Here is a 576,716-nt window from a genome sequence, read left to right as displayed (position 1 = left end):
GATATAAAAGGACTGGAAAGAAGGAGGGTAGAAATCATTCTTCAGCAATAAAAAAAGTCTGGTGAGGCCACAGCTAGAGTACTGAGAGTAGTTTTCATGATTTGGAAGCTGATGTGCTTCCAATTAAACGTGTTGGACTATAACCTGGTGTTGTGTGATTTTTAACTTTGGCCATCTTAGCACTGAGATATTGACCTTGGAGGGAATGTATGACTGATTATTAAAATGATACCTGAACTCCAAGGGTTTAAGCTATAAAGAGTAATTAAATAAAATAGGGATGAATTTCCTGGAATTTATAAGGGGGTAGTTTGATTTAAGTTTCCAGAATTGAAAGTGAAACAGAAAATAGAGAGAGAGAGATAACCTCTTTCCATCATTTTGGAAACACGGATAGATAGCATATTCAGAAAAAAAAACTAGATGTTTCAGGACTGAATTTAGCAAACACTTCTTTGCACAAGCAGTGAAAGAACTTTGGTACTATACACAAACAGCTAATTGATGCTAGATCAATTAACTCTAAAACTGACATTGGTAGATTTTTGTTGAATATACTAAGAGACATGAAGGCAAAGGCAGGTATATGGAGTTCTGTTACAGTTCAGCCATATCTTTGTTAAATGGTACATAACAGGTTCATGGACTTAAATTACTCTACATCCTCTTAGTTCATTAGTTAGATAGAGCAGGAAGTTAGCAGATTGCTCCTAGATTTGAAATTTTAAAAGTTAGGGAACAATCAAATTTTGTTTAACCCATATGCAGTGTGGTGAAATTATGCTTTCCTTCATTTTGTAAATAATATCTACTTAACTCTCAGCTGTTCATGGATATGTATTTCTACCTTTTTTCCCTTTTTAGAAAAATTGTTTTTGAAACATTCTGGCCTGGTTTCGAACAAATATGCCTATGACTATAATATGGAAGTTAGCAAATTAAGAAAGAGAAACACACATTTGAATGATACAATGTTTACTCTTAGCTTACCTGGAACCGGTACTCAGTTCCACCCTGAAGGTTTGCTAGTTCAATCTGTCTTTGTCCATCTGCTAGTTGGTCTAATCTTACAGGCACAGCAGGCCAGTAAGTATTTCCATTATATTGAACTTGATAACGAAGCTGTTCCACAGGTCCTTTTGGTTCGAAAGGTGCGGTCCATGAGACCTTTACTCTGTCGTCTGATAATACAACTACTTCTACTTGTTGCGGTGCTGATGGCACTGGATTATACAAACCACAATTATTGGAATCAGTTTATACTTTTCCACATACATTATTGCATGCACATGATCACGATTTTAAAAGATAGGAAATGCTGAAGCAGCTTAGCAAACCTGGCAGCATCTGTGGAGAGAATGTTTTGAACTGCATATCATTCTTATCAGAAGAATTTTGAAGAAGAGTCATACTGGGTTCAAAATGAGAATGTTGTTTCTCTCACTACATATACTTCCAAGCCTGTTGAATTTCTCCAATATTTTCTGTTTATATTTCAGCTCTCTAGCATCTCAAGTACTCTGCCTTCATTATTTTGAAAAATGTCTTGCTGCATACTATTTCCAGATCTACTTTTCTGATCAATCGAGACTACCTATTATGACAAACTGGGCCACTGATGGGTGCTACTCAAACCATAGCAGCATATTGCGGAAACAAAAACATTTATAAATTCATTGCAAAACGATTTTTATGGGCACTAAGAGATGCGAGGTAATTTGAGTTTTGCACTCTTGATATAGATTGGGTATTCTTGCAGATAGTACACACTGCTGCTGCTACTGAGCATCAGTGAGTAATTGAATATTCATGGATGTGATGCCAATCAAGCGGGTTGCTTTGTCTTTGATGGTGTCAAGCTTCGAGTATAGTTGGAGTTACACTCAACAGGGAAAGTTGAGAGTTCCTCATTTGTTCCTTGTAGAAGAGTGGGGTTTGAAGAGTCAAGACGTGAGACACTCACTGCAGCATCACTAGCGATGACCCGTTGTTGTAGTCACAGTGCTTACATGGCTGGTCCAGTTCAGTTTCTGGTGAGTACTGGGACATAACCTTTCCCATACAAACCCATGCTGCCTATCCCCAACAGGTCAATTTGCTTCCAAATGTGAATAAATCCCATCTTTCAGTATCTTTTCTGATTCAGTATGTGGATGTACCTACTAGAGAAGGTGCAAACCTTGACCTACTCTTGGAAACTAAGGTAGGGCAGGTGACTGAGGTGTCGGTGGGGGAGCACTTTGGGTCCAGCGACCATAATTCTATTGGTTTTAAAATAGTGATGGAAAAGGATAGACCAGATCCAAAAGTTGAAGTTCTAAATTCTAATTTTGACGGCATCAGGCAGGAACTTTCAAAAGCTAACTAGGGGCACATGTTTGCAGGTAAAGGGACAGCTGGAAAATGGGAAGCCTTCAGAAATGAGATAACAAGAGTCCAGAGACAGTATATTCCAGTTAGGGTGAAAGGAAAGGCTGGTAGGTGTTGAGAATGCTTGCTGACTAGAGAAATTGGGTGTTTGGTTAAGAAAAAGAAGGAAGCATATGTCAGGTATAGGTAGGATAGATCGAGTAAATCCTTACACGAGTATAAAAGCAGTCTAAAGGTGTATACTTAAGAGGGAAATCAGGAGGGCAAAAAGGGGACATGAGAGAGATTTGGCAAGTAGAGTTAAGGAGAATTCAAAGGGTTTTTCCAAATACGTGAAGGACAAAAGGATAACTAGGGAGAGAATAGGGCCCCTCAAAGATCAGCAAGGTGGCCTTTGTGTGAAGATGCAGGAGATGGGGGAGATACTAAACAAGTATTTTGCATCAGTGTTTACTGTGCAGAAGGACATGGAAGATACAGAATGTAGGGAAATAGATGGTGACATCTTGAAAAATGTCCATTTTACAGAGGAGGAAGTGCTGGGTGTCTTGAAATGCATAAACATGGATAAATCCCCAGGACCTGATCAGGCATACCACAGAACTCTGTGGGAAGGGGGAGAAGTGATTGCTGGGCGTCTTGCTGAGATATTTGTATCACCGATAGTCACAGGTGAGGTGCCAGAAGACTGTGGTGTCACTATTTAAGAAAGGTGGTAATGACAAGCCAGGAAACTATAGACTGGTGAGGCTGACGTCGGTGGCTTTATGCATGGGAAATCATGCCTCACAAACTTGATTGAGTTTTTTGAAGAAGTAACAAAGAGGATTGATGAGGGCAGAGTGGTAAATGTGATCTATATGGACTTCAGTAAGGCATTCGGCAAGGTTCCCCATGAGAGAGTGGTTAACAAGGTTAGATCTCATGGAATACAGGGAGAAGTAGCCATTTGGATACAGAACTGGCTGGAAGGTAGAATAACACAGGGTGGTGGTGGAAGGTTGTTTTTCAGACTGGAGGTCTGTGACCAGTGGAGTGCCACAAGGATCAGTGCTGGGTCCGCTATTTTTTGTCATTTATATACATATTTGGATGTGACCATAAGAGCTGTAATTAGTAAGTTTGCAGATGATGCCAAAATTAGAGGTCTAGCAGACAGCGAGGAAGAATACCTCAGATTACAACGGGATCTTGATCAGTTGGGCCAGATGTGGGCTGAGGAGTGGAAGTTGGTGTTTAATTTAGATAAATGTGAGGTGCTACATTTTGGGAAAGCAAATCTAGCAGGACCTATACACTTAATGGTAAGGTCCTAGGGAGTGTTGCTGAATAAAGAGGCCTTGGAGTGCAGGTTGATAGCTCCTTGAAAGTAGAGTCACAGGTAGATAGGATAGTGAAGAAGGCATTTGGTATGCTTTCGCTTATTGGTCAGAATATTGAGTACAGGAGTTGGGAGGTCATGTTGCTGCTGTACAGGACATATAGGCCACTTATGGAATATTACATGCAATTCTGGTCTCCTTCCTATTGGAAGGATGTTGTGAAACTTGAAAGGGTTCAGAAAAGATTTACAAGGATGTTGCTAGGCTGGGGCTGTTTTCCCTGGAGCATCAGAGACTGAGGGATGACCTTATAGATGTTTATAAAATCATGAGGTGCATAGATAGGGTAAATAAGCAAGGTCTTTTCCCTGGGGTGGGAGAGTCCAGAACTAGAGGGCATAGTTTTAGGGTGAGAGAGGAAAGATATAAAAGAGACCTAAGGGGCAACTTTTTTACACAGAGGGTGGTACATGTATGGAATGAGCTGCCAGAGGAAGTGGTGGAGGCTGGTACAATTGCAACATTTAAAAAGCATTTGGATGGGTAAATGAATAGGAAAGGTTTGGAGGGATATAGACCTGATACTGGCAGGTGGGACTAGATTGATTTGAGATATCTGGTCGGCATGGACAAGTTGGACCGAAGGGTCTGTTTCCATGTTGTACATCTCTATGACTCTATGACTTTTCCAACAGCTTCCCCAGCACTGACGCCAGGCTCACTAGCTTGTAATTACTTGGATTACCTCTGTTTTCCTTCTTAAACAAAGGAACAAACTGGGAATTCTCCAGTCTTCTGGAACCTCCCCTGAGGCCAAAGAGGATGCAAAGATATCTGTTAAGGTGCCAGCTATTTCCTCCATTGCCTTCCAAAGTATCCTGAGATAGATCCCATCTGGCCTCTGGGACTCCCCTACCTTTCAAGAAGCCCAACACTTCCTCCTTCATTATGTTGATCTTCCTGAGAGCATTCACACACCTTCACCTGACCTCAACATCTCTCACATCCCTCTATTTGGTTAATACCAATCTAAAGTACTCATTAAGGATCTCACCCATTTCCTTTGGCTCCATATGTAACTTCTTCCTTTATCCTTAAGAGGGCCTACTATTTCCCTAAGTATCCTCTTGCTCCTAATTTGTATAAAATGCCTTGATGGTCATCTCTTGGCACTTCTGTGGTGCAAATGTAACTTGCCATTCATTAGCCTGACCCTGAATATTGTCCAGGTCCTGCATTTAGATATGGGCTGCTTGAGCATTTGAGTAGTTTTGAATAATGCTGAGCATTATGCAATCATCAGTGATTAACCCCAATTATGATGTTATAATGGAGGGAAGGTCATTGAGACAAGTGAAGATGGTTGGGCCTAGGGCACTACCATGAGGAACTCCTTCAGGGATGTCCTGGATCCTGAGGTGACTAACCTCTAATAAGCACTCTATCCTCCTCTGTATAAGTTTTAAATCCAACCAGTGAAAAGCTTTCCCCCTGATTCCTACCATCTCCATTTTGCAAAAACCCATCAGTCAGTTAAATCCATCCTTGATTTCAAGAGCAATCACTCCCACCTCACTTTTGGAGTTCAGCTCTTCACTTGTCCATGCCTGAATCAAGGCTGTAATGACATCAAGAGCTCAGTGGCTTTGGCAGAATACAACCTGGGCATCAGTGAAGGGGTTACTGCTGAGCAAGTGCCATTTGATAGACTGTGTATGGTCCTTCCACCATTTTACTGATGATCAAGACTGGATTGATGGGACAGTAATTGGCTAGGTTGGATTTTTGCTGCTGTTCTATATAGGAGATACATGGGCACTGTTCAAATTGTTGGATATAGGCCAGTATTGTAGCTATATTGGAAATGCTTAGATATGCACACAGCTAGTTGTAGAGCACAGGTCTTCACTAACATTGGCAGAATGTTGTCAGGGTCCACAGTTTTTGTAATATCCAGTGCCTTCAGCCATTTGTTGACATTACATGGAATGAATCATATGCTGAAGTTTGGCATCCATGATGCTAGGACCTCCAAAGAAGACAAAGATGAATCATCCACTTGGCACTTCCAGCTGAAGATTGCCATAAATGCTTCAGTCTGAGATTTTGAACTATGTGCTGTGTTTCCCTTCATTCAGGATGAAGTTGTTTTTGGAACTTCCTCCTCCACAGTTGTGTGATTGTCTACCATCATTCATACCTCAACTCATGCATGTTTATATCTAAAATTTAACATGTTTTTCTAAATTTTAAGTTCCTTCATTGAAAAATATGCTCAGTTATCTATGAGTTCAATGCATATGATGAATAATATAGTCATGTTGGATCTTTGTGGAAGATCATCAGCATTGTCATTAGCCCTGCCAGGGACCCGGGTCTGTGGCTGACTGCCTGTGTGAAGTTTGCAAGTTCTCCCCGTGCTTATGTGGTTTTCCTCCAAGTGCTCCGGTTTCCTTCCACAATCCAAAAATATGTAGATTAGACGATTGGCCGTGGTTAAAAACTGATGTGACGTTTTCAATTGGGTAGGTCTGGGTGCGATCCTCTTCAGAGGGGCGGTGCAGACTGGATAGGCCAAATGGCCTCTTACTGCATTTTTGGATTTCACTGATAATATATTTTAGATGTGGAGCTAAACAGAATGACAAAGAACTAATTACATATCAATAATGTTCAATACCATAGATGTAAATATTGTACGAACAAAACCTGCTGTTGTTCAACAACAATTCTCTCACGACAATTAATGCGTATTAAATTGTAATCATCCAACAGAAAATCACCTCCAAACCATGTCCTGTTTATTGCTGGTGGACCCAGCTCCTTTGACATATCTCTGTAATGATTTCTCACTGAAACCTGGATGAGGTATCTGGTGTAAGACTGCAACCCTTTCAGTTCTATTATGTTTGTCTGCACTTCCTGTTCAAACAAAAATACAAAAAAAAAGTCATTTTTAAATGTAGATTGTTACAAGGTTGTGACCAAAATTTTCCAGGTCAAAAATCAGGCTTTTTCTAGGTCACAGTCAGGTGGCTTTGTTTCCAGGTCACCAACCGACCTTTTCTATTAATCTACTATCAGCGTTTATTTCCTCTCTACCTTCCCAGAAAATTATTTTGTACCGGTACTTTTAAAAAAATTTTTATAGCCACCAGTATGAAAATACTAAGGAAAACAGAAATCTAATGAGACCAACAGTTTTTGTGTGTGACTATCTCATAGTGCTAAAAATCAGTTTAAGCTTCAAGTACATTTTACACCATCCTTCATCAAAATTTGGCACTGTCTACAAATTTAGAAATTATGCATATGATTTAATAAAGTTATTCAAACTTATCACTAGTCCATTGATCATACATCTTCTGAATATTTGAGCTGTACAACATGTCTTTTGATAAAGCCATTGAGTATTTTAGGATAACGTCAGCAAACAAACAGCTAAACTGTGCATCTTGAATGTGATCCCGAAAACAGTGCCAGTATAAATAAATGTTGAATGAGGACAGGATGGCATCAAATACAGCACTAATTTGAATTAATTTGCTGGTAATCACCAAAGTTCACTGAAATAATGGCTACCTTGTGAGGACCACAAGACATTCATCAGCAATCAGGTTAGAACTGACAGATGCCCCATTTAATAAGTGAAAAATGATAAGCAGGATGATGTAAAAAATATATACTTCACAATAAATTTGTGCGGGAGGTGGAAGATAACCACGTGATGGTGTTGCTCTGATGATGATTGTAGAACAAGAAATAGAACCAAGCTATTTACAAGAATCAGTTCAATAATAGTACTACCAGAATCTGCTTTTTAAATGAACTTTTTTCCTAATAGGACCTGCGCCCAGATTAGTTTAGTTTAGTATTTGAACATATGTGCTTGATATTGTGAAGTGAACCAACTTTTGCAATATCATCTGAATGCTTTGAAAGGAAATCAATTCATTTAAGAGTTGGGACTAACTTTGATATGCTCTGATTTTGTTTGTAGTTTCTTTTTCACCCTTTATTTTGAAAAGAATTGTATGTTAGTAAGCACAGTTCAACCAGGCTGCTTTGCCCGAATATATATTTGAACTGCATTAACATATTAGTCAGAAGACAGCAAATGTTTCAAGCTTGTACACTTATTGTTAAAAAGACTCTTTTTCAAGCAATATATCAAAATGAAATACAGTGGTAAAGCATTCTTATTACTATTTTAAAGATGGTTTCATTTTTTTAATGGGAGTCTGATGTTTTAAAAAAAACTAAAATCAAGAAGTCTTGTATTTTCTGTAAAACTCTCCCAGTCATAGGAAATGAGTAGATCAACAGCCCATGCTAATAACCTTGTTACTTTTCTTCTTATTATTCACTTATATTCAATCCCATCCATATTAGGGTCAAGAGAATGTACACTACACATCAAAAATCAACAAAATGCAATGAGGCTTTTCCAAATAATTTACCTTCTTATAGCACCGAATTCCATGGGTACAGTTGGCATCAGTATAATTATCCTGGTATTCTGCATAATTCAAAACATAAGTGGGAGTGGGTTTGCTAATTTCAGAGCATGTAGAAGGGAACTCAACAGATGGAATATAAATAATCAGACTAGTATCCGATTTATTCACTACTTCTGGCACGCTTGTATAGGCTTTTGGTATTAGGCACTTTGGATCTAAAAGGAAAAACAAATATTTAGATTTTCAATTATCCCACCAATTAGAACACTGCTCCCAGATGTAACCCAGTCTTCTGACTCAGTGATGCTGTCAGACCTGCTGAGTTACTCCAGTACTCTTTCTATTTCAGATCCCCAGCATCTACAGTAGTTGGTTTTTCCTCATTGAACATGAATTCATTTGAATTATATTTCAGTAAATGATTGTCCCTATCCTTTTTATGTTATTCACAACTGTTATAATTGTCAATTATTCACAACTGTAATGTTTTCGCTTCAATGAAGGGATGGTATTGTGCTGCATGTCACTGTTATGCATGATGCATGTGTTACACATGCTGCATGATGCGTGTGTTACATGTACTGCATGATGCGTGTAGCATGTACATTGCAAATCATCCCCAGGTTGTATACCTCAATAAGCCATTCTTTTTGTTTCAACCTTGAAAAATCTTTGTTGCTGGTTTTAAAACAAAAATTGGACTTCACAAGCAAATTGTTGGAGGAAAGGGGGAATACCCCACATCCCACTTCAAAAAGGAAAAGAAATACAATATATATTTTTTAAAACTTAAAGACTACATCCATTATAGACTAAAGAGGAGGTCAATAAAATCATTGAATTCACCACACCTTCTTGTCGATGTTTTGTAATTACAATCAACATATTCTAAATGTTCACAATATAATTATTTGTAGGTTAGGTTCCTCCTGCTGTTCTTTTACCTGGATATGGTTGTGACTCTTCACCGAATGTCATCACTCCAACTAGTGAGGAATCTTGATATTCAGAGATAACATTCCCTGAGAATTTATCAGCCATATAAACTGTAGATTGATCACCATCCCGAGTTATCCAATAAACTGCATTTGAATTCACTGTCAGTGATGTTGCACCAAAATCTATGAAAGATGTTGATACAGTTGTAGAGCACAGAAGAGCGTTTATTGGCAAATATTTCTACGTTGACTCTTTGTAAGAGATATCCCCTTTTCTTTCCCTGTCGCATTCCGAATGTTTTCCTTTTAATGAACATTTCCCTGCTCAAAGTTACTACTGAAATTGATTGCTCCACCCTATCAAGCACTACACTATAGTAACATAACCAGCTGTAATTCTACCTAGAATACCAAAAATGGATCATACCTTCAATGATCACTAATACCTCGCAATCACCATAATTTCCTACAATAAAATTTATCTCATTCTCAAATGTTCAGACAGCTTCAAGATTTTTTTTCATCTGTGGGACAATAGGAAGTTAAAAAGAAATTAAAGCATGAAAAAGTCAACTTCCTTTCATTCAATTACCCAGCACAAAATTCGCCAAAATCAGACCAGGATCTGCACTTCAACTTTCGATTAGATTAGATTACTTACAGTGTGGAAACAGGCCCTTCAGCCCAAACCGACCCTCCAAAGAGCAAGAACCATTCCCCTACATTTACCCCTTCACCTAACACTATGGGCAATTTAGCATGGCCAATTCACCTAATCTGCACATTTTTTTTTGGACTGTGGGAGGAAACTGGAGCACCCAGAGAAAACCCGCGCAGACACGGGGAGAATGTGCAAACTCCACACAGTCAGTCACCTGAGGTGGGAACTGAACCCAGGTATCTGGCACTGTGAGGCAGCAGTGCTAACCACTGTGCCACCATGCCGCCCACAAACTTTAATATTTGTTATTTTGGACTGGACTTGTCAATGGCCCAAAACACTTCCCAGAAACAAGAAATTACATTTCTCAAACAAAACGATCAGGTACATGATGCCCACCTCCTTCAGTTTATGTCACATCCAAAGTGATAGTTTCTAAAGAGACTGTAGGAAGCTAAAGTTATTTTTCCATTTTACTGGAGGAACGAGTACTGTTGACTCAAACTTGCCCTTTACCATTCATCTTATCTCTCCCCTACTAGGAGGTAATTTTTGAGCTAACTCTGCATCTGAGCTCACTTCTTATTGAATGAGCGGAACCAGGAGCTGCTTCAGGGCAACCAATTGGCATCTGCAGCTCATCAAAAGTTTGAACATGGTGACAGAGAGGAGGAATCTGGGAGGAGGCTTGGGCATTATCGTCAGGACAGTATTGACAAAATGCTGCCAGAGTCATGCTGCTTCAACTGAATAAAAAAAAATGAACTTCCCCCCCAGAGTAAACAAGGTAATATTTATTTCCACCATTGTCTCCACTCACTTAAGCACATAAGGGACAACAGACCTGATAAATGAAGATATTTTATATTTGTGGTCGAGTTTTTCTCCTTTGAATTACAAGAATAATTATTATGCGTACCTGTAGCTCCTGTGAAATTAATTTTCCTCCAACATATGCAGCCATTTAAATCCGAGGCCCAGATTTCATGGTCTGGAGTTGTGAAAAAGAGTCTCACAGGCTCAGAATCTGTAGTATCAACAGCAAAGTTTCCATCCAAGTGAAGTTTTGCTGTTGTGCAGTTGCACGCTATTGCTTCAGGAACAGCATGAGCAATTTCCAAATGATGGCCAATGAGAGTTCTAGGCAATCGCGCAGTTAAATTATAAGACACTAAAACTATATCTTCAGACACTAACTGAGTCCAAAACAGGAGGCTGTTAAGGCAGGAAAAAAAAGAGAAATGATTTTCTTTATCGAGTTTGAAGCAATGTAGTCCAATTAGCCTATACATATATTCTCTTAACATCTAGAATAAATACCTTTTTTTTGGATATATTCCAATTGAGTAAATATTTTGGCTGCTGGACAATAACTTCTCTAGCTTTGTTCCTTGTAATTCAAGATCCAGAACATAAATTGAACTGTTTGCATTTTCTTGTTTATCCAACAACACATAAATTTTCTGACCAATCCAGTCAACCGTCATCCCTTTCGGAGCACTGCACAAGATACTTTCAATAAGCTGTTGATAGAATTCAAGAGTATATTCTTTAAACTTAGTTGATCTTGCAATTTGAAATATATAATGTCTGTCAAACTCCACTAGGATTGTACCAAACAGGAAAGCCGTACCTGAGTTTTGTCTTGACCATCCAAAGCTGTGCTCACAATCAGGTTTTCTGTCAAGTAATATATTGTCTGTGCTTGTAGAATGTAACCCACATGAACAACAGCAGATACTAGCATTTTCTGAATGGTTTGCTGAGTATCCACATCAAACATTGTGACCATGCTGTCCTTTATGGTCAATAGATACGGCACTGAGCCTGCAACTGTTTACAGGAAGAAGGGGTATTGTTTATTTTACTGCTTCATTGCCATTGAACAGAATAACTAAAAATATCTGAAAAAGTGATGACAATAGCAAAAGTTAAATCCTACAATAGGCCAATTGTTCATCAACATCTTCCAGCCCCAAAATGCACTGCAATTTCAACAGCCAAAGTATCTGCCCAATAATAGTTTGCCAAAGTTAGCCTGCAGATTCAATATGAGCTGCAAAGTGACAGTACATTTCAATTTTATCTTCCAATACACATGGCAAATCCTTTTATCAATCAAGTTACTCTGACAAACTGTGAAAGCCAAGGATCTCACAGTATGAATGGGAAAACATTTGGACTCTCAGCAAAAATGCTCAGCATGCATTTAAGTTTAGCAGGTTCATTATAATCTTAAACAAGTACTCAATCCATAAATCAAATTGTTCACCTCTTAAGTTTTCAGCAATTTTCATTATTTAAAAGTTAAATTTAAGAGTTCCATTGACATGATTTAGACCCAAAGGATTAATACTAAAAAGCTTTAAGCCATTAATCAAATTACTGTGTTTTCCATTCCCATGTGTTCACTGACCTGTTACATTCCCCATTCTAACATGCGTTCTGCTACCTGATCCAGCATCTGTAAAACCTTCCACCTGGAAAAGTAGTGTGTTAGAAAAGTTATTCAAATTTATTATTTATTCAAAGTTATTCAATGTTTAAAAAGCTATTCAAAACCAATGGTGAGACTACAGAGGAGTCGCTTGAAAGAAAAACTCAAGCCAATCAAACATTCTGTTTCTTGACAGGACTATTTTTTATTTAAAGAAAATCATTTAGTAGAAAAACATAAATTCAAGAGAAATTTATTTGAGAGACAATGCCACAGCTGAAAAATGAATCTCTTCCTATTTCCAGCAAGAGTGCGAGACATTCTCAGGTTATAATAAAAACAGATGCAGGGAATAGCAGAGAAGAATAAGACCTTGGAGTGGCAGAGAAACCAGTTATGGGGAAGGAGGGGTGTGTGACAACACGGAGAGAGAAGTGGGAAGCAGTGGAAATAAGGATAGAAAGAACAGGACCAGAAGTGGGGATAAGAGAGCAGTGCAGAGAGGGACAGGGACAGTCAGTTAAAGCAACAGGGGTTAGAAGGTCCAGAGCTTGGATTGTAACATCGAAAATTATATACTTGTAGTTGGCACTGGTTGTTTGTAAAGTACACTGTCTGATACTGTGGCAGTAATGAGTCCTTCCTGACCTTACAGAGTTTGATCAATATGGAAGACTCTCTCTGCTTTAACACTTACTGACAGGCAAACAGGATGGCAAGCTCTCAGGCTGACCTTGCAATTACTTGCAACTTGTACATGCATCAGTCACTGTACTAACAGGACAGTCTGCCTTCCAACTATCTCAGCTATCCTCCTGATTGGACCGGAGCCTTGTTACACTTTGTGTGTTAGTTGGTGTGCAATGGCCACCACATGTTAAAAAGGACACATGGATAGTTATTTTCCACCCCCGCAAAATGAAGTTTGGGGCCATCTACTGCCCCAGCACCCAAGGACTTAACTTGTTGTGAGCTACAAACAGTGTAATACACGATAAGGGCAGGGAGGTGGTAGTCTGTACTCATTGGAAGAAGCACTTAAAGGATCTCCTCAACTAGGACCCAATAATTGATACAAGTCCCTCAACCACAAATAAGTGGAAAGGTAAGTTATGAGAGGAATATAAATAGTTTTCAGCAAGATATTCTCTGGCTAAGTAAGTGAGCAAAATGTTGGCAAATGCAGTTTAAATAGGAATACATGAAGTTGTTCTTCAATGAAGTGAGATCAAGAGAACAGAGTAAATAGAGAAAAACTGTAAAAAGGCTGCAATATCATGGAACGTGAGGGTACTTGCAAACAAAACACAAATATCATCCCTTTGCCTAAGAAGGCTCATGCAGCATGCCTTAATGACTATCGCCCGATGGCCCTAACTTCAGTGGTCATGAAGTGCTTTGAAAGGCTGTTCATGGCATTAATCCGCCTCCCCACTACTCTTGACCAACTCCAATTTGCTTATCAGACCAACAGATCCACGTCAGATGCCATATCATTTGCCCTTCACTCATCTCTAGAATATCTTGACACCATGAACAGCTACATAAGAATCCTACTCATTGACTACAGTTCAGCCTTCAACACCATTATCCCCTCCAGACTGATTAGTCAACTTAGTGACCTCAGATTAAGCCCCACTCTCTGCAACTGGATCCTTAGTCTCCTGACCCACAGGCCACAATCAGTGAAGATTGGGGACAATATTCCATCGTCACTAACACTCAACACTAGAGCCCCCCAGAAGTGAGTACTCAGCCCTCTCCTCTACTCACTGTATACCCATGACTGCGTCGCCAAGTACCAGACTAATGCCATTTACAAGTTCGCTGATGACACCACCATAGTCGGGTGAATCTCAGATGGCAACAAAACAGACTACAGACAGGAAGTGGAAGACCTACAAAAATGGTGCACTGAGAACAACCTAGCTCGCAATGCCGGCAAAACCAAGGAACTCATTATTGACTTTCGGCAGGATGTTGCTCATGCCCCCCTACATATTAACAGCACAGAGATGGAACGAGGGGAGAGTGTCAAGCTCCTGGGAGTGGTCATCCACAACAAGCTTTCTTGGATTCTTCATGTGGACCACTGGTTACAAAGGCCCAACAACATCTCTTCTTCCTCAGGCAGCTGAGAAAATTTGGCATGACAGCGAATACCCTTGTCAACTTTTATAGGTGCGCCATTGGAAGCGTTCTGTCTGGCTGTATCACTACCTGGTATGGCAACTTTGACTAGATTAGACTTACAGATTAGATTAGACTTACAGTGTGGAAACAGGCCCTTCGGCCCAACAAGTCCACACCGACCCACCGAAGCGAAACCCACCCATACCCCTACATTACCCCTTACCTAACACTACGGGCAATTTAGCATGGCCAATTCACCTGACCCGCACATCTTTGGACTGTGGGAGGAAACCGGAGCACCCGGAGGAAACCCACGCAGACACGGGGAGAACGTGCAAACTCCACACAGTCAGTCGCCTGAGTCGGGAATTGAACCCGGGTCTTCAGGCGCTGTGAGGCAGCAGTGCTAACCACTGTGCCACCGTGCCGCCCACAACTGTACCATTCAAGATCAGAGACGGTTACAGAGAGTGATGAACTCAGCCTGGACAATCACAAAGGCCAACTTCCCATCTGCAGAATCCATCTACCAGGCCCGCTGTCAAGGAAAGGCCACTAGCATTGTCAAAGATCCATCCAAAGATCCATCCAAAGATGGGGAGAAGGTAAAGAAGCCTGAACACATACACCAGCCGGTTTCGAAACTGTTTCTACCCTACTGTTGTTAGAATACTGAATGGACGCCAAACTTTTAGCATTGACATGTACCTGTGTCTTGGTTTTTGCCACTGTTTACCTATTATTTACTATGCTATTTAACTATGTGATCTGCTCACAAGGCAAAGCTTTTCACTGTGCGTCGGTACACATGACAATAAATTCAATTCAAAGCTAACAACCAGGTGTAGCAGGTAATTAGGAAAGCTAATGGAATGTTGGTCCTTATTTAAAGAGGGTTGGAGTATAAGAGTAAGGAAGTCTTACTGCAACTGTATAAGGTGCTGGTGAGGTCACATCTGGAGAACAACGAGCAGTTTTGGTCCCCTTATTTAAGGAAAAATGCTATTTCATTGTATCCAATTCAGAGAAGGTTACTCGCAAATGTTGAACAGGTTGGGTCTCTAATACTTGGATTAAGAGCTGCAAGTTTACAGGCTCCTGTCAAACAATCAGGCCCTCCTGATTTAAACCCTCCCCTGGTATCAGCGATGGGAAGCTGGCTTCTAAATTTTAACTGTACAACTCAATTCCCATTTTGGTTATCGAGTGTTCTGTGGATTACTAGTAAGTGATTGAAATTCCAATATTGATATGAAATGTTCATAGTTATGGCAGGTAAAAAAACAAATGCAGGAAGATAGCACTTTCATAAATATTATGCTTCAGCAGTTCAACCTTAGGTGATCACTGTATATCAAAAAGCTATTGGCTGTGGCTTGTTAGTCCAGAGGTATAATTCTCGCTTCGGGACTTGTGCAATATTGACATAAGAGAGGAAATGGCTTCAAATCCAGGGTGAGCCCTTGTTTTTTATCATGACTTTTGAGTTGAACACATGGCTACAGGGATGGTGCAAGAGGGAGGGTTTTGGATTCCTGGATAATTGGGGCTCTTTCTGGAGAAGGTGTGACCTCTACAATCAGGACGGTCTTCACCTAAACCAGAGGGGTACCGATATCCTGGGGGAGAAATTTGCTAATGTTCTTCATCTGAGTTTAAACTAATTCAGCAGGGGGGTGGGAACCTAAATTGTAGTTCGGGTATACAGGAGGTTGAGAGTAGTGAGGTCAGACATAAGGTTTCAAGGTCGCAAGTAAGCACCAGCAAGCAACAAGTTGGTTTGAAGTGTGTCTATTTCAATGCCAGGAGCATCCGGATTAAGGTGGATGAACTTCCAGCATGAGTTGGTACCTGGGATTTCAATGTTGTGGCCATTTCAGAGACATGGGGTAGAGCAGGAACAGTAATGGTTATTGCAAGCTCCGGGATTTAGATGTTTCAGTAAGAACAGACAAAATGATAAAAGAGGGGGAGGAGGGGTGGCATTTTTAGTCAAGGATAGTATTACAAGGCAGAAAGGAAGTTTGAGGATTCCTCTACTGAGGTAGTATGGGCTGAGGTTAGAAACAGGAAAGGAGAGGTCACGCTGTTGGGAGTTTTCTACAGGCCTCCAAATAGTTCCAGAGATGTAGAGGATAGGATAGCAAAGATGACCTTCAACAGGAGTAAGAGTGACAGGGTAGTTGTTATGGGGGACCTTAACTTTCCAAATATTGACTGAGAATACTATAGTTCAAGTACTTTGGATGGGTCAGTTTTTGTTCAATGTGTACAGAAGACTTTCCTGACACAGTATGTAGACAGGCCAACAAGGGGTGAGGCCACATTAGATTTGGTACTGGTTAATGAACCCAGCCAGGTGTTAGATTTGGAGGTAGGTGAGCACTTTGGTGATAGTGACCACAATTCTATTAGGCAAGATGCAGGATGCATAGGATGGGGAAGGAAACTGCAGGGGATGGGCACAATTGAAATGTGGAGCTTATTCAAAGAATAGCTACTGTGGGTCCTTGATAATTATGTACCTTTCAGGCAGGGAGGAATTTGTTGAACGCAGGAGCCATGGTTTACTCAGGAAGTTGAATCTCTTGTCAAGAGGAAGAAGGAGGCTTATGTTTAGATGAGATGTGATGGCTCAATTAGGGCACTTAAGTGTTACAAGTTAGCCAGGAAAGACCTAAAGAGCGATCTAAGAAGAGCCAGGAGGGGACATGAAAAGTCATTGACAGATAGTATCAAGGAAAACCCTCAGGCTTTCTATCGGTATATCATGAACAAAAGAATAACGAGAGTAAGATTAGGGCCAATCAAGCAAAGTAGTGGGAAGTTGTGCGTGGAGTCAGAAGAGATGTGGGGAAATGCTAAATGAATACTTTTCATCAGTATTTAAACTAGAAAAAGACAATGTTGTCGAGGAGAATACTGAGATACAGGCTACTAGACTAGATGGGATTGAGGTTCACAAGGAGGAGATTTTAGCAATTCTGGAAAGGACAAAAATAGCTAAGTCCCCTGGGTCGGATGGGATTTATCCTAGGATTCTCTGGGAAGCCAGGGAGGAAATTGCAGAGCCTTTGGCTTTGATTTTTATGTCGTCATGGTCTACAGGAATAGTGCCAGAAGACTGGAGAATAGCAAATGTTGTTCCCTTGTTCAAAAAGGTAAATAGAGACAATCTGGGAATTATAAATCAGTGAGCCTTACTTCAGTTCATTGGCTTCTTTGAGAAGGTGACCAAACAGGTGAATGAGGATAAAGCAGTTGATGTGGTGTAAATGGATTTCAGTAAGGTGTTAGAGTAAGCTATTGCACAAAATATGGAAGCATGAGACTGAGGGTGATTTGGCGGTTTGGATAAGAAATTGGCGAGTTGAAAGAAGTCAGAGGGTGGTGGTTAATGGGACATGTTCCACCCTAGAGTTTAGTTACTAGTGGTATACCGCAAGGATCTATTTTGGGTCCACTGCTGTTTGTCATTTTTATAAATGACCTCGATGAGGGCATAGAAGGATGGGTTAGGAAATTTGCAGATGACACTAAGGTTGGTACAGTTGTGGATAGTGACAAAGGATGTTATAGGTTACAGAGGGGCACAGATAAGCTGCAGAGCTGGGCTGAGAGATGACCATTGGATTTTAATACAGAAAAGTGCGAGGTGATTCACTTTGGAAAGAGTAACAGGAATGCAGAGTACTGGACTAATGGTAAAATTCTTGGTAGTGAAGATGAGCAGAGAGATTTCAGTATCCAGGTACATGGATTCTTGAAAGTTGTCACCAAGGTTTATAGGATTGTTAAGAAGGCATACAGTGTGTTAGCTTTTATTGGTAGAGGGATTGAGTTTTGAAACCATGAAGTCATGCTGCAACTTTCATGCTGCATTGGAAAGTTAAAATCTCCCATAACAACTACCCTGTCACTCTCGTTTCTACTGAGGATCATCTTTCCTATCCTTTCCTCTACATCTCTGGAACTATTCGGAGATCTGTAGAAAAGGAGGGTGACCTCTCCTTTCCTGTTTCTAACCTCAGCCCATACCACGTCAGTAGAGAAGTCCTCAAACGTCCTTTCTGCCACTGTAATACAAAACTATGGTGCGGCCACATTTGGAGTTTTGTGTACAGTTCTGGTCACCACATTATAGCAAGGATATGGAAGCTTTGGAATGGGTTCAGAGGAGATTTACCAGGATGTTGCCTGGCATGGAGGGAAGGTCTTATGAGGAAAGGCTGAGGGTGAGGAGGCTGTTTCCTTGAGAGAGAAAAAGGTTGAGAGGTGACGTAATTGAGACATATAAGATATTCAGAGGGTTAGATAGATTCATCAGTGAGAGCCTTTTTCCCCAGATGGCAATGGCTAGCACAGTGGGACATAGCTTTAAATTGAGGGATGATAAATATAGGACAGATGTCAGAGGTAGTTTCTTTACTCAGAGAGTAGTCAGGGCGTGGAACACACTGCCTGCAACAATTGTAGACTCGCCAACTTTAAGGGCATTTTCATGGTCATGACAAGCATATGGATGAGAATGGAATAGTGTAGGTTAGATGGGCTTCAGATTGGTTTCACAGGTGAACGCAGCATCGAGGACCGAAGGGCCTGTACTGCGCTGTAATGTTCTATTGGTGCTACATTGTTAACAATACAATTCCCTGTGAACTAATGATTTCAAAACTGTTTTTGGGGATGGTGACAATGAGAGGAAAGTGAGAGCACTTTCAGTGAAGAAGAAATTATCCCGAGGTAACTTATTAGTGATAAGTTATAAAATCAGTGATCGAGTACCTACATACCTGCACACAATAGGTTTTCGCTGGGTCTACATTAGTCAGTGAGAAGGTGGTAATGTCAGCAGCCACGTTCAGTGCATCTCCCTGGAGGGTATCTGAGCAGTTGTCTGTGGTGTAATACACAGTGTAACCCCTGAGAATACCATTTGTTTGGGCAGGCACATTCCACCTGAATTCCACATCCATGTTCATTACACCTAGCAGAATGTCCTTCCTCAAATTCACAAAAATCCGTGGATTTTCAGGAGCAGATGGTGCTGGAAAGATCATGTAAAATCAACTAAAAATTCTTTTTATTTAAAAAGAAATTAATTTAAATTTCAATATCAGCAGAACAGATAATTCTAATAAATTTAATCATTGTACTAATTGATAGATTTCATTTGTTTCTGTAATTCAGCCTAAGGATGGTGTAGACTTTTTGCCAAATAAAAGTATACATGGACATTATAATTAATTGTGATAAATGTAGTCTTTCATAGGAATGGATTAGCTTTTTTCAGAAAAATAATGCCTATTACATTTTTAAGACTCATTATTTCTATTTATTATTTGCCAACACAAAAACACACCCACTGTACACTGCAGCTTTGGCAGAGCTTCTTTTTTCTAAAATGGTCACCATGTTATTGCGCAGCTGTATTACAAGGAAGATTCAACACATTGTAATTTGTGGTTTTTACTAGTTTAATTAGCTACAAATCATATGCTTGAATGGACATGTACATCAGGGTTTAGATCAGAGTGATTCTGGAAAAGCACAGGTCAGGCAGCATTTGAGGAGCAGGAAAATCGACGTTTCGGGCAAAAGCCCTTCATCAGGAATAGAGGCAGGAAGCCTCCAGGTGGAGGCATGTACATCAGCTGATTGACGCATAAACATGTGAAGAGGCCATTCACACATTCTTGTCAGCTTTTTTTTGTTTCAGAATGTTGTCAGCTGTTTTATTTTAGAATGTTATTTATTGTCAAACTGTGTGAAATCATGTTATGACAATTATATACTTCTTTGTCGAGGATTTTCTTGGCCTAGGTGATGCTCCATAGCCTTTTTACTAAGACCTTCTCTCTGGCTAAGGAATGTTCAGGCCAATCCACAACCAGTGTCAGAAAACACTGACAGCCTTAGCAAATTCTATGACAGCAACAGAGACTATTCTTAACGTTGCAAAGTGATCAACAACATTCTAAAATAAAACTGCCCAAACAAAAGTTAATTGACCACCTTTCCCATGTAACTGGATCCTTTAGATAAATTCCAGGAACTGAATCCTTATCCACATCATTACTAAAAAGTAATCAATTTTTCCAAGGGTCATATCCATCAGTGTATCATATTTGGTTGGAGTTGTTATTCTTCCATTAATTTTTGTGATATATTGTTTACAGACTAAAAAAGGTGAAAACATTACCCCTATCATCAGTGATGCAGATAAAAGTAAACATAATTTAGGAACTCCGATAATTTATAGAATCCCTACACAGTGTGGAAACAGGCCATTCCACCCAATAAGTCCACACTGCTCCTCTGAAGAGTAATCCACCCAGACCCATTCTCCTTACATTTCCCCTGACTAATGCACCTAACCTACACATCTCTGAATGCAATGGGCAATTTAGCATGGCCAATTACCCTAACCTGCACATCTTTGGATTGTGGGAGAAAACCAGAGCACCCAGAGGAAACCCATACAGACACACAGAGAATGTGCAGTCTCCTATTCTTACTGATATCCCACAGTCCCCCAAGGCTGGAATTTAACCTGGGTCTCTGGTGCTATGAGGCAGCAGTGCTAACAACTGAGCAACTATGCTGCCCCTATATTTTCGTTTGGTATCACATACAAGCTCTGAAGAAGAGTCACCAGACCTGAAACATTAACTCTGATTTCTCTCCACAGATGCTGCCAGACATGCTGAGTTTTTTCCAGCAATTTCTGTTTTTGTTGACCCCAGAACATTGGCTGTGTTTCTGGACGAACAATCTAATAACAGTACCACCAGACCACCGCCTCCCCTAAATGAGTTTAGGGATACATATAAGTTACCATACCAGCTTCAGGAGAGCGGAGAGTGACTTGTGTCTCTGTTGCAGATCCCCAGTAAGTATATGGTTTCACTGTGATATCAAACACCTTGAAAGGCTCAAGACCACTTACACAATAGTGAGGAGTGTTGAGGTCCTAATAAGAAAATATACATTTGATTCAATTTGATATTGCTGATGCATTCCTTTAAATTTACAAATTGTATTTATAACTACTGCAAATTTGTCTCTAATGTCAAAAATTATCTGAAGATGTTTCTCAGTTGGAATGCTGATCCAGTTAGGAGTGGGAGAAAAGTTAGAAGAGAATAAAACAATGTAGGTTTAAAGGTGGCCTATAAAGGCAAAGAAAACAGTGTAGAAAGGTAAAGTGTTTAGGAAAAGTCATTGGTGATTGAATGGCGAAATGGGTTCTGCAAGTTGTTGGGCAGGACTGGTTAGAACTGGAGTAGATCAGAAATGTAAAGGTATACAATTGTAAGGACTGCCAAAGCAGGTAGTTATAAAACAGATCAAGATGTTCAAGTTAAAGTAGAAAACAAAGTGCTGTCTGAAAAATGGTCAACCTAAAATGGTAATTCTGTTTTGCTCTTTTCCCAGGTGCTGGAAGACTTGCTGTGTCATTGCAGCATTTTGCTTATTTAAGATTTTCAACACTCTTAGTATTTTGTTTTTCTATTACGATTCAGTTGTCAATATATTGAGCCACAAAGAAGTCACCAGATATCAGTAAGAATAGGTTAACATGGTTTCTTCTGGATAGTCTAATGACATATTCCTGGATAAATTGGTATTTCTACAGGTAGAAATCTGAAAATTTGTAAGAATGTTATTGGAGAAATGACAAAGGCAATGAAAAGTGAAGAATAAGGATTAAGGAAGCAATGTTTCTATAGGAACCAAACAGTTTTGTTTATGACAAGCTCGCCAGCCTGCAAAGATTTCTGTGTGCCAATGGAACTGCCTATTTTTAGCCGAGCCTTCTGATCCCAGCTGAAACAGGAATGGGCCAATGTAGCCTCTCCAGGGCAAGTCAAGTAAACACGTGAAATATAAAGCAAAGAGAAGCTATACCTACTTTTCTCACCACTTTTAGATGCAGGTAATTTTTTTCAGGACCTCAAAATCCATTTATGAATTAATATGGGTTAGCGAACAGATAAATGAGTGGTTCGAGAAGTGTGTGGAAGTCAGGGCAGTGGAGGGAGCAGTCATACAGTCCCAGGTTGTGGTCATCAGGTTGAGGAGTAATCAGGTCAGAGAGGGATGTGGGCGGTCAGGCCTGGCTGTAATTAGGTTGGGTCCTGGTGGTCACTGGGGACTGGAGGTTCTCTGATTTGCTCAGTTCAGTTTCACTTGCTGATCTTGGATGTTCACCAGATATTAACCACTGTAACATTTCCTGGGTTACTACCCAGTTAAGACCTGAATTTCTGACACAAATCCCCTTAACACTGAGCGTATATCCAAGACTTTTGCAGAGTGTCCAGGGCAGTACAAATCAGCCTATTAAAAGTTTAAACTTTCTAAACAGTTGCAGTGCACGTGTACGCAACAGGTTTTTTGCAGGGCTCCAACATATGACAAACTTAAGTCCAGATTCCTCAGCTCTAGGCATGGAATGGTTTTGACCACTGAGTTTTTGGCTGGACTCAAACAGAACAGCTTCGGGTTTTACCAATATTGTGCTGTTAGATCACTAACATCATTATGTCGGACAGCACAACAACAGCCATGGCAGGTTAAGATGGGTACTGTAAACATTTGTAATACAGGTTATTATTAGTTCGGTTGAATGGCTCATTTGCTTCTGCATAATATGCTCTATCGATATCATGTTTGAAAGTTTGCTGACATAACTGAAAATAATGTCAAAATGAAATACTATGTGTGAAACTACATCTGTTTTACGAAAAAAAAGTTGTGGATCGACTCTTTTTTAAAAATCAAACACCATTACTCAATATTCATTTAGTCTAAATAATATGCTTAATTTATAAAGAACATTTCAGACTATATTAACAGTATACAGTGTAGGGAATATGTTTCCATCAGTAAAAATAATTCAACATATAAAAAAGCAAAGTACCTCAATTTTCAAAAGGGCTTGCGATTCAAACTTATAATACAGCATGCCATAGTTCACATTTCTTATACTTTCCCATTTAATACAGATCCTGGAGGAGTTCCCTTCTATCTTAAATGAAGATGCTGGAACTGGATTAGGAATTACAACTGGGCAATCAGAGAAACCATCTAAATGGAAAGTGATATATTTAGGAATTACAACTGGGCAATCAGAACAACACAAATTTAAATATAATTATAAAATAAATCTGTTTGTGATGGAAGGAACTTTTAAGATTGAATACAACTGTGAACCATTAGTTTGGCACTAAAAGTAATACCAAAGATTTTATAACTACTTCAGAAACTGTTGGGCAATTTATATTTTTCACTAGTGGGATTTGAGTCATGCATTGGAATCATAGATGGCAATATTCCAAAGTTGTTTTTTTGGGATCTTATGCAATCTCTTTCAGATGGAAATTCAATTGTATATGCTTCAAATTTTTTTTGTCTCAACAGTGCTGCTTTGAACATTCAAGCAATATGAAATGTATTGAGTTACGTGGCAATACGTTCCTAAGGCCCACCCCAGACAATTTCTCGAGTAGACACCAAACAACAATTCTGTACTTTACAGCAACGGATGTTTTGATAAAGAGAGTAGTTCTTTTCAAAAATAAAATTGGAATTAACTCCAAGATAAATCTGTGCACTTAATACCATTTAAGTGTTTGGTTAATACACAGGTTATCCAGGTCTGTATTTAAACTCTAGGAACCAAAAAAGAACAACACAGTGGAAGCAAATACTGTGGGGCACATACAGTGGTGAAGTACTTGATACTAAATTACTTTCTAGTTATTATCCATTTCTCTTGCAAATGTAAAAAAAATCAACTGTTTTAATTCTACTTAATCAAGCTAATTTCCTAAGGTGAAGACAGAATCTGCAACAACTGCCAATTTAGTGCATTTATTTCATATAGAAAAAAAAAGTTGGAATTTGTTTCAAATAATTGGAACTGCATGAACTAGGGAAAAAAAAATCATGGAGGTTCTCCCTCCCTAATCCAGAAACAGGCATTTGACAGCTCTCCTGCAATTTTACTCTGACCAGCATTCAAATTATTGAAGTTCTGGTCTATATAATCTAAGTGATCACTGAACCTCACTCAGGCATAAGAAAAGCATAACAATCGGACCTGTGAAGCATTTTCCAAATTAACCAATTTCCAAATAAAAACATTGAATAAACTTAATTTTCCATTTGTAGCCTGGATTGGAATAAAGATAGAGAAAGTATTGATAAAGAATAAGAAAGTAGCGCACAGCCAGAACAGAAAACACAAAATCACGAAATGCAAAAGTGAACCCAGGGAAGAAAAATGAATGAAGCAAAACCGGAAAGGAACAACTTGTGCAAAGTCAGAAATGTTCTCATAATTAAGAGAGCTGGAGTGCAAGAAAAGAATTGATACACTTATGTTGTAGTCGCCATAGACCCAAAGGATTATAGAGCTGCTGCTCTCATTAGAGAGAGATGACTGATGGAGAGTTTAACCTCAGGGTCACCGGGCCTCAGACTTTCAAGGACCATCATGGCAGTACATATGTACTAATTAACAAAAGCACAAAATGGTTAACTTATCTAAATTGCAATGTAACGTGAACATATAAAATCTACACACTTTTATTGCTACATTATTAACTGGTCTACAAACCCACTCTTAATCTTTTAATGTCGGTACAGGAGCCTTGCAAATAATAGGAAATAAGTCAGTCTTTTTAACATGGGGTTCACTTTACCTTTATTAAGATGTGTGTACATGTACACTGCACAGCACAATTTATCAAATATGTATTGCCACTAACCTGGGAATGGTTTCTGATGTACAACAGTAAATGTTATAAAGGGTGTGCCATGAGAAAGTTGAACAGTTTGTTTTTTTCCCATTTCGACAATTTGCAAATCGCCTTCTTCATTAATCCAAACCAATTTGCCAAAGTAGAACTGAAGCACGTGTTGAGAAGTTTTCAAAGAATCAGAAGATAAAATCTTTTTAACTTTGCCTCTGTTCCTACGCCAGAAGAAAAGATAGCAGCGTACTCATAGAACAAATTTCATTGAAAGTTAACGATGCATTCTTTAGCAGGCTGAAAATGGAATAATGTTATTAATGCAAAATAAACAGCCACTCTTAAGAATCAATCGTCTGAACTGAATTAACACTTACATTCATATAGGTGAAGAATACATTGAGATTAGTGACATTTGTGACTACCTGTTCAAAATCCAATATTTGAATCTAATGCAAGTAATACCGATTTCTTGGCATCATTCAAGATAATTTAAACACCTTCAAAACTTAATTTTTGAAATCATTCAATTGGGTGAAACTGGATGGGGAAGCAATTTTAAACAAGAAGTGACTGCTCCAACCTGCCAACTTCTGGGTTTTAGTGTGGAAATGCAAACATTAAAAGTTGTCATGGGGGAGACTACTGCAAAGGGCACTGTTTAGAGAGAATAGGTCTCCCTTTTAAGATGGAGATCATGAAAATATTTTCTCCTCTCAGATGGTCATTTTTCTGTGGAATTCTCTTCCACAGAAAGTAGTGGAAACTAGGTCATTAAATATATTCAAGGCTGAGTTAGATAGCATATTGATAGACAAGGGGTATATGGTAATGAGGGCAGATAGGAAAGTGAAGTTAAGAACACAAGCAAATCAAACATGATCCAATAGAATAAAAGAGTAAATTTAAAGAGCCAAAAGGTCTACTCATGTTCTTATTTACTATGGTTTTATATTTGTTTTCATTCATTCACTTACCCTTTCCAGATAAGATCCACCTGATTTATTTCAAGTCTGATATTATCCTGAGTAAGCCAATAGAGTGCTCCAAGATCAAAATCCAGAGTCAATCCTGAAATCTAAAAACAACACATTTAGAAACACAATTTACATACAAACCTTCAACCTGGGGCTAAACACTGCAAATATGATCTGGAATCTAGTTTCACCTGTTTACCAGAGAAATTGGGCAACTCCTCAAGCAAGCCTGGATGGTCACCATTTATCCGAGAATATTCCACACTCTGTGCTGTTGTCCAGTACATGTAGCCCTGAAGTGGATCTAGCTGGAGATCTTGAACTTTTCCTGCAACATCCCTGACCTTTGTAATTACCTCTGAATCCAAAGGCATACGATATATCTAGAAATTGATAAATAATATGATTGCATTATCAAAAAGGAAATTATCAGCTGACAATGAAATACAGCACTGACAATCTAAGCTATAATTAGAAAAAGAACAATCTGCAGTTGAATAGGCATTTGCAAATGAATAATATTCTCTTCATCCCTAAAACTAAACAAACCCAGACTCACCCCATTCTCATCTCTGAATCTCTCTTCCCTCCCCAACACCCACTTGCCCATCAGACCCACCTTTCTCTTTTGAACATATTTCCACTGAACTGTAAGAAGCACAATTTCCCCATGTGATTCCTATGTTAGCTGACACTGTAAGTTGCTTAACCCTTCAGCTACCATCCTTCCTTTTCAAAATTGCCATTAACCTCCTCAAAATATCCACTCACAATTCCTTAGTCCTTGAAAACTGCAGATCCACTTTCAAACTTCCCAGCTCACCTTTCCTATCAGAATGGTCAAACTGCTCAACTCCAAGTCCGGATAAGTACTAATCATGGAAATAATTTGAGCTTGATTATTATTAAAATGCTTAGAATTTCATAGGCAAAATAAATAAAATTAGTTGGATTGGTACATCTCTGTAAAGAAACTTAATCAATTTTCAAACGGTCCATCACAAAAATGGCCTACTTCCATCTACATATCATCATCTGGCTTTGTTCCTGTATTCCACATCAAACGCAGCATAAGAGTAGATCATTCAGCCCCTCAACGCTGCTTCATTTAATGTATCTGACTCTCTAGCTCAACATCACTTTCCCTATCACCTATGTTGTTATTTTGCACGAAGGACCAGGAGGTTGAAGCTTTAAACAGTAGGCGCTTTGTTAAGGAGATGTTCGCTCTACGGGCAGCAAGATTAAACTAAACTGTTTCCTGCACAAAATGGCTGTTAATGTCATTATTACATCACATGATTGGACTCACAGTGACAGACCCACCCCTTAACCCCAGGCCCCCAATGTGTATAAAATTCTATGCAGCATAGTTCTGAATATATTCAATGAGTGAGTATCCACAACTCTCTCGTGTAGAATATATCAAAATGTATAAATGTCTGAGTAAATTAATTTTACCTCATCTTAACCCCCAAATGGCCAACCTCTCACAAATCTAATATTGTCCCCTTCTATGTTCAATTCAGCATAGATTCCATCTCATTGAACTGAATCCCATTTTCCACATTCCATGCCAAAGGAGTAAAACAATAAAGGTGTGGTTTTCCTTACTTTGTTTAGTTATTGGCATAGTGGCTGTGATGAACCCATTTAGCACTTTTCCTAGTGTAATTTTTGTTCATCATACCCAGCACAATCCATTGTTTATTTGAGTACTTAAATACAATATTAGACATGCCTGACAATTGCAACTTCAAAATAATTAGTTGGTTGGCAAAGACAATGAGTTCATTCAGGTTTGGATCTTAAATCAACTGGAAAACTTACTTTTAACACCATCTTTGAGGGACATGATTAAGATTCACTTTTCCTCAAGTCTTTTAAAAGTAGAGGCAGTTTTCTTCTTGCATCAGTTAGGTTCTTTGACAGAGAACTAACTTTTAACATACTTTCCTCACTTTTAAGTTTATATATCATGATTATTATTTACCAAACTATTGTGCTTCATACTTATTTTTGTGAAGAAATTGTAATTTGTGAAACCTTGTCTGAGTAATTGTCATGTTTCTAAATCCACAAAGAAGAACAAAATAAGGTTTTCGGAGAGGGATCAAGAGACTCAAATGTTGTATCAGAAAATGCTAAATGCAGTAAACAGAATATTGGAAGTGAAATCTTTGTTACTTATGAGGTTTATATCAGATATGCTAAAATGACTGAAAAGAACACAGCTTCCAGATCAAAATGGAGAAATACACTAATGAAACCACATGAATGGATCATAATTAAAATATAATAGAATGATTTATTTTTATACATAACTTTTACATTTGCTGATGAATCTTAGATGCCACTTGAAAACTTACTTAAAAATTAACCCAAGTAATGAGGCTTTAAGGAAGTAAATTAGAATTAAAACAAAATTCCTTCGGGGCAGGTGGGAAGGGATGCAATTACGTGAATTAGGCAAATGATCTAATACTTGTGCTTTGGTTTTAATAATGGCAACTTACAAAAAGGCATTTTGCTTTGTGCTATAATTGTCATTTAAGTGCTGACATTATTGCAATTACTACTCAAATTCTGAATGTTCTTTTCAGCAAGTGACCTTTTTTTTCTAATTTATGGTTTCAATGTACAAGCATCTTGTAGCTATTTTGACTGAGATAAAGTTGTATTGGACTCATTTTTTATTTGAAAAATTTAAATATGCTCATTTTCACTGAGGATACTTAGTTAATTTATTTATACATTTCACTTCAGAAATGTTTATTAGTGTGCCGTTCAACTGTGGGTAGTATGGTTATGTAGGATCAATAACAGTATCAAACATAACAAAATATCTATCGTATATTTGACTCATACATTATACAATTTGCAAAATGGAGCTTAGGTTCCAAGTTTTGATCATGTGTACTACAGTGAGCACTGCAACCTATGTAAATCCACAAAGAAGAACAAAATAAGGTTTTTGGAGAGGGATAAAGGATATTAAAAAGAGCATAAAATTAAAATGTAAGTATATTCATTATTGCCAAAATTATAATCAGAAATTCGACTTGTGTAATGAATTGTAAAATTATAATAGGCAAATCTAGATAACTTGATTATCAGTTGTATTATGAAATCTTCCAGATCTAGCAAGACATTGGGCACAGATCAGTAGCCAGTGAACACAGAATCAAAGCAAGCCTGCCTCACAGCCATAATTAGATTAGATTACTTACAGTGTGGAAACAGGCCCTTCGGCCCAACAAGTCCACACCGACCCGCCGAAGCGCAACCCACCCATACCCCTACATTTACCCCTTACCTAACACTACGGGCAATTTAGCATGGCCAATTCACCTGACCCGCACATCTTTGGACTGTGGGAGGAAACCGGAGCACCCGGAGGAAACCCACGCAGACACGGGGAGAACGTGCAAACTCCACACAGTCAGTCGCCTGAGTCGGGAATTGAACCCGGGTCTCAGGCGCTGTGAGGCAGCAGTGCTAACCACTGTGCCAAATGTGCTTTGGGAAGACTGTATTAGTGGACAGATGCACTTCTACCCCTCAATGGCAGAAGATCTGGTCAATGTGATTGGCTGTCAATTCCATTAGACCCATCAGCACCAGTGCTTGGCAAGTAGATGCTGCTAATGTAGCAGCCAGTCCTGTGGTGAAGGTGCCAGTGGATCCCAGAGAAGGAGCATTGGATGAGGAAAGTACCATGACCTTAAATGGGTGGGATGGAACAGAGGGGTAGATTTTATCATTCATGCAAGGAGGAAGGAAATTGCCCTAATTGCGCAAATAGCACCTTCCAAAAACATTACCCTTCTTCCTTTCTGCATTTCTAAAGATGTGTTTAAAAAAATGAAAACAGGCTGCCCATTTTGGTCTGCCTGCCAACACCAAATGTACTGTGGTGTGGGCACAATAATATTCACATTGATTTCCCACCCTTTGTGATGGATACAAATGGGAAAGTTGTTGGCTAGTCATAGAACATAGAATACAGCGCGGAACAAGTCCTTCGGCCCTCGATGTTGCGTCGGCCTGTGAACGATTTTCAGGTCCTCCCCTACACTATCCCATCATCATCCATGTGCTTATCCAAGGATTGTTTAAATCTTCCTAATGTGGCTGAGTTAACTACGTTGGCAGGTAGGACATTCCACGCCCTTACCACTCTCTGAGTAAAGAACCTGCTCCTGATGTCTGTCTTAAATCTATCACCCCTCAATTTGTAGTTATGCCACCTCGTCCAAGCTGGCGTCATCATCCTAAGAAAAAGACTTTCACTGTCTACCCTATCTAATCCTCTGATCACCTTGTATGTCTCTATCAAATCCCCTCTTAGCCTTCTTCTTTCCAATGAGAACAGACCCAAGCCTCTCAGCCTTTCCTCATAAGACCTGTCCTTTTTTGCATCTCCACCCAATGAAATCACAGCTAGCAAGGGTATGCAGTATCCAGCTCATTGTACTACTTACACATACTGGGTGAAGGAATTTAATGGAACCTGTAAGATCAGAAAGTGAGGCGGGCAGTGAAACTAAATTAGGCTGCAGTCAATATCCTGCTTTCTCAACATCAGGATGAGTCCATCAATAGCTCAACTGAGATACATTGATGAAAGTCAAGTGAAGGTTTCCATGAGGATGAATTACTAAATGGAAGAGGGGAATGGTGGACATACAGAGACAGTCATTGTTAGATGAAAGGGGGTTGGGGAAGTGATGGAGGATAATTGACAGAAGACGTCAAGATGAAATGGAGGCTGACAGTCACGCAAATAATAATGTGGCCCTGCATAGAGTCATACAGCATGGAAATAGACCCTTTGTCCAATCAGTCTACGCCGAGCATGTTCCCAAACTATACCAGTCCCATCTGCCTGTGTTCTTCCAAACATTTCCCAGTAATGAACATATCCAAATGTCTCTTAAATATTGTAACCATACATGCAACCATCATTTTCCCTGTTAGCTCATTCCAAACACGAACGACTCCATGTAAAAAAAGTTGATCCTCATGCCCTTTTTAAAGGAAAACTGAAGTTGCTGGAAAAGCTCAGCAAGTTTTTTTTCTTCCTTTGTAAATCTTTCTCTTCTCACCTTAACATTCACCGGCTAGTTTTGAATTCCCCTATCCGAGGGAAACGACCCTTGTCATTCACCTTATCTGTACCTCTCATGATTTTATAAACCTGCAAGGCCACCCCTCCACCTCCCGCATTCCAGTGCAAAAAGTCCCAGTCTTTCCAGTGTATTTTAAATCACAAACCCTCCATTCTCAGCAACATCCTGATAAATTTTTCTGAACCCTCTCCAACTTGATAATATCCTTCCTGTAACAGGACAACCAGAACTGCACGCAGTACTTCAGAAAAGGCCTCACCAACATCCTGTACAACCCCAACATGACATCCCACCTCCTATATCAAAGGACAGAGTAATGAAGATAAACCTGCTAAATGCCTTCTTAATCACACTGTCTACCTGTGAGGCAAATTTCAAAATAACAATGTGCCTGAACCTCCAGGTCTCTGTGTTCTACAACATGACCCATGACCCTACTATTAATAAATATATAAATCCTATCTTTATTTATATTACCAAAATGTAATTATCCAAATTAAATTCCATCTGTTGCCACTCAGCCCATTGATCCAGTTGAGTAAGATCTTTTTACAATCTTCACTGTCCACTATACCACTATACCACTATCCACAAACTTACTAATCATAATATTCTCAACCACGTCATTTATATAACTGACAAAGAAAAGTGGGCCCAGTACTGATCCCTGTGGTCACAGGTCTCCAGTCTGAAGGTGGAGGATTTGCATTAGAATTTAGCATAGATACATAGGCAGGCCTTTCATCGTCCTTCCCAATCTGATATGGAGTCAGTTTATGGTAGGAACCAACACCTCCAGCATGCCTCCACTGCATGATCACGTGTGGCTAGGCATCAGACACACATGCAATTTGCATTGTAATCACTTCTGTTTTTGCTCCGGCTCCAACATGTGAGCTTTTCCAATTAATTTCTGTCCACGAGGTCTGTAAATAGTTTTCTGACAGATGTTTTATCCACTGCTTGCATTTGTCTGAACAAATGGGTGAGATAGAGCTGAAAATGTGTTGCTGGTTAAAGCACAGCAGGTCAGGCAGCATCCAAGGAACAGGGAATTCGATGTTTCGGGCCAGAGCCCTTCATCAGGAATGGGTGAGATAGGCAGGCAATGGCAGCACACACAGAACAGACCAACTACTTGAGTCAAACATTAGGGATGTAAATGCATAAAACGGCAATGGCCCAACAACATCATCTCAACTATTAATCCAGAAACTCAGCTGATGTTCTGGGGACCAGGGTTCAAATGCAGATGGTGGAATTAGAATTCCATTAAAAGAAATCTGGAATTCAGAATCTATTGATGACCACGAAACCACTACCAGAAAAACGTATTCACTTCACTAATGTCCTTCAGGGAAGGAAATCTGCTATCTTCACCTGGTCTGGATTACATGTGACTCCAGATGCACAGCAATGTGGTTGCTACTCAACTGCCCTCTGAGCAATTCCGGATGGGCAATGAATGTTGGCCTAGCCAGCAATGCCCATATCCTGTGAATGAAGTACAAAAAAAAACATTTTGAGTTCAGTGACTCTTCTGCAGAACTGAGAGCAGCAAGGAAGGAATGGGATATATGCTAAGGTCAGGGGTAGGGGGGAATAGGTGGAGACAGAACCCAGAGATAAAGAAGGACAGTTGGACAGAGAAAGGAATGGTTGATTAAGCCAAGGAAGAAGAAAAGCTGATAATGGGGATCATAAGAATGTGAAAATGCATTGGCTGTGCTAAAAGCAGGCTGTGTCATGACAGGGGTGGGGTGTGGGTGTGAGTGTGGGTGTGGGTGTGGGTGTGGGTCTGGTTCTGGTTCTGGTTCTGGTTCTGGGTCTGGGTCTGGGTAAAGGACATGGAACAAGATGCTCAGGTCCAAAAATAATTGAATTTTACACTAACTCTTAAAGGCTGCAGTGTCCCCAAGTGGAAATACTTCAGACGATGTTCCTCCACCTTGCACTGAGCACCTTGTTTCGTGTCCTTCATCCACCCTACCCCCGCACCCTGTCTGGCCCTGCTTTCAGCACAGCCTTTCACCCACGTACAGTCACCATTTTTAACTTTTCTCTTCCCCTGACTTACCCTTATCCATCATTGTGCCTACCTAACTGCCTCTCTCTCCCTCTCTCCAGGTTCCATCTCCACCTATCCACCTTTTCCTTTCCCTCATGGTCAGCTGACTGTCCTGCTCCAAAACATGGGCCTACAGACAGGAACCAAAAATATAGTTCGAGTATACAGGAGGATCAGAGTAGTGAAGTCAGAACAAAGGTTTCAAGATCACAAGAAGGCACCGGCAGGCAAGAAGTTGATTTGAAGAGTGTCTACTTCAATGGCAAGAGCATCCGGAATAAGGTGGGCGAAATTGCACCTTGGGTTGGTACCTGGGATTTCGATGTTGTGGCCATTTCAGAGACATGGGACAGGAATGGTTGCTGCAGCTTCCGGGATTAGCTGCTTCAGTAAGAAGAGAGAAAATGGTAAAAGAGGGGATGGTGTGGCACTGTTTGTCAAGGACAGTGTTCCAGTTGCAAAAAGGACATTTGGGGACTCATCTATTGGGGTGGTATGGGCTGAGATTAGAAACAGGAAAGGAAAGGTTACCCTGTTGGGAGTTTTCTACACACCTCTGAATAGTTCCAGAATGCAAAGGATGGGATAGCAAAGATGATCCTCAATAGGAGCAAGAGTGACAGGCTAGTTGTTATGGGAGTCTTTAATTTTCCAAATATTGCCTGGGAATACTATAGTTCAAGTACTTTAGATGTGCCAGTTTTTGTCAAATGTGTGCAGAAGGCTTTCCTGACACATATGTAGACAGGCCAACAAGAGGCGAGGCCACATTAGGTTTGGTACTGGATAATGAACCCGGCCAGGTGTTAGATTTGAAGGTAGGTGTGCACTTTGGTGATAGTGACCACAATCCTGTTATGTTTACTTTCGTGAAGGAAAGGAATAGGTATATACCGCAGAGGAAGAGTTATGGCTGAGGGAAAGGCAATTTTGATGCGATTAGGCAAGATGTAGGATGAATAGGATGGAGAAGGAAACTACAGGGGATAGGCACAATTGAAATGTGGAGCTTATTCAAGGAATAGCTACTGCGGGCCCTTGATAAGTATGGACTGGTCAGGCAGGGAGGTAGTTGTCGAGTGCAGGAGCCATGATTTACTAAGGAAGTTAAATAGGAGAAAGTGAGGACTGCATATGCTGGAGATTAGAGCTGAAAACTGTGTTGCTGGAAAAGCGCAGTAGGTCAGGCAGCATCCAAGGAGCAGGAGAATCGACATTTCGGGTATAAGCCCTTCTTCAGGAATGAGGAGGGTGTGCCAAGCAGGCTAAGATTAAAGGTAGGGAGGAAGGACTTGGGGGAGGGGTGTTGAGCATGCTTTAGGTGGAAGGAGGTTAAGATGAGGGTGATAGGCCAGAGTGGGGTTGGGGGCGGAGGTCAGGAAGAAGTTTGCAGGTCAAGAAGGCGGTGCTGAGTCCGAGGGTTGGGACTGAGAAAAGGTGGGGGGAGGGGAAATGAGGAAGCTGGAGAAATCTACATTCATCCCTTGTGGTTGGAGGGTTCCTGGGAGGAAGATGAGGCGCTCTTCCTCCAGAATGTAGATTTCTCAACCCGTCCCTCCAATCACCACCAGGACAGAACCCCACTGGTCCTCACCTACCACCCCACCAACCTCCAGATACATTGTATCATCCTTCATCATTTCCGCCAGTTCCAAACAGACCCCACCACCAAGGATATAGTTCCCTCCCCTCCCCTATCAGTGTTCCGGAAAGACCACTCCCTCCGCGACTCCCTCGTCAGGTCCACACCCCCCCACCAACCCAATCTCCACTCCTGGCACTTTCCCCTGCAACCGCAAGAAGTGCAAATCTTGCGCCCACACCTTCCCCCTCACTTCCCTCCAAGGCCCCAAGGGATCCTTCCATATCAATCAGAAACTCACCTGCACCTCCACACACATCATTTACTGCATCTGCTGCACCTGGTGTGGCGTCCTATACATTGGGGAGACAGGCCGCCTACTTGCGGAACATTTCAGAGAACACCTCTGGGACACCTGCACCAACCAATCCAACCAGCCCGTGGCTGAACACTTTAACTCCCCCTCCCACTCCGCCTAGGACATGCAGGTCCCTGGCCTCCTCCATCGCCAGACCATGGCAACACGACGCCTGGAGGAAGAGCGCCTCATCTTCCGCCTAGGAACCCTCCAACCACAAGGGATGAATGCAGATTTCTCCAGCTTCCTCATTTCCCCTCCCCCCACCTTTTCTCAGTCCCAACCCTTGGACTCAGCACCGCCTTCTTGACCTGCAGTCTTCTTCCCGACCTCTCCGCCTCCAACCCTCTCAGGCCTATCACCCTCACCTTAACCTCCTTCCACCTATCGCATTCCCAACATCCTCCCCCAAGTCCCTCCTCCCTACCTTTTATCTTAGCCTGCTTGGCACACCCTCCTCATTCCTGAAGAAGGGCTTATGCCCGAAACGTCGATTCTCCTGCTCCTTTGATGCTGCCTGACCTGCTGCGCTTTTCCAGCAGCACATTTTTCAGCTAAGGAAGTTGAATCTCGTGTCAAAAGGAGGAAGATGGCTGATGTTAGGATGAGATGCGATGGCTCAGTTAGGATGCTTGAGAGTTACAAGTTAGCCAGGAAAGATCGAAGAAGAGCTGGAGGGAACATGAGAAGTCATTGGCAGATAGGATCAAGGAAAACCTAAGGTTTTCTATTGCTATAAAAGATTAGGGCCAATCAAGCATAGTAGTGGGAGGCAGGGGAGATAGGGAAAGCGCTAAATGAATACTTTTCATCAGTATTCACACTAGAAAAAGACAATGTGGTCGAGGACAATACTGAGATACAGGCTACTTGACGAGATGGGATTGAGGTGCATGAGGAGGAGGAGTTAGCAATTCTGGAAAGTGTAAAAATAGATAAATCCCCTGAACCAGATGGGATTTATCCTAGGATTCTCTGGGAAGCCAGGGAGGAGATTGCCGAGCCTTTGGCTTGGATCTTTATGTAGTCCTTGTCTACAGGAATAGTGCCAGAAGACTGGAGGATAGCAAATTTTGTTCCCTTGTTCAAGAAGGAAAGAAGGGACAACCCTGGAGATTATAAACCTGTGAGACTTACTTTGGTTGTGGGTAAAGTGTTGAAAAATGTTATAAGAGATAGGATTTATAATTATCTAGAAAGGAATAAGTTGGTTAGGGATAGTATACATGATTTTGTGAAGGGTAGGTCGTGCCTCACAAACATTATTGAGTTCTTTGAGAAGGTGACCAAACAGGTGGATGAGGGTAAAGTGGTTGATGTGGTGTATATGGATTTCAATAAGGCGTTTGATAAGGTTCCCCATGGTAGGCTATAGCACAAAATATGATGGCATGGGATTGAGAGTGACTTAGCTGTTTGGATCAGAAATTGGATAGCTGAAAGAAGACAAAGAGTGGTGGTTGATGGGAAATATTCATCCTGGAGTTCTATTACCAATGGGGTACCACAAGGATCTGTTTTGGATCCACTGTTGTTTGCCATTTATATAAATGATCTGGATGAGTGCATTGAAGGATGGATGGGTAAATTCACAGATGACATTAAGGTCGGTACCATTGTGGACAGTGATGACGGATATTGTGGTTATAAAGAGACATAGATAAGTGACAGAACTGGGCTGGGAGGTAGCAAATGGAGATTAATGTGGAAAAGTGTGAGGTGATTCACTTTGGAAAGAGTAACAGGAATAGAGAATATTGGGCTACTGGTAAGATCCTTGGTAGTGTGGATGAGCAGAGAGATCTCAGTGTCCAGGTACATCAATCCTTCAAAGTTGCCACCCATATTGAAAGGGTTGTTAAGAAGGCATACAGTGTGTTAGTTTTTATTGGTCGTGGGATTGCGTTTCTGAACCACAGGATCATGCTACAGCTGTACAACACTCTGGTGCTGCCACATTTGGAGTATTGCATACAGTTTTGGTCACCACATAATTTGAAGGATGTGGAAGCTTTGGAAAGGGTTCAGAGGAGATTTACTAGAATGTTGCCTGGTATGGAGGGAAGGACTTACAAGGAAAGGCTGAAGGACTTGCAGCTGTTTTCATTAAAGAGAAGGTTGAGAGGTGACTTAATTGAAACATACAAGATAATCAGAGGGTTAGATAGGTTGGACAGTGAGAGCTGTTTTCCTCGGATGGTGATAGCTAGCATGAGGGGACATAGCTTTAAGCTGATAGGTGATAGATATTGGACAGATGTCAGATGTAGTTTTTTTACTCAGAGAGTAGTAAGGGCGTGAAATGAACTATCTGCAACAGTCGTAGACCCACCAACTTTAAGGGCATTTAAATGGTCATTAAATCGGCAAAAGGATGAGAATGGAATAGTGTAGGTTAGATGGGTTTCAGATTGGTTCCACAAGCTGGTGCAACATCGAGGGCCGAAGGGCCTGTATTGCGCTATAATGTTACAATGTTCTATACTCTGTGCCCTATGTTCTACTTGCAAAATAATAGTGGCTTTCTGCAATGCTGAAAAGAGACAGGATCTACCAGGAAGATGAAGATGCCCAAACAATATACTAATGTGCTGTAACACAATAAAAAACTGTGAGATTCAGTTGATAATTTCCTTCAAGGGGTATACTGCAGCAGGGAAATTGGTCCAAGCCCAATGAAAGATGTTTACTTTGCCCTGGATTCATTTCCTACCCCCCACCCCCCACCTACTGACTACAGAACGACAAAGTAAGTTAAAATACTGAATAGGAGTTCCTGAATAGGGTTCTGAAGCAGAATCCCATTGAACTTCAAATGTTAACTCTGTTTCTCTCTTCTCAGATGCTGGCAGACCAGGTGACTTTTCCAGTATTTCCTGTTTCAATTTTAGTTAAAATACTCAACTTGCAATTTTCTTGCTCAGTATGAGTTTGGATATTTCCCTGATTGACAGCAAGTTTATATTTACAAGTCGTGTTCATTATTAGATTAGATTAGACTTACAGTGTGGAAACAGGCCCTTCGGCCCAACAAGTCCACACCGACCCGCCGAAGCGCAACCCACCCATACCCCTACATTTTACCCCTTTACCTAACACTACGGGCAATTTAGCTTGGCCAATTCACCTAACCCGCACATCTTTGTGACTGTGGGAGGAAACCGGAGCACCCGGAGGAAACCCACGCAGACACGGGGAGAACGTGCAAGCTCCACACAGTCAGTCGCCTGAGTCGGGAAATGAACCCGGGTCTACAGGCGCTGTGAGGCAGCAGTGCTAACCACTGTGCCACCGTGCCGCCCAATGTGCCACCGTGCCGCCCATTATATAGCCAAATAAAGTACAGTGCCTTCAACTTGATCAGTAAATTACAGCCTAACATAATTAAATTGCAATTCATTTGCGTCCATGGTTTAAAAGCAATCAAGTTCATTTCCCATAAAAGGCATCATTATTAACATATCAGAAGCTGATTGAATATTATTGAATATTGAATAAAGGGGTTATTTTCTAATATTTTAAAACTTCATTGAAAAATACAATTGTTAGGATGTGTACCTTATTTGTCTCACTGTCAGCCCAGTACAGGGTTTTACTTATCCAGTCCAAAGCTAATGCTCCTACGTTCTGCAAGCCTTCTATCACCTTTGACTCACTGTCATAATCAAACAAGGATGTGACATGAGCGAAACCAGTAGAATTTGTCCAGTAGAGGGAACTATTCAGCCAGTCTAAATCTATATTTAGGAAAGGAAAAATGTTTATATTAGTTGAATGACAGTTGCAAATTAGGACTATATTGACAAACCAAACAATATGAATAGATCTATGAAATACAAGATCTGTCTCTTTTAAGGCCTGTCGTAATTCCAATGAGGATTGCAAGGAATAGACTATATGTACTCCACAGTCGCACTGGCCAGGTCAGAAATGCCAGATGTGGGCTCACCACCCTGCAGTCTGAAAATCAGTGAACATCGGAAATTCCAGGAATATAGTTGAGAATCCCAAAATGAGGATCACAGTCACCATTTTACAGGGCTCCCAAGTCAACCAGACTAGGTGAAAATCTAGCTCTTAGTATCAATATCTGACTTTAATACACAACTTCTTTAAATGCCTGCACTCATTCATTTTAAATGTGAAAATCCACCTGGTTTTAAAAAATCATTTAGAACACAAAATTTCCCCATGTAATTTTTTTTAAAATTCAGAAACACGGCACATTGTTTCAATCATTTTAATTGTATACATATCTTCACTTAAAGGTGAATAGTCTTAAATTGAACTCAAGAAATGTAAATTTATTGTGGATTTATCTGAATGAATGCAGCAGTAAATGATTTAAAGATGTTGATCACGTTAAAACATGGTGTGTGTTTGGAATGCATTGCCAGCAGAGGTGGTAGAGGCAGGCACAGTAGATTCATTTAAGATGCATCTCGACAGATGCATGAGTAGGTGGGGAGCAGTGAGATACAAATGCTTAGGAATTGACCAACAGGTTTAGACAGTACATTTGGATCAGCTCAGGCTTGGAGGGCCAAAGGGCCTGTTCCTGGGCTGTAAATTTTCTTTGTTCTTTGTTCTATTCACTGAAATTGTTGCGGTTTCTAGACTGACTTCTTCTGAAAACACCTTGAAATTAAATAAATTGTATACTTTGAATACCAAGAAGTTTACAATGTCTGAACTAAATTTTTTTTAATGTAGAGCTTTACAGGTAAAACTACAATGCAATTCCTGCACTGTACCTATTGCATTTTTGACACTTGGAAGCTTATTTTCGTTCGTAAATTTATCCAAGAAAACTTTCCAGATTCCCATTTCATTTCCTGCTAGAATATAGGGATTAGCACCTTCAAGAAAATGAGAGAGTAAAATGAATTAAATGTAATACACATATCGCCAAAGCAACTAAATTACAAAGATTAATTTTGTATTTACAGAAGTAGCAAACAATGGAGGTTAAAATAACGAAATATTCCCACCAAAAGAAACAGAATATCATAATATTAAGCTACCTTAAGATTATCATGGAAATTTGAACTCTGCTCACTTAGACCCAGACAAAATCATTGCAGGAGACAAGCCATTCTATTTCTGTATGTCATTATTTTAACAACGCAGTTTTGTAAATTAAGGCATTTACGAGATGTAGATGGAGGACCATAAGCCAATCGGTGTCAGTGACACAATTACATCCTCAAAGTACTTCTAATATAAAATCAGGTTGTCCCAGCCAGCATAACTTTCCAGAACAGGTCTCCCAAACTAACATTTAAAGAAACACTATGCTGCAGGTAACTGGAACAGGATATTAGGATGTCAGTATGCTTTGGGTCAAAAATAGTCCCCAATCACCCAATTGTTCCTCAGGTACTTTATTTCCCTTTTCTTTATCCTTACCCTGGATAGCATTATTTGATTAGTTAGGATTGAAAGAAGAATCAGAGAAGAAGAAGTAGCTATATCTATTAGAAAGGAGGAGATGGAGGTGGAGAAGGAGCCTTCTTGTAAGAATATCATATGTGGGATGTGCTGGCCTAAGGTAAGCACATGATTGCCCTAAGTAATAATTAACCCCTTCACCTCTCCGCACACACCACCCCGCTCCCAACCTCTGGTTTTAATGCATGACCTTATGACACAAATGCAAGTGTTATCATGCAGCCAAGACAGGCACAAAAAAATTAGTGAACAATAACACAATGAGCACTTTGTGGCATTTTTCACAGAGGAAGAGTTAAAATACCAATTGTAAATGGGAACCGAATAATAAAACGAGCAGAGAAAAGTAGTAAATTAAATGTGTAAAATAAAAGAGGAATTCAGAAAATATTGCATCTTGAGATAGAAAAATTGCCAGGATCTGATGACTGGGTGGATACCACGTCAGTGATAGTGTACACTAACTAAAGAGATAAAGTGCCCTGGCTGTCCTCACAAGCTGTAGGGACTCCCACTCCCAGTGAGTCAGAAAGTAAACATCTCTGAGGAGTTATCAGTTGATTAAACCAAATCAGTATGAGAACTGGTTCCCTAAAAGGCTTTGTATGCTGCATTAACTGAAATCAGAACAAAGTGAATTCAGGTCATCAGATCCAATTTGCATTTCACAAGCTGAACTTCAGTGCAAGGCTGAAATGTTTACGCAGCAATGTGGCTGATGTGCTAACAAAAGGCTTAAAAACACAAAAGCACCAACTTGCTGATATACACCTTGTTCAAAGTCAAGGAACACACTTAACTATGAGGAAGAGAAAGTTAAGAAAATTACTCCAACGTAAGGTAACCATGGTTCACCCTTTCTCTAGAGGTTCCTACTATAATACCCCACTAAATTCAGCATGATGGCTCAGTGGTTAGCACTGCTACTGCATAGTGCTAGGGACCGAGGTACGATTCCAGCCCTGTCTGTGTAGCAGTTGCGTGTTCTACCTGTGTCTGCATGGATTTCTGCCAGGTGGTCTAGTTTCCTCACACAGTCCAAAGATGTGCAGGTTAGGTGCATTGGCCATGTTAAGTTACCGCATAATTTGCAGGCTGACAGTGAATTAGCCATGGTAAATTTGGGATGATAGGGTACGCGGCTGGGTCGGGATGGGGTGCTATTCTGAGGGTCAGTGCAGACTCGATCGACCAAATGGCCTCTTTCCATACTGTAGGCATTCTATGATTCTAAATTCATTATTTGACCAAATTCCTTTTTAATCTTTATATTTGCACAACTTGACTCATGATTAATACCTTTGTAATTTGAATCAAAATGCTCAAAAATTCACTGGAATACATTTAGAAACATAGAAACATTACTTCTACCTTCTTTAAGAGTTGTTCCTTGAAACATTGAAGACCATGGACCTTTGCCACCTGGAGAAGATGCACGTATCTTGAAAGTATATAATGTAGAACTGCTCAAGCCATGCAAGGTGATATTTGTTGAATGGATTCCATCCTTATAGTTGCTTATGTTACCACTTATAATAATCATGTCATAGGACCACTGCTGCCATGCATTAGGTCCTTGAACAGAAACATAATATTGACAAGAAATGAACACATTGTTCTGCTGAAACAAATGAAAATTAACCAAGAGAATGACTTAACCATTTTCACACTGCGTTGTGAATTTGTAAAATATCAATTACATTTCTCTCAGGTGTATGAAACTCTAACTGCACAACAGATCTGAAAACAGAAATATTTTATACATTTATTGATTTGTCTCAACATTTTTTTTCACATTGTGAAGCTAGATAAAAGCTTGCCTGCTTTGGATCTAGTCTGATGCTTGAACATGGCATTTCTTCCTAGGCAATTGGCAAAATATAGCATGGAGGAAAAAAATAAAGCCCAGAATTTAATAGACTTGGAGACTCAGTACTAATCCAAAATGGTATCAGGACTTAGGATCCAGAATTTCTGCCCTTTTATGACAGGTCTTATTTTTGTCAGTATAGGAAAAGGATTAAGAGGGGATTGACAAACAGAGGAAATAAATCCAGCAGGCTCATTTGAACTTAATGTGGAGTTCAAAAAGGTCCCATTTTCACTGCAGCAACGTCCATTTCCCAGAGTCTGAGACTTACAACTTAAGAATAGGTGTGACTTTTCATAAAAGGCAGATACAGTTTATGGAACTGTAAAGCTGTCATGGAGTCATATAGGTGTACAGATTCTTTAGTCCAACCAGATATCCTAAACTAATCTAGTCCATTTGCCAGCACTTGGCCCGTATCCCTCTGAACGCTTTTTATTCATATATGTTGTAATTGTACCATCCATCACCACTTCCTTTGGCAGCTCATTCCACACATGCATCAACCTCTGCATGAAAAAGTTGCCCCTTCGATCTCTTTTAAATTTTTCCCCTCTCAACCTAAACGTATGCCCTCCAGTTCTGGGCCCCCACACCCAAGGGAAAAGGCCATGTCTATTTACCCTATCCCTGCCCCTCATAATTTTGTAAATCTTTATCACCCCTCAGCCTCCAACACTCCAGGGAAAACAGTACCAGCCCATTCAGTCTCTCCCTATAGCTCAAAACCTCCAACCCTGGTAAAATCCTTGTAAATCTTTTTTTGAACCCCTCCAAGTTTCACAATATCCTTCCGATTGGAGAGAGACCAGAATTGCACACAATATTCCAAAAGTGGCCAAATCAATGTCCTGTACAGCTAGAACATGATCTTCCAACTCTGTTATTTAAATCTCCTGCTATGTTTCTCAGCTGAAAAAAAAGTCAGTTTCAGTAAGTGCTTGGTTTTCACTGCCTTAAAAGGTAGCATGACCATATTACCACTGCTTAATTACTTCCAAGACCTATCCAAGTCCAATGAGGGAGAATTTAAGTAACAGCTCCAAGGAGTTAAAGGAGTAGCTTTCTTTGATGTGGGGCCATGAATACAAATGCTTGTTTTTCTAAAAGGATATGAAAATATTTAAATATATTTAATGGACTTTTACCTATGAAAGTGTTCACATAGTGAAATCTGAAATAGATGCTTGGAACTTAACTGCACATCATGTCAACATGGTCCATGGTGGATACTGGGTAACTTGGTACAGACAGCACAAGAGCAATGGATTGTGATTGGAAGGGCATGAATTGGCACAAATGCTATACAAGGCCACTAGGACATCGGGGAATCATTTGTGGACATAAGTTAGCACACAAAGGGTCCATGGGGCTGAATGGGGCATAGGTTGGCATTGAGGATATGAACTGGCTATCATGGTAGAGCATGAGTTAGCATAGATGAGGTATACTGAATGGATGAGGTGGGGCTGAGAGACGAGAACTAGAGAGAACTATTTATTGCAGGATGAGGACATCGCCGGCAGGCCTGCATTTATTGCCCATCAATTACCCAGTGGGTAGTTAAGAATTAACCACATTGCTGTGGGTCTGGTGTCTCATGTAGGCCAGACTGGGTATGGATGGTAGTTTCCTTCCCTCAAGGACATTAATGAACCAGGTGGGTTTTTCCCCAATAATTGACAATAATTCATGGTTGGCATTAGACTCTTAATTTCAGATTTTATTGGATTCAAATTCCACCATCTGCCATGGCAGGATTCAAACCTGGGTCTCTGCATTAATAGTATAGCAACAATACCACTAGGCCATTGCCTCTGCTTAAATTTCAGCCATCTGAGGACTCATTAGCCCTTAGATTCCTCCATACTGTTTTTGGAGAGGGTGAGCCCAACACCAGTATGCAATTAAACGCCCTCAATTAGCATCCCTCGCTTTCAATCCCACAGTTCTCTGAAATTGACCACAGCCGCTCCACCACTGATCCCTACTTATGGTCTTTTTAGCATCCTCACAAATTAACATATGGGGTACTATTATAATCTGGCAGAGTATTTACAGGTCATTCTGGTATATCCAGCATTTCGTCAATGCAAATTGACTGTAACACGATTGACAAATTGCAAGCACTGTTTGGATGATGCCAAGTTTCCACTGAATGGATATAAGCGATTTTCTATAGCAATCTTCGACAGCACAGCTTTCTATAGGGGTTTTCCATGGCAGGGTTTTCTGTATCGTGAGGTTGCAGAGGAACACAACTGTCATTTATATCATAATGGCATGTATGCCAAAGCAGCTCCAATTTCATTTCTTATTGACTGGTTTTCACACGCTCATAATAAACCACAAATGTTTTAATGGATTAATCAGTGATTACTTTATCTATGTCTCCTCCACCACCTCCACACCAAATACTTCTCCTTTTTGCAATCATCTTTACTGTGACAATGAGGCAACTCTATCCCTTAGTTTGAAACATTTAAAAAAAAACTGCATTATTTTCATCCAAGAAATAACTACATGATCATATACCAAATCAAAAACATACCAAGCCCATCCCCTGGTAGAGGCTTTCTCCAGTTTAAAGCTGCTGAATTGAATCCGAAGACAACTTGCAAGTGGGTAGGTTCATGAAGAGGTATTGGCAAAGGCTGAGTAGAAGAGTCCCATAAAAACAAGTTGTCAAAGTTTCCATCCTTCACGTTGCATGACTCCACACTCACTTCAGTCGGGTACAACTGCTTATCGTATTCTTCTGCAACATAGACCTGCTTTCCATTCGTTAAAACCCATAAATTATAAGAATGGACTATATGTTGAATATTGGCCGTATCAAATGGCAGTAAGCTGTTCAAGCCCATTTCTGTCCCATCCAAAAATATATGATGGACTGTCCCTCCTCTGCCACTAATGTAAACGAGTCTTTTAAAATATGGGGTCAAAGTGAAAGTGAGAAGTGATGTATTTGCTACTATAGGTTCCATGCTTTTGATCTCAGCTTCCAACACCATTCCTGGTAAAGCCGTGCGATATAGGCTATCCATGAAAGCAATAAACAAATATCTATAAAAATGAAAATAGGTCAAGTAATAAAAGAATAATATTATTGATCAAAGTATACAAACCCATTCCAAAAAGAAATCTGTTCTAAGTAGAAAGTACATATGCCACAAAAATGATGATATATTTTATGCAGCAATACTATGCTTGGATTTTCAAAGCATTAATAATTCTGGCTGATTGTGTTGAATAAAGTCCCTCCGAAGTTGGAATTTTATCATTTTCCTCTTTAAATCCTTTTTCTCCTTTAAGTACCTTTGTAACTAATGCTGGATTTTTCAATTCCACACTTGACTGGCTTTTTTCTATGTCAACAGCACTCTCAAGTCCAAATACCATTCAGGACAAAACATCGTACTTGATCAGGACACCACATGCTACCCTAAATATCTATTCCCTCCAAATACTCTGGTACAGCAGTGGTCGTGAATACTATCAATAAGATGCGCTGCAGGAATACATCAAGCATCCCCTGACAGCACTTTCCAAACCTATGACTTCAAAGGCTAAAAAGGACAAGAGCTGAGATACATGGGAATACCACCATCTTGAAGTTCCCCTCCAAGTCACACACCATTCTGACTGAGCCCGACTGCAATCGCTTAACCATCACTGGAACAAAACCCTGGAACTTTCTTCACAAAAGCACTGAGTGGGCCTTCACCATTTAGACTCCAATAGTTCAAGACTGTTGCCTCCTCGAAAGGCAGTAGTCTTTGGGAGAGAGCAGCAACTGCTAGCCAAGCCAGGAACCCTCAGTTCCTCATTCCCTTGAAAATATAAAAAAGGGGCAGGTGAAGAACTGTCATGGTGACTTTTTTTTCAATTGCTTAATGAAATTGGACAAAACAAAAGGAGAAAGATTATACACCACTTGATTAATAAAGACAAAGCAAGGGAGATAAAAATAACCTCAACCAACCGGGAAAAAAAAACTGACCAACACATTGTATAATTCAGTTCTTCTCTTTTTGATTATGAGTCCATTTACTATTGATGCTCACTCCATTTGTTAAGTTAAACTTGGTGCGAATTCAGAAAAACAAAAACTGTAGAAGTTGCTGAAAGCAAATAGCTGTAATGACAAAGCAAGCAATTTAGAAAAAATACTCTTTTAAACACAATTCCTACACACAGAGAAACTGATGTGCCATCTTCACATTGGTCCGAGATATAGAATATTCAACACACACATCAATAAGACAAATAGCAATTTTACCTGGCCCACAGACAACCAATTTAAAATGCTACTGAAACATAACTCTCAATTCTGAAAGATGAAGAAAGGACTTAAAACTCCAGCGGTATAAAAACTCCCGTATTGGATTGCTGAATTCATAAGAAACCAGTGAAAATAGCTGGCAAAACTGGGATCACAGGTTTACATAGGCAATGTGACTCACCCATTGAATGGGTCTGCTACTGTTTTAACTGGAGAAGAAGTGAGTGAAATGACAACTTCGGTGGAGCAGTTTCTCACATCACATCGTAGTACCTACAAAGAAAGACTGATGAATTTTTTATCATTCAACAGATACAATGGGATTACCAAAACTACAATGTCATCTCAAGACGTCAATGGCCACCCAATGCTAAACAAATTACATGCATTTTATTGTGGGAGGAGGGCAAATGTTAAAATTCCAGTAAGCATCATCATAGCAGGAACTTGGGAGGTCCACAGAGAAATCAGGCACATTAACCCACCATGGAAATAGCTCAATGAGCAGACACAGAATTGCTTTGCACAGAACGAATAGACTTTTGTTTTGTGACTATTGGAGGTATGCCAATGACCACCCAGGCCAGGTGAATGCCTTAAATCAGGAACTATGCAATGAAATAATAATCAATTGGTACAAAACTAATTACAATCGCTGTAAATTTCAACTTATCAAACAATAAGGTTTTTGCAAGTAAAATAAGGCAGAACTTTCTAGAACACAATTTGTCAAAGAGCAACAAGAAGAGGAACTTTCTAGATTATATATCTAGTCATGTATTTTTGATAAAGTAGCAAACAAAACTTGGAAATTATCATCTTAGTCAGGAAGCATCATAAACAAGGACGCATCAAGAATGTTTACCTGTTTGTCTATGACAAAATAAAGCTTGCCATAGAGCCAGTCTGCAGAGAGATCACTGATAAATCTGTCACTCTGATAAATCAGACGAGAATGGTTAGAGCTGCCAACTGATAGTGCCCAAATGTGTGGCCCCTCCGAAATATACAACTCTTTCTTACGTATGTCACCAGATATTCCTAGTCCATTTGAAGGTGGGAGTGGGAAGGACAAAAATTAAGACATGGTTAGTTACTGGGCTTGAAACTACTCCATCAGTTAATCATATCACAGCTGAACTATACCTCAAATCCACTTCACGATCTTTGCTCCATTTCCCACAATACCCTCAAATCAATCAATTTTAGTCTTGAAAGTTTAACAGTCCAAAAGTTGTCAGGCTTTTGGAATCACTAGTTCCAGATTTTCATAATCATTTTGTTCCACACACAAAAGCTTCTTGATTTAAGTCCCAAAAGGCTGAACTTTAATTTAAGATTGAGAGATGTTGTTCTTCAATCCCAAACTAGAAGATAAAACATCCCTACATTTGTTTGTCTGTCTTTTCTCATATTCCTGATGAAGGGCTTATGTCCGAAACATTGATTCTCTTGCTCCTGGGATGCTACCTGACCTGCTGTGCTTTTCGACTCTGATTTCCAGAAACTGCAGTGTTCATTTTCTCCTGTCTTTTCTCACATCCTTGTTTCTGAGGATTGGGCCATGGACCAATGCACTGATGATGTGCATTGAAGGGATTTATAGGCTGATGTCTAACCTGCTTTGACCACATTGCAAGCACATGGCCAAAAAGTCATGGTGTGCAACTTGAACACAGCACTTACAGCCTAGAGATAGGGACACTATCACTGTCATCCATCTACCACTCTGTCGAATCTTTTATTATTTTAAACATCTTGATTAGATCACTGCTTACTCTACATACAAAGGAACATCTTTCAGCTGGTTTGTCAGGCTCTGTATATCAGGACAAGGGTCCTACACCAGGCGTTGGCACCACTAACATGAATGCAGTAAGTCATAAAAAAATTAAAGTTATACCAAGGAGATAATTATCATGCCTCATACTCAGCTAAGATGTATTTTATTTCAAAGTTGTCAACAGATTAAATAAAACTAATTCAAATGAAAAGCTGGGGCTGTTTTCATTGGAGCGTCAGATGCTGAGGGGTGACCTTATAGAGGTTTATAAAATGATGAGGGGCATGGATAGGATATCAGACAAGGTCTTTCCCTGGGATGGGGGAGTCCAGAACTAGAGGGCATAGGTTCAGGGTGAGAGGAGAAAGATATAAAAGGGACGTAAGGAGCAGCTTTTTCACGTAGAAGGTGGTGCCTGTAAGGAGTGAGCTGCCAGAGGAAGTGGTGGAGGCTGGTACAATTGCAGTACTTAAAAGGTTTCTGGATGAGTATATGAATAGGAAGGGTTTAGATGGATATGGGCCAAATGCTGGCAAATGGGACTAGATTAGGTTAGGATATCTGGTCGGCATGGACGAGTTGGACCGAAGGGTCTGTTTCCATGCTGTATATCTCCATGACTCTATCACCAGTTCTGTAGTTTCCGCACCATAAGAAAATCTACTGAACCCATTATAACTCATGATAGTATGAGAGTGTTATGTGCAATTTTCCTGTTCAAATATATTAGTTAATCTGTTCTGTTCCTCAAGATAGAGGATGTTTATAACAGGAAGTAAAATATTTCCACCACATTGAGCACCCATCACTATTTACCACTCCAGAGCAAAGCTATTTTAAATGTGCTAATAATGTGCTTTCACAAAATCTTAGAAGCCAATCTATTGGCATCAGAGCACCAAAAGGAGCAAAATGTTCTACCCTTGACACCCCTTGTTTAAATGTACCCAAGAATATCAAATTGAGCCCTAAAATACAGTTACTACATGAATATTGCATATAGCTTTCACAAAAAACAAAGACAGAGGGAGTCATTCAATCCACTGAAGCTGGGGTCAGTTAGCTGGATGACTGGGGTCAGTTAGCTGGATGACTTGGGTCAGTTAGCTGGATGACTGGGGTCAGTTAGCTGGATGACTTGGGTCAGTTAGCTGGATGACTGGGGTCAGTTAGCTGGATGACTGGGGTCAGTTAGCTGGATGACTTGGGTCAGTTAGCTGGATGACTGGGGTCAGTTAGCTGGATGACTGGGGTCAGTTAGCTGGATGACTTGGGTCAGTTAGCTGGATGACTTGGGTCAGTTAGCTGGATGACTGGGGTCAGTTAGCTGGATGACTTGGGTCAGTTAGCTGGATGACTGGGGTCAGTTAGCTGGATGACTTGGGTCAGTTAGCTGGATGACTTGGGTCAGTTAGCTGGATGACTGGGGTCAGTTAGCTGGATGACTTGGGTCAGTTAGCTGGATGACTGGGGTCAGTTAGCTGGATGACTGGGGTCAGTTAGCTGGATGACTAGTTTTGTGGTGCAGAAGCATGCCAACAGTGTGGGTTCAATCCTAGCACCAGCTGAGGTAATCATGAAGGACTCTCCTTTTTAAACCTCTCCTCTCACTGAGGCCTAGTGACACTCAGATTAACCCTCTACCAGTCAGCTCTGGAGAGAGCAGCCTTATGATCTGGTAGAACTCTGGTGACTTTCCCTTTAGTTATCTCTTTTAATGAAGTTAGCAAATAGTCTAGCTTCCCTACTCATTGCCTAAAGCCCTGCTAATTTCACTGTTGAATCTACTTCCACCATTTTCTTCGGCAGTGCAGTCCAGTTCACAATAACTAGCTGCGTCAACAAATGTAATCGCATCTTCAGTGTATATTGCTAATTATCTAAAATGTTATTTTTATTTTATCAATACTGCAAATAAAAAAAACAGTATATAGTGAAGATTTTTTTGTAGCTAGACATTTGATATCCACTGACTGCAAATGACTCAGCCAGGAAACTGGAGAGCTTGTTTGTATCTACAAGAAAGAAGGAATTAACTGTACCAGTAATGCTGTTACCAATCCAATCTGTTCTGGTACAAAACATCTCCTCCAAATCTCCAGCTTTACTTTCATAAAGGGTATTTTGTTTCGACAGCCAGAGTACCAGGTTTTCAGACAGTTCTGCAACAGTAAATTGTTTGATTTTAGTCATTTTTAAGCAAAATAGCAATGTAATTATGCTCCTCACACATTTCAACACTTTGTGTAACAAAATTTTCACTATCTCATTCCCCACTTACATAGCACATCCTTACATAACCCCCTTTGTCCAACAGTTCTATGTTCTGAGTCACAAATTTCTTCTGCAATTGCTGTCACTAATGATTCACAATACTAGAGGTGATATAAATGTGACGAATTGAACATCGATCTACTTTCTTTAGACCCCCGAAATGCACATGTTTTAGTGATTCATAGCTAGACTGACAACTGGCCAAACACAGCTCCAGAAATTAAACTCTCAAATTGTCATTTACATTTTGGCTCTTATTTATAAAATCCAAATCAAGTTTCTTTTCTAGATGGAAATAATGAAGATTAGACTGACTTTTCCAATCAATGTAGCCACCATGTGGCGCGGATAGAGAATACGCTCATGGGAAGGAAATAGCGAGAGGGAATAAGGGTGACCTCTGACTAGTGAAATTCCACAGGGATCAGTGCTGGGTATACAACTGTTAAAATACATTAATGACTTGGGGGAAGGAAGTGAATGTACTGTAGCCAAGTTTGCAGATGACACTAAAATAGGTGAAAAGATGAGAGGGAATCAAAGTTTACAGAGAGATATTGATAGGTTAATTAAGTGGGAAGAAAGATTGGCAAATGGAACATAATGTGAAAAAATGCAAACATGATCATTTTGTAAGGGAGAACATAAGAACGGAATATTATTTAAATGGAGAAAGACTGAAGAAAGCTGCAACACAAAAGTATCTTGGGGGACTTGTACATGAAACATAGAAAGTTAACACATAGGTGCAGCAGGTAATCAGGAATGCTAATGAAATGTTGGCCCTGATTTCAAAGGGGTTGGAGTATAAAAGTAGGCAAGTCTTTTTGCAGTTGTACAAGGTGCTGGTGAGTCCTGGAGCACTGTGAGCAGTTTTGGTCATGTTATTTATGTAAAGATATTATTTTATTGGAGCCAGTTCAGAGAAGGTTTATTAGGATGATCCCTGGTATGGAGGGGTTGTCTTATGAATAAAGGTCACACATTGGAGTTTAGAAGAAGAGAGGTGATCCCACTGAGACATGAAAGACTCTTAAGTGGTTTGCCAGGGTAAATGCTGAGAGGATGTTTCCTCCATGGGAGAGTCAAGGACCAGAGGACATAGTCTCAAGATAAGAGGCACTAGTTAAAGACCAAGGTGAAGTGGAATTTGTTCTCTCAGAGCTTGTTTGTTTTTGGAACTCCTTGCAACAGAGGGCTGTGAGGACAGAGTCCTTGTGAATATTTAATGCTGAGACAGATTCAGCAGGGGAAATGAAGAGTTATGGGGAAAGGAAAGGGGATATGAGAAATGCTGATCAGCCATGATCCTATTCATTGACAGAACAGGTTCAAGGGGCAAAATAGCCCACTCCTATTTCTATTTCTTATTATCTTATGAGAAAGTAATGGAGCAGCACTATGCAGATTCCCTGATTCTTGGCTAAAGGGAGGAGGCAAAAGTTTTGTACTGCAGGAACACTTACAGAGAAGATGCCTGGAAATAATAATGGTCAATATCCTGTCCATAAAATACTTGCAACATACAAAATGGAATAGTATGCCTGAGGGAAGTTGCCAATGTTGACCTACATTTATCAGGTGAACGAGCGATATATGTTGGCAAGTTGGCTAGCCTACATATTAGCTGAAAATGTGTTGCTGGTCAAAGCACAGCAGGCCAGGCAGCATCTCAGGAATAGAGAATTCGACGTTTCGAGCACAAGCCCTTCATCAGGAAAGGGCTTGTGCTCGAAACGTCGAATTCTCTATTCCTGAGATGCTGCCTGGCCTGCTGTGCTTTGACCAGCAACACATTTTCAGCTGTGATCTCCAGCATCTGCAGACCTCATTTTTTACTCTTAGCCTACATATTACACGTCCATGGTGAACTCATTTCAAGATTTCAACTAAACATAAAGCTCTTCCACTACAATTGCATGGAATAAATAAGATGGAAAATGATCATTTGGAACAACCAGACTGTGCTAGTGCTTACACTGCAACAAAATAATACATCAATGTCCCTCAAGTAAGGAAGGCAGAGCATAAACTGGTATTGGAATAGAAATCTCATTAGTTGATGGAAAAGAATTTTGTTTGAAGAACAAGGAGACGTGTTACAAATGCATACTGTAAACAAACATGAAAGTACAATTTTAATCCAAAAAGGCACCATTATTTTCATTAAGCATTTAATAAATTAATTACCTGGTTGAGGCAAAGTGCTCACATTCATGCTGGTTCGAGGCCCAATTCCTTCAGTATTTCTTGCAGCTATGGACAACCTATATTTTCACACAAAAATCTCTAGTTAGCCAAAACAGATGATTGACACAGAAGAAGAGAAAATTATTTAAACATAAACTTTTTCTTTGCAATGTATGCAGTAGAACCTCGATTATCCAAACGAGACAGACGGGGAGTACTTTGTTTGGATAACTGATTGTTTGGATAACTGATCTAATCATAAACAGGCGGTAATTTATGCCGGTTATCTGAACATTTCTCGGTTATCCACCAATGCAAGCCATAATGCTGTTTAACCAATAACTGATCTATTGCAAACAAACAGTAATTTGAGTGCCGGTTAGCGAACATTTCTCCGTCATCCGACAATGTACGCCATAATGCCATTTAACTGATAACTGAATGCTGAGTTGCCTGATGCTGTTTGTATGGGACCTTGAGATCTTGTTCGGATAATCCAAAATTCAGATAATTAATGTTCAGACAATCAAAGTTGTACTGCAGTTCCCTATAGAATGTGCAGTTTGTATATTTCTAATTTCATAGAAGACAATAAAAGTAAATTTCTGATTACTTTATCCCTAAATATTTTCATTGTTTTGTAAGCCTAGGTTATCCAATTTTAAAAATAGGTTTAGATGTAACATTAGAGAGTATTTTGATAGATTTGATCATTTTAGTGGCAAACTACCTCAAAGTAACATTACCAAAGACAAGACTTGTTCTGAAAATCCAAAGATATCACATTGTTCAACTAGAGTACCTTATATCATATATTTGTTACAGACATAAAAGCACATATTTATGCATAAAATACCTGTAGGTTGTGCCTGGCTTAGTAGGATAAATAGAAAAACACAATTGTTCCTTAGTTGCATCCCTGAGGAAATGTTCAGTACCACTCTGGAGCTCAATATGGTAACCAATTAATGGTCCATTAAGAAACATGGGTGGTTTCCATTCAACAACCACTGAGGTAGGACTGGGACTTTCAATCCTAACAATTACAGGTGCTGATGATGGAACTGAAAAAAAAATCACACACAAAATATAAATTTTTTTATTCTTTTTTTGTCAGTTAGATAATTTGAAATTAAAATGTGAAGAAAATACCCACCCTGAATTGTTTAAAACTGTAAATAATTTCCTACAGCTCACAACTGCTTTTTAAATTGCAATTGAAATGAAATCACATTTCCTTAAGTTAAATAAAACAGAGTACATCTTGATAAAAGGTAAAAGGTAAAGTGGCCATAGTCCCACTCTCTCATTAGAGACAGTTGACCATTGGCAGTTCTACAGGAGAGTCACTAAACCTCAGGCAAGAAGAGAGTTTGAGAAGGAGAATACCTCACAGTGACGTCAGCCAGTGCAATAAATCCACACTGTTGGTATCTATCTGCATTGCAAACCAGCCATCCAACCAACTAAGCTAACTGACCCCCTCACCTGAGATGTGGTGAACCTCAGGGTAAATCACAACCAGTCATCTCCTTCTAATGAGACAGCAGCCCTATGGTCTGGTAGGACTATAAATACTCTATCTTTGCATCTTTAAAACAGAATGACTACTGAAAATTGACCTTCGGGTACCAAAAATGAGATGGCTTTATTGACAAATCACCTTTGCATTATCCTCCTGTCTCCTACACCACGAACTTTTATTAGCGTTATTCTTGACTACTTCCTCAACGTTGCTTACTTACACAGAGCTCTTGTGAAGTTCATTTTCCCCAATATTATCAACCTCTGATTTAGAATGTGAAATGATTATTTCAGCAATGAATGTGACATACAAATTCTAGACCTCATTGATGCAGCATTATTAATTCAAAATCAATTCTGAGCTAGCATGCTGACATTAGGGCTCAGCAAGAAAGGATGGAGATGATGTAGGCAATAGGAGCTACACTAAGCCACTTAGTTACTGCACAAGCCTAATTGGCCATTCAAAAAGATAATGACTGATGTTCTACCCCCCACCATCCCCTCCTTATCCCTTAATTTCCTTAGTATTTAAAATCTATTAACTATACACTCATCAACAACTGAGCAAAAACAGCTCGCTGGGATAGAGAATTCCATAGAGTTACAACCCATTCAATAAAGACATTTCTCAAATCAGTCTTCAATGATTGGCACCTTCCCCTGAAACTATGATGCTCAATTCTAGATTGGCTAGTTCAGGAATCACATTTCTTCACCTCCACTAACAGTGGCTTTGACAGGAATAAAAATCTCATTATCTCCATCTATAGTAGGACACTCCTCAGTTTTAAACTGTGCCCATTTAGCCTAAAGTCCCACAGGAGAAAAAAGATCAACCCAGCATCCATCCTTTCAAGTCCCATCAGGATCTTGTATGTTTGAATTAGACCACTCTCATTCGCCTAAACTCCATCGGGTATAGGCTCAATTAGCTCAGGCTTTCCACATAAGGTAACCCCTTCATCCAGAAATCATCCTGTTGAACCATCTCAGAAATGCTTCTCACTACATTATATCTTAAAGTAAGGAGAGAATCTGGTGTAACCCCATAAAACTGTAGCATAACTGCAGTACACTTATGTTCTATTCTCCTTGCAGTAAAAGCTAACCTGCCATTCTTTGTTCAGTATGCCCATTAACTTGCAGTTTCTGTTAGTTTCTGTTTGGGCAGCATGGTAGCTCAGTGTTTAGCACTGCTACCTCACAGTGCCAGGAACCTGACTTTGATTTCAGGCTTCGGTGACTGTCTATGTGGAGTTTACACATTCTTCCTGTATATGTGTGGGTTTCCTTTGGGTGCATCGGTTTCCTCCCTCAGTCCAAAGATGTGCAGGTTAGGTGGATTGACCATGCTAAAGTAAGGTCCCTGCAATATCCAGGTTTGTGCAGCTTAGGTGGGCTAGTCATCGTAAAAATTCCGTGCAGGCTTACTGGGATAGAATGGAGGAGTGTCTAGGTTGGATGCTCTGTGGAGGGTCAATGCAGACTCAATGGGCTAAAATGGCCTCTTTCTGCACTGTAGGGATTCTATAATTTACTTATATGCAAGGACTCTGAATGCAATAATTTCCCACTCCATCATAATGAAACAAATGCTGCTTTAATGGTATTTTCTTGACAAAGTGAATAACATCACATTTCACTGTACTCTATTCAATTTGCCATGATCTTGATCTTATTCTCAATGAAAATCCAAGTGAGAAAAATTTTGACTAAATGAAACAAGCCAGATATAGGCAAACTATAAGATCATATCATCTAATCAGTCCAAGCATATGTCTAAATATAGATGTCTTTAAAACTAGTATGAGATAAGTTAAAATGTAGGGTTGCTCACCCAATTGGACATATAACCCTTATAATTTGTGTATCTGGTACTAAAAATATAAATATCCACTATTGTCATGTTTTGTTCTGAACAACTTTCTTGACATTTTACAAAAACACATACTTTGAAAGCAATGCATTTGTAAAGCAGTGGAAGGATACATCTTACTTCTATCGAAATATTCTTCTTTAAAATAGCATACCACCATATGGTTTGGTTCTGTAAGAGCGACTTTCAGTTGAGTATTTATACAGTCTGTCTGTTACTACCCACATCACTCGAAAGACGTACTCAGTATACGGGTGCAATTTTGTGATGTTATAAATTGCATCTTCAATAACCTGTGCAAACAGTAGATCATACAAACAACAGATCAATCGTTTTACAAAGTTTCCAAGGATGCCACAACTTAGACTGCATTTTCTTTACTGTTAATTCAACACAATTTTACTTTTGCATATATTTGTCTTTCAAAGTAACAAGGTGAAAACAGAACTAAAACATAAAAGCTTTAAGAAAATAACTTCAATGAACAAACTTTAATTAAATGCACTCCTATACTTTATATGCATTTCAAATTAAATAGCAATCACTTGCAAATATCTATCCATTGTTTAATTGAATGGGACAATTCTATATCCGTTAATCAATATAAAATATTTGTTGCAGAGGGATACAAGATAGGCAGCTAAAGTTCTGGGTCCAAAAAGATGTTTGTTGCAAAAAGATTGAAGTGTTCAATTGCAAATCTGGAAATTGTCATCAGAATTCAAAACTGATATTTTACATTTCAACTATTCAATCAACATGAAGTTTTGACAATCCATAATGTTAAGTAGCTTCTGGGGATTATGCAAACTGCAACAAACTTCTATATTTATATTCTGGATTTTAATGCAAACTCTTAAAACATACAGAAGTATTGGAGTTGTTGTGGTTCATTAGTACATACATACTTCAGTGTAAATCCATTGCCCAGGTATTTCTTTGTATCTCCACTGAAGAATATATCTTACTGCTGATGAGTTTGCTCGTTCCCATTTTACAAGAATGGATGTACTGTGTATTAAACTTGCCACAGGAGGATGGGGATCATTCAGTGACTCTAAAGAAATAGAACAGAAAGCAATATTTGAAAGTGATTAAAAAAAACTCATTGATTACTTCTAAAAATCTAAAAACGTCGAATGAAATTTTCACACAGATCACAGCATTTTACTGCAAAACAGCCTTATCATTATGGTTTCTTTGCCAATCAAATTTCAAGCAAGCCCAATGAGGATTCGCTTTCTCCTTTAAATCTAATAAGTATAAGTTTACTATTGTAATCCAATTGTTATTGTGTGAATTTGTTTGATACTATGTTTCTTTTTTTCCCCCAGACAGTATCTTCAACAATGTAGTGAATCAATGGACCATTACAAATTGTAAATAGCTGGATAATAAAAAATCCTTTTACTGATCTATGCAGAAAAAAAAATAGAAATATTCTGCCAACATTTAACTAACTGAACATCAGTAATGAGAGTTTATCAATGTCATATTAACTATAAGTACATTCAAAAGGAGAGGGCAAGTAGAATTAGGAAGAAGACAAGAAAAGTAGTTACCAAAGACCCATCGCACCCCAGCAATTCTTTTCTACAACCTCTTCCATCAGGCAGAAGATACAAAAGCTTGAACACATGCACCAGCAGGGTCAAGAACAGCTTCTTCACTGCTGTTAATGGACTATGAATGGACTCCCTAATGTCAAATAATGCTGATCTTGCCTTGCACATGCCTAGCACACGTCTAACTTTTTTATCACCCTATGATCTGTATGTCCTTGCTTACTATAATCTGCCTGTAATGCTCACAAACAAAGCTTTTCACTGTCTGTAGGTACATGTAACAATAAAATCAATCAATCAATCAGTCAAGTAGGGTTTGGGCTGAGATGGCTAATCAGAATTGAAAAATGGCTGCAAGAAACACACTGCCTCAATGTCTCTCATTAGAAAAGAGAGAAGTCAGTCAAAACTGCAATTCATTTTGTGATAACAAACAGAAGTGTTTGTTTCTAGAAGAATGCTGAACAAGTATTAAATTCCACTGTGAAGATGCCATATCTGCATAACATTCATTAGCTGGAAAATGGGAGAGCTATATTTCCTTTAAACCAATTTCTATTGATCTCAGGTAAACTAAGTTGTTTTGAAAATGGACAAAAAGCATATCACAAGAGTGTACATGGACTAAAAGTGAAAAACTCAATGGGAATTCATTTTCAACTGATTGCTTTAATTAATAACATGGTAAATTCTGCTAGATTCTCTATCACACGTATGAGTTCTGAGGAAGAGTGCCTGGACCTGAGACATTAACCCTGATTTCTCTCCACAGAGGCAAAAGGTGTAGTGCTGGAAAAGCACAGCAGGTTAGGCAGCATCGAAGGAGCAAGCGAGTCAACATTTTGGGCAGAAACTCTTCATCCTGATCCAGCATCTGCAGTCCTCACTTTCTCTCCACAGATGCTGCTGAACCTGCTGAGTTTTTCCAGCAAATTCTGATTTTGTCTTGACCACAAGAATTCAGCAAACAGGCCCCAAAGCTGTTTGTTCACAAATGCACAGCAAACCTTTCTTCACTTTATTCATATATTGAGAGCAACACCAAGAGAAATTTATTGAGCCTTTCAAATGTTATACTAGTAAATAAAGAAACCATAACTGCCATTTTGTTTTCTCCACCAGAAATCCACGAAAGTTGATTTTAAAAAAACCTTAATGGGATGTTGCATGTTATTTGGGAGAATTAGCTCTTAAATTTAAATGCTCTTAATTAATTCCACAGATTCATTTTTCTGCAGTACTTATGTTTCATTTTTGTTTTTGAGATTATTGTACTTATGGGCTTCTTTTAACACTTCCTTTAATTGATTTGTTGCTTTCGAGATTTTTTTTCCTGTCTCTGGTTGGTTGTCATCTGCAGTATAAATCATTATAACCTCAATTCAGAATGATGAGAGTCTTACTAGATCTACTTTTTATCTATTTCCTGTATTTTTATCAATTTTTTAATCAATTCATATCAAAAAGCAGAATCAGAGAAGGAAAGAGAGGTCCCTTTGCATCTAAACTGAACAGCCAAGAAACACCTAAGATGTCAAGAAAAGCAAAATCGAAAAATATGCTGCCTTTGTCATTGACTTCCCCCTCTTTGATAAGATATAAACCTTTTAACCCCGACTCCAGTTAACCTCCCAAGAAGAAAACAGCTGCAATAGCTCAAGGGTGAAAAGATGCTGGAACCAATTACGCAAATACATATTTAGAAAACTTATATGAAAAATACATGTGTGTTACATAGAAGTCCTTCATATGATTTCTTCAAAAACAGCATACTCTTCAGAGTTCAAAATTGAAATATTGCTCCTTTACCTGTTATGTGGAAAATGTAAGAGTCCTCAGCCTTTTTACAGCTAAACTGACAGATCTGTACCTGTGAAAAAAAAATGATCCAATGAACACAAACAATCCAGCTCAGTAAATTCTGTAAAATTGGTTAAACTGGGAACTTATATAATAACCTCAGTTCTACAGAAACTGAAGTATTTTAGAGGTGCAGTCAATGTTGCACAAGAATGCAGCAGTAAATTTACATGGAACATGTCGCACAAACAGTAATAAGTTAAATGATCAGACAGAATAGACCTAACCTTAATCACAAAGGGGCTGAAATATCCCAGTCAGCTGGAATAATGTGGAAAGGTCAGGAAAATGGGATTGTCAATGTTGAGCAAAAAAAGTTACAATTCTGCAACCAGGTTTTGAGCAGCAAGAAGAAAATAGTGCAAACTAACGGCGAGAGGTCTTTTTATATGTCATTAATACTTAACCTCACCTCACTAACATACAATTTCCTATTCACCCATGTACTAGATAGAAACTACACAATGACACATGCTGACAAAGAAGTTGGAAATGGTAGCTGGTGGCTCCAACTCGCCCCACTGGTTCTTCCAGGCCTCCAAGTTTGATCGCAGTCCCCAAATCCTCAGCTCCAAGGACAGTGCCTGACTGCACCAACCCCCATCCATGAAGGCTGGCAAAAGACATGCACCAGTCTCACCACACCATCTTGTCACATCTCTGACCTACTTAGAATACAGTTCTCCACTTCAACTTTGGAGTGCCCTGACACCTTCCAAAGTGCTGCTGCCAGGATACTTTGTTCACAAGGACAGAGGCACATCTAATAGATTAGAGCAACATGCACCTCAGGATTGCTTGTTTGTTTGCTGACTGCTCACTCACTTTGCACATATTAGAATTCACACAGTATCCCTGCTTTGCCATTTTAGAATTTTATCAACATGTACAGAACTCTCAAGCTCACCATATGTCTGTCTTGCCAGGCTGTTTAGTAGAGACATAAAGACATGCAGCTTGTCATAGTTGTCAGCAGTAATCAGTCAAGCGGACAGGTTCATTGCTCTGTGGCACCATTTAGTATCAAGGAGATACCTACAGCATGTGCTAACAGCTTATCCAGCAAATATAGTGAATGTGTTCTTCAACCAAATGATCCTATCTCATTATCTAAGAGGTGAAGTCCTCTTTAAAGAAAAGGAACTCTGATCAGTCAGGGAGTACTGCCACAATCATTCAAGGGCAGTGTTGGATCCCAGTTCTGGGGCTTGGACATGGTCAGCCAGCTGCTTGAGGTGAGCAGGGGTTCCATATCTCTGCAGCCTGTGGAGTAGGCCACCTTCAGTCCTACAGGTCAATCTAGGCTTTGGTTAATAAGTCAGTTAGGGAGCTGCATAGAGATCAGTCAGGAACCAGTCATTTATCAGCCAGGGCTGTCTAGGCATGTTGTGCAATAAGTAGGCCTCAGCCAGTCCTAGCGTCAGCTCAGTGAGAGTCGAGGGGGATTATCATGGGTCACTGCTATGGTAGGGAAAGTGAGGAATTCAACCATGTGGATCGGAGACAGCATATTGGAATGTTGAGGGGACAATAAATATGAAGAGGATTCTTTTCACCATAGATTAGATTAGATTACTTACAGTGTGGAAACAGGCCCTTCGGCCCAACAAGCCCACACCGACCCGCCGAAGCGCAACCCACCCATACCCCTACATATACCCCTTACCTAACACTACGGGCAATTTAGCATGGCCAATTCACCTGACCCGCACATCTTTGGACTGTGGGAGGAAACCGGAGCACCCGGAGGAAACCCACGCAGACACGGGGAGAACGTGCAAACTCCACACAGTCAGTCGCCTGAGGCGGGAATCGAACCCAGGTCTCTGGCGCTGTGAGGCAGCAGTGCTAACCACCGTGCCACCGTGCCGCCCCAGGGTGGAAGATGTACTGTTCTGGAGTACACTGATTACTATGGGAGTTGAGGGAGTTGGGGGCCACTGACAGTAACAACTGCTCTGGCTTCAAAAAGGGGAGAGCGCAGCAGGATCGTTTTCATAGAAGCATTCAATGGGAATACGCAGGTTATCCACCAACAAGGAAAACAAAGGTTTGGAGGGGCCCTTTCTGTATTGCTTTCCATCTTTATGCAAATCATAAATGTACAACAGAAATGGAAAATGGCTACAACCACACTCAGAGTAAATGTAAGAAATAGGAGCAGGGTAGGCCATTCAGCCCCTCAAACCTGTCCTGCCATTCTATAAGATCAGGCTATGTTCCTCTTTTGTGTCAGCTCCTCATAACTCTCAAGTCTGATTTTACTCAAAAATCTAGCTCCCGCATCTTTAAGTGCTTTCAATGATGTAAGCTCCATAACTCTTATGATATCGAATTCCAGACATTCACTAGTCATGGAGAAGGAATTGAGTGTTTCCTTATTCTGTAACCTTGTTCGCTAGTTTGCAACTCCCCCTAGAAAATGAAGCATCTTCTCCACATCCACCCTGTCAACACCCCAATGTAATTGCCTCCAATATAAGTGTAGCCTTTGTTAAATTGGTGGACAAAAACTGTACCCATTACTCCAGGTACAGCTTCACCAACACCTTGTACAGTTGTAACAAGGCTCCCCTAATTTTAAATTCCAATTGCCTAGCGATGAAGACCAGAATTCCATTTGCCTTCTTAATTATTTGCTGTGCATTCGGGATAACATTTTTGACTGTTCTATGCTGCACGTTTTGGAGTCTGCATATGACCTTGTACTTTCCCACATTAAACTCCATCTGCCCAGTTTTTACCCACTCAATTACTTTATCTATATCCCCTTCCAGGTACCTTATGTCCTCATCACAGGATGTCCTCATAACTATTTTTGCGTCACCAGTAAACTTTGACATATTAGACCCTGCCCCCTCCCCCAAATCATTAACATAGAGTGTAAGTAATCGAGGGTCTTGTACTGATCCTTGTGGATGACTAGTTATGTCATTCTAACCTGAAAAAGATCCATTAATGCTAACTCCCAATCTTCTGTTTGTTAACAAATTATCAATCCATGCCAATACATAAGCTGCAATAAAATGAGCTCCTATCTTGTGCAATATCTTTTCTTGGCATTGCATCAAGCCTATTACTGTAGTAACTTGTAACAGATCACTCTGCTCACTTATGAGATCTGTGCTGCAGCTCTGACTGTATGCTTTACCAACATAGCTACCTTTCCTCCGATGTGGGGCGGTATTCGATATACACATCACATTGAGAGCACCATATCATTGCAATTGCCTCCATCAACAGAAAAGGTTTCCATTCCATCAACACACAAGTCATCAGGGATCATCAGTACTACATCTTGGAGATCTATGACCTGGAAACCATTATGATGCCTACTGCCTTGAGAACCTTCTTGCTCCAGCCTCATGACAAGGGCCAGACAAGGACTATCCTTTGCAACCGATGACTCCACTACGCAACCCCTTGACTGTGGCAGAATGTAGATTCAATACAGCCCATTCTACCACTGGTGCCATCATGGAGCAAATGATAGGCCTTCATAAAGTTCTGATGCTCAATTGGTCTGGAGTCACTTTGCAGTACATTTCAGATGGTTTGCTGCATAATCCTTGTATACTGTGTTTTGTGCAACTGTGCAGGCAAACAACCAAATGTACTCTAAAGGACAATGAGTAGAAGCCTTCCAACAAGACGGATGAGATTTTCATCAAGGGTAACGTCACTTTCTGCACATCACACTGTAGGCCACAAACCAGACTGAGCTTAATTAAGATGACCTTCAGTAGACAAGAGTTTTAAACTCAATGGATGTAAGTGTTCACTGGCTGTGCAATCATTTACTATAAATGGCCTGGAGATGGTGGTGGTGGTGAGCTTCCCACTTGAATTGCTGTAGTCCAACTCAGACACTGATATTGCATGTAAGTTAAATTAGAGCCAAAACCTCCTTTTGTAAACTTCTTGCTATGGTCATGAGGAAAAGCTAAACTCATGACACCAGTAGTCCCAGCTTCAGTTATTGGTAGGTCTGGCAACATCCATGGAGAGAGAAAGAAGAGTTAACACTTTGAGTACATGGCCATTTCTCAGAACTGAACAAGGTTCTGAGGCGGGGTCACTGGATCTGAAACATTAACTCTCCTTTCTCTCTACAGATGCAAACCTACTGCATTTCTCTTGCAATTTCCATTCCTATTTCAGTTTTCCAGCATCTGCAGTTTTTTTTGAGCACTGGCTTTTTGCTGGTTTTAATTGCAATATAACTTGGGTACTCCAGGCACAATCAGAGGAGAGAACAGTGGAAATTCAATGAGGTCCCCACCTTTATGAAGTGATTTTCTGTTAGAAAATATGCAGATGTGAACATTTAAAGAAGGCACTTGAGTTAACTGTGATGGCTAAGGACAATAAACCTTTTGGGTGAGATCTGGAGACCTGTCAATGCAGAAACTTAGACATAAAGCAAACATGGTTTTATATCCCTAGAGTTCTGAGGCACAATGGCAAACGATGAATTCTTATATTATAGATGTTCTGGAGGAATCTCCTAAGCAGCAAAACTAAGAATTACATTTTGTTTCATTTAGCCCTCCTTCACTGTACACTTTAGATAGCTCCAAGTCAAAATTCACAGGGAGACAGAATAAAATGCACCTATAAGGCTCAAATTCCTCACCTTGTCAGTAATGCAGGTTACGAGATGGATTATATAATGCAGATTTTTGCAGTTACTTACCTCACATGTCTGATTGAACGTTGAATCCTGTAAAAGAAGGAAAAGAATTTACACTTTCATATCTGTTAGCTACTGACAGCCTGTAAGAATCTACCAAAACAAAATGTGCAACTGAATTTCAGAGAATCCCTGTGCTAACTTGTTATATCAAGGGCACTGAATACTTGAGCAAAACCTTCTGGATTTCCATTTCACTGAACTGAAAACTGATGGCAGCAATGGTCAGCCATGAGAATACTGTATTTAATAACCAATCCCTGAAAAAACTATACAGAGGAACCTCGATTATCCAAATGACACGGGCAGGAAGTATTTCATTCGGTTAATCAAATTTCGGATAACTGAATGCCAGATAACAAGCATTAGGACCTTGCGATTTTGCCGGATAATCAGATATTCGGATAATCGATTGCTGGATCATTGAGGTTTTTCTGCAATTGCTATTCAGTTTCAAAAGAAATACAGATTTCAAGTGAGAATACTTCCACATTATTGGCTTCAGAACAGCATGTTTGACCATATATAAACCAGCTACTTGTTTGAAAAAAATAAACTCAAAAAATAGAAGTTATTCAGTAGACGCTTTCAAGGTAAATGCATAGTTTTCTATGTCGGCCAATACTCAGCCAAAAACTTGAACAAAAATAAAGTCTCCAAGGACACTGTCAGGGCAGATCCCTGTACATTGAAACAGACATAACAAAAGAAGATATTGCCTGCTGAAAATATATTGGTATCAGTGCACATGTCTCATCGCTTGATACGAATGTACAGAAACTTCACTGGAGACATCCTAGTTACGAAATGATCACAAAGAAGCTCTTAATTGTACCTCCCAAACTATAGTTGCACAGTACAATAAATGTTTTGCATCTCAACTATTAAATATATAAATTAAGTAAATTCAAATAATTTGATCCAAACTAAATTAATTAATAAATCTGGACTTCAACAAATTAGCCTCAGTAAGAATGATTTTAAAAAGAAGTTCACAAAAGGAAATCCGCTGTCCTTAATGGATGCAGCATTCCTTCCTCCACCTCCGAGGGAGTGAGTTTGGGAACAAGCACCAAGACATTGCTTGGCTGGTGGTGAAATGGGCTCGACCTGGGAAATCCTTCATGTGCACCCAGTTGATCTGAGCAACCACACTCTGCCCTCGAAGCAGCTGTGGGGTTTTGAGACTGTCACACATCTTTGCTGGAATGGGCCTTTGTGAAGAATGTCTGGAGAAAGATGCAGTGGTTTCTGTCAAAGTTCGTCCTGAGCAGCTCTGTGATGCGGGACTCTGTGCTCTATGGGTCGTTCCCCAGGACGCACACCGAGCCAAACATGACTGAGTATGGGATGACCATCAACCTAGTGAAATACACTCATTGATCTGCCCAAAGCTTGCTGGCTTTCCAGAGCAAGGAGTTGATCTTGACCAAGTGTTGCAGACTGGTGCATACCGGGGTCCAGGACTAAATCCTGAGAGATGCACTAAAGCTTGGGGCAGCTGCTACCAAGGCATAATGGGGAAAGATTACAGTCTGAGGACTTTCTGCTGAAGTTAAATGGAGGTTGGTTCAGTTACTGAATCCTATTAGTGCCTCAAACGCATATGAATATAATCTTGGTTTGTTTGGATAGTGTTAAATACATAATGTTTGTTTCTTTCATATGCTACTGTACAGAACTGAACTTCATTTGTGACTAGATAGATATACAAAGTTTTTTTATGAATAAAGTATATTTTTGAAATTAAATAAAGTTTCAGAGGAAGCACAGGCAAAGCTGCTTCCTGCACAACCCACCAGCTCAGGCCCTGTCAGCTTAGCAGCTATTTTGCCGAGATTAGTCAGAGGAAGCTGCTGGTTAGCATTTCCGAGCCATGTTTCCACAGCTACTTGAGGGAGAAATGCTTAAAACCACTGGCACTTAGAGGACTGCCAGGGATTGGCACTTGCTCGGCTGCAATATGATTCCAAAGCGCTGGCTGCTTCCTTGGTGAGTTTGGTGGCAGAAATGGAGAGCCAGGTGCAGCAATCTCCGAGTCTGCTGGATATGTACACAGACCTGCATTCTGTTAACTTCGCCACTGTAGCTCAGCATCAACAGCAAGGTGATGGGGGAGATAGAGGGGAGCTCTGTGTGGGTACCCTTTCCTCACAAAGAGACAGGTCAGTGCCAGTAGACATGCATCCAGAGGAGAAACCACAGACAGTCCCCATGGAAATTGCCTCTCAGAACACTCCACAGGTGGCCTCTTGTTCCACCTCCACTCTGCCTACCACCCTCAGCCTGACCCAGAACCCCAAATTCAACAGGGTCCACCGTAAGGCAGGCCCCTTCCAGTCCAGCGGCAGAGTCCAGAACAGCACGGAGACATATTGGGAGCAAAAGACAACAATCTTCTGAGGGCACATAGGTAGCATGGGTGACATAACTGCAAGTAAGTCAACACCTTAGTTAATATATATCAACTCTTCTTGACCAGCTGTGCATGAGTTGTCTGCCTAGCTACAACTACAACATTTAAGTTGTGCAGCCTAGCCTTCCTTAGTATAACATGATGGTTGATGGACCAAAATGAGAGATGAGCAGCTCTTGCACCATGTGTAGGCTTATGGGTGACTGGCAGCTGACTGCTGCATTGGTAATTAGGGTCAATCTTTCCATGTGGTAATTCATTGTGCATCACATCCTTTACTGAAATTATACAGTCTCATAGAGCACAGAAACAGATCCTTCAGTCCAACTAATCCATGCCAACCAGATTTTCCAAACCAAACTAGTTCCATTATCTGCATTTGGCCTCAACCCCTCTAAGTCAAAATTAGAGTGGTGCTGGAAAAGCAGAGCAGGTCAGGCAGCATCTGAGGAGCAGGAAAATCGACGATTCGGGCAGGAGCCCTTCATCAAGATTCCTGGTGAAGATCCTCTGATCTCCAGCATCTGCAGTCCTCACTTTTACTAGACCCCTCTAAACCTTTCCTATTCATCTACCTATCCAAATGTCTTTTAAAGGTTTTAACAGTACCTACATCCACCACTACCTCTGATAGTTCATGTCACATACCATCACCCTCTGTGTGAAAATGTTGACTTTCAGGTCCCTTTTAAATCTTTCTCCTCTCACCTTAAAAATACACCCCCTAGTTTTGAACTCCTCCACCCTAGGTTATATAAACCTCTATAAGGTCACCACTCAACCTTCTACACTCCAGTGAAAAAAGTCTCAGCTTATCCAGGCTCCCCTTATAACTCAACCCTTCCATTCCCTGCAACATCCTAGTAAATCTTTTCTGAACTCTCTCCAGTTTAATAATATCCTTCATATAGCAGGGTGATCAGAAATGTACAGAGTACTCCAGAAGAGGTCTCACCAACATCCTGCACAACCACAACATGACGTCCCAATTCTGACACTCAAAGATCAGATCAATGAAGGCAGCAGACTAAACACTTCTTAACCACTCAACTACTTGTGATATAACTTTCAAAGAACTATGTATCTGAACCCTTAGGACTCTCTGTTCAACAACACTACCCAGGGCCCTACCATTAACTGTAGGAGATCAGGTCCTACCCTTGCTTGTTTTACCAAAATGTAATACCTCACATTTATCCAAATTAAACTCCATCTGTCACTCCTCAGCCCAATTGATGAAGATATCTTTGTAACCTGAGATATCCTCACTGTCAACAATACCAACAATTTTAGCATTATCTGCAAACTTACAAACCATGTCTCCTACATTCTCATTCAACTCCTTTATAAAAATAGTGGACTCAGCACCAATCCCTGCAGAACATCACTGGTCACATGCCTCCAGTCCGAATAACAGCTCTCCTACCATCAAGCCAATTTTGCATCCAACTGGCAAACTCTCCCTGAGAGTTTGCCAATTGGAGTAAAGTGACCTAACATTACTAATCAGTCTACCATGCGGAATCTTGTCAAAGGGTTTACATGTCCTTGTAGACAATGTCTACTGCTCTTTCCTCAATTGTTTTTGGTTACATCCTCAAAAAACTCAATGAAGATTATGAGATATGATTTCTCATGCACAAAGCTATGCTCCTCCCCAACCCTATCCAAGTCTTTTGTCCCTGTTACACCTCAGCCCTAGGGGTAGACATGGCAGATCTACTAGTCCACTTCTCCACCCTCCCCACCCATTAAAGATAGTGTGATGCTGACTGCCAACACTCACATTAGCCCTTTCCCTTCAATGATCTATTGTCTCTACCTATTATCTCTTGACTTACCACCCACCACCCTCCAATTCCTATTCACAATTGCAACTCCCTGTGCATCCCAGCATTCTTTTTCCAGTCCCCACAATTATGTTTCCCAGCTTCCCTCCTGCAGCACTGGGCCCTTAAAAACCCCTTCAACAGGGATGACCATGACCTTCTCCCTGGACTAAAAGGGTATTGACTCCCTGAGCTTGACTGTGCCAACTGGCTGACTGACCATATGCAAGCCACAGACCTTCACTTACTGTGCTGGGATCCCCTGCCTATAGGGAGTATCACTGGCTGTGACTGTATCTACTTGCTTTAGACTTTGAGATATGGCCATTTAGTGAAGCACGAGTTGGTTTGGAACACACAGGACTGGTATTTGATGCTGCTGTAAAACTGACGTTGCATAATGCCATACAGAAACATATCCACTCCTTTAACTGGTCATTGCTGACAACCATGACATGCTGCCTGGCTTTGCATCTGCACTAAAAGAGAATCAGGACACTGTAACCTTTAGCGCTGGCAAAGTATCAAAAAGAAAGGCAGTTCAGAGCTGCTGAAAGCATCTGTGTCAGTACATAGGGAGGATGTGAGTGCTAAGAGGAAGGAACAAACAGCTCTAAGATGCACCAAGTCCAAATAACAATGCCCTTGTCCATAAAGTAGCATTGTAATGAGTGATGCTAGTGCACTCCAAAGAACAGCACTGAAGTGCAGAAGGGCATTGTAAGATTGTAAATGAGCCTTAGGATGCAGTGAGGCTGGTACATGTCAGATGTCAATGTCAGTGTACATGGGCTTTATGTAGTCACTGCCCATAGTGTATCCCTGACATGTTGGTCACTGATATCCAAAATGGAAATTGAGGTTCAAGTGCTGGTTGTAGCTGCTGTGACATTTTGTGTTGGAAATTCAGTGTCCATTTCTGTGTGGTGGGTGGAAGACTGCATATTAAAGAAACAAGATTATGTATGTAACCAGGGTCATAATGAGTGGTTAGCTGTGAAAATATACCTCTCACTGGTCAGTGAGATTCTCATCTTGTCATCCAACTCTTGATTGAAAAATGGTACTTGACATCAGGAAGGTCCTCAGTGGACATCTCACTTGATTTTCCTAAAAGAATGGCTTTATGTGGGGGAGGTCTTGTCCCTCTAATCTGATTGAGTTCTTTTAAGGAGGTGCCATAGATGATTGATGAGGGTAAGGAAATAGATGGTGTCTACATGGACTTTACTAAAGCAGGTCCCTGATGGTGGGCTGATCCAGGAGATTAAGTCCCATGGGATCCATGGTGAATTGGCAAGTTGGATACAAAACTGGCTGGATCATAGAAGACAGAGATAATTGGAGGGATGCTTTTCTGCCTGAGGGTCTTTGACCAGTGGTTTTCTGTCAGGATCAGAGTTGGACCCTCTGTTGTTTGTAACTTCTATAAATGACTTGAATGAAAATGCACGATGACATGAAAATTGATGGAGCTCTGGATAGTGAGGAAGGTTATCTAAGGATACAGCAGGATATAGATCAGCTGGAAAGTTCCATGGACAAATGGCAGATAGAGTTTAATGCGGCAAGTGAGAGGTGATGGGAGGTCAAATTGAAGAGGTAAATATATGAGCCTTAAGAACATTGATATACAGAGAGATCTTGGGGTGCAAGTCCATAGCTCTCTGAAAGTGGCAACGCAAGTGAACAAAGTGGTAAGGTAGGTGTACAGCATGTTTGCTTTCATCAGTGAGAGCTTTGTGTATACGAGTTAACAAGTCATGTTGCAGCTGTATAGAACTTTAATTGGGCATCATTTGCAGTATTGTGTGCTGTTCTGGTCACATTACAAGAAAGATCTGGAAGCTCTAGAGAAGGTGTAAAAGTTTACCAGGAGGTTGCTTGGATTAGAGTGTATTCGCTTTAAGGAGAAGTTAAACAAACATTAATTGCTTTTGCTAGAGCGAAGGCTGAGAAGTGACCTGATAGAAATATATAAGATTATGAGAGGCATGGGTAGTGTAGATAGTCAGAATCTTTCTCCCCAGAGTGGAAATGGCAAGTACTAGGGGGCAGAGGCTTAAATTGAGAGGGGGCATGTTTAAATGACATGTGAGAAATTTTTGTTTTTACACAAAGGGTGGCAGGTGCCTGGAATGCACTGACAGAGGAGTTGGTAGAAGCAGATATGATAGCAATGTTTAAGAGGCATTTAGACAGACACATAACAGGCAGGGAATAGAGGGGTATGGATCATGTGCAAACAGAGGGGATTAGTTTAGAATGGCAACATGGTTAACACCGAGATGAATGGATGAAGGGCCTGTTCCTGTTCTATATTTCTATTCAGTACCATGGCTTACACTGTTCAGGGACTGAGATGATCTCTATGCTAATACTTTTTACTTTAAAAGCACAAAAGCACTTACTCCTTCCCCACAGAAAGAGTGCATTCCATTTATTTTCTTTCATTTTAGTGACATTACAGCATTCACGAACAGCTAGCTAGTAGAAAGTCATAAAACTCACTGTAAACCTATAAATCACACAAGTAAAAACAAAGACATCTCATGTGCTCGTTATGATGTAACCAAACTGGTATCTAGCTTACTGGCAGCAGTATGGCCCATCAGTTCTAATTGCATTAACGCTTGGATGTGTTTAGACTGAAGGTTAAAATATATTTTGAACCAGAGCCAGAAGACTGTATAGCTGCAAGTTTATTTGATAGTAAATTAATACAGACTATGTCATTTGTTTGTTATAATGTGAATATTTATTGTAGAGCATGCAAAGTGAAGCATAGTATGTCCAAGTTACCCCATAAATTCAAATGTGATCTGTAATTTTGAATGCTTCAATTGGATGGTCAATGCTTGCAAGACCTTCGAACTAATTTATTAATATTCCAGACTCATACCAAACCACTCTCACAAAACCTTGTTATAATATATTTTGTGGCAGCATGGTGGAACTACATCATATAATGGTGGCTAACAACTTGAACCTACACCCTTCATGCAGATTTTATTTTCTCAAAAGGAGTTAAAGAGATGACAGTTGCCAGCTTCCAAGCGCAAAGGAAAAAGGAATCAAGATGCCCAGACAGTTTCCACATCTTGCCTATTAACTGGAGTGAGTGCTCAACTCAGCTCTGAATAATCTTAACCATGTCTGTTTAACCAGAGAGAATGAATGTGTTGCTTGAAGATTCTGGGAGGATGCTCACAGGGAAATCCAGGCTATAGCTTCCTGAAGTCCAAAAAAGACAATGATCAGCACAGAGAAACTTGTGCCAAGTCAGGATCTGAAAGCCCACTTGATCCTCTGACAACCAGAGTGCTGATTGGTGGCCTACCAGTGTAAAGACCTTAAATGAGTAAATGTCAGCCAATCAGGAGCTAGCAAATCAAACAGGCACCAGTGTCATGGAGGCAGCTGTGGCTGCTGCCATTTCAATACCTCCAGGATTGTTGTGGTTCTGTTCGCCAAGCTGGGAACTTGTGTTGCAGATGTTTCGTCCCCTGTCTAGATGACATCCTCAGTGCTTGGGAGCCTCCTGTGAAGCGCTTCTGTGATCTTTCCTCCGGCATTTATAGTGGTTTGAATCTGCCGCTTCCGATTGTCAGTTCCAGTGGTCGGTATGTTGGGTCCAGGTCGATGTGCTTATTGATTTAATCCGTGGATGAGTGCCATGCCTCTAGGAATTCCATGGCTGTTCTCTAATAGTAGTGTTGTCCCAGTCAAATTCATAATGCTTGTCATCTGCATGTGTTTATAGGCCAAGCCAAACAGAGAATAGCCAGGGAATTCCTAGAGGCATGGCACTCATCCACAGATTCAATCAATAAGCACATCGACCTGGACTCAATATACCGACCACTGCAGCGGACAGCTGGAACTGACAACCGGAAGTGGCAGATTCAAACCACTACAAACGGCTGAGGAAAGGTCACAGAAGCACTTCATAGGAGGCTCCCAAGCACTGAGGGTGTCACCGAGACAGGGGATGAAACATCTGCAACACAAATTCCCAGCTCGGTGAACAGAACCACAACAACGAGCACCTGAGCTACAAATCGTTTCACAAACTTTGAACCTCCAGGATTCCCAGGGTGGAGGAGCAACCACAGAACAGGTGAGTGTTTTGGGATGGCGAGGGGTGGGGTTTGAAGCAAGGGCAGGAGAATAACTGAGGGCCAACATCCCACCCTATGTGCAGGCCACTAATTGTAAACAGACTTAAGGACCACACACCAACTGACAGCTTGCCTGCTAGGATTAAAATCAGGCCGAGAACTCGATTCCATTACATCCTGCCTGGAACTGAAATAATTGCAGGTCAGGTAGGCATAGACCATTAGGCAGCTATTAATTCACCACTTAGTGGCCTCAAATTGGCAGCAGCTCAGGAATGTTGATCTTGGATCTCCCCACCCAATCCCATTGGAGGTGGTGAAGGTCGTGGGTTTCTGGGTGCCATCACCCTGCCCAATCCAGTTTCCTCCGTCTCCAGGTCTGTCATCTCCAGAAGCAGATGTTTCCCTCTACAGTGTGCAACAGAACAGGGAAATAGGGAGCCAAACAAAATGATAAGCCATAGCTATGGCATGTACATAAATGGATTTTTTGGCATGATTATTGTATTTTGAAAGCCATTTATATTATAAATCCTTTATTGTGACAACACAGAGCAGAGATTTCAAAATAAATGCAGTTAATAAATTCTAAAACATTCCACATTTCAATGCCTATTAATAAAAAAGGTTTGCAAAATTTAGAATAGAATTCTGTTTATATCCATTAAGATACCTTACTTGTTAATTCTGCATCTTAGCAAATCAACTCTATTTTCTTACAAGCAGAAAAAGTACTTACACAGAGACTGAAACAATTGCGAAATACTGTGTAGTTCCAATTGCTGCATACTTCAATGCACTGTGACAAGAGGAAAACAACATTATATTCATGAAAAATGTCCTTGTTTTCAAAAAAAAGTCTCATTTGAAATAAAACAAACTTTCATAAAATGTTTTTCATGCCATTTTTAAAAACCTTCTTGTTTCATATTTATTTTATTCCCTTCCACATCATTAGTTTTCTTGTAGCAGACACTGCTTGGAGCTAGAGGCTTAACAATCATCCTATTCCAGTGCCATAGCTTGAGATTTAAGGGAGTACAGTTACTGACATTCTGATTAAATTTTCCTCAGCTATTGAAGACAAGTCTCCAATCTGTACTGACAATGTAGAGATTATCAGGCAATCATATTGGCAGCTTTACATGTGATCCATTGAGCAACCCCACAATCAGCATTAATCCACCAACAACTGCAGCAATTAAAATAATCTAGCTCAAACATTAAAGAACACTAGGTGTAAATAAGTCAGCCATGGAAATCTCAATCACAGATCAACATTTGTCATTTTGCCAGAGCTAATAAGGAACAGACTGAGAACCTCGACAGCAAATTCAACTTGGAGACTGAATTAGATTACTTGCAGTGTGGAAACAGGCCCTTCGGCCCAACAAGTTCACACCGACCCGCCGAAGCGTATACCACCCAGACCCATACTCCTACATTTACCCCTTCACCTAACACTACGGGCAATTTAGCATGGTCAATTCACCTAACCTGCACATTTTTGGATTGTGGGAGGAAACTGGAGCACCCGGAGGAAACCCACGCAGACACGGGGAGAATGTACAAACTCCACACAGAGAGTCGCCTGAGGCGGGAATTGAACCCGGGTCTCTGGCACTGTGAGGCAGCAGTGCTAACGACTGTATTCTTGCTGAACTATTCATAAGTTACAGTTAAAATCAACACACAGCTCCTCAAACCCCATCACCCCTTCCAAAAACATTCACAAATTCCACTAGCCTTTCTTGACTGTATCCCCCAGGTTTTCTTCCTCACTATAAACACATCCTCAGGCATGCGTCTCATCCTCACTGATTCCTTTGTTCCATGTTCACAAATCCAGAGATGCTGCCCAACGATGGTTCCAGGATTTCTCAGCAGTGTGGAGCCTCTCTTGGAGCTGCAGACTATGAAGCCTCCTTTGCAAATTGCTAGAACCTGAGATTGTTCACAATGCTTGTAAATCAGCCTTCCTGATATCACTACATGGGATAACAGCTCCTTCATGAAAATCCTGACTGTGAGCAACACTACAGAATAATATGCATGTCAGATTTACAATTACCACGCAACAGTTTGCACTCTTGATGACTTTCCCTTACTATATGATGCAATGCTTAAGACATAATTTTTAGTATAATTTCTATTTTACCCAGGATGATTTCAGCAGAACACTTGAAGCTGTCAACCAGCTGGTTTTCAGAAATCTAAATACTCAAAGCTTCCATTTAACATCCCTTTATCCTGTCCTTGACATAAATGCAATAAAAATGTCCATTTTTTTGACATCAGTGCCCTGATTATGTTTCACTAATTCAAAAATCTTTACCAATGCTACACCATATTCTGCAACATTCCACTTGCCTCCATTCTGCCAAATCTTTAGCTAAGAGTTTACAAATAGCTGGCACTCTGCTCTTATCCTTCTATATTCATGATCGGAAGGAGCGTGGGAATCACGTCCTTTTGGACTTTGAGGGCAACCAGACTGTGGAATTAGAGATAAATAGTTTTTCAAAGTGAAGAATTTGAAGTTTAACCTAATTATATTGTGGAACCTCCACTATTGATAGTGGATAATAAATTTTAAACTTGCAGTATCACAATACTTCAAAAATTGAAGACAATACAACATGTTTAATATGAATGATGTGATTTTTTTCAGCTTTTTTAGTTCTATCGCATACTAGTAGGTTAACATTAGCAATCTATGTACTCAAGCAATAATATTTATGCAAAATTCTGTCATCTGAAAAATTAATAATGAGAATATCAGTTTTACTGTACAGTATTTAAATAAGTAATGTATAGGCAATTGAAATAATAATGTGCATTAAAAACATGAAGTGATTATTACCTTATTTGATGATTCTGTGCCACATTTTCAATTTAAGGCAAATGAAGTGGAGCAGCTGTTTGTACTAATTAACTTAAACATACTCCCTGAAAGAACAGACATTTCCCCTCTTCTACCCACCTAAGTTCACTCAGCTTTCTTTCATTTGACGTGGGTCAGGGACAGGAGGGTGTGATTGTAAGCCAGGTCATTATGAGGATCTAGAGGAAACAATGGATTAGCCTTAGTCTGTAATTGTCTGACAGACAATTGGATTAGCCTTAGTCTGCAATTGTCAGACTTTTGCAGCTTGCAAGGACAGGGCAGGGACTGCCGCAAAAGTGGGCACACTAACCAGGCATCATGGAGCAATGAGCCATTTAAGTAGAGAAGGATAAAAGCATGTTCTTACAGATGACAGTATAATTAGAGGATAGATATCGTTCTCCACAGTCGAAAGAATGAGGCCTAATGACTGTGCTCTCCTTCCCTGACAGCCAATAGACACTTTCTCAGGGCTCGAGAGGAATTTGCTAAGTCGAAGGATCCAGTGATTTAGGTAGACTAGGGAAAAGATTCTACAATGAGATGGGAGTAGCCAAGGACTGAAAAGCAGAGCCACAGGTTAACTCCTGGGCATGTAAATAGGAAGCTATTTATAATAAACACTGATAATATCACAATCACAATGAAGATGACGCTTTACAGAAGGAGTAGCCAGCGAAGACCTCATGCAGAGTTATAATGGTGTAAATACGAAAAAAGGTTGAAAGTAAAGAACCAAGAGTCAAGTTATTTATCTTCAAGTAATTGCCAAGAAACATCATCTAAAACTCAACCAACAGCAACAAAGTAATAACAGCTTCCAGTACGAAAGGCAAATTGCCATCGTGCAAGTAAGGTTGGAAGGTGGAATGATTGATGTGGAAGAAATGGTTTTGATTCAAGGGGACATGAGCATCAGTACTGGGGAATGAGGGAATTTAACCATGGATATCTTTGCTGGGACCAGTGGCCTGTTGGATTGTATAACAAGGGCTGTAAGAGGGTATTTTAATGAAATTGCAAGGATGCATGCAAGGCAATGGTGATAAAGGTTTGAATTTTGAAAAGGCATTTAACAAGATATTAAATTTAAGACTACTTAACAAGCTGAGCCAATGATGTTGTGAGTAGGACATTAGCATAAATGGAGATTGGATAACTAATAGAATGGTGATTAACGGAGACATTTTCAAGATGGCAACCTGTAATTAATGCTGCAAGCACAATTATTTACAATATGTATTAAAGGTTTGAATAAGGAAAGTGAATGTATTTAACCAAGATTGCAGATAACAAAAGCAGGTAGGGAATGGAGCAATGAGGATGCCACAAAGACCTACAAAGGGATATGCACTGGTTAAACGAGGGGCCGAAAATGCTTGCCAAATGCAAAATATGTGGGAACTTGCACTATAGTAGGAAGAATAGAATAAGTGAATATTATTTAAATGGTGAGAGACATCAGAAAGTTGCAGAGAGATTTCGAGGTCCATGAATACAAAAAGCTACCATCCAAGTTCAGTGTGTAGTGGGAAGGCAAATGGAACAGTGATCTTTATTTCAAAATGGATAGGACATAAAAGTAGGAAAGACTTACTAAAACTATACAAAGCATTAGTACACACCTGGAATATTGCCAAAAGATTTAGTCTCTTTACCTAAGCAAAGATATTCAGGAATTGGACACAGTCCAGAGAAGGTTTACAGGGTTGATCCCTAGCATGCAGGAATTCCATTATGAGGAGAGGTTGAGCAGACTGGGCTTGCACTCATTGGAGTATAAAAGAATGAGATTATTGAAACACTTAAGAGGTTTGATGTGAAGAGGTGGTTTGCCCTTATGGGACAATCTCGGACCACAGGGCACAACCTTGGACTAAGAATTGTCAACTTAAGGCAGAGATGAGGAGAAAGTTCTTCTCTTGGAGGATAATGAACCTGTGAAATTCTTTACCACAGAGGGCTGTCAGGGTTGAGGAATTCAGGGGTGAGATAGACAGATTTTTAATTAGTAAGGGAATCAAAGGTTACAGGATAAAGCCAGAAAGTGGAATTGAGGATCATCAGATCAGACATGATCACAATGAATGGAGTGACATACTTCTTCCCACCTGACCTCCTGCAAAAATGCCATTCCGTATTCCCAATTCCTCCGCCTCCGCTGTATCTGCTCCCAGGAGGACCAGTTTCACCACAGAACACACCAGATGGCGTCCTTCTTCAGAGACCACAATTTCCCTTCCCACATGGTTAATGATGCCCTCCAATGCATCTCATCCTTATCCCGCCCCTCTGCCCTCAACAGGACAGAACCCCACTGGTGCACCCCTACCACCCTACCAACCTTCGCATAAACCACATCATCCGATGACATTTCCGCCACCTCCAAACGGACCCCACCACCAGGGATATATTTCCCTCCCCACCCATTTCTGCTTTCCGCAAAGACCGTTCCCTCTGTGACTACCTGGTCAGGTCCACGGCCCCCAACAACCCACCCTCCCTTCCTGGCACCCTCCCCTGCCACTGCAGGAATTGTAAAACCTGTGCCCACACCTCCTCCCTCACCTCTATCCAAGGCCCTAAAGGAGCCTTCCGCATCCATCAAAATTTCACCTGCACATCCACCAATGTCATTTATTGTATCCGTTGCTCCCGATGCGGTCTCCTCTACACTGGGGAGACTGGACACTTCCTAGCAGAGCATTTTAGGGAACATCTCTGGGACACCCGCACCAATTAACCCCACCGCCCTGTGGCCCAACATTTCAACTCCTCCTCCTACTCTGTCAAGGACACACCTCCTCCACCACCACTCCCTTACCACCCGACGCCTGGAGGAAAACGCCACATCTTCCGCCTCGGAACACTTCAACCCCAGGGCATCAATGTGGATTTCACCAGTTTCCTCATTTCCCCTTCCCCCACCTCACCCCAGCTCCAGCCTTCCAACTCAGCACCGCCCTCATGACCTGTCCTACCTGCCTATCTTCCTTTCCACCTGTCCACTCCACCCTCCTCTCTGACCTTCATCCTCACCCCAGTCATATCACCTCCATCCCCACCCCCATTAACTTGTTGTACTCTATGTTACTTTCTCCCCATCCCCACCCCCCCTCTCATTTATCTCTCCACCCTGCAGACTCCCTGCCTCTATTCCTGATGAAGGGCTTTTGCCTGAAACATCAATTTTCCTGCTCTTCGGATGCTGCCCGACCTGCTGTGCTTTTCCAGCACCACTCTAATCTAGTCTCTGGTTTCCAGCATCTGCAGTCCTTGTTTTTACCTTACCGGAGTGACATACTTGATGGGCCAAATGGCCTATGTCAACTCCTGTGTCTTACGGTGGGTAATAACCACAGTGTGACAGAAAAGAAAACAACAAACTTAAGAGTGTACCAGCAAATAAGGTCTGGGGTGGGGGGGTTATAAAGATAGAATTTTTAAGATTTCTTTATTGGAATCTCACAACATTCATAATGGAAGTAAATATGTATGACAACAGTCATTTGAAAATGCAGTTCCAAAGTGAACATAGCTGCGCCATGAATATTGAAGGTTATTTGCCAGTTAGAAGGGTAGGAAGCAAAGTGGCTCTCCTAATAAAAGGTGAGATCAGTGCAATCATGAAAAATGATCTTGCTGCAAAGGATCAAATTGAAGAACAATTGAGTACAGCTAATAAATTTTAAAAAAAGGAAAGAAGCTACTGGTAACATCCAGCATGCACACGGCAGTGGCTCAATTAGAAGACCATAAGAAATAGGAATGCAGTAAGTTGTTCGCCCTCTTGAGCCTACTCCACTATTCAATGGGATCATTGCTGATGTGACATTCCTCAAATCCACGCTCCTGCATTTCCCCAGCATTGCCCTACTGATCAAGAATTTATCTATCTCAGCCTTAGATTTATGCAACAACTCAGACCCCACAGCTCTTTGTGACAAGGAGTTCCAAAGGCACTCAAATCTCAGAATAAATTCCTCTTCGTCTCAGTCTTAAACTGGCACTCCTTTATTCTGAGACTATGCCCTTTGGTCCTAGATTCTCCCATGAGGAGAAACATTCTCTCAGCACTTACCTTGGCAAGCCCTTTAAGAACTCTATGTTTCAATGAGATCACCTCTTATTCTTCTAATCTCCAATGAGTACAGTCCCAACATGTTTAGCCTTTGCTCATAAGCCAATCCCTCCATACCAGGGATTATTCTCATGCATCTTCTCTGAAACGCCTCCAATGAAATTACATCTTTCTTTAAATAATGGGGCCAAAACTGCTGTCTGTATTCCAGCTGTGGTCTCACCAGCATCTTGTACAGTTGCAGTATGACTTCCCTACTGTAAAACTCCAACCCTCTTGAAATAAGGACCAACATTCCATTAGCCCTCCTGATGACCTGCTATGCCTGTGTGCTAACTTTAGTTGTTTCATGCACCGGTACCCCAAGTCCCTTTGTGTTGAAGCTTTCTGCAGTTTATCTGCATTTAAAAATATTGCTCTTTTGTTCTCCCTTTCAAATCAAACAACTTCACACTTTCCCACTTTATGCTGCATTGAGTCCAAATTTTTGCCCACCTACTCAACCTATTAATATCTCACATTTTGTGTGTCACCTGTAAATTTGACGACAGTACATTCACTTCCTTCCTCCAGGCTATTAATATAAATTGTAAACAATTGTGGTCCCAGCAATGATCCCTTGGGAATCCCACTGGTCACAGGATGCCAACTTGTTGAGCAAAACTCTTACCCCACTCACTGTTTCCTGTCCATTAACCAATTCTCTGTCCATGTCAATATACCACCTCCAAATCTGTGAGCTTTTAGTACAAATCTATAAATAACAGGGACTTGTAAGAATGATATTGGAATAATTTCAGATTTTAATCTTCACATAGATTTGGAAATCAAACCAGCAGTGGTAATCTGGGGGTTGACTTCATGTGAAACAGTTTATTTGACCAAAATATTCTGGAACTGAAAAAGAATCAAGCCACTGTGGACCTGGTATATGGTGGATGTAAAGGTTATACTGGGCAGGCAGCATAGTGGAGTGAAGGTCACATTCCAATCAGCAGGATCTTTCTCAATGGTGGAACAAACACAAATGTCCAAAAAGCCTCTCTCACTCTGAATTCTTATGATTTTATGTAGCTCTCAGAATGATCTCTTTTACTGTTCTGATGCAATCTACAAGTCATACTTCAACTAATTCCAAACAACATCTTTGTCGACATCCAGAATGTGTGCATAACCATAAGACACTGTCGGCCATTCAACCCATCAAGTCTGCTCCACTATCCAATGAGGTCATGGCTGATCTGATGAATCCTCTCAATTCAATTTTTCTGCCTTTTCTCCATAACCTTAGATCCCCTTAATGATTAAAAATTAGTACAACCATATCACATCTTCTTCAACGACACCAGTTTTGTTCATGCCTTTACCACTTCAAGAACCTTCTCATCTTTTTCTAACTTGCACAAACTCTAAAATATCCAAGGCCCCACAGATCAAGTCTTCTCCACTCTGGCTGACCTCTATCAGCTTTCCATGAGTCAGTGAATTAACACAAATCATCATTCTGGTCTTTAATTTTTTTCCTCAGACTTTCCCATTCTATCTTATAGGCAATATTCTTCAGCCAAATATTCTAGCCCATAGTTTTGTTCTTCTGACTGAAGGCTACTGGTGTTCCAGTGCAGTGCTGGGTGTTGGCCACATTGACTTGATTGTCACATTTTGAATTAGATTATAAGCTGGGGCCTTAAGTGAACAAATAAGATGGACAAGAAAGGAGCACTTTAAAGAACCAATATTATTTAAACTGAATTATTGAGCATCTTTGCTGTGTGTGTGATCTTGCTATGTACAAGTTGGTTGCTGCATTTTCTATATTGCAGTGACCACAAATCAAGAAGGTGTAATTTATTATAAAGCTCCTGGGATACCCTGAGGTTCTGAAGGGCTTGATATAAATGGTTCTAGACATAAAGGATTAGTTACCTGGATAGACTGAAGAAACTGTGTTTTACTGCAAAGAAGGCTTAAGAGGAGATTTAACAGATATTCAAAATCAAGCGGAATTTATATAATGTAGACAAGAGTGAAGGGAGTGAAATTATTTCTAATGGTTGAAAGATGGATCATACGACCACAGGTGGCTGGCAAAAGAACAAGAGGTGACAAGAGGATGTTTTTAACGTATAAATGCAATAAATGGTTAAGGATTTAGAATGAATCATCTGATGAGGTAGTGCACACAGATTTAATAGCAGCCCTGAAAAGTGTACTGAAGAAATAATTGTTGGATTAAGGAGAAAAAGAGCAAAGGAATGGGACTAACCCGACTTCTCTTTGAAAGAATAATGCAGGCCCAATAAGCCAAATAGTCTCCCGTGATACTGTTTGATGTTCATCCCATCATTTCAGCTAATGTATCCTTGTTAAATGGCTGGCTCTCCCCAAACTTAAAACTCTTCAAATAGAGGATTTCTCTAACTATACTCGTGGCTTCATCCTATACCACAGCCCTCCCTGCCACCATCCCCAGACCTCTTCTATCACAGAGGAGAGGTGGGTACTAAGCGGAAAGAAATCTTTGCACTTTGAAATATGACATTTAGCATTTATGAGAAAATAACATTTAGTCGTTTTTAACTGTGATTAAACCACTGTTTTTTAGTTCTACTTCAAACAATATTACATCATATTCAGGTTAAAAGAAACAAGATTCTCTCCTAAAATAACATACAGCAGCCCCAGAGCAGGGGCAGCCAGTAACCCAGTGGACCCTGGTCAGACCATGTGGAAGCTGTTATAGAGAGACTGTAATTGAATTGAATTGAATTTATTGTCACATGTACCGACGCTCAGTGAAAAGCTTTGTCTTGCGAGCAATACAGGCAGATCACAGAGTTAAATAGCATAGATAGTAAATAATAGGTAAACAGCGGCAAAAACAAAAACACAGGTACAGGCAAATGTTAAGAGTTTGTGAGTCCATTCAGTACTCTAACAAAAGTCGGATAGAAACTGTTTCAAAACTGGCTGGTGCATGTGTTCAAGCTTCTGTACCTTCTTCCTGATGGGAGGCTGTAGAAAAACATTGCCAGGGTGGGATGGATCTTTAAGAATACTGGCGGCCTTTCCTTGACAGCGGGCCTGGTAGATGGATTCCATAGATGGGAGGTTGGACTTTGTGATTGTCCTGGCTGAGTTCACCACTATCTGTAACTGTCTCCAACCTTGAATGGTACAGTTGCCATACCAGGTAGTGATACACACAGACAGAATGCTCCTGATGGCGCACCTATAAAAGTTGGCAAGGGTATTCACCATCATTCCAACTTTCCTCAGCTGCCTGAGGAAGAAGAGATGTTGTTGGGCCTTTGTAACAAGTGCGTCCACATGAAGAGTTCAAGAAAGCTTGTTGTGGATGCCTATCTTTTTAGCTTTACTTGTTATTTTCCTATTTTATACTTACACGATGTATATCTGCAATATAGCGTAACCTTTTTCTTTATTTTCTCTATTTTTGTAGCTAAGATTTGTACCTAAGTGGCACTATGTGTTGGTGACATTGTCCACATTTCACTGTGCTCCTGTTCTTTTTTGAAACTTGAGTACTTGTGACAAAAATATCTAATTCTAATACATTGGTCTCTTAATATTTCTGTATAAGATTTTCCAAGAAAATCATTTTACTATTAGACTACAATGGTTACAAACTGAGCTGTATGACACATTACCAACTGCTGTTGCAATGGCTTCAAAAGACACAGACTCTCTTTTAGTAGGTTTCAACAGACATTCCAAATATGTGCATCACTCAACTAGAAACAGGTCCAGCATTTCATTCATTCCCAATCTCATTCTCTGACCACTTGCTGAATTGTCAGTCTCGTACAATTAGTGCCACTACTCTAATTCTTGCGAGATCTAGCAAGATAGGAATACAAAATGTTATACAGACAATAAAAAAAAGTTCTATGATTCACTGAAAACCAAATCACTTAAAAGTATTTAGGGTGCATAATCTACAAGTCCCAGTATAAAGAGGGCTTAAATTTTCCATCAGCAATTGCTCATAGTCACTTCACCCTGCAGCAGAAACATTAAATGATTTAAGCAGAAGCATAGAAAACTATCCTGTTGCACAATGAAAGGCAAGTGTGCTTTGAAGTCACATAACATAACTCCTGCTTTACTGGTACTTTCACAATAATACAAGTTGCCCATCATCTGTATTCTATATGAGTAATAGGAGAAAGTTTAAAAGCTAAAAATTATGATCCAATTGAATAACAAATCAAGTTTGAGTGACTGAATAGTCCAAAAATCATTCTATGAGCTGAACTTTTATTAATAGTCATTGAAGATTCCACTTAGTGGAGTTTCACAAATGGTTCCTCTCCACAAGCTTTAGGGAGTTATCCCATGGAATTTTATGTTGCTCATCTCATTATGCTTACTAGTTTAGGGAACTACAATGCTACGAAGGCACAGTTGACAAAGGGGGACTGAAAAATCATTTAAGGAGATATTCATTATTCTCAAAAAGATATATTCCACTAAGACAGACAGACAATAAAGTAAAGAATGGTATCAAATGAAAGGTGTTCAAAACTGTAAAGATTAGTGGCAGGCCAGGAAGTGGGAAAGTTTTAGAAACCAAAGTATGATAAACGAAAAGGAAAAATTGGAGTAAGTATATATTAGAAATAAATACAAAAACAGATTGTGAGAGTTTTTCCAACTGTGTAAAATGAAGCAATAGTTAAAGTAAAAGTAGGTTTCTTCAAGGATGAGGCTGGGCAATGTTTCACAGTAGCAGACAGAAAAAGAATCGCAAGAGGAAAAGTTGAAAATCGGTTGCCAAAAAGGGAAACACAAATTTGAACTCTCCCCAAAGAAAAAAATACGAGAAAAACTAATGGGACTAAAGGCTGACCCTGATGGCTTACATCCTAAAGTCTTTAATGAAGTGACTGCAAAGATGATGGACGCATTAGCTATAGCCTTCCCATATTCCCTAGGTTCTTGGAAAGTCCAGCATCTTGGACCACCTTCTTGAACCTCTGTTCAGGAGGGAAGGGAGACAAAGCAAGAACCTGAAGCTTGTTAGCCTAACATTCACCATTCTCTTGTTAATACAGGTTCCTCAGAGATTTCCTGATCCGTTCCTTAAATAAAAAAAATTAAATATTCTGGTTGGCTCTGGTTGGCGGGGGGGGGGGCATGGAGCTACAGCTAAGGAATTTTTAAAAAACAATTGACCACTTTTGAAACAAAAAAAGATACGTACTCTCTGATTTGGTTACAAAAGTTAAACAATGCGCCCAACAGGGCAAAATAAATTGGAGAATAGATTGCCTGTTGTACTAGACTGCAACAAGTTCACTTAACTCTGATTAATCAAAATGTTTTAAAGAAAGACATTCCAGCTCCAGTCTTTATACCTCAATTGTACAATTTCCTGATCCATTCAACAATTGTATATATTTCAATATCTAATGAGAAGGGCAAATTATGAAGCTATTTATTAAATGGGATAGTCATTAAACTGAAGTGCATTACATCTATCAAGACAGTTTCCAGCCAGCTGATTTATTAAAAAGTGAAAGATATAACAGTCAACTTAAAATTACAAGTTCAAGTTTGTGGGCTGTTAACAACTGTGAGCTTCTGTGTTTGGTTAAAACTGAATGTGAAATAAATTAAACAAGCAACGCCAAATTGAAACTCACACCTCCAGCAACACTGAGAGGTAACAAGGGAGTAAATGTAATAATATTTTTTATATCTTTTAGAGATTGTGATTATGGCATGACATTTATGCATCTTCAATGTCTAGTAAGCTATTGAACCAGTGCTTACAGGAACAGATTTTGACTGAAAAGGTGTGGCACCAGGGCAAAATAGAAACCAAAGTCATTCTTCTCTCAATCTGATTACTTACAGTGTGGAAACAGGCCCTTCGGCCCAACAAGTCCACACCGACCCGCAACCCACCCATACATTTACCCCTTACCTAACATTCCGGGCAATTTAGCGTGGCCAATTCACCTGACCCGCACATCTTTGGACTGTGGGAGGAAACTGGAGTACCCAGAGGAAACCCACGCAGACACGGGGAGAATATGCAAACTCCACACAGTCAGTCACCTGAGGCGGGAATTGAACCCGGGTCTCTGGCATTATGAGGCAGCAGTGCTAACCACTGTGCCACCCAAAACCTTTCCAAATTATTGTTACCTACATTGCATAGGTTGCTCTTCATGGGTGGAAATGCTCAACAGTGTTCGCTAAAACTCACCAGAGAGAGTTTTCTTTCAACATCGCAGTCCCAGTGCAAGTCTATGGAATTAAGTTCCTGAAAAAGAAAAACAAAAAATGATTAAATCAGCCAATAAATTTGTGAAGAATATAATTACATATTTTGTGGGTCATTTTCTCTTTTGGGGATAAATGGTAAGTTTCTCCTCTGCTGTACAACTAAACTATTAAGCATGGGAAGATTAAATCACTGCAGACTGACTGGACTCGAGAACCTCTGCTGTGCTGTATGACTCTCCGATTAAACTGGACATGAATGTGTTATCGGAAAACTCCACCTAGATATTTCTCAAGATGATACATTTTCACTCAAATAAAATAAATGTTCTGCTCAGCCAGCTGTGAAATCCATTAATTATGGCACAAGAGATTTATAAAATCAAATTTCTCTTCAGGGATTTCAATGCTATACAGGAGTAATAACTTTAAAAAAACCAAACTAAAGCGGTCATAATTGTTGCAATACTTTGCCAATTACGTCAGCTCACTTCTAACCAGCATCTGGGTTTCTGCATCGGGGTTTGACAATGTTAAAATGTTTGTTGCAATTACAACATAAACACTAAACTCTAGAAGATTGTGTGTGTGTGGTCATGAGGAACCTGGGCTGTTGCTTTACCCCAGTGTACATTGACAATAATGGCTGTGTAACTAAAAGAGTACATAACTCAGTTTTCAATTATTTCAATGATGTCAGAAGAGATGGAGTATAAGGTTAAGAAACTAAAACCGGCTGTGTCACTGAAACAGGTCGAAGCAACTCCAGCTTTAGCAGATGCACAGGCTTTTGAATTGTGATGCTGGTTTTGGAATACTGCCCATCAATGTAGACTCTCTGCCATAGGAAGGATGGTGTGAATCTTGAAAGGGTTCAGAAACGATTTACAAGGATATTGCTAGGGCTGGAGAGTTTGAGCTATGGGGAGAGGCTGAATATGCACTCTTGGCATCAATGCCTTTGATGGCAGCATTAACCTGTTCCTCCACAATGGCTCGCATCAAGTTGACCATCATCCACATTACCAGAATAATTTTTGAATTTATTGAGATTAGCTTTGTTATCGGATCCAGATAATTTTGTGTTGAATTCCTTTTCCAGGTCCTCTTTTGAAAGAAGAATGGTTGCCAGAGACCCGATTACTTGTCAGGCTCATTGTCATCTGCAATTTTTCAGAGTAGGTGTGTTTCTCAGAAATGGAATTTTTTTTTAGCTGCTCATTGTTTCTTTGCACCACCGTTCTTTGTGACTCCATGTCTTCTCTCTTTTTTCCTTCTGTTCCTTTCCTCCTAGATGTTGGTTTTGGTGGTTCTTCTCCATTCATCAACAGGTAGGTGATACACTCTATAAAGACCCAACCCTCGTGCTCCAAACTTGGGGTCCTCTTTTCAGTTCTTCTGCCCATGTGAGTTGGTTGTCAATGTCCCTATGTTTGGGATTACAGGCTGGTAGTTGAAAACTCTCTTAGCTTGTTGGGGGATCTCTATTCTATTGGAAATCCTACCTGCTGGACTGTCATCATGGTTGTTCACTGGCTGATTACCAGGCACCAGGGCTTGGGTTCCAACTACGGTATTCTGCAGTGTTCTGTGCTCATCTGAAATCTGTTTAGGTGTTTTCCTTGAGATTACTAGCCTTTATTTATGACTAAACCTCCTGCAAACTATTGTTCTAGCTCTCGGAAAAGTTTAATTTCTTCTTCCGTCCATTTATAGGTCTTCCTTCCTGGCTTTGAGTGGGTCCTTAAGGTTTGTAGATGCGTTTCATTATGCACTTCAGCATGCTAATGTTGCTCAGGTTGGGTGAGGCCAATCTTGGATGTAAAGATGAGATCGCATTTAGTGTGTGCAATGGCTCCCTCATGTTAGCTGTCCCTCAGCCATCACATTTAGAGTAATGACAGGCCATTGTGTGATATTCCCTGCTCTTTTTGCACTAGGAGCACCTAGTCTGTATCCTTCCAATATATTGTTTCTCAGCCATATGGGTAAAAAAGCCTTCTACTGTCTGGAGAGAGTTGCATAAAGTACAAAACAATCCAGCCAGGGGACAGTGAATAGTGACTTCCTTTTCAGTGGTTCTATTGTAAGTAGACTCGATAATGACTGGTTCAACACTGGTTGTCATACTGGATGTTTCATGTTCAAAGATCTCTTCATATGAGATTTCAGTTCTCTTTTGCCTTCTGCTATAGGAGCTGTAGGTTTCTATTATGTTATTAGCTTCCAAAGGGTGGGACTCCCAAATAGTTTTTTCTGTAACAAGCTCATGTACTTCGAACGAAAATTCTGATCCTGCTGGCCTGACTTTCCACATTCGCTTGGGAAATGTATATCTATCTTACAGGTCTCTCTATCATCTCTTTGGTTTGATTAGGGATAGATTTCTTGCGGACTACAACTCATGTGGCATCAGCATTTTTTACAGGTCACTGGGAAGGCAATGGCCTAGTGGCATCATCACTGGTCTGTTAACTCAGAGACCCAGATAATGTTCTGGGGACCGCCGGTTCAAATCCCACCATGGCAGATAGTGGAATTTGAATTCAACGAAAATACACTGGAATTAAGTGTCTAACGATGACCACAAATTCATAGCTGACTATCAGGAAAAATCCATCTGGTTCACTAATGTCCTGTAAGGAATGAAACTGCCATCCTTCCCTGGTCTGGCCTACATGTGACTCAAGACCCACACCAATATAATTGACCGACTGCACTCAGGGCAATTAGTGGTGGACAATAAATGCTGTCTGGCCAGTAATGACCACCTCCTGTGAATGAAGAAAATAAAAACTACCACGATTGAACCTGTGGAGAGGTTATCTTTCTGGGTTGCTTCTCATCTGGACTAATGGAGATTGCTGGAACTCTCCATCTTCTTGGCACTTCTTTTTCAGGTTATACCTCACAGAGCTAAGTGCCACTGATCCGTGTGAATCGACAGCCATCTCAACTTTACTCAGTCGATTTGGCTGACCAATAGCAGGGCTATTGTTATTTCCAGCGAGGCCAGCAGGGTGGCACAACTGGTCACTGTGGCAGCAAAAATCAGGTCAAACCCACCACTGAGGTAACTAGCCAAGCGAAACTCCCAAGAGAGACTTTTCTAAGAGAATCATAGTTACTGAGCACCTCAGGCCTACTCCGCAACTCCACTTTCCTGCCTGGTCTCCATAACCCTCAATATCAATATCCATGGAGTTTGCAAACCTACTTAATCGAATTGATCATTCTCCTGGATCCTGCCTTCAACCTCACAAGGGAAACTCAGGTGAAATGTTGCTTAGCTGAAGCAGTAAGAGATTAACAATGTCCAGATGAAGCAGGGGAGACTTATCAGTCAGATGTTCCAACGGTCCTTCAGCAAAGTATATAAAATACAGTGGATACCCAGTCCACCACATTCCAACCTATATTGCTGAACCCATAACAGAGGAAGGTGGATGCCAAAATCAATGACCTACATGCAAATAAATATAGAATCCCTGCAGTGTGGAAACAGGCCATTTGGCCTAATAAGTCCATGCCGGCCCTCCAAAGAGTATCTCACCCAGGCCCATTCCTTTACAATTCCCCTAACTAATGCCCCTAACCTATACATCCCTAAACACAATGGATAATTTAGCGTGGCCAATTCACCTGACCTGCACATTTTTGGACTGTGGGAGGAAACCGGAGCACCCGGGGAAACCACACAGACACAGGGAGACTGTGCAAACTCAACGCCGGAATCGAACCCAGGTCTCTGACACTGTGAGATAGCAGTGCTAACCACTGAGCTACCATGCAAACAATCACACCCAAGAGATGCATCAATGAGGTGCTAAAATTGCAAAGTGTTGAGCACTTGAAACAAGATTAACCTCAGCAACTACAGATTGCACAGCCAGCAGAACAGAAGTCCCATCAGCAGCATCCTTCCTCCATTACTGGATGTCTGCCTTGTTGAGCCTTCCATCAGGTGAGATCCAAGTAGGGAAGCAAAAGAGACTCAGTTTTACATAAAGGCAGAGAAACTTATCCACTATAGAGATTTTATAGGCTAGTAGCATCTTGTCAAGGAGAAACTGAAGCAGAAGTGTCATCCTTTACCAATCAATTCTTCAGGGAGCACCAAGCTAAGAGAGTGGTCTGGTAAATGTCTCTTTGTTCATCCAAAGCAGTGCTTCACAGGGATCAGACACTTCACCATGGTTATGCCAAACTCTCCATATCTGTCTTTTGTCATCCTTTCCACATCCTTGGAGTTTGAGACTCAATAGATACTCCAGTGGAAGTAAAAAAGATGGGAATATTCATGTTAAGGACAGATGTACCAGGAGGCATCCAGGTTTCCCTGAAAGATAGCTTTGGGGAAAAATACATGCAATATTTTAAAGAGTTTAGCAAGAAGAAACTAAGAGTTCTAAACCTTGCTTCATACACTCAAGATGTTTGGCATATACCTGAGTCAAAAGCAGAAGTTGCTGGAAAAGCTCAGCAGGGCTGGCACCATCTGTGGAGAGAAATCAAAGTTAACATTTCAAGTCTGGTGAGTCTTTCTTAGAACTGTCACTGGATTTGAAACATTAACTTTGATTTCTCTTCACAGATGCTGCCAGTCCTGCTAAGTTTTTCCAGCAATTTCTGTTTTCATTCCTGAGTTACAGCATCCGCAGTTCTTCGAGTTTTTGTTATGACATATACCTGACCATACAACCTCTGGAGTCGCAGAGAACTAAGTGATCCTCTTACCTGCCAGCACCATCACTTGAAGAATCAGGCCAGCTATCACCAACTGGTTGACATCATGCAGATTTAGAGCATCACACTTTTCATGTATCTAAGTGACCATCTAGTAATTCTCAGAGTAACTCTAGTCACAGTAGGAGAGAAGCATAGAAAACCAATGCAGATCCCAAATTTCAGTAACAAAGATGTTTATATCCAACCAGTGTCTGCAAGCCTGTAACTGTTGTGGACAATGGAGCTAATGAGGTACACATCTCTTACCTCATCTGAAGATGGATTTGGTGAGTTTGAGGAAACAAAGGCAACTACACGTTCCTGGTCTTTCCAAGTACATCATTTTCAATAAGGATAATGACATCATTGATCAGAGAGATAGATTGTACCACAGAATTGAAACTGTGAATCACCACTCCATAAAGATTCCTCACTCCAGGATATTAAAATGAAGAAAAGAAATACTTTCAAACATCTTTTGAATGAGAAATCATCTGAAAGTTGTCAGGTCTGTATGCCTGACACAAGTGGTCCTTGTGAGGAAGAAAGATAGGAAGCTAATGATTTATGTTGACCTCCAGATACCCAACATGAAGCCACATAAGAACGCTTACCCTCTATTTCAGAGATAGGAAGTCTTACCAGTTCACAGAAGACACAAAAGTATTTCTACAGTTCGATTTGACCACAGCTTTAACCAAATATCCACAGCAGTGGGAAACAGAGAAAGGAAAAAACCTGAAACATTAACTCTGATTTCTCTCCACAGATGTTGCTAGACCTGTTGAGCTTTTCCAGCAATTTCTGTTTTGTTTCTGATTTACAGCATCTGTAGTTCTTTCAGTTTTTACTTAGAAACTGTAGGACTTCATCGATACACAAGAATACTATTTGTGTATTATAATACTCGTGCTCTTTTAATGTGTGTATTGGATAAAGCCATTGGCAATTCCAATTTCGAGTGCCTCTTTTATGTGCTTTGGTTTGACATTCAAGGGGACAAAATAATTGGTTTTAGATTTTAGCTTTCAGATTTGGCTTGCTCAATCTGCATTTAGATAGTTTATAAACACAAATGTTATTAAACTAACAAGGGTCAGGACACCATTTTGTAATAATAAAAAAACCCCATGACTATGCCAAAGACAATCGTGAAACACTGATTAACAACTAATAACACGTGGTTGAGATGTTGGTTCTAATCAAGCAAACAGATCAGAATGGTGTGTTGCCTCCCTGGTGCCAGGGTCAAGGATGTCTCAGAGGGTGCAGAATGTTCTCAAAGGGGACAGGGACCAGCAAGAGGTCATTGTACACATTGAAACCAACAACATAGGAAGGGAAAAGGATGAGATTCTGAAGGGAGAATATAGAAAATTATGCAGGAATTTTTAAAAAGAGGTCCTCGAGGGTAGTAATACCTGGATTACTCCTGGTGCTACGAAATAGTGAGAGTGGGAATGGGAGGATCGAGCAGATGAATGCATGGCTAAGGAGCTGGTGCATGGGAAAAGGGTTCATATAGTTAGATCATTGGAATCTCTTTTGGGGTAGAAGTGACCTGTACAAGAAGGACGGATTGCACTTGAATTGGAAGGGGACTAATATACTGGCAGGGAGATTTGCTAGAGCTGCTCGGGAGGATTTAAACTAATAAGATGTGGGGGCGTGGGAGGAGGTGGTGGTGGAGCCCAAGGAGATAGTGAGGAAAGAGATAAATCTGAGACTGGTACGGTTGGGAAAAGGAGCGAGTCAAACAGTCAGGTCAGGAAGGAACAAAGCAGAGAACAAGGTAGGACTGATAAATTAAACTGCATTTACTTCAATGCAAGAGGCTTAACAAGGAAGGCAGGTGAATGCAAGGCATGGTTAGAACGTGGCTCGGGGTGGACAGGACCGGCAGCTTAATGCTCCAGGATACAAATGCTACAGGAAGGACAGAATTGGCGAGAGAGGAGGGGAAATGGCGTTTTTGATAAGGGATAGCATAACAGCTGTACTTCGGGAGGATATTCCTGGGAATACATCCAGGGAGGTTACTTGGGTGGAACTGAGAAATATGAAAGGGATGATCACGTTATTCGGACCCCCAAACAGTCAACGGGAAATTTAGAAACAAATTTGTAAGGAGATTTCAGTTATGTGTAAGAATAATAGGGTGGTTATGGTCAGGGATTTTGACTTTCCAAAGATAGACTGGGACTGCCATAGTGTTAAGGGTTTAGATGGAGCAAGTGAGGCGAGGAATAGGGAGAGAGAGGAGTTCAACACCTGGCTACAGGAATGGTGCAGGAGGAAGGGTTTTGGATTTCTGGATAATTGGGGCTCTTTTTGGCATAGGTGGGACCTCTACAAACAGGATGGTCTTCACCTGAACCAGAGGAGTACCAATATCCTGGGGGAGATGTTTGCTATTGCTCTTTGGGTGGGTTTAAATTAATTCAGCGGGGGATGTGTTGCTAAATTGTAGTTTGAGTACAGAGGAGGTTGAGAGTAGGGAGATCTGAAATAAGGTTTCAGGGTCGCAAAAGGGCACCAGCAAGCAAGAAGTTGGTTTGAAGTGTGTCTATTTCAATGACAGGAGCATCCGGAATAAGGTGGGTGAACTTGCAGCATGGGTCGATACCTGGGACTTTGATGTTGTGGCCATTTCAGAGACATGGGTGGCGTAGGAACAGGAATAGTTATTGCAGGTTCCGGGATTTAGATGTTTTAACTTGAGGACTCGTCAACTGAAGTAGTATGGGCTGAGACTAGAAATAGGAAAGGAGAGGTCATCCTGTTGGAAGTTTCCGAGAGGTCTCCGAATAGTTCCAGAGATGTAGAGGAAAGGATAGCAAAGATGATTCTCAATAGGAACGAGAGTGACTGGGTAGTTGTTATGGGGGACTTCAACTTTCCAAATATTGACTGAGAATGCAATAGTTCAAGTACTTTAAATGGGCCAGCTTTTGTTCATTGTGTGCAGGAGAGTTTTCTGACACAGTATGTAGACAGGCCAACAAGGGGCAAGGCCACAGTAGGTTTGGTACTAGGTAATGAACCAGGTGTTAGACTTGGAGGTAGGTGAGCACTTTGGTGATAGTGACCACAATTCATTTATGTTTACATTAGTGATGGAAAGGGATAGATATATACTGCAGGGCAAGAGCTATAGCTAGGGGAAAGGCAATTACAATGTGATAAGACAAGATTTAGGATGCATAACATGGGAAAGGAAACTGCAGGGGATAGGCACAATAGAAATGTGGAGCTTATTCAAGGAACAGCTACTGTGTGTCCTTGATAAGTATGTACTGGTCAGGCAGGGAGGAAGTTGTTGAATGCAGGAGCCGCGGTTTACTAAGGAAGTTGAATCCCTTGTCAAGAGAAAGAAGAAGGCTTATGTTAGGATGAAATGTGAAGGCTCAGTTAGGATGATAGAGAGTTGCAAGGTAGCCAGCAAAGACCTGAAATGGGAAGTAAGACGAGCGAGGAGGGGTCACGAGAAGTTGTTGGAAGGATAGGATCAGGAAAAACCCTAAAGCTTTCTATAGTTATATAAGGGATAAAAGAATGACTAGAGTAAGATTAAGACCAATCAAGGACAGTAGTGGGAAGTCATGCATGGAGTCCGAAGAGATAGGGAAAGTGCTAAAAGAACATTTTTCATCAATATCCACACTGGAAAAGGACAATTTTGTCGAGGAAAATACTGAGAATCAGGCTACTAGACTATATGGGATTGAGGTTCACAAGGAGGAGGTGTTAGAAAACCTGAAAGTGTGAAAATAGATAATTCCCCTTGGCTGAAAGGCATTTGTCCTAAGATTCTCTGGGAAGCCAGGGAGGAGATTGCAGAGCCTTTGGCTTTGATTTTTATGCCATCATTGTCTACAGGAATAGTACCAGAAGACTAGAGGATAGCAAATTAGATTAGATAGATTAGATTACTTACAGTGTGGAAACAGGCCCTTCGGCCCAACAAGTCCACACCGACCCGCCGAAGTGCAACCCACCCATACCCCTACATTTACCCCTTGCCTAACACTACGGGCAATTTAGCATGGCCAATTCACCTGACCTGTTGTTCCCTTGTTCAAGAAAGGGAGTAGAGACAACCCTATAATTATAGACCAGTGAGCCTTACTTCAGTTGTGATTAAAGTGTTGGAAAAGCTTATAAGGGAGAGGATTTATAGTCATTTTGAAAGAAATAAGTTGATTAGGATAGTCAACGTGGTTTTGTGAAGGGTAGTTTGTGCCTCACAAACCTTATTCTTTGAGAAGGTGACCAAACAGGTGGATGAGGGGAAAACTGTTGATGTGGTGTATATAGATTTCGGTAAAGTGTTTGATAAGTTTCCCCATTGTAGGCTACTGCACAAAATACAGAGGCATGGGATTGAGGGCGATTTAGTGGTTTGGATCAGAAATTGGCTAGTTGAAAGTTGACAGAGGGTGATGGTTGATGGGAAATTTTCATCCTGGAGTTCAGTTACTAGTGGTGAACCACAAGGATCTATTTAGGGTCCATTTCTGTTGGTCATTTTTATAAATGATCTGGATGAGTGCATAGAAGGATGGGTTAGTAAATTTGCAGGTGACACTAAGGTTGATGGAGTTCTGGGTAGTTTTGAATGATGTTGTAGGTTACAGAGGGATATGGATCAGCTGAGAACTGGGCTGAGAGGTGAGTTTAACGCAGAAAAGTTATGTGAAGTGATATACTTTGGAAGGAGTATCAGGAACGCAGACTACTGGGCAAAGTACTTGGTAGCATAAATGAGCAGAGAGGTTTCGGTGTCCATTTACATAGATCCCTCAAAGTTGCCACTCAGGTTGATAAGGCTGTTAAGAAGGCATATGATGTGTTAGCTTTTATCAGTAGAGGGATCGAGCTTCTGAATCATGAGGTCATGCTGCAGCTGTACAAAACACTGGTGCAGCCGCAGTTCTGGTCACCGCATTCTAGGAAGAATGTGGAAGCTTTGGAAAGAGTTCAGAGGATATTTACTAGGATGTTGCCTGGTATGGAGGGAAGGTCTTACGGGGAAAGGTTGAGGGACTTGAGGCAGTTAACGAGAAGAAGGTTGAGAGGTGACTTACTCCAGACAGATAAGATAATCAGAGGATTAGATATGTTGGACAGTGAGAGTCTTTTTCCTTGAATGGTGATGGCTACCACGAGGAGATATAGCTACAGATTGAGGGGTGATAGATATAGGACAGATATCAGAGGTAGTTTCTTTACTCAGAGAGTGGTAGGGCCATGGAATGCAATGCCTGCAACAGTTGTAAACTCGTTAATTTTACGGGATTTAAATGGTTATTGGACAGGCATATGGCCGAGAATGGAATAGCGTAGGTTAGATGGGCTTCAGATTGGGTTCACAGGGCGGTGCAACATAGAGGGCCAAAGGGCTTGTACTCACTATAATGCTCTATGTTCTGGGAAGAGGAATTTGCTAAGCACGTACAAGAAAATTTTCTTATTCAGTATGTGGATGTAGCTACTCAAGAAGGTGAAAATCTTGACCTAACCTTGGGAAATAAGGCAGGGTAGGTGACTGAGGTGTTAGTGGAGGAACACTTTGGAGCCAGCGACCATAATTCTATTAGTTTTAAATAATTTTGGAAAACGATAGATTGGATCTAAAAGTTGAAGTTCTAATTTGGAGGAAGGTTAATTTTGACAGTATTAGGCAAGAACTTTCAAAAGCTGACTGGGGGCAGATGTTCGCAAGTAAAGGGACGGCTGAAAAATGGGAAGCCTTCAGAAATTAGATAACGAGGGTCCAGAGACAGTATATTCCTGCTAGGGTGAAAGGAAAGGCTGGTAGGTGTAGGGAATGCTGAATGCCTACAGAAATTGAGGCTTTGGTTAAGAAAAAGAAGGAAGCGTATGTCAGGTATAGACAGAATAGTTTAAGTGAATCCTGAGAAGAATGTAATGGCAGTAGGAGTATACTTAAGAGGGAAATCAGGAGGGGAAAAAAGGGGACATGATATAGTTTTGGCAAATAGGGTTAAGGAGAATCCAAATGGATTTTATAAATACATTATGGACAAAAGGGTAACTAGGGAGAGAATAGGGTCCCTCCAAGATCAGCAAAGCAGCCTATGTGTGGAATTGCAGGAGATTGGGGAGATATTAAATGAGAATTTCGCATCAGTGTTTACTGTGGAAAAGGACATGGAAGATATAGAATGTAGGGAAATACATGGTGACAGCCTGAAAAATGTCCATATTTCAGAGGATAAGGTGCTGAATGTCTGGAAACACCTAAAAGTGGATAAATCCCTAAGACCTGATCAGGTGTACCCTAGAACTCTGTGGGAAGCTAAAGAAGTGATTGCTGGGCCCCTTGCTGAGATATTTGTGAGGTGAGGTGCTGGAAGACTGGAGGTTGGCTAACCTGATATCACTATTTAAGAAAGATGGTAAGGAAAAGCTAGGGAACTATCGACTGGTGAGCCTGATGTTGATGGTGGGCAAGTTGTTGGAGGGAATCCTGAGGGATTCATGTATTTGGAAAGGCAAAGACTGATTAGGGATAGTCAGCATGGCTTTGTATGTGGGTAATCATGTCTCTGCTGAAGGCAGAGTGATGGACATGATCTATATAGACTTCAGTGAGACATTCAACAATGTTCCCTATGGGAGACTGGTTAGCAAGGTTAGATCTCATGGAACACAGGGAGAGCTAGCCACTTGGAAACAGAACTGGCTCAAAGGTAGAAATCAGAGGCTGGTAGTGGAGGGTAACTTTTCAGACTGGAGGCCTATGACCAGTGGACTGCCACAAGGATCAGTGCCGGGTCCATTACTTTTCATTTTTTATTTAAATGATTTGGATGCGAACATAGGAGCTATAGTTAGTAAGTTTGCAAATGACACTAAAATTGGAGGTGTAGTGGACACCGAAGAAGGTTACTTCAAAGTACAGACCTTGATAGGATGGGCCAATGGGCTGAGGAGTGGCAGACAGAGTTTAGTTTAGATAAATATGAGGTGCTACATATTGGAAAAGCAAATCAGAGCAGGACTTATTCACATAATGGTAAGGTCCTAGGGAGTGTTGCTGAACAAAGAGACCTTGGGGTGCAGATTCATAGCTCCTTGAAAGTAGAGTCGCAGTAGATAGGATAGTGAAGAAAGCGTTTGGCATGCTTTCCTTTATTGGTCAGACTATTGAGTATAGGAGTTGAGAGGTCATATTAAAGCTGTATAGGATGTCGGTTAGGCCACTTTTGAAATATTGCGTGCAATTCTGGTTTCCTTTCTATTGGATATTGTGAAATTTGAAAGGGTTCAGAAAAGATTTACAAGGATATTGCCAGCGTTGGAGGATCTGAGCTAGAGGGAGAGGCTGAATAGGCTGGGCTGCTTTTCCTGGAGCATTGAAGTCTAAGGGGTGACCTTAGTTAGGTTTATAAAATCATCAGGGGCATGGATAGGATAAATAGAGAAAGTCTTTTCCCTGAGGTGGGAGAGTCCAGAACTATAGGCCATAGGTTTAGGGTGAGAGGGCAAAGATTTAAAAGAGACCTAAGGGGCAACTTTATCATGCAGACGTGGTGTGTTGATGGAATGAGGAAGTAGTGGAGGCTGATACAATTGCAGCATTTAGAAGGCACCTAGATATGTATATGAATAGGAAGGGTTTAGAGGGATATGAGCCAAGTGCTGGCAAATGGGACAAGATTAGGTTAGGATATCTGGTCGGCATGAACGAGTTGGACCAAAGGGTCTGTTTCTGTTCTGTACATTTCTATGATTCTGACACTAATTGTACTGTACTAGAATAGATTAGAATAGAATTGAATTGAATTTATTGTCACGTGTACCGAGGCACAGTGAAAAGTTTTGTCTTGCAAACTTTACAGGCCCATCACATAGTTAAGTAGCACAGTTAAGTGAATAATAGGTAAACAGCAGCAAAAACAAAAAACACAGGTGCAGGTGTGTAATACGTGAGTAAGTGTTAAACACAGTCAATAGTGAATATGAATCAATTTTAAGATTAGATTAGATTACTTACAGTGTGGAAACAGGCCCTTCGGCCCAACAAGTCCACACCGATCCGCCAAAGCATAACCCACCCATACCCCTACATTTACCCCTTACCTAACACTACGGGCAATTTAGCATGGCCAATTCACCTGACCCGCACATCTTTGGACTGTGGGAGGAAACCGGAGCACCCGGAGGAAACCCACGCAGACACGGGGAGAATGTGCAAACTCCACACAATCAGTCGCCTGAGGTGGGAATTGAACCCGGGTCTCTGGCACTGTGAGGCAGCAGTGCTAACCACTGTGCCACCGTGCCACCCATTTACTAACTATGGGCAATGTAAACGTCAACTGAAAAAAATTAGGACAAGATTCCTAGAGATTTTATCAGTCACACTATCCTTGATACTAAAGCTTAAGAATAACAATTTGTTCTTTTCAAGATAAGATGACAATTACAGGACATTTCATTATCCCAGTGTAAGAGCTCATGTACAAATTGAAAGCTCTAGTTAACCATTATTAGTAAACTGGATTCTAGCAACACCTTTTAATTAATTTAAAAATCACACAATACCAGGTTATAGTCCAACAGGTTTATTTGGAATTACTAGGTTAAAAACAATGACTGCAGATGCTGGAAACCAGATTCTGGATTAGAGTGATGCTGGAAAAGCACAGCAGTTCAGACAGCATCCAAGGAGCAGGAAAATTGACATTTCGGGCAAAAGCCCTTATTGTGTGATTTTTAACTTTGTCGACTCCAAATCATAGTTAAAAATCACAAAACACCAGGTTATAGTCTAACAGGTTTAATTGGAAGCACATTAGCTTTCGGAGAGATGCTCCTTCATCAGGTGATTGTCTGATGAAGGAGTGTCACTCCGAAAGCTCGTGTACTTCCAATTAAACCTGTTGGACTACAACCTGGTGTTGTGTGATTTTTAACTTTGTACACCCCAGTCCAACACCGGCATCTCCAAATCATAGCCACCAAGTCATGACTACCTTTTAATTAAGGATGATTAATCACCAAGTGACTATGACATAAGAGTTGCAAGTGCTATGTTTTTGACTTCAAGTATCCTGAGGGTAGTTTAATTGAGGTCTTGCCTCAATGTGGTGTCAGTTTTCTGGGACAATGCTTGGGAGGTTATCAGCATGAAAACCTGAATTGTTTGGTCTTAAGAGAGGAAAAAGATTTCTAACTGTGTGTTAGTTGTTAGCAGTTTTCAGAGATAGCGAATGAGGGACATTTTAGCAACAATACTGTGTGAATGTGAATCTTTAAGGGCATCCTTGTGGTACAGTAGTAGTGTCCCTGCCCGAGATTGAGGGGCCTGGATTCAAGTCCCACTGGATCCAGAGAGGTTTAATAACATCTCCGAACAGGTTGATTAGATAAATTGGTTAATAATAAAAAAAGGATATTTTATGGCCTTCTTGTGGCACAATGTAGTGTCTTTATTCCTACACCATGAAGCTGGGTTCAAGTCCCACCTGCTCCACAGGTGTATGCTAACATTTCTGAACAGACTGATTAGAAAAATAGATTAATTTTAAGAAGTTATAAAACTTGGAGGTGTTTTATCTCAAAGCAGGAAAGAATTTCCTGTCCAAGAGCTGATTTTTGGATATTTGTATGAAGTTTGTCTTGCATTTCTGTTAGGTATATCTTTTGTATCTTTGTTAGTTAAATAGTCTTTAGTGTTAGAGGAGTTTATTGTCCAGTTTGATTACATGATAAATGTTATATTATTCTTAAGTTAGTGTCCTAATCTTGTATGATGGTATACCTCCTTTGAACTTGAAGCACTTGAAGAACATTTAGAAGTCAATTCTAAATGTTCAACAAAATTAACAAATTCAAAATTATCTAAATTCTCTTTGTAAACTGATAGGAGTCTGGAAACTGACTTATCTCACTTGTCAACTTAAAAGTCAAGCCAAGGAAGTGCTAAATTTCCCAAATAAAGACTTGGTACCTTGTACACATTGTTACCATTGAGACAATTCCTGACGATGAGAAGGTCAACACTGCACAAGAGTGGCCTGAGCCTTACATAGAAAGAAAGCTTCCTCGGACCCCTCGCCCAGCTTGGTATCAAAGGAGGTTTGCGCATGGCTATGCATTGTTGGCTACTGCTCTCCACAGCCTGAAAAAGCCAGAAAGTGGAAGGTAGCTGTTGGAAAATGCAGCACTAGGCTTGATATTTTGCAGGATATTGCAGGAGCCTGGACTCAAATGTGCAAACGTTCTTTTTGCACATTCAAACAGAAGTTCACTTCATCACTGATCCTGGGTTACACAGATTCCCATTTCTCCTTTGTTTCTGAAAACCAATGTCAATTTTCTTGACCTAAAATCTGTCCTGACAAACCTAAAGACAAAAAGCTGGCTATCATCTAACTAGAGTCACAAAACAAACAAACATAGTAGGAAAAATTATTCATGCATGAAACTGCAATTGCCAGCTTTCAGGTGGACTTTTTCTTTAAAAATTCAGGGATATTTGAATCAGAGTATAGTTTGAAATATTTACAGATAACATCCCACTCAGCTATTTACAGATGTGTCCCAAGCTTGGAGCAACACCAAATAGATGAGCAGCCAAACTCTGCCAGTTCTGATTTTAGCTAAGATATAGGTATGACAATGTAATGGAAATGCTGACACCCTTAGCCAGAGAAGGGAACCTACTACTATCAGGTCAGAGAGGATTACAGCTGATACTCTGCATATGCCTCAAACAAATGATAGATTCATACCCTAATCCTCCATGAAATCTGGGCGGGGATAGTGATGTGCTTAGAAATGAGATCCAGAGAGTAGAGCCATACATAATGTTATGGTCAAGGTTCCAGAGACCTCAACCACAGTATCAATGGGAGCTGAACAGGTTTTTATATTAACAGACACCTTCAGGTTTACACCTGATAATTCTCACCTGATAACCTCAACTTCAGATTGAATTTCTACTGTATGCTGGTTTGTTCTTTTTGGTGTTCCATGCAGAATGTACAGTAACCAGAGGTACAACTTTGAGAGCAAGGACAGCAAGAGATTTACAAGGTGTACAGTACTGTCAAAAGCCATATTACTATTTTTAATCAGAAACTATGGATACTTAATGATTCAATTGTACCTTTCAAGATGGGTTGTATACCATATCTCCTGAAAACAAGTTGCCTGACTAACTTCTGAACTGTACTAAGCAGAACTCAATGCTCCCCCTCCCTCACCAAGCTATTCACCACATTACGTCTTCTTCAGGAGAAACCCACTTCTTTGTGAGACTTGGGCTTATTCTGAAGGTAATGGCTAAGTTGCTGCTTGGAGAGCTTAGGATTATACAAGACTAAAATCTGAACTTAAGATGGCATCCAAGGTGACAGAAAAAGCAGTGCAGGGAGGAAAAGGCGAAAAGCTAATAATATTATTCTCCTAGTCTGTGAAAGGTTATTCCTCAGGAATAGGTATATAAAGGGTTGAACTAAATGAGATGTCTGGAATCCTCAACCACACCGAGGCCTAAAGCAACTTGATACTGGTTGCCACATTTACGTTGTCAAACTTGATTCACAGAGGGGAGATACCAAAAGCTTTGCCAACGATGTGGAAGCAGGAAGAACACTGTGGCTGCGCCTGAAATGTCTAATGCAAATGGCGCAAGTAGAAAAGAACTGAAGAGTTGATGTGGAATTTTAGAATGATCTGTGTTTCATTAATTTGCTGGGTGTATCTAGCATGAGGAGGTCTAAAAGAGTAACCTGAAGAAACATCAAGAAGAAAGATTGCAGAAAAAGTAACAATTGCTCCCAGGCGTGTAGGTTCTGAAAACAGGAATGGCACTGATTTCAATATGACTACCTAGCTATTGAGAAACAAGTTAATAGTCTTTCTAATGTCTCAGATGCACCTACAAAATCTGTTCAAATGTGATGGTGTAAGAACGTCATTCCAAGCAAAATGCAGGCTATCATCCAGATTTGCCCATAGATTTGTGATTGAGGAAGGAAATGCTGTCACTAACATTGGTTCTGAACCCTGTGGTCACTATGGCAGCTGGTGGCCTGGTCTGATGCAGCCCAGTAAGCTGATGACAGTGGACAGTGTGGGATTGATGGATTTTTCTGCACTGGGGTTTCCCTCAGAATTTTTGGAATGAGCTTGCAGAAGGGCAGAGAGGGCTGCTGGTTAGCTCTTGATTGTTTTATTTTGGGGAGTAAGACTCACAATTGGTGTTTTAAGTCAAACTATCTTCGCTTTGTATGTTTTCTGCCAGTGGAATAAGGAGTCATCAGACTAGATTCTTTGTGCATCCAGTGTGCTGTTTCCCTCTGTTACATAAGAAACTTCATATTTTGAGAAAGCACACCAAGGCAAAGTAGTGAGCAATGAGAATGATCAATTGACAGGGCATTTGGTAAAAATAATAGTAGTAAAAGAAGCAAAGTAATATATTTCCAGCTGCCTGCTCAGTTACGTTTAAGAATGAGCTGCAGAATATTTGTAGACAGATATTCATAAACAGCGTTACACCTCACTGGGTTAGCACACTGGAAATCAAACCTTACTATTCCCCGTGTCATCCCCAAAATTAAAGATATTATAGAAGTACATACACTTCAATTGCTATTATGTAAATTGCAATTACAATGAATGGTATGTTACTTGTCTTCAAAACATCTTTTAACAATCCTTGGTTTTTAAAAGTTATTTTTCCATTTCGGTATAAAATCAAAAATACAGGAAAATAGAAAATCATAGTTCATAACAGGAAATGCTGACAAAGGAGCATGTGATTGTTAGCATACTGTATTTTATACAAGTGCATACTGTTTCTACAATGGTGGAGGGAGTGATTTTTGAACATAGTGGAGGGATCAATTGGGTAAGATAGGGTGCAGATCAATCAAACTACTTTGCTCTGGATGATACTGAGCATCTTGAATGTTGCTAGAGCAGCACTCATCCAGGCAAGTGGAATGAGATCTATCACATTCCTGACTTGCCTTGTAGATAGTTGACAAACACTGGGGAGTCAGGACATGAGTTACCCAATGAAGAATTTCCGACTCTTAGCCTGCTCTTGTCACTAGTCTGGTTAAGTTTCTGGTGTGACATTGGTGTGCCTTTAACAAGGTTATGCTGTCTTTGGCTTTTTTTTCAGAGAGGTTATAATAGCAGCAATTCCAGAAAGTCTAGGTTTGAAGGGTTTTAGGGACAATTTGATTATAGCTAACACATACTGCCTCAGACAAAAGGCTCTCAGGTATTTAAAAAAAAACTTGTACAATGAAAGGAGAGTTGCCAGTTCTCCCAGCTCAGCTTCTCTCTGGTTTGGTTTGATTTTTCTCTGGTTTGGCTGTTCATTGAAAGCAATCAGTTTGTTTGGGGCTGCTGGTCCAAGAAAGAGCTACATAGAAGAAAGTGTTCCATACTGAATCCCTCTGCCATCTCTCTCTCTCTCTCCCCTCTAGGACCCTGTGTTTGATTTTACCTTTTTTACCAAGGGATGTTTATGGGGATTGTTGCAGGTATTTGGAACAGCATCATTAAGTTGGGATAGTCTGTTGGGTTTTTGAATAGGTTAAGTTTTTCTATATTCTGTTCTCTTTTGTTTGTGTTTTATTCACTAATATTGCAAAAAGATTCTGTTTTGTTTAAAACTAAGTTGTTGGGCCAGCTGCATCAGTCCTGGAATATTCCCAGTGAACCTGCTTTAAACAAACAAGCACAGTTAGGGTCCAAGCTACTTTCTTGAAATGTTCTGAGGGGGTCTGGCCTGGCCATTGGTAACTCCCAAAATGTTGATTATGGAGTTTGGTAATTTATTGTTATTAAATGTCAAGGAGAAGTGATGGGATTCACTCCCCATCTTCTCAGAGTCCATTATGGAAGTATTCCAAATGTTGTCCTTGTCAGCAATGCCCAAATCTCAAAAAGGGTTTCTTTTTAAAAATGTGAATTGTAGCCATGATGTGGAGGAGCCAATGTTGGACTGGGGTGGACAAAGCTAAAAATCACACAACACCAGGTTATAATCCAACAGGCCTATTTGGAAGCACTAGCTTTTGGAGTGCAGGTAACTGAAGGAGCAGCGCTCCGAAAGCTAGTGCTTCCAAAGAAACCTGTTGGACTATAACCTGGTGCATGATTTTTAACTTTAAAAAATGTGGTCACTGCTTGGCTCTCGTCCAACAAAAATGGCATTCAGTTGTTACTAGTGCTCAGTCATTGTCATGATTTGTATTAAAAACAAAGTTTGTTTAAAATTATATACAAGAGGAATGGAACAGAAAATAGTTTTTTTTTGTTTTGTTTCTGATCAAGTTTCAGCAGCTTCAAGCAGAAATTGCCTGAATTAAAGGCATTTCGCTTGGTCTGCAACCAACATGTTTCTGGACAATGTAACACCATCATCAAGACAGGGCTCAATTATTCAGAAGTTATTTTACCCAAGTGCATTACATGGATCATTGCCCGCTTTATTAATTTTCTTGCTCATCTTTATTAGGACAAGCACATCTGAGAGAGAGGGGGAGCGAGTTGGCAGAGAGGGAGATAAGTTGACACCAGTTACAGTCATGCCCCAGTTATGCTGCAGAACAGCAGAGAATGTGCAGCCACATTCCAAAGATAGCTCCTGTTGGTAAAATCATTCCGTTTACATTACACAGAGCTAATTCATCAAAATGAAAGGATGGGAGGGCACTGCCTTTCTCTCACTTCTACCCTGGTCTTACAAGGGGGCACAAGATGTTTATTGAATAGCATTCACGTCCTTATTAAAACTGAATACAATCTACTCCAGTTTAAACTACACTCTAACATGTCCTATATCATTTCATCATACAAGAGATTTAAACTTTGTCAGAGAGCAGATCCTCAAAAATACGTATTCTAGATGGTCAGGTATGATTTCATTTGCACAAAATATTTCACTTCTTGGCCCCCGGGAGTTTCTGGTTCACGACGTGACTGGGAGTCACTGAATAATTACACATATAAGACCATTATTTTGGACTGATACTGGTTATTGGGTGCAACCCAGTGCCTGAAAATGAAGTCTGGTCCTGAAAAAAAAACGCAAGTTGGCAGCATCCAGTATTATTAATGACTTAGACATCGCAATGATAAAGACATTCACCTCGGTTCAGTCTAAGCAAGACTGGAAAGTCTTTTCTCCCCCGCATGGCTACTTAACCACATTAAAAGAAAGTGCACACAAACTACAAATCAAATGACTAATCTAAAAAGAATTAAAATGTGCGGAATTGCTGCTCGCCACCGATTTAAGAGTTTCAGCATCGCTTTAGCGAACAACAATTATCTGCAACGTATTTTGGAAGCCTCCCGCAGCTCGGATAATTAAAAAGGGGGAGACTTGGCGCCGTTCCTACATAACACCAGAAATAAACGTCTTTCAAAATGAAATTCTTCGCTGAATTAATGTCACTACCACCCAGACCCACATGCAGTGACCTAACAAGATGAATCCATTCTCATTCCCAACACTTCCACGTTCATATTCGTTTCTCCCAATTGGGAAGAAGAATGCAAAGATCAAACGTGGGTTGACAGGAAAGAATACCCAGGTCGATTTATCTTGTATTTTCATGTAAACTACAATTACATGATTGCAATCACCTTTATACTTACCATAACTATTTGGTAAAAGCAGGTGCGATATGTTTACACGTGGCAATATATACCTGACGGTGCAAACATCTCATTGCAGTTAAATCAATGTTTACAGTCCAGTTACAATCCAGCTGCCCTCCCTCAATCCCTTCTGCCTGTCCATCTCCCCGGTTCCCAGCTGCAGTCAGGTGTCAGGTCAGTGCCCTCCTTCCTCCTGTAAATGCGGTATTTACTTACCACACTGTTATTGCAGCATTCTACACAATCAATCTTCAAGTCTTTACTCGTACCCTGACAGAAACCCAACAAGGTGAAGGAGAGCAGAACTCCTCTGACGTTCCTCTCCACTTGCTGCATGTTCCCCCAACAGAAAGTTATCTCTGCCTCATCCTGCGCTTTCTGGGCGGGGATTCACCCGTGACGTCGGGAAAGTGCACTAGTGATTGGGTAGTCGGGCGAGCTACCGCCCATGCTCCATAGCCCATTGGCTGTCTCGCCTATCACTCAGCCCAAAAGACCGATCCCTCCAAGGCTGCAGTACCAGTTCACACTTCTGTGCTTGTCTCAGGTATAATTCGAAAGCATTCTCTTAATTCTTCAGCAATCTTTATCGTTTATATTAATATTCCAGACTCTGATTTCCAGATGGTGTAACGTTTCTTGTTAACTCCTCAGAGTACAAATCTTTTTTTTTAAATTTGAAAAGTGTGCCCTTTTCTTGCTATTTTGCCAAAAGACTTAGATTGGTGCTTTCTGGTTCCTGGCCATGAAAAACATCCACTTTATTTACTCTCCAGTTTCCTCCCAGAGACGAGAGATGTGCAGGTTAGGTGGGTTGGTCATGCTAGGTCATGCTCCGGGGGAGAACAATTTAGATGGGTTAGCCATCATAACGGTGAGGTTATAGGGATAGGGTGAGGAGCTGTTTATCAGTGGGATCTTCTTCGGAATGTCAGCGTGGATTCGATGGGCGGAATAGTCTCTTTCTGCACTGTAATACCGACTTACTCGAAAAAGAACAAATCCAATTTCTCTAATCACTCCACCAAACTGAGTCTTTAACCAATGGGACCAATCGAATAAATATCTTCTGCATCCCCTCTAAGGTTTGAAAATCATTTATAAAATATGGTTCCCTGAAGTGGTCATGATGTTCCACCTGGGGCCCAACAAGGTTTTACAATATTTTAGCGTAAGCCCTTTGTTTTGCATTTTTCTGCTTCTATTTCAAAGCCAAGGATCCCATGTAGAAAACAACTTGGTATAACCTTATAACCTCGTCTTTCAATCGTCCACCCTGGACCCCAGATTTCTCTGTTCCCTAATCCCAGTTGAAATTACATGATGTAGTTTCGGTTGCTTTTCCTCTTCCTTACTGCAAAAATGAATTGCTTCACACCTCCTGTTAAGTTTCATTTGCTGTCTACTGATTTCAGCAACCTATGTCCTGATCAATTTCTTTTACTATCCTCCTTGCTGTTTGCTACATTCTTGAGTTTTGCTTCATCCAAAAACTTCTTCAATTTCATACCATGTCACAGCCCCTTTAATCCATGAAATTCAATTTTGCTAACAAGTTCATCAAGTGATACTTTATCAAAAACCATGTGAAATTTCATGTCAAAAATTGGTTATCCTCAACAACCCTTTATTATTTTATCAAACAGTTCTAATACGTCAATGAAATAAGGCTACCTTTTAAAAATCCATGTCGGCATGTTTTGCCAATTACAAATCAACTAAACTATTAGCTCTAAATGTTTCCCTATCAGTTACTGCCCTGAATTGCAGGTTTTATCCTTCTGCTCCTGTTTGAGGAAGATGGGAAGATTATGGTGATAACCTCTGTAAGTTCCAATCTTATATTCCTCCTAGAGTGCACCCCTTCCTAATTGGGTGACTTTTCTCTCCTTTGAATTCTGCCAACCTATGAAATATGTCCAACATCTATAGCAATGCAATTAATTTCTCTACTAATTCCTCCTTTAGCATGGCATTCACGGCATCCTCTGCATTATTTAAAAAAAATGTTCCTGTTCACACATTATCACAATTTAACTGTGAAGAGTGCACCAATTATTATGCCCCACTGTTTGACAAGACATCCCAAAAAGTATGAAAATGTAACTTCGAGTTTAAAAAATTGTCTAAATGGCATTTTTGTAAGTTTCATGGAGAGTTCCTTTCCACAAGCCCTCTGGTGTTTTCTCGCACTATCTTACCAAACTTGCATAATTAATTTTGAATCATTCCCTCATGTCACCATGCTATTCATGATTCAAAGATGTTAAACAAATAGCTAGGAAAATACCTTATTTAGCCCAAAGCACTATTTTATAAATTGAAAAGAAAAATAACAGTTTTTGTATAGTATCCAAAAAACATCCCTGGTAAAGTACTGGAAAATATCCCTTGTATAGGATCCAAAAGCACTACTCACAACAGAAAGGTTGTTTCCAATGCTTTGATAGGTTTAAATTATTTGTGACTTTAACCTACAGACTGGAATTGTTCCTGGTACAATTATGTATCTAAGTGTTCTGGATGTAGATTTGCTCACTGAGCTGTAAGGTTCGGTTTCAGATGTTTCGTCACCATACTAGGTAACATCTTCAGTTATCCTCCGAATGGTGCACTGGTGGTATAGCCCACTTTCTGTTTATCTGTTTGAGTTTCCTTGGGTCAGTGGTGTCATTTCCTGTGGTGACATCATTTCCTATGGTGATGTCATTTTCGGTTATTTTCCTCAGGGGGTAGTAAATGGGATCCAAGTTGATGTGTTTGCTGATACAGTTCCAGTTGGAATGCCATTTTTCTAGTAGTTCTCTTTCATGTCTCTGTTTGGCTTGTCCTGGGACGAATGTGTTGTCCTTCCTCAGCCGTATGTAAGGGTACTAGTGTGAGTATGTTTTTTTGTGGCTAGTTGATGTTCATGTATCCTGGTGGCTAGTTTTCTGCCTGTTTGTGCAATGTACATTTTGCTACAATCCTTGCACGGTATTTTGTAAATGACATTAGTTTTGCTTGTTGTCTGAAAAGGGTCTTTCAAGTTCATTAGCTGCTATATCAGTGTATTTGTTGATTTGTGGGCTACCATGATGCCAAGGGGTCTGAGTAGTCTGGCAGTCATTTCCATAGTATCACTGATGTAGGGGAGAGTGGGTAGGGTTTATGGACGTGTTTTGTCTGCTTGTTTGGGTTTATACAAAGAGCAGAGGAGAATCACCTATACAGTGTATTCAAAAAGAATGGGTACCCAATGAACACAGTCCACCATTTTCTCAGCAACAAACCCAAACAAGCAGACAAAACACTTCCAGAACCCCTAGCCACCTCCTCCCTCCACCCACCCCCCCCCCCCGCCCCCCACCACCACCACCACATCAAAGACACCTTGGAAATGATTGCCAGACTACTCAGACTTCCTGACATCATGGTAGCCCACAAACCCACCAATACACTAAAATAGCAGCTAATGAACTTGAAAGGCCTAAAGAGACAGCAAGCAAAGCTAATGTCATATACAAAATATCTTGCAAAATCTGTAACAAACACTATATTGCACAAACAGGCAGAAAACTAGTCACCAGGATACATGAACATCAACTAGCCATAAAAAGACATGACCCACTCTCACTAGTATCCTTAATTATGGATGAGGAAGGATACCAGTTTGACTGGGACAACACATCCATCCTAGGACAAGCCAAACAGAGACATGCATGAGAATTCCTAGAAGCATGGCATTCCAACCAGAACTCCATCAACAAAGACATTGTCTTGGATCCCATTAACAACACCCTGAGAAAAAGAATCGGAAATGACATCACCATAGGAAATTACATCACCACGGGAAATAACATCACCAACCCAAGGAAAATCAAACACATAAATAGAAAGTGGGCTACACCACCAGTGCTTCATCTGGAGGCTCACTGAAGATGTTACCTAGTATGGTGACAAAACATCTAAAAATGAATGTTCCAGCTCAGCAAGCAAACCTACATCCAGAACCTCAACCTGAGCTACAAATATTCTCAAAACTTATTATGTATCTGAGCTTAACCAAACCAGCTTTAAGTAACCTTTTCAGGGTTTTATTCCAATACTTCTCATCTGGAGCTAGCACTCTCTATTCTAAATTAATCTAGCTTCACTCTGTTCTTCCCTTCTTAGAAGCACTGACCTATACACCATCTTCATCAAAGACTTCACAGGACTTATAATACTCAATGTAAGACAAAGAACATTTCTCTTTCTGAGCTCTGGGCATTTCCCTTAAGCTTAACCAAGCCAAGTTCAAGAAATCATTGGGAGACAGTAAGGACTACAGATCCTGGAGATCAGAGCCAAAGAGTGTGGTGCTGGAAAAGCACAGCTTGTCAGGCAGCATCTGAGAAGCAGGAGAGTCGATGTTTCGAGGATAAGCTCTTCAAGAAATCAATAACAAAGCTTGAAGTCCCATTATTTACATTGCTGGGTTGGAAAGCAATCTAAAGAAAACTAAAATCCTTAGTAGTGTGCAAAAATACAATTGTTCTAAAGCTGGGCTTCAAAAACTGTTTGAAAAGAAATCACCATGACTAAATAAATATTGACAAGTTAATTATTAACCTCAGAAGAAAACCCACATAGTACTCACTCAGAAACCAAAATCTGAAACTTATAATATGTGATATTTAAAAGATATATAAATCACATGGTTTACATCACAAAGGTTTCATAAAGTCAATGATGGCCAACAATAGTTTATGTATTATTTTGCCTTCAGTTTTTCAAAGATTGCTAAGCAAAAAATAACAATGCTGTAAGCAGTGAGAGGGGAAAGATATAAAAGGGACTGAAGGGGCAATTTGTTTCAAACAGAGGATGATGCCTGTGTGGAATGAGTTGTCAGAGAAAGTTGTACAGCTCTATGACTCTAAGTATATCTATCATGCTGAAAAATGAGCACAAATTTCCAATAAAATGCACTTACAGGCAAATATCTCATTATTTCCTATTTAGTTTTAGAAATGGAGAATTCTATTTGTGTCTTTTCGTTTGTCGTTCTTGACAACAATTGTCCTTGACCTAAGATACATCCTAGGTGAGTCCCTCTTCCTTTTGCAAATTTACATGTAGGCAAATTTATTAATAAGCTAGTTATCTGTTAAGTGCTTAAAACTATCGCATGTTTTACATTCTCTTCTCAGCTAATTACGTTTTAGCACACCATCACCTAAGTAACCTACATAGGCATTTTAGCTATGTCTTGATTTATATGTAATATCGCTGGGGCATTTTTTAAATCCAAAAAGTATTAACTGACATTGCTAAAACTCATTTGTTCCAACAAGGCTTGATATTTCTTAAGGTTTTGTGATGATGTTGCTACTTGTTTTAAAGGGGGCAGTGTCATGATGCTGCTCCTTTAACAAGGTTATGTTTGGGAGATCTAAGATGGCAGAGATCTGAGAAGGTCACACTGCAGAGCTTCGCATCGCAGCAGGAGCAGGACTGTCCTTTAACCCACCCAACCCAGGTCATCAGGATTTCTTGGGGTGTTGGAAAGATAGTGGAGTCCCAAGAAACATTTAAAAATTGACTTACCTGTATTCTCAGCTGTCCAGAAATGCCTAGAAAGGGAGGAGGAGCATCCGAGGCCGGGCCTGCAGCTCAGCCTGCTGCAGCCTCAGAGCAGACTACTCTCACGAGATGTTGGGGAAACAGATTGAAGATAAGCTGGCTCCAGTCTCTCTCATGCTGCAGAAGCATGGGCAACAGCTGGGAGACCTGGAGAAGAGGACGGATGAGGTGGAGCACAGGGTCACAGTGGTGGAAGCTGATGCCAGTTCATTCAAGGAAGAGATCCAAGCCCTGAAGATGCAGGTTCATAATTTGCATGACCAAGTGGATGATCTTGAAAACAGGGGCAGGAGAAAAAACATTCGGATCATCGGTCTGCCTGAGGGTAAGGAAGGTGAGCAGCCTGCGGAATTTGTTGAAGATTGGCTTCCAAAATTCCTTGACTTGGAGACTGGCACGAGAGGATTGAAGATAGAGAGGGCTCACCGGGTCGCAGCGCAGAGGTCGGGTCTGGGTCAATGCCCTCGTCCTTTCCTGGTGCGGGTCCATCATTACCAGGATACTGAGACAGTCATGGAGGCTTCCAGACTCCAGGGGAAGGATTCAAAGGCCGTAATTTATGAGGGGTCTAAGATAATGTTTTTTCAGGACTTTTCAGCGGTGGTGATCCAGAAACGAAAATTGTATGATGGTATCAAGAGAAGATTGAAGGAGCTTGGGATTCAGTACTCTCTGAGATATCTGGCAATGCTTCGGATCACTTTAGATGGATCCATCCATCTCTTTGACACATCAGGGAAGGCAAGAGATTTTGTGGACAAACTAACCTAACTTAAACAATTGTAGTATGTATAAATATCATTGCTTGGTTATGCGTTTATCATTCTGTAAAAATGGAGGAAATCCGGTTGGAGCTTTGTTTTTCCCTTTTTTTTAATCTCTATTGATAATAATTTGGTTCAAACTATGACTGGCGGTGGTTAAGATGTACATTTTAAATTTCTAAGATAGGACATACCAAAGGATGGGTGAGGTATTTATTCCTTTTTTTAAATAAAAGAATGTTTTTTTTATTCATATTGATATTCTATGGGGTGTTTATTCTTTTTAGCTTGTTCTTGCGATGTGGCTCTAGCTGGGAGAAGTGAAGGTGGTTGAGATGATTAGATGCCTATTTCTGGGCACTTCGGGATGGGTAGTTGCCCCTTCCGGGCAGGGAGTGAGTTCCCCTACTCAGCGCTATTGGCGCTTTATATGTTGGTTTGTTTTCCGTTTTTTGTTGTTTTTTATTTTAAATAATTTTGTATGTTTGTTAAATGTAGTGGTTTTAGTTTATATAGTTTTTATATTTGGTGGATCATGCGACACTAAAGCTCAGTAATTTGTGGTTCGGGTTCCTCCTCTCTGGAATTTAAATGTAATTGCAGAAGATTATGGCTAATGATTTGATTAAATGGTGTACCTGGAATATCAAGGGAAGTCACTCACCAATTAAGAGGAAGAAGGTACTCTTGAGTCTTAGAAAGGGGAAGGTGGATGTTGCTTTGTTACAGGAGACACATTTGGATGACAAGGAGCGTCTGAAATTACAGCAAAATGGCTTTGACCGAGTTTATTTTTCATCATTTAATACCAGAAATAGGGGAGTAGCCATATTGGTTAGGAAAAATCTCTCATTTAAATTGTTGGAATGTGTTAAAGACACATACGGGAGGTTTGTAATTCTTAAAGCCTTGATAAATGGGAAAGAATATAGCATTTTAAATGTTTATTGTCCCCCAGCTAATCCTCTTAAACTCTTGGTAGATGCTTTTTCTAAACTGGTAAGTCTCAAGTCTCAGCACATCATTATGGGGGAGATTTTAACTGCCTCATGGAAGCCACAGTAGACTGGTTGCCTAAAGGTCCCTCGATACCCTCTGCACAAACTAAACAGTTATTGGGTTTGTGTGGAGAATTAGGATTGGTGGAAGTCTAGAGGTGTCTCCACCCTACAGGTAGGGATATCACGTTTTTCTGCAATCCGCACAAATGTCACATGAGGCTTGATTTTTTTCTGACCCTTGCAGTAACCCTGGATCTGGTGGCATCCTGAACGATTAGTAATATTGCCATCTCTGATCATGCTCCAGTGTACGTCATGGTTAAAATTAAGGATTTTACAGTGGATACAAGGTACTGGCGAATGGATCCCTTTATTCTCGTGGACAGCAAGTTTGTGGAGTATTTCTCTAGGGAATTTCGGGCATTCCTAGACATCAACGTAGGCTCGGTTGATAGCACATCTGTTCTCTGGGAAACTGCCAAAGCTTATGCCAGAGGGTTAGTTATTTCATATTCCATAAGTAGAAAGCGGCAGAGGGGTGAGCAGCAATGTCTCGTTGAAGCATGGTTGAAGGCAGCCGAGAAGGCCTATTTTGACAGACCCTCGTTGGTCAAACTACAGAGGATTACGGCACTGCGGTCTGCACTAAATTCCGTGCTTACGCAGACGGCAAAGAAGGAACTGGGTTTTGCAAAGCAAAGGTTATATGAGCATGGTGACAAGCCAGGCAAATACTGAGCATACCTTGCCAGAAAGAGAAGTGCCCCACAAACCATTACAGCGATTAGGGAAGGGTCTGGGAACCTAACATGTGATTCTAAAAAGATTAATGTGGCATTCCAGAGATTCTACTCTAAATTATATCAGTCTGAGAATTGTGAGGAGGGGCAAGCCAAAATGGAATCCTTTTTTAGAGATCTGAAGCTCCCGGGTATGACTCCCGAACAACAGTCCTTTCTCAATGCCCCATTATCAGAGCAAGAAGTGCAGGAAGCTGTGAGGCAGCTTCAGAGTGGAAAGGCGCCCGGTCCTGATGGACTTCCCAGTGAATTCTATAAGGAATTTATAAGTATATTGTCAGGTCCGATGCTGAATATGTTTAATGATTCATACAGTCATGTTTGTCTCCTACCATCTCTAAGAGAGGCCAATATTTCACTTATCCTTAAAAAAGGGAAGGATCCGGAAGACTGTGCTTCATACAGGCCCATCTCGCTCTGAAATGTGGACTTTAAGATCCTTTCTAAGGTTCTTGCATTAAGGCTGGAGACTGTGTTACCTTCTATTATTAAAGAGGATCAGACGGGCTTCATAAAGGGTCGCAGATCCTCCAATAATGTTAGGAGGCTGCTTAACGTAATTCAAGCATGCCGACAGCAGTCAATACAGGGATTGGTGATTTCTTTAGATGCAGAGAAGGCATTGACCGAGTTGAGTGGCCATACCTTTTCTATACTCTAGACCGGTTTGGTCTGGGCGAAGTTTTCATAAGATGGGTAAAGGTTCTCTACAGTGTACCTCTCACTGCAGTCATTACCAACCGGGTACGATCAAGCAATTTTAATATTTCTAGGGGCAGCCGGCAGGGCTGTCCCCTTTCACCATTACGTTTTACGTTGGTGATTGAACCATTGGCAGAGGCCATTCGTGGGGATTTCAATATATCAACTCCAGAAGTGGGATCAAAATTACATAAGGTCTCGCTGTATGCAGATGATGTTCTAATTTTCTTGACAAATCCAGCAGTTTCAGTGCCTTGCCTGATACAATGCATTCACGCGTTTGGTGCTTTTTCAGGGTATAAGATTAATTTTGCTAAATCAGAGGCTACGCCTATGGGTGGTCTTACGAAAGAGTTGGCTCTTGAGAGTGACGATAGATTCCCATTTAGGTGGTCACAGGGGGTTTTGTGTATTTGGGCATATTCATTATCCAGTTCTGGATTGGCTGGTCAAAGCCAATTTTACTCAATTATTTGAAAAAAATTAAACAAGATCTCCAAAGATGGGAGGCACTTCCAGTCTCATGGTTGGGTCGGATAGCGCTTAATGAGATGAATATTCTCCCTCGTTTGCTATACCCTATACGGATGCTCCCCCTGATTTTCAGTAAACGAACACTCAGGAGACTGAACAGTTGGTTCAGCTCCTTTATCTGGCACTGTAAACGGCCCCTCATTAAATTAGCCAAACTGCAGTTGTCTCACAAATTGGGGGGAGTAGACCTTCCGGACATTAAAAATTACCAATTAAGCTCGCTTTTGATCTACATAAAGTGATTGGGTTTGTGGGGACCCTCTTTCAATATGGCTATATATCGAAGCCTCCCAGGCAAGGTGCCCCCTTACCAGTTTGCTGTTTTTGGACAAGGTAAGGACAGTTAGGGAATATTGCCATAACCCAATAGTCATCGATACTGTTAAAGCATGGAGGGCAATTCAGCAGAGGGAAGGTAATATTGGCAAAACATCTTTGTTTACACCTTTAGTAGGTATGCCGAGTTTTCAACCAGGTATGATAGATTCAGGATTTAAACATTGGGCAGCTAGGGGTATATCTTGCATGGGTGATTTATTTGAGGGAGACGTAATGATGTCCTTCGATCAGTTAGTACAGAAGTATGAGTTACCTAATAGAGACCTCTTTCGTTTTTTTCAAGTTAGGGATTTTATTAAAAAAAAGACCACACTTTTGACTGATCCCTACAAATCTGACATAGAAAGAGGGGTACTAAGGGCTAAGAGTACACTCTCTGTCAGTACTCTATATCACCAATTGGGGGGGTGCCACCTCAGATGAGTCTGATCGACTCTGCAAGATGTGGGAAAGAGAGCTGGGTGTTGAAGTTTCTTCAGAGGCATGGGAGGATATTTGGGAGAACGCAAGGAAGATATCAATTTGCAATAGGACCATGCTTTACAGTTGAAGATTCTCCACAGGGTCCACTTAGCCCCAGATCGTTTGTCAAAATTTAAACCAGGGGTATCTTCAGCAATGCCCCAAGTGTAAGGTCTGTACGGGCACTCTTACCCATTGTCTTTGTTCTTGTGACAGGCTTCAAACATATTGGAGCGCTGTGGTGGGTGCAATGGAGAGGATTTTAGGTGTAGGGGTGGAGAAGGACCCTATTTCGCTCCTTTTGGACCTACCCATTGTATTTCCTGCAGACTCGCATAAGGCAACTTTTCAATATTCTTATATTCTGTGCAAGGAAGAATATCTTGCTAGGTTGGATATCAGAAAACCCCCCAGGCCTGTTGGGTTGGCGGAAGATTGTTATGGAGTATATTGCCCTGGATTTTCTCACAAATATGGTACACCACAAAACTGAGAATTTTTACAAAACATGGCAACCCTTTTTGAAATACCTAGATACAGATTTATCTGCCACACTAACAAGAACTTTTATATAACCATAACAATTATGTTTCATGTGTCCAATATCCAGGGAGGAGGAATTGTGAATGTATGAGTGTTTTGTTTGGCTGGGCTGAGTTATTACTATTTATTTGTTTATTGTTAGGTATTTATTTAGTTAGTTAAGTAGCTAGTTTAGGTTTTTTTAATTTTATACTTCTCTCTATATGGTTATACATTCATATAGGAGGGTGGGTTGGGGAATTTATTTTATTATTTGGGTTTAGTTTTGTACTGTTTTGAATTGCATTGTTTTGTATTTTTTGTAATATTTAAAAATCTATTTTTTCTTAATAAAATTATATTATTAAAAAAAACAAGGTTATGTTTTCCTTGGCTTTTATTTCAGGAGGTTGTAAAAACACAGGTTCCGAAAAGTCTGGGCTTGGATAGGTTTTAGGGCCAATTTGATTGTAGCTAACAGATGCTGCCTCAGGCAAAAGGCTTTCAAGTTTAAAAAAAACACTTATACAAAGAAAGGGGCATGGCCAGTTCTCTAAGCTCAGCTTTTCTCTGGTTTGATTTAATTTTTTGGCAGTCTGGCTATTCACAGAAAGTAGTCAGGCAGTTTTAAAGCTGCTGGAGCCAAGAGAAGCAGGTCTATGCTGATCTCTCTGTGACTTCTCTCCCTTAAGACCCTGTGTTTGATATTACCTTTTGTGCCAAGGGGTGTTTTGGGGGATTGTTGCAAGTATTTGGAGCAGCGTTATTATGTTGGAATAATCTGTTGGGTGTTTGGATAGTTTGGTTATTCTATATTCTGTTTTTTTTTTGTTTGTGTTTCATTCCATAACCTTGTAAGTAAATTTTGCTTTGTCTAAAACTGGTTTGACCAGCAGCATCTCTCCTGGAATATCCACTTTCCACCTCTGAAAACAACTAGCAAAGTGAGGGTCTGGGCTACTTTCTTGAAATGTTTTGAAGCGATATGGCCTGATCCAAAACTTTTTGACATCGATTGTATTTACCAGCACCCTTTCAATGGTCCAATCTTAGAAAGTAATGAAATTTTACCAACCTTGTCAGAATAATTATTGAGCTGAGGCAGTAAGCATGAATCTGTGTTGTTACTGCATTTCCTTTTCTGTAATCTCTGCAAAATCTGGTGAACCCATCCTATTTAGGAATTATCATCTCGAGTGAACTCCAATTGATTTGGCTAAGTTTGATCAGCTGATTTTTCTAGCAAATATTGAATCGCCATTTTCATCTGAGCTTGTTTTCTAAGCATAGGATATTGCATTATCAGTATTGTTTCCATTACATCCACAATCTAATACTCTGACAAGAACTTCCAAATTTCCTTCCTTGGACTTTGAGAATAAGATATCTAACTATCCCAGCATTTCAATAATGGTTAATCAAATTGTAGGAGGTTCATATTGTGAACTGTCTACCTTTCCTTTTACCTCAGTCTTATAGTCCCTGTCATCTTCATTTACTCTGACTACTTTACCTACTTGATCTTTATTTTACTTTTTGCAATAATATCACTGTATTCAGTTTGTGACTTTTTTTTTCTCGTGGCCAGGAGTAACTGCTACATAAATGACTTTACTAAGGCTCTAGACGAACTTGCAGGGCCAACTGAATTTAGCTGTCAGAAGCTTAACTTTGCAAAGATAACAGTATTAACACTGTGTCTCTTGCAATATTTCAGAATGAAAATGTCATTCATGTCCAAAGAACAAAATAAGTATGTTTAACTTTCAAGTATGTCCATTCTGATTTTTTTTCTCTAAAAGAAAATGTCTTTGTCTTATGCACCCTTTGCATTTTCTCAATCACTTTAGTATCTTGCTTTTCTTACATTTGGCCATGGGCGTCTGTCTTTATATTTCATATAAAGTTTGCTGAAGAACCTCTGGAGGTGGAGTCTGATATTTGGTTTCTAAATAATTACTTGAATTTCATAGCTCTACCTTCATGTATAGATTAATTTGCATCCTGGAGAATGTTTTCATTTGAATAATGACCTAGCATTGCCATTTGTATTCCATCATTTCGCAAATGCACATAAATTTAGTGTTAACACAATACATTTTCATGAAAAAAGTTTGAAAAGATAACATCTGAAAACTTTGTCATATTTTGGTTCACTTTAATTATTTGTAACAAAAAGGAATATATTATAAGCTTTATGCCTGAAAATTTAAAAAAAAACTCACTCAGATCCCATTTCTTAATGTGCTATTGTTCAGAGGCAAATCATTAGCTTGAACATTCCTAATATTAATAATTTTATCTGAAGCTCCCAAATCAGATACATAGTGCAAATATTAGAGAATAGAAGATATATCCGCCAAGCATGTTATATTTAATAATCTCAAAATCTTCCTTTTTATTAATGAAGTGTCCTTATATATATTGTCCAATTTTGAAAGAAAAGTTCAATTATATAAAAAGATAATTTATGTAGTATTATTATAACTTAATCCTGTATGTTGGTTTTATAATTAGAGTTTAGGATGGCTGTGTATCTTGATTTGGTTGTACATGTCATGAAATTTTATTGACTTGCTAATTAAACAATCGGTCAGCCAATATGTGGCAAGTTGGACCGTGCAAACCAACCAAGGCCTGATGTAACGTGCTGACATTATTAAACATTTGGTTTTCCATATTGAGGATCTTTCACTCAGGTTGTTTCAGGAGAAGTCAGTTCTGAAAACTGAGCATTGCTGTGTTCCATGTCACACAGGATTTCCCTGAATTGGTCATTGTGCCATAGAATTTGCAACAAGTGACATTAGGAGACAAAACATTCACAGATGTTAATGACATTCATCAAGCTGCCATTTTAACAGTAATACAAATTCATTTTGAGATAAAGAAAATCATATCTCTGTTAGGATAACAAACAGATCATACAAATATGATAAGCCTTCATCTGAAAAACATTGCTTCAACCATTCTATCTGTGCAAACATTTACACCATGTTTGAAAATTAAGTTGCTCTGGCAACACACAGTTGCAATTTTTAATTTTGGTTTTGGCAAGGACAAACATTCAGGTATTTCAAACTGTTTATTGAATCTCTCACAATGTGCATTCAACATAGCTCTGATACTGACTATTGCATTGCATCGTTAAATGTGCCCAATTTCCTCATATACAATGTATACATCAAACTATACATGCTTTTCTTGTTTGGTTATGTTTGCTCTTATACTGTTATATACTTTTATACTTTCTATTTTTTTCTGTGCTAAGGTCCTATGCAAAAGGCTCTGTTAAAAAAAATCATCTATTAGTCATGCAATCACATGACTTTTCAATGGTGCACACAAGAACAAAATGTGAGTAGGAATAGATGATACAGCTCATTGTGCTTGCTCACTGTCATTCAATATGATGGTGGCTGATCTTGGGCACTTTCCTGTCTGCTTCCAATATCCCTGATTCTCAGAGAGACCAATGATCTCTCTAATTCAGCCCTAAATGTGTTGCATGATGCAGACCTCACAACTCTATGGGGCAGAGAATTAGAAATATTCTAATATTTCAATCCAAGTTATCTTGGAGTGAAAAAAAAATTCTTCTCATCTCAGTCCCAATTTACTCAGCCTCTAAGCAAAGGACAACACCCTAATCCCACAATTCTCTGTACTGCCACCAGTACAAATCTTTTCTTAAATAATGAGATCAAAACTGCATGCAGTATTCCAAACGTGGTATCACCAAAAGTCTGTCCAATACTAACAAGACTTCTTCATTCTTGTACTTGTTTTAATCTCCTTTCCTCCCTAATTACTGTACCTCCATGCTAATCTTCTGCTTACTTTGCACATACATTTTTCTTTGTCTCCTTGAATAACACAAGTGTTAAAAAAAGATCTGATTTTCCATTCTGGAAAGTGAGTAACTTTCCAAAGTGAGTAACTTCACTTTTCCCTACATTATAATTCGTCCACTATTTTGTTTGCCGTCTCACTTAATCTGCCCATATCTTGTGTAGCTTCTACGAGCCCTCCCCAAAGCTTACCTTTCTAACTAATGTATCATCAGCAAACGTCAATACATCACTCTCTGTGTCTTCATCTAAATCATTAATATAGCCATAATTGAATGGCAGAGTGGACTCGATGGGCCGAATGGCCTTACTTCCACTCCTAAGTCGTATGGTCTTTTTAATATAGCTTGTAAGTGACTTGAGGCTGTAGCATCAATCCTTGTGGTACTCCATTACTCAGTTACCTGTCAATTTGAAAATGTCCTGTTTATTTCCACATTTTGCTTCCCTTCCAATAACCAATCCTCAATCCATGTTAAAATAAGACTCCCAACTCTGTGACCACTTTTCTTGCCTCTTAGTACTTTGTGCAGTATGTTTTTGAATACTTTGGTGCTATCTCTTTAAGAAGTCAAGAATGTAGCCCATTGAGACCAGAGGATTTGTCAAATTTTAATCCTTTAATTTTCTCCAATAAATTTTCTCAGATAATATAACATCCTTAATTTTCTCCCTCTTTCGCAGCTCCCAAGTTGCCATTGGGAATAAAACTTGTATGATCTGTGTAAATTAATGTAATGTTGTAAATATAGATATAATATTCTCTACAAGCGAACCTGGTGAATAATCTTGCAAAACCCCTCATCATTAGAAACATTATCACTTTATTGCAATTATATATAGAGGTAGGAAATATATTCACTCATCTGTCAGTAGGGGGAAACACTGATGTATTAAATTACACATATGGCATATCCTACAGATTGTTTATAATTTGTGTGATCTGAATTTTCACATGTATATAATGTTCATTTATTTTTCTTATCTCTGCAGCTATATTACTCTGAGTAAAGCCTCTGAGGAAAAAACTGTAAAACTTATTGATCTTCTGTTTTGAAAAATGCTTTTTCATAAGTGCATTGTTATTTAAAAATAAATACAAAGACAAGAAGAGCATTCGTTTCTGTTAGATTATAGTTTATTAATTAAAACTGCAACAAGAAATATTCTACTATAAGACCATAGGCTCATTTTCTGACAATGTATTTGATTTTAGTTTAACACATCTTGATACAATGTGTTCTGAATTCCTTCCCTCTAAGGAATTAAATAGAAGCAAATGCATCTCTGATTAAAACAAAAGAGAAAAGGTGTTCTGTTTCATCTTTTCATAAACCATAGTTCCCTCATGTTCTCTAATTTCTGCTTAGTGGCAGGATCCCTAGCAATTACATAAAGAAAACTTGTGCTGCAGCTTAGACTTACATTTGCCCTCTCAAATTTAATGTTCACGTACACTTACAAAATAGGAGTAGATATAGGCACTCTGCCCCTCAAAACCTCTTCAACATTCAATAAGATCATATTCGTGTTTTAGATTTCATGTTGGCACCTTCCTCCAGTAACACTTGCCTAAAAATAATCCATTGACCTCAACCTTAAAAATATTCCATTAGCCTAGTTCCAATGCATTCAAAATCAGAGTTTCACCAAGTCTCACAATCCTCTGAGAGGAACAAATTATCTTCATCTCTGTCTTGAAAGGGTGACCCCTAATTTTAAACCAGTTCTGCACTCACCCACAAGAGAAAGCATCCTATCCACATCCACCTGGTCAATTCCATTCACGATCCTCATTGGAACATTGCAGCAACCCGGGGACAGAAATGAGACCAAGGTGTTTTATTGAGATGGAAGGTCATTGTCATTCCTACATAGATATTCTGCTCCAATCCATTTATGTCCTCCCTTAAATAGGGAGATCAAACTATCTTCTACCAAAACCACCTTCAAAAGTGGGGAAGGTCACCATCACATTATACAATATTGATTTGTATTTTTAAGACCGTATTCATCCAATAAAGGTTTACCCATATTTGATGGAAGTATCAGCATAATAAGCCTTTGCCATGAACATCTTACTAAAATAATGATGTGTGAATACACAGGACTTCTGATTTCCAACAATGAACACAATAAACAATAGCACTCTCACATTCTGAGTCAGAAGGTTGTGGTTCAAACATATCAAAATTAATGAATGGTGTACACTATCTAGACTGTTTTATTGTTATCTTATTTGTAAGGGGATCAGAGCTAATTGTCATCTAGATATTCATTCATGGTTAGCCATTTTCTGCTCCACTGCAGTTCAGTGCCGAGCAACCAATTATCAGTTGACAAATCACATGGGGAGCTGTTAGAAATGAAGCTCTAGCGTGTGAGTCTGAAAGTGTGTTTGCTTCAAACTTATTGGAATCAGAAAACATGACAGGCTGACACTACGGTGTAACCCTAAGAAACCTTTCCACCGGTCAGCAGTCCTGTTTTTTGGATGAGATCTCAACATTATATTGACTGTTCAAACTATGTAGCCATCCATCATCAAATTAGGTTGGACCACATCAAGGACTATTGGAAATAAGAAGCCAACTACTGCAGGATCATCCTGGGACATAAAGATAATATATACTACACGGTTTACTTACTTTTGCCCAATATTGGAGGTGCATGTTTCTTTTCAATTCCTGGCTATTCTCTTTTTCAGCATGATCCTACACAATATCTTACAACAGAATTTTGGATCCTGCCTTTCCCCCATTGAGGATGACTCAATTGAATCAGGCAATTATTGCATGAAATTAATCCAGCGAAACAACCACCTCCAGTTCAGCTCAAGCTGTTCAATCTCAGAAGGAAAAACCAATAAAATCTAGAAATGACACATACTGGTCTGACTCATCTGATACTGTCAGAATGATGATTTTTATTCACTCATGAGATATGAGTGTTGCTGACTTGGCCAGTATTTATTGCCCAAACCTAGTTGCCTTTAAGCAGGAGGTAGTGAGCTGTCTTCTTGATCACTACAGCCCATTTATGGTAGGCACACTCACAGTACTTTATGCAGGGAATTCCATGGTTTTGACTCAATGACACTGAAGGAACAATGACACATTTCCACGTCAGGATGGTGAGTGACTTCAAGAGGAATTTGCAGATTGTAATTTTCCCAAATACTGTTGCCCAAGTCTTTCTACATGATAGCAGTTGGGTAGTTGGAAAGTATTGTCAGAGGACGTTTTGTTGAATCTATGCAGTGCATCTCAATGCAATTTGTGTAAAATATGAGTTCCTTTTCAAATATAAAAGATTGCAATGTAGCAACTGAGGGGTGACAGATTTCACCAATGTGCAGATCAAAGTGCTATCCTGATTAAAAATGAAAGACTTTCATGAGTTCAGGAAATGTCACTGCACTTTGCAGCCAATGTATTTTTTTAAGTGTATTCATTAAATGTATTTTTTAAACTGTATTCAACATGCACTGATCAACAGTTGGCAAAAGGCAATATTATAATGACCAGATAAGTTGTGTTTTATTGCTGTTAACTGAGGGATATATATTGGTGAGAATCCAATGCTGTTTTTTAGATTAACACCATGGAATATTTTTTGTTCTCCTGAGAGGACTTATGGTGGCTATATTTAATATATCATCTAAAACACAATGCAGTGTGCAGCATAGCCCTCCATAACACAGTAGGACATAGAAACAGAAATTCCTCAATACTGTCTACTCTCAGTAATGCACAGAGAATCCAGGCAAAGGTAATTGTCATTTGTTGTCATTTAATTCCTTCCAGAAGTTCTGTATAAATAATAGAAGCTAGTGTAGAAATTAGAGTAGTAGTAAAGATGGAGATCATCAGGACAAATGATGGTTCCTATACTGCTGCATGTAGTTGGCAATTGCTTTGGAAGAAAACAAGTCAGTGTAAGAGATTGGATCAAGCATTTTAGTAAACGTGTCTTCTGGTGTTTATTTTAGTTGAAATTGATGGGTTGAAAACCTGCATTCTTTAATAGCCCTTATAAATGATTGTCTTTGTCTCTCTTAACACACGATGAAAGGACTCATAATGAGGTACAAAAAAATGAACCCCATCGTCCTCTAGTGCAATTACATTGAGATGGCAATCATAGGTAGAAACACGGGTCAGTTTTTCCCTCTCCAGGATGAGAATGTAGGCATTCCCCTACTGCTCTACTTCAAGACAACTCAACAAAGGCTGTGGACTCTGGGACTTTCCTTACTCAACATGTTCCAAAATTAAACAAGAGTACTTACAGTATGGAAACAGGCCCTTCAGCCCAACAAGAGCAGCCCAACAAGAGCAGCCCACCCAGACCCATTCTCCTACACCTAACACTACGGGCAATTTAGCATGGCCAATTCAGCTAACCTGCACATTTTTGGACTGTGGGAGGAAACTGGAGCACCCGGAGGAAACCCATGCAGACACGGGGAGAATGTTCAAACTCCACACAGACAGTTGCCTGAGGCGAGAATTGAACCCAGGTCTCTGGCGCTGTGAGGCAGCAGTGTTAACCACTGTGCCGCCCCTGTACCACTCATCTGCTAGAGAAGTGTATTGCAGAAATAATTTGCATAGCAGAACAACATGAGAAGTTGTGAGCAGATAGGAGATCAAGGAAAACACTAAACCTTTGTGTAGGTATATCAGGAATAAAAGAATGACTAGAGTAAAATCAGGGCTGATCAAGGACAGTAGTGAGGAGTTGTGTGTGGCATTCGTAGAGATAGGAGAAGCACTAAATGACTATTTTTTGTCAGTATTCACACTAGAAAAAGACAGTGTTGTCAAGGAGAATTCTAAGATATAGGCTACTAGACTAGACAGGGTTCAGGTGCATAAGGAGGAGGTGTTAGCAATTTTGGAAAGTGCGATTTAAGTCACCTGGGCTAGATGTGACTTATCCTAGAATTCCCTGCAAAGCCAGGGAAGAGATTGGAGAAACTTTGGCTTTGATTTTTATGTCGTCATTGTCTACGCAAATAGTGCCAGATGACTGGAGGATAGCAAATGTTGTCCCCTTGTTCAAGAAGGAGAGTAGGGACAACTCTAGTAATTATAGACCAGTGAGCCTTACTTCGGTTGTAGGTAAAGTGTTAGAAAAGGTTATAAGTGATAAGATTTATAATCATCTAGAAAGGAATAAATTGATTAGGAGAATCAAATGGTTCTGTGAAGGGTGGGTCGTGCCTCACAAACTTTATTGAGTTCTTTGAGAAGGTCAGCAAACAGATGGATGAGGGTAAAGTGGTTGATGTGGTGAATATGGATTTCAGTAAGGTGTTTGATAAGGTTTCCCATGGTAGACTATTGCACAAGGTATAGAGGCATGGGTTGAGGGTAATTTAGCAGTTTGGATCAGAAATTGGCTAGCTAAAAGAAACAGAGGATGGTGATTGATGGGAAATGTTCATCTTGGAGTTCAGTTATTAATGGTGCACCACAAGGATCTGTTTTGGGTCCACTGCTTTTTTATAAATGACCTGGATGAGGGTGTAGAAGGATGGGTTAATAAATTTGCGGATGACACTAAGATCGGTGGAGTTGTGGATAGTGCCAAAGGATGTTACAGGTTACAGAGGGATGTAGATAAGCTACAGAGCTGGCCTGAGAGGTGGAAAATGGAGTTTAATGCAGAAAAATGTGAGGTGATTCACTTTGGAAGAGCAACAGGAGTAAAGAGTATTGGACTAATGGTAAGATTCTTGGTAGTGTAGATGAGCAGAGAGATCTTGGTGTCCATTTACATAGATCCCTGAAAGTTACCACCCAAGTTAATAGAGTTGTTAAGAAGGCATATGGTGTGTTAGCTTTTATTGGTAGTGGGATTGAGTTTCAAAGCCATGAGGTCATGTTGCAGCTGTCCAGAACTCCGGTGCAGCCACTCTTAAAGTATTGCATACAATTCTGGTCACCACATTATAGGAAGGATGTGGAAGCTTTGGAAAGGGTTCAGAGGAGATTTACAAGGATATTGCCTGGTATGGAGGGAAGGTCTTATGAGGAAAGGCTGAAGAAATTGAGGCTGCTTTCATTAGAAAGAAGAAGGTTGAGAGATGACTTAATTGAGACATATAAGATAATCAGAGGGTTAGATAGGGTGGATAGTGAACCTTTTTCCTCAGATGGTAATGGTTAGCTAATGGGACATAGCTTTGAGTTGAGGGGTGATAGATATAGGACAGGTGTCAGAGGTATTTTCTTTACTCAGAGAGTAGTAGGAGTGTGTAATGCCATGCTTGCAACTGTAGTAGACTTGCCAACTCCAGTGGAACATCCAAATGAAGTTCAGGTGAAATAGTTTAGTTGAGCAGTTTCTCTTTTCAGTTCAGATGATAAGACAACTAACTGCCATTTCCTGAAATCAGATGTTATCTGATTAAAATATTGGGTCAGCAGAGTGTGGTAATGCTCAGTCCTACATCATCAATTTTATGCAACCTTTTTGGCATCAACTTAATTGTTTTAGTAGAAAATGGTCATTTAAGAATGCTTTTCATGAAAATCCATGCACTTTTAACATTTACTAATGATAACATAGTATCCAAACATAAGATAAATCTTGTATCATGTTCCACAAACCAGACAGTTCAGTTTTTAATACGTACAGATGAATAAATTCAGTGGGATAATAACTTTCCTTGCCATTTTCAGCAAATTATGCATAATTGGAACAAACAACTTTCTGTGGGTGAAAAAGAGGTGATTTCTACTGGTCGTCTGCCAGAAAATTACACTCAATGTTCCCTTGTACATTCTGTCGCATTTTATGATTTACTCAGAATCCTGTATGACCTCATTTAAATATATTACAATTGGGCCAGTAATGCTGCTACAAGTTTCTTACTTTTACATCGAAAATTGAGGAGGCCATTTAACTCCGTAAACCTGTGTTGTCATTCAATAAAACCGTAGCTAAATCACGTTATGCCTAGACCCCAGGTTGTTATAATTTCAGATTGGATATCCCAAATTATTAAACTCCCAAATCTGGAAGAATAAATTGGTTCTCTTTCATTATTCACCCAACCCCTCAGTCGGTCACAAAAATGTTAATTTAAAAATGGATCCTTTCCCTTTCTGAAAATGTGTTGCTGGTTAAAGCACAGCAGGTTAGGCAGCATCCAAGGAATAGGAAATTCGACGTTTCGGGCATAAGCCCTTCATCAGCCCTTATGCCCGAAACGTCAAATTTCCTATTCCTTGGATGCTGCCTGACCTGCTGTGCTTTAACCAGCAACACATTTTCAGCTCTGATCTCCAGCATCTGCAGACCTCATTTTTTATCCTTTCCCTTTCTCCCTTCCCTAAATGAGCTTATCTTTAAAAAAGGAGCCAATTTAACCGTGTTATCTTAAGTTAAGAAAAAGTGTGTTTATTAAACACACGAAAAACTAGTTACACAGCATGCATATTGACTGATTTGAAACAAGAAGTGAGTCCAAAAAGAAAGAAAGATATGCTGATCAGTTTCTGAAATTCTTCACAAAAAGCACCAAGAGTTGAATGCTCCTGATTGTGTTGATGCTGATCGTTGAACTGTCAGTTTTACAATCTTTACTTTTGTAGGTTGGTTGAGATTTTGTAGTTTAGATTCCCTCTAAAGCCGTCTAGTAGATTTGAAATTGGCTTTTAAGCACAGACTGTGGGACTGCTTTAAAGAACACATTAGTTGGTAGGAATGACCCCAACTTTCCAGTTGCTTTTGATTTCAGTTATCCACCTTGCTTCCACGCTAATGTTTCCACCCTTGGCTGCTATAGTATTCAATGAAGCAGAATGAAAGCACTTCATTTTTCACTTGGGAACTTTACAATATCCAGGTCTTAATATTGAGTTCTGAAAATATGTTGCTGGAAAAGCGCAGCAGGTCAGGCAACATCCAAGGAACAGGAGATTCGACGTTTCGGGCATAAGCTGAAGAAGGGAAACTGAAGAAGGGCTTATGCCCAAAACGTCGAATCTCCTGTTCCTTGGATGCTGCCTGACCTGCTGCGCTTTTCCAGCAACACATTTTCAGCTCTGATCTCCAGCATCTGCAGACCTCATTTTCTCATCAAAGATTAATATTGAGTTCTGTAACTTCAGAGAATGATCTCAGAATGCCATTTTCCTTACGTCCCCTGGTTGTGTATATTTGTGTGTCTTGATGGCTTTGCTCTCAGCAAAACGGACTTCTTTTCTCCTTTTCACAGCTAATTTTTACACTAATGTACTCCCTATCGCTCCATGACCCCCATTATTACTGCCAATGTCTTTTGCTCTGTTCACTTTCACAACCTACTCCAGTTGATCTTCCTCCCCCACGTGTGCAGCATATAAAAAAATTTCCAGTTCTGAAAAAGTCATATTGGATTGAAACGTTAACTCTGTTTCTCTGTCCACAGATGATCCAGACCTGCCAAGGTTCTCCAGCATTTTGTGTCTTTATTTCAGATATCCAACATCTGTAGTATTTTGCAAAATGTTTTTTGACTTGTCCCATACACCTTTCTTACCTTGGTCCATCTCATTTTTTTGTCATTTAATCACTTGTGCCTGCCACCTTGTCTCAGATCTTCCATATCCCTTCTTCCTTTCTCTACCCTGTCTCCTCCTCCTCTCTATTACTGTTTCCAGATCTAATAAATGCTTTCAGCCCATAAATGTCAAATCCTTTTCCTCTCTCCACGGATGCTACCTAACCTGCTGCGTGTTGTCAGCATTTTATGGTAATACTTAAGATTTCTAATATCCACACCACACCTTCCTCACAGGTCATCTAGGTGTCCTTGTTGAATGAAAATATGTTTTGCCAGGAGACCTGCAGCTTTATTTTTGACAGCATAACCAACAAATATTTTCAACTCACCCACAGCAATGAGTAATTCCTTCTCCTGAATAGCCAAGTTATAATATTCTGCCTACTAACTTGACCATGAATTTGGTTACATAGATATGATGGTAGAGGTTTGAAACTGTCTTCTACAAACAGCATTTGATGCTATATCTGTTAATTTTAAACCTGAGGGAGATAAATTTGTGTTAAGCAAAAGATATTAAAGGAATATGAGTCAAAGGTAGATATACAAAGTTAGGCCTCAAATCAGCCATGATCTCACTGAATAGCTGAACATGCTCAATACCTAAATGACCCACGCGTCTTCCTAAGTTACTATGTTCCTGTTGGATACACATCACTTAATAGTATAGTGCAGAAAAGCAACCATTGTAACACTGGGATTTCCATCACTGGGTCAACATACTGGAATTCCCTCCCTAAGGGTGTTGTGGGTCTACCGACTGCAGCCCTTCAAGAAGGTAGGTCACCACCATCTTTTAACGGGCAGCAAATACTGGTTCAGCCAGCTACACCAGCCCTTCACAAGGGAATTAAAACAATCTCCCACCTGCACTAGCTTCAGCAGTGGATATACAAGCAACAAACATTTCAGCAACTCAGACTTGAAAAGTCAGTTTGACCAACATCCAAATCCTTTTCAGGAACAGAGTTCCAGATTTCCATTATAGTTAACTTTTGTTAAAAGAGTTGCTTCCTAAGTCTGTTCAAAAATGGTCTAGCTTTAATATTACTTTACCCGTTTTGAAATTTCCCCACTGGAGGAAAGAGTTACTCTATTATTTTAAACTATTGCAGACGGGAAGATATGGCCGAATGGTTCCCCTTTTCTCTTTTACTCAACCGACTGAAGGCAGATGTTTCAAAGAGAAAGTCTGTTTTTAACCAGTTTACGTATCATAACTCAAGGCAAAGGCAGATTTTCTCATAAGTTTTAAAAACAGGAAATATCTTTATTTCTTAATCTCCAAATACATTCTCAGCAGCACACATTCACGCAGGCGCACACGCTATTGACAGACAAAATGTGATAACAAATGAGGTAGCAAGTAATTCGGTCATAAGAGTTTAAAGTTTTACTGTTACCCTTGATTCCCACAAAATGCAACCTTGAAATGTTGCAGGACTGTGATTCCTTGATTATTGGGCTGGAGTTAAAAGGTTTCTGGCTTTACTCCAGCTGAGAAACCTCTGTAATGAAAGCCATGTTTTGTTCTTCAAATTGACAGATAAAGGCTAGTCCCAAATCTCTGACTTAGGATGTTCTTATGTAGGGTCCTTCCTTCATTGGGACAAAGTGAGGACTGTAGATGTTGGAGATCAGAGTCAAGAGTGTGGTGCTGGAAAATCACAGCAGGTCAGGCAGCAGCCGAGGAGGAGGAGGAGAATTGATGCTTTGGGCAAGAGCCCTTCATCAAGAATGAGGCTTGTGAACGAAGGTGGCTGAAAGATATGTGGGAGGGAGTGGGGCTGGGACAAAGATAGCTGAAAGCGCGATAGGTAGACAGAGGTGGGGGTAATGGTGATAGGTCGGAGAGGAGGGTACAACGGATAGGTGGGAAGGAAGATGGACATTGAGGACAGGTCATGAGGGTGGTGTCAAATTGGAAGGTTGGAACTGGGATACGGTGAGGGTAGGGGAATGAGGAAACTGGTGTAGTCCACATTGATGCCATGCAGTATAGGGGCCCAAGGCAGAAAATGGCATCAGGTGGTTAGGATGTGGTGATGGGGGAGGCCCAGGACCTGCATGTCCTTGGGGGAGTGAGAGGGGGAGTTGAAGTGTTCGGCCACGGGCCGGAGGGATTGGTTGATGAGGGTGTCCTGGAGATGTTCTCTAAAGTACTCTGCATGTAGGAGTCCTGTCTCCCCAGTGTGGAGGAGACTGCATTGGGAGCAACAGACATAATAAATGACATGTGTGGAAGTGAGGTAAAACTTTGATGGATGTGGAAGGCTCCTTTGAGCCCTTGCATGGAGGTGAGGACAGAGGTGTGGGCACAGGTTTTGCAATTTCTACGGTGGCAGGGGAAGGTGCTGAGGGGGAAGGGTGGGTTGCTGGGGGATGTGGACCTGACAAAAGAGTCACAGATAGAATGGTCTTTACGGAAAGTGGATAGGAGTGGGGAGGGAAATATATCTCTGGTGGTGGGGACGTTTGTAGGTGGTGGATATGATGGAGGATGATGCGATGTATACAGAGATTGGTGGAGTGGAAGGTGAAGACCGGGGTGTACTGTCACTGTTGCAGTTGGAGGGGTGAGGTTTGAGGGCAGAGGTGCGGGAGGTAGATGAGATGCGCTGGAGGGCATCATCAACCACATGGCAGGGGAAGATGTGGTCTTTGAAGAAGGAGGCCATCTGGTGTGTTCTGTGCTTAGCGGAAATAGCTGAACCTCTGCTTCTCCATCTCTAACAACAGGGCCCGACTCAACACGGACATCTTCTACAAACCCACCAACTCCCGCAGCTAACTGGACTATATCTCCTCCCACCCAGCCTCCTGTAAAAATGCTATTCCTTATTCCCAATTCCTCCGCCTTGTCTCATCTGCTCCCAGAAGGACCAGTTCCACCAATGAACACACCAGATGGCTCCTTCAAAGATCACAATTTCCCCTCCCAAGTGGTCGATAATGTCCTCCAGTGCATCTCATCCACTTCCTGGTCAATGATACCCTCCAGTGCATCTCATCCAATTCCCACACTTCCACCCTCCCCTCCAACCTCAACAAGAACAGAACACCCTTGCCCTCACCTTCTACCCCAACCTCCGTATACATCACATCATCCTCCACCATTTCTGACACCTGCAAACAGTCTCCACCGACAGAGATACATTTCCCTCCCCACCCTATCCGCTTTCCATAAAGACCATTCCCTCCGCTACTCCCTTGTCAGGTCCACATCCCCCCAGCAACCCACTCTCCCCTCTTCCCCCCACCCCCCAACCTGCTCCTTCCCCTGCCACTGCAGGAATTGCATAACCTGCACCCACACCTCCCCCTTCACCTCCATCCAAAGCCCCAAAGGAGCCTTTCACATCCATCAGAGGTTTAGCTGCACTTCCACACGTCATTTATTGTATCCATTGCTCCCAATGCTGTCTCCTCTACATTGGAGTGACAGGACGACTACTTGCAGAGTGCTTCAGAGAACATCTCTGGGACACCCACACCAACCAACCCCATCGCCCCGTGGCTGAACATTTCAAGCTCCCCCTTCCACTCTGTCAAGGACATGGCTGAACATGGCCCCGTGGCAGAACACTTCAACTCCCCCTTTCACTCTGCTGGGGCTTCCTCCATCACCATACTCTAACTACCTAATGCCAGGAAGAAGAATGCCTCATCTTCTGCCTTGGGACCCTCCAATCACACAGAATCAATGTGGATTTCACCAGTTTCCTCATTCCCTTCCCTCACCTTATTCCAGATCCAACCATCTAACTTGGCACCACATTCACAACCTGTCCCACTTGATCATCTGCCTTCCCATCTATCCGCTCCACCCTCCCCTCCGACCTATCCCCTTCACCCCCCACCTCCATCTACCTATTGTACTCCCAACTACCTTCCCCCCAGCCCACCCCTCTCCCAATTATCTCTCAGCTCCCTTGGCTCACAAAGCCTCATTGGAGGAGAAAGTGAGGACTGCAGATGCTGGAGATTAGAGCTGAAAATGTGTTGCTGGAAAAGCGCAGCAGGTCAGGCAGCATCCAAGAAGCAGGAGAATTGACGTTTCAGGCATGAGCCCTGAAGAAGGGCTCATGCCCGAAACGTCAATTCTTCTGCTCCTTGGATGCTGCCTGACCTGTTTTTTTCCAGCATCCCACTCTCGACTCCTTCCTTCAGTGGTCTGGATTAATTTCTCTCCCTCACTCCTTGTCTGATCTCTATGGATGACTTCATAAATGCTTCTTTTCAAAACCTGGTTTCTGTCATGTGACCATAACATGTGATTTTCCCATGGTTCACACAAACGGTCTCCAACAACTGAGTCATTGACACAAAATAGTATTTGAGTTTCACCTATTTGTATCACCAGTAAGGAAATGGTCCAATTTAAGGTTGAATTCAGATTGATTAATCTCATGCAATTCTAGATTGAACTTCATCCGATACTTTTGTCCAGGCACGAAGTCTATCCTTTTGCGAGTTGGATTGCTTCAAGTTAGGTTAAATCAGCTGTTCATTTCACTTACAACAGTGACAAAGGAAGTCTGATTACACCAGTCATAACCTGATTGAAACCCAGAGATGAGGAGTTCTAACATTTCCGAATGGAGCCCTCTCAACTGAATTTAAAAACTTTCAAGCTCAGAGATGAATAATTTAATTTCCATGAACACCTTACTGCCCGTGAGTCAATCTTCACCAAGTAGTAAACCGGAAGCAAAGTTGTAGGTTTCAGGAAATTTCAGGCATCAGTGATAGGTTAAAACATGAAAGTTCATGCAATACATGCATAAAAACATTGACAGATTTTTATGTGCAATTCTACCAGAGATTAAAATGAGAAATTGTTTAAGAAGATATTTATCCCACTCAGCAGGGGAAAAAACATGTCAGTAATTGAGGAAGTGCGTTATGCATGAATTTCAACCAGAGACTAGATTAGAGTGGTGCTGGAAAAGCACAGCATGTCAGGCAGCATCCGAGGAGCAGGAAAATCGACGTTTCGTGCAAAAGCCCTTCATCAGGAATTTCAACCAGCCAGCTATTGGGACAATTGGCATGAGCTTGCTGTTACCATGACGAAATATATATCACAAGCATGATCTGATGAGGCATCATAAATGTTTCAAATCTCTTAGTCTGCACAGCACGAGTTTAACTAATTTAGAAAGTCGTGTGTGGGTCTGATTTTTATCTTACTCGTGGTTTTTTTTTTGCACAGGAGCAGACAGGTTTCTGAAAGATATTTAAATTTGAATCCAATGTCTTAGAACTACAGTGTAATTTCAATCTTCTTCTTAACAGATTATTCACTATATGTGCTCTGGACAGTACAACTGAACGTAGAACAATCTGAACAAAATAGAATAACCGGGGTGGCTAAGGCAGGATCACTTTACTAGTTTTATAAGACGACTTGACACTTACATGAAAGTTTTAGCATAAAGTAACATTACAAAGAACTTCACAGTAGCTTCATTAAAGATGCATTATGGGCTGAACGAGATTAAATGTAAAACCTTAAAATCAGATTCTTTTTCATATTCATTCACAGAAAGGGTCTAGGGTCATCACTTATTGCTCATCCCTTATTGACTCTTACACTGCGTTATGGGCATTGCTCTGAGTCTGGAGTCGCACATAGGCCAGATCAGATAAAGACAACAGATTTCATTCCCTCAAGGACATTTGTGAACCAGATAGGTTTTTCTGAACAATTGACAATAGTTTCTTGGTAATCCCTATATCCTTAATTCCAGATTTTCTTTAAAAAAAAATTCAAATTCCACTATCTGTCATGGTAGGTTTTGAATTCAGGTCTCCAGAACAGGAATAGTGATTAAATCACTAGACCATAACCTAGCCTGAGTTAGGTGCTAAGTCTTTGAAAATTGCCATAGAGAATAAAAACAATCTGGAAGTAAAACCTACTAATGTTCACATAACAGGACAATCTTTTATGCACTAACACTGTGAACTGCTCACCGTGCACTCAGGAATATATTGTAGAATGCATGAAGGTTGCAGAGTGGGATGTGGAAAGAAGTATGAAAAAAAGCTGCTTAATGGGAGTCCAGAACTAGAAGACATAGGTTTATGGTGAGAGGGGAAGGATATAAGGGACAACGTTTTCATGCAAATGGTGGTGCATGAATAGAATGAGCTGCCAGAGGAAGCGGTGGAAGCTGGTACAATTACAGCAATTAAAAGGCATCTGGATGGGTATATGAATAGGAAGGGTTTAGAGGGATATGGGCCAAGTGCTGGCAAATGGGACTAGATTGGATTAGGATATCTGGTCGGCATGGACAAGTTGGACCAAAGGGTCTGTTTCTGTGCTCTACATCTCTAAGACTCTGAAACAATTTTGCCTTTGGCATCCAGGAAATTATTACATAGAAAATATATTCCCACACACTAGATGCTCAAAGTAAATAAACCTATGCCTATTGCGATGTAGTCACTTTAATGTCATTAAATAGCATAGAATTCTAAAACCTATGCTGAATCTGATTTATAATTTTTTTAAAAAGGCTAGAATTAAAAGATTGGAGTTCATATAAGATTGCAGTCCCACAAATAAAGACTTCCCTGGCTTTTCAGGGCTATCATCCTCTAGTAATTATCACTGAAGTGGCAGGTACAGAAGTATTAGAGATCATAAATACCAAGTTCTAGGATGGGTGACTAGCCTTGTCAACTGAAATTGCCTTGGTTCCTTTCATCTCCTCACCCATCCCTGCTTCTGTAACCTGCAAAACTTCAAGTGCACTTCCAAATCTGGCCTTTGCATATCCTTGATTTAAATCACTCCATCACGGGCAGCAGTACCATCAGCTGCTGAGGGCCGAAGATTTGGAATTCTGACCCTAAAACTTTCCTCCTTGCCTTCTTCCTCAAAAAATCCTTGAATCCTTCCACTTAACTTTTGATCATATGCAGCAGTATCTTCTTTTATTGCTTAATGTCAAATTTTATTTGGAAATGCTCCTGTGAGGTGCCTTGGAACAATCAACTATATTAAAAGTGAAACATAAATGGAAGTTGCTGTGGGTGAAGAACAGCTAAGTTCAGACCCATTATTCTCAAACCTAGCTGGGAATTTAAACAATAAGAGGGTATTAAGAGTCTGCAAAGAGATATAGGCAGGTTGAATGAGTGGACAATAACATTTGAATATGGAATATAATATGAGGAAGTATGAAGCCTTTGTGTCATAATAATATTCTGCTCGTTTATTCTTAAGAGGCTTGAAACTTGTAAATGTTGAGAGTATTGAGTCTGTTTTAAGAAACAAAGTATTAACACACAGGTAAATAATAAGCAATTCAGGATTCAAATACAGGAATTATAATCTTGTTACAATTGTAAAGGGGCTTGGGGAGACTGTTTGGATCTCCACATTTAGGAAAGGATTTATTTGCATTGGAGGCAGTACAGCGAAGGTTCACTAGATAAGAACGTTTTTCTATGAATATGTTTAGAAGAATGAGAAGGAGTTATGTTGAAACATGCAAGATTCTGGTAAGTTTAATAGGGTAAAAAAAAACAGGAGGTGTTTTCCCCCAGGGAAATCCAGAACATTCAGGCACAGTCTCAAAGAACAATGATATTGGACAGAGATGATGAGATATTTATATAATCAAAAGGTTGTGAATCTTTGGAAATCCCCACTCCACAGGGTTGCAGAATCATGAGCATTAACTATTTTTAAGGCTGAGATGATCAGGTTTTTGCCTCTCATGGAATTGAGAAACATAAGGAACAGGAAGAAAAATGGAACTGAAACAGAAGAATAGCCATAAATGAATTAAATGCCAGAGTAGACTCTATGGTTACAAGTCAAACGGATTGCTCAATATCCCAATGCTAGACTCATGGAGGTCCACAGCACAGTAAAAGTCTTCAAAGTTTGTGAGAAGATTTGTAGCTCATGTTCTCGTTGTTGTGGTTCTGTTCGCCAAGCTGGGAACTTGTGTTGCAGACGTTTCGTCCCCTGTCTGGGTGACATCCTCAGTACTTGGCAGCCTCCTGTGAAACGCTTCTGTGATCCAGCACATTGACCTGGACCCAATATACCAACCACTGCAACGGACAGCTGGAACTGTCAACCGAAAGCGGCAGATTCAAACCACTACAAATGCCGGAGGAAAGATCACAGAAGTGCTTCACAGGAGGCTCCCAAGCACTGAGGATGTCACCTAGACAGGGGACGAAATGTCTGCAACACAAATTCCCAGCTCGGTGAACAGAACCACAACCACAGTAAAAGTCTTTAAACATCTCCCCATCTCAATTTTGGGTCTGCTATAGATTAAAGATCAATAATCATCAGTTCAGACCTCCTCAGGTCATGTGACCTGAATGGTAGCTTAACAAGATGGACCTTGGTCTTTATTCATGTTGGGAATTTCTGCAGCCTACAGACCATGGTCACATGGTGAATATTGGAAACAGCAATCTGCCAATTTGTTGGAGCCTCCTATGTTTTTCTGAAGGTGACTGATTTGGAAAATCCTGTTCACTTAAGTATGAAATAGCAATTCAATTAGAGGCTTAAGTGCAATTGTCTGTTTAAAGAAAATTAAATATATTTTAAATTCCTGCATAGATTTTGCAGATGAAGATCAAAACATGACAGTCTACTCATGTTGTACAAAGTACCTACCAGCCACTTAAGTTCTGTACTTGCTTCAACTAATAATCCTCCCCTTCTCACTTCAGAGCTTGCATTTTAAATAATTGAGTCTTCAGTGTCTCTACAAGTTATATTCACCATATTTAACTATTGTATCACAATCAATCAGTTAAACATTTTTTTTCATCTTTTCTTTTGTCAAATCCTTAGAAAGATAAGTCAGAAATATCCATGATATAATAAACAGATGCAAATAAAAGAGAAGTTAATGGGGTAAAATCTTTTCAGAGACTGATTTGTTTCTTCCTTCTAAAGGAAGATGGCTGTGGGTGGCCAGTCACCTCACTGACAGGGTTTTCTACTCTGTGGTGGAAGTGGGTACTGCAGATGCTGGAGATTAGAGTGGTGCTGGTAAAGCACAGCAGGCCAGGCAGCATCTGAGGAGCAGGAAAATCAATGTTTCAGGCATAAGCTCTTCATCAGATTTTCCTTCTCTTGTGTGTCCCACTCTAAACTATCTCCAGCTGATTTATCAATGACGTTCACTACACTGCATTACTTCAGTGTGCATCTTCAAATGTAATTCCTCGGTTAGTGGAGCAGTGCATTTCCACATGCAACAAAAGCTAGGCAACATCCAGTGAATGAATAGTAGCATTGCACAGGTAATGGAATAGCCATCTCCTACACCACCTAACATTTTGCACTTGCTACTCAAATACATTATCATTATCACAAATTCCATCAGATTGACATCAAACTCAATCACCTGCCAGACACACAAGTGCTAGTAGCGTTAGACTTCAGATGCAAAGTGTTGGCTGTGTGGCTCATTGCCTAACTTCCTAATGCCCATCTACCGTCTGCAAGGCATAAAGATTATGAGTCAAAAATTATAGTGCTGGAAAAGCACAACTGATCAGGCAGCATCCGACAAGCAGGAGAGTCGATGTTTCAAGCATAAACTCTTCATCAGGAATCAGTCCTCACTTTCTCCATAAGAATTATGATACAATATTCTCCATTTGTCTGAATGGGTGCAGCAGCAAAAACACTCAAATCTGACACCATGCAGAGAAAAAAGAAGTCTAAATGATTCGTACCATACATTTTGACCAACCACTTTCTACACCACTACCATGCAATGACTGCAATATGTAACATCTACAGGATGCAGGGTAGCTACCTAGTAAGGAGATGCATAGGGGTAAAATCATGCCCACATTCCCCTCCATATCGCACATCATTCTGACTTGATTCTATATGCCTGTTTCTTCGCTGCCTCCAAAGTAAACTTCTACAACTCCCTGCCCAACTGTATTGTGGGAGTAGCTTCACAAGCTGGACTGCACACTGTCAAGAAAAGTCTCCAACACCATCATCATCTTGCCAACAATAAGCACATCCCAAAGAATTTTAAGAGAGTATAAGCAGAAACACTCAGACATTAGTAAAAGTTTAATTTATTCAACTCAGTAAATTCAAAAACATACAAAGTACATTCAATTATTTTAAAAAATACAGAGCAATATATCAAAAGTTAAACTCTTGATATTCAATTTCACTGCATTAACAAAGCTGCACTAATTACATTAACACATCCCATGGTTATTTTATAGTGTGTAAATCACAGAATTCCAATTCCATTAAATCCTGGATTAAACAAAGTTTATGAAAACATTCAAAATTGTTGTTGACAGATATTTACCAAATTACTTCTATTTGCAAAAGCTATGTATCCCCTTCATTGTCACCTACGCAGGCTAAGCATTAATTGTAGGTCAGATATTATATAGAAAATATGCTTTCAGAGTTTAGGTCATACTTCTTTAAAGTTATTGTCAGGTGAGCTTTGAAGGCAGTGAATGGTTTGTCCTGATTTGTGGACTCCACTCAGCAGTGAGAATACTCTATACCACCATATGTGGTGTCCTACAACACCAAAATAACACTTCAATCAATCATGGATAGTTAAAACAAAAAAAGCTCCCACAAATACAGCACCAGTTGATATGCTGCATATTTAAAGCAAAATGGGGGACAAAGCAACACTTTTGGCATAGAATTTTGTATAACTGCTCTGCATCAATTACATGAAAATGAGATATCATGCCCATCACAACAGTCAAACAACAGAAGTGGGGTTGTGAATGTAATGACTTATGCGGGGCAGAATAGCTCCACTACTAAAAACTGAAAGATCTGCAGATGCTCAAAGCCAGAAACTCAAGCAGAAATTGCTGGAATAGTTCAGGAAGTCCGGCAGCAACTAAGGTTCTGAGCAAGGGACACTGGACTTGAAATATTAACCAAATTTTCTCCACAGATGCTGCCAAACCTGTTGAACGTTTCCAATGATTTCTGGTTTTTTTTGTTTCATAGTTCCACAACTGTTAGCAGACCATGTGGTTATTTGTCTTGTGTGAATTCAGACCCAAGAGTGAATTATTCAATAAGACATCAGATCAGGCCTGTTATTATGCAACAGTTAAATATTACTTTCCTTCAAGCAGATATTGAATAAACCGAGATGTAACTCTGATCAGATTCCACCCTTTCTTGAAAGCCACAGAATAGAGGGTAAATTGCTTCCCTATTGCTATCCAAGGTATATATCAGCCAACTAAATCCCAAATCCAGCTTGGCTTAACGATCATCCTGGTCTTCATAGCTCAGCACAGTACTGCAATAAAGGCATAAATTGTCCATTCAGACCAGTTGTATCGGTTAAGAAGGAGCAGGTACCAAATTCTCTGCCATCTGGACTAATAGAATTTGTAGCCTGGATTCATTAAAAAGCCTTTGTAGTCCTGTACAGGAATTTCTATGTGAGTGCCACTGGCTGGGCAAACATTTATTGTCTGTGTCTAATTGCTTTCAGGAAAGATTATGAGCCATGTTCTTGAACTACTGCAGTCAATATGCAAACACACCCACAGGACAGTTGAAAAGGGATTTTGATGTAGTGACAGCGAAGGTGTGATAGTTATATGGATCCAAGGTGGTATGTGGTTTGGTGACAACTTTGCAGGTTGTAATGTTCCCCTGTGTTTGCTGCCTTTGTCCTTGCAGGTTCATCCAGGATCACATGATCTGGATAAAAGCATTGGGTCGGCTGGCCGCAAGTTGTAATTCATAAAAGAGTAAAGAACCTTTGAAGAGAAAAGCTTGAGACTAATGTAGAGGAGGAAATGGGCTTACATTTGTAACATAACATTTATTGTAAAGTGTATAGAAATTGCTGTCAAAGCTACATCTAGTGGTATTTGTTATTTATGGATAAACAGTACAGCAATGTCATAATGCAATTAAAAATGAATGTCCAAAAGGTGCTACAAGTTAGCTATAGGTTTGCAAAGAACAGAATTAGCCCCTAGCCACCCATATGGGTTTGAAAAGGAATGTGCTTCTCTTGTCATTAAACTCACCACAGAATGTTAATTCTATTTATTAAATGCAATGAGCATACAGTGAGCATATGGAAATACACTGCCAAAACAGCATACTGGGGCCACAGGCTCTGTATAATCAGAATTCACGGTGGCACAGTGGTTAGCACTGCTGTCTCACAGCACCTGAGACCCGGGTTCAATTCCCGACTCAGGCGACTGACTGTGTGGAGTTTGCACGTTCTCCCGTGTCTGCGTGGGTTTCCTCCGGGTGCTCCGGTTTCCTCCCACAGTCCAAAGATGTGCGGGTCAGGTGAATTGGCCACGCTAAATTGCCCGTAGTGTTAGGTAAGGGGTAAATGTAGGGGTATGGGTGGGTTGCGCTTCGGTGGGTCGGTGTGGACTTGTTGGGCCGAAGGGCCTGTTTCCACACTGTAAGTAATCTAATCTAATATGCAGGTTAGGTGGATAGGCCAGGGGAAATGTAGAGTTACAGGGAGAGGTAAGGGATTGGTTCTGGGTGGGATGCTCTCTGGAGGGGTCAGTGTGCACTTAAAATGGCCTGCTTCCACACTAGAAATTCTATGTATAGTTAAGGCAGAATTGGAAGTCGAGAGCAGTTGAATAGCGGTACAAACTCATAATTCATGAAAATATCTTAGGAATCAGTGCACACAGCTAAGGGTTAGAGTTAAATTTTTTCAAAAATCTGTGGAAATTGGAGGATGGTGTGCATCAATAATAGTCCGTGACATGAAGGAAATAAACAAGCAATGTTTTCTTAACCAACTGAGCAAAATTAGAATTCAGAAAAAAAAAACCTGGGCAACACTAACTTTGTGTGAAGCTGGAGATATACATGAGTAAGTGCTGGAGCATAGTTTCCAGAATTCAGGGGGTATAGACACAGAAAAGGGAAGGTGAACCAGCAGCCTGTAAGCAGTCAGTAGGATAGTCCAAGACTTGGTCACATTTTGGAGGTGAAATTTCAAGGGCAGGTCATCAAAAGTGAGGCAACATAATCCCTTGTGAAGCTTTAATAAGATCTGCTGACCCAATGTCAGCAGCATCTGGAAAGGAATTCAGAGAAATCTATGGGATTGATCTCAATTCCAGTTATTGATGTGCTCTAGAGGGTGTTCAAGAAAAGATTGCCTATGACCAATGATCACCTCATGTTAATTTTGAGATGTTAGAATGCAGATTATACTCCCCTATATTGTTGTATCTTTGCTAAGTTTTATATGTAATAAACTAGCTGTCCTTTTGTTAACAAATAAAAATGGCTAACATTCATAATACTATGGGTGGCATTGTGGCTCAGTGGTTAGCAGTGCTGCCTCACTGTGCCAGGGACCCAGGTTCAATTCCAGCTTCAGGCAACTATCTGCGTGGAGTTTGCTTGTTCTCCCCATGTCTGCATGGGTTTCCTCCCACAATCCAAAGATGTGCAGGTTAGGTGAATTGGCTATGCTAAACTGTCCATAGTGTTAGGTGCATTAGTCAGAGGGAGTTGAGTTTGGATGGGGTACTCTTCCGGAGGGTCAGTGTGGACTTGTTGGGCCAAAGGACCCGTTTCCACACTGTAGGAATCTAATCTAATCTAAACCTAATACAGTATAAGGCCTATATGATTAGCCATATCATCTAGATTAAATTTTAACATTGTTGTGACCGGTGCAAGAGTGAGACTTGCCAGTAATTGGTACAACCTTGCTTGTACCAATTTGCAAGTTATTACATACACTGTGCATCATTCTGTTTTCAGTGTTAATGATTGCAAATGAACCTTCCTACTCATGCATATTTATTATAAGCATATATGGCACTAAATTCAAATTTTATACCATCTCTCTCAGTTCTTATTTCCCAATCTGTAAAGTTACCCTGTTGTTTTCCTTGTTCATTCAGGTCCTAGATACCATGCCGTCTTGCTGCGATGTTTTTTAGCTGAAGGCTATAGAGGTAAGTTTAAGTACTGGCTGGTACTGTTACACATACTGCTACTGCAAATTATTGCATATTTTTACATACGTATATAGGGCTAATATCTCACTTGCTATTTTTAATACTATGTGCGCGTTTGCCATGAAGGAAATAAAAGATGGTTAGAATGTGAACAGAAAATATAAAATTAATGTGTAAATAGGCTGGAAAAATAGAGGAAGGTTACTTTGCTTTGAAAATGATTTATTTTAGATGGTTTCTAAATGTAGATAAGAGAAGTTTCTAATATAAATGTTTACTGTGAGAACTGTTAAATTTACATCTCAAATTCTTTGGTGGTTTTCAGTTTTTTTGCATAGATACTCTTTTGTGGTTTTATCTGCAGATGTGTTTTTAAGTAGATTTATGGCTTTCAGTGTAATATCCTGTTCTATTAGGTTTGACAAAAGCTGAAACAAAATCACAGCAGTTCACATCATTACCATAAGAAATTACAATTCCCATGACATTTATGGTTTGATATACAGCCAGCTGTTAATACCTGCCAACAACTGTTATCCACTTTGCATTCCATGGATATTAATACAGGCACTGTTTGTCCTGTATTAAACTTTCATTTATTTGGGCAAACTTGGCTGTTCAACAAGCTGTTTGAACCTACTTGAGAACATAAAGAATAGAGATAGGTCACTGAGCATCATCAGCCTACTCCACTAGTCAAAAGATCATGGGTGATCTCATACCTCAGATTGCCTATCCTAACTATCCCCGTATTAATTCCCTCAAGATCCAAAAAAAATCTATTAACATTAATCATAAACATACTCAATTACTGAGCATTCAGTGTCCTCAAGTGTAAAATAATTCCTAACATTCACAACTGAGTAAAGAATCTTTTGATTCTAGCTTCTCCAGCCACAAAAACAAACTTTCCAGCACTTAATCTATCTTCACAGGACAACCTGGAATACAGCTCAGTGAACCTTATGACACTCCTCTCTGAGGCAAGTTCATCTTTCATTTGGCAAACAGACCAGAACTACGCACATTATGCCAGATATGGCCTCACAAAGGTCTTTTAGAGAATTGCACTGATACTTCCTTACTTTTATATTCTAACCTCTTCATAGTAAAGGTTCACGTCAAATATTTACCCAATTGTTTCTTGCACTTGTGCACCTTTGATGTATGTATGAAGACATATATTTTAATGTGAATATTTTGCTGTCTCTCATCATGATCACTTCAGCTATTTAATCCTCATCATTAGTGTCAGATCACTGGTAGCATCAGTAAACATGACTAGAGAGAAACGCCATGAAAATTGAGCTCTGAAGTAAGATGTCAGCTTAATGTTTCAGAAATGCTAATGTTACATCTCATTTAGCAAGTAAGTCATGTTTACAACAAATGCACTTGATCTACACCAAGCTGAAGCAAATCTTGGAATAAACATCATGTGTTGTGGCCACAATTTTATCATTTTTCAATGATACAAAGTTATTGCTTTTTGGCTGAGTTCAACACGTTTGAAATATTTTGAAGAAATGAATTTCCATGTAGGTCTGAAAATTGGTTATTCTTAGCCACAAAAAAAATGCCATGTAATTAGCAAAAGTTTGTTTTATGATATTACTACAGCAGGATCAAGCTGAGATTATATGGATTTCTGAATGATAGTCGGAAGTTCACCAACTGGAGGAGGATTATATTTTTCCAGGCGCATCAGTCGTCGGAGAATATCCTGGGTTTGCACTGGCCAACGGTAGACGTGTGTATTTTGTAGCCATGAAGGAACATGATTCTGAACAAATAAAAACCCATTTTTAATTTAAAAAGTCAGCATCTGCAATCTGTTCAAAGTGCCAGCTGTCATGCTGTTAATAAAGTGACCATACTGTTTATTACAACTAGAATGAATCACTGATTATAATTTATTCAGCTCTCATAATTAAATCTCAATACTTCAATGCAGTTTTTAATATAATTTAGAAAAGCAATGTACTCTGGACTGGTCCCAATTAGTTCAACAAGATTTATCAGGGTTTTACGCAGGACGGTATGCCTACATTTTACTGAAATTGAACAGATATTGAATGCAAGTTCATCTATTTATTAATTTGAGTATTAGTACATTAATAAATACAGTATCAGACAACAGGATTAACCTCTTAGCCTACAATCAACACTCTTTGGTTCTCCAGCTGCAACCTTATTTATAGACAGCCTCTACACAATTGTTCCTAAACCCATACATTTGTTTAATCAATGCACGTTTATTTTAAGCTGTTCTCAATTCAATTTCATCCAACATACATTTTCATCCCTCTCCCTAAATTTCCCTTCGCCATTTAGAGCCAGGATATGTCTAGTCCAATATTTACAATATCTATGTAACTCCAATTCCATGTCCATTTTTATGTGTATTTTGGTTTCCATTTAGGCACATTCCATTTAGTTCTCTTTCATTTTTTTTCTCTTCTTGAGATCTCCTGTCTTCTTTCTTTTTAACCAATCATCCTTTCTGTTCACCCTTTATTTCTTGGATTCTTATCACACAACCCAGTCATGAAAAAGACTTCTACCTTCCCAGGAGTAGACTGGTCTTCAATAAACCTACAATCTACCTGTTTCTCTGTTTTGTCAGCATTCTCCAAAAAAGTTAATCTACCCATTTGAGACTGCTTCCTTTTGAGAAACAATACAACTACCCATCCAGTAAAGTACCAGTTTGGGGTTATTCTCATTAGACTTCTATATTTTAATTAGTGCACCCACGGCTGCTTCTGAATCATCCCACAACTCAACAATCATTGGATTTTCCACATTTCCCTCCAGAAAGACAATTTACTCAAGGATGGCCCTACACAGTGTTATGAAGATGTGGGTGTACCGTACGTGTAAGAAAGTTAAAAGCTGATAGAGCTACCCAAGTGTTCTCAATAAGGTAACAGTGTAACACTTGGTTGAAAGCTAAATTAGCTGATTGCCTGAAAATGACAAAACAGATATGAATTAGGCCAATCAGTTTAAATTATACCCCGAAAAATACCAAACTCCAATCCAGTTTGAATTCAGTATATTGACAATCTTAAAAGCCAATGACACAATCTGATGCTTTGGGAGTATAAGACAGGGGAAAATTGAACAGTTGAGAGAACTACTAAGCCACCCGCATGTAAAAAAAACTGCCTGAAAAATAGCTCTCTTAAAAGTACCTTTATTGATCAGTAACCTGGGAAGCAGAATCCCCATGGAGGAAAAAAGAAGGCCAAAAGTCAGAAAACGAAAGCTACTTGGTTTTGAGGTGAGAAGTTTTGTTTTGTAAATCGCAATTGAGTGTTTTATTAGACTAGACTTACAGAAGGCAAGGTAAAAAATAGGTTAGAGGAAGAAGTTGTAAATCATTGTTAGTTAATTATTCAGTTATACTTTAAGTTGTTAATTTTTACTTTAACTAGTCCTTGGCCGATTTGAATTTTTACAGATTACTGCATGGAATAAATCTTCTCTGTGTCGCTAGTATTAAATTAAGCTGTGAGTTTACTCCGTGTTGTAACAGATTGGGGACTCATCCAGGATTTGAACTGGTTTAGACAGATTGGAGTAGAACTGGGAGAACTAAAATTCCCAGCAGATTGAAACACCTGCAGGTTAGTGTCCTAGATCTTTACTTTTGGTGACTTGTGGCTGATTAAATTAAAAGTGAGAGAAAGAACTCTTAAAATTACTGAAGAGGATTTGAAGATGATTCTCAAATTTGCCAAGGAAGTCTAGAAAAAAAGAAAAAGGCCATACTTTTAGAATTAGCAAAGAAATTAGATTTGGTTTTAACCAAGGACAAAAGTAAAGCTGAAATTGTAAGAGAACGAGTCAAACATTGAGGTGTATCAGAGAAAGAGCCAAGTGCAGTAGAGGTAGAAAAACTTAAATTGCAATTGAAGAAAATGAAGTTAGAAGATAAACAGGGAGAGAGGAAAAAGAGACAGAGAGAAGGTTCTTTGCTGAGCAAAGAGAGAGAGAAGAAAAGGGAGAGAAAATTTGAACTTGTGAAGTTGCAACCTAGTCAGCAAAGTCAAGTTAACAGGATGGAGATTAGAAGAGAAGGTAGTGATATATATTATGAGAAATATGTTGAAGCCTTCTTTATTTCTTTTGAAAAATTGGCTAGGCAGATGGAGTGGTCTGAAGATTTTTGGGTAATGCTAGTCCAACTATACTGGTAGACAGAGCTAGTGCCACACTGTCAGATGAGGGGTCAAGTGATTATGAAGAGCTTAAACAGGCGATTTTAACTGCTTATGAATTGGTACCAGAAGCATATTGACAGCGGTTCAGAACCACAAAGAAGGAAACAGGTCAGACTTGTGTTGAGTTCAAAAGAATTAAACATAATCATTTAGATCAATGGGTACATGCTCTAAATTAAAAATAGATAGGACATTTGAGGCTCTAAGAGAGATTATTCCGCTGGAGGAGTTCTGAATGACTGAAATGACACCCTGGCTTTGACTAAAATATTGCTTATTGTTGACCATTCCATTATTTTTTAAAAATCATTCCTGGGATGTGGGCATCACTGTGAGGTCAGCATTTATCATCTACAAGGCAGTTAAGAATCAACCACATTGCTGAGAGTCTGAAGTTATATGTTAGCCAGATCAGGTAAAGATGGCAGATTTCCTTCCTAATGGAGATGAATGAGCCCGATAGGTTTTATGATAATCAGTAATGGTTAGATAGTCAGCATTAAGTTAACTTTGCCAGATTTTTATTGAGTATAAGAGCTGGCAAGTCATGTTAAAATAGTACAAAACATTGGTTCGCCCGCGTTTAGAATTCTGTGTCCCGTTCTGGTTGCCACATTACCAAAAGGATGTGGACGCTTTGGAGAGGGTGCAGAGTATGAGGATGTTGCCTGGTATGGAAGGTGCTAGCTATGAAGAGAGGTTGAGTAGGTTAGGTTTGTTTCCATTAGAGAAAAGGAGATTGAGGGGGGACCTGATTGAGGTTTACAAAATTTTAAAGGGTATAGACAGGGTGGATAGAGACAAGCTTTTTCCCAGGGTGAAGGATTCAATAACGAGAGGTCACACTTTCAAGGTGAGAGGTGGAAAGTTTAAGGGGGATACATGCGGCAAGTACTTCACACAAAGGGTGGTGGGCATCTGGAACGCATTGCCAGCAGAGGTGGTAGACGCAGGCACGGTAGATTCATTTAAGATGCATCTGGACAGATGCATGAATAGGTGGGGAGCAGAGGGATATAGGGCTTAGGAATTGGGCAACAGGTTTAGACAGATTTGGATCGGCTCAGGCTTGGAGGGCTGAAGGGCTGTAAAGTTTTTTTGTTCTTTGCAAATTTCTTCATGTGCCATGGTGGATTTGAATCCCTCTCCTCAGAGCATTATCTAGAGGTTCTGGATTACTGGTCCACTAGGCCAATAATGCTTTTTCACCAAGCTCCTTGCTCCTACCTGCTCTGGCCAACCACTTTGTGACATTAGGATGCTGACTCCCAAGGCCTCAATTCGTCCCACTACTCCTCTCACATCTGTTTCTCTTCTAACATTCTCTTACTCAGATCTCCTTTAAAATCTAATTCACTATTCCTCCCTCTGCACTCATTGCAATAATTTCAGGCACCTTGTTCTCTACTCGGATTTCACTTTCCTTCTCCATTTATAATCTTTGACCCCTAATTAAAGCTGCTCCGTCAAACATCCATATGCTCAATCACAGCAAACAGAAGCTTATATTGGATAAATGGTTAAGCATCTAAATTACCAAATTTGTAAAAAGTGATAAGGAGTTAATAAAGCAGAAATACACTTGTATTTCTGCCTGTAATTATTTAAATGCTTACTCAAACCCACTGCAGTTAGAACTAAGTTCTGGAAAAAAACTTTATTTTTGACATTATTTTGCAGTTATATAGTCTCTATTTCACTTTGAGTGTGGAAGTGTCAATATTAATGGCTGTATAACAACTTTCAACAATTATCACCTTATTAACCTTATCAAATCAGCAAAACAAAGATGGAAAATGTAATCAATGCTGCTAATTAGCAGCATCTATTGTCAATAACCTGTTTGCTATTGCTGCTCAGTTCCTGATTACATCAAAACTTTGATTAAATCACAATTGTGAGATGAATGCTGAAGCAGGGAGGAGAATGGCTATCCTTGACAAAGGCATTTGATCATGGAGCTTTAGCAAAACTTAGGTCAATGGCAAAATGTTGCAGTGACTGGGTAATGCCTGACAAATGCAAGTAATTGAGAATACTGGAAGCCAATCATTACAACCCCTTAGCAATACCTTTTAATGAACCATCTTTGCCAATTCAATAGCCTTCAAGAGCAGACAGACATGTGATTTTGCTTGGAAATGGAAATGGTGCACTTCCCAAAATGCATCAAATGTCAAATGCATTACCCTCATCAACACTCCTGATTATCACCTCAAAAAAAATTATCAAATTCGTCAAACATTACCTTCCTTCGACATAATTATTTCTGATTAATCAATATCTTTCCAATGCATTCTGTCTCCCACAATTTTTAATAATTTCCCCACTGAGGTAAGAAAGGGCAGTAATTTCCTGGCCTTTCAGTTCCTCCTTTTGTTTTGAACTAACGAGACAAGATTAGCAATCCTTTGAACCTCTCAGACCTCAACTATGGACAGAGATGACATAAAAAGTACTGCTTATGCCCTGATATCTCTTCCTTTGCCTCCCTCAACAGTCCTGGAAAAATCTCATCTGGTTCTACAAAATTATCCATTTTTAAGGCTTTTAAACTCTTCAGTACCTTCCTTCTCTCAATTTCTTCCAAAATTTCAAAGTCCGCCACCCTTGATGCCTATACCTGCATTGTCCTTTTCCAGTATAAAGACCAATAAAATATTCACTGAGGATTGTGCTGACATACCAATTACCTCTATGGGGCCTACTCTTTCCCTAGCTATTCTGTTGTTTTCTATTGGGAAAAAACCCCTAATGTTGCCTTTTATTCTATCTGCCAATGCTTTCTCATGCACTGTTTGCTTTCCTATTTTCCTTTCAAGATCCCATATGCACTTTTTATATTTCACTAGGATTGCTACTGCATTGAGCTTTTGATATAGTCTTTAAGTTCCTTTTTCTTAATTCAAACTTTTATGCACCTTATGTACTTGACATTCAGGCTTCTTCAGTCTTGGTCCCACCCTTTGTTTTTATGCTGTATAGATAGAAAACAACCTTGTACTCTCACCATGTCCTCCTTGAATGCCTCACACTATTGTGACAGTTTTATCTTCAAGTAGCTGTTCCTCCCAATCCACTTGGGCCAAATCATAGGCTGCCTTACTAAATGCACCTTTGCCCAGATTAGAATGTTTATTCCTGACCCATCCTTATCCATCTCCATAACCATTCTAGATCAACCAAGTTAGCAAGTTTTAAGAAGTTCTGTAGCTCAGGTTGAGGGTTTGCATGTAGGTTTGCTCGCTGAGCTGGAAGCATGGCATACCAACCAGAATTCTATCAACAAACACATTGACTTGGATCTCATTTACCACCCCCGGAGAAAAACAACAGGAAATGACATCACCAACTCAAGGAAATCGAAACACATATACAGAGTGGGCCATACCACCAGTGCTTCATCCGGATGCTCACTGATGTTACCTAGTAGGGTGATGAAATGTCTGAAACCGAACCTTCCAGCTCAGTGAGCAAACCTACATCCAGATCTAACCGAGTTATGGTCACAATCTCAATCTTGTTTTTGATGTGCCTTTCACTTGCCTGAGCTCATTTCTGAATATTGGGTCCAGAATAGTCCCTCCCTCATTGGGCTTTCTGCCTCTTGGCTAAAAGGTTTCACTGAATGCAATTTACAAGTTTTGTTCCCTCTCTCCTTGCATAATAAATCATCCAAGTCAATATTTGGGAAAAATCCCTACAATTCGTGCATTTCTTGTCTTTCCCTGACTCTTTGGGGGCCTATAGTACACACCTGACAGTAGATATTCCCTTTTGTGTTCTTTACTTCTAACCATAAGGCCTCATTTGACAATCACTCCTCATTGCTATGATTAGTTCCTAGATCAATCTTGAAACATTCCCTTTAGCTCATCTACTTTATTCTTCAGGCTCCTTGCACTAAAATATTTTCGATTCAAACTAAATACACTCAACTCACTTCTTTCTTAACCGAAACTTTCCAGACTCACTTGCATTTTCACTTCTAATTCGTAGTCTCTCTACTCTGAAAGATTGATTGTCAGGATTCTATCCTCAGGTCAAACTAGTCTAAATTCACCCCAACAGCATTTGTAAATCTCCCCGTGAAGAGGTTAATCAGTCTTCTGTTCAGATGTAAGCTGTCCAAATTGTACAGTTCCTACTTCCTTCATACATACCATGTTAGCTCCTGGGAAAATAATTGGAACAAATCTGAAGTTCTTGCTGCCATTCTGAATAAATTCGGTTTGAAGCTGCAATAAAACAACAAGTAGAAGTTTATGAAACAGCCCAGAGAACCTGTATTTTTAAAAACATTTTGGAAATGCATATTCCTCACAGCATTAGCAATAAAGAGTTACACTTAGTTTGTTTCACATATCTTGGAAAGAAAAATATCTAAATTTGAAAAATAATAAAGCTAGATTGAGTGAAAGCTTTTCATTTGAGGTCTCAGAAATATTCATTAAATTTTAAGGGAGAATTCGGCAAACAATAAGGAAGTTAATCCTCTTTTCCAAGGAATTAGCCAACATCAGCTAAAGACAACCTAACATTGAGGTTAGAACGTTTTGTCTCAATTTTGTTTACAGCAAACCCAAAGTCTCAAACTTATTTCCTGATGTCTGCTTGCATTTGCCCCAAGAAAATGTTGACGTTGAGAAGATGGGCTACGGTGAGGATGGCAAAACAGGGATCAGTGTCCCTAGTGTTGTGAAGACACTTCATATTTAATCATTTTTGTGGACTGAGTTTGAAGAATTAAGGAGATGTGTAGATTTTTCTGGGAAAGGTCAATGAAAAGGACAGCAGTCTTCCATTTGTGTTTGAACCGTGGTTGCAGGCATGGAGTTTGTGTTTGGATTTCAACTTAAGAAAGCCTGCTACAGAACAAGCTGCTTAGCTCCAGTCTCCTGTTTCAGAAACACTTTTGCTGTGAGATCAGGGTGAAATCTGATTGTTCTTCTGGAAGAGTGACTGAAAGACCCTCTCAAGACTTCATTTCTTGACCAAACTGTATTCAGCAAGATCCCAGAGACAAAAATGTATGTAATTAGTAACTTTAGCACAAGTGCAAAAACACAAGACTGACTTTGGCACATTTTGCACCTTTTTTTGCCTTCAGGGACATATCTTACTGAATGCTGAAACAACTTTGGAGAAGCTAATATCCCTAAGGTAGAATCAGGATAACAAAAGATGATTGAAATCTCTTTACAGTGAGGCATGTAAATGAGTCTGTTGGCAGAGAGACAGCAACACACAGGATTAAATTAATCATAGATTTAAAAAAGAGAGAAAGACATAGTATGAGATCACAAAACGTGTGCTTTTTAGAACAGAAAAGTGGACAGCACTACTTGTCCATGATAAAGTTAAAAGACCACAACACCAGGTTATAGTTCAACATGTTTAATTGGAAGCACACTAGCTTTCGAAGCGATGCTCCTTCATCAGGTGGTAGTGGAGGGCTCAATCTTAACACACAGAATTTATAGCAAAAATTTACAGTGTGATGTAACTGAAATTATACATTGAAAAATTGATTGTCTGTTAAGCCTTTCATCTGTTAGAATACAGTGATAGTTTCACTTCTTTCATGTGTAAATCACAAAACCATTTTTTTTAAAGTTGCATTATCAGGTTAGCTGTTAACAATAGCGATAGCTAGACAATATGTTGAAGGTGTTGGCCCTCTGTGTTCTCTGTCTATGCCGTAATGTTTAGATTGATTCTAATCTAAAAAGTGAGATAATGGAGTTTTACATAAATTCATGCAGCTTTTGAGCTCAGAGTTCTATATGAATGCATGCAGTTTTTGAGCAAAGTACAATGTAACCCTGCAAGTACAAATTCATCCCACAAAATATATGTGTGCATGTGGGTCTTTGTGTGTGCGTGTGCGTGTGCGTGTGCATATGTGTCTCTGTCTGTCTGTCTGTCTGGGTTGGGGGTTGTGAGTGGAGAAAGTGTGTGTGTATGCAGTGAGTGCAGAATGTCTTAAGTCTGTGAGGGGGTGCGTGTGAGAGGGTGTCTGTGTGTATAGTGCAATGGTGGTCACCTGTAATGCGACATGAACTCAAGGTCCCGGTTGAGGCCCTCCCTATGGGTACCGAACTTAGCTATCAGCCTCTGCTCGGCCACTTTTCTCTGCTGCCTGTCCCAAAGTCCACCTTGAAGGATGGTCACCTGAAGGTCCGAGGCTGAATGTCCTGGACCACTGAAGTGTTCCACAACTGGGAGGGAACCCTCCTTTCTGTTGATTGTTGTGCGGTACCCATTCATCCGTTGTCGTAGCCTTTGCTCTGTTTCCCCAATGTACCATGCCTCTGGGCAACACACACAGACACACACCCCCCGACACACTCCCACATGCACTCCCTCACAGACTTAAGACACTCTGCGCGAGCGCGTACACACATACACACTTTCTCACACTCACAACCCCCAACCCAAACAGACACACATACAGACGAAGACCCACATGCACACACATATGTTGTGGGATGAATTTGTACTTGCGGGGTTACATTGTACTTTGCTCAAAAACTGCATGCATTTATGTAAAACTCCGTTATCTCACTTTTTAGATTAGAATCAATCTAAACATCATGGCATAGACAGAGAACACAGGGGGCCAACACCTTCAACATATTGTCTAGCTATCACCATTATTAACAGCTAATCTGAGAATGCAACTTTTTTAAAAAAAGGTTTTGTGATTTACACATGAAAGAAGTGAAACTATCACTGTATTCTAACAGACGAAAGGCTTAACAGACAATCGATTTTTCAATGTATAATTTCAGTTACATCACACTGTAAATTCTTGCTATAAATTCTGTGTGTTAGGATTGAGCCCTCCACTACCACCTGATGAAGGAGCGTCGCTCCGAAAGCTAGTGTGCTTCCAATTAAACCTGTTGGACTATAACCTGGTGTTGTGTGATTTTTAACTTTGTACATCCCAGTCCAACACCGGCATGTCCATGATAAGTTACCATAACTCGATACAATTGCTCAAATTCTCTGTGCATTAGGTTTGGGGATAACTTAGTGATTCAAAAGCATTAAAATTATTTCTCATAAATGGAATTACCTGTTTGTAGATAAAGACTGTATTCAAAGAATGTTCATCATTTTTTATGTCAAAGTTTTGAGATCTAACAGCTTCCCAGTATTTTGGGCTGATTACGATGATGATCAGATATCCTTTCTGTGTACATGTATGAGAAATGAAGGCATTACTGTTATACTATGAACTTTTTAGCATAATTCAGTCAATTCATAAAGCAGACTCATTATTTTCCAGGCAACTATGAATACTGTTCAAACATGGAGTCTAATTTTAAAAAGGCTAACTTACATCATTGATATATCTTTCCATCCAATCAATTTTGTTTATACTTCGAAAATTCTGCTCAAATATATCAATCTAGAAAAGAAACAAATGGTCTTATAATAAGGTACTTGGAAGTATGACTTTGGTTTTTCTGAATTTTAAAAAAACTGCATGTTTGTTAATACAATAAGCATAAGTAAATTAAATTAACTTGCACTGCAGAGAGACAGGTTAAGGAAAAAAAGTGAATTGTCTGGATTCTTTATACTTGGTTAGATTTCATTATTCCCTTAATTCCAATGGGTTCATAGTGGGGCGGTATTGTGACAAATATTATGAAACACCACAGATGCCATCAAGATATGTAAATGTGTAAACGTGGGTGACCCACCTGAGAGAGTATGGCTTTCTCAATGTGGTGAGTAGCCATCTTTCTGAGGATTTGACTGTAGGTTCAGGGACGTCTGTTGCAATTGTGTAGCACCTTGATGAGACCATTCCTGGAGTAGTGCGTGCAGTTTTGGTCTCCTTACCTGAGGAAGAGGTTCTGGCAATGGAGGGAGTGCAAGAAAGGCTTACCAGACTGCTTCTAGGGTGGCAGGACTGACATATGAAGTTAGACTTGACTTGTAGTGACTGTATTCATGTGAGTGTAGAAGAATGAGGGAGGAATTCTTATAGAAACCTACGGATTTCTAACAGGACTCAACACGGTGAATGGTGACCAGGAAGTCCAGAACCAAAGGTCACAGTCTGAGGATATGGAATAGGCCATTATAGGGCTGGGATGAGGAGAATCTCTTCACTCAGAGCAGTGAGCATATAGAATTCTCTGCTACTGGAAGCAGCTGAGGCTAGGGCATAAGTGATTTTCAAGGAGGAGGTGGGTATATTTCTTGGGGAGAAGGGACAGGAGGTCAAGAGTATGGGGAGAAAGCTGAAATAGGGTACAGCATCAGTCATATGCAATTCCATCAAGTACAAAAGGAAGTTCTATCCTTGTATGTTGCTAAGGTAGGGGAGAAGATCAAATCAGAACTCTGATTCCCATATTATCTTTATTTTGAAGTTTTGCTGTAAATATCTCCAAACATAGTATGCCTGGTAAATTATTTTACAATTGAAAATGTTACGAAATTGTTAATTCTGTTAAAGAATATCAATTCCAAATTAGTTATGATTTTAAACTGAAATGTTAAACTGATAAGTAGAAACAAAGTTTAAGATTCCACTTTTCAGGACTTCCAAAGTGGGTTTTTATTCTACAAAAGCATTTTATCTATCCAAAAGAATGCAAGTAAATTGCTACCAATCAATACGTTTAGCAGATTCCAAAATTAATTTTTTAAAATGCAATCTTAAATTTGAATGTCTGACACCCAATTATACAAGTTAAAAAAAGCTACTGGGTGGTATCAATTATGTTAGTTTGAAAAATCAGTTACAAATCTCTGACCACTGACACTGGACGGACTGCATATTAACAATGTTAACCTGGAAGTTTAAAACACAGTATGAGTTATCTATGAAATTTTCAAACACAAGGGAACAAAGTTCCTTATTAAATCCAAAAGGGAAGTTGCAATATGACAGCAAAGACCTACTTTGGTAAAGTAGGTATGTAACAACAGTAACCAGAAATATTTTGTCCAGATATTTAAATAGTGACTTTATAAAGATTATAAATGTTTAAGACAGAACTGTAATTATGCTTCTAACACAGAGATGTATTGAGGAATAAAATTTCTAAACATGTAATCCAAACTGGCTACATGATTCCACAAGAGTATGAAGTAGTGGAAATAATTGGAAATCAAGCTTATAAGAACAATCCTGTCAATCTTCAAACTTCAGAGGTCAAGGACAAGAGCCGAGTGAAGGAGGGAGACAGTAGCACAACCAACCTGGGTTTCAAATCCATTCCTGGTCAACAAAACAACAAACTTGATCACCTCTTCAACATGTCTGTCATTATCTGTAGCATAAGTCACAAAGACTTTTCCTGGTAAAAGTTAAAATGTGTATATTATGAATTCATTAGTGTTTCGGAAATTGGAAATATTAAACCCAGAATACTAACATGGAACTATGAATAAAAAAACAAAAACACCAGAAGACTGTTGAAAACAACAGCAAGTTAATTTACCACAAAAATACTTTTCTTCATATAATCATCATGAAAAAAAAATTAGATATTTGACAATTCAAACATTATCTTAGCTTTGTATATCTAATACAGTCTAATCTAAATGTAATTTCCAAGTTACAATGATAAAGTTAACAAAGTAAAGGCCAATTTTGTTTCAGCTAAAGGCACTTTTGATTTATTATCAATACTTACTCTGTTCACGGGGAAGTACAAGGCTAAATGGTGCATTTGTATTTACTGGATCTGTAGGAGCAACTGCCCTGAAAATACATGAATTTTGAATTAGAATGCTCAGATTAAATAATCTATATTGAATATGAAAACTATACTTGCAGCCTCCCACATCAAGCAAATTGATCTGACTAGCTAATGCTGACAATCAAATGAAAATCTGGCTCCATGTTTTGTTTTTAATAAATCATATTCTAAAATTATGCACGAAATCATTCTGCACATACATAATAATCAACATGCACACAAATCAGACAATTGCAGAAAGCCTGAAATAAAAACAAAGTGCCAGAGAAACTCGGGTCTGGTAACACCTGTACAGACAGAAACAGAGTTAACTTTCAGTCCCTTGGTTTCTCAGGCTCTGTTTTTATTTTAGATCTCCAGCATCTGTGGTACTTTTATTAGACTGCAGAAAATCTGAATGCTGTCTGGTTCTATTTGATAACTGTAAAAACAAATATGGCACAAATGTTTCCTTTAATGTGTAATTTGAGGTTAAGATAAAGATATCAGGCACATCAAAATCTCATGAACTTTGGTTTTAAAGGGGCAATATTTGAAATAGTATGCAAACTAGAAATCTATCTCCATTGTTACATTTAATCAGTTTCCCCATTTAAGAAAAATGCATTGTTCTTCCAGTCTTCCTACAAAATGAGTAAGTTTACATTTCCACACATTGTACACTATTTTCCACCTTCTTCCCAACTCAGTTAATCAGTTTATGCACCTTGCAAAACCTTTGCATTCTTCCCATTGTCTGCTTTTCCATTGCAGAGAACAACGCAATGGACTCTATCACACCAAACCATGTGTACTGAAACAAGTATCCCAGGGTTTTCTATAAACCAATGTTGTGATCTCTGTTCTACAGCATGATGGCATTAAGCAGTTGATGATGACTCAAGATATAGCTGCTGGACAGTAGGTCATGAGGGAAAACCTACTGAACTTCCCTCACCATTTACAGATACAGGTGTCACATCTTATGGTTAAATACAATTCTGCATAATGGATGCTCGTTTTGTGTTACCAGATCTGTTCAAAATTTACACAATTTAGCATGGTGGTGGTGTAGTACAACACAATGGAGAGTATTCTCAATGTGAAGATGTCATTTTATCTCCACATGGACTGAGCACCACACAGTGCTGTCATGGTAACTTCATGGTCCAGCTTATCTTCCATTCTGCCATCAAGCCAGGGGATCAACGCATGTTCAATGAAAAGTGCAGGAAGGCATCCCAGAAGCAACATCAGGCACACAAAAACCTGGTGTACCTACCACACAGGACTATTTGCATGCCAAACACAAACAAAGCACGCAAAAGGCAGTCGAAAAATGTGGCTAAAGCCCAAAACGTCGACTCTCCTGCTTCTCAGATGCTGCCTGTCCTGCTGTGCTTTATCTAGCTCCATACATTTCAATGGACTCTGCAGCATCTGCAATCCTCACTTTCTCCGAGTACAATGGACAGAGAGAAGCAATCTCAACCAACAAACAAATCAAATCCAAGCTCCACTATATTGCCAACATCCAGTCATGAAAGATGAAGGCTGGTAATTCAATAAGTGAACTGAAGAGATGGCTCCACAAAATACCATGATCCTCGGTTGACCACACATGGGAATCAATACAAAAACAAAAATATTGAAACATTTGCAACCATCTTCAGAGGAACCAAGCAGATAATCCATTCACCTGTGAGCAAATAAGCAGAACTGTATTCAACCACAATGTAACAGATGCATCTGCAATTGGTGAGGGAGGTTCAATAGCATTCCCCGCCCCCCCCACCCCCCTCAAACCCTGGTTCTCTCATGACCTACTGCTGACTCTCTCCAGCAGCTATATCTCGAGTCACCATCAACTACTGAAGCTTGATAAATCTGACTCACAAGTTATTTTGCAGATGGAATGGAGTGCAACAGAATTAAGTGAGCAGCTTTAACTTATTAAAATTAAAAACACACCTCCATTTACATCAACGGACTTGAGGTTGAAAGGGTGGAGAGCTTCAAGTTCCTCAGAGTGATGGTAACCGACAATCTGTCCTTGACTTCCCATGAAATTGTGACGGTCAAGGTGGCACAACAATGCCTCTTCTTCCTCAGGCAGCTCAGGAAATTTGACATGTCCATAACAACCTTCACCAACCTTTACAGATGTACAACTGATAGTACTGTCTGGGTGCATAATGGGTCAGGCAGCATCCGAGAAGCAGGAGTCAATGTTTTGAGCATAAGCCCTTCATCAGGAATGAGTTTATACCCAAAACGTCGACTCTCCTGCTCCTCGGATGCTACCTGACCGGCTGTGCTTTTCCAGCACCACACTTTCTCCTTGGTGCATAATGGCCTGATGTGTCAAATGCTCTGCCCAGGATCGTGGGAAAAAACTCAGAGGGCGGCCTGCACAGACCTGATCACCACGGGAGCCGACTTTCATCCATGGACTCCATTTACATAGCTTGCTGTTGCGGAAAGGCTGCCAACATCAAAGACCCTTCGCACCCTGGTAATATTTCCTCCAAACTCTTCCATTAGGCGGACGTTACAGAAACAGGAACATGTAGGTTCAGGGACAGCTACTTCCCGGTTGTTGTTGGGACTGTTGAATGGACTCTCTAGCCTCAAATAATGCTGATCTTGCTAAAGATGACCTCTCTTGTATGCCTTGTGCAATGTTACCTGTATGCCTGTGGTCTTTTGTTCTGCACATTGTTGCTTACTATGGTCTTCCTGTACTGCTCGTGAACAAAGCTTTTCACTGTATTTCACTACACGTGCCAATAATTAAAATAAAATCAATTTTGGCTTCCAAGGATCCAAACATCACAAATGGTAATCTTCGGCCAAAGCAATTCACTCATGCGATATTAAGAAACAGTTCAAGGCACTGAATACCACAAAATCCTGACAATTGGTTGGAGTCATACCTAACAAATGGGAAGGTGGCTTTAGCTGTTGGAGATCAATCATCTCAGTCCTGGGGATCACTGCAGGAGTTCTTCAAGACAGCATTCTAGGGCCAATTATCTTCAGTTGCTTCATTAATGATCATCATTCCATGATAACATAAGAAATATGGATGTTTGCTGAAGATTACACAACATTCAGCTCCAATCACAGTTCTCCAACTACTGAAGCAGTCCATGTCCATATGGAGCATGACCTGGACAATATGCAGGTTTGGGTTGACAAGTAGGCAATGACCATCTCCAACAATGTAGAATTCAACCATTGCCCCTTGGTGTACACTGGCATTAACATCATTGAATCCCCCATTAACAACATCCTGGGTGATTACTACTGGCCAGAAAATCCTGTCTACAAGGCACAAGTCAAAACTGTGATGGGCCCACTTGCTTGGATGGATTCAGCTCCAACAATATTCAAAAGATTCAATGCTATCCAAGACTAAGCAGTTACTTGATTGTTACCTTTCCAAATCTACGATGCCGACAGGCGAGAAGAACCAGGGAAGTAGATGCACAAGAACACGGTCATGTCCAAGTTTTGCTCCACATCACACATCATCCTGATTTGAAAATATGCCATCATTCCTTCACTGATGTGATGTTAAAATCCCCAAACTCCCTTCCTAGCGGCACTGAGTGTCCCCACAGCAGTGCGTGAAAGAAACTCAATCATCTTCTCTGGTGCAATTAGGGACGAGCAATTAATGCTGGCCTAACCAAAGACACCCACACCCCACAAAAGAAAGAAAGATGAAACCCACACACCTTGTGATTCTCATTGATTATATCTACTTCCTGTATGTAGTACTCTAATATAAAACTTCAACCACTGATTAATCAATCTTTCCAAAGGTCACAAAAAGTCTGACCTAAATAGTAATGTTGCCAACACATCAAATTTCAAGATATTAATAGCTTTTTTCCATTAGAGAGAATTAAGAAGTGAGGAAAATACTTCAAAATGTCTACCTCTGAATTGAAACATTTCCAGGACCATTTGGAGGATTGAAACCTGCAATTAAATTCAAAGTTAGAGGTTACACAATGTGAATTAGTGGTTTTCAGAGCAATTATAATAAGCCATCTACTGAATGACTCTGTTCATAAAATTAAAAGGTAGCTTTGTTTCTGTTCTCACTTCTCAAATGCAAATCCACGGTTCGAATAACTGACATTGTTCCCACCGCCATATCAAGCTTTAGAGATTTTGCATTCTGGTTTTGCATCCTAAGTGTTATCAATGTAAAACTAAACCTTATTATTCCCATAAAAATTATGTTTTTTACCCTGAATTAGTGCACCTGTACATTACCACTAGTATTTTCTGTTAAAAATAGATGTGTATGCTGGAGCATAATTGAGAATGAAGTAACTGAAAAATCATTGAAAGTAACTTAACTATTATAAGTACCTTCTACAATTACAAGCTGGCAGTTAGATAGATACCTGCATCATCATTTGAATAATGCTTAAAAGAAACAATTTTAAAAAAAATTGACTTGTACTTAGCAGGGCAAATGCAAATTTATCTAGGGCAAGACCAAAGTCATCGATTTAAATGGATGTAAAGTGTGGAGTTTAAGTTAACATTTTACTCATGGACAGAGTTAGATTGTAGCTTTTCATTGTAGTTGATCCGTATAGTTTTACCTCAACTCAAGAACAGCTGCCTTTACGACTGAACTTGGTGTTGATTAGGGGCTTTGTTATGCTCAATTTCATCTACGTGGAACTGCTACAGCAGATTGCAAACTTTGAAATCAGAACAGAGAAATGGACGGAAATTAAGCTAATTCATATGGAGTGTTTTATCCACTGCATTGTGAATCGTTGGTAAGTTAAGAACAAAAATAAAATCCACTCCTTCAAATGTGTCCTAAAACTTAATCTCCAATTATCTTCAAAAGTACATTGTGTGTCAAATGGTTTAAAATAAATCATGATCCTTTCTAAATGTAATTCCATAATAGTTATGAGTGAAAGTATGCCAGTAATTAAGACAAGATGGGGATGAGCAGTGTTACAAATGGGACCACTTATCTAACGTCAATATCTACAGGTCACTGGGTAGAATAAACCTTGAATATTGCTGAACACAAAACATGTTGCCCAAGCTTTTCATCCTGGACTCAAACACAAGAATGCCACATTTCAGAAGATCAGAACAATTTATTGTACAGGAGAAAAGGAATGTTGAATTTGTTAGCAAGAGTGGGTCATGTCTTTTTATGGCTAGTTGATTTTCATGTATCCTGGTGGCTAGTTTTTTTTTTCAAAGTAGATTAGATTAGATTAGATTACTTTACAGTGTGGAAACAGGCCCTTCGGCCCAACAAGTCCACACCGACCCGCTGAAGCGCAACCCACCCATACCCCTACATATACCCCTTACCTAACACTACGGGCAATTTAGCATGGCCAATTCACCTGACCCGCACATCGTTGGACTGTGGGAGGAAACCGGAGCACCCGGAGGAAACCCACGCAGACACGGGGAGAACGTGCAAACTCCACACAGTCAGTCGCCTGAGCGGGAATTGAACCCAGGTCCCTGGCGCTGTGAGGCAGCAGTGCTAACCACTGTGCCACCGTGCCTGTTTGTTCAATGTAGTGTTTGTTACAGCTCTTGCAACATATTTTGTAAATGTACCCTTATCACTAGTATCCTTAGATATGGATGAGGAAGGACACCAGTTCAACTGGAACTCTATCAACAAAAACATTGATTGGATCCCATTTACCAACCTCTGAGAAAAAAGAACAGGAAACGGCATCATGGGAAATGATGTCACAAACTGAAATGGCATCACCAACCCAAGGAAACCCACGGACAAATAGAAAGGGGCTACACCACCAGAACTTTATCTGGAGGCTCACTGAAGATGTCACCCAGTATGGTGACAAAACATCTGAAAACTAAACTTTCAGCTCAGCAAGCAAACCTTCATCCAGAACCTCAACCTGAGCTATAAATCTCAAAACTCAATGAAAGATTTATTTTATGCAACAAATGGTAGTACTCAGTACGACGGTGAGCAAAAATTCAATAGTTGTCAAAAAGGGGAACGTGATATACATGAGAAGGAAAGAAAATTGCAGGTAGATGCTGAAACAGAAGATAAGTGACTAACTAGATTTCTCTTTAAAGAACTGGCATAGACCAAATGGGATAAAAAGCGTCTTTCTGTGCTGTACTACTATGGCTATTGATACTAGACTCAGAATAACAAGGTGAATAATTTACCTGTGACAGAAGCAAACTTAAACCAGGAATTTTATGTATTCTAAAAAGAGTAATGAAGAAAATAATGATATTTAACATAGATAAACCCAAGGTTTTTGAGAGGAGTGAGAGAGGAGATTATTAGCCACTGGAGATGTCCTGGAGGACTGGCGAGTAGCTAATGGTTTTCCTCCGTTCAAGGAGGGAAATAGGGATAATCCAGGAAACTATAGACCGATAAGTCTCACATCAGTGGTTGGGAAGCTACTGAAGATAATTTTCCGGGATAGGGTTTACACACATTTAGAACATGTACAGTTCTATTTTATAAAGAAATCCTAATGGCCTAATCGTTTTCACCCTACTGGGATTAAGCATTAACAAGAAAATTGCCAAAATCTGTCAAACTACTCTTCATTAAGAAATTATGACTTTGGTCTGGAAAAATATTAATATCACTCCTTTTATTTATAAAAAGGGAGAGAAACTTGATTTCTTTTATGCTTATCAATTTAAAATCAGTTATGGAGTGATTGAACAAATGAGATATTGTTCAAAACCAATGTGCATGTTCAGTCTTACCAAGATAGTTGATTTTCTTTTTCAGGTGGACATTGATAAGATGGATAGATAGCATGCATGGACATTTCACTATAAAAAACCTTCAAGTAGTTATGTAACAACATCAAATTTTTAGAGAAAATATCACACAGATGTGCAAGTAGCCTTTTGTCTTGGCTTTGATTGGTTGACACGTAAGGGAGAGTGGAGAGATGGCATATGTACCTCTACCAGTTGAATGTGAACACCAAGAATCTGCTTTGTGGCCTCAAGTTTTCAACATATTTTTCATTTACTTGGATGAAAGAACAAAAGAGGCTGCAGACAGTACTTATTTACCAGGATAGTAAATTGTTTTAATGGGAACCAGAAGTTACAAATGGTATAGGTACGATATTATAGGTACAGGTGGCACAGTGGTTAGCACTGCTGCCTCACAGTGCCAGAGACCCGAGTTCAATTCCCGCCTAAGGCAACAGTCTGTGGAGTTTGCACATTCTTTCAGTGTCTGCGTGGGTGTGCTCCGGTTTCCTCCCACTGTCCAAAAATATGCAGGTTAAGTGAATTGGCCATGCTAAATTGCCCGTAGTGTTAGGTGAAGGGGTAAATGTAGGGGAATGGGTCTGAGTGGGTTGCTCTTTGGAGGGTCAGTGTGGACTTGTTGGGCCGAAAGGCCTGTTTCCACACTAAGTAATCTAATCGAAACATAATTGGCTCATTTATGTTCCAGCCCCTGTCAAAGAGATGAAAGTTATGTTCCACCTAGAGGAGAACATTGCTGGACCCCATTTGGTCTACTGCATTCAGTTCGGAATACCTCAGCAGAGGAAGAATTGAGAGTGTTCACCACAGATTCACCAAAGTAAAACTGGAGCTGAAAAAATTAAATTGAGGATGGACTGCAAAGTTTTGGCTTGTAGTCCCTTGGATATTCAATGTTAACAGATGTTATGACCGTTAAGGTGGATAGGGAAATAATTTCTTACAGTGGAGAAGTAGAAAACATTAGACAGTACAAAGACAACTTCTCACACAGTTTATTGAAATCCAGAACTCCCTTCTCTACTCATGCTACCCTTAGAACAATGATTAAAGCTCAGTAAACTCAAAGTTTAAAATCTGAGAGGTATACATTTCTGATAGACAAGGGCATTAAGATTTTGGAACAAAAATAGATAGAGGGAATTGAGGTAGAGATTAGTAATTGAATTTTAATTGAATTGTGGTATAGGTTTGAGGGATCAAGTGGTCTATTTCTGTTTCAATTTAGTCAGACTAAGTAGCGTGCAAAACTGAATTGAGTTTTACACGAGTGAGTAACAGGCTAAGCATCTGATCCTTAAAGACATAGCATGCTGACGTACTTAAGCTTGTGGCTCTTATCTACTAGTTTGTGCTGCTTGAACTTTGTAACCCTGAAGATTTTCTGTACCTCATTATCATTCTGATATAGAGATCAACAGCTCAAGAGCAGCTAATTAATAGGAAATTATCTAAACTTTATATGTCATCTCCAAGGCTTCAATGCACAAATCAGCAAGCCACTGATAGCAACATCTTGCACACTCGTACAGATAACGTTTTTAAAATATCAAAAGCCATTCATCCCAAATATTTATTAATTAGAACATATATAAAAACTGCTAAGAGGAAAAAGGCAAATCAGATATTAGTCAATTTTCAAGGTATCACGAGATGATTAACACAGAGTAAGCTAAATAAACACAAGGAGGAAAAAGGAATGGAAAAATCAGATGATGGAATAAGTGGAGTGGAACATAAAGATTAGCGTAGACCTGTTAGGTTAAAACGCCTATTGCTTGTTAAGAGCTTCCGTGGATTTGTTCAGTCAAGTTGCATCTGAGTAGGCTGCCAAAACCAATTTAACAGAAAGGTAATGTAGTCAACTATGCAGATAGTTGATAAATAAGCTCATAAAAGGCATGCTGGATAGCAGAGGTGTTTGGCAGAATGGAATTATAAAAGAACAGATGGAGCTTTCATTGACAAACAAGAAACAGATTAAATGAGTATTGTTGGGTTAGAAATGTTGTTACCTACATTTCAGTGATGGGTTTACTTCTATTCTCATGTGATTTGTCCCTTCATTAAAGAACATAATAATGGTGAAATGTTGACAACAGAAGAGTAGCAAACAGCGAGGTAGACTAATCAGCTTTAGAAAGGTAGGAATGAGAGCTAGGTAAACAGATACAATTTCCTCTTAAATGAATGTAAGGTGAGGGAAAGCAAGGACTGAGAGTATGAATTCAATGGAAAGGGACACAAATGTAGGTAAACAAAGACCTGTGGCGAATGGCTTGCATCAGCTGTGGCACATTTACCTTGGAATCTTGGGTTACTAGTTTAAGATTCAGTTGAAGAACCTAACACAGGCTAATGCTATCAAGGAACATCATGTCTAGATGCAGTCTGTGTGATGTGACATTAAATTAAATTAGTATTGTCATAGGGAAGTTCTCCCTGCAGTCTGAATGACAACAGAAATGGCCACGTAATCTAGCTTAAGCACAAATTATCCACTGTGGCTGACTACAAAGAATAACAACTACACTTTGGAAATACCTGATTATTGCGGAAAACATTCACATATGCTGGGGGTAGGAAAGCTGCTAAATAAATGTCAGAGTTAAACACTTTGTATGTTGAGGAAACTTTTTTAAATATACAAATACTTCACCTATTTGCTGTGCATGGGAATGTGACACAAAATTCTCCAAATCACTTCTGTTCAGTTTGTTTAGCAGTTACTAAAATAAACTTACATTTATTTAATGCTAAAACATACTTCATAATGAATGCAACTCTAATCCCTCAATGTCAACGCACTGAAGAAGGAAGGAAAAAGCATAATTAACCTGGTGTCCCATAAGGAGGGAGGTCGACTCTGCCCAGAGGCGTAGGAGGAAAATGGCCAGGTTCAGGAACATATACAGAAACCCTAGGTCGACAAGGGTTTTGAGGCAGAGGGTGACCGGGTGGTTGAAATGGATATGATTGCAAAGGAAACCCGGGTTCAAGTTGCGATAGTCCAAGGCTGCTGTGCAATGAGGTTGGCAAGGGTGGTCTAAAGTTCCCACTCAGCGATACGTCAGTCATGCCAGTATTTGACAACCAGTTGTCAGATTTGTACGTATAACAATCTCCACAGTTGGAAACACAGGGACCATGCCAATTTTCAACGTGTCCTGTAGGGGAACTGTAAGGATATTCCTTTGGCTGGGTTGCAGCAGCAGCAGCAGCATAGCTCTTAACATTCTCCGCAGAATCTGATGGAAGCTGTGAAAATTGTCCAGAATAATTCGAGAATCCTCTATTGTTGGAGCAGCTATTGTTTGGCATTGGACCAGCTGCAAAGTCAAAGGATTTGATCTCTGATGTTAAGAGAGAGTTCTCGCTGTCTGTTTCATCATTTTCCTCTGGTCTGTTTTTTGATGATTTTGCATACGCTTGTGAAGGTTTGAGAAACCTGGAGACATTTGAAAAAAAAACATTATGCCACACTTCATCCACGAATTGTTAAAACTGTTTTTTATTTGCAATGTGCAGGTAAAAGCTAAATTATGTAGTTTATGCTGGAAACAAAATAACAGAATTATGCTCAACTTTGGTTTTAAAAGCCGAAATATTTGGAGATGAGAAACGTTGTTCAACAGTTTCGAATTCAGAGAAAAAGAAATGGAGTGTATTGAGTCTTGATTTCAAAATGAATGGAGAAAGGATGCTCAAATGAATGAGAAGAAATAGATTAGATAAGCACAAGCCATTGTAACAGTGATAAGTTAGTCAAAAATATTTTCTGAGCATGTTTGGTATTTTGACCAAATCACAATAGGAGGCTGGCATGATTAAAAACAAAATGTGCTTCTTTTCCTGCAATGGAAAGGTGACCAAGGGAGAGATTCTGTACCAATAACCACATGGACAGTACTATACAAGCACAGTGAAAGTGGATACTACAGATGCTGGAGATTAGATTCAAGATTAGAGAGGTGCTGGCAAAGCACATCAGGTCAGGCAGCATCTGAGAAGAGGAAAATTGATGTTTCAGGCAATTCCTGATGAAAGGATTTTGCCTGAAAGGTCAATTTTCCTGCTCCTCAGATGCTGCATGACCTGCTATGCTTTTCCAGCACCACGCTAATCTTGACTCAGTACTCTACAAGCATCTACTAAATAATGTAGAATATTGCCTAGATATATCACAAGTATAAAGAATCAAAAGCAGGAAGAGAGCATTTGGCCTGTAAAGCCAACCAGCCATTCAACAAGATCATGGCTGATCTGCCACAGCACCTCATAGCCCTCAACTCCATAATATTTCAAAAGTGTACTTGCCTCCTCTTTAAATACTTAGAGTAACCTAGCCTTCACAATGCTGTGGAAGAGAACTCAAGGCATTCACTGCCCCCTGAGAAAAGAAGCTCCTTTGCACTTCAGTTTCAAATAAGAACATTCCATTATTCTGTAACTGTTTCCTTGTTCGAAATTCCCTCACTAGTGGAAATATTTTATCAAAAGCTACTTGTCAAGGTACCTCAAAATCTTGCATGCTTCAATAAAATCACCCCTCATTCTTCTAAACACAACTGAAGCAAAGCCTAGTATGCTGAGCCATTCTTGCTAAATCAACCACTTCATCCCAGGGATCAGTCTAATGAATCCTTTTTGAAAGACCCTCAATGTCAGTAGACCTCATTTAAAAGAGGATGTAAGACCATGCACAGTAGATGAAAGGTGTGACCCCTGCACAGCTGCAACAAGGTTATCCTACTTTTAATCTTTAACCCCTCCCCTTGCAACAAAGGCCAAAATTCCATTTGCTTTAATTACTTGCTTTTAATTATCTGCCATTTTTTTGCCCACTCAATCATCTTATCCATATCCCCTTGCAAATAGCTTACATCCTCATCACAAAATACTATTCTAGTTACTTTTGTGTCATTAATAAGTTTGGATATATTACACTCTTCCTTCAAATCCTTAATATGGAATGTAAATAGTTGAGGTCATAGGACTAACCCTTGCAGCAATTGTTGCAGATTTCCAACTTGCAAAAGACCCTTAATCCCAACCTTGTCTATGTCAACCAAACCTCAATCCGAGCTAATACATTACCCCCAATACTGTGAACACTATATTTTGCAATGATCTTTTATGTGGCATCATATTAAATGCCTCCAAATACACTACATCTACCCATTATCAACTCTGCTAGTTATATCCTCAAATGATTCTGACAAATATTTCATACATGATTTCCCTTTCACAAAACTGTGTTTGATTACATTAAGCTTAAATTCTTATTATTGAAACCTAGCATTTTCCGAAGGTGTTGATGAGGTCTCTTCTGCAGTACTGTGCGCAGTTCTGGGTGCCCTGCTATAGGAAGGATATTATTAAATTGGAGAGGGTTCAAAAAGATATTGCTTGGAACAGAGCATTTGAGTTATAAGAAAAAAAAGGCTAGATAGGCTAGGTCCATTTTCATTAGAGCATAGGAGGCTGAGGGGTGACCACATAAGATTTATAAAATCATGAGGGGAATACTTAAGGTGAATAGTAAGTCTTTTCTCTGGAGTGGGGCAGTTCAAAGCTAGGAGGCATATTTTTAAGGTAAAGGAGAAAGTTTTAAAGAAGACATGAAGGGCAACTTTTAAAAAAATATACAGAGTGTGGTTCATGTGTGGAATGAACTGCCAGAGGAAGTGGTGTATGCGGGTATAGTTATGGTTAAAAAGATATTTGGATAAGTACATGAATAGGAAAGGTTTGGAGGGATATGGGCCAAATGCAGGCAAGTGGGACCAGTTTAGTTTGGACAACATTCAGCATGGATTAGTTTAACTGAAGAGTCTGTTTCTCTGTCATACGACTCTTCCAGAACAAATACAGTTAGGAAACAATCAACTGGTTGTGCATCATTTCAACTTCGGGGGGTGGGGAGGAGAGAAAAAAAAAGGGTGATTGGTGATCGGCGATCTAATAAAAGTCTTCCAAATTATGAAAGGTTTCAGGTAGACAGCGGATATAGAAATATTTCCCCTTCTGGGGAAGAGCATTTATGAACAAGAAACAAGAATAGGCTCCTCAGCACTTTCAGCATACTCTGCCATACAATAAGATCATGGCTCATTTGATTTTAATTTTAATTCTACACTCCTGCATACCCCACAAAGGGAAAAATAGACAGCATAGACAGTAGGAGACACCTATGGGGGGTAAAATATACAATATTGGTTTTCCGTAATCAGAAAGTACGTATTAACAGTTGGAGATGTGAACGTACAAATGATACGATAGGATAATATAATCATGTGTATACATTTGACCATGATTTGATAAGAGAGTCATTTGTATCAACTGAATGTGATTGTAGGATATATAGTCATGTGTACCTGAAATATGAAATATATGAATATGATTGGATGGAGAGGTGGTGAGTAAGTGTTTAACGTTTGATTGGAAATTATTACCTGTAAGGATATTCTATATGAAGCATGGTATCAGTAAAAACAGCATAAGACCTTTGTTTTGGCAAAAAAAGATTTGAGCAATATGCGATTTTTGATTAAGTGCATTGCCCATGCATGTATGAATAAATGTTTTAACAACAAAAAAAAAATCCGGAGTCTTGTTTGGTTTAAGAAATAACGAGTTATGAGGTGCATGTCAGTCGATATCTAATGGCAGAGCAAACCCGATGCACCAAATGGCCTAATTCTGCTCCTGTATCTTATGAACTTTCACCTTCTGTCTTCTTGGAATCAAGAATCTACCTAACTGTGCCTTAAAAATATTTAAAGATGACATATCCACTGCCTTTTAAGGAAGGGAATTCAAAAGACTCAATGCTCAAAAATAAAATGCTCATCTCGGTCTGAAATGGGCAATCCCTTATATTAAACCATGGACCCGAGTTCTAGATTCTCCCACAAGAGGAAACGTGCTTTCGACATTTCATCCAGACAACTCAAGGCCCTTCAGGATCTTATACATTTCAATTAAGTCACCTCCACATCTTCTAAACTGATTGATGCAGGTCTAGTCAGTCTAGCCTTTCCTCATAAGGTAATCTGCTCACTCCAGGCATTAGCCTATCAAAACCTTTCGAAATGTAAATATAAAGGCCGAGACAGATACTAAGAAATCCAACAGGGATTTATAGGGAAGAAATTTTACTCAGTGGTAGCAATGTGGAAATCGTCACATCAGCAACTGAAGCAAATCAAAAAGATATATTTAATGGAAACTAGGCAAGCAAATGAAGGAGCAGGGAACAGATGGAAATTTCGATGAGAAAAGATGGGACATGATTTAACTTTATCACAAACACCCGTATGGGCTTGGTGAGCTGAATGCTCTATTTGTGCCTTGTATTCATGCAAGAATGATTCAGGCCAGCTATTCAGTTACATCGTTTCTTTGTCTACCTAGCCAACCTGTCTCATTCAGTCCCAAGTTCAAACTCCTCCTCCCACATGCCCTCTCCAAGTGTATTTGGTTCATTGGACATACTGTTTGCTCCCTTGACTCTAGTCTCAGAGCACCAATCTACTCAAGCAAAGATGGGTATTTCCAGACTTCAATGGATCTCTTTGGTAGTCAATCCCATTTTCAAAATTGTTATTCAAAAGAAATTCTTCAATCCCCAAATCATTGGCCTATTTCATCTTGAAATCTCTTTAGTACATTGCTGCACTCAAACCTCCATCCCCCTTTCCTGCAACTCCATAGTTGGACCTTGCCAATCAAGGTTCTGCTCGGTCGCTTAAATAGTGAATATCACAAATAGTTCAAAGTGGCAAATTAAGTCCCAGAGATTACAATCATGATGTATTTTTGTGCCATTTGACCATGTTCACCACAATCTTTCTCTAACAACTCTTCTCTATTGGCCAGCTCACTGAAATTATCCACCACATGTCCCACTCATTGACTGAATGTAACAAGAGCATCTGCACCAACATTTCTCTTCTCACCCACATTCTGTTACCTCTGAAATTTCCCAGTCCACTATCTCTTCCTCTTTAAAGGTACTCCTTGGTAACATTTGCACACAGAATGAGAGGTAGGCCAAGGTAACACTGTGGTTAAAAACAATGACTGCAGATGCTGGAAACCAGAGTCTAGATTAGAGTGGTGCTGGAAAAGCACAGCAGTTCGGGCAGCATCCAAGGAGCAGTAAAATCGACTTTTCAGGCAAAAACCCTTCATCAGGAATATAGGCAGAGTGCCTGAAGGGTGGAGAGATAAATGAAAGGAAGGTGGGGGTGGGGAGAAAGTAGCATAGAGTACAATAGGTGAGTGGGGGAGGGGATGAAGATGATAGGTCAGGGGGGCATAGTCAGTCCTGAAGCCGACAAAAGCAATGAATAGGGAATTCAGCAGATGACAACTTCAAATAGGAATACTGACAAACAATGTTACAGATTGTGGAATAGAGCTAATATCCATGGACTAATACTCCAGAAGATGAGGCATACAGGCCTCATGGCAGATGCTGCCTACCATGGCAGATGCTGCAATTAAGTTCAACTTTTTAAAAAGCTGAAATGCAGAAGTAGTCCTAGTAATGGTTGGCATGAGACATCACATGTTAAAACTTATCCAGCTCACTAATGTCCGGTAGAAAAGGAAACCGCTATTCTTACCTGGCCTGGCCTACATGTGATTCCAGATCCTCATGCCACCTTCTTCCTTACTCATTGAAGTAGCCTAGCAAGCCACTCAGCTCAAGCACAATTTGGGATCAGCAACAAATGCTAATCTTGTCACAGTCAAAGAATACATCCAAAAAAAAAGTACGTTTTCTTTGTTACTGAAAAAATATCAAGTTAGAAAATGAAATTATCAGCTGTCTTTAATGTGAAGTCGACTTGGGACAGAAAGTTTCAGTGGAGGACACACTGAACCTTTGGGAGTGACTGAAGACAATGGCTTTGGTCTCACAAATAATTTAACTGAATGGAACTATAGTTCATCTAAGGCTAAATATCTGATAAACAATTTATAAATACGGTCAGTGAAGGAGATCAGAAAAGTTGAGCTGGGCATTATCAGTTTGGAGGTTTACCTCATGTCAGTGATAGCACACTAACTACCTGCACTTGAGAAAAGTAACAGCCCAAGGACAAAACAATTTTGATGCCCAATGCAAAATCAACACACTGGTGACCCCCTGAGCATAACAATAGAAAAAAAAGTAACTGGAATAATTAAAATAACTGTGGCAAAAGCTGCAAAAGAGATGAAGAGAGGATATGCTCAGAGGCAGATGTAATTTTTATTGTTCATTTGTGAGAAATGGGTGTCGCTGGCTGGGTTGGCATTTATTGCTTATGTTGAGTTACCTTTGAACTGCAGATGCTGGAAATCAAAAACAAAAATAGGGTTCAATAATTTTAGGGCCTGAGCACCTTCTGTCATGATCTTACCCCACCCCCACACAACAGGCCTTATCATCATGTGGCCCGCTACTGCAACCAACCCATTGGCAACTGCCCTCTTAAATGACCTAGTAAAGCGTTCAGTATAAGGCAACAGCTCATTTTCAGTTAGAAATGGGTAACAAATGCCAATTTGGCCAATACCACCCATTTCCCGAGAATGAACAACATTTTGGTTAGTTACAATTGTCACTTCCCACTTTTGAGTCTCCATACATCTTCCCACCGGCCTGTCTCTTCTCTTTGTCTGAATTCGGGCACCATGCACACTCACTGAGCCTCTTGTATGAGAGCTCCCACCACAAAACCACAAACAAAATACTCAACCACTGGGGAGCTAACATTTATCAACTGAATGCATCAACATTTATAGGTGTCTGATCACATGACAGTCAGAACACAGTGTTCAAATTTTCAGAAATATTTGAAATCAGAGTCCTACCCAAAATACACAAACAAAACCAATGTGAACATGAAACATTGAGTATGTGCATCTGTTGTGCAACTGGTTTTGTTCACAAGCAAAAGATTTACTTTGGCCCCACAAAAACTAAAATTCAACACAATGCATAGAAGTTCTATTGATATTAGTAGCCAACAGTCATTTGCAAAAATTGAAACATTAGAAACAGAAGCAATTGATCTTATAGCCCCTCCAGCCTGTTCTGCAATTCACCAAGATTACAGCTGATCTGATTGTGGCTTTAACTCCACCTACATATCTGCCCAACATCAGTGCAAAAGGTACATCATGTGCAAACAACAGATGATAATCAAAACTAAACTTGAAACTCGACACAGTCTCATTCTAATCTTGACGTACCTGCCTCAAAATTCACATTCCCAGTGCTGATTCCTTTTTTTATTACAAAACAGGAATGTAAAGAATCCAATTTTGTTGCTTCGAAGAACTTATTTTCTCTAAGCCATGTCAAATCTATTACTTATTCCTCTTGCTGTGATTATCTGCTGCGAACATGGTTTTAAAAATGCAAAATCACTTTCAGGAACATCCTAATCACAGTATAGTTGTTGATCATTCAATTGCTGACAGGAAACACAACCACATTTATTTCCCTCCCTACAAACACCTTCTGCCTTTTCACTATTACAAGAATCCAAAAATGTTTACCAGGGCTCAGCTTGCTTGCATTTATCCAGTAATCAGTTAGGAAAACTGTTGGTATTAAAATATTAGGAATTCCCTACTCCTCATTTGATTTGCAACACAACACTCAAATAATTAGCTCTGTTTAAAGTCAGCCTCTAATCTTAAACTAAAGCAAAGTATCGCCTAAGAAGTGCATGTTAACTGCCCACATTTCCTGTTTCTCAGTAAGGCCAGTTATTTCATCAGTATTTTAAATTAGTGATTCTAAGGAGATACAAATAATTGGAGCGATCATATCAGGATGTTTCAGACACTAAATTTGTAAACAGCCCTGAGTTGAGTTATCTTCAAAGGAAGATGGCACACAAAATTGGGACAGCCTGCATCACAGGAAATAATCTTCTTGTATTGTGGAAAAGGTTATTAAATACCAAGAGTAAACAATAAAGATGAAATTAGTTTAGCATTTCTTAAAGTAAAATTAATGTAAAACAAGATTTGAAATTTGCACATTTATGCGTGGAACAAGTGATCTTGTCAAATCTGCAGCACAGATAAATGAATTTCATTTTAAAATGTGGTTGATCATAAGGAATAGGAATGGGAGTAGACTGTTCAGCTCTTTGAACCTGCTTGGACAAGGATCGTGGCTGATGTGACATTTCTCACATTCACTTTGCTGCTCTTCCCTGGTAACACTTGGTTCCCCTACTGATCAGGAATCTATTTCAACAAATCTACATAAAGACTCTACCTCCATAGCTCTGTGGCAAGGAGTTCCAAAGACTCTCAACCCACTGATTAGGAGATGTCTCTTCATCTCACTCTTAAAACAGCATCTCTTTGCTCTGAGATGATGTCCTGTGGTCCTAGACTCTCCCATGTGGGGAGACATCCTCTCCGCATTTACCCTGTCAAGCCCCTTAAGAATTCTATGTTTCAATGAAATCACCTGTCATTCCTTCTAAATTTCAATGAGTCCCAATGTGTTTGTCGAACAAACAAAGGATAATTCTGCCATATGGGACCATCCTAGTGAACTTTCTCTGAACTGCCTCCAAAATGAAAGATAAATATTCACAGTACTCCAGAATTGATCACCTACAATATAATCTCCTTGGAATGAGGGCCAACATCCCTATTAGCCTTCTGGTTTCCTGCTGCCCCTGTGTTTCAAACCTCCAAGTCCCTGCAATTTTTCTCTATTTACACACTGTCACTTTGTTCTCCCTTCCAAAATGAACAACTTCACATTTTCCCAAACTTAACTTCATTTGCCCACTTATTCAATATCTTTGTAACCTCTCTCAAGTGTTTGTATCCTCATTGCACCTTGTACATCTATTTTTATGTCATCTGCAAACATGGTGCATGCACTTCCTTCCTCCAAGTCATTAACACATATCTTAAACAATTGTGGTCCTAGCACTGATCCCTGTGGAAATCCATTGAAAACCAAACTTAAAAAAAACCATACTTGCTGTTTCCTGCCATTTAGCCAATTCTTTACAGGTAAAGCCTGTACTCATTGGATTTTAGAAGAATAAGCAAAGACCTTATTGAAACATGCAAGCTTCTTAGCAGGTTTGACAGGGAGGTTATGTCCTCTTGAGGGAGACTCTAGGACCAGAGGGCATAATCTCAGAATAAAGATCCCCATCTAAAACAGATGAATTTCTTGTCTGAAGCTGAATCAATCTGTGAAATTATTTACCTCAGAGAGCTGTAGAGGCTGGCTCATTTGATAAATTCAAGGCTGAGACAGATTTTTAACCATTAACAGAATCAAATGTTATGGGGAAAAGCAAGAAAGTGAATTTGAGGATAATCAGATCAGCCATGAGATCATTGAATGACAGGGCAGGCTTGAGGGGTAGAATGGCTTACTTCTGCTCCTATGTCTTGTGGTATCATCATTCAACTCCAACAGTAGAGTTTATGGTGCTTCAGCACTTCAAGATCTCTCATTTTTGGGAATTCCAAAAACAATTACAGTACAAAATCCAGACTGACTTGAGCACAAAGAAAATTAATAAGGTCATCTAATTTACATATCCACCACCTTGGCCATGTCGCTCTAAATCAAACTAGTTTCGATGAATGATGCTCTGCGTTCATGAGAAGTGCTTAATATTAAATCCATGAAGATGCTCTGGTTTCTTTCTGCTTTATCTTTGCTATTTCAACTTCATTAGTATTACACATGATAATCTGTCACATCTATATTTTTGTTTGCTATGAGATATTGCCCAAATTTTGCATTTTCCAAGTTGTCTCTAACACCACAAGCCTTCCTAGTTTGGTATCATCCACAATACTTACCACTATGTACTTCCTAAGCCGGGTTGCTTAAGTAAATGCTTATTGCTCTCCTTCACCACCTTGCCCCATACAACCTTCAACAATTGCTTTGGTGTTTCATATGAACATATGAGTTAGGAGCAAGAAAGACTACTCAGCCCTATAACCCTGCTGCACTGTCCAAGACAATTGTACTAAGGCCTCAATTCCACTTCCTTTCCTACCCACCCACTCACCCCCCCCCCACCCCCCCGTTCCGGATCTTGTGTTTTTCAGTAAGACCACCTTTATAAGTTTATAGTTTTTTGTGTGGATCTTGTCAAAAGTCTTCCCAAAGTCCATGCATATGGCATTGTGGGTTTCTCACGGGTCACATGGGCAATAATTCTACCTCCTCTATTAATGAGGAGGTAAGGTATGTGCTTCACCTATTGGAGCGCAGTTACTAAGGAGGTTATTATTGAAAACTGATTCTCAAAATAAACTCAATATTCTGTTCCATCATGGAGTCAGAGTCATTCAGCACAGAAACAGACCCTTCAGTCCAACTCATTCACTCAAAACAGATTTCCCAAACTAAGCTAGTCCCACTTGCCTGCATTTGGTCCATATCCCTCTAAATCTTGGCCATTCAAGTACCTGTCCAAAGGTCTTTTAACTTTTGTAACCGGATTCTGCCACTGTGTCAGGCAGTTCATTCCATACATGCACCACCCCCTGTGTGAAAAAGTTGCCCCTCAGGTCCCTTTTAAGTCTTTTCCCTCTCACCTTAAACCCATGCCCTCTCGTTCTGAATTCCCCTATCCTCAGGAAAGGGCCTTCACTATTCACTTAAGTCATGCCTTTCATGATTTCATCGATCTCTAAGATCACCACTCAGCCTCCAATTCTCCACGGGGGCAAAAAAGCACCAGCCTATTCAGCTTCTCCTTATAACTCAAACCCTCCAGTCCCAGAAATATCACCATATATCTTTCCTGCATCCTTTCCTTTTAATAACATCCTTCCTACAGCAGGGCCACCAGAACATACGCAATACTGCAAAAGTGGCCTCATACCTTTTTGACTACAGGCACATGAACCTCTCTGCTAATTGTTTGGCCATTTGTAATGACCAGTACTTTACAAATTTCACCTGAGCAGAGTTAAATGACTCATTCCCCTGAGGGTTTTCGACCAAAGCAGCATGTCCAGGACTTTCTTCTCATTTGCAATAAGACAGTGAATCAAAACATTTATCACTCAGGTTCACCCTCTGTTTCAAGAATAGCTTTACAACAGTGCTTCCAAAAGACAGGATCAGGACCTTGAAGCTACAAGCTGAAATAATGGGGAGTCATGAGCTCCAAAGCGAATAGCTAATGCTGTTCCTCTGTTCAAGAAGGAAAAAAAAGAGAGATAATCCAGGAAACTCTTCACCCATGGGTCTCACATCAGTGCTTGGGAAGCTAGTGGAGAGAATTCTTAGCATAGGACTTACACACATTTGGAAAAGCATGACCTAATTAGGGCCAGTCAACATGGCTTTTTGCACGGCAGGTCATGGCGTATTAACTTAAATTGAAATTTATTAAGGAGGTGACAAAAGTGATCAATGTGGGTACAGCGATGGATATTATCTATATGGTATGTAGGAAGGCTTTTGACAAGGTCCCTCAAGGTAGACTCATGCTTGGAAACCACGGTGACTTGGGTGCTTCAATTCAGAATAGGCTTGCCCATAGATGGCAGAGGGTAGTGGTGAAAGGGGTTTTTCCTGGCTGGAAGTCCGTGACTAGTGGCGCTCTGTAGGGACCAGTACTGTGACTTCTGCTGTTTGTTTGTGATGTATATAAATGATTTAGATGAAAATTTGGAAATGTGGGTTAGTAAGTTTGCAGATGATACAAAGATTGGTGGAGTTATGGCTAGTGTAGAAGATTGTCCAAGTATACAGTGGGATATAGATCAGTTGCAGATATGGGCAGAAAAATGGTAATTGGAATTTAATCTGACCAAGTGTAAGATGTTGCACTTTAGGAGATCAAATGTTAGGACAAGTACACAATTAATGGCAAGACCCTGAACAGCACTGATGTACAGAGGGATCTTGGAGGTCAACTCTATAGCTCCCTATAAGTGGTCACAGAAGTTGACAGGCTGGCAAGACGACATACGGCAGGTTTGTCTTTATTGGTCAGAGAATTGCATACAAGAGTCAGGGTGTCGTGCTGCAGCCTTACAAGACTTCGGTTAAACCAGACTTTTTAAAAAAAGTGTTCAATTCTGGTGGCCACATTACAGTAAGGATGTGCAAGGTGCAGAAGTTTTACCAGGATGCTGCCTGGGTATTAGCTATAAGGAGAGGCTACAAAAACTCAGTTATTTTCTCTGTATTAGAGGTGGCTGCAGGATGACTATATAGAAGTTTAGAAACTATACAAGTCTATAAAATTATGAGACACATAGATTGGGAAAAAGATTGTGACTGTCAACCCAGAATTGAAATGTCTAATACTACAGGGCATGCATTTAGGGTGGGAGGGGGAAAAGTTCAAAAGGAGCTGTGAGGGGCAGCTTTTTTTTAAAACACAGAACGCTAGGGGTCTGGAGTGCACTGCCAAGGGAAGTGGTGGAGATAGCTACAATAGTGATGTTAAGGGACTTGCTTTGTATATTTATGTGCTTATCTAACTGGAGGGATATGGACCAAGGGCAGGCAAAAGGGATTTGTTTAATTTAGCATCATGTTTGCCACAACATTGTGGGTTAAAGGGATTGTACTATGTGTAAATGGGTGCTGTGGAGCTCTGAACACATTACAACAATTAAGCTCCATCACTAGCAGAGCTCTGCTCTCACAGATTCAGTGCACCCCAGCCACACTGTCAAACAGTTGCGACAATTTTCAAGACTCAAAATGGGTCACAGTGGAAAAAATATTTGGGAAATAAGGTTGCAAGTTTAAAGCTTTTAATCGCATCTGGCTGTTTTGTTGCTGAAAAATGGCTTACTTAGCTTGGAAGTTTATCACTGTGTCAGTCTGCATTCTGAAACACTAAGCACATATAAATATGTGGAACTGTTTAATACATTTTGTTCTTGTTCTGTTGAACAAGTAGAATTGCTTTTTAAAATATGCACTTGTCTGAAATTTGCTGGTTCTAATTTTTATGATGTTAACTATCATTTGACAGTCATTGTCAACAAGTTAGAAACCTCAAAAAAAGAGGAAGAGGAAATTAAAACAAATTTACAAATACATACCAGATCTACAATCATGCAATAAAATCTATCATCTCTGACTAAATTCCTGTTTCATCATTTACTTTTCCTATTTCTGTTACAAATCAACATCCTTTTTAAACTGGGGTTTGTAACATACCACCGATATTAGTGCAGATCGACTGAACAACAGTGATACATACTAAATAATTCATTGGATAGTTTTTCTATTCCTTAACACAAATTTTTACAGTGCAATAAATAATTTGGCATAAAATGTATCTCAACAATGGTGATTCACATCACAACTGGACAGGATTCAATAGCAACTTGAGGATATTTGTGCAACAGCACAGAAAGAAAGATCAAGGTGAAGCTCATACCTTAGGTATTGTAGTGCAAGGCATTAATCCTAATTGTGTAATTTAATAATCACACGCGTACATTATAGGAAGCAAGGAAATATTGCAGGACCTTGATCCCTCTCAGAGAAACTTGTGGTTAAAGTATAGTCTATAGTAAGCCTGCAAGTGGCCATTCCTCATGCATAAATGGTATGCAGCCTCACTAGCAGGGCAACTTTTACATCCATGTGTTTTCCTTATTCCACCATTTACAAATTCGCTGGGGCTGTTGATGGATGCTCTTTTCTGCTTCAAAAAGTGCACCAACAAGTCCAAACCAAGGTCTCATAGACAAGACAGCCTCCTTTCTGGTTTAACTCCGTCCTTTTGCTGAACTGTATAAAACCTACTGCATTTCAGTAACTATTTTACAGATTAAATGAATGTGACATATATTACTACAAATTCTGTTAGGAGTTCACTAGCCTTAGGTTTGTCTCCCACCAGATCTTAATTTATTCTGACCATTAGTAACAGGGGAGGCATTTTAAATTCATGGGGTGTGGGCATTGCTGGTGGTGTCACATTCATTGCCTGTCTCTTTTTACCCTTAAGATTGTGGTGAGCAGTCTCCTTGAACCGCTGCAGTCCATGTGGACCCACAATTCCGTGAAGAAATGGATTCCAAGAGTTTGACCCAGCAACACTGAAAGATGGGACATTTCCAAGTCAGGATGGCAAGTGGCTGGAGGGGAACTTGCAAACAATGGTGCTCCCATGTGTCTGGTGCCTTCGCTTTAAATGATAATGATTCTGGGTTTGCAAAGTGTTGTCTGAAGAACCTTGGTGAATTTCTTCAGTGCAGTAAATAGAACACGCTGCTGTTACTGCACGTTGGTGGTGGAGGGATTCAACGTTTGTGGCTGCGTCATAGATTCATAGAGATGTACAGCACGGAAAGAGACCCTTCAGTTCAACTCATCCATGCCGAACAGATATCCTAACTTAATCTAGTCCCATTTGCCAGCACTTTGCCTGTATCCCTCCAAACCTTTCCCATGCATATACCCATCTAGGTGCCTTTTAAATGTTGTAATTGTACCAGCCTCCAACACTTCTTCTGGCAGCTCATTCCACACAGGCGCCACCCTCTGCGTGAAAACGTTGCCCATTAGGTCTCATATTTTTCCCCTCTCACCCTAAATCTATGCCCTCTAGTCTAGACTTCAACCTCAGGGAAAAAAACCTTGTCTATTTATCCTATTGATACCCCTCATGATTTTATATACCTCTAAAAAGTCACCCCTCAGCCTCCGACCCTCCAGGGAAAACAGCCCCAGCCTATTCAGCCTCTCCCTATACTCAAATCCTCCAACCCTGGCAACATCCTTGTAAATCTTTTTTGAACCCTTTCAAGTTTCACAACATCTTTCTGATAGGAAGGAGACTAGGATTGCATGCAATATTCCGAAAGTGGCCTAACCAATGTCCTGTACAGCCGCAACATGAGCTCCCAACTCCTCCACTCGATGTTGTGACCAATAAAGATTTGCTTTCCCAAAATGTAGCACTTCATATTTATCTAAATTAAACTCCATCTGCCACTCCTCAGTCAATTGGCACATCTGATTAAGATCCCATCGCACGCGGAGGTAACCTTTTTCGCTGTCCACTACATCTCCAATTTTGTTGGCAATCAAGTGGCTACTTTGAACTGGATGGTGTTAAGCTTAGAGTGTTGTTGGAGCTGCACTAGTTCCAGGCAAGTGAACAGTTTCCCATCACACTCTTGACGTGTGTCTTGTAGATGGTGGACAAGCTGTTGGGAGTCAGGAGGTGTTATTCACTGCATGTTTCCTAGCTTCTAGTCTGCTCTAATAGTCACTATATTTCTGTGGGCAAAAGTGAGGACTGCAGATGCTGAAAACCAGAGTTTAGATCAGAGTGGTGTTGGAAAAGCACAGCAGGTCAGGCAGCATCCGAGGAGCAGGAAAATTGACGTTCTGCACCACCTCGTGCTCTCGCGAAGAGGTTGAGCAGTTCATCAATTTCACCAACACAATCCACCCGACCTTAAATTTACCTGGACCATTTTTGACACCTCCCTCCCCTTCCTGGGCCTCTCCATCTCCATTAATGACGACCGACTTAACACTAACATTTTTTTTACAAACTCACAGCTACCTAGATTACACCTCATCCCACCCTACCTCCTTCAAAAATGCCATCCCATATTCCCAATTCCTCCACCTCCGCCGCATCTGCTCCCAGGAGGACCTGTTCCACTACAGAACACACCAGATGGCCTCCTTCTTTAGAGATCGCAATTTCCCTTCTCACGTGGTTGAAGATGCCCTCCAACGCATTTCATCCACATCCCGCACCTCCACCCTCAAACCCCACCCCTCCAACCATAACAAGGACAGAAACCCCGGATCCTCACTTTCCACCTTCGCATTAACCATAGCATCCGCAGACATTTCCGCCACCTCCAAACGGACCCCGCCACCAGGGATATATTTCACTCCCCACCCCTTTCCGAAAAGACCGTTCCCTCCGTGATTACCTGGTCAGGTCCACGCCCTCCAACAAACTACCCTCCCGTCCTAGCATCCTCCCGTGCCACTGCAGGAATTGCAAAACCTCCTCCATTACCACCATCCAAGGCCCCAAAAGGAGCCTTCCACATCCATCACAGTTTTACCTGCACATCCACCAATATCATTTATTGTATCCGTTGCTCCCGATGCGGTCTCCTCTACACTGGGGAGACTGGACGCCTCCTCACACAGCATTTTAGGGAACATTTCTGGGAAACTCGCACCAATCAACCCCACCGTCCCGTGGCCCAACTTTACAACTCCCCCTCCCACTCTGCCGAGGACATGCAGATCCTGGGCCTCCTCCACCACCTCTCCCTCACCACCTGGAGGAAGAACGCCTCATCTTCCACCTTGGAACACATCAACCCCAGGGCATCAATGTGGACTTCACTAGTTTTCTCATTTCCCCTCCCGACCCCCCCCCACCTCACCTCAGTTCCAACCTTCCAGCTCAGCACTGTCCTCATGACATGTCCTACCTGCCAATCTCCCTTCCCACCAATCCGCTACACCCTCCTCTCTGACCTATGATCTCCATCCCCATCCCCATTCACCTACTGTACTCTTTGCTACCTTCTCCCCAGCCCCACCCCACCCCCATTTATCTCTCCACCCTGGAGGCTTCCTGCCTCTATTTCTGATGAAGGGCTTTTGCCCGAATCGTCGATTTTCCTGCTCCTCGGATGCTGCCTGCCCTGCTCTGCTTTTCCAGCACCACTCTGATCTAACCACTGTATCTCTGTGGCCAGCCCAGTTCAATTTCTGGTCAATGGTAAACTCAAGGATATTTAGAGTGAGGAATTCAGTGATGGCAACACCATTGAATGGCCAGGAATGGTGGCTGGATTGTCTCTTATTAGAGATGGCAAGAGTGAGTACTGCAGATGCTGGACATTACAGCAAGATCAGAGTGGCGCTGGAAAGGTACAGTAGGTAAGGCAGCATCCAAGGAGCAGGAAGTTTGATGTTTCAGGCAAAAGCCCAACGAAGAAGGGCTTTTGCCCAAAACATCGATGTTCCTGCTCCTCGGATGCTGCCTGACCTGCTGTGCTTTTCCAGCACCACTCTGATCTTGACTCTGACTGGAGATCGTCAGTGCCTAGCACGTGTTGTAAAAGTTACTGAGCACTTGTCAGCCCAAGACTGGATAGTGTCCAGATCTTGTTCCGTTTAAACATGGACTGTTTCAGGAATTACAGACAGTTGTGCAATCATTGGCAAATATTCCCACAGCTGACTTAACAATGAAGCAGCTGCAGATAGTTGAGCCGAGGACACTACCCAGAGGAACGCCAACAAGGTATCCCAGAGCCGCGATGACTAAATCATCTTCCTTTTTGTGACTCCAATTGTTGAGCTTTCCTCCAGTTCCCATCAACTCTAACTTTGCTTAGGTTCCTAAAGCCACTCAGTCCAATGTGGCCTTGCCATCAAGGACAGTCACTCTCTCTTCACTTCTAGACTTCAGCTTTTTTTTGAACCAAGTCTATAGTGACGTTCGCTATCAGTGAGCTGTTTATTTCGAAGTGTGTGCTGCTTGCTAGCACTATCAATAATACCTTTCATCACTTCACTGATGATGGAGAGTAGATCGATGGAGTAACTGAATGCCTGCTGCTCATTATGTTGCAAAACAAATATCAAATAACACTTTTTTAACTGCATAAGTTTTCGGAACATTTGGAAGGTGGCAGGTATTCAAGACGTTTTGTATGTATGAAGACAGCATACTTTAGTTAGTTATAGAGGTACCTGTGAGACCTGCACAAGGAAAATTATGGCCTAAGTTCAGAAAATTCATAAATCGGGGGAAGACTGGTACAACTACAACATTTAAAAGGCATCTGGATGTGCACATGAATACGAAGGGTTCACAGGGATATGGGCCAAATGCTGGCAAATAGAACTAAATTAAATTTACAATATCTGGTCGGTATGGATGAGTTTGACCGAAGGACCTGCTTCCATGCTGTCCAACTCTATGACACTATGAATGAGACAATTTCCAACTGCAAATTTGTATAAATGATTTGGATGTGAGCACAAGAGATCCAGTAAGTAAGTTTGTAGATGACACCAAAATTGAAGGTGTAGTGGACAGTGAAGAAGGTTAGAGCTAAAAATGTGTTGCTGAAAAAGCACAACAGGTCAGGCAGCATCCAAGGAACAGGAGATTCGACGTTTCGGGCATAAGCCCTTCTTCAGGAATTGTTCTGAAAAATTCCTGAAGAAGGGCTTACGCCCGAAACGTCAAATCTCCTGTTCCTTGGATGCTGCCTGACCTGTTGCGCTTTTCCAGCAACACATTTTCAGCTCTGATCTCCAGCATCTGTAGACCTCACTTTCTCCAGTGAAGAAGGTTACCTCAGATTTAAATGGGACCTTGATCAGATAGGTCAATGGGCTGAGAAGTGGCAGATGGGGTTTAATTTAGATAAGTGTGAGGTGCTGCATTTTAGGAAAGCAAATCTTAGCAGGACGTATACACTTAATGGTAAGGTCCTAGGGAGTGTCGCTGAACAAAGAGACCTTGGAGTGCAGGTTCATTGTTCCTTGAAAGTAGAGTCGCAGGAAGGTGGATAGTGAAGGCAATGTTTGGTATGTTTTCCTTTATTGGTCAGAGTATTGAGTACAGGAGTTGGAAGGTCATGTTGCAGGTGAACAGGACATTGATTAGGTCACATTTGGAACATCCCATGCAATTATTTTCTCCTTCGTATCAGAAGGATAGTGTGAAACTTGGAAGTGTTCAGAAAAGATTTACAAGGATATTAACAGGGTTGGAGGATTTGAGCCAAAGAAAGAGGCTGAATAGGCTTGGGTTGTTTTCCCTGGAGGGTGGGAGGCTGAGGGGTGACCTTATCGAGGTTTATAAAATCATGAGGGACATGGATAGGATAAATAGACAAAATCTTTTCCCTGTGATGGGGGAATCCAAAACTAAATGGCATATGTTTAGGGTGAGAGGGGAAAGATATAGAGTCATATAGTCAGATGTACAGCATGGAAACAGACCCTTCGGTTCAACCCATCCATTCTGACCAGATATCCCAACCCAATCTAATCCCATCTGCCAGCATTTGGCCCATATCCCTCCAAACTCTTCCTATTCATACACTTTTTAAATGTTGCAATTGTACCTGCCTCCACCACTTCCTCTGGCAGCTCATTCCATACACATACCACCCTCTGTGAAAAAGTTGCCCCTTAGGTCTCTTTTATATATTTCCCCTCTCATCCTAAATCTATACCCCCTAGTCTAGACTTCAACCCCAGGGAAAAAATCTTGTCTATTTATCCTATCGATACCCCTCATGATTTTACATACCTCTATAAGGTCACCCCTTAGTCTCTGATGCTCCAGGGAAAACAGCCCCAGCCTGTTCAACCTTTCCCTATACCTCAAATCCTCCAACCCTGGCAACATCCTTGTAAATCTTTTCTGAACCCTTTCAAGTTTCACAACATCTTTCCAATAGGAAGGAGACCAGAATTGCACGCAATATTACAACAGTGGCCTAACCAATGTCCCGTACAGCCGCAACATGACCTCCCAACTCCTGTACTCAATGCTCTGACCAATAAAGGAAAGCATACGAAACGCTTTCTTCACTATCCTATCTACCTGCGATTCCACTTTCAAGGAGCTATGAACCTGCAATCCAAGGACCTTACCATTAAGTGTATACGTCCTGCTAAGATTTGCTTTCCTAAAATGCAGCACCTCACACTTATCTAAATTAAACCCCATCTGCCACTTCTCAGCCCATTGACCTATCTGATCAAGATCCTGTTGTAATCTGAGGTAACCCTCTTCGCTGACCCCTACATCTCCAATTTTGGTGTCATCTGCAAACATACTAATTGCACCTCTTATGCTCACATCCAAATCATTTATGTAAATGACAAAACGTACAAGACCCAGCACCAATCCTTGTGGCACTCCACTGGTCACAGGCCTCCAGTCTGAAAAACAACCCTCCACCACCACCCTCTGTCTTCCAACTTTGAGCCAGTTCTGTATCCAAATGGCTAGTTCTCCCTTTAGTCCGTGAAACCTAACTCTGCTAATCAGTCTCCCATGGGGAACCTTGTCGAATGCCTTACTGAAGTCCATATAGATCACATCTGCTGCTCTGCCCTCTTTGTTACTTCTTCAAAAAACTCAATCAAGTTTTAGAGACATGATTTCCCATGCACAAAGTCATATTGGCTATCCCTAATCAGTACAAATACATGTACATCCTGTCCCTCAGGATTCCCTTCAACAACTTGCCCACCACCGACATCAGGTTCACTGGTCTATAGTTCCCTGGCGTGTCCTTACTACCCTTCTCAAAGAGTGGCATCATGTTTGCCAACTTCCAGTTTTCTGGCATCTCATCTGTGACTATCGATGATACAAATATCTCAGCAAGAGGCCCAGCAATCACTTCTCTAGCTTCCCACAGAGTTCTCGGGTACACCTGACCAGGTCCTGGGGATTTATCTACCTTTATGCATTTCAAGACATCCAGCACTTCCTCCTCTGTAATATGGACATTTTGCAAGGTGTCACCATCTACTTCCCTACATTCTGTATCTTCCATATCCTTTTCCACAGTAAATACTGATGCAAAATAGTCGTTTAGTATTTCCCTCATTTTCTGCAGATCCACACAACTGGCCGCCTTGCTGATCTTTGAGAGGCCCTATTCTCTCCCTAGTTACCCTTTTGTCCTTAATACATTTGTAAAAACCCTTTGGATTCTCCTTAATTCTATTTCCAAAGCTATCTCATCTCCCCTTATTGCCCTCCTGATTTCCCTCTTAAGTATACACCTACTGCCTTCATACTCTTCTAAGGATTCACTCGATCTATCCTGTATATACTTTACATATGCTTTCTTCTTTTTCTTAACAAAACCCGCAATTTATTTAGTCATCCAGCACTCCCTATACCTCCCAGCCTTTCCTTTCACCCTAACAGGAATGCACTTTCTCTGGATTCTCGTTGTCTCATTTCTAAAGGCTTCCCATTTTCCAGCTGTCCCTTTACCTGTGAACATCTGCTCCCAATCAGCTTTTGTAAGTTCTTGCCTAATACCCGTCAAAATTGGCCTTTAGAACTTCAACTTTTAGATCTGGTCTATCCTTTGTCATCAATATGTTAAATCTAATAGAATTATGGTCGCTGACCCCAAAGTGCATTCCAACTGACATCTCAGTCACCTGCCCTGCCTTATTTCCCAAGAGTAGGTCAAGTTTTGCACTCTCTCTGGTGGGTACATCCACATACTGAATCAGAAAATGTTCTTGTACACACTTAAATTCCTCTCCATCTAAACCCTTAACACAATGGCAGTCCCAGTCTATGTTTGGAAAGTTAAAATCTCCTACCATAACTACCCTATTATTCCTACAGATAGCTGAAACCTCCTTACAAGTTTGTTTCTCAATTGCCCTCTGACTATTAGGGGGTCAATAATACAATCCCAATAAGATGATCATCCCTTTCTTATTTCTCAGCTCCACTCAAATAACTTCCCTGGATGTCTTTCCAGAAATATCCTCCCTCAGTACAGCTGTAATGCTATCCCTGATCAAAAGTGCCACTCCCCCTCCTCTCTTGCACCCCTTTCTATCCTTCCTGTAGCATTTGTTTCCTGGAACATTAAGCTGCCAGTCCTGCCCATTCTTGAGCCATGTTTCTGTAATTGCAATGATATCCCAGTCCCACGTTCCTAACCATGCCCTGAGCTCATCTGCCTTCCCTGTTAGGCCCCTTGCATCGAAATAAATGTAGTTTAATTTATTAGTCCTAGCTTGCCCCTACCTGGCCTGACTGTTTGACTCCCTTCTGTTCTCAACTGTACCAGTCTCAGATTGATCTCTTTCCTCACTATTGCCCTGGTCGCACCCCCTCTTCCACCTTACTAGTTTAAATCTTCCCGAGCTGCTCTAGCAAATCTCCCTGCCGGTATATTAGTCCCCTTCCAATTTAGGTGCAAACAGACCTTCTTGTACAGGTCACTTCTACCCCAAAAGAAATTTCAATGGTCCAAAAATGTGAATCCTTCTCCCATACACCAGCTCCTATCCCCCTATTCCTGTCCTCACTAGCTCGTGGCACCGGGAGTAGATTACATTAGATTAGATTACTTACAGTGTGGAAACAGGCCCTTCGGCCCAACAAGTCCACACTGACCCTCCGAAGAATAACCCACCCGGTCCCATTTCCCTCTGACTAACACACCTCACACTATGGGCAATTTAGCATGGCCAATTCACCTGACTTACACATCTTTTGGACTGTGGGACAAAATCAAGAGCACCTGGAGGAAACCCACGCAGATAGGGGGAGAATGTGCAGACTCCAATAAGAAAGTCACCCGAGGCTGGAATCGATCCTGGGACCCTGGCACTGTGAGGCAGCTGTGCTAACCACTGAGCCACCGTAATCCAGACATTACTACTCTCAAGGACCTTTTTAAATTCCTGCCAACTCTCTGCAATCTCCCTTCAAAATCTCAAGCTTTTCCCTTCCTAGGTCATTGGTTCCAATGTGGACAATGACCTCCTGCTGGCCCCTCTCCCCCTTGAGAACATTCTGCACCCTCTCTGAGGCATCATTGATCCTGGCACCAGGGAAGCAACACACCATTCTGATTTTTCGCTGTTGGCCACAGAAACATCTGTCTGTACCTCAGACTAGAGAGTCCCTTAAAACAATTGATTCTTTGGAACCCGACATACCCTTCGTTGCATTAGAGCCAGTCTCAATACCAGAAACTTGGCTGTTCATGCTACTTTCCCCTGAGAATCCACCACCCCCTACATTTTCCAAAACAGCATACTTGTTTGAAATGGGTATAGCCACAGAAGGCTCCTGCACTAGCTGCCTACCTCTCTTACCTTTCCTGGAGTTAACCCATCTATGTGACTGCATCTGAGACATCCCCCCCTTCCTAGAACTGCCATCCATCACATACTGATGCCGTTGCAAATTCCTCATTGCCTTTAACTGTCCCTCTGACCGATCCATTCAATCAGATAAGACTCACAACCAACAGCATTTAATGCAGATATAATCCACAGTAACCCTTAAACTCTCTTTAAACTCCCACATCTGACGAGAAGTGCCTACCACTCTACTAAAAGGCCATTTTTGCTCCTTCACAATTTCCAGACCAAGAAAATAACACCACCTTATTCTCAACAAAACACTGCCCCAGGTTAAATTAAGAGTTATGGCTTATATTTAAAGTTTAATCAAGAGACATATCTCAAAAAGCATTTAATCAGGAAAGAACCCACTCTACTCACTACTACAGACTTTCTGTAGGTCCCACTTTAAAAACAATACACTTATCTGCTTCTGTGCTGTGAACTTCACTCAAACAGTTCCTCCAAAATCAGTTGCCAATTTCACTGTTTGGAGTGCATCTGGAAAATTAACAATGTCCAGCGACACATTAATTCAAATAGCAAAGGCAGTAACCGTGCAGGTTCATTGCTGTGTCAGTTTCTTTCTCTCTCTCTCCTGCACTGACCACCATATGCATCCTTTGTCTGTTCTTCTCCCTTTTAAAACTGCTGTTGTTTTGACTTTATTTTTCCAAAGTTCCAAAACAATGCAACAGCATATAAAACAGTAATTGCTGCTCCTGGAATTTGAGGAAATCACCTCCAACTCCTAAATACCTCAATAAAAGAAGCAGCTGTTACAGCCAGAAATTTTTCCCATCCTCCAGAATCTAAAAGAGACCGAAGAAGCAACTTAGTGGTGGGGGTTAGTACAATTGCAACATTTAAAAAGCATCTGGATGGGAATATGAATACTAAAGGGTTTGGAGGGATATGGGCTGCGTGCTGGCAAGCGGGACTAGATTAAGTTGGGATATCTGGTCGGCATGGACGAGTTGAACCGAAGGATCTGTTTCCGTGCTGTACATCTCTATGACTCTATAAATGCCATTTTTTTGTGTGTAACACCAGCACAAACACATTCCAGCTGTAATGTAAGGTCATTTTTCACATAGGCACCCTGATTCCTATCAACATCAGCCTGAATACCTGTATGCTAAAACACATACTCTTAGCAAAGATCGTGCATGCATGGTTAATAAGCTGGGAGGAGAAGGGGAAGATCAAATATTCAAAATTTTTAAAAATCCATAGTTTTCTGCTGAATCAGCAGTCACACACTATTATAATTTAACTAAAACCAGGGACAGTTTAAAAATACATGGATAAACCAGTCATACCAAGAGATAATGTGATAATGTGCGCTTAAAAAAAAGGACATGCAACACATTAAATTTTCTGTCGCTATCTATTAAGGTATGCAGAGAACATCAGAAAGAATGATGGTTACACCTGTGGACATTGACACCTACTGAAGGTAAATAACTTGATCCTAGTGATTTCAACTTCTATTTGGATATGGTGGAGGAAAGGGTTATGATGTTGCACTCCATTAAACTAATTGAAACCTTTGACCATAACGCCTTTAAAATAAAATTGCTAGGACCACAAACAATTTCTTGCCTCTTGAAATTAGCTGCCTCATGTCCTATTATAGGGGAAACCAGTTAATCATGCTTGACCATTGCATCTTAAATATTAAAATGCTAATTAAAATGATGCAAGTGCTCTGAACACTAGCTTTGGCATTCAGTCTTTTTCTCATTTTCTTCAAACATGGCATTTTAAAAATATTAAATTCATGGTTTAAAGAAAAAAGGTTGCCACATTAGCAAGTTAGTTTTGCTTTGATTGCAATATATGAATATACATTAAAAGTATATCAAAAAAGTATAGTAAAAGAACCACCAGCAGCTTCATAGGTGTGCCAGACATTGAACCAATAGAGGAGACATGAGGGCTGGCGATGGGTTTTCTTTGGAACAAAAAGCCAAAACAGGATGACAATTCTCAGAAGTTGCAAACTTGAAGAATGTAGAGATAACAAATGATCTAAATATCAGTTCAATTGCTGCTAGAAAATTATGTCAAAAATCTGGGAGATGGGTGGCATCAAAAGACCAACCTCAGCGATAACCTCAGAGATTCTGTAGCAGGAAAATACAGGTAGTACTGCAGAAAACCACTTCCTACTCAAAGTAATCTAGTAATTTTTTATTGAAAAACATCAAAATCTAAACCAGATATATTTACTATTAACCTTCAAATTTAATCAAATGTTAACAGATTCAAGGTTATGATTTGGAGACGTTGGTGTTGGACTGGGGAGTACCAAGTTAGAAATCACACAACACCAGTTTATAGTCCAGCAGGTTTAATTGGAAACGCTCCAAAAGCTAGTGCTTCCAAATAAACCTGCTGGACTCCAATCTGGTGTTGCGTAATTTTTAACGTTATAACAGATTTAAAAAATGCATATTGCAATTTCAGTATGAAAACTTGGGACACTTGTATAAAAGAAACAATTGATATATGGAATTGATCAAAGGGAAAATAAAAATGTTATGAGAAAACCTATGAAAGCATGACATTTGAACTACTCTACCAAAAATGTTTCAAAGTAGCTTAATTTGGGTAATTGCAGTCCTTAGGATTGATATGGGGGCTAACTCCACTCAGTGCATACGTTAATGATTTGGATATAGATCTACACAAATACTATCAACATTTCAAGAGATACTGAAACAGGACGTACAATGAAATTCTTTAGAAGACCACAGGAAACTGTAATGAGGGGGAAAATGGCTGAAACAAGTGGCAGTTGGAATTTAATTTTGGTCTCTAATGCACATTGCTAAGATAATCTACTTCCTCTTTGCTAAAATCTCAACTTTGTTCCTTTGTAGCTCATTTGTTGCTGAAACATTCATTTATACATTTGTCATCTGTAGATCTGACTATTCCATTGCATGCCTAACACATTCCCACATTCCAGGAGCTTTACAAAAACTACAGTTCATGGCAATCGTGCATGCACGTGGGGCACACTCCCTGCTGGTCTGAATTCTACTTAGCGCCAAGGAGGATGGTTGTGGTTGTTTAGAAGCAACCCTGTCATCTCAGTCCCTGGACATCCCTGTAGGAGTTCCTCAGGGTAGTGTGCTGGGTCCAACTATCTACAGTTGCTTCATGAATCACCTTTCTTCCATCAGAAGTGGGGATGTATACTGACGATTGCACAATGTTCAGCACCTTTCACCATTCTTTAGATACTGAAAAGGTCCATGTACAAATAAGCAAGACCTGGCCAATACCCAAACTTAGGCCAACATGGCAAATAACATCCACACTATATGCCAAGGAATGTGCATCTCTGGCAAGTCATAGAAGGTAACCATTGCCCCATGAGATTCTGTGGCTTCACCACCAACAAAATTCCTTATATGCCCTCTCAAGAGCAGAGGTATGAGCAGGTAGGGAAAGAGTTAAGTTTTGGGTTGTGTGAGACAAAGGCTCAGCGACTATGACTTGGACCTAATAAGAACTAGCAGTAAACGAAGGAGGTGCTGGAGGGCAAGGGGAGTGGGTTAATAGGGTGAAAAAGCATTTATTATGTAAAGCCAGTTAACAAGGTCAAGAACACTCATTGTGTAACACCAGATGGCTTAATCTTTACGGTTGATGCTCGCTGACTGTAACGGTCACCCAATCAATGTAGGTGTTGCCTTATTTGGATGCTGCTCCCTGTAAGTGACTATATAATTCATTAAGAATCTGTGTTTGAGAGAAGACCAAGAACACATGTCTCTGTGCACATGGGCGATCGCTCTCTCTCCCCAGGGCCCGGAATAAAAGGAAGGTAGAACCATACTGTGTCGCTGAGCGTTTGCTTTGGCTGAGGCAGGAACATGACAATATTGGCGTAGTCAGCAGGATCCAAATGAATAGTTCTAATTGGACGGTGTTAACAATTGTCCGGAACATCGGTATCTCTAGGTGGATGGGCCCAGAAGATTTAAAAGCTTGGCCTGCTCCATATTCCTGTGTGTCCCATGGTTCAATCGCTCTCTATTCTACGGAGTCCTCGAACGGTAATCAGTTCAGTTGAGAGACACAATTTTGTGAACGCACTGACAAATCAGGGTTTGAGTCCTCTGGGCTGAATTGGGGCTCGAGTCCCCTGTGCTAGTTTGAGGTTAGAGTTCTCTTTGTTGGATTGGGGCTCGAATCCCGTGCTGGTTTGAGGTTCAAGTCCCCTTTGTTGGTTTGGTGTTCGAGCCCTCTAGGCCGATTTGAGTCCTCTGGGTTGGATTGGGGTTCGAGCCCCCTGGGCTGATTTGAGTCCTCTGGGTTGGATTGAGATTCGAGTCCCTGTGATGAGTAAAAGTAAGAATGGGGTTCGTGTCCCCAAGAGTAGGAATTAATTTGTAACTATCATTGTTAAGTCTAAAACAGTTAGAGTACCGTTGGACACTTGATAAATCGGGTCTTTCATCCCAGTTGGGAAACATTTGTTGCGGTAAACTGTGACACGAGTTAAATTATCGAAGATTGAGCACTCGACTGTACAAATTGTTGGGAAATGAACAATGGCCATTGGGGGAAACCTGTGATCTAGATGAACATTCAAAAGCAGAGGCGCAAGTGTGAAAGTTTAATATTTCGCAAAAATAAAAAGATTTAATTACTATTTGGAGGATGGTGGCCACCCAATTAAACGAAAAATCCTGTCAAATTTCTTGGGAATACATCGCTAGATGTAAGAATAAACCTATCACTGATGATAAGGGGAAAACCTGTCATTGGGAGGTTTTGAAGGCATTATGTGAAATGTATGATCTTGAATCAAAATCAACTAAAGACAAAAGTGAGAAAAGTGTCTCTCAGGCACCAATGTCTGGACTTTATTTGATCGTGGGGAAGATTCCATCAGAAATTAAGACTGTGTGCCCCTCAACACCTTTACCCCCAAACTGAATCACCTCCACCCTACAATCAGTCCCAGACCTCCCCCCACCTCCACCCCCACCAACAGAGCTATGCCATGGCGCCCATTAACTTTTCCCCACAATCCTCCCTCATGGCCTTAGACGTTCAATCCAGTGATGCTATTACTCCAATCACATACACTGAACCCATCTGTAGCCAGACTCACAGTTGTTCTAATTGCGGTAAATCAAAACAGATTTCTATGCCTAATACCTTCCATGGAAACCAGAGCGGTTTCCAAAAGCCTTGACAAAACACATATTTGACTGGGTGCCCAGATCTCTATCCTGTCTGAATCTGACTCCAATGCTGATTTCTCCGTGAATGTTAACGCTATGACTAATCGCCCTGAGAGTAGGTCCCGCCGCTCAGAATCCCAATTTCATCGACAGTTTCCACTGCCCCAAGTACCCAATCCAGACCCCAACGCCATTGCTCAAAGTCCCACAATCCCCATCATTACCCCATGGAAACCACAGGAAATGTGGATGATTATGAACGGTGCCCTAGACAAAAAAGGCCCAACCTGAAGATTTTATTGAACATACCATGAGTACTATCTGAATCGACCAAGCCACACCCTGGGACCTTTTTAGGATCTGTTGCATGACGCTTGCCTCTAGTAAACATGAAAAATGGCAAGAGTCTTTGGGCAACCATTCGACTTGGGAGGCCTTTGCTGCTGCTGTCCCAAGAGAAAATGTTCAGACAATTGCAATCCGAATCGCCCCACATTGCACCCTTCAAAAACCCATTGACTTTACTAACATTATAAACTGTAAACCTAAGAAAGATGAAGACAGTCTGGACTTTTACACAGGTTCTGTTCCACTTAAGCCAGCTATGCTGGCAATACTTCCGTTCATGCAGGTAACATTTCCACCCAATTCAATGGACTCTTAATGCAATGTCTCCCTGATGAAATACCTAAATCCATCCGTACTCATGGCCTAGATTGGTCAGAAAAGAGTAGGCACGGTGGCTCAGTGCTTAGTACTGCTGCCTCACAGCACCAGGGACTCGGGTTCGATTCCAGCCTCGGGTGACTGTCTGTATGAAGTTTGCACATTCTCGCTGTGTCTGAGTGGGTTTCCTCCGGGTGCTCTGGTTGCCTTCCCATGTCCAAAGATGTGCAGGTCAGGTGAAATGGCCGTGCTAAATTGCACATAGTGTTCGGTGCATTAGTCAGAGGGAAATGGGCCTGAACGGGTTACTCTTCGGAGGGTCGGTATGGGCTTGTTGGGCTGAAGGGCCTGTGTCCACACTAAGGAATCTAATCTAATCTACTCCTTGTTAAGCTCACCCTGAAGAAGGGCTTATGCGCGAAATGTCGATTCTCCTGCTCCTTGGATGCTGCCTGACCTGCTGCGCTTTTCCAGCAACACACTTTTCAGCTCTGATCTCCAGCATCTGCAGTCCTCATTTTCTCCTTGTTAAGCTCATGCCATAGAACCTTTCATCACCATCAGGCTTCCACTGACGCCACCTCCTCCCCATTGTGCAAGGTCTGGCCTATATCCAAGACAGACACTGGGTTAACCTTGGTCGATCCTATCATTATCTGTCTACAGGACAATATCACGCCACCACCTGCCTTGCAATGTCCCCTTAAAAAGGAAGTGGTAGATAGTCTCCGCCCCCTGATTAAGTCCCTCTGGCAACAGGGTGTCCTTGTCCCTTACCTTTCACCTTGTTACACCCCGATCCTCAGCGTTCTCAAGCCGGAGAGATCGGACTGGCAATTAGTTCAGGACCTTCGGTCCGTGAACGACATTATTGCACCCCTCCATGCTACTGTCTCTAACCCTGCCACCATCTTGGGGCAGGTTCCTGCTGCGGCAGCTGTTTCACTATCATTGATTTACAGCATGCCTTTTCCTCTGTCCGTCTACATGAAGAGTCACAGTATCTCTTCCCCTTCACATTTGATGACAGACAGTATACATGTACCTGTTTATCATAAAGGTTTCATCCACTCCCTCACTATTTTCTCTCAAACTCTCTGTGGTCAACTCCAAGACTTGGAAATCCCTATGTGTTCAGCCCTGGTCCAATACATTGATGGTTTACTCTTAGCAAGTAACTCCAGTGAAGCCAATAACGTTGACATGAACTTCCTTTTGAATGCGGATCATTTCCAAGGCTATGTCATCCCACCCAGTAAGATTAAACGCAGTCAACCAACCAGAAATCAAGTTTCTGGTCATTCTGCTGAGTGCTCAGAACAGACCTCTTACCCCAGACAGGGTGCATCCTATCGATCTAACTCCTAACGTACGAACAGATGTGGAAATTTCTTGATTTAATTAATTTCTGCAGACAGTGGATCCCAAATGCCTCTTGCCTTACGGGAGTTCTGAGCCCACTGGTCTCCCCCAACGTGGCCTCACATTTCAATTCTGAACAGTTGAATGCATTTGAGTCCTTGAAGACTGCCCTTTCTTCCCACCAGTGCTGGGACGACCTTTATATGATCAACCCTTTTACCTCTCGGTGTCTATTGTGGATGACTGCACATCCACCGTCCTGGTGCAGACCTATGGTGGCAACAAGCAGCCTTTTATTTTGGCCCTACCCAACCCAGTCACCCTCGGGTTTCACCCTCCCTGTACCCAGATTTGCTTGCCATTTACCTTATGGTCACCTCTGCAGTGAACATGACCCTCCAGCAGACTGTCACTGTGTACTCTTCCACAGCCCTTCTGACGACTCACCAGAAACAGCATCTGACACAGGTGCGTCCTAGCGAATATGAGACAGCCCTACTCCACAACCCTCCTCTTCACTTTCACCTACTGCACAACCATTAATCCTGCTACTTTCATTACTCATCCTCCTGAAGAACTCTCCTCATTCAATGTCCAAAATTAAATTGCTTCTTGACCAGTCCTCATCAAGATTTAACCAATGAGTCCCTGGCCACCCCCAATCTTACAATATATGTTGACAGCTCTGCTTCAGTTTCTAGAGTCAGCGACATTGTATCCTGCGGTCTCTGCACATAGCGGAACTTTTTGCCTTTTCGTGCACCTGCATTTGGACTACAGACAAAGCTGCCTATCTCTATATTGATTCTCATTATGCCTTCAGTGCCGCTCACGACTTTGGGACTCTGTGGGCTCAGAGATACTTCCACACTTCCGCAGGCACTCCCATTTCCAACATAGTATACACTGAAAACCTCTTACATGCCATCCTTCTCCCCACCGAGCCATCAAATGTGTGGGGCACGTTCACAACGGTACTGCTGTTACCAATGGGAACACGAGGGCCGACTTGGCAGCCAAGCAGACCACAGCCTCACAATCCTGGGTGGTAGACATAGGTGCACATGCTGTGCCAGTTCTCCATGCCAAAGAATGTCCAGACATGTCGACTATTTTACAATTTTAGGGGGAAGACCCTGCTTCAGAAAAGGATATGCGGCAGAAACACAGGTCTCTGGCATCACCTGCCCTGCAATCTTTAATTGCCTGTAAATGTCATTATAAGGTAGTTCCTTAATCTTATTTTTTTTTACATCTTTTAAGAAACCTTACCACCAGTTGATACGTTATATTAAGTCTTAATAGACTAGACCTTAGTTACTTACCAAACACTCACCAACTAACCTGCTTCTTCTCCTATTACAGAACAAGGATAAATTCCTGGAGTCTGAAAGCTTTTAGGAAAAGCGCAAGCAACTGAAGATTGCTTTCGCTTTTTCCCCTCAACTCCCTCACTTGCTCAGAGACTGAAATCCACATAGTTACAAAAGAAAGTTTTCACACAATGGTGTGTCAGTGGATTTCACTTCCATATAAAATCACCAGACGTACAAACTGGCTCAACACAAGATTTAGTTGGTTGATTGGATGGAGGAAAAGAAATTGAAAAATGTGGTCCCTAGTGTTAAACTGAATTACCTTCCTGCAAGCAAGAGCTTCTAAACACTGACATCACCAGGAAGAATGTTTACAACGTTTTACTTTATTTATAAAGCAATTAAATTCACGAAATTACAAAGGCACTACAGGCAACTGACCTTTAGTCAAATCACTGTAGTTGCTACTATACCTAAAAATTCAAAGCAGTTATTAACTCAATTCACTGATAATTCTGTCGCTTGAGGTATGGCTTAGCATCGACTTGTTTTTATAAACTATTAAAGACCATAGAATGGGTCACCTGAAAATGGTCAACATTGTACGGACTACAATAAACAATTGTAAAGTTACAGATCATGGCCAAAGAATAGAGATTTCAAGGAAAGTGAATCAAAATTCTCTTCCCATTACTCTAATAAGTATGCAACTGTGGAACAGTTACAGGTGAATTCAATTGCACTTGCTCTCACAGTCAGTGTCAGCTTCACAGATGCATTACAGCACAGGAGGAGGGGTGCAAATCTCACAACTTTTACAAAGCACATGGATGAGCATTTGAAATATCCTAACATCCAAGGCTTTGGGATGAGTGCTGGGAGTGGGACTGGTGTAGATTTAGAGTAATTGTTTTGCCAGTGCAGACTTGATGGGCCAAAGGGCTTCTTCTGTACTTATTCCTCAGAAATTGTATGGACCATTGCAGTCTGATGTAACCCTGCAAGTTCAATTCCTTTAAATGCCTGTCCAATTTTCTTATGAAATCATTCAACACCTCAGAATTCTCTAGGTCATTACATTCACTGCAGTAACACCTACTTCCTCACCTTAAGACCGTAAAACATAGAAGCAGAAGCGGGCCACTCAGCTCATCAAATCTGCTCCACCATTGAGATCATGGCTGATTGGATAATCCACAACTCCACTTTCCTGCCATTCCCTTCCTGAGAAAAAGTCTGTTAATTTCCACCTTGAATAAACATAATAACCCTCTGTGATAAAGAATTCCACAGATTCACAACTCTCTCAAGAGAAGAAATTTCTCCTCATCTGCCTTACATGTGTGAGATTATTCTGAGATTATGCATTCTGGTCCCAGACTCTTCTACAGGGGAAACCAGCCTTCTGCATCTACTCCGGTATGTAATTTACGAATCTTGTATGTTTCAATAAATGAGTAAAAAGTGAGGTCTGCAGATGCTGGAGATCAGAGCTGAAAATGTGTTGCTTATTAAAGCACAGCAGGTTAGGCAGCATCCAAGGAACAGGAAATTCGACGTTTCGGGCCAGATTCCTGATGAAGGGCTCTGGCCCGAAACATCGAATTTCCTGTTCCTTGGATGCTGCCTAACCTGCTGTGCTTTAACCAGCAACACATTTTCAGCTCTGTTTCAATAAATGGTCATCTCTCATTCTCTCTATTCCAGTGAGTGCAGGTCTAATCTATTCAACCTCTCTTCAAAAGATAGCTATTTCTGGGCTCTGTGGTGGCACAGTAATCATGCCCCTACAACTGAGTCAGGACGCCCAGGTTCAAATCTCTCCTGTGCCACAGATTTGCAATAACCTCTCTAAAGAGCTTGATTATAAAATATCTAAGGACAGTCCCTCCACACTGAAATGAAGTTTCTTTGGATTGCCTCCAATGCTAGCATATATCTTTCCTGAAATAATAATACAGCTGTGATCTGACTAGCATCTTGTAGTTATAGCAAAACCTCATGCTTTTGCATTCCATCCCTTCCGAAATAAAAGGCCAGCATTCCACTTGAGAGAGAGTGAGGACTACAGATGCTGGATACTCAGAGTCAAAAAGTTTGGTGCTGGAAAAGCACAAGAGGTCAGGCAGCAACCGAGGAGCAGGAGAGTTGATGTTTTGGGCATAAGTCCTCCATCAGGAATGTCAGCATTCCATTTGCCTTCCCTGTTACCCATTGAACTCAGATGCTAGCTTTTTGTGATTCATCGGCGAGGACTTGCAAACCCTCCTGCTCTTTAGCTTTCTTCTGTCTTTTTATATTTAAATAATAATACTCAGTTCATTTATACTTCCTGTAAGTTACCAAAACTTCCCCCTCCCAACACCATATCCTCAGCCCAAAACCTTAAATCTGTGTCAAGTTTTTGTACCATCAGCTAATTGGAACAGCTTTTGTCTGCTTTAACTTGACCAATTCAGAATCTTGTGGAATGCATTCAGATCTCATTACAACCTTCTTTGCTCAAAAGGAGACTTACACCAACCTAACTGTGTCACTAAAATCCTTATCACTGTAACAATTCAGCTAATACTCCAATGTAACCTCTGAAAAAGACACTGCTTAAAAATCATTACATTTTGCCATCTTTTAGTCATGTGATAACCAGAGCATTAACGGGTTCAGAATAATTTCCCTGCTTTGTATTCAATTCTCCTATTTAAAATATTTACATACAGGTCCCTCTGGCCCTACTCCCTTTTTTGAACAGTGCCATTTATTGCCTCTTCTTATCCCTTCTACTGAAATGTGTAACTTTGAACTTTAAAATTACCTCCTCCTACTTGTGATATGGAGGTGCCGGTGTTGGACTAGGGTGGACAGACTGCCAATTCTGCTTCCATATGGTGCTGCTGTAACAGATTTGTACTCCCTTTTTTGAACAAATATTAACATCTTGACTTTTTAATTTTAGTTTATTTTTGCTGGCTAGATCAATCCCTAATTGTCCTTAAAAGTGGTGGTGAGCTGTCTTCTTGAATAATGTAGCTCAAGGAGTCTTTGTTTTGACAATGATAGTGATAGGTACACCAAATGCTGTTAGGAAGTCCCAGGATTCTGACAAACAGTGACACACTTTCAAGTCAAAATGGTGTGTATGACTTGGTTGGAACACCAGCACTTACATCAGTTGCACTTCCCTTTCCAGGTGAAAAACGTTTCACATTTGGAAGGCTTTGTTGAAAGAGGATTGGCAAATTGCTGCTGTGCATCTTGTGGATGGTACATACTGCTGTCACGATGGATCAGAAATGGAGATATGCTAATCAAGTGGGCCTCTTGTCCTGGAGGTGGTGAGCTTCTAGAATGCCATTAGATATGCATTCATCCAAGCAACTGGAAAGCATTCCATTACACTCCCAATTTCTGCATTATAGTTGACAGATATGCATGGGGAGTCAGGAGATGTCTTACTTGCCACAGAATTCCCAATGTCTGACTAACTCTTGTAATCAGAGTATTTATGTGGCTGGTCAAGTTCAGATTCTGGTCAATGATAACCCACAGAATGTTAACAGCAGGAAACTGAATAATGGCAGTGCCATTAAATGTCAAGAAGAGATGGATAGATTCCTTTATGTTGGAGATGTGTCGTGCAAAGACTCATCAGTCCAAATGCACAATTTGTTCAGGTCTTGCTGCCTGTGAACATGGTCAACTTCAGCAGATGTAAATTGTACTGAATAGAACATACAACATTACAGCGCCGTACAGGCCTTTCTGCCCTCAATGCTGCACCGACCTGTAAAGCCAATCTGAAGTCCATCTAACCTACACAATTCCATTCTCGTCTATATGCCTATACAATGACAACTTGAAACGTCCTTAAAGTTGGCAAGTTTACTATTGCTGCAGGTTAAAGTGAGGACTGCAGATGCTGGAGATCAGAGCTGAAAAATGTGTTGTTGGAAAAGCACAGCAGGTCAGGCAGCATCCAAGGAGCAGGAGAATCGACGTTTCGGGCATAAGCCTGCAGAAGGGCTTATTCCCGAAACGTCGATTCTCCTGCTCCTTGAATGCTGCCTAACCTGCTGCACTTTTCCAGCAACACATTTTTCAACTACTATTGTTGCAGGCAATGTGTTCCATGCCCCTACTACTACTAAATAAAGAAACTACCTCTGATATCTGTCCTACATCTATCACCCCTTAATTTAATGCTAATATTCAGTCGTGCTAACCATTCCCACCCGTGGAAAAAGGCTCTCCCTGTCCACCCTATCAAACCCTCTGATTATCTTAAATGTCTCAATTAAGTCACCTCTCAACCTCTTCTAACAAAAACAGCCTCAGGTCCCTCAGCCTTTCCTCGTAAGACCTTCCCTCCATACCAGACAACATCCTAGTAAATCTCCTTTGAACCCTTTCCAAAGCTTCCACATTCTTCCTATAACGCGGTGACCAGAACAGTACACAGTACCCCAAGTGAGGCCGCACCAGAGGTTTGTACAGCTGCAGCATGATGTCATGGCTCCGAAACTCGATCCCTCTACCAATAAAAGTTAACACACCATCTGCCTTCTTAACAACCCTATCAACCTGGGTGGCAACTTTCAAGGATCTATGTATGTGGACACAGAGATCTCTCTACTCATCTCTACTACCAAGAATCTTACTAGTAGCCCAATACTCTTTATTCCTGTTACTTTTTTCAAAGTGAATCACCTCACACTTTTCCACATTAAACTCCATTTGCCACCTCTCCACCCAGCTCTGCAGCTTATCTATGTCCCTCTGTAACCTACAACATCCTTCGTCACTATTCACAACTCTATTTATCTTAGCGTCATCCACAAATTTTCCAACCCCTCCTTCTATGCCCTCGTCCAGGTCATTTATAAAAATAACAAAGAGCAATGGCCCCAAACAGATTCACCACTGGTAACTGAACTCCAGAGTGAATACTTCCCATCAACCGTCACCCTGTCTTCTTTCAGGTAGCCAATTTCTGCTCCAAACCACTAAATCACCCTTAATCCCATGCTTCCGTATTTTGTGCAATCGTCTACCGTGAGGAACCTTATCAAAACATCTTACTGAAATCCATATATACCACATCAACCGCTTTACCCTCATCCACCTGTTTGGTCACCTTCTGAATGGTCCAAAATCAATACTGTTCCTAACATAATTGTTTCATCCAAGCTGACAGTGTGCCTCTTATTCCATTAGTCAGTCTCCATTTGTTAACTAACATTTCATGCTGGACTTTGTCAAAGCTTTCTTAAAATCAAATGAGTCAAAAGTAGAAAGTCAGGATTGAGTTTTCATCCTTGCCACGTGAGGCACTCTGCCGAGTCATACTAACCAGAAATATATCTGTTGTTTGGAAATTAGCAGTCTCTTGCACAAGTATTAAAAGCTTGAATTTTAGCAGTACAGCCCCCATAAGAGAAGTCTCATGCCGTTGTGCCTACTTTTGGGACAGAAGATCCATGTTCAATGCCACATGCTCTCGACATGTATCATAATATGTCTGAACAGATTGATTAAAAACATCTGAGGGTTCTCATGCAAGGGACAGATGTTTAAAAAAAGGTACGAGAGGCTTTTTTTTAAAGAAAGCAGAGTTTCGTTCATGGATGAACCTCCAGAGGGCACAGAGGATGTGGATACAATTACTAAAGACATTTGTATAACTCCATGAATGGGAAAGGCTTGGAGGGATATGAGTCAGGAGCAGGCAGGTGGGACCAGTTTTGTTTGGGATTATGTTTGGCATAGACTAGTTGGACTGAAGGGACTGTTTCCCTGCTGTATGAATTTGAGAAATTCCTCATCATGTATGTCTTAAACGTGCAACTCTTTATTGAGTTTATACCCCCTGATCCTAGACTCTTCCAGAACGGGGTAACAACTGTTTCTGCATCTATCCTATCAAGCTAACAATCTTGTATGTTTCAGATGGCCACCTTTCATTGTTTCTTCATTGTTGTGGTTCTGTTTGCCGAGCTGGACATTTGTGTTGCAGACGTTTCGTCCCCTGTCTAGATGACATCCTCAGTGCTTTGGAGTCTCCTGTGAAGTGCTTCTGTGATGTTTCCTCCAGTATTTATAGTGATATAAATACCGGATGAAACATCACAGAAGTGCTTCACAAGAGTACTAAATTTAAAAAGGGCTGACATGTTGGGCAAGCCCACAAATCCCATTTTTATAATATTTAAGATTTACAATTAAACAGATGTAAATTCCTACCAAGATGGTGAAACTTTTATACAAATATTTCAACACTTCAATTTTCCCTTACGTTGTGTTTTAGAATCATTTTAACTGAACTTTGAGTCTTTAAAAGATGTTCACAATAAAAACAAATTTGACAGCTTTGCTCAAGAATCGTCTATAATTTCTTAATCATTATCGATATATTAAAAGTATGCGCTTTTCATGAATTCATGAAGTTTTTCCACTCATATTCCGCGCAGTATTCTTTGCTCCATCTCACCTAAGAAAATAATCCCTTAACAACAAGTTAGAACATCACTTGTCCAATGCAGTAACTAAACGTTTAGGGAAAGGTAACGAGTCTGGAGAGAAAAAAGGGTGGCAGAGGGCCAACTAACAATCAGGAAGTGCCCGAGAGAGAGAGAAGAGAAAATTTGGCCGAATTCGAGTTAGTTTAGGAACAAGGCTCAAATTACAATATTCAAATTGCAGAAAGCAACGAGAGTTTTTCTTAAAATCAATTCACTTCATGTCATTTCGAACAGGTTAGTTTACCAATTATGCCGAGGAAGGTATTAAACTCGCATTTAAAGAAAACTCTTAAGACTTTCTATTCACCTTTAAGAATATCCAACTGACATCAACCTTAACGCTAACTCCAAAGTACGCGACTAAAGTCTCTCAACAACTCTCTCATATTACGTAAAATTTGGAACACGAGTGGCAAAGATTCCGATTTTGTTTCACAGCCGAAGCAGACATGGGCGGACAGCAAGTTACTTTGTGATACTGAAAGAAAGATACAATATGCCCGAACTCAAAGCAGAAAGTAAACTAAGAGGATAAAAGCCACTTGCAGTTTACCTCAACATCCTTATGCCTATAATCGAGGATTTTCACATGAAGCAAAAGGTTTCCAACAACTAACACAAAACCGAACTGCAGGAACTATTTTCACGCAGTAATTAATCTTCGACGCATGTCTTTACAGGTACAGGAACAACATTGATGTCAGCGAACGAGAGCTTCTCGAGGGGAGGGAAGGGGAGGTTCCTTACTCAACTTGAATATATTTTAAACACTTCCAGTCGGAACCAAAACCCTTCTACATTACAGTCTCATTAAAGTCAGATAGCTTTTGTTTATTACCAAATAACCAGCTCTAGAATACTCTCACCCATAGACCTTAACAAAGCCAAGACCAAGCCCCAAATCTGACTTCCGTCCAGGTGCGAGAATTTCACGTGATAACAAACACGCAAATATTAACATTGATCTTAAAGCATTTTTTTTTGAACAAATGCAGACTTTGTTGGAGAAACTCGGCAGATTTGGCAGCATCTGTAGACAGAAAGCAGAGTCGATGTTTCAAGTCCAGTGACGCTTCACTTTATTTTAAAATTTACTTATAACCCTGCTCATGGACACAACGTGTAATGCTCCACAGTGCCACTGCTTAGGAGGACTTCAGTACTTAATGAGCTTCGAAGAGACTATTGCAACTACATTTGTGTCTTTTTTTTAAATCGAGTACTTTTTTGTGCTTTTGCTCTTTTTAAAGGGCAGTTTTTGATGGCGTAATTTTTATGAACGGGGTTATCGACCTCCATGTCAACTTTATTCCCACCCACAGTTCTCCACTCAATTTCTCATCCGTTAGCCCCTCTATCAAAAATACTCACTCTGCTTAATTTGGATGTATAACTGAAGTTCTCTAGCCTTCCCCCAGCTTTTTTGAACTGATTTTTTTTCCCAATCTCGTCCTTTATATGCATCCCCCACCAACTTCTTTACACATCATCTCATTTTAATCATCTTTGGTGTTTCTCTTTATTGGACAAAGTTAAAAATCACACAACACCAGGTTATAGTCTAACAAGTTTATGTGGAAGAACTAGCTTTTGGAGCGCTACTCCTTCAAGATTGGTTGTCCAATACTTCATAGGAGCAGAGAAACTACACTATGTTCTTAGCAGCCTGTAACACATTATCAATAAGCACCTCACCAAGACCTTCCCCCACGCCTCCACTTCTCGCTTTTAAACAACCACCAAACCTGAAACAGACCATTATTTGCAGCAAACTGCCCAGCCTCCAGGACAACATCAACCGCAACATCATACAACCCTGTTTTGGCAACCACTGCAAGACATGGATACTACTATTACATGTGTAATAGTACCAACCATGTATGCAGCAGTTGCTCATGTGACTTGGCCAACATTGTCTATCTGAAAAGCTGCAGGCAAGGATGTCCCAGGGCATGGTACTTTGGCACAGACGAAGCAGATGCTATGACAACAGATGAATGGACACCGCGCAACGATGACCAGACAGGGATTTTCTTTGATTAGACTTACAGTGTGGAAACAGGCCCTTCGGCCCAACAAGTCCACACCGACCCGCCGAAGCGCAACCTACCCATACCCCTTACCTAACACTACGGGGAATTTAGCATGGCCAATTCACCTGACCCGCACATCTTTGGACTGTGGGAGGAAACCAGAGCACCCGGAGGAAACCCACGCAGACACGGGGAGAACGTGCAAACTCCAGTCAGTCGCCTGAGGCGGGAATTGAACCCAGGTCCCTGGCGCTGTGAGGCAGCAGTGCTAACCACTGCTGGGATGTTCCCTCCCAGCCAGAAAACACTTCAGCAGTCAGGGCATTCGGCCTCAGATCTTAGGGTGACCGTCCTCCAAGGTGGATTTTGGGATATGCAATAATGCAGAGTGGCTGAGCAGAGGCTGATAGCCAAGTTCGGTACCCATGAGGGTGGCCTTAATTGGGATGTTGGCTTCATGTCACACTACAGGTGACCCCACCATACTACATGCTCTCATACACATACTGACACACATGCACACATACACACACATTCTTACATACACACACACTCACAGACGCCCCACAGAGTCTCCACCCTCCACCTCTCACAGGCATAAAATCCATCACACTCACGGACACACTCTACCAAGCATGTGCACACACACACTCTTTCCCTCGCCTGCATGCGCACACAAGTCTATGGTGTGAATTTGCATTTGCAGATACATTCCGTTGTGTTGAAAAAGTGCACAATCTGCAAGCAGTCAATCCGTGTGACATTTTATAACTTTCTACTTTGGAAATAGTCCCAGTCTGACTCAAGATTGGAATACAAACAGACTCTAACCTCACACCTTAATGCATTGTCTGAGCTGAGTTGTCACTTTCTTTTATAAAACCTTAAGTTATCGTGGGAATGTGACTTGAAAGAAGTTCTGGGATTTACATATTAATGAATTGATACAGCAACCCATTCTAAAAGATAAAAGAATTAACAGCAATCTAGGTGTGTTCAATATATCATATCAGTTGCATGACTCTATGATCTTTTGCTATTAATTCTGTGTTATGATCTTGTTCCACTACTTAACTGACGAAGGAGCAGCACTCAAAGCTAGTATTTCCAAAAAAACCTGTCGGATTATAATCTGGTCGTGTGATTTTTAACTTTGTTCACTTCAGTCCAACACTAGCACCTCCAGACCATGGCAACCATCGACACCTCTTTATTGGAAGTATTGGTGCTGATCAATCAACCATATCCACCTCAGACTTCCCTTCAATCCACTCAGCATTTGGTCATTGGATAACAATTCAGCTGTATCATAAATTCACTAAGTCTCAGTTCACTCAGCCTAACTCTTAACTGCTTCTCTTCATCTGTACATTTTTAAACAATTTCCTTTTCCTGTCTCTTTGAAATCTTTGTGAATATTAAATTGTATTGCCTTCCATGACTGCAACACTTGTATCTAACCTTTAGTGTAATTAGATATTGGAAGGTTGTCCATACAGGCATTATAAAACAAAATGTGTACCAAGTCACATTAAAGAAGGACATTTTCATAAGTATATATCTCTTGCCAACACACTTGAATTGTAGGTCAAAGTAGTTGAAGTCATCATTGTGAACCCACCCACCAGACTGGAGCTGGAAGTTAGAAATGAAAGTGTAGAAACATCGAAATAGGTAGATTGGCCATAGGTAAGTTGTGCTGTAGCATCTAGCATCCAGGCTTATGCTGGCTAGTTGGAATAGCCAGGGGAAATGTAGGGTTACAGGAATAGAATGGGGGGGGGGGGAATGGTTTACGGGGATAGGGTGGATGTCTGGATCCGGTGGGATGCTCTTCAGAGGGTTGGATGGGTCAAATGGCCTCTTACTGTGCAAATCCTATGAAATAGTACTTGACATGATTATGGCTGATCCTCAACCTCTAAGTGACATTCCCACTCTTATCCACATCAATGCCTCTAGAAATCTTTTTCTTCCTTAAATATATTCAGTAAAGTGGTTTCCATAACCTTCCATGGTAGAGAATTCCACAGTTTCACCACCTGAGTGAAATCTTGAGATTTTGAGAAGGTTTGTAGCTCAGGTTGAGGCTCTGGATATAAGTTTGCTTACTGAGCTGGAAGGTCCCTTTTCATTCTTCTAACATATAGTGAATAGAGTCAAACCAATATTGTGTCATAAAACAAACCTGTCATCCTAGAAATCAGTTTGGTGGACATTCACTGAACTCTGATTATGGCAAGTAACTTTTTTTCTTAGGAAAGGAGACCAAAACAGCACAAAATACTCCAGATGCGGTCTCAGCACAGACCTGTATAGCTACAGTAAGGTATATTTACTCTTGTACTCAAATCTTCTCGGAATAAGGACCAACATACCATTTGCCGACATGTTTACCATACCTGAATGCTTATTTTGGGTGACTCATGAACAAGGACAACGTGATCAATATTTCCCAGTTGGGACGTCATGTTAAAGCTGTACAGGACATTGGTTAGGCCAGTTTTGGAATATTGCATGCAATTCTGGTATCCTTCCTATCAGAAGGATGTTGTGAAACTTGAAAGGGTTCAAAAAAGATTTACAAGGATATTGCCATGGTTGGAGAATTTGAGCTGTAGGAAGAGGTTGAATAGGCTGAGGGCTGTTTTCCCTGGAGCATTGGAGGCTGAGGGGTGACCTTATAGAGGTTTATAACATCGTGATGGGCATGGATAGGATAAACAGACAAAGTCTTTTGCTGGGGTGGAGTAGTTCAGAACTAGAAGCCACAGATTTAGGGTGAGAGGGAAAAGATAAAAAAAGAGAATTAACAGGCAACATTTTCATACAGAGGGAGGTATATGTACAGAATGAGCTGCCAGAGGAAATGGTGGAGTTTAGTACAATTGCAACATTTAAAAGGCATCTGGATGGGTATATAAATAGAAAGGGTTTGGAGGGATATGGGAGGGGTGCTGGCAGGCGGGACTAGATTGGGTTGATATATTTGGTTGACATGGACAAGTTGGACTGACGAGTTTGTTTCTGTGCTATACATCTCTCTACGACTCTATTGATGTTAAGCTAACTAATCTATCATTCCCAGTTCTCCCCTCCTTTTTTTAAATGGTGGAATTTCCTTTTCCACACTCCAATTTGCTGGTATTGCTCTAGAAACGTATTGAACTCAAGAGGAGAACGACAAATTATTTCCTTGGCCAACTCGTTTGGTACCCTGGGATGTAGATCATCAGTCCCATTAATTTCTCCAGCATTTTTATTTTAAACCAATATGAATTCTTCTTTCCAAATATGTCCTCTCAAAATGCTGGGAAGTTTTATGCATCTTCTTGAAGACAGGACTAAAGTAGTTATTTTATTGCTTTGCATTTCCTGGTTCTCCATTATTAATCTATTAATTTCGGACTGTTAAGGGCTTACATTGGTTTGCTCTTTTTTTTCTTTTTACACACTTATGGAAGGTCTTGCATTCCATTGTTCTCTTTTTTGCACAGATTCTCTCATACTCTATTTTTCCCCTCTTAATCAACTGCCTGGTCCTCCTTTGCTGAATTCTAAATTACTCCAAGTCCTCAGGCTGCTATTTTTCTTTTCAAGAAAATGTAAATGTTTTCTCTTTGGATCTCATTCAAAAACCTGGGTACAAAATCTGAATTTCTTTCATTTGCATAGTTGTACAGGAAGTTGATGAGGCTACTTTTGGAAGACTGTGTATGGTTCTGGTTGCTCTGCTAATGAGGAAGATATTATTAAATTGGTGAGGGTTCAGAAAAGACTTACAAGGATGTTGCCAAGACTGGAGGATTTAAGTTATAAGGGGAGGATGGGACGTTTTTCACTGGAGTGAAGGAAGTTGATGGATAACCTTATAGAGGCTTAGAAAATCATGAGGGGCACAGAAAAGGTGGCTAGCAAAGGTCTTTTCTGAGTTCAAAAGTAGAGGATATATTTTTAAGGTGAGAGCAGAGAGATTTAAGAGAGAAGTGAGGAAGCACTAGATGAAGGTATAGTTACAACATTCAAAATACTTTGGGCAGGTAAGGTTTAGAGGGATATGGGCCAAATGCAGGCAAATAGGACTACTTTAGTTTGGGAAACTTGTGTGGCTTGGATGAGTTGGACCGAAGGGTCTGTTTCTATGCTGTATGACTCCACCTGCTGTGCTCTTTCAACCAGGAGGAATTCAGGTCATTCTGCTATAACGTGACAATTGTGTTCCTCTACAATCTCATGCTATAGAAAATCGCACTATGGGAAACCTGCTATACCAATTTAGCAGAAAGTTCACATTTTGTAAACAATGTCCAAAATAAAGCCAATTCATGCTGACAAAATGTGCATTATAGCAGAATGACCTATATATAACTGTTACAATATATGCATTCATTCCTTTATTATTAACCACTGCCTACTGGTTGTCATACTTTTTAATGAAGTTATGTAGTTTATCACAGCCAACTCATCCCTTATTCTTCCGTAGTTTTCTGTCTTAAAGGCAGAAAGATTTGCAAAGGGTATTCCAGAACTTCAGCCTTGGCACCTTCCATCTTTGATCCATCAGTCAGATGATGCAAACTTCAGTATAATTGCTGCATGAAGTTTGCAGATGCTATGAAACAGTGTAGTAGATGGTGATGAGGATAGTTATAGACATCTGGTTAAAGCAGTATGGTGAAAATGGGCACAATTAAGACAAATAGAATTCAATGCAAAGAATAATGATGTGTTTTGAAAGGACTAATTTGGAACCAGAGTGCATTATCAACAACATTATTTTGAAAAATGTGAATGAGCTCATGAATTTTTCGTTTTTTTTTTGCTAGGAAGTATCTGTTGCCCATCTCTAACTGTCCTTGGATTGAGTGGATTGCTGAACCATTCCGTGATTGGCAAGTAGTCAAGCACAGTGCTGTAGATTTAGACCCACACGTAGGACAGACCAGGAAAGCACAGCATATTTCCTTTCCTTAAGAACATTATTGAACCAGATATATTAAAAAGACAAGCATTGATTAGTTTCATGGTCACCATTACTAAGACAAGTATTTGCTTTCAGATTTATTAATTAAAACGGTAATCACCAGCTGCTGTGCCTCTGAAGCATTAGCCTGGGCCTCAATTATTAATCTAGTAAATATACAAATACTTAAGGCAGGCAGGTTTACAAGATAGTTAAATAGCATATGGTGTGCGAGGCAGTCCACGCCAACCATATTCCCACTTGGCTGCATTTAGCCCATATTCCTCTAAACCTTTCCTAATCGTGTAATTTTCTAATTCTCTTTTAAACATTGTAACTATACCTGCACCCATCACTTCCGCTGGCAGTTCATTACATATACTGACCACTTTGTATAAAAAAAGGGTGCCCCTCCTGTCCTTTTTAATGCTTTCTCCTTTCACCTTTTAAGAATGCCCCCTCTACCTTAGGGAAAAGACAAAAAGACAACTACCATTACACTACCCCTCATTATTTTATAAACTTCTATCTGGTCACCCCTCAACCCCGTGTGCTCCAGTGAAAAGGAAGAGTCCCAGCCTATTTTTATAAGCCAAAAACTCCAATCCCTGAAACATGTGGTTGGAGGGCCACAATTACCTCCCATATGCATACCTCTCCACCTGCCCCTGCCCCCACCCCTCCCCCAACCCCCCAGCCCCACCTCCAACTCCCTATTTATCTCTCAGCCCCCTTCCACCTCCACATTCCCGATAAAGGGCTTTTGCCCAAAATGTCAACTCTCCTGCTCCTCGGATGCTGCCTGACCTGCTGGGCTTTTCCAATGCTAGACTTTTCAACTTTGATTCTCCAGGATCTGCAGTCCTCGCTTTCTCAACTACTAGTCAGTCAATAATCATTTAAAATCATGGATGAATGGGAGAGGAGGAGGAGGTTAAGACACATTTTTGATTCTCAAAATCTCTGTTTGAAAAGGTAGTGGACTCCATAAATAATTTTTAAAGAATGTTGAACACATATTTGTGGATGAGGAACTTAATAGCATTCCAGATGCAAAAGCAAGGTATGGGAACTAAGTATGACTGCTCTTTCATTGAAAATGACCTCCTCAGTGCTGGAAGGTTCGATTTCAATTGTTTAAACAATTCAGCTCCTCTTGGCCCCACAAAGATATATTTTTATCTGCAGCTGAAACACAACAAACGTGGCAGGGCTTGCTTAACACAGTAGTTTCCAAAAACTGCAAATCAGAGTACTGTATTTATCACAGGACTGCAAAGTAAACAGATCACTGTCTTAAGCTGGCAATTATGAAATATTTTTCAGAAATACAAACCTGCCTACATATTATTCTGCACTCAATTATCATCAATTCTTTTTCCCCAGGGAACTACTCTGTACAACATTGGAGATGGGACCACTCAGACTCACCCAGTCTGGGTTAATTTGCTTATAACTTCATACATATTAGGCTAAAGGCAAAAAAACTCATAAAAAGGTCATAAGATTGCTACATGCTGACAGATGACATAATGGGATACCTCATAATAAATAGAAATGAGAGGTCAGATTTATAGTCTAATGGCCAAATATTTAAAAGAAGTTATGTTGCAAATCTATCTAACAGTCCATCATCTTTACGAGAGGAAAGATCTAATATTTAAAGCCAAAAATAATTTATCTTGGGATTCTTTTCTAACAGATGAAAACAAATGTTCTGTAAAGTTTTGATTAGAAGTTTATTTTTTGCAGTTGGTTACAATGATGTTTAGACACAACATGGTCATACAAAGTTGCCAATGTCAATTAACAAAAGAACACAATTCTATTTGACAAAAATTAAAAAGAGACAATTCAGAAAGATCTTAACGTAAACTGTTTCAACCCAATTTTCCAGAATACCTTCACAGGTACTTAAATTCCCACTACAATTCTTGCTTTCATCCTGAACTGACTCTTTCCTGGACTACTAAGATGGTTTCATGGCTTCTTGCTAGTTCTACTGGCCTAAACTTACTTTCAGTTTTGATGGCCTTAACCTCTTTTCAGTTCTGACAACTTCTGAAAATCTCTGTACAAACTTTCACAGCTTGGAGATCTTCCAAACTAAAACCATTCTGCAAACATGACTGTTATCCTGAACTGAAATCAAGATTCTTCGGCCAGCAGAAGTCAAACTAAACTGATCTGATCGGTTTGCCTGTTTTTCATCGACACAGCAGTTTAAACATTTAATCAATTAATACCCCAGATATCTCACTTAATTGAATCATATAGCTTTTCGGAAAAGATATATTTTTCTTACTGTTCCAAATGACTTTCTGACCTCTTTAAAATTAAACAGAACCTCACACTCTTCTGAGGAAGGATCACTCGACCCAACTCAGATTTCCAGCAGTTTCTGTTTTTGTGTTTGCAAAATGTTAGTTGAGGTTTTTTTTGTCTCAATACTAATGTAATGTCAAAACAGTAAAACATTAGAAAATTGAGAAATAAGTCAAATGTGAGTAGTCAGTGCCAAAGCCACATTTATAATGTTAGAAAAACTGAAAAAAATAAAATGAAAAAACATTTTTATAACAGATACTTTATCATACTTAACCCAAGCCCACTATATGGTATTTTCAGTGTAGTGTCAGGATGACTTTTGCAAATGCAACCTTCACTCAGAGTTAGTTAGTTTAATTTCATACAAAAATGTGTCAACCTTCTGCTGTTTTGAAAAACAAACTTCAAGCCATCGAGCTTGGACTACAACTGCTGTAGGATTCTCCTGTAGGTAGCTCTGTAACTCCTAGAATCAAGACACAAATAGCATCAGTGAGGTGACATTACCTTGACATTCATTGCTGACAAAAGGAGTAGATCAGAAGTCACGCAACACCAGGTTATAGTCCAACAGGTTTATTTGAAATCACAAGCTTTCAGAGAGTTGATCCTTCGTCAGGTGAAGTCAAATATGCCTGTTGGACTATAACCTGGTGTCACATGATTTCGGATCACGTCCACCCCAGTCCAACACCAGCGCCTCTACATCAAAAGGAATGGAAGTATAAAGCTGAGCAACTACACTTTGATCAATTCTTGTTTAAGATAATCCAGTCTAGTTCTGACCCTAAGTTTGGTCAGAAACAATATCTACATAACTGTAAGCATACTTTATTCACAGAATTTCTTTCTTCCCAAGCATCACCCCATCCCTATTCTCTTTTGCCATGTTTGGCTGCTCCCATGTTCCGCCATGCTATCTATTATGCAGTCTATCTGCAGCATGCTTTTCCTTGTCCTGAGATTACCTATTTCTATACAGCCATTATAAATGGTTCATGTCTCCTATGCTTCTCTCATGCTCACATGCTTACCTCTAGAATAATCTAAAAGTCCTTGGTGCTTGTCCTTCACTATTTACATAACTCTGAGGCAATATTTATTTAGAAGCATGGGGTTAACACAGAGTAAACAGTGTCGAAAGAAGGCAATCAACCCAACTAGTGCATGCTGGTATTTACATTCCATCTTTCACATTACCTCTAATCTTCATTTTCCCCCAAAAAAACTCCCAGTCTATTCAATTTATGTACAAAAGTGCATTATCTTATGATAGTTCACTTGTTGCAAAGTGCTTTGAGACATCTGGGGATCATGAAAAATGCTAAATAAATGCAAGATTTTTTTTCCAAAACATTTTTCTTTTCTAATTTCACTATTTAGTCTTGACAGGTTGTTTCAGGAAGTTCAAATCTCCCATGCTTATCATACAAAGTCTGCTATTCAGCTGATGGGTTTGCCAACAGGTTTCTTGTTTCAGTTGTCAAAACTGTACCACCTCAATCTTATCTTTGGTACCTCACCTTCACTCTGGCATTTTCACCTTTATTTTCCCTTTTTATCATCCTGCTCAACAAATTCTTTTTTCCTCTCAATGCAGATTACCAAGGCATACTCCTATCCATTGGAGTGTTGTAGAAATGCTGTATGAAGTTAATATGCAAATGTGGGAAAGTAATCCCAAGGAACAAGCACATGAAAAATATAAAAAAGGTGAATGTAATTTAAACAGATGCTGTTTACCTGCATTTGGCTAGAATCATCCACTTGTGCCACAATATGAGTGGTTTCAGCACAGAAATTCTGATCCACATCACCATTATAAGTGCATTCACATTAAAGAAAGTAATTACCATTGAAGGAAAATGAAATCAATTGACAACTGAAAGGAAGGCATTCACCATCTTGTGAAATATGTAACATTTAGTTCCCAAAGTATTCTGACAAGTTTGAAGAGCTCATAGATTTCATCATCCCTAAGACAAATTATGTTTGATTGCTGCTGTTGCTCACCCTCTTCTTACAGTCACAGAGTCATAGAGATGTACAGCACAGAAACAGACCCTTTGGTCCAATCTGTCCCTGCCCAGATATCCTAACCTAATCGAGCCCCATTGGCCAACACTTGGACCAAACCCTTCCTATTCATATATCCATGCAGATGTCTTTCAAATATTATAATTGCACCAGCCGTGACCATTTCCTCTGGCAGAGTCTAGATTAGGGTGGTGCTGGAAAAGCACAGCAGCTCAGGCAGCATCTGAGAAGCAGGAAAATCGACATTTCGGCAAAGGGCTTTTGCCCGAAAAGTCGATTTTCCTACTCCTCGGATGCTGCCTGACCTGCTGTGCATTTCCAGCACCACTCAAGTCTAGAATTTGATCTCCAGCATCTGCAGTCCTTACTTTTGCCTAGTTGATTTCCTCTGGCAGCTCATTCCATACACCCACCACCCTCTGCGAGAAAAACTTCTCCCCAAGGTCTCTTTTAAATCTTTCCCCTCTCACCCTAAACCTATGCCCTCTAGTTCTGGACTCCCCCACCCCCTCGTCTATTTACCTTATTCATGCCAGTCACGATTTTCTAAACCTCTATAAGGTCACCCCTCAGCCTCCGATGCTCCAGGGAAAACAGCCCTAGCCTATTCAGCCTCTCTGTATAGCTCAAACCTTCCAACCATGGCAGCATCCTTGTAAATCTTTACTGAACACTTTCAAGTTTCACAACATCCTTCCGATAGGAGGGAGATCAGAATTGCACACAATGTACCAAAAGTGGCCGATCCAATGTCCTGTACAGCCGCAACATGACCTCTCAACTGCTGCACCCAATACTTTGATCAATAAAGGAAAGCTTACCAAAGCCGTCGTCACTATCTTTAATACCTGCGACTCCACTTTCAAGAAATTATGAACCTGCAATCCAACGTCTCTTTCTTCAGCAAGACTCTCCAGGACCTTACCATTCAGTGTATAAGTCCAACTCGATTTGCCTTTCCAAAATGCAGTACCTCACATTTATCGAATTTAAATTTCATGTGCAATGCCTCAGCTCATTGGCCCATTTCACCAAGATCCCTTTGAAGTCTGAGGTAACCTTCTTCGCTGTCCATACACCTCCAATTTTGATGTCATCTGCAAACCTACCAACAATATTTCCTATGTTCACATCCAAATCACTTACAAAAATGATGAAAAGCAGTGGACCCAGCACCGATCCTTGGGGTATGCCACTGGTCACAGGCCTCCAGTCTGAAAGGCAACCCTCCACCACCACCCTCTGTCTTCTATCTTCAAGCCAATTCTGTATCCAAATGGCTAGCTCTCCCTGTATTCCATGAGGTCTAACCTTGCTGATCAGTCTACCATGAGGAACCTTGTCGAACGCCTTACTGAAGTGCATATGGATCACATCCATCACTCTGCTCACATCAATCCTCTTTTTTACTTCTTCAAAAAACACAATCAAGTTCATGAGATATGATTTCCCACGCACAAAGCCATGTTAATTATCCCTAATCAGTCCTTGCCTTTCCAAATACATGTAAATCTTATCCCCCAGGATTCCCTCCAACAACTTGCCCACCACCAACGTCAGTCTCACCGGTCTATAGTTCTCTGGTTTTTCCTTACCACCTTTCTTAAACAGTGGCACCACATTGGCAACCTCCCATCTTCCAGGAGCTCACCTGTGACTATCAACGATACAATTATCTCAGCACGGGCCCAGCAATCACTTCCCTAGCTTCCCACAGAGTTCCAACCTACACCTAATCAGGTCCTGGGGATTTATCCACTTCTATGCATTTTAAGACATCCAACACCTTCTCTTCTGTAAAATGGACATTTTTGAAGATTCAACAGCTATTTCATCACATTCTATATCTTTCATGCCCTTCTGCACAGTAAACACTGATGCAAAATACTTATTTAGTATCTCCCTTTCTCCTGCGATTCCACACATGGGCTGCCTTGTTGATCGTTGAGGGGCCCTATTCTCTCCCTAGTTACCATTTTGTCCTTAATGTATTCATACAATCCCTTTGGATTGTCTTTAAATCTATTTGCCAAAGCTATCTCATGTCCCCTTTTTACCCTCCTGATTTCTCTCTTAAGTATACTTCTACTGCATTTGTACTTTTCTAAGGATTCACTTGATCTCTGCTGTCTATACTCGACATATGCTTCCTTCTTTTTCTTAACCAAAACCTCAATTTCTCTAGTCATCCAGCATTTCCTACACCTACCAGCTTTGCCTTTCACCCTAACAGAAATATACTATCTCTGGACTCTCGTTATCTCATTTTTGAAGGTCTCCTATTTTCCAACCGTCCCTTTACCTGCGAATTTCCAAATCAACTTTTGAAACTTCTTGCCTAATTCCATCGAAATTGGCCTTCCTCCAATTTAGAACTTGAACTTTTAGATCCATTCTATCCTTTTCTATCACTATTTTAAAACTAATAGAAATATGGTCGCTGGCCCCAAAGTGCTCCCCAACTGACACCTCAGTCACCTGCCCTGCCTTATTTCCCAAAAGTAGGTCAAGTTTTGCACCTTCCTCCAGTAGGTACATCCACATACTGAATCAGAAAAGTTTCTTGTACACACTTAACAAATTCCTCTCCATCTAAACCCTTAACACTATGGCAGTCCCAGTCTATGTTTGGAAAGTTAAAATCCACGACCATAACCATCCTACTATTCTTACAGATAACTAAGATCTCCTTACAAATTTGTTTCTCAATTCCCCATCAACTATTGGGGTGGGTCTATAATACAATCCCAATAAGGTGATCATCCCTTTCTTATTTTTCAGTTCCACCCAAATAACTTGCCTGGACAAATTCCCAGGAATATCCTCAAGTATTGCCTTAATGTTAACCCTTATCAAAATGCCACTCCCCCTCCACCTTTGTTCCCCTTTCTCTCCTTCCTATTGCATTTGTACCCTGGAACATTAAGTTGCCAGTCCTGTCCATCCCTGAGCCATGTCTCTGTAATTGCTATGATATCCCAGTTTCTTGCCCATTAAATCTTGCCTCCACGTCTATCCCTCCCCTTGACTTGAATCTTTATCCTCATCTAACTTTGCCCCCTTATAGAGGTTTAAAAGATTATGAGGGGCATGGATAGAGTAAATAGGCAAAGTCTTTTCCCTGGGGTCGGGGAGTCCAGAACTAGAGGGCATAGGTTTAGGGTGAGAGGGGGGAAAGATACAAAATAGACCAACGGGGCAACTTTTTCACACAGAGGGTGGTATATGTGTATGGAATGAGCTGCCAAAGGAAGTAGTGGAGGTTGGTATAACTGCAACATTTAAGAGGCATTTGGATGGGTATATGAATAGGAAGGGTTTGGAGGGATATGGGCCGGGTGCTGGTAGGTGGGAATAGATCCGGTTGGGATACTGGTCGGCCTGGATGGGTTGGACCGAAGGGTCTGTTTCCATGCTGTACATCACTATGACTCTATGTTTTCTTCATTTGCTCAGCTCATATGTGAAATCTCCTTTCATCACTTTCAAGTCTATCCCCAACAAACTCATGACTATACAGTTCCTTCGTAAGATCCCTTTTGACTTAAGTTGTAAATAGTTTGCTCTTTTCAAATGACATGACGCCATTTTCCCCCTTTTCAAAAACAATCTTTATCTGCACTAATCCAGCTCCCTCATTATTCCTGATTCTTTCCTGGAATTATCTCCACCAGGCCCTAAAATTCCTCAATTTCCTTTGTTCCTTTAAGCCTATTCCTAAAACTCCTCTTGATTTCTCCCTCGTGTCTCTGGGTCAGTTTTCCTTCTACCTCTATGGAGTGCTAAGGACACTTTTCTACTCTATAGGTTTTACATAAATACACATTGTTATTGCTTCTTTCTTCAACCTAAATTGGAATATGTATGTAAGGACTGCAAGGTGAAATGATCTGAGGTACTATTCATTTATTTCATAGTCAATATCAGTCTACAGCACCGTGTGTCTATAATTTAGTACAACATAGCTGTCTGAGAATGTCCTAAGATTAGCTCGTTAAGTGAAAGTGCAACACTGATCATACTTACAATACTCGTGAGCAAAGCATACCGATGGAAATGGCGAAAATGACGAGTGAAAATATCACAGTACAAAACATAGAACCATATACCTTTCTAGAAATGAGATATAAAACATATTTGCATTTGGGATCAAATTTTGTTTCACAATCCTGATTCGAAGTGGGGCAAGGATGAAGGAACTCTTGAGGAAACAAAGCTGCTGGTCTCCTGGTCTTCTCCATCATGAGATGTAGTTCATTTTCATGAACCTGAGCTTCCTTGATTTTTTTTTTCCCTGATTTGTGTGTCTTCTTCCAATAAGCTCTAAACATGTGCCAGCAATGTTCTACTTAACTGGTGTTTCCAAACAGTTTGTTTCAGTGCAATTTCTTTCATTTCTCACAAAGAAAGGCCTAAACAAGAGCTTCTTGGCTGCTATGTGGCTGTGTGCAACACTGCAGGAACACTGGTTGCCAGGATAAACTTACCTAAACTCCATAGAAATCATGCCAAGTTCTCCAAATGACAGGGTCACCTCGTTAAGTATTAGACTTTCGGTTTATTTCTTGTCTCAATGTCAAAGAACCAACATACTGCATTTTAGTCATTCTCTCCATTGCCTCTATTCATGCTCCAATTCAAGGAGAATGTTCAAACTGAGTGCATAGCAATTCAAATCAAGTATTTTGTGATAACAGTCATAAAATTAGCAAATCATTTAGATTTGAACAAATATACACAAAGTCAACCTCCTGTACAAACACCCTCTCAAATTCTTAGCACAAAATTAAAATGTAAAAAAAATTATAAATATTCCCCATGAACAAGAAGACTACATTTCATGATTAAGTCATTTAAAATGAAAACGCCCACCATAAATATTGGAAAGTAACTGCTTTAGCAGTGCTGCGCAGTTTCAAAAATTAAAGAAGCTATGAGAAAATGATCACAATACATTAGACAACCTCACCATCTAAAGAAAAAGGATATGTAATCAAATAACGGCTTAGCCTCTTCTTTTCTGATATATTGAAGAAGTAAACACTTACACCAGACATGAAATCTGGTAGAATAGCTGAATTTTCTGCGGATTGTTCGGAAGCACCTCCCTCAGTCCTACTTTTGTTTGCTTTATCCTGCTTTGTTGATATGTTGTCGGCAGAAACGGAGGATCCAGAAGCAGATTCACAATATCTTTTGAAATAGTAGCTGGCATTTCTTGTAAAGGAGACATTAAATTTGGTTTCATAAAGAAGATCATAAATACAGAGCTCACTGAAGCACCTCAACCATAACATTACCATAAAATCGAATAATAAAGCATCTAAAAGGTTCAATGAGTGAACAAGATTGACTTCGTTTTCTTTTGATTGTGACAAAATATCAACATCTAATCAAATTGAATGCCATTGAGATTTATATTTATCAAGACGCAACACTTTCAAGTTTGTTTTTATCTATTCTCCCTGTCCACGTTTCTTTTAAAATGCTTCATTCATAATTCAGAGGTAGACAGTTGTATTACCTGTTCGCTGAATCTGAAGTTGATGATTAAAAAGGTATATATGAACTGTCTCCCTGTGAATTTACTTAAAGGCTTCTAAATCAAGTTACACAAAGAATTGTTGGCTAGCTTGTGTGATAAATCAGTAACAAGCATCAATAAATGATAATAAATATGTTCTGTGAGGCATTCAGAAATATATCTATAACTCTCTCTGAAGGTAGCTGGGCAAACACTTGATTGGTTTGCAAAACATCAAGCCATTTGATCTATTTCACTTCAAGTGTCCATCAGAGCTACAATTATACATATGCACATAAATGTCAAGTGGCTGTTTTGTGACCCTTGATTTGAAATGAGACCTTCTGCAATTCTTTACAATCCTATCTACCTAATGCTTCCTAATTGATTGTACTTAAAGGAACAAAAACAGTGTTGAAGATGTCTGGCAGCATCTCTGAATAAAGAAACAAAGTTGACATTTTGAGTTCAACATAACTTCTTTGGGTTCTGAAGAACACTTATATTTAACTCAAAATGGTAACCATTTCTCTCCCCATAGATGCCTTCACATCTGAGCTTCTCAGCACTTTCCAATTTTATTTCAGTTCTCCAACATCCACAGTATCAAACTTTCATTGAAGTATACTTAAAGGGACTCCTAAAGAACTCAAACAATTCCATATTTAAAAATATAGTGCCAACTTTTTTTTTTGAGGAGCTGCAATCTCATGTAGATTAGCATTCCACTCCTTTTTAAACACAACTAAAGAGCTCTGCATTTCTGACAGCCGGATTCCAATCAGGGCTCCTTCTGAAATACGAGCTGTGCTTCCAGTCAGTTCCAGAGCAGGGGAAGGTGGGTGGGTTGGCCAGGTCCAGCACTGGGTCCGAATTATCATGTCCTGAGCAGAGGGAGATATCATGTCCAGTGGCATGATGGGTCGGTGTCTGAGTGGGTTTTAGGGGTCTCAAGAAGGTGTAGTTGAGGTTGTGAGAGCTAAGTTAAAGATCAGTTGAATAGTCATTCAGAATCTACGACGTAATTAATAGTCTAACATTTCTTGAGTAACCATTTACTTCATTGCAGCAGGACCCTTTGTGTACTCTGATGTAAACAGATTTAAAGTCTTTTGGAGGCTTTCAGGCATAGGGAAACTTGCCTAGTGGTATGTTTCAGGCAATTTCTTCTGAGACTGCAGGGGCCCCATGTGAAAATCCCATCTCAGCTTCAAAAATGATTATGTGACCATCAGAAAATCTGCATTAATGTCTCTGCTAAATTGAGAAATGAGGAAACAAGTGCGCTAGCAGCGTTTCTAAAAACCATACACTATTTGGTAGCATGGGCAAGCAAAACAATGCCCTGAAATATAAATCTGCTTTAACAGTATCCTATCTGGTTACACAATGCAAGTATCCACGCTTGAGAGTCAAATTCAATCAAGATCCAAGGCGTAATATTTAATATGGATCGAATCTGTCCATTTTAGGAAGGAGATTCATCATTATGTCGGCAGGCGGTCAGCAGTCAATTTAACCCCAAGTATGTTTCAACGTGAACTTAAAGCAACTTCACTTTAAATCCTCCCTGTGAAAGGCTATTCAATAGTTCCCAAAATATGAAACCTTGATTGGAAACCATATTTATTTCCACTCTCTTTTGAATTTATCCATGATCTTTTCAGTATTTTTAACAACATATAATTATTTCTCATTTTTTGCTCCCCCCTCATCATGTATACTCCTAGTAAAAAGGCAATGGATTGGTAAGTGCTACGAAGTTGTGTACTGTATTCGTGAAGTGAAAGGCAGGAAGCTAGAATTTGTTTGTGAAAATGACAGGTCGAAAGAGTTAGTGGTCCCTTTGAGATAAAGTGCTTTCTAAACTTAAAGTTTTATACAGAGAATGTGTCTGTGAGCTGCTGCAGATTACAGACAATTCTGAAATTGAAATATGTATCAATTGGCTGTGTGGGTGGCAACCTAGGCTGGTTTTGATGTTAAGGCAACCAGCTTGAATATTAGCCAATTAATTTAAACCAAGCCCTAGACATCAAAACCCAATTAAATTTAAAATCTGATAGTTTTGAATACCTGGAACCAATCAGATTGTAAAGAACTTAATAGGTCATCAAGGGTATAAAAGATGAAGGCACTCTCTTCAAATGGTCGTTAGCCATTTCAGCTCTCAGAAAAAAAGCACCATCTATTCATAAAGATACATGGCACTCTTAGATAATATTCCTGACACCAAAATTCAACAGAGAGAGGCATTCAGAACAAATTACAGAGAAGAAATTACAGAGAAAACATCCCTCACAGCAGGATTAGCAGAAGAAAGCCTGCAGAGACAGCAGAAAAGGCAGTGCATTCCAGAAAACAGATTCTGTGCGAACTTTGGGAGACTAAGTTTTAATTTATTGTTTTCTTACTACTTGAATTTATATAACTGGGACCAGCGTTTATTGGAACAGCATACCAGCAGAATTTAGTTCAATAAGAGAATAGTTAGTAGAGGGGAATTGTTCGGTTTGTTAATAATTCTATTAAGTTATTCACTATTAAGAATTAGATAAATAAATTGTTACTTGTTGCATATAAACTTAGTATCATGGATTCCTTTCATGTAACCACTCTTTAAAAGATTACAAGGGGCAAGGCAAGCTTCTCTGGGTGTTTCGAGTTTAATTATTAAAAGGGAACTTCTACTCCTCCATAACAGATTGGTACTAGTGTTTCTGTTTATTTATCAGAGGGAGTTGACCTTTTCCCCTTCGTAACAGTAAGGCAGTTCATTGTAGTAGCTCTATTTCATATAGCAGCTTCTTTGATCAAGTTAAAATTGCATGTTTAAAATTCATCCAGAGGATGAGAATTTCTCTCAGTAGGCATTTATTGTCCAACCTTAAACACCATTGAGAAGGTGGTATTGAGTTGCCTCATTGAACCTAACGTCCATGTTGTTATAGGTGCTTTTGGGGAAGGCAAAGGAATTCATCACTGACCTCCCAGTTTCTGATCTGTTTTTAGATTAGATTAGATTAGATTACTTAGATTAGATTAGATTACTTACAGTGTGGAAACAGGCCCTTCGGCCCAACAAGTCCACACCGACCCGCCGAAGCGCAACCCACCCATACCCCTACATTTACCCCTTACGTAACACTACGGGCAATTTAGCATGGCCAATTCACCTGACCCGCACATCTTTGGACTGTGGGAGGAAACCGGAGCACCCGGAGGAAACCCACGCAGACACGGGGAGAATGTGCAAACTCCACACAGTCAGCCTGAGGCGAGAATCGAACCCGGGTCTCTGGCGCTGTGAGGCAGCAGTGCTAACCACTGTGCCACCGTGCCGCCACAGTATTTATATCTGGCTGGTACAGTTCAGCTTCTGGCCAATGGTAAGCCCCAGGATTTTGATAGTGGTGGATTCAATGACGGTAATACTATTGAATATCAAGGAATGATGGTAACATTCTGTCTTGTAGGCGATAATCATTGTTTAGCGTGCATGCTTCTTGCCACTGATCAGCCCAAGCCTGAATGCTGTCCAGGTTTTGCTACATTTGGTTGTGGGCTGTTTCACAGTTTTTAATCGTGGTTTGCTTCAACTTAGTCGTCTCTGTCCTCAGACTATCAAAGTATCTTCAGATCTAGGTGGAAAACCATGAATTGCAAATAATTGAAATGTCTGTGTGTAGAGGTGTTAAAACCAATTTCCACACAACAAGTTCAGCAAGAAAGAGGTAGTAAAGGAATTTCTTCTATCAGGCCAAAGCAGGAGCTTCGAAACAAAGTCAAGAATGTGTTTTGAACTAGGGAAGTTTAGCAAAAGGTGATTGAATTAGTAATTAAACATGAGGATGTCATTAGCATGGTAAGGACTTCCTTCAGTTCCGAATGAGACATTCCATTTTTCTAAGAATTCAACGAAGTAATACTTTGACAAATGAATTTCTCATGCAGTGTGTGGAATTTTATGAAAATCAGGTGTCTAACTCACATCTACAATATTTGGTCTTGAAACTGTTAGTCTAGGAAACTTTTATAACATGTGAGCTATCATCACATTATGGATAAAACAAGGATACATGTAGGTTGATATGCCTCTCGAGGAAAGGTACTTCCGAATAAGTCTTTCGGTGCCATACCAGTTAAATCCTTTGGTTGTATGCCCTATTCGTGGGAGATGCACACTTGCTGAAAATGAAGAATTAAATGTGATTCAAAGATACACTTCAAATATAATTGCACATGCAATTGTATATCAATACAATTAAATAAAATGCTTAGGAAAAAACAATTTGTAGAGGAATTAATAGAAAAATATCAAGCTGATGGCATTCAAAACAAATGTTAGCAGACCTTAAATGTTCCTTTTATTTTAAATTCTTTCATGAAATATAATGGCTACTGAAAGGCAGCATTAGTTGTCTATCCTACACTGTTCTTGAGAAGTTGGGGTGAGCCGCCGCCTTAAATGAACACTGCTCATCTAGTACAGGTACACTCACAATGTAGTTTGGATGTAAGTCCTATTCACAAAAAGCAGGTCAATTCAACCTGGCTAATTACTGCCCTATTAATCTCCTTTCGATTATCAGAAAAGTGATAGAACGGTCAGCGACAGTGCACTCAAGAGACACATGCTCATTTGGATTTTCAGATTGAATGCTGGTACAGCCTAATCTGATAACAGCTTCTCATCTGATTAGCCTTGGACCAATGATGGATAAAATGTGCTTTTGCCTGAAACATCGATTTTTCTGTTCCTCAGATGCTGCCTGACCCGCTGTGCTTTTCCAGCACCACTCCAATCTTGGCCCCAAAATGCTGAACAGCAGAGGTGATGCGAGAGTAGCTACCTTTGACAACCAGATAGCAATGGACTAAGTATGGCATCAAGGAACTTTAGTCATACTGGAATCAATAGGCATCAGAGTGAAAACTCCAATTATCAGTCATACCCAGCATAAAGGATGATAGTTGTGAATATTGGAAGTCAGTCATCTCAGTCTAAGGAGACGTCTGCACTCAGGATAGTGTCCTGGCCCCAAACACCATCAGCTGCTTCAATGACCTTCCCTCCAATGGAAGTTCTGAAGTGGCAACATTCACTGATGATTGAACAATGTTCAGTGTCTTTCATGGCCCCTCAATTACTGATGTAGCCCATACCCATATGCAGAAAGACCTGGACAACATCAAGCTTGAGCTGATAAGTGGCAAGTAACATTCACACCACTCTAATGCCAGGTGATGATCATCTCAAAGAGAATCTAACTATTTCCCTTGACATTCAATCGCATCATCATTCTTAAATCCTCAATAACACCAACCTGGGTTTTATCATTGACTAGAAACTGAACTGAACCAGGCATATAAATACTGAGAGTACAAAAGCAGTTCCAAGGCTGGGACATCTGTGGTGAGTAACTCCCATCTTGTGTCCTCAAGACAAAGCAGCCTGCTTCATTGGCTCTCTCGGCATTCTTTCCCTTCACCACCAAACCACAATGGCAACAGCTTGTACCATCTACAAGATAGACAATGGCAACTTACCTGGGCTCCATCAATAGCACTTTCCAACCCCACAAATACTACCACCTAGGACAAAGGCTGCAGATGCATGGGAGCCCCGTGACTCACAAAAGACACATACCATTTTGACTTGGGATTTGGAACTACTCCTGCTCTGTAACTGGGTCAACGTCCTGGAAATCTCTTCTTAAGAGCTCTGTGGGCTACATCACAAGGCTGCAGCTCATCACCAACTTCTCAAGAGCAGTTAGAAGTAGGCAATAGACACTGGGCTAGCCAGCAAAACCAATAACCCATGAATATATTTGAAAAATAGTGGAGAATGTCAGGCCATAAGGCCTTATTTCTGTGCTGTCAAATTTCTGTTTTGTTTATATTACTACCACAGTGCAGGTGTTGAAGCTATTTCACTTCATACCAGTACTCAAGTTATAATGCAAATTCATACTCAGGTCACAAAACTATCTAGGAAACAAAATGAAGCGAGTACACAAAAATAACAGAAATTGCTGAAAAAATTCAGCATGTCTAGCAGCATCTGTGGAGAGAAAGCAGAATTGAGTTTTCAGGTTCAGTGACCTTTCTTCAGAATTGAAGACACCCTTCTTTCTGAAGATCGCTGTTCACGATATGTTAATTCTGCTTTCTCTCCACAGATGCTGCCAGAACTGCTGAGTATTTCTAGCAATTTCTGTTTTTGTTTCTGATTTCCAGCATTCGCAATGCTTTTCGTTTTTGTGAAATGAAATGAGTCTTAGCCACTCTGTAGTGCCAGATTTGTACATAATTTACCTATCAGTGCACAGAAAATCCTTTTGCTTTGATTTTTAAAAATTCATTCACTGGATGAGGGGAATCACCCTAGGCTACCCCTAATTGCCTAGAAGGCAGTTGAGAATGAGTGTGTGGACACATGTAGACTAGGTTGGCAACTTCCTTCTCCAAAGGGTATCAGTGAACCAAATGAGTTTTTTTTCCTGATAATCGACAATGGCTTCATGGTCATCATTACACTCTCACCTCTAGATTTTTACTGAATTCAAATTCCATCATACACCGTGGCAAGATTTGACCCATTAAAACTACCTGGGTATCTGGATTAATAGTCCAAAAATAATACCATCAGGCTTTCACCTTCCATGGATTATTTTCTGAGGCTATATTTACATGATTATTTTAGTATTCACTTACCATTCCTTTTCTTGGCAGCTCTGTAAAGTTTTTGTAGTCCTTCTTCTAAAGCTGTCAGCTTGATTCCAGAAAGATTGTTGGAACGATCCCTTTGCTGTGCAACTATCAATGCTAACTAGAAAAACAATTGCTTGGTCAAATACATTAAATCTAAGTATTATCAGCTGTTTAAATGCCCACAAAATGGACAACTGGAACCTGTACAAGTATGAAGAATGGTTCAGAGGGAAAATTAAGGTATTGACTTACCAAACTATGTACAGGCTTAATTATCAGGGTTAATAAAATACTTTTGTAGCTTGTGATGTCATGAAAATCACAGGATTGAAATAATAATCATGAGTAAGAGATAAAAGAAAGGCAAACTACAATTTTAATCATTTGGTCCAACTTGTCCATGCCAACCAGATATCCTAAATTAATCTAGTCACACTTTCCAGCATTTGGCACAAATCCCTCCAAACTCCTCCTATTTGTATACCCACTGAAATATCTTTTAAATGTTGTAATTGTACCAGCTTCCACCATTTCCTCTGGCAGTTCATTCCATACATGCATTGGAAAGTCAACAATATTTTAATTTTCTGTTCTGTTAGGAATTACATTGCTTGGAATAATCTGGTGAGCAGATGCCTAATAGCAAGCCCATGATATAAAGGCCAAACAAGGGGCAGGACATAGTTATTTAAACACTTCAGGCTTGCCTTACCATTTAGATCTTCAATAACACTCCCAGGGTATCTTTGAGAGTAATTGCCAGAAATATAAGTGGTTGCACTAAGGCCATTGGGAGTTGGGAACAGGGGTAGGAATCAACTATTGATACATAGCCATCAGGGTGATTCACACTCCTGGGATCTCTGCCTTTCTTTCAATGCATTTCTGGGTAATGTTGGCAATATTTACTACTTTCTCTGCTATTACTGCATGTAAGTCCAACATATAGATGAAACAATGGAGGCAATTAGTTGATCTTAAGTTATAATAATGAAAATAAGTATTCCTGAAAAAATATGTTTTATTGAAGATTCTTGCTTGCACTTATCAGGACAAAATGATTTGAAAAATGTGTATTTTTCAGCAATATTCATGCTTTGTATTATCAAACGAACAGAAGACAATGAAAATATGTTAGCTAAACTTAGGACAGACAAAGTATCAACACATTTTGGTTTTGCTACAGGTTAATTGGTAAAGTTAATACAGAATAAGCAATCTATCCCTACCAGGTCTTGGCCTGTATTTCTTGACTCCTTGTCATCAATGGGAAATAGAAGAACACTTCCCAGAGAAAGGTCTGGAATGACAAAATAATTGTACTAGAAATACCAATGACAAATGATATAAATGAGAAATGTGTTCACCAATAACGAAATTTTGTATGATCTAATTGTTTATTATTTTATTAATCATTGGCTAGTTATATTTTCAGAGAGTTTGTTTAGCATTTCCCCTTTTGACTTACTATATGAAACACATGTCACTACTGTTCTTCACAGCAGTATTGGACTGTAGTTCAGTTTTGCTTACTACATGCAACATATTTTTCAGGCTTAAATAGACTTCTAAGCAAAGCAACACATTCATAAATTGCTCCACCGAGGTAGTTTATCTTTAAATTTTGAATCTATTAAAGAAACAAAATAATATATCAACTACTAAAATTTACTCTCTTGTACCTTTCATTTTCCCTGCTCGTCCATAATGTTTTCTTGGTTCATCTGACCTAGCTTCCAAAGCTGTAAACAAACCTCCTTTTCCCCATCTTCCAGAGTCATCTAAAAATTGTAAATATTGAAAGAACGTTTAATGAAAGACAAATGTACGTAAAACCAAATTAAACTTGCCTTAAGACACAATAATTTGGATTGAACCAAACTGTATTCGTGAGGAGGTGTCTCGGACTTCAAAATTATTAATTTTGATATTTTATTTACAGAAGATTGCTTTGAACATTTGCTACTGTAAGAATCCAGCAACATGAATTTTCAAAAATATTTTTAGGCGATTAAAGGGCACAGCAATAATAACTGCAGCAGGAAATCTAGGGCAGAACTAGATACATCTGTAGGTTTTCATGGATAAAAGATGGTCTGGTATTAATCTACTTGCATGAGTGAAAAAACTGCGTCAACAAAGAATCTTTTCAAAAATCAGAGTTCCCCTAATTCTGGCCTCTTATACATCCCCAAATTTATTTATGCCTGCAGTTATATAGCAACTAATTCTGGAATAACCTCCCTATAGATCTCCCTTTCCACAACTCACTTTCTTACTTTAAGATATGCCTTAAAACCTATCACATTGACCAAACTGTGATCATCAAACCTAAAATCTCATGTGGTTCGTTATCATTTTTCATTTTATAATGCTACTCTGGGCCACCTTGAGACACTTCATTAGAGTAAAATCTGCAAATGTTGTTGCTGAAATAAAGTAAGTAGTTAGGAAATTATAGGCAGCTTCCTTAGATCACAGCTGGAACAGAAATTCATGCTTATGTGAAACTACTCTAGCCAGCTTTACAAATACTGCTTGTCACTTACAGCAATAATGGATCTATTCAACTGAACAGAGCCAGTGGGCAGGATTTTTCTAGCCCTGGGATGGCAGGTTGGCCAGGAAAAAAAAGCAAAGAGCAAAATCACAGTGGCTCACTGATGTCTGGGGAGAAAGTGAGGACTGCAGATACTTGAGGTCAGAGTTGAGACTGTGGCGCTGGAAAAGCACAGCAGGTCAGGCAGCATCAAAGAAGCAGGAGAATCGATGCTTCGCACATAAGCACTTCATTAGCCAGCCAGTCCTGATGAAGGGCTTATACCTGAAACGTCAATTCTCCTACTCCTCAGATGTTGCCTGACCTGCTGCGCTTTTCCAGCTCCACATTCTTGGCTCACTGATGTAAGTCTGTTGTCAAACAGAAGAGTGAGATAGTGTATATATCTCCTATTAAAACTCATAGGATCCTATTATGGTCAATATTCAGCATCTGGTCAGCAACGGAATCAACCACCCACCTCACCTCCACAACCCTCCAGTTCATACAAGTGGCCACTCTGTGATAGCCCTTGGGTATCTGAAGGCTCCATACCTTTGGACCATCCAGCATCAAGACAGGCTATCTTCACAATCCATCTGACTTAAATTAACACTTTCTGCTCTGAGGGTGCTCTCTTGGTCTGAGCTATCTTCAGCAGCACCAGTAGTGCTGTCACGGCTCAAGTTGCCAACATTTCCTGCCTGACATTTTAGCTTGGTATTTCTGAGCTGGTTACTGCTTCCTCTGGAACCCCATTTTGTTCTGATGTTATGTCCTGAAGCTTGTGGTAAAATCCTGTCAGAACGTCTGAAGGCAGAAATCTGTAGGTATTATTCCATGCACAAGCCAAATGTCACATTGTAAACCTAACAAGGGCAGTCTGATAGTGACCTAAACATTCACAGATGAAAGAATGACTCCAAGAAGGTGAGTAAGATAGGCAGCCAATCCATAAGCTTAGGATTTAGGCAACTATAGGTATCCAAATAATGGTGGAGTTATAAAAATCAAAGATGTGCAAACAAAATGGAGAAGTACACATAAACCAGAGCTGGAAGAGACTGTAAAGGTATGAAGGAGCAAGAGCATGAAGGAAATTGAACCTCACTGATGAGAACTTTAAAACCAAAGTATTACTACTCCAAGTGCCAGCGTAGACTAACAAATACAAGAGTGATGGTTGAACAGGACTTAGTTCTTTCATCCATAATAAAAGGCTTCTATAGTACAATGATTATTTTTCTACTTGCCAACACAATGCACTATTATTGCATCCTCTTTATCAGCAGCCATTGGGTGAGTGACATCCCCAAGAACATAATGAATGGATGTCTGTTCTGTATCTGTAGAATCGAGATCACCGGGAAGGTCATTTCCATCGTCCTCGGATTCATCCTCACTCTCACTACTCAATGATGGAAGACAGGAAGATCTGTAGCCATGAGATTCCCACCAAGCCATTCTAAGGAGAAATGTTATTTATAACTGCATTATTGCTATTTAAAACAGATATGGTCCCTGCTTAAAAAATTGGTGTAGGCTCTTAAAAAAAACCAAAACAGTTATTACATCGTTAAAGCAAGCAATTAGTTCTGAAATTGTTTGAGGTCTTTTGATAGTTTAATGAAGTTCACATGGTTCTGTGCTCTTTCTTTATAATCTACAACAATGATGGTATTGCAAAATGTTTTTGAAGAGGAAACACATGATCAGCCTCAATGTAATGGTAGAAGTTCTGCCCAAATCAGTTTTAGTGGATTAGCCTCGGTAAATTACTCATGTCCAAGGTTGTGAAGGTTAGGTGTATTAGCCATGGGAAATGCAGGGTGGCAGGGATAGAGTGCGCGCGTGCTGGTGGGGGTCTTGGTTGAATGCTCATTGGAGGGTCAGTGTGGACTCGATGAGTCTAGAATAGAATGGCATAAACGTCAAACCCTTCTCCAAAAGTTCAGCAGATAATCTAGGCCAACAATTCAGTTCTGAAGGAGCATTTCATTTTCAAAATACTATCTTTAGAATAGACTTTAGGCCAGAACTCGATCTGCCCCTTGAAAGAAGAGCAAGGTATGACGGCCATACTTGTATTTATGTCTAGATTAGAGTGGTGCTGGAAAAGCACAGCAGGTCAGGCAGCATCCGAGGAGCAGGAAAGTCAACATTTTTGGCAAAAGCCCTTCATCAGGAATGAAGGCCTAATTGAGACTCTGATCTCCAGCATCTGCAGTCCTCACTTATGCCATACTTGTATTTATCCTGAACCAAGGACAGATTAAATGGTCATTCATCTCATGCTTTTTGTGGCACTTGACTGTGTGTAAACTGGCATGCTTGCCTATAAAAACATTTATAATTCAAAAATAATTTAAGTACATTGGGACATCCTGGGAGTACGAACGGTGCTTTATAATAATACGTTTCTTCACTCGCGGTTTAAAATATTAACCTTGCTTGATTTATACTATTTTCATTGGAGAAAGAAAGAAATACAATGATTCAGCCACCAATGGCCAAAATGTTATACTGTTTTTTCTTAATTAGCTAATTTCTGTATCTATTAGAGGTTCATGCATATCAACATCCAGAGAAGACAGGATGAAGTTTGTATGCAATATACCCACCTAACAAGCAGCCTGCCAATTCTTACCATGATGTTGAAATAATTTGCAATAAAGTGTTAGAATTAGATTGAATGAATAGAGCTCATGATGTGGAGGTGCTGGTTTTGGACTGGGGTGGATAAAAGTTAAAAATCACACAACACCAGGTTATAGTCCAACAGGTTTCTTTAGAAGTACTAACGTTTGGAATGCTGCTCCTTCATCGGATGTTTGTGGAGAATAAGACCATAAGACATGGAATTTATAGCAAAAGATTACAGTGTCATGCAACTGAAATGATATATTGAATAAACCTAGATTGTGTTTAAGTCTTTCATCCTTTAGAATGGGTTGCAGGTTTCGGTTCAATATGGAACTCCAGAACTTCTTTTAAGGCACATTCTCGAGATAACTAAAGGTTTTATAACAAAAGGTGACAACTCAAATCAGGCAATGCATTAAAGCTGCGAGGTTAGTCTGTCTATATCCCAATCTTGAATCGGACTGATTCAATTTCCAAAGTTGAATTTACAAAACATTCCATGTGTTGACTGCCTGCAGGTTGCACAATTTTTGAGCAAAATAGAATGTATCTGCAAACACAAATTCACCCCATAGACCTACATGTGTGTGAGCGTGCATGAGAGAGCATGAGTGCATGTGAGACAGTACGTGTTTGCATGTGTGAAAGCTTGGTAAAGTGTGTGTGTGGTGTGATGGAGTACAAGCCTGTGGGAGGTACTTTTAGTAATACCCTTCCTAAACCAGCAAAAACAATTTGAAGTGGCAATAAAGCAATTCCTTACTTCTTTTTGTGTTCTTCCTCTTCTCGCTGCTGTTTCTTTTCAGATAGTAATTTTGCTCGTTTAGCTGCTGCCTCTTGACGTTTCTGACGCCGTTGCTCAAGTTCTTCAGGTGACAATATTCGTTTTTTCCTAATGGACAGATCCAGTGGAGCAGCCAAAAGCACCTGTACAGTTAAGAAATAAGAAAGTGATAAAATCACAGAACCCCACAGTGTGGGAAGCAGGCCATTTGACCCATTGAGTCCACACTGACGCATCCCACCTATAGTTTCCTGATTTTTGTCTCCCTCCCTTTTTTGAATAAAGTTAAATAGTTTTTTTTCCCAATATAAAGGAATCTTCCCAGAACCTAATGAGTTTGAGAAAATTAAACCCAATGTATCAACTATCTCGCTAGCTACTAGGATGAAATCCATCAGGATCTGGAGACTGAAATTCAACAGTTCTTATATCTACTTTCCTGTGTTTTCCCCACAACTCTTGATTTCCCTGCTAATCATGCCTTAAATATGCACAAATACCCTAGTCCATAACTCTGTTGTGGTTCTGTTCGCCGAGCTGGAAGTTTTTGTTGCAAACGTTTCGTCCCCTGGCTAGGCGACATCATCAGTGCTCTGCAGCCTCCTGCGAAGCGCTTCTTTGATGTTTCTTCCGGTACTTATAGTGGTCTGTCCTTGCCACTTCCGGGTGTCAGTTTCAGCTGTCCGCTGTAGTGGTTGGTATATTGGGTCCAGGTCGATGTGTTTGTTGATGGAGTTTGTGGATGAATGCCATGCCTCTCGGAATTCCCTGGCTGTTCTCTGTCAAACCACTATAAATACCGGAAGAAACATCAAAGAAGCGCTTCGCAGGAGGCTCCAGAGCACTGATGATGTCGCCTAGCCAGGGGACGAAACGTTTGCAACAAAAACTTCCAGCTCGGCGAACAGAACCACAACAACGAGCACCCGAGCTACAAATCTTCGCAAGACAGAGAACAGCCAGGGAATTCCTAGAGGCATGGCATTCATCCACAAACTCCATCAACAAACACATCGACCTGGACCCAATATACCAACCACTACAGCGGACAGCTGAAACTGACACCCGGAAGCGGCAAGGACAGACCACTATAAATACCAGAAGAAACATCAAAGAAGCGCTTCGCAGGAGGCTCCAGAGCACTGATGATGTCGCCTAGCCAGGGGACGAAACGTTTGCAACAAAAACTTTCAGCTCAGCGAACAGAACCACAACAACTAGCACCCGAGCTACAAATCTTCGCACAAACCTTGACCATAACTCTGTGGCAAGGAGTTCCAAAGACTCAAAACCCTCAAAGAAATGAATTCCTCCTCTCAATTTTAAATTGAGAGTAACAGTAATTTTCAGTTAATCGTCCTGGTAACAGCAATTTTCAAGATCCCACTTCCTTTCAATTTCTGATTTACAGCTATTTCTGGAATGCAACCTGCATCCTTTTTAGTGAAGACCAATACAAAACGTCTATTCAATTTGTTCAACATCTCTTCATCCTCCATTACTAGCTCCCCAGACTCATTTTGTACAGGATCAATAGTCACTTTGATAAAACGTTTACTTTTTAACTTTCTGGAGAAACCTTTCTTATTTGCTTCTATATTTTTTAGCTAACTTTCTCTTTATTTTGGCTACATTTTCCCTTATTAATACTTTTGCAATTCTTTGCTGTTTTTTATATCCTGTCCAACTTCCTGACCTGCCACTTGTCTTTGCACAAATAAATGTCTTTTTTTTTTAAGTTTGATACGGTCTTTGACTTTGGAATCCTATTTGGATGGATTTTGAATCAGTGCCTGATTTTGGCACCACATTCCTCAAATATCCTTCTGGGTAACACAAAAATGATATCTGGAGGTCTGGAAAATAGAGAGTTGGAATACATGTTTTAATTATACAAAGTTCTAGGTTGACCCAAATAGGGACTACTGCAAACAGTTTTGCATGCCCTATCTTGGGGAAAATATATCAGCAACAGAGAATTTTCTAAAATGATACTAGGACTCTAAGATAAGAAATAAGGATTAAACAAACTAAAGTTGTGTTCCCTGAAATTTAGAACATTGAAAGTTGATAATGATTGAAATAGTAGATTAGCAAGTAAAACATTTTTTCACTGGTTGATGAGTGCAGGGTATGGTAGGATATTCTAAAAATTAGAATCAGATCATTCAGGAATGAAATTAAGAAATATTTCTTCATACAAAGAATGGTAGATATTTGGAATTCTATTTGAAATAGTAATTGATGTTGAATCTAGATAGACATGGATGGAATTTTATTTGCCAAAGATATTAGGAGCATATGGAGGTAGTTTGTGGAATATCATGGTGTCACTAAATGGAAGAGCAAGCTCAATCGGCAAAATGGCATACACTGATCCCATAAATAAATTATTATTAATTGGGACCAGGTGTGACCTTCTATGACTTTACAAATTTTGTTACTCTTTTATAATTTATCTTTCATTTACTAATATTATTACAGATTAATTGTCAGTACATTCAGAACTTGGCACATTAAAGGATATGATGAAAATTATTACAAAAAACAACACAAGGTTTGCACATCCAATTTACATAGAATCCTTAGAATTAGCACAGCTGTCTTACCTTAGACTTTGTGCGGAGTGATCTTCCTCCTTTACTGGCTTCTTCAAGTACCATTTTGTGAAGATCCAGAAGTTGCTCAAAAGTTTTCTGATCTGCTGCACTGGGTTCTTTAGAATAATCTTTCCCCTCATATTGATACATGTGGCCTAAAATAAATAAGTCTTTGGTGATAATTTGCAGTTTAACAAGCTTGACTCCAATTAACCATTTAAAACAAAACAATTTTCTGCACCCAAAGGGATCATACCTTGGCTGCAGGTTAAACTAGTTTTAACACTTGGATTAAAATCATATACTTTTAAGTTCCTTTGGTTGCAAAGCAACAATTTAATGACTACTTGTGAGGTAACTATTAAATTGATGCACTACAATGATATACAGCTTTGTTATGCCAAGTATATCATTCTACATTATCAACAGGCCCCTGATTTATGGCAACTGAATACGTCAAATTACATTATTAGATACCATTCAGCAGCATTCAGAATATTGTGGGTGAAGGTGAATTCTATAAAATGGAGGGCATCTCTTGGTTTGGCAAGTAAAGGGATAGCCATTTTGAAATTTGGTAGCAAAGAAGAATCTTGAGACTTTGCAGCATTTGACTTAACAAAACTAAGGGGACAATATGCAAGCAGCACAGTTCTGAAAGTAAATGTTTCATTGTAAGAAGATTGTTTTTTGAATATCTGATTTTTTTTAAAAATGAGATACTCAGGGGATATGTGGGCTTCTCTGGCTGGGTAAGCATTTTTTGCCCATCTTTAATTGCCTCATGAAGGTGGTGGGGAGCTGTGTTCTTGAATCACTGCAGCCCACAGGTACATGACAATACTGTTCAGGAGGGAATCCAGAGCAGGTGGAGATGAATTATCTACTGCACTTCTGGCTGAAGACTGTTGCAAATGGTTCAGCCTTTTTATTTTTCATTGATGTGCTGGGCTCCTTCATTATTGAGAATGAAACCCTTTTAAGCGGTTTAATTGCTCGCCACTATTCATGAATGGATGGAATAGGACTGCAGAATGTAGGCTTAATGGGGAATGTGGAATCACCTATCTCTATCATACGCTGATTTTTTTTTTAACATGCAATTAGCCCCGTGTTAAAGCTTCACCAGGCTGCCATCTAACTCTTAACTTTGCCTAGTTGGCATGCCACATTTCACATTACACTGATCTAGGCTGATCCTTTTCTTGAAGATATTGGTTGAGTGGAGGTTGCCATGAGATTGCAGATTACGTACAGCGGCCCACAGGGCGTTGTTGATTCACAGTCTTGAGTGCTAGATCTGTTCAAATCATTTAGTGGGATAATAGTGCTACAACATATGATAGAGGTTATCCTCAATGTGGAGACCATGAATTAAGTATATAGATTAGAACAACAATGACATATTAAAATTTTGAAGTAACTGAATAACTCAAATTAATAGCAAAGATCTTCAAGCCTTACAAGCATTGATACTTGTAGTAAATCACAAACACATACTTGTTCCCTTTGGCTCTTCTTCTATTGTCTGCACTGATTGCTCCTTGGTGATCCACAATCCATTCCTGGTTTCCCCTAAAATATTTTCCATATCAACATCTTCAATCGTGCTCTCTTCAGTAGACAGTAATTTATCCAGACCAAATTTCAGGATGTCACTTAACTAAATGAAAAAGCCAAGTAAATTTATTTATGGCAAAGGCTCTCTAATCACCAGTAAATGAATTTTTTTTAAACAGCAGAATACAAGTCAACTAACCTTGATTTTATGTTGACTTGGTATTTTCAACCTTTTTATTCATTTACAATTACGAAAGAAAGCAACATTTTTTAGATTAGATTAGATTTCCTACAGTGTGGAAACATGCCCTTCGGCCCAACCAGTCCACACCTACCCTCCGAAGAGTAAGCCACCCAGACCCATTTCCCTCTGACTAATGCACGTAACACTATGGGCAATTTAACATAGCCAACTTATCTGATCTACACAATTTCTTTTGCAACAGACTATTTAATACCTTTAAGATCTGCTTGTTTCAACAGTGAATGTGAACCTTGATCAGTTTCCTATTAATATAACACAAGATGAGGGCTAAGTTGGAAAGCTCAGGTTCAGGGGTTCAGCCACCTGGAAAGGATTTTAATCTCCTTCAGTGCATCATTCAAATCAAGAACTAGGAGTTTCTTAAATGATTTCTAAGTTTTTTTTATCTACCTTATCATGTCAACTGTTCAATTTGTTGCTTACTCTTTGAGATAAGAATCCCCTGCCATTAATATTAATTTGTTTTTACTAACCTTCACCCCTGTGCCAGGTTATACTGTCAATTTAATTATGATGTTCCATCTTTATTTTATTCTATGATTTATTACATGTCTCTCCATAGTTGCATTTGAATTACCTATTTCCAAGGAGTCAAATGTTCTCCAATTTTTTATTATAACTCAGTCTTTTAATACTAGAAATCAATTGTTATTCAATTTGTATCGAGTCACTGATTTAAATTCAAAATGTTACTACAGCACCATTAATTTAAAGCCTGTATTTGAGGAAAGATCAGAAGATGGTAAGACACCAGTCATGAGTGCTCTGCAGGCAAGACAAGGGTGAGTATAGCATGGGTTGAAGATTGCCAAAGGTTCTGCTCGGGAAGATTCAAATGAGCACTTCACTGGAGTTGCTGAAAGTGATGATACTGTATGCACAATTAAAGTCTTGCATATTGATGGGGAATACTAGAAAGACAACAGTAGAATCCATTATCAACTTGCTAAAAGGCTTCATGCAAAATTTACAGCATATTCTTTGCAATGTGTAAATGGTGACTGATCCCATTAACAAATTATCTCCATTAACGAATAAATAAGAACTAGCAGGAGCAACAAAATCAAAACAATTGGCAGAAGAGTTAGAAAATTAGTAGACCTTTACATGGAAAATCAAATTCTTCATATTGCTTCAAAAGCAAATTTCATTTGCAGAAAATGCAAGACAAACTAATGGTCAACAATGTTAACAATGGCAATAAAAGATGCAAGAGAAAACCATGAACCCTCTGTCCATTTAGACAATAAGTGCAAACAGACTCTCACCTGCATATCAAAAGTTGCAGGTAATTCTTCTCCCTCCTTCATAGAGAACTGACCACCTTCAATCAATGTGTTTGTCAATTTCAGTTTTGACATAGCTCGTCTGTAAATCAATTCTTCAACAGTATCTCTTCCAATTAGCCGAATAATTTTGACTGGCCTTTCAATATAAAGATGTTACTTTACAGGAAAGAACTTGACAAGTGAGCACCACCTGGCTTCAATATGTATGATGCCATGCAAGATTTTATAAATTTAGTCAAGCATAAACTCAATGTTTATACAAATGGCAACAGTGAGACACTGGTCCCACAATTTAATACAGAAGAAAATCAAAATAGTTTCAATTCTTTTCACATAAGTTGTTAAAATTACACTTTGGATCTTGCTGACAGAAATACATAACACTTTTGTCATTGAAACACACTTTCAAAAAGAAATGAGAAAGTACACATTTATTAACAAGTTGAACTTCAAATTATTAGAGCAAAATTGGGCAGTGAACAAAAGTGGACTCCTGTGATGCAGGAATACCCAGTACCTATTACTTCCAATGTAGGCAGTGCGCTAGCTTACTGCTGCCTGCTAATTTAACAATTGTAATGTGCAGCTGGTAATAAACGTGCTGTTGGATGAGTACACAACTTAATATAGGATGCAAAATCACCAATTCCATTGCTGCAAGACTCATACCCACAGCTCACTATCTGTACACACCAACAACTATTCTACTTTGCCCGCCAGATAAGTGAAACAAATGGCAGCACATTTAGTGACACACTGCCTTTCTCTAACAAGTTAATGTGGCATATAACCAGAACCAGGGAACAAGTAAAATTGCATGCCTTTGCCCCAATGGTAACCTTATCCTCCACTGATGTTCAACCAACCAACCTGTAGAAATCAGCAATGTCGCTATATACTCTCTTGATTAAGGGTGTCAGATTTTCACCCTCCAGTCCTCTGTCGCCTTCCCTTGGTAAACTCTCCTACTGTCATCACACAAACTTCCCTTCACATTCTGGGAAGCAAAGCCATACCCGATGATTTCTCTATTCCAGACATGGCCACCTTTGCAGTATATCCTGCAGTTTCCCATTGTTTATCTCTATCAACAACTTTCACTGATTTTTAGCCACATGCATCAGTGTTTACAAAGGAACATAGAAAAGTACAATACAGAACAGGCCCTTCAGCCCACAATGTTGTGCTGAGGAATATTCCTAATCTAAAATAAAATAACCTATTCTACACACCCCTCAATTCACTGCTGTCTATGTGCGTGTCCAGCAGGCGCTTAAATGTCCCTAAAGGCTCTGCTTCCACCACCACCACTGGCAATGCATTCCATGCATTCACAACTCTCTGAAAAAAGAACCTACCTCTGACATCTCCTCTACACCTTCCTCCTAATATCTTAAAATGATGACCCCTCATGCCAGTCAATCCTGACCTAGGGAAAAGTCTCTGGCTATTGACTCTATCCATTCCTCTCATTACGTTGTATACATCGATCAGGTTACCGCTCTTCCTCTTTCTCCTCTTCAGAGAGTAAAGTCAGAGCTTAGTCAACCTCTCTTCGTAAGACAAGCCCTCCAGTCCAGGCAGCATCCTGCTAAACCTTCTTTGCACCGTCTCCAAAGCCTCCACATCTTTCCTATAGTCGAGCGACCAGAACTGGACACAATATTCCAAGTGTGGTCTCACCAGGGTCTTGCAGCAAAACCTCGCATCTTTTACACTCGATCCCACTGTTAATGAAAGCTAAAATACCATATGCTTTCTTAACAACCCGATCCACTTGGGTGGCAACTTTGAGGGATCTATGTTCCTCCACACTGCCAAGAATCCGGTCTTTAATCCTATATTCAACGTTCAAGTTTGACCTTCCAAAATGCATCAGTTCACATTTATCCAGGTTAACTATTTCTCAGGCCAGTTCTGCATCCTGTCTATGTCATGCTGCAACCTGCAATAGCCCTCGATACTATCTACAGCACCTCCAACCTTTGCGTCATCAGCAAATTTATGAACGCACCCTTCAACCTCCTCATTCAAGTCATTTATGAAAATTATAAAAAGAGCAGAGGCCCAAGAACAGAGCCCTGTGGGATATCACTGACCTTCTTTCAATCTACAACAAATCTCTGCCTTCTGTCAGCCAACCAATTCTGAATCCAGACAGCCAGATCTCCCTGCATCCCATACTTCCTGACTTTACATATGAGCCTACCATGGGGAACTTTATCAAATGCCTTGCTGAAGTCCATGTACACCACATCCACTGCTCGGCCTTCATCGATCTGTCTCATCACCTCCTCAAAGAACTCAATAAGATTTGTGAGGCATGACCTGCCCCTCACAAAGCCATGCTGACTGCCTTTAATCTCTCCATGCTTTTCCAAATAGTCATAAATCCTATCCCTCAATTCCTTCCAAAACCTTGCTGACCACAGACGCAAGACTGATTGTCTGTAATTGCCAGGGATTTCCCTATGCCCCTTCTTGAAAAGAGAACAACATTTGCCTCCCTCCAATCCTCCGGTACGACTCCAGTGGAGAGTGAGGAAGCAAAGATCTTCTTCAGATAAGTACTTATAAAGTATTCTAGCCTAAAATCCTATTAGGGACCAAAAGCAGGATGTAGGACTATTACTACTTGCTATTTGCATGTCGGTAGAAGATTCCTCAGTTCCTTCTATGTTAACTGCCATTTTGTACTTGGATTCTCTCTTTGCAAGTCAATGTGCCATCTCAACCTATAGTATTTGATCTGGTTCACACCTGCAGAATTGTCATCAATTGTTTTATCAATATCTTAGAAACAAAAATCTATTTTCAACAATTTAGGCTAACAAGATGAAACAGATTGGCTCTGTGAAATAAAAATGACAGCAATGACAAACAATATCAACCTTCAATGATTAATTGCAAACAAAAGAACTCTGAGGAATACATTTTTAAAAGATAGTTTATAGAAGATGAAAATTGACTACGTTTTTAACAAGCTTACAAAAGATGCACAATCCAGACATTTGAAGTGACACCAAAATCCTTCAAGAATTCATAATTATCAGCATTAGATATGCAATAAAGATTCTATAGAGTATTCATTCACTTACTTTTTCTGGCCAATCCTGTGAGCCCGTGCTGCTGCCTGGAGATCATTTTGAGGATTAAAATCACTGTCCACAAATATCACAGTGTCAGCAGCAGTAAGATTCATTCCAACACCACCTAGTTAAAAAACAGATCAACTCAACTTTGCAGAAGGTGAAGTATATTGGGAATAGGTCTGAAGTCAAATGATACCAGGTTATAGTCCAACAGGTTTATTTGAAATCACAAGCACTTGGAGTGCTGCTCCTTCGTCAGGTGAAGTCCTTCATTTCACTTGACGAAGGAGCAGCGCTCCGAAAGCTTGTGATTTCAAATAAACCTGTTGGACTATAACTGAGTGCCATATGACTTCTGATCTTGTCCACCCTAGCCGAACACTGGCACCTCCACATGATGTGTTGGGAATCAGGAGGGACTCTCGTGCTGCAATGGTATTGTCCCCATCTCTGGACAGGGAGATGTGGATTTAAGTCCCACCTGCTCCTGAGGTGGATCATAACATGTCTCGACAGGTTGATAAAAATATCTTTAATGATAAGGTAAGGCTAATGAAACTGTTGCTGTTTTAATTATAACAGCAAGATCAAAGAATGACCTGCTAGAGGTATTGTGGGCGGCACGGTGGCACAGTGGTTAGTACTGCTGCCTCACAGCGCCACAGACCCGGGTTCAATTCCGCCTCAGGCAACTGACTGTGTGGAATTTGCACATTCCCCCTGTGCCTGCGTGGGTTTCCTCCGGGTGTTCCAGTTTCCTCCCACAGACCAAAAACCTGCAGGTTAGGTGAATTGGCCATGCTAAATTGCCCGTAGTGTTAGGTGAACGGGTAAATATAGGGGAATGGTTCTGGGTGAGTTGCGCTTCAGCGGATCTGTGTGGACTTGTTGGGCCAAAGGGCCTGTTTCCACACTGTAAGTAATCTAATCTAATATTCTGAATTACTAAGGAGTTAAACCAGGTCATCATCTTTGGAGGGGTGGGAGCAATTAGTGATCAAAAGCAGGATGCACTTGAGAAGTCTGTATATTGTGCATTTTAAATACTGTAGACTACAGCCCTCCGTCAGATTTTTTTGGTTTTGTATCAGTTCCATGTTCCTAATCTTTGGCCACCTTGTGCAGACAAAGGTGGAAAGGTCAGAGGATTTCCTTGTGGGTCTCCCCCTGGGTCTGACTAAGGGGACCATTAATAAATCCAGACATCATGCTTTGGAGGAGAGAGTTGAACCTGACTGCTATGATTACATTCATGTCAGCGTGTCCTTGGAGAGGGAGCACACTTATCCACCAATATAATTCAGGCCTTCTTCAACCGCTGGGCACCATGAGAACTGGGTGCATCATCAACCCTCAAAATGATATTTAAAATTAAAATTCTGTAAGTTTCCTTCCTCATTTTATTTTTCTTACAGAGTACCATAAAGAGCTCTCAGTTCTAGCTTGATTTAATTTGATCAACTATTTTATTTACTTGCAACAACAGAAACAAAGGACAGGCAGCACACATCATATGTGGCACTGCTTCATGGTCTGGCTGAAGGGATCATTAATATGCCCAGGCAATGGGTCATGGAAGAGACTCATTAAAATTGACTGCTTGCCTTTCATTCATAGTTATGTCCACATCAGGGTGTCCTTGGAGAAGTAGCACATAGTATCCAATGACTTCAGGCCTACTGTGATCAGTAGGTACCACAGATGCTGGAGTGTACCGTTCCATCACAAGATGGTATTTTAACTTAAATTTGACAAGTGTCCTTTGAAATTTTGATTTACTTTCATACAGTCCTTTAGGGGCTGTCAACGTTAATTTGGTTCATTTAAAATTGTAGAGGCAGAAAACAGCTGTCCTGCACAATCATAGTTTAAGTAGGTTTTGAGAAGATATCTCCATTGGTAGGAGAGACTAGGACCCAAGGGCACAGCCTTAGGCTAAAGGGAAGATCTTTTAGAACAGAGATAAGTAGAAACTTCTTCAGCCAGAGAGTGGTGAATCTATGGAATTCAATCTATGAAAGGCTGTGGAGGACAAGACATTCATTATATTTAAGACTGAGATAGACAGGTTCTTGAGTACCATGGGGATCAAGTGTTATGGGGAGAAAGCAGGAAAATGGGGCTGAGCAACTTATTAGCCATGACTGAATAGCGGAGCAGACTTAATGGGCTGAATGGCCTAAATTTCTGCTCCTGTGCCTTATAGGTTCAGATACTGTTAGCTTGTGTATATTTTTGACTGGTTCAAGGAGTTCGTGTACAATGAATATATGGATTATAATAGGCTGCAGTCCCTTTTTTTTGGTATTGTCAGTGGCTCCTTTAAATTTCTGGTTGGACTTCAGCCCCCATGCTCCTGATCTTGGTAAGGAGAGGACAAGCAGATCAAAGGGCTTCCTAGTGCAACTGCTTCTGGCCCAGGTGGTCACAAACAGGTGCGGACACTGGGCTCTGGAGGGGTCCACTGTATGTAACATTGCATCCTAAAGCTGAGTCCTCATTAGTGCGGTTAAAACCACGCGCGAGTGCCCTTTGAAAGGGAACATTTGGTGTCTGATGAAACGCTTCATACCTTCCCAACTATGGGCACTGTTACCTCAAAAATGCCACCAACCTTTAATTGTAAGTTTCCCATCTGATTTGATTTTTGTTACAGTGACCCTTAGTGCCAATAGACAATAGGTGCAGGAGTAGGCCATTCAGCCCTTCGAGCCTGCACCGCCATTCAATATGATCATGGCTGATCATTCCTAATTAGTATCCTCTTCCTGCCTTATCTCCATAACCTTTGATTCCACTATCTTTGAGAGCTCTATCCAACTCTTTCTTAAATGAATCCAGAGACCCATCGATTCTAATTTAGTTTCATTGGCTCAATTAGTTTATTTTAAAATAGCAAAAGCAGAGGACACAACTAAAGCGTTAATCACATTAGTCTTCATTATGGCAGATGAATGAGGAAGTTGTTTAAATAATAAATGGACTACAAACTGGTAATAGATAAGCTGGCTGCACTTGATATTAATAAATCACTGAGCCTGGATGACATCCATCTAAGGAAGCAAGGGTGGAAACTGCAGAAACAGTGGTATCCTTAGAGGAACACACTAATAGCAAAGCAAAATTATTAATAACCAAAGAGGAAAAGGAGGAGAGGAAATAAATACAATAACTATTACTAGAGAGACTAATGGGCCAAAGAACAATACGTCCCTTGGATCTGATAGGATGCATTTTAGGATATTAAAGAAAGTGGCTTCAGAGATAGTGGATGCATTGGTAGTAATCTTCTAGGATTCCTTAGATTCTGGAAAAGTTCCAGAGGACTGGAAAATTGCCAATGTCACACCTTTATTAGAAAGGTGAAGGAGACAACACACCAGTTAGCTTAATATCTGTTATTGGAAAATTATTAGAGTCTTTGCAAAGGATGTAAGAGTACACCATTTATAAATACACAATATGATCAAGCAGATGATTTCATGAGGGGGAAAACCAAGTCTGCCAAATTTACAATTCTTTGAAGAAGAAATAAAAGCAATCCTAATTCTATTGCAGGATAGATAAAATGGAAGCAGTGGATGTAATATATTTGGATTTTCTGAAGGCATTTGATAAGGTACACACATTAGGCTACTTAGGATGAGTCCATGATGTTGGAGGTAGTACATTTTGTTGTGTCATCATAGTCTTACCAGACCATAGGGGCTTCTCTCATTAGAGAGAAGTGACTGGTGGTGATAACCTGAGAGTCACCAGACGTTCCAAGTTTGGGAGAAGATTTGTAGCTCGGGTGCTCGTTGTTGTGGTTCTGTTCGCCGAGCTGGGAGTTTGTGTTGCAAACATTTCGTTCCCTGTCTAGTTGACATCCTCAGTGCTTGGGAGCCTCCTGTGAAGCGCTTATGTGATGTTTCCTCCGGCATTTATAGTGGCTTGTCTCTGCCGCTTCCGGTTGTCAGTTCTTGCTGTCCGCTGCAGTGGCCGGTATATTGGGTCCAGGTCCATGTGTTTGTTGATAGAGGCATGGCACTCATCCACAGATTCTAGGAATTCCCTGGCTGTTCTCTGTTTGGCTTGCCCTATAATAATAGTGTTGTCCTAGTCGAATTCATGTTGCTTGTCATCTGCGTGTGTGGCTACTAAGGATAGCTGGTCGTATCGTTTCGTGGCTAGTTGGTGTTCATGGATGCGGGTCGTTAGCTGTCTTCCTGTTTGTCCTATGTAGTGTTTTGTGCAGTCCTTGCATGGGATTTTGTACACTACATTGGTTTTGCTCATGCTGGGTATCGGGTCCTTCGTTCTGGTGAGTTGTTGTCTGAGTGTGGCTGTTGGTTTGTGTGCTGTTATGAGTCCTAGTGGTCGCAGCAGTCTGGCTGTCAGTTTGGAAATGCTCCTGATGTATGGTGCATCATACATCAAGAGCATTTCCGAACTGACAGCCAGACTGCTGCGACCACTAGGACTCATAACAGCACACAAACCAACAGCCACTCTCAGACAACAACTCACTAGAACGAAGGACCGATACCCAGCATGAGCAAAACCAATGTAGTGTACAAAATCCCATGCAAGGACTGCACAAAACACTACATAGGACAAACAGGAAGACAGCTAATGACCCGCATCCATGAACACCAACTAGCCACGAAATGACATGACCAGCTATCCTTAGTAGCTGCACATGCAGATGACAAGCAACATGAATTCGACTGGGACAACACTATTATTATAGGGCAAGCCAAACAGAGAACAGCCAGGGAATTCCTAGAGGCATGGCACTCATCCACAGATTCTATCAACAAACGCATCGACCTGGACCCAATATACCGGCCACTGCAGCGGACAGCAAGAACTGACAACCGGAAGCGGCAGAGACAAGCCACTATAAATGCCGGAGGAAACATCACAGAAGCGCTTCACAGGAGGTTCCCAAGCACTGAGGATGTCACCTAGACAGGGGGTGAAACGTTTGCAACACAAACTCCCAGCTCAGCGAACAGAACCACAACAGTCATCAGACATCAGGAGAGGGAAGAGGTTGAGAAGGAGAATTCTTCATAGTAACCTCAAATGGTGATGGGAATTGAACCCACGCTGTTGGTATCACATTGCACTGTAAACCAACAATCCAGCTAACTGAGCTAAATCGATTCCCTGTAGTACATTAGCTGGATAGAGGATTAGCCAACCAATAGAAGGCAGAGAGTTGGAATTTTGGGGAACATTTTCAGGAAAGCAACTGTAACTGATTGCCACAGGGATCAGTACCAGAGCCACAATTATTTATATATATGCTCGGATGAGGAAAATGAATATACTATAACCAAGTTTGTGGATGACACAAAAATAGATGGGAAGGCAAGTGGTAACAATGACACAGTCTGCAAAGGGATATAGACATGTTAAGTGGCAAAAATTGGCAGATGGAAGAAATGTGGGAAAAATGTGAGGCTATACACTTTGTCAGGAAGAATAGATGAGCAGAATATTATTTAAATAGAGAAATATAGCAAGAGCTACAGAACAGAAAAAAAAGGGGTGTATAAATCTCAAAAAGGTAGCATACAAGTTCAGCAGATAATAGAGAAGGCAAATGGAATGCCGGCTTTTATTTCCAAGGAAATAGAGTATTAAAATCGGGAAGTCTTGCTAAAACTATACAAGGCACTTGTTAGACGGATGCTGGAATACCTCTGAAAGGTTTTGGGCCCCTTTTCTAAGGGGAGATATACTGACATTAGAGGCTGATGTTCACTCTGCTGATCCCAATCACTGAGCCACATGTTCATGTTCCACATGGGTTCATGTTCCACCTGCTCCAGAAATGTGTCTTGCTTAACCTTTCTTAACAGGGTGATTAAAAATACCTACCCTGAGGAGCTCTTGCAGAGATGTGGAGTTGAAATGACTGAACTCCAACAACCACAACCATCTTCCTCTGTGCTAGCTATGACTTAAAGTAGTAGAGAGCTTACCCAGATTTCCAATGCTCTCGTTTTGCTAGGGTTGTTAAACTTGGTGAAATCCTTGACATCAAAGGCAATGAACAAGGGTCAAATGAGGGAGCTAGGGCAACCTTTTGGTTGAGGGAGCTAGGGCTTTTCTCACTGGAGAGAAGGATGATGACAGTTGACTTGATAGAGGTGTAAAAGATGATAAGAGGCGAGAATAGATAGCCAGAGACTTTCCCCATGGCAGAAATGTCTTTCACGAAGGAGCATAATATTAAGGTGATTTTGGAGGAAGATTTAGAGGTATGTCAGAGTGGTGGGTGCGTGGAATGAACTGCCAGGAGTGAAAGTAGATACATTTAAGCAACTGGATAGGCACATGGAAAATAGTACAATGAAGGGTATGTAGGCTAGTCTGATCTTAGAGTAAGATAAAAGATCAGCACAACATCGAGGACTGAAGGGCCTGTACAATGCTGTACTGTTCTACGTTCTATGGGTGAAGTTGAGGCGGTTCTCCTTAGAAATGCATCTCACTGGCAGAAAGGTCAAGAATCAGGGGTTTGAAATTAATGTGAGTTGCAAAAGAACTGAAGGGGATAATGAGAAAAATAAACTTGGGTTTACGTGATTAGGTTCAGGAATGAACTTCCTGAGAAGGAGGAGGACCTAATCATGGTTTTCAAAAGGGAATTGGATAATTATCTGAACAGAAAATATTTGCAGGACTATAGAGATAGGACAGAAGTGGGACTAATTGAGTCATTCTGACAGAGAGCCAGTTTGGACAAGACACGTTGAATGGTCTCCTCTGTGCTGTAACCATTTACATTTGAAAAAGAAACAAATAAAGAGTACAGAAATAGGGTTTTCATAACACTTTCTATGCTGTAAAATTCAAACATTCCAAACTGAGAGACTAATTTGAGAACATGTCTTTCTACTAACCTGCTCGGGTGCTTAAAAGGAAAACAAAAATATCGTGTTGATTAAAGTTTTTGATAGCAAGATATCGCTCCTCCCCTCGTACTGATCCATCCAAGCGTTCATAGCTGTAACCTGAAGAAAAGAATCATACAAATACAAAAGACAGTCTTGCATTTAGAGAGTGCTTTACAAGATTTTAGGACTTCCCACAGTACTTTATAGCCAATTAAGTATGATGACGTGTAGTTGCTGTTGTATGAGAGAAAATGTGGCAAATCACAGCAAAGTCTCACAATGTAATCAAAAAACCAAGAACTGTTGATGTTCAAAATCTGAAACTAAAACAGAAACTGCAAGAGAAACTCAGCAGATCTGGCAGTATCTGTGGTGAGAAAGCAGAGACAACAATTCCGGTCCAGTGACCCTTCTTCAGAACTGCAACTACAAATGCAGCCAGACATTTTCTGTTTTTAACTCACAATGTAAAAGTGACTAGATTATTTATTTTTAGGAATGTTTGTTGAAGGATAACTATTGGGCCAGTTACCATTGAGAATGCCCTGCTCTTTGCTGAAGGGGTGTCATGGCTCTGAAAGGACAGACATTTAATATCTCTTTGAAAATTCAGCAATTCCAAGTGTCTTATTCCCTCAGTCCTAAATTAGAGTGTTAACAAAAATTATATGCTCAAATCTCTGGAATGGAATTTGAACACAAAAACTTATGAATTTATATTTCAGACATCTCAGATGTTGCTGTTATTTTGTGTCAGTAGTTCTGCTCATCAGTTGGTACATTTCTGGGACTTTATTTAGATATGCTCCTTGCACTGTTCTGACTGCAGTTCCTGTAAGAAAGCCCTCAATCCCTCTAAGTTATTAATTAATTTTGGTTTTAGGAAGGGTCATTTGAGCCCAAACATAAACTTGATTTCTCTCCACAGATGCTGCCAGACCTGCTGAGTTTCTCCAGCAGGTTTTATTATTAATTAATCTTTCTTATCTTGAACACAAAACAAAAAGCCTACGAATAACAAAACTGGTCCAAAATCCCTATCAAAACATACACTTGGGACTTTGGCAGGTAATGGGGACTCTATCAGTCTATTTTGGGGTCATAGATTCGTAGAGATGTACAGCATTGAAACAGACCTTTTGGTCCAACTTGTCCATGCCGATCAGGTATCCTAACCTAATCTAGTCCCATTTGCCGGCACTGGGCCCGTATCCCTCTAAGGCGAAAGTGAGGACTGCACATCCTAGATCCTGAAGGGCTTTTGTCCGAAACATCGATTTTCCTGCTCCTCGGATGCTGCCTGACCTGCTGTGCTTTTCCAGCACCACTCTAATCCATATCCCTCTCAATCCTTCCTATTGATATACTCTTCCAGGTGCCTTTTAAATGCTGCAAAAGTACCAGCCTCCACTTTCTCTGGCAGCTCAATCCATACATGCACCACCCTGTGTGTGAAAAGGTTACCTCTTAGGTCCCTTTTATATCTTTTCCCCTCTCAGCCTAAACATATTCCCTCCAGTTCTGGACTTCCCCGACCCAGGGAAGAGACTTTGTCTATTTCTCCTATCCATGCCTCTCAGGATTTTATAAACCTCTGTAAGGTCACTCCTCAGCCTCTGATGCTCCATAGAAAACAGCCTACTCCCCAGCCTACTCCCCAGCCTACTCAGCCTCTCCCTAGAGCTTAAATCCTCCAACCCTGGCAACATCCTTGTAAATATTTTCTGAACCCTTCCAAGCATCACAACATCCTACCGATAGGAAGGAGACCAGAATTGCACACAATATTCCAAAAGCGGCTTAGCCAATGTCCTGTACAGCTACAACATGACTTCCCAACTCCTATACACAATACTTTAAATCAATAAAGGAAAGCATTACAAATGCCGTCTTCACTATCCTATCTACTGCGACCTGTCTTTCAAGGAACTATGAACCTGCAGTCCAAGGTCTCTTTGTTCAACAACACTCCCTAGGACCTTACCATGAAGTGCATAAGTCCTGCAACTTATCTAAATTAAACTCCAGCTACCACTCCTCAACCCATTGGCCCATCTCATCAAGATCCTGCTTTACTCTGAGATAACTTCCTTCGCTGTCCACCACACCTCTAACTTTGGTGTCATCTGCAAACTTACTAACTATACCCATATTCACATCCAAGTCATTTATATAAATGACAAAAAGTAGTGGACCTAGCACAGAACTTTGTTGCAATCCACTGGTCACAGGCCTCCAGTCTGAAAAGCAACCCTCCAGCAACACCCTCTGTCTTCTACATTAGAGCCAGTTCTGTATCCAAATGGCTAGTTCTCCCTGTATGCCATCAGACCCAACCTTGCTAATCGGTCTCCCATGGAGAACCTTGTTGAACGCCTTACTGAAGCCCACATAAATTATATCCATCACTCTGCCTTCATCAATCCTCTTTGTTACTTTTTCAAAAAACTCAATCAAGTTTGTGAGACATGATTTCCCACATGCAAAGTCATGTTGACTATCCCTAATCAGTCCTTGCCTTTCCAAACACATGTTAATCCTGTCCCTCAGGATTCCCTCCAACAACTTGTCCACCACCGATATCAGGTTCACCAGTTGATAGTTCCCCGGCTTTTCCTTACCACCTTTCTTAAATAGTGGCATCACGCTAACCAACCTCTGGCCTTCCTGCACCTCACCTGTGACTATCAATGATACAAATACCTCAGCAAGGGGCCCAGCAATCATGACTCTCCCTCGGTACACCTGATCAGGTCATCAGAATTTATCCACTTTTATGAGTTTCAAGACATACGGACATTTTGCAAAGTGTCACCATCTATAACCTACATTCTATATCTTCCGTGTCCTTTTCCACAGTAAATACAGATGCAAAATACTCGTCTAGTATCTCCCCCAGCTCCACACAAAGGCCGCCTTGCTGATCTCTGAGGGGCCCTAGTCTCTCCCTAGTTACCATTTTGTCCTTAACGTATTTTAAAAAACCTTTTGGATTCTCCTTAACCATATGTGCCAAAGCTATCTCATGTCCCCTTTTTGCCATCCTGATGTCTCTCTTAAGTATACTGCCTTTATACGCTTCTAAGAATTCACTAGATATATCCTGTCTATACCTGAGATATGCTTCCTTCTTTTTCTTCACAACACCTCAATTTCTCTAGTCATCCAGCATTCCCTATACCTACAAGCCTTTCCTTTCACCCTAACAGGAATATATAGTCTCTGGACTCTTGTTATCTCATTTCTGAAGGCTTCCCATTTTCCAGCTGTTACTTTACCTGCGAAAATCTGCATCCAATCAGCTTTTGAAAGTCCTTGCCTAATACTGTCAAAATTAGCCTTCCTCCAATTTTGAACTTCAGCCTTTCAGATAGAATTATGGTCGCTGTCCTCGAAGTGCAGCTCCACTGACACCTCAGTCACCTGCCCTGCCTTATTTCCCAAGAGTAGGTCAAGTTCTGCACCTTCCCTAGTAGGTACATCCACATACTGAATCAGAAAACTTTCTTTTACACTCTTAAATTCCTCTCCATCTAAACCCTTAAACTATGGCAATCCCAGTCTAGGATTGAAAAGTTAAAATCCCCTAAAATAATGACTCTATTATTCTTATAGGTAACTGAAATCTCCATACAAATTTATTTCTCAATTTCCCACTATTAGGGGGTCAATAATACAATCCAATAAGGTGATCATCCCTTTCTTATTTCTCAGTTCCATCCAGATAACTTCTCTGGAATAACCTCCTTCTGTACAGCTGTAATGGTATCCCTTATCAAAAACGCCATTACCCCTCCTCTCTCGCCTCCCTTTCTGTCCTTCCTATAGCATTTGTATCATTACATTGAGCTGGGACTTTAAGCTGCCAGTCCTGTCCATCGTTGAGCCACATTTCTGTAATTGCTATGATATCCCAGTCCCATATTCCTAGCCATGCCCTGAGTTCATCTGCCTTCAATGTTAGGCTTCTTGGATTGAAGTAAATGCACTTTAATTTCTCAAACCTACTTTGTTCTCTGCTTTGTCCCTGCCTGCTCTGACTGTTTGACTCACTCCTTTTCCCAACGGTACCAATCTCAGATTGATCTCTTTCATCACTATTTCCCTGGGTCCCACTTCCTCCCACCTTATTGTTTAAATCCTCATGAGCAGCTCTAGCAAATCTCCCTGCCAGTATAGTAGTCCCCTTCCAATCAATCCTTCTTGTACAGGTCACTTCTACCCCAGAAGAGATTCCAATGATCCAAAAATATGAACCCTTGCTCTTCCATGCCCTAGCTCCTCAGCCACACATTCATCTGCTCTATCTTCCTATTCCTGTCCTCACAAGCTCATAGCACCGGGAGTAATCCAGATATTACTACTCTCGAGGACATCTTTTTTAAATTCCTGCCCAACTTTCTATATTCTCCCTTCAGAATCTCATTTTCCCTTCCTTTGTCTTGGCTCCAAGGTGTACAATGACCTTCTGCTGGTCCCTCTCCCCTTTGAGAACACTGTGCACATTCTCTGAGGCATCCTTGATCCTGGTACCAGGGAGACAACACACCATTCTGATTGTTCGCTGCTGGCCGCAGAAACGTCTGACTGTGCCTGTGACTAGAGAGTCCCCTATCACAATCAATCGCTTAGAACCCGACGTACCCCTCATTACTTTAGAGCCTGTCTTGCTACCAGAAACTTGGCTGCTCATGCTACATTCCCCTGTAAGTCCATCACCCCCTACATTTTCCAAAACAGCATACTTGTTTGAAATGGGGATAGCCACAGAACACTCCACACTGTCTGCCTACCTCTTCCATCTTTCCTGGACTTAACTCATCTATCTGACTGTATCTGCAGCTTTTCTCCCTTCCTGTAATTGCCAATCATAACACACTCTAGCTCTTGTAAATTCCTCACTGCCTGTAACTGTCACTCCAATCAATCCATTCAGTCTGATAGGATTCACAACCGAAGACATTTCATGCAGACATAATCCTCTGTTATGTGCAAGCTCTCCCTAAACTCCTACATCCAACTAGAGCAGCATATCACTCTACTAAAGGCCACCTTTGCTCCTTCACAATCTACAGACCCAGAAAATAGCACGGTCTTACTGTTCTTAAAAGAAAAATACCGTTCCAGGCTAACTTAATACTTATGGTTTATATTTTTTAAATTTTATCAAAAGACAGATCTCCTTAGAAATTCTACTAGGACAAAATAATCATGAAAAAGAATTCCCTAATGGGTACTTGATATTCACCTCAGGGGAGACAGACACAGAGTCATTCCTTAGTTTCAGAATGAAAGATATAAACATTGCTGTTCACTTTCTCCACCAAATAATCACCATTACGCAAGCAAATGTGGTATTAAGATAAATTGATAGATAATCTGTTTAGTGCTGTTGTCTGAGAGATAAAACATTTGTAGAAACAATAAGAGAAGATTCTCCTTCCACCTGAACAGACTTCCAAAAGTGTCAACCGCTGAGCTGCATTTCTATACCCAGACATTAATTCCCTCCTGAACCAGCAGATATCATTGTCTTGCTGGAGAACAGGAATCAAATTCAGGTTTCAAGTTTAGTACATTTCAGCATGGGCATTTCGTTTTCAAACTCTGTTAAACTCCCAGCTCTAAAGTTTCGTCCTGAAACTATTTTACCAATAAAACACCTTCAAGCTTCATGATATACAATCACTTCAACAAAATATTTGGCAAGTGTGGAGAATGAACCACCTGCTAGAAGAAGAATTCTTAATGGGTTTCAACAAGGAGCTGGACAGGCTTTGTCAAAGAACAGGATTAAAGGCAATTAGAAATGCACATATTGTGGATAAGTTCACTAGATAGACCACTGGTTTTCTCAGGCCTGAAACAGGGACTATGTTACCTGCACACAAGTGATAGAGGCATTACAATATTCTTTCTTCAAATTCCAAAATGTCACCATTATTTCTGCTTGCACAAGACAGCAAAACCACATTTTCAAGGATTATCAAGCTATAGTTGGCACCAGAACAGTTTAGGGAAGTTGCACAAGGCAAAATCAAGGATCACTTAACCTTAATTCTACCAGATCATGCCAGGGTTGTTGTATTTTGTTAGCACTTTTAGCTTTTGTTTAAAATTTCCAGCATCCACAGTTCATTTCTTTTTATATAGGAAAGCAAAAAGAGCTCTTGCTATGATAGATATGGAAGAGAAACCCCTGCTTCCAAATGCCAGTTTATGTTCTACTACATTCAGGTAATCAGTTCCAATGAGGTGCCTTTGTAAAAGAAGGTTGTTATCAGAACATCATCTAGTTTAACTTGCTTCTCTGCACAACATTCTTATAGATGTTATAGCAACATCACAACAGACGTGTTAACTGGCCAACACATATTGCACTCAGCACAACTGCAATAGATTATGGTCACATAGTAACACCGTAGGCACCTGTAACTGAGCCAAATGACTCATTTTTTTCATATCACACAAGATTCTTTTATGAGTGCATACACTGATAGGAGACCTTGGACTGAAGTACATATCATGTTCACTTATTGGACATGTTGAAGGATCAGATAGTGTCACTCCTGCACAGAAATGAGTTATATGTTAGGACTGTAGCATGCCTCTCTGATGGCATTTAGTATAAGCCAACACTGTCTTCAGACAACTGAAGATTGGTGAGCTTCGATTTGTAAATATAACAACGTGAGTCAAGGTGGATGTAGGGAGGCCACCTTCAGCGAATCAGACCACCACGTATCCTTTCTTTCAACATCACCTTCCACAAGCAGTGTTCAAAATTATTACATACAACCGACATTTCACACTTTGTTGGAATAACCAAAATCATCTGTTTTCTTTTAACTCGTCACTTCCAGGACAAGATGTCTGTAGTTCTAACTTGTCCACTTATGCAAGCATCAATAAGATTTTTTATTTAATTCAAAGTAACATCAAGTTACACAATGGAATACTACCATTCTCAGTTTTTATTTTGCCAAGACTTAGAAGTTCAGCTGACATCAGGCAAAATGGAGACCATTTCTGAAACCTCAGATGGTTACATTACTGGAAAATAAGGCAAACTATAATGTTCTGCAACTGTTTATTTTCAACATTTTGGTTTAAACACAATCAGTATACAAAATCATTCGTGGTTTTTACCTCGATATTCCATGTAATCCTGCAAGATATCCAGCATTCTTGCCATCTGAGAAAACACCAACACACGATGACCTCTGTAAGATTAATGTAAAATTGTAGCTGAATATATATCAATTAGTTAAGTTGCATTTCACTCTTCAGGTTTGATCTCCCTTTACAAGCAACACAATTGTACATAAATGACTCTGCTAAGATAATGAAACAACTTGATACAGTAGCCCTACTGGATGATAGTATTTATACTAGAGATTGGTTAACGATATAGAGTGCTTCCAACAGCACAGACTCAATTTCTGCACTGAGCTCACCACGAAGGACACTTCTTTTTAACCTCTCCCCTCACCTGAGGCATCATGACCGTCAGGTTGAATAACCATCAGTCATCTCTCTCTAATGAAACAGCAACATTGTGGTCTCTAATGAGAAAACAGCATTATAGTCTGATAAGACTTGGGCAACTTTACATTTCCCTTCAAATTTAACTAGTTTATTTTTAACCATATTTAAAGTAACTAAATTGTTCATTTATCTTAGGATAAGTGTAGGAATAAAATGTGCTAAATATTACAAAAAAGACCAAAACAAATCTTGAAGCTTCATACATTAATGTTTTCTTTCTATACTTATGTTTGTGGAAACAAGATTAATCTTGGAGGCAAAAACTCAAATTTATATGACATAATTTGCAACAGTTTCCTATTAATGTAATATTGATTGCATATTGTTCTCAATCAAATTCTTTAAATACTTCAAACTCAACGAATTAACTAAGTAAGTCCAGAAAGATGGCTTGAAAAATATTGACTATATCTGTTCATGTATGGCATTCAGTCAAAAAAAGTACTTGAATGCATGATTTTTAAGCCTGTATGCTATATATTTTGTTTACAAATGATTTAGCTTTCATCAATAATGAAATATTTCATCAGTCACATTTTAGCTAAAATTTCAGACAACCTTAAATATGAAAATTGATATTATACTGCTATTAATGACGAGAGCCGGTTTTACTTCTTGTACTCTGGTAGTTCTGCATCCCTTAAGCAGATACTGATATAAAACTTGAATCATGATCAAAAACATGACTAAGTTTGTGCATGTCAACCAATGTAAAATAATTTCACTGCACTAATATTGTGATTTCAGATTAATATCTAGCACTCAGACCTGGAATGCAGAAATGCTAGCAATTTGTCCAGTAAGTGAAGTTTGCCACTTGCTTCCACAAGATGATCCCCAATCTGGAATGGTTCCGGTTCCACACCTAAGGAAAAAACACAAGAGTAGTAAATTCAGGAATGACTATAAGATTGAAAACTCAGCATGCTTATTATTTCCGTTCATTCTTTCAGAAATGAATATAGCATTTCCTGCAAAATATGTATCAATAATTCATTATAGAAACTTGACTTTTCAAATTCCTTAATTTTCGTATTGACATTTTTACACATTCAGCAGAGATAAACACATTTTCTGTTGGCAGCAAGTGCACATGTTCTGAAAATGAAGAAGTGTATAAATTCACGAAAAGGCAAAACTGTTCCATATTGTTCATTAGGGACAGTTTATATTATCATGAGGGGCATTGATAGGATAAATAGACAAAATCTTTCACCTGGAGTGACGGAGTCTAGAAGTGGAGGGCATAGTATTAGGGTGAGAGTGAAAGATATAAAAGCGATCTAAGAAGCAACATTTTCATGCAGAGGGTAGTATGTGTATGGAATGAGCTGCCAAATGGAAGTGGTGGAAGCTACTGCAATTGCAACATTTAAAAGGCACCTAGATAAGTATATGAATAGGAAGGGTTTGGAGGGATATGGGCTGGGTGCTGGTAGGTGAGACTAGGTTGGGCTGGGATATCTGGTCGATATGGACGAGTTGGACCAAAGGGTCTGTTTCTGTGCTGTATATCTCTTTGACTCTATTTATATATCACAAACACAACATTTCTAAGAAAGGTAGAGTTCTTTTTTCGAGTGAAGCACCCAACGTTCCTTCCTTAACCAAAACCACCAATAAGAGAACAATTAACCTGTCACCTGGGTGACCTTGCGCACAAATTAGCGGTTGTATTTTCCTATCTTATTACAATGACTGCAATTCTCAAGTAATAAACTGACTATGAGGCATTTTTCAACATCCAATGAATCTGAGAAATCCCCATAAAAACTCAAGCTACACAGTTTCAGCCGACTTTGAGTAAAAGCTGCCATTTCATTATTAGTTTTTAGCATCAAAAATGATCCCAAACCATCTTAACTGGAATCTTTAAAATTCCTATTATCTTCCAGTACCTGGGTTAAATTTAAATCTAGATCCCAGAAATGAAATATCAGAGTTCCACTTACCATCAAAAAGATAAGGATGATCAACACATTTTCTGAGTTGGATTAAGATATTCATCAATCGTGTTTTCTTGCCCATTTCATTATCAAATGCATCTAAAATTAAAATTAAAACTAAAATTAAACCATCAAAAACCATTTGTTAAAGAACTCCATTCTGTTACAATTCTATATAGAAAATATGTTTAACTGTATTATTCTCATTGTCACAGTATATCAGGCTACAAGAAATCTGCAAATTAAGGAAATATTAAAAATAAAACAAGTTATATTTATATACCATCTTCAAATTACTGAAATATCCAATAAGCACATTTCACCGGAACATTATAAAACATAGCATGGGACTATTGAGGAGACATGAGGTCAGATGATCAAGTTTGGCAGGTTGATTTAAAGAAACACCTTGAAGAAGATTAGATTACCTACAGTGTGGTCCACACCGACCCTTTGAAGGGTAACTCACCCAGACCCATTTACTTCTGACTAATGCACCTAACACTATGGCCAATTCACCTGACCTGCAGGTCTTTGGACAGTGGGAGGAAACTGTAGCACCCGGAGGTAACCCACGCGGAGAATGTAGATTCCATCCTGAGACCGGAATCGATCCTGGGACTGGTACTGAGGCAGCAGTGCTAACCACTGAGCCACCGTGCCGCCCCTTTTTTTTTACTAGCGAGACAACGTAATAAGAAGTGGAGAGCTGGGAGACGGCGTTTCAAAGTTTGGAGCTATGCAGTTAAAGGTATAATCATTAACAACGAAGCAGGTTTAATTCAGAATGTGACAATGTTGCTAATTAATTCTTGAGCCCAGGGTTTGAGAAATGCATATATTTCAAAAGATTGATAAGTTGGAGAAGAATTGAGAGGTGTAAATCCATGGAGGGATTTGGAAATAAAAGTAGGAAAGGACTTGTTTTTACATTTTGAAATGTTCAACAACAAATTGCTTAACGTTAATTGCTCAGCACAAGTTTGCCTCTGGTAGCACGCAGCAATTTTGCAAAGTACAAAACCTAGTCTTTGAGATATTTAATGCAGTGTTGCAAATGTCACAAAATCAGTTTGGATGGAAAAGGAAAAGAAATAAAGGAGACAAGAAAAAGAAAACAGGAAATAGAAAAGGCAAGAAAAAAGATAAAAAGGAAAAGAAAACGCAACATGTGTTAGCTTCCAATTGCAACTTCTCCGTAATGTGAAGGAAGTTGTCATTAGCAGTGAAAGCTGGACTTCCGGAATAAGGTGAGCTGCTAAAATGTACAATTCTGTATCCTATCTTGGAGAAAAGAGTCGTCTATAAATGGTTAATACTCGCGAGTCTCGATCTGAGAAATGCAAGAATCATTTGCTGTCGCTCTTGTATGTTTCAGCAGGTTCCAGGTTTAAATGCGGCCGGGGTCTTTTAATCTAAGTCTCCTTACTAACAGCTCAGCGTGTCAGCAGCTGGTGGAGGAAGCAGGGGTGGAAGAGATACATTCACTCGGTGTTTTATTAATTACATTTGCTCAGGCCGCCTCCGTGCACACTATGTGGCAATATGCCACAGGAAGTCACAAATCACGTAACCTTCATTTGCCCTCGTCCTTTGCTCCTTCCACCCGTCAGCAACCCTCCCACTCCTTTACTCTTGTCCTCACCTAAAACAACCCTTCCTTTCTCCACCAACTTCCTCCCCTCCGTTCCCGTGTTCTCCCCACTTAACCTCGTCCTCCCATCTTCCTTCACTCCCATTTTACCCCCGCTCATCCTTCCCCCCCCCCCCTTCACCGACTGTCCTTCCAGCTGTCAACAATCTTCCCCGCCCTTCCCTACCATTCTCACCAACCCTTCAAACCTTCCTCCCTAACTGCTTGCTTCTCCCCGCTTCCCACACTCCTGTCCTTTCTCAGATATGACAAACTTTTACTAAAGTTAATCCGGTACAAAATACAAACTATAAGCAATAATAATAAGACAACGAACAACTATGTTTACCGTCATCTGCAAATTTATTTCCTAGATCTGACTAAACAGCCATCAGTTTCTGCAACATCGGTATTGCAGTCTGGAGCGATCTTCACAGCACCATTCCTGATAATATGACGACAAAGACAACGATGAACTTTTATCAGGCTTTGCCTAAAGTTGTAAGTGTTGCACTAAAACTGAAAACATTAATCAATTCCATAATGCATGATTGTGAGCCCTAGACTTAACCCCATAACTGCATCCCAGACTAGTTCATTGGCAGAAGTTTTTCAACAGTTAGCCAGTGTCCTTTTAAAGTGTAGTTAACGTTTTAGCCTTTATGTATGTTATTCTAAATTACACTTCATTTGTATCCAGAAGCAGTGCATTTTTGCCAGAATTTCCAACCCTCCCAAACTATGGGATACAATTGATTGGGCTGTAGTGATCTTCATCATCCTGTCTTTACATTTTTCTCAGGGCAGATCATTGTTGTATTGTAACAGAATATTTAACCATTTTATCGTCGAGATTTGGGCTTCCCTGAGGTGACATTTTGTTGTGTTTTAATTTTCTTGACGGCTAGCAGATGATGCTAAGCAAAGGAACTGAGCCTGTAGAAGGGCTACAATGTGTAAACCAATAACTTAGAGTCAAGCTGTAATCAAAAATCAAATCTAATTTCTACAAAAAGTGTAAAGAGCTCAGATGCCCAACTGCCTGTTTAAAATTCTGATGTTCTTTGTCTGTTTACAAGAACAAAACCATGCTGGTATCTGGAACAAATACAACTGTTTTCAGCTGAAGTTTCGGACTGATTATTTGATACATTTCTCACTGGAAAGAAAATCAAGCCTGAAGCAATAATATAGTTGTTGACAGTCCTACTTCTCGGTCAGACAAATTAAACATTGTAGATTTGATCTAGACATATGGAATAATTATGGAAATGAAAATATCACAATCATAAACTAGATAGTGCAATTAACTAGATCGGAAATATCTTGTTTGTCATTAGATCAATACTGTATACAACAGAAAAATATTCAATGAGGTTAGAGTATTGATTCTGGCAAGAGGAATAAGACTATAAAAAATACTTAAATCTATATTTAGGTAATGCAATTTGCACTTGAAACTGTACAGAAGCTCAGCACAATTCCGTAAATTTTAATTTCTTACAGACTACAGCAAATTGGAGGATATCTTTTACTTTAAATGTTAGCAAAAAAACCTTAAGGATGGTGTTCTCACATTGATTGATTGAATAAATGGAAATTTAACGAAATAACATTTAGTACCAAGAGCTATGTTAGAACAGGATTTGTGGTGGTTTATCATTTGTAAATTCAGCAAACAACATGTACTAATGATCTCATTATCCCCTTTAGGAACTCCATGCTCATCTCAACACCTCAATCAGCACTACTACCATGGAGAAGCTAATACAGCAGAAACCACATCTCAACATTCAGCATAACATGACAGCAATCAGAAAAGGCCAAAAAAGGACCATGGATGAGTGTGTAGCTATGACAATGAGCTTAAGATCCTCATGAGTTTTAACAGCTTAAGCTGATTTACCTAGAGAAGAATGAGTCAAACTGGAAAATGTTTTGAAGCGGTTAATAAATCTGATAAATAAAAGATAAAATACAAATTTATCAGAGGTCACGTAAACGATTTGATAAATAAAAACATGTCTTATGGTGCCATTATGTTTTACATGTTAAGGTATCTGAATTGGTACTGACATTTAAATTTGTGTTGAATAGGCTTACAGGAGTCTTTAAAATGTACACAGTATATTAAGGTATGGATAGTTGATAAAGAAAATTACAAACAAGGTTAGAGCTAATATTGACCATATCTTCAACCGCAGCAATGGTGTAGCACTCCTTTGCGTGAAGCTTGCGAACATTTGTAGTGTAAATGCAACATAAAATTGGGATTAAAAACTAATTCAGATCTCGGACAATTTTTAACTTTTCAATGCAAATTCAGTATTGATGTGAAGCCAAAACAGAATTTGACAATGATCTAAATGCAAGCTTGTCTGCTCATTTATCTTTTGGTTACATTGCATTTGTTTCCATCATAGATGCTTTGAGATGTTTAAAGTAATACATCAACTAACTGTCAGCATTGAAGACATTTTCATGGTAAATAACATTTTTACTTTTTCAAAGAAAGATATTCCAAATTAAATTTGTGATTATCTATATTAGTCTTCCTTCCTCATGATACAAACATGATTTTGCTTTTGTATCACTGGACAAGTTATTTTCTCAGTGTGTTAAACCGCATGTTGGGCTGTCCAGTCGAATAATGTGACACCTGGCCAATTCTGAAGCTTGGGACTTATTTGCACATTGACAGGTTATCTACATGGTGAAATTCATCCACCTTGCACTGCTATCATTTAAAAGGTGAAGTACCATTTAGAGAAGTATAGACATCCTCACAAAAGTATTATCTGTTTACTGGAAGCAATAATAAGGTAATTTATAAAATTTCAGTGGACCTCAGATAAGTTCTGGAATTCAATTTGATTTTTCAATTGTAGTAGTTTGTTCTGTAACCTTCAAAAGTAATTTCCACTTGCTGGCAGCACATGCAAAATACCATCAGTTGCACTGATGGATCAGATGTTGAAGAGCTGGTATGATCTTTTTCCATCTGCTGTTCAGAGAATACACTACTGAGGTGGTATACATACAGTAGCACCCAAAAGATGTATATTTTATATAATGAAATGAATATTTTTCTTTTAGGTGGCCAAAGAGGTCATCAAAGAGTTTGCAGCTGACGGAGTAAAATACCTTGAGCTACGAAGCACACCACGAGAGGAAAGCACTACAGGTAGTATTATGTGATTATATACTCGCATCAAAATTAGTAAAGGTCAAATATTAGAATCTATACTGTAATTTAGTAGGATATTATCCTTTTGATTATATCACTGAATTGACACATATGTATTGTCAGCATCTGAAATAAACAATTGCTCAAACTAACACCAATATAAAATGACAAATGACTCTTACAGCATTATGGTAACAGATGTTTAATCTTTTGTTGTGGATGGGAGGTCCAACCTTCAAAACCTAGATTATTGCTCCCAGTGAAAGCAAATGAAAATAAATCTTTGATTTTTTAAAAAACAAATCAATTAATGGGGTGAAGGCATCGCTGGCCAAGCAGCATTTATTGCTCATCATAATCTTTACTGTAAGCCTACATGTATGATGTTGTCTGTTACTAAACTCATTAACAATGAAGGAAAGCTCTAGAAATATCGAGAAAGAAATATAAGACTAACTTGTTTAAAATGTGTAAAACAGGATATTTAAGGGGTTAGTTACCCTTGCTTATAACTAAAAGACCACTGTATTCTGTGAACTATAGCTCCAAATTGCAAATCAGATTACAATTGATAAGACATCAGTTCATGATAATCATTCCAAGAAATAGGTGTTTTCAGATTAATATAACTTGACAAAATGTGGGTTATTATAAGTAGAATTTGAAACTTGAGTTATTTGCCCATCTGAGTTTAATTGTTTGCAAGATTGAACAGATTACTAGCTTGCAAGCATATTGTTGTTGATTAATCTTGTATAACTAGGTTGACTAGTTAACAATCATAGCATTTGATCTCTCTATACAGGAATGACCAAGAAGTCTTACGTCGAGGCAATACTTGAAGCTATAAAACAATGTAAACAAGAGGGTGTGGACATCGATGTAAAGTATGTGATCGTTTTAAGTTTTCTGCTGACTTCCCTATTCTAGGATTTCAGAGCAATAATTATTGTAACATATTCTAAATCATAATAGTTAGGTGTTCAAATAGAGATGTGTTTAATTTACTGAAACTTGCAGAGTGAATTCTTAACTCATGGCCTTCAGAGGATAAGTAGGTACATCTTGAGGTTAGATCAAGCTATATTATTGTGAACAAGTTAAAAATCACGCAACACCAGGTTATAGTCCAACAAGTTTATGTGGGAGTGCTAGCTGATGAAGAAGCAGTACTTCGAAAACTAGTGTTGGACTATAACTTGGTGTTGTGTGATTTTCAACTTTGCCCACCCCAGTCCAACACCGGCATCTCCAAATCATTATTGAGAGAAGTATTATCATAGAATTGTTAAGTATGGTAGGAGGCGTTTAAGCTGGTCATGTCTCCTGGTCTTCCAATGGAGCAATTCACAATGTAATTTTTCTGTCTTTTCTCCATAGTCTTGCAATTTTTTTCTTTTCAGATAACAACCCTTTGAAAGCCTCAGCTGATGCTGCACTCTCTCGGAAAGCACATTCCAGATCCTAATCGCTCCCTGTAATTGCCATTGGTTCCTTTGTCAGTTATTTTCAATCTGTGCCCTCCAGTTCTCAACCTTCTGCCAGTGGGAACAGTCTTCTTATTTACTCTGCCCAGACTGCTATGATTTTCAAAACGTCTACCAAATCTACTCTCAACCTTTCTCCTGCAAACAGAACAGTTCTAATCTCTCCAATATTTTTACATAACTGAAGTTCCTCATACCAAGAACAATGTCTTCACGTGTCATGTCCAAAACTAGAAACCATTTGAGATGGAACCAGTGCTTTTCAGAGATTTACCATAACTTCCTTACTTTAGTAGTTTCTCCCATTGGTCAAGCCCAGGGTGCAATACACTTTATTAATCAAACTCTCAATCTGCTTTGCCACTTTCAGTGATTTAAAAACATATAAGCCTTGGTCGCTCTGCGATTTCACCCACTATATAATTGTATTCTTCATTTTATATTACCTCTCATTTTCTTCCTCCCAATATGAATCATTTCACATTCGTCTGCATTAAATTTCGTCCATCACTTGTCCACCCATCCAGCAATCCACGTCCTTTTGAAGTTGTACACTACCCTCCATAATTCACAAAACAATCAAATTTCATATATTCTGAAAATGTTAAAATTGTGCCCTATATACTTTGGTCCATGAGAATTCAACTCTAAACAATCAAAAACATCCATCGACCATTACTTGTGAGTCTGTATCTTTTTATCAAATGCCGTTTTCTTTGTATGTGAATCAATAACATTAGCTTCAAACCCTCTCCGTTATCTCATTAATAAACTGAAGCAAGTTGCTTAAACACATATTGCCTTTGCTTAATTAATGCACAACTGCCTCAGTAAATATTAATATTGTGCTAAGTTAATGTCTCTGGAAGGTTATTCCACCACCGAGGTTAAATTGACAGTTCTGTAGTTGTTAAGCTTATCTTTACTGCTTTTATTGAATAAGGGTATAATATTTCCAATTCTCCAGTCCTCTGGCATCACCTTGGAGTCATAGAGATGTATAGCAGAGAAACAGACTCTTTGGTCCAACTCGTCCATCCAACCAGATATCCTAAATTAATCTAGTTCCATTTATAGAGTCACAAAGATGTACAGCATGGAAACAGATCCTTCAGTCCAACCCGTCCATGCCGACCAGATATCCCAACCCAATCTAGTCCCACCTGCCAGCACCCGGCCCATATCCCTCCAAACCCTTCCTATTCATATACCCATCCAGATGCCTTTTAAATGTTGTAATTGTACCAGCCTCCACCACTTCCTTTGGCAGCTCATTCCATATATGCACCACTCTCTGCCTGAAGTAGTTGTCCCTTAGATCCCTTTTAAAGTTTTCCTCTCTCACCCTAAACCTATGCCTTCTAGTTCTGGACTCACCCATCCCAGGGAAAAGACCTTGTCTATTTACCCTATCCATTCCCCTCATGATTTTATAAACCTCTATAAGGTCACCTCTCAGCCTCTGAAGCTCCAGGGAAAACAGCCCCAGCCTATTCAGCCACTCCCTATATCAAACCCTCCAATTCTGGCAACACGCTTGTAAATCTTTTCTGAATCCTTTCCAGTTTCACAAAATCATTCCAATATGAATAGGAAGGGTTTGGAGAGATATGGGCTGGGTGCTGGCAGATGGGACTCAATTGAGTTGGGATATCTGGTCGGTATGGTCGGGTTGGACCGGAGGGTCTGTTTCCATGCTGTACATCTCGATGAGGAGTCAAAGGAAGTTTGGAAAATTATGGCCAGTGCCAACATAATTTCCATTCTTTCTTTCTTCAGAATCTTTAGTTGGCTTTCGTGGTCAGGTTGCCTTTGCAGATTTAATTACAGGCAGCTATATAATACCTCTTATCAATTTCAATGTCTGAACAACTTCCTCTTTAATCATGACTTGGAAGCACTTTCCTTCTTGGTAATGACAGGTGAAACATATTTATTTAGTACCTCAGTGATGGCCCTTGCCGCCATGCAGAATTCTCTTTTTGGTCTCTAATCAGTCCATTCCTTCTCTTGCCAACCACTTACCATTTTTTATGTCTGTCAATGATAATTTGATTTCTGTTTTATATTAGCTGTAAGTCTCTTCTCATACTCTCTCTTTCTCTCATAACTTCTGTTATTTGCTTTTTCTATTCCATTCTGAGCCTTTTAAAACCATAAGAAATAGGAACAGGAGTAGGCCATCTGGCCCATCAAGCCTGTTCTGACATTCAGTAGGATCATGGCTGATCCAACATTCCTCAAGTCCACTTTCCTGTCCTTTCCCAATAATATTTGATTCTCATACTGACCATGAATTTATCTAAACAGCCTTAAATATCCACAAGGGCTGTGCCCCCACAACTGTGTCAAGGATTTCCAAAGACATTTAACCATTATGAAGAAATTCCTCCTAATATTAGCCTTAAACTGCCAGCCCTTAATTATGAGACAATGCCCTTTGTTCTGAGATACTTCCATGAGAGGAAACATTCTCTCAACATTTAACCTGTCAAGACCCTTAAGAATTCTATCTTTCAATGAGATCATCTCCCATTCTTTTAAACTCCAATGAGTAGAGTGCCAACCTTTTTAATCTTTGCCCACAAGACAATCCGTGCATAGCTGAAATCACCATTGTGAAGCTTCTCATGAATTCATATTTTTTTCTTAAATAAGGACATCACAACTGCTCACAGTACTTCAAATGTAGCCTCACCACAAGCTTGTATAGTTGCAGTGAGATTTGCCTGAAATAAGGGCCAACAGTCCATTAGCCTTCCTGATTACCTTGCTGCACTCGATGCTAGCTTTGGGTGTTTCAGGCATAAATAACCCCATGTCCCTTTGTGTTACAGCTATCTTCAGTCTTTCTCCATTTAAATAGTATTCTGTTTTTTTATTCTTTCTTCCAAAATGAACAACTTTGCATTTTTCCACCATTATACTCCATTTGCTAACTTTTTGCCCACTTACTTAACCTATTAATCTCTGTAAATTGTTTGTATCCTTATCACAACATACCTTTCCATCTATTTTAGTTTTGTCTGAAAATGTGGCTACAGTACACTCACTTCTTTTGTACAAGTCATTAACATATATTGCAGATAGTTACGGTCTCAGCACTGATGCCTGCGAAACCTCACTGGTCACAGGTTGCTAACTCTAAAAAGTACCACTTATTCTCACTCGTCATTTCCTGCCTATTAATCAATTCTCTATCAATACCAATATATTACTTCCAATACAAAGAGATTTTATCTTAACCTTTTGTGGGTTTTTCTATCTTCTTCCCAATTGTACTGTAGACTTGACATTCTTTTGCTTCATCTGTCACTTTTTTGATTGGGAACTACATGTAAACTATTCTATGTTGTAATTATTAGTCCACTCAATTTTTCTAAACATTAGTTTTTAAAAAATGATTATGTAGATGATGAGACAAAATTTGTTCAAGATGTTCAATAACATGAGGTATTTGGATAGCAGTTTGAGAGAAACTGTAACCATCAGCAAGGAATGAGTCACTTTCACCACTATCCCCCACACATGGTAATCAGCTTGTCATCTAGCACCACTGCCCCACCCACATGGTTTTTATCCATTTCCACCATGCACTAATTAGTCACCCTTCCCGAACACATACATAGCAATCAGATCTTTACCCCATACCCACACAACAAAAAGCTTCTTTTGCACTGCCCCACCCCTCTAATACAGATACAATAAATGATCCTATTACTACTACCCCAAAACTCTCTTGTTGCTGTCCCATCTTTTAGTCTCGTTGTAAGTGCCTGCAAAGACAAGTTGACAACCTGGGAATAAGAAGCCTGTACAACAGGCAAACAAGATCAGCCACATGACTTTCCAGTTTTTTTTCTCCCCACCTTGTATCAATGGGAGTTACTCTTGCCTGCTTCTACGTGTATTATCAGCACATAAACACCAAGGGCCTACATAGCACTGAAATCAAATTTCATCATCTGCCAGGGTGGGTATTGAACCCAGGTCCTCAGAAGATTAGTCTGGATTATTAGTCCAGTTATTACTACACAATCACCTCCCCACATTGAGTAAGTTGGGCTTGGACTCAGAAGAATGAGAGGTGAACTTATTACATCATATCAGCCATGATTTTATTGAATGGTGGAGCAGGTTTGATGGACTGAATTGCATACTTTTGCTCCTACTTTTTATCATCTTAGGTGTGCATTTTTTACATGTATTGGAGCATTTTATAATGTTAAGGGCACTATATAAATACAAATTGCTATTAACCAGTCAGCAGCAAAAAATGTGTGAAAAATAAATAGCAACATTCAATTTTATTTCCCTAGATTTCTATTATCCATAGACAGAAGACATGGACCAGTAGTTGCAATGGAAACCATGAAACTTGCAGAAGAATTCTTTGCATCTACTGATGGACTGGTAGTTGGTGTGGATCTAAGTGGAGATCCGGCAGTGAGTAATTTGTTTCCCGTGAGCTATGTTGATTCAGAACTGCAGGATACAATATCTTCTCAATAACTTCCTTCATTTATTTAAAAAGACTTAAAGACAGACGGCTGGTGTCGTAATCTGATTACGATCAAGTGTGTGTGTATGCTCACCACAGATTTTAGTAATGCAATATCTTATGCTGTGGAGTGAGTTATAACCAGCTGCAGAGAGTGTGCCCCATTGAACTGACTGTAGACTAAGCAGTTACAGAGTGAGAGACAAGGTGTTTCAGTTAGCAGACACTGGAGTGAGCTATAACCAGTAACAGCATGTGGTTCAAATAACTGTGCAAAGAGCTATAAACCAGGTACAGGGGAAGCTCGATTATCTGAATATGATGGGCAGGCAGTATTTCGTTTGGATAATTGATTATTCAGTTAATCAATTAAATGCCTTTACTCTGGGACTCTGAGTTTTTAAAGTCTGCTCCCCGTTCAGGAGACTACAGCAGCACAGTGTGCAAGACTCCACCTCAACCCTGTCCAACACCGTGTCCCTCGCCCCCAACAACCCCCCCCAACCCTATCCAACACCTCCCCGCCCCCAACCTTGTACATCCTGCTCCCTCTCCAGGGCAGCCAGACTGTACATCAACAACAAGACTACTGCTTCAGTTGCCTTTGTGGGGTAACTCTCCAAACAGCGCGTGTACATACACACACACACAACCTTTTGACAGGTTCCACCTTTGCCCTGTACAGGACAACGTTCGAGAGATTATGTGGGGAAGTGGGTTTAGAGTACACTCCTGTGTGGGGAGAGTGAGAGAGGGCAGGCAGTCAGTCAGTCATTTGGAGACGGTGCCTATTTAATCATTGTTGGAAACACGTCTTTGCTGTAATGTTCCCATCGGGACCTCGAGATCTCCTTCAAATAATCCAATTTTCGGATAATTGGTAATCAGATAATCAAGGTTTCTCTGTACACAGAAAGCATGTGTTCCAATGAACTAACTTGTGGAGCGATCTTTAACCACTTACACTGAATGAGTGACAAGAGTTCCTGTTAACTGACTGTAAGAGAGCTTTAAAAAGTCACAAAGCCTGAGAGACTGTGTTCCAAAATGCTATCTGTGAAAGGACTGTATGCTGTTATATATGCTCTTATATTTAGTTATTTAAACTACATAAGATCAGTAAGTTATTGGAGTAACTTCTGTACAGACGATTCTACATACAGAGGAATCTAGATTATCCAAATCTCAATTATCTGAAGATGATCTCAAGGTCCCGGTAGAAACATTACATCAAAGAGGTGTTTCCAACACTGCTCGAGGCTTCAGCAATGCTGCAGGTCCCTGACACACAAGTGTGTGTCTGCTCAGAAACAAATCTTGAGACAGAGATAGGGAGCAAGGAAAAAGGAATCTTCAGAAAACTCCAAGCCCAGAGGAAAGGCATTCAATCGATTAACCGAATAATCAATTATCCGAACAAAATAGTGCCCGCCCATCGCGTTCGGAAAATCGAGGTGCCTCTGTATTTACATTCATTAACACAAGTTTTTGAGATCTGTACAAATTGTAAAGCAGCATGATAGTCATTTTTGAAATTAATAAAAACTATAATAAATTAAAGTTTATAAAGGCATAACATCAGGTTGCCCTGTATATAAAGACTCTCCACTGATTGGAGCTATACCTGTCATGAAGGAAGAAGGTTGTCATTGTTGGAGGTCAGTCATCTCATCTTCAGGCATCACTTAAGAGTTCCTCATGACTTTTGGCCGAATTATCTTTAGCTGCATCATTAGTGACCCTCCCTTCTTCATAAGGTCAGAAGTGGGGATACTTGCTGGTGGCTGCATAATATTCTGTGCTATTCACAATTCCTCAGGTACTGTCTATGTCTAAATGAAACATGATTTGGACACTGTCCAAACTTAAGCTGAAAAGTGCAAATGATGTTTGCACCACACAAGAGCCAGGTAATGAATATCAACAACAAGAGAGAGAATCTAACCATCACCCCTTGACACTCATGGCCTTAACATCACAGAACCTTCCAATATCAACATCCTGGGGGTTACCATTGACCAGAAACTTACATGTGCCAGCTAAATAGATATTGTGGCTATGAGAGCAGGTCAGAGGCTAGTCATTCTGCAGCAGTAACTCCTCAAAGCCTGTCAACTATTTTCAAGACCCAAGTGAGGATTGTAATGGAATACTCCCTATTTGCCTGGATGAGTACAGCTCCAGCTACACTCAAGATGCACGAGAACATCCAGAACAAAGGAGCCTGATAGCTTGGCGCAACATTCACAAACTCACTCAATCCACCACCAATTCTCAGTAGCAGCAATGTACACCATCTACAAGATGCTCTGCAGAAATTTACAAAGGCTGTTTAAACAATATCTTTCACACCCACCATGAATACTATCTGCTTCCCTTGCCCTACTGTATGGGCCACCTGCAAGCTCCCCTCTAAGCCACTCATGATCCTGACTTGGAAATATAATACCATTCTTTCAGTGGGTCAAAATCCTGGAGCTCCTTCCCGAGTGGCATTGTGGACTACGGCTATTCTAGATGACAACTCATCATGTCCTTCTCAAGCGCAGCTACAGATGGGCAATTAATACTTACCCAGCCAGTGATGCCCACTTCCCATACATGAATTAACAGATAGGTTAATGGATGCGTATGGGTAAATGACCATGCCTTTAACACATTTGTTTAAGAGATAAAACAGAACATGTTGGAAAAATTCAGCAAATCTGGCAGCATCTATGGAACAAGAAATACAATTAACGTTTCAAATCTGATCTATAATCTTCATTGTTCTGAAGATGAGTCAAACTGGACTCAAAGCCTTAAGTCTGTCTCTGTTTCTCTTTTTTTTCCTCCCAGCACTTTGTTTTAATTTCAGTTTTCCACCATCTGCAGTATTTTGCTTTTGTTATGCAAAGAGAAGGAGACTTTCAGACTTTTTAATAGTACAGTAATGCACTGGTTTCACTGAAACAGTATAAGAGTGTCAACAGTTTTTTTGTTTTTCTTTGTAAGGTAGAACATGCCAAGAATTACATTGTCCCGCTTCAAGCAGCTCGAAATATAGGACTTAAGCTTGCTGTACACATGGCTGAGGTAAAACATTTGTAAATCTGGGGCAATACTTACTGTTTGTTCTATTTTAGAATATATCAAAAATATTATTCAAAAATCACTTAATATTACAGTTGAATTAATATTGTATGACCAAATATTTTAGATATGAATAAAAAATGTACTTATGGTTGCAATAAACAATACCAAATCACTTAAGTACTGCAAACTTTTTAAATTTTTTTTGAAGATTCCCCATCAAAATGAAGAAGTGGAATTGTTTCTTGGTCTTCCTCCAGACAGGATTGGCCATGGTACATTCCTTCACCCTGAAGTTGGAGGTTCAGAATATCTGGTTGACATCATTATCAAACATCAAATACCTATTGGTAATGAGATTTATGTTCTATTTAAATGAGAAAATATTTAAGAGTATTGTTGTTCTCTTTAATATAGCTTAAGAAAAACAATTATAAAAATTATTTTCAGAAACCCTGGGGCCTAATACACTGTAACCTCCCTAGAATGCATGGAACCAAGTTATTCTTGGATTCAGAAATACTTGAGTGTGGAATGACATTAAAATATCTCGCCATAATTTCATTAACTGAAAAAACTGTCAATATATTTACCTAAAATGTAAAACATAAAACTGTCATAATTGTCTGCAAACAATATGGAATTTAACCATTTCCCTTTGGGATTATCCAGCATTACCAATTTTGAATCCCCACCATCAACATTCTGGCAGATAATATTTAACAGTTAAAACGTTTAACTGAACTACCAATGTCAATACTGTGGTTACAAAGCGAGGTCAAATACTTGAAATTCCACAGTTAAAACTCTTGCCTCCTGAAAGCCTGTCCAGCATCTACAGAGGCCACATGAGGAACATAATGAATATCTCCCATTTGCTTGGATAGCTGCTGTTCCAATACTATCTCAGACAAACCAGTCCACTTGAATAGCATCCTATCCATCACTTTTAACATTTAGTTCCTATACCAATGAAACATGATGGTAGCATTGTGTATCATCTAAAGATGTACTGCAGCATCTGACCAAGACTATCTTCCAAATTCATGACCTCTACAACCTAGAGTAGTAACAGCATCAGATGCATAGGAACATCAACTACAAGTTCCTCTCCAAGTCACACCATCCCAATGTATCACTCTTCCTAGGTAACAAATCTTAAACAACCACCCATTAGCACAATTGGTTCATCTTCCAAATTCACAGTGAGCGTTAGGAATTGGTAATGCATTCTGTCCTTGTCAGCAATGCCCATATATCATAAATAAATAAAATGATACAAGATATCACTCTGGTGTTGCAATGTTTCAAATTATTCCTGATATCATGCGATTGTTTGCCTCCACCAAAGGTTTTAATTGGGGCTTTGGTATAATATCTCATTTGAATAGTGTCCCCTCCCAACTGTATAGTATTCTCTTAAAACTGCACAGATAATACCTGAAAAAGATAAATAACATTGGAGAAAAAAGTCTTACAGCCCTGTGAGAATCATCTAACAAATAAAATATTTTCTTTCTTCAAAAAATGTTAGCATTATTAGAGTAAAAGAAGAAAAAAGCTGGGAATTGTTTTAAGTAATTTCAATCGTCTATTTTCCAGAGCTTTGTTTGACATCAAATATCAAGGGTCAAACTGTATCTTCATATGACCAGCACCATTTCAAATACTGGTACAATCGTGGACACCCCTGTGTAATTTGTGTAAGTTCAATTATTTTCAGCCACTAAATAATGTTGCAAGTACTGTAATGTAAAAACACAGACATTCACTATTTGTAGAGGACTTAGTGGGTCAATGGAATTAATCTCTTTTCTACTCTACTGATCCACATAGAAATCTCAGAACAGCTTCAATTCAGTTCGTACTTATAAAACCTCAAAACACAAAACAACTGTTTATTTCGGATTAGTAGATTTGGCAACATACTTGTTGCTTCCAGCCATTCAATTCTCTCTCATGTGGCCTGATCAAGTTCAGAAACATATTGGCTATAAATATCACACAAGAAAATACACAAAGCTACAGTGAAGTATCATACCCTTGTTGCATGAATGTCAACTTGCTTGAATTGGTTGCGCTTACAGCTGGGTCAGAGATCTGTTCTGTAGAATTATAGAATAGCGTAACACAGTAACACTATTGGGTTCACTGTACCTGTTCTGGCTCTTTGAAAGAGCTTGCCAACAGCTCTACTCTACACTTTCTGGATTAAAGTGGTGCTGGAAAAGCATAGCAGTTCAGGCAGCATCCGAGGGGCAGGAAAATTGACGTTTCGGGCAAAAGCTCTTCATCAGGAATATCTGATCTATTTCTGATGAAGGGCTTTTGCCCGAAACATCGATTTTCCTGCTCCTCGGATGCAGCCTGAACTGCTGTGCTTTTCCAGCATCACTGTAATCCAGAATCTGGTTTCCAGTATCTGCAGTCATTGTTTTTACCTACTCTACACTTTACCCATGGTCCTACAAATTGTTCCTTCTCAAGTCCTTATGTAGTTGGTTTTGAAATTTATAAATGAATGTAATTTCACTGCCCTTCTTTACAGTGATAATATAACCCTCTACAATTATTTCTCCTTCCTGTCACCTTTGAAACATCTTTTAATTAGCTTAAATCTGTGATTATTGTTGTGGTTCTGTTCGCCGAGCTGGGAGTTTGTGTTGCAGACGTTTCGTCCCCTGTCTCGGTGGAATCCTCAGTGCTTGGGAGCCTCCTGTGAAGCGCTTCTGTGATCTTTCCTCCTGCATTTGTAGTGGTTTGAATCTGCCGCTTCCGGTTGTCAGTTCCAGCTGTCTGTTGCAGTGGTCGGTATGTTGGGTCCAGGTCGATGTGCTTATTGATTGAACCTGAGGATGAGTGCCATGCCTCTAGGAATTCCCTGGCTGTTCTCTGTTTGGCATGTCCTATAATAGTAGTGTTGTTCCAGTCGAATTCATGTTGCTTGTCATCTGCGTGTGTGGCTACTAAGGATAGCTGGTTGTGTAGTTTCGTGGCTAGTTGGTGTTCATGGATGTGGATCGTTAGCTGTCTTCCTGTTTGTCCTATGTAGTGTTTTGTGCAGTCCTTGCATGGGAATTTGTACAGGTTTAGCTCATGCTGGGTATTGGGTCCTTCGTTCTGGTGAGTTTTTGTCTGAGAGTGGCTGTTGGTTTGTGTGCTGTTATGAGTCCTAGTGGTCGCAGCAGTCTGGCTGTCAGTTCAGAAATGCTGTTGATGTATGGTAGTGTGGCTAGTCCTTTGGGTTTTGTGGCTAGTCCTGTGATTATTATCCTGACCCTTCACATCAGGCGACTGACTGTGTGGAGTTTGCACATTCTCCCCATGTCTGCATGGGTTTCCTCGGAGTGCTCTAGTTTCCTCCCACAGTCCAAAAATGTGCAGGTTAGGTGAATTGGCCATGCTAAATTGCCCATAGTGTTAGGTGCAGAGGTAAATGTAGGGGAATGAGTCTGGGTGGGTTGCGCTTCGGCGGGTCAGCATGGACTTGTTGGGCCGAAGCGCCTGTTTCCACACTAAGTAATCGAAATCTAAATCACTGCCAACACTTCTTTATTTGCTCATTTTGAACATGTCTGTTAAATCTCCCTTAACATTCTCTGTTTTAAGTATAGCCCCAGATTTTCCAATCTTGCCATATAACTGAAATGTTTCATCCCTATTAACATTCCAGTAAATCTCCTTTGCACACTCTGCAAAGCCTTGACATTTTTTCTAATGTGTAGTGGCCAAACCTGTTCACAGCACTCCAGCTAAGGTCCAACACTGTTCTAGAAATATTATTGTTTCATGAGATATGGGTGTCACTGGCAAGGCCAGCTTTGATGCAATCTTTAAAACTGTCTTTGTACTGAGTGGCATGCAAGGACGTTTCAGTCATTCATATTGCTATAGATGCAGTCACATATAGGCCAGACCTGGTAAGGACCCTAAAAAATATTTGTGTATCAGATGGGTTTTTATGACAATCAACAATTGTCATGAATTCAACTTCTACTGGCTGCTGTAATGGGATTTTGAGCCCTTTCCCCAAGAACATCAGCTTGACCTCTAAATTACCTCTAATGGCAGTAACACTATTCTACAGTCTACCCAGTCAGTCTCTTCCAGTTGGATTCCTAACTCTAGTCAAACTATATTGTGATGTTTCATTACATGATCTCTCACCGCCAACCATTCATGCTCAGACATTGGTAATTTGATAAGAAATCTCTCATGCTATTCAGTTGATAAGTGATCAAAATATCCATTCTTTTCTGTACTCTAGAAACTGCTCAGTTCAAAGTGTAGCTTTGCCAGTTAGTACATGCATTAGCCAGAAGGAGTGGCACCATGGCTCAGTGGGTAGCACAGCTGCCTCACAGCACCAGGGACCCGGGTTCGATTCCACAGGGAGTTTGCACATTCTCCCTGTGTCTGTTTTGGTTTCCTCCCACAGTCCAAAGATGTGCAGGTCAAGTGAATTGGCCTTGCTAAATTGCCCATAGTGTTAGGTGCATTAGTCAGAAGGAAATGGGGCTGGGTGGGTTACTTTTCAGAGGGTCGGTGTGGACTTGTTGGGCCGAAGGGCCTGTCCCACACTGTAGGAAATCTAATCTAATCTCATCACTGCTCCATATCCCAGTGATAATTTGTCCTACTATCTTTTGCACGGTTGGCCAGGACAAACAAGAGACATTTTTCATAATGTCAGAACAACTGCAGCTAAGTATTTTTGAATTACAGCCATTACATGAAACATAGGAAACTTGAGATAAATTCCAAATATTAGCTAGGACAATGGGAGCACTTCCTTAATTGATTGTGTGTAAGTATATTTTGGTGATGTAATGGCATATAAATGCTATTTCAGGTTTGAACTGAGGAGTTGTCTGTTAATATAAAACTGGTAGGCTGAATAAAATTCTGATTCATATTTAAAAGTTTTGCTTTTGTGCAGTTACCTACATACATACATACTAGGTCTGCACGAATGCAATGTTAAATGGGAACAAAAAAAATGCCTGTCAGTAACTTAACATCAATATTACTGCCAGTGCCCTTCAACTGCTTCTTATAAATCAGCCCTCCATATCTATTAAATATTTATTTGCAATTTATCTAGTTGACATTATAATCAGTGCAATTTCTTGTGTTGCTGCAGATTAAAACAGAAACCAAAAGAAAACAAATAGACTTAAACTAATAGCTAACAAAATTAGGCTTTTTTAAATTGATAAGACTTCCGAAATCAGGGATATGTATTTTTCTGCATTTCCAAAACTTTACTTTATTGCTGATCTTTTTCTATTCCTCCAGACTGATGGCAAAGGTGCTTTTGCTAGCGACCTCTCACAGGAGTATCAGATAGCAGAAACAACGTTCAATCTTTCTAAAGCTCAGATATGGGACATTTCTTATCAGAGTATTAATCACATCTTTGCTCCAGTGAGTGTAAAATCTGACTTGAAAAGACTATGGAAAGATCTGAAACCAGGATTATTTAACCAATATGAACTGCAGATTGCATGACGTGGACAACGCTCTTGGCTTCGTTTTCCTGTAGCAGATGAATACTCTGGAAACAGACCAATGAAAGCATATCAACAGTTCTACAAAAAAGTGATCCTCCAATGTGAGCTATTGTCCCAACTGTCTTCCACATCATTGACATTGTTTTGGTTGATTTAATAGATTCCTCAAAATCAGAAATATATACAGAATACATTTCTTCTTGTCATCATAGGAGTAATTTTACAATGCATGACAACGAAAAGCAAATTTATTCTGTGTAATGTATTTGCATTGCTTGTAATTCAATGTTTTGAAACATTTTCCTCTCAGATACAAAAATGCAGCAATCTGACCTGATTGTCAAATAAGACTATTAGTCTGTCTCTCTGTGTTCTCCATTGTAGGGGCAAGCTAACAATGCACTTTACAGTCTAAGGAATTACATTTTCCTCAGTAAACAGAATATTGCTTTTAGACAAGCTTTATTGATTATTGATGGAGCTGCATTCACCCAAATGTTTCACTTCCGGATCAAACCAAATTCTTCAAAAGTGATAGATTTTCATACTCTGAAAAATCTTTTAAAATCGGGCTTGTTTTGTTAATCAAGCTGAGAGTCGGGGAGGCAAAGTACTTCAGTAGTTAATAAGCAAAAAGATATTATGACAATCACCTCTCTGTACTCTGCCATTTCAAACTTGCAAATAATATTCAAATGCCCATTGATTCAATTCAACTGTTTTCGATCAAGGCCAAACAACCTCTTTGATTAAACCAGTGACATTTTTTAACAAAACTCACTGAGTGAATGTAATCAAAATAATCATATGTTAAAAATATGAAAAGATTGCTTTAGTCCTTTTATCTCTAAACAAATAAATGATGTGTATAAATCTACTTTAAGTATAATACTTACAATTTAAATAAAATACCATGAACAATATGTTTGTTTTCATATCCATTTTTACTATCAAAAACACACCAGCTGTAGTACCACCAAAAGATTTTTGTAATGGTGAATAAGGCTTGCTTGTACAGACAAAAATGGCCTATTTAGACATCAGGATGACCTGTGTCGAAATTATCATTCTAAAACAAGAGTTTATAGAGTGTACAGCACAGAAACAAAGCCTTCGGTCCAACCAGTCCAAGATGACCGTAATCCCAAATTAAATTAGTCCCATCTGCCTGCACTGGCCCAAATCATTCCAAATATTTCTTATTCATGTACTTATCCAAATGTCTTTTAAACCTTGTAACTGTACCCACAATGTTGATTTGACCCCAAACTCTGGGATTCCTATCTAACATCTCTCTACCTCTCTAGCCTCTTGTAAGACCCTTCTGCTAACCTACTTCTTCAACCAAACTCTATCCTAATATCTTCCTAGTGGCTGGTGTAACTCATGTCCTGTGACACAAGTTGCAAAGGCTGCATTATGTTTAAGGTGCTTTATAAATATAAACTTTTATTGTTATCAATGAAATATCAAGAAACCTAATGTTAATTTGTCTTTAATTCATTTTATGTTAATTTTCTCAGCAATCACACCCTTCCCCTCTTCATTCCCCCATCCCAAACTCTTCCAGCAATGTCAACAAACAAACCTGTGTTTTATCCAGCTATTGCCATTTTCTATAATCACCATCACCACTGACTTATAAATATAACAAACTCAATTAATGAGGAACTATAGTCTAAAAAACATTAGGAAATAACATATTTACACGAAGTATCACAGTATTCTCATTATGAAATGATTATTGATACTGAAGAAACATAGCCGCTAATTTGCTCACAGCAAGCTCCTTAAACAGCAATGTGTTAATCACAGGGTCATCTATAATTTTGCAATATTGAGATATAAAAATTAACCAGTATGCCCAGGATAACTCCCCCACCTTTCTTCAGAATAATGCCACGGAATCTTTAACATCCACTCGAGAGGGCACACAGGGTTTTGTTTTTTTTGAAAGATGCCACTCATAACGTGTAACACTCACTCAGTCTTGAATCATCAGTCTAGATTTTTGTACTCCGGTCTCCATACAGCTTTGGACTGCTTGCCATTTTAATTCAACACCATGCTCTCATGTCTGTCCACAGCCTGCTGCAGGGTTCCAGTGATGTTCAAAACAAGCTTGGGGAACAATCCGTCATCTTCCAATTAAACGTTTTACAGCCTTTTGGTCTCAACACTGAGTTCAACAACTTCAGATACGAGATCTGTCTCCTGTTTTGATTCTGATTCTTTTGCCATGTGCATCTTCTTTTTCAGGTTTTTGCTTTTAGACTGATCATTCTGTCATTTACACTCTTTCTGGACAAATGCTTTGTTTTTTTCACTGCAGTCATTGCCACTCCCTTTGCCTTTTGATCCATGACCTTTGACGTTTAACCTTTCCAGACTTCTACCCTATCCTTGATCTTCCCTTTTCTTCCTTCTTTCCTTTCAATCTCATAAAACCCATCCACATTTCTACCACCCTACAGTTCTGAAAAATGGTCAGAATGGACTGAAACATTCACTGTTTCTCTACTTACAGATGCTGCCAGACTTGCTGGGTTTCTCCAGCATTTTCAAGTTTTGTTTCAGCATATGCAGTATTATGCCTCTGGAGCTCCCTTTCCCAAGGAACATAACTTTTGGAAAGTACCGTTAAACGTGAAGCAAGTTAACATACAACCCCCACACTTAGCACAGTGGTATACACAATCACCTAAACTATAACTGAATTTTTAAAAATTATGTTCTAAATAAAAAGATGCATTCAATGTGTCAATGAGAGATTAAAAATTGCAGCTAGAATTTTGGAAGAGGTATCAGACTGGACTCAAAACATGAACTCGATTTCTCTCCAGTATTTTGTATATTTATTTCTGAATTCCAGCATCTGGAATATTTTTGCTTTTATTTAAGACATTCAATCTCAAATTCACATTATACATTACTATTTATTTAAACACTGCAATTTGTATCAAGTTACCTCAGCTAGGTTTACTTAAAGCTTGAGTTAAAAAGTTGTGGGTTCCAGGCTGATGGCTGGAGTGGAAAATATAACAAAAGATGGTAATTTAGCAATACGACAGCAACTTGCATTTATACAGTACCTGTTACATCGCCAAATGACCTTTAAGGTTTTCCAAAAAGAGAAGATCACAATCAGGAATGGTAAATGCAATAAACTGGGCTTACATGCAAGTGAAAACTTCATGAGTAATGATATTTCACTGTTATCTTTACATTCAATGAACTGTCTATTCTAAAGCATCATTCCTATCTGTAATATTAATTTATCCATAGTGGTTTGTGACAAAGTTATTAGGATAACACAACATTAGTTCAGACAGCATTAAGAATTTGCATTTATATAGTACCTTTAATGCAGTAAAACATCCCATTGTGTATCATACTAGCAGTGACAAAAACTTTGACACAATGCTACTTAAGGAGCTATGTTAGGGCTCTGTGAGGTACTGACACAAATTGAACACAATGGTTCAAAAAGGTAATGCACCAATTGTTTCAGTAGCGCTGTAGTTGAGAAAGCACAATGGATAGGATTCTGCAATATTTGGAATACCCAGGTTACAAAGACTTAAAATTTCTATCAAGCATTTGATACACATTTAAATGACAGGCAGTTAGCTATTGATAGACAATGGGCGAATATGACTTCTTAAGCAATTTTTTAAAAAACTCACTGATTTACAATTAGGTACTTAGCACTTACCCAAGTCCTTCATTAGAATGGCTTTATAATACTTTTTCTGCAGTACAGACATCCCATGATACAGAACAATGTCCATCCTCTTAGGTAACTCTGCAGCAACATTAGCTTTAATTCTTCTCAGGAGGAATGGATGCATAAGACTGTGCAACTCTTTAGCTGGGGAAAGACAGAAACATACAACCCACAAAATAAACATGATTGTTAAGACTCTAATCTTTAGCACTGTGATTTGTGATTTAACCAAAATATTACACCTGAATTTAGAATGATGTTGCAGCCAACATTGCATTTTAAACTTTTCAGTCTGAGTGGTTACATTTTCCTTAGTAAACAACAGAATATTGTTTTTAAGAGGAGCTTTATTGACTCAGGACATTATTGATGGAGCTGTGTTCACCCAAATGCTTTACTACCAGACCAAACCAAATATAAAGTTTTCTACTACAAAGGTTCACAACGTTGATGTCTTGGTATCCAGACTTGTTACATACACAAAGATACAATCAAATTCCAACTATTAATTCCTTTGGTGAGGAAAGAGACCTTATTAATGGAGGAGCAATGGGGAGAATTTTGGGTCAAACTGCAGGAGTTTTTAGAAATAAAAGTAAAGATTCTGAACACAGAACCAGGAGAGGAGACAGCAGGAGTGCAGAGAGTGGGGAAATTGCTTCATTTTGAACACAGCACCAAGAGAGAAGAGGCAAGACCGAAAGACCACACAGAGTAAAGAGTGGATTCTTTCTGAATGCAAGGCCAAGTTACATTGTGTGTGGGGGTAAAAATTATCTAAGAGTGATACTTTAGGAAACCTGCAAGTTTTTGTGGTGTTGAGAAGCTACTGTTAAGAATGAGTCTAATGGTTTAAAATTAAAAAATCATTTATAAAGGAGGAGCAACTATTTGGATGTAAAGCACAAACATTAACAAATGGTAAAGAAAACTAAATCAAATAAAATAAAATAATAAAGTAAAACCAAAGAAAAATAAGTAATATAAGTTAAATTACTGATAGAATAAATATAAACTTCACGTAAAACACTAAGAGAAACAGAACATATTCAGAGTTACAGAACAGCAAATCAGGTATAAGTGGAGTGTACATGCTGTGGCATGTGTGAAGTCATGAACATAATCACATTTTTCAGACAAATACACCTGCAGGAAGTATCACTGGCTATACAAGCTTGAGTTCCGAGTTTTTGAACTTGAACAGCAGTTGGAGCATTGTGAATCCACGGAGTAGAGACTACATAGATAGAAACATAGGGAGGAGACACATACAGGTTAGAAGCATACAGGTAAAGAAGAAATAAGTGACTTCAAAACGGTAAAAGGAAACGTGGCAGTTAATGCAGTAGTCCCTTGAGTCTATTGTGCTTGCCAATCAGTATTCCATTTTGGAAAATAGTGAAAGCAATGGCTGTTCAATGGAATAAAACCTGAGAAAGGGCCATGGCATTAACAATGTCTCAGCTGTACAGGTCAACAACAGTGATTGGGGCTTTCATAGCCAAGGGATCAGACAGGAGTTTCTACAGCATGAAATGTGAATTTAGGATGGTGTGTTGCCTCCAGGGTCAAAGATGCCATGGAGCAGCAGGATGACCTTCTATGGGAAGACATCAGCCAGAACTCATGGTCCACATTGCTACCAATGATACAGTTAGGAAGAGGGGTGAGGTCCTGATAGCAGTATTGAGAGAGAAAGGAAGGAAATCAAAAAGCAGGACCTCAAGTAACTTCGAGATCACTCCCAGAGCCACATATTAGTCAGTACAGGAGTAGAAAGATCAGTTGATTGAATATATGGTTGGAAAACTGGTGGAGAAGGGAGGGCAACAGAGATCTGGAGGCTTTGGAACCAGTTCTGGGCAAGTTTCTCCTGTACAAGCTGGACACATTACATATTACCAGAAATGGTACTGATATCCTCACAGGGAGATTGGCTAGTTCTGTTTTGGTTGTTTTAAACTAGCTTGAGAACAGTAACCCAAATTGTCAAAAAAAACTGATAACTGGGAATAGAAAAGCTGCAAGGGAGACTAAAAGATGGGTTAAACAAAGCCAAGCATCAAATATGCCTTGAACATGGAATGTTGTGAAAAAGACAAAACTAAGAGCACTCTGTCTAGCAGTAATTAGCACTGCTGCTTCTCATTTCAATTCCAGCCTCAGGTGACTGTGTGGAGTTTGCACATTCACCCAATGTCTGCGTGGGCTTCCTGTGAATGCTCCAGTTTCCTCCAAAAGTGTGCAGGTTAGGTGAACTGACCATGAGAAATTGCCAATGGTATTCCTGACTAAGGGGATGCATTAGTCAGGGGAAATGTAAAGCAAGAGGGTAGGGGGAATGGGTATGGGTCAGATACTCTTCAGAGGGTTGATGTGGACTTGTTGGGCCCAATGGCTTGTTTCCATACTGTGAGGATTATATGATACCAGAATAAATGCAGCATGCACAACAAGATAGATGATCACAAGATAGATGATCTAAAGGCACAGATAGATGTAAATTGTTATGTTATGATTGCCATTCTGGAAACACAAAGTCATACTCATAGACTGATAGAGCATGGAAACAGACCCTTCAGTTCAACCAGTCTATGCCAAACATAATTCCAAATGAAACTAGTCCCAGCTGCTTGCTCCTGGTCCATATCCCTCCAAACCTTTCCCATTCACGTACTTATCCAAATGTCTTTTAAACTTTGTAATTGTACCGACATGGCTACATTGTGTCCAGAATTGGGAGATGAACATTCCAAGATATTCAATATTCAGGAAAGACAGACAAGGAAAAGGAGGTGGAGTTGCACTCATAATATGGTGTTGGATTAGTATGTTGATCAGGGACGATCTCGTATGGAAGAACAAAATGTGAAATCTATTATGGTGGAACCAAGAAACAGCAAGAAACAACAGATTTTGGTTAGACTTATTTGTAGACCACTAAACAGTATTAGTACTGCAGGGCATGACATAAATCAGGACAGATGTTTGCAACATGTGCAATACCATAATCGTGGGTGATGGCAGGAGTAAAACAGATTGTGGCAGGCTTTAGAATGCTTGCTTATCGTTAATGTAATGTATATGGGTATTGCTGTATACTAACAATTTAAGATTAAGGAGTTTTAAAATAAAGCCACCTTTGTATATTGATATTCATTTTTTTTTTAAATGAGTGGGAGGAGTGGTGATGCTACTCCTTTAAAAAGATTATGCTGTCCTTGGGGATTTTTTTAAAGAGCAGTCATAAACACAGAGATTCCAAGTTTATCCACTTGAAGAAGCTTTAAAAATTTTATACAAACACTTGTACAATGAAAAGGGAGTGGCCAGTTCTTCCAGCTCAGCTTTTCTCAGGTTTGGTTTGGTTCAGTTTTAGCAAGCAGTCAACCTTTTGAGGCCTCTGGTTAAAGAAACAGCTCCAAGGAAGAAAGTGTTCCATGCTGAAACTCTCTGCCGTCTCTCTCTCTTCTGTAGCTCCTGTGTTTGATTTTACCTTTTTGCCAAAGGGTGTTTATGGGGATTGTTTCAGGAATTTGGAACACCATCATTAAGTTGGGATAATTTGTTGGGTTTTTGGATTTGTTAAGTTATTCTATTGGTTCTCTTGTATTTGTGTTTCATTCAGTAATCTTGCAAATAAATTCTGTTTTGTTTGAAACGAAGTGGTTGGGCCAGCCACAACACTCCTGGAATATCAACCTTACATCTGCTTAAAACTAGCAAAGTTAGAGTCCAGGCTACTTTCTTGAAATGTTTTTAGGTGGTCTGGTCTGGTCCATAACAACTGTGGCTGATAAAGGAAGTTAAGAATTGTATAAGACTAAAAGGAGAGGCTTATAAAATTGCCAGAAATAATAATAGATCTGAGGATTTGGAAAGTTTTTACAATACAGCAAACGGAAACTAAGAAACTGACAACGAACGGAAGAATAAAATATAAATCTAATCCAGCAAAAAAAAAGCCATAAAAATCGATTAGGTCTATAATACAATCCCAACAAGGTGATCATCCTTTTTTATTCCTCAGTTCCACCCAAATAACTTCCCTAGATGTATTTCCAGGAATATCTGCCTCAGTATAGATGTATTGCTATCCCTTATCAAAGATTCCCATTTCCCCTCCTCTTTTGCCTCCCTTTCTGTCCTTCCTGTAGCATTTGTATCCTGGAACACTAAGCTGCTAGTCCTGTGCATCCTTGAGCTACATTTCTGTTTCTGTTATGATATCCCAGTCCTATGTTCCTAACCACGCCGAGTTCATCTGCCTTCCCTGCTAGGCCCCTTGCATTGAATTAAATGCAGTTTAATTTATCAGTCCCTCCTCATTCTCTGCTTTGTCCCTGCCTGCCATGACTGTTTGACTCACTTCTGTTCTCAACTGAACCAGTCTCAAATTGATCTCTTTCCTCACCATCTCCCTGGGTCCCACCACACCACCTTACTAGTTTAAATCCTCCCGAGCAGTTCTAGCAAACCTCCATGCCAGTATATTAGTCCCCTCCCAACTCAGGTGCAATCCGTCCTTCTTGTACAGGTCACTTCTACCCCAAAAGAGATTTCAATGATCCAAAAATGTGAATTCTTCTCCCATGCACCAGCTCTTAAGCTATGCATTCATCTGCTCTACCCTCCTATTCCTGCCCTCACTAGCTTGTAGCACTGGGAGTAATCCTGATATTACTACTCCCGAGGACCTCCTTTTTAAATTCCTGTCTAACTCTCTGTAACCTCCCTTCAGAATCTCAACCTTTTCCCTTCCTGTGTCTTTGGTTCCAATGTGGACAATACCCTCTTGCTGGCCTCTCTCTCCCGTGAGAACATTCTTCACCCTCTGAGACATCCTTGATCCTGGCAGCAGGGAAGCAACACACCATTCTGATTTTTCACTCCTGGCCACAGAAACGTCTGTCTGTACCTCGGACTAGAGTGTCCCCTAACACAATCAGTCTCTTGGAATCCGACGTACACCTCATTGCATTAGAGCCAGTTTTAATGCAAGAAATTTGGCTGTTTGTGCTATGTTCCCCTGAGAATCCATCACCCCTTACATTTTCCAAAGCAGCATACTTGTTTTAAATGGGGATAGCCACAGAAGACTCTTACACTACCCCTACCTCTCTTACTTTTCCTGGAGTTAACTCATCAATGTGACTGTATCTGCAACTTTTCCTCCTTCCTATAGCTGCCATCCATCACATCCTCTTGCTCTTGTAAATTTCTCATTGCCTCTAACTGTCTATCCAACCAATCCATTCAATCTGATAGGATTCGCAACCAACTGCATTTATTGCAGATATAATCCTCAGTAACACGTAAACTCTCCCAAAACTCTCACATCCGATGAGAAGAGCATATCACTCTATTAAAGGCCGTTTTTGCTTCTTTCAATCTACAGACCCAGAAAATAGCACTGTCTTATTCCTCTACACAACACTGTTCCAGGTTAAATTAATATATATGGCTTATATTTTTAAGTTTAATCAAGACACATATCTCAACATGTCAAGAAAGAACCCACTCTACTCACTACTGCAGACTTACTGTAAGGCCACGCTCAAAACATTCACTTATCAGTTTCTGTGCTGCCACCTCTCCCAAACAGGTTCCTCCAAGATTTGTTGTGAATTTCACTGTTTGTTCATTTTCCCAGATGCATTCCAATGTCCAGTGATACATGAATTCAAACAGCAAAGGCAGTAACTGTGCAGGATCACTGATGTGTCAGTTAGTAGTGTGGGTTTCTTTCTCTTTCTCTCTCTCCTGCTCTGACCTCACCATGTGTTCCCGTTGTTTTGACTTTTATCCAAGGTTCCAAAACAATGCAACAGCATTTAAAACAGTAAATGCTGCTCCTGAAATTTGATGAAATCACCTCCAACACCTAAAATACCTTAAAAAGGAGCAGCCTGTTGCAGCCAGAAATTATTTCCATCCTCCATCATGAACTACATAGAATCAAGGTCCGAGGGAGTGTTGCTGAACAAAGAGACCTTGGAGTGCAGGTTCATAGCTCCTTGAAAGTGGAGTTGCAGGTAGATAGGATAGTGAAGGTGGTGTTGGTATGCTTTCCTTTATTGGTCAGAGCATTGAGTACAGGAGTTGGGAGGTCATGTTGCAACTGTACAGGACATTGGTTAGGCCACTTTTGGAATATTGCATGCCATTCTGGTCTTCTTTCTATCGGAAAGATGTTGTGAAACTTGAAAGGGTTCAGAAAAGATTTACAAGAATGTTGCCAGGGTTGGAGGATTTGAGCTATAGGGAGAGGTTGAATAGGCTAGGGTTGTTTTACCTGGAGTATCAGAGGCTGAGGGGTGACCTTACAGAGGTTTATAAAGTCGTGAAGGGCATGGATAGGATAAATAGACAAAGTCTTTTCTCTGGGGTTGGGGAGTCAAGAAAGAGAGGGCATAGGTTTAGGGCAAGAGGGGAAAAATATAAAAGAAACCTGGGGACAACTTTTTCACGCAGAGAGTGGTACGTGTATGGAATGAGCTGCCACAGGAAGCCGTGGAGGGTTGTACAATTGCAACATTTAAAAGGCATCTGGATAGGTACATGAATAGGAAGGGTTTCGAGGGATATGGACTGGATGCTGGCAGGTGGGACTAGATTGGGTTGGAATGTCTGGTGGACATGGACAAATTGGACTGAAGGATCTGTTACCATGCTGTACATCTCTATAACTGTAAATCAAATGTTTGGATAAGACAGATGTGAGTCCTTTAAAAACAAGTCAGGAGAATTCATAATGAGAATAAACAAATAGAACAGAAGCTAAACTATTATTTTTTGTCTGTTTTTATTGAGGAAGATAAAAGAACTCCTCCCGAATTAGAAATCCAAGTGACTAGAAAGAAAGAGTTGAAGGAAATTAGCATTGGTAAGGAGGTTGTATTGGAGAAATTAATCAGGCTGGAACTTGATAAGTCCCTGAACCTGATAGTCTGCATCCCAGAACATTGAAGAACGTATCTATAGAGATTGAGGATGCATTAGAAAACCATCTTCCAAAGTTATAAAATTCTGGAATGATTCCTGCAAATGTGACAGCACTATTTTTAAAAAAAGCAAGAAAATAAACAGGGAACTACAGACCTATTAGCCTTACATCAGCAGTAGGGAAAATTCGAGAATATATCTTAAAGGAGGAATAAACACATATGGTAAAAAAAAAATGCACTGATTGGCCTTAGTCATGTTTGACAAACCTGTTTGACATTTTCAGAGGATGTTACTAAAATCAGTAGATGTAGTATATTTGGATGTTGGAAGGCATTTGAAGTTCTCAACAGGAGTAAAATTAAAGCTCATGGCATAAGAGTTAATGTACTGGAATGGATTAAGGATTGGCTAAAGAACAGAAACAAAGAATAGGAATATGAATCATTCTTATATTGGTAACCTGTGACTAGTGGGTACCACAATGGACCCCAGCAGTTCACTATATTTATCAATGATTTGGACACAATATTTCTAAATTTGAAGAGCTAAGCAGGAATACATTTTCTAAGGAAGATATAAAACGTTTTCAGGAGGAGTTAGATTGGTTTAGTGATTGTATTCCATTGCCATGTCTTGCCCAATGTGGAAGAATGTGAGGTTATCCACTTTGGTAGGAAAAACAGGTGTGCAGTGTATTTCATAAATGATGAGAGAGTGGAAAATGTAAATGTGCAAAGGGACTTGGGTGTAGTTGCCAGTAATTCACTGAAGATCAACTTGCAGGAGCAGCAACCTATTTAGGAAGATTGATGGAATACTAGTCTTTACTTCAAGAGGATTTGAGCATAAAAATCTTGAAGTCTTCCTACAATTGTACTGGAGCTTGGCTCTTCTACACCAAGAATAATCTATGCAGTTTGGGTCTTCTTATATCAGTAAAGACATTACTGCTACAGAAGGAGTGCTACTAAAGTTCAACTTAAAGAAAAATAGGAATTGCTTGAAAAACCCAGCAGGTCTGGCAGCATCTGTGGAGAGAAATCAGAGTTTTCATTTCAGGTCCAGCGACCCTTCTTCAGAACGGTTCATTAGCTTTGTTCCCAGGATAGCAGGACAGTCCTGTGAACAGAGATTGGGCACACTAGGTCTGTATTCTTTAGAGTTTTGAAGAACGAGAGGTGACCTCATTGAAACTTACAAAATACTTATAAGAATAGACTCGGAAGGAGCAAGTAAAACTTTCCCCGGTTGTGAAGTTTACATCCAGGGACAAAATTGAAAATTAAAAGGAATGCCATTTAGGATCGAGATAAGGAGTTCTTTTACTCAGAGGATTCTTAATCTTTGGAATTCTCTCTCCTGGAGAGCTGTGGAAGCTGAGCCTTTGAGTATGCTTAAAAAGGCATTGAAGTGCTCGATCAGTTACTATCATATTAAATAGTAGAGCAGACTCAATGAGCTAAATAGCCTACTCCTGCTCCTACGTTGCAAACAAAAACGATTTTTTTTTACAGTTACAACCAGACCAACAAAGATCTTGTCAATAACCCCTCACACCCACCAAATGAAAAAAAAGCTAGGACTTAAAGGAACTTCACATCTGTTACAATTCAATCTAAGCTCCATGACAGCAATTGCTGTCTCACACCTCACAACCCAAGAACCTTGAACTGTGGCAGAATAAATGTTTCCAATGTAAAATATGCCCTCTATAGTTGGAAGAATGAAAATGCAAAGAAATTACTGCTGTTCTTGCCATGATGATAAATTTCTTATTTTTAAACTTATGCTGCCATTCTGCTAGAGGCCCCCCTTCCGTCTGATCTCAGCTGATCAATTGATTTAAGTATTGGGTACAAATGCATGAAACCCAGTGCAATAGCATAGATCAGCATTCTTTCTAATTCTAGATAACAATCCTGAGGTCATTCGTAATGTAAAACTTCCATAATAACTAGATAGGATTGTCGATTTAATTTAGTAAATTATGTTTCTTACCACATTACACATTTGACATATCAAGATTCTAAGTACAGCTGCAATGCTGTTGAGACACAGACAGCTGGCAGAATTTTTGTCAGCAAAATTGAACACATGCCATCTATACACTGCGAACAGCTGGGATTAGCAGAAATCAGAAACTATAAGCCAATTACAGCATAGCTCTGCAACAAATGCGTTATACAGAAAGATAGAAAATTGATGTTGGATAATAATTGGAAAATAATATTATTCAAATGTGGTAAAGTTAAAGGATTTGTAAAATTCGTGCATACCGTTTACTGCATCCTCTTCTACGTTGCTGTAATATTTAGTAAATTCTTCCACTTCATCCCCCGAGAACACCTTTGGTTCCACAAAGCTTAGCAGCGAATAGAGCTCATGAAGGTTGTTCTGCGCTGGTGTTCCAGTTAGCAGCAGTGTGAATCGTACTGAAAACTATCAGTAAACAATCAGCATTCATTGGCAGGTGCATGCCTACAAAACTGTTTTCATTCTTCAAGGAAATTCAAAAATTACAAAAACATCTCACAAAAAAAAGAATGTTGTGTGTCAAGAATGTCCTACCGATTTCAGAGTTTTATGCAGTAAAGAGTTCTGGTTCTTCAACCTGTGGGCCTCATCCACAATCAGTACACTCCAATTTGATCTGGAACACAATATATTTGTTATTGTACAGTTTAACAGAGTCGAAGATTGAAAGAAAAATAAGTGTAATTAAACCAATTTGTTCCTCATGTATGTAGATAATTTTGGCAAATTGCGTTTCTACTTAGACGTTAATGCCATATATTGCCCAATCTCTACCTGACGACTAATTTTTACTTTTGACAACCTTTTCAAAAATGTCTACCTGTACTTATTCATCTTCAATTAATTTGAGTAAAGTCACTGTTTCCTGAAGCATTTTTTAAATATTCATTTATTCACAGGATGTGTGTGTTACTGGTGAGACCAGCATTTATTACCCCATCCCTAATTGATAACTTTGACTTATTTATGGAGACGTATTAACATAATTCCAGGCTAGCATGATGAATGATTTAATGGGGAGTTTACAAATGATGGTGTTCTCATCGACCAATTACTTAATGAGATACAAGTTGTCAATTTGGATTCAACTATTGCAGATAGAACTGATGTAGACTGCATTATAATCGACGCAGCACAGCGATTAGTGAATCAATCTTGATATTTTGTCGATAAATTACATATACACTATCCTCACTCAGCAAATATCAATTTGCATTGGAAATGCTAAGTGCATAAATATAATGTTCAGTATAACACCAGAATATTGTTTCACTTTGATATCATTTCACTTTATTTTATAATTTTCTTAGAACTAATTATAACAGGTGATATATATGTCGATAAAAGAGCTTTAATAAAAGCAATTACCTTTGTTATTTGCTTCCAATAGCACAACTAAGTTGTACAGTAACTCACCTACTCAGGAAAGAAGCATCTTTCAAGCAAATCTAAATAAATAAAAACATTAATTATTTTGTATGAAATTGTTTGTAACAAATCAATACAGCAACAATTATGCATCCTGGCCACGGACAACAATGCACTGCATCTACTAATACCGACATTGTTATTGCTTAACAGACTGATAGTCATATGCTGAAATAGGCAGTAAAAGATTCAAAGATTTTTTAAGGATTTAATTGTAAATCTATAGTTTAACACAAACAGCAATTTTCAACTTTGCACTCCCCAGTCTGGGGGAGTCCAACTCTTAAATGCAAAGTCCAGATCTGGAGCTGTCCTGTGTGATCCTTAAAGGGATTTGCATTTCTAACATGGGCAGTTACCTGCAGACATTAAATTTTGAAGTCATCAGTTGAGCACGTATAAGTTTAAGTTTTTCACCAACTGCAACAATATTTCAAGCAGATCCAAAATGATACAGTTTAACTAATTTATTTAGCAACTACACCTAACATTAAAAAACCCCTTACACTCTGAACAAAATTCTATGCAAATAGCAACTCCTATTTTATGATTTACATCTAAAATGTTAATTAAACAAGACAAACAAAATTTGCATTCGGCTCACATGCACCCACCGGTGACAGATAGAACAACTGGTTAAGTTGACGTGTACTTATGCCTTACAAAATGAAGATGTTACGATAATGGATTAGCAATTGTATACACTTTATAAGTTGACATTGGTTATCATTATTACCTCATATGTGGTGAGAAGTACATGGAAATTGCAATTTTTCAAGTCTTGTTGCAAAGCTAGTCTTGTATCCTTATCTCCTGTGTAAACAACCACTGAAAGTCGTGGAGCAAACCTGCATAAATGAAAAACTATATATCTATATTCATGCATATAAAAGCATTATAGTACTACAGCACACTGAACCTCTAACATGAACATTCAGTAAAATGCAGGTTTGTTTCTGTGACACAAAGTATGACTGATTACTCATTTAAATCACATCAATAAGAGAAAAAAAATGTTCATGTAGCACTGATCACTATCTCCAAAAATGCTTTCTAAATATTTATGAAGCGTATTCACTGTGATTCTGTGGGAAACAAAGCTAGTCATAGAAGTACTGTGGAAACAGTAGGTAAGAGGCTACAAATCTCGCAAATAACTCACCTCCTGATTCCTCAAAGCCTGACCACAATTTTGGGTGGTAGTGATTCAAATGCAAACTAAATACCTCAAGTTTAATTTTAACTGAGGTGTACAAAATGAAAATTGGGAGAAATGTATAAGATGCATTCCGTATTGTGTTTGTTACCCAAAATCAGAATGATCTCTACAGTGTTCTTAACATGGAATACTTCGGCAAGCTAATTTTCATCTGTTCAAAGCACCTGTTTTTACTTCACTGTTCTCTCAAATAATGATAGGTTAAGAGGAACTAAACATCAAAGCAATCCAGAAAACTGTTTAATTATTATATTTTAAATGTTTACCCTGCCAGTTCTTCTGTCCAGTTCTTCAGTACTGACAGTGGGCACAGGATCAAAAAAGGACCTTTCTCCTTTTGTCTTCCAGTTAGGCAGAGAAGAAAGCATATTGACTGAAAAAATGAAAGCAGAAATTTCACAACATTTGCAACATGTGCAAGTCTGCATCAAATCTCAACTGGTCACATTTTCAGTCCTTGCTGACCAACACAAATATACCAAATTTCTATAGGATTATTAGGAAACTAGCATTTTATGATTGACTTAATTTAGTTTTGATCACACAATTAAAAATACTCAATGATTAATCTAATATTGCAGATATTTGATCAGACAGACTTTGACAGAGCAGGTGATACTTTTACCAGGGCCTCCCGGAGGTAAGGAGGTATTTTAATGAACCTGTTCAGAGATGTTATGAAACACCTCGAGCAGGTGCGACTTAAACCAAGACTTCCCAGTCCAGTGACAGAGACATTACCATTGCACCACAAAAGCCCTCTAATCTAATGTTATATAGTCTGCTTAATCATATCAATGTAGATCATGGTACTTGAATAGCAAGTTTAGCCTCACTTAAAGAAATGCATCATAGGATTGCGAACAGAGTGATGACAACACATTTAATGTTTTAGAAGTATAACTGCAAGGTTGAAGCAGGCCTCTTTTTTAACTGACTCCAATTTTATAATTGAGAGAACATGCCTTCTTCAGGCCAAAGAAGGCAGAGTTGATACACTCCGATATTGTTAGCCTTTATCAAGAGATCATAAGTCATAGCTATGCTTCTATATTGGTGTTATTTTAATTTACTTTAGAACTGAGATAATTCAAAATGATTAAATGTAATCTTTCTATCAGAATTAACTGTGTAGAGTTTGTAATTCTGTGATCCTTTAAAATTTCATTAGCTCAGGCAGTATATCAAATAATATTTCACTACTTCACTCTTTTACATAACTGTATAATACTTTTTTTAGATTAGCACTTTGTATTCTTCTGTATTAGTTTTTAAATAATTGCAAAGTTATAAGTAAATTTTTATACATGATCTGTTGCCCTTTAAAAAAAGTCAACATAAACATTTTCCCAAGCATTCAAACACAGCAGGAATGAAAACAAACATCAGCTAACTGATGACTCTGAACAAAACTCGAACAGGTAGTCATAAGTGCTTGATTTAATGGGTATTTTCTCAGTCAAGTGAGTTCCAAAGAATCACTGGACCTGAAACGTTAACACTGTTTTCACAGATGCTGCCAGATCTGCTGAGTTTCTCCAGCAATTTCTGTTTTGGTAGCAACAAGCCTGGTCTAAGGTAGGTGAATCACAATGTAATGATGTAACTGATCATGTTGTGGGTTATGGCTTGGGAAGGAGTATAAGCAACATCTTTCAGTAATATAAGGCTAAAAAAGTTTGAAAGTGAAACTATCCTGCCAATCAACTGAAAGGACAAAGCCCTCTCGGTGTTGGCCAGAGGAGAGAGATCAAGTGTTGACCTGCACCCTGAACTGTGTAAAAACAACGACTGCAGATACTGGAAACCAGATTCTGGATAAGTGGTATTGGAAGAGCACAGCAGTTCAGGCAGCATCCAAAGTGCAGCGAAATCGACGTTTCGGGCAAAGGCCCTTCATCAGGAATAAAGGCAGTGAGCCTGAAGCGTGGAGAGATAAGCTAGAGGAGGGTGGGGGGTGGGGAGAAAGCAGCATAGAGTACAATGGGTGAGTGGGGGAGGGGATGAAGGTGATAGGTCAGGGAGGAGAGGGTGGAGTGGACAGGTGGAAAAGGAGCTAGGCAGGTCAGACAAGTCAATGGGGACAGTGCTGAGCTGAAAGTTTGGAACTAGGGTGAGGTGGAGGAAGGGGAAATGAGGAAACTGTTGAAGTCCACATTGATGCCCTGGGGTTGAAGTGTTCCGAGGTGGAAGATGAGGCGTCATCTCACCATCAAGCCAGCAGATAAAGGGGGCGAAGTCGTAGTCTGGCGCACTGACCTCTACACCGCTGAAGCCAAACGCCAACTCGAGGACACCTCTTCCTACCGCCCCCTCGGCCATGACCCCACCCCCCATCACCAAACCATCGTCTCCCAGAACATACAGAACCTCATCACTCAGGAGATCTCCCACGCACAGCTTCCAACCTCATGTCCGGGAGCCCCACACTGCCCAGTTCTACCTCCTTCCCAAGATCCACACACCTGACCACCCTGGCCGACCCATTGTCTCAGCATGCTCCTGCCCCACTGAACTCATCTCTACCTACCTCGACACTGTCCTATCCCCCCTAGTCCAGGAACTCCCCACAAACGTTCGAGACATCACCCATGCCCTCCACCTCTCCAAGGCTTCCGTTTCTCTGGCCCCCAAAGCCTCATCTTCACCATGGATATTCAATCCCTCTACACTTCTATCCGCCATGACCAGGGCCTCCAAGCCCTCCATTTTTTCCTCTCCAGACGTCCCCAACAGTACCCTTACACCGACACTCTCATTCGTTTGGCCGAACTGGTCCTCACCCTTAACAATTTCTCCTTTGAATCCTCCCACTTCCTCCAGACCAAAGGGGTAGCCATGGGCACACGTATGGGCCCCAGCTATGCCTGTCTCTTTGTTGGCTAAGTAGAACATTTGATCTTCTGTAATTACACCAGCACCACTCTCCACCTCTTCCTCCGCTAAATTGATGACTGCATTGGCGCCACCTCGTACTCCCGCGAGGAGGCTGAGCAATTCATCAACTTCACCAACAGATTCCACCCTGACCTTAAATTTACCTGGACCATCTCTGACACCTCCCTCCCCTTCCTGGACCTCTCCATTTCCATTAATGACGACCAACTTGACGCCGTATCTGCTCCCAGGAGGACCAGTTCCACCACAGAACACACCAGATGGTCTCCTTCTTTAGAGACCGCAATTTCCCTTCACACATGGTTAAAGATGCCCTCCAAAGCATCTCGTCCACATCCCCACCTCCGCCCTCAGACCCCACCCCTCCAACCGTAACAAGGACAGAACGCCCCTGGTGCTCACCTTACACCCTACAAACCTTCACATAAACCAAATCATCCGCCGACATTTCCACCACCTCCAAAAAGTCCCCACCACCAGGGATATATTTCCCTCCCCACCCCTTTCCGCCTCCCGCAAAGACCGTTCCCTCCGTGACTACGTGGTCAGGTCCACGCCCCCCTACAACCCACCCTCCCATCCTGGCACTTTCCCCTGCCACCGGAGGAACTGTAAAACCTGTGCTCACACCTCCTCCCTCACCTCTATCCAAGGCCCTAAAGAAGCCTTCCACATCCAAAGTTTTACCTGCACATCCACTAATATCATTTATTGTATCCGTTGCTCCCGATGCGGTCTCCTCTACATTGGGGAGACTGGGAGCCTCCTAGCAGAGCGCTTTAGGGAACATCTCCGGGACACCCGCACCAATCTACCACACCGCCCCGTGGCCCAACATTTCAATTCCCCCTCCCACTCTGCCGAGGACATGGAGGTCCTGGGCCTCCTTCACCACCGCTCCCTCACCACCAGACGCCTGGAGGAAGAACGCCTCATCTTCCACCTCGGAACACTTCAACCCCAGGGCATCAATGTGGACTTCAACAGTTTCCTCATTTCCCCTTCCTCCACCTCACCCTAGTTCCAAACTTCCAGCTCAGCACTGTCCCCATGACTTGTCCGACCTGCCTAGCTCTTTTCCACCTATCCACTCCACCCTCCCCTCCCTGACCTATCACCTTCATCCCCTCCCCCACTCACCCATTGTACTCTATGCTGCTTTCTCCCCACCCCCACCCTCCTCTAGCTTATCTCTCCACGCTTCAGGCTCACTGTCTTTATTCCTGATGAAGGGCTTTTGTCCGAAACGTCGATTCCGCTGCACTTTGGATGCTGCCTGAACTGCTGTGCTCTTCCAGCACCACTAATCCAGAATCTGGTTTCCAGCATCTGCAGTCATTGTTTTTACCTCTGCACCCTGAACTGTACAGGAAAGCTGTAACGCACCCACTAAATTGGTGCCCTGCTTTGATAGGTATCATTTATAACCTAAGTAAATCTTCCCAAATTACTACACCAGACTATTTCCTGTTGGTTAAAGTTTCAAATTAAGAAATTAATGTTGGTATTTGAGATTACATTGTAATCAATAGATCTTGCACTCCCTCCAACCCTTCATTTCCAAATACTTCCCTTTCACCATGTGCTCCTTCAGCCCTACAACTTTTCTGACAAATTACTTGCTTCTCTGGGACTAATCTTTCGTGTATTCCTTCTCCCTGTCACTGGAGGAACTGCCTTCTAGGCCCCAAAATTGAGAGTTCATTAAATGATCCCTACAATTTGCTTTGTTCACTTAAGCATCACCTCTTTGACAAAGCTCTTGGACTTTTGCTTGATCACTTCTTATTTCAGCTCAGCACTTAATTTTTCAAATACATCCATGTGAATTGCTTTAGAAATGATAAATCAGTAATTAGTTGTTGCCCACCAGCTGTGTCACAATTATAATTGCCAATGGGATTTGGGAAAAAGTGACATCAGTAATCTATTACTATTTGCAATACACTGTCTGAATGGCAATATCAACCAATCAGCAATTTTTTTTAAAAAATCAGTACATAAAAAACTGCCACTGTTGAAGCTAGCCTACCTGACATGTTTTACCAAGACCCATTTCATCTGCAAGGATGCTGCCATGTTGAATACTGTAGCATCGAATCAGCCAATTTAAACCAATAAGTTGGTATGGACGAAGACTTATACCTGAAAAGAAAAATACGACTGGTAACAGAGCCCACTATTTGATATCATCCGAAATGAGGGAGCTTTGATAAAAACAAAATTAAATAAAATAAATTAAATAAAAGGATACAGCTCATGAGAAAGCTGGAGAGCAGAAGGAAAAGGTAAGCATAAAAGAAAGAATTCCAGACTGGTAATTTATGAGTGTTGCTCAGTGTTGGGACTCCTCATATTTACAACATGATCTGGATTTAAGAGTCTAAAGAACAATGTCATTTCTTTGCTCATGCTAGACTAGAGGTATGAAGAATTGTGATGAGGAATTTAAATGGGAGGAGAACATAGCTAAGGCTAGCAAGATAGACAGATATGTTTTAATTTAGAAAATATCAAATAATAAATTTTAGAAGCATTCGGAAACTAAATATATCCTGAATGAGATAGAGCCAATGTAGGCAAGCACACAAAGGCAGTGTTTTGAATGACGTAACCATTTCCATTTCCCTGCCTTTCATTTTTATCCTCCGTTTCAAATATTTGCCTGTTTCATTTGAAAGATTCCAATTTTATTTTTCCCCTGAAAGCTCATCGCACCTTCTAACAACACCTTTGTAAAAACAAAACTTTTCCTTCATGTGTATAGTTATGTCATTACATTTAGAATGGCATAAAAAGAGAGATAGGTCATGTGGATTGGAAAATTCTGTTAAGGGATAGACCAATAGACAGAGCGGTTATATATGCAAGAAAATTCTAAAGACCTAGAACCAATGCTTAACTAAAAAAGTTAACGTTGAACAACCAACAATAATGATAAGCACCAAAATGAGTGGTGGGTCAGACAACTGTACAGAGTATGAAAAACTACAAAAGATGATTAAGGGGGAAAATATGTAAAAGAAAAGTCTTGCTAGAAATGTAAAAACAGATAACAGTTCTCACATATTTTTAAAAAGTTAACAGAGTGAGCTTTGGTCCCTTACAAAGTAAGCTTGGTTATTAATAAGGGAAAATAAGAAACTGAGGATTAATTAACCAGGTATTTTGCACTGAACTTCATTATGAAGATAGAAGTTACATTCCAGATGTAGTTGTAAATCAGGAAGTGGAAGAAAGGGAAGAATCCAAATATTACAATCACCAGGGAAGCAGCAATGTACTAACTGTTGCAAATGGGCTGACAAGTCCTTAGCTCTTGATGAACTTATCCTGGGATCTGAAATGAAGCAGCTTGTGAGATGATTAATTCATTGGTTTTAATTTTCCAACATTCCTTAATTTCAGAGAATGTTCCTTTAGATTGGGGAATAGCAAATTTAACTCCTTTATTCAAAAAGGAATTCAAAGTGGGAATTGAAGGCTTCTTAGAGGACCATAAAGAATTAACCACATTGTATGTACTCCTGACCAATCATTTCTCAATTACAATACTTTAGGTCGTAAAAATAATCAGAGCTGTCTTACAACAATTTGTCAATTCAAGTTAAAAACTTCTAACGCATGCACAATGGTCGAATCCAAGGTCACAGATAATAACCATGGAAACTTTCGTTTTTTACAACTACCCACTGTCGAACGAAACTTCGACTGTCCTTCATATATTGCTTTTATGTAAAAATAAAAGAGGTTAGTAAGAAAAGTAGTTAGGGAGTCATGACTCATAAAAGAACAGAAGTTAGTAGCCTTAAAAAATCATGTTAAGTTCACATAAAAAGAAATCACTTTAAACAGCAGTCCTGGAATTCAGGCTCTAGAAACAAAACCAAGAAAATAATCACCAAACAAACAGATGCATCTGAATCAGTTCACGAAGGGTTAAAGGCTTTGCAGGCTGTACTCCCGAAATGTTTACTTCAAACGTGCTGCCCTACTCTCTCTATCTATCTCTCTCACAGACACGGTCTGCTAGTGCTCAGCAGCATTCGCATTCTCTCTCTCCTTGGGATATGACACACAATTTCTTAATTCCACAGACCCACTCAGATTATTATATCAGTTATATCAATATCAGTTACCAACTAATCTTTCCCATCTCCACTCAATCTCAATAAAATCTCCAACCTGAAAAAAAAATCATGTTAAGCATTCATAAAAAAAATCACATTCAAAAAAAAAGTCCAGGGACTCAAGCTCTAGGTGATAGCACTCAGACATTCATTCACTAACAAGCAGATGAATTTAAGCCGGAACACAAAGTGTTAAAACTGTCTGCTGGTTGAGCAGCCTTTTGCAAGTCTCTCTCTCTCTCTCTCTCTGGGCAACAATACAGACTTTTTCACAGACTTCCACACATAGAAACTCTTTTTTCTCACACAGACTTTTACAAACACAGAAATACTTATACACACACAGATTTTTACACACCCAGAGACTCTATCTTTCTCATAAACAGACTCCCTCTCACACACACACAGTTGCTCTGTCCGGAACTCTGTGTCTGTCTCTGTCCCCTCGTACCGTTGCGTCCGTTATTATGTCAGCGCAGTGGAAGCTTCCCAGTCCCCAAGTCCGTCAGCGCGTGGGTTTATACTCCCGTAACCCCAGTACCCGCGTCTTACACTATCCCCCGACCAAACTCCCGTTCCGGGAGCCGTGCGGTCCGTAAGACACAATCACCTCGCCTCCTACCTCCAGGATTTTGAAATTGCAGAGCTGTTTCCACGCACACCTGGAGAAATCACCAACTCACCACCAGGAGAGAAAGTGAATGAAAAAAAAATAGTACTCACCGATTCCAGGACTTTCAATCTGCAGTGATGTTCCAACGCACACCTAGACGGTTCACTTGTCTAACGATAGGAGGCTATAAACATATGCCTCACCGTCTCCAGGAATTTAAAATTGCAGGGGTGTTCCTACGCACACCTGGAGAATTCATCCACTCTAGGACTTTCAAATTGCAGGGCTGTTTTAACGCACACCTAGAGGATTCACTTTTATAAACATAAGAGATCAAAAATAAATAACTCACTGTCTCCAGGACTTTTGGGATTGCAGGGGTGTTTCAAAGCACACCTGGAGAATTCACTTCTCTAACGATAAGAGACCAAAAAATATAACACTCACCGTCTCCAGGACTTTTGAAATTGCAGGGGTGTTCTAACGCACACCTGGAGGACTCACTCTTCTCACTATAGAAAGCAACAAATAAAAAGAACTCACCGTGTCCAATACCTCCGGCTTTTCCGGGACGACCAACACACCTAAAGGACTCGCACTTAGAACAAGCGATTCTCTGTCGTCTACTCACGTCTGCAATTTAGGTTGGCAAAGGTATTCGAGACGTCGGAACAACTACTAATTTAGAGTGGTCAATGTCTACTGGAGACCTTTATGCAAGAGGCGTCCCCGTACCCAGTTCAGAATGGCCGGCCGCCCGGCGGCTCTCAACCCCTGCCAACAAGCGTGTCTCCATTCCCTCCGCACGTCAGGGGTCACCATCTGTTAAGACGGTTCTACCGTCCCCGTGTTCGTTTCGGAGGAATGAGACACCGGGTCAGATTTTAAGAAACAGACTGCTTTATTCGAGAGAGAATCGAGTTACAGCAAGGTATCAGGCTTGCTGGAGAAGGCGTTCTGAAGTCTTTCCAAAAAACTCCTGCTTGATATATTGTTCGCTAAGCTAACGCTACGTAATCACTCTCACACGTGATCTCTCACAGACAAAGGCCTCCTGTGAACAGGCCTCGGCCTTGGCAGGTATCCACGAGATGGTCTGTCTCGTAAACAAGGTCTCCGAGTAAAGGCTGCCATTGTATTGGTCTGACCTTGGTAGTCCAGCTGCACAGGCAGTTTCGGTAAACAGTCCAAACAACAGCTCCGCAGCGCCCCCCGATTTCCCAAGAAGTAACTACATCTCTACCCTCCCTAGGCCGATGATATATCCATCCCAACAAGGGGTAGAGTCATGCATAAGCCAGACGAGGTAAGAATGGAAAATTTCCTTCCGCAAAGGACATTAGAGAACCAGATGGGTTTTAAAACAACTGATAATGACTACATAGTCATCACTACAGGACTGGAACTCATGCCCTCAGAGTATTAGCTTGGCTGACTGGATTATCCTCATTTCCCCTCCCCACAACCTTATCCCAGTTCCAACCTTCCAAATCAGCACCTCTCTCATGACCTACGTATCCACCTTCCTTCCCAACTATCTTCTCCATCCTTCCCTCCGACTTAATACCATTACCCCCGCCTCCATCTAGCTATCAAACTCTCAGCTATCTTCCCCCAGACTCACCCCCCTCAGCTCAAGTTTCATTCCTGAAGGGTTCTTGCCTGAAACGTTGATTCTCCTTCTCCTCGGATGCTGCCTGACCTGTTGTGCTTTTCCAGCACTACACTCTCAACTGGATTATCAGTCTAGTGACAGTACCAGTATATCATCTACCCTGCTGTGTCACAGGAATAGATGCTGGGACTCAACTTTTACGATTTACATAAATGACTTGGATAAAGGGACCAAAGGTATGGTTGCTAAATTTGCTGATCACAAAGAAAAGGTAGAAAAATTAAGTTGTGAAGAGAATGCTAGGAGGCTACAAAGAGGTAAAGAACTGAAAATGTGTTGCTGGTGTTTCCTGATGAAGGGCTTGTGCCCGAAACGTCGAATTTCCTGTTCCTTGGATGCTGCCTGACCTGCTGCGCTTTAACCAGCAACACATTTTCAGCTCTGATCTCCAGCATCTGCAGACCTCACTTTTTACAAAGAGGTAAAGGTAGATGTATGGGCAAAGACATAACAAATGCAGTATAATGTGGGAAATTGTGCACTTTAGCAGGAAAATTGAAAAAACACTGTTGAATGAGTAGCCAGAGGAAGTGGTGGAGGCTAGAACAATTACAACATTTAAAAGGCATTTAGATGGGTATAAGAATAGGAAGGGTTTGGAGGGATACGGGCCAGGTGCTGGCAGGTGGGACTAGATTGGGTTGGGTTATCTGGTTGGCATGGATGGGTTCGACCAAAGGGTCTGTTTCCATGCTGTACATCTCTAGGACTCTATAAATGACAAGGGATTGCAGAACTCTGACCTATGGAGGGACCTAGGTGCTCTCATGCAGAAATTGCAAACAAGTACAGCATGCAAATAGGAAAGTTTAATGAAATGTTATAGTTTTGTGCAAGAAGAATTACGTTCCTATCAAGCAGGTAAGGCCACATCTGGCATTCTGTGGACACCATGGTGCTCCTTATTTAAGCATATAAATATATTAGCAACATTATTAAGCAATTTTAGAAGGTTTACTAGGCCTGAAATAGGTAAGGTGATTGATGAGTTTTGAGAAGATTTGTAGCTCAGATTGAAGTTTCATCACCCTACTTGGTAATATCTTCAAATGGGTCTCCAGGCGAAGCACTGTATGTGATTCCTACTTTCTATTTATATGTTTGGTTCCTTTGGGTTGATGTCATTTCCTGTGGTGATGTCATTTCCTGTGGTGATGTCATTTCCTATTCTCTTTCTTAGGGGCTAGTAGATGGGGTCTAACTCGATGTGTTTGTTGATAGAATTCTGGTTGGAATGCCATGCTTCTATCAACAAACACATCATGTTTTCACATCAGTCAACTCTAAGAAAGTGAAGACTGCAGACGCTGAGGATGCTGCCAGACCTGACTGTTTCCAATACTACACATTAGTCAGATCTGGCAGCATCCTCAGCCTTCACTTTCTCGGAGTTGACTGACGTGAAAAGGTTGGATGGGTTAGGCTTATATCTGCTGGAATTTAGTAAAAGGCAATTTGAGTGAAACATACAAGATCCTGAGAGTTTTGAAAAATAAATATGATAAGGATGTTTCCTGTCGAGGGATAACTGTGAACTAGGGGTCACTGTTTATAATTAAGGGACTGTTCATTTAAGAACTGAGAATTATTTTTCTCAGTGGGTCAAGTGCCTATGGATCTCTTCAAATGGTGATAGTGGTAGAAGTTTAACTGAACATTTTTAAGTTAGTAGGAGACAGATTGTTGATTAGCTAGTGAAAGGTTATCAGGGATGTCAAATAATCAGATCAACCACAATCTTACTGAATGGCAAATGTGGACTGAAGAGCTGAATGGCTTACTCCTGCTCCTGTTAATTTATTCTTGCAATTTTCTGATCATTAGAAATAAATTTTCTTGATGTACCTTAGAACTTTTCAGAAGAGTCACTTGACCCGAAACGTCAACTCTGATTTCTCTCCACAGATGCTACTAGACCTGCTGAGCTTTTCCAGCAACTTCTGGTTTTGTTTGATTTACAGCATCTGCAGTGCTTATGATTTTGACACAGAACAGGGTTGGGTCTCAATTATTTCAGATAAACAAGATAGGAAAATGCATTTCAGTTATTTCAGTTCATTTCTCATCAATAAGCCTATTGAGTCAAATAGTGTTGATAAGATTAATATTCTTTTAATGCTGTACAAATGCGTTTTTGTGTTCTTATATACTTAATTCATCCACTCAAACTGCTCCTCTAACCACCACCAGTACAGTATTTGTGAAACAAACACAACCGAGGCCAAGTCTTAGTTACGTTTAGCAAGTCAAGATGCTTATTGCAATTATTTACTTTTTAAGCAATATTCAGATTGCTCCAGCAGCTGATTGGTAGTTTAGAATCTGATTGGACACTTTGAGAACTTTGCACTAAACAACTGTTTACAGCCGTATCACTCCTCCGCGAGTGAAGAGAATCGGTTCAGTGTAGTTATTGCTGAAAATGTGTTGCTGGTTAAAGCACAGCGGGTTAGGCAGCATCTCAGGAATAGGGAATTCGACGTTTCGAGCATAAGCCCTTCATCAGGAATGAGAGAGAGTAGCCAAGCAGGCTAAGATAACAGGTAGGGAGGAGGGACTTGGGGGAGGGGTGATGGAGGTGGGATAGGTGGAAGGAGGTCAAGGTGAGGGTGATAGGCTGGAGTGGGGTGGGGGCGGAGAGGTCAGTAAGGAGATTGCAGGTTAGGAGGGCGGTGCTGAGTTGAGGGAACCGACTGAGACAAGGTGGGGGGAGGCGAATGAGGAAACTGGAGAAATCTGAATTCATACCTTGTGGTTGGAGGGTTCCCAGGCGGAAGATGAGCGCTCCTCCTCCAGCCGTTGTGTTGTTATGTTCTGCCGGTGGAGGAGTCCAAGGACCTGCATGTCCTCGGTGGAGTGGGAGGGAGAGTTAAAGTGTTGAGCCACGGGGTGGTTGGGTTGGTTGATCCGGGCAGCCCAGAGGTGTTCTCTGAAGCGTTCCGCAAGTAAGCGGCCTGTCTCCCCAATATAGAGGAGGCCACATCGGGTGCAGCAGATGCAATAGATGACACATCGGGTGCAGCGGATGCAATAGATGACACATCGGGTGCAGCGGATGCAATAGATGACACATCGGGTGCAGTGGACTCCTGCACCGGCAGAACATAACAACACGACGGCTGGAGGAGGAGCGCCTCATCTTCCACCTGGGAACCCTCCAACCACAAGGTATGAATTCAGATTTCTCCAGTTTCCTCATTTCCCCTCCCCCCACCTTGTCTCAGTCGGTTCCCTCAACTCAGCACCGCCCTCCTAACCTGCAATCTTCTTCTGACCTCTCCGCCCCCACCCCACTCCGGCCTATCACCCTCACCTTGACCTCCTTCCACCTATCCCACCTCCATCACCCCTCCCCCAAGTCCCTCCTCCCTACCTGTTATCTTAGCCTGCTTGGCTACTCTCTCTCATTCCTGATGAAGGGCTTATGCTCAAAACGTCGAATTTCCTGTTCCTTGGATGCTGCCTGACCTGCTGTGCTTTAACCAGCAACACATTTTCAGCTCTGATGTCCAGCATCTGCAGACCTCATTTTTTACTCAGTGTAGTTATTGCAAAGTGGTTAATTTTGAAAAACACACCGACAGGTCACCATCACTGCCTAAGTATCAGAAAGTGAGAATTATTTAGAAAGTGACCAAGAAGTAGATTATATTGTGGGCAGTAACTGTTGAGTGCGCCTCACGACTTAAAGGAGAGGCCTGCGAGAAATTGTTTGAGGTGTCAGATGGAGTCGAAGGTTTACCCAGTGAGGCCTGTGACCTGTCAGGTGTCCTCAGCCCTATCCAGGAATCAGCTACAATCCGCTTAAACAGCACTGACCTGTCAACCCCCACCTCCTAACATCCTCCTCCTCAACTTGTTCAAACTCTTCCGGCTGGTTACTGAGTAAGTTGCGAAGATTTTGTACAAAGTGGGACATGGCTGACTCTTTCTGTACAGCCGGAATTTTTCTTCAGAACACCGCAGAAACCAACCAACTGCCGCCTAAAAACCTCCAACGCTAAAGAACGTACCGCACCCGGACAAGAGTGACCCCCTCCCTGTGAGGGGGAACGGCATAAATGGGCGGGATCATCCCGTGACAAAACTGGGGGGCGGAGTCGGTGATGACGTAAATGAGAGGGGCGTAGTCTCCCGTGAGGAAATAAATATGTGGGCGGAGTCCCTCGTGATGAACCCAGGGGAAGGGGCGGAGTCTACCATGATGAATAGAATTGGCGGAACGTCCCGTGACGAAATAAAGGGAATGGGCGTAGTCTCCCGTGATGAACAGAAGGGAATGGGCGGAGTTTCCTGAAATGAAATAAAGGGTGGGCAAAGTCTCCTGCCACGAGAAAGATGTGGGTGGGGTTTCTGATGATGAAACAAATGGGAAGTGGGCGGACTGTTTCCAGTAAAGGCAGCAGATAGCAAGGTGCTATGTTTTATAAGAGTTTTCAATCAGAGTTGGAGAATCCAAGAGAGACAAGGAAATAAAAGGACTTTCAATAATATTAAATAAAAATGAATGTTGAAAGCACGTTGGTACAGTGACAGAACTCGTGTAAAATTACAAATGACTTCTGGTGTCAGAATGTGTGTTGTTAGACCTCAAGAAGTTAAGTAGAGGGTACATAGTCTATTCCTGCACAGGGCATATGCATTTGGAGTTTTCACGGTTATAACCAGCACAGATACGTGATAATTGCTTTTTTTTAAATCACTCCTAATTAACCTTGAAATTGATGGTGAACCACTACAATTCATGTAGTGCAGGGATAGACAAGAGTGTGCTTAGGAATTAGTTCCAGACATTGTGAAGCAATGGTGATACATCTGTTGTTCTTCTAGGTGGTCAAGATTGCAGGTTTGAAAGGTGTTGCAGCTGTGAACAATATGTTATCATTTTTTTTAAATGTTAAGTTAATTAGTAATCTAGTAAAAGATTGTCTAGAGATTAGGGATCATAATACAATTGTGCTTTATGTTAAATTTGAAAGGTGTAAGCCATCTTATGCCTGTTCCACCACTCAATGAGATCATGGCTGATCTATGGCCTAACTCCATATACCAGCCTTTGGCTCATATCCCTTAACCTTTGCTGAATAAAAGGAATCTATATCAGATTTAAGTAAATTTAACAACTGATACTAGTATCAGCTGCCTTTAGTAGAAAAGAATTCTAAGCCTCTACTACTGTTTGGATATGGAGGTGCTTCCTAAGACTCTTCTGAGTGGTCTGGCCCTAATTCTTAGGCCAGTTCTAATAACTCCAACTACAATCCATGTAGCGCAGGGATAGACAGAGTAGCAATAGTTTATCTCTATCTACATTGTCTTGCATTGTTTTTGATCAGCTTTCATCCCTTAAATGTCTAAATTTGTGTCTAAATGTCTAAATAAGGAAACAGGCCTTATTTGTGTATCTCTCCTCATAATTTAACCCAAGTCTGGGTATTATTCTGATAAATCTCCAAGGCCAACATATCCTTCCTAAGATGTGGTACCCATATCTGCTTATGGTATTCCAGATGGTGCCAAACCAGAGTTTTGTATAGCTGCAACATAGCTTCTGTATCCTTATACTCCAGCCCACTAGATTATATTAGATTTCCTACATTATGGAAGCAGCCCCATCGGCTCAACAAGTCCACATTGACCCTCCAAAGAGTAACCCATCCTGACCCATTCTCCTACCCTATATTTACCCCTGATTACTGCACCTCCCACTATGGGCAAATGACCATAGCCAATTCACCTGACCTGCATAGCTTTAGATATAAAGTAAGTTGCGTTGATTATTTTCTGCATCTGTTTAGCATTTTAAAGATCTATGCTCCTGAACACCCCAAATCTCTTTGGAATTTGACTTTTTTTTATATCATCTACAAAGTACCCTGATCCATACTCTTTGTGATCTAAAAGGAATAACCACACACCTGCTTATATTGAAATCCATCTGACAGTTTTGCCCATGCACTTAGTCTGTCAATAGCCCTTTATAATGTTGTGCTATCGTTGACAATGCCACCTAAACTTATGTCATCAGCAAATTTGGATATATGACTTTCTATGCTATTATTTAAGTCATTAATAAATTTATGTAACTAACCCGAATATAGATCCTCATGGGATACTACTGATCATATTTTGCCAATTTCAGTATTTACCAATTATTTATTTCTGTTGCCTGCTGATAATGCATTTTTGCAACCATGTCAGAAATTTGCCTTCAATTCAGTGGACTTATTCAGTCCTTCAGTTAACAGTCTTTTATGTAGGACTTTTATCAAGTGCCTTCTTGAAGTCCATATAAATATTCCCCTGTCCATCCCTCCAATCCATAGAAACAGTTCCAGAGTCTATAGATTCTCCACAGTATGGAAACAGGCCCTTCAGCCCAACAAGTCCACATCAATCCTCTGAAGAGTAACCCATCCAAACCCATTCCCCTACCAAATATTTACCCCTGATGTGGCAATTTTTAGCATAGCCAATTCACCTGACATGTGCATCGTTTTTGGATTGTGGGAGGAAACCCACGCAGACACAGGGAGAATGTGCAGACAGTCGCCCAAGGTGGGAATCAAACCCGGGTCCCTGGCGCTGTGAGACAGCAGTGCTAACCACTGAGCCACCATGCTGCCCTAATGCTGAAAGATGATCAGCAATGCATGCATTAGTTTTTGGGGCCACTTCCTTAAGTAGTCTGGGCCCATATGACTTATTGACCTTTAATCCCATCAATTACCCCATCACGATTTCTCTACTTATACTGATTTAATTAAGTTCCTCCCTCTCACTGTACCATGGGGTCTAGAATATTATTTATGTCCTCCTTTGTTGTGACAGAACTAAAGTATATATTTAATTTCGCTTATGAGTTTAGTTGGTCTGCCATCTCTTTGTTCCCCATTACAAGAAAGCAAGCAGATATGGCAGCATCACAGGACAGTTATTTGGATAACAATACCCAGAGAGGGACGCAAAGAGACAAAGTATACAGACATAGAAAAATAGCAGTACATAGGGTCAAAAGGTAAAAAAAGAAAATTAAAAAAGTAAAATGAATGGCTCTTTACATGAACGTTCATAGTATTTGGAGCAAAAATAGATGAATTAATGGTACAAATTCAAGGAAACAGATATGATTTTCTAGCTATTACAGAGTCAACTACAAAGCTGGGAACTAAGGCCTGTTTCCACACTGTAGGGAATCACCATGGCTCAGTGGTTAGCACTGCTGCTTCACAGCACCAGGGTGTCAGGTTCAATTCCAGCCTTGGGTGACTGTTTGCGTGGGTTTCCTCCTACAGTCAAAGATGTGCAGGTCAGGTGAATTGGACATGCTAAATTGCCCATAGTGTTAGGTCAGAGGGGAAATGGGTCTGGATGGATAACTCTTTGGAGGGTCAGTGTGGACTGGTTGGGCCGAAGGGCCTGTTTCCACTCTAGGGAATCTAATCTAAATATACAAGGTAAGTGAGTTTTTGAAAGGACAGGCAGGAAAGAAAGGGCGAAGAGTGTGGTGCACAGCAAGTCAGGCAGCAGCCGAGGAGCAGGAAAATCAATGTTTCGGGCAAAAGTCCTTCATCAAGAATGAGGCTGGCAGTCTTGGAGTTGGAGAGATAAATGGGATGGGGGGTAGTGCTAGGGAGAAGTTAGCTGAGAGTGCAATAGGTGGATGGAGGTGGGAGTAAAGGTGATAGGTCAAAGAGGAGGATGGTGCAGATAGGTTGGAAGGAAGATGGACAGATGGGACACGTCATGAGGACGGTGCTGAGCTGGAAGGTTGGAACTGGGATAAGTAGTGGGAGGGGAAATGTGGAAACTGGTGAAATCCACATTGATGCAATGATGTTGGAGGGTCCTGAGGCAGAAGATGAGGTGCTCTTCCTCCAAGTATCGGGTGGTAAGGGAGTGGCAATGGAGGAGGCCCAGGACCTGCATGTCCTCTGCAGAGTAGGAGGGTGAGTTGAAGTGTTCAGCCATGGGGCAGTGGGGTTGGTTGGTGCGGGTGTCCCGGAAATGGTCCCTAAGGCGCTCTGTGAATAGGCATCCTATCTCCCCAGTGTAGAGGAGACTGCATTGGGAGCAACGGATGCAGTAAATGACATGTGTGGAAGTGCAGGTGAAACTTTGATGCACATGGAAGGCTCCTTTGGGGCCTTGGACAGAGGTGTGGGCGCAGGTTGTGCAATTCCTGTGGTGGCAGGGAGGGTGCGTTGTTGGGGGGCGTGAATCTGACGAGGTAGTTGCAGAAGGAACAGTCTTTACAGAAAGCAGTTGGAGCTGGGGAGCGAAGTATATGTCTGGTTGGGTCCGTTTGTAGGTTGTGGTGGAAATGGTGAAGGATGATGTGATGTATACGGTGGTTGGTGGGGTGGAAGGTTAAGGCCAAGGGAGATTTGTCCTTGTTGCAGCTGGAGGGGTGGGGTTCGAGGGCAGTGGTGCAGGAAGTGAATGAGATGCGCTGTGGGGCATCATCGACCATGTGGGTGGGGAAATTGCAATCTTTAAAGAAGGAGGCCATTTCGTATGTTCTGCTGTGGAACTGGTCCTCCTGGGAGCAGATGCAGCAGAAGTGGATGAATTGGGAATAAGGGATATCCTTTTTGCAGGAGGTGGAGTGAGAGGAGGCGTATTCCAGGTAGCTATGGGAGTGGGTGGATTTGTAGAAAATGTCACTGTAGGTGGAGAGATCCAGGAAGGAGAGAGAGGTATCAGAGATGGTCCAGGTGAATTTAAGGTCAGGTGGAATGTGTTGGTTGATGAACTGCTCAACACCTTGTGGGAGCATGAGGTGGCACTGATGCAGTCATCAATGTAGCAGAGGAAGTGGTGCCAGTATAACTGCAGAAGATAGATTGTTCCACATAGCCAACAAAGAGACAGACATAGTTGGGACCTATGTGGGTGCTTCGAATCCTCCCACTTCCTCCAGATGAAAAGGGAAATCCAAGAAAGAGTAACATTATTAGTATGGGTTGAAATAAACATGATAGCAAGAACTGGTTTTGAACTGGAAGATGTTGAATCCATTTGAGTGCAGTTAAGAAATAAGAAGGAAAGAAAGATAAAGATAGGCTCCCTAACAGTAGCTTTACGGTGGGATTGAGAATAAATCCGGAGATAATGAGGGTGTTTGTCTAAAGCAATAGTTAATCATGGAAGACTTTAATCTGTATGTAGATTGATGTGGAGGTGCTGGTGTTGGACTGGGATGGACAAAGTTAAAAATCACACACCAGGTTATGGTCCAACTGGTTTATTAGGAAACACTAGCTTTTGGAGCGCTGCTCCTTCATCAGGTAGCTTCCAAATACACCTGGTTTATGTGACTTTCAACTTTATACATGTAGATTGAGATAGCCAGATTGGCAGAAGAAGTGATGAGAGAAAATTCACAGTGTGTATTTGGGATAGTTTTCGAGAACAATATCTGGTGGATCCAACCAGGGATCAGTTTGTTTTTGATCTGGTGATTTGTAATGAGATGTAATTGAAAGAATGATCTCAGGGTAAAAATATTTCCTCAGAAACAGTGATTATAACATGATAGAATTTAGCATTCAGTTTGAGAGAGAGGAATTGGGATGATAAAAACTGTGCTAAGCTTGGAAAAGGATCATTACAAAGGACAGAGGGCAGAGCTGGCTGGAGTGGACTGGTTAACAGCAAAGACAGTTGAAGAACAGTGGCTGATGTGTAAGAAACTAGTTCATGGTTCAGAGCAAAGACATATTCCAGTGAGAAAGAGGGGTTCTAGGAAGGGAGTAAGCTAATTATGGGTTAACCAGGTAAGTTAATGGTCACATCAGATTGAAAGGAAACCAGACATTGTAGCAAAGATTAGTAGTTTACCAGAGGATTGGACAAGTTTTAAAAACTAACAAGAGAAGACCAAAAAGAGGATTGAGAAAATAAGCTTTAAGAGTAAGCTTGCAAGTAATATCAAGATGAATAGAAAGATCTTCTTTCAATTTATAAGAAGGCAGAGAGAAGCCAAGAAGGATTATCGGCCCCCTAGAGAATGAGGCTGAGGAAATAATAATGGGGAACCAGGAAATGGCAGAAGAGCTGAATAAATAGTTTCTATGCATCTTGACAGTATAAAACACAAATAGCATTGCAAAATTATTGAATATTTCAGGGTCAAATTAAGAAGAAATAAACAAGCATCAGTAGAGAAAGAAATAGAAGGGGAACTAATGGGACTAAAGATCGTTAGCCTTGGAAATAATGGGATGCATCTTAGGATCTTAAAGGAAGTAGTTACAAAGATAATAAATGCGTGGGTATTAATCTTTCAGGAATCCCTAGATTCTAGAAAAGTCCCAGAGGATTGGATAACTGCCGATTTAATACTTTTATTTGAAAAGGGAAAGAGACGAAAAAAGGTAATTTTCAAGCAGTTCACTTAATGTCTGTCATTGGGAATATGTTAGAATCATAGAGCCGCAGAGATCTACAGCACAGAAACAGACCCTTCAGTCCAACTTGTCCATTTAGATGTATCAAATAAATCTGGTCCCATTTACCAGCATTTGGCCCATATCCTTCTAAACCCTTCCTATGCATATACTCATTTAAATGCCTTTTAAATGTTGTAATTGTACCAGCCTCCACCACTTCCTCTGGCAGCTCATTCCATACACATAGCATCAGCTTTATGAAAATGTTGCCCCTTTGGTTCCTTTTAAATCTTTCCCCTCTCACCTTAAATGTACACCTTCTAGGTTTGAACTCCCCCACTCCAGGGTAAAGAACTTGCCTGTTATCCTATACATGCCCCTCATGATTTTATGAACCTCCATAAGGTCACCCCTCAGCCTCCAACCCTCCAGGGAAAACAACTCCAGCATCTTCCTATAGCTCAAACCTATAGCTCAAAAGGGTTCAGAAAAGATTTAAAAAGATGTTACCAGGATTGGAGGGTTTGTGCTATAGGGAGAGGCTGAATAGGGTAAGAGGTTGGAGAGCTTATGCCTGATGAAGGGCTTATGCCCGAAACGTCGAATTTCCTATTCCTTGGATGCTGCCTGACCTGCTGTGCTTTAACCAGCAACACATTTTCAGCCAAGAGGTTGGAGAGCGTCAAGTTCATGGGAGTGATGATAACCGACAGTCTGTCCTGAACTTCCTAACAAAGCCTCTTCTTCCTAAGGCGGCTCAGAAAATTTGGCATATCCATAAGAACCCTCACCAACTGTTACAGATGCACAATTGAAAGCATACTGATCAGGTGCGTAATGGTTTGATACGGCAACTGCTCGGCCCAGGATTGTGAGAAACTAAAGAAGGTCAGCTGCACAGCCCAGACCATCACAAAAACCAAGCTTCCATCCATGGATTCTATTTACATGTGTTGACGCTGCAGAAAGGCCGCCAAAACCATGATAAACCCATCATACCCTGGTAATAATCTCCTAAAATCTCTTCCATCAAGCAGGAGATACAGAAGCTTGAACACACACACCAGCAGATTCAGAAACAGCTTCTTCCCGGCCGTTATTAGTCTGATGAATGGACTCTCTAACTTCAAATAATCTCGCTCTTGCTAATGTTGATCATGCTTAGCGCATGCTCAGTATACCTCTATTTTTTTCACCCTATGATCTATACATTCTTGCTTACTATGATTTGCCTATTCTGCTTGTAAACAAAGCTTTTCACTGTACTTAGGCACAGGTGACAAATAATTCAAATCCAGTAAGCAATGTAATAGCAGAGCATTTAGAAATACATAATATGATCAAGCAGAGTCACCATGGCTTCATAATGGGGAAATGATTGCTGACAAATTTATTGGAATTCTTTGAGGAATTAACAAACAGTATAGATAAAGAGGAAGCAATGGATGCAATATATTTGAATTTTCAGAAAATATTTGATAAGTTTCAATATATTAGGCTACTTAATAAGATAAAAGCCCTTAATGTTGGATGTGATATTTTAACATGGATAGAGGTCTGGCTAAGTAATAGAAGACAAAGAATTGGGGTAAAGGGGCAATTTCAGGATAGCAATCTAGCTATTGAGCATCACAGGGATCAGTGCAGGCACCAAAATTACTCATAATATATATTAATGACCTGTATGAGGAAAGTGGGTACACTCTAGCTAAGTTTGTGGATGACTCAAAAATAAGTGAGAGAGCAAGTGGTGAGGATGACACAGATACAGAGGGATGTAGACAGATTAATTATGTAGGCAAAAGCTTGGTAAATGGAATATAATTTGGAAAAATGTGAGGTTATGCCCTTCAGCAGGAAGAATGGAGGAACTAAATATTACTAAACCAGAGCAAGACTGCAAAAACCTATGGAACAGAAAGATTTGGCATCCTCATCTACTAATTAAAAAGCCGAGCATCCAATTCAGTAGTTAAATGGAAGAAATGGTAAAATGGAAATTTGGCCTTTATTTCAAAGGGAATGGAGCATATAAGTAAAGAGGTTTTGCTAAAACTATACAAAGCACTACTCAGATCTCAGGTGAAATTTGTAAACTGTTTTATGTCCCTTTTCTAAGGAAGTATATAGTGGCACTAGGGACAGTTCCGAGAAGGTGCACTAGGCTGATAGCAGGTGTGGAGGAACAGTCTTATGAGAAGAGTTGAGTAGGCTGGGCCTGTCTCTTGTTAGAATAAGGAAGAATGAGAGGAGACCTATTTGAACCATTCATAGGTAGATGCAGAAAGGTTGTTTTCCCCCATGGGAGTATCTACGACCAGGGGGCATAATAAGAATTTGCACCTGTAAGACAGGTGAGGACGAATTTCTTCTTTTATAGGAGAATTAATCTGGAGCAGTCTTTAATGCAGTTAGCTGTGGAGGCGAGGGTATTATGTATATTCAAAACTGACAGATACAGATTTCTTATCAGTAAGGGAATCAAGGGTAATAGGGAAAAGACAGGAGAGTGGTTTTAAGGATTATGTGATCAGACATTGAATGACAGAGCAGACTTGATGGGCTAAATGATCTACTTCTGCTCCTATGCCTTATGGTCTCATGTAACCTCACTCTAGGACAAAATTAATACCGTGAAGCAGGACACATATGGAATGTGTTAAATCCATTGTTCTAAACAGAAAAGGAAATCTTTTATATTGTGCTGAGTAAAGTCATATAATTGCAGATTACCCACTGCCAACATGGTTTTGGTGTTTGATCTTAAGTGCAGGACTCTAAACCTCAAATGTTGGGTTGAAATCGAACCATATTATGTAAATAATGGGAATTCATATGAGGTTTCCAATCAGCTTTCAGATACATTACGTGGCAGATGTACCATTGGTCCTTGAATGCTAATTTGTAGACATTCATGAATTTATTGATTTTGAAGTTTAGTTTCAATGAAAAGTTTAAAATTCAAACTCAAAACTGGACACTTGATACATTAAAATGTTATAACGCTCGATTTTTTTATTTGGAAATATTTTTATTGAGAAAAAAGATTTTAAATTTTTTACAAAATCACAAAATCACTGCAAAACAGTATAACAACCTTATGACAATAACAGTAAACAAACTACTAATCTACCCCACAAACTATTGAGAAGAGAATAAAAACCTACCAAAACTACAATTCAATAAATAACTTTTAAAAACTAAATTAAACCAAGTTAAACCAAGGTAAATTAAATTACATTCAGTTAAGTTACCACATTCAGCGCAATCCCACCAAAGCTCCCCACCACTAGGAGCATCAGTAGGCATACGCATAATTGTTCAGATTCTTCTTCCTAGGGGCTCCCTGACCGCCAGACATAGCCGTCATGATACACAAAAGCCCTGAACAATATAGCCAACAAGTTTGCATCTATATAATATTCAATAAAGCAGTTCCGTTTACTTGTACACCATACTCGTAAGGAAATCCAGGTGGATGTGCTCCACAACTAATCTACACCACCCGAGAGTCCCAGAGGATTCTCTGACACCCAGCTCATTAGAATGTTCTTCCTTGCACAGAATGAAAGAATATTAAACAGTTTCTTCCCATGCACATCCAAAGAAGGGAGATTTGGCAAACCAAGAGAAGGGTCACCAGATGCACCTTAACCTCGGTTCCCAACACCTCTTCCAAAACACTCGCTGTGGCAAACCAATACCTGCAAAGCTTGTGGCGTGACCACAAGCAATGAGTAAGAGTGCCAACATCTAGTTTACATTTGGGACACTCCTGTCTTAAATTTCGCAAGCCACTCCGATATCAAATGAGCCCCGTGGAGTACCTTCAATTGCACAGCCTGCGTCCTATTACAAATCGAAATCTACCTTCCATTCTCCCAAATATCCTCCCATGCCTCTGACAAATTTCCAATTCTTGAGTCCAGATTCCGCACAGCCGCTCAATGTCCTTCGAAACATTACCTCCTACCAAGTGATAGAGGCTGCTGACCGAGAGAGCATCTGTAGACTGAAGCACTCTCCTCTCCATCTCCGAGTTATAGGGACTAACCATCAATGTAGTCTTTTTTCTGTATAAAGTCTCTAACCTCAAAGTAGCAAAAGAGGTCCCTCCTAGATAGGTCACATTTCTGACTCAGCTGCTGGAAAATCATCATGACCTTCCCATAAATAAATCTCCCAACCAGGAGACTCCTCTAGACTCCCAGAGCTTAAAGCTAGAGTCTATTGATTTCAACCAGAAGCCTAACATTCCTACCATGGGAGTGAAAGGGCAATTTTTTTGTACATTGCCCTCACCTTGTGGTATCATTCTTCATGCTTTAACTGTGTCAAGGACAATCGGATTTCTGCTATGGTCCACAACAGTCCTCATCCTGTCCATAAACAACAGAATTGATGAGGGGGTATTTGCCTGGGGAGTCTTGATGTCCAACCAGATTGGGCTTGCCAGGACCCGCAGTCAATCAGCCACATAGGATAGTAAGGAACTCAATTATTATTTCTTAAAATCCAGGAAATCCAAACTTCCCATCACCTGCGGAAGCTGCAATTTGGCCCCCACAGGCATGGCCTCTGACTTCATAAAATTAATTTTATACTCCGAGAACAAACCAAATAGATTAACCACTTGTATTAAATGGGGCACAGATGTCATCAGATCAGTTAAAAAGAGAAGAACATCATCCGTGTAAAGGGTGATCTTATGCCTGCCTGATCCTACATCTGGGGCAATTATGTTGGGGTCCCTCTGGATAGCCTCTGCCAGCTGCTCAATCACCAATGTAAATAATAGCCCTGAGAGAGGGCACCCTTGTCAACTACCTCTGCCGACATTAAAATTGTCCAAACATATACCATTGGTGAGAACCACTGCTTTTGGGTCACTACATAACACTGCCACCCACCTGGCAAAATTCCCTCCAAGACCAAACCGGTCCAGGACATAAAAGAGGTATGGCCACTCCGCCTGGTCAAATGCTTTCTCTGCATTTAGGGAGACTACCAAGCCTGAAATCAACCCTTGCTTGCATACCTGAACCATGTTTAATACTCTTCTAATATTATTAGTAGACCTATAACTCTTAAAACCTGTCAGGTCCACCTTTACAATGAAGGGCAAAACCCTCTCCAACATCAATGCCAGCATTTTCGACAGAATTTTAAAATCCACGTTCCGTAGCGATATGGACCTGTATGAGGTGCAATCCTCTGGAGCTTTCCCTTTCTTGAGAATAAGAGAAATATTTGCTTCTCTCAGAGAGGATGGGAGGCAGCCTTGACTGTATGAGTAGTTGTGGCCTGGACAGCGTGTCTATAAACTCCTTGTAAAACTCACTTTGAAATCCATCTGGGCCGGGTGCTTTACCATTCTGGAGCTGCCTCACCGCCTTCTGTATTTCTTGGATTTTCAGAGGGGCATTCAGAAAAGAGACCTGCTCTGAAGTTACACCTGGAAGGTTCAGGGTCTTAAAAAAGGACTGCATCTTTGCCAATCTATCCTCACAGCCCTCCGACTGGTACAGCTCAAAATAGAACATCCTAAATGCTACATTAATCTTTTGGCATCGCAAGTAAGAGTACCAGCACTCTCTCTAATGGATGTGATAGATTGGGGGGCATTCTTCTTTCTGATACACTAGATACCTACCCGGTTTATCACCATACTCAAATAACCTCTTTCGCAAAAGAGATTTCCCTCTTTGCTGTCTGGGTGAGCGCAGCATTCAAAGTAGCCCTGAGGGCTGTAATCCAATGCAATTTGGTTACAGACAGTCTGTCAAAGTGTGCTGTATCAGCTAACTTCAGGCAAGCCTCAAGCAAACGCTGCTGCTCTCCCCTCTACCGCTTCCGAGTCACCGTGCAAGAAATAATCAAACTCATGCATAGGCCTTGATCGTCTCCCAGAGCACCAACAGATTACTGGCCATCCCCAAATTAATTTCACAAAAGATTTTAAATAAGCTGCGCAAAATATACAATAAACTTGCTATCCTTCAAGTGAAAAATGAGGTCTGCAGATGCTGGAGATCACAGCTGCAAATGTGTTGCTGGTCAAAGCACAGCAGGTTAGGCAGCATCTCAGGAATAGAGAATTCAACGTTTCGAGCATAAGCCCTTCATCAGGAATACAAAGGATACATGCGTCAGTGCCGTGGCCTGTCCTGTTACAACCAACATTGACCTCCATTTACACTGCCTCATAATTGGAAATGGTATGTTCCCAATTCTGCAAGATAGCACTGAATTCAAAAAGGTCAATGGGGCAAAAAAACATGTTAATCCTAGTATAGCACTTATGTGGGTTAGAGAAAAAGGTGAAATCTCTACCTTCAGTGTAAAGACATCTCCACTCATCCACCAACCCCAGCTCCCTGTTCAGGTCCACTAGCTGCCTGGATTGCAGGGACATACCAGCAAGACCCTGGGCATCCTGAACACTTTGGGGTCAATAAGACAATTAAAGTCACCCACTATAATTGTACAATGTGCCCCAAGGGCCATCAACCTGGAAAGCGCATTCGTTAAAAATTTGAGGAGATGTGCTGGGGGCAATAAACATTCAAAATCCCATACTCCTCTCCATGCATCAAAGTTTTAAGAATCACAAACCACCCATATTCATCCTTAACTTGGTCTAAATGTTGAAATGGGAGATTCTCCTAGATGAGTATAGAAACTCCTCTACTTTTCAAATTAAAGGATGAGAAAAACACTCCCTGCTGTAACTTCAAGTGCTCCTTATCAGTTGAATGTGTTTCTTGCAGCAAGGCTACAGCAACCCTCTCTTTTCTAAGGCTTGCAAGTGTCTTTTTTTCTCTTAATTGGTGAATGACTTCCCTTAACATTCCAGGTGCACCATTTAAATGAATGGTTAGCCATAACCGTCCGAAACAGTCTATGTTACCCCCCAGTGGGAAAAACCCCACTCATAGCGCGCCGAGTGAAAACAGCAAACAGTTTGTATAAATTTAATAATACAACTACCAAACCAAAACTTCTAACAACTACTTCTACAACAGACCAACATATAACACAAATGAAAGGAGACTTTCCCCCTTGCCTACAGGGGGCATTCATACTACACACTCACCCCTCCATGGTTCCTTCTAGCTGAAGCCATGACCTAGTCCCAAGCAACACAAATTATTTTTAAGAAAAAGTTACACACATCTTATAACCCCTCCAATCCATACTTTAACCCTAGGCACTCCTGTTAGAAAAGAAATATATAAACCCCTCACCGTCCCCACACACCCTATCCCATACCAAGGAAGGAAATTATCAGAAAAAGGAACAAAGGATAATGAGAGGGGAGGGAGAAGAGAGAGAAAAAGAAAGAAAACAATTAGGACCCCCACATATATTTTATAAAATCCGACAACCAGGTAAACCAGGCAAATTACAGCGAAATTATAGAGAAAAACAAAGTAAACCTTACTGTCCATATTATTTGAGCCAGCCAGTCTATTTTAAAGTATTCAGGAAGTCCTTTGCCTTTTCCAGTGAGTCAAAATTGAACACAGACCCTCCGTGCCTGAAACGTAATATTGCCAGATATCTTATGGAATACTAGATATTCAAGTCCTTTGGCCGTCTTTTTACGTCATCAAAAGCCTTCCTCTTACGAATCACAACTGCAGAAAAGTCTTGGAAAAGTATATCAGAGCCTGTAGATCCTTCCCCAGTGCTCTAGAAGCTTCCAACACCATTTGCCTATTTCTGTAATGCTGGAATCGCACTAGTACCGGGCAGGTGTGCCGGTCCGATCGGGGCCTGTGCATGGCAACCTGGTGGGCTCGCTCAACCTGCACCCGGTCTGTCTCAACTTCCAGCTTCAAAACCTATGGGAGCCATTGCTCCAAGAAGCTGATGAGCTGGCCTTCTTCCTCCAGTTCCAGAAGCCCACCAGACAATGTTCTTCTGTTGGCCTCGATTTTTGAGGTCATTGACCTGCTGTTCCAGGGCCTGGATCCAACCCCACCGAGGATTCTGCCACAGTTTCAGAGGCCGCGGTCCATTTTTCCACCTCCACGAATCGCTACTCGAGACGCTGGATCTCCTGGTCATGTTTCTGCAGTGTGACCGAGATTGCTTCCAACCTGGCCCAGGTCTCCTCCATCACTGAATCAAAATTCCCTTGGAGTTCCACAAACTCCGAGACCAGGCTCGGCTCCACAGGTGAGTCCCCTGGGGCATTCGCGGAGGCTGACGCTGCAGCCGCAGGCATGTCCATTGCTGCAGGGGAGTGCCCTACTTGCTGTGATCCTCGCAGTCTCTTCCCTTTAGTTATTTTTCTAACTATTTTAAACTAACACAGAACAATTCTGGGGGTCAAAAACTGACAATTTCTACCACCTTGGGTAATAACGGAGGATGAGTGCACCACTTTGTCTGGGTTCTGGTGCAGAGCTCAGCAGGGCAGACCTACTGAGTCACCACCATCTTGAATCCCCATAACGCTAGATCTTTAACAAAGACATTTTTCTAAATGAGTTATCTCTTTTGCTGAAGGCATTTTTAAAATTCATTTTGTTTGTGTTTACTTTAAATATTTAATCTTTTATTTAACAATAAAATAGAACAAATAGTCACAATAGCTGCATATTACAACAGATTGGACACACATTTAACCAAAATACAACATAAATGAAGGAAAGTATTACATTTTATACTTTGGAAATGTTTTATTGTACAACATTTATATAGTAGATTTTCTTTAATTGCATTTAACCTGAGCTGATACCAACCTTGCTATAATGGAATAAATTTATCATAATGGGTTATCTAGTAACAAATGGCCTACAAAATAAAGCCATAGAATGAGGCTACAATGTATTGAGAGAAGTAAGTAGTCAGAAGTCACACAATACCAGGTTATGGTCCAACAGGTTCATTTGAAACCACAAGCTTTCAGAACACTGCTCCTTCAACAGGACCTGATGAAGGAACAGTGCTCCGAAAGCTTGTGATTTCAAATAAAACTGTTGGACCATAACCTGGTATTGTGTGACTTCCGATTTTGTCCACCCCAGTCCAACACCAGCACCTTGAGAAGAAAAGAAAGATCCCTTACAAAGTGATTCATTCATTATTTAAATGTCTGAAGATATTGCAGACTGAAATATTTAAATTGAACTATGTGGGATCTCATTATACACCTTCTACATACTTGAAGAGAATTAGGTGTTCGTACTTTCAAGTTATAAAGTCAAAGTGATGTACAGACCTTCCTGTCCAACTCATTCATGCCAGCCAGATATCCCAATCAAATCTGCCAGAACATGGCCCATATCCCTCTAAACCCTTCCTATTCATATACCCATCCGAATGCATTTAAATGCTGTAATTATACAGCCTCCACCACTTTCTCTGGCAGCTTGTTCCAAACATGCACCACCCTCTATGCGAAAACGTTGCTCCTTAAATCCCTTTTATATCTTTCCCCTCTCACTCTACACCTATTCCATCTAGTTCTGGACTCTTTCCCCCCCCCCCCCAAGGAAAAGACCTTGTCTTTTTATCGTGTACATGCCTCTGATAGTTTTACAAACATCTCTTAGGTCACCCCTCAGCCTCTGACGCTCCAAGGAAAACAGCCCCAGCCTATTCAGTCTCTCCTTAAAGCTCAAATCCTCCAAACCTGGCAATATCCTTGTAAATCTTTTCTGAACCCCATCAAGTTTCACAACATCTTTCTGATAGGAAGGAGACCAGAACTGCACGCAATATTCCAAAAGTGGCCTAACCAATTTCCTGCAACATGACCTCCCAACTCCTTTACTCAATGTTCTGACCAATAAAAGAAAGCATACCTTCTTCACTATTCTATCTACCTGCGACTCTACTTTCAAGTAATTATGAACCTGCACTTCGAGGTCTCTTTGCTCAGCAACACTCCCCAGGATCTTCCCATTAAGTGTATAAGCCCTACCCAGATTTGCTTTTCGAAAATGCAGCACCTTGCATTTATCAACATTAAATGCCATCTGCCACATCTCATTGGCCCATCTTATCAAGATCCTGTTGTACTCTGAGGTAACCTTTTTTCACTGTCCACTACACCTCCAATTTTGGAGTCATCTGCAAACTTACTAACTATACCTCCCATGTTCACATCCACACCATCCATATAAATGACAAAAAGCGGTGGATCCAGCATCGATCCTTGTGGCACTCCACTGGTCACAGGCCTCCAGCCTGAAAAGCAACCTTCCACCATCACCATCTGTCTTTTACCTTCAAACCGGTTCTGTATCCAAATGGCTAGTTTTCCCTGTATTCCATGAGATCTAACTTGCTAACCAGTCTCCCATGGGGAACCTTGTCGAAAGCCTTACTGAAGTCCATATAGATCACATCAACCACTCGGACCTCATCAACCCTCTTTGTTACTTATTCAGAAATCTCAATCAAGTTCTTGAGACATGATTTCCCATGCACAAAGCTATGCTGACTGTCCCTAATTAGTCCTTGCCTTTCCAAATACATGCAAATTCTGTCCTTCAGGATTCCTGCCAACAACCTGCTCACCACCAATGTCAGGCTCACCGGTCCTTAGTTCCCTAGCTTTACTTACTACCTTTCTTAAACCGTGGCAGCATATTAGCAGTCTTCCAGCAACTCACTTGTGAGTATCGATAATACAAATATCTCAGCAAGGGGCCCAGCAATCATTTTTTCTTGCTTCCCACAGAGATCTAGGGCATACGTGATGAAGACCTGGAGATTTATCCACTTTGAAGTGTTTCAAGACATCCAGCATCTCTTCCTTTATAAATGAACATTTTTTAAGATGTCACCATCTATTTCCCCACATTCTATATCTTCCATGCCCTTCTCCAATGTAAATTCTGATGCAAAATACTCATTTTGTATCTCCACTATTTTGTTGCTGCTCCACACAGAGGCTGCCTTGCTGATCTTTGAGGGACCCTCTTCTATCTCTAGTTACTCTTTTGTCCTGAATGTATTTATAAAATCCCTTTGGATCCTCCTTAAGCATATTTGCCAATGTTATCTCATGTCCCCTTTTTGCCCTCCTGACTTCCCTCTTAAGCATACTCCTACTGCCTTTATACTCTTCGAAAGATTCATTCAATCTCTCCTGTCTATACCTGATACATGCTTCCTTCGTTTTCTTAACCAAAACATCAATTTCTCGAGTCATCCAGCATTCCCTATACTTACCAGCCTTTCTTTTCACCCTAACAAGAATATACTGTCTCTGGACTCTCATTATATCATTTCTGAAGGCTTCCCATTTTCCAGCCGTCGCTTTACCTGTGAACATCTGCCCCCAGTAAGCTTTTCAAAGTTCTTGCCTAATATTGTCAAAATTAGCCTTTCTCCAATTTAGAACTTCAACTTTTAGATCTGGTCTATCCTTTCCATCACTATTTTATATCTAATAGAATTATGGTTTCTGGCCCCACTGACACCTCAGTCACCTGCCCTGCCTTACTTCCAGGGAATAGGTCAAGTTTTGCACCTTCTCTAGTAGATACATCCACATACCGAATCAGAAAATTTTCCTGTACACACTTAACAAATTCCTCTCCATCTAAACCCTTAATACTATGGCAGTCCCAGTCTATGTTTGGAAAGTTAAAATCCCCTACCATAATCACCCTATTATTTTTACAGACAACTGAAATCTACTTACAAATTTATTTTTCAATTTCCCTCTGACTTTGGGGCAGGGCGGAAGGGGTCTTAGTTTATCTCTCCAATTTCTCAAATTTCTCTTACTTAAACTACTGAATGGATTTCTGTTCTGCTTCTCTGTTCCAAGAACCATGGACAGTGGAGATGTTTAGCTGAGTTGTTCAGGCTGAATGGCCTGCTTCGGTGATACAGTACAACCATTCTATGATTCCAATGAGAAAGGTCCAAAGTTTTCAAAACCTTCCGCATAACTTAACTGCTTTATCTCTGGTAACATCATAGTGAGCTTCCTCTGCACTTTGTTCAGGGTCATTATATCTTTCCCAGAATTGTCTGCAACATTCCAATCATGCGATTACTGTCTATTTTTCAGTCTGGTTCCCAAATTCTTAAATTTCTTCTGTAAGACCTCAACATACTTCCACTTCTGTCTTGCTTGCACCATAGGTTTTAATAGTTCTTCTTCCCATTACAATTTTTTTTCCATGACATTTTTAAAACTAGTACATCAGGAAGGCAACATCCCATCCTCCAAATACAGCTGCAGGAAATGGCTATGAATTCCAAAAATGGAAGAATTTCTCACAAAGTCCACTTTCCTATTCCAGCAATTCAACTCCACATCCCTTTTATTCCACATTACTACAACGTTGCTCAGGACAATTCTCTGTTCAATTGCCTCAGCATGTTGAGGTGGCTAGTACAATGCACTCAAAATGCCAAAAATGCCATGGAAAGGACTTAGACTTTGTATCAAGTAAAGCTTCAGCTTTATTTTTATATATTTATAGTGTTGGCTATGACTCTTGCATTTTTGATTTGTATAATTGTGTCTGAAACCTGAATTCAAAAAATTGAATGTTTAATTCTGAAAGACTGAGCACCATTGCAATGCTCCAGATTTTTATTGTGTCAACAGAATAAAGGAACTTTTTTATTCATCCCCTATCACAGTAAGATTATTTGTGTCATTGTAAGACTGAAAGAGATATCTGAGAAGCAAAAACTGCCAAATTTAGTTTAGTGGTATCCATTAATGTGTTTTCCAAAATAACTTAGTATTTTCATAAGTATTTCTAATGAAGATTGATTGGATTACTACACATTTTTAACTACCTTGATAAGTATCAAATGTTTTGCACGGCATCTATATGTACACCAGCAAACATGTATAAGTGATTACATTAAACTGTGGATACTGAAGATCTAATTCAAAAACAGAAATTACTAGAGAAGCTCAGTAGGTCTGGCAGCACCTGTGGAGAGAAAGCAGAGTTAATAGCAGTAGCTAGGAAAAGGTGTTACTTACGCTGATGACAAGGGAGTCAGTGCGGAAATGAGTGAGTGGGTGGGTGATGACAGACCCCAGAGAGAGAGAAAGACAATCAGAAAGGCAATGAGAAACTGATATTGCTTTTTGCTTTCTCTGGCTTACTAACAGCCATTCCTTTGTCTGCCCAACTGTCTTTCTCTCTACTTGGGCTTTGTCTGCTCACTCACATGGTCCATTTCCCTCTGTTCCCTGCCTGTTCATGTGCCTATCTAAATGTCTTTTAAAAGTTGCTGTTTATCTGCTTCTAACACCTACTCTGGCAGTAGGTTCCAGACTCCTAGCTGTAAAAGCTTAACTCACATATTTCTTTTGACTTTTCCCCCCTCTCATCTTAAATCGATGTTCCCTAGTAATTGACATTTCCACCCTGGGAAAAAGATTCTGACTGTCCACTCTATCCATGCTTGTCATAACTTAACTTACTTCTATCAGGCCACTCCCTCAGTCTCTGATGCCCTAGCAAAAAGAATTCAAGTTTTTCCAACTTCTCTTTCTGGCTCATACACTCCAATCCAGGAAAAATCCTGATAAACCTTCTTTGCAACCTCTCCAAAGCCTCCACATCCTTCCTATAATGTTTTGGAGAATCCAGTGTTGGACTCAGGTGTACAAAGTTAAAAATCACACAACGCCAGATTATAGTGCAACAGGTTTATCTGGAAGCACTAGCTTTCGGAGTGCTGCTCCTTCATCAGATGGTTGTGGAGTTTAAGACAATGGCGAGACCAAGCAGAGACTATGGCAATGGATGAATGGACACTGCACAACAATCAACAAACAGGAATGTTCCCTCCCAGTTGGAGAATATTTCAGCAGTCTGGGACATTTGACCTCAGACCTTTGGGTGACCATCCTCCAAGGCGGACTTCAGGACAGGCAACAACGAAAAGTGGCCGAGCAGAGGCTGAGAGCTAAGTTCAGGGATGGCCTCAACCGGGACTTTGGGTTCATGTCACACTACAGGTGACCCCATTGCACTGTACACACAGACAGGCAGACAGACAGACAGACACACACACACACACACACACACATATGTTTGTGGGGTGAATTTGTACTTGCAGAAGTACATTTTACTTTGCTCAAAAACTGCATGAATCTATGTAAGATTCTGTAAATCCATTTTTTTACATTAGAATCAGTCTGACCATTGTGGCACAGACAGACCCACACAAGGAAGCTAACACCTTCAATACATTATCTGGGCCAACATGACACCAATTGTTACAGTTCACTTGAGAATATAACTTTTAAAAAAGTTTTGCAATTTACATATGAAAGAACTGAAACCAACATGATCATTCTAAAAGATGAGAGACTTCATAAACAATCCAGTCTTTTTCAATATATAATTTCGGTTGCATCACACTGCAAACTTTTGCTATAAATTCTGTGTCTTACGATCTTATACTCCACAACCACCTGATGAAGGAGCAGCGCTCCGAAAGCTAGTGCTTCCAAATAAACCTGTTGGACTATAACCTGGTATTGTGTGATTTTTAACTTCCTATAATGTAGTGACCAAAACTGCACACAATACTCCAAATGTGGCCTCACTAAAGTTTATTACAACTGCAACATTGTTTGTCAACTTTTATATTCAATGTCAGATGAAGGCAAGCATGCCATACACCTCCTTTCCCACCTTACCTACTTATGCTGCCACTTTCATTGAGGTGTGTACTTGCACCACATGATCCCTTTGTATACCAATGCTGCTCAGGGTTCTGCCATTTACTGTATACTTTCCTCTAGCATTTGACCTTCCAAAGCCACTGTCAATTCTGAAGAAGTGTCACTGAACTCAAAATGTTAACTCTGCTTTCTCTCCACAGGTGCTGCCAAACCTGTTGAATTTCTCTGGCAATATCTAGTATTGTTTCAAATATTAGCAATTGATATTCCATCTTCCTGATGCTCCACCTTCTGGATTGATACTCTAACTTCACCAATCTGAAGTTAAGATGCAGTGAGTAACAAACAGTTGAGGGCAGTAGCACAATCGTGGATCCCTAAATCACATAATTCTGCAAAATCTAGTTTACCTCTGAAACAACTGCTTGATGACATGAAGCCAAAGTGAATTGATTGAGAAAAAAACAGCTTAATGAGAAAATTAAATTATAACAAATGACTAAGGTTTTGACCTCAATTTTTAATATCATAACATTGTATACAAGTACATTTAAACAGATTCTGTACAGAAACAAATTTCAAACACATATAGAACTGAAATTGAACAATATCATCTTCCCTCATTAGAAAGTATTAAGATATTTCCAGTACTGAAAGGATTAAATATTTTTGTGGTCATTTTGAAGCACATATTCATCTTAAAAATGTGAATAAACCATTTTACACTGTGGGAGTGAGTTTCCACTTTGGATGCATACTGTACCAGGTTTTGGAATTGAAATTTTTTACTCTGATATCCAACTTATTTATATATCATGCAATAATTTATTAGCCAGCACAATAGGGCTGTGTTTCATAATGCAATCGTTTTTTTAGCCCCCTTTTTAAGAAGTATTTCTTGACATACATGGCAATGTGATCTAGTTTTATTTATTCACATAAAAATGGTCCAGAACAAAAAAAATAAAAATTTTAATCAGAGTGTTGCTCCACCAGTCTTGAATAACTTGATTAAAAGTATTTTCAGTTGTGTACAAAGAAAACCACAGTGAATCATTTATTCATTTCATTATGGCAGGAAGGTTTTGGTATATTAAATATTTTGAAGCTTTTAAAAGATAATAATCTTTTATGGTTAGGGCAGTTTCAGTTATTGCTTTCATCTGAGGATTAGACCATAATCTAAAGTGGAAGCATTTATAAGGCTACAGAGATGGAGTGATGTGAGGCGAATTCCTCTGGTAGAGGGTTAGCACAGACATGATGGGTCAATTAGCCTTATTTTGTGCTGAAATGAAACTATGATTCTATGCAGTTTAGCATCCTTATCTGTACAAAAAGCCTCAATGTTAAGAACTTTCTCAGGCCCACAAATGAGGACAATTAGCAGAAATACATTATGGTAGTTAATTGGATTTGGGATACTTGACCAATTCTATGAGCAAGAACTGCTTTCAGCACAAAATATACAGAAATTGTATTTGTACTGAACACAATCTAAGTTTCATGTCCTCAATAGTTCATATTCACCAACTGTAGTTAAAGGAAACAACACAATGTAACTCCATGTCAATTCTGCTATAATGTATTTTGGGATTAAGAGGAAATCTATCACCGAGAGTTGATCTTTTTGTTTACAGTATCTCAATATTAAGCACACCCAAATTTGATATTGGCATTAGATATAATGCAAAGCTAATTTGACAGTAACCCTACCACATTATTTTCACTCTTCACTTTATCAGTAATATCTTGCATTTATAAGTTGTCTTAGCAAACAGGATCAAGGAAAAAAAAAGACTCTGGTCCACATACATCAAAGGGGAAGGTGTTATGGAGTGCCTGAAAGGAGCAAAAATGCCAAGAAATATTGGGAGGAAATTTAAGATTTTAGTCTTTTGGCACAGCTCCAAGTTTGGATCACTTAAAATGGAAGATGCTCACGCAATCAGATTGAGTGGAACACAGATATCTCAGTGGGTTGGGAGGCTGCAAGAGATTAAAAACTTGGTAAAAACAGAAATCATGTAGGGATTTGAAAACAATTAAGGAAGAAAATTTCTAAATCGAGGCATGGCTTAAGGAGACGATAAAGTGAACACTGGTGCAATGGCTGAATGTGACTTGGTGAGAGTTAGGATGCAGGCTGCTTTTTAGTGACTTCAAATTTAGAGAGGCTGAAATGCGGGTAGTCTGATTAGGAATGCATTGGACCAGTTAGCAATCAATACAGCTTCTTCAACTTAGATTTTAAGATCACTATAAAACTATATTAGATTTTGTATTTTAACTTTAGTTTCAGTGGAAACTGAATTGTGCTCATCCAATATGCTTGTTTCGAATTCATTTTAGCCGGTGGGGATTTTCAGTCAGAAAGACTTCTTTCCTAGGTTACCTTCTAACCTAAAGCACCATTTAATCCCTTGGAAACCATTCTCGCCCACAATTCACAGCAAAAATACCTAAAACTAAACTTGATAAATATATAAAACAGTAGGAACTGTTTTAATTCCCAGTCATTCTGAAATAGATGACTACACCAATCAAATGTGATATGCATTGCACCATCAGACTGAGGATGAAGCTGAGCTCCATGATGATGCCGCCAGTCTAGCAAGTGGAGAGTCACTGAGTACCTCCATTGCTGTTTCACTTGAACTTGTCATAGTGGCGAAGGATGAAGCAGTTGTCGGCAAACTCAGGCTTCCTCCAATAAATGGACTTTGAGGGTTTCCAGAAGCTGAGCTCAGCGTGTTGCTTGGGGTCACAGAACCATTACCAACTGTCCAGTGGCACGTATAGTGGCTAAAAGTACAAATACAAATAAATGTCCACTCAGCACAAATCTGAAAAGATGCTTCCAATTTCAATTTTATGAATTGTGGCAGTTGCAGGTTATTTTACTACTTCCTAGTTAATTAGAGACAGAAAAGAAAGACCTGCATCATGAGCACAGGATCTCCAAAAGCTCTTTAAAGCCAATGATGTCCTTTTGACATGTAGTCACTGCTGTACTGTAGGAAACAATGATTGTAAACAAATATATTGTTGCAAGGTAAACGTCAGGATAATTATGAAGCTTGCTCAGATATGTTTATTTCTGACAGCAGTAGAAGCCGTTCTGCTATAACATACGAATTCACTGTAATGGATAGAGATACTGTTTCTAAAGCACGAACTTTTAAAGTATGACTTGGCTGTCGTGTAATTGCATCACCAACACTTTACATATTATTTGTATTATGTGATTCTCATATGGCATGGGGTTGCACAGGAACACAACCATCACGCTATAGAAGAAATTACTGTGTTTAACTTATTTGCACAGATTTGGAGTGCTGTCAACAGGCCAGTTAGACAGAGAAATAGAATAATAAATTACAGGCAGGATGAAAATATCAGATTTTTCTGTTAATTTCCTATTTTCCCTTTTGATTAGCAAAATGTTCAAACTCCTGTGCCAATCAGTTCTCAACTGTTTCTGTCTGCAGGCAGAGATCATTTCCAAAGGTTTTTCAAAGGACACCAATCACAGAAACAAATGACTTAATGGATAACATGTGCACAAAAAATAAATGCAGAAACATATCCAAGTATCTTCAGGCAAAGTGAAAGAAAATTGGGGGTGGTTAGGATGCATCATCCCATCTTAATAGATGCCATTTAATAGGTATCCAGTAAAGCTGTCACTTTCAAGAATTATTTTCTAAATAATTTATTGCATTTTAATTTTAATGGTTGATTGTGAATATTCAGGTTAAAAGCAAAGATAAAAGGGACAGTGTGGAAAAATCTGCAAATTGCTTCAATTCTGGTGAGTTGCATATTTTGCAAGAATAGTGCATAATCACAGTGTCGTGAATATTGGCAACACTGATTTCAGTGAACATTTTAGTTGATTTTAGATACTGAAAAAAAATTATTTATTTCTCAGGATTAATTGTCAAGTGTTTACATCCTGAATTTTACTGTATAAATATTGAGGAGATTATGAGCACTCACTATTTCAGACAAGGGTAAATGAGACTGCAAATAGCAGCATCCATCCATCCAAAAGTAACAATGGAATTAGAAGCTACAGTTTAAGTTGACCTCATCCTCCAGAAGTTTTGATGTACAGTATTTTACAGAGAGATTTAGCATTGAAAGAGGAACTTCAATTATCCGAAGGACACGGGCGGGAAGTATTTTGTTTGGTTAATCAAAAGCTAGATAACTGAATGCGGGATAACGTAGTTAGCCAAGCATTGGGACCTTCGATCTTGTTCGGATAGTATGAAATTTGTTTAAGCGAATGCCGGATAATCGAGATTTCTCTGTATGAGGGATAGGATGAAATTCATGTATTTGCCCACCAACAATATTGGATCTTGTCTATTCAAATATAAATTTTAAACAGTGTTAACTACCACAAAACAACCATTTGAAAATGGAATTTTAAGGCATGTGTCTCACCCCTTAAGAGTTTAATGATTGCTGATTTAAAAAAAGGTGACTTTCAAAATCTTATTCTTTTTCACTGTGGTTAAGGGGATGTACCATTGCTTTCTCTGTTCACAGGTGCCCCAATCCCTACTCAAGGACAGTAGAACCTCGATTATCCAAACAAGATGGACAGGGAGTATTTTGTTTGGATAATTGATCGTTTAGATAACTGGAAACGAGCAGTAATTTATGAGTGCCGGTTATCTGAATATTTCCCGGTTATCCGGCAATATCCATCATAATGTCATTTAACCGATAACTGACCAACGTAAACAAGCAGTAAATTGAGTGACAATTATCAAACATTTTTAGATTAGATTCCCTACAGTGTGGACACAGGCCCTTTGGCCCAACAAGTCCACACAAACCCTCCGAAGAGTAACCCACACAGACCTATTCCCGTAACTAATGCACTTAACACTACGGGCAATTTAGCATGGCCAATTCACCTAACCTGCACATCTTTGATCTGTGGGAGGAAACCGGAACACCCACAGGAAACCCACACAGACGCAGGGAGAATGTGCAAACTCCACACAGACAGTTGCCTGACAGGGGAATTGAACTCAGGGCCGTGGTGCTGTGAGGCACAGTGCTAACCAATGCACCACCGTGCCGCCCAATTCTCAGTTATCTGGCAATGCACACCATAATGCTGTTTAACTGGTAACTGAATGCTGAGTTGCCTACTGCCGTTTTTACAGGAACTTGAAATCTTGTTCAGATAATTCTAAATTCAGATAGAGTCATAGAGATGGACAGCATGGAAACAGACCCTTCGGTCCTACCCGTCCATGCCGACCAGACATCCCAACCCAATCTAGTCCCACCTGCCAGCACCCGACCCATATCTCTCCAAACCCTTGCTATTCATATACCCATCCAAATTCCTCTTAAATGTTGCAATTGTACCAGCCTCCACCACATCCTCTGGCAGCTCATTCCATACACATACCACCCTCTGTGTGAAAAAGTTGCCCCTTAGGTCTTTTTTATATTTTTCCCCTCTCACCCCAAACCTATGCCCTCTAGTTCTGGACTCCGCAACCCTAGGGAAAAGACTTTGTCTATTTATCCCATCCGTGCCCCTCATAATTTTGTAAACCTCTATAGGGTCACCCCTCAGCCTCCGACGCTCCAGGGAAAACAGTCTCAGCCTGTTCAGCCTCTCCCTGTAGCTCAGATCCTCCAACTCGGGCAACATCCTTGTAAATCTTTTCTGAATCCTTTCAAGTTTCACAACATCTTTCCAATAGGAAGGAGACCAGAATTACATGCAATGTTCCAACAGTGGCCTAACCAATGTCCTGTACAGCTGCAACATGACCTGCCAACTCCTGTACTCAATACTCTGACCAATAAAGGAAAGCATACCAAACGCCTTCTTCACTATCCTCTCTACCTGCGACTCCACTTTCAAGGAGCTATGAACCTGCACTCCGAGGTCTCTTTGTTCAGCAAAACTCCCTAGGACCTTACCATTAAGTGTATAAGTCCTGCTAAGATAATTGATGTTCGAATAATTGAGATTATGCGGCAATTGGTTTTAAATTTCCCGCAGCAGCAAGTTCCAGTGCAAAATCCCAGAGGAAGTCTGAGGGTGACCGTTCATTTGCTGCTGACCCCAAAATCCAATTTAATATGCCATTTGTTAATTGGTGACATATTATTGAGGGTTTAAAAACAAAATTTGATATCAGACTCTAGAGTTTATACCCTGCATTTTTCATAATGATGCAGGAACTAACATCCAAATTTTAAAAAAGTCAAGTTTGAGTCAAGAGATCAAAAATTTTAAGCATTACTTGACATGAATGACAGATTATGGCTTTAATTTCCCTCAGCAGAAAGAAATTGGTACATTGAAAAATGAGGGCACACCAATTAAACACGTTACTCCTGTTGGCCATCTACTTCATGCATCCCAACAATGTAATAAATTCAGACATGAACCTATTTTTGATATGGACATCAAACTCTTACATTGTGTTACAATCTCCCACCATTGGATTGACTGATTGATGCTAAGTATTAGACAATCTAACAAATATCCCTGAAAGGAATCATTACAGGCTGCTCAGATAAGGACAAACAACAAGTTTTTCTTGGAGACTGTTGCTGGAGTCAAAAAGAGCATTTCCCTCTCCCACCACCAGTAATTTTCTTTCCCACATCCCTTTAAATCCTGGCTTCCAGCTCCACTCTCCATTAGTGTCTCTCAATTCTCCAGTATCCCAACTTGCTCATGATTATGGTTCTGTACTTCCACCAAATTGTCAGTATGTGCTTCTGCTACTCTGAATAATATCCTTGTACCACACTTCAAAGATTTAATTGCGTATTTGTTAACAGATTTCTCCTTCACTTAATTATAATGAGAATCATAGAGTGATAGAGATGTACAGCACGGAAACAGACCTTCAATCCAACCCGTCCATGACGACCAGATATCCCAACCCAATCTAGTCCCACCTGCCAGCACCCAGCCCATATCCCTCCAAACCCTTCCTGTTCATATACCCATCCAAATTCCTTTCAAATGTTGCAATTGTACCAGCCTCCACCACTTCCTCTGGCAGCTCATTCCATACACATGCCACCCTCTGCGAGAAAACGTTGCCCCTTAGGTCTCTTTTATATTTTTCCCTTCTCACCTTAAACCTATGCCCTCTAGTTCTGGACTCACCCACCCAAGGAAAAGACTTTGCCTATTTACCCTATCCATGCCCCTCATACTTTTGTAAACCCCTATAAGGTCACCCCTCAGCCTCCAATGATCCAGGGAAAACAGCCCCAACCTGTTCAACCTCTCCCTATAGCTCAAATCCTCTAACCCTGACAACATCCTTGTAAATCTTTTCTGAACCCTTTCAAGTTTCACAATATCTTTCCGATAGGAAGGACACCAAAAGTGAATGCAATATTCCAACAGTGGCCTAACCAATGTCCTGTATAGCTGCAACATGACCTCCCAACTCCTATACTCAATACTCTGACCAATAACCGAAAACATACCAAATGCTTTCTTCACTATCCTATCTACCTATGACTCCACTTTCACGGAGCTATAAACCTGCACTCCAAAGTCACTTAGTTCATCAACACTCCCTAGGACTTTACCATTAAGTGTATAAGTCCTGCTAAGATTTGCTTTTCCAAAATGTAGCACCTCGCATTTATCTGAATTAAACTCCATCTGCCACTTCTCAGCCCATTGGCCCATCTGGTCAAGATTCTGTTGTAATCTGAGCTAACCCTCTTCGCTGTCCACTACACCTCCAATTTTGGTGTCGTCTACAAACCTACTAACTGTACCTCTTATGCTCACATCCAAATAATTTATGTAAATGACAAAAAGTAGAGGGCCCAGCACTGATCCTTGTGGCACTCCACAGGTCTCAGGTCTCCAGTCTGAAAAACAACCCTCCAGGACCACCCTCTGTCTTCTACCTTCAAGCCAGTTCTGTATCCAAATGGCTTGGCCTCCCTGTATTCCATGAGATCTAACCTTGCTAATCAGTCTCCCATAGGGAACCTTGTCAAATGCCTGACTGAAGTCCATATAGATCACATCTCCCCCTCTGCCCTCATCAATCTTCTTTGTTACTTCTTCAAAAAACTCAATCAAGTTTGTGAGACATGCTTTCCTACAGATAAAGCCACGTTAACTATCCCTAATCGGTCCTTGCCTTTCCAAATACGTGTAAATCATGTCCCTTGGGATTCCATCCAACAACTTGCCCACCACCGATATTAGGTTCAATGGTCTATAGTTCTCTGGTTTGTCTTTACTACCTTTCTTAAACAGTGGCACCACGTTAGCCAATCTCCAGTCTTTTGGCATGTCACCTGTGACTATCAATGATACAAATATTTCTGTAAGAGGCCCAGCAATCACTTCCCTAGCTTCCCACAGAGTTCTACGATATACCTGATCAGGTCCTGGGGATTTATCCACTTTTATGGCTTTCAAGATATCCAGTACTTCCTCCTCTGTAATAAGGACATTTTTCACGATGTCACCATCTATTTCCCTATATTCTGTATCTTCCATATCCTTTTCCACAGTAAACACTGATGCAAAATATTCATTTAGTATCTTCCCCATTTTCTGCAGCTCCACACAAAGGCTGCCTTGCTGATCTTTTAAGGGGCCCTAGTCTATCCCTAGTTACCCTTTTGTCCTTAATGTATTTGTAAAAACTCTATGAATTCTCCTGAACTCTATTTGCCAAAGCTATCTCATGTCCCCTTTTTGCCCTCCTTGATTTCCCTCTTAAGTATACTCCTACTGCCTTTATACTTTTCTAAGGATTCACTCGATCTATCCTGTCTATACCTGGCATATGCTTCCTTCTTCTTCTTAACCAAACCCTCAATTTCATTAGTCATTTAGCATTCCCTATACCTACCAGCCTTTCCTTTCAACCTGACAGGAATATACTTTCTCGGGGTCTCGTTATCTCACTTCTGAAAGCTTTCCATTTTCCAGCCATCCCTTTTCCTGCAAACATTTACCCCCAATCAGTTTTTGAAAGTTGTTGCCTAATACCATCAAAATTGGCCTCTCTCCAATTTAGAAGTTCAACTTTTAGATCTGGTCTATCCTTTTCCATCACGATCTTAAACCCAGTAGAATTATGGTCATTGGCCCCAAAGTGCACCCCCACTGACACCTCAGTCACCTGTCCTGCCTAAATGAAACAAAAAGATGCCAAATGCAACAAGCTGAATACTTCTACATCAATTGAATTTCGACAATAAAGTGGTATTAATAATAAGAATTTTAGAAGTGTAATGACCTGTTTAGAAATCTCATCCATCTAGAATAATGAAAAGCCCGGAACAATGTATGTGACCTGTATACCTCACCTGGCATTAGATCCGGTTCCAGCTGTATGAGTCACTGGTAACATGTTGGCATATGGTGGAGGTGGCAACGTTGACCAGTTGTCATGTGCTGGTAAAGCCTGAAGGCTGTTGCTGGAGTTTTCTGAAATGGACACTTGGTAAAACATAACACTGATGAGTAAATCAATCAGATTGTATTTGTAATTAAAAAATGTCACCCAGTTTCCTTCCCATTCGAATGCTAACATCAGCCATTCATATTCATTACTCAGTTTAGAGGTCAGGGTCGTGGACTTGTGAACATGTTTCACAAATTGTGCTTCAGAATGCAATATGACTTATTTTGCATTCCAAAATTGTTATGAAACAAAAGTATACTTAACAAAAACAAATTTCTCGTAAGTAAGCATAAATGGTTGGACTACAATTCTGACTCGTAACTTTTACATTAATTGACTCCTTACCAATTTCTTAATAACTTGCACTTCTAACTCTTTCAACTTACCTCATTGTCATTGCCTCTTCCAAATTTCCAGTATGTTTTTTCTTCTCCTCCCTCCTCAAACCTTCTTGCTTAACTTAACATGTAGGCTCAGTTAGCCGTGGGAAAGGCAAATGAAATATCAGCTTTCATTTCAAGAGGGCTCAAATGCAAGAGCAGAGATGTACTGCTGAGACTGTATAAGACTGTGGTCAGGCAGCATTTTGAATATTGCGAGCAAGTGGTAAGTGTCAAGCTCCTGGGAGTGGTCATCCACAACAAGCTTTCTTGGACTCTTCATGTGGACGGACTAATTACAAAGGCCCAACAACATCTCTTCTTCCTCAGGCAGCTGAGAAAATTTGTCATGATGGTGAATACCCTTGCCAACCTTTATAGGCGTGCCACTACCTGGTATGGCAATTATACCATTCAAGATCGGAGACAGTTACAGAGAGTGGTGAACTCGGCCCGGACAATCACAAAGGCCAACCTCCCATCAATAGAATCCATGGCCCACTGTCATGGAAAGGTCGTCAGCATTCCCAAACATCCATCCCACCCTGGCGATGCTTTTCACGACCTCTACCATCGGGGAGAAGGTACAAAAGCCTGAACACACACACCAGCCAGTTTTGAAATGGTTTCTACCCTCCTGGCATTAGAGTATTGAATAGACTCACAAACTCTTAGCATTCGCCTGTACCTGTGTTTTTGTTTTTGCCGCTGTTTACCTATTATTTACTTATCTATGCTATTTAACTATGCTCGCAAGACAAAGCTTTTCAGTGTGCCTCAGTACACATGACAATAAATTCAATTCAGATTTTGTGTCCCAGATCTTTGCTGGCCTTGGAGGGAGTCCACAAGAGGATTACAAGAATGATCCCAGGGATGAAAAGTTTGTCATATGGGGAACTCTAGGTCTGTACTAGATAGAGTTCAGAAGGATGAGGGAGGATCTCATTGAAATTTACAAAATACTGAAAGGCCTGGATAGAGTAGAAATAGGGAAGTTGTTTCCATTAGTAGAAAAGACTTGTACTCGAAGGACAGCTTCCGAATGAAGGGACAATCTTTTAAAATTGAGATGACAAGGAATTTTTTCAGCTCAAGGTGGTAAGTTTGTGAAACTCATTGCCACAGAAGGCTGTGGAGGCCAAGTCATTGAATATATTTAAGACAGATATAGATAGGTTCTTGATTAGTAAATGGATCAAAGTTTATGAGTAGAAGGCAGGAGAATGGGGTTGAGAAACAAAAAGATTGCGATTGAACGGTGGAGCAGACTTGATGGGCCAAATGGTCTAATTCTGCTCCTATATCTTCTGGTATTACATCACCTCTCCTGCTCCCCTACCCTCCCACTCAACACTTCCCCCACCAATGCCTTTGCCGAATCTCTGGGCTTGGGAGAAATAGGGAAAGAGTGAGAAGCAAGTGAAATTGCAAGTGGCTGGGAGGGAGCAGGAGATTCAGCGAGTGGGATGGAAGGAAGTAAAGACAGGGAGCGACCTAACGTATGAAAGGGTAGGTGGAGTGGGAAGGTTAGGGAAGGAGGCGGTGAGCAGCAGTTTCTTTAAAACCTGAATCAATATGGCTATAATGGAAATGTGGCAAAAAGTTTGGAGAAGCTTTTTAATTTAAGAACTGTGCAAAAATAAGAATGCACCATCTTTTCTTTTATTTCTTCTTCTTAAGAATGTACAATTAAGATGTTCTTTTAACAGGAAACACCTACAATATCTTTCTTTTAACCAAATGCATTAAGACTTAATTGATGTTGTTGTCTTTTTAAAAATATTCCCTGAAGCCATTTAAAGTTGACTGTACAACCAGGTCTAAATCATTTTGGCTTTCCCAACTTAAATTCTGTCTACAAATATCCATTATATTTTTAATGAAATAACAGAATGACAACTTCATTGCTTTTCATCTCTTGCTTCTCCCTTCTTTTGTCTTTTCTTTGCAAAAACATACTTTATTAATAAAATATCTACAAACTTTTCAATTTGAGCTCAAAATGTGTTGCTGGAAAAGTGCAGCAGGTCAGGCAGCATCCAAGGAACAGGAGATTCGACGTTTCGGGCATAAGCCCTTCTTCATTCCTGAAGTTGGGCTTATGTCCGAAACGTCGAATCTCCTGTTCCTTGGATGCTGCCTGACCTGCTGCGCTTTTCAAGCAACACATTTTCAGCTCTGATCTCCAGCATCTGCAGACCTCACTTTCTCCTCGAAACTTTTCAATTTGTACATTACAGAAAATAGCATGTTTCTCAATCGAGCATTTTGCACTCATCTTTTATTCATTGTCTGGATGAGGGCATTGCTTGCTGATCCAGCACTTATTGCCTGTTCCTAGCTACATATAAGACTGGTAAACTGCCTTCTGAAGTGATGCATTTCTGTGCAATACATGAACCCCCACAGTACCATCAGGGAGAGTGTTCTGAGATTTCGATACTGAACAAACAGCAGAGGCTAAGCAGTGGAGTTCCAAGTTAGGATGGTGACTGTCTTGGAGGGGAACTTGCAGGTGATGGTGTTCCCATGTATCTGCTGCTCTTGCCATTCTAGTGGTTGTGGGTTTCGAAGATGCTGTCTAAGGAGAATGGCGAATTGCTGCATCATGTAGATAATACACACTGCTGCTACTGAGGCCAGTGGTGGAAGGAATGAATGTTTTTGGATGTGGTGCCAATTAAGCAGGCTGCTTTGTCCTGGAAGGTGTCAAGCTTCTTGAGTGATGTTGAAACCGCAATCATCCAGGGGAGTGGGCAGTGTTCCACCACACTCCTGACTTCTGGCTTAAAGATGGTGAGAAAGTTTTGCAGACACAGGAGATATATAATTCCTTATGTTTACAGCCTCTGACCTGCTCTTGTAGCTGCAATATTTTTATGGCCAGTCCAGTTCAGTTTATCTTTAATGATAACTCCAGAACGTTGGTAGTGGGAGCTTCAGTGATAGTAACACTATTGGATGTCAAGGGGCAATGGTGAGATTGTCTCTTCGTGGAGATGGTCATTGCCTGGCAATTGTGTGTTATGAACTTTACTTATCTCTTGATAATCCAAAGCTGAATATTGTCCAGGTCTTGCCAAATTTGGACATCAATTGCTTTAGTATCTGAAGAGTCACAAATATTTTTGAATACTGTGGAATTATCAGTGAACAACCCCACCTGACCTTATGATGGAGGGACAGTCATTGATGAAATTGACAAATATGGTTGGGGCTAGGACTCTATTTTCTAGAACTAGTTTTCCTAGTAACTCCTGCAGATATGACCTGGCACTGAGATCATTGACCTCCAACAACTACTACCATCTTCCTTCATTCTAGGTACGACATCAGCCAATGGAGAGTTTTCTTCCCAATTCCCATTGACTCCAATTTTCTAGGGCTCCTTAATGCCACATTTGGTGAAATGTGGCCTTGATGTCCAAGGCTGACACTTTCATCTGCCCTCTGGAATTTTAGCTCTTTTGCCCATGTTTGAACCAAGGTTGTAATGAGGTTAGAAGTTGAGTGGCCTTGGCAGAGCCCAAACTGGATGTCATTGAGCAGGTGTTGCTTGAGAGCACAGTTAATGACACCTTCTGTCACTTTACTGACAATTGAAGTAGACTGATGGGGTGGTAATTGAACAGGCTGGAAGTGTCCTTTTTTATTTACAGGGCTGTTTATCAGACTGAGGCCTCTGACCAGTGCAATCCCACAAGAATTGGTGCTGGGTCCACTACTTTTCATCATTTATATAAATGATTTGGGTGTGAGCATAAGAGTTATAGTTAGTAAGTTTGCAGACGACATCAAAATTGGAGGTGTAGTGGACAGCGAAGAAGGTTACCTCAGATTACAATGGAACTTGATCAGATGGACCAATGGGCTGAAAAGTGGCAGATGGACTTTAATTTAGATAAATGCGAGGTGCTGCATTTTGGGAAAGTAAATCTTAGCAGGACTTAATGTTGAAGTCTTATGGAGTGATGCTCAACAAAGAGACCTTGGAGTGCAAGTTCATAGCTCCTTGAAAGTGGAGTCGCAGGTAGATAGGACAGTGAAAAAGGTGCTTGGTATGCTTTCCTTTATTGGTCAGAGTATTGAGTACAGGAGTTAGGAGGTCATGTTGAAGCTGTACAGGACATTGGTTAGGCCACTTTTGGAATTTTGTGTGCAATTCTGGTCTCCGTCCGATCAGAAGGATGTTGTTAAACTTGAAAAGGTTCAAAAAATATTTGTAAGGATGTTGCCATGGTTGGAGGATTTGAGCTATAGGAAGAAGTTGAATAGGCTGAGGGCTGTTTTCCCTGGAGCATCATAGGCTGAGGGATGACATTATAGAAGTTTATAAAATCATGAGGTGCATGGATAGGATAAATAGCCAAGTGCTTTTTTTTCCCCTGGGGTAGGGGAGTCCAGAACTAGAAGACATAGGTTTAGGGTGAGAGGGGAAAAATATAAAAGAGAAATAAGGGACACCTTTTTTCACGCAGTGGGTGGTACATGTATGGAATGAGCTGCCAGAGGAAGTGGTGGAGGCTAGTACAATTGTAACATTTAAAAGGCATCTGGATGGGTTTGTGAGTAGGAAGGTTTTGGAGGGATATGGACCAGGTGCTGGCAGGTGGGAGTAGATTGGGTTGGGATATCTGGTCGGCATGGACAAATTGGACCAAAGGGTCTGTTTCCGAGCTATACATCTCTATGATTCTATGATAAATTTGGACAATTTTTCACATTATCAAGTGGTTACAAGAATGTTTTAGCTCTACTGGAATTACCTGGCTAGGAGTGCAGCAAGTTCAGGAACACAAATCTTTAGAAGTATTGCTGGAATGTTGTCAGGGCACATAGCATTTGCATCATTCACTGCATTCAGCTGGTTTTCTTATCACGTGAATAAAATTGGCTGAAAACTGAACTGTGTGACGCTGGGACCTCTGGAGGAGGCCAAGATAGGTCATTCACTCAGATTTCTGACTGAAGATTGTTGTGAGTATTTCAGCCTCAACGTTTACACAGATTTGTTGAGCTCCTCAAACATTGAGGATAGGGATATTTGTGGAGCGTCTTCCTCCAGTGATTTGTTTAATTGTCTGTCTCTATTCATAACTGATTGTGGCAGGATTTAGATCTGATCCATTAACTTGGAATCTCCTGTCTGTCACTTGCTGTTTGTGCTGTTTGACACGCAAGTAGTCCTGTTTTGGAGTTAAATCAGGTTGACATCCCAGTTCTGGTGCTGCTCCTTGGCATAACTTCTGCACTCTTCACTGAACCAGGGTTAATCCCTCAGCTTGATGGTAATGTGGAGTAAGAGATATGTCAGGCCATAAGGTTAGGGATTGTGTTTGAGTACAATAGCTGCTTCAATCCAGTTACAAATTGTAGTATTAATTCATTATAACAAAAGCTATGTGCATTTTGTTACACACATATACCCTGAAGAGTTCTGTAAGTTAGCAGCCACTCAGTACACTGTGGCAGAAACTCTATAGCAGTGACCTTTCCTCATTGTGTCTTTGTGATAGCTGCCCTAACCTTTAGTATGGCAAGGACATAGTGAATAGAAAACAACTTTTCTCCTTAGTTTAAACGACAATAAAGGCAGGAAACCTCACAACCTTTAAAAAGAATTCGGAAGAGCACTTTAAGTGTGATAAAATAAGGCTATGGGCCTGGTTCAGGAAAGTGGGACGAGTGCCGAAAAGTAGTATGTTTTTGGCAATATGGGCTTGAAGAGGTGCAGGGCCGCCATATGATTCTATTATTCACTCAACAGAAAGTCCTGGACCAAAACAGAAATTGTTGGAGAAACTCAGCAAGTCTGGCAGCACCTGTGCAGAGAAAACAGCGTTAATATTTCAAGTTCTGTAACTATTCCTGCAATTTCTTTTTGTGTGTCTGATCATCAGCATCCACAAATCTTTGTTTCATGTAGACCTGAACCTGGGAATGTGCCAGCCTTCAACACTGGATTGAGGACAACTATTTGCACTGGAAGACCAATGTGTTCAGGGCTAGACCAAAGAGCATCTTTCACTGAGTGGATGGTCCTCCAGTCAGAGTTGATGTTTGTCTCAGTGTGCAGCCATGGGATGCTCCTACAGCATAGACTTGTGCATCACAGAGCGGCTCAGGTCAAATCTTAACAACACAACAGAACATTTCTCTCCAGATTTTCTTTGCAAAGGCACATTTTAGAAGGAGATGTGTGACACTCTCTCCACTACAGCAGCTCTCTCCAGAGCACTGTACAGTAGCATAGAGAGCCCAGGTGTGCACGAACAATTTGACAGGAAGTGTCTTTCTCATCATCAACCAAGCTACAGCTTAGTGCTTGTTTGAAAGTTCTGATGATGAGGCATTCTGCCAAATCAGTTGCTAATGTTAAGCCTGAGATTGTTTTGTTTTTGTTAAGCAAAGATATTAAGGCATTTGGGACAAAGGCAGCTATATGGAGTTAGGTCACAGATCAGCCATGGCGGAACAGCCTTGAGGAGCAGAATGGCCTACTGCGGTTCCTATAATAAACTCCAATGAACTCGTTAAAATAATTAAACCACTAATGGGTTTAAATCCATTACAGATTGTATGTTTCATAGTTTTGGAAAAGCATTTTCAAATGGTGAATTACTATTGTTGATTAATCAGTGTAATCCATCAACTGACAGTTTAATTAATAGGTTTGATCTTACCTGTTGAGTAATTTCTGTGTATGTAGGATGTTGGATATGGACTGGCAAGGTGCCTGTGCCGTGAGGGATAGCGTTCACAGCTATGGTACCCATGGGCACCAGGCAGCGGTAAGGCAGCACAGTATTGATAACTCGGACTTGTTGGTGCACAAATAGCCTCAGCATTGGGAATCAACCAGCTGCTTACTGGTGAGAAGAAAAAAAATGGTTCCAGTAAAATCAGTGAAGATGATAGTTCAGAAATTATGTTCTTAATCGTTTTACATCAACTATTCTGCCTGCACTATACTTCCATTATGTAATCGAAAAATAACTTTTTAAAATTCTAAAGTATTAGTATTTATGTCTTTCTTAAATTTTAATATTTAGTTTATATTAAAAATTATAATATTTAACATGTTGATTTCAGCATTTGAAAGTAACACAATTTTGGAAAACAGACAAAAAATGTAAAAATGAGAATGTATTTTTGCAAAATTTCCTATTTAGACTCTTCTCATCTCAAAGCAGCTGCTATTAAACTGCACAGTAAGCAATGAAATAAATTATAATTCTGGTTCAATCATAGTGATCTTATGTCTTCATAAGAAATTCAGTATTATAGGCTGAATTATAGAAAGAAATGGAGTGCAGGTATTCATTTACAACAAGACTAAACCTGAAAGAAGTTCTCAATGTAATTATGGATGAAATCTGTCTGTTAACAATTTTCCTTTTATAGCATTGTTTTCTCATTCTCTGGATGCTCTTTGATCTTAACAACTTAACAAAGAAATTGCCAGAACTCAGGCAATGTTCTCAAATTTGACACGATCCCTGAGGTTTCGAATTTGAAAATATTATCTATGTTGGATGCTTTTTTTTTGAAAAGTAGAATTATGCAGTGCCTATGGATACCTAAAACAAAGCTTCATCCATAAATAATATGAATTATTCAGAATTTACCAGTGAAATGATTATATGCAGTATCCAGGTTGTGCAGTACATTTCTATGTCATATTGAGAACATACAGAATTGAATGAAAATAATATAAATGTTGCATCTATTTCTTGCTACAGATAAGATTTTGGTGTATAAATAAGAGTCAGATTTTAAAATATCACCAGGGCAAAATAAATAATGGTTCGTTTTTAGAAATTAAAAAAAAGTCAAATCGCAACCAATGCTCTAAACATGAAAGATACATAGGTACTGTATTTTAATCATTCCAGATTCAATTAACAACACCCAGTTCACTTCCTCCCTGCAATTCATCCAGAGAAACTATAAAACTATCTCTTTCATAGCTCCAATAATCTAGTCATTACTGAACTCAACGGTCATTATCGCACCAATGTTTTACATACTAGCATGCCTATTCAAAATTTATACTGTACTTACTTTGAGAATAACTTATGTGCTGACTTTCAGAGTCATCTGTGCAATCCTTATAACTGGCTCTGTAAGAGTTCAGATAAAGTTTTGGAATTATAGTTTTGTGCCTAATTTTTCCATCATTCAGTTAAAACAATATATAAATCCTGGCTTTCTCCATGCCAAAACAAAGGGCCTCTGATCATATAACTGAACTTCACTTACTGCTATAGAGCAGGTTACCAGGATAAGCAGGTACCCTTAGTGTCTGACTTGATGCTCTCTTTCCTAAGTATGTAAGGTGGTCTCAATATTGGTCATAAAGTTTTGTTTTAAAAACCCTTAATATGCATTATTATATACCTTTTTACAATACCTTTGAAACCCATGACCATTGAGAAGGATAAGGGCAGAAGGTGCATCGGAATACCATAAGTTAAAAGCTGCTGATCAAACCACACAGCAGCTTGACTTGTAACTGTACTGTGTTTCTTCACGGATGCTGGATCAAAATCCAGGAATTACCTTCTAAAAAGCACTGTGGGTGTACTGACACCAACATGGAGTGCAGTAGCTCAACAAGGCAATCTAACACCCATTTTGGGTGGTTAGGAATGGCAAGAAAATAATAAATACACATCTTTGCAATGCAAGGCTGTTAGTTATCTCTTATTTGCCTAACATAGTTTTAAGCACTGTTACAATTTGATCTGTACAAAATTTATAACATGCTAATTCCTTTGGGAGTTCCAACTTTTCAAGAATTACAGAAGGGAGATTAATTAATTCAGATTTTAAGATAGATAGGTATGAATATACCACAGGTGCTATGTACCATTCCTTCCTTCAATCAGAATGCATAATTATAGACCAAGGTTAACATACCTGTCCAGCTCAATTACTGTCACTTTAGTTATACTATCTAGTCCAGGCTGGTCAGCTTCAACAATAACAGTTAACTAGAACATTATGAAACATATCCTTAAATACCATTCCAACTCACATATTGGCCGAATTTCTGTTTCCCAATAGAAGTGCAAACTGGGTGAAGAAATGCTGAATTTAGTTTTGTTTTTGATGGAAAAATAATTTTTCTGTGCATTCTCCACCCTAAACCATTTTCATCTTGCCTTTTTTGTGGTTCAGGTAGGCCTTAAATCATACATATACCTCTTCTCAGGCCAGAGACCCTGTTGTGAGACTACAGGAATTTCTTTTTGTTCTTACAGACTATATTATTTTCATGTGCTGGTGTGGGTTTTGTAATTCCGAAATAAAACACACACACTTCCTTGAGAGGAAAAACTTCCAGTGGAAATGGGGAAGACAGTTGAGGGAATTGAAGACTGCTGGGAGTCAGATGCATTTGGAAAGGTGTGTGCAAATGTTTCAACACATGTGAATGTCTCTACTAAATGCTGCATTGTAAGGTAGATGTGCTTTTAATGCAGTAATTCATCCTCAGACTCTCTGTTGCAAAGGTAAGTTGACCCGTAGATTATAAAGCAACATGTAATCATTGTCTCACATTCTGCTACTTTTCCCATTGTCAAAAGTGCTAAATCACAAAAAAAAGTTAAAAAGAAAAATGTTCTGTCAGCATCTACTGTAATATTTTATGCTGGACTTAAGTGGTATGATGGTTATGTTTGTTTAGTAAATTCCTACTTTTGAAAAAAAAACACTGTTCCCCTCATTGACTGACAGCCACTTTATTTTGAAATGAAAATTGAGCACAATTTTATTCTGCTTTTTTTAGACAATGTAGTTGGAAGCTTCTGTTAAGATAGCTGTAGCCATTATGAATGCCTGGGTTTCAAAAGCTAGATAATGACTTTCAGCTTAGTAGGCCATCTATTGCTTTAAGAATGAGTTGAACTTTAAAAAAAAATTGCAATGACCGTAAAGCCTTGGCTATATTTTCTCAATTGTTTTTAAACCGGATAGGAACTTATAAGATTATAATATATTTTGCAGTGGTGTAGATTTTCTTTGGCTTTTCAATATCAATGATAGTGTGCTTGAATTCCAGGTTGTGGAGTAGAATAGAGTAGCTTTTATTTGTCATTTCTACCATATACAACTGACACAGTAAAATCAAGATAGTGTTCCTCCAGGACCAAGGATGCTACATGGATAGCACAAACTACACACTCATACACAGCATAAAGTGCATAAGAAGTATAAAACACACAAGCTACAGTGCAATAGAAAAGTGATAAGTAAAAGACATTTTTCTATCAGCAATTTGAAGTTGTGCTAAAAATTTCAGATGGGAAAGATTCCGATCATACAATGTTAAGGAGCCTGATGGCTTGGGGGAAGAAACTGTTGCACAGTCTGGCTGTGAGAGACCAAATGCTCTGGTATCTTCTGTCAGATGGCAGGAGGGAGAAGAGTTTGAGTGAGGGGTATCTGGATCTTTCAACAATGATCAGCCCTTCAGATGCAGCATGTGGCATAAATGCGTGTAATGGAGGGAAGAGGGACCTCGATGATGTTCTCAGCTGTCCTCACTATCTGTTGTTGGGTCTTACGATCAGAGATGATGCAATTCCCGAACCAGGCAATGATGCAGCAGCTCAGGGTGCTCTCAATGAACCCTGTGTAGAATGTGGTGATGATAAGGGAAGTGGGAGGTGGGCTTTCTTCAACCTGCACAGAGAGTAGAGATGCCGATGGGCTTTCTTGGCTATGGAGCTGGTGTTGAGGGTCCAGGTAAGATTCTCTGCCAAATGTACGCCAAGAAATTTGGTGCTCTTCACGATGTCCATGGGGGAACCATCAACATTCAGTGGAGAGTGGTCGCTCCATGCCCTCCTGAAGTCAGCAACCATCTCTTTTATCTTGTCCATGTTCAGAGACAGGTTGTTGGCTCCGCACCAGTCTGTTAGCCGCTGCACCTCCTCTCTATATGCTGACTCGTCGCCCATGCTGATGAGACCCACTAACAGTCATATCATCATCGAACTTGATGATGTGATTCAATCTGTGCATCGGTGCACAGTCATGTATCAGCAGGGTGAACAGAATGGGCTGAGCACACAGCCCTGGAGGGAACCTCATGATCAGTGTGATGGTGTTGGAGATGTTGTACTAGATTGTTACAGATGAATTCTTTCACCATGACTTTTAAATAATACCCATTGCTATTGCCATAACTCAATGTAGTGTGCTCTGGTGAAAAACAATGCTGGATACATGGGAGTATCTGAAGGTGGCTTGATATTCTAATAGAGCATGGGGTGGCATAGAAGTGGGTGAGGGGCATGGAGGTAGTATGGGATGATCTGAGGGGACAATGCAACCAAGGGGGCAATAGTAACAAAGAGTGAGAGGTGAAGTTGAAGGGACCAATAGATAATGTTGGGAGCTGGGATACTGCATTAGAGGACTGAGGTGAGACTTTTAACTAGGTAAAAACAATGACTGCAGATGCTGGAAACCAGATTCTGGATCAGTGCTGCTGGAAGAGCACAGCAGTTCAGGCAGCATCCAACCAGCAGAGAAATCGATGTTTCGGAATATTCCTGGTGAAGGGCTTTTGCCCGAAACGTCGATTCCGCTGCTCGTTGGATGCTGACTGAACTGCTGTGCTCTTCCAGCACCACTGATGCAGAATGAGACTTTTAACTGGCCACCTCCATACTCACTCTTCATGCAATCCATTATGACCTGCAATATCTCCTGCCAACCCCTCCCAGGCAAAGTCACACCTGGCTTAGGTATGCATTTTAACAGGTAGAAAAGTGCAGTCAGCTTTTGCTGAATCCAAATAAAAATCCTTCATCCCTCCTCTGAGGATGCTTACCCATTTTTCCACCCCTTCTCAAAAGAAGGTAATGAATGTTTTGAAAAAAATGTAATTCTTTACTTTATTCTGAATGCAAACTCATGAAAAACACCACACTGCTTTCTGATTGCATTTTATGATTTTCATACATTGAAACTAACTTGTATGATGCATAATCATGACTGAGAAAGCTACTTCTGAGATTTTACAGAATAAAAATGGCTTTGTCGCTCAAGATGCAGGAATTGGTGCTATTCCAAACAGATGACAAGCCCTACACTCCTATATGATTCAGAGACTTGGATATCTGAAAGCACCTGCAACATTAATGACAGAGTCTGCAGATCATGCATTGAACCTAGCATCCATCTCAGAATCCACCAAGCTAGAATGGAAGCTAGTTATCCTTGACCCTGAAGGACTGTATAGGAAGCCAAAGAGAGTATCCACATTCTCCACTGCCTCACGAATCCTTGGAGAGGCTGAATGAAATCAACAGATATGCAGTTCCTCTTCCAAAAAATAAGCTAATCAGCTTTCTTCTGTTTGTACTCCCACTATGGGAGGTTTCTTTAGGATGCCTACGGTCTACTTCGGGATCAGCCTCTGGAGCACCATGCAGGAGGTTGATGTGCAAAATCAAGTACAAATCTAGAGTTCAATATCCTCATGATCCCATTCGCAGCATCCAGTAAAAAGTATGACTTGAGCTCTCAATCTTGGACCTTCGTCTGCAGATGGCCGTGAGAATTCCATATGCCCCAAGTGGCTTTATTATCATTGCCATGGAAATATCAGGTGTTGCAGAAGAGCAGAGTGGTCTATGCCTTTTCAAATTTTGGCCTTTTACCTATTCAGTAATTTCCTCGCAAAGAGAGGTCCTGTGTTGTATCAATTACTAAACTGTACGCGTGGAGCTGATCCCACCAGCAGCTGCTTCCTGATTGATGCTGACACCTTAGCCATTCTCTTTTCACTTTGAGTGTTTCACCCACCGTCCCCTCATTAACCTCATTAACTAACAAGGTATCTGAATGGATGACTCTGCACTAAGCAATGCACGTGATGTGGTATTTTGTGAACAGAACAACTTGTACCTTAGCTTAGTACACCAGTATTACAAAACATACACGTAATGGCAGAAATCAATTTTTTTTTGTTTCAGCAGCAGGAGGAGCAGGAATGTCGACTCGGGGACCGACAGGAAGGTTAATCACTAATTTTAACACTTACCTCATGAATTGGGGGAGCACACATGGGAGTAGGAGTGGACACAGGACTGCTGAGTATGTTTGGGTGGTTGTGTTACCCAAAACAGTATTTGGACATTGGAATTTAGAATAGTGGCAGTTGAATGTTCCTCCTGCAGAATGTGGGAGGTAAGCATCACCTCTATCTGCGGTAGATACACCTAACTCCAGCTTCTCAAAAACTGCATTAGGGAACTGAAGCTAGAGCTGGATGAACTTCAGATCATTCAGGAGGTGGAGAGGGTTATTGAGAGGAGTTACAGGGAGGTAGTCACACCTCAGGTACAAGAAAAGGGCAGATGGGTTACAGTTAGGGGACGGAAAGGGAACCGGCAGGCAGTGCAAGGATCCCCTGTGGTCGTTCCCCTCAACAAAAAGTAGACTGTTTTGGATACTGTTGGGTGGGGATGACTTACCAGGGGTAAGCCATGGGGTACACATCTCTGGCACAGAATCTGTCCCTGTTGCTCCAAAGGGATGGGGAAAAGGAGCAGACTATTAGTCACTGGGGACTCCATAGTTAGGGGGACAGATAGGCAGTTCGGTGGGAACGAGAGAGACTCACAGTTGGTGTGTTGCCTCCCAGGTGTCAGGGTTCGTGATGTTTCTAATCGTGTTTTTGGGATCCTTGAGGGGATGGGAGCAGCCCCAAATCATGGTCCACATAGGTACCAACAACATAGGTAGGAAAAAGATAGTGTTTTAAGGCAGAAATTCAGGGAGCTAGGGTGGAAGCTTAGAGCTATAACAAACAGTTATTAGATCTAATTCGTTTCCCATGCCATGTGCTAGCGAAACAAGGAACAGGGTGAGAGAGGAGTTGAACATGTGGCTACTGGGATGGTGCAGCAGGGAGGCTTTGAGATACCTGGATAATTGGGAGCTCATCCAAGGTTCGGTGAGACCTCTAAAAACAGAATGGTCTACTCCTGAACCAGAGGAGTTCCAATATCCTGGGAGTGGGGAATGTTTGCTAATACTCTTCAGGACGGTTTAAACTAATTCAGCAGGGGAATGAGACCTAAATTGTAGTTGCAGTGTCCAGGAGGTTGAGAGTGGTGAGGTCAAAAATAAGGTTTCAATGTTGCAAGAGTGCACCGGCAAGCAGGAAATTGGTTTGATGTGTGTCTACTTCACCACCAGGAGCATCCGGAATAAGGTGGGTGAACTTGCAGCATGGGTTGTAGTTGGGACTTCGATGTTGTGGCCATTTCAGAAACATGGATACAGCAGGGGCAGGAATGGTTGTTGCAGGTTCCAGGATTTATATGTTTCAGTAAGAACAGAGAAGATGGTAAAAAGGGGGAGGTGGGGGGCATTGTTAGTCAGGGGTAGTATTACAGGTGGCAGAAAGGACTTTGAGGACTCATCCACTGAGGTAGTATGGGCTGAGGTTAGAAACAGGAAAGGAGAGGTTACCCTGTTGGGAGTTTTCTATAGGCTTCCGAATAGTTTCAGAAATTTAGAGGAAATGATAGCAAAGATGATTCTGGATAGGAGCGAGAGTGACAGAGTAGATTAGAATACTTACAGTGTGGAAACAGGTCCTTCAGCCCAACATGTCCACACCGACCCACTGAAGTGCAACTCACCCAGACCCCTACATTTACCCCTGCACCTAACACTATGGGCAATTTAGCATGGCCAATTCACCAAACCTGCACATTTTTGGACTGTGGGAGGAAACTGGAGCACCCGGAGGAAACCCACGCAGGCATGAGGAGAATGTACAAACTCCACACAGACAGTTGCCCAAGGGAGGAATTGAACCCGGGTCTCTGGCGCATTGAGGCAGCAGTGCTAACCACTGTGCCACCGTGCCTTAGTTGTTATGGGGGTCTTTAACTTTCCAAATATTGACTGGAAATACAATAATTCGAGTACTTGAGATGGGTCAGCTTTTGTCCAATGTATGTAGGAGGGTTTCCTGACACATTATATAGACAGGCCAACAAGGGGCAAAGCCACATTGGATTTGGTACTGGGTAACGAACCTGGCTAGGTGTTAGATTTCAAGGTAGGTGAGCCCTTTGGCAATAGTGACCACAATTCAGTTATGTTTACTTTAGCGATGGACAGGGATACGTATATACTGCAGGGCAAAAGTTATAGCTGGGAGAAAGGAAATTATGATGTGATTAGACAAGATTCAGGATGCATAGAATGGGGAAGGAAACTGCACAGGATGGGCACAATTGAAATGTAGATCTTATTCAAGGAACAGCTACTGCGTGTCCTTGATAAGTATGTACCTGTCAGGCAGAAAATATGTTGTCGAACAAGGGAGCCGTTGTTTACTAAGGAAGTTGAATCTCTTGTCAAGAGGAAGAAGGCAGCATATATTAGGATGAGAGATGAAGGCACAGTTAGGGGACTTGTGAGTTATAATTTAGCCAGGACAGACCTAAAGAGAGATCTAAGAAGAACCAAGAGGGGACATGAGAATTCGTTGGCAGATAGGATCAAGGAAATCCCTAAAGCATTCCATAGGTTTATCAGGAAGAAAAGAATGGCTAGAGTAAGATTAGGGCCAATCAAGGATAGTAGTGGGAAGTTGTGCGGAGTCTGAGGAGATAAATGAAGGGCTAAATGAATATTTTTCATCAGTATTCACACTGGAAAAAGACAATGTTGTCGAGGAGAATACGGAGATATAGGCTACTAGACTAGATGGGATTGAGTTCAGAAGGGGGAGGTGTTAGCAATCCTGGAAAGTGTAAAAATAGATAAGTCCCCTGGGCCAGATGGGATTTATCCTATGGGAATCCAGGGAGGAGATTGCAGAACGTTTGGCTTTGGTCTTTATGTCATCATGGTCTACAGGAATAGTGCCAGAAGACTGGAGAATAGCAAATGTTGTCGCCTTGTTTAAAAAGGGGAGTAAAGAAAACCCTGGTAATTATAGACCTGTGAGCCTTACTTCGGTAGTGGGTAAAGTGTTGGAAAAGGTTATAAGAGATATGATTTATAATCATCTAAAAAGGAATAGTCAACACAGTTTTGTGAAGAGTAGGTCATGCCTTACAAACCTTACTGAGTTCTATGAGATGACCAAACAGATGGACGAAGTTAAAGCGATTGAAGTGGTGTATATGGATTTTAGTAAAGTGATTGTTAAGGTTCCCCATGGTAAGTTATTGCACAAAATATGGAGGCATGGAATTGAGGGTGAATCAGTGGTTTATATCAGAAATTGGTGAGCTAAAAGAAGACAGAGGGTGGTGATTGATGGAAAGTATTCATCCTGGAGTTCAGTTACTAGTGGTGTACCACAAGGATCTGTTTTGGGGCCACTGCTGTTTGTCATTTTTATAAAAGACCTGGACGAAGGTGTAGAAGGATGTGTTCATAAATTTGTGGATGACAATCAGGTACTGAAGGATGTTGCAGGTTACAGAGGAACATAGATAAGCTGCAGAGCTGGGCTGAGAGGTGACAAATGGAGTTTAATGTAGAAAAGTGTAAGGTGATTCACTTTAGGAGGAGCAACAGGAATAAAGAGTACTGGCATAATGGGAAGATTTGTGATAGTATAGATGAACAGAGAGATCATGGCAGATAGGATCCATGTACATAGATTCCTGAAAGTTGCCAACACAGGTTGATAGGATTGTTAAGAAGACAAACAGTGTGTTAGCTTTTATTGATAGACTGATTGAGTTTCGGAGCCATGAGATCATGCTGCAGCTGCACAAACCTCTGGTACGACCGCACTTGGAGCCTTGCAAACAGTTCTGGTCACTGCATTATCGGAAGGATGTGGAAGCTTCGGAAAGGGTTCAGAGGAGATTTACTAGGATGTTGCCTGGTATGGAGGGAAGGTCTTATGAGGAAAGGCTGAGAGACTTGAGGCTGTTTTCGTTAGAGAGAAGATTGAGAGGTGCCTTCATTGAAACATATAAAATAATCAGATGGTTAGATAGGGTGGACAGTGAGAGCCTTTTTCCTTGGATGGTGATGGCTAGGATAAGGGGACATAGCTTTAAATTGAGGTGTGATAGATATGAGGCAGATGTCAGAGGTAGTTACTGCACTCAGTAGTAAGAGCATGGAATTCCCTGCCTGCAACAGTATTAAACCTGACAACTTTAAGGGCACTTAAACGTTCATTGGACAGACATATGGATGAGAATGGAATCGTGTAGGTTAGATGGGCTTCAGATTGGTTTCATAGGTTGGCGCAACATTGAGGGCCGAAGCGCCTATACTAAGCTGTAATGTTCTACATTCTATCTATTTCCAAAAGAAGTATAATGCCATTATGTATTGTGTAGTACACTGCTGTTGCACAAGATGTACCTCTGTTGCATTGTTAATTCAGTAAGACTATAAAAGAAATTGTTCAAGTAAAACCAAGAACTGCAGATGCGAGAAATCTACAATAAAAACAGAAATTGCTGGAGAAACTCAGCAGGTCCAACAGCATCTGTGGAAAGAAAGAGCAGGTTCAGTCATTCATTCTCCCATGTCCTTACCCCAATCCCTACACACCAGGCCTTGTTATCACATGGTCTGCTATTACACACAGCTCATTGTTAGCCACTAATAGTCCCCAATATTAGCTATTCATCCTCCCATGCTGACCGCTATCCATTCCTTTGTCTGTCAAAGTGTTCTTCTGTCTTTTTGGGCTCTATGTCCACCTATTGTTTACTCCTTACCACTTCCCCCACTGTATCTTTTGCATAAAAACCATCTTTTTCCTAACTATCATCAGTTCTGAAGAAGGGTCACTGGACCTGAAACATTAATCTGGTTTCTCTCCACAGATGCTGCCAGACCTGCAGAGTTTTTCCAGAAATTTCTGTTTATGCTTCAGGTTCAGTCACCCTTCAGCAGAACTCCAGTAGTTTTAGAGTTTCAGGAGTTCTGATGAAAGGTCACTGGACCTAAAACATCAAGTCTGCTGGTATTCAGCTAACTGGAATATGTACCAATCCTGCTGTATCTACCCACAGCTCAAAGAGGGACAGTGAATCGGGATGAGCTTGTTTTCCTTGAAAAGGAGCCTATGAATAGTGTCATATACAACAAACTGAACGGTAAATCATCCAATCCACAGTCAGTGGTTGCAAAGATGACCATTCAGTTTAAATTCTATGCTACAAGCTTATTTCAGTCTGCCTCAAAAACTGAGATTTGAGCATGGCATCAGTGTGAGAGCCATGGAATTCTTTGGTCTCCAAGCATTGAATTATGAGAACAGAGGAAATGAAGTAGTTTTGTATTCACAGGAATACAGAAGGTAAAAAAGATGAGTGGATTGAACTTTTTTTAGGCTTTCAAAAAAGGGGTGTAGGTTGATGAAGAGACATTTTCCATTGGTAGGTGACTGTAGGATACGGGACATGGCCTTTAATTTTGAAATAGACCATTGAATTAAGAGAGAATCTTGAAAAATTGTCTCCATGTAGAAATGAAAATGTGTTGCTGGTTAAAGCCTGCCTGGCACCCTCTCCTCATTCCTGATGAAGGGCTCTGGCCTGAAACGTCGAATTTCCTGTTCCTTGGATGCTGCCTAACCTGCTGTGCTTTAACCAGCAACACATTTTCAGCTCTGATCTCCAGCATCTGCAGACCTCACTTTTTACTCCATGTAGAAATGTGAAACGTTCTGAAAATTATAGATGTTGGTTCAATTAACAGTTGAAGTTCTGGTCTCCTTCCTAACAGAAAGATGTTGTGAAACTTGAAAGGGGTCAGAAAAGATTTAGAAGATTGTTGCCAGGGATGGAGGATTTGAGCTATAGGGAGAGGTTGAACAGGCTAGGGCTGTTTTCCCTGGAGCGTCGGAGGCTGAGGGGTGACCTTATAGAGGGTTACAAAATTAAGAGGGGCATGGATAGGATAAATAGACAAAGTCTTTTCCCTGGGGTTGGGGAGTCCAGAACTAGAGGGCATAGGTTTAGGGTCAGAGGGGAAAAATATAAAAGAGACCTAAGAGGCAACTTTTTTACACGGAGGGTGGTACATGTATGGAATGAGCTGCCAGAGGAAGTGGTAGAGGCTGGTACAATTGCAATATTTCAAAGGCATTTGGATGAGTATATGAATAGGAAGGATTTGGAGGGTTGTGGGCTGTGTACTGGCAGGTGAGACTAGATTGGGTTGGGACATCTGGTTGGCATGGACAGGCTGGACCGAAGGGTCTGTATCCATGCTGTACATCTCTATGACTCTAAGTTCACAGATATAGATACCTTACATGGCAAAGAATATTAAAGATTATGGATGGAGTAAGGCTATAGATCAGTTACAAACTCACTGAGTGGCAGAACAGGCTTGAGTTACTGAATGAACTGTTTATGCCCTGTGTGAGATGAATGTCTATTGATTGTTTGCTGAGGGAAATGTGCTGACTCTATGCTGAAGAATATCAGGCTCGAAGTCAATTCTTTTCTACTCGCATTGCGTAGGTATAAAACGGTGCAGTTTGTGAACTTTCAAAAGAGCCCTCTGCTGCATAACAATAAGTTTGTGTTCATCTAGGGAAGGAGAATGAATTGCTCGAATACACTGCAACTGGACCTGCCTGTGCTTCCTCGGCTTCTTTCTCTCGTTTTCAAGTACTTTTCATTCAGAGAGCAAAACAACACATTAGCAATGAATAGAGAATGAACAAGAAACAGAAACAAAAGGTTATTTACAGGGAGGTTTGGTGTGCTCCAGCAACAAGTAATAGGCCATGATGAGCATACAACCGAAGCCTGTCCTCTCATTTTTCCCAAATTAATTTTGTACCATGTAGGGCCATCTGCCTGATAGAATGCTTCCCCTTCAAAACAAACTTGTTGTGAGGTAACCCAGGCTGTATAATCTGTGTATCACTCAGATTATCAACTGTCTTTTGAAAATAAAGAATGCAGTCAGATGCAATGCTTGACCCAACATGCATTAAACCATCAATTCTTTAGGCTCTCATCTTGAGAAGAATCTGCAGGAAGAAAAGGGAACACATTTTTCAATATTTTTTGTGGACAGCAGCTTTAAAGTAAGCAAGGTCAAATGTTCTTAATGTTTGAAACAACTGATTATGAAATGAATATCCTATTGTTGAGATATTGAAATGGACTCTGAAGATCAAATGATAATAGCAAAGGGAGGCTACATGCTGGATTGCAGCAGGATGGTTAAAAATGACCTCCCCAGTTATGTAATCATGTCTATACTTGTAATATCCCTTCAAGTCCAAGAACTGCTTTATTATTCCTGGTCAGCTGTGGTTCTGGTTCTCTCAATGATTTTAGGCACTGAGCTGTACAAACAAATAGATTTAATGGTGTTAGGAAGTTGCACAATTGAAGGGAGACTTGTCTTCAGTCCTAAGCATTTCTCACAACTTTACAAAGCAATTGTGCAAGATGCACCTTTTGTGATTAAACTCTCAAGAACTCTGTACATGTAATACTGGTCCCAAATGGCAACTTAATTTCTGAGGAATAAAGAATTGCTGAGAAAAGGAACCAGCAATGTGTGCTAACTTGGCAGGTCATATCCCTGACTGTACACTCACAGGTAGTTGTACTGGCACTATGTCTTGTCAAAAGGGAATAGCAATATATGCAAAGGTACGTACATCTCAATAAAATGGCACACCACCACTTTCAAACCCAAATTGCTTTTGGCAGCAAATGCTGGCCATCCAGTGACATTCACATCCCATAGATGAATTAAAAAATCACTTACCATGGTACCTCTTCGAATACCAGTGAATGCCTTTTTACTTGCTCCAATTGGATTTTTACAGTTTAATTTTTTCTTTAAATCAGGATTACAGTGTTGCCAGTTGTGGGGCTTAACAATTCTGTAATATTCTACAATCTATTGGCACGTTACCAGTAAACCAAAACTGCAATCTTTGTATATTGTTACAGCCTGGTATTTTGTTATATTGCCTGTCAGTTAAGGAGATGCAAATATATTTAGTATAATAGTGGCTTCCCACATATTATTTTTACTTTGCGCAATACACAGCAAAATATATTTTAAAATTATTGTAAACGTATCATTAAAAAGACAAGAGACACACAAAGTAACAACCAATCCATAAAAAGTGTCATTGCATGATTTTACTGCTTACTGTTGACAAACCTTTCTTTGGCATCCAGGAATGCTTTTGCAAAAGGATTGTTCTTGATCTTCAGAGCTGTAACCTTAAGACAAAACACATAAAACCCAAAAAATGTAGATAGTGAATTATACAAAAAAGTCTCAATGTAAATCTTAAGGCAACTAACACTAAGGCAGAGGCTACTTTTTTTCCTCTTACAACCAATATACCTTTGAACATTTGTAAAGGGAGAAGATTTTCATTTGTATACAGTCCTCTGCCTTCTGGTCTACAGGATATTCATAAACTGTCACCTTCCAGCAGCTCATTCACACAAGCACTCTTCCTCCTAATCCCTCTTCAATTCATTGAATTATTGATGGAATTGTGAAGCAGACAAAGTTTACTCCGTTCCCTTGACATGCTGTTTATTAGGCAGAAGTGGGTACTGCAGATTACAGTCAAGGTTAGTGTGGTGCTGGAAAAGCACAGCAGGTCAGGCAGCATCTGAGGAGCAGGAAAATCGACGTTTCAGGCAAAAGCCCTTCATCTGTTTATTGTTCCTTCTGGCTACAGCTTCACTCTGCAATTAAGCTCTCTTCCGCAGGTCTTAAGACTAGAAAGTCTCGAGAAAATCTACCAAGTGTTCAAATGAGCTTTCAGTATGACTGTCAAAGAAAGATTCTAAATGGGTACAGTTGGCCACATATGACAGTGTTGCATCAACACAAATATTTAAATTCACAGGATTGTTACGGGGCAGAAGGAAGCTATTCAATCCCAGCATGTCTGCACTGACTAAGTTAATATCTTAAACCTAGTGCTAATCTTCTGCATTTTACCCAGAGTCCTGCATTGTTTCTATTTTAATAATTATCTAATGACCTCTTGAACACCTCACTCGAACCCACCCTCACCAGACTTCCAGCTGGTGCATCCCAAACTCTAGCTACTCATTGTCTGAGAATGTTTTTCTCACTTTGTTGCAAATCACTTTAAAACTCTTCCCTTTGATCCTTGATCCATTTATGAATGCGAACTGTATCTCCCTATATACTCTGTCTGGACTGTTCATGATTTTGAAAACTTCTATCAAATTTCTCCTTACCAAGGAAAACTGTCCTAGCTTCTCAAGTCTTTCCTTATAACCAATACATCTCAACCCCTTAACCATCCACAAACTTCTTCAGCACTCTTTTCAGTCCAATTACATCTTTCCCCATTGTGTGGCACCTATGTCTGTATACAGTACTCCAAATGTGGCCTAACCAGTATCTTTTGTAAGTTTATCATAATCTCACTGCTCCTGTACTCTATGCCTCTGTTAATGAAGTCAAGAACGATGCATGCTTTATTATCTGCTCTCTCCATTTGTTCTAACATACATATGCAACAAGCTGCTTTGCTCCTCAACATCCTTGAAAGTAATACCTTTTATTTCATAATGTCTCTCCACGTTCTTGTACCAAAGTAAATCACCTCACATTCTCCACACTCTGCATCATTTGTCAAATATTCACCTTTCCACCAACTCATATATTTTTGGAGTTCTACTAATCATCCTCACAACATACATTGCTATCAAGTTATGCCTTAGCCACAAACTTTGATATTGTCACCTGCGCATCAATGTCTAGATCATGGATATATATCAGGCCAATCAAAGGTCCCAATACCAGCATCTCAGAAACTCCACTATCAAGTTCACCTGGCCCAAAAAGAAATCATTAATCATTAATCATTATTCTGTTTCCTATCACTCAGTCAGTTTTGTATCTATGTTTCTACTGTTTGTTTTATCCCATGACCAATATTTTTTCTCACACATCTTCAAACATCTTCTGGCACTCCCTGTACACAGCATCAACATATTTGACCCAATCAACCCTTTCTCTTTGGTCTTCAAAAATATTCCAGCAAATCAGACTCAATTTTACCTCAATAAATCTATGCTGACATTTCTAAATCAACATTTTCCATGTGACTTAATTCTATCCCAAAGTGGTTTCTTGAGGTTTCCTGCTCACCAAAGATAAATTGACTGGGTGGCAATGGTGGCACGGTGGCACAGGTGGGCGGCACAGTGGCACAGTAGTTAACACTGTTGTCTCACAGCCCCAGAGACACGGGTTCAATTCCCACCTCAGGCGACTGACTGTGTGGAGTTTACACATTCTCCCCGTGTCTGCGTGGGTTTCCTCCGGGTGTTTCGGTTTCCTCCCACAGTCCAAAGATGTGCAGGTTAGGTGGATTGGCCTTGCTAAATTGCCCGTAGTGTTAGGTGAAGGGGTAAATGTAGGGGTATGGGTGGGTTGCGCTTTGGCGGGTCGGTGTGGACTTGTTGGGCCAAAGGGCCTGTTTCCACACTGAATAATCTAATCAAAGACTGGTCTGTAATTGCCAATCTGAAGTGCTGAGGAAGAGTCACTGGACCTGAAACATTAACTCTGCTTTCTCTCCACAGATGCTGCCAGACCTGCTGAGTTTCTCTAGCAATTTCTGTTTTTGTTTCAGATTTCCAGAGTTTGCACTTCTTTATTTTTGTTGACTTTTCTTGTATCGTTTTGGTGACTTAGCTTCTTCCTGTCACCATAGTCTGGACAGCATCTGTCTTGTAAGGTAAAGACAGATGCAAAGTATTCATTTTACTATTTCAGCCATGCCACCTGCCTCCAAATGTAAATCCCTTCTTTCTTCTTGAATCAGATGAATCCCTCCTTTTCTTATTGATGTGCTCATGGAAGACTTTAGATTTCCCCTTATACTAGTTGCCAGTGTTTTTCTCAGAATCTCTTTGATTTTTGTACCTGCTTTTTCTGATACTTTTTTAATCAGCTTGGTTTTCATCTGTCATAACCCACTTTTTCTTCTTTAACTTAATTTCTATCTCCTTTGTCATCCAGGGAACTCTGGATTTGTTTGTGCTAACTTTCCCTTCAGAGAGATATACCCTGACTGCACCCAAACCATTTCCTCTTTGAAGATAATCATTGTTCTGTGACTGATTTTCCCACCAGCCTTTAGCCCAAGTCTATTAGGCTTTGCTCCATTTTTGCACCATTGAAGTGATCTCTCCAACAGTTCATTTTCTTGCTCTGGAACAACCCATGTCATTTTACAACTTCACCTTTAATGTAATGAAATGAAGATCACTATCCCCTAAATGTTTCCCATTGTCATTTAATCAACTTAGCCCACCTCATCTAAAGGACATGGTGGTGTCTCCTTTCTTGAACTAGAAAAATACAGTTGGACACATTTAGACTTTATAATTTTCTCCCTTATGCTATTATTATCTATTTCAGTGCTTAGCTCTTTTTCTTAGCTGTCCACATGTCTTTTTCACATCCTTCAACAACATCATTGCAAACATAGCAGCCTCACTTCTGCACTGATTGCTAATATTCATACCTCAATCCCAAGTCAAAAAATCAAGGCAAAAAAAAATGAACCTCAAAACATACAGTTGCATTTTCTGAGGAGTAGTAATCTCAAAGATTATTTCTTTTCGCAACAAAAGAGCTTAGCATTTTTACCAGGGGATTCCAACTGGAGATCCTCCAAAAATGAGGAGTTGTATTTCCATAAGACCATTAGAGTGGAAGTAAGGCCATTCGGCCCATCGAGTCCACTCCGCCATTCAATCATGGCTGATGGGCATTTCAACTCCGCATCCGCCCCGTAGCCCTTAATTCCTTGTGACATCAAGAATTCATCAATTTCTGCCTTGAAGACATTTAGCGTCCCGGCCTCCACTGCACTCTGCGGCAATTAATTCCACAGGCCCACCACTCTCTGGCTGAAGAAATGTCTCCGCATTTCTGTTCTGAATTTACCCCCTCTAATTCTAAGGCTGTGTCCACGGGTTCTAGTCTCCCCGCCTAATGGAAACAATTTCCTAGCGTCCACCCTTTCCAAGCCATGTATTATCTTGTAAGTTTCTATTAGATCTCCCCTTAAGCTTCTAAACTCCAATGAATACAATCCCAGGATTCTCAGCCGTTCCTCGTATGTTAGACCTACCATTCCAGGGATCATCCGTGTGAATCTCTGTTGGACACGCTCCAGTGCCAGTATGTCCTTCCTGAAGTGTGGGGACCAAAACTGGACACAGTACTCCAAATGGGGCCTAACCAGAGCTTTATAAAGTCTCAGTAGCACAACGGTGCTTTTATATTCCAACCCTCTTGAGATAAATGACAACATTGCATTTGCTTTCTTAATCACGGATTCAACCTGCATGTTTACCTTCAGAGAATCCTCAACTAGCACTCCCAGATCCCTTTGTACTTTGGCTTTACGAATTTTCTCACCGTTTAGAAAGTAGTCCATGCTTGTATTCTTTTTTCCAAAGTGCAAGACCTCACATTTGCTCAAATTGAATTCCATCAGCCATTTCCCGGACCACTCTCCCAAACTGTCTAGATCCTTCTGCAGCCTCCCCACATCCTCAGTACTACCTGCCTATCCACCTAACTTCGTATCATCGGCAAACTTCACTAGAATGCCCCCAGTCCCTTCATCCAGATCATTAATATATAACGTGAACAGCTGCGGCCCCAACACTGAACCCTGCGGGACACCGGCTGCCATTCCAAATCAGAACCTTTTATCCCAACTCTCTGCCTTCTGTCAGACAGCCGATCCTCAATCAATACCAGTAGCTCACCTCGAACACCATGGGCCCTCCATTTCAACAGGTCCTTCATGTAGTAGAACCAACATGGGAGAGCAAAGCACACCTCTTTATTCACAGAATCAGGTGGTGGTATTCTGAAATTTAAATTTCCAATGTCGCAGACAGACTTTTAATAACTTTTGTGAAATATTAAATGCATAAGATATGTATATGGTTAGAGTACCAGGTAAGTGAGGAAGGGAGAGGGGTGCCTGTTGAGTATGGCACCAAGTAGACAGAAGATAGGGTGCAAGTTGGTAAGGTGTAGCATGTCAATGGGTAGGGTGCCAGATGGGTAAACAACAGGGTGCAAGGTAACAAAAGGATGAAGTATGTGGTGAAGTGTGTAGGATTCCTTAGGGTGTCTGGGAGATATCACAACTGGAAGGAATAAGGGTAGGTGGCTCCCAAGTCTGTGGGAAAGTTGTCAGGTCTCAGGTGTGCTGTGGTTGGTGGTAGGGTCCACCAGCAGGGGCAGGAAGGGATTTTGGATTCTGAGTGTGGATGCAGATTGGGTGTCAGATTTCAGCATAGAGTCAAGTCAAATTTTGCGGAGTTTTAGGATTTGAGGGGAGTGTAGTTCAAGCAATAAGACAAGTTGGGACATAAATTTAATAGTTATGCAGAAGTTAGACTAGATAAGTCTACGTTTCCTTACTCTTCCAAATTCTGCAGTTAAAAAGCAAACTTTCACAAAGTTCCCAGTGAAAGGAAATTGCATAGCATAATCTCCAATTTCCTGGGCAAATCGTTTCGAGTCTACTACAATGGGAAGTCCACAGTATCCTCATGTGCAATTCCTATTTACAATTCAGAAACTATTATCTGACCATTGGAAAATCTGGGTCTATGCAGTTACAGCAGTAACATTCGGAATAAAGAGAACATCTGAGTTTCCTGTCGATCAGGTGGAAAGCAATTCAATGAAGAAGAAGGAAATATTAGCTAGCACAGACACTGCTGTGAAGATGTATTATCTCTTAAGAACCAGGATGTGAGAGAACAAGCATTAGGCTCAATGTTATCACTGGCAAGCTCCAATCGAGAGCCTTAAACTGACAATTCATCCACATACTTTTTGTGATCTAGATTCACTGCAATAGGGAATAAAAATAAGTGTAAGTGCTTACTCAGCATTCTTTTCCTAAACGTTAAATGATCAGTAATGAATGAATAGAAGTATCTTCAATACCTCATGTAAAAACACCTAACAATCATATTTAAGGTATGAAGTATACCAACATAATTATGAGAAGATAAATGTAAGCCAATATTTGTCATGATGTCTGTACTGACCTCTTCATTTTGATATGCAGTCACTGCAATGAACTGGGTCTCTGGAAAAGAGTGATTTGAAACCATCCTGCGAGGACCACCTACACGCACTATATGAATTTGAGGCTTGTACTTATGCAGAGAATTTAGAATTACCTGTAAAAACATGGCAAAACATTTCTCAGTAAACCATAATTTTGTAAGTAAATTGTGGATCAACTACATTAATACACAATTGCACTAATGCTGCTACTCAGGATCACAGAATTGTTAGGGAACAGAAGGGAGGCTATTTGGCCTGCACCACTTCAGGGCACATTGTGCCTGCACCACTTCTGTCACCTAGGACCAATCTCCTGCCTTTTCTTTATATCCCAGCACACCATGACTCTCCAAATGATTATCAAACGTCCTCTTGAAGGTTTCAATTGAATCTACCTCCAGCATATTTCCGAAAAGCTTGTGATTTCCAAATAAACATGACGTGGAGGTGCCAGTGTTGGACAGAGGTGGACAAAGTTAAAAATCAAGATTAGAGTGATGCTGGAAAAGCAAAGCAGGTCAGGCAGCTTCCAAAGAGCAGGATTTTCCTGACCCTTGGATGCTGCATAACCTGATGTGCTTTTCCAGCATCACTCTAATCTTGATTCCAATCTCCACCATCCGCAGTCCTCACTTTCACAAAGTTAAAAATCACACAACACCAGGTTATAGTCCAACAGGTTTATTTGGAAGCTTTAGCTTTTGGAGCACTGCTGATGATGTGGACAGCTATTAATGAAGGAGCAGCATATTGTGATGTGTGATTTTTAACTTCAAATGAATATGTTGGACTATAACATAGTGTTGTCTGACTTCTGACGTTGTCCACCCCAGTCCAACACCGGCAACCCCACGTCATAGTATATTTCCAGGCATTGCATTCCATACTTTAACTATTCACTGTGAAAAGGTTTGTTTTGTTTTGAAGTTCCACACAATCCCCCTTACGGTCTATAATTCTTCCAAGTTTCATGTCATCTGCAAACTTTGAAATTGTCCCCTGTATACCAAGATCCAAATCATTAATATATATATATCAGAAAAAGCAATATTGATGCCTGGAGAACTCCCTCCAAACCTTTCTCCAACCCAAATAAATTCTCTCTTTCCTATCACTCAGTTAATTTTGTATCCGTGTTGCTGCAGTCCTTTTTACACTATGAACTATAACTATCCTCACAGGTCTGTTGTGTGGCACTGTATCAAACGTCTACTGGAGATCCAGATATACCACATCAATAGTGCTAGCCTCATTGACTTTTTCTGGTTCCTTTTCAAAAAGCTCCAGTAAGGGAGCTAAATACAATTGCCCCATTCAAAATCCATGCTGATTCTTTCTAATCAAATGGTCACTAGTTCTATCCTGAATAGCTGTTCCAGTAATTTCCCCACCACCGATGTTAAACTGACTAGTCTTATTGCTGGGATTGTCCTTACAACCTTTCTTGATCAAGGCCATAATATTTGCAATTCTCCAATCTTCTGGTGCCTCCCCCAAGTCTAGGGAAGATTGAAAGATTATAGTCAATGCCCCACAATTTCTACCCCCATATTTCTTCAAAATATTTAGATACGTTTCAACTGGTCTTGTTAACTTTAAGTGCCAATAATATAACCAACACTTCTTCATTATTAACTTTGAACACTTCTAGTGATAGAGTTTTCTCCTCTGTCACCATGGCATGAGCAGTATCCTCTTCTTTAATAAACACAGATTAAAGGATTCATTTAACACCTCAGCCATGCCCCTGCCTCTGTGTGTAACTTGCCTTTTTGGTCTCTCATCACCCTGTTCCTCTTTCTATTCTCTTATTGTGTATATGCCAATAGACTTTTTTTAAAGTTTCTCTTTGCTTCTCCAATTTTCTTTTCCACCTCCCTCTAAACATTTGGTTTTCCAATTGATCATCAGTTGTACTTTTTGCCTTACACCTGTCATATGCACACACTTTCTCCCTAATATTAATTCTTATTCCTTTTTTAATCCAGGGAACTCTTGATTTAGTTGTTGCACCTTTTCCATTTGAAAGAATATACCTTGACTCTACCTGAACTTTCTGACTCTTCTTCCAATCAAATGTGCTCAGCTCTCTTCTTGCCCCATTAAAGTTAGCTCACCACTAGCTGATTTTGCTTACTCAAATTATTGCCTGTCATTCTCCAACAGCATGCAGAACCTTATGATACAATGATCACTGCCTTCTGAATGTTCTCCCACTGACTTCAAACTTGGAGTCATTGAGATGTACAGCACAGAAACAGATCCTTCCGTCCAACCCGTCCATGCTGACCAGATATCCTAACCCAATCTAGTCCCGCTTTCCAGCACCCGGCCCATATCCTTCCAAACCCTTCCTATTCATATACCCATCCAGATGCCTTTAAAATATTGCAACTGTACCAGCCTCCACCACTTCCTCCAGCAGCTCACTCCATACATGTACTATCCTCTGCATGAAAAAGTTGCCTCTTAGGAGGTCTCTTATATTTTTCCCCTCTCACCTTAAACCTATGCCCTCTAGTTCTGGATTCCCCCAACCCAGCGAAGAGACTTTGTCTATTTATCCAATTCATGCCCTGTCATGATTTTATAAACCTCTATAAAGGTCACCCCTCAGCCTCAGATGCTCCAGGGAAAACAGCCCCAGCCTATTCAGCCTCTCCCTATAGCTCAAATCCTCCAACCCTGGCAACATCCTTGTAAATCTTTTCTGAGCCCGTTCAAGTTTCACTAACCTGAATAAATCCTGCCCTGGATTGCCTTAATAAAATAGTCTCACATTTAAGTAAATAAAACTCTATCTACCACACCTCAAACCATTGGCCCATCTGATCAAGGTCCCATTATACTCAGAGATAACCTTCTTCACTATCCACCAAACCACCTATTTTAGTGTTATTTAACCATTTAGATAAAATTAAACAAAAAGCAAATGAGTACACTGAAGTTAACAGCCAGAAACATTGTGCCAGTCAAGTTTGGTGGACAGTTAGGTCAGGTTAGTGGCAGGGTTGAAGGCAAGGAAAAGTTATAACGGGACAGATCCACTTTCATCAAAAAACCTAAAAGAAACCTGAGCAATTGACAGATATTTACACTGTTATAAATCAGCAGCTGCAGGAAAAATATATGGGGAAAACATTAAATCCTCTATTTACCATTGAAAGATTTTAGTTAAAACCAGTGGTTTGGGCATTTGGAGAACAGTTTTTTGAATGGACTGTCGAGTCCTGCATTGGAAAATAATTACAAGGAAACCACTAAATATGGGCAGCCAGTAACTCTTGCCTTGGTGAGCTACATCACCCAAAAATGGAGCTTATCTTGCCCTGCAAAATGCCATTCTATATCCTGATGATCTTCAATAATTTTGTTCAAAAGTTTGCTTTGTACCTGACCATTTTAGACTAGTGACAGTAGGGGGGAAAATCAAAAGGTGTTCCATTCTCGACTGCTGACAACTCAATCTTAAGTGCAAAACAAAAACAATTAATAAAGACATTCCTAACAGATCTACGTGTGCAAGTAAAATAGAGAAAGCATAAAAGAGAGAAGATATTACTCATGATATTTTGAAATACTAAACATATTACATCACCCTTAACTAGAATACAAGTGCTACATCTTGGTTGTCAATTATTTTAAAAGAAAGAGACAGCTCTGTAACATTGTTCCAGAACTGAAGTGATACAGATTTGTCCTCCAATAAATATGTTGCATAATGAGTTACTACGATTTGTCATCCTTTTTCTGCCTGTAAAAAATGCAGTTAATTTCATAATTACAAAACAACTCTAATTATGTAATTTTGCATAAAACATTTACTTTTGTTCAATGTCAATTTTAATAAAATCTGTGCCAAGGAAAACATAAATGACTGAACTCATTACAAACGTTTTTACATGAAATTGTACTCATTTGGATATCTCTTAATGCTTGCTGGACTGCATCAAGCAAAACCTCTTTTTCTGACTAAAACACGCTGTCCATTAAACTCAGAAAGTGCCAATTAGACCTGTTTATTCTTGTTTACGTTTGGTTTCCTTTCAAACAATGGTCTATATGAGTAGAGTAGGCTGAGAGGATTGGTATAATTACGTTAATGCACACTTGATATTTCACAATTGCCCTGTTTGTTACTGCAAATGAGATGGGAGGAGAAAGCTGTACCTGTCCACCAGTGTTGACTTTATTTGTTAACTTGACTTTACTGAAAGAGATTGGAGCTTTCATCCAGTGTGCCCCAAAGTTAGGGGAGTCAGGGTGGATGTAAACACAACTCTGTGTCAGGGGTTCTGGTTTGCCAGCTGGAATCCATTCACCATTCACGTATTTCCAACGATGACTGTCAGCAGCAACAAAGTCCAGTAGGAATGAATACATGGCATTTGGATCCAATCCAGATACACTTATTTTCAAAACTGGAAACATCCGCCTGAAAAAGTGAATGAGATGGAGGGAGAGAAAGTAAAATCAACCTTTCCTTTTGGGAAAGCACATAATGGTAATTGCGTTCAATAGCAGAGAAAAGCATAATAACCTTTGCAAAAAAAAAAGGCTTGGCTACCATTTACATCCAGAGACTAATTTTCCTATTAATCCAAACATGCAGATTGGCATCACTGTAAGTAAATAAATTAATACATGTTCAGCAGTTGATTCAAAAGTCATTGCAAAGTGCAAGCAGGATGAAGAGTAACAGGTTTGGAAAAGGAATAATTTTTGCATTTTCTTCCAGGTAGCAATAATTTACGATTCACCTCCATAATAAGTTTACCATTTAAAAAATGTAATATATAGAATATATATATATAAAATATGAAAAAAGCTACCATGATAATATTTCACTCCATGTTACTTGATGAACATATTCTCTATCCATTGTGGACATCAAATGCTATAAGTACATTAGTGTTAATGAAGCAGTTGCTAATGGTTACCCAAGCTCTGGAAATGGTTCCCAGTTGTGAGCAGGTGTGGCAAATAAACAGACTAATTCTGCATTAATATTGTTCTTTTCCAGGCAAGAAGGATTTGTTCCAAATTCTTCAGGTAGGGTATAACAGTTGTGCAGACCTACTATTAATGTAACATGAAATGCAATGTACATGACATAACATGATGTAAAGCAGAGAATAAAAAAGATAGAGTAACAATACAGATAAAAAGATAAGGAAACTTTAGAAAAAGAGGCGACCCTTTAGGAATCCCTTTCAAATGCCATAATCTCTGACTGGGTGCATTTACTATATTTTACCATGGATGTAAGGACATCAGATCCTTTTTACAGGACAGAACAATGTGTGTTGTAGAATACGGAGCTGACAAGTTGCCATCTAAAAATCACTCTCTTAGGATTGTGAATTATCCTGTACATCAAGTTAGCATATTCTTAACAAAGACACTTTAAAATTTACTACATTTGCCTGGTATTCTTATAGTATTTCATTTTTGAATAAGATAAAATTATTATATAGTTCTTCAGATACATTTACAGATTGTGGTGTGTCACTTCTTTCTGCAAAGAAAGGAGGAAATAAATGCTATTATGACTTGCTTTGTACCCTAAAAGTGTTGAGTGTGGCAGTATTTTGTTTCAGTGGCAGCTTCTTTACATGATGTTTGTTATTTGTTCATGGAATGAGGACATCAATGGCTAGGCCAGCATTTATTGCCCATCCCTGACTGCCCAGAGGGCAGTTAAGTGTCAAACATATTGCTGTGGATCTGAAGGACATTTGGTTCACTAATGGGTTTTTCGGGCAATTGGCAATGGCTTCATGGTCATCATTAGACTCTTTATTCCAGATATTTATTACATTCAAATTCCACCATTTGTGATAATGGGATTCAAACTTGGGTCCCCAGAGCATTTCCTGGGTCTCCAGATTAACAATCCAGCAATAATACCACTAGACCATTGCCTCCCCAGTTGCTGTGGGTCTGGAGTCACATTTAGTTCTGACCAGGTGAGGATGGCAGTGTCCTTCCCTAAAGAACATGAATGAACTAGATGGATTCTTTTCCTGACCATCGGCAATGTTTTCATGGTCATCAATAGACTCTTAATTCCAGACTTTTATTGAATTCAAACTCTTCCATCTGCCATGGCGGAATTTGAATCCATGGTCTACAGAACATTACCTGGGATTTCTTTAGTTATATTTTATCAAAGATATAAAGTAAAGCATTAAGTTTCAGTTTTACATATCCCTGGCTTCATATTGTCCTTTTTATGGTCGTAATGTTATTAAACAAGTTACTAAATGCATTTGCCATTTACAATGTCAAGTGCAGTAGTTAGTTTTAGATGTTCCATGTCCCTGTTACAGTTTCAATATTTAAGTAAAAAAGGCAAAGTAAAACAATAATTGTTCCTCTTCAACCGCATATTTCATTCAATATTTAATTTTATTCAATGAATGCTTTGTTCTTTCATTATTTTCACTTTTTAAGGTCTCAAATAGGTGCACAACAGCTTTAACCTTTTGAAGGTAATCACATTGTTTTCAATTCAATAAAAAATATTGAAAAATATTGCACCAATAATATATCAAGGCATTTTAATGTACAATGGATTTTCCACTCCATTTTAAAGCATTCCAGACCTATTGAAGTCAGTAATAAAATGAGCAGCAAAAAGTATTCCCACCAACAATTACTAGGAGAGCTTACATTTGCCTGGCCAAATAAATGTAGTGCATCTAGTCATAGGACACTTTAACTAACACGCAGATTAGATTGATGGCCACCAAATGGCTACAGTAAAGGACAGACTTTATTTTTCCCAGTCAGGACAAATTGCAAGCACACACAGATGGCTCAGCAATTAGTTGGAAGGAGGTAAGATGCATCAATGCTCCTCCATGCAACTGCCAGAAATGAGGCCCTAGAACGGCAAAGGAGACAATGCAATCAGAGTGGCAGAATGGGGATATGGACTGCACCAATTTGGCAGCTTCTGGCCTCAGTGCATCTGGTCTTTTTTAAACAGTTTTTTCAGTGGCATCCAGTAGTCCTTTAAAGGATTGATTGATTTGATTTGATTTATGGTCATGTGTACCCAAGTGCAGTGAAAAGCTTTTTTTTGCGAGCTGTACAGGCTGGTCATAATAAGCAAGGACATACAGATCATATGGTGGAAAAAAAAACTTGGACTGTGTAAGGCATACAGGTTACACCACACAAGATGTGCACTAGACAAGATAACATTAGCAAGATCAGCATTATTTGAAGTTAGAGAATCCATTCATCAGTCTAATAATGGCAGGGAAGAAGCTGTTTCATGAACATGTTGGTGCATATATTCAAGCTTCCATATCTTCTGTCTGATGGAAGAGGTTGTAGGAGAGCATTGCCAAAGTGGGATGGGTCATTGATGATATTGGCAGCTTTTCTGCAGCAGCGAGATGCATAAATGGAGTCCATGATATCTGATAGGTTCAATCCCTAGGTTTCATTAATTAGGGATACGTGTACAAGAGCAAGAAGGCTAGGCTAACCTTATATTAGACCTTAGCTTGTGGTGTTTTTGTACAATTTTAACTCCAAACTTGGAGCTATTAGGATCAGGTGTATCACTCAACTAATTTTACTCAACTTCAGCCAGAGGTAGCTTGATTCTAGGACATGTAATTTGAGGCCCACAGAGTCCAACTAATAGCCAATCAAAGAAAGAAAGCCAAATAAGGGTGTTGCCTTCCTCTCAGTAGCCTAAAATACATTTTTTTTTAGCTTGGTTGGAATTTTTCCAGATATCATAAGGGTTTGGATGAAACTCTTCAGAAAATATTCCATCACCAAATAGACCTTTAGTATGGAAGATTAAATAAGTACAATTAAATTTTAAGTAAACATGTAAAGCGATTGTAACAAAGTCAACCTGTAGGCCTCATAGAATATGAGATCCCTGATAGGGGCTGTTAATTTGGTCCATTCAGAAAGGCCTGACTGACAGATAAAAACTGGACTATGAGCATTGCCCTTTGATGTGAAGGGCACTGCTTGTCACTGGCCACTTGGGTGTTTCCTTTCTTCCTCGTGGTGGAAACTGAATAAAGAATTTGTGCACCTTGTAAATAAAGAAAATAAAGAAAAGAAAAAAAACGAACTGTGTTATGTTAGTGTCTCTGAAGAGAGAGCATGCAGTGTCCACCAACACCCTGGAGCTGTTCAGGGAGAGGTGGGCACTGCAGGGAGTGGAGTGTATTATTTCCCCATCCAATTCTATTTTGATTTAACCCCTACCCTCCCCTTCACTGTTTGATCACACAGCATTGCCCTTTGATGTGAAGGGCACTGCTTGTCACTGCTGAAAATGTGTTGCTGGAAAAGCGCAGCAGGTCAGGCAGCATCCAAGGAACAGGAGATTCAATGTTTCGGGCATAAACCCTTCTTCAGGAAAGGGCTTATGCCCGAAACGTCGAATCTCCTGTTCCTTGGATGCTGCCTGACCTGCTGAGCTTTTCCAGCAACACATTTTCAGCTCTGATCTCCAGCAAATGCAGTCCTCACTTACTGCTTGTCACTAGCCACTTGGGTGTTTCTTTTCTTCCTGATGGTGGAAACTGAATAAAGATTCGTGCACCTTGTGTCTCACACCTGCACACACACAACATGGGTGCGGGGGAAAAAATAGGCAGTTAGGCGGTAGTGTGGGGGGGGGGTAAAATAAAAGAGAAAAAAAATAAACAGGAGTGTCAGACATCCTGTTGACTGAGAGAGCTGGCTCTGAGGGAGCTGAATCAGTGTGAAGGATCCTCCATTTGTGTCAGGGGACTGACTCTGAGCTGGCTGGCCACACAGCCAGTGTGTACTACTGCTGCTGGTTTCTGTGTTTTTTGGGGAGACCTGATTCCTGAACTGGCTGATCTGCACAGCCAGTTTGTTAACACTTATTCCTAAAAAAAATAGGATTGTCACTGTGTCTCACACCTGCACACACACAATATGGGTGCGGGGGAAGAAAGAAAAGGAACAAAAAAATAAGCAACAGTATCAAACGTCATTCTGAGAGCTGGCTCTGAGGGAGCTGGATCGGTGTCAAGGATTCTCCATGTGAAAATGAAGGGTGACTTAGTGACAGGATATCAGCCTCTAGAGAAAAAAAGAAAAAAACAGGACTGTCAGACATCCTGTCACTCTGGGACCTGGCTCTGAGGGAGCTGGATCAGGGTCAAGGACCTACCACTTGTGAATAAAGGGTGACTTGATAATGGGATCCTGGCTCTGTGGAGGTACTTCAGTAGCAATGAGAGCAAAGCACACTTCCGAAATAACTTGCTCGCAATAGTGATCTTTGAGTTGGGGTAAGCATTCCATGATCTCACGATGGTATGAAACATTTATATGCCAATTATGTTCTACGGTGACACAACTCATTATATGGGAAGCTTGACTAGCTTGATCCTGCCGTGCAAAGGCTGAGTCCAGTGTGTGAGAAAAAATGTGTTATTTCTTTCCAGGCAAATGACATTGGGACAGATGAAAACCAATGAGTAATTCTTCCGACAGTTTGTGGACCAGTAGCCTTTTTGGCTATTAGGAGCCTAATTTTCCCTGAGGCACCAGATATTAAAATATTTCAAGACTTGATGGATTTAGTTAAGGAACATTACCAGTCTCCACTAATTCTGAGTTATTATTGTTTTTAATCAATAATTTGAGAACCGGGGAATCCACATTGGGATTTTTGATTAGATTTTGATTAAGACAATTGACAGGTGCACATGACTTTGGTTTAACCTAAATGAGATGCTGAGAGACCAGGCATATGGGATTAATGATGTAAATGCGCCTATTAGTTGAAGTCCTATTGGACTTCAAACAAGTACTACAAATGGTTTTATCATTGGAAATTGCAGTAAGTGGAGCAAGTGAGATGCAGGATATTCCGATGGAAGTGGACACCTTGCCAATCTAACTGAGCTTGGCAGATGCAACTTGACTGCCGGTAATTGGATAGCCTCACTTAGGAAATATCCTGAACAGAGGCACTCTAGATCTAAACAATGCTAAGCTATGGTTAAAGGATTAAAATTTTCTTCAGGATCTGGACTGGCACACCATTGTAGTTGCTGCTGGTATGCAGATTCAAGACAGCAAGAGTCCCACTAGACCTAAACTAAGTAAAGCAAACTCATAGGCCAGTGTCCAGCAGAATGCATACTCTGGAAAGTCCACCTACATATGCTTTGGAACAGTTGAAATGCTTAGCAACATCCCAATCAGAACCAATCAAAATAAACATCAGGTTAAATGGTCACCTGGTTCTAACTGAGGTCGATACCAGCATGGCCATTTCAGTAATCACAGGGCAGTCTAACAAAATTCGCTCTGGACTCCAACCCTTAAGTTTGCGCAAGATCTCGGCTAGACACAGAACTTATAGTGGGGAACCTTTACACCTGAAGGGCACAACTTCAGTTCCAATCTTTTAAGAGAAGCAGCTGGTTCAGTAACTGCTGGTTGTACTGAAAGGCTAAGTCCAAGCTTGGTGAGGTGAAATTGGTTGAGGAAGACTCACCTAGATTGATTCAACATTTTTGAATTAGAAAATGGCTGCCTGAGTGAAGTCCTAATTAAATACCTGGAGGTTTTTCAGGAAGATCTAGAGACCATCAAAGGAGCTAAGGCCACCTTGTATGTTGACCAGAAAGTAGTTCCTCAATTTTGCAAGGCCAGCCCAGCACCATTTGCCTTATGTGCAAAAGTAATGCAGAAATCAGTAGGATAAAAAGCAAAGGAATCATCAAACCAGTCTCCAGTTTGTGAAATGGCCAGCACTGGTCATACCAATAGTGAAGCTTGATGGATTGGTTCACTTTTGTCTGGATTTTCAACAAACGGTAAACCACTTTTCGCAGCTGGATAAATACCCAATCCCTCACATAGAGGATTTATACACAAAGCCGGCAGGGGATCTGGCCTTCACAAAGCTAGACACAAGCCGTGCATACTTGCAGTTGTAGTTAGATGAGGATTCCCAGATATTGCGACAATTAATTCCCATCAGGGTTTGCATCAATGTACGAGACTGCCATCTGGGCTATCATCAGCCCGTGTAATTTCTCAGTGGACAATGCAGGACATTTTACAAGGTCTACCCCAGGACCATTTATCTAGATGATATGCTAATAATAGGGAAGACCAATAAGAAGCCCTTAGAGAACTTGGACATAGTCCTTAGTTGTTTCTCTCAGATGGGTGTACACCTTCGAAAGGAAAAATGTGTGTCCCAGGCATCTCAAATGATCTACTTTGGCTACAGAGTTGACAAGGCTGGGTTCCACTGGTCAGAAGATAAAGTGAGGTAAACAAAGGTGCCTGGGCTCCCATGTCTGTATGGGAGCTTAAATCTTTTCTTGGGCTGGTGAACTATTACAGCAAGTTCATACCTAACCTGGCATCTACACTGGCACCCTTGCATCAACTCTTTAAAAAGGATCAGCTTTGGAAATGGTGGCATAGCCAAGCCATAGCTTTCAGGGAAGTGAAAAAACAGCTATCATCTTCTTAGGTTTTGGCATACTATTATCCCAAGTGAGATCTAATATTGACATGCAATGCTTCCCTGTATTGAATCAGGGTAGTATTAGCTTATAGATGGCCCAAAGGAGGGGAATGCCCAGTAGTGTATGCATCCAGGAGTTTGGCTAATACAGAGTGTAAATATTTCCAGATAGTGAAGGAAGGTATAGTGGTCATATTTGGAGTCAGAGAGTTTCACCAATACCTTTATGGGTGTAAATTTATAATATTAATGGACCCTGCTAGGCATACTTAAAAATAACAAGGCAGTGCCACCCTTAGCTTCAGGGCGAAGTCAGCAGTGGGCTCTAGTACTAAGGGTGCATAATTACAAGTTTGAACACCACTTGGGAGGCTAACTAGCTCATGCAGTATTTTGCACCCCCTCCCACCAGCAGATACATCATCGGTGATACCCCCACTGAAAGAGTCCATAACAGTTTTAAATTTTCTGAACACTGTTTCAGTCACTGCTGACAATGTCAGACTTTAGACACAAAGATCTGGCAAAACTAAAACAGCTGGTGGTGATGGGGAAAAGCAAAGGGCCATCACAACCAGAACTGAAACCTTTTTGGACCCAGAGAGACCAGAGTAAAGAATGGTATATTATTATGGGTAGCAAGAATGATTGTCCTGAGTAAGGGTCACATATATTTTACCAGATATATTTTATCTCTTATTCCTTCACAAGCTGTAGCATTGTTTTTGGCGCTGGGTACTACACTTCAGAAAGAATGCAAATACATTGGAGACAGTGTGGAGAGGTGTAGAAGAATGGTTCCAGGATAAGAAATTTCAATTATGAACATAGATGAAAAAGTTAGGACTGCTTTCCTTGCAGAGAAAAATACTAAGAGAATTTAGGTAGAAGTTTTCAAAATCATGACAGGGCCAGTCAGAGTATATAAGCAAGAGCTTTCCCACTTATAAAATGATAGAGATTTAAGGTAATTTACAAATGAATCATATACAACATTCTAAAAAATATTTCCAGTGAGGTTTGGAATGCACTATCTGGAATTGTGATGGATGCAGGTTCAATAAAACATTCAAGTATTAGATGATAGTTTCCACTTAAATAATTTGCATCATTATAGTGAATAAGACAGGAGAAAATCACAGTTATAATGCTCATTCAAAGATTCAGTGTAAACACAATGGGCCGAAGGGTGTCCTTCTGCACTGTGATAATTCTGTGAGCCTGGCATTGTAAGCAGAGCATGCAAAATGCACATTCTGCCTAATTGTACATGAGGATGGCATCAGAGTCGTCCAATGGCTACAGTACTCCAATTTAAAGATTTTACTAAGACTGTTACGGGCAGAAGCACTGACCAACCTATTTCAAGGCATGACTGAAAATCACAAAGATCAGCAAAATATTCCTCAGTTTTCAACTGCTGCAACTGCTATTTTCCAATGGCAAGGCAAAAGTTGAAAAATAATTTCCCCTCGATTTCTCATATTTTCATCTGAGCTATTTGGAACAAATACATTCATTTGTTTTGAAGTACACATGAAAAATAGAAACATTTTGAAGATGCCTGATCAGTAATTACTTGGGTAGTAGCTCACAGCCACATCACAAATATATACAGTACTTGCCCGTTAGTTCAATGTCAGTTGCAACACATTCCATCCCACAAAAAAGTAGACCTTTACATTAAAAAGGAGAAAATATGATAACCTTTGTTTAACAGATAACTTTTTATGCAGTGGAGTTCTGAATTTAGGCATGTTTGATTTTTTGACATAACTGAGTGCTTCATACATACACACGCACATTTATAGATACCCACCTATATATGTATATGCACACGTTAAAAAAGATCTGTTATAAACTGTCAAGTAAAAGAATTCAAATAATTATTTATGAGGGCTGGATATTTCTGCAATTTAGTGCAGCGTCCTCTCTCTTGTAAGAATTGGGGTCCATTCGAGCACAGACTGAATAAGAATCATTGATTTTTCTCATGTGACACACATTAAATTAATTCTGTCATGTTTTGCACAGTGGGAGGGAATTTTAAAATTTATACCTCCTTCTGAAATGCTCCGAATCACAGCAGTGCAATATGGATTTGAGATGTAGAGGTCATCATTTTCAGTTTTTTCATTTTAACGGATGGAAACTTTTGCCTGATGCACAGCTAAGTTCTTAATATACACTTGTGTTGTGCAGGACTCTGTCACACTAATTCTTCAAATCTAACCCTTCTATCAGCTTTTGTTGGATTTGTATTGTCTCTTGATTTATAAAAAGACCTTATGTTATATGCAGACAACAGCAACCCTGCCATTCCCATCTCATCTAGATTTTTTCTTACTACTCCCACTCACTTTGGCCATGCAACTTAAAACCTTTTATAATTTAGTCTCTCTTGTTTTTCATTGTACCGCGGACTTTCTCTTTTTTTTAAAATCGCCACCCCATGCCTTCACTTGTTCAAAATTGTTGTCATTTGTAATTATTCTCATTTTTAATTCCATACCTAAAAATTTTAAAATGTTTCTGTCACCACAGAGTCTGAAATACCTGCTGAGTATTTTTAGTGTTTTATTGTATTTTTTTTAATGTTCATTTGTGGGACTTGGGCGTCGCTGGCTATCCAGCATTGATAGCCCATCCCCTAATTGCCCTTGAGAAGGCGGTGGTGAGCTGTGTTCTTGAATCACTGCAGTCCACTTGCTGTGAATTGACCCACAATGCCGGTAGGGAGGGAATTCCAGGATTTTGACCCAATGACTGAAGGAACGGTGGTATATTTCCATGTCAGGGTGGTGAGTGGTTTGGAGGGGAACTTGCAGGTGGTAGTATTCCCATATATTTGTTGCTCTTGCCCTTCTAGATGGAAGTGGCCGTGGGTTTGGAAGATGCTGTCTAAGGATCATTGGTGAATCTCTGCAGTGCATCTTGTAGGTAGTACACACTGCTGCTACTGAGCGCCAGTGGTGGGGGAATTGAATGTTTGTAGATGTAGTGCCAATCAAGTTGGTTGCTTTGACCTGGATAGTGTAAAGCTTCTTGAAATTTCTTTAGTCAGCTAGCTGGGATGATCATGAAAAGATTTTGTTGTGGCTCTCCTCTTAACAAACTTGATGCTTTCACTATTTTGGTTCTACCATGTTTACAAGAGAACTAATTAAAACCTAGAAAATGTCGGAAAGTTTTATAATTCATTCTTCTCCAATTTGGTTCCATCAGTTTTATTGGTATCTCACATTAAAATTCTGGTCTATCAGGCATAGTTTCTTTACAAATCCAACACTCTGTCCATGCACAGGCTGAAGAGAATGTCCTAAATTCACAAGGAGGTATTCGAGCCAGTTCTACTGCATTTTCACACAATGATGGAACTACGGATAATCAAATAATAATTGCTACCAGAGTTGCATCCATTCACTGGTCTAAAATGGGTAAAAATTATATACTTAGCCCATGAAGCAGCAAATGAGATTGCTGCAATTTATGGCAGAGACAAACATGCCAATTATGCTGCCATTAGAGACAGCACCACAACCAAAAGATGCATTTTTTTTTGGTTGGTAAATGCTGTCATTTCTTTGCACATGCTTTACTTTATTTAAATTGTTTATTAAGCTCCATTTTGCACCCATCTGAACACTATCTTCACCATCAACATAGACAGCATAAATTTTCCAATCTACCATAATTAGGTGGATGGCGTATATTGGGAACATCTTCAGAATTTATGTAAACAGCTGCAGAACATTTAATAGCAGCTTCAAAACAAGATGTGCACTTTGTATGTTAGTTGTGGGGAATGGCGTGGATGTGGTGGGGGGGACCAGGTTAAACTAATTGGTGACAAAGAGAGGAATATTAGTTCAGAAATAACATAAAAATAATGAAAACCTTACTTCAAGTATTACCATCAGGATTAATAAATATATTCAACTGCACAAAAATGGTCTCTGCACTTCAAAAGTAATTCAGTATACACACGTTGAGGTAAGAGGCATTGTGTAAATACAAGTTTCCCATTAGTAAATTGAAGGAATTATAATGTAAAATGTGTTTCAATTTGAGACCATCTTAATTTTTCTGTTACAGAGATCACATACTTTCTTTCAAGATTGAACGACACATTAGTATATTACTTTATCATACAGTAGCATAAAATCAAAAACAGCTGCAGTTTGTTATAGGGTCAGTAGCACTTTAATCAGATCATGTGATGATTTACATAATCCGTCATTGTTCAATTTGATCATTTGTGCCATCAAAAGTTAAATCCTGAAAGTGGAGCAAAGTCTTCTTTCATAAGTTTCACTATCACATTATGTAGAATAGGAGATTTTGAAGCTTACAGTCTTGTAACAATTCATTCTTACCTCACTACTTCACAAAGTACCAACTCAGTGTCTTATGTTTAGTTAAATTAAAAATCTCTTTCTTTGATTATTTTATTTATCAGGACACCTCAATTTTATTGTATGACAATGGAATTTATTGTTTAGTAGATTTCACTGAGGACTACCTTTCACTCAAATTTGAAATTTGTTTCATATATTCACTCCTCCATACCGGTAATGCTAATTGCCTGCAGTTAAAGTATTTTCTTTGTTACTGTTGCTTATAATTTCTCAAAGAGTTCATTCTATAAATGAGCTACTTTTCTAATATAAATGGAAACTTATAAGGAAGACTCAGAGTGGCTCAGGAGAAAGTGGGGACTGCAGATGCTGGAGTTCAGAGTCAAAAGGTCTGGTGCTGGAAAAACACAGCTGGTCAGGCAGCACCCGAAGAGCAGGAGAGTCGATGTTTTGAGCATCAGCTCTTCATTCCTTATGAAGAGCACATGCTCAAAATGTGGACTCTCTTGCTTCTCGGATGCTACCTGACTGGCTGTGCTTTTCCAGTACCACACTTTTTGACTCTAATAGGGTGACTCAGTTGCTCAGTGGTTAGCACTGCTGTCTCACAGCGCTGGGGATGCAGGTTCAATTCCACCCTCAGGTGATTGGCTGTGTGGAGTTTGTACATTCTCATCATGTTTGTGTAAGTTTCCTCTTACAGTCCAAAGATGTGCAGGTTAGGTGGATTGGTAATGCTAAGTTGGCCATAGTGTCCAGGGAGGTGCAGACTAGCCATCAGAAATGCAGTGTTACAGGGATAGGGTAGGGGGATTTGTCTGGGTGGGCTGTTCTTCAGAGGGTCAGTGTGGACTCAATCGTCCAAATGGCCTGCTTCCACGCTGTAGGGATTCTATATTAATATCTGCACAGTTATTAGTAGAAATGAAAGACATATGCCAGCAGCCCTTTGTGATCAAATTTATTAATATTGGGACAAATACTTGCTTTTCCCCATGAAATGGATTGCAGTGGTTCAAGAAGGCAGTTCATCACTACTTTCTCAAGAGGCACTTAGGGATGGGCAATAAATACTGACCCAGCCAGCAATGCCCCCGGTATTTTAATCATATTAGTCAAAATGTGACTGTACACAAGTAACCCCCACGAAATGATCTGAAATTTTGAAGCTCACATAAACTATACAATTATTGTTAGACAGATTTGCAGATAATATGTATTGACTTTCATTATTTTTACAGGAAAACTGTAGGCCTCGAAAGTTGCAACATACAACAGTAGCTTAAATTGGAATCAGAGAGGCAGAGATCTGGGCACCTTACAAAAATAAATGAACAGGGCAAACAGATGAAAAGGCAGATAGAAAGAGACATGTCAAAAAGGAAAACAAGGCAAAGAATAGAAAACATAGAATATCACAACAGAGTTCAGAAAGAAAATGGACAAGGAAGAAAGGGGATTGTAACAGAAGCAAAGAATACTATGAAAGTAGATTAAAGGAAGAAAATGCCCTATATGCAGGAGTGAAAGCATACTTTAGTCCTGAGTGCTTCTACTCTTCTGTTTTATTAAGCAAACATACAGAACAAAGCCACCTAAAAAAAAGTCAAGCAAAAAGTCTAATCATGACATAAAATAATGGAACAGCTTTATTTGAATAGAAAATGTGAACATCGTGGAAAACGCGTTTAATCCAAATACATTTAACAAATATTTTATGCTAAACTGGTTGAAACTTTGCCTATTGAATGCATGTAATCAATTATTTAAAACAAAGCATTTCACTGTGAATTTAGTCAATTTCAACAATTCAAAATACCCTTCTGGTGTCAGAAAGTTGTATATCCATATGAAAGCATTCCATTTTTTACTAACCTTCCATTTTTGGTGACAATCATTTCGTTGGTGACTGCTTTGAATTTTTGCCAAAGATTTGCGTCTTCCAATGTGACTTTCAGTTGCTTTTCGGTGGGATCTCCTTTCTCACTGCCTGCTACTAACTCACACTCAAGAGCATCGAGCAAACGAGCCACGCTGCTCTTACCCTCCGTTTCATTCATTTTCGCCAAATGACACTCTTGCCGCCAAGCTGAAATTAACTCAAATTGAAACAAGACAATATTACACAGCAGCTAGTCAGTGCACAGTCTCATTACAAGTAAAGTCTACCATTGGATGATGATTAAATAAACTTTACACTAATGACTTTTCCTGTCACGTGGCATTCGTCCAAATTGCTATTGGTTTATTTGTGTTAATGTCAGTTGCATTAGCTGGTCCATTTCACTTGTATGTATAGTCAGAGATCCAGCAATTATTTCCCGACTGTTATTATAACCATACTTACCAGCCTCAGTTATTTATGATCAGTGAGTTACGTTTCTTTACCAAATATGCTGCAAATAATCCAAACTTAAATTCAATATAATATATAACATCTGTAATATATCGATTGATAGACTTCACAGTAATTTTATAATATATGCACATTTTCTCAAATAAAATATGTTAAAAATGAAAAATAATTGATATTTGGGAGATGAAGAATAACGTTTCTTCAAACTTTATTTACACGTTTAATCCTTTTGCTTTGTATATTCGATTAACTTCCATTTCCAAAAAGTAATCAAGTAATTTAAAATTGTCTTTCTTTGCTATAAGCTCTTTTGCAGGAATAGTCACCTTATAAATGACACACAGAGTGTAACAGATTAAATAGACGTGTGCGCGAATGACATAAATATGTCAAATTCATAGACAGCGCCTCATATCAAACATTAAGGGATGTTGGTGCTTTACCATAAATAAAACCTGTGTCTCCCTGCAGGTGCCTTGTACCATATGTTAGTGTCACCCTAGTCGACCTTAAACGAAGAGAAAGAGTATACATTGTGTACCAGTCCTTACACTTTGTGCACCAGTCGTAACTGTGAGGAACAGAACGCCGAAAAATCAGGGGGTTCTGGACTATTTCAATGACACAAATTCGATACAAAAAAAAATCGCTCCCTTTTGTGCAATTGTTAACATGTCCTATCCTCCAGATTAATTATAACTATTGAGGATCTGAGGAGAACAGCGATGCAAAGCGCAACGAAACATAGTCACTAACAAGTTTCTGACAACAAACGAGTTTCGTGAAGGGGGAGAATCCAATGATCAGAATAATTGACAATTTCCCACCGATGTATCGACAAATCAAATGCTTCAATTTTCACTTCTTGTCACTTTCGCTGCCTTGGGGATTCGTGCTGGCAAGGCTCGTGCCGTTACCTAATAAACTGCAAATTTCAGAATTATGTGCAAAGGTCCTTACTGAACGAAATGTAGTTAGACCAAAAACAAACAAGAAATCTGTAGAATCGAGGTGAAAAACAAAACAAAAATGGTCAAGTAGCGTTTAGTCTTTCAGACCCTGTTGAGTTAAAGCCTGAGTTCCTTATCATTCCCACCAGACAGCTCTGTAAACTTGGTGAATAACCCCGTGTTACTCAGAGGATTGGAAATTCACAAGACCATTCGTTTTCATGGTTATCCTTCCCCTGCTGGTCACCTGTGATCATTTTCCCTTTGTCATATTCCATAGAGGACTCATCATTCTGGAGTTGGACACAATGTTGCCACCTAACCATTCCGAAATGTCGCGCGTGCGGTAGTTTCTGATTCTCACACTAGAGCATGATGGTTGCCTATTTTCATATATTTTACCCAACTGCAATGTTTTCTTTATAAGCACGAGTTATTTCAGTTCATTCAATCTGTTTCAGAATACATTTTTCGATTTTGATGAGTTACTTTGCAGAACCTGAAGAGAACTCAATAATTGAACCAACAACTCTCCTGCGTATTTTCTATCATTGTGTATCTTTGCGCGTTTGGTCACTTAGCCTTAATGCGGGAACTAAATCACGCCTTATTGCTCACACGATTCTCCTCAGTGTGACTTTTACGCATTTAAGATCGCGGTTGTTGCATTCTGAATGAGAAAAAAAATGTCAAAATTTGCCTTCAGGTGGTGCTGAGTTTAAAATCTGAGTGCCTTATCATTCCCACCGGGCAGCTCTGTAAACTTAACTCGGTGATATCGTGGAAGAATAACCCCGTGTTACTCAGAGGATTTGAAATTCATAAGACTGCATTAAAGCCTCCAGCAGCCTTTGTCACCAGTTAATTGCAAGTTTCTATTTCAGTTCACCAATGGTCAGAGAGCCCTATTTATTTTAAGCTCCAATATTGAGTTTAATACAACCGGGATATCGAATACAAGTGTTATTCTTTCAATAGTTTCTAAAGGATGACGATTGTGATGATTAATAGCAGTAGATTCCAATTATTTTTGATCTAAGTCAATGATTTGGCTGTATATTAATACAGGGTACACTATAGCATTAGTTTCTTCTAATTATAGTTGGCATTTGCAAGCCTCACTTATAGGATTTAGTTTAAATTATCTGTCGACAGGTCATCAAAAAAGCACCTGCTGATTCCTTTTTTTCTAATTTTCTGACTTTTGGTGTTCTTTTTCACTGTTACCCTTCCCCAGCTGATCACCTGTGATTATGTTCCCATTGTAACCCCGCTTTGCCCCATTAAAGATCCTTTATACCAGTAGTTCTTCATTATCCTTCACACAAAGGGTAGGAGATTATGGAGTGAACGCACAGAACGGGATGTAAAAAGAAAGCTCGTGGAGATTAAAATAAAACCCACTCGGGAACGCGACTGAGGAGGAGCCTTTGTAGCACGGTTGGGGAATCTTATCTCTGGGAATCGTGCGAAAAGTGCACGATTATTGAGTGGAGTCAAAATCTGTAAACACATGATTGAAATGAAAACAGAACGTACTGCATATACTCAGCAGGACTGGCATCTTCATTGGGACAGAGAGACAGAGCAAGTCATTGTCCTCTCATCAGAGTTAAGTACAGAATCACTGAGGCTAGGAGACAATTGGAGAGGCCTAGGGTATTTCTTTGGTAATGTTTGCACAGGTAATGCATTGGGGAATTCGTTTCGTTTCTTGCTCCATCTTCCTGCCTCTTTTTGAAGATCAGTGCAGTATTCAGCATTGGCTTTGTTAGGCAAGAAAGAATAACGTGACTGCCTCACATTGATCCGAATATGACTTGCAGCCTATCATTGGACAATTCTAATGATGCTTTTTTTATTCATTCGCAGGATACTGGCTCCTCGGGCTCAGCCAACAGTTATTGCCCACTCTTTATTGCCCAGAGGGCACTTGAGGGTCAATCACATGACTGTGGGTCTGGAATCACGTGTAGTCCAGACCGGGTAAGGATGCAATTTTCTTCCCTAAAGGATATTCGAACCAAATTACACAATGTATGAGATCAAATATCCGTCTGTACAGGAATAGCTGAGAATGTGCAATTTATTCATTACCCTTTAAACATTTATTTTCATATTCAGCTGTCATGGAATCCTAGATGTTTGTTTCTCTTTGGTTTACCATTCAAAATAATCCGAATAATAAAGAGCTAGGAATGAAATAGTGGTGATGATATAAATACAAGGCACCTATGGTATTAGAATACATTACTTGAAAGTAAATATTGTGTTGGTATAACTTTACACCAACTGGGTAATTCAGCGTTCAACAACGCCGAATGCAGGACTCAATCTCTTTCATTGCTGTAAATGGTGAAGTTATCCAAGACTGTTGAACACTTTCCTAAAGACTGACAATAGTATCAGTTGTATTCTCATTTTTGTGGTTTGAATCCATTGTGCATTGTAATGGAAGTGTGATAGTTTGGGAATTCTAGCTTCATTTTCTAAATTAGAGCAAGCCATGGATTTCAAATGACTGTTAATGTTAAAGTGGAAAGTCAGTTCATTCAAGGATCTAGTAGATTTGTATAAACATTTTATAATATCCATCATATCAGTTTGGATGACATTAACTTTGCCTTTATATGCCAACAAATTGCATTCAGTTATTAAATAAGGTGATGAAATTAGATAATGCACCATGAAGACTGGTAGATGAGCTATATATCCCATCCGATAACTCACAGCCAACAAAATCATAGATCATTTTGGTCAGAAGCGAATCTATTCTCTCTGAATCTTCATTTTTATTAATAGTACACATTATCAAAAAGAATAAATTCTTTTTAATTAGATAAAGAGTTTAAAAAAACAGTTTTAGTATTGCACTAAACAATGCTGTAATTTGGTTCTTTCAGAGCCAAAGTAAGTAAGGATAAATAGTTAATATTTACAGTTTTAATTGTTTCTAATCTGTATTTAGAGTAATTCATTTCTCATGGCTTTGTGATTTGCAATGTTAGTTTCTTCATTACCTTTTTGTGGTTTAACATTATTATGAATATTTAATTTGAAATTCATGTGTGTTTATATATACATTTTAGTTTTAGGAATTAAAGGCATAGAGTCATAATGTTACAGCACAGAAAAAGACCCTTCAGCCCATTGAGTCTGTGCCAATCAAATCACCCACCCAACTGTTCTAATCTCATTTGGAGCACTTGGCCCAGAACCTTGTATGCCCTGGCATTGTAAGTGTACATCTACATATTTTTTAAATGTTATGAGAGTTTCTGCCTCTGCCATCCTTACAGGTAGTGAGTTCCAGAATCCCACCACCCTCTGGATAACAAGTTTTTCCTCACAACCCTTCCATCCTTTAATCTGTGCCCTCTGGTCATTGATTTCTCCACCAATGGGAAGTGTTTCCTCTTGTCTACCCTGTCTATACCTCTCATAATTTCATACATCTCCATTATATTACCCTTCAGTCTCCTGTACTGCAACAAAAACAGCCTCAGTTTGTCCAATCTCTCTTCATCACTAAAACTCTCCAACCCAGGCAATGTCCATTGCATCCTCTGCAGTGCAATCACATTCCTCCTACAATGTGCATTCCAGAATTGCACACAATACTCTAGCTGTGGCCTAACCAATATTTAATATAGTTTCAGTAACATCTCCCAGCTCATGAAATCTGTGTCCTAATTAGTAAAGGCAACTTTCCCATCTGCTTTTTAAATCACTTTATTTGTCTGTCCTGCTATCTTAACAGACTGGCAGATGTGCACACCAAGGTCTCTCTGATCCCTGATATTTCCCAGGGTCCTGCTATTCATCATGTATTCTCTTGCTTCTTTGTCCTGCTCAAATGCATCATTTCACACTGATCCAGATTGATTCCATTTGCCACTGACCAGCCTATCTGATCAGCCCATCTGTATTCTCTTGTAATGTAAGGATAACCTCCTCATTATTTACCACCCCACCAATTTTTGTATCAGCTGTGAACTTACTGATCAAGTTTCCTACACTCAACACTGATCTCTACAGAACCTCATTAGTCTGGTTGAAGATTTGTAGCTCGGGTGTCCGTTGTTGTGGTTCTGTTCGCCGAGCTGGAAGTTTTTGCTGCAAACGTTTCGTTCCCTGGCTAGGGAACATCATCAGTGCTATTGGAGCCTCCTGTGAAGCGCTGCTTTGATGTTTCTTCCGGTATTTATAGTGGTTTGTTCTTGCCGCTTCCGGGTGTCAGTTTCAGCTGTAGTAGTTTGTATGTGGGGTCCAGGTCGATGTGTCTGTTGATGGATGTTCTTGCCGTTTCCGGGTGTCAGTTTCAGCTGTAGTGGTTTGTATATGGGGCCCAGGTCTATGTGTCTGTTAATGGAGTTTGTGGATGAATGCCATGCCTCTAGGAATTCCCTGGCTGTTCTCTGTCTGGCTTGTCCTATGATGGTAGTGTTTTCCCAGTCAAATTCATGTTCCTGGTTGTCTGAGTGTATGGCTACTAGGGATAGCTGGTCGTGTCGTTTTGTGGCTAGTTGATGTTCATGGATGCGGATTGTTAGCTGTCTTCCTGTTTGTCCTATATAGTGTTTTGTGCAGTCCTTGCATGGTATTTTGTAAACTACGTTAGTTTGGCTTGTGCTGGCTATTGGGTCCTTTGTTCTAGTGAGTTGTTGTCTGAGTGTGGAAGTTGGCTTGTGTGCTATTATGAGTCCTAAGGGTCACAGTAGTCTGGCTGTCAGTTCTGAGACGCTCCTGATGTATGGTAGTGTGGCTAGTCCTTTTGGTTGTGGCATGTCCTCGTTCCGTGGTCTATCTCTTAGGCATCTGGTGATAAAGTTGCGTGGGTATCCGTTTTTGGCGAATACCTTGTATAGGTGTTCCTCTTCCTCTTTTTGCAGTTCTGGTGTACTGCAGTGTGTTGTGGCTCTTTTGAATAGTGTCCTGATGCAGCTTCGTTTGTGTGTGTTGGGGTGGTTACTTTCATAGTTTAGGACTTGGTCTGTGTGTGTTGGTTTCCTGTGTACCCTTGTGGTGAATTCTCCGTTGGGTGTTCTCTCTACTAACACGTCTAGGAATGGGAGTTGGCTATCCTTTTCCTCTTCTCTCGTAAATCGTATTCCTGTGAGTGTGGCGTTGATGATTCGGTGTGTTTTTTCTATTTCTGTGTTTTTGATGATTACAAAGGTGTCATCGACGTATCTGATCCAGAGTTTGGGTTGGATTTGTGGTAGGGCTGTATGTTCTAATCTTTGCATAACTGCCTCTGCTATGAGTCCCGAGATTGGTGATCCCATGGGTGTTCTGTTGATTTGTTCGTATTTTACTAACAAACGTATAACGTAGTTTACAAAATACCATGCAAGGACTGCACAAAACACTATATAGGACAAACAGGAAGACAGCTAACAATCCACATCCATGAACATCAGCTAGCCACAAAACTACACGACCAGCTATCCCTAGTAGCCATACACTCAGACAACCAGGAACATGAATTTGACTGGGAAAACACTACCATCATAGGACAAGCCAGACAGAGAACAGCCAGGGAATTCCTAGAGGCATGGCATTCATCCACAAACTCCATTAACAGACACATAGACCTGGACCCCATATACAAACCACTACAGCTGAAACTGACACCCGGAAACGGCAAGAACATCCATCAACAGACACATCGACCTGGACCCCACATACAAACTACTACAGCTGAAACTGATACCCGGAAGCGGCAAGAACAAACCACTATAAATACCGGAAGAAACATCAAAGCAGCGCTTCACAGGAGGCTCCAATAGCACTGATGATGTTCCCTAGCCAGGGAACGAAATGCTTGCAGCAAAAACTTCCAGCTCGGCGAACAGAACCACAAGAACCTCATTAGGCACAAACCTCCAGTCTCTCTCTCGCTCTCTCTTTCTCACACACACACAAAAGATTAAATGTAGAAAATGAGGGCATCTGATTGAGAAACTGATATGCAACTAAACTAAATATTAATTCATATTACTTTTTCAAATTTATTACATTTAAAAATTTATTTATTTTGCAAAGTCAAAATTGACAGTGGGAAGAAAATGAATAATGAATGATTCAGCTATAGTATTGGAGCTGTGTCTAGAGAGAGGTCAATAATACCAATGCGAATTATGAATCATTCATATGAGTTGCAGAACCAAAACATCATATTGAAGGTAAAATAATTTGCTTGCATTTCTGATTGATTACTTGCAAAACATGTCATGTTGCCAAAGAAATAGTGACTCAGATTTGAGTCTTTGTTAGAAAGTTCTTTAATTTATCTGTTTGTGTTTAATGACAGAAGCAAACAGTTCAGTTAGGAGTTTGTGCAGGAAAAGTACCTGGAAGATTTATTCTAGGTTGACACAGAGTCATAGAGATATACAGTATGGAAACAGGCCCTTTAGTCCACACCAACCTGATATCCTAATCTAATTTAGTTCCATTTGCCAGTGTTAGGCCCATATCCCTCTAAATCATTCCTACTCATATCTATTCAGATGCCTTTTAAATGTTGCAATTGTACCAGCTTCCACCACTTGCCCTGGCAGCTCATTCCATACATGATCCATCCTCTGTGTGAAAAGTTGCCTCCTAGATCCTTTTGAATCTTTCCCCTCTCACTTTAAATCTATATCCTCTAGTTCTGGACTTCCCCACCCAGGGAAAAGACCTTGTCTATTTACCCTATCCATGTCCCTTATGATTTTATAAACCTCTATAAGGTCACCCCTCAGCCTCCGATGGTCCAGAGAAAACAGTCCCAGCCTATTCCGCCTTTTCCGACAGCTCAAACCTTCCAACCCTGGCAATGTTTTCTGAACCCTTTCAAGTTTCTAACCTCTTTCCTATAGTAGACAGACCAGAATTGGTCACAATATTTCAATAGCGACCTAACAAATATCCTGTACAGCAGCAACATGACCGCTTCATTCCTATACTCAATGCACTGACCAATAAAGACAAGCATACCAAATACCTTCTTCACCATCCTACCTATCTGCAATTCCACTTTCAAGAAGATTATTGGGAGAGGTTTACAATGATCTTCACATAGTCTTGAGGCAAAATGAAGTTAGCTTAAATAGTTAGCCTGGAATGAACAGTGGGTAGAAAATGAACAATGAATAATTCAGCTCTAGTATTGTATTGGAGCTGGGTCTAGAGAGTGGGCAATAATGTCAGTGAGAAATATAAATCATTCTGGAAGCTATGGGAACAGAATGGGGCTTCACAGTCTATGTACGTATCAAGCCAGAACAAGGTACAGGACATTCTACAGTTCTAAGATCTTTAAAGGAAATTTAAAAGACAAAACCTAATGGGATGATCCCCAGAAATCTCATACTTTGAGTACAAGAAAGTTTGAATAGAGAGAGGAATTAAGGTAGATCACAGTGCCTGAATATTTTGGACGGGGTGGGTGGGGGGTGGCGGTTAAGTGTGTGTGTGTGTGTGTGTGTGTGTTAGCATGTCTTTGGTAGAGACTTATAAAGTCTTAATTTAATTATTTTGTGATACAATTATGCTTATTCTAGTTAGAAATCATGAAATATTGTGGTACAGTTCTGTTAGTTGATTGCTGAGTGTGTGGGCTTTTTCTTTAGATGAAAGATAAAAAGAGGAACTCAAAAGGGATTTCCATGTTGATTATCAGGGAAAAAATCTTAATCTGTTTTTTTCAATGCACTATATCCAGTTTCAGCAGCAACAGGAACATCTTATCATTTATGAAAGATGATGGGCATGTAGCAAAACATTCACTTCAGAATCAGTCTCCGTAATGGATACATTTGCTGATGGCTGAAGACGCTAATCCTTAAGAGATAGATGCTGCCACATGAAGCTGCCAAGTATCATTATGGGTTATTATTTCTGGCCTTCACATATGATGCCAAGCTGCTGTTGCTATTGACCACAATGGTGTAAATTAACCCCCAGAAGGTGTCGTTATTCACTTTTCTTGACCTCCAGGATCAGTAATCAATGTAAGGGTCTTTGCTTTCCAATATGCTTGATATTAAGCTTCAGATGTCCTGCTGGTCAACTAGCTCCTTCACCTTATAGACAGTTCTTGGATGTACTACCATCATCCATCCTACAGATGTGCCTGAGCCAAGAAAACTGCCTGTTTCATTGATGTTAACAAACTTAGGAGCTCTGCCTTTGACAGGAGCACTGCAATTGTGACAGGATATGTGCCATAAACAGCAAGATGCAAACTGTTAAGTTTATTTTCTTGATAACTGTCAATCATCATGATAACGTGCAAGTGAGACTAACTCCAATAGAATGGATGATGGTCACCAACTGAAAGATATAAAAACATAGAATCGGAGTAGGCCATCCAAACCATCAAGGCAACTCCACCATTCAATTTCACAATGGCTGATCATTCACTTCAATGCTTTTTTTTCCCCACAATACCTCCTTTAACTCATTAGTATTTAGAAATCTATCAATCTCTACTTTAAATATGCTCAAAGACTGAGCTTCCATGCTGTAGAAAATTCCAAAGATTTGTAGTCCTCTGAGTCAAAATAAACGCTAATCTCCATCTAAATGACTTCACCCTTATTTGAAATTGTGTCCCTTAGTTCTAGGCTTCTCAACCAGGAGGTACATCTTACATGCATCTATTTTACAGGTTTTCATGAGATTACCTTCCATTCTTCGAAACTCTCAAGAATGCACACCCAGTTTCACCAATCCCTTTTCATAGGACTCTTCTGTCATCCTGGGAACAAATCTGTTGAATTATCGTTCTACTTTCTTTATGGCAATTACATCCTTCCTAGTGCATGGGGACCAAAGTTGCATGCAGTTATCCAGGTATGTCTAATTGTATGCACTATATGGTGAGCTCGATGGTGCCAGTCACCTTGATGGGCAGCCAAAGTCAAAGTGCTTGAATTTGTGCAAATGAGACAACACTTTATGTCAGAATTACTTCAACCACTTTGCACACAATGAAAACACCTGACCATTACCAATTGTCAGGAAAAGAAAAATCATCTGACTCTCTCATGTACTTCAGAGAAGGAAATCCATACCTGGTCAGGCATACATGTACCTCCAGACCCACAGCAATGTGGATAACACTCAATTACCCACTGAAATGGTCAGCAAGCCACTCAATTATATTAATTGCTGCAACGTCTCAACAAAGAAATTAAACTGGACAGATCACTTGACATCAACCTAGACAGCAGAAAAGACACCAACAGAAATAGTCCTGTCAACCTTACAAAATAGTCTTTACTAACAGCTGGGAGCTAATGGCAAAACTGGGAGAGCTGTCACACAGACTAGTCATCAACAGTCTGACAGTCATGCTCACAGAATCATGCCTGACAGACAATGCCCCAGACACCACTATCACCACCCCTGGATATATCCTGTCCCACTGGCAGGACATACCCAGCAGAGGTGGCAACATAGTGGGAGACAGTTGGGAGAAAGTTGCCCTGGGAGTACTTAACATTGACTCCTGACCCTCAGTAAGAGTGACCAATGCACAATCTGTGTGGAGTCAAAGTTTCACATTTACATTGAGAATACTCTTCATCATGTTATGCGGCACTGTCACTATGCTAAACTGGACAGACTTCAACAGACCTAGCAATTTAAGACTCAGCATCCATGAGGTGCTGAGAGCAGTAGAATTGTATTCCAGCATAATCTGCAACCTCATCCCCCAGCATTACCCCCACTCAACCATTAACATCAAGCCAGGGATCAACCCTGGTTCAATGGAGTGTGCAGGAGAGCATACCAGGAGCAACATCAGGCATACCTGAAGATAAGGTGTCAACCTGGTGTAGTCACCAAACTGGACGACTTAAATGCCAACAGCATAAGCAGGAAGTGATAGACAGAGAGATAACTACAACTAATTGATCAGACCTAAGCTCTATAGTCCTGATATATCTAGTCATAAATGGTAGTGGACAATTAAACAACTCACTGGAGGAGGAGGCTTCAGAAATTTCCCCATCTTCAATGGTGGAAGAGCCTAACAATCAATGCAAAAGATAAGGCTGAAGGATTTGCCAATTGGATGATTCATCTCAGTCTCTTCCAGTCATTCCCAGCATTACAGATAACAGTCTTCAGCAAATTCAATTCAATTCACATGGTATCAAGAAACAGTTGGAGACACTGGATACTGCAAAGGCTATGGACCCTGACAACAATCTAGCAACAGTTCTGAAGATTTGAGCTCCAGAATGTGCTTCTCTACTAGACAAGCTCTTCCAGTATAATCATAAAACTAGCAACTACCTGACAATCTGGCAAATGCCTAGTACACAAATAAAGGAAAAGACCAGCTCAGCCAATTACTGCCTAATCGATCATCAGTAAAGCGATGGAAGATGCCATCAACAGTGCTTTCAAGCAGCAGTTACTCAGCAATAACCTGCTCAATGATGCTCAGTTTGAGTTCCGATAGGGCCACTTAGCTCCTGACTTCATTATAGCTTTGGATCAAACATGGACAAAGGAGCTGAATTCCAAAGGTGCGGTGAGAGTGATAGCCCTTCACATGAAGGGCTGCATTCAACCAAATCAAGGCATCCAATTAAATGGAGTCAATGGCAATGAGGGGGCAAACTCTTCATTGGATAGAGTCAAAGAGATATACAGCATGGAAACAGACCCTTCGGTCCAACCCGACCAGATATCCCAACGCAATATAGTCCCACCTGCCAGCACCTGGCCCATATCCCTCCAAACCCTTCCTATTCATATACCCATCCAAATGCCTCTTAAATGTTGCAATTGTACCAGCCTCCACCACATCCTCTGGCAGCTCATTCCATACACGTACTACCCTCTGCCTCTGAAAAGGTTGCCTCTTAGGTCTGTTTTATACCTTTCTCCTCTCATCCTAAACCTATGCCCTCTAGTTCTGGACTCCCCGACCCCAGGGAAAAGACTTTGTCTATTTATCCTATTCATGCTCCTCATAATTTTGTAACCTTCTATAAGGTCACCCCTCAGCCTCCGACGCTCCAGGGAAAACAGCCCCAGCCTGTTCAGCCTCTCCCTGTAGCCCGCCTGGTCCAGATCCTGTTGTAATCTGAGGTAACCCTCTTCGCTGTCCACTACACCTCCAAGTTTGGTGTCATCTGCAAACTTACTAATTGTACCCCTTATACTCGCATCCAAATCATTTATGTAAATGACAAAAAGGAGAAGGCCCAGCACCGATCCTTGTGGCACTCCACTGGTCACAGGCCTCCAGTCTGAAAAACAACCCTCCACCACCACCCTCTGTCTTCTACCTTTGAGCCAGTTCTGAATCCAAATAGCTAGTTCTCCCTGTATTCCATGAGAGCTAACCCTGCTAATCAGTCTCCCATGGGGAATCTTGTCGAACACCTTACTGAAGTTCATATAGATCACATCTACTGCTCTACCCTCATCAATCTTCTTTGTTACTTCTTCAAAAAACTCAATCAAGTTTGTGAGACATGATTTCCCACGCACAAAGCCATGTTGACTATCCCGAATCAGTTCCTGCCTTTCCAAATACACATAAATCTTGTCCCCCAGGATTACATCCAACAACTTGCCCACCATCGAGGTCAGGCTCAGTCTATAGTTCTCTGGCTTGTTCTTACCACCGTTCTTAAACAGTGGCACCACGTTTGCCAACCTCCAGTCTTCTGGCACCTCACCTGTGACTATCAATGATACAAATATCTCAGCAAGAGGCCCAGCAATCACTTCTCTAGCTTCCCACAGAGTTCTCAGGTATATCTGATCAGGTCCTGGGGATTTATCCACTTTTAACCATTTCAAGACATCCAGCACTTCCTCCTCTGTAGTATGGACATTTTACAAGAGGTCACCGTCTATTTCCCAACAGTCTATATCTTCCATATCCTTTTCCACAGTAAATACTGATGCAAAATATTCATTTAGTATCTCCCTCATTTTCTGTGGCTCCACACAAAGGCTGCCTTGCTGATCTGTGAGGGGCCCTATTCTTTCCCTAGTTACCCTTTTGTCCTTAATATATTTGTAAAAACCCTTTGGATTCTCCTTAATTCTATTTGCCAAAGCTATCTCATGTACCTGTTTTGCCCTCCTGATTTCCCTCTTAAGTACACTCCTACTTCCTTTATACTCTTCTAAGGATTCACTCGATCTATCCTGTCTGTACCTGACATATGTTTCCTTCTTTTTCTTAACCAAACCCTCAATTTCTTTAGTCATCTAGCATTCCCTATACCTACCAGCCTTCCCTTTCACCCTGACAGGAATATACTTTCTCTGGATTCTTGTTATCTAATTTCTGAAGGCTTTCCATTTTCCAGCCGTCCCTTTACCTGTGAACATCTGCCTCCAATCAGTTCTTGCCTTATACCATCAAAATTGACCTTTCTCCAAGTTAGAACTTCAAATTTTAGATCTGGTCTATCCTTTTCCATCACTATTTTAAAATGAATAGAATTATGGTCACTGGCCCCACTGACACCTCAGACACCCGCCCTGCCTTATCTCCCAAGAGTAGGTCGAGTTTCGCAACTTCTCTCGTAGGTACATCCACATACTGAATCAGAAAATTGTCCTGTACACATTTAAGAAATTCCTCTCTATCTAAACCTTTAACACTATGGCAATCCCAGTCTATGTTTGGAAAATTAAAATCCCCTACCATAACTATCCTATTATTCTTACAGATAGCTGAGATCTACTTACAAGTTTGTTTCTCAATTTCCCTCTGACTATTGGGGGGTCTATAATATAATTCCAATAAGGTGATCATCCCTTTCTTATTTCTCAGTTCCACCCAAATAACTTCCCTGTATTTCTAGGAATATCTTCCCTCAGCACAGCCGTAATGCTATCCCTTATCAAAAATGCCACTCCCCCTCTTCTCTTGCCTCCCTTTCTATCCTCCCTGTAGCATTTGTATCCTGGAACATTAAGCTGCCAGTCCTGCCCATCCCTGAGCCATGTTTCCGTAATTGTTACAAAATCCTAGTCCCATGTTCCTAACCATGCCCTGAGTTCATCTGCCTTCTCTGTTAGGCCCCTTGCATTGAAATAAATGCAGTTTAATTTATTAGTCCTACCTTGTCCCTGCCAGCCCTGACTGTTTGACTCACTTCTGTTCTCAGCTGTACCCGTCTCAGATCGATCTCTTTCCTCACTATCTCCCTGGGTCCCACCCCCCCACCTTACAAATTTAAATCCTCCCAAGCAGTTTTAGCAAATTTCCCTGCCAGTGTATTAGTCCCCTTCCAATTTAGGTGCAATCCATCCTTCTTGTACAGGTCACTTCTACCCCAAAAGAGATTCCAATGATCCAAAAATGTGAATCCTTCTCCTGTACACCAGCTCCTCAGCCATGCATTCATCTGTTCTATCCTCCTATTCCTGCCCTCACTATGTTTGTAGCACTGGGAGTAATCCAGATATTACTACCCTTGAGGACCTCCTTTATAATTTCTGCCTAACTCTCTGTAATCTCCCTTCAGAATCTCAACCTTTTCCCTTCCTATATCATTGGTTCCAATGTGGACAATGACCTCCTGCTGCTCCCTCTCCCCTCTCTGAGGCACCCTCTCTGAGACATCCCTGATCTTGGCACCAGGGAAACAACACACCATTCTGCTTTTTCTCTGCTGGCCACAGAAACGTCTGTCTGTAGCTCTGACTACAGAATCCCCTAACACAATTGATCTCTTGGAAGTCGATGAACCCCTCGTTGCATTAGAGCCAGTCTCAATACCAGAAACTTGGCTGTTCGTGCTACATTCCCCTGAGAATCCATCACCCCCTACATTTTCCAAAACAGCATACCTGTTTGAAATGGATATATCCACAAAAGACTCCTGCCCTAGGTGCCGACCTCTCTCACCTTTCCTGGAGTTAACCCATCTATGTGACTGTATCTGAGTCTTTCCCTCCTTCCTATAACTGCCATCCATCACATACTGTTGCTGTTGCAAATTCCTCATCGCTTCTATCTGTCTCTCCAACCGATCCACTCGATCTGATAAGATTCGCATCCAACAGCATTTATGGCAGATATAAGCTGCAGTAACCCTTAAACTCTCTTTAAATTCCCACATCTGACAAGAAGTACATATCACTGCGAAGGCCATTTTTGCTCCTTCACGATCTACAGACCCAGAAAATAACACCGTCTTATTCCTCTACAAACACTGCCCCAGGTTAAATTAATAGCTCTGGCTTATATTTTAAGTTTAATCAAGAGACTTATCTCCAGAAGCATATAATCAAGAAAGATTCCACTATACTCACTACTGCAGCCTTTCTCTTGGACAGACTTGAAACAACAATTAACTTATCTGATTCTGTGCTGTGAACTTCGCCCAACAGTTTCTCCAAGATTAGTTGTGTACTCCACTGTTTGTTAATTTTTCCAGATGCACTCTGATGTCCAGTGATACATGAATTCAAACAGCAAAGGCGGTAACTGTGCAGGTTCTCTCTCTCTCTCTCTCTCTCCCCCTCTCTCTCTCTCTCTCTCTCTCTCTCTCTCTCTCCTGCACTGTCCTCACCATGTGCTTCCTTTGTCTGCTCTTCTCCCTTTTAAAACTGCTGGTGTTTTGACTTTTTTTTCAAAGTTTCAAAACAACGCAACAACGTATAAAACAGTAACTGCTGCTCCTGGAATTCGAGGAAATCTCCTCCAACAACTAAAATACCTCAAAAAAAGGAGCAGCTCTTACAGCCAGAAATCTTTCCTGTCCTCCATTTTGGATTACCTCATACCCGGCATATAGGAAGGTGGTCGTGGTTATTGGATGTCAGTCTTCTCAGCTTCAGGGCATCTCTACAGGAGCTCTAAGTGTCCTAGGACAACCACCTTCAATGACCATCCCTCCATCATAAGGTCAGAAGTGGGGATGTTTGCCGATGATTGCCCAATGTTCAGCACTATTCACAACTCTTCAGATATTGAAACAGTCTTTGTTCAACAAAATCAAAACAATATCGAGGCTTAGTCTGACAAATGGCACATAACATTCACCCCACACAAATGCCAGGCTATGATCATCTCCAATAAGAGACAAGAGAATGTGGTGCCGGAAAAGCACAGCCGGTCAGGCAGAATCCGAGCAGCAGGAGAATCGACATTTCGGGCATATGGTCTTCATCTGGAATGACCCTCATTCCTGATGAAGAGCTTATGCTCAAAACATCGATTCTCCTGCTCATTAGGATGCTGCCTAATTAGCTGCGCTTTTCTAGCACCACATTCTCGACTCTGATCTCTAGCATCTAAAGTCCTCACTTTCTTCCAATAAGACACAATCTAGCCACTACCCCTTAACATTCAATAGTATTACCATCATGAAACCCCTCCCCCCCATCAACATCCTAGAAGTTACCATCGTCCAGAAACTCAACCAAACTCACCATATAAACTACAAGAGTAGGTCAGAGTCTCAGAATACTGTGGCACTCCTTGACTTCTCAAAGCCTGTCCACCTTCCACAAGGTGTGTGATAGAATACTGCTCACTTGCCTGGATAGGTGCAGTTCCAGTAACTCTCAGGATGCTTGACACCATGCAGATCAAAGCAGCCCGCTTGTTTGGCACCACGTATACAAGTATGCATACTCTCCACCCAGACGCTCAGTAGCATTAGTGTGTACTATCTGCAAAATGCACTGCAGAAATTCACCAAAGATCCTTCAGCAGCACTGTCCTAACTAATGACCATTTCCTTCTAGAATGGCAAGGCAGCATATACATAAGAATACCACCCCCTCCAAGCCGCTCACCCATCCTAACTTAGAAATATATTGCTGTTTCTTCACACCGCCATGTCAAAATCCTGGAATTCCCTCTCTAAGGGAAGTGTGGGTCTACCTACCGCACATGGACTGCAGTGGTCCATGAAGTCAGCTCACGACCTTCTACTGAAGTGTAACTAGGGACAACTAATAACGCTGGCCATCCAGTGGCCCCCATGGCTCCTGAGTAAATATCACAAAATACTCAATACAAAAGATTAAAACATGCTGAAACAAATCAACAATACAGTAGATGTTGGAGATTTGAAATAAAAACAGAAAATGCTGGTTAAACCCAGCACACCTGACAGCACCTGTGGAGAGAGAACCAGAAAGTAAACTGATGGGACTCTGTTTCTCACTCAATGGAACAAAATGGTCCCTGTGCTGTGTAAAAGGAAATTGCCAGATTAAATTATGGAAATGGAATGTAAGGAAAGTAGTGCCGACATTTTCTCAATGACCTCTGGGAGTTAGAGAAATGGTACTGAGCTCTCCCCAGCATGAGCAAAGTTAGTAGAATGGAGTAAACTGCAAAACAGAATACAGTGTGTGGAGAGAACGAGCTTAATGAGTTGAATTACTATGTGTTCTTGGGCTTACAATATATGGAAAACAAGAAAATAACAGGAGACAAAGACTCCTAAGTAGCACAAAACTTTTACTACTGGTTTCCTTACTTCAGAAGACTGTTGGATATTTTGAGGCTTCATTGTCTTGTGCATAGTTCATGTTGTATAAAGCCCAAATTGGTTACTTTTGTAGGTCCTGTATGTAGTGTTTGTAATGAGGTCAGTCAGGTGAACCTCACAGAATATGAGTTCCCTGTTTGGGGCTGTTAATCTGCTGCAACCAGGGAGTGCTGGCTGACAGATATAAACAGGAGTGTTAGAGGTTCTCTTCATTCTGAGAGTTGGCTCTAAGAAAGTTGGATCAGTGTCAAAGACTTGCTACATGTAAATAAAGGTGACTTGGTGAGGGGATACTGGCCTCTGTGGAGTTACTTCACTGCATGATTGCAGGAATCTGTCTGCTTCTCGACCTCTAACCCTAATCCTAACCATGACCCAGGGTGACGCTGGAGTATATAGGGCATTTCCCAAAACCTGGCAGCCACCACTCCCAAAGGAACTACCATCAATAAAGAAGTCAAGCACTGATTCATTGTGCCAGCGATGCCTTCCTCAAGCTGTGACAACATATCCCTGACAATTGGGAGCTCTGGAAGTCAGAGGAGGTGCTGGTCAATAGGGCTGTTGTGTTGACTACCCTCCTCTACTGCAGTGAATGCAAGACTGACTACTGACATCACATTAAAATCATTGACCAGTGATGCCTATAACAGATCCTGGAGATCAATGGGTGAACTGCCAGATCAATGAGATCGTTGACCATGAAGCTGTGTCTACCAACCTCAAAGCAGTGCTCTAGAAGAGTTCAACTCTGATGGACAAGTCATTGTATCTTGATGCCCGACAGCCAGCTCCCATGGCAAGTTTTCTCCTCCCTATTGGCCAACACTCAAAAGGATGGTAAAGGAAAGTGATATGTTCAATGCCACCCTAAAACACGGAGATGTTGACACCATTGCCAGGGAGGACAAAACTGCCAACTACTTGGCATGGAACCGCCTAATCCATCAACTTTCACGCCACTTCAGGACTCAATGACTGACCACAGCATGCAAATGATAGAAGAAGGAAAAGAGAGTCAACCTGAGGCTGGGAATGCCATTTCCCCATGCACCAACTTGCTCCCACTGTGGAAAATAAAATCTTGCTTATTTGAAACTAGGTTCTCCAATCATTGGAAGAATACAGCCTGGCAAATGTCATTCTTGATTGTGAGGGATCAGAGTCACTGCTGCTGCAAGCACCCCAGCTATCTCATTCTGTAAGGACAACTTGGCTACGGTGCCTGCAGGACCCTCTCCACTTCACAATGTTTCTATAAAGGGACAGATGAGATTGCCTGAACCAATTACAATTCGGGAATACAGTGGGTCATGTTGTGCCCCTTCAGACCTTGCTGTGTTCGTGACAGAGTTGCAGCAGTGGACTTTGGTTATTTGTTGAGGGCACCATTATTCAAATACGTGTAACCTTGATTGCGCCAGATATAACCCCTTGCATCTTCTCCATGTGTTGAGCTTGGGATAAAACCAGTTTAATAATCTAGGCTTGGCTACCAGTTGAATTTTTGATTTCCACATTATTGAGAAATTTCATAAGACGTTCTGATGACCTGTATGTGCCAACATGTCTCTTCTTCAGAGGTATTCTGAATTGCACATTGAGACCCCAATCCAGCAGTTTGACATACATTGCTTCCAAGAGGATTGGGTGAGAAGTGGGTGTCGGGCAAAGCTGCCAGCAGTACCTAGACGACAGGGGGAGCTGAGAATACAAATCAGGAAGCTTGTATCTCCCACTGGAGCAGGCAAGAGGGAAACTGCAAAATAGAGAGTTAGCATAGTCTCAAGGTGCAGATAGGAAAATGACTTCACAGCAGGAAGTCAGAGACAGAGCTAGATTCATTGAAGTTGATTGCAAGTGATTCCTGCTGTACTGCAAAAAAACAACTGTTTGATGAGTACTGAAGTTTTAACATGTCATGCAGAATAGTATTAAAGTTAATAAAGTATACCAAATGCATCATTAGTAAATTAATAATATAACTAAATGATTAAAATTGATTAAGGATTACTATTCAGGTGATGATTCAAGTCTGAAGCATGTGAGAACTCCTGGATGACATGGTGAGCCAGCTCAAATGTGTCTGCAATAAGTGTTTGAAGTTTGACCAGTTTCAGAGTTTACAAGCTGCAGCCTGAACTACAGACACTGAAATGCCACCATGGATTCTTTGTACCAGGAAGGAGTCACACCATTTAGGTTAGAGTCTTCTGATTCAGTCAATAATCAGGGACAGGAGTGTGTGACTGTGACTGAGGTCATTAAGAGGTTCCAGAGGGCATCTGTGTAGGTGTATTAGCCTGTGCAGTTGTCCAAAATGTTTGGTACTCTCTCAGTCTGTTTGAATGAGAGTGGAGGCTTTATGTTGGTTGAACAAACCATCCAAACAATAGTACAGGAAACCATTCAAATAGGGGGAGCAACAAGGAATGTGGTTGCAGGTGCTAATATTGTGCGGAAATTGACATCATTCTCTGCAACAAAGAGTGACAGTCTAGATGACTATGTTGCCTGTCCAGTGCCAGGGTCTGGGACATCTGCTCAGAGCTGAAAAGGAAATTACAGTGGCAGGGCTAGTGTAATGATGCTGCTCCTTTAACAAGGCCCTGTAAGACCCTGTGTTTGATTGTACCTTTTGTGCCAAGGGTATGTTTATGGGGACTGTGGTAAGTATTTGGAACAGTATCATTTAGTTTTTGAATAGGTTGTTATTCAGTAAGCTGTTCTATTTTGTTTGTGTTTCATTCGGTAATCTTGTAAATAAATTCTGTTTTGTTTAAAACTACACAGTTTGACCAACTGCATCCATCCTGGAATATCCTGGAATAACACTTGTTTAAAACAACTAGCAAATTTAGGGTCTGGGCTATTTTCTTGAAATGTTTTGAGGGGGTCAGGCCTGGTCCATAACAGTGGGATCCAGTGGTTGTGGTCCATCTAGGTACCAACAACATAGGTACAATGAGGAAAGAGGTTCTGATAGAGAGTATGAAGAGCTAGGCACTAACTTTAAAAAAAATCCTCAAAGGTTATAAGCTGATAATAAATCTTGCACAAATTGGAAAAGGGTACATTATAATTAGAGGGATCAATACTTGGTTTAAAGACCGGCGTTGGAGAAGGAGGCTCCTGTTTGTAGGCCAGTTGCACCTGGAGACAGTGCAGGCCATACTGTTCAGACAGTGAACACCTGAACTATCCTCCGGTCAGTGTTCTTGCGAAACATACAACTGGGGAAGTACAAAGAGTTTTAAACTAGGTAATGATAAAGAGATCAAGTAGGAAAATGTAGTATATTAAAGAGTCCAGAGAAGATAGGAGAGGAAAATGGTAATATGTGTTTATATTAATATTTCAAAATTCCCGGGATCAGGAAATGTTCCACTGGACATGAAAGTGACAATTATAACACTTCTATTCAAATAGAAGGGAGGCAAAAGAACAGGAAACTATAAACCAATTAGATTGATGTCTATCATGGAGAACTAAAATTGATCATCAAGGAAATTCTAACTGCACACTTATAAAAACTCCAGGTAATTGGCAAGAGTCCACATAGTTTTGTCAATGGGAAATCATGTTTAAACAATCTAATGGCGTATTTTGAAGAATTAACATATGTTGTGGATAAGGAAGAGTCTGTAGGCATACTATATACACTTGGATTTCCAGAAGGCATTTTGAAAGGTGTCACATCAAAGATTATTGTGGAAAATAAAAGCTCATGGTGTAGTGGGTAACTTATTAGCATGGATACAAGATTAACTAGCTGGCAGAAAACAGAGACTGTATATAAATGTTTGATTGGCAGGGTGTGATGAGCAGAGTCCTACAGGAATCTGTTGCTGAGCTATCAACTTTTTACAGTTTATATCAATTACTTAGATGAATGATTTGGAGATGCTGGTGTTGGACTGGGGTGTACAAAGTTTAAAATCACACAACACCAGGTTATAGTCCAACAGGTTTAATTGGAAGCATGCTAGCTTTCGGAGCGACGCTCCTTCATCAGGTGATTGCCTTCATCACCTGATGAAGGAGCATCGCTCCAAAAGCTAGTGTGCTTCCAATTAAACCTGTTGGACTATAACCTGGTGTTGTGTGATTTTTAACTTACTTAGATGAAGGGTTTGAAGACACAATAGCTACGTTTGCTGAAACTGTAAGAAAGTTATAAACACAAAAAGATAGATGAGCAACATGAGTGGTTGAAAATTTGACAGTCTAATGTTGGAAATTTAAATCTGTTTATTTTTCAGGAATAATAGAGGAGCTGAATACTATTTAAATAGAGAAAGACAGCAGACGGATTTGGGATGCCTCATCTATGCATCACAAAAAAAGCTGGCATCCAGGTTCAGCACTGAATAAGGAAAGTAATGGAATTTTGGCCTTCATTTCAATGAAAATGGAATACTAAAGTACACAACGCACTAATCAGACCACAGTTGGAAAATCATGAACAGTTTTGGATCCTTTATCTAAAGAAAGGTATACTGATATTGGAGACCGTTCAGACAAGTTTCACTCGGCTGATACCAGGTTTTGAGGAGAGGTTGAATAAGTTAGACCTGTGCTCATTCTAATTCAGAAGAATGAGAGCTGAGCTTATTGAGCCTTAACAAGTTACTTAGAGGACATGGCTGGTTAGATGTGGAGAGGTTGATTCACTGGAGGAAGAGTCCAGTAACAAAGGGCATGCTCTGAATAAGGAGTCACATATTTAAAACAAAGATAAAAAGGAATTTATTTTCTCAGAAGGTAGTGAATGTGTGGAATGTGTAGAGAGCACTCTAGGCAGGGCCATTAAGAATATTTGACTTTGAGATAGACAGATTTTTATTCAGTGTTATTGGGAAAAAAGTGAGGAAGACTCTTGAGGATTATCTGCTCAGCTATGTCTCCATTCAGGATGACCTACTTCTGCTTCTATGTCTTGGGGTGATATGGTTTTGTTGAATGGTGGGCCAGGTGAGAGGAGCCAAATAGTCCATCCCTATTTGCTATGTTTGTATGTATCTCATTGGACTTGGTGGACACATTCTTCTAAAGCAGCTGCTGTCTTCAGAGAAGAACCAGTTGACCCATCTGAGATCTCACAAAGGTATGTCAAATTCCACATGCACTGGCAGTGATACTAGTGCCAAACTGGATCTGATGATCACACTCAGATAGACAAATGGCTTGATCTGTCCATAATTATTTGGTAATCGTATGAATATTGCATGAGAATCATTAGATTTTCATGGTAATAAAGAGTTTCAATTGTAAAAGCTCATATAATAATATGGTTTTCAGAAGTACAGCCCATACAAAGATGTATCTGGAACACTATTTGAACAAAAAATACATCAGTCAATTCTTTTCTTTTAATACAAATCTACCAACTTTTAAAGTTAATATTTCACAATTCAGAGTGGAAACATTTATTGTATGTCTCTTGTTATGACCAGGGAAGAAGAGGGGGGTTCAGCTCCCTTTTTCTCAACCACCCCCCCCCCCACCCCATTTTAGTCAATTGCAACAATTTTCTTTTAGCATTCAGCTATCACACCTTCACTAAAATGTAATTAACCAGGTCAAAATGAAGGCGACACAATTTTGAGGTTTTCTTACAATGAATCAGAGTATATGTTTTTAAACACAAGAACATAGACATTAATATTTTAAAAGAAATGGGTTTAGGAGAAAGGTAACTAGTACAAACAGGATAATAAAAGCAAATGCAATTACAAATCTTAAGAGTCTCTTGGGTTGCGAGAAGGAAAAGATCGATTTCTAATTTAATTGTGTCTTATCTCTTCTGTAAGGACAAAACTACAAACGTCCTGGAGTTGGAACTCTTAGTACAGTGCTATCATTCCAAGTTGCTTTTCATTGTTACTTTCTTGGCTTGAGCGAGATTGACAGAGTGAAAACAGCTCCCAGTATCCTTGCTGTTGTCAGTCCTTATTGCTTTCGCTTTCCTTGTTTTTAGTCCTTTGTTAATTCTGGTTTTTATATTCATTTAAGTGATGTGGGTTGTGAAGAAAAAATGTTTGGCACCTGGTTAGTGTGATTTATAAATATGTATTTATATGTTATTTTCCATGCTTCATGTTTTTCAATTCTACACTTTTTATTCATTATGACATTTTAATTACCATGGTTGAAAGTGAGATAGGAATAGGAGAATTAGAAGCAGGAGTAGATCATTCAATCTGTTTAAACCATTGTTAATCTGACTGTAGGCTCAAGTTTCTTTCTTCTCTGTACCTGCCACCACTCAATCCCTGGGTTTGAAGGAAAAGCAAAATTTCCTTATCTGAGAATTTTGATTTTATATTATGTACATATTAAAGTATTGTTCCATTATTCAATTATATTTGGAGTCCTAGTAGATTCTAAGCAATTGTTTGTTCCCTGGATCAATGCAAATCAAAGCTTGTCAGGAAAGGCCCGCCTCAGTTGTAAAGAAATTATTTAAACATCTCAGTTTCACTTTTCATGTAGTTTTCATCTTTCAAGGTATTCTTAATGCATTAGCTAATAAATAAAATCAATAAATCATCTACATTGCAATATTGTAATCAGTCATCCAGTCTATGCTAACTCATTGAAAAAACATTTACCATTCCCATATCCTTACAAGTTCTTTCCATCAAATATTTATAGAATGTTTGTGAGACGATTTGTAGCTCGGGTGCTCGTTGTTGTGGTTCTGTTCGCCGAGCTGGGAATTTGTGTTGCAGACGTTTCGTCCCCTGTCTAGGTGACATCCTCAGTGCTTGGGAGCCTCCTGTGAAGCGCTTCTGTGATCTTTCCTCCAGCATTTGTAGTAGTTTGAATCTATCGCTTCCGGTTGTCAGTTCCAGCTGTCTATTGCAGTGGCCGGTATATTGGGTCCAGATCAATGTGCTTATTGATTGAATCTGTGGATGAATGCCATGCCTCTAGGAATTCCCTGGCTGTTCTCTGTTTGGCTTGTCCTATAATAGTAGTGTTGTCCCAGTCAAATTCATGTTGCTTGTCATCTGCGTGTGTGGCTACTAAGGATAGCTGGTCATGTCGTTTCATGGCTAGTTGGCGTTCATGGATGCGGATCGTTAGCTGTCTTCCTGTTTGTCCTATGTAGTGTTTTATGCAGTCCTTGCATGGGATTTTGTACACTACATTGGTTTTGCTCATGCTGGGTATCGGGTCCTTCGTTCTGGTGAGTTGTTGTCTGAGAGTGGCTGTTGGTTTGTGTGCTGTTATGAGTCCTAGTGGTCGCAGTAATCTGGCTGTTCAACCAAAATTCAACCCAAACTCTGGGTCAGATATGTGGATGACACCTTTGTAATCATTAAAAACACAGAAATAGATAACACACACTGGAGGTATGGCATTGAGGGGGAGTTGGAGGTTTGGATTAGGAATTGGTTGGCTGGAAGAAGACAGAGGGTAGTAGTTGATGGTAAAGGTTCATCTTGGAGTGCAGTTACCAGCGGTATTCCGCAAGGATCTGTTTTGGGACCATTGCTGTTTGTCATTTTTATAAATGACCTGGAGGAGGGGCTAGGAGGTTGGGTGAGCAAGTTTGCGGATGATACGAAAGTCGGTGGAGTTGTTGACAGTGAGGAAGGATGTGGCAGGTTACAGCGGGATATAGATAAGCTGCAGAGCTGGGCAGATAGGTGGCAAATGGAGTTCAATGTCGCTAAGTGTGAAGTGATTCACTTTGGTAAGAGTAACAAGAAGATGGAGTACTGGGCTAATAGTCAGATACTTGGTAGTGTGGATGAGCAGAGGGATCTTGGTGTCCATGTACACAGATCTCTGAAAGTTGCCACCCCGGTAAATAGTGCTCTGAAGAAGGCCTATGGTGTACTGGCTTTTATTGGTAGAGGAATTGAGTTCCGGAGTCCTGAGGTCATGTTGCAGTTGTATAAGACTCTGGTGCAGCCGCATCTGGAGTATTGTGTGCAGGTTTGGTCGCCATACTATCGGAAGGATGTGGAGGCACTGGAACGGGTGCAGAGGAGGTTTACCAGGAAGTTGCCTGGTATGGTAGGAAGATCGTATGAGGAAAGGCTGAGGCACTCGGGGCTGTTTTCATTGGAGAAAAGAAGGTTTAGGGGTGACTTGATAGAGTTGTACAAGATGATTAGGGGTTTAGATAGGGTTGACCATGAGAACCTTTTTCCACATATTGAGTCAGATATTACGAGGGGGCATAGCTTTAAATTAAGGGGTGGTAGGAAGAGGACAGATGTTAGGGGTAGATTCTTTACTCAGCGAGTCGTGAGTTCATGGAATGCCCTGCCAGTAACAGTGGTGGACTCTCCCTCTTTATGGGCATTTAAATGGGCATTGGATAGGTATATGGAGGAAAGTGGGCTAGTGTAGGTTAGCTGGGCTTGGATCGGCACAACATCAAGGGCCGAAGGGCCTTACTGCACTGTATTTTTCTATGTTCTATATTCTATGGATCATCAACACCACACTCACAGGAATCTGATTCACTAGAGAGGAAGAAAAAGACAACCAGCTCCCATTCCTAGATGGTACAGAGAACACCTAACGGAGAATTTACTACAAAGGTATACAGAAAAGCCACACACACAGACCAAATCCTGAACTACAAAAGCAACCACCCCAACACACAGAAAAGAAGTTGTATCAAGACACTATTTAAAAGGGCCACAACACACTGCAGCACACCAGAACTGCAAAAAGAGGAAGAAGAACACTTCTACAATGTATTCGCCAAAAACAGATACCCACGCAATTTCATCAACAGATGCCTAAGGGAAAGACAACGGAATGAGGACATGCCACAATCCAAAGGACTAGCCACACTATCATACATCAAGAGCATTTCCGAACTGACAGCCAGACTACTGTGACCACGAGGACTCATAACAGCACACAAACCAACAGCCACTCTCAGACAACAACTCACCAGAACGAAGGACCCGATACCCAGCATGAGCAAAACCAATGTAGTGTACAAAATCCCATGCAAGGACTGCATAAAACACTACATAGGACAAACAGGAAGACAGCTAACGATCCGCATCCATGAACACCAACTAGCCATGAAACGACATGACCAGCTATCCTTAGTAGCCACACACGCAGATGACAAGCAACATGAATTTGACTGGGACAACACTACTATTATAGGACAAGCCAAACAGAGAACAGCCAGGGAATTCCTAGAGGCATGGCACTCATCCACAGATTCAATCAATAAGAACATTGATCTGGACCCAATATACCGACCACTGCAGCAGACAGCTGGAACTGACAACCGGAAGTGACAGATTCAAATCACTACAAATGCTGGAGGAACGATCACAGAAGCGCTTCACAGGAGGCTCCCAAGCACTGAGGATGTCACCTAGACAGGGGACAAAACGTCTGCAACACAAATTCCCAGCTTGGTGAACAGAACTACAACAATTTATACAATGCAGTATTAAAAGATTCTGCTAAAATTCCTCCCATTATCAGAAACAACTGCAGAGAGGCCGGTATCCTATCATCAAGTCACCCTTTGTTTACTTGTCCACAATACATTGGCTATGGTCAGCCAACTCAGAGTCAGTCCCCCAAGTAACTTGGATTAACCCAGCTGGAGTTATCCCTGTTGTTACAATGGGGAGAAGACTCCACAACAGGTTAAACCTAAGATTTCCAGACCTGGGGAGAGGGTAAAATGGAAGCAGGAAGGCCAATGCCAGCCACATGCCTCCTATAAACGAGAGGGACAATTCACTTCAGGGGACAAGGTTTGGTACCGGAACCATGGAAATGGCCCTGTTTGGATATGATGTGAGGCTGATGCAAAGTGAGGTCCTGTGACTTACCAAGTTCAGGTAGGTGAGGTGGTCCTCAACTGAGGAGATTCTAAACCCCTGTTTATATATATTTTTTGGGAAAGAAAGGAAACTCTCCTCCATAGCAGAAACCAAAAGCAGCAATACATACTGGTTGTGTGGCCAGAGTCAGTCCCCTGGGCTGAAATTCTAAATCCTCTTTTTTTTAAACAAGAAGATTCTAAATTTCCTGGTTGTATTCCTTTTTCCACACACTACCGCCTAACAGAGGGAGATTCGTTGTTTGTATTGGTCAGCCAGGGCCCAGGTTAACAACCCCAAACAAGGATCTTGTAGTCAACAAGATCTACCTGGTTCCAATCACTACACTATCCTTTCAGATTGCGCAGTAATATTAAATAGAGACTAAAAATATGCTTCCTGTAATCCTTATGGAAGTAGTTTCTCTTTTTTTTTCAGTCAAACCCTTCATAGTTTGAATGCCTTTTTAAATCTTACCATAAGTTTCTTTTTTCTGAGGAGAACAATCCCAGCTCCTCAGCTCCTTCATGTAACTGAGGAGCCTCATTCTGGGTCACAAGCTAGCAAATTTTATCTCCATCCTCTCCAAAGTTTTGATAGCCTTCTTAATGAATTATACCCATGATTGTATCAGATAAGTCTGTTCAATGGCTGAAAACGTTTGCCTTGCTTATGTAACGTTTACCTTTATAAAGCCAAAAACCTGTGTGCCTGTTTAACACTAATGATACATTTTAAATGTTTTCAACCAGATATTTGTGGAAGAAAAATCAGCTGATCTCCACAATCCCTGAACAGACATTTTGTTGTTAGTTACATGACCCCAACAGTCACTACTTGAAATATTAGCATATGAATGCACAAAATTTCTCTATTTTAACAACATTAATCCATTTCCCTTAAATGCCTAATACCTCCATTAAAACAACATGCCATTAGGCTTACACAGAGGGATCACAGTAATAATACATAACCCATGGATCTAATGTGCCAAAAGAAGCAGAGTAGATTAGATAAGTGGAGTACAGCCTACATCAGGGTAAATTAATTGAGGTCTCTAAAATAAATATGTTTGATGAGCTGAATTACCTTTTATAGCTCAATGTTTTCTGATGGTTCACAGGACTTTAATGCTGTGAATTTCATTTCTTATTTTTGAATAAATAAATATCAGTATCAGTTGTAAAACAAATGAAATACTTTGAAGATAAGTTAGCTTGTCATTTCAGGAGGTTTTAAAGCTTATTAATATTAATCTGTCATATTTATACATTTTGATAACTGCATAACTTATTTAACCTGCCCAGTTATATTTAATCACCTACTTAAGACACTTCATACAATTCCTGCAATTTCTTTACAAAATTATTTTCAGATTTTGAATGTGAGTTGATTTTTATTTAATGTCAGTTTAGATCTTTGAAAATATCTAAAAAGTGCATGTTTAAATATTCACCTGGAAGTGAACAATGAGGTAGACTTCATTCTTCATATATGCAATCAAGCCACAATAAATCAAATATATTTGCATAATTTAGGTGACATACTTCGATGTGGTAGTGCACTCATTTCAAATACCTCATGGTGCATATGAGGTGGTATAACGTTTCCCTAACCAGTTACACAGCTCTCGATCAATATAATCAACAATAATAAGATCAAGCTGATACTGATTTAAAGTGTCCCAATTTCAACAATGCAAAAATGGTTTGATATAAGTACAGCTTGTATGCTAGAATGAAATGTACTTGCTGGATTAATTTTACATCTTTGGTCAATTGAGTCAAAGGCTGCAGAAGATTGTTAGGTAAGAAAACACTAGCTGATCAATCAAACCTGCCCCACACAATGATGGACATACCACAACGGATAAACACTTTTTTTTACAAACTAATACATCTCCTGCCCACACCCCACCAACTTAATATTCTTGGAGAAGCAAAAGTAATGTTCAGGACTAGAAGGGGAAGAGGCCTGCTGAGGAAAAGAATCACACTGCATGTCAGGTAAGTTCTGAGGACAGGTCAGCTCACCTAGGAACTCCTTTCTTTAAAGGTGGTAAAAGCATCATCCATGAATATTTTTAAAGCAAATGTAGATTCTTAATTGGCATGGGGGTGAGAGGTTATTTGGGATAGGCAGAAATTTGGTGTTGATGTTTCCATCATGTCAACCTTGATCTTATTGAATGGTGGGACAGCCTTGAGTGGTCAAACTGGCTATGCTTGCTCCACATTTGTTTGTTCCCATGTTTGTAAGTTCCTGAAGGAACTTGATAGGTTCTTTGCTGAAAGGATGTTTCCTTTTGTGGGAGACCTTGAACTAGGAAGCACCGTTTAAAAATAAGAGGGCACCTATTTAAGATGGGATGGCAAAAAACATTTCTCTTAGAAGTTTGACACCTGTGGAATACTCTTCCAGAGATTGGTGGAGACAGGATCAAAGAATATTTTCAAGATTGAAGTAAATGGATTCTTGACTAACAAGCTAGTCAAACTGCATTTTAGGTATACAGGAAAGTGGAATTGAGTGCACAATCGTCATGAGATTAGTCGTGAACTTATTGAACAATAGAGCAGGTTCAAGGGTCAAATGGTCCGCTCCTACTCCTAATTTGTGCATATGAGTGATCATAACTGATTAACTGTAATTATTTAAATAAGGATTCATTCTTAAAGGTCTCCTCTGGAGCTTTTTCAAGGTTTTTATATCATATAATTTGCAGGAAGAGCAAAACTAGTTACAGCCCTCCAGATATGAGCTAACCGGCAGTATGTATATTGTTAAAATGGTATCCTTTTATTTATACTGAATGCTTCCATTAATAAGACCCTAATTAGCTTTAGCTACAGTTTTTCAACATTGCTGATTAAACTTCAGTGATCAGTGCACAATGACAGGTATATCTTTTTCAGCATTAATCCCTGCAACAAACATGCCTATTCTGTGCTTGGCCTGTTGATATGTATAAGCCTTTCCTTATCTAAATTAATTACCTTTCAAAGAAAGAAAATGCATCATGGTTAACTACAGGGGATGGCACTCATAACTTTGATAAGGCCTGTTTCAGCATTTTGCCAGAGGTAGCAACCAACTTCTGTTTGGAGTTATTCAAAAAGTGATTTATTGGAAAATTGGGCATAGATTGGTGAGGCCAGATTGGAGATGGTGGCACTAGTTTTATAGACCTGTAATGGATTTGAAAGCTGGGGAATGGTACCCGAGGAGAGGGAATGATAGTTACAAATATTCAATTTCCTTTCTTTCTTCTCATTGATTTTATCTGTTTTACTTGTTTCAGATCGGTTTCCATTTTCCATAAATGGTATTGTGCAAAATGTTTCTGCTGGTTTAAATTTTTTTCTGAAATAATTGTCACCAGAAGTATTCTGGTTCACAATAGTTTATGAAAATTAATCAACAATTCCTCATTTGCTCTGCAGTACCCTTATCATTGATGTCAAATTGACTAAACTGCCCCTAATTCAGATTCTTTGGAAAAATTCAGGCAAAATATTAGAATGTCAGTCTTCCCATGTCTGCTGCACTCCTGTCGCGTGACTTTTAACAGCCAGACATCAGAGGGGATGGTACAAAAACAGAATTTGCTGGAAAAACTCAGCAGATTAATATTTTGGGCCCAGTGACCATTCTTCAGAACATAAACATTACCTCTGCTTTCTCTCCACAGATGCTGCTATTTTCCAGCAATTTCTCCTATTGTTTCTGATTTCCAGCATCCGCAGTTCTGTGTGGGCTTTTTTGATCAGAGTGGACAGTTATAGGTACACAACTAAATGTCATAATCAGCTGGAATGGTATCACATTGTCTGCTCTAAACCAGTTCAAGCAATGATTCTTTGACACAATATAGATTCTGGGAGTTATTAAGCTATAATTTAGGGCAAGTGGTACACATAAATTCATCAAGACGCTGTACTAAATTATATCTTGAATGAGCTACAGCAACAAGCTAAGAGCAGCTCCCTTCAATTACTTAGATTACTTAGATTAGATTAGATTAGATTACTTACAGTGTGGAAACAGGCCCTTCGGCCCAACAAGTCCACACCGACCCGCCAAAGCGAAACCCACCCATACCCTTACATTTGCCCCTTACCTAACACTACGGGCAATTTAGCATGGCCAATTCACCTAACCTGCACATTTTTGGACTGTGGGAGGAAACCGGAGCACCCCGAGGAAACCCACGCAGACCCGGGGAGAACGTAAACTTACAGAGTGGAAACAGGCCCTTTGGCCCAACAAGTCCACACTGACCCACTGAAGCCCACCCACCCAGACCCATTCCCCTATATTTACCCCTTCACCTAACACTATGGGCAATTTAGCCTGGCCAATTCACCTAACCTGCACATTTTTGGACTGTGGGAGGAAACTGGGGCACCCGGAGGAATCATTGCTTCTGAACTGAACTTCTTATTTTTTTCTCTGGTCCTTTTCAGTGACAGATGACTTTTCACTTATTTGAAAATACAATTCATTATAAGGCTGCAAAAGAGTATGACAATGGATTTAGAATAAAAAGAAAGAAGCAGTGCCAATAACATATCAACTCCATTAAGACTTGGGAAAAACTAAAATCAATTCAGAAGGTGTTATACAAACATTATCGGAGGTTGTGATGTTAGGTTCTGTTCCCAGAGCAACTAGCAACAAACTGTCTAGTCTGTAAAGCTCCAATTATCCACTTTCACAGATTACACTACAGCAGGTGCATCTATTTAAATATGAGGCATAGCCCTTATGTGGTGCAGTGGTAGAGTCCCTACCTTAGACCATGGAGGCCTGGGTTCAAGTCTCACCTACTCCAGACATATGATATATCTGAGTAGGTTGTTTAGAAAAATAGATATTTTCCTTTGTGGCTTTAACAAATGGTTTTAATATTAATAAAGCATGAAATTCTTTTGAAGGGATATTGTCCCAAATCTCAGATAAAATATGTTCCTTGTTGGGCATTTTTCCTTAATATCAGAATACTTTGTATATGATAAGTAATTACAAAGCTAGTAAAATATTAAATTAATTCATTCACATCACAATGTTTCCAAACTATCTAATCTAACATGTGGTAACAAACAATTCCCTATTTTTTCATTGCTGCTTATTTAGATAGTTTCTGAGAAAAACAGAGCCAGTGAATAAGTCTAACAGTGAATTGGATTTACAAATACCTAATACATCTCACAACCATATGGAACAAACAGATCACTTAGGTATTCTACGTTCAATAAAAGTAGGGACAATGTAAGAAAATTTGAGATTGTTTCATTCTGTTAAAAGCTCTATTGAGCCTGTCATTTCAATTTTGTATCACTCTTTATTTTTTTCAAAGTGTAATTTGTTATGAAGGCAGATAAAACTTAGGAAATATTCGAACAATAGAGACAGAAAGAAGCAAAAGATGCACCAAAAATCCTACATAAGCTTCACACAAGGTGAGAACAATAAAAGCTATGAAAATGAAAAATCCTAATTTCATTAACAAACATTTTGGTGATTGTAATTTGTAGTCACGAAGGAGATTACATACGCTAAGCTTTTATCATTGTCTTGTCTGAGATATTCATTTAAACTTCTTAATCTATAAATGTCGACAGGTGTTTTGAATAACTAAGGAAAGGTATTAACTGTCAGCCACCCAGCTGATATATGAGCATCCTGCTTTGTTCTTTGTTCCTACTCCCTTCACAATTCTGGACAAAATCTCCCACATCAGCTGAAATGTAAAGGAGATAGTTGACTAATATTTCCATCTCCTGTACATTATCCAAATCATTGAAAGAAGAACATGGTCCTGAATGTACCAGAGCCTACAGAAGCGTAATCTCCCAGAAACTCAATCTCCTATTCTGTACAATATTGTCGTCAACCTCAAGCAGCACAGGGTGAAGATATAATTGAATTACTAAAATAGCCATCTGCCCAGTCATGCTTTTAATCACAGATAGACTGTACCCTAGGATTATACAACTTAACATGATTTAACGTAGATTAACTGTTTTTTTATTAATAGTTGAAGTCTGTTGTAAAATTACAAATTCAACCCAGTCCTTTCTTACAATTTCAGGCTGTTAAAAATACTAAAGTAGAAATTTCATAATGGGACTTAGCTGATAGTAAATATGTTTCCTTGATTATTCAAATAAACATTGTATGATGTATTAACATTGGCTCATACCAAATTGAAGAAATCCTGTGAAGAATTTTTTCTATTGTAGTACTGACGATACAAACCAGTTTGGTACTCAGTTTTCACGGTTAATGGAAATATTAGCATTGCATTCCTCATCATTTGAATAAAATTGAGAATAAAAGTTTCTTGCGAATTTAAGTGATATAAACCAACAAGATCCCACAATCACTTTTTAAAAATTCTTTCTCAGGTGTCGCTGGTAGGGGTGACATTAAGTTCCCTTTCCTGGCCTGAGGACCAAAGGGAACTGAATAATGTTTTTTACAGAACGTCAGAGAATAGTTATGAATCAGCCACTTTGCAACAATGATCTGAATTTCCCCACAATTTCAATGGGGCTCACAGAGACTTTGTCTCTGTGAGCTCTTACATGTTTTCTCATGCAATTTTATGCTGCTCACATTAACTCTGCACCATGCCTCCACAGCAATACTTTTCTGCTACCTTGTGCTTACCAGCCACAGGAATGCTTACAATTGCTGGATTTCCCAGCACCAGCTCCATTTTTATTACCCAGCTATTGGCAAGTTCAAATACTGCAAGCTAGGAACTGCCCTTCAAAGGATTACACAGGAAATGGCTCAGAGGTAAGTTGGCACCCCACTTTACTGACAGTAACCAGGGAGCTCTGCTGGACTGGGTGTTAGAGGAGACAGCAGATCTGTTAGGTGGTTTGAAGACAGCACTGTGTCAATACAGTTTAGAGGCATAGCCAGCAATATCATAAAAAGGTTAATGGCCTTTTGTGCTCTGCAAGGGTACGAGACACAATCTTCTTTTTGCTACCTCATACTCACTCTAATGCTACACTGCACACACCTCCCACTAAGGCTTATGGTCCACCATTATCACTACTGCATGCAACTTCTTCCCTGAATTGCTCACACTCACCATAATCATCCAGACAGCTAACCCTGCCTATCCTTTCTGCTTCCTACTCATTCACTTGGGTCAACTCACTGTCTGTCCTCACCAACAGCGGTGCCATGTCCAGTTCATTCATTTGCTCCTTTTGTTTCATTTCAAGAGAAAGCTGCCTACAATAGGTCAGAGAAGGCCAAGACGGTTGGCGGGGTGCGTGATGTTTTGCTCATTCCTATGAGGTTAGAATTCTTGCTTAAGCAGATGAGGACAGTATTCTTAATGTGACTATTTTGCAATTAATTCCATCTCTCATTTTCTGCAGGCATGAACATCATCTGCACGGTTTTCACTCTGAAGAGAGGAAATCCTCCAAACCCCACCTCATGTACTTCTCATGAAAAAGACAAAGGAAGACTTCATTCAGAACAAGTAGTAGCCAATCGGTCGCCTGTACCATCCACCAGTTTAGACACTGGCAACTTGTTGGGTATTTATGCTAAATTAGACTCTGGTGCACATACTGGTGAGCACACAACTTGCACATTTCCACAGCTGGCTATGGAAGAGACACCCCAGACTGCTAGCAGTCAGAGAACTACTGGAGACTGTGCGCTTGCTTAGCCCTAGTCTGAAGATGGTGTTGGCTATTATTGGTTTCAATCAAATGCACAAACAGAAACAGGTTTTCTCAGAGACACTCAAGAAATTGGATTGAAGGTTGGAGGAGTCCACCAATGTCATCTGTATCTTGCTGCCTCTGGTACACATGCATCTGGGACTGATCATTGGCATTGACAAGGTGGCAGGTGCCATGGAGATCTGGCATTTTTAATTTCCACTGTACATTTGCTGTGCAGATAAAGATGGAAGACAACATAGAGTAAGTTGCAGACTTACCATGTCAATCTACATGACCCAACAAACCTTCACATTTCTTTCTGCCTTGCCTTCACTTGCGATCCAATGAGGTTTGAGACTCCCGCTGTTCTGACCAAACTTTTTTATTCAACTCTTCTTCTCTTACTTTACCCCTGACCTCTAGGACCACAGCTTAATCATGGCAAACACTACAATGCATTGTCCCTACCTGAAGTCAGGGTGATGGTGACCAAGACTAACAGCAGACACAACACAACAGCACTTCACAAGAGGCTCCAAAGCACTGAAGATATCACCTAGACAGGGGATGAAATGACTGCAAATCAACTTCTTAGTTCAGTGAACATATCCACGACTACCTCCTTGGCCTCCACAGTGCCCCTTGCCCTCCCCATGCTCTATTGTCTTTACATGTTGACTTATCACCTTTTGCTATTTTTGCCTCCTCTGCATCCCACGTCTAATCCCTACATTTTACTTCCCTAACTTTGCCACCAAAACATTGGCTCCTGTTAACCACCTTCAGCAGTGAACAGACCCCTTAGAGTGACTGTAGCCCACTTCCCCTTACCGAATTCAAATATCAGTCCTGACTGACTGACCAGATATCTTACTGATCACTGTGCTGCCCTCCAACTGACTTAAATCAATCCCTACATTAGTTGCACTCAATTTGCAGGATTGATCATGGCCCAATTCCTGGACCATACTGAAATGGAACCCCTGACCCTAAATGCCCCAAGTGGTCAACTGTGTCCAAGCCTCTGGATTGATTTCAGATGAGTCCCATGACTTATTGTGCAATTAATTCTGTATGATGATTGTACTCTTGAGTTAACAGAAGATATGCCCTCAGACTTTGTGTTTGCTGTATAAACTGCTGGCACACACTACAGATGTAACATTAATGCAGTAAGGTGCTGTATACCAATAAGCCCACCCCTTGATTGATCATTGCTTGCAACCATGACAATTTGCTTGCCTTCTGTGTAAAAAGGCAAGTCAAGACAGAAGTTCCGTGAACCTTTAAGTTGTGAATGAGGTGCCAATCAGCAAGAGACAAGTCAGAGATGTCATTAACATCCATATAGGTGCAAATTGACTGCATGCTAAGAGTGCAAGAAAAGAGCTCAATTGCACACCCTGTTCTAAGTGTGTGCCTGCCTTTGTATGCTAAGCAGCCAGTCAATGGGTGTCAGTGAGCTCCAAAGTGCAGTAATAAAATGCTGCACTGTATTATGAGTGGGAGATGTCCCACGATGCTGTGATGGTACTTGACCAACACCAGCCTCCAAGGATGGAGGGTGCAGGTGTGCGATGCCCAGGGTGATTGCCCTGAGCCATTGACTATGCTGTCCAAGGTGGATGCCCTGATTCATGATAATTTTTAGTGAAGCTCATTCTTTATTTCAAGACTTTTGAAAATGAATTCAAAATCCCAAATTTCCACTATGAGAATTGAAATCATGCTGTCTCTCCCATTATTGTAGGCATTTAAATTATTCATACAGGAGATGTATTAGAGCCCTGCACTATGCTGAGTCATGTTCCTACTGGATACCTTCTGATGGGTATCCTACTGGATACCTTCTGACTACTAAAATTGTTCTGTGCCTTGAAAGGCCGGGTGTAAATTGGGCAGGACACCACAAAGATTTGAGCTTCGGACAAACTGCTGGCACAGGCTTTCCTCTCCTTGTGTTTTGCTTTTGCCTTCTGAAATAGAGGCTATACTATTTATTATTTGCTGGTAGCAGGTGCATCTCCCAGGACTTCAAGTCAGCACCAAAATACCTCAGTGGAGCCTTTTTGCAGTACTTCCTTTGGTCTCATGAGCATTTGCCTCAGAATCAAGCTCTCCAAAGAATATTAACTTTGGTGAGTGTCAGATATTTGACTATATGTCCACTCCAAATCAACTTTGGTCTCCCACTATAATGTTGATGCTGAGCAGATCAGCTCAATGGAGCATTTCAGATTTTCTTATTTTGTCCTGCCATCTGACCTGCAGAAGATTCCCAAGTCAGCTGAAGTGATATCACACTGGGGAGGACAATGATGATACTTGGAGTGACTCAGCTTCCCAGTAGACAAAAGAAATTCTGGAAGGCACAGTGATATATAATTTGATAACTAAGGCAGTAGATAAGCATTTCAGTGGCTGCAAACATGAATCCGTGACAATGTACTACCTCCCTTGCACTAGGGTCAACCATGGCACGGAGTGGCTACAGAGCTCTGAAGGAGGGTCACTGGACTCAAAACATTAAGTCTGTTTTCCTTTTACAGATGCTACCAGATGTGCAGGGTTTTCTCCAGCCCTTCCTGTTTTTGCATGCATCATATAATTTCCTAAACGATTTGTAGATTTTAATCAACCGATAAGTTAGGCTACAATCTTTCTGAATAGTGTGCACAGTTCTGATCACCTCCGTTGAAAAGATGTATTGCCCCTGAGGAGATTTGAGGATGTTGCTGGTACTAGAAAAATGCAGCTATTAGGAAAGATTGAATGGGTTGGGGTTCTTTTTGGAACCAAAAAGGTTGAGGGGAGTATTGATTGAGATATATGAAATTGTGAAGGCTTGAAAAAGAAGTGAAAAGTGCTTATTTTGGCTTGGCAGTGACTAAGGGGATATATTTAAAGTAGAAAGATTGGAGAACTTGAGAAAAAAATTTCTTCAGCCAGAGGTTGGCAGAGATCAAGAACTTACTCCCTGGAAGGTTAGCAGAAGCATTAGCATATCAGGACTGCACCCAAAAGGCCATAATTTGCAAGGCTGTTGTTTAAGTAAGCTTTTGTAAATTGATTGGTACAGACTTGATGGTTCTAGTGACTTTTTTTTTCTGTGCTGTAATTGTTTTATGATTCTATGTGGATATAACTGATATTATTTATTGATAATCACCAATTCCCTCAAGGTGGTAGTTGTGAACTGCTTAAACTACTCTATATGCCAGCTGGCCTGCATTCACACTGGTGCTGGGGAGGGGATTCAAAGATTTTAACATTTCAACAGTGGGAGGAACAGTAATACTGTTCCAAGTTAGGATGGCATATGTCTTTGATGAAGATTTGGAGATGATAGTGTTCCTTGTTCTTCTCTATGTTGCAGATCTTTAAAAAGGTGTTGCTGGAAAAGTCTTGGCGCGTTGCTGTGGTGCATGGTATATACTGCAACCTCAGTGTAACAGTGTAAAAATTCTGCCAATGTGGATGGAATATCAAGCAAGCAAGCAGACTGAATAGAAAGCTTCATGAATGTAGTTAGAACTGCACACTTTCAGATACATGAAGAATATACTACAACATTTAGAGATGACAGGCTTTGGGAGATAGGAAATATAATACCTAATGCAGAATTTCTAGCCCCTGACATGCTCTTGTTCTGACATGTATATGAATGGCTGATCCACTTAAGGGTGTGGTTAAAAATTATTAATGTTGATGCTGGTGAACTCAGCTACAGTATGAAAAGGGATGCTAAGATTGTCTCTTGGTTGAGGTCGTCTTGCCACGTACTAGTCTGGTTTAAACATGATTTGCAACATAATGGCTTAAATCTGATCATCATCTATGTGTTACTGAAGCAATCTATGCAGCTTGGAGGTTATAGTCCAACAGGTTTAATTGGAAGCACACTAGCTTTCAGAGCGACGCTCCTTCATCAGGTGATAGACTATATACTTGAGGTATTGTGAATATTACTGAATGCAAATCAGTGAACATCTTCACTTCTGACCTCAAAATTTGAGGAAGGCCACTGATGAAGCAACTGAAGATGGTTGGACCTTGGACACTGAGAAACACCTCCAATAAATGACTTGGGGTGGAGCTGATTGTTTGTAGGAGAGTTCCAAATATTTACCACCGTTTACATGCGGACGTGCTTCCTAATTTCATTCCTAAGTGATTTCGCTATAAATTTTAGACTCTAACCCAAGTCATAAACTCCTCATTCAGCAGGAATAGCTTCCTTCATCTACTTGATCTGTTTCCTTAACACATTGAAAACTTCAATCAAATTATCCTTACACCATCTAAATTGTGATGTTTCCAACCCTAGCTTCTGTAATCTTAGATTATAATTTACCCTGGAAGTCCAGGTATTTTGGCAAATCTACACCACACTCTCCAAAGCCAACAGCATCCCCAAGATCATTTCTTTGGTGTTCTTGTTCTACTTTTCCACAATGTATTCTAGTTCTCTAGACATATTAAAGCATTCAGTTTGCTTGATTCCAGTGTCTGTTCATGACATTTTAAATGATATTTGTACCTAGATTCTCATGTTGCTAATGTTGCTGGCTTCTCAAAAGTTTTAAGTTAACAACTGATACGTTAATCAAGAATTGGATATTAAAACATTAAAGAAAGAGGCAATGATCAAAGTTCCAATAACAATTATGGACTTCCGGGTATTTAGTGAAACTTGAAGCAACTTCTTATACTAAAATTACTGTAACTGATGATTTTGATTCCATTTAGGGAAATAAAATGTTAAATACAAAATATTGTTTTTTGGCTTCATTTTAATGAAAACAGGTTGTACTAATACAAAGTTAGACATAGCATTAGTGTACGTAGATTTTGCATCTTCACAAAAAATGGTTAGTTAATGCATTTTATTTTACTTACTTTACACTAATCTATATACAACTGAAATTAAGCTGCCATACCAATATCCAGAAAAATACGAATAGATTCCAAAATATGCAACACAATTATAGAATTACACTGTCATTTACACAAGTTACACCAGAACTTTCAACATATTAATAATGAATCGTTGCCCACAAAATTAAATTCTAGCTTGAAGCCAGTTGCCTCTACATGCAAATACCATTGTTATTGGAAATGGAGAAACAGCTTAAAAAAAATTTGTATATAGTATCCTTCTTAACTCGTCATATGAATTGTCAAAAATTAAAAAAAAACCAAATACACTTATCTGTAATTTTTCTTGAAACTGCACCAGTTAAAAATATAACTACACAATTTTAATGTAGATTTTCAAAGTTACAAAATAAATTGAACCAAAGGAGACTTCAAATATAAAAAAGTGCAAGACGACAGCATTCCTTTCATAGTCGGTACAAATACTACTTGGAATAACTGCAGCAAAATGATTCACACAGGCAACTGTAGATCGAGACAAAGAAAATTCACCAAAAACTCAAATTAAACAAATACTAAGTTATGTAAAACATTATAACAAATGCTAGAACATGCTGACCTCATGGCTTCATAAACAAGGAACTTTTAATTTTGTTCAGTGGCTTTTGCACCTACACTTGTAAGATTTAGTTACTGTTTATTGTCACTAAATGGAAAGATAGGATAGCCAAGTAATAGAGGATGACAAAAGAAAAATAAAGGTGGATATTTTTCCCCTTCCAGTTTTCCACATCCATTAGAACCATTTATTAAAAGGCAGAGTGCTGCAAATATTAAGTCCTCTGGTTTTGTTATTGCCATGGTTAGCCCTCCATCTGTACTGGAGTTCAGCTCAGCAGTAATGTGCACAATAATGGATTTCAAATTCCTTGAAGATTACATTTGTAAGATATATTTTCATTTCTTTAAAGTTACGACTGAACTGTCCAATACAAATGTAATTAGTGTTCAAATGCTCTCAAAGTGTTTAATAGACTGGTAAAGTTTCAAGAGGCAAAGAGAGAAATAATAAATATCTTCAGGACAATTAGTTTGCCAGTATTTAAGACAATGTAATAAAGATTCAAAGTTGGTTGCAAACAAAGCTGCCAAACAAAGAAGCACTTCATAATTGCAAAATACACATGTGCTCTAAGGCACTCATTGCTCAAATGTAGGCACAGCAGATTGTAATAAGTACACTAAGTCAGAACACAAGACAATCTCTGATTACATACAAATGTAATAGAAAACTGTAACTATTTTAATATTCACATTACTCAATATGCAATAAATCACAGAAAAATGAGGGAGAAAGTAAGCAAGCAAATTCAAAAAGAAATAAAAACAAAATACACAACCCCACTTTAAGCAGGCATAATGTTTGTTATGTTAAAGATGATAGTGTTAGCAATTGTATATGTGACAAACTGTTTATGAACTGTAAGTGTTACGTAGTCATCTCTGATCTCAAAAACAGCCTCAATTTTTATCTACTTCCATTACTACTGGAAGCTACAATTAAGTTATCTTCAGAATAATCTATTAACCTGATCCCATTACATTTTACTAAAATCCAAAATAGAAAATACGTTAAATTGTTTGGGAATTTCTTTTCACATTCTCTTCAATAAGAGTCTATAAAGTCAAAACTTCATAACCAGAAAAGAGTAGTACAAGTCAAAACTGTGCAGTATTTTATACCATGTTATTACAGATCGTAAAATTATTGATTGGAATAGCTTTTTATAAACATTAATTCTTTAAACAGTGAGTTCTAGGCTTGGTGGTGGGAAGGTGTTGCAATAAGCAAAGATGCAGTTTACCAAAATTACAGGTTATAGAAGTAATTAAGATTTAAGACTACTCAGTAAAACAGTAATATAGTGTTGAAGACATCTGTATTAAATATTATGGCAAAAAAATTATACATTTATGAAGCTCTGACCCTTTCAATTAAACATAATTTGCAGGCAGCCTGTAGTAAAATACAACAAAAACTATAAGCCTCTAGAAATCTTGTACACAACTAGGTTTACTTCAGCTTTATATTTATTAGAGACACACCATATTGACACAAAAGGCACATCTTCAAACATCTAAGGCATAAAAATACATTAAGAAACCTGTTTAGCAGATTACATGGTCTTTTAGATATCAGTACTGTATATTGAAAACTGTTCAACTCAGACTGCAGCTGATGACTGGAAATAATTTTTGGAATTCCCCAAAATGAAGGCACTTTTATTGATCTTAAACTTGGAATGCAAATCATTTGTCATGATCATCAGATTTTTTTTGTTGAAAATGTTAACAGGCTTAACAGTAACATCTTAAGCCATTTGATGATTTATAGTCACTTTAGTAAAAACCACAAAGTCAAACAGTAGAAGTATTAGCACTAACCACACGGTTAAGGCAATACATTTACATCATCAGGTCACTCTTTAACCAGAATTTAAGAACTAATGTTTAGCACAGTTATCAATATCCAAATAAATTTCAGTGTTTTCAATTTGGGCTTTCACTTGTTAAATCATCATACTCCTGGATCAATTTGTGAAAATAAAAGTGATAGCACAATTTCTGAAAGACTGTTAGAAATTACTTGTTTGTTTTTAAAAATGACTCAGCATTTTTTGAAAAGTTACACAGTGTTCAAAGTATGAATTTGTATTGACCATATCTTTACCTAGAAAATGGAATGTTGCTTTTCAGGATAACAATCACCCTATTAAAATTAGGAAAAGGGTAACAAAATTTGTAAACTATCCAATTGTGGGTAAGAAGTTATGCTTCAGGCAAGAAGAGAGAATTAACTGCAGCATACATTAAGACACTTAGAGGATTGAGTGTAAACAGGCACAAAAAACATAACAGATGCCCCAATCTTAGCATAGTATTCTTCCTTCATTATAAGTAGTTTTCATGCCAAACATGTTGTAAAGCACTTTATCACTGCATCTCTGTAAAATAAAAAATATTCAAACGTTACTTCTTGTACTCAGTCATTTAGAAAATCAATATTTAGCATTTTTAAAACCAAGATGGTTGAATTGTTTCCCAAACACACAAAACATGATTTATGTTAAGTAATAATTGAAACCTTGACAATATCACTTATGCCAGACCTAAACATTAGAATTTTTTAAACAAGTATAGTCTGGACAAACTTTAAGAGATTATAAATTTCCATAAGAAATACTAACATATTTACCAAAATTGTTTTATACAACCAACAAGATCTCCTTTGATAGAAGCAGCACTCTGAACTGTTAAAGTGGCATGGTGAGATTAAAAGGCTATGCATAGCAGGCAAAATGCAAGCAAAATTATCCTGGAAGTGTGTACTGCAGGTAATAAGACAATGAGTCTATTGATAAGGAGAAAGAATATGACCAGAAGGCAGCAGCAACAGCAGATATCACTTGTATGTAACTTGTAAAGTGATGGCATATGGGATGCGCAGGGCTTTCATACAAACTGGGCCACAATGAATTATTTTTATAGAACACCTTTTAATTGTTGAAATGATTTTGTATAGGAAAAGGTGGCAACCAAATTGCTTCCCGAAAGGTACCATGTACAGTAGTTAAATGAAAGACCAGTTAATCTATTTAGGTTGAGGAATTAAGATTGAACAGGGAATAAGAATATATCGGTATTTTGCACAAGGCATCATGGATTCTCTAACAAACACCTGAGCAAACATCAAGTTTCAACATCTGCTTGAACTCTGGTTTCTTCCCACAGTCCAAAAATGTGCAGGTTAGGTGAATTGGCCATGCTAAATTGCCCAAAGTGTGAGATGAAGGGGTAAATGTAGGGGAATGGGTCTGGGTGGGTTGCGCTTCAGCGGGTCAGTGTAGACTTGTTGGGTCGAAGGGCCTGTTTCCACACTAAATCATCTAAAAACAAACCATGGCACTTTTAATCATGATTCACTGAAATTCCAACTTAGAATTCAGAATCCACAGCCTTCTAATTTGGAGAAAACAATTACTATACCAAATGAGAAAGATGAGAAAGACTATTTTAAATGCAAAATTGATGACACAAGTAGCCTACATACATTGTTCTTACTGTTGTGTGAATACAAAAGTATACAAGGGCTGTACCCTGAATTAAGGGAAGCTTAGACTACTTATTCAAAGTTACAGCATGTTTTCCCTTAAATGTAATGCAGTACGCATTCAGGAAGTAGTTTTTTGTTTAAAATGTAACTTAGCAGGATGAAGATTTTCATATTTTCAAATTTAGTGTTAAATTGATGACAAAACAAAATAGGTGCTAGAAACTGAAATACAACTAGAAAAGGTTTAAAATAGGCAGATCAGACAGCATCGGTGTTGACAGCAGAATTAACGTATTAGGTCAGACACCTTCTTTCAGAAGCAATCTGAAAGACTAACAATCCATATTTGATCAGTTAATGACATGCGCACTTTTGTTCAGAATGACTGAGCAGTGAGTCATAAATATACAGCATGGAAACAAACCCTTCGGTCCAAACCGTGCATGCCGACCAGATATCCCAACCCAATCTAGTCCCACCTGCCAGCACCTGACCCATATCCCTCCAAATCCTTCCTACTCATATACCCATCTAAATGCCTTTTAATGTTGCAATTGTATCAGCCTCCACCACTTCCTCTAGCAGCTCATTCCATACACATACCACCCTCTGTGTGAAAAGGTTGCCTCTTAGGTCTCTTTTATATCTTTCCCCCCTCACCCTAAACCTATGCCCTCTAGATCTGGACTTCCTGACCCCAGGGAAAAAACTTTGCCTATTTATCCTATCCATGCCCCTCATGATTTTGTAAACCCCTATAAGGTCACCCCTCAACCTCTGACGCTCCAGGGAAAACAGCCCCAGCCTGTTCAGCCTCTCCCTATAGCTCAAATCCTCCAACCCTAGCAACATCCTTGTAAATTTTTTTTAACCCTTTCAAGTTTCAAAACATCTTTGATAGGAAGGAGACCAGAACTGCATGCAATATTCCAACAACGGCCTAACCAATGTCCTGTACAGCCACAAAATGACCGCCCAACTCCTGTTCTCAATACTCTGACCAATAAAAGAAAGCATACCAAACGCCTTCTTCACTATCCTATCTACCTGCAATTCCACTTTCAAGGAGCTATGAACCTGCACTCCAAGGTCTCTTTGTTCAGCAACACTCCCGAGGACCTTACCATTAAGTGTATAAGTTCTGCTAAGATTTGCTTTCCCAGAATGCAGCACCTCGCATTTATCTGAATTAAACTCCATCTGCCACTTCTCAGCCCACTGGCCCACCTGATCATGATACTGTTGTAATCCGAGGTAACCTTCTTCACTGTCCACTGCACTTCCAATTTTGGTGTCATCTGCAAACTTACTAACTGTAGGGGCAGCACAGTGGCTCAGTGGTTCACACTGCTGCCTCGCAGCACCAGGGTCCCAGGTTCGATTCCAGCCTCGGGTGACTGTCTGTGTGGAGTTTGCACATTCTCCCCTTTTCTGCGTGGGTTTCCTCTGGGTGCTCTAGTTTCCTCCCACACCCAAAGATGTGCAGGTCAGGTGAATTGGCCATGCTAAATTGCCCAAAGTGTTAGGTGCATTAGTCAGAGGGAAATGGGTCTGGTGGATCACTCATCTGAAGGTCGGTGTGGATTTGTGGACTCCACCACCACCCTCTATCTTCTACCTTTGAGCCAGTTCTATATCCAATTGGCTAGTTCTCCCTGTATTCAGTGAGATCAACGACCTTCTTCGTTGTCCACTTACACCTCCAATTTTGGTGTCATCTGCAAACTTACTAACTGTACCTCTTATGCTCACATGCAAATCATTTATATAAATGACAAAAAGTAGAGGACACAGCACTGATTCTTGTGGAACTCCACTGGTCACAGGCCTCCAGTCTGTAAAACAACTCTCCACCATCATCCTCTGTCTTCTATCTTTGAGCCAGTTCTGTATCCAATTGGCTAGTTCCCTGTATTCTGTGAGATCTAACCTCACTAACGAGTCTCCCATGGCAAACCTTGTCGAACGCTTTACTGAAGTCCATATAGATCACATCTACCACTCTGCCCTCATCAATCCTCTTTGTTACTTCTTGAAAAAAAACTCAATTACATTTGTGAGACATGCTTTCCCAAGCACAAAGCCATGTTGACTATCCCTAATCAGTCCTTGCCTTTCCAAATACATGAACATCCTGTCCCTCAGGATTCCCACCAACAATTTGCCCACCACCGACATCAGGCTCAGTGACCTTTAGTTCCCTGGCTTGTCCTTACTACCTTTCTTAAACAGTGGCACCACATTAGCCAACCTCCAGTCTTCCAGCACCTCACCTGTGACTATCGATGATACAAATATCTTAGCAAGAGGCTCAGCAATCACTTCTCTAGCTTCCCACAGAGTTCTAGGGTACATCTGATCAGGTCCTGGGGATTTATCCATCTTTACCCGTTTCAAGACATCCAGCACTTCCTCCTCTGTAATCTGGACATTTTGCAAGATGTCACCATCTATTTCGCTACAGTCTGTATCTTCCATATCCTTTTCCACAATAAATACTGATGCAAAATACTTGTTTAGTATCTCCCCCATTTTCTGTGGCTCCACACAAAGGCCGCCTTGCTGATCTTTGAGGGGCCCTATTCTCTCCCTCGTTACCCTTTTGTCCTTAATATATTTGTAAAAACCCTTTGGATTCTCCTTAATTCTCTTTGCCAAAGCTATGTCCCTTTTTTGCCCTCCTGATTTTTCTCTCTCAAATATACGCTCGATCTATCCTGATTATTCTTTACATATGCTTCCTTCTTTTTCTTAACCCAAACCCTCAATTTCTTTAGTCATCCAGCATTCCCTATACTTACCAGCCTTTCCTTTCACCCCACCAGGAGAATACTTTCTCTGGATTCTCGTTACCTCATTTCTGAAGGCTTCCCATTTTCCAGCCATCCCGTTACCTGCGAACATCTGCTCCCAATCAGCTTTTGAAAGTTCTTGCCTAATACCATCAAAATTGGCCTTTCTCCAATTTAGAACTTCAACTTTTTAGATCTGGTTTGTCCTTTTCCATCACTATTTTAAATCTAATAGAATTATTGTCACTGGCCCCGAAGCGCTCCCCCATTGACACCTCCACTACCTTGCCTTATTTTCAGTGTGTAGGTCAAGCTTTGCACCTTCTCTAGTAGGTACATCCACATACTGAATCAGAAAATTTTCTTGCACATACTTAACAAATTCCTCTCCGTCTGAACCTTTAACACTATGGCAGTTCCAGTCTATGTTTGGGAAGTTAAAATCCCCTATCATAACCACCCTATTATTCTTACAGATAGGTGAGATCTCCTTACAAGTTTGTTTCTTTGTTTCTCAATTGCCTTTGACTTTTAGGGGTCTATAATACAATCCCAATAAGGTGATCATCCTTTTCTTATTTCTCAGTTTCACCCAAATAATTTCCCTGGATGTATTTCTGGGAATATCCTCCCTCAGTACAGCTGTAATGCTATACCTTATCAAAAACACGACTTCCCCTCCTCTTGCCTCCCCTTCAATCCTTCCTGTAGCATTTGTATTCTGGAACATTAAGCTGTCCATCCCTGAGCCACGTTTCTGTGATTGCTATGATATCCCAGTCCCATGTTCCTAACCATGCCCTGAGTTCATCTGCCTTCCCTGTTAGGCCTCTTGCATTGAAATAAATGTAGGTTAATTTATTAGTCCTACCTTGTCCCTGCCTGCCCTGGCTGTTTGACTCGCTTCTGTTCTCAACTGTACCAGTCTCAGATTGATCTCTTTCCTCACTATCCCCCCCCCAATCTTATTAGTTTAAATCCTCCTGAGCAGCTCTGGCAAATTTCCCTGCCAGTATATTAGTCCCCTTCCAATTTAGGTGCAATCTGTCCTTCTTGTACAGGTCACTTCTACCTCGAAAAAGAGATTCCAATGATCCAAAAATGTGAATCCTTCTCCCATACACCAGCTCCTCAGCCATGCATTCATCTGCTCTATCCTCCTATTCCTGCCCTCACTAGCTTGTAGTACTGGGAGTAATCCAGACATTACTACTCGAGAGCGTTTTTTTCCAAATTCCTGCCTAACTCTCTGTAATCACTCTTCAGAATCTCAACCATTTCCCTTCCTATGTCGTTGGTTTCAATGTGGACAATGACCTCTTGCTGTCTCAATAGCTCTACAAGTATGAATGTTCAGAATTGACTCCAGTGGAAAAAGTCACCACCGGAATCATTCACTCAGATCAATAACACTCATTTTAATACTTTGATGTGGAGGTAAAATATAGAGTGTCTAAACATCAGAGCTGGGAAGAAATCAGGCTGAGACATTTTAAAAAAAATCTCCAACTTTCAATTCTGTTGAAGAGTGCACCTAAACATGCATTTGTGTATTTCTTGAATTTTATTTCTTGTCCTGAACCACAGACATCCGAGTTAAATGATTATTGTACAACTCACCTCGCAAATGGAATGTATGATATACTATACCTGTAACAAAGAGAGGGAGACAAGAGTCACTGAAGTTATTGTACCAACACTACACTGAACCACTTATTCTTCGTAACTTATTTGAAACAATTCTACTTCATCAAAAAGGTCAGTCCAGCCATGGGCTTCCCTTGCATGGAGTATGCAAAAACAGCATTATGCATAGCCGGTAAATAAACTGAACACAAAGCTGATTGAACTTAAACAGATTCAACCTTGTGACTAATTGTTTTGGTCAACATTTCTATGTATGAAATGATATAATTGGATGCCTCTGATACACAATTTTTATACTCTACAGAGCTTTTCAATAGAAAAACTAGCAACTGGAGCAAGGAATTTACATTATGCTCAGTCTTAGATTCATTAACATAAGAATGCAAGTTAATAAACTGACTGAGTTGATTCACAGTTCAAACCATCACTTTCAATAAAGGAACGGAAGAACACATTGTTTTTTTAAGGTTATGAGCTAATGGCAAAGCAAATATTGTGTAATCCTATGAGGCTGCATCGATTTATTTGTATAGAAAATGACAAATGGGAACAGTAAACACAATCTCGTTACTGTTTTTATTTTATACAATATAATGAAACCAGGAAGAAGTGTCACCCTCTTAGCTGACTAATTTAGAACTAATTTTTTATTTAATAAAATTTGAATCTAGCCCTTTGCTGGCTATGAGGCTGTTTCCAGGAGCCTGTTTTTAGTTGGTGAAGGCAGCACACAGATATATCCATTACTCTCGCCTCCATTACTCTTGAATATACTCGAGTTTATTATTAGAAATGCATGCAATTTTAAACTTGCAAATATTCAAAGCTTATTGATAGTCTGCAATTCAATATTTTGTTAAAAATGAATCTTCTGGCAGAATCCTGGAAGGTCAAAGCTGTTGCTTTCACTCGAACAATAAAATCAGGTCAATTGAGGTGTGCCCTCAAGCTTTGTTGAGCTAGTTTACTCACAATGCACCCTTGTTTCCAAATTACACCAGCTCTCCCAGCAGTTTTGAGATTATTTTTAAATACACAAATTTAACATACTCAAACGATTATACTACTTGTCCAAACTAGTGAGTAGGTTTTGAAACCAGGAGAAAATGTCACCTTCTCACAAACTAATTTTGAATCCAGCTGGTTATAAGGCCCTGTTCAGGAACTTGTTTGTACTGAGTGAAGAAGGGGAGCAGCAAATTTTCCATAACCATTACTTACACTGCTGTTGTTAGATAATTTTGCTTGTAATGTAACACATGCCATTTTGACCCAGTTTTCTTGACATTTTGCAATGAGTTGAAAAGTCAAAACAAAAAATCATTTCATTTACAGTGAATATGTAAAGCATCAAATAAGTATATTAATTATGCCATGCATGTAAATGGACAAAAAGCATCATCTTGATTTAAAAAATTGAGCGCACACATGCTTACTTACCAGGCCATAGCAAAGAACTGCAAGACACAAAATATTAAAGCAAGTGCTGCCTTCTTCCACTGTAATTGAAAATGAAGGTAGATTAGACAATTGCATAAAATGGGCCTGATTTTCAAACAATCTGATTATATTTATTTTAGTTAGGATAAATAAAACATACCCAAAAAGCAGAGCATAGTGTACACACGAGGCAAAGCTGCAAGATAAAAATGTCACACTGAGACAAACTCTCAACATAACTATAACATTCAGCATTCCAACACACACGCGCTGACTGGATCATCAAAGTAAAACTACTCTATTGACAAACACATTATTAATCACTTTACAAATCTGTATTTGTGGTTTATAGAAAAAAAGCAGTTTGAATAATATTTTCCCCTCACAATCTTTGCTGAATCTTGCACACTTCATTCCTTGGTAAATATCCAGGCTAAATATTCAGAACTACACTTGTCGTGCCTTCATTCCCTGGTCCCTTACAATTCATTTAAAAGTCGTCATGGAATACAAATGGGAGGAAATTTAGTTGCAAGATAACAGACTGTTACTCTTTAGATACAAATCAATCTAGGAATAGAGAAATTTAGGAATAGAGCAGAAAAGGAACACTTTTTAGCTGGGGATAGTACATAGGATAACTTTTACCAAAAGATAACAATCAGACTCATAAAAAGGAGGAAAGTTCCATAGCAAAAGATCACCAACGGAAATCCTACTGAACTGCCACCATTTTGTAAAGTTAAAAATCTTACTACACCAGGATATAGTACAACAGGTTTATTTGGAAGCTCTAGCTTTCGGAGCACTGCTCCTTCATCAGGTGGTTGTGGAGAATAAAATTGTAAGACACAATTTGCAGCAAAAGTTTACAGTGTGATATAACAAATATATTGAAAAAGACCTGGATTTTTTTGTTAAGTCTCTCACCTTTCAGAATGACCATGTTGGTTTCAATTCATTCTTACGTAAATCGCACAAACCTGTTCAAAAGTTACATTCTCGAGTGAACTTTAACAATTGGTGACATGTCGGCCCAGATAATGTATTGAAGGTGTTAGCTTCAAGGTGTGTGGATCTGTTTGTACTACAATGGTCAGATTGATTCTAATCGAAAAGATGGATTTATGGATTCATGCATGATTCTGTAAATCCGTCCTTTCGATGAGAATCAGTCTGACCATTGTGGCACAAACCGACCCACACAGGAAGCTAACACCTTCAAGACATTAACAATTGATGTCATGTCTGCTCAGATAAAGTTCACTTGAGAATGTAACTTTTAAAAAAGGTTGTGCAATTTACATAAGAATGAACTGAAACCACCATGGTCATTCTAAAAGATGAGAGACTTCAACAGTCCAGGTCTTTTTCAATATATAATTTCAGTTATATCACACTGTAAACTTTTGCAATAAATTCTGCGTCTTACAATCTTATTCTCCACAACCACCTGATGAAGGAGCAGTGTTCCGAAAGCTAGAGCTTCCAAATAAACCTGTCGGACTATAACCTGGTGTTGTGAGATTTTTAACTTTGTACACCCAAGTCCAACACTGCTGTCTCCAAATCATGACTACCATTTTGTAATGCTGTTAGTACCTAACATAGTGCTACATGGAAATACCTAGACTTACACTACATAGCAACAAAGGACCACATGGGAATACCCAGACTTACAACAGTACAGAGTTATGTATTGTATTATCATATGTGTCCAAAAATGTGTTGCTACAAAGGGACCATACAAGTCTATAATAGATCTACGGCCTAGAGTTTCCTATTAGCTGTGCTTGAACAGTGCTTGCCTTAACCTCATTGATAAGTACCCACAGGGATCTGCTGCTCTTATTTACAAGTTTGCACTTTTATTAGTTAATGCAGTTCAGGTAACAATTTATTCAAATGTAACAAGCAAATATGGTGGAGTGATTTAATGAGGTGAAAACACCAGTGAAGGCCTTATGGGTGGAACTGAGGAACCTATAGGAACTAAAACTGCAATAGCTATCATATATAGACCGCTTGGTAGCAGCGCACAAGTACTAGGTTAAATAAATGCTGAAATAAGACAACTACGTCTCAAAGGCAGAATAGTATTAATGGGACATTTTAATCTTAACAGAGTGATAGACAAGCACCTGCCAGATAGGTTGCAAAATCCTAGAATGTGTCTGGGATAGTTTCCTATAACAACGCGCATTGGATTTGACAAATAAACAAGCAATACTGGATCTATTGATGAGCAATCAGCCTAATTTATTTAGTGAACGAGCTGTTTTTCAAATAATGATCATAACACGATTAAGTTTTATGTCATGGTTGTAGGAAATTAGTAAAAAGAGTGAATACTAGAATTCTGGATTTAAGCAAAGCTGACTTTAACTGGGAAGCTCTGCTAATAGATAAAACAACCAAGGAAGCGGAGGATATTCAAAGAAACATTTAATGCTATTCAGAAGCAGTTTGCCACCATGAAAAGCAAGAAGTTCCGTCTCTCAAAAAAAGCAGCAGTAGACATCTGAGGCATTAAGGGCAGCATAAAATTAAAAGAAAGGGCTTATAAAAACAAAGAGCAGTATAGATCCCGTAGAATGAGACAAATACAGAGACCAACAGAGGACTACAAAGTGGCTTATAAAAATGGTTATAAAGCAACTGAAAACAATTATGAAAGGAAACTTATTGTTCTTCATGTCAAACTTCTTGCAAGATATTTTACATAAAGAGAAAGCAGCTGGTTAAGAGAATTACTGGCCCATTGAAGGGCCGAGAGTGGGGACATTGTCAGTGACCGTGGGGAAATGATAGACATATCAAATGAATATTTTGCTTCAGTATTCACAGCAGAAAGGAGGATAACTTGCTGCAAGTCCCAAAGAAATTGGATTAGGTTTCCTACAGTGTGGAAACAGGCCCTTCGGCCCAACAAGTCCACACCACCCTCCTAACCCTATGGGCAATTTGGCATAGCCATTTCACCTGCATATCTTTGTGACTGTGGGAGGAAACCGGAGCAAACTCCACGCAGACAGTTGCCAGAGGCTGGAATTGAACCCAGGTCCCTGGCACTGTGAGGTAACAGTGCTAACCACTGAGCCACTGTGCTGCCCTGAAATTAACTGAGAATGAGGGACAGGGTCTAATTAAAATTGGCTTAAGTCAGTTGATAATGGGGGAATTAATGGAACTGAAGACTGACAAATCTCCAGGGCCTGATGATTGTTAAAAGAGGAAGGAGGGCAGAACAAAGCAGAGGAAAAATCACCTATACAGTCTATTCAAAAAGAATAGATACCCAATGAACACAGTCCGCCGATCTCTGAGCAACAAACCCAAACAAATATACAAAACACACCCAGAAACACTAGCCACTCTTCCCTACAAAGACATCTCGGAAATGACTGCCAGGCTACTCAGACCCCTTGGCATCATGATAGCCCACAAACCCCACCAAGCACACTAAAACAGCAGCTTGAAAGACCTTATACAGGCAACAAGCAAAATCAATGTCATCTACAAATTATCTTGCAAGAACAGTAACAAACACTACATTGGATAAACAGGCAGAAAACTAGCCACAAAACGACATGACCCATTAAGACCATAAGACCTAGGAGTGGAAGTAAGGCCATTCAGCCCATCGGGTCCACTCCACCATTCAATCATGGCTGATGGGCATTTCAACTCCACTTACCCGCATTCTCCCCATAGCCCTTAATTCCTTGTGACATCAAGAATTTATCAATCTCTGCATTGAAGACATTTAGCGTCCCGGCCTCCACTGCACTCTGAGGCAATTAATTCCACAGGCCCACCACTCTCTGGCTGAAGAAATGTCTCTGCATTTCTGTTCTGAATTGACCCCCTCTAATTTTAAGGCTGTGCCCACGGGTCCTAGTCTCCCCGCCTAACGGAAACAATTTCTTAGCGTCCACCCTTTCCAAGCCATGTATTATCTTGTAAGTTTCTATTAGATCTCCCCTTAACCTTCTAAACTCCAATGAATACAATCCCAGGATCCTCAGCCGCTCCTCGTATGTTAGACCTACCATTCCAGGGATCATCCGTGTGAATCTCCGCTGGACATGCTCCAATGCCAGTATGTTCTTCCTGAGGTGTGGGGACCAAAACTGGACACAGTACTCCAAATGGGGCCTAACCAGAGCTTTATAAAGTCTCAGTAGCACATCGCTGCTTTTATATTCCAACTCTCGAGATAAATGACGACATTGCATTCGCTTTCTTAATCACGGATTCAATCTGCATGTTTACCTTCAGAGAATCCTCGACTAGCACTCCCAGATCCCTTTGTACTTTGGCTTTATGAATTTTCTCACCATTTAGAAAGTAGTCCATGCTTGTATTTTTTTTTTCCAAAGTGCAAGACCTCACATTTGCTCACATTGAACTTCATCAGCCATTTCCTGGACCACTCTCCCAAACTGTCTGGATCCTTCTGCAGCCTCCCCACTTCCTCAGTAATACCTACCTGTCCACCCATTTTCGTATCATTGGCAAATTTCGCTAGAATGCCTCCAGTGCCTTCATCCAGATCATTAATATATAACGTGAACAGCTGTGGCCCCAACACTGAACCCTGCGGGACACCACTTGTCACTAGCTGCCATTCCGAAAAAGAACCTCTTATCCCAACACTCTGCCTTCTCTCAGACAGCCAATCCTCAATCCATGCCAGTAGCTCACTTCGAACACCATGGGCCCTCACCTTACTCAGCAGCCTCCTGTGTGGCACCTTATCAAAGACCTTTTAGAAGTCTAGATAGACCACATCCACTGGGTTTCCCTGGTCTAACCTCCTTGTCACCTCTTCAAAGAATTCTAACAGGTTTGTCAGGCACGACCTCCCTTTACTAAATCCATGCTGACTTGTTCTAATCCGACACTGCTCTTCCAAGAATTTAGAAACCTCATCCTTAGCGATGGATTCTAGAGTTTTACCAACAACCAAGGTTAGGCTAATTGGCCTATAATTTTCCATCTTTTGTCTTGATCTTTTCTTGAACAATGGAGTTACAACAGCGGTCTTCCAATCATCAGGGACTTTCCCTGACTCCAGTGACTTTTGAAAGATCTCAACCAACGCCTCTGCTTTTTCTTCAGCCACCTCCCTCAGAACTCTAGGATGTAGCCCTTCGGGGCCAGGAGATTTGTCAATTTGTCAATTCTTACTAGTATCCTTACATATAGATGAGGAAGGACATCAGTTTGGTGTCAACACTGGGACAACACATCCATTCTAGGACAAGCCAAACAGAGACACAGACGAGAATTCCCAGAAACATGGCATTCCAACTGGAACTCTATCAACAAACACATTGACTTGGATCTCATTTACCACCCCCTGAGAAAGAACAGGAAATGACACCACAGGAAAGTGTGTCATCACAGGAAATGACATCACCAGCCTAAGGAAACCCAAACATAAAAATAGAAAGCCGGCTACAAGACCAGTGCTTCATTCAGAGGCTCACTGAAGGTATTATACCTAGTACGGTGACAAAACGTCTCAAAATAAACTTTGCAGCTCAGCGAGCAAACTTACATCCGGTTACATAAAATCCTACTTCATTTACTGAGAGCAGATCTGGACACTACATCTTAGGAAAAAAATGTTTTGAGTCTGGAGGAAGTTCAACACAGCCTTACAAGTATGAAACCTGGAGCTCAGGGGTGCATTATAAGGAGAGATTAGACAAATTAGTCACATTTTCATGAGAATTTACCAGGTTAAGGGGTGATCTAATCGAGGTCTTCAGGATATTAACAGGGTAGATAAAGGTAAACTGTTTTCATTGGTTGAATGTTCTAGAACCAGTGCCGTGGTCCAGGCAATTAGGACCAGGCCATTCAGGAGATATGTTAGAAAGCACTTCCACAGGTAAAGAGTAGCTCCTCAAATGATAGTCAATACTAATTCAATTGTTAACTTTAAATCTGAGTTAGATAACTTTATTGAGCAAGAGTATTGAGAGATATGGGCACAAGCAGGCACATGGAGTTAAGTCACAGATCAGCCATAATCTTATTGAATGGCAGAGCAGGTTCAAGGGGCTAAATGGCCTACTCCTGTTCCTATGTTCATAAATATAAAATGGTTCATCATTAATCAGGACTGAAATACAATTGCATGTAGTCTATGACATAATAGAATAATCATTCTCCTCCTCTTCTCTGAAAATGAAGTTATTTTGAACATAACTAGTTTATTTGACTAAAACAGTTTCATCTGTATTGAATTATTTGAATAAAGTGATTTTAGCTTCAATTCCTTCTCAGGCAATGCATTATTAAACAATTGAACAGTATGTAAATTTGAAAAACCATTTCCATTTCAATTCAACTATTGAGTGTTAATTTAAAAAGCAAACATTTAGACCGAAGTGTGGTAGATTACATAAATGTAACTCTTCTGAAATAACTAATTTCAAAATAGCCATTTTTCAAACAAACATTCTCTGTACCACTTCCTACCAAACAGTCAGAAAATAAAATTGCTCAATCCAATTAAAACGTGAGTACAGTTTTTAAATGAAGTCATTTGATATATTTCATTCTGGTTCTGGTAATGAGCCCTTGTTTGCTTTGAAGTGATAAATCTAACTGTGATAAATATTTTTAAAGCAATTTCTGGTGTTCCAGACCAATTATAAATAACAGTTATAAATAAAAGAAAACAACATGAAATTAAGTGCCCAGATGAAAAAGGATGGAGCATGATCAATTCAGATGTAGAACTAGAATGAGATGGCATAATTGCTATTGTCAAATAAATGAATGATTTTGTGGAATAACAGCTCCATAACATGTTCTGAATTTGATAATGTTGTATTTGCAGTACTCCAAACTTGATGCAAATGTGGATCCCTTGATCAGTATCATTTCATTTCAGGTCGAAATGACCTGTCTTCAGAACAAATGAAAGATCATCTCCACCTAAAACATGAACTGTGTTTCTTTCCACAGCACACCTGCTGAGTATTTTAAGCAGTCTTGTTCTTATTTTAGATTTCCAACATCTGTTGCAATTGACTCTGTAAACAAAAATTGTAAAAGCTCAAAGTGTTTAGGGGTATCAAGAGGAAATACACTCTGCCCACTTATACTTTTTAATAACTAATTTGTATTTATCCAGCATTTGCCAACATAGTAATATCCCAAAGCGCTTCACGGAAGTATTCTAATATATGAAATATATAAATGAATATATAAAATATGATAACAGCCACATAAAATAGATAGATCAGACAACCAGGTATATGACTAAAGATAAGTTTTCAGGAGAGTCTTAAAAGGAGGAAATGATTTGCCAAGAGGGGAAGAAGTTTGGAGGAGAGAATGAAAGAGCATATGGCCTAAGCAGTTGAAGACAGCGATGGAGCAATTAAAAGTGGGGATATTCAAAAAGATAGAATTAGAGAAGCACAGATATCATGAAGGTTTGCTGAGTTTGAAAATATTACCAAAGAGGTTGAGAGGGGAGAGCCAAGACATGAACAATTTGAAATCAAGGATGACAAGTTGAAGTCATCGTCGTTTAACTAGATCCAGTGCTAAAGCAGTAAGCACAGGGGCAATGAGTGAATAATACTTGTACAAATTAGGACAACAGCAGGTGAGTTTTAAGGAATTTAAGGATTATGCAGAATTGATTGGGAACATGGTAGAACAATCAACAAAGGCAAAAATTAATGGAACAGGAGTACTTGTTGAATGGGTGATGTTAAGAAAGTGGAAAGAGGTGGTCTTGATGGTGGTAAGGATGTGTGACTTAAAGCTCATCTCTCAGTCACGTACAGCAGCAAGGTTGTAAACAGCAAGATAAAGCCAGAGGCAAAGGAGGCTACTGGCAGCATATATATGGAAACTCATTTGTCACTCCTCTTAGTATGAAGAGGAACAATCTCCTTTCTAATTTTGAATGTTGTTTAAATTTTCTGTTCTAGCTCGCTTTTTAGCCAAGATAAACAGGATTACAAATGAGAAATCATGTTTGCAGTAAATCAAAACTAAATTAAGTACTAGCTAATTACCCATAAAAGACATTCTGCTTTTAAATACAGAAGAGAATTAACAATAGCTCCAGCAGATAATGACAATAGTATTTTGAAACTTACAAGCATCACAATGGTAGCAGCCAGACGAGTAGGCTCAAACATTTTTTTGATTTGTTTCACAGGTCCCATCAGAAATAACGTACTATGATGAAAAAGAAGACAGTACAATGTGTCACAAAAATTGCAAGTTACATTATTTCTGATTGAATACAAACCAATTATCATGTTTATGTGATAAGACTGCTCTTTCCTTCTGCAGTAATGGAAGTCGGAATAAATTCCAACAAAACAGAGTAGAAACGTTTTTGAAACGCTGCCCTGTTACATTACAAAAAATTCAAAGATCATTTCAATGTTTTCCCATCTGTTTTCAACTTTGACATGAGAACTTGGTTTCCAAAACAATTTGTCAATCTGATTTTTGAAACTAAACACAATATATTCAAACTGCAACCTGATAAAATCATTAGTTTTTACAAATTAGTAACTTGTTGTTGAGAAAGTAACATTCTCTAACATTTTAAATTAGTATCACAACACAGAAAAACATACAAATGTCAAGGCAGATCTACTTTGTGCAAGAAACTACTTAAGTACTTGATGAATACAAATCATGCCAAGTTTATTAATAATTTGTTTTGGTTAAGAACGATCCCCTGGATTAGGTTAATAAGGGAGCAAGTAGTTGAGTCAAGCAATTTAGGAAGGTCTCACGTTTAATCCTTTTTGCCTGGTTTGCTGATCTGAGCAGCAAGATATTACTTCTGCATTAGTAATACAGTACAATTATTTCAATGTAATAACGTAGACAGTTGCAACCAGCTAGAGTTCCCGCGAACACCCAAACATCCCTATCTTTCAAGGAATGGAAGGGACTGTATCAAGTTCAGCCATGGTGCTCTTTGCATTCAAGGGGATGCCAATACACATTTTTATTAACCAAGGAAACCTAGAAGGCATACCATTGATACATCATGCAACTAGTAAGAAGGCTTTACAAGAAGTCTACCAGTCGAGAGACAATTTTTAAAAAACTTTTAACTATTATTTTGCAGATCAACACTACATCTAAACTCCTGCTGGACCTAGATATTAGATTACTTACAGTGTGGAAACAGGCCCTTCGGCCCAACAAGTCCACGCCGACCCGCCGAAGCACAACCCACCCATACCCCTACATTTATCCATTATCTAACACTACGGGCAATTTAGCATGGCCAATTCACCTGACCCACACATCTTTGGACTGTGGGAGGAAACCGGAACACCCGGAGGAAACCCACACAGACATGGGGAGAATGTGCAATCTCCACACAGCCAGTCGCCTGAGTCGGGAATTGAACCCAGGTCTCTGGCGCTGTGAGGCAGCAGTGCTAACCACTGTGCCACCCAAATTGCTCATGGAACAATGCAAATCCAGTTCAAACAACAGGACCATGAATTTCTTGGTAGAACCTGTTCTAACAGACTCCTCTTAAACGCAGCCCAAATCTCAGAATATAAAAACCAGTCTACACAAATGTAAATCAAGTGAATTCAAACTGTCTCACCTCAATTTCAAATGCTTCCCTCAGAAGTGCAACAGCATACCCAGTATAGAGATTGAGAAAATAATGGGGAGCAGAATAGTTCTAAGTGGCTAGAGCTAAATCACACAATTGGGACACTGTAGAAAGGAGCTTTATTCTGTGACATCTCATTCAGTCACAATTTACAGCAAATGAATGTAACCAGAAGCAAAGACAAAAGAGATTTCTAACATCGATAAACCAACAATATTGAAATCTGCTCAACATAAAATAACATAAGCAAAATGTTGAGAATAGATTTAATTTGTAATGTTTAAAGATTGAAACTAATACATTTTAAATAAGATACAAGCTCAAAGCAAGCATGATTCCCACAGCTAAAATTTGGAACCACAACCTCAGTTATTTTACAAATCTGACAAACGATTAAAATGCAGCACAGTTGTTCTGATTCTACTGCAGTCGAATAGCCTTAATATTTACAATTTAATAGTTACTTACCTACCAATGGATGCTATGTTTCCAATGCTATAAAAGACAGCGAAAAGTATTAAGCCTCTTTTTGGAATCCAGAGAAAACAGACACCCTGAGAAAGAATTGCAGCAAACAAAACATTCATCAACTGTCACAAACTCTCACCACAATTTTGTACACAAAAATTTAGGAAATAACGACAAGACAATTTTTGTGCTTTTGTGTCTAAACAGAAGTTGGATCAGTATTGGTGGAGGCATGAGCAAGTTTCAATTGGTTGTCACAGCAGAGCTAAGAATTTAGATGATTATATTATTTTACTGATGTTAAAAAAAAACACTTACTCAGCAGTACAGCAAGAGCACCTTCCTTGCAAGAATTGTAATACTCCAAGATGATGTCCTGGTACATCTTTGCAGTTGCAATTAGGAAGGAATAAGTGAAAACAGAATGCTAGAGAAACGCAAGATATCTGGCAGTATCTAAGATAGAAACAATGCTTCTAGTCCTGAAAGAAAAGTTATATTGGACTCAAAATGTTCTTTGCTCATAGATGCTTTCAAACTCGTTGCATCTTTCTAAAATTTTCAGTCTTTTTTAAAACTCAGAATCCCAGCACCTATCGCTGAGCGACAAATGTCATGTTTTCCGGCTACACCTACATCTCTAATGAACTAGAATAAACCTGAGAGCAATTTATAGATTAGTCTCTATAGTTCTGTCAATGGCACACTGTTTCTAGTCTGATGGTGTTTTTCCTTCCCACCACAGAACTCAAGACACAATGAACTTGAAGTCTATTTCTGGTCAACCCTTCGGAAACACAATTTGATTACTGTAGGTGTTATACCACATTTTATTTTGCAGGTAGAAAAGACATGCTGAAGTGAGTTTTCATTCGGAATGAGAGAAACATTTAACTTGAGCTTAAAACCATAGTTGGGTTCAGAGTTCAACGAAAAGTGGAGAAAAAACTCGAAAAGATCCAAATAAAAACTTCAGTTTTGTCAAAACTGGAGCTACAAATAGCAATAGGTCTGCAGTCAGTGATAACATTGAAGAGATGTAGTTAAGTGCTGTTGGCTTCTATTGAAAGCAGAGTTGAAGGAAAGCATGAAAATAATTACATCACGACTGAAATCTTTGAGAACACCATATTTGACTGTAGCAGAAACCACTGGGAATGTCCCTTTGTACTGCAACAGGAAAGATGTAAGGAACAAAATGTTTTTCCTGTTTGGATTATAAACTGGAATGGAAGTCAGAAACTGCTATAAAAGCTGAAATGCTAAGAGAATTTCGTGACTTGGAAAGATCAGATGGCAGCCATTTTTTAGCTGAGCAAGGAAATGTTGCTTTTCAAAGCAGTGAGATTGTTACTTTGAAACAGCATAGCTCCAGAAATCTCCAAATTAAGGAAAGCATATCTGACAACAACTCTCCGATGGGTTAAGCTGCATCTTGTTCCAGAGACCGCCAAATATGGCGAACAGAAAATGTCTCTCTGCCCCTTTTCTTAGAGAGAGTGAAAATACAGAAAACCCAGCAATTCTAAACAAAGTTACTTAAGACAAGACTCATGCCCAGAAAATCAACTGCTGACGTGCAGAACTACTGTGACTTTACAAACAGTATTGTCAGCATTGTTAAAAATCAAAAATTATGAGAACAATTTAACCCATCCTTGGGATCTCTAATTTTGCCCTGCAAACTTCATTTCCCAATGTATATGTTTCCATTCATAATGTGTATCAAATTCTGATTTCTGTCTATTTTATTTGAGAATGTGTGGGGGCATTGGAGTTTTAAAAGGATATAGTTTAAATTGCATAGTAGTCGATCCTTTCTTTTCTCTGCCATTTGTTAAGGTTGCATGTACAATAAATTGAATTAATTTCTATTAATAGAGTCAGATGTACAGCACGAAACAGATCCTTTGGTCCAACCCATCCACGCCGACCAGATATCCCAATTCAATCTAGTCCCACCTGCCAACACCCGGCCCATATCTCTCCAAACCCTTCCGATTCATATACCCATCCAAATGCCTTTTAAATGTTGCAATTTTACAAGACTCCACCACTTCCTCTGGCAGCTCATTCCATAGACATATCACCTTCTGCATAAAAAAGTTGCCCCTAAGGTCCCTTTCATACCTTTCCCCTCTCACCCGAAACCTATGCCCTCTAGTTCTGGACTCCTCCAACCCAGGGAAAAGACCATCTGTTTACCCTAACCATGCCCCTCATGATTTTGTAAACCCTTATAGGGTCACCCCTCAGTTTCCGACGCTCCAGGGAAAACAGCCTGTTCAGCCTCTCCCTACAGCTCAAATCCTCCAACCCTGGCAACATCCTTGTAAATCTTTTTGGAATCCTCTCAAGTTTCACAACATCTTTCAGACAGGAGGGAGGCCAGAATTCAATGCAATATTCCAACAGTAGCCTAACTAATATCCTGTACAGCCCCAACTCCTGTACTCAATACTCTGACCAATAAAAGAAAGCATACCAAACATCTTCTTTACTATCCTATCTACCTGCGACTCAATTTTCAAGGAGCTATGAACCTGCACTCCCAAGGACCTTACCATTTAGTGTACACGTCCTGCTAAGATTTGCTTTCCCAAAATGAACACCTCACATTTATCTGAATTAAACTCCATCTGCCACTTCTCTGTCATTGGCCCATATGGTCAAGATCCCGTTGTAATCGGAGGTAACCTTCTTCATTGTCCACTTACACCTCCAATTTTGGTGTCAAAATTTGCTCACATCCAAATCATTTATATAAATGACAATAAGTAGAAGACACAGCACTGATTCTTGTGGCACTCCACTGGTCACAGGCCTCCAGTCTGAAAAACAACCCTCCACCTCCATCCTCTGTCTTCTACCTTTGAGCCAGTTCTCTGTATTCTGTGAGAGCTAACCTTGCTAACCAGTCTTCTAAGGGGAACCTTGTCGAATGCCTTACTGAAGTCCATATAGATCACATCCAATATTCTGCGCTCATCAATACTCTTTGTTACTTCATCAAAAAACTCAATCAAGTTTGTGAGACATGATTTCCCATGCACAAAGCTGTGTTGACTATCCCAAATCAGTCCTTGCCTTTCCAAATACATGAACATCGTGTCCCTCAGGATTCCCACCAACAACTTGCCCACCACTGATGACAGGCTCATTGGTCTATAGTTCCCTGGCTTGTCCTTACCACCCTTCTTAAACAGTGGCACCACATTAGCCAACCTCCAGTCTTCCGGCACCTCACTTGTGACTATCGATGATACAAATATCTCAGCAAGAGGCCCAGCAATCACTTCCTTAGCTTCCCACAGAGTTCTAGGATACACCTGATCAGGTCCTGGGGATTTATCTACCTTTATGCATTCCAAGACATCCAGCACTTCCTTCTCTGTAGAATGGACATTTTTCAAAATGTCACCATCTATTTCCCTACATTCTATATCTTTCATGTTCTTTTCCACAGTAAATAATGATGCAAAATACTCGTTAGTATCTCCCTCATTTTCTGCGGCTCCACACAAAGGCCGCCTTGTTGATCTTTGAAGGGCCCTATTCTCTCCCTAGTTACCGTTTGTCCTTAATGTATTTACAAAAACCCTTTGAATTCTCCTTAATTCTCTTTGCCAAAGCTATCTCATGTCCCCTTTTTGCCCTCCTGAGTTCCCTCTTAAGTATACTCTAAGGATTCACTCAAACTATCCTGTCATTGCCTTACATGTGCTTCCTTCTTTTCTCAACCAAACCTTCAATTTCTTTAGTCATCCGGATACCTACCTGCCTTTCCTTTCACCCTAACAGGAATACGCTTTCTTTGGATTCTCTTTATCTCATTTCTGAAGGCTTTCCATTTTTCAGCCATCTCTTTATCTATGAACATCTTCCCCCAATCAGGTTTTGAAAGTTCTTGCCTAATACCATCAAAATTGGCCTTTCTCTCATTTGGAACTTCAACCTTTAGATCTGGTCTGTCCTTTTCCATCACTATTTTAAATCTAAGAGAATTATGGCCACTGGCCCCAAAGTGCTCCCCCACTGACACCTCAGTCACTTGCCCTGCCTTATTTCCAGTACATAGGTCAAGTTTTGCACCTTCTCTAGTAGGTACATCCACATACCAAATCAGAAAATTGTCTTGTACTCACTTAAGAAATTCCTCTCCATCTAAACTTTTAACACTATGGCAGTCCCAGTTTATGTTTGGAAAGTTGAAATACTCTACCATAACCACCCTATTATTCTTACAGATAGCTGAGATCTACTTACAAGTTTGTTTCTCAATTTCCCTCTGATTATTAAGGGGTCTATAATACAATCCCAATAAGGTGATCATCCCTTTCTTATTTCTCAGTTCCACCCAAATAACTTCCTTGGACGTATTTCCAGAAACATCCTCCCTCAGTACAGTTGTAATGCTATCCCTTATCAAAAACGCCACTCCCTCTCCTCTCTTGCCTCCCTTTCTATCCTTCCTGTAGCATTTGTATTCTGGAACATTAAGCTGCCAGTCCTGCCCATCCCTGAGCCATGTTCCTGTAATTGCTATGATATCCCAGTCCCATATTCCTAACCATGCCCAGAGTTCATCTGCCTTCCCTGTTCGATCCCTTGCATTGAAATAAATGCAGGTTAATTTATTAGTCCTACCTTGTCCCTGCCTGCCCTGACTGTTTGACTCGCTTCTGTTCTCAACTGGACCAGTGTCAGATCGATCTCTTTCCTCACTATCTCCCTGGGTCCCACCCCCCCAACTTACTAGTTTAAACCCTCCCAAACAGTTCTAGCAAATTTCCCTGCCAGTATATTAGTCCCCTTCTAATTTAGGTGCAATCTGTCCTTCTTATACAGGTCACTTCTACCCCAAAAGAGATTCCAATAATCCATAAATGTCAGTCCTTCTCCCATATACCTGCTCCTCAGCCATGTATTCATCTGCTCTATTCTCCTATTCCTGCCCTCACTAGCTCGTAGCACTGGGAGTAATCCAGATATTACTACTCTCGAGGACCTTCTTTTTAAATTCCTGCCTAACTCTCTAATCTCCCTTCATAATCTCAACCTTTTCCCTTCCTATGTCTTTGGTTCCATTGTGACACTGACTTACTGCTGGCCCCTCTCTCCCTTGAGGACATTCTGCACCCTCTGAGACATCCTTGACCCTGGCACCAGGAAAGCAACATAACCATTCTGATTTTTCACTGCTGACCACAGAAAAATCTGTCTGTACCTTGGACTAGAGAGCTCACTAACACAATTGATCTCTCGCAATCCGACGTCCCCCTTATTGCATTAGAGCTAGTGTCAATATCAGAAACTTGCTGTTCATGCTACGTTCCCCTGTGAATCCATCAGCCCCTACTTTTACCAAAACAGCACACTTGTTTGAAATGGGGATAGTCACAGAAAACTCCTGCACCAACTGCTTATCTCTCTCACCTTTCCTGGAGTTAACCCATCTATGTGACCATATCTGCGACTATTCCTCCTTCCTATAACTGCCATTCATCACATACCGTTACTGTTGCAAATTCCTCATTGCCTCTAACTGTCTCTCCAACCATTCCATTCGATCTGATAGGATTCGCAACCAACCGCATTTATTGCGGATATTAGATTAGATTACTTACAGTGTGGAAACAGGCCCTTCGGCCCAACAAGTCCACACCGACCCGCCGAAGCGCAACCCACCCATACCCCTACATTTACCCCTTACCTAACACTATGGGCAATTTAGCATGGCCAATTCACCTGACCCGCACATCTTTAGAATGTGGGAGGAAACCGGAGCACCCAGAGGAAACCCACGCAGACACGGGGAGAACGTGCAAACGCCACACAGTCAGTCGCCTGAGTCGGGAATTGAACCCGGGTCTCAGGCGCTGTGAGGCAGCAGTGCTAACCACTGTGCCGCCCATAATCCACAGTAACCAGTAAACTCTCCTTAAACTCCCAAGTCTGACAAGGAGCGCATATCACTCTATGAGAGGCCATTTTTGCCCCTTCACACTTAATAACAAACTGATGTGAACTGTTTTTGTCATGAGTGGCAGTCAGATAGATTGATCACCCTTTGAATTCTGACAAAGGGTCACTGGACCCAAAACGTTAATTCTAATTCCTCTCCATAGATGCTGCCAGTCCTGCTTAGCTTTTCCAGCAATTTCTGTTTTGAAATTGATCACCCTAATGGTTAAGTTGATTTTTTACATTTTGTGACAGTTTGTGGAACATTGAAACTGGATTATCAGATTACTTTTCCTGGCTAAATTGCGACAAAACAGAATCAAATATACAATGTCACAGAGAAAGACCCAGTAGAAAAGTAATCTGAACATTGGACACCTATGGCAGGGCAGAAGAAAAATAGGAAACTTTATGGAAGATACCTTTGATCAAGATTTTGTTTTTATAAAGATTTTTATATGATGCTAGTTCTTATTTTGTTTAGTGGTATCCTCTGAAGTCTCCATTCCAGAAGTTTTTCAAGACCACAAATCATGAGTTTCTGGTTTGAGCGGAACATATCTAAACATTTCTCTGACCTAAACCATGCAAACCTTTCATAATTTTTTTCAAATCCATTCATGAGCAGAGGCGGTGTCAAGAGAACTGGTCAATAATTGAGTGGCAGATACTGTAAATTTGATGAAAATACATGACCAGTTCATAATGATTATAAACATTTTATCAGATTTCCAAATCTTTGCAACATTCCTTAAATCACATCATCATATCCTGGACAAGGCAGAGAGCATCCTTAACATGAATTAATGATTTAGTTTCTAACTCATTGATTTTCCAAAGAAATCTTAGCTATCATTTATTTGCAAGGATCAATGCCCCTGCTGCTACATCAAAATGGTGTCCAGGGTCTGGTTTTAAATTGTTTCACTGTCTTTGCCCGTATTTGATCTACCTCCTGGTCTTCTTCTCGTTTCCAATATGGATTCTCAGGTTTTTTTTTTAAATCATTCTCTTCCTCTCCTCCATTTAGTCCTTCCTCCTCCAGAATTCAACAGTAACAGTTTGCAAGAATATCAAGTTTTGCAGTGGATATATCATTACAGTTCACATTATATCTCCCAATGAATAACATTGTCTGACTGTACTCTCAATGTTTGATAGAGTTTTTGATGTTCTATAACTTTTGCCACACAATTGAACTGAATAATAACACTGAGTCAACAGAAAACGTAGAGTTCTTGCTAAGCTGTTGAATGATTTAAATTAATCAACTTCAAAGCAATTTTTTTAAAATCCCTGTTTATTAACATTGAGTTTTTCACATACAAGGTTCAGCATGCAGACTGAACCTTTTCAGAGACAATGGTTCAAATGGACCAGAAATCTAAGGAAAATGTAAAGATCAGTGAACAAGACATTTTCATGCTATCCAGCAAGTTCAGATTTTTGGTCAAGAAGCATGCAGAATTTTGTTTTAATTTTGTTTTAAATCTATTCACGAGATGTGGGAAATTGTTGATGGGCCAGCATTTATTGCCATTCACCAACTGCCCTTGAAAAGATGGTGGCTGTGTCTTTTATTGAAGCCACAGTCTTTGGGGTAGGTACACCAATAACACTGTTATAGAAAGGCCATGCCAGAATTGTGATCCACTGATAGTGAAAGAACAGCAATTAATTTCTCAAATCAAAATGATGTTTGACTTGGAGGTAAACTTGTTTACCATGCATCTGCCAATCTAGTCTTTCTAGACGAGAGTCTTGGATTTGAAAGGTGCTGTTGAAGAAACATTGATAGGTGCTAAATGGCATCATCTAGATGGTATCATCTAGCAGGTACGATTGGTACTGGATGATGTCAAGTTTCTTTAGTTGTTTTGGAGCTGCACTAATCTGGGCAAGTATTTCATCACACTTCTGTCTTGTACTTTGTGGCCTTTGGGGTCAGGAGATGGTGTTAGCCACTGCAGAATTCCCAGTTTTTGATCTCTTCTCATAACCACAATATGGCTGGTTCAGGCCAGTTTCAAATTAAGGCTAACCCAAAAGATTGTGATGCTGCTAAATGATGGTAATACCATTATACATCAAGGGAAGATGGTTAGATTCACTCCTGTTGAGACAATTATTGCCTGGCACTTATATGGCTAGAATGTTACTTGTCGCTTCTCAGCCCAAGTCTGATTGTTATCCAGATTATGCTGCATGTGTACACTGTCTGCTTCAGTATCTGATCTGAGTCATGAATAGTGCTGAACACTGTGCAATTATTGGTGAACATCCCAGTTCTGATCTTATGACGGAGAGAAGGTCATTGATGAAGCAACTAAAGACGACTAGTCCTAGGACATTAGAAACTCTGGCAGAGATGAACAGAAATTGAGATGACTGACCTCTAATAACCTCAAATCTACCACCTTTGTAGTACATTCAACTCTTAGCAGAGAGTAATCCCCTATCCATCCATGTTTGGGCAAAGATTGTAATGAAGTCAAGAGGTGAATTACTCTGGCATGTCCCAAACTGAGAGGTTTGTAGAGCTTGCCTTTATGTTAATTTGGATAAGCTTGAAGTAGGCACATTTCATTAATAATGGCCAAGATATTCAAATGGGATTACAGTTAAAGCTGTGATAGCTTTAGTACACTACCATCCCCCATACTCACTCTCACATGCCCACCTCTGCACTCATTAAAAACAAATCATCAAGTTCATTCCTTCACAGAACATAAAGCACTTTGGATATATTTGTCCCTGTTCACTGCAAATATATAGTTCTGAACATTCCATATCGAAACTGAAATGAAAACAACTTTTGGCAACATAAAATGTTTCCAAAACAACTTACCAATATGGAGCAAATAATCCCTGCTACGAAGCAGGCAAGAAAGCCTTTCACTCTGGTTCCCCATCCTAAGGTGGTTCCCTCAATTACCTGCATGGGGAAAAGCAGAGTGTGTGAAAGGAAAATTTTTCAACAATTTCCAGTTATCATGGATACCTTTGTCATCTTCCTACTGAACATATATTCGAGTGAAAAAGAAAAAGGTACATTATAACAAGGATAAATGGTCTACATTATTGCTTTAATCTGACGCCATATAAACCATTGTTGACACCTCCCTTCAGTGTAACTGAATATTTTTGCAAGGAAAATTTGCTTCAGATTTGAGCATCACAGACAAAGCTGACATTTATTGATCACCCATAGTCGTCTTGAGGAAGCAGTTAGGGATACTCCTCTTAAAGCACCAACACATGCTTTTTGCAAGTGAATGTACACGTTGCTGAAGTAGCCAAGCAAATCGGAGTCAACTGTGGAATGGGCTTCTTCGAGTATTACTGGTTGAGGTAGAAGCTATGTTCAAAGTGAAATTGCATAGGTGAATGAAGGAAAAGGTAATGTTAAAGTATGAGAATAGGATGAGCCTATTTCCTCACATTAATGGCAAAATTGATTGAGCTAACAAGTCTACCTTATGTACAACATTATGCTTGCATCAATTATTTTCTTATGTAACTTTTTTTTTGGAAATGTATCATTGCGGATTCTGGAGGAGATAACAGAGCACCAATGTTCTGCATTCCATTTGAGCCTTTGTTTAGGCCACTACCTTCTGATCCTTGGCCTTTTGATGTTAATGATTAACACGATTTAGCTAGCAATTTTTTTTAAAATGTGCCAAAGGTTTTGGTTCTCTGCTGTCACTGATCTCACCTTCAGGCTTAAAAGATATATGTATCACAATTTGCATCAGCTGGAAACTTTACCCACCAGCCCAGAGGTGGAGGATTCGGACAGTAACTCATTTACAGACTCCCTAAAGCTTTCAAAGCCCAAAATCAAGAATGTGACAAAATAATTTCTGCATGTCTGGATGAATGCAGCTTTAATGTTAAGAAGCTTTGCAACATTCAAGATAAGCCTGTTCTGATAGACACTGCTTGCTAATTTTCTTAAATCAACTAATTTCACTGAAGGAGAAAATGAGGACTGCAGATGCTGGAGATCAGAGCTGAAAATGTGTTGCTGGAAAAGCGCAGGTCTGGCAGCATCCAAGGAGCAGGAGAATCGACGTTTCGGGCATGAGCACTTCTTCAGGAATGAGGAGAGTGTGCCAAGCAGGCTAAGATAAAAGGTAGGAGGAGGGACTTGGGGGAGGGGCATTGGAAGTGCGATAGGTGGAAGGAGGTTAAGGTGAGGGTGATAGGCTGGAGTGGGGGTGGGGGCAGAGAGGTCAGGAAGAAGATTGCAGGTTAGGAAGATGGTGCTGAGTTCGAGGGTTGGGACTGAGACAAGGTGGGGGGAGGGGAAATGAGGAAACTGGAGAAGTCTGAGTTCATCCCTTGTGGTTGGAGGGTTCCTAGGCGGAAGATGAAGCGCTCTTCCTCCAGCCATCGTGTTGCTATGGTCTGGCGATGGAGGAGTCCAAGGACCTGAATGTCCTTAGTGGAGTGGGAGGGGGAGTTGAAGTGTTGAGCCACAGAGTGGTTGGGTTGGTTGGTCCGGGTGTCCCAGAGGTATTCTCTGAAACATTCCGCATGTAGGCGGCCTGTCTCCCCAATATAGAGGAGGCCACATCGGGTGCAGCAGATGCAGTAAATAATGTGTGTGGAGGTGCAGGTGCATGTGTGGCAGATATGGAAGGATCCCTTGGGGCTGTGGAACGTTTCAGAGAACACCTCTGGGACACCCGGACCAACCAACCCAACCACCCAGTGGCTCAACACTTCAACTCCCCCTCCCACTTCAAGGACATGCAGGTCCTTGGACTCCTCCATCGCCAGACCATAGCAACACGATGGCAGGAGGAAGAGCGCCTCATCTTCCGCCTAGGAACCCTCCAACCACAAGGGATGAACTCAGAATTCTCCAGTTTCCTCATTTCCCCTGCCCCCACCTTGTCTCAGTCCCAACCCTCGAACTCAGCACCACCTTCCTAACCTGCAATCTTCTTCCTGACCTCTCCGCCCCCGCCCCCACTCCAGCCCATCACTCTCACCTTAACCTCCTTCCACCTATCGCACTTCCAACACCACTCCCAAGTCCCTCCTCCCTACTTTTTATCTTAGCCTGCTTGGCACACTCTCCTCATTCCTGAAGAAGGGCTCATGCCCAAAACGTCGATTCTCCTGCTCCTTGGACGCTGCCTGACCTGCTGCGCTTTTCCAGCAACACATTTTCAACTAATTCCACTGAATCAATGATCATTCACAGCATTTGATTACATTGTTGCCTCTCACTGCACTATCAAATAGTTATCCCATAAAGTTTAGAAGCTATACCACTGATAAGCACCACTGGTAGTTATTCCCTTGACGTGAGAAACAACCTGAAAATCAGCATTAATTCCTCTTCTTTCAGCATTGTTTTCACAGAAGTGAAACTCTCATCTGTATTATGCTAGCACTGAAAAATTCTACATACAAACGTATTCGAGGTAAGCGAACATTCTAGTCTTGGAAACTCAAAAACCAGATCTATTGAACAGAATGAAAACAATTTAAAATTAACATGATCCCTTCTTCCTTGCAGCAGTTAATCTTTGTCAGCTCATTTTTGCTCTACTGCTTCCACTGAGTAGAAAGGCTGCCTGAATAGAAAATGATGCAGTTTTACTCATTATTTGACAAACATGCAGAGAATTTGAAAACTCCATCTGGCCCATCAACCCACACAGAGTATCAAAGACTTTACCCATATGTTCAACTATCTGAAAGCTCTGAAAATTGTTTTTCATCCCAAATAGTTCATCAAGGCCCCATTGTAATACTTAGTTGCACGATTTCAACTTGAGCTTTCCAGATTTTCTGGAACATGCAAGCCAGCTTATTGCACAATACAATCCAGAGTGTGCAGGGATTGGCATAACGGTAATATCACTGAGCTCAATCTAGAGGTCCAGGCTAATGGACTGGGGCCATTGGTTCAAAACCCACTACAACATGTTGAAACTTGAATTCAACTAATAAACCTGGAACTAAAAGCTAGGGTGATATCAATTAATGGTGACAATAAACCATTACACATTCTCAAAAAAAACACTTGGTTCACTAATGGCCTTTAGGATAGAAAATGTGCCATCTGCATTTCCAGCCCTACAGTTTACATTCAACAATCAATGTCCAACTTTACTTTTTGATAGGTATGACTTCAACTGGCAGAGAATTTTCTTCTTGATTCCTATTGGCAGGATTTGAACCTGGAACATCAGCTGAGAGTTCCTAGATCGGTCCCCACCGCCTTATTTTCACTATGGACGGTCCCCAACGCCTTATTTTCACTATGGACACCCACGCCCTCCACCTCCTCCAGGATTTTCGCTTCCCCGGTCCCCAACGCCTTATTTTCACTATGGACATCCAGTCCCTGTACACCTCCATCCCCCATCACGAAGGACTCAAAGCCCTCCGCTTCTTCCTTTCCCGCCGCACCAACCAGTACCCTTCCACTGACACCCTCCTTCGACTGACTGAACTGGTCCTCACCCTGAACAACTTCTCTTTTCAATCCTCCCACTTCCTCCAAACTAAAGGAGTTGCCATGGGCACCCGCATGGGCCCCAGCTATGCCTGCCTCTTCGTAGGATATGTGGAACAGTCCATCTTCCGCAACTACACTGGCACCACCCCCCACCTTTTCCTCCGCTACATCGATGACTGTATCGGCGCTGCCTCGTGCTCCCACGAGGAGGTTGAACAGTTCATCAACTTTACTAACACCTTCCATCCCGACCTGAAATTCACCTGGACTGTCTCAGACTCCTCCCTCCCCTTCCTAGACCTTTCCATTTCTATCTCGGGCGACCGACTCAACACAGACATCTACTATAAACCGACTGACTCCCACAGCTACCTGGACTACACCTCCTCCCACCCTGCCCCCTGTAAAAACGCCATCCCATATTCCCAATTCCTTCGTCTCCGCCGCATCTGCTCCCAGGAGGACCAATTCCAACACCGCACAGCCCAGATGGCCTCCTTCTTCAAGGACCGCAGATTCCCCCCAGACGTGATCGACGATGCCCTCCACCGCATCTCCTCCACTTCCCGCTCCTCCGCCCTTGAGCCCCGCTCCTCCAACCGCCACCAAGACAGAACCCCACTGGTTCTCACCTACCACCCCACCAACCTCCGCATACAACATATCATCCACCGCCATTTCCGCCACCTCCAAACGGACCCCACCACCAAGGATATATTTCCCTCCCCTCCCCTATCAGCGTTCCGCAAGGACCACTCCCTTCGTGACTCCCTCGTCAGATCCACACCCCCCACCAACACAACCTCCACCCCCGGCACCTTCCCCTGCAACCGCAGGAAATGTAAAACTTGCGCCCACACCTCCACACTCACTTCCCTCCAAGGCCCCAAGGGATCCTTCCATATCCGCCACAAGTTCACCTGTACCTCCACACACATCATCTATTGCATCCGCTGCACCCGATGTGGCCTCCTCTATATTGGTGAGACAGGCCGCTTACTTGCGGAACGCTTCAGAGAACACCTCCGGGCCGCCCGAACCAACCAACCCAATCACCCCGTGGCTCAACACTTTAACTCTCCCTCCCACTCCACCGAGGACATGCAGGTCCTTGGACTCCTCCACCGGCAGAACACAACAACACGACGGCTGGAGGAGGAGCGCCTCATCTTCCGCCTGGGAACCCTCCAACCACAAGGTATGAATTCAGATTTCTCCAGTTTCCTCATTTCCCCTCCCCCCACCTTGTCTCAGTCGGTTCCCTCAACTCAGCACCGCCCTCCTAACCTGCAATCCTCTTCCTGACCTCTCCGCCCCCACCCCACTCCGGCCTATCACCCTCACCTTGACCACCTTCCACCTATCCCACCTCCATCGCCCTTCCCCCTAGTCCCTCCTCCCTACCTTTTATCTTAGCCTGCTTGGCTCTCTCTCTTATTCCTGATGAAGGGCTTATGCTCGAAACGTCGAATTCTCTATTCCTGAGATGCTGCCTGGCCTGCTGTGCTTTGACCAGCAACACATTTGCAGCTGTGATCTCCAGCATCTGCAGACCTCATTTTTTACTCCTAGATTGATAGTCTAGCAATAGGTTAGAGTCCCACCATAGGTGGTAAAATATGAATTCAATAAAAAGCTGGCCGAATAGTAACCGTTAGCCATTGTCGATTGCCATAAAAACCTCTCTGGTTCACTACCTGCCATCTCTACCTGACCTGGCCTACAACAATGTAGTAGGCTGTTAATTGCCCTCTGGACAATTAAAGGTGGATAAGAACTACTGGTCTAATTTGCGACGCCCATATCCAATGAATCAATAAAATAAATTCAGCTGCTTTCGCGACAATCGCTTCACATCGTGGTTTGCGATACCAATCTGATGCTCATCTCACTGTAGGTGGGTCTCTCAATTCGAGTCTTTTATCTTCTCCCATCCACCTCTCATTCTACAGTCTTTACATCTTGCAGTAAAACCTTGAAGTAACCCCGTTCTCTTTTTTACCAAATTCTCACTTAGAACAACATTCCAAATATATTCAACTGACCACTGTCTCACTTGGTCAAAGGCTCCTTCACATTCACATTGACAATGCTCCTTACTGATCATGCTGTATGGCACCACTGTGCTAAAAGAGATAGAGGTGGAACAGATGTAGAAACTCAAACTTCTGCATTCATGAAATGCTGTGGGTCATCAGTAGCAACCGTACTGCAATCAATCACAATACGTAATGTCACGACGTAGCACATCCGCCAACTTAACTTCACTAACAAGCATGGGGATCATTCTTGTTCAACAAAGAGTGCAGAATGACACACAAGCAGCAACATCTGGTGTACTGAAAAATAAGTTGTGAACCTGGTGAAGCAATAGAACAGACTACTTGCATGTCAAGCAAATAAGTAGCACACGATTGATAGAGCTGAGTAATGTCACAATGAATGAATTAAATCAGAGTACCACAATCCTGCCATAACTCAACTGCGAATGATGGTGAACAATTAAATAAGTGACAAACATCTTCAACTTGAAGTGCAGAGTGAATGATCCTAAGATTCTGAACATCACAGCTGCCATTCTTTAACAAATTCTGATTCACCCTACATAAATACCAAGAAACTGCTGAAGCACTTAAAATTTACCTCGAACACGGGAGTCCTCCATTTCTGTTTTTCAGCAGCAGCTCGAAGGGTGGGAGCTTGGATCATGGGCCTGTCAGGAGTGGTGAGTCATTGATTTGAGCTTTTACATTTGACATCGGAGAGCAGAGGTTTCTGGGAAAGGAGGGACTTTCCATTTCCCTCCAGCTATATAAGTGAGTGCTTTCTAAACCAGAGACCCTACCTTTGTAGGGCCTCCCACCCAACCATCTCCTCCAACCCTAAACACCAAGGACACATCAGGTAAGCTTCTCTTCTTTTTCACTTTCTGATAAAGGGACTAGCAGGGATGGTGGTGCAAGGAGAGGAATGTTCCTCCTGCATGATGCTTAAGGTGTGGGACACCATTAGTGTTCCATCCAAGTACCTCTGCAACTGTCACTCTTCCAAGACCGTGTTAGGGAACTGGAGTGAGAGCTGGATGAATTTCGGATCATTCGGGAGGCAGAGGCTGTGATAGATAAGAGTTACAGAGAAACAGTTGCTCCTAGGCACGAAGAAAGCTGGGTAACTGTTTGAAGGGGGGAAAAAGGTCAGTGGAGGGATCCCCTGTGGTTGTTCCGCTGAAAAACAAGTATACCGTTTTGGATATTGTTGGGGGCGGGCTTACCAGGGGTACGCAGTGGGGTGCAGGTCTCTTGCACAGAGTCTGTCCCTGCTGCACAGAAGGGAAGGAGGAAAGTGTTATTCAATGGGGACTCAATAGTTAGAGGGGCACATAGAAGGTTTGTTGGGAACGAACGAGACTCATGGTTGGTGTGTTGCCTCCCAGGTGTCAGGGTCCATGATGTCTCAGATTGCGTCTTTGGGGTCCTGAAGGGAGAGGGTGACCAGCCCCAAGTTGCGGTCCACGTAGTACCAATGGCATAGGTAAAAAGAGGGATAGAGATGTCAGGCAGGATTTCAGGGAGCTAAAACAAACAGTTATATCTCTGGTTTGTTACCCATACCACGTGATAGTGAGGCAAGGAATAGGCAGGGATGGTGCAGGAGGGAGTGTTTCAGGTATTTGGATAATTGGGAAGGTGGAACCTCTACAAACAGGATAGTCTTCATTTGAACCAGAGGGATATTAATATCCTGGGTGGGAAATTTGCTGGTGCTATTTGGGTGGGTTTAAACTAGCTCAGCAGGGGATGGGAACCTGAGGTGTAGTTCCAGTGCACAGGAGGATGAGAGTAGGGAGGGCATGGACAGGATTTCACAGTCACAGGAATGTGTTGGTTTGAAGTGTGTCTACTTCAATGCCAGAAGTATCCAAAATAAGGCAGGTTATCTTGCAGAATGGATAGTTACCTGGGACTTCGATGTTATGGCCATTTCAGAGACATGGATAGAGCAAGGTGAGGAATGGATGTTGCAGGTTCCAGGGTTTAGATCTTTCATTAAGAACAGGCAAAGCGGTAAAAAGAGGGCGAGGTGTGTCCTTGTTAGTCAAGGACAGTATAACGGTGGCTGAAAGAACTTTTGACAAGGACCCATCTACTGAAATAGTATGGGGTGAAGTTAGAAACAGGAGAGGAGAGGTCACACTGCTGAGGCCTCCGCACAGTTCCAGGGAGGTGGTGGAGAGGATTGGCAGAAATTATTCTGGGTAGGAGTGAAAGGAGCAGGGTGGTCATTATAGGAAACTTTAACTTCCCCAATATTGACTAGAAATGCTATAACTTGAGGAGGTCGGATGGATCAGTTTTTGTCCAGTGTGCAGGAGGGTTTACAGACACAGTATGTTGCTTATCATCTGTCTATGGCTACTAAGGATAGCTGGTCTTGTCGTTTCGTGGCAATTGGTGTTCATGGATGCGGATTGTTAGCTGTCTTCCTGTTTATCCTATGTAGTGTTTTGCGCAGTCCTTGCATGGGATTTTGTATATTACATTGGTTTTGCTCATGCTGGGTATCGGGTCCTTCGTTCTGGTGAGCTGTTGTCTGAGAGTGGCTGTTGGTTTGTGTGCTGTTCTGAGTCCTAGTGATCGTAGTAGTCTGGCTGTCAGTTCAGAAATGTTCTTGATGTATGGTAAAGTGGCTAGTCCTTTGGGTTGTGGCATGTCCTCATTCCGTTGTCTTTCCCTTAGGCATCTGTTGATGAAATTGCAGGGGTATCCGTTTTGGCGAATACATTGTAGAGGTATTCTTCTTCCTCTTTTTGCAGTTCTGGTGTGCTGCAGTGTATTGTGGCCCTTTTGAACAGTGTCTTGATGCAACTTCTTTTGTGTGTGTTGGGGTGGTTGCTTTCGTAGTTCAGGACTTGGTCTGTGTGTGTGGCTTTCCTGTATACCTTTGTGGTGAATTCTCCGTTCAGTGTTCTCTGTAACATCACGTCTAGTGGGAGTTGGTGGTCCTTTTCTTGCTCTCTAGTGAATAGTGCACGGACTGCACAAAACACTACATAGGACAAACAGGAAGACAGCTAATGATCCGCATCCATGAACACCAACTAGCCACGAAACGACACGACCAGTTATCCTTAGTAGCCACACACGCAGATGACGAGCAACATGAATTTGACTGGGACAACACTACTATTATAGGACAAGCCAAACAGAGAACAGCCAGGGAATTCCTCAAGGCATGGCACTCATCCACAGATTCAATCAACAAGCACATCGACCTGGACCCAATATACCGGCCACTGCAGTAGACAGCTGGAACTGACAACCAGAAGCAGCAGATTCAAATCACTATAATTGCCGGAGGAAACATCACAGAAGCGCTTCACAGGAGGCTTACAAGCACTGAGGATGTCACCTAGACAGGGACGAAACATCTGCAACACAAATTCCCAGCTTGGCGAACAGAACCATAAAGCAGAGGCTTGGGATTGAGGGTGATTTAGCAGTTTGGATTAGAAAATGCCTTTCTGAAAGGCACAGCTAGTGGTAGTTGATGGAAAATATTCAGCCTGGAGTCCGGTTACCAGTGGTGTGCCACAATGATCTGTTTTGGGACCACTGCTGTTTGTCATTTTTATAAATGACTTAGACGCAGGCATAGGTGGATGAGTTGGTAAGTTTGCAGATGACACTAAAGTCGGTGGAGTAGTGGACAGTTTGGAAGAATGTTGTTGGTTGCAGGGGGTCTTGGATAAATGGAATTCAATGCAGCTAAATGTTAGGTGATGCACTTTGGGAAGAAGTGCCAACTCTGCCAGTTGAAGTCATAACTATCAAAAAGAAAAGTTGGTTGTTGATTGCCAAATGCAATCATCTCACTTCCCCTATCTTGCCACTCAGCTTCTCTGGCTGGTGTACTAATCCCAGTCATCTTTAGCTATTTCATCAATGACAGTGAAATACTGAAGCAATCCATGTCCACATGCAGCTCTAGGCTAGGACTGAAAGCCATTTCCTGGCACTAACTGCCAAAAGAACATGAACCATTACCCCTTGACGAGTGAAGGCATTACAAATACTGGATACACAACTATCACCATCACAAAAGTTACCATCGACCAGAAATTGAAATAGACTGGACAGATAAATATTATTACTAATATCATATGTGACAGGCTAGGAATCCTGCATTGAGTAATTCACCTCCTGGCCACCATGTACAATGTATGAGTCAGGAGTTTGATGGAATACTCCCACTTGCCTGGACAAGTGCAGCTCTAACAACATTCAAGAAGTTTAACACCAGTCAGGCCAAAGCAGCCCACTTGAATGGCACCACACCTTCAAACTTTCACTCGGTCTACCACTTTACAAGATGCACTGCAGAATTTCATTAATGTTCCTTTGGCATAAGCTTCCAAACCCTGACCAATACCACGTGGAAGGACAAGGGCAGCAGATATACAAGGAACACCACCAACTACAAGTACCCCTCCGAGTCACTGATCATTCCAATTTGGAAACATATCGTTTGGTATGCTTTCCTTTATTGGTCAGAGTATTGAGTACTCCTCGGATGCTGCCTAAACTGCTGTGCTTTTCCAGCACCACGAATCCAGAATCTGGTTTCCAGCATCTGCAGTCATTGTTTTTACCATCTTGAATGCAGGAGTTGGGAGGTCATGTTGCGGCTGTACAGGACATTGGTTAGGCCACTATTGGAATATTGCATGCAATTCTGGTCTCCTTGCTATCGGAAAGATGTTGTGAAACTTGAAAGGATTCAGAAAAGATTTACAAGGATGTTGCCAGGGTTGGAGGATTTGAGCTATGGGGAGAGACTGAACAGGCTGGGGCTATTTTCCCTGAAGCGTTAGAGACTGAGGAGTGATCTTATAGAGGTTTACAAAATTATGAGGGGCATGGAGAGGATAAATAGACAAAGTCTTTCCCTGGGATCAGGGAGTCTGGAACTAGAGGGCATAGGTTTAGGGTGAGAGGGGAAATATATAAAAGAGGCCTAAGGGGTAACTTTTTCCATACAGAGGGTGGAAAATGTATGGAATGAGCTGCCAGGGGATGTGGTGGAGCCTGGTACAATGCAACATTTAAGAGGCATTTGGATGGGTATATGAATAGGAAGGGTTGGAGGGATATGGACCGGGTGCTGACAGGTGGGACTAGATTGGGTTGGGATATCTGGTCGGCATGGGCTTGGACCGAAGGGTCTGTTTCCATTGCTATACATCTCTATGACTCTATATCACTGTTTCTTCAGTGTTGCTGGGTCAAAGTCCTTCCCTAATAACATAATGGGTCAATACCAAATGAACTGTGGGTTTAAGAAGGCAGCTCACCAATACTTTCTCAACAGCAACTAAAAAGTGGCAAGAAATGCTTGCCCAGTCAGCACCACCCATATCCCATGAATGAATTTGAAAACTCCTCTATCACACATTATAAATGTTGGTTTTCCCCTTATTGGTATTCTTGAGAATTGGCCTGATCACTGCAAATTGAAATCCTTTGACAGATTGTTACAATGGACAGTTATTTTTGAAAACCTGCTGTGTAGTATAAAAAGCAAAGTAAGTTCTCAAATGGTTCATGAACAATTACTCAACAGGAAGGCTGAAATACTCTCAATACTTTGCATTTCATAGCTGCAAAGGTTTCCTTATATAAGCAAAACACAAAGTGATTGAGAAAGCAATACTGTCCTACACAAAATATTTGAAGATCAGTAAACTGCTTTATATTGATTCCTGATGAAGGGCTTATGCTCGAAACGTCGAATTCTCTATTCCTGAGATGCTGCCTAACCTGCTGTGCTTTGACCAGCAACACATTTGCAGTTATATTGATAACAGCCAGAGCAACCATATCCTGCCAGTGAATTCAAAAAAAAAATTAATGGAGAGAGATGTCTCTAGTCCATTGTGGACCATGGCTAATTACTCACTGCATCATCGAACAATATTCTTTAACTAAATATTCTTTTAAAAAGCTGTGACTAAGAACAGATGGCTACTTCCTACTGATAAGTCAACATGTAAAAATCCATCTGGCATAAATACACAATTCCTACCTGTGTTCAGATGCAAATTTACACAAATAAGAATCTGTTTTGTAATAATTTGAATATGTTGTGGTGAACTTTGATGGAAATTTATCCAGACACTTTAGAAGCAATTCTGAAAGTCATAAAGGAAGTGTATTCACCGTAAAAATTAACACTCTACATTTTATGTGTTTCGATGAAAGAACACAGAATTAGCTTAGCTTTCATTTGGGAGCAGCATCTAGATGGCTTCAAAACATCAGCAGCTTGAGATTCCCTTGGGTATGCTAACACAAATGTTACATAATTAAAGCTTTCCAAGTGGTAGATATACCTGGAATTAACTATAGCTCATGCAGTCAAAATTACTAAAAAAAAATGCAAAGACAAATGGATTTCTCTTTGGAAGAATTATACAGATTATTAAATACATAGACAATTTTGGACGTTAAATGGACAGAAACTCAGCAGGTCTGTCAGCATCTGTCAAGAAAGAAACAGAGTAATGTTACAAGTCTGGTATGACTTCAGAATTGAGAGACTGCTGAGTTTCTCTAGCACTTTTTGTTTCAGATTTCTAGCATCCACAATACTTTGCCACTAAAAAGTGCAGCAAGCTGTCGGAGGAGGAGATTTGGATGCCCTTGTGCATGAATCACAAGAGGTCAGAATGTAGGCACAACAAGTAATGTGGCAGGAAAATGGGATGTTAACCTTTATTGTGAGGGGGACAAACTATAAAGTAGGGAGTGTTGCTACAATGGTAGTGGGCATTGGTGAGACAATATCTGGAGTACTGTGTACATATTTATCTGTTACTTAAGGATGGATATATTTGCATCGAAAGCTCATAAGAGAAGGGGTATTCATCTGATTCCTGAGGTGAAGAATTGGCTCTATACATTTAAAGTGATTTACTGAAATATACAGGATTTGATGGAGCTTGACAGGGAAGATGCCTCAGTACCTTGAGGAGGCAAAAGGATACTTCCCCTTGTTGTGGGATCTAGAATTGGGGGCAGTTTAAAAATAAGGGGTCTCCCATTTAAGATGGATTTCAGAAGGAATTGATTGTTATCCTTTGGAATTCTTCCCCATGTTGAGTGGTACAGGCTGGATAATTGAAGACTGGCCTAGACAGGTTTTTAATCCACAGGTGCTACCAATGCCACACAGGAAAGTACAGTTAAGGGCGCAATCACATCAGAAATCATCTTATTAGATGGCGAAGCAGTCTCAAAAGGCCGAATGACTACTCCTTACAGTTCTTATTGTCTTGTAATCCCATTTAGGAGGCAGATTGGAGAAGTGTATTAATTCAAATTTCAGAAGACTGATATCAAAATAATTCCATCAAGAGCACTGTATATCCCAAGCTATGCATTTGGTCCATAAATAAGGCTAAGTTTCAACAAAAGCATTCAAGGCTTTTTGATGTTACTTTTGCCAAAGGTGGCCTACCAGCTGCAAATTCTTAAATAAAACAGAACTAAAATAAATGGAAGTGGAGAAAGCTTGTGCAGCATTTTTGACATGCCAGAGACCAAAGCCCTTCACAGAAATGAAACATCCATAGGTAGATGCTAGAAGAGAGCAGGAACGCAAAAGAGAAATAGGAAGAAGCTACACCAACATCAAGGTTCTGATGAAGGGAATGCAAATATTAGCTCAGAAAATAAAAGGTAGATAATGCTAGAAATACTTACCAGACGTGGCAGCATCTGTGGAGAAAGAAACAGAATTAACATTCCAGGTCAAAGGCCTTTCGAATTAGAAGTGGTTAGTTTTAAGCAATTGCAGAAGCAGAGGAAGAATAGATTGGTTGGGGATTTCATGGAGAACAAAAGGCAAGATGTGAGAAAAAGTGAAAGAGAAGAAAGAATAAATGATAAAAAGGGAGATGGCAATTGGATGAATAAAGCAACAAAGATGGGAAGGTCTGATTGGAAACTGCAGAATCACCAAAAGTTGCCATTCAAAGAAAAGGGGGCAGAAAAGCTGGGTCTTTTGTGTGGGTGCAGAAGTATGCATGGTTCAGTGGAGCGTATTAAGTTGAAAGGGATGAAAAAGTAGTCTTTGGTGGTGCCATCACGCTGGAGGTAACTGAAATTTCAAGATAATTAAATGGAATAGAAAACTGGTGAGCTTGAATGCAACTACTGATTTTGGAAGGAAACTCAAAGGGTGAGAATAAAAACATGGTTTAAAAAAAAGTGGACATGGTTAAGGGTCCAGTCAAAACTCAGGGAAACTACAAATAGATAAAAAGGTTTGACTGAACAATTCTGATATGATATGAAGCAGAACAAAAGCAGGGTCTGGTGAATCCAAATACACACACCTTCAGATTGGGGTGTGTAAGAAATACAACTTAATTTCTTCAGGCATTAACTCCTAATGCTAAAGACTCCTACATAAAAGTTTCCATCTTCATGCCCATAACATTCACCCAGATAAGTCTCTATAGTACTACATCATCCAGATGAGAGACAGTGAATTATTAACAAAAGAGCAATACAAAAAAGTTTTTTTTGATTGTAACATATTACTACAAATTCATAGTACAACTCTGCCCTATTGATACACCAATGTAAATTGCTCACAATGTGTCAGCCCAAAATTGATATACTGTTACTTGTGCATAACACTAAGTATAGAAATGATACATCTAGAACTGCAAGTTATTAAATTTCATAACTGTCACATTTCACATAATATCACAAGCCCTGCTTATGATTGTGTAAAACTTCTAAAACACTAAGCATAACCTGTAGAGTGCATGAAGTGTAGTGAAGTTCACACAGAAACAAGCTTAAAAATGATGAACAACAGAAATTGATTCCAGCAATAGCTGTTCTATAATTCTTTTATTTTCAAATTGGCTCTATTTAAACTGCAAAATAGTTCTGGAAATCAGATATAATATTGGAATAACCATGAACAGAGAGGAATTACGTATGTGCAGATATGAAAAAGCTCTGCTTTTGACTTTCACAGTCAGACCAAGGAACTTGTAAACACCATGAAGCCATTTTCCAGCACTTAATCTTGAATTCACAGTAGACAGACTCAATCTGTTTATTGAAATGCCCATGAACTGAAACTTGCACCCTTACATATACCACCATATGGGATTCCATTGACTGTGTTGAAAGATAGTAAATATCAATACGCCAGGCTTGTGCATTCAGACTCAACACGCATGATACTATAAAGTAGATATAAGATACAATAGAGAGCAAGACTGAGAACTCCAAAGATTTTTTTTGGGGGGTGGTAGCTTGTATTCACAGGTACTGCTTGATTAGAAAGGTAAATTTTAAGCAAGAGAACATATACAAGGAGGGAAAGGCAGAGTGTTGGTGAGACTCTATCTGGAATATTTTTTGTCTTTATTTTAAGATGGGATGTAATATGTTAGACATCATTCAGAGAAGGTTCATTTAAATGTGAATGATATCTGGGATTGGAGGTGGGGGTGTTATATTTTAAAAAAGGTCGGTCAGACCCCTGGTCCTGTATCAATTGGAGCTTTGAACTTCATATTCAGATGACCCTGAGGAGACTTAAAAGGGTGGATGGTGTAAGGGTAATTCCCCTTGTGGGACAGATTAGATTAAAGATAATTAAAGAGGTAATTTAAGAATAAGTACTTTCCCATTTAAGATGGAGTTGAGGAATTCTTTATCTCTCAAAGGATAATAAGTCATTGGAACTCTTTCTCCTAGATAATGGTGGAGGTGAGTCACTGAATATATTTAAGACAGCACAAAATAGATCCTTGACTCAAAAGGGAGTCAAAGGTTATCAGATGTAGTCAGGAATGTGCATTTGGGGCCACAATCAGAATGGACATAGCCTCGTTGAAAAGCAGAGCAGGATCAGGGAATTGACTACTCATGCTGCTAATCAGTGTAGCATATCTCTGAGCACACTTGTTAAGCTAGTTGGACAAAATATCACTTAAAAAAAAATCACTATCTGAATCAATACTATGAGCAAGATAGACTACTTTCACTTTGTTTCAATATGGGGTGAATCATTCAAATATACTTTTTGTGCAGCCAGACTTCAGAACTTTCCTTCCAGCCTCCATAAATTTCAGCTCATATAGAACTCTGCTACCAGCACTAAATCCCTTTCACCCATCGCCACAACACTGATGGATACTGATCCAGAAACGTCTGCAATGCAAAATCCTCATCTTTGTACGTACTATTTATACTCACCACAGCACCCTACCCAAGCTTTTCCAACATGTTCGCATCCACTCTCAAATTCCGGCCACTTATACATTTCCAAATTCCATCACCTTAGATGCCTAGACCTTCAGCCCTGGCGCAGACTCATTAACCCTCTGCATTTTTAAGACGCTGTTTAAAAGCACTTCTTTGATCGAGCTTTCGGCCGCTTACTCTAATGTCTCTATGCAGCTCAGTGCCAAGATTCGGATGTTTTATTATACGAAAACTAATAGTAGTTGTTCGATAATCGCAATTCACTTATTATCCCGATTACAACCTCAGGCTGTTCCTTGTGTGAACCATGATTGATGTTTCACAGTAACACTGAGGGGCTGAGAGGGAGGTTCCTCATGGTGATCAGAGGCAGCCTGCACTGTGTGTGTGTGAGTATCACAGCCAGACCTGGCCTTCACACAGATGTCCTCCTCCTGTAACCAGCCTCTGCCCCACTTGGTCCCAGCTACAATCCTGAGTCCTAGCCCCGGCCTCATGTAACTCCGGGACAGTATTCCTAATGAAACCAGGGGAGGCTGACCTCACTCAGGGCACCTCCGTCCTCCGCCGAGTCGTTCCCGTTCAGCACTTTCTTCAGTTTATCCATGTCCCCGACTCCCGGGTCCGCAGCCGCTCGGTAAACACTGCCCGGCTACCTCCGGGAAACACCGCGCAGGCGCTCAACCCGCACGAGCATGCGCACACGCATTGATACCGGGACCGCGCCCCCACACGTCAGCTGGCTCCGCCCCTCACCTGTCCCAGACTATGCACTACCAACTTCACCTGTCCCAGAGTCTGTCCTGTCCCAGAGTCTGTCCTGCCCCATCACATGCCCCAGAGTATGCACTAAGACCCTCACTTGTCCCAGAGTCTATACTGCCACTATCACCTATCCCAGAGTCTGCCCTGCACCCCGACCTGTCCCACAGTATGTATTACCACCATCACCTGGCCCAGAGTCTGCCCTGCCCCCTCACCTGTCCCAGAACCTGCACTACCACCATCACTAGTCCCAGAGTCTGCACTGACTCCCTACCTGTCCCAGAGTTGTCACTGCCCACTCACCTGTCCCAGAGTTTGCACTACCCCCTCACCTGTCCTAGAGTCCATACCACTGCCTCACCTTTCCTGCAATCATGACTCCCTCTTATTAGGCACTTTCACCCGCCTGCCCTGCAGAATGCTGAAGTCTGTAGCCATGATCTCAACAGTCCGAGACTGCATCATATCTGGCTAAGCCACAATTGTAACGTACAATCATTGTAGATCCTTGTAAGAAAGTGGGGAAATGAAACTTAATTTAACCCAGGATCAGCTAAATGTCAATAAGAACATAAAGAGTCCTTCAAGCTTGCTCTGTCATTCAACAGATCATGGCCAATCAGTCCCAGGCCTCAAAACAGTATTCCATGGATTCATGCAGTTTTTGAGCAAAATAAAATGTATTCTGCAAAAATAAGTTCACCTCATAAGTTTAGTTCCAGGACATTCAGCCTCAGACCTTTAGGTGACCATTCTCCAAAGCGGACTTCGGGACAAGCAACAATGCAGTATGGCTGCGTAGAAGCTCTGTATCCATGATGGCCTCAGCCAGGACCTCGGGTTCATGTCACAGGTGACCCCACTGTACAATACACTCTCTCTCACACATACACACTCCTACATACTCACACATCCACGCAGACCCTCTCATCCACAAGCTCTCTCTCATATGCACACACATACCTCCACACCCCCACACACACCCTCTCACAGATACATACCCCATTACACTCTCACACACACTTAACCAAACTTACACACACACATATACACACACTCTATCATGCGCACTCACACCCAAACACACACAACTCACGTGCACACATATAAATTAATGGGGTGAATTTGTTTTTGCAGAATTACATTTCATTTTGCGCAAAAGCTGCATGAATCCATGTAAAACTCCATACAACTATGCAGAGGGCTTGTCAGTCTGACTCAACATTGGGACACAGACAGACTTCACACCTATTGTTAGAAAAGCTGAGCTATCTTGAGAATGTTATTTAAAAGAACAGAAACCAGCATATCCCATTCTAAGAGATGAAAGTTTTAATCTAAGATTGTTTACTGTATCACATCTCCAATACACTGGACTACTTTGGCTATAAATTCTGTGATCATGATCTTATTACCTGATGAAAGAGCAGCACTCTGAAAGCTGGTGCTTCCAAATAAACCTGCTAGACTATAACATGACGTTGTGTGATTTTTAACTTTGTCTACTCCAGTCTAGCACCAGCACCTCCAAGTCATGTATTCAAATTAATGATCATCATTTGTTCTCCTGGAATCCTCTTTCAATATTTCATGATTTGGAGGTGCTGGTGTTGCACTGGGGTGGACAAAGTTAAAAATCAATTTTCAAGTATCCCTATAACAGTGTGGCGCGGTCACCGGTAGTTATGTCACATCCAAGGCACTAGCATTGCACTTGGGAAGTATGTTTCAAATTACCAATCCAAGTTAGAGCAGAGAGCTATACCAGGCAGTTGTGGACGAAATCCAAAGGAGGGCTCAGGTCAACAGCTGCCGGATAAGAAGGTATATCCAGGCTAGCAGAATGGGAGAGTGTTAGGGGAGTAAAGGCAAAAAGCCACACTGAGTAGTCAGACCATTTTAGGAACTACTAGTGGGACCATTAGATCGAAGATGTGCTGACCAGGAAGATAGCACATTACAGGCAGGCGAAATAAATGACTCATGTCATAGAGTCATAGAGATGTCATCCAGTCTGAAAAACAACCTTGCGCCACGACCCTCTGTCTTCTACCTTTGAGCCAGTTCTGTATCCAAATGGCTAGTTCTCCCTGCATTCCATGAGATCTAACCTTGCTAATCGTGGAAAGGCTGTAAACTTTGAGTGGGTCAGAGAGCTCCATCACCTGGTTTAAAGCAGAATGACAGTCAAAAATGATAAAGAGGAAGCTGAAAGATAATTGGGATCCAAGGGGGTTCCTGCCCACCCCGAACAAAAATAAGTTAATAGATGCATCAGAAAAAAAGTGAAATGATCATTACCACTTTCTACTTGTAATTAGAGAGTCATAGAGATGTACAGCATGGAAACAGACCCTTTGGTCCAACCCGTCCATGCCGACCACATATCCCAACCCAATCTAGAACCACCTGCCAGCACCCGGCTCATATCCCTCCAAACCCTTCCTATTCATAAACATATCCAAATGCCTTTTAAATGTTGCAATTGTACCAGCATCCACCACTTTCACCAACCCAATCTAGTTCCACCAGTATCTCATTCCATACATGTACCACCCTCTGTGTGAAAAAGTTGCACATTCGGTCTCTTTTATATCTTGCCTCTCTCACCCTAAACCTATGCCCTCTAGTTCTGGGCTCCCCAACCCCAGGGAAAAGACTTTGTCTATTTATCCTATCCATGCCCCTCATGATTTTGTAACCCTCTATAAGGTCACCCCTCAACCTCTGACGCGCCAGGGAAAACAGCCCCAGCCTGTTCAGCCTCTCTCTATAGCTCAAATCCTCCAACCCTAGCAACATCCTTGTAAGTCTTTTCGGAACCCTTTCAAATTTCACAACATCTTTCCGATAGGAAGGAGACCAGAATTGCATGCAATATTCCAACAATGGCCTAACCAATGTCCTGTACAGCTGCAACATGACTCCCAACTCCTGAACTCAATACTCTGACCAATAAAAGAAAGCATATCAAAAGCCTTCTTCAATATCCTATCTACCTACGACTCCATTTTCAAGGAGCTATGAATCTGCACTCCAAAGTCTCTTTGTTCAGCAACACTCTCGAGGACCTTACCATTAATTGTATATGCCCTGTTAAGATTTGCTTTCCCAAAATGCTGCAACTCGCATTTATCTGAATTAAACTCCATCTGCCACTTCTCAGCCCATTGGCCCATCTGATCAAGATCTTGTTGTAGTCTGAGGTAACCTTCTTCACTGTCCACTTACACCTCCAATTTTGGTGTCATCTGCAAACTTACTAACTATACCTCTTATGCTCACATCCAAATCATTTATGTAAATGATAAAAAGTAGAGGACCCAGCACTGATCCTTGTGGCACTCCACTGCTCACAGGCCTCCAGTCTGAAAAACAACCTCCACCACCACCCTCTGTCTTCTATCTTTGAGCCAGTTCTGTATCCAAATGGCTCGTATTCCCTGTATTCTGTGAGAGCTAACCTTGCTAACCAGTCTCCCATGGGGAACCTTGTTGAACACATTACAAAGCCCAGATGGATCACATCTACTACTCTGCCCTCAATTGTGCAGATGAGTTACTGCTAATATAAGAAACGACCGCAGGGTTAGTAGCTATGGCAGGCTTTGATGATGATATGGTAGAAACAGTTAAAACATGAAAAGACTGTAGGTTCTTGATTGAACATTTAAACAACTTCCACTGATACAGTCTCTTTAGCTCTGTGCTTCCTTCTGCCAGTTCTTGCATAGGTGCAGCTATTTTAGCTAAATCCTTCAAAAAGGGTCCTACAATAAGTAAACAATCCCAAGCTCCATCTGGCACATCCAGAGCCTTGTCAGTCTCCCTATTGCCTCCAGTTGACTGCGGGGATATTTCCACTTTTCACTTGGGCCACGCACCCCAGTGCAAAAAGGCGGTTTCTCAACCTATAGTTAAAGATTGTCATAGTAAAGGTTGGACAAATGTTTGGAAATGGAGTAAACTGTACTTTTTGATTTTAATTTGAAAACATTGTTTTTGTGTTGTTTAAGCTCAAATTGTTCCAAAACACAGAAAAGCTGCACTTTGTCGGACATCCAGTTTGAACTCAGATTTCTGAAACAGAGTGAAATTAAGACATATCACTCAGTGCCCTGACCCTTCTCACACCAGATTTAACTTTGTGCTGGCACCTTTCTTTTAATTTCCACATTACTAGATGTGTGTTTTTATAAATTTACAGGCATCCAATTTGGATTAAAGACTTTGCCTTTTAGAGATTTGCCCTTGACCAGTCATGCCCATGTTCGAGCTTTTTGAGACGAAGTGTTCGAAAATGGGAGAATCTTTGACTCCAGTGACTTGTATTTGGCATTAAGAAGCACCATTTAAAAACACCAAGTCTACATTACGTTATTTACCATATTTGTTTCTGAAATGGAGTCTGATAAGTCATTTGATAGAAGTTGCTATTTGAAGCACTTAGTGGAAAATTACATTACATTTAAGAAGCAGCACAGTAATCCAACATATGGATGATCTTCTATTTGTGTTCCTTATCAAAGCTGAGTATCTCCAAGCTGCTGGAATCAGCTGTGTTTTAAAGCCAGCCCGAATAAAAAGTGGGAACATGCCCGCAATCAATTGGAGGCAATACAGAGACTGTGAATGCCCTGCTTTGACAGATAGATCTTTGGATTGTTTATTTGTTGTAGAACTCTTTTGAAGGATTTAGCTAAAATAACTGCACCCATACAAGAATTGACAAAAAGGAGCCCAAAGTTAAGAGATTGTATCAGTTGAAGTTGGTTAAAATTTAAATGTTCAATTAAGAACAAGGATGATTACACACAGATGTAATTTCAAGGAAAGCAACATATTCTTAAGAAAATAATTATTAAAAGAATCATGCAAGTTTGGAAGAATTTTGTGACCCAAAGTGTCTCAATTAAATTATGTGGCCTTTGAAGTAGTGGTACTGTTACATACTGAGGGTTGTTCAAATGTTGTTGGATGCTGAACTAAACAGCATTTGAGATCTAAGTTTTGAAGAACTGAATATCCTTTTCAAATCTTGACTGTCCTTTCACTTGCATAATGATTCACTCAGTCATTCACAATTGAACATAATTTATGGAATAATGCAAAGGAAGTATATTTAAGAAATTATTTTAATTAGAATAAAGTAGAGACTCCTCATTCACAGCTAAGTTTATGACAGTAACTTCAGAAGATAGTAGTAATTCAACATAATCTGCAGGCATTCGTCAAAACTGGACAAAACGTTTTTGATAATTCATTGTTGAATAAAGTTGACAAAGAAAATTGTTTTTTTCAAACCTTCACCAATAATACAACTGCATTATGACAACACATTGGTATATTCATGTAAATGTCTAATCACAGTACACATTGCTATTTTTAACAGAAAAATGTATTCACAATAAGAAATATTAAAGACATTGAAAACCTGCCAAGTTTAGTGTATTCCATAGAACGTATTACAATGAAATGGAAAACAAAATGATTCATGATCAATCAATATTTAAAATTTACTTTAGAAGTTAAATTTTTTTAAATGTTCCTTTGGTCTTTACTGATTAATGTTGCATTGACAGGTTAATTGGCAAAACTGAATCAACTACACATAGAAGACAATATTTAAATTAAGTTAAGAAATAAAGTATTGCCAAAATTTGTACTTGTTTTACAAAGTAAGAGAAGTAAATAATATAACTTTTCTCAGTCATAGAAAATAAATATTCATTTCATTTGAGGTATAATCTAATTATTTAACTACAATATATTACAAAAGAGAGAAATCTAAGTTTATCCAAAATGTATTTGCATATAAAATATTAACTCTACAAAAATTGCGATGGTTACTTTCTTTTTATGTATTCAAGCTTTCATATTCTATCCATTATATGCTACACATCAAGTCTGATTCTCAAAACATGATTCTCAAAACATATCTTGTAAATTACATAAATGACTTTTTTCTAAATGTTGAACATTTCAAAATTGAGTACATAAATATGTAGGACTGAAAATATCTGGAGGAATGCACAGAAAGATTTTAAGATTTACTTGAAAGTAAACTATATATGGACAAAGGAATACTTTGTAATTGCCTAAATATCTCCTGCATTTTTTTTGAAATTTGCATGTAGTTACACATAATTAAGTACCAAGAAAATGTTCATCAATTATGCACCAAAAGACAGAGAGTTCTTAAATGTCTTATTATGTTATTGTTTTGGCAGGTTTTAAAGCCAAAAATAATATTGATAATATCAATATACATTTCACACAAATTCTTAATCAGAAAGACTCTGAAATATATTGGTCACTCTGAGGTTCAGTACAGAAATATAACTTCTTGCATTGGATATGTACATACTATTTTCTCTAGTTTCAGGTTTCCCATCATAGTCTTCTGTTCTCATGCAGTGGAGAGTCTACATAAAGTTTTGGTGTACACTTTAAGCTTTTGCCCAGTTGACTGAACCAGTCCCTTGCACTATCATAGATGTAATTAATGAATGGTCCTAAATTCCCAGACAGTCTCCCACCCAAACATTCCTGCCTCGCCTATTGTAGCTTGTTTCTAGCTTTGTACAAGGGGAAAAAAAAAATAAACATTGGTATAACATCTAACCATCAATTCATTCCTCTTTTACTAGGATAAAACCAGAATTAAAATAGGAGCAGCATCACCATTCAGGTAGGATTAAAGCAGGCAACGATGGCATTTACTTTGGTAATGGAATGAGAGAAGAGTAACTCAGTCTTGTTGATGGACAAGGAAATGCAATGACAGCATAGGGAGTGAGGTGAAATTGCAAATGGCAGAATATGAAGTCTAGTGGCAACTTTGGTGATGCAGGGGTAGTACACTGTGCCTACCTAGACCAGGAAGGAGTGTAAATTTTACAAAATGAATAGGAGAATGGGGAGGAAGGTGGGTGGGAGAAAACACTGTTTAATCCCAAAAGGGAAACTGAAGATACTTATATATTCTATTGAGGTTACCTACAGCCAGGTTCTGAAGCACACCTCTCTCACCTCATGGGTTACCTTCCATTGTGTGTAAGTATGTCTTTTGGCAAACAAATACTGCACTAAGCTCTTTTTCATCTCCTGGGTAGATCGTAGTAGTTTCAGCTGTCAATTTCTTTGAGAGATTAGCTTCCAAACTCTCCCCTGATGATAAACCCTCAACTTTCTCTAAACTCATCATCTTCCAGTCCACCCAGCCTAGCTGTGAATTGATTATCGATAGCTGGGTGCCGCTGGCAGGCTGCTGGTGATTGGTGTCCAGCTTTTGCTGGCTGATTACAACTCCAGATGGCTGTTTGGATGAAAGGAACAACTAGCTGGTTTTGAATGGATAGTTTCTGAATTTTGTAATTATGATTGGGAATTGTCGGGTGCTACCTGTAACCTGATCTTTCAGTGATGTTGATAGTCTGTCATACAAGATCATGGGTTTCCTGGCATTTAAGGTTTAGCTACACTTAGGACATGTTCAACAATTCCCCAAAGGAAACATACAGCTAAGTGGTGACAGAGTCATAGAGATGTACGGCACAGAAACAGACTGTTCAGTCCAACTTGTCCATGCCAACCAGATATTTACTATAATTCGTTGATTTTTTAAATGATTTATTTGCTTTGACTGTGCAACATATTTTTCTACATCATGACATTGTTTACATATGCTAAAGTGCAGACATGCATGGAAAAGATGACAAACTTCAGGAATGTTTTGGTGGATGGCCCAGATCTCACCCTTCCAGTGAGGGATATCTGTTCACCATATGGTGTATATTCATTCTAAATTACTGTCACACCACACAGAGTGAGCATTTTTCTAACAGTATCTGGATCTAAGTTTCCGGATCTGCTTCAAGTTAGCATTTTGGAGAAATGGCAAAGGACAACATGTGGGCTTGAATGTGAGTCCAGAAAGTCATTCAGATTTGTGTTGGTTCTTGGAGTGCTATGCTCTTTGACATCAAGGAGAATCTCTTCATTTGAATGAGAAGGGAAAACAACTGAAGTATTAACGACTATTTAAAGATAAATGCCATCAGGATAAAGCCTAAATAGTCATTAATTTTAGCACCAATTTAAAAAAATATTGGCCCCATTTCCTTGTCTCCTTGAAAAACTGAATAAAAGGAAACAAATAATTGTTTTACAGTTGCAACAAAATGTAATATCAGGATGCACCATTGTACTGAAGGACATTTATTTTGCTACTTGATCACTGTTATAACTTTCATTTCCAATCTATAAGTTTCATTTTATGTCAAATTCTGACTTGCTAAATTGAATCTTCAATTAAATGGTTGGCATAAAATGTGTTATTGATAAGAAAGAAATCTATTTTTTTGTCACACAATGTAGGGTTTTCATAAGGAATTTGCACGTTGTTACCAAATGCTTTTCAGCAAGTACTAATATTTCAAGCATTGGTCATTACTTTTAAGTCAATCGTGGGCATCATAGGTTTTATTTTCAAAATGATTTCTAATAAAGTTTTAATTAAATAAAAGAAGTTAAAGAACATTAAGATTGAACACACTACATGGCATTTCTTCCCTTTAAAAGACTGTTTAAACACTACTGTGTTAAATAATAGACATAGATACTTAACTTTCATAACTATCAGAATAGCTAGAGTGAAATAATCCAAGAGAAAATTTAAGCAATAGAATAGTATATTGTCCAACCGTTAAACTTCTCAGTCAGGGCAACTTTGACCTAAAACGTATGAGCATTCCACTAAAGCTATGTTAGTTGAACAAGGAAACCTTTGGGCAATTTTGGGAATGTATAATTTCTCAAGTAGAAGTAAAGATTTTTTTATGCTAGTTTGAACAACTAATGCATGAGTTTATGTATTTTTCATGTGCTATTTGTAACAAAAGCAGAAGCTCATATAAAAAACATTTGTAATTTTGCTACACAAAATTTTCCTTCCCCTTTGATATTGAATATTGTTTCAGAATGTAGTTCTGAAGCAAACTTTGCAATAATGCTATTGCAGATTCTTCAAGCATGTACTGGGGTGAAACTTTGCTTTTGACAATAGCATGAAATGGTTCACAGCGACTCTGAAGTCTGTTTCACATTGCACTCAATCTTTTTTTGTAATGGATGTAATACAGCTTACTGGTTCACCAGTTCTAGATTACAGTTTAAAACTAATATTATTCCTGTGATCTTTACTTAGTTGTTTTTATGAAACTTGCACTATTTAAATTTGAAATACCAAAAACATCACATGAACAAGAAACATTCTACCACGATAAGCAGTTCCAACTTCAGTCATTTATGATATGTAATCATGGCATAGTACTAGGTCACTGTGTTTGTCAGTGGAGTGAATGAAGTCAGATATATTGCAGTATACCGGTAATGCAAGTTTTCAGAAAGAATACAGTTTAAAGCTTCTTTGTAATGTCAAACACCTTCACATATGTCTATCTCTGGAAACATATTTTCAAAACTCATAGATTTACTTTACACAAAAACATTTAAAAGTAAAATATTACAATTCTTTTAAATCCGACATTGTCACTTCAGAGTCACAAACTAAATTTTATATCACTTCAGTCATTGATGTGAATTTAAGGATTTAAATTTGGTTTGAAGTAATGTTACAACAGAAGTTGTCTACACTTTTTAATTTATACTATGTAATTTTTAAGTTAATATTTTCACTGCTTATAGTTTTGAGCACCAAAATCTTCCTTTGACTTTTGAAGAGATGGTAGTACAAAACGAACTCATGATAACTTGGCAGCCCATTTTAATCTAAACTGAATTCTCTTTTTTAATGGATGTACGATAGGATGCAAGTTTAATATAAATCCTTGCTGCATTATTGGTATAAATTAATTTCATCCTTGTGCTCTTCATTTGCAAAATGCTTTCTGAAGTTTTCTAGTTCTTTTGAAGCATTATTGTCAAAAGATTGTTATTTTCTTTCAGGACTTGTTCATACTTAGACATGAGTTTTTAAACATAGAAAATAAAAGACAAACTGAAGTGTGTATTTCCCCTTTCACTTGTCACTCAAGCTTTTGGAAATCAGGGTCAAGTTTTGATTATTGTAAAGATCACAAATGTCACTCTTTTCACTAGTTGATTTGATAGGAATAAAAGACAGCAGTAAAAAAAAGTACCTAAATCCGTCCATTTCAATGCAAAACACATGATCGTTCAATACATGTGCTCCTTTGTAGACACAGGTTCAGGTTTATGAAAGAGTTTAACATCAGAAAACATTAAAGATTCTAAAAGAATATATACATAAAGAAGGCATAATGGTAGCAAACTGCAATATTTATAAGACTATATTTCATCCTCAACTTCTTGATCTTTTTCTGATGACTTCAACAGTCCCATCTCCAGAGGCTCGACCTTTTTTAACTTTGTATTAATCACCCTACAAACATAAAAAGGACATATGTAAATTTGGTGAAATTGATGATGGCATGATTAATAATGACTGAAATCATTGCAAATTATCTTTTAAAAATGTAAGATGTAAATCATACTGCTGTCAGCCTTTGGGCTATGATTGTGTTTCTTGAACAATATTAAAATTTTTAAGTTTGAAGCTTAAAAAAAAGACTGATTGTTGATTCATCATGGTACACTGCTTATTTTTATCTAAATGTGCAAGTCATTCCAAACTCTGTTTTAACTCCTTGCAGGGTATATCACCAAGTTCCTTTCCAAGTCACAAATGATCCTGACTTAGAAATATATTGCCCTTCCTTCAATGTTGTTGGGTAAAGAACTCAGAATTCCTTTCTGAACTGCATTATGGATGAACGTCCACCATATGGACAGCAGGGGTTCAAGTAAGGCAACTCACACTACCTCCCCAAGGGTAAATAGGGATGGCAAAACATCTGCTAGCCATTCCCTGTGCTCATGGCATACAAAATAATTTAAAATGATTCTTCTTCCTTTCATGGTGAAACCTGAACAGCCGAAAAACACTAGTGTGGTTTGGGGTTTTCTAAGATTCTATCAAACCGAAGTACCTAGCGGGGAATTCCTCCTACTATCAATTTTGGAAACTGAAATGACAGTTCCTGAAAAATGGCAAGGAAAATTCTTCTTTATGTGAAGATATATATTTTGACTCTAGGTGGCAGAATTGCATTTTTAAAATTAAATAATTCATATTGTGCCAAATACAATCCATTTTCATTTCAACTATTTCGTGTCCTTGTTCATAGTTTTAGCTTTTTGTTGTCTCTGAGTGCATAATGGTGTTGCATAGAATAAAAATTATCAGTCATTATTCCTTTGTGATATAAACAGTTGTATGTAAAATGTGTTGAAAAGGTGGGCTTTCGAGTTGGTGTTTGGGCTAGCAATTGATTTTGTAGCAAAGTAGTTGTCATGTGTTTTGATGCTGTTTTTGACATTTAAAGGGAAGTGTCCCAATTGAAACAGAATGGTCTTGAAATATGCACAGTTTCTTGGCAGTACCAGAAATTGTGATTAATGTAACAGTCAGTAGCGCAAACATCAATACAGCCAGTTCTGATATAACACAATAGTTCCATTCCCATGCGACCCCGTGCTATATGAAAATCATGTAACAATAGCGCCGTTTAAACTAATGGAACCTGGATCAGAATATAGCCAATATAGGTAAAGAAAGTTCACGTTCTACAAATAATGGTCTAAACTCATCAATCACATCATAACCAATTCGCGTTGAGGAAACGCATGTTACTGCAGAACTGACTGTAACGTTGTCCTACAAACCATGAAACTCATCAGGATAATTTTTGAGAATAAAAATAAAGGGGAAAGCCAACATTTATACTTTCTGAGAGGAGATTACTGATTGTGTGGAAAGTGATTAGAACAGGCATTACCATGGGGACTGGAGATATTAATGAAGATTGACTGTTAACTGCCAGGCTTTGTTTGAATTTCAAACCAGGCAAGTTGTGTTGTCTAGGCATTGTCCCAAGGCATTAAACAACAAATGGATGAAACCTATATTGCTAAGTTGAAATAGGCATAGCACATGCATATGTTCTGCCTACAAAAAACAGACTCTATGTAGCTTCCATTATCTTGCTGCTAAAATAGGGAGCATCAAAGTCAATCTGCAGGTTAATAACTATCCTGATCAGATACATGACAACTGTATATCTTACTGTTTTTCCTAGAGCAGTGAAGGTTGAGGTGGCAGCCTAAGCAAGGTATATTAGATTATGAGGAGCATAAATAAGATGGTAGCCTCCAGAGCCATAGACCAAAAGTTGGAAAATTTGAATGGTGAAGACCTATCTTTGTTAGCCAGCAAATACTGTTTGGGCTGAATTGTCTCCTGTACTGTAAATACCAAAGAGTCTACAAGTCTGGATCAGTTCAATTCATGAAAGCCACTAAAGTTGTCATTCTAGGCCCTTAGAAGTGGCCAGATTTACCTGGATAGGTGAGGTACCTCAAACATTAGAGCAACAAGTGAAGCAATAGCCACAGGAGTGGTGTTTGCCACTACTTGGACTCTGCCATCAAGCCATATGTATGTTCTGCCTATCGCGTAAATGAGTAATGTGGCACACACAGTCAGTGTTTCACAGTACTTCTAACTTGCCTTGCCTTTTGTTGCAGACACAAATTCAGGCAGCTTGTTGTGTTTGCCATTATGAACTGTCAAGGGAAAGGATGTGTTGCTATGGCACTGTGCTATACCCATGTGACACCAATATGTACTTACCCATAGCTTACACAGCAACCATATAATGTGCTTCAGCCAAACAGCCAAGTCTCAAAGTCTAAGGTGTGTAATCCTCAGTAACCCTCAGGCTCAAAGGGCTGAACGCTTACTCCTGCTCTTGGTTTCTATGTTTCCAATCCTGGCTGGCAGCTGAGCATTACCTATGGCACCAGTCGTTGGAACACTGTACGTTCCCAGCAATAGCAAGCACGTTTGCCACTAATGAGTGCAACCTTGTGTGAGGGCAGTGCTGTTGGATATGGGTGAAATAACTGCTCAGAGACTGGTATCCCATCATCATTTATTTACTTGTGCACAGTACACTGGTTGTAGCCAGCCAGCTCAGAATCAGTTGCCTGAATTGAGAAGAGACTAATCTCCTGGTTATATTATTTTTTAAAAATCCTCCAGCCGAGAGAACTTTTCCCTGCAGTACATTGGCTGTGGCTGGCCAACTCAGAGTCAGTCGCCTAAGGAGTCTAATTCCTGGCTATATATACTTTTTCTTTTCCTTTTCTTAGTGTCTCCTGGTTATATTGGTCAGCCAGGGTTTTCCTGATTGATTGGGGTTGTTAACCCGGGCCAATGACCTTGTAGTCAATGAGGTCAACCTGGTTCCAATCACTACAATGAGGCATACTTATTGAGGTGGAGAAGCAGAAAAATGCATGAAATTACTCACTAGAACTCACAGAGGGAAACCTTTCATGAAACTTCCCTAAATTGACATTTGACCAATTTTTCATAAAACCTAGCCAAGGTTTATTTTATTTCTCAATAATGGAACAAATCATTGCAACTTGGGTGGATTCTCCCCTGATTTTCCATCTAATAATTCTAAAATAACTTGGAAAACTTGAGAAATACAAATCCAAATGTCTGACTGTTTCCAGTCAGTGGAACTCTGCATTGTAAGAATGAGTATCCACATTACCTGAGCAGCTTTTGAGATATACATATTAGGTTAGGGCCAGTGCACAATAAGTGAAAATATCTTTTTATTAAAAAATACAACTTTAAGTCAAATATTGAGCAAGTAAATGCTGGGAAAGGATTCTGGGTAATCCAAATGGAGGATGTGAAAAAATCGTGGCTGTAAGAGCTACTTCTTTTTTAGGTATTTTAGGTGTTGGAGGAAATTTCCTTGAATTCCAGGAGTAGCAATTACTGTTTTATATGCTGTTGCTTTGTTTTGGAACTTTGAGGAAAGAAGTCAAAACAATGGCACTTGTAAAAGGGAGAAAGGCAGTGACCATATGGTCAGTTAGGGAGACAGAAAGAAACCTACAATGTGAACTGACACAGCAGTGAATCTGCACAGTTACTCTCTTTACTGTTTGAGTTCATGTGTCCCTGGAAATCTGAGTGTGTCAAGGAAAAATTACCAAACAGTGAAATTCACAGCTGACCTTGGAGGAACCTGTGTGGGAGAGCTCACAGCACAGCAACAGGTAAGTGTACAGTTTTAACTTGTGTCCTTGCTATAAGTCTGCAGGACTGAATAGAGTGGGTTCTTTCTTGATTATATATTTTATTGAAATCTGTCTCTGGATTAAATTTTAAAAATATAAACCATAAATACTAAGTTAGCCTGAAGCACTGCTTTTTAGAACAAAAAGACTGTGCTATTTTCTGGGTGTGTAGATTGTGAAGGAGCAAAGATGGCCGTTAGTAGATGATATGATCTTTCTGTTGGATGTGGGAGTTTAAGGAGAGTTTCCATGTTACTGATGATTGTGTCTGCAGTAAATGTCTTGAGATACGATTGAATTCATAACCAATGAGTCGCAGATACAGTCAGGTAGATGAGTTAACTCCAGGAAAGGTAGGAGGGGGAGGCAGGTAATGCAGGAGTCTTCTGTGGCTATCCCCAGATCAAATAAATATGCTGTTTTGGAAAAGGTAGGGTGTGATGGACTCTCAGGGGAATGTAGCATGAACAACCAAGTTTCTGGTATCGAGACAGGCTCTAATGCAATGTGGAGTAAGTCAGGTTCCAAGCAATCGATTGTGATGGGGACTCTCTAGTCAGAGGCACAGAAGATATTTCTGTAGCCAACAGCGAAAACAATCGGAATGGTGTTTGGCCAGGATCAAGGATATCTCAGAGGGTGCAGAATGTTCTCAAAGAGGAAAGGGAGGTCATTGTATACATTGGAACCAATGACATAGGAAGGGAAAAGGATGGAAAACTGAAGGGAGAATACAAAATGTTAGGCAGGAATTTAAAAAGGAGGTCCTCAAGGGTAGTAATATCTGGATTACTCTCGGTGCCATGAGCTAGTACAGGTAGAAATAGAAGGATAGAGCTGATGAATGCATGGCTGAGGAACTGGTGCATGGGAGAAAGGTTCACATTTCTGGATCATTGGAATCTGCTGGGGCAGAAGTGACCTGTATAAGAAGAATAGGTTGTACCTGAATTGAAAAGGGAACAATAAACTGACAGGAAGATTTGCTAGAGCTGCTCGGGAGGATTTAAACTAGTAAGGTTGGGGGTGGGACCCAGGGAGATAGTGAGGAAAGAGATCAGTCTGAGACTGGTACTGTTGAGAACAGAAGCGAGTCAAACAGTCAGGGCAGACAGGGACAAAACAGAGAACAAGGTAGGACTGATAAATTAAATTGCATTTACTTCAATGCAAGAGGCTGAACAGGAAAGGCAGATGAAATCAGGCCATAAGTAGGAACATGGGACATAGAAAATGCAGAAATGTGGCTCAGAGATGGACAGAGCTGGCAGCTTAATGTTCCAGGATACAAATGCTATGGGAAGGATAGAAAGAGAGGCAAGACAGGAGGGGGAGTGGCGTTTTTGATAAGGCATAGTATTACTGCTGTATTTGGGGAGGATATTCCTGGAAATATATCCAGGGAAGTTATTTGGGTGGAACTGAGAAATAAGAAAGGGATGATCACCTTATTGGGATTGTATTATAGACCTCCTAATAGTCAGCAGGAAATTGAGAAACAAATTTGTAAGGAGATCTCAGTTATCTGTAAAAATAATAGGGTGGTTATGGTAGGAGATTTTAACTTTTCAAACATCGACTAGGACTGCCACAGTGATAAATGTTTAGATGGAGAGGAATTTGTTAAATGTGTACAAGAAAATCTTTTGATTCAGTATGTGGATGTTCTGACCAGAGAAGGTGCAAAACTTGACCTACTCTTGGGAAATAAGGCAAGGCAGGTGATTGAGATGTCAGAGGGGGAGTACTTTGGGGCCAGTAACCATAATTCTATTAGTATTAAAATAGTGATGGAAAAGGATAGATCGGATCTAAAAGTTGAAGTTCTAAATTGGAAGAAAGCTAATTTTGACGGTATCAGACAAGAACTTTCAAAAGCTGATTGGGGCAGATATTCGCAGATGAAAGGATGGCTAGAAAATAGGAAGCCCTTCAAAAATGAGATAACAAGAGTCCAGATACAATATATTCCTGTCAGGATGAAAGGAAAGGCTGGTAGGTACAGGGAATGTTGGATGACAAGAGAAATTGAGGGTTTGGATAAGAAAAAGGAGGAAGCATATGACAGGTATAAACAGGATAGATTGAGTGAATGCTCAGAAGAGTATAAAGGCAATAGGAGTATAGGGAAATCAGAAGGGCAAAAAGATAACATGAGATGGCTTTGGCAAATAGGGTTAAGGAAAATTCAAAGTGTTTTATAAATACATTAAGGACAAAAGGGTAACTAGGGAGCAAATAGGGCCTCTTAAAAATCAGCAAGGCAACTGCAGTGTGGAGCCGCAGGAGATGGGGGAGGTAGTGAATGAGTATTTCGCATCAGTGTTTACTGTGGAGAAGGTGATAGTAGATATAGAAATTGGGGAAATAGATGCTGACATCTTGAAAAATGTCCATATTACAGAGGGGGAGGTGCTGGATGTCTTTAAACACAAAAGTGGATAAATCCCCAGGACCTAATCAGGTGTACCTGAGAACTCTGTGGGAAGCTAGGAAAGTGATTGCTGGACGCCTTGCTGAGATATTTGTATCATCGATAGTCATAGGTGAGGTAGAAGAAGACTGGAGGTTGGCAAACGTGGTGCCACTGTTTAAGAAGGGTGGTAAGGGAAAGCCAGGGAACTATAAACCATTGAGGCTGACATCAGTGCTGGGTAAGTTGTTGGAGGGAATCCTGAGGGACCCCATTTACATGTATTTGGAAAGTAGGTTTCCACTCCCGGCACCTTCCCCTGCAACCGCAGGAAATGTAAAACTTGCGCCCACACCTCCTCCCTTACTTCTCTCCAAGGCCCCAAGGGATCCTTCCATATCCGCCACAAATTCATCTGCACCTCCACACACATCATCTATTGCATCCGCTGCACCCGATGTGGCCTCCTCTATATTGGGGAGACGGGCCGCCTACTTGCGGAACGCTTCAGGGAACACCTCTGGGACCCCCGGACCAACCAACCCAACCACCCCGTGGCTCAACACTTTAACTCTCCCTCCCACTCCACCGAAGACATGCAGGTCCTTGGACTCCTCCATCGCCAGAACATAACAACACGATGGTTGGAGGAAGAGCGCCTCATCTTCCGCCTGGGAACCCTCCAACTACAAGGGATGAACTCAGATTTCTCCAGTTTCCTCATTTCCCCTCCCCCCACCTTGTCTCAGTCGATTCCCTCGAACTCAGCACCGCCCTCCTAACCTGCAATCTTCTTCCTGACCTCTCCGCCCCCACCCCACTCCAGCCTATCACCCTCACCTTGGCCTCCTTCCACCTATCACATCTCCATCGCCCCTCCCCCAAGTCCCTCCTCCCTACCTTTTATCTTAGCCTGCCTGGCACACTCTCCTTATTCCTGATGAAGGGCTCTGGCCCGAAACGTCGAATTTCCTGTTCCTTGGATGCTGCCTGACCTGCTGCGCTTTAACCAGCAACACATTTTCAGCATGTATTTGGAAAGGCAAGGACTGATTAGGGATAGTCAACATGGCTTTGTGCACGGGAAATCATGTTTCACGAACTTGAGTTTTTTGAAGAAGTAACAAAGAGGATTGGCGAGGGCAGAGTGGTAGACGTGATCTATAAGGACTTCAGTAAGGCGTTCCACAATGGGAGACTGGTTAGCAAGATTAGATCACATGGAATATAGGGATAACTGACCATTTGAATACAGAACTGACTTGAAGGTAGAAAACAGAAGGCGGTACTGGAGGGTTGCTTTTCAGAGTAGAGGCCTGTGACCACTGGTATGCTGGGTTCACTACTTTTTGTAAGTTACATAAATGATTTGAATGTGAAAATAGGAAGTATAGTTAGTAAGTTTGCAGATGACTACAAAATTGGAGGTGTAATGGATAGCAAATAAGGTTACCTCAGAGTGCAACAGGATCTTGATCAAATGGGCTAATGGGCTTAGATGTGGCAGACAGAATTTAATTTAGATAAATGTGCGGTGCTGCATTTTGGAAAAGCAAATCTTAGCAGGTCTTATACACTTAATGGTAAGGACCTAGAGAATGAAGCTAAACAAAGAGACATTGGAGTGCATGTTCATTGTTCCTTGAAAGTAGAGTTGCAGGTAGATAGGATAGTGAAGAAGGCATTTTGTATGTTTTTGTTTATTGGTCAGAGCATTGAGTATAGGAGTTAAAAGGTCATGTTGTGACTACACAGGAAATTGGTTAGGCCACTTTTGGAATATGGCGTGCAATTCTGGTCTCCTTCCTATTGGAAGGATGTTGTGAACCTGGAAAGAGTTAGAAAAGATTTCCAAGGACATTGCCAGGATTGGTGGATTTGAGGTATAGGGAGAGGGTGAATAGGCTGGGGCTGTTTTCCCTGCAGAGTGGAGGCTGAGGGGTGACCTAATAGAGGTTTATAAAATCATGAGGGGCATGGATAGGATAAATGGACAGGGTCTTTTCCCTGGGTTGGGTGAGTCCAGAACTAGAGGGCATAGTTTCAGGGTGAGAAGGGAAAGATATAAAAGAGACCTAAGAGATAACTTTTTCACAGAGGGTGGTGAGTGGATGGAATGAGCTGCCAGAGGATGTGGTGGAGGCTGGTACAATTACAGCATTTAAAAGGCATCTGGATTGGTTTATGAATAGGAAGGGTTTAGAGGGATATGGGCCAAGTCCTGGCAAATGGGGCTAGATTAGGTTCGGATATCTGGTCGGCCTGGACAAGTTGGACCCAAAGGTCTGTTTCCGTACTGTATATCTCTATGACTCTAATAGATTTTCAAAAACTGCAATGTCTAAAAACAGGCAAAGTCTGCAATATTCTGGAAAATGCCTGTCAAATCACTGTTGTTTACAAAAATATTACTTCGCCAAACAAGGCAATGTAACCACTTTAATGGTATATTTGAAGGGATTAGGAACAGCACATTTATTTTAGTGGTGTGCCTATGTTTTTGTTTCATTAGAATTAATTGGCCATGCTGTCACCAGCATGTAACTTTGTTTTACCTGATAAAGAAGTAGTGTTCTGAAATAGTGTGATTTAAAATAAGCCTGTTGGACTATAACCTGGTGTTATGTGACTTCTGATTTTGTCCACCCCAGTCCAACACCAGCACCTCCACATCATGACTGATTAAGAGCATGCATCTAAGCTTAAAAACAAAGAAAAGAAATGGGATTGAAGTGTGAGTGTATCACACTATAGGCAATCATACTGGAATTCTGCTGAAGCATGATGTATGATGGCAATAAATTATGGAAAATACTAATTTCCTCTCTACGTCACTTTCTTCATTTCGGCCTACCTCATCGACTGAGCTTTTGCTCATCTGGTCTGATCTAATATCCCGTAATGCTGTTCAATGACATATTTGTTTTATAATGTTCCTGGGAAACTTTATATGTTTTAAAGGCATGTTATGAATTGTTGAATGTCCACAACCATCTGAGTCTACATTGTTACAACTGCATGTGTGTCTGCTCTGGTGTTTAAACAAGATGAATTGGAAGACAATAGTCCAATACTCATCAGACTCATTAAAAAAGGAAATCTGCCACATAGCTCGTCAATTTTTAATTTTGCCTTCTTCCCATAGCCACTACTTTGTGTCTCTGTTCCTCTCCATTTTGCCACCACTGCCCAGTAACCAAACTTGTACATCTGTGAGCATTCTGTAGCAGTTCCATTCACTTACATAGAAGAAGGTACTTTCTGTTAGGAAGGTTGCTGATTCAGAAGCAGTGATGCAGATAAAAGTAGCACTGATTGAGCAAATCAACAGATGAAATGTGAGCAGGATGTTTTGAACAATGATGTATAATGAGTTGGCTGGGAGCCTTCCAGTCAGGGCAGACAAGCAGCTATTTAATGCTGTGAGGAGCATGCCTCCAACTCACACTCAGCAGTCTGACTGGCACAGTAGTTCCAGTGGACATGACTGGGACTATAAGTAATGCCCAGATTGCCAGTCCTGCAGCCCAGGAACAGGCAAGTGCAGCAGATCGGTGAGACAGGTTTCTTATGGTGAGGTGGGAAGGTTAGACCAAGATTGTTGGGGTGACCAAGTTGGGTATCTTAAGGGGAAGATCACCCAAGGAGTTTTGTAGGCAACCTATAAGAAAACTGGTGCAGGACAGGAAAACTCTGCACATGGGAGTTTAATGTTCTAGTAAGAAGAGTAATTTTTAAATGCATTGTATGTTTGAAGGTTTCGAACAATTGTTATTCATTTGTGGAAATAAACATGATAAGTAACTGACTTTTGTACATGAGCTTATTAAAATGAATTTAAAAATGTAATGTTATGGCTTCAGAACTTTACATAGTTTTCAGAACATAAATAAAATTTCAAAGTTATAAAGACAGTCATGTTTTCTTTCTAATCTTGGTGAAGATATACTGTTACAGTCTTCAAAATATTACAGAAGTTGGATAACCCTACAGGTTGCTCAGTTCTTTATGAAGTTCTAGCTCTCCTTGAAAGAAGTGAATTTGGTGATTGAATTTTCTGTGGTGCTGCACTGGTTAATACATTTCTTTAAAAAAGGGTTTCTTTATACAATTGTTAATACAATAAGTTAATCAATGTTACAAAATACAACCTCAGAGACACTATGTAATACACTATGCAGTATCTTTATACAATTGTTAATGCAACAAGTTAATCGATATAAAATATCACCTCAGATAGTGTGCAGGAAATTAAGTCCCTCAGTGTTCAGCTATGAGATTGAGGAAAAAACATGTACTCACCAATTGACAATGGCATAGCTAAGAGCCACAATGAGGAGTGAAATAGCATAATGCCAGCAATAACACATGGTAATAAACATCATATTATCATGACTAGTTTGGTCCCATTCAGAGCTTCCATTTGGAGGATACAGAATAAATCCAATCTAAAAAAAAATGAAATAATCTGGATTAAAGAGACAGAAAATATTTGTAATTATTTTTAGATTTTATCAATAGCTATAACCTAAGTTTCTCTTCGAAAGGAACCATTATACTATTTTAGCGTGATAATTAGTTTTACTAAAGCTACCTTCCTCACAAAGTCAAAAAGTGCTGTGGTATAATTAGAGAAAAGAAACTGATCAATAATATATAAACGGAGGTAAAAGCACATTCTGCAGTCATATTCCTATAATATCAAGCAAACGAATACAATATGCATTGATCTAGAGAAGATTTATGAATAGGTGCCTCTGGTGGAAGTCTGGAAATTTGCAATAACTCATGGAGTCCCATAGAAGTATGTATAACGATTATAGAAATGTACAAGGAGTGCCAGTCAAGAGTAAGAAACAGTGTGGGGGACAGTGACAGTTTCAAAGCCAAATTTGGACTGCACCAAGGAATAGCAGTGAGTGCCTTCCTCTTCCTGAATATCATGGATGTTCAAAATGAACAAGTGAGACAGGATGTGCGAAGGTCAATAATGTTTTAAGATGACATTGAGGTATGTGGTGATGTGATGAAAACATTACCAAATATCTGTGGAACTAGAGAAAAGAGAAGCATACAGTTCAGTAGATCAAAGATCCAATTTATGATGGTCAGGTTGAGCTAGGCAAGAGGGCCAGAGTGAAGGGTTAAAAACTTTGGGTGAAGACTGGGAGAAAGCAAGCAGTTTCAAATATCTGGATCAGTGGCAGCAGAAAATGCAAATACTGAAGTGGAAATTAAGTGATTGATAAGTCCTGGTTGGAGTAAGTGGAAGAAGTACAGTTTAATGCTACATGTAAAAAACGTTGCGAGACCAGCCTTGCTATATTGTGCAGAAAATTGAATACTATTAACAAGGGAGGAACAATAACTGGATGCTAATAAGATCTAAATGCTAAGATGGATATGTTCATAGAATCCCTACAGTGCAAAAACAGACCTTTTGGCTCATTGAGTCTGCTGTAACCTTCTGAAGAGTATCCCATCCAGCTCCCCAACCCTATCTGCATAAGCCCACATTTCCCATGGCTAAGCTACCTAGCCTGCACATCCCTGGACACTATGGGGCAATTTAGCATGTCAATCCACCTAATCTGTACATCTTTGGACTGTGGAAGGAAACCAGAGCACCCGATGGAAACCCACACAGACACGGGGAGAACATGCAAGCTCCACAGATGTAGTCACCCAAGGCTGGAATTGAACCAAGGTCCCTGGCACTGTGAGGCTGCAGTGCTAACCACTGAGCCACCGTGCTGCCCTAAAAAAAGCAGAGGATGATTCTGATAAATCAACCTCTGGCTTCTGGGTCCAGCACACTCCTGCTGCACCACTCTGGTTACACCACTCTGTTGAGTGTTAAGAAAAGATAAAATCAGGAACCAGCACATCAGGAGGTCAGTGAGGAATGTGGCAGCATAAGAGAAAGTGGAGATTCAATTGGAAAGCCATCTGTTGCAGAGGGAGAGAGGAAAGGTTATACAATAAGTGATGAAGTGGGACTGCCAGGAGTAAGAGGAGGAATGCCTAATGACAAATAGAAAGATGAAATTGCAAGAATCTTAAATGCAGAAGAATGGATGAGTGTCTGAGTGGCTGACATGCAGAGACAAAGAAGGGTGGCCAACCAGCATTGTGATGGTCCCAAGTAAAATGGGAGAAGCCAAAAAAAGAGGAAGATTTCTCAATACCTGGCAAATATTTTATGAAACATTTTTATCTGAATTGATTTTATTCATATTTTCAAAATATTTTTGAACTGCAAATAAATGTTAGATTTAGACCAAGAATTACCATGCTACCAAGCAAGGTTGTGAAAGCAAACACACAAATACAGGCAAGCAGATATAGTGACCTAATGATTTTCACTTTTGTTTTATTAAGTAATGTTTAGTATGGCTCAGTGTGATATTATCTCCTCGCCACTTGGTTTCATGAAACATGGCAGTGAGCCTGTAAAAACAGACATAAAAAGAACAGTTCAACTTGGAGGGAAAGGGCTGTTTAGATACCAAATTACTTTGTCTGGATTACCATGATTTTCCTCATTTGCTTGCAACATTGATTATTAGTTAATGTTATTAAAAAATAATGGACTTGTGCTCATCATCAGCGCTCAATTAAAACACAGATGACCACTGTTGTACAATGGCAAAATGTTGTATTCCCCAACACTTCCATGGAACATTCAGCAGATGTAAATTATGCCACTGCTCTCTATTGAATATTTGAAAAATAAGGGAAAATTATAAATATGCAACACATGTAAGTAACATTAGCCATATGAAAACAAATCAGATGAGCTACTTTCTAATTCAACATAATATTTTATGTCAATACTCTAAACCCTCTTAAACTACAGTCTTCATCATTGCATGGAATAGTTTAATGATGATTGTGATTTCATGTTTTGTATCATACTGCCAATGGCAACCTGTATCATGGTCTATAATCTAAAGGAAGATTCTAAGTCAAAAGAAACATTTAATTAAAACAGGGAAGGGAAAACTTAATAAACTAACACAAAACTTGCATTTAAAATGTTAGGATATTTTCATCAATGGCATTAAATGAATAAAAATCAATTAATTGAAGTTCCACAAAATATTGTGCAGCATTCTCATCACAGAAACTGCAAAAAAACCCAAAACTTTTTACTGTCCCTAAGTACATGTATCAATAATAAATCAAATCAAAAAAGTGCCATATTTTAACATGCACTTTGAGATTGCAACTTCTGTGAAGATGTTTAAATTTAGATCATAAAATGGAGTTCAATTAGCAGAGTATCAATCCACCAGATTCCAAAACTATTGTTCTCGTTCTGCTTTTATTACTTTAAAGCTAAATGCTAAATGCCCTGGAGGAATATGTTATGTCTAGGAAGAATAGAAAGAGACAAAAGCAGGGAAGATGTGAAGACTGGGCTGTGATTTTAAAAGTAATTACTACATTTACATCTAACTACTGTATCATTGACAGTTTTGAGCATTGAAACATCTCAACTCTACAAGGTTGAAAAAAACAGTACGCACGCCTCCCTACTGTTATGTAGAGTATGAGGTGCACAAAGATACTAAATAGCCATTATTTTGCAAGTAAGTTTACTCATTGAGGACAGAATAGTAGTGTTGGAGAATAAGTCATATTAATATGTTTATTGAAGTTTGGAGCCGCACTCCTAACTCAATGAGAGTTGGAACCAGTGGATTAGATTGCTGTCCTCACTGTGCAACTAATAATTTGATGGGATCACATGGAGTAAAAATATGCACCAACATGTTATGATTAAGACACTGGTATAGAAAATCTACTTTTCTGATGCATACTGTCAACACATTTCTGTCCGTTTCAACTGTAAAAGAGGTAACCCACAGTTGCAAATCAGAGTGATAGGTTTGTATTCTCATTGATGCTCAAGAACCCATAGGACAAAATAGCCCAACAAGTTATCCTTCCATTCTCTCTCCAAAGATTCCTCACGACCTGATCATTTCCAGTCATTGAGATGTACAGCGTGGAAGCAGACCCTTTGGTCCAACTTGTCCATGCTGGCCAAATATTCAAACCTAATCTAGTCCCATTTGATAGCACTTGGCCCATATCTCTCTCAACCCTTCCTATTCATATAACCATCCAGGTCCCTTTTAAATGCTGTAAATGTATCAGCCTCCACCACTTCCTCTGGTAGCTCATTCCATACACACACCACCCTCTGCATAAAAAAGTTGCCCCTTAGGTCACTTTTATATCACTCCCCTCCCTCCAGGGAAAAGATCTTGTCTCTTTTTCCTATCCATGCCCCTGATGATTTTATAAACCTCTGTGAGGTCACCACTCTGCCTCCGACACTCCACGGAAAACAGCCCCAGCATGGTCAACCCCTCCCTATAGCTCAAATTCTCCAACTCTGGCAACATTCTTGTAAATCTTTTCTGAATCCATTCAAGTTTCACAACATCTTTCCAATAAGAAGGAGACCAGTATTGCAAGCGATATTCCAAAAGTGGCCTAACCAATGTCCTGTACAGCTACAACATGACCTCCCAACTCCTATACTCAATACTCTGACCAATAAAGGAAAGCATACCAAATGCCTTCTTCACTATCCTATTTACCCGCAACTTTACTTTCAAGGAGCTATGAACCTGCACTCCAAGGTGCAGCAACACGCTCTAGAACCTTACCATTAAGTGTATAAGTCCTGCTAAGATATGCTTTCCCAAAGTGCAGCACCTCACATTTATCTAAATTAAACTCCAGCTGCCATTCCTCAGCCCATTGGCCCATCTGATCAAGATTCCATTGTTATCTGAGGTAACCTTCTTCACTGTCCACTACACCTCCAATTTTGGTGTCATCTCCTATTTTCACATCCAAATCATTTATATAAATGACGAAACGTAGTGAACCTAGCACTGGTTCTTGTGGCACTCCACTAGTCACAGGCCTCCAGTCTGAAAAACAACCCTCCACCACCATCCTCTGTCTTCTACCTTCGAGCCAGTTCTGTATCCAAATGGCTAGCTCTCCCTGTATTCCATGAGATTTAACCCTGCCATCCAGTCTCCCATGTCGAACCTTGTCGAATGCCTATCTGAAATCCATGTAGATCACATCCACCACTCTGCCCTCATCAATCCTCTTTGTGTTTTGATGTTTTGATTATGTTTTTATGTTTTGATTACAGTTTCCCAGCATTTGCAGTGCTTTGCTGTTGCATTTTTTAATTCCCTTAGCTTCACTGTGTCTTACCACAATACTTCCCATAAAGTCCTGATCACCTGCCTCTACAGAAATTAATGTTCTTTTTATTGGCAAATTGTTCAGGAAAGTCTACCAGGCAGACGGATCAAACCATTTCTGGGCCTAAGGGTTTAAATAATTCAGGGATCAATTCTCCCTGAATAAGTTAAGGGCCAAAAAATCACTAAATTGATCAAGATGGTCAAGTCTTAAACTGAAATGCTGGGTTAGCTCATATATGCTGCTCCACAGAAATGGCATGTAATCAGCCTTTGAGCACTTAGCTTTTGAGAGCTAATTTTCAGATATACGGTTTAAAATGTCCAGAAATCTGTCATTACGACTGAAACTGTTTTCTAAATCCAAACTTTCAAACCATTGCTCTGATTAGCACTGTACCCATTTAGCAGTTTTCACCCTTTGGTCATTATAAACACCCACAACAGTTTATGAATAAATTCCTCATGCAAGGTCAATCACTGCCAAGCAGTAATCAAGGAAAACAGGATTCTTGATAGTTAAAACAATATAGAGGATATGATTCAGAAGTGACCTTAAGAGTATTTTTTAGAGAAGGTAAATTGAAAATACTACTTCAAACTAAACCATGCCAGTTGCACATAGAAACATGTTGAAACTGAAGACTGATAATAGGATATTCTTCATCATGCAATGATCAAGCAAAACATTTGGAAGAGCTAATTTGGCAACATAGCAGAAATCTTGAATCATTTCAGATTCAGGTGAACACTACGAACTGGACTTTTAATTTCAGGTTGGTAATTTGAATCAGGAAATCACCCAACTCCATACATTGTCTTCGATATAAAGGAGTCTGCCTCATGTAATTTTCATTCCAGAGGAGTGGGGGCAAGTTGATAACTTGAGGCAGCCATGGAAATGGATGAATGTTGAATGTGGAATTAGAACAGCCACCTTCATTCTCTGGGACTTCGTCCAAGCTTTGTAGAAGCTCTTACCCCTCCCTGACTGTCCCTCATCACACAAGCCACCTGATACATCAATCCACACCACATCATACCTGCCACAGCACTTTCATATCCACCCAACCAGTGTGTATTATGGACAGATATCATGGACATGGGAAAACAAACTTGTAACCCTTTACTAGAGCTTTCATTTAGATGGACGTGATAGAGAGAAGTTCTCTCATACATAAAACCCATCCAAAGATTTCAAATCTATTAAATTTCTATTTAATAATCACATCAAGGACAGCAAATCCCTAAATAGCCTTTTCACTTGGTTAAAATCCAATAGCTTCCTTTTAACAGCACTGTGGATGAATCTAACCCCCGCAGACTGCAGCAGTTCAAAAAAGCACCTCACCTCAACTTTCCCAAAAGCAATTAAGGATAGAAAATAAATGATGCTGGCATAGCATTTTCCAATGAATAAAAAATTATTTTAAATCAAAATGTAGTCACAGCCCTTCTACTGAGAGAAGTGTTTTAAACACTTTGTTTTAATAAAAAGCCTTGGGATATAGCAAGAACAATACCTATTGAAACTTTGGGAGCAGATAGTATATTTTTAACCCAAGATACATCAGATGTCCTTTCAGTAAATGTGTTCTGGAAACGTGTGACTTTGTTTAATCTGACTGACAACAACCTTGTTTATACAAAATCTTTTTAAAGGGCTGGGGTTTGAAATATTTCAACTCACAACATTTAAATAGATGTTATCGGTTTACATTTTTGCCATAAATTTATGACTCCTATCCTGCAGGTTACGGCTGTTCGAGAGCAAAAATTGGGTCAAACTTCATATGGCCTTATAGAGATTGGACTTCTAACCTGTGTGATTCACGCCCTAGACTGTTAATGGGGTTTTGATAATGGTCAGTGGAGGCTAAATTGCCCTTCTTTTGCGTAACTAAGTTGCAGGCATGAAGTCAAAGTTACGGTAGCATGCATCAATCTATTGCAAACATGTGATATTTCCACTGTTGGCCCCATATAATTTATTTTAAAATTCTATATTTCCAACAATCATGTGGGTTAATTTCATCAATCGTAATTGCATTTAGTTACACCTGCACCCAGTTGTTAGGCCAGTTAAAGACCTAAGAAACCATATGATCTGGCACATAAAGGCAAAGTGCCTACATTTCTGTCTAGTGTGCTTATACACTGACAATATAGATATTTTATGCCAAATAGTTGAACTGCAAAAGCAAAGCCATAAATGATTTCTGTTCATGCATGCTGGGCTTCAGCTGTAATCCTCAATAGTTTGGAGTATCTTTCCCACTTCCATCTTTACACATTTTATTGCCACAAATCTCATTTTGCTCCTTTACCATCATTTCTTTTCTCATTATTAACTTGAAGTTTGTTTGTTTTCTCTCACCAGTGTTACCCAGTCATTGTCTCTTATTCTATTTTCCTGCTTACACACTAGAAGTGGTGGATTTAAGGAGGGATTAGTATTCATAGTTTATGGAAGAGGGAGGAGAAAATTCAAATCAAAAGTAGTCCTTACCTGCCAGAACCAACTGCCCTGCAGTATACAAAGGCTTGTCCTCAAAAGCTCCAGTACTATATTCCCCCGGAGGAAAACTTCAAGAAAGATGCTAAGAGAACCACCAAACACGGCCACCAACAGCAGGATGTGCACATGAATATCAAGCATCGCACGACCATGAACATGGTAATAAAACAAAAAACCTGCAGAGTAAATAAAATGATTATTGTGGGGGATGTTGGGTAGCAAGGAATACCTTCCTAGGTGATTCTCACACATTCTAGATTTTACCAACTGAACTAGCGAATGTATGGAAGTCAAACACTATTAATCTCTCCTAAAGCGTTACATTTGTCATTTTCAGATGAATTGGTTTGTGGGGTTCTCCCAGTTGTTGGCTGCAACTTTGACAGAGGTTTCTCTGAAACAGAAGCAAACATTGAGAAAGTATTCAGAGATTCAACCTGTTTTGACTTTTGTGCTGAGAAAGAATATGCATAGTTTAATTATTAGCAAGAATATCCAAGCACTTGTCGACATTTGTCCCTTGTTTATTTCAATCACCCATACAGAAGTAAGAACCCTCCTCCCACAATGCATGCTGCAAAATTTAAAATAAAAAGTGCAAGCAATGAATGTAGTTAATTAAACCTAATAATGAAGTTCATTGTTTATTCACAAATTACACAAAACACTTACAAAATAGCCATGAAAAATTTATAAAATGACCCCAAAGGATCCAATTGCATCTAAATTAAAATCCCACAGGAACTGCATTTTGAATTACAAAACGGCATATTTGCAGGACCATCAAACTCAATTCTATACACAACACAGTAACACTTAGAAAAATCATTTAATTTTTTCCTCAATACTACTATCATTAGATGGAATTTTGATGATATCAGATAAAATATTGTGAAGAAATATTTTTTAGGCCAAAAACTAAACAAGATTATTTAAGGCAACACTCCAATTAGCTCTTGGAGAGCACTTTGGAGAGAGTGATCATAATTCGGTTGTTTAGTTTAGCGATGGAAAGGGATATGTACATAACACAGGGCAAGAATTATAGATGGGGGATTGACAATTATAATGTGATTAGGCAAGGCTTAGGAGGCATAAAATGGGGTAGCAAAATGCAGGGGATGGGGACAATCGAAATGTGGAGCTGGTTTAAAGAACAAATATTGCATGTCATTGCTAGGTATGTCCCTGTCAGGCAGGGAGGAAGTGATAAGGTAAGGGAACTGTGGTTTACTAAAGAAATTGTAGCTCTTGTTAAGCGGAAGATAGGGGCTTATTGAACGTTGAGATGAGATGGTTCAGATGAGGCAATGGAGTGTTACAGATTTGCTACGAATGATTTAAAGTGAGAGTTATGAAGAGCAAGGAGGCAACATGAGCAGTCTTCAGCAGGTGGAATAAAGGAGAGCCCTAAAGCTTTCTATCAATATGTGAGAAATAAAAGGATGACTAGGGTAGGAATAGGGCCAGGCAAAGACAGCAGTGGGACCTGTGGACCCTGTGGAGATCGGAGAGGTGCTAAACAAATATTTATCATCTGTTTTCACTCAAGAAAAAGAGAATATTGTAGAGGAGAAGACTGAGATACCAGCTATTAGACTAGAAAGGAATGAGGTTAGTAAGGAGGAGGTGTTATCTGTTGATGGAAAATATTCAGCCTGGAGTCCGGTTACCAGTGGTGTGCCACAGGATCTGTTTTGGGACTACTACTGTTTGTCATTTTTATAAATGACTTGGACGCAGGCACAGGTGGATGGATTAGTAAGTTTGCAGATGACACTAAAGTCAGTGGAATGGTGGACAGTGTAGAAGAATGTTGCAGGTTGCAGGGGACTTTAATAAACTGCAGAATTGGGCTGAGAGGTGGCAAATGGAATTCAATTCAGAAAAATGTGAGGTGATTCACTTTGGGAAGAATAGCAGGAAGGCAGAATACTGGGTCAATGGAAAGATTCTTGACAGTGTGGATGTGCAGAGGGATCTTGGTGTCCACGTAAATAGATCCCTGAAAATTGCCACCAGGTTGATAGTGCTGTTAAGAAGGTATACGGTGTGTTAGGTTTGATTGGTCGAGAATTTGAGTTCCCGGAGCCATGATGCCATGCTGCAACTGTACAAAACGCTAGTGCAGCTTCACCTGGAATATTGTGTACAGTTCTGGTTGCCATATTTCGGGAAGGACGTGGAAGCATTGGAAAAGGTGTAGAGGAGATTTACCAGGAAGTTGCATGGTTTGGAGGGAGGGTCTTATGAGGAAAGGCTGAGGGACTTGGGTCTGTTCTCATTGGAGAGAAGAAGGCCAAAAGGGGATTTAATAGAGACATACAAGATGATCAGTAGATTAGATAGAGTGGATAGTGAGAGTCTTTTTTCCAAGGATGATGATATCAACTTGTATGAGGGGACATAGCTGCAAATTGAGGGGTGATAGATTTAAGACAGATATCAGAGGCAGGTTCTTTAGTCAGAGAGTGGTCAGGATGTAGAATGCCCTGCCTGCCAATGTAGTTAACTCAGCCATATTAGAGGCATTTAAACAGTTCTTGGATAAGCATATGGATGATGATGGAATAGTGTCGGGGGATGGGCTTAGATAGGTCGGCGCAACATTGAGGGTCGAAAGGCCTGTTCTGCACTGTATTGTTCTATGTCCTTATTGCTGTGCATCAGATAAACTGCGTCACTTTTAGAGGTATTTGTGATGATTTGGGTTCTGCCAGGGCCACTCATCTCCTGACTTCATGACTGCCTTGATCCAAATGTGGACAAAAGAGATCAACTGCAGAGGTTAGGTGAGGATGGATGCCTTCTGAGTATGCCATCAGGGAGCTCTGAAAGAAGTGGTGTAAATGGGAATTGGGGGATATCTCTCCATTAGTTGGATTCAGATCTAGTACAAAGGAAGACTGTTGTGATTATTGGAAGTCAATCACTTTAGTCCCAGAACATTTCTGCAGGATTTCCTCAAGGTTGAGTGCTAGGCTCAACCATCTTCCCTCCAACACAAGTTCAGAAGCAGGGATGTTTGCTGATGATCGCATAATATTAAGTACCGTTTACATCTCCACAGATACCGAAGCAGTCCTTGTCAAAACCATTTTTCATACTCATGTAAAGCATTACCCTCTATATTTGTGATATTTTTAGGGTATTCATCGTTATGTAGATTTAGATAGCATGAAAACTAAAAACTGGATAAGTTCCTGTCTATTTCTAAATCTTTTAATGTGGGATTTATACATATGACATTTTGTTAATTATTGTCAATAAATTGCCCATAACCTGTTACCAAAATGGGATGATAAACTCACAAAGTTGACGTTGGATGTTTCAAATTTATTGATAATGAATTAGGGTAGGAGCTTCCAAATGAAAATTATATGATTCCAAGCATTTCCTAAGGGTAAATGTCATATAAACATTACACATTTGGCTTTGCACACTCTCTCATCAGCCCATTCACTCCAACCACATCTTGAAATGAAATACCCATGTTCTTCACCCAAAACTCACTGTCCTCACTCAATAGCTACAGGATTCACTGTCATCTCTTCCATTCACCTTTCACAGCCCAAAATTAATCTATATAACATTGGATTCTATCACATTCTTTTTCTCTTAAGGAAAACTTCAGCATAACAATTTGTTGATGCAAGAGCAACCAAACAAATTAGTTGGATAACCAGAGCTTGCAGTCTCCAAGTCTCAAACTCTGTCCTTGGTGGATTAATTTTCTCCTAAATTATTCTTTGTAGACTTCAGAGTTATATTAAGCTAAATAAGCAAGCAAAGCAATACCTATGACTATAATTGTGTTTGAACCAGTTAGATTGATAATTCTTCAGCCTTAATGTACTTAGACACGGATCGGTTCAATGCAACCTTATTACAAAGCTTCAGAAGTACCTTACTGATGTGAGCTTATGCCTGAAAAAAGATTGATCTCCAACTGACTCAAAGGAAGCATTTTATTTTTGTTGATATTTTCAGTTTCCTATAACCTCAGATTACCTCAGTTCAGACCCTCCCATTACAGCTCAGGATCTGGGCCAATCTCACTGCACTTTGCCCTGGGTCACTCAGACCACTGCAGCTTTGGGTGGGACATTGTGCAGCTTTGTCCCCAAGCACAGTTCACTGACTCCCACCTCGCTGTTTCTCCAATCACAGACTCTTTCTCTTGATGAGGGAATCTGAGTGGGGCAACAGACAGTCATACTCAATGATTGGAGGCACAACTCACAGATATTGTCTCTGCCATATTGGGGCAGACTTTTCAAAACTGATCACAATCATATTTGATTTTTTTCTCAGTGATTTGATTGCTTTCAGGAGAAAAAAAATGCTCTTTGCACCTGTGCATTTTCAGCACTGGTCCATATGCAGCAAGACCTGGACAGCATGGAGGCTGTAGACTCCTGTGGTAAGTAACAGGTGTATAGTATCACAAATGTGCCAGACACTGAGCATGTCCAAAAAGGCAGAATTCAATCGTTTTCCCTTGATGTTCAATAGTATTTCCATCATTGAATCTGCCACTATCAACATCCTGCAGATACCATTGTGTGTACGGAAAACTCTCCATTTGCCTCAGTGTGACAGCTCCCAACAATATTCAAGAAGCTGTGAGTGGCACCCCATTCAACACTTTCAATATTTAATCTCTCCATCATTGACACACAGCAGTAGCATCTACAAGATGCACTACAGGAACTCAGTAAAACTTTAACAACACCTTCCAAACCTATGACCTCAACCACCAGAATGGACAACGGCAGCAGATGCAAGAGAGTTCCACCATCTCGTAGTTCCCCTTTCAGACAGACCATTCAGTTTTAGAACTCTATTTATTTACTGTCGCTGATTCAAAGACTTGGAATCCTTTTCAGAGAGTACTGTGGGTGTCCCAACACCTGAAAGACTGCAGTAGTTCAAGGAGGGTGCTCAACCGCCACCATTTTAGATGTGATTAGGGATGGGCAATAAATGGTGGCCTTGCCAGTGATGCTCATACTCCAAGAAAGAATTTTAAAGAAACACTGCTTCATTCTACATGTATCATTTGGGTATATTCCTTAGAGTTTTGAAAATCCAACTTTGATTAGAATTATAGTCAGAGTGTTGTACAGCATGGAAACAAACCCATCAGTCCGTTTCATCCATGCTGAACAAATTCACATTTGTCAGCATTTGACCTGTATTCCTCTTCATGTATCCATCCAGATGCCTTTTAAATGTAATTGTACCAGTCTCCACCATTTCCTCTGGCAGCTTATTCCATACACACACCATCCTCTATGTGAAAAAGTTGCCCATTAGGTCCTTTCAAAATCCTTCTCTTCTTACCTTAACCTGTGCTCTCTAGTTTTGGAGTCCCCTACCTTGGGGAAAAGACCTTGGCTATTCACCCTATCTATGCCCTTTTATGATTTTATAAACCTCTAGAAGGTCACCCCTCACCCTCTAATGTTCCAGGGAAAACGACCCCAGCCTATTCAATCTCTCCTTATAGCTCAAACTCTCCAACCCTGATAACATCCTTGTAAATCTTTTCTGAATCCTTTTCAAGTTTCATAAGATCTGTCCTCTATCAGGGAGACCAGAATTGAACAGAGTATTCTAAACATGGCCTAACCAATGTCCTATACAGCTTCAACATGCAATCCCAACTCCTATATTCAGTACACTGACAAATAAAGGCAAGTGTACCAAATGCTTTCTTCACTACCCTGTCTATCTGCGACTCCACTTTCAAGGAACTATGAATCTGCACCCACGGTCTCTTTTTGGCAAGGATCCCCAGGATCCTACCATTAAATGTATAAGTCCTGCCCTGATTTGCCTTACCAAAATGGAACACCTCACATTTACCTAAATTAAATTCCGTCTGCCACTCCCCGAGTTATCAGCCCATCTGATCAAGGTCCCGTTGTACTTCTTCACTGTACACTACACCACATGTTCACATCCAAATCATTTACATAAATGACAAAAAGCAGTGAACCAGCACAGATCCTTGCAGCACACTGCTGGTTAGAGACCGCCAGTCCAAAACACAACCCTTTACCACCAACATCTGTTTCCTAACTTCAAAACAACTGCGTGTCAAAATGGCTAGCTCTCCCTGGATTCCATGTCATCTGACTTTCCTACATAAGGGTCACCATACTTCAGGTAAGGGAAGAGGTTGAGAAGAAGGGTCCTTCATTGTAACTTCAGCTGGTGCAGGAATTGAACCTATTGGTATCATTCTGCATGGCAAATGAGCTATTCAGCCAACTGAGCTAACTCACACCACCACCCCCATTACCATTGGTGACTTAGGAAATTCTTGCCTTTGAATTACAAATTTGCAAATTCAGATTTGCAAATTCAGTAATCTTTTGATTTCCATAGGGAAGACCAGAAGACCATAACACATAGTAGAGATTAGTAATCTGATCCATCAATCTGCTCCAACAACCAATGAGATCATGACTGATCTGATAATCCTCAAGCCACTTTCCTGCCTTTTACACATAACCCTTGATTTCTTTACCAGTTACAAATATATATCAACCTGGGACTACCAGTTAGTTATCACACATTTTTTTACAAGGTGCAACAAGAGCATTTTGAGTGGCTATGACACCACTGGCGAACTTAGCCATACATGCTCCCTTCTGGCTAACTCTCAATTATAAACATTACACAGTTAGGTTATAAGTCTTTGTTACTTTAAGAATGAATCAACAAACCTTCAATGAAGACTGCAATGGCAAGCATGAGCCTGTCAAGAGCTAATGGCACTGCAGGCGTTATATGGACTATAATGTCCACAATCCCTGAGATGCCATAGAAGAGATACATAGTTGCATGCTGCCAGTTCATCAGGTGATCCCAATGCTTTTCTTCGTAGTTATAAAGCTTCAGATGGGGCCCATCAGGAACAAACTGCTCTGCTATCATGCCTACAACAACAACAAAAATTAAAAGGATGTCATTCTTTCATTCTTTAAACACAAAACATTTCACAGTGTTTTCTGGGTGATGAACATGTCAATACAATATTTTTAACAAAATTACATTACTTGGGTGCTATTCCTTCATAATGACCAACCGATGAATTCACAGAAATTTAACCTCTGAATACTTAAAATGTTAAACACATGAGGTCATATAAATACAGAGCAAACACTCAAAGAACAACAAAACTGCAGTCAGAGTGTAGCATCAAGCTCTCAGTCTTACGCAGAACAGCCAGACAACAGGAATGAAAATGTATTCATATTGTACTAAATCCTAAAGTCTATTTGCTAATGGGGACAGTTCTGTAAAGTGTGAGATTATACATACTTTCCTCAAAGGAACAGTCAATTCATTTTGTTTTTACTCACACATGGGATGTGAGCCACTGGCTTCGGCCAGTATTTTATCCCTTCTCTAATTACCTTGAGATGGTGATGATGAGTTGCTGTCATGAATCAATGTGGTCCATGTGCTTTTGGTAGACATATAATGCTGTTAGGGAGGGAGTTCCAGGATTTGGATCCAGCAACACTGAAGGAATGGCAGTATATTTCCACATCAAGATAATGAGTAGCTTGGAAGGAAACTTGCACATATTGACGTTTTTAGGTATCTGCTGCCCATTGGTCTGAGCTGCAAATGACCTTTACGTACTGTCTGCGCTATTTAAGATTGTTCGCGATTATGTAGGCACTAAATTGAACATTAGTTTAAAGCCTATTTTATTTGTCCCTCTGTAGCCTCGCAGTTTAAAGGGAAGATTGATGCCTGTTGATCTGCAGCGTGGCAGAATTTGGGAATCCTTGAATTACATTGTGAAACCCAAAGCCAATTGTGGGTAAGGTCAGTGGCATTGATGTAACAGAAAATCTATATTGTACATTACTGCTTAGATTCTAAAATCAATAATTATCTATTGACTTGTGGAAAGTTATCAGAGAAATCATTGGGAACTGAATATCACCAAGATAATATTTTGATTCCAACTTGAAATATCCGATAGCCAGAGAGTCGGTGGGAGCAGCATTGACTGGAGTTGCACATCGATCCTTATGAAATTCCAGATGCAGCAGTCTCCATGGGAATTGACCCAGAATTTTCAGATTCTGATGGATAATTTCTCTGCAGTGGGAACCCTCTGAAAAACACCTCATGGTGTCAGAAGTTCAACAGGTTCCACTTCTGTTACTTTGATAGTTACATAGGTTAAAAACCTAGTATAACTTCTGATACCTAGCAAGCTGACACTCTCCTCCGAAAACTACCAAACTATCCCACCCAAATACACTTCACGACCCCCGATCCACGACCACAACCCCTCCCACCTAACCAAGCCCCTCAAATTCAATCTAGTTCTAAACCGTGACCCCAGCATCTGATGCTCACCCACACACCTGCCTATCACCGATTCTGCCTTCAGAACCTGCCTCCCACAAGGCCCTGCTCCTAATATACTCTTCCCCATCACTGGCCTGTACCCCCAGTAACTGCTCAGCACATATCTCTGGCCAACAAACCTCCTTGCTCATTACCCCTAATACCCCCTCCTCCACACTGCTGGTTCTAGGGGCTTGAGTTCCTTTAAATAACCTGTGCTAATTTCCATAGTGCTTTATGTTTCTAATGGAGGCAAGTTTGAAATTCTCAGCTGTAAAGATGGAGCTCAGCACTAATGTAAAAACTATGAGTGGAATGGCAATCCGACTGTGGATGTCGCTCCTCCAAATATCTATGCCATTGTGTTTTACAATTGTGTCTCTAAATTAGGATAAGATGCAGGAATGAAGCCAGTCAGCTGACCTGCTCGGAATTCTGCACACCACAAATTGAGGACACAGGGGGTGTAGGGTATAAAATGTTCACAACTGTAAACAATAACTAGCTGTACCACCAAATATTTTTATGAATGTAAATTTATAATAATAAAGGACCACAAATCTCTGCTAGGTTTACTTAAAGAGGACAAGGCAGTGGCACCCATAGTTTCAGACAAAATTCAGCAGTGGGCTCTAATACTAAGCATCTATAATTACAAGCTATTACATAAATAATAAGGAAGGCCAAGTAGCAAATGCAGATGCATTGAGCTGCCTCCCAATGGTAAAATACACCACTGGTGGTACCACCAATGGAAGAGTCTGCAATGGTTTTAAATTCTCTGAACAATATTTGCATCTTATTATGGGGAGCAAGAGTGATCATCTTGAGCAATGGTCCAGATACCACTGCTGAACTCCACCAGGGTCATCCAGGGGTTTCCAAAATGAAGTTGCTGGCAAGACGTTATATCTGGTGGCCGGGATTAGATGTATACATAGCCGCACTGGTGGGGCAATGCCTAGAGTGCCAACAAGGTCAAAGATTACAGGGACATTGATAGAAAAACTGTGCATATGTTTTGCAATGCATAGACTCCCGGAGTGTTAGTCACAGATTATCGATTACCAGCAGGGAATTTGAGTATTTTCCAAAGTTAATGGTATTCGACATAAGGACAACTCCAAACTAACCATCATCCAATGGTTTGGCAGAAATAGCAGTCCAAACTTTGAAAGCAGACTTAAAGAAGCAGCCTACAGTTTTAGGTGATACCAAATTATCCCAGTTCCTGTTTAATTATAGGACCATTCTAATTATGGGATATAGGACCATGCAACTACAGAGATAGTTCCAACAGAGTTACTAATGGGAAGAAGATAAAACTTGATCCCCCCAGACCTAAGGATTATGGTGAAATGGCATCAGGAATGCTGATGCCAGACACAAGACTCTGTGAAACAACAGAGACAGTTTATTCCGGGGAACAAAGTTTGGTATAGGAACCACAGGAATGGCCCTGCATGCTAAAGAAGCATGGTCAACACCAAGTCAGGCCCATTGACTTGTAAAATTTGGCAGGTGTGAAAGTCCTCCACAAACATGATGACATTATAAAAGCTGCAAACTCACAAAACGCTGTGATAGCAAAACCTGCCCAGCTCCTCAAAAGCTTTTCCAATTGTTCTGGAACCCATGGGTTCTCCCGCACCATCTAGCGTTGAAGATAGCTCAGAATCTGAGTTGGACACAGTGGATGGCACCACTTTGATACTTTTGCCTTGTAAAGAAGAGTATGAATTTCTTCTGTCACACTCTGGGCACAAGAAGTGAGCTACTTTGTGGTACATGCCACCTGAATCCGAGGCAGAGTTGGAGAAACCTAACCTGGTGCTAAACCACCCCGGGAAGAGCGACAAAAAAAAATGAACAAGCCTTGTCCATGGACTCAGAGAGGGAAGAATGTAGTGATTGTAACGAGGTCAGCCAAGTGGACCTCATAGGATGAGCTCCCTGATTCGGGCTGTTAACTTGGTCCAATCAGGAAGTGTCAGAAGCTCTATTCACTCAGAGGTAGCTCTGAAGGAGTTGGATCACTGAGAACAACCCTCCACGTGAAAATAAAGGCTGACTTGGATACTGGACTCTGTGGTGTTATTTCAATGTCCCCTAATAGCTGATTGTCTTTGTTTGAATGCAATTATACTTTTATTAAAAAGTAGTTAAATGATATTTATTTTCATACCATTTGCTGCTTTCTCTCTTTCATCCCATGTTCACAATTATTCCAATGTTATTTATACAGTTACCAAGCAATTATCTGAGAAACTAGCAGGTACTAAGCAGCACAGGCTCTGTAGATATGACAACACAACACAAGCCCGAAAATTTAAATTGCAAAATTATCAACTTCCAGCCACTTTTGTTGTGCAATCATTCCCCAGATGATCACAATTACATGGGAGTGTGAAAAATGGTCACAAGTTGATAGAATTGAATTGTGCAGTCCCATGAGACAAATGCACCTGCCCCCTAAAACTAGTTTAATACCTTTATTTCACATCACCTACTAATTGCTTGGTAATAATTTTCCACAACTAATGACATGTTTGTTTTTCTCATTTGCTTTCCAACAAGTAACATTTGCTTCAGCGTTGACACTTAGACTCATAGAGATGTATAGCACGGAAACAGACCCTTTGGTCCAACCCATCCATGCCGACCAGATATCCCAACCCAATCTAGTCTCACTTGCCAGCACTTGGCCCATATCCCTCCAAATGCTTCTTATTCATATACCCATCCAGATGCCTTTTAATGTTGCAATTGTACTAGCGTCCAGCACTTCCTCTGGCAGCTCATTCCATACACGTACCACCCTCTATGAGAAAAAGTTGCCCATTAGGTATCTTTTATATCTTTCCCCTTTCACCCTAAACCTATGCCCTCTAGTTCTAGACTCCCCAACCACAGGGAAAAGACTTTTGTCAATTTATCCTATCCATGTCCCTCATGATTTCAAAAACCTCTATAAGGTCAAACCTTAGGCTCTGATGTTCCACGGAAAAAAGCCCCAGCCTGTTCAGCCTCTCCCTACAGCTCAAATCTTCCAACCCTGGCAACATCCTTGTAAATCTTTTCTGAACCCTTTCAAGTTTCACAACATTTTTCCGATAGGAAGGAGACCAGAATTGCACTCAATATTCCAACACTGGCCTGACCAATGTCCTGTACAGCTGCAACATAACCTCCCAACTCCTGTACTCAATACTCTAACCAATACAGGAAAGCATACCAAACGCCTTCTTCACTATCCTATCTACCTGCAACTCCATTTCCAAGGAGCTATGAACCTGCACTCCATGGTCGCTTTGTCTAGCAACACTCTCTAGGACCTTACCATTCAGTGTGTAAGTGTTGCTAAAATTTACTTTCCCAAAATGCAGCACCTCACATTTATCTAAATTAAATTCTATCTGCCACTCTTCAGACCATTGGCCCATCTGATCAAGATTCCGTTGTAATCTGAGGTAATCTTTTTCATTGCCCACTGGACCTCCAATTTTGGTGTCATCTGCAAACTTACTAACTATATCTCCTATATTCACATTCAAATCATTTATATAAATGACAAAACGTAGTGAACCTAGCACCGATTCTTGTGGCACTCCACTAGTCACAGGCCTCCAGTCTGAAAAACAACCCTCCACCACCACCCTCTGTCTTCTACCTTCGAGTCAGTTCTGCATTCAAATGGCTAGTTCTCCCTGAATTCCATGAGATCTAACGTTGCTCACCAGTCTCCCATAGGAAGCCTTGTCAAACACCTTACTGAAGTCCATATAGATCACATCTACCGCTCTGCCCTCATCAATCCTCTTTGTTACTTCTTCAAAAAACTCAGTTTGTGAGGCATAATTTCCCACTCATAAAGTCATGTTGACTATCCCTAATCAATCCTTGCCTTTTGAAATAAATATACATGGGTAAAAACAATGACTGCAGATGCTGGAAACCAGAGTTTAGATTTGAGTAGTGCTGGGAAAGTCCAGCAGTTCAGGCAGCATCCGAGGGATAGTAAAATTGACATTTCAGGCAAAAGCCCTTCATCAGGAATACAGACAGGGTGCCTGTAGGAAAATTCAGTAGAAGATTTTCCAGGTAAAAACTGATTATTACTGCCAGAGGAAGTGGTGGAGGCTAGTACAATTGCAACATTTAAAAGGCATCTGGATGGGTATGTGAATGGGAAGGGTTTGGAGGGATATGGACCAGGTGCTGACTGGTGTGACTTGATTGCGTTGGGAAATCTGGTCGGCATGGATGAGTTGGACTGAAGGGTCTGTTCCCATGCTGTACATCTCTATGGCTCTGTGATTCTATAATTCCAGTCACAAGTAATCAATGAACTATTTTGTCTTTTCTTTTCTTCATCTCACCATTGCCCTTTCTCCATTCTCAACTTCATATTTGTACAACCTCATTACATTTCATTGGCCCTATTAAGACCAGCAAGATGCAATGGATAAAACATAAGAACATAAGAGCTCGGGTCAGGAGTAGGCCGTCTGGCCCTTCGAGCCCGCCCCGTCATTCATTAAGATCATGACTGATCTTTTTGTGGCCTCAGCTCCACTTACGCCCTTCACCATAACCCTTAATTCATTTACTGTTCAAAAAATGATCTATCTTAGCTTTAAAAGCATTTACTGAGGAATTTTATCTTAGCCTGCTTGGCGCACTCTCCTCATTCCTGATGAAGGGCTTATGCCCGAAACGTCGAATTTCCTATTCCTTGGATGCTGCCTAACCTGCTGTGCTTTAACCAGCAACACATTTTCAGCATTTACTGAGGAAGCCTCAACTACCTCCCTTGGCACAGAATTCCACAGATTCACAAACGTCTGGGTGAAGAAGTTCCTTCTCAATTCAGTCCTAAATCTGCGCACCCTAATTTTGAGGCTATGCTCTCTTGTCCTAGCTTCACCGGCCAGTGGAAACATTCTCTCTACTTCTTTCTTGTCTATTCCCTTCATAATTTTATATTTTTTGATATGTTACCCCCCATTCTTCTAAATTCAAATGAATATAATCCCAGTCTACTCAGTCTCTCCCTCATAAGCCAACCCGTCAACTTTGGAATCAACCTAGTGAACCTCTTCTGCACCCCCTCCAGTGCCAGTACATCCTTTCTCAAGTAAGGAGACCAAAACCACATGCAGTACTCCAGGTGTGGCCTCACCAGCACCATATACATCTGCAATATAACCTCCCTGCTTTTCAACTCAATCTCTTTAGCAACAAAGGACAAAATTCCATTTATCTTCTTAATTACCCGTTGCACCTGCAGACCAACCTTTATAATTCATGCACAAGAACACCCAGGTCCCCCTACAAAGCAGTGCGTTGCAATTTTTTTATCATGCATATCATGGTCCTTTTTGCTGTTACTCCTACCAAAATAGATGACTTATTAACATTGTGTTCCATCTGCCAAACCTTTGCCCACTCACTTAAACTATGTCCCTTTGCAAAGTTTCACTGTCCTTTGCACCTTTTGCTCAGCCACTCATTTAGTGTCATCCACTAACATCTGGAAGTATGTTCCACACTCCTACAACTCTTGTGTTTAAAACTCTTGCCCCTCACATCTCTCCTACTTGTACTGGTTAGTTCATGAATCCTGCACCAGCTGAGGTTACCATGAAGAGCTGTCCTTTTCAACCCCTCCCCTCACCTTACTGCCATATTTGGAGAATGTAGCATATGCATTGAGTTGTGACATCTGATTCATGAACTAACCAGTACAAGTAGGAGAGGCAACAGCCTAGTGGATTTATCCCTACACTATAAATTCAGGGACCCAGGTTTGAATCTTGCCACATCAGATGGTGGAATTTAAATTCAATAAAAATTTGGAAATAAGAATCTAATAATGTCCATGAACCCATTATCAATTGTTGGGAAAACCCCATCTGGTTCATTAATGTCCTTTAGGGAAGGAAACAGCCATCCTTACCTGGTCTGGCCTACATGTGGTTTCACAATCACAGCCAATGTGGTTGACTCTCAGCTGCCTTCTGAGTGCTTAGGGATGGGCAGCAAATGCCAGTGATGCCCTCACACCAAGGATGAATAAAATGACCATCATTTGCTCTTTCAGCTCATTCCCGTATTTCAAGTCACTGGTAATTACCACTCACTATTTCATCTCCCCGGTCACATGCATCATCTTGCCACAAATCACTTTAAATTCACTATCCTCTCTGATTTAAGACAGAACATGATGTAATCAGTTAAAGTAGTAAATGACAGCTTCAAATGCTATAATCAAGAGACTACTACACCACAGCAAGCAGTGAACATGAGTAGCTGAGAAGGATCAGCTGCCTGTGATTGGTTATGTTAAAAATAAATCTTACTACTAATTATAACAATGGAGTTTTCAATATCAAAACACAAAATGAATGGAAGACCCTGTGACCAGCAAATCTGTTATTCACAAAAACAGGTGTTTTGACTCATTGCGGCTTGAAAAGGATGTTTTGACTCACATACTAGAAATCAAGCCCTGCTATTCCTTGAGTTGTCACAAAAGTTAAAGGTTTCGTAACATACGTAAGGTCGCCCACTTTACCTTATATTCAGGCCATGGTTTATAGAAAACATAGACTAGGTTCCCGCACTGTTTCTAACACATAATACAAGTTCAAGGAGTGCGGATACATGGGAACATTACCTCCTGCAAGTTCCCTTCCAAGCTATCCACCATCCTGATTTGGAAATATACCACTATTCCTTTACTGCCACTGGGTCAAAATCCTGTAATTCCCTCCTTAACAGCATTGTGGGTCAACCCACAGCAGGTGGTCTGCAGCAATTCAACAAGGCAGCTCACCACCACCTTCTCAAGGGAACTACGGACGAACAGGCTAAAAACAAGGACTGCAGATGCTGAAAACCAGAGTCTAGATTAGAGTGGTGCTGGAAAAGCACAGTAGGTGAAGGGCTTTGCCTGAAATGTCGATTTTGTTGCTCCTCGGATGCTGCCTGACCTGCTGTGCTTTTCTAGCACCACTCTAACTAGGGACGGACAATCAATGCAATCAGCCAGCAACATCCACATCCCATGAATAAATTTTAAAAATTATATTCTAATTATATGTAAACAGTTTTAAACCATCAGCATATAACAATACTAATTAAAATTCTAATCATCTTATAAATTCACCCTTACACAGTCACAGACAGACTAATGAGAGAGGAGGGTTATGGACAGGGGTAAAGACAATCTTTGTTCCCAGGTACTGTTTTTGAGATAATCTTTATGACTTTTCTGCTGCCAAGCACACTGCTTTAATCAACTTCAGTTTTACAGGAGGCACAATGCAATTGGTACATTTATAAAAAGTCCCTGACTTCTCAGTTAAAAGTCACAGCTTACAACAACTGATCCAGGAAAGATACTGTTTATACACTGAGTATAATTGCACAGAATAGAGAATCCACTCCTGAGCTGAAAGAACTGAACACTCTGTAACTTGTTCTAGTTCCAGGGTGTTTGGTTACCTGAGAATCAGTCATACAGCTATTGTAAGGTACAAAGGTCTCTGTCATTGATAACTGTAACCAGTCCATAGACCAAACTACATCTTGTTGCTAGAAAAAGCTGCATCAGAACACCCTCTGAGCTCCAAATCATCCTCAACTCAACTACTACATGTTCAAAACGTTGTTTACATGATGCCATACATAGTTACTCACTTTTCAAAACTACAACCACACTTTCAAACACCAGTTTTAAAATATCTCTTTCTCATTTCAGGAACCAGGTTTTAAAAATAAGAAGACACAGTTCTTACACAAATAGCAGGATTGTAATACATGATTAATATATACAGTTTCTGCTGCAGTGAGTTAACTATGCCATCTGCTCATTATCATGACGAGTTCAGTAAGTACTGGCCATGTGCTTTTTCAGTGCTGACATGCTTCAGTAGAAGCCTAAATTTGTGCAAATCAAACACCAATTAAATTTATAGCATGCAGTACTTAAATCTGTGGAGTATGTGTTGAAAATCAAAATAGAATTGATTCTAATCTGGGAAAGACAAAAGTGAAATGCCACTGGTAAGACTTTCCTACATTTCACTGAAGGATGTGTTCAAGTAGAGACAAATAGGAGAGATATGCTATATACGAAGGGAGCAATGAGCCATTCAAATCCAGTCTGAGAAGGCAATGTGACTGGATACATGTGGAAGATACATAAAAGCCAGAAATCAAGCATCTGGAAAATTTAGATTCAATTTTGTAAAAAAGCTCAAAGTGGAGCTAGCATCGAATACCACATCTCATCACCTGCACCATTAACTTCAAACACTGCTCAAAGGTTGACATGTCTGCCATTTACATAATAACAATCTCAATCAGCACTTAGCTGAAAATGTGTTGCTGGAAAAGCACAGCAGGTCAGGCAGCATCCAAGGAGCAGGAGATTCGACGTTTCGGGCATAAGCCCTTCTTCAGGAAACTCTTAGTCGACCATACATGACTTCACCTTACCCCACACTGACCACCTCTAAAGAACTGACATTTATAGAGTTCGCACACTGTCAGCTATTCAACCATGACAGTCACATCACCCAAACAGCTTGCATTGCTCTCACTAACTCACTTCCCTCTTCTTGCACAAAACTGGATGCAGCAGGTAGTAATTGAGCTTTTCCAACAACTTCTATGTTTGTTTTTCCCCCTAATCCTAGAGGGAAATGTGCTACAAGCATTTACAGTATCAAACTCCTCTCAGAATCTTATATATTTCATTCTCAGTTTTCTCATTCTTCTGAACTGTTATGAGTTAGGTCAACCTTCTTAAGACTTCCTCATCAGATAAACACTTTTTCGAAGAACAAACTTGATGAACCTGAACTGTCTCTAATGTAAGTATATTCCCCCTTAAATAGGGAGACCAAGGCAATGTGTTATACTCTAGGTCTGGTTTCTTGCAGTGGTAGCAAGACATTCCAACTGTTATACAACTTCCCTTTTGAAATAAAGGTTCACACTTCTTTTGCCCTCATAATTCCTTGTTATACTGTGTGCTAACTTTTTGTGATTCACATACAAGGAGACTATTCAACTATTTAAATAATCTTCTGCTGATTTATCTCTCTCATCAAAGTGTGTAAGGTAATATTTTCTCATACTTTATTCCATCTTCCATTTATTTGACCAAGCAATTAATATACCTAAATTGCTTTACAGATACTTTGTATGCAGCTCAAACACTTGCTAATCTACCGACATTTACATCATCAGCAAATCTGCCTACAAATCACTCTGTCCCTTTATAAGAATCATATATAAATTAATTGTACATAGATGGTATACATTTGAGGAAAAAAGATCGGAATGTGGACCATAATTGCTGTCATGTTGGATCAAAAGATCTGTGGCTATACTGTAGAATCTTTGTAACACTATGTAAAGTCCTTAGACATCTCTCTTATTCATTTATCATTTCATTTTCCTGCTTGGGCTGTGTATACATCCTCATTCTAAAGCATACTCCTAAAAGGGTTGTTAAGAGCCATGTGTATAATGTATACTAATGTCATTACCAACTTGAGAACCTTTACATCAGAACAAATAGAATGAGTAGGCAGTTCAGCATGTTGGGATCTCTCTGCCATTTGGTACGATCATGCTGGTCTTATTTTGGACTCAATTCCACTTTCCTTCCTGCTCTCCAAAACCCTTCAACCTATTACCAATTAAAAATCTGTCCATTTCCTCCTTAAATGCACACAATTGTGATGAAGCTGCTCCTTTAACAAGGTTATGCAATCCTTGGTTTTTTTCAGAGAGGTCATAAATAACACAGATTCTGAAAAGTCTGAAGGTTGAAGGGTTTTAGGGCCGATTTGATAATAGCTAACCAATACTGCCTCAGGCAGAAGATGGTCAAGTTTTTTTTTAATAAAAACACGTACAATGAAAGGGGAGTGGCCTGTTCTCCCAGCTTAGCTTTTCCCTGTGTTTTTTTAAATAGTAATGGAAAAGCTGCTGAACCCAGAAGCAGGTCCAGGCTAGTACTCTTTCCCTGACTTCTATTCTGTAAGAACTTGTGTTTGATTTTACCTTTTGTGCCAAGGAGTGTTTATGGGGATTGTTGCAAGTATTTGGAACAGCATCATTAAGTTGGAATGATCTGTTGGGGTTTCAGATAGGTTAAGTTATTGAGTATTCTGTTTTCTGTTGTTTGTGTTCATTGAGTAATCTTATAAATAAATTGTTTTGTTTAAAACTAAATGGTTTGACCGGCTGATTCTCTTCTGGAATATCCATTCTACACCTGCTTAAAAGAACTAGCAAAGTTAGGGTGCAGGCTACTTTCTTGCAATGCTTTGAGGGGGTCTGGCCTGGTCCATAATACAATGTCGGAGCATCTATCACATGCTGAGATAATAAATTCAATATATTCATATGAGGAATTGTTTCTTACATCAGTTTTCAAACAGAGAGAAAAAAGCATCCCACTTTAGGTCTTAAGTTTGGTTGGAAATGGATAACTATGAAATCAGCACAAGTAGATTTTTTTGACTTACCTATTAGTGCAAAGCTGGCTTTCACAATTCCTTCAATGATGTCTAATCGTCGATGCCCTGAGATTGATACCAAGTAACAAACGTTTTTATTCTTTCTGCAGAGGTACCTCATAGGATATTTCACTGACCACCACAGGCCAAAGAGGAGGAAAAAACTTCCAGGAAGTGCATGTCCTTTGAAATTGCCCATGGTTTTCAGTTATTCTACGTTTCTGCAGAAGCAAACACAAGGAAACACAATCAGTGAAAAAATACATGAGAGCAGAAATCCATTATCACATAAAAGTCCCAAATGATTGGAGATTACGCTTGGTTGTTAAATGTCTCAAAAGCATTAAAAGTTCATTTGATCGCTCATGCAGTGGTATCAGCTTCTTCCAAAAAGTCTGACTACCTATCTTTTAACTTACTAATGGGATCTGGGCATCATTGACTGGCCAGCATTAATTGTCCATCCTAGTTGCCTATGAGAAGATGTGTTGAGCTGCCTTCTTGAATCACTGTAGCCCACATGCTGTGGGTTGATCAAATGCCTTGAGAGAGGGAATTCCAGTATTCTGATGAACAATAGTAAAGGAATGACCATATATTTTCAATGAGGATGGTGAGTGGCTTACAGGTGGTGGTCTTCCCATGTATCTATTGCCCTTTTCCTTCTAGATGGAAGTGGTTCTGGGTTTGTAAGATGCTGTCTAAGGATTTTTGGTGAATTTCTGCAGTGCATTTTGTAGACATACCGCTGCTCAGTAGCAATGGTGGCTGAGGGAGTGGATGTGGTGCCAGTCAGATGAGCTGCTTTATCCTGGAGAGTGTCAAGCTTTTGAGTGTTGCTGAAGCTGCACCTATCCAAACAAGTGAGGAATTTTCCAACACACTCCTGACTTGTGCCTTATAGATGATGGTCAGACTTTGGAGAGTCAGGAGATGAGTTACACATCACAGTATTCCTAGCCTCTGACCTGCTCTTGTAGCAGCTATGTTTATGAAGTAAGTCCAGTTAAATTTCTAGTCATTGATAATACCCAGGGTGTTGATAGTTGGGGATTCAGTGATGGAGCACTGCTGAAAGTCAGGGGGCAGTGGCTTTATTTCTCTTTCTGAAGATGGTCATTGCCTGGCATTTGTGGCTGTGCATATTACTTGCCACTTATCAACCCAAGACTAGATATTGTCTAGATTTTGTTGTATTTGAAAATGGAGTGCTTCAGTAACTGAGGAGTCATGAATGATGCTGAACATTGTACAATCACTGGACAACATCCCCACTTCTGACCTTATGATGGAGGGAAGGTCACTGATGAAGCAGCTGAAAATGACTTGGGACACTACCCTGAGAAACTACTACAGAAATGTCCTGGAGCTGAAATGACTAACCTCCAACAATCGCACCCATCTTCCTATGTTCTGGGTATGATTCCAACCAGTGGAGAGTTTGCCCCAATACCCATTGATTCCAGTTTTGCTTAGGGTCCATAATGCCACATCCGGTCTAATGCAGCCTTGATGTCAAGGGCTGTCATTCCCACCTCACCTCTGGAATCTAACTCTTTTATCAATGTTCGAACCATAGCTCTAATGAGGTCAGGAGCTGAGTGGCCCTGGCATAACCCAACCTGAACATCGGTGAGCAGGTTATTGCTGAGCGCTATAAATGACATCTTCCATCACTTTACTGATGATCAAGAGTGGACTGATGGGGCAGTAATTATCCGGGGTGGATTTTTCCTGTTTTTTGTATACAGTACATACTTGGATAATTTTCCACACAATCATATAGATACCAATGTTATAACTGTCCTGGAACATCTTGGCTAACGGAACAGCAAACCTGGGGCACAAGAAATGCCTCCAACCATTTCTTGATTTCATATGAAGGGTATTGAATTAGCCGAAGACTAATAGCTGTGATGCTGGGGACCACCAGATCATCCACTTGGCAGTTCTGGCTGAAGATTGCAGCTTTTGCTTTGATGCAACTCACCTACGTATGTACTGTGCTGCCTTTACATATTCCCCATCAGTCAACTACATCCACCCCTTATTCCCATCATCCATTTTCTCCTCTGCTTCCCTCTCCTACGGTTTCTATTGACCTTTCCTTCCAATGATTGTCTCTCTACCATGTACTCCAATGATGTGGCTAAATTATAATTTCTTTCTTGCTTTGATGTTATGATCTAATTTCCTATCTTCTCCAACCATTTAAACACTTAACACTGTTTTAAATACATTTTTCAAATCCCCTCTAATTCATTTTTTATCTGGGATAAAGCTTTTAACTGTCCTTCTTGAAAATAAAATAACTTGTTCTGTTGCATTTATTTCTGTTTTCCTCTTTGGTTGTTAGTGCAGCTAGACTAACTTCACATAAAATGGAAAATGCTGGAAATATGCAGCAGGTTATGCAGCAGCTGTGGAGAGAAAAGCCAAGTCAACTTTTCAGGATAATAGACAGACCATCCATAACATTTCAGTTGTGTTTACCACTAACTCTACTGCTTTCTCCACAGACAGTATGCAACAAAATGAGTATTTCCAGTTTTTATATTTTTATTTCATATTTTCTGCATCTGCAGTGTTTGCTTTCGGCTGGCATATAAAATGATCCTTTCATTGCATTCATACAAGAATGATATGTTCAGCTTCTGAACATATCTCACCCAAAAGCCACTGAAACTGACCCAAACTAGCAAAAGATATTCTTGTCATCACCAGAATCCATTTTCCAATACCCTCTTTACTAACAACAACATTCTATTTAAACACCAACTCCGCCAAACCTTATCACCTGTAACCTTTCTTGCATAAAAACTATTTCACCTCATCATCTGCACTCACCAATTTCTAATGTCTCCCTCATTCGCAGCACACTTTGTTCAAAATTCTAATGCTTACCCATAAATCCCTCCATCCCCTTTTACTAACCTGAAAGATCCCCCAGGTCTCGCAACAACTGTGGCTACTCTATGGCTAGTTTCCTTCTGCTTGACAAGTAATGACAGAGTCTTCATCATTTTTTTTCCTCCTGGTATGCAATACCTCCTTCTTTCCAATATGAAATGCCTCATCTAAATCATCACACATTGCCATATCTTTCCCTGCATTCAAAAGTCTAAATGAAACACTTCCAACCATTTCCTGTAATTTTTGTTTGTTTCTGCAGAGGTATGACAATACACACTACTCAGGAATGAAATGTATTATAAATAGTTACATTCGACCTACAGCATGGCATGGTACAAGTTACCACCCTTATGTGACTTCCCAATTTGTCACTGGGGCTTGTGTCGATTGCAAGTTATATTGAAAGGGTACTTTATTTTGAAGGATTTGTGGTTGTTGTAGTTATAGAGTTACATTAACAGAATCTTGGAAACTGGAGTACTTGGTCACGCATACAAGGAGAAATATTACTTTTAAAAGAGGTAGCAAAATGTAAATACAAAATGGAGCACCCTTATTTATTTTATCAACAAGAAGCAATTGACAAATCACAGTGTTCCTAGTTCATATATAGCATGTATTCCATCCCTTTTCTCTGTTTATTCCATTGGTGGTTTTCTTATGTGAAGTGAACACTTCAAGAAAGAATCATGAAATTGATGAAACTGCCAAACCATGTTGACCCAAGTAAATATTGCAGCATTTCTAAATATGTTCTCGGATTTTATGATATAGCATTTAGGCATCATCTCTTCTTTGACCGGGTCTACAGATTTCTTAAAGACCTTTGCCAATAATACATACGCCTGACCTTTCACTCCTGAGTTAGGAAATTCTTCGATTCAGCGTACTTGACTTGGGAGCAAATATTCAGGAGGAAATTTCTTTTTACCACAAATTGACTTGAGAGGAACTCCTCCAATGGCTAGATTTTTGTTCTGGGAAAGGTGCTAACTGGAATCAGGCCAATCACCCTGAAAACAGTGTGAAGGTACCCGTGGGGACTGTCCAGTGCTGAGGTAGTTTGTTTAACAGGCTGCAGGGCTTGGTTCCAGTTACAACAAAAGCCATTAGTCTATATGACCCCACTCCCCTTTGCCCTCATACTTTCCATGCTCATTCACCCAGCACCCACTGCAAGCTAACCTCAGATGCCATAAATTAGATGAAATAAAACATAGTTCTAAATATCAAATACGAATTTCACATTATTTTTAAAATGTGTTAACTTAATAAAAGCCCTATAAATACATTTATATCTCTTAAAGATCCCAATCACTTATCAAAACAAAGATTTGTATTCATAGCACCACTTTAAAAACAGCCTAATGGCTTTGTAACCTTTCAGAGCTTTCAATCAAATTGTGAACTTACAGCTCACATCTCCCTCACCTTCCCAACACCACACATGTACACTTGATAATAGTAGATAGTAGAAACAGTCAAGCAATATTTCTACTCAACTGAGACACACAGCAGGCTGTTTTTATTCTCACAAACTATAAACAGTTGAGGATTAAATGACTTGATAGCCTGACAGTTCCACAGATCTCATCCATCTTCTTTCTTCACACATATCTTGGGCAAACATTTGGGTAACAGAATCTATAATTGGCCACAATGCAATGATTGCTTCCATTTTCTGTTTTGCTCCAGCTCTTTTCACTTCTTTCTTTTGTTTTTTTTTAATCGCTGCCTAATTGTCACTTTTTTCTTTGTCTCGGGAACAACCTGGGCTTTGTCTTACAGTTGTATCTTACACTGGAAATGGATACATTGTAAACTGATTCAAAGATTCTATGATTATCTTTGGAAATATGATTCATAAGTATTCTTTGTGCATCACACTCCCCGGTTTAATAATGGCAAAGCAGTGATTTGTTGGTTGGTAGGGTACAGACCTATGAATATAGAAGTACTGGAAATATTTAATGGAAATAAAACACAAAATATATGTCTTTGACGAATACTGAGAACAATAGGAGTAATTAGAATTTCGAATTGCTCTAAATCCAAACACATCAACTAAGTAAACATTCAAGAAAACTGCCTCTTCTCAGAAATAATTAGATTCTCGTTCTGAATAATGACAGCTGGACATTGATGCTTCCCAGTATATTTTTAGTGTAATTAGTTATCAGGCACACAGCATTTGGAAAAAATTGGCACATTAAATGGAACAGAGAAGCTCATGAGATTAAAAACAGCATAACCAGACACACCTGTGCCTAACAACTAAAGTACTTCTGTATTTGATCATATGTAATAGACAGAAGAGCAATCTGAAATAACAAGCAGCCTTCAGGGTTCATGAAAGCTAACAAAAAAAACTAATGCAACAATTTTATCTTTGTAGGTTTTGACTACCAAGTTTCCAAATTTACGCATGTATTAAACTATTAAAAATGAGCAAATAATGGTCTAGTTTTTTTTTGTCTGAAAACAATGTTGATGCTTACAGTCAACTTTTAGCTGCCATACTAGTTGAACACTAAAATTCAAAACTTATTGTTCAAGATACATCAATATTCCATATGCTGCACAAAAATGGCATCTTGCTCTCTGGATGCCCCTTAAAATTGTATTGAATAACAAGAAGATATTATAAATGTTGCATACATGGATTAGACTTGGCATAAAAATAGTTTGTACATTCCAATCTAAACATCACTTCAACAGTATGGTAACTCTTCATTATACCACACAAATAATCTCTTTGGCACTAAAAATTAACTTTCACAAATGCAAAGCTTTGTTCCTCAAATATCATTGGGAGGATTTATAAAAAATGTAAGCTTTCTTTCATGCTTTCTTTCTGCCTTTTTTTTTATTTCTCTGTCTTTGTTCAATCTTACCCTCACTCTCATTGTTCTACTTTAGCGACTGCATTGACATTGAATTAGACATTGTGGCATACAGTATCAGATTCAAATCATACTGTTCAGCAGCAACTTGTTAAGGGGACCCACACTTACTTTCCTTGAACAACAACTCTGTGCAAAAACGTAGAGAAGCTTCAAGTCAGAAATGTGGGTCAGAATAAAGTCGAGCCATTATATTTTGAAAATTCGTTATGCTAAGTATGTAAGTAAGGGGTGTGTTTCTGTAGTGTAGTGGTAAGAACGTTCACCACACACACAAAAGGTCCCCGACTTGAAACCAGGCAGAAACAGCCATGCTCCTTTCTGGGTGGCACAGTGGTTAGCACTGTAACCTCACAGCGCCAGGGACCTGGTTTGATTCCAGCCTTGGGTGACTGTGTGGAGTTTGCATAATCTCCCCACGACTGTGCAGGTTTCCTTTGGGTGCTCCAGTTTCTTCCCACAATCCAACGATGTGCAGGTTAGATGAATTGGCCATACTAAATTGCCCATAGTGTTCAGGGATGTGTAGGGTAGGTGAATTGTAAGGAGTAAATCTGAAGCAATAGGGTAGGGAAATTGGTCTGGGTAGGTTACTCTACAGAGGGTTGGTATGAACATGTTGGGCCAAATGGCCTGTTTCCATAATGTAGGGTTTCTATGATTTCTAACATATCGCTAAATTTGGGGGATCTCTTCCTCCCCAACAACTTTTCCCTAATTTATTCATGTGTCTTGAATATGAGTTTAATTGTTAGGGTAGACATTGGTATGCATTGTGCCAGCTTTGTTGCCATAAAATAGATGTCGAGCACATCAATGGAACAAAATGATTGCAAACACCCTACCTGCAAGTGCATTGCTAAATTTACAGGATCACCCTAAATTTTCAGTGAACACACATAGATACAACAATGTGATTGATTTTTTTTTAACAAAGATAGGAAAGAAGTTTAAAATATAACAGATTTACAAGAGGTTTCTGCTTAACAAAATTAACCATCAAGACCAAAAGAAGGCAGGAAATAGGGTTCAGGTGATACAACAGCTCCCATCCCAGATTGAGTAAGTGGCCAAGTGGAGAAGATGGTAATGTATAGGAGGATCCTGTCTGATGCTACATGGCGTACACCTCACGGGGCAGCAGAATAGCATGCTGAAAAAGGCACAGTAGAAGAATTTTTGAGGGCACCATAACTACACAGGCAGCATGATTTCTAACGTGTATATAAAGTACAGGAACCCGAGCAGAAGATGGCACAGTCCCAAATGTGGTTCCCCATTAACCTGTCAACTCGTTATATATGATCCCTGTAACTATTCACAGATAGCTGTGCCTCTAATTGGAGACATAGGCAGGAAGTTGTCATTATGTAGGTACAGTCTGTGCCTGTGAAGCCGACCAGCATTGAATGTAAGTAACATGGGAAGACAGGACTTATGAGCAATGGTAGGCTATCTAGTCCTTCAAGCCTGCTCTGCCACTCAATAAGATCATGGTTGTGTTCTCAGCTCCACTTTCTTGTCTTCCCCCATAACTCTTGTCTTCCTTGTCTATCAGAAATCCATCCAGCTCAGCTATGTGTAAATAGAATTACCTATGCTCCACTATTTTCTGACAAGAGAAGTCTTGAGAAACAAACCTCTCAGAAAGGGATCTCTGTCCCAAAAGTGTGCTCCATTATTCTTAAACTATGTTCCATGATGTTAGTCTCTCCAAAAAGGGAAATATTCTCTCAGAATCTATTCCATCAAGTCCATTCAAGCTATTATAGTTTGCAATAAGATCATCTCTAAATGCCAATGGAGAAAGAGGGGAAAGGTGAAACTGTCCAACTTTTCCTTATACAATAATTACTTCATATCAGGAGTGAGCTGAACCAACCTTCTCTGACTTCTTTTAAGTTATTAATGCATGGGAAGTGGGTATCACTGTGATCAATTTTTATTGTCCATCCCTATTTGCCCTTGAAAAGGTAATGGAAAGCCATCTTCTTGAACCGATGTAGTCTTGAGGTGCAGAGCAAACACAGTGCTGTTAGGAATGGAGGTCCAGGGTTCTGACCTAGTGACAATAAAGGAACTGCAATATAGTTGAGTCAGGAAGGTGTGTGGCTTGGTGGTGAACTGCTAGGTGGATGTGTTCCCATGCATCTGCTGCCCTTGATCTCCTAGGTAATAGAGGTACTGAGTTTGGACAGTGCTGTCTTACTAGCTTGGATGAGTTATTGCAGTGCATCTTGTAGATGGTATACATTGTTGCCACTTTGCACTGATAGTGAAGCAACTGAATGTTGCAAGTGGTGGGTCGAGTGGCAATAAGCTGCATCAAACTCTAGAGGATGTTGAGCTTCTTGAATATTGTTGGACATATACCCAACTGCACAAGGCGCAATATTCCATCACACACTAGACTGTGCCTTAAAGCTGCTAGGCAAGCATCCGGTAGCCCAGATGGGATTTACGTGCTACAGAAAGTCTAGTTTCTGGTCTACTCTTGTAGCCGCAGTATCTACATGGCTGGTCCAGCTCAATTTCTGGTCAATGGATATAAATCCAAGAACATTCAGTGATGGCAATGCCATTGAACAACAAGGGTGATGGCTATATTTTCTCTTGTTCACTTCTCTCTAATTTTCTTGTTGAGATTGGTTATTCCTTGTCATTTGTGTATTGCAAATGTTACTTGGTCCATGCCTGAATATTGTTCAGATCTTGTTACATGGGATGTTTCCAGTACCTGAGGAGTTACAAATGGTGCTGAATATTATGTAACCATCAGCAAATATGCCCATGTCTGATTCATACACTGGACCAAGATCACTCTGTATCCCTAAATTCAGCAATTTCTTTCCCTTGAACAGTTCACTACTTTTCCACTTTTCCTTCCAAAGAGGACAAATTCAATTTTCCCACAATGTAGTCCAACTATCCAATTTTTGTCTCCTCATTTAACCTGCCTACATCCTTTTGCTGTCTCTGTACCTCCTCTCGACAATTTTCTTTCATATTTATCTATCTTGGAATAATCAGTACATCTAGCCAACAGACATGTCTCCTTCATTAGTTGCTTAACATATAATGAAAATACACAGAGAAACCACAATTTCGTTGTGCTAAAAATTACAATGAGAAAATCCTTGGTATAAAGTCTCCTGAAAACAGGAAAGAAATGGGAACAAAGATCCAGAAATAGTCTCAATATTCTGCCACTAATCTTATGATTAGGCTCTTTAAATATAGTGTTGTAAACAATGGAATTCCTGAATATTCATTTTATACAGTTGGTGAAATAGCTGAGCATCAAACTGGGCTAAGTGCCAAGAATTCTGAAACCTGAATGATGTCATGGGGTTTATTTACAATATAAAAACTGAAAGAACTGTGATGCTGTAAATCAGAAACAAAAACAGAAGTTGCTAGAAAAGTTCTGCAGTCTTGCAGCATCTGTGTAACTCTTCTTCAGAATAGTTCTGTGGAAGGGTCACTGGACCTGAAACATTAACTTTGATTTCTCTGCACAGACACTGCCAGACATGCTGAGCTTTTCCAGTAACTTCTGTTTATTAAATATAACAACTTATGAACTTCTGGTCTGTAACACAACTACAAAATTGGACACAGTGTTAAGGGGACAAGAGATCACCACAACGGATTTTCTCTTTTTTACCAACTCATTACATATAGTTTATCTCTAATTATTGAATGCAACTGGAAAATCTATACTACTCATATCCATATTTTAAACATTTAAATTTTGCTGTGCCTTTGTTCTTTAATTTGCAGTCAATTTTCTTTATTCCTCCCCTTTGCTGTACCTCCAGACACAGTGGACACCTCATTATTGAGTACTGAATAGGATTAGTTGCTGAATAGTGTATCTAAGTGTTGGCTAGCTCAACATCAAACTCTTCATATCTCACTTTTTTTTTGTTTTATGGTCATTAAGATCAATGTTTGTCCTACATTCACCATTTTGCCTAATCACAGGTGTCCAAACTTGGTCTCTCTCAGTGAACTGTCAGAGTGTTATTACTAACTTAATTATCTTGACAATTAATTTTTACTTCAAATTATTTTGTTATTGTCCACAAGTCTTTGAATACCTATCTCATTCTTGTCTAGCAGTTAGCTGTATTTCAGGATTCCTATTATAAAACAACCATAACGTTTTTATTTAGTTCTCTCTTCTCTTCTGTGTGTACCAATGTGATAAAGTAAAAGGACACAGTTCTACCAAACTGTTTAATTTACTCTAAATCACTCTGACAAAATTCCATTGTAAACTCTCTGAGTTTACAAGTCCACACCGACCCGCCGAAGCGCAAACCACCCATACCCCTACATTTACCCCTTACCTAACACTACGGGCAATTTAGCATGGCCAATTCACCTGACCCACACATCTTTGGACTGTGGGAGGGAACCGGAGCATCCGGAGGAAACCCACGCAGACACGGGGAGAACGTGCAAACTCCACACTGTCAGTCGCCTGAGTCGGGAATTGAACCTGGGTCTCAGGTGCTGTGAGGCAGTAGTGCTAACCACTGTGCCACCGTGCTGCCCACTACAGCATGAGGTACTCTATAGCTGTGGGAGTGAAGAGGCTACTTATACAGTCACGGTCCCAGCCAAAATTCACTATAGCAGAATTACTAAGCACAATCTGAATGTTTTATAGAGAAAAAATGAAAGTGTTTTAAAAATGTTCCTGTTTTGTCAGTAGGATTGTTTACTCTGAACTATCTTCATGGAGAACAGTTTTCAGGTTCTGACCATTGCGGGTGACCTGCTACTCTCAGTAATGCTGACCGTCTGTCACAAGGTCCTCACCTCACCTGCTCCTCTGATGTAAGTGATGGATGAGAGCTCCGCTCTATGTAATGCATATTTCTAAAACAACCCAGTTTCCTTTAATGCCAAATCAGAGAGTTTAAAATTCAGCAAACTTTGGACACCTACTTGCCTCAGATTAAAATTACATGTGGTCATATTTTAGGATTTTAAAAAAAAAATTAAACATGAAAACATTAACATTGGACTTACTTTGAATTCACAGCAATTAATGGTGGCATGGTGGCTCAGTGGTTAGCACTGCTGCCTCACAGCGCCAGGGACCTGGATTTGATTCCAACCTCAGGTGACTGTGTGGAGTTTGCACATTCTCCCACAATCCAAAGACGTGCGGGTTGGGTGAATTGGCCATGCTAAATTGCCCATACTGTTCAGGGATGCCTAGGTTAGATGCATTAATAAAGGGTAAATATAGAGGAACGGGTCTGGGTGGGTTACTCATCAGAGGGTCAGTGTGGACTTGTTGGGCCGAAGGACTTGTTTCCAACTCTAGGGAATTTATAAAAGAATCTGATTAGCAGCATGATACTTGAATATCTTTGAACAATAATAACAGCTTTACACTAAAATAGGACTTTAGAATGTGCTGCATACAATCATAATTTGTTAATGCTGCTCACACAGTGATAGTTTGTAGAGTTTAGTAGCCCACATTTTAGTTTTAGTTTCAGTCGATCCTGTCAAATTTTTGCTTAATACCATATGGGCTTAGCAGCTATCTGTGCAAGATGACTATGACAGAAATATCAAGCATTTAGACTTTCTGTGACTGGCTGTTCGATGGAGTGAAAATAAGAGTCAGACAGATGAAAATTAAAACTACTCTCCAGCATACTTCTGTCACCTGTTCCAAGAAAAAAAACATTTATATTATTATGGGTAAGTGCTCCACCTAGTAACATCACTGAATACTGACAAATTTACCTAGAGATGATTCTAGGACAGACACAAACAATGCTGTACATTACAGAGGAATATGAACACTAATAATGTTACAGTCAGCAAAATGAAAGGCTCTTATTTGGCCCGGGAGATTTGTATTTTTAAATAGTAAGTGGAAAAGTTGAGAACATAATGGAAAAAACGTTCTAGAATACACTAATCCTGCAGGCAGTGCTATAATGTATTACTGAGGTTGTCTTAAAATGTTATTCATTTGCAATCAGCTCCCTTGCTACAAATGGGTCCACAAATGCTAACAGCCATCCAGTGTATATTATTAAAATCATCACTTGTAAATGTAAGCACCAAGCTGCTGTGGAATATTTAATCAGAGCATAAAAGGGGAGATTACACAACTAAGTTTCATATAATGGTTCCCTCACATGTACATTATATATGTTTCTTTCATAAGAAAAGGTTTTTAAAAGGTGATTTTTAAACAACATTTAAAACATTCTCCAACCCCAAAGGGATACTGCTAACAGTGAAGGCAACAGCCATGCATTGCATACAATGGAAAACAATGTAAGGAAGCATTATAGTCACATGATTAGGAGAGAGTTAAGGGTAATGTGAGACTGTACCTGTTGCCTACGGCTAATGAGTGACCTTTCTTTCTGTTTGAGTAACTTGTTTATTTCTGTTGTATCACCCTCAACAACATTGTGAAAATAAAAATAGACATCTGGTAATGCAAAAAGATCTCTCAGGAAGCTACTGAAAGTGAAAACATACCGATTAATAGCTAGCTGGCAAGTGCAATGACAACAATCACATAAATCGGTATAAATGAATATCACTTTCTATGATGTCTCAGACTCAAGTGATTTTCAGCCAAATTCAACTCCCTCACACCCTACACTTTTGCATTTAGCAATGGTGAGAATATAAGAAGAGGATATGCAATATAGCTTCCACATTTTAAAATCTGAGAGTCACCAAAGGTATGGGACATAGAGACTTGGAAAATGTTAATGATAGGGTCACATCTAAAATAAGTCATCAGCATCCTGCTCATTACGTGGCCAGATTTAATACTTGGCAAGTGGGAAGTTGAAGCTGGTGGTAGGAGAAAGGAGTAAATGATCCATGGGTGTTATCCTCAGCAGTGAGTAACTGGAGATTCCTGGGCACTCAGGGGATTGGAAGGTGGAGCGCACTGGAGAAGCATTGGACTCCATGAAGGATCTGGGACAAAGACATTCTACTCCACATGGTCCTCAAGAATTATAAAAGAATTGATTTTTAAAGACTTGTTTTGGCCTTTTATGGCCAGCTTGGCATCACCCACTGTGCTTATGCTGTTGGTTAGATAATGAGTACTGAATATTAAATAGGGCTCCTCATGCCTGTAATAGCATCCTCATTGATGGCACAATGCACCATGGTAAAAGTTATGGTGGATGAGCTTAAAACTGGCAGCCAGAATTTTCAAATTTTAATTCCTCTCACATGCCATTCTTGCTAGGTTCAACAGAGAACTAAGGAGCAGTTGTTCCTGTCCTCATTTCAGTAACAATAACAAAACTGTGTTCTCACATACATTCTTAACCAATGTGAGCATATGTTAAGAACAACAACAGCCACATAACATTACAGACCATTCCGAGGTGCATCACAGGAGTGTTGCGCATTAAAATTTCAGACTGTGTGCAATAAAGAAATAATAGGGAATATGAGCAAACGCTTGGTCAAAGTGGTAGGTTTTGAGTCTTAAAGGAGGAAGAAGAAAGCAAAAGTAAGAGAGGCTTAGGAATGAAATTCTAACATGTAATTTTAACATTGCAGACATTCAACTTTGTCAGTTATGGTTTCAAGTGTTATGCTACTACACATTCGGAAAACATCACAGCTACTGAATCAGTCAAGCAAAGTTTGCATCAACTCTGTACCAAATGTTTCTGAGTTATATGTGTTTACACTAGGCAACTGTAATGAAAGCAACTCATTTTGCAGATATTGTAATTCGAGACAATCAACTGTTTAAAGTAATGGGATGCTGGAGGCCATAGTAAAGCATATTATTCTTTGAAAGCAGTACCATATTTCTCTGCTTCAAATAATAATATGATTGTCCTTTAACAGATGTAATAATCTCTGCTGACATAGAGTCAAAGAGGTCTAAAGCACAGAAAAAGGTCTTACGGTCCATCCAGTCTGTGCCAGTGAGAAACGATCACCTATCTGATCTAATCCAATTTTCCAGCACTATGTCTACAGCCTGAAATGCCTAACTTTTGCAAGTGAACCTCAGAAGCCTTCTTTAAAATTATGAAGATTTCTGCCTCTACCACAATTATAGGCAGTGAGTTCCAGATTCCTACCGCCCTCTGAATGAAAACAAATTCCTCACGCCCTCTCTAAACCTACTATCCTTTATCTTAAATCTATGCCCTGCTCATTGATTCCTCCACTACTGTATCATTTACAGTAACAATTTTAATCAGCAGCCCATTTGAAACTATACTCCAAGCATTTCCAAACCCTTTTCTGAAAAAAACATCCCATCCAAGTCCTTGTGTTGGTGTCAGTTACAGAACTTTTGTGCCTGTATCTCATAATGTACAAATCCTGTTTTGGATTTATTACCTATGCTACAATTGATTCCAGTACATCACCGGCAGCAATTCCTCGCTAACAAATATGATTGTTCCTTGGAAAATCCATGTCATTGGTCATGGGTTCCATGGGTCCTTGTGCGGCTAATGTGCCCGATCCTATAGACACATCTCTGACTGTATATTTGGCAGCTGGGAGGTGGAATTAGTTGTTAGCCCAGTGATCACGGGCATTCCTTTCTCTGGTTCCTTTTACATACTTCCTTTTGTCAAAGGGCATTTTTGAAGAATTGTGGCCCATCGTACAGGAGGTTCCTTCAAGTTAGTTTCTTCTGAATGAGGGTCTCCCATGGGTTAACATCTCTAAGAAATGTTCATTTCTTGAGGGAATACTTTGGAGAGTCTTTGAAATGCTGGAGTGGCTGGCCCAACAGAGTTAGTTTCAGATGATCAAGGCCTTGACACCGGTACTAATAGCTGCTTCAAGGATGCTGATGTTAGTACGCCTTTCCTCCCAGCTGTTTCATTGATGCTACTTCTCAAGGGATTTGAGATGGCATCTATACATAATCCAAGTTTCAGAGCTATATAGAAGAGTTCAAAGGATGACTGCCTTATACAACAGGATCTTGGTATCAGCACAGACTTTACGAGCATCAAAGATTCTCTTCCAGTATGAACTAGTAACTGTGAATGTGTAATCAAGTAATGTTGCGTTTTCATCATTATTCTCTTGGATTTATTCCACTCCTGAACTAGTTGCAGTTGTTGATTATCGGAAAGGGAAAAGGCACAAGGGAAACATTGTGATGAGGGAAAAGAGGCAATGGGTGAGCTCACAAGGTAGAAGGAGGTGCATTGTTATACCATGCAACTTGCAAGTCAATGTAGAATGTGGAATGATTAAAACAGTGGAACGTCAAAGGAAGGATTACTTGTGAGTATCATCAGCTTCAATGGTTTAAGCCTCATTAGCATGCACTGCTCCAAATCCATCTCCTCAATGGGGTTAGAACAGACAAGACAGACTTGGCTCTCTCCGGTTAATTCCCACTGTCCCAGGTAGTATACCAGATTATCTTACAAGAGAGATGGAATGAAATCAGTGAGATTGTGCAGTCTGTGTGATGAGTTTGTCATTATCAGTATGCGTGACCTGAGAGATCAGGTTGCAATGCTTGAAGCAGCACTGAGTGTATAAGGGTACAGTGGAGCATATCAGTGATAGCTATGGGGTTAGATTGACAGGACTGTTGTGATCTGAGCAATGTCTCAGGCTAGTGATATCATTTGAGAGATATGTACTCAGATGTAGCTACTGACTTTCACCACTTATACGAAGTTATTGAACTTTTGCCAGTAATGCATACAGGCCCTCAGGGTTAGTCATTTGGTACAGTTCTAAGAACCTAGGAACATAGGGATAGGAGCAAGCCATGCAGACCTTCGAGCCTGTTCCACCATTTAATACAATTATAGCCAATCGAACATTTCAATCCACTTTATTCCCATACATTTTGCACAAATGATAATAAAAAAGTATCAATCTCCAATTTAAATATACTCAAAGATTGCACCTCTGCAGTCCCCTGGGGTAGGGAATTTCAAATAATCACAACGTTCTGATGAAAAGATTTCTCCTAATCTCGGTCATAATTGCCATATTCCTTATTTTTAAATGTTGTCCACTCAGTCTGGACTCACCCATCAGGGAAAACTCCTTACCTGTATCTACCCGGTATACATAGAACATAGAACATAGAAAAATACAGCGCAGTACAGGCCCTTCGGCCCTCGATGTTGCGCCGACCAAAGTCTACCTAACCTACACTAGCCCAATAACCTCCATATGCTTATCCAATGCCCGCTTAAATGACCATAAAGAGGGAGAGTTCAACACTGCTACTGGCAGGGCATTCCATGAACTCACAACCCGCTGAGTAAAGAATCTACCCCTAACATCTGTCCTATACCTACCACCCCTTAATTTAAAGCTGTGTCCCTAGTAACAGCTGACTCCATTAACAGAAAAAGGTTCTCAGTGTCTACCCTATCTAAACCCCTAATCATCTTGTACACCTCTATCAAATCTCCCCTAAACCTTCTCTTCTCCAATGAGAACAGCCCCAAGTGCCTCAGCCTTTCCTCATACGATCTTCCTACCATGCCAGGCAACATCCTGGTAAACCTCCTCTGCACTCGTTCCAATGCCTCCACATCCTTCCTATAGTATGGCGACCAAAACTGCACACAATACTCCAGATGAGGCTGCACCAGAGTCTTATACAACTGCAACATGACCTCAGGACTCTGGAACTCAATTCCTCTACCAATAAAGACCAGTACACCATATGCCTTCTTCACAGCACTATTTACCTGGGTGGCAACTTTCAGAGATCTGTGTACATGGACGGACACCAAGATCCCTCTGCTCATCCACACTACCAAGTAGCCTACCATTAGCCCAGTAATCCATCTTCTTGTTACTCCTACCAAAGTGAATGACTTCACACTTAGCTACATTGAACTCCATTTGCCACCTTTCCGCCCAGCTCTGCAACTTATCTATATCCCGCTGTAACCTGCCACATCCTTCTTCGCTGTCCACAACTCCACCGACTTTCGTGTCATCCGCAAACTTGCTCACCCAGCTTTCAAGCCCCTCCTCTAGATCATTTATAAAGATGACAAACAGCAATGGTCCCAAAACAGACCCTTGTGGAACACCGCTAGTAACTGCACTCCAAGATGAACCTATTCCATCAACTACTACCCTCTGTTTTCTTCCAGCCAGCCAATTCCTAATCCAAACCTCTAATGCACCCTCAATGCCATACCTCCGTAGTTTTTGCATTAGCCTACCACGGGGTACCTTATCGAACGCCTTGCTAAAATCCATATACACCACATCTACTGCTTTACCCTCGTCCACCTCCTTAGTCACCTTCTCAAAGAACTCAATAAGGTTTGTGAGGCACGACCTGCCCTTCACAAAACCATGCTGACTATCTTTGATCACATTATTCCTATCCAGATGTTCATAAATCCTATCCCTTACAATTCTCTCTAAGACTTTGCCCACAACAGAAGTGAGACTCACTGGCCCCTATAGTTACTCGGGCTATCCCTACTCCCCTTCTTGAACAAGGGCACCACATTCGCTATCCTCCAGTCTTCTGGCACTATTCCCGTAGACAATGACGACATAAAAATCAAGGCCAATGGCTCTGCTATCTCCTCCCTAACTTCCCAGAGGATCCTAGGATAAATGCCATCAGGCCCAGGGGACTTATCAATTTTCATCCTTTCCAGTATTCCCCAGACCTCTTCCCTACATACCTCAAGGCCATCCATTCTAATCACTTGTGACTCAATATTCACATCAGCAATAGTGTCCTGTTCCTGAGTGAATACTGACGAAAAGTATTGATTTAGTGTCTCTCCAATCTCCTCCGCCTCCACGCACAACTTCCCACTACTATCCTTGACTGGACCGATACCTATCCTAGTCATCCTTTTATTCCTGACATACCTATAGAAAGCCTTTGGGTTTTCCCTAATCCTACCAACTAAGGACTTTTCATGTCCCCTTCTCGCTGCTCTTAGCTTGCTCTTTGGATTCTTCCTGGCTACCTTATAACTCTCAATCGCCCCAACTGAACCTTCACGCCTCATCTTTACATAGGCCGCCCACTTCCCTTTCACAAGGGATTCCAATTCTTTATTAAACCACGGCTCCCTCACAAGACCCTTTACTCCCTGCCTGACTGGTACATACTTATCAAGGACACCCAATAGCTGTTCCTTGAACAATCTCCACATATCATTTGTGTTCTTCCCTTGAAGCCTATTTTTCCAATCCACGCATCCTAAGTCATGCCTCACTGCATCATAATTTCCCTGCCCCCAGCTATAACTCTTGCCCTGCAGTGCACACTTATCCCTCTCCAACACTAAAGTAAAAGTCACCGAGTTGTGGTCACTGTCCCCGAAGTGCTCACCTACATCCAAGTCTAATACCTGGCCTGGTTCATTACCTAGAACCAAATCCAGTATAGCCTCACCTCTTGTTGGCCTGTCTACATATTGTGTCAGGAAACCCTCCTGCACACATTGGACAAACACCGACCCATCTAACGAACTCGAGCTACAGCTTTCCCAGTCAATATCTGGGAAGTTAAAGTCCCCCATAACAACCACCCTGCTACTTTCACTCTTCTCCTGAATCATCCTCGCAATACTTTCCTCTACTTCTCTCGGACTTTTGGGAGGCCTGTAGAAAACTCCTAACAGGGTGACCTCACCTTTCCTATTTCTAACCTCAGTCCAAACTACCTCACATGGCAAGTCTTCCTCCATCGTCCTTTCCACCGCTGTAATACTATCCTTGACAAGCAATGCCACACCACCCCCTCTTTTACCTCCATCTCTGACTCTGCTAAAACATTTAAACCCTGGAACCTGCAACAGCCATTCCTGCCCCTGTTCTACCCACGTCTCTGTAATGGCCACAACATCGAAGTCCCAGGTACCAACCCACGCTGCAAGTTCACCTGCCTTATTTCTTATACTTCTGGCATTGAAGTATACACACTTCAAGCCACCTTTCTGTTTACAGGCACCCTCCTTCGAGATCGATGCCTTGTTCCTAACCTCCCTACACTCAAGGTCCTGTACCATAAAGCTACAGTCCAGGTTCCCATGCCCCTGCAGAGTTAGTTTAAACCCTCCCAAAGAGGGTTTAAGTGTTTTCTAGGTTTCAATGAGGTCACTTCTCATTCTTTGAAACTCTAGGAAAGACATGCCCAGTTTGCCTAATCTCTCTTAACACAGTCCCACCATACCAGGAACAAGTCTGGTGAACTTTGTTACACGCTTTCTATGGCAGTCATATCTTTCATGAGATAAGGAGATGAAAATTGCACACAGTATTATCAAACTCTAATACAATTGAAGAAAGACTTCACAACTGCTGCACTCAAATCCTCTTATAATAAAAGGCAAATATTAGCCTTCCTCTTAGCTTCCTGCACTTGCATACTAAACTTCAATGCCATATTGACAAGGATGCAGGTCCCTTTGTATATCTAAACTTTCCAATCTCACACTATTTAAGAAATAATCTGTACATTTGTTCTTCCAACCAAAGTGGATAACCTCACATTTCCACATTATATTCCACCTACCATGTTCTTGTCCATTCACTCAGACTGTCCAAATACTCTTGAACACATTTTACATCTTCCTCATAGCACACATTCATACTTTGTATGTATCATTGCAAATCTGGAAATATTACATTTGGTCCCCAACTCCAAATCATTGATAATATATGAATGTGTTGGGCTCTTCTATCATTGATTATGGGGATATTGGTGGAGCTGCCTCATCCAATGAGTTGTTTAATTGTCCACCACTCCATTCATGACTAGATGTTGCAGGACTATAGAGCTTAGGACTGATCCTTGGTCATGGGATTACTTAACTCTGTCTATCACACACTTCTTATGCAGTTTGACATGCAATTAGTCATGTTTGGTAATGTCACCAGATTGACACTTCATTTTTAAGTATGCCTGGTGCTGATATTGGCATGATCTTTTGCACTCTTCATTGAACCAGGGTTGACCCCTCCCTTGATGGTAATGGTTGAGTGGGGTATATGCTGGGCCATGAGGTTACAGATTGTGCTGGAGTATAATTCTGCTGCTTGTTGATGGCCCATAGTGCCTCATGGATACCCAGCCTTGAGCTGCTAAACATGTTGAAGTCTGACTCATATAGCACTGTGGTAGTGCTGCACATGATGGAGTGTATTCTCATTGTGAAGGCAGGACTTTGTCTCCATAAGGACTGTGTGGTGTCACTCTTACTGATACTCTCATGGACAGGCACATCCACAGCTAACAATTGATAAGGATGAGGTCAAGTATGTTTTTCCTTCTTGTTGGTTCCCTCACCACCTGCCACAGACCCAGTCTAGCAGCTATGTCTTTAGGACTTGACCAGTTCAATCAGTAGTGCTGTTGCCAAGCTACTCTTGTGAAATTCCCCAGCCAGAATACATTTTGCACCCTTGCCACGATCAGTGTTTCCTCCAGGTGTTGTTCAAGATGAAGGAGTACTGATCATCAGCTGAGGGAAGATGGTGTGTGGTAATCAGTAGGAGGTTTCCTTGCCCATGTTTATCCTGAAACCATGAGACTTCATGGGGTCTGGAGTCAATGTTGAGTACTCCCAGGATGACACCATCTGGACTGTATGCCACTGTGCCACCACATCTGTTGGATTTTGGCCACCAGTGAGACAGGACATGTTCACGGATGGTGACGATGGTGTCTGGGACATTGTCTGTAAGGTATGATTCAAATTCCACAATCTGATGAGGTGAGATTCGAATCGGGTCCCTAGAACATTTGCTGAGTTTCTTAATAGTCTAGATTAGAGTGGTGCTGGAAAAGCACAGCAGGTCAAGTAGCATCAGAGGAGCAGGAAAATCGATGTTTCAGGCAAAAGCCCTAGCCCAAAATGCCGATTTTCCTGCTCCTTGGATACTGCCTGACCTGCTGTGCTTTTCTAGCACCACTCTAATCTTGACTCTAATCTCCAGCATCTGCAGGACCCACTTCCTTTCTAGATTAATAGCCTAATGATAATACGTCTAGGTCATCAATAATTTAAAATAGCCCTTTGAAGACTATCCATTGTCTCTGTGCAGTCATGCCCTTTAATGTATTTTCCCAATTCAGCTCAGCCAACTTGTGTGTCATGTGTTCATAATTTCCTTTATTCACTTCTAATACCTTCGCTTCAAATTGAACTACTTCACTTTCAAACATAATGTAAAATTCGATCATATTGTGGTCACTCATCTCTCATGGTGCTTTTGTAATATAATTATTAATTATCCCTTTTTCATTAGAAAATACTACATACAAAATAGCTTATTCTCTTGTGTCGAAAAGGTGTTGCTGGTTAAAGCACAGCAGGTTAGGCAGCATCCAAGGAACAGGAAATTCGACGTTTCGGGCCAGAGCCCTTCATCAGGAATGTGTCTCTTGTGTCTTCAACCTACTGCTCTAGAAACCATCCTGGAACTTGTGCTCCACAGTTTTAATGCTTGACTGGTTTGCTCAGTCCACATGCAAATTAAAACCATAATGATTAACAATGTTGCACTTGCTTTAAGCATCTCTCATCTTGTGATTTATACCATGCCCCATACTTCCACTACTATTTAGTGGCCTAGAAGTAACTCCAATCAATGTCTGCTGTTCCACCCACGAGCACCAGATCACTTGCAATTAGCACCAGGAGTAATCCTGAAGTTTCTGCTTTTGAAATTCTGCTTTCTAATTTCCTTCCTAACTCCCTGAATTTTGCCTTCAGGATCTCATCCCTCTCCCTACCTATATGTGGACCACAACATCTGGGTGATGTCCCTTCCGCAGAAAGATGTCATGAAGCAAATCTGTGATATCCCTGACCCAAGTTCCAGTTATCTGCTTCCATTGCATTTTAGCTACATTTTGAAGGTCTTTCTGGATCCATACAGATAGAAGACATCTCTCTTTTTCATCCCCTCCACAAACACCTCCAACAACAGCTGAGAACCTTGAATCTTGTTCTATCCTCAATCGTGCAATTCTTCATTATTTCCAATCTCAGTTTCACTTCTTAAATGACAGTCAGCACCTTCACCAGCCTCAATACACCTGCATTTTAAGGCATATATGTTAGCTTTAAGCATTTTAGGTGGGTTTAAAGAGGTAAAGACATTATGATTTTCACTGGTCAGCGAGTCGATGGAGCACAGTGGACTCGTGTTCTATGTCAGGGTCAAGTGAAATCGCTGACAAAGTTGACTCATGGTGATCACTCTGGAAATTGAATTTTCCAATGAGAATTCATCAGCATCTGAATTTCACCAAAAGAGTCAATTAAGGTGGAGAATTTGAGGGAGAGTTCCAACTTATTTAAGCTTAATAATCATGCAGGATGATTAAAAAAAAAGCTGCACCAGCCCTTCAGTAACTATTGAACTAACATCCAACTCATCAGTGACCTTTTAACCACACCTCCCATGAACCCTTGCATTCCAGGATCCCTGATACAACCCATCCCCCACTCTTATCCGACTCCAAATCATCCTTCAACCTAACTGTGCCATACCCAACACCTGCCTCCTGGCAGCTGAAGCTCCCCAAATCTGATACCATCTCCACTTCCAGCCCGAAGCCCTTTTACAACATCTCTTCACTCTGGCCTGATCACTCCATAATCCCTGATCCTTACTCTGAAACTCAACCAGCTTGACACTCAACCTAGCCTGACAACCCCCTAGCTGATATCCTTCACTCTGGCCCGAACCCTAGCCTGGCATTTCTCTCCCCACTGAACCTATCAGTTCTCTGACTCGAACTGACATTCCTCAAAGCAATCCCCTGTCTCCTGGCCCAAAACACTGATCGATGGAGGGCCCACTCTCAATCACTTTAGCAGACTCCCAGTATGTTATGGCTTTATGGGTGAGTTTCTGCTAGGTATATTTGCTTTTGATCCTTCTGCCTGGGGAGGGAGCGGGGGTGGGCCTATGAATCAAGCAGTGAGTTATCCACCCCCACCCTTCCCCTCACTTCACCAAAGCATCCCTGGATATCAGTGATTTATTACAGCGCTGGAGAAATTTGATCAGCATGTCTTCACCCCATTCCCATCTGCCAGATTCAATAGAAGGGCCATCAAACAAATGCTATTGTTGTTTCAAAGCCAGCTCCACAAGTAAATCTCTTGCAAAATTAATTTCAATAGGGTAGGCACCACACACCAATGGCCAAAACAACAACTTCTCTTCCAAATCCTATTTTCTCAACCCAACATATGGTGGCCTCAGTAAAGGAAAGAAAAGGAATTAGAATCTTCCACTCCACTCCCAATATCTTATAGGACATTGAGCCCTGTGTTTCCAAAGATCTTTGGTCGAGAACTGATCTGTTAGTTATCAATGTTGCATGCAGTTAGCAAGGCAAATGCAATGTTAGCATTCATTTTAAGAGGGTTAGAATACAAGAGCAGATACTTACTGCTGAGTCTGATGAGACTGCATTTGGAATACTATGAGCAGTTTTGGGCCTCATACTAAGGAAGGATGTGTTGACCTTGGAGGGTGTCCAAAGCAGGCTTACTGGGATGAAGGGATTGTCATATGAGGAGTAGTTGAGGACTCTGAGTGTTTAAGGATCAGAGGGGATCTCACTGAAACTTACTGCAGAGGCCAAGATAGAGTGCACATGGAGAAGATGTTTCCTTTAGTAGGCAAGACTAGGACCCAAAAGCACAACCTCAGAGTGAAGGGACAACCATTTAGAACTGTGAAGAGGAAGAATTTCTTCAGCTAGAGACTGGTGAATTTGTGAAACACATTGCTGCATAAGTCCATGGAGGCCAAGTCATTGAAATGTATTTAAGACAGAGATAGATAGGTCCTTGATTAGATTAGATTACTTATAGTGTGGAAACAGGCCCTTCAGCCCAACAAGTCCATACCAACCCTCCAAAGAGCAACCCACTCAGACCCATTCCTCTACATTTACCCTTTCACCTAACACTATGAGCAATTTAGCAGGGTCAATTCACCTAACCAGCACAGTTTGGATTGTGGGAGGAAACCGGAGCACGTGGAGAAAACCCACGCGGACACTGGGAGAATGTGCAAACTCCACACAGACAGTTGCCTGAGGCAGGAATTGAACCCGGGTCCCTGGCGCTGTGAGGCAGCAGCGCTAACCACTGTGCCACCGTGCCTCCCAGTAAAGGGATCAAAAGGTTAGGGGGAGAAGGCAGGAGATTAGGCTTGAGAAATGTATCAGCCATAATTGAATGGAGCAGCAGACTCAATGGGCTGAATGGTCTAATTCTGCTACTAAATTTATGGACTCATGAAGATCCATGGCAGACACTCATTACTCTTGATCATGTAATCTCATGGGAACGAATGGTCACACTTCAAAAGCTTTTCATATAATACAAAGCACTTTGGAATGCCCTGTGTTCATGAAAGGTCCTATATAAATGCAAACTTTCTTTAATTGCACATTAGAAACCCCATGTCCCTTTTTGGGGAATATCCAATTTAGCTGTCTCAATATCTCTCCTTCACATTAGTACCAGAGGTTAATAGCCAACACATACCCTATCAGCCAATAGCCCCAGAAACAATGAGTTTATTGTTCTCCTTTTATTGGTTTGATTTCCAGTTTGTGCTCAACTACAAGTAAAGACAACATCCTGTCTGCCGTCAGTTATAAGAATCAAGGGTTTTTTTCCACTGAAAGCAGGTCATAGCCTATAAACAGCTTAGTTTTTATAGCAGCTGGCTTCAGTTTAAAAGAACTCTACATGCAAAAGCCTGCGTGTGCACGCGCACGCACACAAATCCCTTAAGGCAAACTGCATCACCATTTAGCAAGAAGCAGTAATTTCCTCAGTGGCTCTTGATGGTCAGAATAAGTCATCAATCACAAAACTGCTTCATTGGCCACTTCAATTGCTCTGGCTCAAAATCATTGCTGTGCCTGGTCGCAACAGCAAACGGTTTTTTTAGAATTCAAGGAATTTGCTGTTTTATTGCTCTGTGTGAGAAAGTGAGGATAGAGGTTCACATTCATAGCTGAAATGTTAAAAAATTCTGATGTATGTTAGGATGGAGTTTAAAATTGCAAGTGAAGAATTCATGTACTATAAAATGAAAGGAAAAACGACCACGAGGTAAAGTTACCTGAGCACACTTTGGTGCAAGTATTAACAGCTGTTCTCACATCTAGATTCTTAGAAATAGGAACCTGATTGCTTTTCTGCAGGCTTTTTGACTAAAAAGTAGTCACTGCTCATTTTATTTGTTCTTGGAAGATGAGTGCAGCATTTCAGCCTCTTTCTAACTGGGCATGTGGCAGTGAACCACCTAAAACGTATTAGACCACTTCAGAGCAAAATTCGGAGTCACACTGCTATTGGTTTGGAATCATAACAGACCAGATCTGGTCAAGGCAGTGGATTTCCTCACAAAAGGACATCATCGATCCAATGGATTTATGTTAGCAACAATTCAGTTCATTTATGGTCATTGTTAACTAAACTAAGATTTGCTTTCAGATTTATTAATGAGTTGAATTTAAATTCTCCTAGCTGTCACGATGGGATTTGAACTCATGTCTCAAGAGCACATTCGTAGGTCTCTTAATTACTAATCCAGTAAAATGACCGCAATGCTACAATCCCAGTAATTTCTTGCTGTCTAGCCAGTCACCTTGGCTGGAAAGTATGCTTGGAACACTTGATGGGAACAGAATCAGGCTTGGCTGTGATGTTCTTCACAGCTGAGTAGGCTAGGAAACATAAATTGCTAAGGTTGTTATATGAAGAATGCCTATTTGAGCAAAGGACTGAAGAACAATCAACTCAAACAAACCATAAAGTTTGATCCCAAGCCAGGTCACTTATCCCTACAGAAAATATTTAATGGTCACACTGAGCCAAGAAAGTTAAACATTCTAGAATGTGGCTCGTTGCTGAAATATCTCGCTACTTGTGTCAATAATACTAAAAGTTAAAGGAAGCAAAATATCCATGTTCTTGTGCTCTTAAAGCAATACTATACACATCAAAAATATGTACAGCCCATGTAATATTTAGTGAATACAATCTTATAAGGATCTGAACAAGGAATGCGGTGGAATTGCACATGAAAAGTCCAACTGAACTTATTTGGATGTTGGCTGAAAAATGTGTTGCTGGAAAAGTGCAGCAGGTCAGGCAGCATCCAAGGAACAGGAAATTCGACGTTTCAGGCATAAGCCCTTCTTCAGGAATCTGCTGTGCTTTTCCAGCAACACATTTTCAGCTCTGATCTCCAGCATCTGCAGGCCTCACTTTCTCCTCAGAAAAGCGTAGCAGGTCAGGCAGCATCCAAGGAGCAGGAGAATCGACGATTCAGGCATAGCCCTTCTTCAGGAACATATTTTTCAGCTCTGATCTCCAGCATCTGCAGTCCTCACTTTCTCCTTATTTGGATGTTGGGAACAGTACTCTGCATCTTTATCTAAGCTCCAGGTGTCGCAGAAAGATTTTCACTAGGCACCAGGGAGTTGCCTATCGACAGGGATTTTTAAAATTAATGTTATTAACTGCAGATCTAGCCCATTAATACACAGGTTTCTATCAGACCATCCACCACGAGCAAATACAATGCTGACAATTCTCGACACTGAGGTCAGAGCGGGTACCAGGCGACCAGCTCACTGGTTGTGTGAGGTAGCAGAGAGGAGGTAGTGGCACTTATGCCAACAAAGTGGATAAGATCATTGAATGTCTTCTTACAATGCTGGACATTCCACAAGACGGCTGAGTCTATTTTATCCTGGAGGGCAAACTAGAAATAGGCTGGCATGGTCTAGGCCTCCTCTGGCAGTCCTGAAGGGAGAGGAAAAACCTCCTTTGCACCCACCCTATCCACCAGACCCTCCAAGATACTGCTCGCAAAGTGGAGCACCAATTTTCCCTTACCTACCATGTCTAGGGCAAATGTCAGGAACTGTACAGGACAGCTCTGGACTAACAGTGCTTGTTCAGGTGTCTTTTTAAGATAGTGCTGGAGCCAAGGGATACCGGTCCATTCTGAGATGTCTCAGCGGCGGTAAGTTGGTATGGCAGAATGGGTCCAAAATCAGATGACGACAGCATCATGGGGAAGGGTAGGTAGTTAATGAGGCAAGTTTAGTAAAATGTAGTAAGGAAACCCACAAAGCCTCATGGAGAGAATCCCTCTAAAAACGCTGTAAAACCTCAGCCAGAAAATCTTTTAGATTCAGCCTAATGTCACTATCCCTCTATAATAACGTGCTGTAATTCTAGTTCCAGATTTGGTTTCTCGCATTTCAGAATTAGCAATGTGAACTTAATACAATGAAAATATCAATGCAGCTAATGATATATAATTTATTAACAGATTCCAAACTTTTTAAATAATTTCATAAATACAAAATGTGATTTTAATTCTTGGCTAGGAGTTGTGTTGGCAGGAGCTAAGAGAGAAAACACATGTTCCATCAAACATACGTACATACTAACATCAGAAGTTGGCCACTCAGCCCCTCAAACCTGCTACAGCAGTTGATAATATCTTGGTTGTTCTCATTGTAGCCATAACTCCACTTTCCATTCCCCAACAAATCTGCATTCACAGCTATCTTATCCTCATCCCAGACTTAAATGGGACTACCCTTATCTTTTATGCTATGTCCCATAGCCTTACATCTCTCATACAAATAGAAGTATCTACCCTGTCAAGTCCCTTTGGAATCTTAGATGTTTCACTAAGATCACCTCTCATTCTTCTAAACTCCAATGGATACAGATCCCAAACTGTGCAATGTTTCCTCAGAAGATAAAACTCTAATCGCAGGAACTGGCTGAGTGAACCTGCTATGAACTGCTACTAATACAACAATATAACTTTTCAATATGGAGACCAAAACTAAATATAACATTCTAGGTTTTATTTCTCCATACAACTGTAGCAAGGCACAGTAACATTTCATTCATTTTGCAATAAATGACACCATTATTTGTTTTTCTAATCACTTGAAGTACCTGCAAACCTGTGCCAACATTTTGTAATTATAGCCCCCAGAGATCTTTAATCTCTCTCCATTTAAATACAGTGAATGTGCTCAATCAAATCAGTAGCTATGTTCCTGAAAATCATCACAACATGCAAAACCGCTTTATTTGAAACACATATTCCAATAGCAACTCATGTAAATGTTTGGGTTACATTCCCAAAATATCCAACAAATACAAAATACAAACACAAGGTTAACAATAAAATGGCAAAATAGATATGGAGATATGCAAAAAAGGATGTCTTTAATGTTTGTACCTCAGCTGCAAGTCTGATTCTCTGAAGGCTGTGGATCTTCATCAGACCCATCTGCAGTTCTGGAAGCTAAAGGTTAAGGATCATCAGACTGATGGTACAGAAAGGTTTCACATCAGGATAATTTGATTTTGTTTCAAACTCCTCACATAGACATCTAACATTCTCCAACAGCGTATTCAAAACACGAAATACATGTCATTGACTGTGTGGAGTTTGCACGTTCTCCCCGTGTCTGCGTGGGTTTCCTCCGGGTGCTCCGGTTTCCTCCCACAGTCACAAAGATGTACGGGTCAGGTGAATTGGCCATGCTAAATTGCCCGTAGTGTTAGGTAAGGGGTAAATGTAGGGGTATGGGTGGGTTGCGCTTCGGCGGGTCGGTGTGGGCTTGTTGGGCCGAAGGGCCTGTTTCCACACTGTAAGTCTAATCTAATCTAATCATTGATTATGATGTTCAATCCAGGATCAGATCAGTCTTTCCAAATCCTCCACTATGTCAGGTTGTGCATGAACTATTTGAGTTGCATTGAGTTGCACTTTTGATACTCACCTTAATTATATAAGCATTACATTGAATTGTATGCAAAGTCAAAACAATGAGACATGAAGATCTTTGGATATCCATGTTTTGCTGACCATGCTTGAACCTAGAGTGCATATGTAATTTAAGACTAAGTATAATTGGTTTCCTGCTTTTCTTAACTAGAGTTTCTACGCTTGTCATGGTTAGAGTGCTTTAGGACCTGTGAAAGATGGAACTATCATTCAGATTGGAAACCCTGAATAGGTGCTGAGAGTCAGGTATGAACCACATTATTGTGAATCTGGCATGGTTTGTTGAAATTATGGGTTGTAAAGTAAAAACCATGTAAACTGTGTTAATTGGAACAATATTAATCAAGTACTGCCTGTAATATGCTTTTTTTTTTCATTTATCTTGCTAAAGTTGGACAAGCTTGTACCTATCCACATTGCACTCCATCTGCCAATAGTTTTTCACTCACTTAACCTATCCATTTTCATTGTCAGTATTCTTATATCCTCTTCATGACTACCTTTGTATCACTAAAAGGTTAGCAAGCAAACAACTGGCCCCTTCATCCAAATCATTGATAAGAATTGTAAGTAAATGAGGCTCGAGCAATGGTCCCTGTTGCACATCATTCATTGAATTTTGCTGATCCAAAAATGATTAATTTATATCTACACTCTGCTTTCTATCATTTGATGAATTCTGTATCCATGATAATATCATACTTCTATGAGCTCTTCTTTTGTAGTAATCTATGACACGACACCTCATCAAACGTCTTCAGGAAATCCGAATCCATCATATCTGGAGATTCTCCTTATCCAAGTTCATTCTTATTTCCTCAAAATACTCTAATGAATTGGTCAAACATGATTTCCCATTCACAAAACTATGTTGACTCTGCATGATTGTCTTGAGATTCTCTAAGTGTCTTGTTATAATGTCCTGAACAATAGATTCCAGCATTTTCTCTATGATAGATATTCAGCTAAATGGCCTGTAGTTTCCTAGATTCTGAATTTCTCCTTTCTTGAATAGAGGAGATATAGTCACTCCTTTCCATCCAATGGTACACTTCCAGAATGGGAACTTCGGAGAATGAAAAGTAGCCACTTCTTTTAAGACCCTAAGATGAAGTGCATGAGCACCTGCACAACTTTGATTTCCAATAATTTCCTAAATACTCTTTCTTTGAATTGATTGCAATTGTTCCAAGTCTCCCTCTTTTTCATCCGTTGATTTACTATTATTTCTGATTTGCTATCTGTATCTTTACAGTAAGGACAGACACAAAATATGTTCAATTCACTTCCCATTTCCTTACTTTCGAGCATTCCCCAGACTCATTCTTGAGTACCAACACTCACTTCACTTAACCTTTTCTCTTTCAAATAAATGTATAAACTATATTTGCTTTCATATTTCCTGCTAATTTGTTCTCACATTCTAATTAGCCTTCATTATTATTCTTTTAGCCAAACTTTGCTGTTTCTCACGTTCTTTTCAATCTACTGATCTGACACTAATTTTTGCTGCACTATATGCTTTCTCTTTTAATTTGACAGTGTCTTTAACTTTCTTGTTCAGGCATGGATAGTGTATCCTTCCTGTGGAATCTTTCTTTCTCACTGCAATGTATCTTCACTGAGTATTCTCAATCCCCTTAAATGCCTGCGACTGCATCTTTACTGCCTATTCCTTGATCTAATTTTGCAGTTGACTTCAATCAGCATTATCCTCATAATTTTCCTTTATTAAAGTGTAAACAATAGCTTTAGATCCATTATTTTCTTCCTCACACTGAATGTGAAATTCAGTCATATTATGATCATTGCTGTACTGGGACACCTTCACTAAGGAGTTTATTAATTAATCCTGTTTTTCACACATTACCAGGTCTGAAGTGTTGACTCCTCCAATGTCTGCTATTTCAAAATTGGCAATTGTCTATTACCCATCCCAGATCTTTACTGGAAAGTTATTTACATCTTACAGGATTGGAGTAAACTTCCAATTCTACGAAATAAGATATTTCTCTTGCTCTAATTTACAAGACAATCATCGTAATTATCGTCCCATCATGAGGTACATCAAGCATTGACTTTGTGGCTTGTGTTTACTTCTGACAATCACTGCTAAATTCAGTCATGTGGTTATATCAACCATTTTTGATGGACTGCTTTTTTTTAAAGAGATAGATATAGATAAACTGAGACAGATAGATAGATAGATAGATAGATAGATAGATAGATAGATAGATAGATAAATAGATAGATATAGACAGACAGATATAGATAGGTAGTAACGAGTTTTTAAAAATTCTGTTCATGGTATTATGTCTACGTTATCACGTATTTTGAAATTGTCTCAATCACAATACTTTACATACAACAATCATTCTGAAATGCTACAACTATTGTTCCTTAATTGAAAGCAAAGATTGCAAAACACAATCCATCATGACAGGCCACAACCATGAGAAAGAGCAAATTGAACAAAACATATTAGGCAATGAGCAGAAAAGAAAAATGATTGCAGGTCTGAGTGATAATGGCAAAGTTTTACTTACACCACCACCCATTAGTGATTAGCAGAGTCAGAAAGCCATTGGTGCACAGAGCATTAGTTACAACTGCCCAAGTCAAAAATACAAATTGAAAATCTCACTGGTCCTCCTTTTCAGAGACAGTCAAGGCAGTCTATGTTTGCTGAAATCATAACTGGAAACTCTCATTTTACCACAAAACAGTTATCTCTGCAATAGCCCTAGTTTAGCTGTGAAAAGTCCCAATTTCTTTTTAATAAACAAAGTTTGTTTATCAAGAAAACAAAAGCAAATAGGCAATGGGAGTGGTTCAACTAATCTTCATTTGCAAAAGGAAGCAGATAGTTATGGTAAGGGAGGTGCACTCTATTTATACATCTACTGGAACGATCTGAGGTTCTAGACAAGTAATGTTTTTCATATGAATAATTTCGCCCTGTTCACAACTAGCAGCTTTTCTGCCATGATGGTTATGTAAATTACTCAACTTACACCACACAACTAGGGAAGTTGACATCATGAAGTTCTCAAAGCCATTCAACGGTAAACATCAGGTTAGTCCCTAGCATTAAAGTATATAGTTCAATTTCTCAAGTAGACAGTTTAGGAATGCATTTCAAGGCTATGCAAGATGCTGCATTAAACTGGAAATGTAACTGTATACAATACTTCGTAATATGTCAAAAAAGAAAGATTAGAGTGCTTAAGTTTGGGACTGTTAAGTTTTGTACTGACATTGTAAAATATTTAATTATACAGCATGTTCAATAGCTGAGACGGGTGACAGGAAGTGTGGTTAAGACCAGAAGATTGGATTATACTAATAAAATTTTAGATAATATCATGGGAAGAGAATAGAGTTCATACTGGAGTCATAGACAGACATAGCCCATGAGGAAGCCATTTGGCTCATTGCATCTGTTATTGTGCTTTGAAACAGCTACGCAATTAGATTGACTACATTATATGCAAACGAGCATTGGTCCAAGCATCAGGAAATATAGATGGAAAAGTAACCATTCACAAATACTTTCTGCTTTCTTAGACAATTTTATATTTACAAAGTCATAACCCTTTTAATATACGTATTTCAATGTTGCTAACAAATCTAAATGCCTTTTGAAATTCCATTTCACAATGAAGCACTCTATTATAATTTATTCTCTCCCCAACACACCAAAGGTTTATCAAAAATGATCTTCCTTTTGCAAGACTGTTCGGTTTATTAAATCATAATTTTCCAAGTGCTAATTAATTTTGTTCCAGATTAATGTCTCGAAACATTTCTCCACCACTGATGTTAGGCTGACTGGATTATAGTTGTCAGCTTAATTATTCTCCACCTTTCAAAAAAGATTATAAAATTTGCAAAGCTCCAGGCCCCCTGGCATTATTGCCATTGCCATACCTAAGAAGGTTCAGATGCTCGTGGTTGAAGCATCTGCAATTTTCATCCTGACTTCCTCTTGCAACTTAATTCATTTATACCCTATCAGAATTGGCTGAATAGTGCTGCTTTGAATACTGCTGAACTTTCAAGGACCTGCATGTTTATTATTTTTGTCCAATCTAATTTGTGTCATACATCCTCCCTTATGTTACTTTGACAGCTTTTCTTTTAGTAAAGACAGATGCAAATAACTCATTTAGTCTCAACCATGTATGTAAAATCATCTATTTTTTGGTCCTTAATTGACCCCATCTCTTCTGACTATTATTTTACTATTTATAAGTTTAAAGAAAACTTTTGTATTCCCTTTAGGTTACCCACTAATGTCTTCTCATACATTTGAAATGCCCATTCATTTAACTTTTTTTATTCCCTGTAAACCTTGAAATGTGGAATAAATTGCCAATTATTCCTTCCTTGTGAAGCAGATCTTCATTATTGCCACTTTAGCAAAATCCATTTGGTTACTTGAGTTTGCAGCTCAACAACATCATTTACTACATTATCTGTACATATTCATTTGTCCACTGTACATTTCTCCTATTTCTGAATTACTATTTATTCTCATGCTATTTGTTTTTCACAATCCTCTGTGCAACTTGCATTTCCTTTCTTTTGCTTCTCGTTCCCTTCCATTTGCTATTTAACACCCCCAGTGCAGCACTAATTCACCTCCCAGCAAGGACATTGGTCCCAGTTCTTTAAAGATGTAACCCATCCATCTTGTATTTGTCTCTCCTGACCCAATGTTGCCCCAAGAATCCCAAGGCCACCCTTCTGCACCATTTCTATAGCCACACATTCGCCTGTTTTATCTCATTGCTCCTATAACCATTAGCACATGGCACTGAGAACAACCTGTAGATTACAACATTTGATTGCTTGCTCTTTAGTTTTTTCCATAGTTAATTAAAAATTGTCCATGGGATCTGAGCGTCTGTTTTCCTCTCTTTCTTATTGGTTCTAACAGAACCACTGCAAAATCAGCTGCATTCCTTCAATGATGTGCTTTCTTATTGACATTGACAGATCTGGAAATTGACTTATGAGTCCCCAGGACTGCTGCATTTCTGTTTCACACACCCCCAACTCCCACCCCACGTCCAGCAAACGTACACAGTTCTTCTGTCACAAAGGGCCATAGATGTGCTGTAGACTGTTCTTCCCAAAGGTGTTGTGATCCTAACCATTCAACACTGACAAATTTGGATAAAATTGCAGTGTGACCTTCCTCATCCAATCCACATTTTAAAAAGTATTCATTCAGGGGATGTGAATTTCTCTGGCATTTAATGCCTACACCTAATTGACCATAAGACCATAACACATTGGAGCAGAAATTAGGCCATTCAGCCCATCAAGTCCGTTCTGCCATTCAATCATGCCTGTAAGTTTCTCAACCCTTCTCCCACTTTTTCCACAAAAGCTTTGACCCCTTTGATACTGAAAAACCTATTTATCCCCATCTTAAATATACTCAATGACTTGGCCTCCACAGCCTTCTGTAGTAATGAATTCCATAGATTCAACACTCTCTGGCTGAAGAGGTTTTCCTTATCTAAAAGATATCTAAGGCTGTGCCCCGGGGTCCTAGTTGCTCCTACCAATGGAAGTACCTTCCCAACATCTATGCTGTCCAGGCCATTCAGTATTCTATATTTTTCAACTAGATTCCCCCTTCATCATTCTAAACTCCATCAAGTATAAACTCAGAGTCCTCAAATTTTCATCATATGTTAAGCTTTTCATTCCTGGGACCATTCTCGTGAACCTCCTCTGAACAAACTCCAGGGCCATCCTTCCTGAGAGATGGGGCCCAAAACTGCACACAACACTCCAAATGTGGTATGACCAGAGCCTTATAGACCCTCAGAACTACATTCCTGCTTTTATATTCAAGTCCTCTCAAAATTAATTCCATCATTGCCCTCCTGACCCGGAGAAGATGATAGTGAGCTGCCATATTGAACAGTGACAGTGCATTTGCCAAAGGTACACCCATAATTCTCATAGAAAGGGTGTTTCAGGATATTCCACTTGTGACATTGAAGGAAAGTGATATATTTCCAGTTCAGTCGGTGAGTATCTTGGAGGGGAACTTGCAGGTAGTGGTATTCTCAAATATCTGCTGTGTTTTCCTTAGTGGTTATAGGTAGTGGTTTTGATTTGGAAGTTGCTGTTTTAAGAGTCTCATAATTTCAGCAGCATGTCTTGTAGGTAGCACACACTGCTGCTACTGGTGGTGGAAAGGATGAATATTTGTGGATGTGGTATTAATGAAGCAGACTGCTTTGTCCTGGGTAGCGTCAAGCTTCTTGAACGTTGTTGGAGTTCCAGGTAAATGGTGAGTATGCCATCACACTCCTGACTTCTGACTTGTACATTGTGGACTAGCTTAAAGAGTCAGGAATTGAGTTACTCACTGAAGAATTCCAAGTCCCTGAACTGCTTTTATCACCACAGTATTTATGTGACTAGTTTAGTTCAGCTTCTGGTCAAAAGTAAACCCCAGAATATTGACAGTGAGAGATCTAGTGATGGTAATTCCATTGAATGTTAAGAAACCGTGGTTAGTTACCCTCTTGATGGACACAGTCATTGTTTGGAACTTGTGTGATATGAATGTTGCTTGCCAGCTGTCAACCCGAGCCTGGATATTATCCAGGTCTTGTTGTACTTGACTGCTTCAGGAGTCAGGAGTCAGAGATGGTGCGGAACATTGCATTGTTCACTGATGATTCCATGTCTCCAGTTTTGCCCTAATAAAACTAGCAAGGTCATTAATGAAGCAACCTGAAGATGGTTACATCTAGGATACTATGATTAGGAACACATGTAGTGCTGTGTTGGAGTTTGGGTTGACAGTCAACTGAGTGTGATATCAAGGACACTAACAAAACTAGAACCGGTGGGAAGAAGGGGCAATCTCTCTGCATGGAGTCACACCTGGATTGTGCAAATATTGTCAAATGGAATGACGAAACTTGAATTGCACCCAAATGCAATAGAACTGTAGCTTTAATTGTGAGTTTTCCATAATGTATTGCAAAGAAAGATATTGTGAGTTCAGAAATAGGACATTCAGGTCAACCAATCCAATGACAGTGTTTACTTTCCACACAAGCATGCATCTGTATTACACAACACCAAATGCTATGAGATATTTTATCCCAAACAAACAGCATAAGATTATATACACTGGCACATTGCAAATAGCAGTATACTTCATTCCTCACTGTGGTTCTGCCAATTTTCTCACATCTACTCCATTTCTGTTCTCTTTCTTAAGGATGCCTGCCTGAAATGATTGAACAGTGTTTTCATGTTCTAAACATATGTCAAGTAGCAATACATCACTATACTAAAATATCAGGTCTAAAAGCAACGTTCATGTCCTAGCTTCATACAAATTATTATTTGGCTCTATATCAGAGATTTCAGTATAAATAACAGCACATTGAAAAGGTTAAATCTTACAGACCTTCTCAGAAAATACTTCTAAGCATGACTTCTAATTCAACATCACCTTATCATCTGGAATCAATATCACCTCAGAAATTAATCAAAAAAAAACAATTATCAGTGTAGGTCAGATTAGCAAACTCTTGCATTTTACCTCTACCTGCTGACAAACGTAAATCAGAATATGTTACTTTATTCCGGACAGGACACAGTATCTAAAACATCAAGTAAGCATTGCACATACTTTAAATTAAATGACAAGTGTATGGATCCAATCAGATTTGTGCCTTTTCAAATACTATCCATTGTTATTTCAGGTTTTGAGGGCCCATAATTTTTATGATATGAACTTAGAAGTATACATTCTATATATACTCACATATTACATTTTAAAACTGGTATTGATCATAAAAATTAACAAATATCAACATCAAAAATAAAACATTTGCTTACCAATCCTGTCAACAGTCAGTGTATATAAAAAAATACTGTGCAGTTTTCTATGTAGTCCTGGAGAGATCAGACTGCATCAGTCAGGTCATAGCTGGAAGCAGAACCACATAATAGTGTTAAACTAGAGACATGTTCCAGGTCAAAGGAACAAAACTCTTTATGGCAGTCACAAAGAGCCATCTTCTTAAAGACAAGTAAACAAGGTTACCTGTTAATCAAGTTACCATTGCCTTTGTTACATGTTAATTATAGATGATCTTCAATGTGACTGAATTCCATCCAACTTCTGAAACTGCCATCACAGATACAACAGATGGGACATTTCAAGCACTTTTTTAAAGACAGCCCCAAAAACAGAAGACCTTGTCTTTTGCAGTACTTTGGAAACCAGTTAGCTTTCAACTTTACCAGATAATGAGGAAATTTACCAGAAGTTTAATTGAGAACACATTTTCTTTCTTTTGTGCTGTAACATATTGTACTGATATAGAGCTTGCAGAAATTTGGGTCCCAAGTTGTGCAGAAAGTCGTACACATTACTCTGACCTGGATGTTTTGCCTTCAATATGATGTATTCAAATAAATAACCCACAGATGGGGTTGAGATGAGTCAGTTCCAGAATTACAATTGGAACTATCACTGCATCTAAACTTCAACAGGCAGAATTTCCCCCTCCCTCATGTGGCATAAAAAATGGTGAAGCGAGTTGACTTAATGAGTCGATACTAAAACAAAATCTCAATGTAAATGTCAAGAAAACCTCATCCAAGTTGGTCACTGAGCCTTGGACAGTGAGTGCAGAATCTCACTGATGGTTGGAAAGAAGATTATTTCCATGCATTTGCATTTCATGAAAACATCAAATCACTTTATCAACATTAAACTTCCAATTCGCCTCTCCACCACTGTGAAACTAGATATTTAGTCAATGTTATGTGGTTAAACAAGGTAGGTACTTGGATTCTTGTCTTATTGATGTCTGTTGCAACTTGCAGAATGCCAATGCCAGCCATCTACCTTCTCTTTATAGGGAGCTATTTCTTCTGCACAAGATACCCGGATGGGCCGTTGTTATGAACCTCCTCATTCAATTCCATGTGGGCAAACTTACAGACCCACAAAATCATCATAACTATTCTCGGACCAACTCAGCCACCATATCAGGGCTTCAAGCAACTACGTCAGAGCTGAGTGATAGCTGGGTCTTACATGCTTCTGCTAGGTAATTCTGTGCTTTGGCACAGCCAGGTATCTTGTCTAGGTAAACATTATTTTTTTATTATATATGGAGCCAAATATCTCATGGGTTTTAGCTTGGTTTTTAGCCTTGAAAGTCTTTAGTACTCATGTAGACGCATCCAGCCTCAATATGTGCTCTAACTACAGTCCAAAGAGTTGGCCACAATTAGTCAGGTGCTTCACAGTTATTGATTTCTATATTTCAAGTCAAGGAATTGAGCCACACAGAGTCATGCGGTTCAAGTTCAATCATTCCAGAGTTAAAAGAAGGTCAGTCAAGGTGCTGTTGAGACATCAGTCTGAACTGTGGGTCGAGGGCTGTCTTGCCAAGTCAGTCCAGGGGACAGGCATGGTCAGTCACGGACTTGATTGCCAACAGTCAGGGAGTTTAACAAAGGGCAGCCTATGGTTTTCTGGGGAAAACAGGTGTATCAAGCCTCGGCATGTGTTTCATTGTACTGGGTCATGGTGCTTGGAAAGTTGCAGATAGTAGGCTGGGACCTCAGTGAATGGTGAGAATCCCCATGGGAATAGAGGGCAGAACAAGCAAGTCACAGTTACTAAGGCATCTATATGAGAGGATGTAGGGTCAACTAGGATTGAGAAACATGAACTTTGGTTCCCAGGCGAAGCAGACACATTAATTGCAACATAAAGAGGGTTCAAACAAAATTGGGAGGGGGGAAGCTGAAAGGTTATCTTGCCCATGGGGATAGCAACAGGAAATGCACAACAGTGTGGGTAGGGATGGGGTATAAATGTCCACTCTGTGAAAATCAGGCACTAAACATTACCTTCAATATCAGAGTCATCCACAGCAATGTATAATGGCTCAATTGAAGTTCTCAGTGTCAAAGTTCAAAGATCCTTGATGTCTGAGGCTCTCTGCAGTCATAGAGTCAGTAACTTCTGAGAGATATTTGGTAATTGCAACCTCTTACAGCTTTGAGATGTCTGAAGAGGCTGCTCATCCATCACAGTTGTGACTTAAACAGGTTGCATTGCAAAAATGATACTACTATATCACTGAGACCCAGAATAGAAGCTTGTTTTCTGTCTGGAGGCTGATCAGATGATTAGTCTCTGGCAGTCCTCTGAGAGCCAACAAACTCAAGCATTTCTTCCTCAAACAGTTGTGCATGCATGTCAATGATGTGCTCACCAGAGCATGCCTATGAGTCGACTCTGAATTGAGTACTCACCGAGGTGGAAGTTTCTGACAGAGGATGAGCAAACACCTTGCAGGTGTATTCTCGGAGAGTTCACAGGCTTCCACTTCAGAGGTAGAAGCTGAGTTGAGGCTCTCTGGGACTGGCCTCGTCTTTACAGATGGTCACTGGATGCTGGTATTGCCTGTATGGGAGAAGAGAAGGAATTAGTTCAAGACAAACGCTTGTGTGGAATAAAAGTGAGGTAGCACTGGTGGTAATAGGCGAATATCACAGCACAATGTAATTTACTGCATTGATTGCTTATTGGTGTCACCTTGTCATCATCAGCCAGTCTTCCCCAGTCAGCTGCACAATCCTCTCTTTATAGGAAAAGAGGAGCCTGATGTCTGCCACTGCCCTGTGCTGTTATCATTACTCTCCGTCATAAACAGGATCCAGCTAACTTAGCTAACCAACCCTAAATAAATGCTTTGCATCAGTCTTCATAGTGGACATAAATACTCAAGGGTCAACCTAAGGAGAGGAAATAAACGTGATACCTATCACTTGAGAAAAGTGCAAGGGAAACTAATGAGGCTAAAGACCAATAGGTCTTCTGGACCTGATGGGATGCATTCTAAGATATTAAAGGAAGTAGATACAGAGATTGTAGATGCACCAGAGGTAATCTTCCAAGAATCTTTAATTCTGGAAAAGTACCAGCAGAATAGAAAACTGCCAATATAACACCTTTATTTGAAAAGCGAAGCAGAAAAATATAGGTAGCTAAAGGCCAGTTGGATTAACATCTGTTATTGGGAAAATAACAGAGTCTGTAAGCATATAATGACAGAACATGTAGAAATACATAATACGATCAAACAGAGTCGGCAAGGCTTTATAAATGAGAAATCATTGCTGACAAATTTGTTGGCATAATTCGAGGTGGTAACAAATAGGATAAAGGGAAAACAATGGGTGTAAGAAATCTACATTTTCAGAAGATGTTTGTGAAAGTACCATACATTACGCTACTTAATAAGATAAGAGCAATGTTGTTGGAGGTAGTATATTAGCATGGATGGAGGAGTGACTAACTAATAGAAGACAGAAATTCAGGATAAATAGGGCATTTTCAGGATGACAACCTGTATCTTGTGAAATGTCAGAAAGGTCTACGCTGGGGCCACAATTATTTACAATATATGTCAATGGCTTTTATAAGAAAAATGATTGTGCTATAATCAAGTATGCAGATGACACAAAATAGTTGGAAAGCCAAGTGGTGACCATGACACATGGAATCTGCAGAAGGATACAGACAAGTTAAGTTGCTGGGCAAAAACTTGGCAGATGGAATAAAATGTGGTGAGATGTGAAGCTGTGCACTTAGGCAGGAAGAACAGAGATGGGGAATATCATTTCAATGGGAACAGATTGAAGAATGCTACAGGGATTTGGCAGTCCTCATCCATGATTCACAAAAAAAACTAACATCCAAGTTCAACAGTAATAGAGAAGCTAAATGGAATGTCGGTCTTTATTTCAAAGGAAATGGTGTATAAAATTAGTGATGTTTGCTAAAACTGTAGAAGTCATGAGTCAGACCACAGCTGGACTACTGCGAACAAGTTTGGACCCCTTATCTAAGGAAAGATATTTTCTTATAGGCCAACCAGAGAAGTTTCAGTAGGATGACATCATATATGGAGGAGTGTCTTGTGAGACATTGTGTAGGTTGGGCCTGTTCTCATTGGAATTTAGAAGAATGAGAAACATACAAGACTCTTAGGGAACTTGATCAGGTAGATGTCGAGAGGTTTCTTCTCCTTCTGGGAGTGTTCAGGACCAGAGGACATAATTTCAGAATAAGGGGTTGTACATTTAAGACAGTGAATGGGAGTAGGAGAGATTTGTTCCCTCAGAGGATACTGAATCTGAGGAATTCTTCACAACAGAGGGCAGTCAAGGCTGGCTATTATGTATATTCAAGGCTGAGTTAGGTCTTATTTTTTGAATAAATAAGAGAATCCAGAGTTATTAGAATATGACATAAAGTGGAGTTGAGATTTAACCATGATTTCATTGAATGGTGGAGCAGACTAATTGGACTGACTGGCCCAACTCTGCTCCTCCATTTTATACTGCTATGGTCTTAGTCTTGTGCGGAATCTCGCAAAAATGCCTAATTTGCATAAAGAGAAGAATAAGGACAATACAAGAGAAATAGCACATTTACCTCTCAATAGCTGGGCAAGCGCAATTAGTGCACAAATGATTAAATCATCTCCCAGAAGACTGGGCTACATTTAAAATCACTGATTTGGGGGATATACAAAACACTTTCTGCACCATTTACGTGCTATCTTTTCTCAAGGCAATTCCATGAAGATGATATTTTTCACATATATGGTTATCAAAGCAAGAACAAACACAACTAGAGTTCTAGTCAGGCTACCTACTTAAGTCTCAACTCAATCATTCTCATTCACAGACTCTTTAGAAACAAGAACTCAGTACTCACTGGAGAGAGCATTAATAAATACCTTATTAGGAAAATGCATCTTCAATTGAATTGTCATGTAAAGAGAGAAGAGGAGGCCACCTGAGGCAGGAATAAACACCCTATAGCATCCCTCACATCAAACGTTTCCACAGGCAACATCGGAAAAGAGTACTTTGAAATGAATGAAATTAAGAGATTTAAAATGTATGAAATCCTGTCACCATTTATTATTTGTGGTTGGAAAATTCACCCTTCCAGCAGAGCTTTAAATTAATGGGATTGTAGGGAGACAGTAAATATAGGCTTACAACGCAAAAAGATATGGCAGCGTCAGAGGGCAGCTATTTAGATAATGATACCCCGAGGGGAACAGGAGGCAAAACAGTTTACAGCAAATAGCATCAATGCAGGAAAACTGTAATAAGTTGAAATTAATGGCTCTTTCCTTGTATAGTCAGTGGATTTCGAACAAAATAAATGAGTTAACAATGCTGACGGTATGATGTTATAGCCAATATGAAGACATAGTTTCAAGGCGGTCAAAGCTGCCGACTAAATATTTAGAGGTATGTGACCTTTCAAAAGGAAACCATGATGAGGTAGCATTATTGGAACAGGAAGAAATAAATACAATAGCAAGAAATGATCTTGGAACAAAAACTGTAGAACTCACATGGATGGAGCGAAGGAATAAAAATGGGAAGAAGACACTTGGTACGAGTAGTCTACAGGCCCCTTTAACATTAGCTATGTGGTGAGACAGAGAATAAATCAGGGAATAATGAAGTTGTGTCACAAAGACACAACATTAAGCATGGGTAATTTTAATCTCATCCAGATTGGAATATTCAGATTGGCAGATAAAGTGATGAGGAGAGTTCATGAATGCACTTAGAAAATTTTCTGAGAACAACATGTCGTGGATTCAACCAGACTATCAAACTATTTTGGATCTGATGATATATAATGAGGCATGTTCAATAAATGATGTCAAAGTAAAAGTTTCACTCAGAAACAGTGATTATGGTCAAATTTAGCATTCAGTTTGTAACGGAGGAACTTGGTCAGAAACAACTATGCTAAGCTTATATAAGGGCAATTACAAAGGAATGAGGGCAGAACTAGATGGTCTGGAATAGGAAAGAAGATTAGCAACAAAGACAATTGAGGAACAATAGCATACATTTAAGAAAATAGTTCATGGCTCACAGCAAAGATATATCTCAGTGATGAAGAAGGATGGCAGGAGGAGGACAAGTGAACCATGGTTAACCAGAGAAGCTAAGGATAGCAACAAATTGAATGCAAAAACATACAATTTAGAAAAAAATTAGAGGAAAGTCAGAGGATTGGGCAAGTTTTAAAAACAACAAAAGATAATCAAAAAAAACAAGGCAAATAATAAACTTTGAGGGTAAACTTCCAAGTAATATCAAGACAGACATTAAAAGCTTTTTATATATAAAAGAAAGCAAGAATCCAGCGTAAATATGAGTCGCTTAGGGAATAAGGCTTGAAAAACAATAATAATAAACAGAAAATAGTACAGAAACGTGATAAACACTTAGTATCAGTCTTCACTGTAAAAAATATGAACAGCATTCCAAAATTACTAAATTATCAAGGAGCATTAGGAGGAATCTAAATAAATATAATAACTATCACTAGAGAAAAATGCTCAAGAAACCAATAGGGCTAAAGACTGAGATATCCTCAGGTTCGGGGGATGCATCCTAAGATATTATAGAAAATAGATACAGGGGTAATGGATGCACTGGAAGTAATTTTCCAAGAATCCTAAGATTTTGGAAAAAGGTCCCAGCGGAAAAAAAACTGCCAAACTAACACCTTTATTTTAAAAGTGAAGCTGACAGAAATAGATAACTACAGGCCAATACCTTAACATTTTAAATTGGGAAAATGTTAGAGTATGTTATAAAACATGAGAACATTTAGAAATACATAATATGATCAAAAAGGGTCAGCTTGGCGTCATGAAGGGAAAATCATTCCTGATTAATTTACAAGATTACTTGAGGAGGTAATCAGCAGGATAAAGGGGAAGCAGTGGATGTAATATATTTGAATTTTATGAAGTACCACACGTTAAGCTATTTAATAAGGTAGGAGCTCATAGTTAGAGGCAGTATATTAGCATAGATAGAGGATTAGATAACTAGTAATCCTGATGAGATTATAATCAACCATGATCAATGCTGTACCTTTCTTATATGTCATCATTATCTCTGTCTCACTAAAAATCTACTGTTAAGGGCCTATGGACTACTCTTACCAGTCTGCTTCCTCTTTTTATTTCTTTCTTCCACCCATATGAATTCTACACAGTCATAGAGTCATACAACATGGAGCCAAACCCTTCGATCCAACTCATCCATGTGCCAACCAGAAACCCCAAATTAATCTATTCCCATTTGCCTGCATTTGGCCCATATTCCTTGAAACCCTTCCTATTCATATACTCATCTGAATGCCTTTTAAATATAGTAATGTACCAGCCTCCAGCACTTCCTCTAACATCTTTGGAGAAGTAGGCATTTTTAGGATGGCAACCTATAACTCATGGAAAGCTAGAGTGATCTGTAGTGGAACCACAACTAGTTAAAGTGTACATTATTGGCTTGTGTGAATAAAATGAATATAATTTGGAGATGCCGGTGTTGGACTGGGGTATACAAAGTTAAAAATCACACAACACCAGGTTATAGTCCAACAACCACCTGATAACGAAGCAGTGCTCCGAAAGCAAGTGCTTCCAATTAAACCTGTTGGGACTATAACCTGGTGTTGTGTGATTTAAAAATGAATATAATGCAGCCAAGTTTGCAGATGACATAAAAATAGATGGAAACCTAAATGGTGAGGTTGAATCTGAAGAGGGAGACAAAAAGGTTAAGCAAGTAGGCAAAAACTTGGCAGATGAAATATAATGGGGAAAAATGTGATAAAATCCAGCCATAAAATTGTCTCCAGCAGTTGCTCCAAATAGAATGTAAAATTTTCTACAATCCTAAGGAAAGACATAGGAGTGATATATTATATATCATGCACATCTACATATACATACATATGTCCAAGAGAGAAAGTGAGAACTGCAGATGCCCAAGCTGGTTCAGTATGTTACCTGCAACAGATATTGCAATGGTGGGTGTTCCCACAATATTTGTTGCTGTTGTCCTTCCAGTATTTGGAGATAATTGAATGGTGTTGAAGTATGTATGCAAGTTTTGAAAATTGATATTATTAATATTGTAGCTACTTGGCAACAGGGGAATGCAAAATCCACTCTTGCCTTAACATTTCACATGCCAGTTGTTTGACTAAAACTAATAAGCCAACAGAGAGGCAAACTGATCAAGCAAACGACCTTGTCCTGGATCGTGTGAAACTTCTTCCATCCAGGTAAATGGTGATCATTCAGCACATTTCTGATTGTAGCACTGTAGATAATAGAAGTTGTGTGGGAAGTCAGAAAGTGAGCTGACTTTTATAACCTTTGCTATTTGTCATGTTGGTCATGTGACTTCTCAAGTTAAACGGCTTGAAACGTACAAAGGGTGTTGCAAATGATAGACTTATTGATGGTCATGTTTTTCAAGGTCAGGGTGAGGTATGTGAGATTTATTTTGCTCAACTGTTAATATCTGACACCCTATACAACATGATTGTCACCTTTTAATTATTTGCCTGAATCTAAATGTCATGCTGTGTGTGGTATAGCATATTTTACAGTATAATCAGAAGAATTGTGACTGAGGCTAAGCACTATCAGAAGATAGCTACACTTCTGATTTTGTGGCATACGGACTGCCATTAATGCACTACTACTGGTGTTACTGGATTGAGATCTGTGCCAAGTGTCAAAGGTCATTACAATCATCATCAAAATGGATTGTCACGCATGTATTCTAACTGAGATCAACTATTATATGTACCTCAATTGGGCCATTATACTGCTTGTGAGGTGGCATGACTGCATTATAGAAAACATATGCTTTGTCAACAAAACGTGCTTGGTTCCACCAAAAAAAAGGCTATTTCTGTGTACCTTGAAATTTTTACTGTTATTGTTCCTGAATTCATAAAAAAAATTCAATGTCAGGAGAGATGTTGCCTCTAAATAGTTCCATCACATTCTCATAAACATTCCAATTATTAATTTGCAAAGATCGGTGGGAAAAAATATGGTTTTCAGGAGATGCAGAAGTCTCAGTAACAGCAGTGATTTAATCACTGGTTAATCCTCTTTACTGGAACTGTGAAGGAATAGTACTGAGTCAGGATGTCAGATCTTATCTTCAAATTCTAATGTGTACAATCATCTGCCAGGTTTCAGTAAAAGTAATTCATACATTTACAAAGATGTTTACTGACAGTAATGGGATTTGGGACATCCTGAAAATGTGAAAGGCACTATAGAAATTCCTTTCTTATTTATTTTGAGATTATTTGCTTTTAGTTACACCTAGAAGTCATTTCAAGATTATTTTCCATTATTGATAATACTGGCAGATTTCCATTCACCTATTTAAGTGTTAATTATGCCAAATTGAAGAGATGACATCCCGAACAATGAAGATGTTTCTCAGTACAGTAAAATGCTGTTCATATATGGCCTTGTAACAGGATATGGTTGATGCATACATGGATTTGTAATGACACCTCTAAAGCAGGAGAATCAGATCATAAATACCTTTAACCAAACAGTGCAAAGATGTTATGATATGCCCTCCTGGCTCCCAGGTAGGGACACTACCAATGTGCTACAAGAGCATTTGCAATCAGTTTACACATTGATTTCAAACAACAGCAGAGTTACTATATTCAATGCACAGTTATTCAGTTCTCAATTAAAACTTAAGATTACCTGTACCACTCAAAGCCAACAAGTCTAATTGTTTTCAATTCCTTTAGACTATGTTCACCTCTAATCTATAGAAGTTTAAAATCCAAATATTGCACTAATTACTATTCAAGATTGATCATGAACTTAGATTACTCAATTCAATGAAAAAGACATCTGATTTGTGTAGTTTTTCACACAAGCCAGTGAAACAAGCAATTTTACTCACCTGAAAACACTATATTGACATGTTTATCCCATACAGTTAATTCACAGGACACTGAGGTGAAACATGACTTTACTTATGTAGACAACGGACTTGGCACTGATGTTTTGGTTTGGTGATAAAGTTTGCAGGGAGTTTTTTGGTATCTTGTTCAAATTTGCTCATATTAATACCAACAACAGCACTTGTGTGACTTCATTAAACATCAGTTAGTTACTGCACCTTTGACTCTAACAACAATGGTTATGCTTCAAACAATAATTCACTCAATTTGATTGTAGGACAGGGCTGCAGCTCCAGATTTTTTTGTATGATGGCACTTATTTCTGGATACTTAAGTTTAGAAGTTGGATGGGAGCAGGATAAAAAGATGATGCTTTTCCCAGTCAAATAGCCTATGTAAGATTTTAGATTGGCTCAATTATAGCATTCTCAACTCTTCAATGAGAAAGTTGTGAATTGTACACCAATTCCAGAATTTCAGCAGCTAAACCAATCCGGCATTTCAGTGTACTACTGAGAGACAACTGCATTGTTTAGGATGCCGTCTTTTCAATGTGGCATAACTACTCAGGTGAACATTAAAAAAAACTACAGGCTATTCAAAGAAGAGTATTAAATCCTTATAACTTTCTGATCAACATTTGTAATTGAAACAATATCACCAACACAAATTACTATGAGTTGTGTGCATACTTTGACACAGAATATAAGTAGTCCCATTTTTTTATGCCAAAAATCATCTTCAGGCTTAAGTTTAGCATATAAGTTGCTACATGCACACACAACCACTTTTACACAAACTCACATACCTACATTAGGAGTCAGCCTCAAATTTTTACATATGAAATATATGTTTGGTTCATCTTATAAGTTGGCATGTGGTATGAAGTAGACAATATGGACCATGCTACTGATAAAATACAGACGAGAATAAGATATGTAGTGGTCAAATAACAGAAATGAATTGTCTGATGAGAAGAATGAAGCACTGGTTCAAACTGAAAGTTCCAAAACTTTGTTCACTGGCCAAACAATTGTGCTACAGTAAAGGAATTTAGTATTAGTGAAAATCTCATGAGACAATGGAGGAAGAAGGAATTTAGCGAAAGTGAAAATCTGATGTGCGAATGTAAGAAGAAGGAATTGGCTCTAAAGAAGATTACCAAGACCAAATATACCATAAAAACAAGGGTCAGCCCTGGCCTGACCTTGAGAAGCTCATAATAGAATGGGTCCTTGACAATCACCAGAATGGTTAAATTGTGATCAGATATGCAATGCATACATCCACATCTAAATGCATGAAATGAAATAGAGTCCAGCAAAGATTGAGCAGTCACTTTATGGAACAAAAGGTCTACTGTTGTAGCAAAAGACTAAGATCACTCAAAGACTACCAAAAGATCTCACTGCCAAATGTAATAGTTTCCAACAACCCATCATCAGAGAGTGCCAAAAAACATGATAACACCGGATCAGAAAGCGATATTTAACACGTAATTAAAATATTAACATTACATCACATTAAGGTTATACATGAAAATTCAAATTTCAATAAAGCCAGCAACTGTACTACTCATGGAGTGGAAAAGTTTGCATAGATTGAAAACCAGAGGGCAAGAGGAAACAGGATTCAAGGTAGCACTAGCCTGCATGGCTGTCTGAATGAAATTAAAGTCTATGATAATCTTCAAACATGCAATCTTGATGAACATCAAAATTCCCTGAAGACATTCATTGTAATGGTTGGAAGTATAAGGACGAAGTTATGGATCAGGAACATTTGGAATAGATGTTCTGGTGACGTACTGAAAGAACACAGCTTATTCATGTGGAACATACAGTTAAGACCCCAGTAATTTTAATCAAACTGTTCAGACACACCTCTGGGGCAGGTCAGACTTGAATCTGGACTTCTTGACCAGAGATAGGAACACTAGCAGTGTGTCACAGGATCTCATGTTCAGATCTCATATAACCAAATGATAAGAGGCATCAGTGAGAAAGAACACCCTAAATTGGAGCAATATTTGGGGGTCTAATATCAATTGGATATTGCACCCACAAGCCTTTCAAGGATTTCATTCAAGCTAAATGGAATAGGTAGATGGTTGAGTGAGAAAATCTCTGTTTCTCTCTCCACAGATGCTACGAGATATGCTGAGTTTGTCCAACACTTTTTTATTTGATTTCAAAAGGGCAACAGTTGGATCCACTGCAATCCATTCTAAACGCACTAAGTTAAACATTAGTCTGGGTTCTTGCATCTGACTGACAAGCAGTGGCAACTATTGGAAACTGCATGATTGCTGGGTAAGCACAGGATCAAGATTGATTTTCATCCAAGTTCCTTATTGGCAAAGTGCCTAATGATACTCATTGTCAAACGTCACACATGAACTGTTTAGGCAAACTACAGAAGGCTTGTACCTGTAGAACCATATACCAGTGAAAACAACAGCTTCAGAAGATAAATGGGGTGAAGAAAATTTGGTGGGAATTGTTTTTAAAAAGAAATTAACTATCTTTTTATGTAATACTGTGATACTGACAGATTAAAAACAATTTAAAGACATCTGTTACCTGTTTAACAGTGATTAAATAACAAATAAACATCATTACAGACTCAATTCATAAATTCCGTGTTCTCATAAAAGCCACACTTGATAATTAGAAAACCAGCTCTCAAGAGACTTAGCCCCTCCCATAGCCCAGCTGGCAATACAGATTTGGAAATTTTATATTCACATAAGATAGCCACAAATATCTTAAGATAATAAGAAATATTTGTTCTTTGATCAAGCCTGGGACTTCCAGATTCTATAGGAATGTAAAAGCAAGAAGAGACTATTTGACCCTTTGAGCTTGCTCTGCCATGATATCAGATTCTTGATAAGTAAGGGAGCTAAAGGGAGTAGGCAGGAATATAACCAAATCATCTATGATCTTCGTGAATAGTACAGCAAGCTGCAGGGATTGAGTAGTCTACATCTGCTCCTAGTTCGTTTGTTTGGATTTTCACTATTTGATAAAACCATGTCTGATCTGATAGTAAAAGTATCTCTTCTAATGAGTTTCACCCCTGTCTAAAAAGGAGATCTGCTTTCCTTATGTTGTGACCATTATTTCTCATCTGTTCACAAGAGGAAACATCCTCCCAACATTCAATTTATCTCGTCCCCACAGAATCTTGCATGTCTTCATAAGATCACCTTTCATTCATTTAACCTCCAAGGGTTTAGGAGGTCCACTTCTCTTCACAAGATAAGCCTGTCATCTCAGAAGTGAGTCCAGTGAACCTTCTCTCAAATTTTTTTGCTAAGGCAATTAAATACTTTTCAAAATGAGGATACTAAACTGTTCATGGTATTCTAGATGTGGTTTCAGCAAGACCCTATTTATATATAGTACAACATCCTTACTTTCATTGTGATATTAAAAGATTGGATTGGATGTCCCTGGTCAATGTCAACATTTATGAGGAGGGGGCAGGGTGGAGGATAGTGGTGTTGAGCTGCACTGTCTGAACGTTTTGGAAGTGGGTGGGGATGACATTCATGCAGGAATGCAGATGACTCCCACTTCATTTGGATGGTCATTTGCTGCTGCTCTCCTGCTATTGTCAAGTTGGGCTCTCGTTCAGTCCCTTCCAGTCGGAGATGCTTTCATGGCCATGCCCTGAGGCTGGGACATGTCACACCTACATTGTTTTGGAGAGTCACTGTGTCAGGGGGTCATTTGCATGGCGATTCCCCGAGATTGGGGCATTTGCATTTGAATTGTCTCTGAGGATGACCTCATCCTACAATTATTCCTGAGGTAACATGTGGCTATGGGGGTGGAGTGGCCAAAGTATCTGTGAGCATTGCCAACTGACCTGTATAAAGAGGATGCATTTTCTTTGTTTGGGACTTCTTTAACTGACTTTGCACGCCTGCAAAAAGAGTCAAAGGGGTCACCAAGATGGTACAAGCTTTAATAAACTTTAACTGTTTGCAGAAATTGGTGTGCGGAAATTGCATCGCGTGTGTGAAACATCTGGAAAAGAACTGAACACCATATTCCAATCCCCTTCTCATAAATGTTAACACACTATTGGTTTTCCTTATCACTTAGCATCATAGAGTTGTACAGCACAGAAACTGACTGTTCGGTCTAACTCTCTGTGATGACCAGATAAGTTCATCTAGTCCCATTTGCCAGCACTTGGCCCACATCCCTCTAAACCCTTCCTGTTCATGTACCCATCCATTAAACATAGGAGTGGAAGTAAGGTCATTCGGCCCATCGAGTCCACTCTGCCATTCAATCATGGCTGATGGGCATTTCACTTACCAGCATTCTCCCCGTAGCCCTTAATTCCTCGTGACATCAAGAATCTATCAATCTCTGCCTTGAAGACATTTAGCATCCCGGCCTCCACTGCACTCTGCGGCAATGAATTCCACAGGCCCACCACTCTCTAGCTGAAGAAATATCTCCGCATTTCTGTTCTGAATTGACCCCCTCTAATTCTAAGGCTGTGTCCACGGGTCCTAGTCTCCTCACCTAATGGAAACAATTTCCTACCGTCTACCCTTTCCAAGCCATGTATTATCTTGTAAGTTTCTATTAAGTCTCCCCTTAATCTTCTAAACTCAATTGAATACAATCTCAGGATCCTCAGCCGTTCCTCGTATGTTAGACCAACCACTCCAGGGATCATCTGTGTGAATGTCCGCTGGACACATTCCAGTGCCAGTATGTCCTTCCTGATGTGTAGGGACCAAAACTGGACACAGTACTCCAAATGGGGCCTAACCAGAGCTTTATAAAGCCTCAGTAGCACAACGGTGCTTTTATATTCCAACCCTCTTGAGACAAATGACAACATTGCATTTGCTTTCTTAATCACGGACTCAACCTGCATGTTACCTTTAGAGAATCCTCGACTAGCACTTCCAGATCCCTTTGTACTTTGGCTTTATGAATTTTCTCATCGTTTAGAAAGTAGTCTACGCTTTTATTCTTTTTTCCAGAGTGCAAGACCTCGTATTTGCTCACATTGAATTCCATCAGCCATTTCCTGGACCACTCTCCCAAACTGTCTAGATCCTTCTGCAGCCTCCCCACTTCCTCAGTACTACCTGCCTGTCCACCTAACTTTGTATCATTGGCAAACTTCGCTAGAATACCCCCAGTCCCTTCATCCAGATTATTAATATATAACGTGAACAGCTGCGGCCCCAACACTGAACCCTGCGGGACACCGCTTGTCACCGGCTGCCATTCCAAAAAAGAACCTTTTATCCCAACTCTCTGCCTTCCGTCAGACAGCCAATCCTCAATCCATACCAGTAGCTCACCTCGAACACCATGGGCCCTCACCTTGCTCAGCAGCCTCCAGTGTGGCACCTTATCAAAGGCCTTTTGGAAGTCTAGATAGACCACATCCACTGGGTTTCCATGGTCTAACCTACTTGTCACCTCTTCAAAGAATTTCAACAGATTTGTCAGACACGACCTCCCCTTACTAAATCCATGTTGACTTGTTCTAATCAGACTCTGCTCTTCCAAGAATTTAGAAAGCTCATCCTTAATGATGGATTCTAGAATTTTACCACCAACCGAGGTTAGGCTAATTGGTCTATAATTTTCCATCTTTTGTCTTCCATCTTCCATCCAGATGCCTTTTAAATGTTGTAACTGTACTAGCCTCCACCACTTCCTCTGGCAGCTCATTCCATACATGTATCACCCTCTGAGTGAAAACGTTGCCCCTTAGGTGCCTTTTATATCTTTTCCCTCTCATCTTAAATCTATGTCCTCTAGCTTTGGACTCCCCCACACAGGGAAAAGACTTTGTCTAGTTACCCTAACCATGATTTTGTAATCATCTTCAAGGTTATCCCTCAGTCTCAGAATGGTACTCAAAGAGTTATTATTTTACTTGTGAACCTTGACAATGTGTATTCAATTGCAGGCACTTCGCTATTTGAGGTTGCTCATGTCCTCACTCATTGTCCATACATTTCCAACAGGATCAGGAATCATAGCAGATTTTCTGCTCTTTAATGAAGGTCTACTCACATCAATTATAATACTCATGTCAGTATCACAGAAGAGAACAGCTAACATACGACAGATAAATAGTAAAAACTGGAACCTTACCTTAACACATTTGTTTTAAATTGAATATTATTTGGAATTTTTCCAAGATCAGAAAATCATTTCAGAAATGTTTTGCAGAAGATTAAGTTATAGTCATAGGATAGTAACAGCATGCAAGGAGGCCATTCAGCCCATCAGTCCATAACTGCACTCAGCTAGAATAATTTAGCTATTCCCACTCCAATCCCACTTTCACTTTCCCTGGAGTCTTACAGAAGTTTTACCTTCATGGGCCATTCACTTTATTTTGAAAGCCATGAGGGAATCTGGTTCAATCAATTCCTCAGGCCATGCATTTCTAAATGTAGTTTGTCTTTTTTAAAAGAAGTCAGTTCACACAAATATTATCCTTATTATGAAATCTTTCTTGAAACTGACATATTTTATAAATGTCAGATTTCTTATTGAGAAGAGCTTAAATAAAATTTGCTTCTTTAGGTAGAAACCCTGTTCCACAGGATTCGACACTGGGCCCACTTTTGTTTGTCATTTACATAAAAGATTTGGATGAGAATTTAGGAGGCATGGTTAGTAACTTTGCAGATGACCCCAAAATTGGTGATATAGTGAACAATGAAGAAGGTTATGCAAAATTACAAAGAGATCTTGATCAATTGGGTCAATTGGCTGAGGAAGATAGAACAGTACAGCACAGTATAGTCCCTTCAGCCCTCAACATTGTGCTGACCTTTTTTCCTACTCTAAGAGCTAACTAAGTGGACTTCATTGTACTATCTTCCACGTGCCTATCCAAGAGTCGCTCAAACATCCCGAATGTATCTGACTCTACTCACCGCTGGCAGTGCATTTCACACACCCACCACTTTCTGTGCAAAGAACCTACCTCTAACACCTCACCTAAACCTTCCTCCAATCACCTTAACAATATTGTCCCCTCGTGACCGTCATTTCCACACTGGGAAAAAGTGTCTGACTATCAACTCTATCTATGCCTCTCGCTATCTTGTACACCTCTATCAAGCCACCACTCATTCTTCTTTGCTCCAATGAAAAAAGCCCTAGCTCCCTCAACCTTTCTTCATAAGACATGTCCTCCAGTCCATGCAGCATTCCGGTAGATCTTGTCTGAACCCCCTCTAAAGCTTCCACATCCTTCCTACAAAGAGGCGATCAGAACTGAACACAATATTCCAAGTGCGGTCTAATTAAGGCTCGATAGAGCTGCAGCATAACCTAGCAGCTCTTAAACTCAATCCCCCGCTAATGAAAGCCAACACACCATATGCCTTCTTAACAACTCTATCAACTTGGGTGGCAATTTTGAGGGATCTGTGGACATGGACTCCAAATCTTTCTGTCCCTTCATGCTGCCAAGAATCCTACCTTTAATTCTTTATTCTGTATTCAAATTCAACCTTCCAAAATGAATCACTTCACACTTTTCCAGGTTCAACTCCATCTGCCACTTATCAGCCCAGCTCTGCATCCTGTCAATGTCCCATTGCAACCTACAACAGCCCTCCACACCATCCACAACTCCACCAACCTTCATGTCATCAACAAACTTACTAATCCACCCTTCCATTTCCTCATCCTAGTCACTTATAAAAATCACAAAGAGCAGAAGTCCCAGAACCAATCCCTGTAGAACACTACTGGTCACCAAGCTCCAGGTTGAATACATTTGCACTGCCACCACCCTCTGTTTTCTATGGGCCAGCCAATTCTATATCCAGGCAACCAGATTTCCCTGTATCCCATGCCTCCTTACTTTCTGAATCAGCCTACCATGGGGAACTTTATCAAACACCCTGCTAAAGTCCATGTATTCCTCATCCACTGCTCTACCTTCATCAATGTGTTTTATAACATTCTCAAAGAATTCAATAAGGTTTGTGAGGTATGACCTGCCCCTCACAAAGCCATGCTAACAATCTCTAATCAAGCTATGGTTTTTCAAGTAATCATAAGTCTTGTCTCTCAAAATCCTCTCCAATAATTTGCCCATCACAGACATAAAACTGACTGGTATATAGCTTCCAGGATTATTCCTATTCCCTTTCTTGAACAAGGGAATAACATTTGCCACCCTCCAATCACCTGGCACTACTCCAGTGGGCAATGAGGATGCAAAGATCATCACCAGGGGCACAACAATCTCTTCTTTCACTTCCTGTATAAATCCTGAGTATATCCCATCTGGCCCAGTGGACTTACCTAGCCTTATGTTTTTGAATGTTGGCAGATGGAGTCTAGTTTGGATAAATGCTAGGTTATTATATTTTGGTAACAAAAAAAGGACAAGTATGGTAGGGCCCTTGGATAGTGTTGTAGAACAGAGAGACCTAGGGGTACAAGTATATCATTCTTTGAAATTTGTGCCACCGGTAGACATGGTGCTTAAGAAGTTGTTTAGCACATTTGCCTTCATTGCTCAGACCTTTGAGTAAAGGAGTTGGAATGTCATGTTGAGGATGTACAGGATGTTGGTGAGGCCTCTTTTGGAGTGCTGTGTCCAGTTCTGGTCATCCTGTTATAGGAAGGATATTATTAAGCTGGAGAGGGTTCAGAAAAGATTTAGCAGGATGTTGCTACGAATGGGTGAGGGGCTTGAGATATAAAAATAGGTTGGAAAGGCTCTTTTCACCTGAGAGTAGGAGGTTGAGGGATGACTTTATTGAGGTTTATAAAACAATAGGGGTCTAGATAATGTGAATGACAAGTTCTTTTCCTTAAGATGGGGGAGTTCAAAACGAGAGAGCATATTTTTGAAGTGAGAGGTGAAAGTTTTAAAAAGGACATGAGGGGCAACTATTTTACATTGTGAGTGGATCGTGTGTGGAATGAACTTGCCAGGTAAAGTGGTAGATGTAGATACAATTATAATATGTAAAATATATTTGGACAAGTTCATGACTAGGAAAGATTGTGAGCGCATTTATTAAACGCAATTCGTTTATAACGTGATTTGTGAACTGCCAACATTTTTCATATAAAGAGAACTCCTGCTTGCTGTTACACGATTCTCATCCCGGCACTAGGTGTCGCGTTGTGTGAAGAACTGGACTCTGCATGGCATCACGTGATCAGTCGGCTTGTTCATTTTCTTGAGAAGAGCTTCGTGAAAGGTGCTGTGAAATGTTTGTACTAGTGGACTTGGAAAAGCATCATGAAAATGTCTCTACAGCCTGAGGATGAGAAGCTGGGAGTAATCTGTTAATTTAACACTGGCCTGGATGGTTACCTTAGTTGAGGTTGGCATTGTTCCAGTAGAATGGCATCCTCTATTGGCCTGGGAGAAAAGGACATCCTGCCTCTGCATCCCCCATTCCCATCAGCAGCATCTTCATGTCCCTGCCCAGAAAGAGAGGCACCAATTTTCCATGCCTGCCACATCCAGGACAATGCTGAAAATGTGTTGCTGGTTAAAGCACAGCAGATTAGGCAGCATCCAAAGAATAGGAAATTCGACGTTTCGAGCATAAGCCCTTCATCAGGAATGGGGAGAGTGTGCCAAGCAGGCTAAGATAAAAGGTAGGGAGGAGGGACTTGGGGGAGGGGCGATGGAGATGTGATAGGTGGAAGGAGGTCAAGGTGAGGGTGATAGGCCGGAGTGGGGTGGGGGCGGAGAGGTCAGGAAGAAGATTGCAGGTTAGGAGGGCGGTGCTGAGTTGAGGGAACCGACTGAGACAAGGTGGGGGGAGGGAGGGGAAATGAGGAAACTGGAGGACAATGTCAGGAACCATACAGGGCAGCTCCAGACTGACATCTCTTGTCTGGATGCACAATATCTTTTTAAAGATGGTGCTGCACCATGGACATTGGTCGATTCCGGGATATCTGGGAAGAGGTGAGTTGTTTTGGAAATGGTACATGGTATGATGGTCCTAGAATTTTTGGGAGGAGCACCAAAGGGTGGAGTAGGTAATAAATAAGGTGGGTTTTGTAAAATGAGGTAATAGATATCCCCAAGCATCACAATGTGAAACCCTCTGAAAAACGTGACAAAACTGACATTGAGCAAAGGAAATTAAGATTCAGCCCTTGATCTATCAAGGCAGGTTTCATTCTCGGATCTGATTTGTGCAGTGTTGCCACTGGATGGGATCAGAAGACTAGCTAGAAGTGCAGATCAGAGTGGAAAAGCACAGCAGGTCAGGCAGCATTGGGCAAAAGCTGTTCATCACGAATGGCTAGAAGTGCAGCCAGCAGTTATCGATATCAATCGAGAGTGATCAGCTGAAAATTCTGATGAATTGCACTATACAGTACCATACAACAGCTCAATTACAACAGGTCAAAATTTACTCAGACCGCGCTATCATTTGTGTTAGGCTAACTACTACTTTTGTTTCGATTTTTACTGGTACTTTTGGTGGTTCATCCCAACCCCTGTTTTTCTCATAGGTCCCATTATTTCTATTGCACGATTTTCTATAACAAAGCATCTCACGGGAATGCAATTTCAGTGTTATCGGAGAACTTCCTGTAGTTTAGTTTGGAAACATGGTCAGCGGGGAATGGTAGGACAGAAGGATCTGTTTCCATGCTGTATGACTCTATGATAATGACTCTAATTGCTGTCGTCTAACAGAACGTTGATTTGGATGTTGTTGAATGGAAATACTTGAGATTCACCAATCTTTCAGGCCCAATGCTACCAATGGATACATTTGCGCGTTTTGGGACTGGAAGGCCAATAATTGCCATCCGTCCAACTCTTCCTAAGTATCTCTTATGTCGAGTACTGTCCACTGTACGACTGAATAGCAGGCGAGGCGGGGAAATGACAATATTTACGGTCATATGCATTCTTACCGAATTGATGAAGGGCTTATGCTCGAAACGTCGAATTCTCTATTCCTGAGATGCTGCCTGGCCTGCTGTGCTTTGACCAGCAACACATTTGCAGCTGTGATCTCCAGCATCTGCAGACCTCATTTTTTACCGAATTGATGGTTGAGTATAAAGATCGAATGAAAGATATAAAGGCAAACTAAATGAAAAGAAAATGATGCCACATGCCATTTTAAAATATGTAACTGAAAAGTGCCCTTTTCAATTCTCCGGTGCAAATCTGGTCAAATGTACTGTGATTGCAAATCTTCTGAAACAAGATTAAAGTCGTCGGAAGTACTGCATTCGTGCTATTTAGATAAACATACTCCTGGCTCGACTTATTGCAAATAAAAGGTTACCGACCTGAAACGTTAACTCTGTCGCGCTCTCTCTCTCCCTCTTCACAGATCCTGCCAGACCTGCCGAGTTATTTGCTGTTTTTATTATGGCTGGACTGCTCTGGTCCAGCTACAGTGCTGCAACCCCGACTACTAACTGTTTCCATATGTCGAGAGAGGTGCCCCCATGTATTTTTCAACAGGAAAACACTGCAGATGAATAACTATTTAGTTACAAATCTGCACCCAGTATTTAACCTGAGTCACTGATGCTTCATGTTCAGACAATGAGTCAAATAAGAGTGTCGTTTCAGGGTAATTAAAACCCACTTATTGTCGCTAAGCACCCGAAAAAACAATGAGTAGAGATACAATATGACAAACGGTTGGATTGAGAGTTTTGATCATTTTAAATGTTGGTTAACTTGCCCCAAAGAAAGTGCTTCAAAGATGCTCCTTGCAGTCTCCCTTCAACATAATCTTGCAAAGTGAAGAGATCGCTTCTGCACAAGTTCTAAATGGTGTAATTTTCATCACCTCTTTTTCTTCTGCTTGTTTGTTTTGAAGTCGCGAAGGTTTTAAAAGTCGTCTGTACTCGACTAAACTCCAGCCCAGTGTCGGCAAGTAGCAGCAGCGGCGGCTCCGACAGGGGAGCCGCCCACCCCGCCCACTGTGGGCGTCTATTGGTCACTGCTCAGCCCGCCCGTTCCAACAGCGGTGTCCGATTAGTCAGCTGAGCCATCAATCATCATTACATTTACTGGTGTTTGCGCCGCCTGCTGCTTTAAGGGTGGAACTGCGCCCATGGGAAAGTCCGGAGGGTCGATGTGGCACCGTAAAAGTTGGTCAGAACCTTCCTAACTGCTTCCTGGAGTTGCAGCGTGCACGTCTCACACAGCCAAAATGTTTATGGAAAGACACATCAAAATTTCACATTTAATTTTAATTAATCAGCTTGATTAAATAGGAATCCTCACGTTTTGATTCTATAGTGAACCTTGCGTGTCCTGCATCAAGCATCAAGCAACTTCTTTGTGTCTGGAAGAGTACACGACTGTAAATCTTCAGCGATTAAACATTCATGGTTCCAACGTTACAGATATGAAATAACATATTTTCTTATAGGAAATGTGTGCTGATTTCATCAGTAAGATTATCAATCGTCCTCAAAAACTGAATCACATTCCTGTTTGTTCACTCACAGTCTGCTTTATGCTGACCAGTATTCCCGATCAGCAGCAGGAGCCACTGTGAACTTCCTCGACCCCTCTGGACGATCAAGTCTTTTGTATTGGCTGCCGTTTGCTTTGAGTTGACTGATCGGTCATTCTGTTGTTGCAGTCAACTTTAATGACGACCATGGTTCTCTTCAGCTTAACAACGTTAAACCGGTCTGCCATCTGTATGGCATTATGTTATGTCAAATAATATTGACTTTGCTATATCTTATGATCCACCTTTATGGCCCATCAACCCCATTGCTGACAAGTGCACCCTGCTGTCTTCTGTAAGAGGGTCACTTCCAGAAATATGATGTGGCATTAAAAGTCATTAAAAATTTATATAATCTTCAAGATAGACGGCTAACAACAGAGGTGATCATGTCATTAACATGATAGAACTGAGTTCCAATTTCTTTAACAGGCTAGCAGTAAAGCTTTGAAAAT

The 576,716-nt window shown here is 40.1% G+C and overlaps 6 protein-coding genes across 15 annotated transcripts; 1 reads left to right on the top strand and 5 right to left on the bottom strand.

Annotated features, from left to right (window-relative positions):
• Positions 1 to 143,965: 143,965 nt before the first annotated feature.
• On the bottom strand, positions 143,966 to 206,357 carry traf3ip2l (TRAF3 interacting protein 2-like). Its single transcript, XM_060833710.1, has 9 exons — positions 205,973 to 206,357; positions 167,273 to 167,883; positions 161,579 to 161,621; positions 157,587 to 157,654; positions 157,150 to 157,247; positions 155,270 to 155,338; positions 155,003 to 155,119; positions 152,082 to 152,156; positions 143,966 to 145,472 (listed from the first exon to the last, which is right to left on the bottom strand). The coding sequence occupies exons 1-9, from the start codon at positions 205,978 to 205,980 to the stop codon at positions 145,326 to 145,328; spliced, it is 1,236 nt and encodes a 411-aa protein (XP_060689693.1). The 5' UTR covers positions 205,981 to 206,357; the 3' UTR covers positions 143,966 to 145,325.
• Positions 206,358 to 214,140: 7,783 nt separating this feature from the next.
• Positions 214,141 to 308,285, bottom strand: chd1l (chromodomain helicase DNA binding protein 1-like). Of its 4 annotated transcripts, none has more exons than XM_060833704.1 (25): positions 308,259 to 308,285; positions 299,860 to 299,972; positions 295,196 to 295,302; positions 294,447 to 294,558; positions 293,699 to 293,730; positions 292,817 to 292,898; positions 292,525 to 292,687; positions 283,289 to 283,444; positions 260,187 to 260,279; positions 259,003 to 259,099; positions 257,836 to 257,909; positions 250,693 to 250,803; positions 243,800 to 243,914; positions 240,681 to 240,837; positions 239,088 to 239,250; positions 237,597 to 237,742; positions 234,967 to 235,130; positions 232,814 to 233,025; positions 230,704 to 230,802; positions 230,251 to 230,321; positions 229,025 to 229,139; positions 226,384 to 226,492; positions 221,772 to 221,988; positions 216,487 to 216,570; positions 214,141 to 215,209 (listed from the first exon to the last, which is right to left on the bottom strand). In XM_060833704.1, the coding sequence occupies exons 2-25, from the start codon at positions 299,881 to 299,883 to the stop codon at positions 215,078 to 215,080; spliced, it is 2,835 nt and encodes a 944-aa protein (XP_060689687.1). In that variant the 5' UTR covers positions 299,884 to 299,972; positions 308,259 to 308,285; the 3' UTR covers positions 214,141 to 215,077. The 4 variants fall into 4 exon arrangements, with proteins under 4 accessions (XP_060689687.1, XP_060689684.1, XP_060689686.1 ...); XM_060833701.1 differs by lacking the exon at positions 308,259 to 308,285 and adding an exon at positions 308,065 to 308,252; XM_060833703.1 differs by lacking the exon at positions 308,259 to 308,285 and adding an exon at positions 302,681 to 303,502.
• On the top strand, positions 260,847 to 280,462 carry adal (adenosine deaminase-like). 5 transcript variants are annotated; one of them, XM_060833705.1, is made up of 11 exons: positions 260,847 to 260,931; positions 262,188 to 262,314; positions 263,527 to 263,657; positions 264,237 to 264,297; positions 264,910 to 264,997; positions 265,806 to 265,887; positions 270,807 to 270,933; positions 273,983 to 274,063; positions 274,272 to 274,410; positions 275,663 to 275,763; positions 279,359 to 280,462. In XM_060833705.1, exons 2-11 carry the CDS (start codon positions 262,267 to 262,269, stop codon positions 279,569 to 279,571), a joined length of 1,071 nt encoding a protein of 356 aa, XP_060689688.1. In that variant the 5' UTR covers positions 260,847 to 260,931; positions 262,188 to 262,266; the 3' UTR covers positions 279,572 to 280,462. The 5 variants fall into 5 exon arrangements, with proteins under 5 accessions (XP_060689688.1, XP_060689689.1, XP_060689691.1 ...); XM_060833706.1 differs by lacking the exon at positions 260,847 to 260,931 and adding an exon at positions 261,334 to 261,430; XM_060833708.1 differs by lacking the exon at positions 260,847 to 260,931 and adding an exon at positions 261,424 to 261,491.
• A 14,398-nt stretch (positions 308,286 to 322,683) lies between the features above and the next one.
• Positions 322,684 to 418,461, bottom strand: LOC132820615 (T-box transcription factor T-like). Its single transcript, XM_060832819.1, has 10 exons — positions 418,413 to 418,461; positions 383,987 to 384,200; positions 370,412 to 370,676; positions 366,220 to 366,354; positions 360,287 to 360,348; positions 347,180 to 347,238; positions 345,799 to 345,984; positions 338,635 to 338,767; positions 331,914 to 332,082; positions 322,684 to 322,953 (listed from the first exon to the last, which is right to left on the bottom strand). Exons 1-10 carry the CDS (start codon positions 418,459 to 418,461, stop codon positions 322,684 to 322,686), a joined length of 1,542 nt encoding a protein of 513 aa, XP_060688802.1.
• Positions 418,462 to 424,275: 5,814 nt separating this feature from the next.
• Positions 424,276 to 469,825, bottom strand: sft2d2a (SFT2 domain containing 2a). The gene is made up of 8 exons (XM_060833172.1): positions 469,702 to 469,825; positions 453,232 to 453,318; positions 444,420 to 444,505; positions 442,450 to 442,531; positions 434,472 to 434,507; positions 434,312 to 434,370; positions 432,845 to 432,874; positions 424,276 to 427,323 (listed from the first exon to the last, which is right to left on the bottom strand). The coding sequence occupies exons 1-8, from the start codon at positions 469,765 to 469,767 to the stop codon at positions 427,284 to 427,286; spliced, it is 486 nt and encodes a 161-aa protein (XP_060689155.1). The 5' UTR covers positions 469,768 to 469,825; the 3' UTR covers positions 424,276 to 427,283.
• Positions 469,826 to 479,627: 9,802 nt separating this feature from the next.
• Positions 479,628 to 575,655, bottom strand: tmem45a (transmembrane protein 45a). Of its 3 annotated transcripts, none has more exons than XM_060833169.1 (8): positions 575,587 to 575,655; positions 556,217 to 556,367; positions 553,775 to 553,865; positions 517,242 to 517,453; positions 505,044 to 505,256; positions 498,298 to 498,482; positions 490,849 to 490,994; positions 479,628 to 480,351 (listed from the first exon to the last, which is right to left on the bottom strand). In XM_060833169.1, exons 4-8 carry the CDS (start codon positions 517,429 to 517,431, stop codon positions 480,258 to 480,260), a joined length of 828 nt encoding a protein of 275 aa, XP_060689152.1. In that variant the 5' UTR covers positions 517,432 to 517,453; positions 553,775 to 553,865; positions 556,217 to 556,367; positions 575,587 to 575,655; the 3' UTR covers positions 479,628 to 480,257. The 3 variants fall into 3 exon arrangements, with proteins under 3 accessions (XP_060689152.1, XP_060689153.1, XP_060689154.1); XM_060833170.1 differs by lacking the exon at positions 575,587 to 575,655 and adding an exon at positions 575,075 to 575,137; XM_060833171.1 differs by lacking the exon at positions 479,628 to 480,351 and having other exon boundaries at positions 490,845 to 490,994.
• Between the last annotated feature and the right edge of the window lie 1,061 nt (positions 575,656 to 576,716).

Source organism: Hemiscyllium ocellatum, chromosome 12 (assembly GCF_020745735.1).
Source record: "Hemiscyllium ocellatum isolate sHemOce1 chromosome 12, sHemOce1.pat.X.cur, whole genome shotgun sequence".
Taxonomy (NCBI): domain Eukaryota; kingdom Metazoa; phylum Chordata; class Chondrichthyes; order Orectolobiformes; family Hemiscylliidae; genus Hemiscyllium; species Hemiscyllium ocellatum.
Note: the sequence above shows the minus strand (reverse complement) of the source record. Positions and strands in the feature narration are given on the sequence as shown.

Bases quoted from the DNA above. Each gene is read 5' to 3' on its own strand.
- traf3ip2l (XM_060833710.1), bottom strand. The intron at 157,655-161,578 runs GTAGACATTTTG...ATGTATTTTCAG, and splicing joins GGAAATGTTTCAATTCAGAG to GGCAGTTGCTCCTACAGATC. The intron at 155,120-155,269 runs GTAAGTTAGCCT...ACATGTACACAG, and splicing joins TGGAAAGATATATCAATGAT to AAAGGATATCTGATCATCAT.
- adal (XM_060833705.1), top strand. From the start codon at position 262,267: ATGACGACAAAGACAACGATGAACTTTTATCAGGCTTTGCCTAAAGTT. The intron at 264,998-265,805 runs GTAGTATTATGT...CTCTCTATACAG, and splicing joins ACGAGAGGAAAGCACTACAG to GAATGACCAAGAAGTCTTAC. The intron at 274,064-274,271 runs GTAAAACATTTG...TTTTTTTTGAAG, and splicing joins TTGCTGTACACATGGCTGAG to ATTCCCCATCAAAATGAAGA.
- chd1l (XM_060833701.1), bottom strand. From the start codon at position 308,164: ATGTCCCACTTTGTACAAAATCTTCGCAACTTACTCAGTAACCAGCCG. The intron at 293,731-294,446 runs GTAATAATGATA...TTATTTATTTAG, and splicing joins TACTTCTCACCACATATGAG to ATTTGCTTGAAAGATGCTTC. The intron at 283,445-292,524 runs GTATGCACGAAT...GTCTTTCCCCAG, and splicing joins AGAAGAGGATGCAGTAAACG to CTAAAGAGTTGCACAGTCTT.
- LOC132820615 (XM_060832819.1), bottom strand. From the start codon at position 418,461: ATGGAGCTGGTGCTGGGAAATCCAGCAATTGTAAGCATTCCTGTGGCT. The intron at 370,677-383,986 runs GTTAGTAAAAAA...TCACTTTTTCAG, and splicing joins ATTGTCACCAAAAATGGAAG to GCGGATGTTTCCAGTTTTGA. The intron at 360,349-366,219 runs GTCAGTACAGAC...TTTTGTCTTAAG, and splicing joins CTGCATATCAAAATGAAGAG to GTTACAGCTCTGAAGATCAA.
- sft2d2a (XM_060833172.1), bottom strand. From the start codon at position 469,767: ATGGATAAACTGAAGAAAGTGCTGAACGGGAACGACTCGGCGGAGGAC. The intron at 442,532-444,419 runs GTAAGTAACTAT...TTTTCATCATAG, and splicing joins AACATAGCATCCATTGGTAG to TACGTTATTTCTGATGGGAC. The intron at 427,324-432,844 runs GTGAGTTGTACA...TTTATTTTACAG, and splicing joins TCATACATTCCATTTGCGAG to AGATGCAGTGATAAAGTGCT.
- tmem45a (XM_060833169.1), bottom strand. From the start codon at position 517,431: ATGGGCAATTTCAAAGGACATGCACTTCCTGGAAGTTTTTTCCTCCTC. The intron at 505,257-517,241 runs GTAAGTCAAAAA...TTGTTGTTGTAG, and splicing joins AGCCAGCTTTGCACTAATAG to GCATGATAGCAGAGCAGTTT. The intron at 498,483-505,043 runs GTTTGTTGATTC...TTTACTCTGCAG, and splicing joins CATTGCAGTCTTCATTGAAG to GTTTTTTGTTTTATTACCAT.